Source organism: Nycticebus coucang, chromosome 10 (genome assembly GCF_027406575.1).
Source record: "Nycticebus coucang isolate mNycCou1 chromosome 10, mNycCou1.pri, whole genome shotgun sequence".
NCBI classification, from domain to species: Eukaryota; Metazoa; Chordata; class Mammalia; order Primates; family Lorisidae; genus Nycticebus; species Nycticebus coucang.
The window spans coordinates 83,575,598-84,152,313 of record NC_069789.1 but is presented as its reverse complement, the minus strand read 5'-3'; the positions used below and the strand labels follow the sequence as shown (position 1 = coordinate 84,152,313).

At 37.6% G+C, this 576,716-nt stretch overlaps 3 protein-coding genes, 2 non-coding genes and 1 pseudogene across 11 annotated transcripts; 2 read left to right on the top strand and 4 right to left on the bottom strand.

Annotated features, from left to right (window-relative positions):
• The first annotated feature begins 1,014 nt into the window (after positions 1 to 1,014).
• LOC128597894 (U6 spliceosomal RNA) lies at positions 1,015 to 1,121 on the top strand. The gene has a single exon (XR_008383447.1). It is a non-coding gene; the product is annotated as a U6 spliceosomal RNA (small nuclear RNA).
• Positions 1,122 to 20,760: 19,639 nt separating this feature from the next.
• LOC128595827 (quinone oxidoreductase-like protein 2) lies at positions 20,761 to 50,387 on the bottom strand. 2 transcript variants are annotated; one of them, XM_053604859.1, is made up of 11 exons: positions 50,255 to 50,387; positions 50,052 to 50,160; positions 47,995 to 48,091; positions 46,103 to 46,161; positions 45,483 to 45,548; positions 44,620 to 44,729; positions 43,495 to 43,576; positions 38,416 to 38,597; positions 34,618 to 34,846; positions 30,679 to 30,752; positions 20,761 to 20,979 (listed from the first exon to the last, which is right to left on the bottom strand). In XM_053604859.1, the coding sequence occupies exons 1-10, from the start codon at positions 50,302 to 50,304 to the stop codon at positions 30,681 to 30,683; spliced, it is 1,056 nt and encodes a 351-aa protein (XP_053460834.1). In that variant the 5' UTR covers positions 50,305 to 50,387; the 3' UTR covers positions 20,761 to 20,979; positions 30,679 to 30,680. The 2 variants fall into 2 exon arrangements, with proteins under 2 accessions (XP_053460834.1, XP_053460835.1); XM_053604860.1 differs by lacking the exon at positions 30,679 to 30,752.
• Positions 50,388 to 103,397: 53,010 nt separating this feature from the next.
• RASAL2 (RAS protein activator like 2) lies at positions 103,398 to 549,097 on the top strand. 6 transcript variants are annotated; one of them, XM_053606500.1, is made up of 19 exons: positions 103,398 to 104,240; positions 284,318 to 284,445; positions 310,505 to 310,631; positions 419,514 to 419,620; positions 452,673 to 452,782; positions 485,778 to 485,931; positions 488,336 to 488,434; positions 495,800 to 496,354; positions 499,366 to 499,510; positions 507,140 to 507,284; positions 508,577 to 508,813; positions 510,906 to 511,107; positions 513,170 to 513,369; positions 514,138 to 514,999; positions 525,616 to 525,750; positions 536,016 to 536,218; positions 537,674 to 537,761; positions 540,647 to 540,677; positions 543,542 to 549,097. In XM_053606500.1, the coding sequence occupies exons 1-19, from the start codon at positions 104,039 to 104,041 to the stop codon at positions 543,682 to 543,684; spliced, it is 3,873 nt and encodes a 1,290-aa protein (XP_053462475.1). In that variant the 5' UTR covers positions 103,398 to 104,038; the 3' UTR covers positions 543,685 to 549,097. The 6 variants fall into 6 exon arrangements, with proteins under 6 accessions (XP_053462475.1, XP_053462477.1, XP_053462476.1 ...); XM_053606502.1 differs by lacking the exon at positions 540,647 to 540,677 and having other exon boundaries at positions 513,191 to 513,369; XM_053606501.1 differs by lacking the exon at positions 540,647 to 540,677.
• Positions 125,833 to 126,200, bottom strand: LOC128596788 (alpha-ketoglutarate dehydrogenase component 4-like; annotated as a pseudogene).
• LOC128597780 (U6 spliceosomal RNA) lies at positions 166,650 to 166,756 on the bottom strand. The gene has a single exon (XR_008383340.1). It is a non-coding gene; the product is annotated as a U6 spliceosomal RNA (small nuclear RNA).
• On the bottom strand, positions 547,029 to 568,698 carry CLEC20A (C-type lectin domain containing 20A). The gene is made up of 8 exons (XM_053606506.1): positions 568,531 to 568,698; positions 565,770 to 566,129; positions 564,346 to 564,411; positions 561,433 to 561,801; positions 560,009 to 560,125; positions 554,270 to 554,377; positions 553,135 to 553,220; positions 547,029 to 549,851 (listed from the first exon to the last, which is right to left on the bottom strand). The coding sequence occupies exons 1-8, from the start codon at positions 568,568 to 568,570 to the stop codon at positions 549,771 to 549,773; spliced, it is 1,227 nt and encodes a 408-aa protein (XP_053462481.1). The 5' UTR covers positions 568,571 to 568,698; the 3' UTR covers positions 547,029 to 549,770.
• Between the last annotated feature and the right edge of the window lie 8,018 nt (positions 568,699 to 576,716).

The following is a 576,716-nucleotide window of genomic DNA, read 5'->3' as shown; positions in this document are numbered from 1 at the left end:
GGCTGTATAAATGTCCACGCAGATAATTTTGGGAGTCAGTGACTGGGGAGACGGTATTTACATTAATTATGCTTTCTAAAAATTGATTTTATTCATCATTCTACTAAGCATGTTATAAAACTACAATTTCCAATGTCAAAAATGACCGAGCTGGGCTGGGTGCAGTGGCTCACACCTGTAATCCTAGTGCTCTTGGAGGCTGAGGCAGGAGGACTGCCTGAGCTGAGGAGTTCAAGACCAGCCTGAGCAAGAGTGAGACCCCATCAGAAAATCTAGCCAGGTGTAGTGGTACATATCTATAGTCCCAGCTACTGGGGAGGGTTTGGCAAAAGGATTGCTCAAGCCCAAGAGTTTGAGGTTGCTGTGAGCTATGATGACCCAGCCCTCTACCCAGGGGGGCAGAATAAGATTGCATATCTAGGTTCAGCACCCGTAGCATAGTGGTTATGGTGCCAGCCACATACACCGAGGCTGGTGGGTTCGAACCCAGCCCGGGCCAGCTAAACAATAATGACCACTGCAACAAAAAAATAGCCGGGCATTATGGCAAGTGCCAGTAGACCAGCTACTTGGGAGGTTGAGGCAAAAGAATCACTTAACCCCCAGAGATTGAGGTTGCTATGAGCTGTGACACCACAGCACTCTACCAACGGTGACATAGTAGGACTGTGTCTCAAAAAAAAAAAAAAAATTGTGTATAAAAAAAATGACTGAGCTGATGGTAACAAGTGTCAGTCAGGAAGCTGAAGCTACAGCCACCAATGGTCAGTATTTTCTATGCTATTTGAAACCACAGTCTGGCTTATTTTTTGACTCAGTTAAATGTCTTTCTGCCTTAAGCTTGTGGATCACACCAATTTTAAGCAATTTCATTTTCCTTACTATCAGGCTTTAGTGCCTTTGCCCCTCAAAAGTCAGCAGCAGTTGTTCCAATTAGTAACAATTTGAAAACAGAAATCTAGACACTTAAGCTGAGTCTATGCAGAATTGCTACCTTGAAGACATATCCATCTTGTGCTCACTTTAGCAGCACAGGCACTAAAATCAAAATGATATAGAGAAGATTAGTATGGCCCCTGAGCAAGGAAGAAACACAAAGTCATGAACTATTCAATATTCTTTCTTTAAAAAAACATCTTTCTTGAAAGTAACCTTTCTTCCTACCAATATGACAAATGGGCCCATCTAGGAAGATCCTTCAAGTTTCTGTTACAGATATCACAATCTGACAAGGTCTGGTTGGTGACATGTGAGATCTATTTCATAAATAAAGCACCTGTCCCCAAGTTGGATGTGGAACAAATTCAATGTGAGAAGCTGTTCAGTACGAGGGAAACTCACACTAGGTGAGCAATCAATTACTGAAGTGGTTATCCACCCCAGTGCACTCGTTTTAGAGCACAAACGCTGAAGCCCAGAGTGCCATATGGTTCACTGGGATCAAAGCCAGGACCTGCATACAGGTCTCCCAACTCCCAGCCCAGAGTTCAATTCTTCTCTCATAACATCTTTTTCCTGTTGGGCTGCAGACTCCACAGGAGCAGGGCTTTCTTCCATCTTGTTCACTTAAGAATCCCCAACATACAGGTGGGAATCAAAAATATCTGCTTTCCAATAAGTTAACCACATTCAGGTTAAATCGCTATTGGTCATTTATGAAGTTTCATGCAGAGCTGAACATTAGAGTAAAAGGTCTCAACAGAAAGCAAAAAAAAAAATCACCAACCCATAAACACATGGGTCATGAACTCTGAAAATACTAGAAACTCTGGATATGACAACCAGGATAGAAGCTTTGGGAACAGCAGCCCCAAAGCTACCTCTCATAAAAGGATCCATGCCAGGGCTTCATTTGTCATGGCAGGCACCATGCCCCTAGTCATCTATACTGCTTGAGAACAAAAGTTTCCACATTGCCTGCAAGTCGGCTTTAACAAACTTGAGTCCTCCTTAAAATATTTAACAGGCTCTCTCCTCTCCCCCAAACACTGCAACTGCTAAGCCTCATTTCATCCTCCCATTATCAAACCTGCCCAGGATGTTTTTTGTAAATTGAAATCACTCCTTCTTTTGCACACAGCAATACATTCCATCCCCCAGGGGACAGCTCTGCCAGAGGTATGCAGGCATTCCACCGAGTCAGGGTTTGAAAGTGACATTTGCCACAGATGAAGTTAGTTTTTTTCAAACAAGACCCTGTGATGTTCTTCATTTTGCTGAAAACCATGTGCTGGCTTAATGCCTTTCTACCCTGAGAAAGACCAACTTCTTCCCAAACAAATCGGCTAAAAGAGTCTTTTGTGGAAATTGTATTCCTTCTTAGCGTTCTTCACTTTGGGTTTGGTTTGGGTTAATTGGCAAATGGTGAAAATAAGTACTTACATCTTTTGCCCCTAAATCAGGAGTTGCTGCTGCTGCTGCTGCTATTTCCCATGGTGACAGCCTGCTGTTACTCACAGCTGGCAGACACTGTAAACTGTGATGCCACGTCAGCCGCCCAGAACCTTTCTGTTTTAGTAACAGTTTCCCAACGGAATGACTTAGTATGTAGCTCCTGAGGCTGGAAACATGATCTGACCACCATATTGAGAAGGTCATTATCTGAAATTACAGAAAGAAACCGCACATACCCCTTCATTTACCTGAATGAGAATTCCAAGGAGAACCTCGCTGTCATATTGAATTTCTAAACAATCATGATAGCAAGTTAATAACTGACAAAAAAAATACCATCTGGATTAGAAATTGAAAAAGTAAAACTTAGGTACTCTTAGCATTACAAGTGTTTGTTCATCACAAACTCATCAGTTTGGAGTGGTAAAAACTGAAAAAGTGGATATTCACATAAAGGGAAATAGTTTAATACATAGAGATATTTATGCTGTGAAACATTTGGATATTAATAACAGATAATAAGTTAAAACTATACCATATGACTTGGAGAGGTCTCTATAGCATATTATTCAGTAAAAAGGAATAATATACCACATACCATTACGTATGCATACATAGAATTATATAAGATTATATATGGCTATTTATGTATCTATATAGATTAAAGTGTATAAAAGAGACGTACCTGGCACTTAATAATACTTGCTTTGGTATCAAGGGTAATGGGTAAAAGTAGAAGTAACTTTTTTTAAAAGGTTTTATAATTAAACAACATTTATTACATCCCATTCCTGTAAATCTGTCTGTATGAGCGGTGTGTGTGTGCTTAACAAGAAGTATGTGTAGGTTTATAAAAGTGGTAATTGGATATGTTAAAGTGGTGGGATTCCAGATGATTTTTATTTAACTATCTAACTCAATATATTTTTACGTATATTTCAATCTTTTTTCAATGCAAACATTTTATGTAATCAGAAGAAATACGAAAGCTGTTTTTATTATGTAAAAGTCATTGACAAGTGGTAACTTGCCTGAACTCTTACGCTTCTGAGCTCTCTGCTGAATCTTAAGTGGATTTGGGTTTTTTCCTCTCTCTGTTTCAGATACGCTCAATAATTCTAAGGATGTCTTGTGCTTATCTGGAAAAGGCAAGCCATGCCAAAAAGAAATGTAAAATCATTTTCTAGCCCAGACCTCACACAGCCCTTTTCTTCTTTGAGATGGTTGTCAGAGGCAGGTTGCATCTTTAAGCCCTTCTTTGCTGCATTCTACCGAGGGAGGGGCCCCAGAGCACATGCCCACACAGAGATGTTGCTGACAGTGCTGCTCGAGCCATACTGTCTCACGGGATGCCTCCACGGGTGACTAAGAAATTGTTTGAAAAAATGCCAATTGAGGAAAGGAAGAAGAGCCTTGGAATTGACTAACCAAGCCCTGCATTTTACCAACAAAGCCAGAAATGGAGAAATAAGCTCTTATTGATCAATAGCCCAATAACCAACACCTTTTACATAAGTAGAACACAAGAGGTCACTATGTTTTTCCTGGATACATTTTTTTTTTTTTTTTAATCAAAATGAAGTGAGATACATGAATGCAGTTGAATGTTAAATGATGTTAGTTATATACAATATTATAGCTAACAGGTATTTTTAACTGGGAATTACAGAATATTCAAGATGTCTAATCACCATATGGCTGAATAGCTGTGTATCAACTAGATACAAGTTTAAAACAGAGGAAATATATTGTGTTCTGTATTTATTACTCTGGAATGAAGGACGCTAACAATGTTAAATACTTAAAATAGGGAAAGGCCTGATTTCAGTAAAATTTCTGAATTACAAGAACTGTTTTTAAAATAATGCTTAAAGTAAAATAAAAAAGAAATATACATTAAAAAGACACGTTCTCTTTGTTTCAGGATATGAGGGAGTACACATGTTTTGTTTATATACTTGGTTTTTATACAGATTGAGTCAAAGTTATAAGTGTGCCTTTTACCCAGATAATGTGCACTGTACGCAAAAGGTGTGAATTTACCCATCCTCTCCCTCCCTTCCCCTAGCTGGATTTTCATCGCGATTTACTTCCATATGTGCACTTAAGTGTTGATTGATCAGTTCCAATTTGGTATTGAGTACATGTGCTTGTCTCCATTCATGTGATGTTTCACTTAAAACAATGGTTTCCAATTCCATCCAGGCTGTCACAAAAGATATTATGTCACCATTTTTTATGGTAGCCATACAGCACATTTTATTAATCCATTGTACTAGGGCAGGAAATGTTCTTTTGCTTCAACTAAAAAAATAATCCAAAGTAGACTCCTAAAATCTTCCCAAGTTTTTCATCCTCAAAGGATCTTCTCTTAGTTTATTTGAGTTGCTCTAACAAAATACATAGATTATATGGCTTATATACAGCAGATATTTATTACTGAAAGCACTGGAGATTGAGAAGTCCAATATCAAGGTGATATCAGATTTAGTGTTGTGTGAGGGTTCGTTCCTCATAGATGTCATGTGACGGAAGAAACAACTAAGCTCCCTCAGGCCTCTTTCAGAAGGGCATTAATCCTATTCATGAGGGCTCCAACCTGGTGACCTAATCACTTCCCAAAGGCCTCACCTCCTAATACCATGGCCTTCATGGTTAGAATCTCAACATATAAATTTTACAGAGAAACAAACTTTCAGTCTGCAATATTGATCTCTGATTCAACACATCGTTTTAGGGTTGAAAGAATTGTAGATTCAGAGTGGTTAAATAACTTGCCCAAGGTCACCTGGTAGAATTCAGGGACTTGGGGCCCTCAGAAATCATTCTACAACATCGTGCTACAAATACTAAGAACAGATCCTTCAGAAACTGGCTTTTCATAATTAGAGAAGAACATTCATAATGACCATATTCTTGCTTTGTATGCAAAACACACTTCCTTAGATTTAACAAAGAATAATTAAATATGGCCTATGTTTGCCATTTTGTCTTGCAATTAGTTTACCCTCCTTTATCTTGTTAACAATCACTCAACTAGCGGAAATGAGGAATACAAGTAGATACCCATAAAGAGCAGAATGTAAATAAGTGACGTCAGCAGCTAAGTTTTATGAGAAATCAGGAGTGGGAAATGAATCAAAATTAGTTTCAGGCTTGGCACCCGTAGCTCAGCAGTTAGGGTGCCAGCCACATACACCAGGACTGGTGGGCTTGAACTCAGCCCAGGGCTGCTAAACAACAATGACAAGTACAGCAAAAAAAAATCGCCAGGCGTTGTGGTGGTCACTTATAGTCCCAGCTACTTGGGAAGCTGAGGCAAGAGGATCTCTTAAGCCCAAGAGTTTGAGGTTGCTATGAGCTGTGACTCCATGGCACTCTACTGAGGGTGACATAGTAAGACTCTGTCTCAAAAAAACAAAAAAGTTAATTTCAAGGAGGGGTAGGTGGTGAAATCAGAGATCAGTAAAAGAGGAATAGGAAAAATATTAAAAGATGAGGTTTGACATCTGTGAACACTGCACATATTTAAGAACACTTCTACTGTTCAAGCTATTATTATTTATAGGATTGACCCTTTGTTTACGTGGGACTTATGATCAATCCTAAAGCAATATTGTAGCCTCATTCCCCCAAACATTCCTCTTACTTAAAAGAGACACGTTTGAGATATGTGCAAAAATCGCACATCCACATATCCATAAACCTGCGTTTTTCTTGGCTCAGACGTCTTGGGTAAATTGAGGAAGTTACTAGATTTGTCTGCAGGTAACTAAACAATAGAATAAAAAGTGAAAAATGCGATGACTGATATGCTCCCAAATACACACCTTTTGGGTCTCACAGTCACATCCTTTCCAGTATCATCAGTAGATTGAAGGTATTAGCTTAGGCTTCACAGAACCAAAATCCATGATAGGAAATAACAAGTATAAATATTTCTTCTCAAAAGAATTTTATGCTCCTTTACTTAAACTAAGTTACTTATTTGCAATAGACCAAAACATCATGTTAACCTGCCACAAGACTAAGTCAAGTGATGGCAAAACATCCTGAACTTTCCAGGAGTGACTATGAGAAATGGGTACAGACCATTATGGGCTCTGAAACCAACTGCCAGGCTGGGTCCTGGCTCTACCACTCTCTAGTTCCATGACATCAGGTACACTACTGAATCACTCTGGTCCTCCCGTTTCCTTAATTGTAAAATGGGGTTAATAGTAACCACCTCAAGGGTTGTGAAGAGTTACTGAATCATTAAAGGTAAAGCATTTAGGGCTTGGCGCCTGTTGCTCAGTGGCTAGGGCACATACACCTGGGCTGGCGGGTTCAAACCCAGCCCCTGCCTGCCAAACAATAATGAGATTTACAAAAAAAAAAAAAGCTGGGTGTTGTGGCGGGTGCCTGTCGTCCCAGCTACTTGGGAGGCTGAGGCAAGAGAATCTCTTAAGCCTAAGAGTTTGAGGTTGCTGTGAGCTGAAACACTACTGCACTCTACCAAGGGCAATAGCTTGAGACTTTGTCTCAAAAAAAAAAAGTAAGCACTTAGAAAAGGGCTACAGCCTATGGTTTATACCTCTAACCTACAAATAATTAGTATGCTATTATTTAACATTTGTTGAGTATTTACAGCATGCTACTACGTGCTCTTTATATGTATATAATTTTACATAATCCACACAGCAGCTCTTTGGTGTCGCTACTGTTACCTGTCCTCTTTACTACAGGTGGGAAAACTAAAGCTCAGAAAGGGTGAGTAATCTGCTCAAAGTCCCACAGCTAACAAGGACAGAACCAGACTTTGAGTCCAAGTCTAGTATGGTTAGGTATATTCCTAGGTATTTCATTTTCTTTGAGACTATGGTGAAGGGAGTTGTGTCCTTAATTAGCTTCTCATCTTGACTGTTATTGGTGTATACAAAGGCTACTGACTTGTGGACATTGCTTTTATATCCTGAGACATTACTGTATTTTTTGATGACTTCTAGGAGTCTTGTGGTTGAGTCTTTGGGGTTCTCTAAGTATAAGATCATGTCGTCAGCAAAGAGGGAGAGTTTGACCTCCTCTGCTCCCATTTGGATTCCCTTTATTTCCTTGTCTTGCCTAATTGTATTGGCTAGAACTTCCAGCACTATGTTGAATAGTAAAGGTGACAGAGGACAACCTTGTCTGGTTCCAGTTCTAAGAGGAAAAGCTTTCAGTTTTACTCCATTCAGTAAAATATTGGCTGTGGGTTTGTCATAGATAGCTTCAATCAGTTTTAGAAATGTGCCACCTATGCCTATACTCTTCAGTGTTCTAATTAGAAAAGGATGCTGGATTTTATCAAATGCTTTTTCTGCATCTATTGAGAGGATCATGTGATCTTTATTTTTGCCTCTGTTAATATGGTGGATAACGTTTATGGACTTCCGTATGTTAAACCAGCCTTGCATCCCTGGGGTGAAGCCTACTTGATCATGATGAATGACTGTTTTGATGATAAGTTGTAATCTATTGGCTAGGATTTTGTTGAGAATTTTTGCATCTATATTCATGAGTGAGATTGGTCTGAAATTCTCCTTTTTGTTTGGGTCTTTTCCTGGTTTTGGTATCAGGGTGACGTTTGCTTCATAGAATGTGTTGGGGAAGATTCCTTCTTCCTCAATTTTTTGGAATAATTTCTGCAGTACAGGAATAATCTCTTCCTTAAAGGTTTGATAGAATTCTGGTGTGAAGCCATCTGGACCAGGGCATTTTTTGGTTGGAAGATTTTTTATTGTTTCTTTGATCTCAGTGCTTGAAATTGGTCTGTTCAGGAGCTCTATTTCCTCCTGGCTGAGTCTAGGGAGAGGGTGTGATTCCAAATATTGATCCATTTCCTTCACATTGTCAAATTTCTGGGCATAGAGTTTCTGGTAGTATTCAGAGATGATCTCTTGTATCTCTGGGGGATCAGTTGTTATTTCCCCTTTATCATTTCTGATTGAGGTTACTAGAGATTTTACTTTTCTATTCCTCGTTAGTCTGGCCAATGGTTTATCTATTTTATTTATTTTTTCAAAAAACCAACTTCTTGTTTCATTAATTTTCTGAATGATTCTTTTGTTTTCAATTTCATTGATCTCTGATTTGATTTTGGATATTTCTTTTCTTCTACTGAGTTTAGGCTTAGATTGTTCTTCTTTTTCCAATTCCATAAGATCTCTTGTGAGATTGTTGATGTGCTCTCTTTCTGTTTTTCGAATGTAGGCATCTAAAGCAATGAATTTTCCTCTCAAAACTGCTTTTGCAGTATCCCACAGGTTTTGGTAGCTTGTGTCTTCATTGTTGTTATGCTCAAGGAAGTTAATGATTTCCTGTTTTATTTCTTCCTGCACCCATCTGTTATTCAACAGAAGATTGTTTAATTTCCATGCCTTTGAGTGGGGTCGAGCCTTTTTGTTAGAGTTGAGTTCCACCTTTAGTGCCTTATGGTCTGAGAAGATACAAGGTAAAATTTCAATTCTTTTGATTCTGTTGATATTTGTTTTGTGTCCCAGGATATGATCAATTTTGGAGAATGTTCCATGGGGTGATGAGAAGAATGTATATTCTTTATCTTTGGGGTGGAGTGTTCTATATGCGTCTATCAAGCACAGTTGTTCTAGGGTCTCATTTAAGGGAATGGTGTTCTTATCCAAAGAATACAGGCTCTTTGGGCCACTATCCAGTCCCTTGAGCACCTGAAGAGGCCTCCTTTACAGGTATCAGTGTCCAGCAGGGAAGGGGCAGCCTCATCAGGCACTCATGCAGCTCAGTGGGCCTTCCTCAAAACTGCATGAATGAGAAAGCTAAACAAGGGAAACCTGAAAAACAAACTTTCTGTTCATAGCAGGTCAGCAGTATTTTTGAATACGCATGTAGCATATATTTGATAAGAAGCCACAATTAGACAAGATAATGAAAGCCTAAAAGATTTCCTGCTATCTCACCATTAGCAACAAGCGGTGAAACTAGAGAGATAAAGACAAAAAAAAAAAAACTGTGTAGAGCTACAGAATCCAAATTTAGTTAAATGGGTAATGTACTCCATCCATCAATTATCAAGGATTAAGTGCCTATTATTGCAATGTTGACACAAGAAAATAGAATGAATGCATAGCACCCTCTACAAGGAACTTCTCCACGGCTGGGGATGCAAGGAAAACTAGAGCCACATATTAAAGACAAGGTACAGTTAATTGTTAAATTGCGTTGGTGTGGATAGGCTCAAGAATACAGAGATTCAAAAATAGGAGAGATCAGTGATTCCAGGATTACTCAAATTAGGCTTTCTGGAATTTGACAAGTATTTCACTGGGGCTATTCTGTAAATTTCAGTCATCAGGCTGGCTGGAACCTAAGTCCTCTACCTTCGCTCCATGAGATTCTTTGCATCTCTGTTTTATAGATAAGGAAACTGAGGTTCGCAGACATGGAGTGACTCGTCCAACGTCAGATAGTGTATGTTTCCAAGTCAGGAACTGAACACAAGTCTTTTATCCCCAAGTCCAAGGCTTTTCCTACAATACATGGAAGAATTAGTACAGTTTGGGTAGGTAAGAAAAAACAAGGAGAGTGCTTCGTGTATGAGAAATAGGATTAATATTTTATTATTACAGTTAGCTCCCGGCTCCTGAGAGCTGGCCTGTATCCCCAGATGAGAAGCCGCTGTCAGTCTCTTAAAATATCTGCTCTTAAAATATCTGGGTCACCGAGAAGAGGATCACAAGGTCTCCTTGTGGTTATTTTTTACCTTTAAAAAGATAACCTTTAAAGCAAAAGAAAGGATAAAATGAAATAGGTAAATAAATCAATCAGTCAGAAATTTTACAAGCTGAAGTCAAAAGGGAACTGTTCAATGGGAAGAGCGGGGTTACTTGGAAACTGCAGGAGGGGTCCCTAGTGGGTCACAGTGGCTCCTGGCTCCCCTGGCACTGTGAATGGTGGCCTAGAATCAGAAAGTGGGCTGGAACATGAGCAAACCCAGATGGGAGAAGGTGCCCAAGAGGCAGGGGGTGCTGGTGCCTCCCCTCAAAGGGGCTCCTCACACCCACCCTTCCCATCACCCCTCACACCCACTCCTCACATCTGCTCCTCACACCCGCCCCTCATACCCGCCCTTCACACGACCCCTCACACCTGCTCCTCACACCCGCCCTTCACACCCGCCTTCGGAAAGGCACAGTCCTCGATTCTCTCTCCAGAGAGGAAAAGGACAAAGCCGTTCATCGAACCTGCCCCGGCTTCTACCACTGGCTTTTGCAATTGTCAGAACAAAAGGAAAGGAAGGGAGATCTTTTAAGCAACCACCATATGTCACATGAAAGTGGTACCAATTGGCATGCGAACACTGTTTTTTATTGAGAAAGATATTCTGAGTGCCACTTTGTGTTTTTTGAGGCAAATCAGCAATAATACAGATGCCCCACACAGTCCCACCAGCTCCAAGATACCAGAAGTGAGGGAGAAATCCTGGCTGTAAGCCCCAGGAAATACGTGTCCCAGGCCCTTGATGGGAGAGATTTCCTGCAAAGCACCCCACTGTGTCACGTGTCAAAGGCAGCACTTGAGAGATAACCAGAGTTTTCCCTCAGGTCTCAGACAGCATAGGCACTGGATCCCACACAGGGGACAAAGGAGCAGACTAGGTCCTGAGTCTGAGGGATGCACTTCCTGTTTGTACCTCTAACCCAGGACCTGGATCATAGCAAGTTCCACTAAATGTTTGTTGCACATCATTTAAAGATAAGACTAACATATCCAGAGGGACCAAAAATACATATACATAGACACATTTTTTGTTTTTGTTTCTGTTTTTGTTTTTTTCAGACAGAGTCTCACTCTGTCACCCTGGGTAGAATGCTGTGGTGTCATAGCTCACAGCAACCTCAAACTTCTGGGCTCAAACAATCCTCCTGTCTCAGCCTCCCAAATAGCTGGAACTACAGGCACCCATCACAATTCCCCACTAGTTTTAGAGACAGGTTCTTGCTCTTGCTCAGGCTGGTCTCAAACTCCTGAGTTCAAGCAATCCATTGGACTCAGCCTTTCAGAGTGCTAGGATTACAGGAGTGAGCCACTGTGCCGGCTATATATGCTATACACACACACACACACACACACATTTTAAGAAAGTAAATCTGAGATACAATATACAAGATAACAAAAGTGGCTCAGCGCCCTAGCACAGTGGTTACAGTATCGGCCACATACACCAAGGCTGGGGAGTTCAAACCCAGCCCAGGCCTGCCAAACAACAATAATAACTACAAAAAAAAAATAGCCGGGCATTGGGGTGGGCTCCTGTAGTCCCAGCTACTTGGGAGGCTGAGGCAAGAGAATCACTTAAGCCCAAGAGTTTGAGGTTGCTGTGAGCTGTGATGCCATGGCACTCTCCCAAGGACTGCATGGTAAGACTTTGTCTCAAAAAAAAAAAAGGCAGTGCCTGTGGCTCAATGGAATAGGGCGCTGGCCCCATATGCCAGAGGCGGCAGGTTCAAACCCAGCCCTGGCCAAAAACTGCAAAAAAAAAACAAAAAAAAAAGATAACAAAAGTCAATTTACATTAAGTATTACAATTTTAGTACAGTTTTTTCCTTTCTTAAAATGTGTACATATTTTTCGGCACCCTGTACATGTGCAATAAGACAGCTGTGAACATCTGTGGGTCTATGGGAGATCTGAGGAGAGCAAGATTAATATGAGCTGTTTCCCTGAGAAAATGTATGTTCAGCTGGGTCCTGAATGGATACAATCTGCACAAAAAGCGAATGAGATTTGTACTGTCAGGCTCTGTGCATGTGCCACAGACACAATGGTGAACAAAGCACATCCTGGCCCCCACTGCACAGAGCTCATAGTCCAGCAAACATTCTCCTTAGAGTAGAGGGTACATGTGGGTCATGACAGAGCTGCCATTTATTTGGGGTCTGCAATGTGCCCAGCACTATGCTAAGTGCTTCACTGATGTAATCTCATTTCATTCTCACTGCCATTCACTGATAAGGGGGTTACTATTATCACCATTTTATGGATTGGAAACAGCTCACACAGCTAATTAGTGGGGAAGCCAAAATTCAAATCCAGGGCTGCCTGGCTCACGGGCCATTCTCATCACACTGTACCACATGGGAAATACAGCCACGTGAGTTGTAGAACGTAGCGCTTGAGAGCCAGGTGAAGCAGCTCGTATGTGCTATGGAGGAAATAGGAAGTCACTTGTTACCAGTTCACTTTCCTTAGTGTTGCCTACCCCTTCTGCCAAATCAAATTCCCAAGAGATACACGTGGAAGTCAGAGGATCCTAGGGGCAAGACACTGTCTCTCCCTAGATCTTCATCTGCTTTCTTGCCATTGTGAACTGCCATGGCATCTTGAAAGGAAATGTTATGGTCATATTTTTGTCTCTCCTTTAAGTCCTGAACCTATGAGAAGCCATAAGAAACCCGTCCCCATGCTTTTCTCAGCTGGCCCCTGTTCTGCCCTTTTTAAGGTCCACAAAAAATCTGGAAGTTCTCAAAGACCAAACCACTCACCCATTTTTTTTTTTTTTTCCTTTTAGAGCCTGGGTTTCACCCTGTCACTCAGGCTAGAGCGCAATGGCACTCTCACAATTTACTGTAACCTTAAACTTCTGTGTCCAGCCTCCTGAATAGCTAAGAGAATGGGCATACCACCAGGCCCAGCTAATATTTCTTTATTTTTTGTAGAGATGGAATCTTGCTATGTTGCCCAGGCTGCCCCCATTTTTTAGGTGGCATCTTATCATCCAAAGGAGAAGAAAGATGCTGGCAAACTTCTCCTTCCCATTAGTGCCCTGACCAGATCTTTCCAGGGAGGGAACTGAGATGAGAGAAGACATTTCTTCACTCTCTCCATCCCCCTGGAGGGATTATTCCCTGCCCTCATTCATCTCTTTCATTTCTGAGTCAGTAAGTACTGCTCCCGAATGAAGCCAGGGTGAGGAAGGTCAAGGTGAAGAACAACCCCCCCAGAGGTCATAGAACTGGAAATGCTATAATAACAAAGAAACCTTAACACTCATAAGGATGATATCTGTTTATCAATAACAAAACACAATAGTTAGAGAGATTTTAATATTGGTATTACCTCCCCCTCTCTTTTTAATTTTTTTTTAACAGGTGGATAAACTAGGCTACAGAGAAAAGAAGTGATGCTCTAAGCAGTGGTTCTCAACCTTTCTAATGCTGTGACCCTTTAATTTTATGGTTGGGAGTCACCACAACATGAGGAACTGTTTTCCAACAAAAATAATTTTATGGTTGGTCACCACAACATGAGGAACTGTATTAAAGGGTCGCAGCATTAGGAAGGTTGAGAACCACCACAGTCTAAGGTCAAGAGGTGATACTTGCATCAAGGTCCCTGACCCCAAATGCTATGCCATTTGCTTTCTGGCACATCCACTCAGGAATCTTGACTTGGACAAGGATGCCAGATAGAGGCACGAAAACATTGTGGTCACTCTCTATGGCATCATCCTACAAGATTAGAAGGATTTAATGAAATACTTTGTTTCATTTTATAATCTCCTATGAATTTATCCTTCAAAAATATAAATCTTCTCTTATAATATTTGATTTTTGTCCTAGCAAACTTTGGGAGTAGGAAGTTCTATACACTTACTGTTCTTGTGTAAAAAAAGGTACTATTTTTACTTTGTCCTAAAACTATTTCTTTAAAAAGATAAAGTTCTTATGCTCTGATCTTTAATAAGTTCATATTTTAATCCTATGATTTCCATTATTTTATAAATTTCAATCATATTCCCCTCTTACCCTGTGTCTTTCCAGAATGAAGAGCTCTAATTCTTTTATCATCCCTCACAAAGAACGCTTTCTACCCTCTGATCAATTTAGGTGTCCTTCTCTAGACCTTGTCTGGCTCTGTACATCTTTGAGATACATCAGATCATCCGGCCCTCATCACTTTGTCTATTCTTCTGTATAAAAGAGTACAATGACTTCAGCCAAAATGTAAAAATATTTGAAAGCCATTTTTTAAAAAAATCAAACAATTATTTTTCTCTGTGTTATCCCAGCATATGCTGAAAAAATATACATTTTTGCTTCAATGAAATAAAATTAATTGAATTCTGAAATGAATTTTAAAGCACTGGGATAAGGCAAAATTGTAATCTAATATGAAAATGGCAATTTGCAAAGCACATGTACATACATAATCTCATCTGACCCTTCTGTGAATCATGCAAGGTAGAAAAAAACGCATGTTCCTCATTTTTCACATGAAAAAAAGTAAAAAGATGCATCTATCCCAAGATCAAAGAGCTAGAATTAGAATTCCCATCCCTAGTCCTCCATCAAGAGGAGAGTGCTTTAGCCACTGTACAATACAGCCTTCCTAGTAAGCACTTGTCACCAAACTACCTCTCTCTAAGACTCTTTTGGTGGTCCACAGGACAGTCATGAAATAGTCCTTAGTTTTAGGAAAGATGTTCAAGGATGGTCTATATCCTCCTCCTTTCTTAGTCTACCGGCTCTCGACAGGTACTCTCAGCTACACCCCAGGCTTCAATATCACCTCTCTGCAAACGACTCCCAAACTTGTATCTTTAGGCCACTCTTCTCTTCTGCGCACCAGGCAGGTACTTGGCATCTCTTGGATATCACAATACTACAACAATCTGCCCCCATCATACCCCTCTTTGCTGCCAAAACCCAATTCTCTTTTGATTTCCTCTCCTCAATCATCCAGGAGCTAGGAGTAATCTTGACGCTTCCTTCACCTTCCCCCACCCCCGCACTTCCATATCCCATCTCGCATCCAGTCCTTCCCTTTTATCTCCTGCATCTCCTGCACAGCTCTCCCTCTTGTCCATTTCTCTCCTTCCCCATCCTTACTGCCTAGTCCAAGCTACAATGACATCTCACTTGGACTTTAATGGATTCTTAATTGGTCTGTTCCTTTCCCATCCCTTCTCCCCACTATAGCTGGAAGGATTCTTCCAAAATGCCATTCTGGTCATTGTGCTCCTGACCCATCCCTGCATAGGACATTTCGGTTGCATCTCACTACTTTTAGGGTAAAGTCGAAAGTCCTATAATTTGCCTTCGGATCCCTGCCTGACCTTGTCCCCAAACTCAGCCTGATCTCACAATGCTCACCTTCATTTCTCGAGCTTTAGCCCCACTAGCCTTCTTTCAGGTCTTTTATTCAGGTCCTAGAATATTTCTTCCGTTCACCCCTGCTTAAATCCCTAGAATTAAATTTCTAGAAGCATCTGGCCAGGTGCAGTGGTTCATGCCTGTAATCCTAGCACTCTGGAAGGCGAGGTGGAGGATCGCTTGAGGTTAGTAATTTAAGATCAGCCTGAGTAACACAGACCCCAGCTGGGCATAGTGGCTCATACCTATAATCCTAGCACTCTGAGAGGATGAGGCGGGTGGACTGCCAGGGTTCAGGAGTTTGAGACCAGCCTAAGCAAGAGTGAGACCCCATCTCAAAAAAATACACATATATAACCAGGCATTCTGGTTGGTACCTGTAGTCCCAGCTACTTGGGAAGTTGAGGCAAGATGATTGCTTGATCCCAAGAGTTTGAGATTTCTGTGAGCTATGATGCCACAGCACTCTACTGAGAGTAATAAAGTGAGACCTTGTCTCAAAAACAAACAAAAAAAAATTCTGTAAGCCTCCGTCTTCAGATACAGGTTCAAGGGTCTTTCCTCTGGGAAACTTTCTTGACCCCCCAAGTGGAATGGTAAATTCCACCATTACCCCTTACATGCATCGGTTTAGCATGGTTTTGTGTATTTGTAAACTATTTTCGTCATGATATTCCCTATGCTGTGCTGAGCTTGGCACAGAGAGGCATATAGATAATCATTTACGTGAATAATCCCACTATTAAGGAAATGATTATATATGACATACATCCTCACTATAGAATGCTAAGCAGCTGCTAAAAAGATAACTCTATATTTACTAATATGAATAATGCCCATGATATATTATTAAGAACAACACATTAGGGCCAGGCATGGTGGCTCCCACCTGTAATCCTAACACTTTGGGAGGCCAAGACAGGAAGATTGCTTAAGGTCAGGAGTTTGAGACCTGTACAACATAAGAAGACTCCATCTTTACAAAAAATAGAAAAATTAGCTACACATGGTGGCACGCACCTGTAATCCCAGACCAGGTCTCTAAAAACAACAACAACAAAACAAACAAAAAACTTGACACATTAGACAATAGGGAACAGTATGCACATAGCATTTTTTAAGCCTATATGTGTATATCTTTATTAAAAAAACAAATAAACCTGTGTGTGTGTGTACACACGCGTGTCCATGTGCATGCTTAAAAAGGTCTGTAAGACTAACACCACGCTGGTTACACCACTTACCCTGAAGAATAAGAAAGTGCAGAGAAAAAGAAGGTAACAATTTCTTCTCACAAACTTCTGAGTGGTTTGACTCTTTTCCAGTGACCATTTGATATTGTCATAATTACTTTAACAATGCCATTTAAAAAATAATGATGCAATACACCAAAGCTCGGGAAACTGACCATTTCTAAATATAATAAAAAAGAAAAAAAGCCACTTTTTATGTGACTCCTCAATGATAATAAAGTTCCAGAAACCAGCACATTTCCAAGTCAGATCTCGAAGCTAGCAATAAGCTCTGAGGAAGAAGCAAAGTGAGAGAGAGCAAATGAAAATAACAGAATTTGTTGTTTAATTAGGTCTTCCCCTCACACGATTTTTTCTTTTTCCTTTTTTTTTTTTTAGACAGTCTCACTATGTCACCCTGGGTAGAGTACCGTGGCATCACAGCTCACAGCAACCTCAAACTCTCAGGCTTAAGCAATTCTCTTGCCTCAGCCTCCCAAGTAGCTGGGACTACAGGCACCTGCCACAACGCCCACCTATTTTTTTGTTGTTGTTGTAGTTGTCATTGTTTAGCTGGCCCAGGCCGGGTTCGAACCTGCCAGTCCTGGTGTATGTGGCTGGCACCCTAACCACTGACCACGGGCACCGAACCCTCACATGATTTTTAACAACAAAAAAAGATATTTTCCCCCAAAATCACTGCTCTTTGATTGCCTTTACAAACTTGGAAGGGAAAATAAGAGAAAGAAATTATAGCATGAATTTTTCTTCATTTACTCAGGATTTCTTTTTATTGAAGACAAGCAAGTATGTGAAGGCACCACTATTTCCCTTCACTTGTCAAATAACAAAGCTTTTATTGTCTTTATCATAGATCAAATAGAAAAGATCATTTTCTAAATTCACACCGAATACAGAGGAAGAAGCACCACAAATACCCTGCTGGTGTGTAGATAGGGTCACACTACAGCTAACAGCACAAACCCCACTGTGTTGAGAGAAGAGTGTGCAGGTGGACAGATGCACAGTAACTGAAAAGGGAGAAGTGAATGTGTGGGTGTGATTTCTCCAGCAGCCAGCCTCCCGGAGGAGTGGGGGAAAGTTGGTAGATACAGAATAAATACTGTCACTTGGAGCTACATTTATTCTTTTTTCCAACTAATGGCTCAGATGGCAGAACAACCAAATGATGACTAAAATATGAGTCAAACACTTTCAAATCAAATCATTCCAACGAAGCAGGAACACAGGCAAGCAGAGAGCAGTTCATTAGAGGTTCCTACCCATCCTTGTTAAATCTGAAGAAACTTGCTCTCCTTAATGACTGCCTCTTTCAATCTAAGTCATTCGGACCTGAGTGAACGGGGGACAATAGACTTTTATTACTTCTGACACCTACTGATCAGCTCTGAGCAGCGGAATGGGCAGCTCCTGGGTGTGTGTGTGCAGTTTTACCAGCCCTGATTTGTCTGCCTTCTCTCCCAGGGTCTACCCAGCATGTCATCCGTGATGCCAAATAGTCCCAGGAAATTCTCAAATTAGACTCAAAGTTGAGTTTAATATTTCTGAAAACCAACTTTCATGTAAATGCAAACAATTTATATAAAGGTGTAATGGGTCAGGGGAAGGGAGGTGAAAGAGGCATATTATTATGCAACCACAGGTATCAAGCTCTAGAAGGCTCAGGCATACTAACTGAAGCACAGGAGACGGGCAGCAGGTACACTGGGCCTCGTGAAAGCACCACATGGGCTCATGATGGACATGTGGACCGTTCCCCTGCCATCCTTCTCCTCCCCCTTCCTTCTGCTAATTTTTCAGCTTCAAATTCTTTCTCCAAATGTTCATCCCTATTTTACAATTCTATTCTTCAAAAAATATGTATTTTTTGCTGAGAGTTCCTGAGAAGATGGGTGTTTTTAAATGGCCTGAGGTACTTAGAAAACCAAACCTCTTACCACATTCGTTGAAAGCCGACCTCATCGGGAATAAGTAGATGTCCCCACAAGTTCCTCCTGCGTCAGGTGCCTGTTTTCATCCCCACCCGCTCCTTTTTGAGAATTCTCATTCATACAGCAGGAAGAATAGACCACAATGTTTACCACCCAGCAAAGTATGATAAAAAGCCTCTCCAGACAAACTAGGACCCAGGCCGACTGGAGCTTTCTTCAACCGAAGCAAGGCACTCTACACACACTCCCTGTTCTCTTCCCAGAATGGATTCACTCAGGAGTCAGGACATGTTCTTTATTAAAAAAAAAATTTTACTGTGGTAAAACATACATAAAATTTATGATTTTTAAGTGCACAGCTCCACGGCATTAAATACATTCCCACTGTTGTGCCACCATCACCACAATCCATCTCTAGAACTTTTCCATCTTCCCCAACTAACTCTATACGGTCAAACAATAACTCCCCATTCCCTCCTCCCTCTGGCAATCACCCTTTTATAGGCTGAGCATCCTTTATGCAAAGTACTCAGGACCAGAAGCGTTTTGGATTTCAGATTTTAGAATATTTTTATTATACTCATTGAGCATCCTGAATCTGAAAATTCAAAATCTGAAAGGCTCCAGGGAGTATTGCCTTTGAACAGCAACCATGTCAGAACTCAAAAAGCTTCAGACTTTGGAGCGTTTCAAATTTCAGATTTTGGGGCTTTGGGATGCTCAACCAGTACTCTGTCTCTATGAATTTGACTACTTTAGGCACTTTGTATAAGTAGAATCAGACAGTATCTGTACTTTTGTATCTGGCCTATAATGTTTCAAGGTTGATCATGTTGTGGCACATGTCAGATTGTCATTCCTTTTAAATGCTGAATATTATACCACAGTGTGTATATACCATATTTTGTTTATCCATTCACCTGTCAAAGGACTTCGGGTTATTTCTAGGGCTACATATTCTTAATTCAATCCCACATGTAAGAGTTGCAGATAATTCAAATTCAATTCAATTTATTGAGTATTTACCAAGGGTAACTCACTTTGGTAGGTACTGTGGGAAGTAAAAGGGTGAATCAGACATGCACCTGCTCTCAAGGAATTGATGATACATTGGGAAAGGAGAAAGAAGTGAAAGTAACTAGCATTTGTTAATTGCTTACCATGCGCTTTACCCAAAAACTTTGTGAGAAAGATATCACAATGTCCCCTTTATGGTGAGAAAAATGAAGCTACAGAAATCTTAAGTAACAACCTACAAAGGGGCGAGTTTGAGACTCAAACCCACACCTTGGATTCAAAAACCTGTGTTCAATCCACTACATATGTCGTTCTCTATGGTTCAAGGCAAAAAGAGACAAATCTTGGAGGAGAAGCTATAGGAAGGTAGAAGAGAAGAAGAGACACCACTCTCCCAAGGGTAAAGGCACATGGCCAAGGTAGGTCTTAGGGGTCAGGAAGGCTTATGTTTGACAAAGATGAAGCACATAGGAAATGCATAGGCAGAGTGAAATAAGAGAGGAAGGAGAGCCCACGGTAAGACTGTCTACCGAGGCACCAGTGGAGTTGCAGAGCATAAAGCTGGGAAGTAGAGCAGGGCAAAATCATGGCTGTAATGAAATGCCAGCTCAAGGAGTCTGATTCCACCATGTAGGCCACGGAGAGCCACTGTAGATTTTCTGACATGAGACACGGTCAGAACTCTGCTTTGGGAAGATCACTGTGGCAATAATGCATAACAAGGATGGAGGGGGTGGGATAGTTTAAAGGAAGGAAAGACCGTTAAAAGGTCACTGGAGATAGCAGATGAGACGCAATTAGTCATATGGAAAAGAGATTTGGAGGTGAGACGTATCTTGAAAATGGGAATGAGAGAACTTGGTGACTGGTGCATGATGAGTAGGCTGGCCATATCTCCTGGTTTGCCTGGGACATCTTTTCCTGATGTAATTATTAGTAGTACCTTTTACTCTCAAAAAAAGTCCAAGTTTAGACAATAAACTGTATCATCAAACTAAATTGGAAGCAGAAAGAAAACAGAATCAAAGGTGACTCTTTAAGATTTTACACCTGGATTAGTACGAAACTTGGTAACATTTTGGAAACACAGAAGGGAAATCAAGGTTTTGGGGGGAAAGACAATGAGTTTGAATTTGGACGTGCTGAGTTTGCTGCTGAGGTGAGGGTTTATTTTAAAGAGAGAAGCACCTTGCCCATGGTTTTGCGCTCTGTCACATGACGGAAGGCATCATTGATCTAAAAAAAAAAATTCAAAAAAATGTGGTCAGACATGCACATATGTATAACTCAACAAACTTTGGTGCTGGTTCAGTTATTAAAATCACTAAAGGGTTAAAATGTGTCTCCGATGAACTGTATGTAACTATGTGAAGCTAAGTAATTGAACACCACAAATGCAAAGGAAAACAATAATATTTAAGAATAACCCAACCTCAGACTTTCTCTCTGTCTAACCCTGTAATTCTCAATATGGTCAGATAAAGGCCTGCAGTTAAAAAGTCCTTCAGCCTGTCCATCCTCTACTCTCATAGTTCTGTGTGTTCCCACTTTTGAAAGAATGGAGTCTCAGGCAGATGAATCAATATTTATTTTTTATAATTTTTATTTTGCTATTAAAATTGTCCTATTTCCTGCGTAACTAAAATTATAAATCTCAAATCTTTTTTCAGAAGGATAAGGTTACAAAACATCTATTTAAAAGCAGTTACAGTAATCAAACCAGTGTGATATTGGTGAAAGAATAGGCAAATAGATCAATGGAACAGAATAGAGAGCCCGAAAATAAACCCACACAAATAGAGTCAACTGATCTTTGACAAAGGAACAAAAGCAATTCAACGGAGAAGGGATAGTCTTTCAACAAATGGTGCTACTGGACATCCACATGTTAAAAAAAAAAAGAATCTAGATACAGACCTTACACTCTTCGCACAAATTACCTCAAAATGGATCATAGGTCTAAATGTTAAATGCAAAACTATAAAACTTCCAAAAGAAAACACACAGGAAAAAAATCTAGGTCACCTTGAGTTTGGCAGAGATTTTAGATACAGCACCAAAAGAAAATCCATGGAAAAAAAATTGGTAAACTGATTTTATTAAAATTAAAAACTTATACTCTGCAAAAGACACTGTTAAAATAATGAAAACACAAACCACAACTTGGAGAACCACAGCTTGCAAAATACATATCTGATAAAGAACTTGTATCTAAATATGCAGAGAATTCTTAAAACTTAACAAGAAAACAACCCAATTAAAAAGAAGGCAAAAGATCTCAACAGGCCACGTATGGTGGCTCATGCCTATAATCCCAACACTTTGGGAGGCTCAGGTGGGAAGATTGCTTGAGGCCGGGAGTTTGAGACCAGCCTAGGTAACACAGCAAGACTCCTGTAGAAAGAAAAGGAAGGGAAGAGAAGGGAAGGGTAGACACCTCATCAAAGAAGATATACAGATGGCAAAGAGCATATAAAAAGTGCCCAATATCTTATGTCATTAGAGAATTGCAAATACAACAATAAGACACCAATACACATTTATTAGAATGGCTAAAAGTCAAAACATTAGAACCAAATGCTGGGAGGCACCTGTGGCTCAAAGGAGTAGGGCCCCAAACATACCCTTACCATACAATTCAGCAATCACACTCCCAGGTATTTATCCAAATGAATTGAACATCCACACAAAAACCTGCATGTGAATGTTCACAGCAACTTTATTCACAATTGCTTAAACTAGGAAGCAACCAAGATGTCCTTCCATAAGTGAATGGTTAAATAAACTGTGGTACGTCCATACAATGCAATATCATTCAGTGATAAGAAATGAGGTATCCAGCCATGAAAAAGACATGGAGGAATCTTAAACGCATTTTGTTCAGTGAAAGAAGCTAGTGTGAAAAGGCTACATACAGGGCGGCGCCTTGGCTCTGTGAGTAGGGTGCCAGCCACATACACCGAGGGTGGTGGGTTCCAACCTGGTCCCGGCCAAACTGCAACAAAAAAATAGTTGTGGTGGGCGCCTGTAGTCCCAGCTACTTGGGAGGCTGAGGCAAGAGAATGTTCTAAGCCCAGGAGTTGGAGGTTGCTGTGAGCTGTGTGACACCACAGCACTCTACGGAGGGCGACAAAATGAGACTCTGTCTCTACAAAAAAAAAAAGGCTACATACAGTATGATTCCAACCATATGACATTCTGGAAAATACGGAACTGTACAGACAGTAAAAGCTTCATGGCTATCAGAGATTTGGGAGGTTGGGGATGACTACGTGGAGCCCAGGGATTTTTCAGAGCAATGAGGCTATAATGTATGATATTTAATGGATATGCAACATTAACCACTTGGCAAAACCCCCAGAATTCTATGATATAGAAATAAACCTCACTGTAAACTATAGATTTAGTTACCAATGTATCAATGTTGGTTCCTCAATTGTAAGTAAACATAACACACCAATGCAAGATGTTAATAATATAATGAAAATTGGGTAATGGAAGAGGGATTGCATGAGAACTCTATGCTTTTTGTTGAATTTTTCTGTACACCTAAGACTGATCAAAAGTGGTCTATTAATTTTTAGAGTCAAATAAATGACAAATTTAAAAACTGAAGTTAAAAAAGCAAAGAAAAATGGAATAGAAAAAATGTGTCATTATTTGCAAACAATGTAATAATCCACCTAGAAAAACTAATCAAAGCAACAGACAAATAAGAAAGAGCAGCAAGATTGTGAGACAGATCAGCTTATAAAAATTACTAACAGTTCTCTACATCAGAAATAACTAACTAGGCAATTTACAGGAACAAAATAGCATTCTCAAAGGCAACAAAAACAGTCAAGTACTTATAATTAGCCTTACTGCGAACAATCTACCTTAAGAAGAAAAACTTTAAAGTCTATTAAAAGACTTAAAAGAGGCCAGGCACAGTGGAGCATGCCTGTAATCTCATCACCTTAGGGTCTAAAGAGGGAGGATCCCTTGAGGTCAGGAATTCAGGACTTTACAAAAAAGATTTTTTAATTATCCAAGTGTGGTGGTGCACACCTATAGTTCCAGCTACTTGGGAGGCTGAGGCAGGAGGAGCCCTTGAACCATTCAAGGCTGCAGTGAGCTATGACTGGGCCACTGCACTATAACCTGAGTGACAAACAAATTAAGACCTGAAAGCACTGAATACAAGGCAATGTGTAACCTACCTGTTCACTTGTTCATGATACATTGTGAAATATCAATTCTCCCCCAAGTTAACAATAAAATCAATGCAACTCCATTCAAGATGACAGCTAAAGTTCTTGAGGATCTTCACAGATTTATTCTAAAATGTATGTAAAAGAATAAAGATTCACAAGTAGCTAAGTCAAATTTGGAAAAGAACAAAGGTGGAAGAGTTACCCTTCCATGTATTAAAACATGCTTTAGGCTTGGTGCCTATAGCTCAAGTGGCTAGGACTCCAGCCACATACACCAGAGATGGCAGGTTGGAGCCCACCCCGGGCCTGCCAAACAGCAACGACAACTACAATCATAAAAAAAAAAGCCCGGCATTGCAATGGAACCCTGTAGTCCCAGCTACTTGGGAGGCTGAGGCAGGAGAATCACTTAAGCCCAAAGAGTTTGAGGTTGCTGTGAGCTGTGACTTCACAGCACTCTACGGAGGGCAACATAGTGAGACTCTGTCTCAAAAAAAAAAAAATGCTTCAAAGCTATGTGTATAAACATAAGGTGAAAGTAACAATACATATTGATGGGAAGACAGTGAACTATTTGGTGTTGGGAGAATCAGCTTACTATAAAAAGAAAAAGTAATGGGCTCAGCGCCTGTAGCTCAATGGCCAGGGTGCCAGCCACATACACTGGAGCTGGCGGGTTCAAATCCAGCCCAGGCCTGCCAAACAGCAGTGACAACTACAACAAAAAAATAGCTGGGTGTTATGGCAGGCACCTGTAGTCCCAGCTACTTAGGAGGCTGAGGCAAGAGAATTGCTTAAGCCTAAGAGTTTGAGGTTGCTGTGAGCTGTGATGCCTCAGTACCCTACCCAGGGCAACACAGTGAGACTCTGTCTCCGAAAAAAATTACTCATAAATAAATTTTTTTTTTTTATTGTCGGGGATTCATTGAGGGTACAATAAGCCAGGTTACACTGATTGCAATTGTTAGGTAAAGTCCCTCTTGCAATCATGTCTTGCCCCCTAAAGTGTGACACACACCAAGGCCCCACCCCCCTCCCTCCGTCTTTAAAAAAGAAAAAGTAATGTAAGCATTCCACATTGTATATCAAATCATCATGTTGCACCCCAAAATGCATTAATGTACACAGTTACAATTTAATTAAAAAAAAGAAAAAGTAAAGGTAAATGGCTACCTGATTCACACCCAATACAAAGATAACTTTAGATATATTAAATCCTAAATGTGAAATAAAACTATAAACATAATAGAGAAAAACTGAGAATAAATCATTTTGACCCAGGGATAATGAGACTTCTAAAACAAGTAGCATAACCATAAGGTAAAATGTTGAGGTATTTGATAACATTAAGTATAGACAAAGGTGACAGTAGTACAACAAATTTGCAAGAAGACATTTGCAAAGTCTCCAACCAGCAGCTAGAACCTTGAGTAGCTAAAAGGGGGATTCAACAACCATAGGCTTCTGCATGAGTTCAGAGTTTATTAGAAATGCACAATTTTGAACTCCATGCTACCATTACTGAATCAAAATCTGAATCTCTACAAGATCCGTAGGAGATCTGCATACATATAAAAGTTTGATAAACATAAATTACACAAGGAATGTTTGCAAATTATTTTTTTAAAAAAACAGAAAGTTAAATAGAAAGCTACACAAGTAGCTTAAATTGCAATTCAAAGCACTGGACACCTGAATGGCCAGGAAATATAGAAAGAGATCCTCAAATGTATTAGAAATCAGAGAAATTCAAGTTAAAATAGTAATATGGCACTTTATGCCTTATCTGTTTGGCATAAATCAGAATGCTGAACATTGCTATATATCCACAGGGGGACAAATAAACAAGAATCTGGATACACTGCTGGGAGGGGCATCAACCGGTCAAGTCATTCTGGAGAGCAATTGGCAGTCAAATCAAGTATGCGTACATCCCACGACTCAGCAAGGCGACAGCTGGGAAAATACTCCCAAAGCAACATCTACACAGGTCCCCAAGGTTACACATATGAGGCTGTTTACTGCCACACTGACTATGGTGGCAGGGAATCAAGTCGCCCTGAAGTCCCTCACCAGGGAATGCATTTGTAAACTACGGCCGCTGCACACCTTGCACTAATACTATGCAGGAGGAGGAAGCAGTGAAGTGGGTCCAGGAACAGCAGCACAGATGGATCTTAAAAATACCGCAGTGAGACACTAAGAAACACAACGAAGTCTAGAGCACAATACCATTTGTGTAACTAGGAAATAAATTAACACAAATTAATTCTGTGTGTGTGATAAGGCAATATAAATCCAAAGATGTATCCAACAGGTTACAGAGACGGGCTGGGAAGGAAGGAAAATGAGTGAGAGAGACAGTGGGAAATGACAGTAGAGGAAGTAAATACACAAGTTCATAAATAAACAGACTTAAAAACAGAAGATGGGTCCTGCATGGTCCAGCAATGAAAGTTTGTTTTGAAATGAGGATTATGAGTAACCAATCATTTTTTTAAGATCCTCCAAAAAAGCATATCCCAAGAAATAAATTAATTAAAATAAGCAGAGAAACAAATCAATCATGGCAATCTCTCTGCAACATGAAATTCCTGCTTTCAAAAACATCTGTCTTTCAGGGCACCATGCTTTCCAGAGACCTTTCCTATCTAAGGAAATTCAGACTTACTCTGAGGAGGTGGAAGAGGTCAAAGACAGATGTTTGAAACACTCAGCCCCACTGTCAGTCATCTGCAGGTGACTCACAGCTGCCTCACTTTCCCTGTCAATTAGAAGTCACTTGTTCCCAGAGATTTGTCACAGCCCGATAATAGAAAATACTTGCGAAAATAAGTATTATTTGAGATAGTGATGCTTTTTCACCTGACATCCTAGGGAAAGGATCTCCTGCCAACGAATGTTAACATAAAAAGAAAGCTATCCCTTCAAATGCTCAAGCTTATTTTTAACCATTTTGTATATAAATCTTCATTAAAATGTACATACGATGTATTCATCTGATTTCTGTAAAAGATAAAACTGGGAAGCTACAACTTGAGCATCTCGACATGTTGAACATCTATTATTTTACTTTCTGTTTGTCAGATGTTTTGTCACCTCTCTGTGTCCAATTGCCACTTCCCTTGTGATTGTAGCTGCTTCTAAAAATAACTTAACTCTGTCCCTTTCTACCTGGTAGTTTCTGCCCCAGCTGGGAAAACAAATCAGTGGTGTTAAGGACTGGAAGTTTAATAAGAGTGATAAGGCTCTGAGCAAGAGACTAAAAAGTAAAATGCATTGATTTAGACCAGAGACGTGACAGCTACTTCAGATGCCTTAGGACACTTTCTTCCTTCTGGGTTCTATAGGCTGCATTGCAGAGAGGAAGGCTGCACAATGCTGATGCCTAGATAGATGCACAGGAGATTCCCAGACCCTGGTTCCCTGCTTTAAAGCCATAATTAAATTTGTCTCTAGAGATAACACAACCTGGAATTTGGGGCAGGATAAGGATATTGCTTTCATTTTAGGATGTAATGGTTCTGCTGTTAGAATTTTTAATTAGCTCATCAAGCAGGAATAATCAGAGTAACTTATAGTTCCCTAAATATATCATGCTGATTCATGCTTCTCAATACAAACTGGTCTTCTCTATCACAGCACTGTCCTGAGATCATCCCAAAGAAAAAATTAACGCCTTAAGGGCAGAACTAAGTTGCAGTTTGGCCGGGGCCAGGTTTGAACCCACCCGCCCTATTGACTGACATACAGTGAATATTAGATGAATAAAGTAAATTCATGAATGAATAAATACATCTTTGATGAGTGATACTGTTTTCAAAAGGTAAAAACTTTTAACTAGCAATACATTGCTCTAGCTGAAAATATTCATCCTATCATTGCTCTGATACAAGTTGATCTGAATCCCAGACACCAACCCCTACACACCTAATGGAATGGCTGAAATTAAATAAAACAATGACAAGACTGAGTTCTGACAGATGCAAGGCAACTGAAACTCTCATACACCGTTGGTGGGAATACAATGGTATAGCCACTTGGGAAAAAAGCTGGCAGTTTGTTAAAAGTTAAATATGAAGAAGCAAATCAGTATAAGCAAAACCCCAAAATATTAAAACAGCTCAACCCTGGGCACATTTGTATGCTGGAGCACCAATTGATACCAAAAGAAATAGAACATCTGTGTGCTATGGGCTTTGATAGGAACATAGTAATAGCAGCCTTGTCTTCAAAATCACAGGATGGAGGGACTAAAACAGAATTGCTTTTGAATAACTAAGGCATAGATAAAGAGCCACTGACATAATAAACCTGCCCCTTTCTGAGTAGCATCAACCTCTGATATTTTTAGTGTTCTACCTAGATTTCCTTTATTTTTATTTCTTTACTTTTTAAAAAAAATGTTCAGGATATTACAGGAGTACCAATGTTTTGGTTATGTGAATTGCTCTTGTACAGTTTGAGTCAAAGTTATAAGTTCGCACCTCATCGGATAGTGTGCACTGTGCCTGTTAGATGTGAATTTACCCTTCCCTTCCTGCCCCCTCTCACCTGCTTGCTTTCTACTGAGTCTTACTACCACATGTGAACATGGGTGTTGATCAATAAGTTTCAACTTAATAGTGAGTACATGTAGTGTTTGTTTTTCTATTCCTGTAAAAATTCGCTTAGAAGAATGGTTTCCAGTTCCATTCAGATTGTTACCAAAGGTATTTTTGTTCACCATCTTTTTTATGGCCAAGTAGTACTCCAAGGTATACATATACCACATTTTATGAATCCACTTATAAATCAACGGGCACTTGGATTGATTCCACATCTTTGCAATTGCAAATTGTACTACAATAAACATTCAAGTACACATCTCTTTTTTTGACTATTTTTCCTTAGTAGGACTACTGGGTAAAATAGTAGATCTATTTCCTTTATGTTATAAGGAAATAGAAGGAGCTGTGGAAAAATTTGAAATATGGAAAAATTTCCATATTTCCTTTATGTTCCTTTTACATTTATCATTCAGAAGCAGCTACAATCCCATTCTTGCCTTACATCATCCTTGCCTAAGAACATTATTTAGGCACTGCCTGGAGACTAGGGGGAAAGTAAACCCAATTAAACATCTAAATTTTTTAATAAAACATGTCCAACACAGAAATCTCAGTCCTAAAATAAATAAAACCATATGTCTACATAAAAACCTGTACATTAAATTTATAGAAGATTTATTATTAATCACCAAAAATTGAGAACAATCAAATGTCTATTAGATGGTGAATGAACAAACAAATTGTGGTACATCCACACAATGAAATACTATTCAGCAATAAAAAGGAATAGACTACAGACACATGCAACAACATGAATGAACTAGGAATTATCCTGCAAAATAAAAGAAAACGTCTCAAAAGGCTATGTACTGTATGATTTCATTTATAAGACATGCTGGAAGAGGCAAAATTATAGTGGGAGAAAAAAGATCAATTGTTGCCAGGGTCTGTGCAAGAAAAGAAGACTGACTACAAAGGGGCACAAAGGAACTTTCTAGGGTGATAAAAAGTTCTCTTATCTCAGTTGTGGTGGGGTGGTTGCATGACTATATAGGTTTATCACAATTCAGAGAACTGTATACCTAGTAAATTTTAATATCTATGAGTTATATCTCAATAAATTTGACTTTAAAAGGAAAGTCAGGCGGGAGGCACCTGTGGCTCAGTGGGTAGGGCGCCGAGGGTGGTGGGTTCAAACCCGGCCCCGGCCAAACTGCAACAAAAAATAGTCGGGCGTTGTGGCAGGCGCCTGTGGCCACAGCTAGTAGGGAGGCTGAGGCATGAGAATCGCCTAAGCCCAGGAGCTGGAGGTTGCTATGAGCTGTGATGGCACAGCACACTACCAAGGGCAATAATAAAGTAAGACTCTGTCTCTACAAAAAAAAAAAAAAGAAAGAAAGAAAGAAAGTCAGGCAAAAATAATAAATATAAAATTAAATAAATTTTCAAAGTGTCAGCCTGGATCCTTAAAAAAAGCCTAATTAAAACTTACACCCTAAATATTTCATTGAGGGTTGCAATCCCAGGGTGGCAAGGTTGAAGAAAAAAATGAAGTAGATCAAGGAAAGAAACAAACTACCAGGTAGTGTGTTACTGATCTTGAACTAGTCATAGGTTCAAGGGGAATGTGCGGCTGACCGTTGTTCACATAGGGCCTCTACACAGAGGTCATAGGAAATGACTGGGAGGAGAAAAGGCAAGCAACTTAGCTCCTGTCGTTCATTCCCAATGAAAAGCTTGCCCAGTGGGGAGAGCTCCCCACACTTCTGGACCACACATCCAGTTTCTGGGGAGGCCAGAGGCCTTGAAAGATGCACTTAGATCAGACCTCTGTGTCAAAGCTGCAGCAGCTCCCACCCGATGAACACAATGGAGAGGCTTGCCTCTAAGATCAGCCCTCAGTTCAGGAAAGTACAGACAATGAACAGTGTTAGGAGGCATATCATAGGGACAGTGGTCTGGGCTGTATCACTGCAGGCTTCAGCTGACAAGTGTGACAAGTGGCCCAGGCCTGGGGCAAGTGGAGCCAACAGATAAGAGGAGTTCCACAGACTAAGTCTAGAACAATGGGCTATAATTAATATACCATCTAAACTAAGAGTCATTTCATTTTTAAGAATATTCCACAGAGATGCTGAGTAGAACAATTTCTACTCATTAAAGTTATTCATGTGGTGATCTCATCTAACCTTTAAATAATGAACAAGTCCAGATCTGTGAGGTTCAAGCACAGCATCAGGTTGAGATGTATGTGTACAGCTCCCTGCAGAAAGAAAGCAGATGACACCATCCTCTGAACAGACCACAGGGCCAAGTCAGGATCCCCCCCATCATGGCACAGACACAAACCTTCAGGAAACAATAAATTCTAGTAAAATCCAAAATCTGAAGATTGTCTTTCTAAGCCTTCCCTCTAAGATGTCAGTGTAAAAGTGTTATAGTTCAGGGAAACTGAAAAAAACTCCACCCTGTATTTTAAAACGGTAATATATTAAGCTTTCAAAAGCCTACTATATTCACTATGCGATTTTACATGTATTATCTTATTTAATCCTCATAACCACCCTAGGAAGTAGGATATATGATTGCCCTCATTACAGATGAAGAAAGTACGGCACAAAAGGTTATATCATTTGACCACAGCCAGGATCTGAAGTCTGGTGGTCTGACCTCAGAGCCCCACACTCTCAGTAAGTCATTAAAAGGATGTGTGAGAGCCCACCAGAAGGTACACATGGCCCCCTGACTGTGCGGAGTTTGTGGTCTATGAGAAAGACAGAAATTGAACAAGCAATTACGGGTAAATGAAAGGGAAGCACAGCCATAGGAATGTTCACTTCCTGCACCTACTAAAAAGGTGATGGTGTGAAGTTTACAGTCACGTTAATATCAACTTCCAGGTCAAATCTATAAGTCTACCTATTCAGGAGAAAATAAAAGCTAGAAAGCACCAGTATTTCTGATATTATAGTATATGTGTGTGTGTGTTTTTTTAAGTACCGTGATGACTTTCCGAGCCCAAACAAGTTATGATAAATAATTTTATCCACTATGTTAACTAATTTACATTTTAAAAAATTACTCAGGCTTATTACTCAGTGAAATTAATTATATATTCATTTAACCATCTTTATTTTATTTTATTTTTGAGAAAGAGTCTCACTTTGCTGCCCTCAGTAGAGCGCTGTGACATCACAGCTCACAGCAATCTCAAACTCTTGGGCTCAAGCAATTAATTCTCTTGCCTCAGCCTCCCAATTAGTTGGGACTACAGGCACCCGCCACAATGCCCGGCTACTTTTGTTGTTGTTGCAATTGTCATTGTTGTTTTAGCTGGCCCAGACCGGGTTCGAACCTGCCAGCCTTGGTGTATGTGGCTGGCACGGTAACTGTTTTACAGGCCCTGAGCCTAACCATCTTTATTTTAAAAGAACAAAATACAAAAATGCCAGTGCTGCTCAGGAAAAGTGAGAGTCCTGGTCACTTTAACTATAAGATGCTTTTTTCACATAGATAATTCTATGTAGATGAATAAATAAGGTTTCTTTGTTTGTTTGTTTTGAAACAGAATCTCACTCTTTTGCCCCAAGCTAGAGTGCCATGGTGTGAACATAACTCATTCCAGCCTCAAATCCTGGGTTCAGGGAATCCTCCTGCCTCAGCCTCCTAAGCAGCTGTGGCCACAGGTGCCCACTATAATGTGCAGTTCATTTTTTCTATTTTTAATAGAGACAGGGTCTCGCTCTTGCTCAGGCACTGAACTCAAACGATCCTCCCACCTCAGCCTCTCAGAGAGCTAGGATTACAGGCACAAGTCACCACACCAAGCCTAGAATAAGGTTTCTAACAAGTGGCCTCTTGGCCTGTTTGAGAAGAGAGAATGGCAAAGCCATAATGAGCCCAGATTCTAGCATCAGACTGACAAGGACTGGATGTCTACTCTGCCACTTACTACGTATCAGTGGGCAAGGTTCTTAGCCTCTACAAGCCTTGACTTCTTCATCTGTAAAATGTGAAAAAATGATCTATACCTCCAAGGGCTGCTGGGAAATTTAAAGGAAATAATGCACATAAGGGACTTAGCATAGTTACTGATCCACAGTAAGCACCTAATGTATGTGAGCTGTCATTATCACATTATTCCTCAAAATGGTTTACATATTCAAAGGAAAAACAGAAGGAGAAGAAATGAGGAATGGATGGTATATGAATGAGATGCCTGAAATATGTTAGGCAACATGGCATGAAGAGCCGCCTGGTAACACCAAGCTCAGCGAAGTGGGAAGAACTGTAAAAATCCCATGCGCAGTGCAGAGTCCTCACTGGACAAGAGAAAGGCAAATGGAAACTGACAGATGGTGAGCAATTACGTAGTCAATGCATGCTTCAGAGGAGACAGAACTTCAACGTGGATAACTGAAACAATAATGCACCTCCGGCTTTCTTTCACGCCTAAGTGGCACCTAAAAGACATCAAGAGAGAAGTGATGTCCAAACTGACACTCGTTTTCACCTCTGCTCTTCCCTGTCCTTTATCAACACCTGTAGCCTCAGGTAAAGCAAACCACCCCTTTAGAAGTCACATGATAAAAGACACAAGATGGAAGGGGATCCAGACACAATTTAAACTGGTGGTTTTCAAGTGTTTAAGCCACACTTTCTTTTTTTTTTTTTTTTTTTGTAGAGACAGAGTCTCACTGTACCGCCCTCGGGTAGAGTGCTGTGGCGTCACACGGCTCACAGCAACCTCTAACTCTCGGGCTTACGCGATTCTCTTGCCTCAGCCTCCCGAGCAGCTGGGACTACAGGCGCCCGCCACAAGGCCCGGCTATTTTTTTGTTGCAGTTTGGCCGGGGCTGGGTTTGAACCCACCACCCTCGGCATATGGGGCCGGCGCCCTACTCACTGAGCCACAGGCGCTGCCCAAGCCACACTTTCTTTAAAAAAACACACAAATGAAAAAGTAAAAAAAATGTGCCGCTCCTCAGACCTTAGCAGAGATGGGTCCCAGAGCCCAGGCAGCTCCAGTCTACACCTGCCCACCTCCACATCACTAATGCAGCTCCAGAAGCAGAGTCTGAAAGCCACTGATAATGTCCTATCCCTTAATTTTAGAGATGTAAAAACAGAAGGTCAGAAAGGTAAGGGGACCTCCCCAAAATTGCAGGGCTACTGGGCAAAGTTGTGGCTAGAATCCCACCAATTTTCTAATGGCCAGTCAGGTTCTCATCACCACTGAATGTTAACTTCTTGACTCACAGACTAAAAAGATAAAGAAGAAAGAAAACCTGTTTGAAAAGAATGTGCCTCGTCACGGGAAAAAAAAAAACAAAACATAAAAATGGAAGGTTAGTAATGGATGAAGTCTGGCACCAACAGCTTGGACTCCACTGATCTGCATTTGGACAAAACATCACCTCCATCTACGTTTGGGTAGAGTTACCGAGACAATTTTTTGAACATTAAAACAAATTAAGCCAAAAAAATAAGAAGGACTTCACGTTGGAAGCCTAACAGATTCACATTTACAACTATATTGCATATGCATGCACACAATCACACTTTGGCGGAAGTTTAAGCCACGTTAATGAGACTGGGAGAAATGAAAAAAAAAAAAAAGGAGTGAATAGCCAATAAAATTAACTACAATTACGAACGGATGAATTATAGTCTTACAATGATGCCAGGCGTGAGTCAGTGTTCTGTTGACAGAATCCCAGCTTAGATCATCTGGTTGGACTTTAAAGCTGCTGTATTTTAAAATCAAAGGTTAAGTCAAGTACCTTCTTAGGCTTACATGTTGTGAAGTTCAAGGTTCATAGCAATACATGTAAATTATTTTCTAAAATGCCGTAACTTCCCTCTATGTGAGATACCAGTGATGTAGATAGAGCTTTCAAAATGCAACTTCACGTGGCCTACACAGACTCAGCTTCACACTGGGCCTGAGTCCACAGTCATATAACCTGTGACCCCGAACCCTGTGAGACTCCACTACTCTGTGCTATATTTTTATTTTCTCATCTCATAAAAGGAAAACTAAAGGCATATAGAGAAAAACTATCCAGCAGTCCAATGCAGATTATTTGCTGGTCTCATCTGCATCAAATACCTTAAGGGCATCTCACCTCCTCCAGCTTGAAAACTGTTCCTACATATGGCTGGATGCGCCCTTGCTGGCAGTACTGAAGAGCCGAGGATAGGGTCTTGGAGAAGACAGGAAAGTTCTTATCTTTGTATTGACCACAGGTTATCCCCATGGCAGAGACATTCTTCAGGAGTAGAAGGTTGGCTGGCACAGAAGCAATGTTTCCTCCTGCAAATCCGACCACCACAATCCTGCCCTCCCATGCCAGGCTGAGGGTAAAGAAGAGAAGGAAAAGAAAGTATAAAAAAGTAATATACATTCACACCCATTAGGATGACTACTATCAAAAAAAAAAAAAAAAAGCAGAAAATAACAAGTGTTGACAAGGTCATGAAGAAATTAAAGCCCTCACACACTGTTGGTGGAATTATATAATGGTGCAACTCCTATACAGAAAACAGTATAGGTTCCTTCACGAGTAATGATGCTTTTCTTCTTTTTCTTTCTCAGTAGAGGATTTAAGAGCTGCACAGACACACCCAAGGCATTGTTTGTAAAAGTTCAGGAGGAGACAGTAACTTGCGTTGGAAATGAATAGAATCAAAATTAGGGTAGTGCGGGGAAAGGAACATTATTCCCTAAAGAAACCCATTTCTTAGGTAACAGGACTTGTAGTCTTCATGAATAGGATGCTCAAGTTGTGTGGAGTCCCCAAGCATTCCCCATGATTGCTAAAAGCAGCTTAGGACCAGTTCATCAAAGTCAAAACACACACAGTGTGAAGGGAAATGCTTTCAGAGTCCACAAATAAAGGGACCATGTAACAAGCTTGGGAAAGTAGTCAAGGAGACGGCAAATTAGAGGAGTAGGAAGAGGGAAAGGAAACGAGTCTGTGGCAAGTGGAAGGAGCACAGCCGCAGTGAAGGGAATCAGTGCCAGGCACTACTCTGGAGAACACAGGCTGGAGCTCTGAACACTGACGTGGGTAGCAGCTGAGAGTTTAGTGACCTTCAAGTCCCACTGCCAGAGACTAAATTCCTGTTCACTTCCTATGAGCTATGTGGCATCAGGCAAGTCACTTGAACTCTCTAAGACTCAATTGCTCCATCTATAAAATGGAGACATTAATAGTGGTGACCGTCTCACTGTGCTCTTTTGTAAATTTGCCTGGCACCTAAATAACTCAGTAAATGTTAAGTTGTTCTTGTTATATAAATGTGCCCATGATATAGTGCTAAGTTTTTATTAAGTTCTGGAATGCCATTACATGATTACATTTATAAAACACATTTTCATTATGCATCTATATATAACTCATGAAAGAAAAAAAAGCCTTGAACTACAAAAACTATTAATCGTAGGAAACAGAATTCTTTTTCCTGCCTTATATATTCTGTGTTGTTTGGCATTTATCTTTACAATGAACGTGTATTATTTTTATAAGAAAATAAAGATAAAACCATAAAAGGAACAAAAAAAAAAAATAGCTCCAACAATTCCACTTCTGGTATATATCAAGAAGAACTGAAAGCAGGGTCTCAAAGAGATATTTGCATACCAATATTCACAGCAGCATTATTCAAAATAGCCAAGATGTGGAAGCAACCCAAGTGACTATCAAAGGATGAATGGATAAATAAAATGTGGTATATACATACAATGGAATACTATACAGCCTCTAAAAGGAAGGAAATCTTGTCAAATGCTATATCATGGATGAACCTGGAGGACATTATGCTAAGTGAAATTAGCTAGACACAAAAAGATAAATACTGTATGATTTCACTTTTATGTAGTATTTAAAGTAGTCAAATTCATAGAAACAGAAAGTAGAGTAGTGGTTTTCAAGGGCTAAAGAGAAGGGAAAGGGAGTTTTTTGATGGGTTTGGAGGTTCAGATTCACAAGATGATAAAATCCTGGAGATCTGTCATACGACAATGTAAACATACTTAACACTACTGAGTTGTACACTTAAAAATGGTTAAGATAGTATATTTTATGTTGTTTTTTACCATAATAAAAGTAGTTTTTAAAAACCTATATACATTCATCGATAGAGAAAGAAAGCATAACAGAGGTTACTAGGGGTTGGGGGAAGAGGAAAGAAGCAGTTAATGTTTAATAGATATGGAATTTTTGTCAGGGATGGTTACACAATGTTATCAGTGTATTCAAAGCCAATGGACTGCACACTTATAAATGGTGAAGATGATAAACATTAGGTTATGTATATTTTACCATCATAAAAATAAGCAACATGTATTAAAGTCACAACTGGGAACTCCTCTTGACCTTACAAACTAGCAGTTGCGAACCATCCTTACCACTTTGGGCTCCTCAATAGGAAAATATAATAATAAGCCATCAAGCAAGGTCCTAGGGAGCTAAAGGAATTAGCCAGTTTTACAAGGGTACTCACTTGAGAATCAAGGCTCCCTAACTGCCTCAACCACTTTGTGGGAGGCCGTTGGGTATAAACAAATGTCATCCCGTAGGCTGGACTTCAAGACAACTCCATATGCAGATTTTAAACTTAGAAAGCAGGAATAAAAAGATAAGCACTTTAACGAAGGATCATTTGCTTTACACAATGACTTCCTAATTAAGCCATATGCTTCTTTATACAATTTTGAATAATTGACAAAAAGTCACAAGTTTTCTGTAGCCCATTATGAAAAGTAAGCAATGAGTTGCAAAATAACTTTCACAAATATGTTTGATATAAAATATGTATCTCTGGGCAGTGCCTGTGGCTCAAGGAGTAGGGCGCCGGCCCCATATGCTGGAGGTAGCTGGTTCAAACCCAGCCCTGGCCAAAAACTGTAAAAAATAAATAAATAAATAAATACGTATCTCTATGTTTGGTTTTTGCTTTTTGTTTTTTTGTTTTGTTTTGAGTTTTTTGGGTTTTGGGGTTTTTTTAAAAAAAGGGAGACGCTATTCTCAAAACATGATTATACAAAGGCAAGAAGGAAGGTAAGGCACAGGTGAGTTTTACCAGCTCTCTGTCCTGACCCTACATCTACACTCAGTCTGCACACTCCTTCCTTTGCTTCTTCTCTAAGCACAGAGGCACGGTGCAATGATGATCACACAAGTGTACTGCCTGCCACTCAACTCAGGGCTAGAGAACCAACTGGATCCCTTATGTGGGCAGGCTGCTCTCTCTGCTTCCATTTCTTTTCCTTTAATCTGAGATAAACTATGAAATTATGGTGGCCAGGATGACGCGAGACATGAAACTAATACTGAGAATATTCTAGAATCCCTGGCTGAAAACAGAATGAGAACTGATGTGATAAAACAGTCCCACCGAATTTCTAGTGATTTTTTTTCTTTTAATAAAACAAGTCAAGGAAGTATCTACTGTGCTGGCTGCTTCAGGAACCAGTAAGATCAGAAGGGCCTGTACCTTAGTTCATAGAGAACTGGGGAAAGGGAAGCTCTGCTGCCTCAGTAATTTCAACATCTTAACAATGATCTCCTCAAGAATTCCCACATCCATGAATATAAAGTAGTTAGTGGGGGCTGGCATAGCTGAATTTAACACATGTATAATTTCTAAAGCATTTAACACTGCCAACTACAGAGCCTGCAGTCGTTTTTTGGATATTTTCCAGTTGGGTATTTTGTTTTTGCTATATTTAAGCATTTCCTGATTTTCTCTGCTGCTATTCCTTCTCATCCACCCACTCAGCTGTTCTCCTTGATGCTGATGCCTACAGGAGAAGTGAACAGCAAAGCAGAGAGGAGTGAGGCCAGAAGGAAGACAGAGGTCTGGAAGGGTTTCAGCAGCGCCCTGGATCCAGCCCTCTCTGAACAGACCGCTCCACGCACCTGCGGAGAGACTCCAGGAAGACATCTCCTCCCACCATGTCGATGGCCACATTTACCCCATTGCTCCCCACCAGCTTCCTCACTGCCTCCTTCAGGCTGCCCTGGTTGTAGTTCACGCCAAACTGGGCACCCCTCTGCATGGCCAGCTTGCACTTCTCATCGCTTCCAGCAACAGCTATTACCTGCATAAAGAACACAAGGTGTCTGACCGTCCAGATCACGTCACAAGAGGGGGATGCTCCCACCTCCCCTACCTCCAGCCAAAGGGTGCTACTCAAGGAAACCAATGTGGCCTTGCTGCCCTAGTGTCAGGTCTGACCCCACATATCAGGTCCAACACACAGACCTTACCACTGGCCCTTCCATGCCCCACTAGCCATGAGGTCCACATTTTGAGGAATCTTGGAACTCCAACAGGTCTATCCAAGAGATGGTTCAAAGACATGCAGAAAGTCTTCTCCAAATATAAATGAAAACCACCAACTATGAGTCAAGTAGGAAAGACACAAACTGGATACCAAACTGAGAGTCAAGGAAACAAGATACAGCGATGTGAAGGGGGAAATACAGAGGGCTCCCGAAGTGCAAACAAGAGGCACCCAGTCTAGATCCCACAGGGTGAAACATGCTTGAGTAGAAAGAAGTTAAAGTCAAACAGACCTTAGTTCAAATCCTGGCTCTGCCACTCACTTGCTGTGTTACCTTAGGCAAATTACTTAGTAAAAACTAACACAGGGGTTACTATTTGCCAGACACGATTCTAAATGTTTTTATATCTATTGATAACTCATTTAATCATAATAGACCAATGAAATATATGCTATTATTTTCCTCATTTTATAGACAAAGAAATTGAGGCAAAGAAGTTACGTAATTTGCTCAAGGAAGGTCACACAAGGAGGCAGAGCTGGGACCTACACCCAGGCAATCCATCTCCAGAGTTCCTGCATTAACCTTTTATACTGCCCACAGTTTCATTAAATTCTAGTTACTTCATCGGTAAAATAAGGCATTTTAAAAATTAAAAGGAACACTGTATATAAATCACTTAGAAAACAAAGTGTTAGATAAATTGAAGCTATGTTTACACATATGCAATCATTTATTCTATTTAAACCTTTTAAAAACATATGGGGGAGGAATAATTACTCCCATTCTATGGATGGAAACATAGACTCAGGGTTGTCCAGGCAGCAGGTGTTAGGACAACTATTCAAACTCACTGCTGCCTTACTCCAAAGTCTATGCTCTTCTACTCCATCGCTATAGGAGGAAACCATGCCTAGGGCCCAACACAGATGTCATAAATGGTGTGAGCCACTCAGTGGGGGACATCTGGGGTGTGGAAGCCTCTAGAAAAGCTATAACATTCAAGCATTGCCTCATCACTGGGCAGCACCCCCCAGTCCAAGCATTTCGACCCCAAAGTGATCCTCAAATCTTGTGCTTAAACACCTCAAGAGCATCACTGCCCTTAAGAGATTCTAAACTCACTCCTGACTGAACACTACTCTCAAACACTTGCTGGGGGAACTCTGAAATAGCTGCAATTCACTGAAGGCTATCAGCACACAGTGCCACGGTGGCACCTGATTTGAATTCCAAGATTCTCACTAGGTCTCCTTGAGACCTGCCATGAATCATTTTCTCTCTAGGTGCCTCACTGTCTTGATCTGTGAAATAGGGATAATAAACACTTATGTTACCCATCCATATTCAGGAGTTTTGTATGGATCGCAAGTGAGATAATTACTGTGGAGGCACTTTGGAAACTATATGAAATTCTGTAGGGGGAAGGTGTTATCATCATGACCTGTTCCAAGTAGGTGGCACACAGTAACATTTTTTTTTGTTTGCTTTTGTTTAAAACCCTTATCACTGCTAAAGAAAATATAGCTGAGAGTAATTTTTATACCTGAATTAAAGCAAACTTTTCTTTCTACTTAACCTCTTATAACTATTTAAAGCAAATGGTATAATTTTATCATCCTAGAAATGTTAAATAGTCAATAGCTCTAGAGACAATTAAATCAGTTATGGTTCCTCCCCCTAGAAGGAGCTAAAAATCCATCCTTTTAACATGAAATGTAAATTGAAAAACTAGCTGGGCGTTATGGGGCGGGGGCCCATATCCAGCTACTAGGCAACGTGAGACAAGAGAATGGCTTAAGCCCAAGAGTTTGAGGTTGCTGGGACCTATGACACTACAGCTCTACCCAGAGTGAGATTCTGTCTCAAAAAAAAAAAAAAAGGAACCATGAAATGTGTTAAAACACTTGAGGAACCACCTGGTCTCTAAGATTGCTTTCAGAACTCACACGTCTATCCCAAAAGGAACTTAATATGAGAAAGGAGAGATGTCACCTAAAGAAATTCCAGACCAACCCAATCGTTTCCAAACACGAATATCTGGCTGCTTTCCGGATATCCACCTGCACACTCCACAGGAACCTCACACTCAGCTCATCCCAAACCAAACTCACCATTTCCCCCTGTGTTCTCAACAAACAGAAATTCCCCAAGTTAACTTAGTTTGCTCCTTCCCACTCAATGTCTAATAATAACTGGGTTCTTTTTTAAGACATTCTTACTGACATGCCACACCCTCTAATAGGCACCGCACGTGTAATCTCAATTTTCCCACAACTCCATGAAGAAATCATTACTTTACAGATGAGGAAAGTAATGCAATTAAGCTGGAGGCAGAGCTAGAACCTTCATCAGGCTGACCATAGCAGGAAGCACTGCAGTAACCACAGGTCTCTATTATTTCCCACCTCAGCATCTCTCAATTCATCGCTTCCACAGGCTTAGTTCAGGTATCCTCAAGTCTGGCTTGGATTCCTTCAAGAGCCAGTTCTGCTTCCGGACTACCCCTGACCTTGACCTACCCCATGACTTTCAAAGCAAAATTTTCAAAATGCAAAGATGATCATGTCGCTTCCCTACTTCATAATCCTTAATAGCTTCCAATAATGTTCAAATTCTTCAGCCCCACATGAGGCCCCTCACAACCTTACCTCTACCCACTTCTCTAGAGTTATCCTCCACCTTCCCCACCCCCACAGGTCCTTGGCTCCAGAGAGGCCATGTGCAATTCCCTGAATACACTGTACTAGTTCCCATTTCTCTGTCTTCTGATATGTCCCCCACCACTAACATGGCCTTCACCCCCTTCTTCCTCTATCCAACTGCTACCAGTCCTTCAGGAGTCAGCTTAAATGCCCACCTTCGCCAACAAGTCCCCTTTCTCCGACACCCATAGCCTCAGTGAGATGCTTCCAGAGAGACATGGGTCTTCCTTTTATTCATTCTTGCATTCATTCATTTATTCAAGAAATAGTTCTTATCCAAGAATAAATATAATTTAATATTAATTTTTAATTTTGATAATGCTACCATTTTGGTGGGAAAGGCAGATAAGCTAGTGGTCTTCAAATTAGGGAAAATTTCTAGATCCTTGACTTTCTGTGTCCTCTTCCCAGAAATTAATCTAAAAATTAATTAATCTAAAAAATTAAAAATTAATCTAAAAATTACAGTTGTACTCAAGTTGCTCCCCTTTCTCAATCACTCTTCTCTCACTTTAAAAAAAGGTATAGCCAGGGCGGCGCCTGTGGCTCAACGGAGTAGGGCTCCGGCCCCATATGCTGGAGGTGGCGGGTTCAAACACAGCCCCGGCCAAAAACTGCAAAAAAAAAAAAAAAAAGTGCATTACTGTTAAAAAAAAAAAAAAAGTATAGCCATTACTGATCCTGAGTCTTGCTATTTGTGTGTCTGATGTGTGAAAAGCTCTTGTTAACAAGCCAAAGAACAAGAAAAATATTATTAGGAAAGTGAATGACTCTGGTATCAAGTCCTTTTCCTGTCAGATGGTTTCCAGTTCTTGCTTTCAACAAAATTGAAGCATTTGTCAGCTGGTAGATAATTAAAAACAACTTTTTCTTTTCTTTTCAGACAATGTCTCTGTCACTCTGGGTTGAATACCATAGCTCACAGCAACCTTGAACTCTTGGGCTTAAGCAATCCTTCTGCCTCAGTCTCCCAAGTGGCTGCGATTACAGGCACCAGCCACAATCCTGGGCTCTTCTACAGTTTTTCTGTTTTTTGCAGAGTCAAAGTCTCACTTTAGCTCAGGCTGGTCTCGAACTCCTGAGCTCAAGCAATCCACCAGCCTCGGCCTCTCGAAGTATTGGGATTACAGGTGTGAGCCATCGTGCCTGATGTAAAAACAACTTTTGATGCTAGCTACTTCACTTTGTGATTTTGGCATATAATTCTAAATGAGTAAAAAAAATGGACTGGCAGTCCTACAGCAAAATTTCCTTCCACTCTTTCTAGGTATTTATGTGAACAAGGTTTCTTGGCATTTGTAGTTATAAAAATGAAAAACCAATGCATTTCAAATAAAATTTTACTTTCTGTATTTAATAATACCAATTATGTAATTATGTTTTGGTCAATTACATAGTGATAATAAAGGTAATAAAACCCTCCCTCCCCAAAAAAGAAAAGAAATAGTTCTTAAGTGCCTACTATGTTCTAGGCACCATGCTAGGTGTTAGGACTACAGTGATAAACAGACCCTGTCACTGCCTTTTTGGGCTGTATATTCAAGTAGGAGGGAGACATTAATCCAGTAACAACACAAGTAAAAGTATAACCACACCCTGAGGTGTACATAATGAAAGATAAACAAAGGGTATTGTGAAATCACACAGTGGGAGGGAGGGACTAACCCAACCTGAGGGACAAAGAATGCTTCTCTGAAAAAGTGACATTTGAGTTTAAAGCTGAAACACAGGGGGAGATGGTTCAGAGCATCACAGGTAGATGAAACAGCATCTGCAAAAGCCATGAAGTGAGTCAGATCTTGCGAGGGTCTGGGAACTAAAAGGATGAGTGATGTACCTCTGTGCGCCATGATGAGTCTTTGAGCAAATAAACAGCAAGACACTGCTCTGGGTTATTTTGTATCCCTAGTACCTTACACATAATTTTTAATTAATAAATGAATTATTTCATGTTTGAGAACTGGAGTTAGGATTTTTTTTAATGGAGACTCTTACATTCAGATACCTTTGCCTGAAGAATGTTTGTTGCCACATCTATCACTGCAAGGCCCGTGGCTCCGGCTGCTGCTGTCACTAAAACAGTTTCTCTGCCAGAGAAAGATGAATGTTACTTCAGAAAACTTCAAAAATGATCAGTAATTCGATTACACAAACATTTAGAACCAAAACATATTTAGCAAGAGTGTTCGAGGTCATTTCATTCAAAACCTTCACGTACATCTGTTCTCCAGCCTTTAGGGGTGGGTTATGTACGTGACTTCTAGACGAGTGCTAATTTGGTGCAGTGTTGAAGACTTCCCAGGAAAAAGATTCCTACATCTCTCCCTCATGTCAATGGCAAACTTTCCTGCAAGCTAGCACTCCATTCATGCCACAGAAATTCTGTCCTAAAATCATTCTCATACTAAACACTGCCCAATTTTCTTTTTTTTTTTGTAGAGACAGAGTTTCACTTTATTGCCCTCGGTAGAGTGCCGTGGCGTCACACGGCTCACAGCAACCTCCAACTCCTGGGCTTACGCAATTCTCCTGCCTCAGCCTCCCAAGTAGCTGGGATCCACTGCCCAATTTTCTAGTGATCACGAAATGGCCCTGCTCAGCTAAACCCACCTCTCTGAGAAGCAATTCTGAAACTCGGCTCTCTGAAAAGGCCAAGAGACAGTATATCTGTTCCAGGCAAAGTGGAAACTTTCAGCAGCTTTGAGTGGGAAATACCCTCATTGGCACACCCAACAAGGCCTCACAGAAATAAATACTCAGAGTGAAGTAAATTTAAATAAACTGACTCCCTATACTTCCAGGTTTTCTAAGCAGTTATCTCCAGGGTGGTCAAGTTTGAGAGAGTTATTTTTCCAAATTCACAGTTTATCATTCTTTGAGGGACAAAGAATGCTTCTCTGAAAAAGTGACATTTGAGTTTAAAGCTGAAACACAGGGGGAGATGGTTTTCAGGACCTGCCACACACAATGTCAAGGCCCCAGTCTCAAGCAACTAACTCTTTTTGGCCTCTCCCCAGCCAAAATGAACATGAACTTAAGGGAAGGGGAGAAGCAGGACAAGGCCTCATTGGGTACTTCCGGTCTCAGACAAGGGTACCATCTAGTCTTCTGTTGTCTACACAGTACTTACCCGGGCTGCGTGCAGGCCCGATGCTCAAGTGCCAAAATAGCAGTGCTGTAAGATATAGGTAGGGAAGCAGCTTCTCGTAAGGAGACCTTTTCTGGAATCTGCCAGAGGCTCTATTAAAAGAAGTAACAGTGATTTATAGATTAAGCACAGTAAATACGATGCTCGGTAAATACGATGACTTGATTGAGTGACTGATTTGCAAAGGGCAACTCATGCCCATAACCAAGCCCAGTGTAAGTCAAGGCCAAGCAAGCCATGGCAGAGTTCAGGACTGAGGTGTATCAGACTTCGAAACCTCAAGGCTGGCATCTGGCTCTTGCAAGAGCCAACAGATGCAGACTAGAACACAGATTACTGTCTGTAAAGCATGAATTACATGATGTGAAAATGTTACCTCAATAAACATGTGAGAAAAAAACTGTGTACTGTACACCACCAGGGGACAAGCAACAGTCACAACCCGCGCAACCATTCCCAGGCTGCCCTGGCTGGCTCCATTCCCCAGGCTTTTTTTCATAAGTTTCGTGTGGGGGAGAAGCCCATTATATCCAGCTCAATGCCTCAAACCAGTTTTTCTACCAAAAACTGTTTTTCTACCTAACTATGATCCAATTGGGAACTCAGAAAACAAAATGCCCTTCTTCATTAAAACACTCAAGACAAACAAAGCTCTGTGCAAAGGTTGACATACTAATAAAGAGAAGGGGTTAGCACTTGAAAAAATGAAGTGTTTGGCTAAGAAATAAGATATAGACAAATACAAAAATAAGGGGGAAAGAAGAGAAGGATGAGAAATGAGTGATAAGTGGAAACTAAAGAGAATAAATCTCTAAGCATTAATTAATCTTGAAATGCGGAGATACCTTCTGGTCGGTGATGCATTCCTCAGCCATAGCATTAAGGCCACTCACACCAATCACTCGATCTCCCTGAAGGGAAAATAGCATTAAGAATATGTTCAAATGCATGGCCTTGCATTCACCTTTCCCTGAATTAATCCAAAAAAGGAAGAAAATACATATCATGGACTCCATAAGACAATTAAAGGTGGCCTTAATTATGCATTCAGAGTTAATGTTTAGTAAATAAAACAGGAATTCTCCCAATACCACCCCCAGGTTGCCAAGCCAATGTGAGCACATTTTAGATAATGATGGGATAGGGTAAGGAAAAGGTTGATACGAATTAGACTCCCAGTATTGATTTCTTTCACAAGAGGCTCAAACTTAGGAGTTCTCTAGCCTCTCAGTAATTAAAGACTGAGGTGCTGCCTTTTATTCATAATAAAGTCTCATGAAACCAGAGATTTCTACCAACTTCCTCCCCCCAATTCAGAATTTGTTTCTTCTTCTTCCATGTCAGTTTCCCTTTAGTGTCTACAGGCAAAGGCCAGTAGAAACAAGGCTCCCTGGCTACACATGAGGTTAACACATTTCTCATAGCTATACACATACATTGATTCCCTAGATTTCAACTAATTTACCTCTTTCACTGTGCTGACATCTGTGCCTGTCTCCAATACTGTCCCAGAAAACTCCATTCCTAAAACATATTGTTTAAAGGTCAGGTTATTGCTAAAGCCCAACACCATGGAGATGAGAAAAACCTGACCCACAGACCATCCCATCAGCTTTTTAGAGCTAAGCAGGGTTAGGTGGCCCTCCTCCTCCCCAGGGAGAGAGGTAAGAGTGTTAAGAGTCTTATACCCAAAGCACAGGAAAGTGAACGTAAGATTTCACAATCACAGGTTGAAAAGCAGTCCTGTTCATACTTTGACACAAATGAAAATTTAAAAATGTGCAAAAGCACAGAGAATCACAAGCACGGAGATACTTTTGTCCCAGATCACTGGGGCCTCAGATCACTTGAGCATCTACACCAGTCCCCACAAGAATCACCATATCGTTTTTTATCTGTTTCCACGTCCCCCCTGGTGGACTACGAAACTCTCAGGGACATGAACTGTGTTTACTCAGACAGTACAGGGCTCAACTGGATGAACTGGTATGGTCTTCCCTGTCCTCTTTTTCCTCTGAAATTTCTTAATTTAACGATCATACGTTTCCTTAAGCAGTCAGGAGAATAACTCAACTCAGGGTGATCTCCTCCCCTCAACCAGCATTTCAGCAAATATGAACAGAAGGAAATGGTTCCAACTGTTGAGAGACTACCAAACATTAAGACAAAACCACCCTAAAACCAAAACACACCCAACTATTTTGCAATCACTGTATCCTTCGTAACATATATCTGCATAAAATACACATGCTGAAGTTACACTTATATCTCTTTATATAAATTTTAACAACAAAAATCAATCATTTCTAGCCGGGCGTTTTGGGGGAATCCCTGAGAGCCCAGCTACTCCGGAGGCTGAGGCAAGAGAATCACTTTAGCCCAGGAGTCTTAGGTTGCTGTGCGCTGTGATGCCAGGGCACTCTACTAGAGGTGACAAAGTGGGACTCTGTCTCAAAAATAAATAAATAAATAAAAATAAATAAATAAACCAGTCATTTGTCTACATACTCAGTATCTAAAAGTAATCAGATTAGGTAGAATGAAAATCAGACAGTGGGCAGCTAAAAAAAATGTATAGACTCTTTTCTTCTCTCTGATCCTTTAGCATTAGGATTCTTTGGGAATGCATCTATGAGGCTGAAAGTTGTAGCTGCAAACAGATGTTTGTGATACTTTGGTATAGAAACAAAACTGAGACAATATCAAGGATAGAAGGGGAATGACTAGGGTCAATGATGATTCTGATGAACAGAATTTTGGTGAATGTAGTGATGTATAAAAATTCCTTCATTAACTTATTCATTTATAAAGTATTTATTTAGCATCTACTATGATTCAGGTGAAATGCTACATTAGGGGGGCAGAGTATTGAGCAAGACAGGCATAGAACCTGCCTTCATGGGGCTCACAATCTAGTGAGTCTAATCAATAGTGAGACTGACACATCTAACTGAAACATGGCTGATGGCAGACAAAAGCCACCAGCCTAACACTTGATACAAAGCTCATGGTTCTGGCTCAGCACCTGTAGCACAGTGGTTACGGTGCCAGCCACATGCACCTAGGGTGGTGTGTTCAAAGCCAGCCTGAGCCTGCTAAAACAACAATGACAACTGCAACAAAAAAATAGCTAGGTGTTGTGGCAGACGCCTATAGTCCCAGCTATTTGGGAGGCTGAGGCTAGAGAATGCTTAAGCCCAAGAGTTTGAGGTTGCTGTGAGCTGTGACACCATAGCACTCTACCAAGGGTGACATAGTGAGACTCTGTCTCAAAAAGGAAAAAAAAATAAATAAAGCACATGGTTCTGAAAACTTTGTATATTCTTCTTCTGAAGTAATCAGTCTCCCCCTACTCACCAGGTGTGAAAGGAAGATGGGGCCTTTCCTGATATTGACCACGGCAGACCAAAATATCAGCAAAGTTAACTCCACAGAAATGGACATCAACTCTGACCTGCAAAAGAAACAGAGATACAAGGCAGAGCAGTACACATCCATGGAGACAAAGTTTGTTCAATTATACCAAAATTGTTAATGAACAACTATGTGCCCAATAGTTCAGTAAGAACCAGTATACATTCACGAGGCCATAAGGACAAGGTTTCTGCCTTCACGGAGCTAAAAGTATAGCAAAAAAGATAGATATTAACCAAATAAAAATGAAGATGTACATGTTAAATTATAACTCCAATAAAAGTGTTAAAGACAGAAATAAGAAATACATAGTGCAATGAAAGCACACAATGCAGGGATTTCACCTCTTGGGAAAGTCGGGAAAACATCCTTAGCTAACCACAGCTAAATGTAAACTATTCAAAACAGGAGAGGCAAGGCTTGGCACAAGCAAAAGCAATAGCATGTGCAAAGCCCCCATGGTGAGGACAAAGAAAAAACCAGTGAGCCTAGAGCACAAAGAGAAAGAGATGGGGCTTGGGAGAACAGGGAACCCTCACAAGGGTGAGTAGGTCTCATTGACCGTCTCAGTCTTCACGTTAGGAACAATGGGAGACCATGAAAGGGTTTTAACAGAACCCTTACCAGATAACATGGTTAGTCTTTGGGGAATATGAAATCCTGGAGGCTAGATACCCAGCCTCTATGTTTCATGGTAGTGCCCAAACTGAGGCTGACCTATTAGCAGTGAACCCAGCAGTTTCTCCAGACCTTGTCTCAAGATATGGTCCCAGACCACCAGCATCAGTATCACCTGGGAACTTACTACAAATTCAAATTCTCAGTCCCCATCCTGGACCAGAACTCTGATGAGAAAGCCTAGCAACCTGTTTGAACAAACTCCAAGCAATAATGATGGATGGGAGAGAACCGTCATAGACCAACACATCCCAGCAGGGACTCAAAGGAGGGGATGAAAGCTGAGATCAAAAGCAATGATATTTATTTGTTTGTTTAAATTTAGTAGAGTTGCCCATATTGGTAAGAAGACATTTTTTATCTACAAAATTCATTCATTCAACAATTTTTTAAGCATCTGCCACATGCCAAGCACCTACAGGGATTAGACTACTGGGATTTAATGGTGAATAAAACTAAAATAGTCACAGTTCTCAAGAGCTAATTCCTTACAATGCAATGTCTGAACAAATTACACAACAAAGGAGCTCAGCCCTCAGCCTGTGCACATTCTGTGCATGACATATTGTTATTGACAAGTGTATAGCACACAGGCATTCTCAAGCCTCTCCTCCCACCTTTATTTGGGGAGGATGATTCAAGGATGACCACGTTTTCAGCATGTGAATTCCAGGAAGCAGACTGGCTGCCATTACAGGCTTGTCCATATTAATGACCCTTCAGAGCAGCAGCTGCATTTTTTCCTTTCACCTGTGTTCCCCAACACTGAAGTCGGCTGCCTGCTTCAGCCTGCCAGAGGTTCCCAGTCCTCACACCAGAAGACACTGTTAGCAGAGTGGTCAACAGGTAAGGCCTTTCAGTTTCTGTGGAAATGCTCACAATCCTAAACTAATCCCATCTCAAATCACTGCAGTACATCAGAGCCAGGTACAAGGCATGTGTTCACATGAAAACACGAGGCGGGGCGTCACTGGGCTGGTTTGGGGGAGGCAGGCGATGGAATAATTCCATGTTGACACTGAAGAGGAAGGAAGCAAAGGATGGGGACCATTTATCTCCATTAAATTAATAACTTGCATATGCCAAGTGGTATGCAAATCAGAACTCTGTTTCTAAGGCAACAGCTCTGGAGCCTGCAGAGAGAGGCCCACACGTGTGTTTGGGGAAACAATTTTCCTACAGCCCTTTTGACCTTGTAGCCCAGGACGAAGTTGCGCTCCTGTCTCCCGGTCGCCCTCTAGCTGTAGAACTGGGAACTTGATTCAAGAAGGAAGCCTGCGGGGAGAAGGGGCAAGTCAAAGCGGATGGGCCTGTCACCCTACCTCGTAAGGCCCAACTAGGCGGGGAGCCACTTCGTCAATGGCCAGGGGCGTCTTCAGCTCGGCGCAAAGCGCGGCGCGGTAGTACCGGCCGCATCTCTGCCTGGCTTTCCTGCAACACGGAAAAGAGGCCGGGTTACTCGGGCCCCGCACCGGGAGCGCCCAGGAGCTACCTTGTGGGTCTCAGGACAGAGTCAGGGTTGCACCTGCAGAGCCACGCCCGAGAGAGGCACCGGCCCCAAAGCACAGCCGCCATGGCCCCGCGGAGTGAGTGGCACGGGGGTGTGGCCAGAGCGCCACAGGAAGAGCCGGACAGTTCCCGCCACGCCCCGGGGACAGCCGAAGGGCGTCCCTTGAGGCGTCCCCAAAGGCCCGGCGTGGCTGTAGCGATCCAGCCCTGGTGGGGCAGCGGCGGCTGCGCTGAGAACGCGCCCTGTTTCTCCGGTGGGAGGCTGGACAAGCGTCAGAGCTCTTTCCCTGCTGGAGGGGGAAACATTAAAAAAAAAAAAAAAAGTGAAACATTACCCGAGGTTAACCTTCTTTGGCATTTTTTGTAGCAAATTTGGGAGACTTTTAATACCACAGTTGGAGACATTTAAACAGAAGTGCACTTAGAAATCCTAGGTGCACAGGTAAAAGCAAACGCTTTGTTAAAGTTCAATTTTTTTTTAATAACTTTCTCACATTTACAGGATCATTTACACTAAAACTATACGGTTACTAATGATCCGATGTTAAATGATCCTATACAAATCCAAAGAATACTTCCAGTTAAATTCAAGCCAAAACCTAATGGTTTTCGTGTTCCCAGTGCCCATGTTCCGCCTAGCACACAGTAGATGCTCAATAAATGTAGATTCGATAACCACATAATTCCTAAGTGAATAGGTACACTGTGGAAAAATTGAAGGCATACAGTGTAATCTGTGAACTATTATAAAACTGGGTAGGACTCTATTACAACAGTAACCAAGTATTTACAGACCAGCAAAATAAAAGAAGCACATGTTATTCTGGGAGAATGTTTCATTTGACAGGTAGCTTTTAAAAACAGCATAAGGCCTTTAAAAGACATCTGGTCAAGAGAGTGCAGCATCTCAGGTTGAACCCCACCTCGACCACTTACTTGTGTGGCTTTGGGGTGGACACTTGATGGCTCTGGGCCTCAATTAACTCCTCCATAAAGTGAATGTGTTGGATAGAATAATCCCAAGTTGTTAAATTCTGTTTCTATTTTTTAACAGAAACAGTATTCCAAGATAACAAATGACCTGCAAGGCATGGTCAGGAATGGAATAAAGGAAAAATGTGGAGTAAAAATGAAGTAGAAATGAATATCTAAGATTATGTCCAACAGGCTTTGGTGGGGAAGGAATTCAAGAACCAGGTCCCCAACTCGGCTATTGAGTAGAAATTACCATTATTTTAATAGCCCAAACGGGAATTTGAGAAGTCTTTTTAGCTCCCTTTTCCCCCCACCTCCCCGAAGACCAGAACAACAACTATAAGATGAGAAGATGAAAAAGTTTGTTCCAAATGAGACATGAAAGCAGTTTGTAAACTGCTAATCATTAGGCGCATAAAATCAAACCAGGAACAATAGAGAAATACTAACATTATCAACATTATCATCATCAAAGCTAACATTCTGGCTGCCAAGTAACAGTGAGTAACAAGAAATCTCAAGTTTATGAATATGAAAATGATTGTTCTGAAGGTGAAATGAGTTATTACATGTGGTGATTTGTGAACTATTAAGTATTTGTACAACATGTAAAGCAAGCAACCATTAGGTGAGCTCCTTGACAGCAGCAATCATTTCTTAATCTCCGCTGTGTTCACAGTACTTTGCACAAAGTCTGACACATTCAATATTTGATACATGTTTATCTAATGTGTTGTTGAATGAGCTCTCCACTATCTCAATTTTTCTAATAATTGAAATATTGTGAAGAATCGAGTTTTTCATTTTTGTTTATGTGGAAAATTTTCATTATGATTTTCTTAATATCCTTGTCATTCTCAGGGGATATGAAAATATTTGAATAAATCTATATGAAAATCAGGCCAAGCATGGTAGCTCACAACTGTAATCCTAGCACTTTTGGAGGCCAAGGCAGGAGGATTGCATGAGGCCAGGAGTTTGAGACTATTCTGAGCAACATAGGGAGACTCCACCTCTACAAATAATAGAAACATTAGTTAAGCATGGTAGTATGCACCTATAATCCCAACTATTCTGGAGGCTGAGGTAGGAGGATCACTTGAGCCCAGGAATTTGAAGTACAGTGAGCTATGATCATACCACTGCACTCTACCCTAGGTGACAGAGTAAGATCCTGTTTCAAAAAAAAATTTTTGTTTTAAAGTCCCATTACAAAGAATCTTGGAAAGACATGGAAGTATTTTGGGTAACTGAGGTGATTTTAAGCACATATGCAAAATAACTTTCACATTTCCAAAGAGCATCAAAGATAAGTGACAAGATCTTTAACAGTAGTTGCTATAGTAGCAAAAGAAATATTTGGTCTATCCATCAAAGCACTGCCACCACACCGTACTACCTAGTTTTGGTTACTGTTTATGATTATTTTGTCTTATTTGGGGGAAAGCTGGAAAAGAAACAAGAAGAAGAAAACTTGAGTCCTGGAAGAGAAAGATGAAGCAGCTAAATCTGAACTGATCTGTCCTCTGGAAAGAAAAAGAAAGGATCAATAGCTGTCCTGCAAACCAGCTTGAGGGCTCATTAAGAAAGTAGAAGAGTAACAGATGACTCTTCCTTATGGTACAACTCACATAAACAGATAATATTTAATATCTAGAAGCTGCTAGAGGGCTGAGGGTAGAGAAGCAAGCCAAAGCTGAATGCACAGCTATGTTTTCACAAAATAACAAGCAATGTATAAACAATGTAAGCCCCAAACAGGACTCTACTGAACAAAATAGCAGTTAAAGGCGGTGTCTGTGGCTCAAAGGAGTAGGGCGCCGGCCCCATATACCGCAGGTGGCGAGTTCAAACCCAGCCCCGGCCAAAAAAAAACATGCAAAAATAGCAGTTGAAGTGCTTTACCCAATAGCCTGTCAGCTCCTTGAGAATAGAGACTGTGTATCAATAGCCTCCAAGTTTGCCACTAGGTCTAGCACATAGCAGGTACTCAGTAAAGGACAGGAAATTAGGAAGCCAAGAGCCCTACAAGCTGGGTGAGTAGCTGCCAGCGCAGCTCAACTATCCAAAGCCACAAATCCTAACAACTTTAAGGGTTCTTGCACCCACTTCCTTACCTAAGTCTACAGATCCTGGACGTAATCAGATCTTTTTCCCACTAGTTTAGCATTATTTTAAATATAAATTGTCTTCTGCTACAATCATGTCCTCCCAAATTCCTGACACGTGTAGGAGTAGTATGCCTTTCCATTGCATTCCTAGATTGCTTTTTCTGATTGTTGGAGCTGGAGTTAACTTTTAACAATTTCAGAAATGTGCTTTGGCCATTGGTATATATAATGCATAGTGTCCTAAGACGGTATTCCAGGACCAATGTAAGATTTGCTGTGTAAGTTATTTGCTCCAACAGTCACGGAATCAGCATTTCAGAGCTGGGATGGAGCTTCAAGATAATCTGATCAAACTGCTTCATTTACTGGTAAGAAAACAGAGGCTCAGAGAAAGGCTGCCAAAGGCCACACTGCTGGTTACTGGCTGGGGTAGCATTCGAATCCAGCTTTCCTGACTTCCTGTTCACTGCTCTTTCTACCATGCTCTTTGGATCTCCTCAACAGTACACACAGAGTGATAATATTTCACATTTTCTTAGTGCTTCATAGGTTTCAAATCCTTGTTCCCCAAATTGCTTTATCCTGCTAATGAGGAATAATAATTATCATTACAACTAGCACTTATTAGTTACTTATTACAAACCAGTCATAAGTAACCGAATCAGTGCTTGTGCATGATTCCATTAATCCTCACAATACTCCTATGACCGGGATCCAATTATTGTCACTCTTTTATAGCTCAGGAATGTAGGCTTAAGGAGGTTAAGTAACTTTCCCAAGGCCACAAAACCAGGAGATGGAGGAGTTTAGAATCATTCTAATTGCCTGGTGCCCAGAGCCCCAGCGACAGCATCCGGCTGCCTACTGTGCTTTCCCTCACAAACATCCCTGGGAGCAGACAAAGAAGGTATTATACAATACATTTTAAAGCAATGCCTTGCTTTGCAGTTTTAAGCTTAATTTTATAGGAATTTTACAGTCGTTCAAGCTCTAGAAAATAGATTAATTCCCTGCAGTAAAGAATACAGAGAAAGCAGCCTCCAGGGATGCCTGCAGTTAAGGGACAAGAGCAGGAAGTACCTAACACATAATTAGGGGTTACTACTTTATTCCATATTGCCAGAAGCTCGAAATGCACTGATTCCATTTAAATTTAAAGTATATTGTGTAAGATTAAAATTGTGATTATGTAAAGTAGTTTTCACATGTGCACACACATATATGATTTTAATGAAACAGTGTGCTAAGCAGGTTGCCTGGTTACCAGTTGTCACTCAAGCAGGTACCAGAAGGCATTTGGGGTATATTCCTGGCACTCAGATAGAACAATTTGGAAGCAGTGGGGACCTAGGCAATGGCTGTTGTGGCCCCCGAAACTAACCACCAGTTTTGATGCAGGGAACTTTTTCCACCTTGGGCCATCATCGTGAAACCAATACACAAATCCCCAGGCATTCTGGAAACCTTATGAAGCCTTTCCAGCACCCACCTTCCCCAGAAAGAACAAATTCTTTCCTTCCATATGTCACCCCAAAGAACTTTGCCCAAAGTTGTATTAGCTCACTCATCTCATCGTTTAGGTGGCACTTATCTATTTATCTAACCCCCTGGCTAAGCTGTGAGCATCATGGTTGACTCTGATGATAGCACAGTGAAGTGAAAGGAATTGGGGCTTTGAAATCAGATGTGCCTATGTTCAATTCCTGGCTTAGCTACTTACTCTTTGTGACCTTGGGAGAGTTATTTAACTTCTCTGAGCTTCTGTTTCTTCATCTGTAAAACAGTCATGATAATAGCCACTTTAGGTGGCAGTTGTAAGAATGATACTAGATGAGCAAGTACATGGCAGCACTCAAGAAATAGCAGCTCTTATGAAAACTGCCCTGCTCTTGAGCCTCCCAGTGTCCAGTGGAGTAAGGCACACATATAGAGGCCTCTGAAATGCCTGTGGTAGGTTCTGTGATTTGGGGCCGCAAAGGGGCTCTGGCAGCAGAGAGGAAGGGAAGCCTATGCCAGCCAGAGCTTCGTTTCAAGAAAGCCTCCCAGGAGGCCAGTCTCAGGGGCTCACACCTGTAATATTAGCGCTCTGGGAGGACACAGTGGATTGATCTATTGAGCTCAAGAGTTCAAAACAAGTTTGAGCAAGAACAAAACCCTGTTTCTACTAAAAAATAGAAAAACTATGGCCGGGCGCAGTGGCATAAGCCTGTAATCCTAGCCCTCTGGGAGGCTTAGGCGGGTGGATTGCCTGAGCTCACAGGTTCGAGATGAGTCTAAGCCAAAGAGAGACCTTGTCTCTTAAAATAGCCAGGTGTTGTGGCGGGTGCCTGTAGTCCCAGTTACTTGGGAGGCTGAGGCAAGAGAATTGCTTGAGCCCGAGAGTTTGAGATTGCTGTGAGCTATGATGCCACAGCACTCTACCGAGGGCAACAAAGTGAGACTCTGTCAAAAAAAAAATAAAAAAACTAGCCACACATCATGGCGGGCACCTGTGATCCCAGCTATTTGGGAGGCTGAGGCAAGAGGATCATTTCAGTCCAAAAGTTTGAGATTGCTGTGAGCCATGGCACTCTACCCAGGGCAACACAGTGAGACTCCGTCTCAAAAAAAAAGAAAGGCTCACAAAAGGATGAAGAATAATTAGCAGTCATAGTCACAGCTAAATGTGTCCCAGGCAATGGAGTGCATGAGAGAGAACATGGCATGTTCAAGGAATTGCCGGTCAGTTCCTTTGAGTCAAAGTTATGGTTTGAGCTGGAAAATGGTAAAGAATGCAGCTTGTATAAAGAGCATAGGTTTTGGAGTCATTGAGGAATTCCAGCTTTTCCCAGCCATATATCCTCAACCAAGTAATTTCTTTCTTAGTCTCAGTATCCCCATTTGTAAAATGATCGTGATTATATGAACTAATACATATATATAAAGTGCCTGGCACAGAATATATGTTGTTTAAATAAGAGTGAGTATTCCTCAACTCTGTTTATCTAAGGTAAGCTTGGCAGTTGGTCCATAGCATGCACTCATTCTTTATTGAATCAATAGGAGAATGAATGGGTAAATTCATTCATTTAATATACACCATGTATTTATTAGACAATATCCATGTGCCAGACACTGTCCTAGGCACTGGGGATACAGCAGCAAACAGATAAAAATCTCTGTCCTAGTGGGACTTAGATTTCATGATTGAGATGGAAAAGGAGCCACAGGTGCCAATTGAGGGGACCTTGTAATTCATGGCCCCTGTGGCTGCAAGGTTCTCCATGATAAAAGCTAATAAACTGACAAAGCTTTGTTCCCAAGAGACGGGGATTGTAATAACAAGGAGCAGGCTCTTGTTCTCTCCTTTATTGCTTCTCACTTATCAACTCTCAGCTTCCTGTTATGATTCCAGGGAACCGGTGAGTTGTGTTGTTTGGCAGGAAGAAATGTCAAGGAGGGCTCAGCCTTTCTTGCTCTAATGTCCATAGAGTAGCAAGAGGAAATAGGAAAGCAGTGGAGCACACAAAAGGGCCACAGAGAGGAGATTTGCCTATGTTAGCGGCCAAGTGATAAGTGAGCTCAAATGCCTTGTGATGATGTGTGGAAGTTTTATTTCAATAGCTGGATAATCATACTTTACATGCACATATCTCTTTACAGAGATCTCATTTTAATCCTCTGAAGGGCTCTATGAAGGGTATCCCATTTTAATCCCCAGAAGGCCTCTATGAAGTAGGAATTAAACCCATTTAATCCCATCTCTCTCCCTTAAATGAACTCCTCCCTCTTCACTGCAGGATATGCTTATAAGGGCCACGTTTCGGCCCTAAACAATAATAATAAAAGGTTTCCTCCATTGCTTATCCCCCTCTAGCCAACCCCCTATTCATGTCTACCCCAAAGTCAAGGCCACCAAACATTGAGAATATGCTTGTTAGCTCTATTCCTCTCCTTCCATCGCTCTCTGCCCCCAGATGCACTGAAATTATTGTTGCTAAAGCCATCAGCGACTTCCTGTTTGCCCAGTGGAAGGGATGCTTGTCAGTGCCTCTCGTGCAGCTGGTTTCTTAGGCCTTTCAAGCCATTCTTCGTTCATTCTCATCCTACTTCTCAGACTGCTTCTCAATCTCTCCCTCAGATTCTTCTTCTCTGCAGCCCCTTAATGTGGTCAACCAGGGTGTTCTTTCCAGTTACCGTTGTGTGTGTGTGTGTCTTTGTGTGTCTGTGTGTATCTACGAGCACACACAGGTGTGTCTCCCACTCTACATGAACTCTTTTTTTCCTCTTCAAAATCCTGCCCTGGCTTCCAGTTTGTGAAACTTTTTATAACCATATCCTGCCCACCTTTCCCCTTCTCACTCTTCCCCCTCCCCTCTGCAACATGCACAGTCCCTTTCCTCTTACTTTCATAGTGACTCTTTCATGGCTTCAGTAAAGCTCATACCACACTCTCTTACGACTGTTTATGTGTCTGTCTCTCCCAGGAGATTATGGTAAAGTTCAGAGTAGAGACAGTGGTTTATTTTTGCATTCTCAGTGCCTGGCTCAGTATCTGGCATGTGGTAGGCACTCAGATTTAAAGGTGTTTGGCAAATTCACAAGAGTCAAACACAGCCAGGTGTGGTGGCACATTCCTATAGTCCTGGGTACTCTGGAGACTGAGGCGGGAGGATCACTTATGCCCAGGAGCTCATGTCTAGCTAGGCAACATAGCGAGACTCTGTCTCTGAAAAAATAAAAAGTCAGACAGCTAGCAAGCAATAAATTCTTCTCACTTTAAAGGATGTAGCTTCTCTACCTCAATACGGAAAAGAGTAATATTGCAAGTATTTAATTGTAAGGGCCTCAATCAACTCCAGTAAATTCTGTAATACAAATCAAGGGGCAAAATGGCAGGAAGGATTTCCTTTTCCCCACAAACATTGCTCCCACTACCAGGTGTGGAAGGATTGTTTGGTATTTGTAGCCTTCCTTTTGCACACCCCAGGATAAGAGAAGAAAAGGGACAAAAAGACCCACCTCCGGTCTCTTCCTCCCAGTGGACAGTCATCACCATCACTTCCTTTTAAGCCAGGAGGCAGGAAGCCTATTTCAGGGCATGAAACTCCCAATCTGCCTCAGGTTTTTCTCTCAGATCAAGAGGTGGGGAGTCACTTAATAAGATGCCCTGCATATGGGCCAGCCTTGAGTATGATCTCTGCCATCCTGAAGACACCTTCGTAAAGTGGTCGGAAGAAAGGAAAACTTCACCTTCACCAGGAATAAACAAACTTTCTAGGGAGAGTCTCTGAAATCAGACAATGTGTGCATTCGCCAATTACAAGCTCAAGTTCCACCCAAATACACACAATCAAAGGCTTTACCAAGGCCATCATTATGTCTACAGGGCCCTCCTGCTGTTTGGGCCACATTTTAGTGCTGCAGTGAAGCAAGATAAATGTCATCAAAGTGACGGGGTAAAGATAGACCCATTCGGCAGTGCCTTTTTTCCAACCTGATGACTCACTTCACCTTGTCATTTATAATGCTACAGTCTGGGAGGGGGAGAAGGAAATGAGGAGGGAAAGAGTGGGCTGTGTTGTGCTTGTAATTTGTTTCACTATTTCAGACGGCTTTTTAATGAGCTTTCTCATTAAGGGCCCTGTGGGTCTAAAGCTTAAAGTTTTCCAGACAAGCAAATAAGCAGGACTGAAATGAGATGGCATCAGCCCAGCATTTCATGGTTTCTTTTTAAAATATAATAAAAAGGAAGGGGTCCTTAAAAGAGAACATTATTTGTGAGAAGAGAGATTTGATAACTCTTCTGTCCAAGAAAATTTAAAAATTAATTGATGTCGTTTTAGCTAACCCCTATGAAAATACCAATGTGCATCGGTTATTAGAATATTAGAGTGTGGCTGTGCTGCATTTCTCTATTCAGCTGGTTCCCATGGAGAGAGGTAATTGTCCTGTGCTACCCTAGCCCTGGGTTCATATTTCTGGTAGGAAACTCATCACATTGCATCAGAGATAATGTCCCCTCTAGGCTCTGACCCCTGGAGGACAGGCACTCGGCCTTACCTAGTCCTCATATTTCCAGGGCCCATGCAGTGTCCAGACAGGTAGTAGCCACTCAACAAATGTGGTTTTACCACTGAACTGAATTCATTAGATCCAATTAATACACAAAAAATTACATACAAGAATTAGACTTGAGTAGTAGACCACACATCAGAGTAATTTATTACCTTGCAAGTTTCAACAAACATTTTCACGCGCTAATAGCTCCTAATTAAAGCATCAGCCTTTAGTTAAAAATATCAAGACAGAGGAAGAAAAGTACTGGTAGGGATCCAGAGATTCAATTTCTTTGTTACTGATGAACATCATCTATTGGGTTTCTGAGCATGAATTGGCCCTTTTTATGATAAAGGAAAAGATATAGTTGTTGCTTTATTTATCTTACTGGGGAGTTTGTTAATAGAGCATACGTACAGACACACTGAAGTGAATTCTAGCTGTTGCCCATACTCGGACCAGTTGTGGAGCAATCCCTCCCTCTGCTTGTATGGTACAAAGAATGCCTTACTTGCTAAGGGATTCCAGGGATTTCCAGAGAAGAGATACTTGTATGGTTGACATAGTGTTGACCATGGCATGTATGCTCAATAGAAACCAGGCACCATCTCAACCCCATTGCCAGGAAAGGAACTAAATAGAGCAAGGGGCTACTCTTCATTAATCCTCCATTGCAGTAGAGATACACATCAAAAGAGGGTGACACAATACTCCCTAAAATATTGCTCAATGTTCCAGCCCTTTTTGCTGCAGAATATTCTTGTGTGTCCTGCCCTCTTCTTCATAAGAGGTCTAGGATGTCTCTCTCTCTCTCACTCAAATTCACACTTCAGTAATCAGCGATGAGTCAGTGATCCTCCCTAGGAGCAGAAGAATGAGCTTGAGTGTTCTCAGATTATATATCTGGAAATTTTTTATCCTGATGAGCATCAACTAATCAATATTTCATAAAGTGTGACCTGAGGACTCCTCGAGTGCATCAGCTCCCTGAAGATGCTGAGTAAAAAGATTGATCTTCCAGCTGGTTTAGCATCCTGGGAGAGGAGCATTGGCATCTATAGTTTTATTAGGCTCTCCTCTGTTTACTGCTGAAGTTCAAGAGCCTCTGGCCCTGACTTCTGACCTAGTGGTGTCTTGCATCACTAGAGGGCACCCTGGAACAACATTTTTCCTGGCTGTGGGCTCCCTGCTCCTGCCAACCAACCAACCAGAGCTGTGGCGCCCACGTAGTTCTGGGCTATAGCTTTCAAGCCCATCCAGGAACCACAGTTTCCTTTAAGAAACTTAGTCCAGTTGCCACATCACCAAATATATCTAGTATGCATTTCCACAATGGCACGATAATGAATTCAATTCTAAAGAAAGATTATACTTTAAGTCATCCTATGTTTATTCATTAAACACTTTTGTACTACAAAAGAATCAGACATCAAAAGGATTGATACAAAACAATTCTTCCTACTCTCAAGAAAAATGTGGAAAACATAAGACAAAACTACAAAATAATTTTGAAGTCATTATAATTAATAGTCATTTTCAAACTAATAGCCAAAAATAAAATAGATTACTAAATCTCATAGAGGCAGTTGCCTGTAAACGCACTGGCTTTTAAGCTCACTGGGATAACTGCAGACCAGGACCCCTGAGAAGGTGTCGATCACATCGTGGAAAAGGCAGAATGAGAGAGGGCCTTGGGATAAAGAGAAGGGGAGAAGGGGAGGTCAGGGCAGCCCAACTACAACACATATCTTTCTAATTCAGGGCTCTTCCTGTGTCTCAGTAGGAACTTAACTAAAATAAATATGGCAAATGCAAATCTAGGAAATACCATTGGGCCTTCCCCTGTTATATTGGCAGTGTCCATTTATTCCCACATACTTGCAGAGCACTGCCATGTGCCAGGCACTGACTGAGCACTGGGAACACAGTGGTGGACCAGACAAACGGTACTGTCCTTAGTATTTACGATCCAGCAGGAGAGACAACCAGATACAGGACAGTTGGCCCTTGAATAACGTGGGTTTGAACTGTGTGAGTCCTCTTATTCATGGCCTTTCTTCAACCAAACATGAATCCAAACTACAGAATTTGTGTTTTTTTGTTTTGTTTTGTTTTTTGAGTCTCAGTCTGTCACCCTTGGTAGAGTGCTGTGGCATCATAGCTCACAGCAACCTCAAACTCTTGAGCTCAAGTGATTCTCTCGCCTTAGCCTCCCAAGTAGCTAGGACTACAGGAACCAACCACAATATCCAGCTATTTTTTTTTTTTTTTAGAGATGAGGGTCTCCCTCTGGTTCAGGCTGGTCTCAAACTCCTGACTTCAAGCCATCCACATGCCTCGGCCTTCCAGGGTGTTAGGATTACACTCTGTAATCTGTTAGACCTCAAACTACAGTATTTGTGAGATTCAAAACCCACATACACAGAGGGCTGACTTTTCATTTATACAGGTTCCAAAAGGCCAGATGCAGAAATTGAGAAAGGCCCAGATTTGGTTATACAGGGTGGTCCTGGAACCAATGTCCCTAGGTGTACGGAGAGACAACTGTAATTACAAAGCAGAGCATTAAGCGATAGAGTAAGGAGAAGGTTTGTGGGAAGTCACAGGAGAGAAACCCAACCCAGGGTGGTAAAGGAAGACCTCCCTGGAGAGATATGTCCAGTGTAAGTGTCCAACGGAAGCACATAACAGGCATGCTGGAAGGCTAAGGGAGAGAGAAAGCAGAGCATATTTAAAGAAATGAAGCAGGACTGACCCAGGAGGGGTTAGGGTATGTGAAACAGTGTGAGGGACACGAGGTAGGCAGGGGCCATGCTCATCAGGAGCCTTGAAAATAAGTCATAATGGGAACATCTAATCCTCTGAGCACTAAGGAGCCATTGAAGGGTTAAGAGCAGGGGCGATGCCAGTGCCATGATCAGATCTGCATTTTAGGAGGACCTGCCTATACCAGGGTCAGGGCTACCTTGGATTATTACTAAACAAAGCAAAGCCATGGGGATCAGCCGCTTCCTTTGATTGGACCTTTCCGGTTTCCTTCCTCCATCCCCGTTCACTGGTTTCCCTTGAAACTTTTTCAGAGTTCTCTTTTTAAGGTCATCATCACATGCTGGATGGTAGGGCAGGAATAGCCTAAAAACGGGACTGTCATAAGTGGGTCTTCCCTTCTTGGTATAGCTGATGGGCCTTGAAAAAAACCATTTGTGGTAAAGTGCAGAGAGAGGCAGAGCCACGCTGGATTGAGAGAAAGAGGGGTCCACACCCCATTTCCTAGGTTGGATGCCCTTAGCACTTTCTAGAGTTTTTAAGGCAATGCAGAGAGGAAACCACAAACACATTTATGAATGGGTGCACAATATTAATGCAGAGAGGCTTTATCTGACTGGGTAAACTGTTTCATTACTATTATTACTGATGTCTGACTTTCACTTGGGCCACACATCAAAACGTAAAACTCTTCATCAAGCCTCCAATCCTTATCTAGCATGGCTGAAAAGCAGTGAACTTTAATGACCAGAAGCAGCATAAAATGAATGCAGTGGGATACACCGTCTGATTTAATTAAAGCCTAGCTCCATGCTTGCTGTTTGCCTGGAGAATAGAAAAGCACTTTTTCATTAACTAACTCCACCCTCAGGCCTATGCCAAAGCAGCCTGCACTATATCCTCCTTTCCTAAAATGGAATCTTTCTGTACAGAGGACAGGCCTTCGAGTAACACAGGTTCCTTGCTTCTGGCCTCTGTGACAGGGAGGCCTCACACCCAATTTCCTTCCTTTGGAGTAAGGAAGAGTCTGCATGCTGGGGCTGGAGCCTCTGGGCACAAAAATAGAATATTGGAGCGTTTGGATTTTCCTTTCCTGACAGTGGACTTACTCAGGAAGAGGCACTTAAACAAGTTTTTAGTTTTGTTTCCCCCCCCCCACCCTCTGTGTTTTTCAAAAAAAGCACATTAATAGGGGGAACAAACCTATTGAGAGGAGGCTTCAGCCCTATCCTTTTTGGTCTCTAAACAGGCTCAGGTGAGGCAATCCTTTTTTTCCTTGCTTGCCTTTTTTGGCTTGCAGGCCCCCTCCTCCCCTCCCCCCCAGCAGGCTTCCAGATGCCTTTGCACAGGCTCCCACCAAGTCCTAAAAGCACCACCATCTCTTTGATTGTTGGGCTCATAACTGAGACTTCCCACACAGTGAAATGAAGAGACATATGATTCAAGCACCCTCATTCCAGAAATATTATTAGTCTCGGGAAAAAATAGGGGCCTGTTCTGTGTCTGTCACCTGAAATAAACTCCCTGTTCTTTCCCTACTGCTTCCCAGATACTCAATTCTAAAGATTATTCAATGCTTATTTTGCCATCCCTGAGGTTTCTAACCCTGGTTAGTGACTGAGGAAGGGGGAGGAGGAAAGGGGCCCCCTGAAGTTGGCCACCTCAGGGTATGTGAAGTACATGCTTGTCACGTGGAGGAAAAATGTTCCGGGCTAACCTCTGAGACTCCCTAGAGAATCCAGAGTTTGTGTCTCTTTGCAGAGCTCAGAACAGCCTGTATGTTCTCCTCTGCCTGTTGTGCGCCTGGCGCTTCCCCAGTGAGATATCTCCTGTAAAAGCTTTTCCTGTGAGGGGTGGGGAGCTTTTGTTCTCTGGGAAATACTGGTGTGGCTAATTAAGAGCATCGTCCTGTGGGGTGGGGGTTAGGGCGGGAGAGGGCGAAGGGCTTTCAGAGACTGTTTCCAGCAGGGGTACCAAGGAGTAAGTGTGGGCTGCTACGATCACTGTTGTGATATTCTTGATCTCTCTGTCCTACTAGGCTAATCATTTTAGGGAGAGATTGTAATCAAGCCCAATAAAATAAAAATAGATATGTGAAGTGAAATCTCTCTCTCTCTCTGTAACATTTGCTCTGCAATAAATTGGGTTTCTATTACTAACTCTTTTCAGAGAAGGACACTCCAACAGTTTGGCTTTTGACTCTTACTCACCTGGTAGAGGTTGGAGGTCACAGGACCAATGCCTTATTCTGTGTCACCCTGTTTCCTACCAGATAACATGAAGGCATGTTACTAACGTGAAATTTCTAGCAACCATTTTGATTTAGCTGTTGATTGTCAGCACAGAAGTAGTTCAACAACTCTTGATCCTTGATATGAAAAACAAGAGTAGCATATTTTATGGCTTTTGTAGCATATAGCACCACAAAGGTCTCAAAATATCATATAAGCTATATTATCCCCATAGTAGCAACCCAATTAGGAGCAAACTTCGTTGAAGCAGCATTCTGCAAGGTGTATCACTCGACCGGTTTGCTCTTTCTGGATTCAAGAATCTTCATTCATCAAATGCTACCAATATTTATTGGGCGCTCACTATATGCTAGGTAGCATTCTGGATGCTTGGGGCTACATTGGTGAATCAAATAAACATAGATTCTTGCCTTTATGGGGCTTATGCTCTAGATGGGGAAGATAAGTTACAAAGATAGATTATATAATGCATTATAACGTGGTAAATGCTTTGGGAGGAAAAAGAAAAAGTAGATCAAAGCAAGGGCAATGAGGAGAGTTGCAGGGAGGAGGCAGGCTGCAATTTAATCAAGGTGGTCAGAGGAACCAGAGGTGGTCATTGAGGTGACGAAAGTGATGGAGTTAGTCACATGGACGTCAATGGAAAAGAACTTTTCCAAAAGAGAGAAGAGCCCGTGAAAAGAGTCAGAGATGAGAATGTGCAAGAACAACAAGGAGACTGCCAAGGCTGTAGCTTGTGAAGTGTAGGGGCAGGAAGGTGACAGACATCACCTTGGCAGAGCCCTGTGTGCCTTTGCAGGGGCTTTGCCTTTGCCTCTAAGTAAAAGAGGAAGCCATTGGAAGTTTTTGAGCAGAGGAATGAAGTGATCTGATTTCAGTTTTAACAGAATCACTCTGGCTACTTTGTAGAAAATAGGTTGTGATAGGATATCAGCAGAAGTGATGAATCCTGGATATGTCAACATATATATTTTTTTTCTGGATGTATTTTGAAAGCAGAGCCAAAAGAATTAGGAGATAGATCAGATGTGGAATATGAGAATAAGAGTTAAATCAAGGACAACATCAAGGCTTTTGGCCTGAGCAACTGAAAGGAGAGAAAAGAGAAAGGGAAAGCTACACCAAGGTCACAGAGGGTCCATTTGATCCCAGTAACTTATCTGTGGCTCTTATCCAAGTGTGCTCATCAGAATTACATGGGACGGCCTTTTTGCCTACTTGCCCTGGCAACGGAGGCCTGTTCACTATCTATGGCGAATGTATCTTGCTCTCTCTGTAAACCTACCTTTCTCTTCCTCAATAAACTTTGATCCACGCTTGCCTTAAAAAAAAAAAAAAATCACATGGGTGGCACCTGTGGCTCAAAGGAGTAGGGTGTCCATCCCATATGCCGGAGGCAGAGGGTTCAAACCCAGCCCCGGCCAAAAAAAAAAACTGCAAAAAAAAAAATAAAAGAAAATCACATGGGACATATTGGTTAGTTGTACTTGCTCAAGAACCCCAGAGATCCTGCTTTACTTAGTCTGGAGTGGGGTCCAGAAATATATGTGCAATGCACATGCTGCGTGGAGAATTACACCATATTTCCAATTTACCAAATTGTAAAATGGCAATTGGTGGGGTTTTATGTCTAAAATTCTGGACTTTATAATGAAACAGGTGAAAGATTTCATAAATCTCAACTTTCTGGGATGAATTATATACTATAGGTCCTTCCTTCCAAATATATTCCAACTGAACTGTATGTAGCTTACTAAACAGTTAAAGCTGAAGCATTCAAAATGCTAAATGATAGAATGAAGCTGTAAGTTTATTTCTGATCACTTTCTTCATGAAATTGAAACCACTTGTAGCCAATCACAGGTCAGTTCTGCCCTGAGAATGTGGAGGTTCCTTTGATGCTAACCTGCACGGGCTATATAAATCTCCAGCCAATCACTATCCCTCCAGCAGCCAACAATGGAAAAGAGATGGAAAAGCAAACCTTCCATGCAGAATGAACAGTAAGACAAGAACATCTCCAGAGGGATTTGGGGAGATGGTTGAAAAAGTGGCATGACAATGTCTCCAGCCCAGGCACTACTGGTAACATTAATCTAATGGTGAAGATTATTGATCCCAGTTTCCAGATTTAAAAACTGAGACTCAAGGAACCCATCCATGTCCTCTTTCTTACATTCAGGAACTATTTACTGATAGTCCTAAGCTTTAAAGCAAGGAATCAAAGGCCAGCGTTTCTGGTTCCCAGAGCTGTCAGCACTTCCTTGTCACAATTGGTTCCACCAAGAGTTGGAATCCCTCGTGAAAAGCAAGTTTGCACAGTGAAGCAGGATTCAATAGGGACTCTCTATTCAGCCTGCCTGCCAGCCAGATCCTTCTTTTATCCTGGACCATTTTCTCAAACTACTTATTTCTGTGTGGTGGTGGTGGGAACATTGACGGCAAAATGGCACCTTCTTACTCAATTTTGCTGCTCCACGTGTGTCTGACTCACACCTGCTGACTGGAGTGAACCTCTCAGCTTCCTCCTCCCCTGGGGAGGTGGAGGTGGATTTTAACTTGCCCTTGTCTTCCCATCATCATCATGAGGACTGTCAGCTTCCTTCTGATTTTAAAACTAAACAAAAAATGAAAGAAAGAAAGCAACTCCACAAACCTTTATTACGCAGCAGGTCACTAAAGGCAGAAAAAGAGCAGCTCAATTTCCTAGTCTCACGTGGAGACACCAGTGCTGGCTGCTGAAAGGCCAGCTTTGACTTATAAAACAGCAGCTAAATTGGCCACAGAGGTTCTTATGCAAGGAGCAACAGGGGCTCCCCTTTCTTTCTGTGTTCAACCTGTAGGCTGAAAATATTCCTTGCATGAGTTGGTTCACCTATTTGAAGACATTTATTTGGGGGACATTTAGACTATGAGTCTTCTTTAAATCAAGTGTTCATTTCACCTAAGAAATAATGCTCACATCCAATGAGAGTCTAGGACAAATTAATATAATGTGCCATTCTTATTGCCATTAGGCTGTGATTGTGAATTGCTACTTTCTTTTCTCATAACGGACACAATAGGCTAATACTCTTTTCTTTTTCTTTTTTTTTCTTTTCACTTTCTCCCTGCCCCAACTCTCTGGAGCACAGCCCTTTATAAGACGGCTATGTTAGTGTCACTATGACAAAGAGTGAAGGTGTCAAGTTATATATGACTTTATCTTCCTTACCACCTTGCTGTATTACACCAAGACAGACACCATTTGGCATAGAGATGCTGCCTATGGAATCTACTTTTTGGATTTGGCCAATCTTGGGAAATATCTTTCTTTGAAGGCAGAACTTGAGTTATTTTCTGACTGTGTAGGAATATTTGACCTTCACCTGTACATTCACGACATGGCTAACAATTATACTATTTTTGGCCCTCTCTGAGGGTTCCTTTGGGATATTGGGAAAGGTTGAGGGTGAAGAGCAAATTATTCTGATTAATATTGTATTTATAGTTGTCTATCAAGGTCATTTCCCTAGATGTCAGTCTTTCTTTATGAAGATGGGAATTCTGTGCCAGGGTCTGTCCGAGCCTATGAAAGGCAGGAGGCCAATGAAGAAGACAAGCAGTCCTGAGGGTGTGATGCACATTTATTTATTTACATATATATATTTGGCGGGGTGGTGCTATAAATATGTCTGTTCCAGCTTTTCTTCCTACTCTGAAACTTCTCTTAAGTTATCTCAGTCCCCTCTTAGATTGTGTCCTTGGAAACAAATCCCCCTCCGTTAAGCAATTTTATTCTGTTTCTTTCTCTCCCCTGACCAAACAAACTAAGCATCTGAAGACACTATTTCTGTTATTAACATTAGACTTTTAAATCACACAAGTATACGAAGCTTGAACTAAGGCCTGACTTCTACACCATGGAAAGAGAAGGTACCCACAGCATCCAGCCCTCTCCTGGAGCAGGATGAGAGAGATCACAGGTGTCCGTGACACCAGAAAGTGGGGGACTCAGTAGTCTTCAGTTACAGGAAAACAAGTTCAAACAGTTACCTTAATGTTTACTTGCATCTTACAGTCACGTTTACATAAGGAAGACATTATCTCAGACTGAGTCATGGCATCTTCAGGAACATTGATGTGTCCTGTTTGATTCAAACCTCCTTCCTCAAGGGAATATAATTCCCTGAGTGCTTGGCTAGAAATAGAATGACCTCATTTTCAAGATGCTCCAAGTGACCAGCGACCAAGTTGGTGTAATTTTTATGCAAGGTTTAGTGTAATATACTTAATATTCACTTTTGGATTAATGTTCAGAATTATGATGACATGTTTAGACACACTCATTATTTATTCATTTTGTAAATACCAAGTAGTGCTATATGAAGATAAGTGATACAGGACCTGTCTTTAAAAGTAAAAGCAGCCAAGACTCATTGAGAACTTGCTATGTTTTAGGCAACATTCTAAACACTTTACTTAGTTTTTCCTCATTTATAGGCAGTCCCTGAGTTACAAACATCCACCTGATATATAACTTGCACTTACAAATGGAGGCTATTACAAGTTATAGGTAAAAGTATCTGTTCCAACTTGCAAATTCAATTCAAGAACAAACCTATAGAACCTAGCTCAATCATAACCCAGGGACTGCCTATAATCCTCACAACAAGCCATTGAGTTAGGTACTATTACAATTTCCATTTTGCAGATGAGAAAACTGAGGCACAAGTTAGCAAGTTGATTTAAGGACAGACAAATAGAATATTATAGATCCTGAATTTGAACCCAGGGAATCTTACTCCAGGACTTGAATTCTTTCCTCTTTTTTTTGTACACAGAGTCTCACTTTGTCACCCAGTTATGATGATGTCATAACTCACAGCAACTCAAACTCTTGGTCTCAAGTGATTCTCTTGTCTCAGTCTCCTAAATAGCTGGGACTAGAGGTGCCCACCAAAACGCCCGGCTATTTTTTTTTTTTTTTTTTTAGAGTTAGGGTCTTGCTCTGGCTCAGGCTGGTCTCCAATTCATGAGGTCAAGCAATCCACCCACCTCGACCTCCCAGAGTGCTAGGATTACAGGTGTGAGCTGTAATTGGAGACAAGATTACAGGATCTGACTTCCTAACCAATAATACAGTTAAACTTCTCACTTAACATCATTGCTAGCTTCTTCGAAATGAAAAGTTTAAGTGAAAAGGTGTATACCAAAACAGATTTTTTTTTATTATTAAATCATAGCTGTGTACACTAATATGATCATGGGGCACCATACACTGGTTTCATAGACCGTTTGACACATTTTCATTACACTGGTTAACATAGACTTCCTGGCATTTTCTGAGTTATTGTGTTAAGACATTTATATTCTACATTTACTAAGTTTCACATGTACTCTTTTAAGATGCACCGCAAGTGTAATCCCACCAATCACCATCCCTCCACCCATCTTCCCCACTTTCCCCTATTCTTAGGTTATAACTGGCTTATAGCTTTCATGTGAAAGCCATAAATTAGTGTCATAGTAGGGATGAGCACATTGGATACTTTTTCTTCCATTCTTGAGATACTTTACTAAGAAGAATATGTTCCAGCTCTATCCATGTAAACATGAAAGAGGTAAAGTCTCCATCTTTCTTTAAGGCTGCATAATATTCCATGGTGTACATATACCACAATTTATTAATCCATTCGTGGATCGATGGGCACTGGGGCATTTTCCATGATTTAGCAATTATGAATTGGGCTGCAATAAACATTCTGGTACAAATATCTTTGTTATGATTTGATTTTTGGTCTTCTGGATTTATGCCTAGTAGAGGAATTATAGGATTTAATGGCAGGTCTATTTTTAGATCTCTAAGTGTTCTCCAAACCTCTTTCCAAAAGGAATGCATTAATTTGCATTCCCACCAGCAGTGTAGAAGTGATCCCTTTTCTCCACATCCACACCAACATCTCTGGTCTTGGGATTTTGCTATATGGGCTCATCTTACTGGAGTTAGATGATATCTCAAAGTAGTTTTGATTTGCATTTCTCTGATGATTAAAGATGATGAGCATTTTGTCATATGTCTGTAGGCTGTGCGCCTGTCTTCTTCAGAGAAGTTTCTCTTCAAGTCCCTTGCCCAGCCTGCGATGGGATCACTTGTTCTTTTCTTGCTTATACGTTTGAGTTCTCTGTGGATTCTGGTTATTAAACCTTTGTCAGAGATATAAGCTGCAAATATCTTCTCCCATTCTGAGGGCTGTTTGCTTGCTTTACTTACTGTGTTCTTGGCTGTGCAGAAGCTTTTCAGTTTGATCAGGTCCCAGTAGTGTATTTTTGAAGCTGCTTCAATTGCCCGGGGGGGTCCTCCTCATAAAATACTCGCCCAGACCGATTTCTTCAAGGGTTTTCCCTGCACTCTCTTCTAGTATTTTTATAGTTTCATGTCTTAAGTTTAAATCTTTAATCCAGTGAGAGTCTATCTTAGTTAATGGTGAAAGGTGTGGGTCCACTTTCAGTCTTCTACAGGTTGCCAGCCAGTTCATCCAGCATCATTTGTTAAATAGGGAATCTTTTCCCCACTGAATGTTTTTCATTGCCTTGTCAAAGATCAAATAACAGTAAGTAGCTGGATTCATCTCTTGGTTCTCTGTTCTGTTCCAGACATCTACTTCTCTGTTTTTGTTCCAGTACCATGCTGTTTTTGATCACTATCAATTTAGTATAGTCTGAGGGTCTGGTAGTGTGATTCCTCCTGCTTTGTTTTTATTTCGAGTAATGTCTTGCCTATTCAAGGTTTTATCTGATTCCATATAAAATGAAGTATTATTTTTTTCAAGATCTTTAAAGTATGACCGTGGAGCTTCAATAGGGATTACATTAAAATTGTATATTGCTTTGGGTAGTATGGACATTTTAACAATGTTGATTCTTCCCAGCCACGAGCATGGTATGTTTTTCCATTTGTTAACATTTTGAGCTATTTCTTTTCTTAGAGTTTCATAGTTCTCTTCATAAAGATCTTTCACCTCCTTTGTTAGATAAACTCCCAAATATTTCATCTTCTTTGGCACTACTGTGAATGGAATAGAGTCATTAACTGTCTTTTCAGCTTGACTATTGTTGGTATATATAAAGGATACCGATTTATGAATGTTGATTTTGTAACCTGAGACACTGCTGTATTCCTTGATCACTTCTAAGAGTTTTGTAGTAGAATCCCTAGTGTTTTCCAGATATACAATCATATCATCTATGAAGAGCGAAAGTTTGATCTCTTCTGACCCTATATGGATACCCTTGATCGCCTTTTCTTCCCTAATTGCAGTGGCTAAAACTTCCATTACAATATTAAAGAGCAGTGGAGACAATGGGCAGCCTTGTCTGGTTCCTGATCTGAGTGGAATTGATTTCAATTTAGCTCCATTCAATACGATATTGGCTGTGGGTTTGCTGTAGATGGCCTCTATCGGTTTAATAAATGTCCCTTCTATACCAATTTTCTTAAGCATTCTGATCATGAAGGGATGCTGGATATTATCAAAAGCTTTTTCTGCATCAATTGAGAGAATCATATGGTCTTTGTTTTTTCATTTGTTTATGTGCTGAATTCTACTTATAGATTTACATATATTAAACCAGCCTTGAGACCCAGATAAAACTGACTTGGTCATGATGTATAATTTGTTTGATGTGTTGCTGGATTCTGTTTGTTAGGATCTTGTTGAATATTTTTGCATCTATATTCATTAGTGATATTGGTCTATAGTTTTCTTTTCTTGTTGTGTCTTTTCCTGGTTTGGGGATCAGGGTGATGTTTGCTTCATAGAACGTGTTGGGTAGTCTTCCTTCTTTTTCTATATTTTGGAACAGGTTGAGTAATATAGGTACTAGTTCCTCTTTAAATGATTGGTAGAATTCTGATGTGAAGCCATCTGGTCCTGGGCTTTTCTTTTTAGGGAGATTTTGTATGGTTGATGCTATTTCAGAACTTGATATAGGCCTGTTCAACATTTCCACTTGATTCTGGCTAAGTCTTGGAAGTGATGTGCTTCCAAGTATTGGCCAATTTCCTTCAGATCTTCATATTTCTGAGAATAAAGTTTCTTGTAATATTCATTAAGGATTTTTTGAATTTCTGAGGAGTCTGCTGTTATTTCATCTTTGTTGTTTCTGATTGATGAGATTAGAGATTTTTACTCTTTTTTTTCTGGTAAGGTTAGCCAAACATTTATCTATTTTATTGACCTTTTCAAAAAACCAACTTTTTGATTTATTGATCTGTTGTATAATCATTTTCAATTTCATTTAATTCTGCTCTAATTTTAGTTATTTCTTTTCTTCTACTGGGTTTGGGGTTGGAATGTTCTTCCTTTTCCAGTTGCTTGAGATGTCCCATTAAGTTGTTAACTTCCTCTCTTTCCGTTCTTGAGGACGGCTTGCAGTGCTATAAATTTCCCTCTTAGGACTGCCTTTGCAGTATCCCAGCAGTTCTGATAGTTCGTGTCTTCATTGTCATTTTGTTCCAAAAATTTGGCAATTTCCTCCTTAATCTCATCTCTGACCCAGCTATCATTCAGCATAAGGTTATTTAACTTCCATGTTTTTGTATGAGTATGCAGATTCCGGTTGTTACTGAGTTCAACTTTTATTCCATGGTGGTCCGAGAAGATGCAAGGAATAATTTCTATTCCTTTAAATTTACTTAGGTTAGACTTGTGACCTAAGATGTGATCAATTTTGGAGTACGTTCTGTGGGCTGATGAGAAGTATGTGTATTCAGTTTTGTTGGGATGAAATGTTCTGTAGATGTCTGCTAAATCCAAATGTTGGATGGTTAGGTTTAAATCTAAAATTTCTTTGCTCAGCTTCTTATTGTAGGATCTATTCAACACTGCCAAAGGAGTGTTGAAATCTCTGACTATTATGGAGCTGGAGGAAATCAAGTTGCTCATGTCTGTTAGAGTTTCTCTTATAAATTGAGGTGCATTCTGGTTGAGTGCAGAATATTATTGGTTGGGATTTCAATATTAATAATTGAAATCTCATCATATTGAATATAACCCTTAACAAATATGAAGTGATCATTCTTATCCTTCCTTACTTTTGTTGATTTAAAGCCTATTGTGTCTGCAAATAGAATTGCAACACCTGCTTTTTTCTGATTACCATTTGCCTGAAATATGGATGACCATCCTTTCACCCTGAGTCTATATTTATCTTTTAAGGTAAGATGTGACTCTTGTATGCAGCAAATATCTGGCCTGAGTTTTTGTATCCAGTCAGCTAACCTGTGCCTCTTTAGAGGACAATTTAAGCCATTCACATTAATGGAGAATATTGATAAGTCTGGTAAAATTTTGGCTATCGAGTTTTTTATAATTGCTAAGTCATGGAAAATGCCCAAGTGCCCATCGATCCACGAATGGATTAATAAATTGTGGTATATGTACACCATGGAATATTATGCAGCCTTAAAGAAAGATGGAGACTTTACCTCTTTCATGTTTACATGGATGGAGCTGGAACATATTCTTCTTAGTAAAGTATCTCAAGAATGGAAGAAAAAGTATCCAATGTACTCAGCCCTACTATGAAACTAATTTATGGCTTTCACATGAAATCTATAACCCAGTTATAACCTAAGAATAGGGAGAAGGGGGAGAGGGAGGAGAGGGAGGGGGGAGAATGGGCGGAGGGAGGGTGATTGGTGGGATTACACCTGTGGTGCATCTTAGAAGGGTACATGTGAAACTTAGTAAATGTAGAATATAAATGTCTTAACACAATAACTCAGAAAATGCCAGGAAGGCTCTGTTAACGAGTGTAATGAAAATGTGTCATATGGTCTATAAAACCAGTGTATGGTGCCCCATGATTGCATTAATGTACACAGCTATGATTTAATAATAAAAATAAAAATAAAAAAAATAGTGGATGGATTCCAGACATATGTAAGAAGCATAATTGTCAAACTTGATTAGAAATGAGAAGGAAACACTTGTGGATTTGAAGCAGTTGATTTTGATTTCATAGGTTATCTAAGTGGAAATATCAGGAGATAGGTTAATATATTAATATATTAATATTCAGGCATAAAACTCAGAAGAAAGCTCTAGACCAGAATTATAGATTTGGTAGTCGTAGGCAAATACCTAGTAAACTAAGGCAAGGGAGCAGATGAGCCCACCTGGCGAAAGTATGTAAAGTGAGAAATGAAGAGGCCCCAGTACAGAACACTGAGGGGAAAGGCGGCCAGTGGAAGACAAGCACAAGAAAGAGCACAGCCAGAGAGGCAGAAAGAGAGCTCAGCCAAGAACAGCTCCCAAGACAGTGAACAATTGTGTCAAACACAGGAGGTGAAGAAAGAAATGAAGTGAGCAGTGTCCCTAGGATTTTGCAATAAGGGGCTTACTGGTGACATCAGATTGAGGGAAGTACTGTGGCCTAACTGAGATATGGTGGGATGAGGAGCAAGTACAAGGTTAGGGAAGTGGTAATGCCAAGTGTAGACAATTCTGAAAACTGTGGCCAAGAAGGGGAAGAGAGACAAAGGGTAGTGGCCATGGGAAAGTTTTTGTAGGTTTGTTTTGCATTTATTTGTTAAGCAGAAACTTGAGCTTTATAACTATTGATGGAAGGATTTAGTAGAGGAAGGAAAGAAGGAGAAATAAATAGGACAGGATTCCTAAGAAAGTTGAAGGGTTTGGGATTCAAAGGACGGGCAAGGGCTTTAGCTGCAGAGAAGAGGAATATTTCTGTTGTCTGGGAGGAAGCCAAGCTTCAGGATGTGGTGGGAAGTTGACGTGGTTATCCCTGGGTGTCTTGTACTTTCCCTATCAGTGGGTATTGAGTCATTTGCTGAGGAAGAAGGGGATTGTGACACGTGTGGGTGGGAGGAATGGTTGAAGATTTGTGAAGAGTGGAGAAGGTTCCAGAAGCTGCTATGAAGAATGGAAGAGAACATGTTGCAGAGTTCCAGCGGGGTCTTGAGTAAAGCAGGAGAGTCTCTCCCACTGCAAAATATACTTCTGGCTAAATTGCTTGTGTTGTATGAGTCCCAGGAGCTTACCCAGCACAATGTTTTATCCTACTCTACAAATAAATTTGAAACAGGGAGGCGCCTGTGGCTCAGTGGGTAGGACGTAGGCCCCATATACTGAGGGTGGTGAGTTCAAACCCAGCCCCGGCCAAAATGCAATAGAAAAATGGCCAGGCGTTGTGGCAGGCACCTGTAGTCCCAACTACTCGGGAGGCTGAAGCAAGACAATCGCCTAAGCCCAAGGACTTGGAGGTTGCTGTGAGCTGTGACGCCGTAGTACTCTATCGAGGGTTAATAAGTGAAACTCTGTCTTCAAAAAATAAATAAATAAATTTGAAACTTATAGACATGTCAGCTACTTGAATGGACATAGAGTAAATAAATATATCTTGGAATTAATATTCATTAATGATTCATTGTAAATGTGCTTGCAGTAGATATGTAGCCTCCATATATCTCATATTTTCATAAGATTCTAATATCATGACATTGGTTTAACTGGTATAAGGAGGTGGAATTTCTTAGTAGTTAAAGCATACAACACTGGAGTAAACCAGACTTGGGGTTCGATCCTGAATTGGGCTACCTACCGACCATGTGATCTGTAGCAAGATATCCCCTTGTCTGTAACATAGGGAGGATAAGAACATTTACCCCATAAGGTTAGTAAAGGAGATAACAAATCTGGTAGAATAGTATTTTTTGTTTATTTAAGTTATTAAGTATGTCCCTTCCTGGAACTGTTCTTCATGGTCTATTCCTTGAAGTACATTGGTAGGGAGAATGGGGTAAATGAGGAAAGAAAGATGAAAAAGGAGTATTTCTTACTTGGGAACCCCTAAACCCAGTAATAAAATTATGCCAGGGAACCCATCTGTAGCCAACAATTGTAAGAGAACAATTGTCTCTGAGGAAATTGTACCTAAAGAGTAAAAAAGATTCCTTCCTTTCTGGAGAGAAGGGAAAGAAGCTGAGAGATTTTGTGTGTGTGTGTGTGTGTGTGTGTACACATGTGTATGTGTGTGTATCAGGCAGAGTCACTGGAAAGAAGTCCAGACTTGGAACCAAGCCCATAGAAATGATGGACAGCTCAGTAAAGGAGGCACTCTATTAGTTATCTATTGCTCTGTGAAACTTAGCAGTGGAAGACAACGAACATTTATTATTGCACGGGTTTGGGGGTCAGGAGTTGGAGAGTTACTTAACTGGCTAGTTTGGGCTCAAGGTCTCTCAAGAGATTGCAGTCAAGCCACTAGCTGGGCCACAGTCATCTGCAGACTTGATGGGAGTTGGAGAACCTGCTTCCAAAGCTCACTTACATGGCTGTTAGCCTGAGACCTCTGTTTCATAGGGATGTTCAAGACATGGTAGCTGGCTTCCCCCAGAGTGAGTGATCTGAGAGAGAGAGGAGAGGAGAGAGACCAAGTTGGAAGCGGGATGATGGCCACCATGCTCTGAGCCTTTGCCCATTCTTGCTTACACTCACTTCTTGCAGTGAGCCTAAAAGGAGACATATCCCATGGGTGCCTATATTAAGGAAACTCCTTTCCTATTGAGACAGCAGTTAAACACATTCCAACTACATATAGCTAACTTTAACCACGTATTAATTTACCAGACACAAGGAAGTAGATATTATTATCCTCATCTTTCAGATGAAGAAATGAAGGCCCAGAGAAGTTAAGCAACTTGAGGAGGCTGATAACTGATAGGTGATAAAACCAACATTTGAACCTTCTCAACCTTATTCTAAAGCCATAATCCCAACCCCTAAGCTACATGTATGTAGGGTAGAAGTATTTAGCACAGAGCCCCGCATTAGTTAACTGTTCAATAAATATTATTTCTTTTTCTCATTGGAGAAAAAGGTAACTTTCTAGATTGAAGAAGCTAACGGATGGGTACAGTCATTTTGAAAGGTAAACATTACATTTTCATTACTCATTTTGTGGTTACTTTTATTAACACCCTGGCAAACTTTATCAAAGGTCATGTTTACAACTAGCTGTTTTGATCCATATGCCCACCAGTTGCTCAGTGGTAGATCTAGACCGAGACTATGACTACTATTTGTTTTACCTTCTATTTTAATAACTCAAAGTAATTCTTTCAAACATTAGTGTCCTGTCTGAATCAGAAGCTGCCCATTGTTCTATTCCCCCACCTTTTCCCCAGACCACTGCATTCCTTGAGGTAACTGAAAAGAGTGTGTCTACCAGGTTTGAATTTGGCCTTCCCATCATATCTGAGCTGTGTGACCTTGGGCAAGTTACTTAATGTTGCTGAGCTGCTGTTTCCTCCTTTGTAAAATGCGGTTTTTGGGAGGATTGAATGAGATAAGACATACAAAGCACTGAGCACAATGCATATCACAGAGTAGGCTACCTAGAGTTAAATACTATTTTCTCTTGGGGCGGTGCCTTTGGCTCAGTGAGTAGGGTGCTGGCCCCATATACCAAGGGTAGTAGGTTCAAACCCAGCCCCGGCCAAACTGCAACAAAAAAATAGCCGGGCGTTGTGGCAGGCACCTATAGTCCTGGCTGCTTGGGAGGCTGAGGCAGGAGAATCACTTAAGCCCAAGAGCTGGAAGTTGCTGTGAGCTGTGATGCCACAGCACTCTACTGAGGGCAACAAAGTGAGACTCTATCTCTCTCTGTATTTATATATAATCATATATATATATAATCAAAATATATATATTATATATTTTTTATATAATCATTTTATATATTATATATTATTATATATAATAATATATTATTATATTATATTAACATTATATTAATATTATATATTTATATATAATCATTTCATATATCATATTATATATTATTATATATAATATATAATATATATTATATATTTTTATATATATATAAATTATATATATAATTTTCTCTTTTCTTCTTCCAGTAGGGTTTAATTGCTCTAGTCATTGTGGTCCCAAATAATTCTGACTATGCTGGTTTATGGCATCTGAAATTTATCAGATGATATTTAATGCATAAGAAAAATGCCCAGTGATATCTCTTTTGATTTTGTATTTTGTTAATAGACAAGTCTATCTCTCCCAGTTACTTAAGGACAAGGGATATTTCTTATTTACATTTCTATTTTTGTTCTCTTCAATGCCCAGCAAAGTGACTGGTATGTGGTAATATTTAAGACATACTTGCTGACCTAAGTTAAAATCAGAGTATATAGAAAGGGGTAAAACTAAAACAAAATAGAAAATCCTGTCTGGGTGTGGTGGCTAATGCCTATAATCCTAGCATTCTGGGAGGCTGAGGTGGGTGGTTGAGCTCACAGGTTCGAGACCAACTTGAGCCAGAGCGAGACCTCAGCTCTAAAAATAGCTGGGTGTTGTGGCAGGTGCCTGTAGTCCCAGGTACTTGGGAGGCTGAGGCAAGAGAATAACTAGAGTCCAAGAGTTTGAGGTTGCTGTGAGCTATAATGCCATCCTACTCTACTGAGGGCGACAAAGCAAGACTCTCTCTAAAAAATAAAAAATAATAAAAAGAAAATCCTTTCAGTAGAAGATGATGTAAATGGATTTTCGGAGAGGAGAAATTCATATTTCCAGGAAACAAATCATGTGCACTGTATAGATTTTCATATTACATATCACTCAATATCTACCATGAACATTTAAAGATTCAATTAAATAACATTTCAAATCTTTAAAGAGATAATGGTGACAGAAATAGAGAGTCATCTTTTAAAAAATATTTAATATTTTATTTCATAAGCTTAAATGATACGAATTCCTGGTACTGGAGAAATTATACCATTAATCATATTAATGATTTAATTGGCTTCCCAGAGTAAATGTTTCAGTTCTATTGTTATTTAAAGAGAGAATTATTAGAGAAGAAAAAGATTTATTACTTTATGGAGAGGCAATTTACATTCTCCATTTAACTACTAGGGGAAGTAAGATAGGAAGGACACTTAGATTCCTGATGCTATGAGTGGGTCAATGAGCCTAAGGCATTAGACTTTTCTTGCTCTGTTGTCTATTACATCTGAATGACAAGATGTGAACCCCAGATCAACCCAGAACCCAACATCTGATTCCTCCATGTCCACGTCAGCCTGAAGTTGCTGCTTCCTGTCAGGGTGCCTGGTGCTGTGGCTCATTTTAATCTAGCTGCTCAATGGTATTGACCTCATTCAATGGTACTTATCTTGTCAAAGAAATACCTGATCATGCACAGCTCTTGTGAGCTCTCAAGAAGGGGACAGGGGTTTGTCTTAAGCAGAGTTCCTTAAGACCTTTTCCGTGTTAGATGGATGTGTTAGATGACTTCTTTAAGGGGCTGAGTCAGGATGGGCTTAAGTACAGAGTCAGACTTTACTAGAATCATTTTTCTCTTTCTTCAGGTTGTGTTGCTGACTTAGATCCGCCATTCCAGTGGTGATTCTTTCCTTTCTTTTAAAATTATTTATTTATTAATTATAATTATAATTATATATTAATTATAATATATAATTATAATAATTATAATATAATTAATATATAATTATATTATAAATATAATTAATATATAATTATATTATAATTATTTAATTAATTATTTATTTATTTATAGACAGAGTCTTACTCTGTCATTCTGGCTAAAGTACCGTGGCATCGTAGCTCACAGAAACCTCAAACTCCTAGGTTCAGGAGATCCTCCTGCCTCAGCCTCCCGAGGAACTACAACTACATGTCCCCTCAACAACACCAGAATGTATGGTTATTTTTTATCCAAAAAAATTTTTTTTAAGTAGAGACAGGCGCTTGCTCTGGCTCAGGCTGGTCTTGAACTCCTGAGCTTAAGTAATCCTCCCATCTCAGCCTCCCAGAGTGCTGGGATTATAGGCATGAGCCATTGTACCCAGCTGAATTTTTTTCCTTTCAAAGGCTGCACTGTCTCCATCTACACTCTGGGCTTTTATTGTAGGGAGTAAGGCATAATATGGGGCTCAGGGAATGGGTAAAGGTATCTGTCATGCACATACTTGATGATTCTTTTTTCTAAGCAAAAGTTTATTGGTTTGTTTTCAGGCACAGTCAAAATGTTCTCAAATCAAAACAACCACATCAAGACAGCCACATCACGATGTTCCTGACATCAAAATGACTTAGTCAAAGCTATATTCAGCAAATTGACTATGACCAAATAGCTTGTATCAAAATGGCTCTCTCCGGCATTGGCACAGGACTTGCCATCAAGAGAATGTCACTACTGTTTATAGTAAGATAAAAATGAAAAGACGTGGGTTTTTTCATCAGCACTTCCACTTTCATTGGGAGCTAGACCTACCTACAAGAAACCTGCAAAGATAACAAAGAGGTACTATTCTTGATTCCTAATGATCAATGCCTTCTGCACAAAAGAATTAGATACAAATTAACAAAGACAATTCTGATTTTACCATGGAAATTGTGAACTTCCCATACTAATTTTATAATCATGCCTTTACACTTTGTTCTCATAACAAAGATCTTTTGGAATTATCTACTAAGAATCAGCCAACAAATTTATGCCAACACAGAGGCAGCTTGGAGCCACTTGTTCACTGCCTACCACTATACGCTCAATCACCAGCCTGGAAAAACTGTAACACATGCTAATGTCCTGATCAGCTGCCTCTTCAGACCCCCACAATTAGGATGCAAAACCTTTCCTGAATGTTGATGTCAGAAACCCTTCTTGATCTGTATCTTCAGGCTAAGAAAACTGATAGATTGGGAGGATTCTTGCATTAGATATGCAACATATAGTGGACTTGACCCTCTGTCCCTAACTTAACTCTTCCTTGACTTTAGAAATACGACCCTTCTCTGGGCTTTATCCTGACTCAATAGCCACTCCTTCTTAGTCCTTTGCTTTCTCCCATTTTTCTACCTGACTTGAAAATGTTGGAATGCCTCAGTGCTCAGTCTTGGGCCCTCCTTAAGTATAGCTTTCTTCCTAGATCAGCTCATTCAATTCTATGACTCCAAATAGCATCTTTGTGCTGATTATTCTCTCTCTCTATATATATATATACACACATTTATATACATATATTAATATATATATTATATATGTACATTTATATGCATAAATTATATATATATATTTTCAGCCCTAACCTTTCCCCAGAACTCTAGATTCATATATCCAATATCTCTGCTTGCATGTCCAAGAGGCATCTCAAACTTGTGGATCTAAAGTGGAACACCTACCCAAACATGATCTTCTTCTAGTCTTCTCCATCTTGGTGCCAAAATGAACTATACAGTTGCCCAAAACACAAACATAGGTCTTATCCCTGATTCTTTTTTTTCTTCCTATATATATATAACTCATAAGCAAATACCACTATAGGTTTACCACCAAAGTATATCTTGACTGTATCTCCTTCCTTCTTTCTAAAATTCCATAACCTAGTCCAAGCCACCGTCTCTTTCCAGAACTAATACAATGGCCCCTTAATTTGTCTCTTCTTTCTTGGTACAACTCAGGTCCCCGATCCCAGTTTTTTCCCTCCCTGTAGTGATTTATTCTTTTTACACTGTCTACCTCTGCAGGCTGGCTTCTGCAATGGAGGGTGAGGGATGAGATGGGCTCAGGGAGTGGGTGTTGAGGTCTAGTTCTTTTTCATCACTTGGGTCTCAGACAACAGATCAAGGAGGACTCTCTAAAATACCCTGTCAGTAATACCTCCCTCTACCACCAATTCTTCTCTATTAACTCACCATGTTGACTTGTTCCTAGAACTTACCACAATGTGTAATTATCTATTTCCTTTCTATTGACTATGTTTCCTACTAGAATGTAAGCTCCACAAGAGCAGAGTTTGACTCTTTTCTTCTCTACTCTGTCCTCAGGGTTTAACACAGTGCCTGACCCACAGTAGGCTCTTAAATGTTTGCTAGAAGAAATGAATTCAGGGGTTTGCAAAAGAGGAAATCTCTTTGGAATTTGCTATTTTACAGAAGCAACCCATTCGTATTGGGAATGTTCAGTTAAACGCAATCAGTTAAGAATATTTTCAGGTCTCATGCAGAAACAATTCTTATAAGACTATTTTAGCCAGGTGTGGTGGCTCACGCCAAGGTGGGTAGATTGCTTGAGCTCACGAGTTCAACACCAGCCTAGGCAAAAAGTGAGACCCCTGTCTCCACTAAAAATAGAAAAACGGAGGCAACAGGATCTCTTGAGCTCAAGTTGGAGGCTGCTGTGAGCTACGACACCATGGCATTCTATCTAGGGCGATAGAGAAAAAAAAAAAACTACTAATTTTGTCCCAACCCAGACACTGGCCTGATTATCCATGTTGGTTGGTACCACCTGGTTCGGGGACTAATCATTAACTATAATTAAAAGTGTTCTCTTACATAAAAAACAAAAGTTATGTTGAGAAGAAATAATCACATGTATTAAAATGATGAATATTGAATTCATTAAATAATTAGGTGAAACATAAATATACATACACTCTAAATAGAAATGTAGTAGAGGAATGAAAATTTATTTTGCATCCTAGTACATTAGTTCTTTTTTAGGTAAGGAATTGGCTTTGTTAGAATAACATCTTAAAAGATGCCTAAGAGGTGGTAGGTGAGGCTCTTTATGGTTAGGAAAAAATAACAACAAAAACCCACAAAACTATATTCTGCAGAGCCAAGAGCTGTAGAAAAATAATTTTAAAAAGGCCACAAATACCTCTGTATAAGAAATCATTGGCAGATGTGGGATGAAGAGAGAAGAGAAAAATGAGGAGGAAAAATAGGAGAGAAAGCTGAGCAAAATATCGAGAGGTTTACGTTTGGGTTGATGAAAATAGAACAAGAAAGTTTTCAGTTTTGAACTGGCTGCTAAAGAGTGCTGCATATTTGCCATATAGTCTTCCTATATGGCACACATTATCTTTGAATTGCTGGAAAGAGTCTACCATACACAGCTGCCTCTCATGAATTTGGGATGGGAAATCAAAGGGGAGGGGCTGTGCTCTCTCTTGGGTCAATGCCAAAAGAAGATAAAGGAACAGCTGCAAGATACAAAGTGAAGAATAGGAATTCAGTGGAAGCCAGAAATCAAGGATACCAAGAGAACGGGGAGCCCAAAAGAATCTCAGGAGACTTGGGAAGAGCAATGTCTTTCATATAGCACATTTCTCAGTGGGTTTATGTAAACTGCAAGGTGATTTTTTGACTTCACAAATAATCCAAGAGCCACTGACAGCAGGATTCTGCTGATACATATTAACCACTCCTCACTGTAATATTAGTAAAGACACTAGTTAGGATGACAGGCACAATACACTTAATGTTTGTATCCTCCCTCTGCTAAATTTATATGTTGACTTTCTATCCCCTAATGTGATGATGTTAAGAGAAGTTAATTAGGTTATGAGTGTGTTACCGTAATGAATGAAATTAGCACCCTTATAAAGGGAACCCTGGAGAGCTCTTGCCTGCCTTCTGTCAGGTGAGGATACAATGAGAAGATAATAGTCTGCAACCCCAGAAGAGGACCCTCACCAGGGTGCCGGCACTCTGATCTGGGACTTCCAGCATCCAGAACTGTTGAGAAATGAGTTTCTATTGTTTATAAGCCACTCAATCCCTGGACTTTGTTATTGCAGCCCCAAGCTGACTAAAACAATTGTTAGGGTAGATTTCAATTTTGATTTTCTCTTTTCATCATTCTATTCTGATTTACCTGTTTCTGATTTTCCCTGTGGTTCTTTCCATACTCCAACCTAGACCATGCTAGCTAGCCAGTGATAGGTCACTGTTTTCATTATTGTTAGAGTTGGTTGGCCAAAGCCACAAAAATTAACCTTATGAAATCTATGTAATAGGAGAAGGCTAGTGAAAACTAAAATATGAGTAATAATAGAAAAACCAAAAGTTTTTTGCAAAAAGTATATTCAACTAAATCATTTATCCATTGAGTTCAACAAAGATTATGTGCCAAACACTACTAGATTCTGCAATTCTAAATATGAATAAAACCCAATTGTTCCTCTTGATGAGCTCAACAGTTAAGTGGGGATAGATAAGCAAATAATTACAATGCAATGTAGGAAGTACAAAATAAGGAAATAATCATGGCTTTTGATGAGATCACTGGAGAAGCATTTACTGAAGCTTTCAGAAGGGGTCAAAGTTAGGGGTGGCTTTTTGAATGCACTGACAGCTGAGTTGGGTCTTCAAGGATGTAAAGAATTAGAGATTGGGAGGAAAACCAGACTGGCTTAAGGGCAGGAGAGGGAAATGGAAGCAGAAGTGTGACTTGTAGAAGGAACAGCATAGGTAAAGACACGGAAAGGGGGAAATGCATAGGCTACACAGGGAACTCTAAGCAGTTTTAAGATGCAAGATTAAATTACATGAGTTAAAGAGGCTAGAGAAAAAGGTAAAGCCTAGATGATAGTGGACTCTGAATGTTATGTTTAAAAGTACAGAACATCTTGTCTGCAATGTAGAAAGGCTAAAGGGTTTTAAGGCAGAAAAGTGGCATGGCAAGATTAGCATTTTAAATACATTATTTCCATGTCTGTAAAGAGATTTGTTATAAAGGGGTTGAATTAGTAATAGTTGCACCTGTAGTTGTACTTATATTTAAGATATACATAATTTTAAAAAATGATAGCAAATTGTTGTTTTAGTCCAGGTGAAAGATGCAGAGAAGACTATCTGAAGTGTGGATTGTGAAGAGGGTAAAAAGGGAATAGATCAAGCAATGTTTAGGAAGTTAAACTGTCAGAGCATGTCGATTGATTGGATTTGAGAAATGAAAGAGAGAGACTTCCAAAGGATTCTTTCTTGGGTGACAAGTATGAATGATGGGGTCATGAGCTAAGATTGTGTCGACAGGAGAAAAATCTTGTTTAATAAAGATGATGAATTCAATTCTAAACATGTTAATTTTCAGATGCCTCTGGGATAGCTAGAAGAGTCAGCAAATGCTATAACTGATGGGAGACATCTTGGCTGGAGGTACAGTATTAGAATTCATCTCTGTATAGTTGGTAGTTGGAACATTGAGGGTGCTTCAGATTACTTAGGGAACATCTGTAGAATGATGTACAAGGGATAGTCCATACAGGGAGACATGTAATCTATGCAATATTCTCCACAAACAAAGTGGAGAAGGTATGATAAGAGATGTGTAAGAAAATGAGATTGTAGAATCAATAAAATAAAGAATACTTTTTTTTTTTTGAGACAGAGTCTCAAGTTGTCACCCTGGGTAGAATGCTGTGGCATCACAGCTCACAGCAACCTCAAACTGTTGGGCTTAAGTGATTCTCTTGCCTCAAGATACAAAGTGAAGAATGGGAATTCAGTGGAAGCCAGAAATCAAAGCTAATCAAAGCTACTCCAAGTAGCTGGGACTACAGATGCCCACCCCAACACCTGACTTTTTTTGTTGTTGTTGTTGTTGTTGCAGGTGTCATTGTTGTTTTAGCTGGCCCAGACTGGGTTCGAACCCACCAGCCTCTGTGTATGTGGCCAGTGCCCTACCCTCTGAGCTACGGGCACCACCCAAAATAAAGAATACATTTTTCTGTTTTTGTTTTTGAGACAGTTTCACTATGTTGCCCTTGGTAGAGTGCCATGGCATCACAGCTCATAGCAACCTCCAACTTGGGTATCAGTGATTCTCTTGCCTTGCCTCCCAAGTAGCTGGGACTATAGGTGCCTGCCACAATGCCCAGGTATTTTTGTTGTTGTTACAGTCATCATTGTAGTATTTTTACCTGCCCCAGGTGTATGTGGCTGGCGCTGTAACTAATGTGCTTCCAGCACCTAGCCAATAAAGAATACATTTTAAGTGTCAAGTGTAACAGAGGTATTGCCAAATATGGTTTAGAGGAAAGTACTTCCAATTTATCCACTTAGATGTCATTTTAAGAGCTATTGTTACAGAATATTAGTATGTTAAAGAGTGAGTAGGGCTGGCAACTCCCTTGAATATCAAGGGAGGTTATTCAATGCAGATAAGCACAGTACCAAAAGGAAAAAATATTAGCTAGTCTCATGCATAGATGTAGACATACAAAAACTAAACAAAAGATTTGCAATTCCTTGAAAGTATAAAATAATTAAGGAGGGTTTAATCCCAGAAATGATTGATACTTATTTTTGAAATTTATTAGTATAATTCACTATCATATGCAGTCAAGGGAGAATTAAATAATTACCTCAATAGATCCAAAAGAATATCTTAAAGTTTAACAGTCATTTCTTCATTTTTAAATTTCCTGCCAGCCCGGATATCCATAAGAGCTGCACTGTGACCACGATCTCCCACCAGGACCTCGGTAAGAGCTGCGCCAGGACTGCGATCAGCGCCCACCTAGACCTCCGTAAGAGCTGGGCTGTGGCCGTAATCAGCTCCTGCCTGGACCTCTGTAAGAGCTGCACCGTGACCCCAGACCTGCAACCTGCCCCCGCTGGGCCTCCGCATGCCCTGACCAGTAACTGCGGGAGCCGTGCAATCCCGGTCCTTCCTCCTATACCCTCCCTGCTTCCACACTGGCCTGCTCATCTGGCCAGGGACTCTGGTAGCTGCGTGCCCTCAGGAGCCCCCTCCATACCTCTGCACAAAGCCCTTCTCCTAGCCAGAGACTGCTGGAGCCATGGGCCCTCTGTGCCAAAGTCACTAGGTGCCAGGCACTCCCAGAACCGTGTACACCATCCCCCACCCTATAGCTGGATCCGGGTGTGTCACACTCTGCATCTGCTTTCACAACCAGAACTCCCTGGCTGGGGCAGCCCCAGAGAAACTACACAGGGTCACTCCCTACAAAGATCCAGCAACAATAGAGTGATCCTGCTGGGGTCTAATCTTGGAGAGACACCTCCCCAACTCTGAGGTAGGCCAGAGGCAACGGTGAAAAACAATCATGAGGCAAAATCAACAGAAAAACTCTGGCAATATGAATAATCAGAGTAGATCAACTCCCCCAAGGATCAATGGGGCAGACACAGCACAAGATCCCATGCACAAACAAATAGCTAAGATGTCAGAAATCAAATTCAGAATCTGGATAGCAAATACGATCGAATTAGAATTCTAAGCAGTAACCCAAAAGATATCTCAAGAATTCAATGAATTCAAAGACCAAATGACCAAAGATTTTGACACATTGAGACAAGAAGTTGCATCCCTCAAAGATCTGAAAAACACAGTAGTATCCCTCAGTAACAGAATGGAGAAAGCAGAAGAAAGGATTTCTAACATTGAAGACAAAGCTTTTGAACGCTCCCAAACTCTCAAAGAGGAAAAACAATGGAGGGCAAACATAGATCACTCTCTCAGAGAGCTCTGGGATAATTTGAAGAAAACCAATATTCATCTTATAGGGATTCCCGAAAGCAACGGAGTGGCTTCACAAGGCACAGAGTCTCTTCTCCATGAGATTATGAAGGAGAACTTTCCAGACATGCCAAGAGATTCTGAAATTCAGATAGCAGACAGTTTCAGAGCTCCAGCATGACTGAACCAGAATAAGACATCCCCCAGACACATCATAATCAATTTCACTAAAGTTAATATGAAGGAGAAAATTCTGAAAGCAGCCAGACAAAAGAAAATCATCATGTACAAGGGCAAGAATATTAGAATAACTGCAGATCTCTCTGCTGAAACCTTTCAAGCTAGAAGAGGATGGTCATTGACTTTTAATCTCTTAAAACAAAAAAACTTTCAACCCAGGATCCTGTACCTAGCTAAACTGGGTTTCATTTATGACGGAGAAATTAAATACTTTAACGACATTCACATGTTGAAGAAATTTCCCATAACTAAACCAGATCTCCAGGATATTCTCAGACCTATCTTTGATAAAGACCAGTGTAACCCTCCACCACAAAAGTAAACCCACCCAGAAAATTTTGATCAAATTCCAACTTCCACAGTCACAAAAGGATTAAAAATGTCCACCTGACTCTCGAAAGGCTTATCAATATTCTCAATTAATGTGAATAGTTTAAATTGTACTCTAAAGAGGCACAGGTTGGCTGACTGGATACAAAAACTCAAGCCAGATATCTGGTGCATACAAGAATCTCATCTTACATTAAAAGACAAATATAGACTCAAGGTGAAGAGACGGTCATCTATACTCCAGATGGTCATTTTTACTCTAGCCAGAAAAAAGCAGGGGTTGCAATCCTATTTGCAGAAGCAACAGGCTTTCAACGAACCAAAATAAGGAAGGATAAGGATGGACACTTCATATTTGTTAAAGGTAATATTCAATATGATAAGATTTCAATTATTAATATTTATGTACCCAACCAGAATGCACCTCAATTTATAAGACAAACTAACAGACATGAGCAACTTGATTTTCTCCAGTTCCATAGTAGTTGGAGATTTTAATACCCCTTTAGCAGTGCTGGATAGATCCTCCGAAAAGAAGCTAAACAAAAAAATTTTAGATTTAAACTTAAGCATTCAACATCTGAACTTAACAGACATCTACAGAACATTTCATCCCAACAAAACTGAATACATATTCTTCTCATCAGCCCACGAACATACTTGAAAATCGACCACATCCTAGGCCACAAATCTAACCTCAGCCAATTTAAAAATATAGAAATTATTCCTTGCATCTTCTCAGACCATCATGGAACAAAAGTTGAACTCAATAACAATAGGAATCTGCATACCCATACAAAAACATGGAAGCTAAACAACTTTATGCTGAAGGACAGATGGGTTATAGACAAGAATAAGAAGAAATCACCAAATTTTTGAAACAAAACAACAATGAAGACACAAATTATCAGAACCTCTGGGATACTGCAAAGGCAGTCCTAAGAAGGAAATTTATAGCACTGCAAGCCTTCCTCAGGAAAATGGAAGGAAAGGAAGTTAATAACTTAATAGGACATCTCAAGCAACTGGAGAAGGAAGAATATTCCAATCCCAAACCCAGCAGAAGAAAAGAAATAACTAAAATCAGAGCAGAACTAAATCAAATTGAAAACAAAAGAATTATACAACAGATCAATAAATCCAAAAGTTGGTTTTTTGAAAAGATCAATAAAATAGATAAATCTTTGGCCAACCTAACCATGAAAAAAAGAGTAAATTCCCTAAATTCATCAATCAGAAATGATAATGATGAAATAACAACAGACCCCTCAGAAATTCAAAAAATCCTTAAAGAATACTACAAGAAACTCTACTCTTAGAAATATGCAAATCTGAAAGAAATCGACCAATACCTGGAAGTACGCCACCTACCAAGACTTAGCCAGAATGAAGTGGAAATGTTGAACAGGCCTATATCAAGTTCTAAAATGGCATCAACTATACAAAATCTCCCTAAAAAGAAAAGCCCAGGACCAGATGGCTTTACGTCAGAATTCTACCAAACCTTTAAAGAAGAACTACTACCTATATTACTAAACCTCTTCCAAAATATAGAAAAAGAAGGAATGTTACCCAATACATTCTATGAAGCAAACATCACCTGGATCCCCAAACCAGGGAAAGACCCAACAAGAAAAGAAAATTATAGACCAATATCACTAATGAATATTGATGCAAAAATACTCAATAAGATCCTAAAGAACAGAATCCAACAACACATCAAAAAAATTATACACCATGACCAAGTGGGATTTATCCCAGGGTCTCAAGGCTGGTTCAGTATATGTAAATCTATAAATGTAATTTAGCACATAAACAAACTAAAAAATAAAGACCATATGATTCTCTCAATTGATGCAGAAAAACCTTTTGATAATATTCAGCATCACTTCATGATAAGAACACTTAAGAAAATTGTTATAGGGCAGCACCTGTGGCTCAAAGGAGTAGGGCATTGGCCCCATATGCTGGAGGTGGTGGGTTCAAACCCAACCCCGGCCAAAAACTGCAAAAAAAAAAAAAGAAAATTGTTATAGAAGGGACATTTCTTAAACTAACAGAGGCCATCTACAGCAAACCTACAGCCAATATCATACTGAATGGAGTTAAATTGAAATCATTTCCACTTAGATCAGGAACCAGGCAAGGTTGCCCATTGTCTCCATTGCTCTTTAACATTGTAATGGAAGTTTTAGCTGTCACAATTAAGGAAGAAAAGGCGATCAAGGGTATCCACATAGGGTCAGAAGAGATCAAACTTTCACTCTTCACAGATGATATGATTGTATATCTGGAAAACACTAGGGATTCTACCAAAAAACTTTTAGAAGTGATCAAGGAATACAGCAATGTCTTTGGCTAAAAAATCAACACCCATAAATCTGTAGCCTTTATATATACCAACAATAACCAAGCCGAAAAACCAGTCAAGGACTCTATTCCTTTCACAGTAGGGCCAAAAAAGATGAAATATTTGGGAGTATACCTAACAAAGGACGTGAAAGATCTCTACAAAGAGAACTATGAAACTTTAAGAAAAGAAATAGTTGAAGATGTTAACAAATGGAAATACATACCATGCTCATGTCTGGGAAGAATCAACATTGTTAAAATGTCTACACTACCCAAAGCAATATATAATTTTGATGCAATTCCTATTAAAGCTTCATTGTCATTTTTTAAAGATCTTGAAAAAATAATACCTCGTTTTATATGGGATCAGAAAAAAACCTCGAAGCACCGAAACATTACTTAGCAATAAAAACACAGCAGGAGGAATCATGCTACCAAACCTGAGACTGTACTATAAATCGATAGTGATAAAAACAGCATGGTACAGGCACAAAAACAGAGAAGTAGATGTCTGGAACAGAATAGAGAACCAAGAGATGAATCCAGCTACTTACCGTTATTTGATCTTTGACAAGCCAATGAAAAACATTCAGTGGGGAAGATTCCCTATTTAACAAATGGTGCTGGGTGAACTGGCTGGCAATCTGTAGAAGACTGAAAGTGGACCCACACCTTTCACCATTAACTAAGATAGACTCTCACTGGATAAAAGATTTAAACTTAAAACATGAAACTATAAAAATACTTGAAGAAAGTGCAGGGAAAACTCTTGTAGGAATCAGCTTGGTGTATATTTTATGAGGAGGACTCCCCAGGCAATCGAAGCAGTATCAAAAATACATTACTGGGACCTGATCAAACTAAAACAGTTCTGCATAGCCAAGAACATACTAAGTAACGCAAGCAGACAGCTCTCAGAATGGGAGAAAATATTTCCAGGTTATACCTCCGATAAAGGTCTAATAACCAGAATCCACAGAGAACTCAAATGTATTAGCAAGAAAAGAACAAGTGATCCTATCTCAGGGTGGCAAGGGAGTTGAAGAGAAACATCTCTAAAGAAGACAGACGCACGATCTACAAACACATGAAAAAAAAGCTCATCATTCTTATTCATCAGAGAAATGCAAATCAAAACTACTTTGAGATATCACCTAACCCCAGTAAGAGTAGTTCACATAACAAAATCCCAAAACCAGAGATGTTGGCGTGGATGTGGAGAAAAGGGCACACTTCTACACTGCTGGTGGGAATGCACACTAATACGTTCCTTCTTGAAGGATGTTTGGAGAATACTCAGGGACCTAAAAATAGACCTGCCATTTGATCCTATAATTCTTTTACTAGGTTTATATCCAGAAGACCAAAAATCACAATATAACAAAGACATCTGTAACAGAATGTTTATTGCAGCCCAATTCACAATTGCTAAGTCATGGAAGAAGCCCAAGTGCCCATCGACCCACGAATGGACTTGCAAATTGTGGTACATATATACCATGGAATATTATGCAGCCTTAAAGAAAGATGGAGACTTTACCTCTTTCATGTTTACGTGGATGGAGCTGGAACATATTCTTCTTAGCAAAGTATCTAGGAATGGACGAAAAAGTATCCAATGTACTCAGCCCTACTATGAAGCTAATTTATAGCTTTCACATGAAGGCTATCACCCAACTATAGCAGAAGAATAGGGGGAAAGGGCCAAGGAAGGGGAATGGAGGGGGGAGGTTAAGGTGGAGGGAGGGTAATTGGTGGGGCCACACCTACGGTGTATCTTAGAATGGGTACAGGCGAAACTTACTAAATGCGGAATATAAATGTCTACATACAATAACTAAGCAAATGCCATGAAGGCTACATTGAACAGTTAAAATAAAATAAAAAATAAAATTTCCTTCTTTTAAAACCACAAATAAATCAGAGCATCACAAATATAAAAACATCTATAGCAAACATCATCATTAATTGTGTAAAAATGGAAATATTCCTTTCAAAGTCAAGAACAAGATACACATAGTAAATCCATTCCATGTTGTTCTGGGAGTCCTAACCATTGTTATAAGACAAGAAAAAAAAAAACATAGGAATTGGAAAGGAAAGAACAAAGTAATTATTCATATGCAAATATTATTCACAAAGGATATTCAAGACAATTTTTTGCAATTTATCAATATTCATAGAGAGCTCTTCAATATTCAAAAATCAATAGTGTAATCCTAACACTGTGGGAGGCCAAGGAGGGTGGATTCCTTGAGCTCACGAATTTGAGACCAGCCTGGGCAAAAGTGAGAACCCGTCTCTACTAAAAAAAAAAAAAAAAGAAGAAGAAGAATAAGAAAAATTGAGGCAAGAGGATGGTTTGAGCTGAACTTGGAGGTTGCTGTGAGCTATGATACTACAGCACTCTACCCAGGGCAACAGAATGAGATTCTGTCTCAGGGAAGAAAAAAAAAATAGAAAAGCCCATGGAACAGTTCAGTGCCAAGAATAGGGAAGATAATCTTGAAAGAAAAATAAGAATGGGGAGGAATTAAGACAGTAGAGTATCAGAGCATAAATAGAGAAATGTCCAATAGAACAGGAAAGAGAGAAACACATACAAAAACATGGTACATGATAGACCGTACAAAGCAGTGGGGAAAAGCTGGACTATTCACTAAGTGGGTCTAGGTCAGTGAGCATCCATATAGGGAAAAATTAGATTCTTATTTCCCATTGTACACATAAATAAACATCAGATGAATTAAAGACTTCAGGATGAAAGGCAGAATAATAAAGATTTCAGAATATAATAGAGGAGAATATACTTATGACTTTGGAGTAAGGAAGGAGTTTTGTTTCCTTTCATTCTATTCTTTCTTTCTTTCTTTTGTTTTTTTTTTGAGACAGAGTCTCACTTTTTTGTCTCCCAGTAGAGTGCTCTGTGGCATCATAGCTCATAGCAACCTCAAACTCTCGGGTTTAAGCAATTCTCTTGTCTCAGCCTCCCGAGTAGCTGGGACTACAATCACCCACCACGATGCCCTGCTATTTTAGAGATGGGTTCTCACTCTGGCTCAGGGAGGTCTCAAATCCCTGAGCTCAGGCAATTCACCTTCTTTGGCCTTCCAGAGTGTTGGGATTACAGGTATGAGCCGCTGAGCCTGGGGAGGAAGGTGTTTTTAAGTTATGAAAAACTTAAATGAAAAAAAAAAAGACGATAAATTAAAATTAAAGTTTCTATGTCAGGAAAGTGCCATAAACAATGTTAAAAGATATGATCAGGAGAAAATATTTTAAAAACTGTCAAGAGATTATATGTGTGTGTGTAAAAACTTTTACAAATCAGTAAAGATAAAAATGCAAAAAAGATCATGAAAGAATGTAAATGGTCAATTCAGAGAAGTGAAACCAAAATTGTCAATAGCATATCAAAAAATATTAATCTCTTTGTTAAAGAGGAAAATGCAAAATTAAAATTGGATAGTTTTACATATATAGGAGAATGGCAAAATTTATAAATCTGATAATGCTAAAAATAGCTAAGAATGTGAAGAAAGAAACTCTCATACTGTCCTGATTGGAAAGTAAATTGGCATAACCACTATAGAAGTGAATTTGCCAACATTTTGTTGAGTTGATTATGTGTATACCCTTCTGTATAGCAATTCAATTTCTGGATTTAGATCTAGAGAAACACACACACTTCTAAGGAGGTGTCGTAGGATGATCATTGCCTTATAGTTTCAATAATGAAAAGGGGAAACAGCTATCAATAGTGGAATGTGTAAATTAGTGGTGGCCTATTTATATAATATAGAACCATATAGTAGTTAAAATGAATGGACTAGAATCACAAGTATCAACATAGATAAATCTTGAAAACATAATACTGAATGCAAAAGGTAAATTCTAGGAGATAAGCACACATATAAAAATACAAGATAAAAATGCAATAGAAAAAAACATCAAAGTAGTTCGGGTGATCAAACACTAGTCTCAGGTACGGTGTGGAACTAAGAGTTTAGGAAAGGCTGATCAACTGGAATAAAATGATTTGAGTTCTTATGAAATAGAAAAGCATACCCTCTGTTGAGCCACAACCTGGAGAGAGCCTTTGTCCTCACTAGACTCTTTGCTTCCTTTCTGGACACAGAAAAGGAAGCTTGGTTAAGAACCAGGTCCTTATGATCTTTCCAAAACCTCAGTGGCAGCCTTTATCACATCTCTGCATTTTGAGATATTTTATTCAATTCTAAGACATACACACACATACACAAAGTGAGCCTAAGTATAATATTTGAAGCCCATCTCTGTCTCATAATCATACCCTGTCACTAAAGGAAGTGCAGCTACCCTGTTTCCCCCAAAATAAGACTTATTTTAAGGTGTGCTCCCAAAGATGTGCTAGGTCTTTTCAGGGGACGTCTTATCTTTCCTGTAAGTAGGTCTTATTTTCGGAGGATGTCTTATTTTCGGGGAAACAGGGTAATTACCTGTGTTCTCATTACCCTCACCCCCTTAGTATTTCAGTATTTTCTCATATCTGCCTATCCCTACAAACTCCTTAAGTCATCCTTTCCCATCTGCAACCATTATTCCATTATAATTAAGATATTCTATAGTTTTTTCTTTTTTGGAAGTGTTCTTTTTGCTTGCCTTGAGTTGAGGGACTTAAACCTTCAAGGCTAGGATTTGTCTTGAGGATTTCTCTGAGACTCCCAAACACTCTGTTCTGTTGTAATGTCTATACAGGGAGTTAGGGTGCAGGGGGTGCATTTGGTTGACTCTCCATTGCTACGTCAGACATCCCTCTTTAACTCTCACAGAAATGCTCATCCTTATCTTAAATGTTTGCTCTATCCTTCTTTCTGCCCCTAACCAACCTCCTGGTCAGTTCCCTTCATTCTTCAAAGATTTGGGAATTTAACTCATAGTTCTCCTTTTTATTTATTTATTTATTTATTTATTTATTATTATTATTACTTTTTTTTGAGACAGAGTCTCAAGCTGTCACCCTGGGTAGAGTGCCATGGGGTCACAGCTCATAGCAACCTTCAGCTCTTGGGCTTAAGCAATTCTCTTGCCTCAGCCTCCTAAGTAGCTGGGACTACAGGCACCAGCCACAACACCTGGATATTTTTTGGTTGTAGTTGTCATTGTTGTTTGACAGGCCCTGGCTAGATTCAAACCTGCCAGCTCTGTTGTATGTGGCTGGTGCCGCAGCCGCTGAGCTATAGGCACTGAGCCATACTTTTCCTTTTCATTCTACTTCCTAGCACTATCCTAGGAGTTGGTGTCAACAACTGATTCAATAACTTCCAAATTTTTGTACCTCTTTAACCCTTGTGACCATATCCTCTAACCTACTTTAGTTATCCTCTTCCGGAGACTACCAACCTACTTTAGTTACCCTCTTCCGGAGACTATATTTTATATCTTGTCATCAAATGGACATTACATCTCAGCAACCTTAAATTGCAACATGCCACTTTCTGACTACTTTCTTCTAATCTTCCAGCTCTTTCCTATTTTCCTATTTGTTCATTTTTTTTTTTTTTTGTGAGACAGAGTCTCACCTTGTCGCCCTCAGTAGAATGCCATGGCATCACAGCTCTTGGGCTTAGGTGATTCTCCTGCCTCAGCCTCCCGAGTAGCTGGGACTACAGGCACCTGCCACAATGCCCAGCTATTTTTTTGTTGCAGTTTGGCTGGGGCTGAGATTGAACCCACCACCCTTGGTATATGGGGCGGGCACCCTACCCACTGAATCACAGGTGCCACCCCTTTCTATTTGTTCTGTAAAGAACTTCCTGTTATAGATAGATGAAAAAATGACCAAAAATTAAACAAAAAACTTTCCAAGTTTCTTATTCTCAAAACGAATGATCAATGCTGATTAATAATGGGCAGACGTTTCAGGATCTGACATGACCATCTTCACCCATATTGGGATGACAGCTTACAAGAGATATATTTTGGATATTTGGGGGCCTTTATTCAGAAGAGTTTATTATAACCAATGTTTTGAGACCTTTTTTATACAAGCAACAAAATGCAAATGGGCCAATGTTGCCTCTATATATTGACCAATTATGCTATTTCTCTGAGAGTAATATAAGGACAGTGGAATTATTGTTAAAAATATCTCCTGTAGAATCATTTGGCTCTGTTTTTTTAAATGGCATCTTCTGAGGACTCATTAGAATCACAAAGCTAAGGAAGTGATTATTTTCTTTGATTAGGATGAAATAGCTTGGTGTTTTCTATAGTTACTAGAAAAACACAGACATTAATTCACTAAAGATCGCCCGTCATAGATTGTGTTTGTTAATAAACGGTTGGTACTGTGTATTCTAAGCAGAGCTGCATTGTTCAACAGATATGGTGTTTAGGGCACTGGCAAAGTAGAAACACATTAAAAACATACAATACTTTTTTTTTTGCAGTTTTCGGCTGGAGCCGGCTTTGAACCCGCCACCTCTGGTATATGGGGCCGGCGCCCTACTCCTTGAGCCACAGGCACTGCCCCCTATAATACTTTTAAGAGTTTTAAATTTGCCTTTTTTTTTTTTTTTTTTGAGACAGACTCTTACTCTGTCGAGTAGGCTAGAGTGCTATGGCATCAAAGTTCACAGCAACCTCAAACTCTCAGGCTCAAGCAATCTTCCTGCCTCAGCCTCCTGCTACAACACCTGGCTAATTTTTCTATTTTTAGTTGAGATGGGGTCTTGCTGTTGTTCAGGCTGGTCTCAAACTCTTGGGCTCAAGCAATCCTCCTGCCTCAGCTTCCCAGAGGGCTAAGATTGAAACTGGCCATTTCTGAAACAAATTCTGTAGTAATTATAAAAGGAAAACGAGAACTTAGTTGCTCTTCCTAACACTTTGCAAAAAAAAAATTTGTGTGTACATGTGGTGGGATGGGGCACCGTATTATTTTCAGTGCTCAGAAGCTAAAGGTTTTAATTAGACCCCGATGTCAGGGGCCATTGTGGTTCCATCTGAATGTTTTTGTTCTTTTGGCATTCCTGGAGTTAAATGCTGAGGTGAGGTCATTATTTTGGAGGAGTTTTTGGTGGAGGTCCCTTTGTCTCTGGCCTGTTCTCCTGCTTTCCCAAACAGTATTGTCATTGGTTAGTATAAACAGTGGCCTTCTCTTAGGGAATGCAGGCCAGATATGAAAGAGCACTCACACAACCCAAGATGATTCCTAAGCCTTTCTTTGGTATCAATGACGACCTAAGATCATGTAGTTTCTAATTTATAATCACTATCAAATATTGCTGTGAGAAGAGTCAGAGCTCCTTAAATTCTCTACACTAACCTCAGTTTCTCCATTTAGAATACTCATTTCTTTTCTACCTGACCTGCTTCCAAACTTGACTCATGCTACAGCTTTGGTTTTTATCCAACTTCTTTCTATCCAGAATGCTGTGGAATGAATGGCAGCCACCCAACCACTTGAGGGCTTATTGTCCTACAGGCTTGAACAAACAGAAAAACTAGAGAAATGGTTCTTTTTAAATACAGACCCCCTTCTAGGGAGCAGGGAATCTATTTTCTATTATTGCATTAGATTCTGCTTAAGGCTCAGGATACAGGATGCTATCTTGATGAGGGACAGACAAGGTTAAAAAGGGGAACATACTGAGCAATGAGGAACAGCTGAGAGCTACAAAGATAGGGCTGTGCTCATGTATAAATAGAAATGTTGCTGCTACCCTGATGAATCAGACCAGATGTTTCTCTGATGTCTCTGTTTGGTCCTTTGTTTTGTTTCTTTTTTTTTTAAGTATAATTTTGCTAAAATTGTATGTGGGGCCAGGAATATGGCACAAATGTTTTAAGCTTAAATAATACATTAAAAAAATAAAATTACTGAGAAAAATCTTTATCAACAATATCCATTTAGAAAAGAACAGAAAAGGGTAGAAAGGAATAAATCTTTCGATGGGGCTGATGAATTGACATTCAGGAGATCTGAATTCTAATCTTTCTTATGTCACTAGTTTTATGATCTTGGTCAAGTTACATCCTTTTCCTGGGACTAGGAATATTTATTTTTAAAATGGGGAGAGGCAGGAGGAAAAATAAGAGTTGCACGATTGGGTTCATTAACCTGATTTTTTTTTTTTTTTCTTTTTGAGACACAGTCTCACTTTGTTGCCCTTGGCAGAATGCTGTGGTGTCATAGCTCACAGCAACCTCCAACTCTTGGGCTCAAGCAATTGTCTGCCTTAAGCCTCCCAGGTAGCTGGAAATACAGCTACAAGTGCCACAACACTTGTCTATTTTTAGAGCTGGGGTCTTGCTCTTGCTCAGGCTGGTCTCTAACTCTGGAGCTCAGGCAATCTATCTGCATTGGTCTCCTAGTGTGCTAGGACTACAGGTGCGAGCCACTGCCTCAGCCTCATGAACCTGATTTTTAAATATCTTTTGCAGTCCCAAACATTCATGAACTTTTCCTCTTTAGTCTAATTTCTTGTTTGGCTTTTGGTTTCATTGAATGGTTAATATGCGAAAGATATTAAGAAGAATAAACTTGAATAACACAAGATCTCCACCCTCAAAATGTTTATAACCTAAGTATAAGTAAGATAGTAAGGGGTATACAAGTAAACCTAAGTATACCTAAGTATAATAGTAAGGTAGTAAGAGCTACACAAAAGACGATGCCATAATATATACTGTGATTGGTACCAGAAAACAGGAACAAATGCTAAGGGACCTCAGAGGAGGTTGAGATCACTGCCAGCTTGGATGATAGGAAATGACCTGATAGAAGAGGACATTGGTATGTGATGGGGGCCCTTGAAGGTTGGTCAGTATTTAGCAAGCAGGGATGGAGGAAAGTATAGCCCAAGTGGAAGAAATAATTAAGCCAAGGCAAGGGGCAAGGAAAGTACTAGAAGTATTTAGGGAACAGTGAGCCACTTAGGTTGGCTGGGGACATGCTATGAGTGAGGTAGGAATGGTGGTTTGGGACCACATTTGGAAGGTCCTTTTAAGCTTGGTAAAGTATGCATTTTACTTAGTAGGCAATGGAGGGTTTTTTTGTTTGTTTGTTTGTTTTGTTTTGAGCTTGCCTGTGACCTGGTCTCAACCATGCTTTGGGAAAATTTGCCTACAACAGAGGATAGGAAGAAGTGGAGGTGGAAAACCCTCAGGGGATGATGAATAGCTAAAAAGCGAATTCAATAATCTTGGTAAAGCTAACCAGGTCTGAGCTAAGATGGTGTCACTAGGAATAGAAAGTAGGGGTTGGATTTATGCAAGGCAGAGAGGAGAGGGTTCAAAGGTAGCTCCATGTTTAAGCAAGTCAGAAGTAAGAACTTACTAGTTCCACTAACATAAAAAAGAAATTCAAGAAGGCCAGTGTGTTTGGGTCACAGGCAAGAGGGACATGAAGTTATCAATTCCCATGCATTGAGTCTGAAGTCCAGGAAGTATATCTTGGTGGAGGTGGTCAATATTTATAAATTTGTGATCCACAGTACTATAGATGGGGCTGGAGATGGGTATCTGAAAGTCAACATTATCCAAGTGTAAGCAGAAATCACAGAATGGATTTAAACCAGGGAATTGGAGACTCAGGTGGGAGGAAGACAGGTGATAAATCTCAGGGAATGTTTAAATTCTTCCTTTATGATGGACTGGGAATAATCAGTATTATAGAATAAATCAGGAGAGTGCCGTATCACCATGTCCAAAAAGAGAGGGAATGTTGAAAGCAAGGGGCTGCTGAAGCACAGTTTAAAAGTGGCATTACTGTTTTGAGAATTAACTGCTTAGAAGTGGTATCTATATAACCTATATAACCTAGAAGAGACTGGCTATCAGAAAATAGTTCACAGCATATGTAAAGAGTGTGTTTTCTGACTAGTGAATGGAGAAGAAAATTGGAGACGACCTAGCTCTCAGGTTGTGACAGACAAGATTCCAAACCTTCATCTCTATTATTGGCAATGCATATCCGAACAGAAAGCCTCTTTCTTTTAGAAATCTCAGACTCTTGCCAACCTTTGTTTTTCAGACCTAGGAAACTAATTATTTTTCCTTCTCCATAGTTCCTCAATTTTTAGTACCTGCTTGTCCTGAGTCTTGAGTTTGATTCTTGGAGTTGAGTTCCCACAACAGTACATATGTAGATCATTGCTGGGAGCTTAGTGTGCATAGCTCTAGAAGGGAGGAGGAGGAGGGTAGAGAGGGAAATGAGACTGTTCACACACAAAGCACTGTTTGCAAACTACAATGTAAACTAAGACTTTATCAGCCAAGGATTTATTGTCACATTAAAATCTGGAGATGACCCCCCCGCCCCCACACACACATTAAATCCAAGTAGGATTAACTGCTTCCTAGTAATGCAAATTGGTTTATACCTTTTTTGTTTTGTTTTTCTTCAATATTTTTCCCGAATGATACTTTGTAAAACCCATAAAATATTTACTTTTGGTTCCACAACTCTATCTGCCAGAGAAAAATTAGGAGAGTAGGGTTTTAATTTCAGTTTATTAACTAGCTACTTTTAGATAGGTTGCTTAATAGAATTCTATGCTTTAGTTTTTTTAATTTGCTAAATGCTTGTTTTAAAGATACTGATTGTCCTTATCTTACAAAATTATTGTTCAGGTTGTCTAAGTATTTACTTTTTTTTTGAGACAGAGTCTCACTTCATCACCCTTGGTAGAGTGCTGTGGCGTCACAACTCACAGCAACCTCCAGCTCTTGGGCTTAGGTGATTCTCTTGCCTCAGCCTCCCGAGTAGCTGGGACTACAGGCACTTGCCACAATGCCCAGCTATTTTTTTGTTGCAGTTTGACTGGGGCCAGGTTTGAACCTGCCACCCTTAGTATATGGGGCCAGTGCCCTACTCATTGAGCCACAGGAGTCACCCTAAGTATTTTCCTTTTAAGTTATTAACATTAGATACATACCAGACATACTATTACTTAAGTGATTTGATCATGACCTATAGTCAGTCTGGGGTCCAGATGGAAAAGTGAAGTAGGGGCCAATATTTGGGGGAAAGGGTCTGGATGAAGAGAGTAGAATTACTAATAAAGTAGTATTACTGGGGGTTGGCAGAGGTTTTTTCTTCTTTCTTCTGTTCTTTTTCTCAAGAACACATGACACCACTGAGCGAATAAGTTTGAAAAAAAATCTCTGGGAATGTTTCAAACACCACTCCAAAGCTGATTTTGAGATAAGTACTTGGGTAAATAAATTCCATAAATACTGACTAATAAAAAGATACTCAAATGTGTACATTTGATGCCCATATTTACTTGCTGTCTGGCTTGTGTTGCTATGACTTCAACAGTAATTTAGTATAAATAAATTCATTACCTTTCCTCATCCACTATAGCACATACTGTTGTTCAGAACTCCAAGATGACGTGGTCAGATAGTGAGCAAGGAAGCAGGGTTCTAGATATTAGAAACCAGCCCTCCAATCAATCGCCAAGCCACATATCTTAATCTCAAAAGGTTCTTTAAGGAACAAAGTTGAAGTAGCTAATATCATTGACCACCACAGGGCTGTCTGTATGATTACCTGGTTGATTTGCCCGGTAACCTGGCTATCCCCCAGTCTCTTCACCTGTTAGACAAGAGGCAGAATGAGATTATCTCCAAAGACACTTCATGCTTTGAAATACTATAACCCTAAGCCACATTTCGGAGAAAATCACAAGATACATCCTCATAACTCTCAGTAAGCCCAAACAACACAGCAGGACACCACACAACCAGAAAACTAAAGAAGTTCCCTTGTAGACAGTCTCTGTGCAAAATAGAGAGAAATTGTGTGTGGGGGGGAGGCCGGGGGAATGGAGGGAGGCGGGGCACACTAAACAAAAGGTGTAAAAAAAGGCGACGTGTAATTACAGAAAGTCTTGCCCCCCACACAGGCAGCATGTTCAAGAAACACTGCTGATGACCTATACGTGTAAGGAGCGGTTTAGGTTGTTATTGTTCAATTAAAAAATTATTATTTTGTCAGCGATCCCTTTAACCTGAACGAACTGGTGAACCCCCCACTCCCTTGGGTAGAAATAAAAGTAGAGCCACGGTTAAGGAAAGAGAGACAGTCTAACAAACAGACCAAAAATAAAACGCAAATGACATTAGAGGAGAAAAAAAAATAAGGCAACATACTGCACAAAGATCAAAGGCAAAACAGAGAAACATGTTTGGTTAATACTGAGCTTTGGAGCATTTCATGTGCTTGAGAGACCCGTCCATCCACACCACACTTCTTAACCATGCTATTCTAAACCGATGACATGCCCAGCTTCCGCGCGGACAGGGCACAGAGAGAGAATCCTGAACATATCCCACAATCCCAGACTCGCTGCCAACTCTCTCTGGGAAGGAAGAGGCGTTTCCTCTGGGGTAACTGTAATATACAGAAGCCTCTTCAATCTTTTCGTCCAATAAGGAAGAAATGTTAGTTCAAAAATGAATACATAAATAGGAAAAGGGTGAGAAGAAAGGGGTGCTCCTTTCCTTTCTTTTTAAATTTCCCGCACCCCTTTCCTCCCCGCCTCCCATGCCAACTCTACTTTGAGCTGCATGACCCGCCCTGTTCACCACAGGGCGCTCCCAGGGAGAGTACTGAAAAGTAGGCGGGACAGGCCGGATGGATAATTCGGTGTCCGATTTCTTCTGCCTTCGGTGGCAGATCCTCCTCCTCTTAGTTACTAAATCGCACACGCGGCCGGCTTCTCGGTCCTCGATTGCTCCAGCCTATCACCCTGGGATTCCGCCTGCCGCCGCCGCCACCGCGGCTGCGGAGCTTGTGGGATCCGCCGCGGCGCCGGAGCCGTGGCCTGAGAGTTAGCGGGGCGGGCTGGCTCTTTCCAGAGGTGGGGACTGAGGACAAGTCGGCAAGAACCCGGGGCCACCGCCTCCTACCACTCCCCAGGCTGAGGGAGCGGGCACTCCGGAGCCTCTGAGGCAGCGGCGGCGGCAGCGGCAGCGGTAGCCGGTCAGAGGGGGTGGCCCCTGGCGGCGACGCCCCCAAGCCCAGTCCAGTCCTGCCCGGCCCCGCTCCATCCCTCTGACCGCGGGAGACGCTGGGTGGACGGAGGAAGGCGGCTCCAAGGGGGCGGGAGGACGATCCTCCCCTCCTGGGTGCTTCCTCGTCCCTTCCTGGGAGGGACCCACTCACACCTGAGCCCGGACCCACCCCTGGCCAGGGCCACGCTGGATCCGCCTCCCGGCCTGGGTCCCGCCCGCCAGCTGCAGGTGGGCTGCAGGGCCCCAGCGTCGGGCAGTGGGCGACCGGGAAGGAGGTGAGCGGCGTCCTCGCCGGTTGCAGCTCGGGTCCTTGCCCCCGCTGCTGCGCTCTCCTCCTCCCCTTCTCACAAGCCAGGCTCGGAGCCGCGCGCCCGCCCCGCTGCGGTCGCCTGGTCCCCCCCGGGCACGATGGAGCTCTCTCCGTCGTCTGGAGGAGTCGCTGAGGCGCTGTCCTGGCCGGAGATGTTCCCAGGGCTGGAGTACGACTCTCCGCTGCCCCCGGAGGAACTAGACGCCGTTGTCCCAGTCAGTGGGGCTGTGGCCGGTGGTATGTTGGATCGAATCCTTCTTGAGTCCGTGTGCCAGCAACAGAGCTGGGTCCGAGTCTACGGTAAGGCCCACAGTTTGTCTTAGAAGCTGATGTTTCTTATTTTTGCTTGGGTTGAAATTCATTACCTAGTCTTAGTCTCACTCGCAGTTTTCATTCATCCTCGGTCAGTTCCCCACGTCCTTTTTTTGTTCTGGGTGTACGTTTCTGATAAGTTTCTTCAGACTAGCACCTGGGTAGAGATGTAACTCAGTATGGTCTTTGGATCCCTTCAGACACTTGCAGTAAGTTTAATGTTAAGTTGGGCTATCCAGATAGAATTCTTAAGTGATTACATCAAGGGAACTGCCAACCAGTTTTCAAGAAGGAATGATGGAACACGAATGAAACCAAGGGAATGAGGTTTCATTTCTTTCTCTTGAGTGAGGCAAGACTGGAAATCTAGATATTATGGAAAAAGCTTAGCAGAGGGTAAGCTAATGAATGAAACAAACAAAAACTTGAAGTATTTATTTGGTGGGAACATATTAATCTGTAACTTCTTCCTGACCTTTCTCTTCAAAAGCAATCACTTATTCCAATGGGTGTGGATTATTTCAGATTGCACTATTGTTACTGGTTTGCATTGTAAAGTTGAGGGGGTTGCCACTCAGCAGGTTAAAAGTGATGAACACACTAAAACTTTCTCTTTCTGCATTCCTAGTAACCACCTCTTTAATTAAAACTGAATGACGAGATTCTGTTAGGGCGAACCTTGTGGCAGCATTAAAACTATGCCGCTTTTGAAAATTCATAGCCCAAGGATTTATAGTCTGGAATTCAGGACTCAGCTGTGGCTTTCCAAAATTTTGAAATGACAAGCTGTTTATCACCTAGCTTACATGACTACAAAAGATAATAGTAATGTGGCTGAGTGTAAGATGGCAAATTTGAAGCACCTGGGATCAAACACAAATTTTAAAATGTTATTCTGCAATCATGTGCATCTAAGCCTTTAGTGAAAAAGTACATTATGTTTTTTCTTTCACCATCTAAACGGGATATGGTTCCTATTCAGGAATGACCAAGACCTACGAGTTGTCTTTCTGGATAGTTGAGTTGGTTTCAAGACGTCGTGTCCATCACATCAATCTTTCTGTAACCAGAAAGATTACAGAACTAGGAGTCCAGAGATCTTGGTTTCTGCTTCATTTCTGCTGAGTGGATATGTAATTTGGAAGCAGATCAGGTCCCTTTTTTGGCCACATAGTCCTCATCTGTGAAGTGAGTGGATTGGATTAAATCATCTCTAATGGCCCTTTCAATTGTAACTATCCAGTCCTAACCAGTTTTTCTTAAGTATTTTTGTGTGCACCACTTTGTATTTTGCTGGGTGTTTACAAATGTCCTTGATTTTATTTTATTTAACTGGAATAATTAATGAAAAGGAATAGGAGATGATACAAGGTCACCCAGTTTGTTCTCAGTAAATTAGATTAAAAACTTTGGTGCCTGATTTTCCATCTGCCTGCTAATCCTACTTAGCTGATCACTTACAACGTTAGACTCTGAAAGTGCGTATCAATTAGAGTATGTTGTGGTTACAACATTTTCTGATATTTCTTTCTCCTTATATACTTCTTTGGCATTCTGTTTTTTATATGACATTAGAGAAAGGGCCGTGTTACTCTAAGAATACTATAGATAATAAGTATTTCAGTGTCTAAAACTTGTTTTGTTAGACCTGGTGTTAACTGTCATTTTTTGCATATGAAAACATAAATGTGTATGTAAACATACATGTATTATTTTTGCAGTCTGTTCAAATATACTCTACAAATATACTCTTATGTAGCTGTATGTGAATGTATATAGATGTATGTGTGTGTGTTTTAAAGAAATCCAGAAATTTGAAACCTACAGTAAACAAATGGGGGTTGAGAACCTGGAGTTTTTGTTCCTGGTTTGTCACAAATTGGTTGTTCAACTGTAGGCAAATAGTTTTTAACTCACTGACTCTAGGTTTATGCATAAAATGTATAATGTAGAATAATTAATATATGTATGTTTACACATACATACAGAAATACACATACTGTGCATATTTGTGACAAGTTGAAGAATTTCCACTCCAATGTAACTTAAATTAACTAGATGGTGTTTTTATTTAGTGTTTAGTACTCCTTTCTCTGAGGCAGTCCATCCTGGATACTCCTTTGTTGTCTTTAATTTGATGTAAATATTTCACAACTATCTGAGTGCCTCTTGGCTATGTCCTCAGCTAGTTTTAAAGTTGCCTATTGTATGACTCCTTAAAAAATTAGAAGTAAAAATATTGGACTGGCATTCTGGGAGGCTAAGGCTGGAGGGCATGAGCTCAGGAGTTCAAGACTAGCCTGAGCAATAGTGAGACCCCGTCTCTACAAAAAATTGAAAAACTAGCCAGGTGTAGTGCTGGAGTCCCAGCTACTTGGGAGGCTAAGGCAAGAGGATCGATTGAACCCAAGAGTTTGGGGTTGTTGTGAGCTATGATGCCACCGCACTCTACCCAGGCTGACAAAGACTGTTTCAAAATAAATAAATAAATAAATAAAAAATAAAAATAAATAGAATGTAGAAAACCACTTTGGAGAATACTAGTTTGTTTTTCTTATTTCTTGTTTTGGGTTCAAATCCCTGATTGTCTTGGGTCATTTAATGAGTGTAGTCTAATGTGTTTTAACGAAATCCGGAAATTGGGAACATAGCATAGAGTATACAACTGGAGGTTGAGAACTTGGGTTTTCATTCTGGGTTTGCCACAGATTGGTTGTCTAACTTTGGGCAAGTAGTTTTAACCCCTAGTCTCTAGGTTTCTGCATAAAAGTGGAACCTAGAATTACTGGTATCTGTGTCCCCTTTTAGCTTTAAAGATGTCTGACTCTGGCTTAAACTCCATTATTTTACCTACACCTTGGCCTTCAGATTTCATCCTGATTCTTGGGGCCAGGCTTTATGCAAACCCTTAACTTAATGCATTTAAATCCTGATTATCAGTGTATTCTGGGGAGTACTTCTATCAAAAGGTCACTGAGTTGAGTTTTGAAAGAAGTAATATTAAAAGCAGATGTGTATTTATTTGGAATATTTTCACAAAATAGGAAGGTAGGGATGGGGATTTTACTCAGGTCCAGATCATTCAGTTTTGAGACCTAACCTAAAATAGCCATGCGGGTTTTAAAGATAATGTATGATTAGAAGCTGTATTAAGTGCTACTGATAGCTGACTACAAGTTCACATCCTCTGCAGTATTCTTCTGTTTGGAATTATCATGCTAACAAATGACGACAAAAGTACCCTTCTTCCTCAAGAATTTCTTAATAGAATCTTTTAGAAACAGTATTTTATTAGTTTGCCTCACAAAATTTAAAGACTAGTCACTGTTTTGAGTTTGCTGATGATAGGTTTTGCTCTTTGGTCAATAGTATATATATGTACATATATATATATCTAGAGTTTTGTATATTGCCATGATTTGGAAAACTGTTTTGGAGTGTTCAGAGCTTTTTACGAGGTGGATCTATATTTAGAACACAATGCACATCTCTGAGAAATAGCTGAGAGAAAATATTTATGCTATTCCATCCTTTATTTTCTTTTAGTTGTAAAATAATTCATTTATTCTAGTATTAGTATAAGTTGTGTGCATGCCTTATCAAGACTATAAAATTTTTGACATTAGGGGGACTACCTTCTTTATCTTTTTATTTCCATCTTGCCACCCTCTCCATTGTCACCATTTCTAGCAGATTGGTACCCTGCTCAGATTAAGTTAGTATCTGTTGAATGTTGATTCATCTATCCTTTAACCATCTAAATCTTAACCTGACTGTATGGGTGGTAGAGTAGCTTAAACAAAGGCATGCCACAAACAGCTAAATATGGATGCAGAATCCAAGAGCATCAAATGCAGAACATTTTTCAGATATTTATAGCTTTAAAGCAAAGTCAATTGGCTAAAAAAGCTCAGCAGCATAGCCAAAGGAAACGGGAGTGGCAAAGCCAGCCTTACTGTCTGTGCTTTCTGGTAAACAATGAGAACATTAAAATTAACTACTTTACCAGGAATGGCTGGTGAATGTAGGACACTGTTTGGAAAAAATCTAAAATACTAACTTAAGATTACCTTCAGTGGACCTCTGCACCCCCTAGTCTAACAGGTCTGCAAGTGTGTGCACAGATCTCTTGGAGAGTTAGAGGGGAAATATAGTTGTCATAATAAAGGGATCAACTGGAGATGTTGTAGATCTTTTGCATTTTAGTAGTATCAGAAGGACTTAGGTAAAATATTCAGTTAGTACAATGAATAACATCAATATTATTGCCATTAAGCTCATTTTTTATTGATGACATAGGGACCTGCTGGAAAATTTTTAAAAGCTGTTATATTTCAGCAAACAGAAAAAAAAGAGTTACTTTATCATACTACATCAAGTAACATATAATTCCAGAAATATGACAATGGGAATTTGGTAAGAATTTCTCTTGCAATGGATATGAGCTGAGGAGCCAGAAGTCGTATCTGGTTGTATTATATAATATTACTTTTGCTTCATCAATTAAGACAAAGGATAATATTTATTTTATTGCATTTCTAGAGAGTGTGTCTCTGTATTTACTTAAAATGTTGCAACCAGTAACAAGTCCAGGACATTGTTTCATTTTGGTCCAGTATGAATTAGATATGACTAATTCACTGGTCTTACACAGAATGTTCTTATTATAATTAACTTTGAATATGCTTAGTGAATTACTCATTCTTACATATCTTAAATATGCACCCTATTTTGTAATAAAGTGTAGATTAATAAAATTGTTCAACCAAGACTGAAAGTTTTGTGTGGTCTAGCTAATTGATTGCTACAAGAAAATCAGTGAGTGTAGGAAATATAATCTCAAACATGTTCATGTTATCTGAGTGTTTTAATTTCCGTGGATAGGTTTAATTGAACTCCTTTACAAATAAATATGTAGTGATAATTTTAGAAATTTTTGGAATCTTTAGCTTGAGTTCAATAGGAAGTGCATAGGCTTTGGATATTGACATGTTAATTTCATAACCTTCAAATACATTCTTTCTACATTAAGAGTTGATAGTTTTTCATTGAAATGAGACAACTTCCAAGAATGCCAAGGAAGGCATTTATAATTTATTTTAAATTATTTTGATTTCACATAGCCTCCTGTTTTCTTTTGAGAGAAAATTTGTATGTCCCGTTTAAATTGTGTGTTAATGTTCATAGATGATGGACAGTTTCTTTCATAATATTTCAGTATTTTTCTATTCTCTATCATGTTGATTTATTGCTACTTGATTTTCAAACAATTCAAATATTTTTGAGAAATAGACCTGTACATCCATAATCTCTTCTCCAAAACTATTTGGACCAGAGAGTGTTTGAGAATTAAAAATACTTTGATTTTAGAAAGTGAATATGGTGTATGTATAGTAACATAAACCCCCTAGTGGAGTCTGGAGCAAGAGCTGGGAAACAGTCATGATAATACATCTACAGTTAAACAAATGTATATTCACACTCAGTGCTATAAAGATTATAACTAGCCTTATGTTAGTGCAGGTCAGATTTTACTGCTAGAGAAGTTATGAAAAAAAGAGTTGGTTTTTTGATTAGGAGTTACAGATGTGGAATTGAAGATTTGTGTAAATTCTCTAACATAAAACAAAGTTCTTGAATGACCCCATTTATTTGAGAATAGTTTTGTTATAAGGATTCTGTTTATCCTTTCAAATTATAAAATTCATTAATGCATACATTTAAAAAAGGATGTACAGTTGTGTCCTATTATGTTGAATGAAATAAATTTTTGTGATTTGCTAAGGAAAAGAAAAGGGATTCACATGATAAAGAAAGTAGGCTTTACTAACTTTACTAATGAAATGGTGGCAAGGCAGTGGTTTCTGATGCTTTGTTTCATTAGAAAGAAGGATGAGGTAAGTTGTAACAGAGGGTTTATGTAATTGTTCTCTGTAGTTGCACTCTTCAGTAGCACAAAGTGATCTGATCACCTTTTAAGTAGGTGAACCACAAGAAAGCATTCAAATAATGACTGAGTTAATCCAGAAAAAATTCAGCTGTTTGCTACCTTGTCCTTCCCCACTGAAAGAACTTTTAATTAGAGAGGCGTTTGGTCTTGTTAACAGGAGGAGGAGCTTGAAGTGTGCTAAGTAAGGCACTATGAAATTGCTTCTCTTGTCTTGGCAGAGTGCTCTGTGATATCTGTGAAAACACCTTTCTTCCCAAAGGCTATCAGGTACTTCTCAAGGCCCTTTTATAAATTTAATTTATAAAATTTATGGTGAGAAGACAGCCATTAAGATATACAAATAGAAGGGAAAGAGAAGTCCTGAGGCCCAGCACAGTGGTGTTAGCGAGTATACAGTAAACTCATTAAAGAAATAAAAATCGAATCTTTGAAGGCATAACAAGACTTTGTTAGTGTATGATACAGAATTTATCATCGTCTTTTATCTCTTACAGCTGGATTCAGATGTTAGGAGTCTGAGGATTACCATCCCTTACCAAGTATTAGTTAAATTAGTTAGCTGTCTTTGCTTTATCTGTAAGGGTCCAAATTAGAGCTTGATTGCATTTTTATTTCTCCATAAATTACCTTCAGCCTTGCTCACATTCTGTCGACATTGTGTTACTTTCAGTAGACTTTTTAAAAGTACCCCTCATCATGGCGGGTTCAAACCCAGCCCCGGCCAAAGTGCAACAAAAAAATAGCCGGGCATTGTGGCGGGCGCCTGTAGTCCCAGCTGCTCGGGAGGCTGAGGCAAGAGAATCGCATAAGCCCAAGAGTTAGAGGTTGCTGTGAGCCGTGTGATGCCACGGCTCTCTACCGGAGGGCGGTACAGTGAGACTCTGTCTCTACAAAAAAAAAAAAAGTACCCCTCATCTGATCCCTAAGTCTGTAAGGCTTGGTAACATTTATAGATACTAACTGGCATAGTGAAAATTTAGTGAGGAAAATATTTAACATAGGCAAGAAAACAAAATTCAGAATAGAGGCAATCCTTGAGTTACGAACATCTGACTTACATATAACTTGTACTTACACAAACAGAGGCTATTACAGTAATTCCCCAAGTTATAAACTTACGACTCACACTTAGGAATGGAGGCTATTACAGGTAATAGGTAAATCTACCTGTTCTAACTTACATACAAATTCAACTTAAGAACAAACTTACAGAACCTATCTCATTTGTAAGCTGGGGACTGCCTGGCATGTGAAAGGTTAAAAAGAAACTTGAATAGTCTTAAATATTTTTCAAAACATGCCTTTAGGTTTCTTCATTAAAGAAACTAGCTCAGGAAGTTTGGCTTATTCTTAAAATTGGAAACGAATTCCATAGTTTGTCAGAATTGGAACTCTTAACCTCAGATTCCTTAGCTTCCTGATTTAGCTTCTAGATCTCATTGCTTTCCCTTAGGGAGATGGCCCCTCAAAGCTAGAGGTCAGGAAAATTGGACAGTGAGAAATACCAGCTTGTTAGTTTCACAGTCTTTTAAGGGAAATGCTGGAAGTGCCATTACCTAGGTAACAGAAAACAAAAATGGACAAAACATCTACAAAGTGGGAGGGTGAGAATAATGTCATAGAGATTCTTAAGAGGTGGACCAGAGGGCAGATGAGGTATTTTTCAGTTCTGTTTTCCTGAGTTCTTTATCCATATTTTTTTTACGTGATTGAAAGTAATGTCTGAAAGAAATTTGAATGCTTCATGTATGTGCTTAGAACCCTGACTAATACCTAATAATGTTAAATCTTCCCTTTTAATTTCTAACTTCTCGGGTCATTTCATTAAAAATTAATACCCCTTTTCTGGTTATGAATATAATTTGTGCTTAATGTAAATAATTTGAATTTTAGGAAAATTCAGCTCTTAGAGATATCTGTTCTTTTAATATTTTATTGTGTTTTATACCAATATTTTCTTTGTCTAGATAATCTTTTGTGCATATTTGATATTATAGTACAGAGATATTATATGTCCTACATTTTTCTCTCAACAGTATACTTTATCATGCTATTGAACACATTTAAATATTTTTCAAGTACTTTTTAACTTTTAATTTATTTTTAAAAATAGGTAATAGATTCTCATTTCAAAATTCAAAAAGTACAAGAGTATATTCCATGAAATCTCTGCCACCCTTGCTCCCTACTTGTCCTCTTCACACAATAAATATTTGAAATTCAAAATGTATAAATGGTAATATATAAAAACCCTATGACGCAAGGGGTTCAAGAAATACGATTTTAAAAAATATAGGGTTGTGTTTTTGTGAGGTTAGTGAAATAATTGGCATAAGCCTGCAAAGGGAGTTGGCTAGAAGTTGGGGGTCTGGAGTCAGTTCATTGATTTATATTTGCATTGATACTATAGGTTTTTTATTATTTATATACTTTTTTCTCCATTTTTTACAAATATGACAACCCAATATAAGAATTGATTTAATATATGCCTTGAGCTATTCTTCTCTCCCTTTTTATCCCCCACTTATTAATATATCTTTGATATATTTTCCTTTCAGTTTGTAAACAGACTTCTCATTCTTTTTTTTTTTTTTTTTGAGACAGAGTCTCATTTTGTTGCTCTTGGTAGAGTACTGTGGTGTCATAGCTCACAGCAACCTTAAACTCTTGGGCTCAAGAGGTACTTGTCTCAACCTCCTAAGTAGCTGGGACTATAGGCCCAATACCCGGTTATTTTTAGAGACAAGGTCTTGCTCTGGCTCAGGCTGGTCTTGAACCTGTAAGCTCAGGCAGTCCACTCACCTTGATGGGATTACAGGTTTAAGCCACTGCTCCCAGCTTCTTCGTTCTTTTTATGGCAGCATGTTGCCTGAATAAATCATAATTTATTTAATCAGTCCCCAAGTTTTGCTATTGCAAGTGCTGCTGCAACGAATAATCTTGAATATAAGCTATTTTGCTTGTGCACAAGAGTATCTGTAAGAAAAATTCATAGAATTAATGACAATTAAGGTTATGGTGGGGAGAGGAAAAGCAGAAAGAGGGACGGAGGGAGGGGGGTGGAGCCTTGGTGTGTGTCACACGTTATGGGGGCAAGACATGATTGCAAGAGGGACTTTACCTAACAATTGCAATCAGTGTAACCTGGCTTATTGTACCCTCAATGAATCCCCAACAATAAAAAAGAAAAATTAATAGAACTGCTAGGCCAAAGGTACATTTGTATGTAATTTTGAAAGATATTGCCAAATTGCCCTCTTTAGGGATTATACTTATCTATATTTCACCAGCAATATCTGATGAGTGCCTGTCTTCTACACACGGTGAGTTATCAAGAAATTTTTGGGAGTTGAGTTCAATCTCTCTCCTTCACTACAAGATCCCCTTGCTGCAATCCCTATACGTATTGCCCTAACCCCCTTAAAAACGAAAAATAAATTGAATCTGATAATTGTCAAAAATGGTATCTTAGTTTAATTTTAATGTCTTTTATATTGTGATTGAACATCCTTTCATCTTTAAGAGCTGTGAAAATATATCCTTTTCTGGGAATTGTACTTATCTTTTGCCCATTTTTACTGGGTAGTTGGATTTTTTTTCTTAATGTAGTAAATCTTAGTATATTAAGCAATGAATCCTTGATTTGCAATGAGTTGCAGTAATTTCACTTGTCTTCTGACTTTTCTTTTTTATTGTTAAATTATAGCTGTGTACATTAGTGCAATCAAGGGGTACAATGTGCTGCTTTCATTTACAATCTGAAATATTCTCATCAAACTGTTCAACGTAGCCTTCATGGCATTTTCTTAGTTACTGTATGTAGACATTTGTATTCTGCCTTTAGTAAGTTTTGCCTGTACCCATTCTAAGATGCACTGTAGGTGTGGCCCCACCCTTTACCCTCCCTCCACCCTAACCTCCCCCCTTTTCTTGTGGTGTTTTCCCTACTTCCACGAGGAAATTATTTTTAGGCAGTTGAATGTATCAAGTTTTTCTTTTATAGCTTCTTGATTTTATGTCATAGTTAAAATGACTTTGCCTACTCTGAGATTATAAATTAATTTTTTCATGGTTTGCCTACTATTTCTTTGGTTTCACTTTTTACAATTAAATCTTTGATGCATTTGTAATTAATCCTGATATTAGGTAAGAGATATAGGTCCAATTTCAATTTTTAAAAGATGGCCTTTCAATTGTCCTAATACCATTTATTGAATAATACATCTTTCCCCCATTGATTTTAAAAGACTTCCCTATTCTATACTAGTTTGCTGTTTTTATTTTGGTTTATTTCAAAATTTTGTTTTGTTCAATTGGCCTGTTTACATGCCAGGATCATATTGCTTTATTACTGAAACTTTTTACTAAGATTATTATATGAAAATATAAATTGCTAATGACTAATTTAACATAATTTATTTAATCATTCCCTATTTTAGACATTAACATTTTTCAAAATTTAATGTTTATATTAACAGTTTATTGATTTGTTTTTGTACACAAGTCTTTGAAACAAACTTCTTAATATTTCATTTTGTTGTCTGTTGTGGTGGCTCACACCTGTGATCCCAGCACTCTGGGAGGCCAAGTTGGCTGGATTGCTTGAGATCAGGAATTCAGAGATCAGCCTAAGCCAAAGAGAGACCCCTGTCTCTAAAAATAGAAAAACTAGCTCGGGTGTGGTGGTACATCTCTGTAGTCTCAGCTACTTGGGAGGTTGAAACAACAGGATTGCTTGAGCCCAAGAGTTTGAGGTTGCTGTGAGCTATGACACTGTGGAACTGTAGCTTAGGGTGATAGAGTAAGACTCTGTCTCAAAAAAAAAAAAAAAAAAAAAAAAGACTGCCCTTCAAAAACTGAATTGTTTTTTCAGTGGTCCCTTTAATTAATGGCATATTGCCAGTGAATGCAGTGAATGAGGGAAGGACAGGATATAGACTCAAAGCAGTTGATCTGCCGCAGGTCAAATCCATGGCCATGATCTTATTTTATAAATATTATGTTAAATTCTCCAACTAATGTAGACACATACATAATGTTTAAGTACTCCAACAATCACATAGTTGGTAACTTTAACTCAGCTATTTGTCCCCTCCTTTACAAAGTATGAAGACGGAATTGACATTCATGAAAGATCCTTTGAACATGATTTGAATATAGGTTCATTAAGTTTTAGCTGGATGAGTGATTGAGGTATATATCTTATACATATAGTACACGTCTTATACATATAGTATACGTAATGTGTTGATGACTGAGTGTGAAATTAATTTAGGTATGTTCTGAGGGAAGTTTATTACAATGTTAAACAAAGCCAAATTCAAATAATGGCAACAAAAACTAGTACTAATGTTTAAAGTAATTTAAAATCTTTTCTGTAGGAAAAAGAGGCAAGAATAGGAATTAGATGCTGAGAAAAATCGTATTTTATATAGACCATTAACCTGTATGCTAAATTTTCTTTTATCTTTTAGCTGTTTTGTTTGGGATGTACTACTTAGGCATAAGCTTGTCTTGCTAGGTCAGAAAAGGAGCAAACTTAGAAAAGAACAAAGTAGTTTAGCTTTTAACAATGATTTGGAGCAGTTTGTGAGTGAAATGAAAAAATAATCTCATATCTAGTTAATACTCTGGAGGTTTGTAGAAAAGATTGAGTGAAATTTGGGCAGGATATAACATGCAAATATCTTGCTCTGTAAATGAATACTAAATGATTAAGACTTGAAGGATATGATATGGCAAAGTATGACAATATTTTTATCAGTTTTTGAAGTGTATGAGGTTACTAGACACATTTTCTTTTTGAACTCAGTAAAGTCAGCTGTAGTCCTTCAATATTTTATTTTAATTTTTTTTTATTGAATCACAGATGTGTACATTAATTCGATCATGGGGCACCATACACTGCTTTTATAGACCGTTTGACACATTTTCATCACATTCGTTAACATAGCCTTCCTGGCATTTTCTTAGTTATTGTGTTAAGACGTTTACCTTCTACATTTACTAAGTTTCACATATACCCTTGTAAGATGCACCACAGGTGTAGTCCCACCAATCACCCTCCCTCCGCCCATCCTCCCCCCTCCCTCCCCTCCCTCCCCTCCCTCCCTTCCCTCCCCTCCCTCCCCTCCCTTTCCCCCCTTCCCCCCCTTCCCCCTATTCTTAGGTTATAACTGGGTTATAGCTTTCATGTGAAAGCCATAAATTAGTTTCATAGTAGGGCTGAGTACATTGGATACTTTTTCTTCCGTTCTTGACATACTTTACTAAGAAGAATATGTTCCAACTCTATTCATGTAAACACGAAAGAGGCAAAGTCTCCATCTTTCTTTAAGGCTGGATAATATTCCATGTTGTACATACACCACAATTTATTAATCCGTTCGTGGATCGATGGGCACTTGGGCATTTTCCATGATTTAGCAATATGAATTGGGCGGCAATAAACATTCTGGTACAAATATCTTTGTTATGATGTGATTTTTGGTCTTCTGGGTATATGCCTAGTAGAGGAATTACAGGATTGAATGGCAGGTCTATTTTTAGGTCTCTAAGTGTTCTCCAAACCTCTTTCCAAAAGGAATGTATTAATTTGCATTCCCACCAGCAGTGTAGAAGTGATCCCTTTTCTCCACATCCACACCAACATCTTTGGTCTTGGGATTTTGTAATATGGGCTAATCTTACTGGAGTTAGATGGTATCTCAAGGTAGTTTTGATTTGCATTTCTCTGATGATTAAAGATGATGAGCATTTTTTCATATGTCTGTAGGCCGAGCACCTGTCTTCTTCAGAGAAGTTTCTCTTCAAGTCCCTTGCCCAGCCTGCGATGGGATCACTTGTTCTTTTCTTGCTTATATGTTTGAGTTCTCTGTGGATTCTGGTTATTAAACGTTTGTCGGAGACATAACCTGCAAATATCTTCTCCCATTCTGAGGGCTATCTGCTTGCTTTACTTACTGTGTTCTTGGCTGTGCAGAAGCTTTTTAGTTTGATCAGGTCCCAGTAGTGTATTTTTGAAGCTTTTTCAATTGCCGGGGGGGGGGGTCCTCCTCATAAAATACTGACCCAGACCAATTTCTTCAAGGGTTTTCCCTGCACTCTCTTCTAGTATTTTTCTACTTTCATGTCTTAAGTTTAAATCTTTAATCCAGTGAGAGTCTATCTTAGTTAATGGTGAAAGGTGTGGGTCCAGTTTCAGTCTTCTGCAGGTTGCCAGCCAGTTCACCCAGCACCATTTGTTAAATAGGGAATCTTTTCCCCACTGAATGTTTTTCATTGGCTTGTCAAAGATCAAATAACAGTAAGTAGCTGGGTTCATCTCTCGGTTCTCTATTCTGTTCCAGACATCTACTTCTCTGTTTTTGTGCGGGTACCATGCTGTTTTGATCACTATCGATTTATAGTATAGTCTGAGGTCTGGTAGCGTGATTCCTCCTGCTTTCTTTTTATTTCTGAGTAATGTCTTGGATATTTGAGATTTTTCCTGATTCCATATAAAACAAAGTATTATTTTTTCAAGATCTTTAAAGTATGACAGTGGAGCTTTAATAGGGTTTGCATTAAAATTGTGTATTGCTTTGGGTAGTATGGACATTTTAACAATGTTGATTCTTCCCAGCCATGAGCATGGTATGTTTTTTCATTTGTTAACATTTTGAGCTATTTCTTTTCTTAGAGTGTCATAGTTCTCTTTATAGAGATCTTTCACATCCTTTATTAGATAAACTCCCAAATATTTCATCTTCTTTGGCACTACTGTGAATGGAATAGAGTCCTTAACTGTTCTTTCAGCTTGACTGTTGTTGGTATATATAAAGGCTACCAATTTATGAATGTTGATTTTGTAACCCGAGACGCTGCTGTATTCCTTGGTCACTTCTAAGAGTTTTGTAGTAGAATCCCTGGTGTTTTCCAGGTAAACAATCATATCATCTGTGAAGAGCGAAAGTTTGATCCCTTCTGACCCTATATTGATACCCTTGATCACCTTTTCCTCCCTAATTGCGGTGGCTAAAACTTCCGTTACAATGTTAAAGAGCAGTGGAGATATGGAACAGCCTTGTCTGGTTCCTGATCTGAATGGAAATGATTTGAATTTAACTCCATTCAATACGATATTGGCTGTGGTTTTGCTGTAGATGGCCTCTGTCTACAGCAATCCCTGTAGATACATATATCCATATATATATATTTCTTCATATATATTTTTATAATATATTTCTTCATATATTTAAGAAATGTCCCTTCTGTACCAATTTTCTTAAGTGTTCTGATCATGAAGGGATGCTGGATATTATCAAAAGCTTTTTCTGCATCAATTGAGAGAATCATATGGTCTTTGTTTTTTAATTTGTTTATGTGCTGAATTATATTTATAGATTTACGTATATTGCACCAGCCTTGAGACCCTGGAATAAAACCAACTTGGTCATGATATATAATTTGTTCAATGTGTTGCTGGATTCTGTTTGTTAGGATCTTGTTGAATATTTTTACATTTATATTCATTAGTGATATTGGTCTATAATTTTCTTTTCTTGTTGGGTCTTTTCATGGTTTGGGGATCAGGTGATGTTTGCTTCATAGAACATGTTGGGTAGTCTTCCTTCTTTTTCTACATTTTGGAACAGGTTGAGTAGTATAGGTACTAATACCTCTTTAAAGTTTTGGTAGAATTCTGACGTGAAGCCGTCTGGTTCTGGGCTTTTCTTTGTAGGGAGATTTTTTATGGTTGATGCTATTTCAGAACTTGATATTGGCCTGTTCAACATTTCCACTTGATTCTGGCTAAGTCTTGGAAGGTGACATGCTTCCAAGTATTGGTCAATTTCCTTCAGATTTTCATATTTCTGAGAATAAAGTTTCTTGTAATATTCGTTAAGGATTTTTTGAATTTCTCAGGAGTCTGTTGTTATTTCATCTTTGTCGTTTCTGATTGATGAGATTAGAGATTTTACTCTTTTTTACTCGTTAGGTTAGCCAAAGGTTTATGTATTTTATTGGCCTTTTCAAAAAAGCAACTTTTTGATTTATTGATCTGTTGTATAATTCTTTTGTTTTCAATTTCCTTTAATCCTGCTCTAATTTTGGTTATTTCTTTTCTTCTACTGGGTTTGGGGTTGGAATGTTCTTCCTTTTCCAGTTGCTTGAGATGTCCCATTAAGTTGTTAACTTCCTCTCTTTCCGTTCTCTTGAGGAAGGCTTGCAGTGCTATAAATTTCCCTCTTAGGTCTGCCTTTGCAGTATCCCAGAGGTTCTGATAATTCGTGTCTTCATTGTCGTTTTGTTCCAAAAATTTGGCAATTTCCTTCTTAATCTCATCTCTGACCCAGCTATCCTTCAGCATAAGGTTATTTTACTTCCATGTTTTTGTATGAGTATGCAATTTCCTGTTGTTACTGAGTTCAACCTTTATTCCATGGTGGTCCAAGAAAACGCAAAGAGTAATTTCTATTCTTTTAAATTTACTGAGGTTAGACTTGATACCTAAGATGTGATCGATTTTGAAGTATGTTCTATGGGCTGATGAGAAGTATGTGTATTCTGTTTTGTTGGGTTGAAATGTTCTATAGATGTCTGCTCAATGCAAATGTTGGATGGTTAGGTTTACATCTAAAATTTCTTTGCTCAGCTTCTTATTGGAGGATCGATCCAACACTGCCAAAGGAGTGTTAAAATCTCCAACTATTATGGAGCTGTAGGAAATCAAGTTGCTCATGTCTGTTAGAGTTTCTCTTATAAATTGAGGTGCATTCTGGTTGGGTGCATAGATATTAATAATTGAAATCTCATCATATTGAGTATTACCCTTAACAAATATGAAGTGACCATTCTTATCCTTCCTTACTTTTGTTGGATTAAAGCCTATTGTATCTGCAAATAAAATTGCAACACCTGCTTTCTTCTGATTACCATTTGCCTGAAATATGGATGACCATCCTTTCAGCCTGAGTCTATATTTATCTTTTAAGGTAAGATGTGACTAGTATGCAGCAAATATCTGGCCTGAGTTTTTGTATCCAGTCAGCTAACCTGTGCCTCTTTAGAGGACAGTTTAAGCCGTTTGCATTAATGGGGAATATTGATAAGTCTGGTAAAATTTTGGGTATCGAGTTTTTCAAAAGTCCAGTGGACATTTTTAATCCTTTCGCCACTGTGGAATTTCGTGTTTGATCAAAAGTTTCTGAGTGAGTTTACTTTTGTGGTAGAGGATTGGGCTGGTCATTATAGGGGATAAGTCTGAGAATATCCTGAAGAGCTTGTTTGGTTATGGCAAATTTCTTCAACATATGAATGTCATTAAAGTATTTAATTTCTCCATCATAAATGAAACTCAGTTTAGCTGGATACAGGATCTGGGGTTGAACGTTATTTTGCTTTAGGAGATTAAAAGTCGATGACCATCCTCTTCTGGCTTGAGAAGTTTCAGCAGAGAGATCTGCAGTCATTCTAATAGTCTTCCTTTTGTAGGTAAAGGATTTCTTACGTCTGGCTGCTTTCAGAATTTTCTCCTTCAGATTAACTTTAGTGAAGTTAATTATGATATCCCTGGGGAATGTCTTATTTGGATTGAGTCGTGTTGGGGTTCTGAAACTGTCTGCTATCTGAATTTCATAATCTCTTGGCATGTCTAGAAAATCGTCTTTCATAGTTTCATGGAGAATGGCCTCTGTGCCTTGCGAGGCCACCTCATCATTTTCAGGGATTCCAATGAGGTGGATATTAGCCTTCTTCGAATTATCCCAGAGATCTCTGAGAGAAGGATCTGTTTTTGCTCTCCATTTCTCTTCCTCTTTAGAGTTTGGGAGTGTTCAAAGGCTTTGTCTTGAATGTCAGAAATCCTTTCTTCTGCTTGTTCCACTCTGTTAGTGAGGGATTCTACTGTATTTTTCAGATCTTTTAGGGCTGCAAATTCTTGCTTCAGTGTATCAAAAGCTTTGGTGGTTTTGTCTTTAAATTTGTTAAATTCTTGGGACAACTTTTGAATTGCTCCTCGAATTTCTAATTTTGACTTTTGAATTGCTCCTCGAATTTCTAATTCCAAATTTTCCTCCATTCTATTAATCTTGTTTGCAATCCAAATTCTGAATTCAATTTCTGACATCTTGGCCAGCTGTTTATGAATGGGATCTTCAGTTACATCTGCCATATCTTTCCTTGGGGGGTTGATCTATTCTGGTTATTCATGTTACCAGAGTTTTTCCACTGATTCCGCCGCATGATTGTTTACACCGTTTGATTTTTCCCTTGGAGCTTTGCCAAGGACCTGTACAGTGCTATGGCCTGAGAAACTGGGGAGCTGTTAGGTATGGTGGGGCTAAGTGGTTCTGTCTTGTTTTCAGCTGGTCTCTGTTCGAGCCTAGTGAAATAGTTACTCTGGGTTGAAGTCTCAGCTGTGGAGAAATACTAGCAATTATGTCACCCCGCCCCCACAGACAACAATTGGAAAAGGAAAATCAAACCTTTCTACAACCACACACCCAGGGCACCACCTGAATAGTCCTGGGGCTATTGGCTCAGTTCAAAAGATCCAAATCAATTGTCTCAGTCAGCACCTGTCTCAGGTGGGAGAGTTAAAAAGCTCTCTGGCAACTGGATCACAGGGGTCTGGTTACTACTCAGATATGGCTTGCGCCGGTGCTCTGTGGAGTCAGGAGGACCCACCCAGCAAATAGATCAGTCTGGGAATGTTGATGCCTCCTTCCCCACCTTGCACCTCTGTCACACCCAGTCACTGATAGTCCCGCAGGGCTTTGACCCAGTTCCCTGAAGTGAACAGATACTCCAGGGGTTTGCACCTGCCTGAATCACAAGGAAATCTATTTCTGCTCAGCCAGGCCTCTGCGCTCTGCGTATCTATCAGTGGGAGGTGAGGCCTGACAACCTTGGGCACTTGATGGAGGCTGGGGGGTGTTCACTCAGTTCCAGCCTCGCCCCTGATTGATGTTACTGACAGAACAGAACAGAACTACTTTGAGGGAATTTGTTTCTGTCCCTGCTAAATTCCCTGGCAGAAGAGAAGCTGTTTTGAGTTCTCAGAGCCTGTGCCTCAGGCCCTTTCTTTGCTCCTGCAGGTTTGTATTTGGTTACCTGTCAGTTCTAGCCTCCTGTCTTCCTTTGTCTATAGGCTGCAGATCCCCTGAGGGCAGGGTGCATCTTAGGCTCAGTAAAGCGGTCCTCTGGGTCAGCCCTGCCCTGGGAACTTCCCAGCTCTGTGCGTGCGTTTCTAGTCCCCATGCTCCACCCAGGCTGGTACCGCCTCAGGTAAACCCTTTACTCAGTGGGCCTGCGTTTCGGTCCCAGATCTTTTCTGTGGTGGTTGCCACCTGAGTGGCAACCTCTGGTTGCCCAGGGAGACAGGGGGTGTGGCTTGAGAATATCCAGGAGTGAGCCCTATTATTCCCAAAGGCAGCTGCTGTTCTGTGCCTTGGGGCACCGCCTTCTCTGGTGTGGTTCCCTCTCAGCCTACCGTCCTCTCCTCACTCCTGTGCCCCAGAGGCTGCACTGACCAGTTGCAGTTTAGGCCCTGTCCACACCCCTCAGGATATCACCCAAGAATCTGGACTCCTCGGGACAGGCCTCCAAACCTCAGAGTGAGAGTGGAGGGGAGTGCTGGGAGCTCAGAAGAGAATATATACAGTTTTATTCAGTTTTATGCCTGGCAGGAGAATGCCATGGCACCCTAGTAGGGGAGGTAGGTCCAGTTTTTATACAGTCCTCCCGTGGAGTGCAGTGGGAGGACCTTTGAACTCTGCTTCTTTGTTTGTGGGGCATTCCGAGCTGTTCTCATGGGGTAGGGGACTACCGTCTGCTTGGTGATGGATTTTGTACCCTTTGTTTGTATCCTTGGGGTCGCAGCTCACCTCAGCGGGGTTGATGTGCGTTCTTCAACCTTCTCTCTTTGTGCAGCTCTAATCCACCAGGTTGCTTGCTAAATTTCTGTCCTTTAACTCTCCTTCTGGATGGGAGCTTCTGTGGAAAGCTGGCTTCAGTCAGCCATCTTGTCTCCACCCCCTCAATATTTTATTAATTTGAAATGTGAAATCACTATAGATGACAGCATTATTATTAGGAGTAAATCTGTAACTCAGGTTTGGTCTGAAGGAAGGTGACTCTTAATTGCCTTCTTCTCAGTTCTTATAACAGAAGGTTTTTACTATCGTTTTATAAATAATTGTTCAGAAAAGGTAGATTTGCCCTATCTCTAGGGCAGTGACTGACAACATAAAACATCCCCTTGCCTGACTATAGTCTGTTTGCACATTGTAGTTTGTGCAATTCACAGTCATAGATTTACCCCCATGGTTTCCTTGGGCTTGACTATGTGTAATTTTATGTATATTTATAAATTTCAAGAATGCCCCTGTGTGCCCAGCACTCTGTAAGGAAATCTGAGGCCTTTCTAGTGCTTTTTCCTGTGGACCCAGGAGAATTGGTTCCAGGAACTCCCATGGATACCAAAATCTGCATATACTCAAGTCCCTTATATAAAAGATGGTATACTATTTGTGTATAACCTACACTTACCCTCCTGTATACTTTTAAATCATCTTTAGATTACTTCTAAGTATGTATTGTTGTGTAAATGCTAAGTAAATAGTTATACTATATTTTTTTTATTTATATTTTGTAGCGTTTTATTGTTTTCTTTTTCCAGAATAATTTTGATCTACTGTTGACAGATGTGGAATTCATGGAGAGCCAACTATAAATAGAATCATGTGATACATAATCTTTTCTAGGCTGACTTTCATTTGGCATTTTTTGAGATTCATCCATGTTACATGTATCAGTAATTCCTTTGTATTGCTGAGTATTAAAGTATAATTCAAAGGAATTATACTTTATAAATATGTGAATTATATCCTTTGAATTATACTTTATAAACATGAAGTATCCTTTGAATTACACTTTATAAATATGGGTAGTCTGTTGTATCAATTCCTCTGGGGTATAGCTTTTTTGATAATATTGTGAATGGTATGGTTTTCAAATTTTAAATTTCTGATTATTTGTTGCTAGTATATAGAAATACAATAGATTTTTTTATATTTTTATCTTATATCTGAAACCTTGCTAACCTCACTTATTTCTAGTAGTCTTTTTGTAGAATTCATTGCCTTTTCTACATAGAGGATTATGTTGTCTGCAAGTAAACATAGTTTTACTTTTTCTTTTCCCAATTAGGATGTCTTTCATTTCTTTTCTGGTTACATTGGCTAGAACCTCCAGTGTAATGTTTAATAATAGTGTTGAAATGGATATTCTTACCTACATCCTAATCTTAGGGTGGAAAAAGATTTAGTCTTTTGTTCTTTAAGTATGATGCTACCCTTAGTTTTTTGTTTTTTAAATAATAGATGCCCTTTATCAATTTGAAGATGTTCTTTTTTTAAGAGCTATTTTAAAAATTAGAAGTGGATGTTGGGTTTTCTCAAAAGCATTTTCTGCATCTGTTGAAGGTATCAGATTTTTTTTTTCTTTTATAGTGTGTTAATATTGTGAATTACATTGAATTTTGAGTTTTAAACCAACTTACAATCCTGACATAAACCTTACTTGGTCATGATATGTTGTTATCCTTTTTATGTGTTGTTCGATTTGATTTTACTAGAAGTATGTTAAGAATTTTGTATCTGTGTTCATGAAGAATATTGGTTTTTAAATTTCTTATGCTTCTGGTTTCAGAGTATTCTGATTTTATAGTATGCACGTAAAGTGTTACTTCTTTTCAGTTTTCTGGAAGAGTTTGTGTGGAATTGGCATTATTTCTTCCCTATACATTTGATCCAGTTAATCAAAGAAGCATCTGGACTTGGACTTTCCTTTGTGGGAAGGTGACTCACTTCAGATCTAATTTCTTTAATAGACACAGGGCTATTTAGGTTATTTATTCTTGAGTGAGTTTGTGTGTGTGTGTGTGTATGTTTTGGAAGAAATGTGTTCTTTTTGTTTAAATTGTCAAATGTATCAACATAAAATTGTTCATAGTATTTCCTTCTATTTTTAATGTCTTTAGAATTTCTTTTACTTTTCTTTCTTTCTTTTTTTTGAGACAGAGTATATGCCGTGGCATCACAAGTCACAGCAACCTCAACCTCTTGGACTTAAGTGATTCTCTTGCCTCAGCCTCCCAAGTAGCTGGGACTGCAGGTACCCACCACAATGCCTGGCTATTTTTTTTTTTTTGTTGTTGTTGTTGCAGTTGTCATTGCTGTTTAGCTGGCCTGGGCCGGGTTTGAACCCACCGGCATGGGTGTATGTGGTTGGTGCCCTACCCACTGAGCTACGAGCGCCACCCAGATCTTACTTTTCTTATTCCTGATGCTGTTATTTTGTATCTTCCGTATTTTGTCCTAGTCAGTCTGATTTATTCACTTTATTGATCTGCAAATCAGATTTTGGTTTCATTTTTTTCTATTTTATTAAAAAATTAAAATTTCATTGATTTCTGTTTTGATTTTTATCATTTCCTTAATTTTATTTCAGGTTTCATTTATTATTAATTTGCCAATAATCTTTTTTAATTTTCTTTTTTTTCATCTAAATTTTCTATGTCTTTTTTTTTTATACAAGATTTATTAAAGTTGTTCAATATACAATTTGTCCTTTTTCATTTTGGAAGTCATTTATTGTAAAGGTAATTTCTTTTGTCTGATGACAAACAGCAGCCATAGTGATTACTCTGGACCTACATGTTGGATATGTTCAATTTCTTCTTGAGACACAAGTTTCCTTCTGTTTTTCTGAGGTGATGTTTTTATTATTTCTGCAGTGTCTGGTGGACCCTAATACATCAGCAAATCTGGTGATTTACTTCCTTTAGAATGCTGGGAAATTGCAGAAGAGTGAGACGGTAGTCCTGCTGATCTCAAAGCTTTTCATACATTGGGTTTAGGATTGTTTCTTCTGTTAGGAAATCGTATTAATGGAGTGTGCGGCTTGACTACCTGCATGACCCTGCTGGCAGACACCATCTTGCTGCCCATCATCCTTTTTGTAATTTCTTAAGGCAGAAGCTAATTGATTTGAGATTTTTCTTCATTCCTAATACAATTTAGGCATTTTAGTGCTTGTAATGGTCTAAGTATTACTATAGTTGAATCCCACAAATTATGTTGTGTTTTCATTTTTATTCAGTTTACAAAATAATTTCTCATACTGCATTTGATTTCTTCTTGGACACATAGGCTGTATAGAAGTGTATTATAGTTTCCAAATATTTGAGGATTTTCCAGATATCATTTTGTTACTGATTTCCATTTTGTGGTCAGAGAATATATGTTCTCTGTTTTTACTGCCCAGAATATAGGGTGTACTTAAAACAATTGTTTATTTTCCTGTTGTGGGGTGGAGTGTTGTATGAATATTAATTGCTTTTAGTTGCTAGGATCATGCAAGTCTTTTATATTCTTCCTGATTTTCACGTTTTGCTTTGTGTGTGTGTGTGCATATATTTTTTTTTTTTGTTGTTGTTGGGGATTCATTGAGGGTACAATAAGCCAGGTTACACTGATTGCAATTGTTAGGTAATGTCCCTCTTGCAATCATGTCTTGCCCCCATAAAGTGTGACACACACCATATTTTTTTTTTTTTTTCTTTTCAGTTTAGGCCCGGGCCAGGCTCAAACCCGTTACCCCTGGCATATGGGGCTGGCGCCCTACTCCTTAAGCCACAGGTATCTCCCTGCTTTGTATATTTTGAAGCTTTATTATTGGACCATAAACATTTAGGAATATTATGTCCTGCTGGTTATTATGTCTTATTTATTATGAAGTGGTCCTCTTTATCTTTGTTAATAGTCTTTGTTCTGGAACCTGGAAGCCACTCTAACTTTCTTGTTATAAATGTTAGCGTAGAATGTTTTTCTCTATCCTTTTACTTTTAACCTGCTTGTTGGTTTATATTTCAAGTAAGTTTCTTATAAACAGTATATAATTGAATCTTTTATTCTGTCTTTTGATTGGAGTATTTAGGCTATTTATATTTAGTATGATTATGGTTAAGGTTAAATCTGTTCTCTTGCAATTTATTTTTTCTTTGTCCTATCTATTCTTATCCCTCTTTTTACTCTTTCTCTGCCTTTTTCATTAGTTGTGTGTTTAATTTACAATAGACTACCTTCATGTATAAGAGCCTAAACATCAGGGTGGTGCCTGTGGCTCAAGGAGTAGGGCACCGGTCCCATATGCCGGAGGTGGCAGGTTCAAACCCAGCTCCGGCCAAAAAGCACAAAAAAAAAAAAAAAAGCACCTAAACATCATACTTCCATTTCTCCTTCTGGCCTTTGTGCTATTACTGTCATCATTTTACTTCTACTTGTAAACATCACAGTAAAATATTGATATCACTTCAAATAGCCAGTTATATTTTAAAGGTATTTAAAAATGTCAGAAAATGCCTTTTTTAGTTGGAGACAGGAAGGTAAATCTTGTCCTTGTTACTACGGGTTGGCTGATAGAAGTCTCCTTCTTATCTGGTTGGGCCTAAATGATATGTTATAGAATAAATCAGTGGTGGTCTTCTTCCCTTTCTGCAGTTTTAAATCTGGTGTATTCATTTCTTCAGGAAAGTATGATCCTGAGGTATTGCAACTTTGACAAGGTGGGTTTCTTTAGTGCCATTTATTATTTAGTGCTACAAAGAGATCTCTATATCTCCTTCATGTCACCCATGTAGCCATATGACATAATACAATGGAAACCTTCATATCTTATTTCCAAATATACCACAGACTATCGATGTCTAACAGAATAAACCTGACTACAAAAATTTCATAGCAAATCTCTTCTTGTAAATGGTGTACCTGAAATTGGACATACTTGTTTGACCTAAACAAGTCACTAAAGTACTTTCTTCTCTTCTTTAAAAATGCTGTTTTTTTGGCAAGCAAAGTCAGTTTTTCTAGGCTTATTTTATTTTTGTTTAGTTTTTCTAGGTTTAGATTGAACTTCTTAGGCTCTATATTAGCAGCTACTAAATCATACTAACTCTCAGGTGAAAAAAAGTTATTTTGTTAAATATGCAATAGGAAATGTGTGGGAGAGCTGGTAAGGGTGTTGAATTGGACCCTATACTACATGTAGTATAGGCAGGTCAATTATGCCTATATTTGTTGGTTTGCCATAGATATTTTAAGAGAAAAGAAAACATATTGGCATAGGAACAAAAACATATGTTGGCAGATTTAATGTAAGGCAAAATTATTTATGGGCCTGTCCTAACGGTGTGTACAGTCTTGTCAGGGAAGAAATTGTTAATCAGAAAAAACATAAAGTAATATAAAATTGTAACTCTAAGAAATACTTTAGAAGAAAGTATATGATGTCTTAAAAGTGTATAACTAAATGATTTAGTTTAGTGTGGGAACATAGGGAAAACTTTCTTGGAGAAATGGTATTTCTACTAAGACTTAAAGAGTGTTAGTAGTAGGTGAATGTTCTAAATGAAGAAAATAGCATATGCAGCCTCTGGTGTTAGTGAGCATGGCAAATTTTAGGAACTTTGCATAAAGATCACACTAGCTGGAGCATAGACAAAGAGAGGGTACGTGGTATAAAATAAGGCTAGAGACATAGCTATGTCTTCGAGTTCCATTTGATAACTTTTTGGATTTGGGTCTGGAAAGTGATACCTGTGTCTTGGCTTTCAAAAAAATCACTCTGGTTGCACTGTAGAAGATGAATTCTTGTGGAACAGGGAGACCAGCCAGGAGGCTGTTATAGTTTGGGTAAGACTTGATGGTAATTTGGGTTAGGAAGATGATGAAGAAGAGAGAAGCAGACAGATTTGAGAGATATTTAAGAGGTTAAAGTCAATAAAATGTGTTGAGGGAATGGATATGGGGCCAGGGAAATAAGGAGAGAGAGAGAGGGAGATATGTCAATGGTAACTTCTGGTTTAATGATGAATGAATACTGGAGGAATGTTGGTGCTGTTTACTGAGATACAGTTTTCGGGTCTACCCCCCACCCCAAGGGATTTGGAAGCATTTTCCTTCCATGGAAAGGAGTAATTTTTTTTATTTTCTTTTTAAGGGAAATATATATTTTATTTAGGGATATTTTAAAATACTATTCATCCTTTAGGACCTAGTACAAATAGAACTTTCTTGAGGTCTTTCTTCACATCTCTTTGACTGCTTTTCCCCATGGATAGAAATAACCTTTCCAGCCTGCGCAGTGGCTCACACCTGTAATCCTAGCACTCTGGGAGGTCCAGGAGAGTGGATTGCTGGAGCTCATGAGTTCAAGATCATACTGAGCTAGAGTTGGACCTCATCTCTAAAAATAGCCAGGCATTGTGGCAGGAGCCTGTAGTCCCAGCTACTTGGGAGGCTGAGGCAAGAGAATTGCTTAAGCCCAAGAGTTTGAGGTTGCTATGAGCTGTGATGCCATAGCAGTCTACCAAGGGTGACAAAGTGAGACTCTGTCTCAAACAAAAAAAAGAAGAAAGAAATAACTTTTCCCTTCTGAACTTGTATTAAATTTGGCTTACATTTCTGTTATGGACATTTTTTATCATCTAACTTGATGTTTTCTACTTATCTTTATATATAATACATATATATATTTTATTTCCTCTATTGTAACTGCTGATTGAAAAGGAGTTTTATTTATTTTAATAGTTTATAACTTAAAGTAACTGTTTCTTTATTAAACACATACTGTAGCCTTATGGAGATAGGGGTTGCATGAAGAAGTGTACTCATTTCAGTAAATCAAAACACTTGTGTACATTGAGGCATCTACATAGAAGAAGAATTCACTAGTAGTACATGTATATTAGTAGGAAGGTCTTTTATGATTTCATTATTTAGATCATTAGTCATTATTAAACATTACTTTTTTTTTAAAAAAAGAACTGCTTAATGAAAGTGCTTTTGCTCAATTTTTAAAGAAAATATGTTGTCAGTTTTTATAATTTATGATTTAATTCATTAATCTGAAGTTGAAATGCTAAATATAGCCTTATATAATACCCAACATTTACATAGGGCTTCATAACTACCCAAAACATATTCATGCATAATATATCTCATTCTCTTTCCATAATTAGCCTTGTTAAATGAGATAGATATCATTGTTCTTATTTTACAAATCCATGCCATATATTGAGAACTTGGCATGAAATTATTTTTATTTTGGAATAGAGTTAACTGGAAGTATTTGAATAATAAAGTAACTGATGCTGTTGCAAATAGTAATTTCTTTCTTTCTTTCTTTTTTTTTTGCGTATTTGGCCTGAGTAGGTTTTTGGGCTATTACATAACTATTCTATTTAAGTGTCTCATGATGTTTTAATATTTTAGTTTAAAAAAATATTAAATTTGGGCGGCGCCTGTGGCTCAGTCGGTAAGGCGCTGGCCCATATACTGAGGGTGGCGGGTTCAAACCCGGCCCTGGCTGAACTGCAACCAAAAAATAGCCGGGCGTTGTGGCGGGCGCCTGTAGTCCCAGCTACACGGGAGGCTGAGGCAAGAGAATCGCTTAAGCCCAGGAGTTGGAGGTTGCTGTGAGCTGTGTGAGGCCACGGCACTCTACTGAGGGCCATAAAGTGAGACTCTGTCTCTACAAAAAAAAAAAAAAAAAAAAAAATTAAATTTATCTTCCAAATAGCTAGTAAAATTGCATTTTGAAATAGATTTATTTATATTTAAAAGTAAAATACTATGAATGAAGGAAATAGCATGATCTTATAAATAAAGCCCAATTAAGATTTGGAATATGCTATGTTTTGAATTTTAGTCCCCCGCCCCCAATTCATATGTTGAGACTTAGCCAATGTGATAGTATAAAGGGGTGTAAGGAGTGGGACCTTTAGGAGGTGATAAGTAATGAATGGGTTTAGTACCCCTATAAGAGAGTTTCAAAGGAGCTGTCTTTTGTGCCATGTGAGGACACAGCAAGAGGAACCATCTATGATTCAGAAAGCAAACCTTCACTAACTGAATATGGTGGTACTTGATCTTGGACTTCTCAACCTCCAGAAATGTGAGAGATAAATTTCTATCATTTATAAATTAATCTAAGGTATTTTATTAAAGCAGCCTGTATAGACCTTGATAATATGGTTCTTTCATGTTCTTTTAAATTATTATAGGTGTGTCCAACTTTTTTTTTCCCCCTTTGGACAGCAAATTGGAAGAATAAGAGTTGCCTTAGGCAACATGTTAAATACACAAACACTAATGATGCAGACAAAAGGTCCCTGCGTACTTTTCTTAGTCCTCAAAAAATCAGCATGTAGAAGTTCACCTTTGAATAAATATATGAATAAATTCTTTTTTACCTCTTGTTCTGTTTTCCTTTTTATGTTTCTGTTTTGTTCATAAAGTAATTAAAAATTTGTATTTATATAGTATTTGGATATGCCTGACACACATTTTCCTTGATGTTCCTCATAGCAACTTTGTGATATAGATAAGGTGATAGATTAAGAAACTGAGGTAAAGCAGGTTGTGACTTGCTCAGAATTAGAGACTCTAATCCAGTGTTTGATTTACCCTCTACTAATAGAGATCAAGTAGTTCAGCTTTCTCTTTGTCATTTGCTGTCATTGCAGTCTCCCCTGCCAAGCCCTGAATTTCTCTTTGCCTTGTTCATGTTGCTCTGTACATAGTTCAACACAAAAACAAAAACAAATAAACAAAAACTCACTTCTACTTTTTTTCTTTGCCCTTTTTCACTGGGTCATCTTATTTTTGGTTTTAGTTTTCCACATACTGTTTTTCTTTTCTGAATTTCTTTGGAAGCTTTTGGAGATAGATATTCTTCAGGAGCTAAGGCTGGCTCTAGGACTAAGTCAGTGTTTGATTGCCTCATTTTTATTCGTGGTATTCTGTACCTTAAGGACAAAAGCCACCCTGAGTCTCAAAGGAGCACGGAATCCATGGAACTAACTCCTGTTTTACTGCTGAAATAATCAATGACTGAATGTACCATCAGCCTGAGATTCATGAAATGTTCATTAGAATTCATTTGGAATGTTAGGTGAAGTGTGAAACATCGGTATGTTTTATCAGCAATCCGAATTTTGTCTGGTACAGGAAAAAAATATGACAAGCATAGGATTGTTCATCATGTATCGTCTTTGTTTTTTTGAGATAGCAACTTATTCTCTTGCCTGGGCTAAAGTGTAGTGGTGTCATCATAGCTTACTGGAACCTCAAACTCCTGGGTTCAAGTGATCTTCCTGCCTCAGCCTCCCAGGTAACTGGGATTATAGTCACGTGCTACCACAACTGGCTAATTTTTAATTTTTTTGTTGAGATGGGGATCTCACTATTGCCTATCTGGTCTCAAACTCCTGGCCTTACGTGATTCTTCTGATTCAGCCTCTCAAAGGGCTGGTATTATAGATGTGAGCCATTGCGCCCAGCCTCATGTGTTGAGAAAATTGGGTATTTTGGGAGACATATTAAGTGCAAAGGAAAAAGTGGTGCTATCTGCTTTGACTATCTGTGGGTCAAAAATGGAGAAGACAAAACTGATTTTGCTATTGGCTTAAATACAGTAGATCTTCCATAGTTGACCACCACTTTACATTGACCACCTCCTAACATCGACAGAGTTTTTATAGTCTGGACATGCACATACATGTACTTATCATACAGTAGGCCTAATTTCATATGTTAATCACCTCCATATGTTGACCAGTTTGTTAACAATCCCTTTGGGAGTCAACTTATGGAGTATTTTCAGGTCTTCACAATGGAGTAGGACTGTAGTACTAATGATTGAATATCAGAAATGATACAAGAACTTTTATTGCTTTGCATCTTAGAACATCAACTTAATGTGTATCCAGGAAGAAGATAAAAGACTAAAGAAATAAATTTTAAAAACTAACTATACTAGTTGTTAGAGGCAAGTATTTTTATGGTACATGAAAACCTTTATCAAAGAGCTAGAATTTTCATAACCAGTGAAGTTTTTGTTTTTAGTATGTCTTATATAAAATTATAGTTGGGATAAGTGTAGTTTTTACATGAGGGAAAGATTAATGATATGCATTTGTCAAATTTTATAGTCTGGCTATTCATCATAACATGAATCAGTAATATCTAGTTTTCTATTTCTTTGTTCACATACTACCCTGGACCATTTTAATTGTATAGTATTTAAAATTTATTTTTAGATCTTAGATGAGTTGACCAGAGGCTAGGGGTAATACCTTGTATGGTGTAGTCTATGGATAGAGAATGCTAGAATTTCATAATAATACTACATAATGTGTATGTTACATTCAGGATTTTGACCAGTGTTTGACAAAGTGATTCCTTCAGATCATCTACATAAATACCACCTGGAATGCATGTTAAAAATACAGATCCTTAGGCCTTCCTCCATCTCCTACCAATCAAAATGTGTGGGAACTTTGCCCAGGAATTATATTTAACAAGCACCCAGGTAATTTGAAAGCACAATAAAATTTGAGCTCTCCTGATACAGAAGATTCAGCATATGACAGATAATGCTCTCCTGTTTAAGATGGTTAACTTAAGACAGTGGTTCTCAGCCTTCCTAATGCCTTCCAATGCCGCGACCCTTTAATGCAATTTCCTCATGTTGTGGTGACTCCCAACCATAAAATTGTTTTTGTTGCCACTTCATAACTGTAATTTTGCTACTGTTATGAATTGTAATGTAAATATCTGACGTGCAGGATGTATTTTCATTGTTACAAAGGGGTCGCAACCCACAGGTTGAGACGCTGACTTAAGAGAGCTTTAAAGATAGGGGAGAGTGAGGATATTTACTTTTAGTTTAGGAATCAAATAGATTTTTAGAAATTTAAAACGGCTAATAAAAAATAAGACAGAGCTAATACATAATTATAGTATTTCATTTATTAATTTCTCTTGAATAGGAAACTTGGACTTGATTTTTTTAATGCAGGGCCTTGAACATCTAAGCACAGTAGGAAGTACTGCAATGTTTTAAAAACTATTTTTCAGGTTCTGTTTATTTGAAGAAATATAGATAAGCTACATATTCAGCTTGCCTTTTGGTCTCCACTTCACTGTCTGCTCTGCTCTGCTAGTGCTTTTCCAGATGTCAGGTTTTCCAAAACTGAGCTTGAATTTAAAAATAAAGAGAAGGAAGGGGGAAAAATTGCTATCTTTTATTCACTGCTTATGAAGTTTGTTGTTAGTGAAATGTCTATGTTAGGATTTCCAAACTCTTTACCCCAAAAGAAAATATCCAGAACCCCAGAAAATGAAAGTAGATCTGCTCTGGTTACCCCATAGATGCTTCTGAGGCATTTCCCTGGTGCTCTAGGGCCATGGGTACGCGATATAAAATTTGAAAACCACTGGAAAAAGAGGTTGCTAATATTTACTAAATTTCGAGTAGAAAGAATAGGGGAGAGTCTGAAGTTCTGTGAAAGTTGTTCAATCCTTAACAGTGGTAGTTCTCAGTTGGGGAATGTGCCCCTTTGGGGAACATTAGCAAGTTTTGCAGAAATGTTTGGTTGTCACATCTGGGGTTGGGGAGGGGAGCCACTGATACTTCTGGGTAGAGGCCCACATACTGCTAACATTCTCTACAGTATATAGTGTCTCTCACAGCAAAGACTTATCCTGCCCCAAATATCAAGAGTAACTAGGTTGAGAAAGCCTACGTTAGAGAATCAAGTGTTCTAAAAAATAACTTGGTTTGTAGTTCATGTTCTGTATAAATAAGAGTTTAATGGACAAAAGGCAAATGTTTTTGTAAATGAGTAGCATGGTAAATTGTGTTTACATTACTGTTCCAATTATTCTTTCATTAGAGTGTTATTTAGCAAAGATATTTGATTAAACAAATTTTCTTTCAAGAACTTTAATATGATCTTTAATAAAAAAATATTATTTGTGTTTTATTATGATACCCTATGAGACATATGAGGTCTGACAATTTTGCGAAGTTTCCATCACGCACTTACGTTTTATAACCTTGATATATCAGTGCCTCACAGCTGTGTTTGTATGGTGGTGTCTTGCTCAATGGTGTTCATTATTGTTGTCGTGTGTTATTATATGTTGTATGATGACAGCTCTGATGGTTGTTCCAGAAAAAAAAGAGTTCCTTCTAAGGTTGAACAATACATTGGCAAAAAAAAAAAAAAAAAAACAAATATATATATATATATATATATACACACATATATATATATATATATACACCATATTTTTTCTTTTTTTTTTTATTGTTGGGGATTCATTGAGGGTACAATAAGCCAGGTTACACTGATTGCAATTGTTAGGTAAAGTCCCTCTTGGAATCATGTCCTGCCCCCATAAAGTGTGACACACACCAAGGCCCCACCCCCTCCCTCCGTCCCTCTTTCTGCTTCCCCCCCCATAACCTTAATTGTCATTAATTGTCCTCATATCAAAATTGAGTACATAGGATTCATGCTTCTCCATTCTTGTGATGCTTTACTAAGAATAATGTCTTCCACGTCCATCCAGGTTAATACGAAGGATGTAAAGTCTCCATTTTTTTTAATGGCTGAATAGTATTCCATGGTATACATATACCACAGCTTGTTAATCCATTCCTGGGTTGGTGGGCATTTAGGCTGTTTCCACATTTTGGTGATTGTAAATTGAGCTGCAATAAACAGTCTAGTACAAGTGTCCTTATGATAAAAGGATTTTTTTCCTTCTGGGTAGATGCCCAGTAATGGGATTGCAGGATCAAATGGGAGCTCTAGCTTGAGTGCTTTGAGATTTCTCCAGACTTCCTTCCAAAAAGGTTGTACTAGTTTGCAGTCCCACCAGCAGTGTAAAAGTGTTCCCTTCTCTCCACATCCACGCCAGCATCTGCAGTTTTGAGATTTTGTGATGTGGGCCATTCTCACTGGGGTTAGATGATATCTCAGGGTTGTTTTGATTTGCATTTCTCTAATATATAGAGATGATGAACATTTTTTCATGTGTTTGTTAGCCATTCGTCTGTCATCTTTAGAGAAAGTTCTATTCATGTCTCTTGCCCATTGATATAAGGGATTGTTGGCTTTTTTCATGTGGATTAATTTGAGTTCTCTATAGATCCTAGTTATCAAGCTTTTGTCTGATTGAAAATATGCAAATATCCCTTCCCATTGTGTAGGTTGTCTCTTTGCTTTGGTTATTGTCTCCTTAGATGTACAGAAGCTTTTCAGTTTAATGAAGTCCCATTTGTTTATTTTTGTTGTTGTTGCAATTGCCATGGCAGTCTTCTTTATGAAGTCTTTCCCCAGGCCAATATCTTCCAGTGTTTTTCCTATGCTTTCTTGGAGGGTTTTTATTGTTTCATGCCTTAAATTTAAGTCCTTTATCCATCTTGAATCAATTTTTGTGAGTGGGGAAAGGTGTGGGTCCAGTTTCAGTCTTTTACATGCAGACATCCAGTTCTCCCAATACCATTTATTGAATAGGTAGTCTTTTCCCCAAGGTATGTTCTTGTTTGGTTTATTGAAGATTAGGTGGTTGTAAGATGTTAGTTTCATTTCTTGGTTTTCAATTCGATTCCAAGTGTCTATGTCTCTGTTTTTGTGCCAGTACCATGCTGTCTTGACCACTATCGCTTTGTAGTACAGACTAAAATCTGGTATGCTGATGCCCCCAGCTTTATTTTTATTACTAAGAACTGCCTTAGCTATACAGGGTTTTTTCCGGTTCCATACAAAACGCAGAATCATTTTTTCCAAATCTTGAAAGTACGATGTTGGTATTTTGATAGGAATGGCATTGAATAGGTAGATTGCTTTGGGAAGTATAGACATTTTAACAATGTTGATTCTTCCTGTCCCTGAGCATGGTATGTTCTTCCATTTGTTAATATCCTCTGCTGTTTCCTTTCTGAGGATTTCATAGTTTTCTTTATAGAGGTCCTTTACCTCCTTCGTTAGGTATATTCCTAGGTATTTCATTTTCTTTGAAACTATGGTGAAGGGAGTTGTGTCCTTAATTAGCTTCTCATCTGACTGTTATTGGTGTATACAAAGGCTACTGAATTGTGGACATTGATTTTATATCCTGAAACATTACTGTATTTTTTGATGACTTCTGGGAGTCTTGTGGTTGAGTCTTTGGGGTTCTCTAAGTATAAGATCATGTCGTCAGCAAAGAGGGAGAGTTTGACCTCCTCTGCTCCCATTTGGCTTCCCTTTATTTCCTTGTCTTGCCTAATTGTATTGGCTAGAACTTCCAGCACTATGTTGAATAGTAAAGGTGACAGAGGACAACCTTGTCTGGTTCCAGTTCTAAGAGGAAAAGCTTTCAGTTTTACTCCATTCAGTAAAATATTGGCTGTGGGTTTGTCATAGATAGCTTCAATCAGTTTTAGAAATGTGCCACCTATGCCTATACTCTACAGTGTTCTAATTAGAAAAGGATGCTGGATTTTATCAAATGCTTTTTCTGCATCTATTGAGAGGATCATGTGATCTTTATTTTTGCCTCTGTTAATATGGTGGATAACTTTTATGGACTTGGCATATGTTAAACCAGCCTTGCATCCCTGGGATGAAGCCTACTTGATCATGATGAATGACTTTTTTGATGATAAGCTGTAATGTATTGGCTAGGATTTTGTTGAGAATTTTTGTATCTATATTCAAGAGTGAGATTGGTCTGAAATTCTCCTTTTTGTTTGGGTCTTTTCCTGGTTTTGGTATCAGGTTGATGTTTGCTTCATAGAATGTGTTGGGGAAGATTCCTTCTTCCTCAATTTTTTGGAATAATTTCTGCAGTACAGGAATAAGCTCTTCCTTGAAGGTTTGATAGAATTCTGGAGTGAAGCCATCTGGACCAGGGCATTTTTTGGTTGGAAGATTTTTTTATCGTTTCTTTGATCTCAGTGCTTGAAATTGTTGTGTTCAGGAGCTCTATTTCTTCCTGGCTGAGTCTAGGGAGAGGGTGTGATTCCAAATATTGATCCATTTCCTTCACATTGTCAAATTTCTGGGCATAGAGTTTCTGGTAGTATTCAGAGATGATCTCTTGTATCTCTGGGGGATGAGTTGTTATTTCCCCTTTATCATTTCTGATTGAGGTTACTAGAGATTTTACTTTTCTATTCCTCGTTAGTCTGGCCAATGGTTTATCTATTTTATTTATTTTTTCAAAAAACCAACTCCTTGTTTCATTAATTTTCTGAATGATTCTTTTGTTTTCAATTTCATTGATCTCTGATTTGATTTTGGATATTTCTTTTCTTCTACTGAGTTTAGGCTTAGATTGTTCTTCTTTTTCCAATTCCATAAGATCTCTTGTGAGATTGTTGATGTGCTCTCTTTCTGTTTTTCGAATGTAGGCATCTAAAGCGATGAATTTTCCTCTCAAAACTGCTTTTGCAGTATCCCACAGGTTTTGGTAGCTTGTGTCTTCAGTGTTGTTATGCTCAAGGAAGTTAATGATTTCCTGTTTTATTTCTTCCTGCACCCATCTGTTATTCAACAGAAGGTTGTTTAATTTCCATGCCTTTGGGTGGGGTCGAGCATTTTTGTTAGAGTTGAGTTCCACCTTTAGTGCCTATGGTCTGAGAAGATACAAGGTAAAATTTCAATTCTTTTGATTCTGTTGATATTTGTTTTGTGTCCCAGGATATGATCAATTTTGGAGAATGTTCCATGGGGTGATGAGAAGAATGTATATTCTTTATCTTTGGGGTGGAGTGTTCTGTATGCATCTATCAAGCACAGTTGTTCTAGGGTCTCATTTAAATCTCTTGTATCTTTGTTTAATTTCTGTTTAGAGGATCTGTCTAGCTCTGTAAGAGGAGTGTTGAAGTCTCCTGTTATTATGGTATTATCAGATATCATATTGCTCAGACTGAGTAAGGTCTGTTTCAAGAATCTGGGAGCATTTAAATTGGGTGCATGAATATTTAGAATTGAAATGTCTTCTTGTTGTATTTTTCCCTTGACCAATATAAAGTGACCATCTTTGTCTTTTTTGACTTTAGTTGCTTTAAATCCACGTGTATCTGAAAATAAGATTGCAACTCTTCTTTTCTTCTGAATTCCATTTGCCTACCATATTATGTTTATCTGTTGATGGACACTTTGGTTGTGTTCACCTTTATTTTATTGTGAATAATGCTGCTGTGAACATTGGTGTACAAATATCTGTTCAAGTCTTTGCATTCAGTCTTTTGGGTATTCATAGGAGTAGTTCATGTATTAACTCTGTGTTTAAGTATTTGAGGAAACACCATACTGTTTTCTATAGTGGCTGTGTCATTTTATATTCTTACCAGCATTCCAGTCTCTCCACATCCTTGTTGACACTTGTTATTTTCTGTTTTTTTTTTTCTATATTAGTATCATATGAATGTGAAGTGGTCTCACTGTGGTTTTAATAGTAAAAGAGTTTTTTATGTTGTGAAAAATGTCTAAAAGTTTTAATTTTTTGCTGTCAAAATTAGGAACTAAATTATTTTTCAAAAGAGGAACTTTCCTCTATTCTGACAATCTATATGACATTCTAACCATTTTTCCCCCCTTCTCTTCAAGTTGCCTACCTAATTAGTTTAAAATTACATTCATGAGGTTTCCTGCTTTATTACACTCAGTAACTGGTACTATGGAACAGATGCAGAATAATCAAGTGAAAAATTTGTTCTGTGACTTAGTTATGTCCCACCACCTTTTCAACTGTATTGTAGGAATAGATGATGCTAAATTTTAGACTAATTGAGCAAAATATCTTGAAGAATTAAAGATATTTGAGAACAGTAGAGAGTTCATAATTCATAAATTATATGGTGAAGATGAGAGATATTGTATTGCTGATATAGCCACACTTTTTTTTTAAAGCCAGTTGCCAGATAATTGAACATCTACTAAAGGAGCAAGGCTTGGTGATAGGTATGGTATCATAGGGACACACGTAAGTATAACTAGGATTTTTATAATGCTTACTATGTGCCAGGTACGTTTTTAGGCCCTCAGAATTTTTACTTGCATTAATTTTATAACATCCATATGCCATTACCTCTGAAAATGTGAAAACTGAGGCATAAGTAGGGTAAGTTTCTTGGCTAAGATCACAAAGCTGATGGTCAAGCTTAGATTTGAAACAAGGTAGTATGGCTCTAGAGCCTGTGTTATTCTGCTGTACTCTACGTTAGAAAGCAGAAGACATGGTTCCTGCCCTCAGCCAGCTGTCTAATCACAATGAAGAATCTAAAATACATGTAAAGATATATAATGTATATATTTTAAAGGCCGTAGAGTGTAAATAAGTGCTATAAGTAGAAAGAAGGGTTCAATTTGACTAGATTGGCATAGCAAACCAGAATTAGGATTCTAGACTCTACCCATATTGTTACATAATGTTGAGCAGCTGGGATGGACTATGCACTGTTCTCATGTGTTCTATACTAGTAAGATTTAAAGAAAACCATTCTTTTAGTTCTTTAAAATAAAACTTTTTGCCATGTATGTGTAGTTGAATAGTTTATTAAAATTCACTTATTTTTGAAATCTATTAAAATAAAAATCTGAGAAAATTTTAAGAGTACATTTTATATACAACCTAGCTGCCTTTTGAAGGGATTTCTGTTTGTACTACCCTTTGAAAGTTGTTCATTGTAATTCATGGGAGATAATGGGGATAGGTAAGAGAAGAACGAAGCAGTAACATTCATTCACTTCCCCCAAATGACTTTTAATTAACATTGTTTTAATGTTTCAGGTCTGTGCTCAGAAATAGGGTGTGCTATTTATGACAGGGTGTGACATGTTGGCATACTGTCATATCCACTCTGCTGCCTCATGACTTCTCTGAGTAAAACTGACTCAGTGGTTTGAGATCTGGCCTTCAGCATAAGGGAAGGAAACCTCCACCTTGAACACCTAGAAGATTAAAACTGTCTTTCTGAGATTGTTCAGTTCATGGTCAATTCTTTGGTCCTTCATTTTATAGCTTCTTTTGCCTCAGTTATATGGTGATCTACACATTATAGGTTGATGCAGTCTATAATAATTAATTTTAACATTTCCAGACTGTAGAATGCAAAGTGTAGTGGTTTGAATATAGAGACTTATGAAAGATTATTCATGTTTTTAAAGAAGCGTTTCTTCTAACATTCACCATTATGCAGTACTTAATGGTAGTATATTTAAGTTTGGTATTTCCCCTTGGCTTTGAATTATTCTTGTGTTCTTTAGTGAGATACATAGTCTCTTAAAAATTAAGCAGCAGGAAAAAAGTATTTTCTATTATGAAATGGAAGCATTTAAAGGCACAAGGAAGTGGTAATCCCAATCCCATCCCCTCTTTTAATGTGAGAATAACAAAAACAGTATTAACTCTTTCCTTGTCATTTTAAAAAATAGTAAGTAATCATGATAAAGTATTTCTTTCTCATTGATAGTGCTTTTTATAAATTAAAAAAAAAAACCTTAGGGATAGATTACTTGGGAAGAGCACATCTTTGTAGCTTAATATATAAGTTCTAAGATATAAATGAAACTCAAGGTTTACATAAGGTTTACATAAGAAATGGAGTGGGGCGGCACCTGTGGCTCAGTTGGTAGGGCGCCGGCCCCATATACGGAGGGTGGCAGGTTCAAACCCGGCCCCGGCTGAACTGCAACCAAAAAATAGCTGGGCGTTGTGGCGGGTGCCTGCAGTCCCAGCTACTTGGGAGGCTGAGGCAAGAGAATTGTTTAAGCCCAGGAGTTGGAGGTCGCTGTGAGCTGTGTGATGCCATGGCACTCTACTGAGGGCCATAAAGTGAGACTCTGTTTCTACAAAAAAGAAAAAAAAAAAAGAAAAGAAATGGAGTGAATATTATTTTTCATAACTTTGTTACTTTTAGGCTGGAGGTATATTCCTCTAGTGCAGCAGTTCTCAACCTGTGGGTTGACCCCTTTGTAGCAATGAAAATACATGACCCCTTTGTAACAGTGAAAATACGTCATGGCCCAGCTGCTCGGGAGGCTGAGGCAAGAGAATTGCGTAAGCCCAAGAGTTAGAGGTTGCTGTGAGCCGTGTGACGCCACGGCACTCTACCGAGGGCGGTACAGTGAGACTCTGTCTCTACAAAAAAAAAAAAAAAGAAAAGAAAATACGTCATGGCATTAGGAAGGTTGAGAACCATTGCTCTAGTGGTTACCTTTAAAAGGTCTTTAATGTATTTGTTTGTTTTCTCCATACTTATTCTAAATCTAGACTTTTCCTACATATAGTCCCACAAACCATAGATATATTTTCCCTTCAATTTCTGATCAGGAATTGTATATAATTTCTGTTGAATTCTGCCATTGTTACTTTGTTTCTAAAGAATAGTGGTTTACTATGAATGATGCGAGTGGAAAAAGAGGGGGCCAGATAGAGAGCGTTGTTTCTACCCTACCCTCTAAAACATATAAAAAGTTAGGAGGGAGCAAATGATTACTGAGTGGCTAAATTGTACTATAGAAAACTAGTGGTGAAAAATGTCTCAGTTTTCTATGAAAGTCATTTCATTTTGTAAAGCAAAATTGAAAGGGCCTTTAGAAATACTCTAGTTCGCAAGACATGATTGCAAGAGGGACTTTAACCTAACAATTGCAATCAGTGTAACCTGGCTTATTGTACCCTCAATGAATCCCCAACAATAAAAAAAAAAAAAAAAAAGAAATACTCTAGTTCACGTCCCTCATTTTCACATTATGTTCATCAACCCAGATCTTTTGACTTCAATGAAGTATTCTTTTTACAACTCTAGCAACTTATTTCTGATCTCTTTGGTATCTAAAGAATTTCCCTTTGAAAACCTCAGAATTTAGGCTGGCTAAGGCCTGTAATCCTGGCACTCTGGGAGGCTAGGAAGGGAGGATTGCTTGAGCTCTGTGGTGGAGACCAGCAAGACCCCCATCTCTATTAAAATAGAAAAAAAAAAAAAAAAGAAAAACCTCAAACTAGCCAGTTATGGTGGTGCAGGCCTATAGTCCCAGCTACTTGGGAAGCTGAGGTAAGAGGATCTCTTAAACCCAAGAGATTGAGGTTTCTGTGAGCTAGGCGGATGCCATGGCACTCTAGTCTGGGTGACAGAGTGAGACTCTATCTCAAAAAAACAAACAAGCAAACAAACCTCAGTATTCAAAAAAATTATGTATATAGAAATGCTTACATACAAATGAAGTACCTATCAATTTTTACTTGAAGTCAAATAAATAAGGGTTCCAGCCCTGGTTCTGCTATTGATTAATTAAATAACAACTTACTTAATCTCTCTGTGTCTCATTTCCTTGGTTTGTGATATAGAAATAATACAAATCTATTTGTTTGCTTATTGTGAGGGTTAAACCAATTACTCAGAATCTCAAATTGGTAACATTACAGCAGAGAGAAGAGAATCACTATTTTTTGTGATTTGAAAAATAATACTCTATACATTTTTTTTTCTTCTGTCCTTGGTAGGCTGCTATGATGTCATAGCTCACAGCAACCTCAAACTCTTGGACTCAAGTGATTCTCTTGACTCAGCCTCTTGAGTAGCTGGGACTACAGATGGCAGCCACAATGTCCAGTTATTTTTAGAGATGGAGTCTTGCTCTTGCTCAGGCTGGTCTCAAACCTGTGAGCTCAGGCATTCCATCCGCCTCAGCCTCCTAGAGTGCTAGGATTACAGGTGTGAGCCACTATGCCTGGCCTCTATACATCTTTTTTGTTAAGTAGTTTTATTAAGGTATATTTTATTTATGTAAAATTTACTCATTGTAGACATCAGTGACTTTTAGTAAATTTATTAAGTTTTGTAACCATTACTTCAGTCCAGTTCTAGGACATTCCATCACCCCCATAAGTTCCTTTGTATCGGTTTATAGTTAATCCCTACTCCCACCCCTAGGCAACCACTGATCTGCTTTCTGAGTCCCTTAAATGTGCCATTTCTGGACATTTTTCATATAAATACAATCATACACTTTATGTTTTTTTGCAACTGGGTTCTTTTACTCACCATATTTTCAAGTTTCATTCATGTTGTAACATGAATTAGTACTTCATTGCCATTTATGGCTTTATAATATACCATACTTATTCATTAGTTGATGGACAGTTTGGTTGTTTCTACGCTTTGGCTATTATGAATTACGCTGCTATGAATATTCATATACAAGTTTTTGTGTTAACATAAAGTTTTATATGTTGTGAACATACATCTATTTTATATATTGAGGTATATATGTTTCTTTTTTCTTTGGTATGTACCTAGGAGTGAAATGGTTGGGTCATGTAGTAACTTTGTGTTTACTCTTTTGAGGAAATACCAAACTATTTATATAGCAGCTGTATCCTGCATTCTCATCAGTATTGTATATTATATAAGGGCTCCAGTTTCTCCATATCCTCTCCAACACCTTTTTTTCTCTCTATTCTGTAGCCATCTGAGTGAGTATAAAGAGGCATCTTATTGTAGTTTTAATATGCAGTTTTTTGATTACTGATAATGTTGTGAGTACCTTTTCATGTGCTTATTGGACATTTCTGTACCTTCTTTACTTAAATGCCAATTCATATATTTTACCCATTTAAAAAATTAGGCTATCTTCTTATTGAATATTCTGAATATGAGACCTTTAAAGATATGTGATTTTAATATATTTTCTCTCAGTCTGTGGCTTCTCTTTTTGTTTCTTGATGTGCTTTGAAATGCAGAAGTTTTTAATTTTGATGAATCCCAGTTTGTCAGTTATTTCTATAATTCATAGTTTTGGTATCATATCTAAGAACACTTTACTTAATTTAAGGTCATGAAGATGTTTTCCCATATTTCTTTTGGAAGTTTTCTAGTTTTAGCTCTTAAATTTAGGTCTGTGATGTATTTTAAATTAATTTTTATATATGATATGAGGTAAGATGAAATCTGTCACCCTTGCTAGAGTGCAATGGCATCATCATACCTCACTGCAACCTCAAACGCTTGGGTTCAAGCAATCCTCCTGTCTCAGCCTCCTGAGTAGCTGGGGCTATAGGCACACACCACTATACCTGGCTAATTTTTCTATTTTATGTAGAGACAGGGTCTCTTGTTTAGGCTGGTCTCAAATTCCTGGCCTAAAATGGTCCTCCTGCCTTGGCCTTCCATAGTGCTCAGATTTCTGCCACCACCTCCTGGCTTGTCCTGGCATCCTTGTTAAAAAGACTGTCATTTCCTCATTGAATGGTCTTGGCATTTTTTTTTTTTTGCAGTTTTGGCTGGGGCTGGGTTTGAACCCGCCACCTCTGGCATATGGGGCCAGCGCCCTACTCCTTTGAGCCACAGGTGCTGCCCCGGTCTTGGCATTTTTGTTGGAAAATAATTTACCATGAATGTAAGACTATTTGTGAATGTTTAATACATGTGTGCACATTGAAATGTATTTTTTTTCTTTTTGATCCCAGCACAGTAAATTAGAATAATTAAAACTCTGGGGCTTACTAGCAAGATTTATATTTTAGAATTAACATAAGTGTTAGTATTATAGTTTTTCCTTTTTTATAGTACACTGGCATTTGCATAATTGTAGCAAAAGTAAAATCCTCATTTCAAATATAGGAACCAGTCTTTTCTATGTTATATCCAAATTCTACAGGGCAATTTGTAAAACAAATAGTGTTATAAGCACACTTAAAACTATGGCTCATATTAAACTTGTTTTTTTCAAACGTCAATCCTCATATATTTATTTCTCTTTCATTCTGGGTCATTGAATTCTACCCAAATTTCAATAGAAGGAGGTGTAATTTATGATTGACATTTGGCAGGTTATATGACTTTGGGCTTTTGGAGGATAAAGGATAAAGGAAAAATGCTACATTAAGTTTCTTTACTGTTTTATGGTAAATTGCTCTGAAACACTCCCCTGGGTCACCCTATTTGTTTTGACAGTTGACATTTGAAGTGTGGGACACAACAACAAATTCAAATATTGTGACCTGGTTGTTTATTACCCCTCACATTGACCTGAAATTAAAAAAGAAAAAAGCACTTTTTTCACCTAGGAAATCTTAATGTGACCTCAGTTATATCACCTCTGGGGGAGAAAGAATTTATTCTTTCACTTCTTATATATTTTGTACAAGTCAGTTCTTGAATGCTATCTTGACTACAATTCTATATTAACTTGAATAGTTTCTTACATGGAAAATGTAAAGAAGCCATATATATCACATCCATATATTTGGTTTGGTACCAGTCTTTAGATATTAACTTTAGGGGGAAAAGGGAATAAACAAACCTCAAGATGAATAATTTTTTTCTTTACCTTGGGAAGATATAATAAAATATTAATCTTGATCTTCTGACTTTGTTTTTCCTATCATATATTCTTTCCTTCATTCTACTTGAAAAGTTAACATTTATAATTTGGTATTGTTAGGTTATGAGATGAAGTCATATAATTAAATTCCAAATAATTAGAAACTAACTCATTAAGTACTAAGACACCTTTAATTGTAAGCCTCTTAGATGGAAATGAACGTAAATTTAAGTTTGTTTTCTTCCCTCTTGGAAAGTATACACCAAACTTAATTTAATATTCTTTTAGTAACTCTTATGGGGTAGTGATGGTGATGTTTTTTCCAGAAACCTGACACTAAGCTAAACATTTTATATAAATTGTCTTATTTCCTTATCATTTGTAAGTTAGAGTTAGTATATTTAGGCTGAGAAGTAGGTGACTTGTTCCCAGGAAAGTTAAGTGATGTTTATTTTCTTGAGGTCGTATGAATTGTGAGTGGCAGAATGGTACTGTGAATTCTAGGCCATCCAACCATAGAGCCTGAAGTCTTAAACATACTGCATTACCTTGACATTGTTATAAAAATCAATAATTACGTGCTACTTGAATGTCTTAAGTGGTTTTTGATGTGGTGAGACTGTTTATCCCTCTACTAAAATTCTGATTTGGCTATTCTGTTTTGAGTCTTTACAGCTGCATTTTGTAATTTTTGTTTCTTTTCCTCATTGTCAGGCCCTTTTAAAAAAAAATTAGCGTCAGTGTCACATACCTATTTTTATCCATCTTATTTCTTCCCGATCTAATGTAGGCTTGAAGATTATGTAAACAAGCTTTTAGTTTAGTTTCTAATCTAAAAGTGATGAATCTCATGAATGACGATAACATGAATTACCAGGTAATTTACCTCTACACATGCAAGGTGTTAATATTCTAAGATATTACATAGGGTATGATATAAGATTTTTTTCTAGAAAAGGATTAAGTGCAACTTCCCTCTCCCACCAAATAACCCCCCAAAACAAAATATTAATTTTTTAAAAAAGTAGGGAGCTCTATGTTTTCTAGTAGACCTTAACATTAAGAAATGGAAATAACCTCCTTACACACGTACCACATTCAAGTCTGTCCTGCTATTTATAGAGTTGCCAGGTTTACTTGTGGCTGATACAGTGTCATCAAAGTGATCATGTAGGCACATAACATGCTTCTTATTCTATGCCATGATAATATGCAGACAAAAAAAAAAAAGGGAAGAAAAGAAACAGCAAAACATGTAAGAGTGAAGTTAATTCCTCAGGCAAGTTTACTAAGAGGTTGGATGGAAGTAAGGAGAGGGAGAAATAGATGTAGTAGAAGGATGACAGCAAAGCACTCAGCTATAACAGCCACCAGACTGTACTTAATCTTAATTCATGGATTTCTCTTCCCTGCTGCTATCAAACTCTTCTATAAGTACCATTTTTATTTCTGAATTGGAAAAGGTGAGTAGAAACAAACAAAAAAAGGACATACAAACAAAACGTTATACAACATATCCTCTAAACACACAGAGACACACACACAATCTTGCTGTTCAAATTCTATCTCCAAATTAAATCCCCAAGGGATTTCTCTTCCACTTTAAATAGGTAATTCATTAATTCATCACTTATCTCCCCAGGGCATTGCTTCTACTATAGTACTGAACTGTAATGGATCCTTGCACTTTAAAGATTAGTTTTCTCCAGCCGTTTATGGTTGCTCACACTTGTAATCCTAGCACTATGGGAGGAGGTGGGTGGATTGCCTGAGCTCACAGGTTCAAGACCAGACTGAGCAAGAGCAAGACCCCAACTCTAAAAATAGCCAGGCGTTTTGTCTGTTGCCTTTAGTCCCAGCTACTCAGGAGGCTGAGGCAAGAGAATTGCTTGAGCCTAAGAGTTTGAGTTGCCGTGAGCTATGACACCATGGTATTCTACTGAGGGTGACAAAGTGAGACTCTGTCTCCAAAAAAAAAAAAAAAAAAAAATTAGAGTTCCCATAAAAGTTCTAGATAGAACACTTGCTCTGTTTACAGTGAAAAGCTTTTCACAGGACAAATGTGAAAGATAGAGTAAGGGCAGTCCCTCTCATGTTTAAAAAGACTTTCTTACCATACTCAACATTTAAAGGATATTTACTTCTTTTTAGCTAATTAATGTTCTTTATCAGTGACTGTCAAATCAGGGAGGAGTGTGACAGGATCATTTGGGGGATTTTTTTCTAAATAAATAGCTGCCTTGCTCCTCAAGATTTTGATGAGTATTGTCCCACCCAGAACTCCCTGAGAACGTCGCCATGACTGTGATCAGCGCCCGTCCGGACCTTAGTAAGAGCTGTGCTGCGATCTGTGCCCACCGGGCCTCCGCACGCCCTGACCAGGAACTGCGGGAGCCGCGCAACCCTGCATCCTCCCTCCTGTATTCTCCCTGCCTCCACACCAGCCCACTCGTCTGGCCAGGGACTCTGGTAGCTGCGTGACCTCCCTGCCTCTGCGCAGAGCTCTTCTCCTGGCCAGAGACTGCTGGAGCCTTGGGCTTTCTGTGCCAAAGTCAATGGGCACCAGGCACTCCTAGAACCGTGTGCACCACCCCCTGCCATGTTGCTGGATTTGGGTGTGTCACACTCCGGAGATGATTCCACAACCAGAACTCCCTGGCTGGGGCAGCCCCAGAGGAACTACACAGGGTCACTCCCTACAAAGATCCAGAAACAATAGAGTGATCCCGCGGGGGTCTAATCTTGGAAAGACACCTCCCCAAGTCTGAGGACCGCCAGAGGCAACTGTGAAAAGCAATCATAAGGCGAAATCAACAGAAAAACTCTGGCAATATGAATAATCAGAGTAGATCAACTCCCCAAGGATCAATGGGGCAGACACAGCACAAGATCCTATGGACAAACAAATAGCTGAGATGTCAGAAATCGAATTCAGAATCTGGATAGCAAATAAGATAGAATTAGAATTCCAAGTAGTAACCCAAAAGATATCTCAAGAATTTAACGAATTTAAAGACCAAATGAACAAAGATTTTGATACACTGAGACAAGAAGTTGCAGCCCTCAAAGGTCTGAGAAACAAAATAGAATCCCTCAGTAACAGAATGGAGCAAGCAGAAGAAAGATTTCTGACATTGAAGACAAAGCTTTCTCACGCTCCCAAACTCTCAAAGAGGAAGAGATGGAGGGCAAAAACAGATCACTCTCTCAGAGAGCTCTGGGATAATTCGAAGAAAACCAATAGTCGTCTTATAGGGATCCCCAAAAGCGACAAAGTGGCTTCACAAGGCACAGAGTCTCTTCTCCATGAGATTATGACAGAGAACTTTCCAGACATGCCAAGAGATCCTGAAATTCAGATAGCAGACAGTTTCAAAACTCCAGCACGACTCAACCCAAATAAGACACCCCCCAGACACATCATAATCAATTTTACTGAAGTTAAATGAAGGAGAAAATTCTGAAAGCTGCCAGACGAAAGAAAACCATCACATACAAGGGCAAGAATATTAGAATAACTGCAGATCTCTCTGCTGAAACCTTTCAAGCTAGAAGAGGATGGTCATCGACTTTTAATCTCCTAAAACAAAATAACTCTCAACTCAGGATCCTGTACCCAGCTAAACTGAGTTTCATTTATGACGGTATGATGGAGAAATTAAATACTTCAATTACATTCACATGTTGAAGAAATTTGCCATAACTAAACCAGCTCTCCAGGATATTCTCAGACCTATCCTCCATAAGACCAGCGTCATCCTCCACTGCAAGAGTAAACCCACCCAGAAAATTTTGATCAAATTCCAACTTTCACAGTCACAAAAGGATTAAAAATGTCCACTGGATTCTCGAAAGGCTTATCAGTATTCTCAATTAATGTGAATGGTTTAAATTGTTCTCTAAAGAGGCACAGGTTGGCTGACTGGATACAAAAACTCAAGCCAGATATCTGCTGCATACAAGAATCACATCTTACATTAAAAGACAAATATAGACTCAAGGTGAAGGGATGATCATCTATACTCCAGGCAATGGGAAAGCAGAAAAAAGCAGGCGTTGCAATCCTATTCGCCGACGTAGTAGGCTTTAAACCAACCGAAATAAGGAAGGATAAGGATGGATACTTCATATTTGTTAAAGGTAATATTCAATACGATGAGATTTCAATTATTAATATTTATGCACCCAACCAGAACTCACCTAAATTTATAAGAGAAACTCTAACAGACATGAGCAACTTGATTTCCTCCAGTTTCATAGTAGTTGGAGATTTCAATACCCCTTTAGCAGTGCTGGATAGATCCTCCAAAAAGAAGCTAAGCAAAGAAATTTTAGATTTAAAGTTAACCATTCAACATCTGGACTTAACAGACATCTACAGAACATTTCATCCCAACAAAACTGAATACACATTCTTCTCATCAGCCCACGGAACATACTCCAAAATTGACCACATCCTAGGCCACAAATTTAACGTCAGCAAATTTAAAAAAATAGAAATTATTCCTTGCATCTTCTCAGACCATCATGGAACAAAAGTTGAACTCAATAACAACAGGAATCTGCATACCCATACAAAAACATGGAAGCTAAACAACCTTATGCTGAAGGATAGATGGGTTATAGATGAGATTAAGAAGGAAATCACCAAATTTTTGGAACAAAACAACAATGAAGACACAAATTATCAGAACCTCTGGATACTGCAAAGGCAGTCTTAAGAGGGAAATTTATAGCACTGCAAGCCTTCCTCAGGAAAACAGAAAGAGAGGAAGTTAATAATTTAATGGGACATCTCAAGCAAATGGAGAAGGAAGAACATTCCAACCCCAAACCCAGTAGAAGAAAAGAAATAACCAAAATCAGAGCAGAATTAAATGAAATTGAAAACAAAAGAATTATACAACAGATCAATAAATCCAAAAGTTGGTTTTTTGAAAAGATCAATAAAATAGATAAACCTTTGGCCAACCTAACCAGGAAAAAAAGAGTAAAATCTGTAATTTCATCAATCAGAAATGGTAAGGATGAAATAACAACAGACCCCTCAGAAATTGAAAACATCCTTAAGGAATACTACAAGAAACTCTACTCTCAGAAATATGAAAATCTGAAAGAAATCGACCAATACCTGGAAGTACGCCACCTACCAAGACTTAGCCAGAATCAAGTGGAAATGTTGAACAGGCCTATATCAAGTTCTGAAATGGCATCAACTATACAAAATCTCCCTAAAAAGAAAAGCCCAGGACCAGATGGCTTTATGCCAGAATTCTACCAAACCTTTAAAGAAGAACTAGTACCTATATTTCTAAACCTTTTCCAAAATATAGAAAAAGAAGGAATATTACCTAACACATTCTACAAAGCAAACATCACCTTGATCCCCAAACCAGGGAAAGGCCCAACGAGAAATTAATATTGTAGACCAATATCACTAATGAATATTGATGCAAAAATATTCAATAAGATTCTAGCGAACAGAATCCAACAACACATCAAAAAAATTATACACCACAACCATGTGGGATTTATCCCAGGGTCTCAAGGCTGGTTCAATATACGTAAATCTATAAATGTAATTTAGCACATAAACAAACTAAAAAATAAGGACCATATTCTTCTTTCAATTGATGCAGAAAAAGCTTTTGATAATATCCAGCATCCTTTCATGATCAGAACACTTAAGAAAATTGGTATAGAAGGGACATTTCTTAAACTAATAGAGCCTATTTACAGCAAACCCACAGCCAATATTGTACTGAATGGTGTTAAATTGAAATCATTTCCACTTAGATCAGGAACCAGGCAAGGTTGCCCATTGTCTCCATTGCTCTTTAACATTGTAGTGGAATTTTAGCCATTGCAATTAGGGAAGAAAAGGTGATCAAGGGTATCCACATAGAGTCAGAATAGATCAATTTCACTCTTCGCAGATGATATGATCGTACATCTGGAAAACAGTAGGGATTCTACTACAAAACTTTTAGAAGTGATCAAGGAATACAGCAGTGTCTCAGGCTACAAAATCAACACCCATAAATCTACAGCCTTTATATATACCAACAATAACCAATCTGAAAAAAAGTGTCAAGGACTCTATTCCTTTCACAGTAGTGCCAAAGAAGATAAAATATTTGGGAGTATACCTAACAAAGGACATGAAAGATCTCTACAAAGAGAACTATGAAACTTTAAGAAAAGAAATAGCTGAAAACATTAACAAATGGTAAAACATACCATGCTCATGACTGGGAAGAATCAACATTGTTAAAATGTCTGTACTACCCAAAGCAATATATAATTTTAATGCAATTCCTATTAAAGCTTCATTGTCATATTTTAAAGATCTTGAAAAAATACTTCGTTTTATATGGAATCAGAAAAAAAACTCAAATAGCCGAAACATTACTCAGCAATAAAAACACAGCAGGAGGAATCACGCTACCAGAACTGAGACTGTACTATAAATCGATCATGATCAAAACAGCTTGGTACTGGCACAAAAACAGAGAAGTAGATGTCTGGAACAGAACAGAGAACCAAGAGATGAATCCAGCTACTTACTGTTGTTTGATCTTTGACAAGCCAATGAAAAACATTCAGTGGGAAAAAGATTCCCTATTTAACAAATGGTGCTGGGTGAACTGGCTGGCCATCTGTAAAAGGCTGAAAGTGGACCCACACATTTCACCATTAACTAAGATAGACTCTCACTGGATTAAAGATTTAAACTTAAGACACGAAACTGTAAAAATAATTGAAGAAAGTGTAGGGAAAACTCTTGAAAGAATCAGCCTGGGTGAATATTTTATGAAGAGGACTCCCCAGGCAATTTAAGCAGTATCAAAAATACATTACTGGGACCTGATCAAACTAAAAATCTTCTGCACAGCCAAGAACATAGTAAGTAAAGCAAGCAGACAGCCCTCAGAATGGGAAAAAATATTTGCAGGTTATACCTCTGATAAAGGTTTAATAACCAGAATCCACAGAGAACTCAAAGGTATTAGCAAGAAAAAAACAAGTGATCCCATCTCAGGGTGTGCAAGGGACTTGAAGAGAAACTTCTCTAAAGAAGACATACGCACGATCTTACAAACACATGAAAAAAGCTCATCATCCTTAATCATTAGAGAAATGCAAATCAAAACTACTTTGAGATATCACCTAACCCCAGTAAGATTAGCTCATATCACAAAATCCCAAAACCAGAGATGTTGGCGTGGATGTGGAGAAAAGGGCACACTTATACACTGCTGGTGGGAATGCACACTAATATGTTCGTTCTTGAAGGAAGTTTGGAGAGTACTTAGGGACCTAAAAATAGACCTGCCATTCAATCCTATAATTCCTTTACTAGGTTTACACCCAGAAGACCAAAAATCACAATATAACAAAGACATCTGTATCAGAATGTTTATTGCAGCCCAATTCACAATTGCTAAGTCATGGAAGAAGCCCAAGTGCCCATTGACCCACAAATTGACTCGCAAATTATAGTACATGTATACCATGGAATATTATGCAGCCTTAAAGAAAGATGGAGACTTTACCTCTTTCATGTTTACATGGATGGAGCTGGAATATATTCTTCTTAGCAAAGTATCTCAGGAATGGAAGAAAAAGTATCCAATGTACTCAGCCCTACTATGAAGCTAATTTATAGCTTTCACATGAAGGTTATAACCCAACTATAGCAGAAGAATATGGGGAAAGGGCCAAGGGAGGGGACGGGCGGGGTAGGTTAGGGTGGAGGGTGGTTAATGCGTGGGGCTACACCTATGGTGCATCTTAGAATGGGTACAGGCTCAACTTTCTAAATGCAGAATACAAATGTCTGCATACAGTAAGTAAGCAAATTCCATGAAGGCTACATTGAACAGTTTGATGAGAATATTTCAGATTGTATATGAAACCAGGACATTGTATCCCTTGATTGCACTAATGTACACAGCTATGATTTAACAATAATAAAAAAAAAAAGATTGTGTGTGATGAGTATTGGGAAAGGAAAAAGATTGAAGTAGATGTTAGGAAACAGTGTGAGTAATTCAATAATTAAGGTGCTCTTTAATTCTTTATTTTATAAAAACTACCCTAAAACGTAGCAGTGTTAAACAATAATGAAAATCTATCATCTCACACAGTTTCGTGGATCAGAAATTTAAGAGCCAGTTAGCAGGATTGTTCTGGCTCAGGGATTCTGATAATGTTGTACTCTGTATGTTGGCTGTGGTGAAGTCATCTGAAGGCTTGTTTTGGGGGTAGGAAAATGACTCACTCATGTGACTATTGTCGTAAGACTTGATTTCTTTATGGCTGTTCTCAGGAAGGTTAAGTCCTAGTCACATGGACCTTTCTATAGAGCTGTTTGAGTAATCTCAGAATGTGGCTGAGGTTAAGAGAGAGCAAGGAGGAAGCTGCTAAGCCCTTTATGACCTCATCTTAGAAATCACATTGTCATTTCTTATTCTTTTCCTTAGAAAGGAGTTACTAAGCCTACTTACCTCAAGGTGAGGAAAACTAAGCTTCATATTTTAGTGAGAGGAATGCTAAAGAATTTGTGGGCATACTTTAAAACTAATACAGGTTATAAAAGAAAACTGATTTCTTTTTTTCTAATAATTGCCATTTAAAAATATATTCATATGAGTGCCTTCCATATATAAGATATTATGAATACATATAGGTTAAAGACTCCACCCTACAGAATTTTGTCTATTATTTGGGAAAGTTAAGAATGTATATAAACAGTAAGAACACAAGATAAAATCTAATATACTTCAAAAAAGCTCAAGGAAAATACATATTATAAAAAAACTACATGTATTTCAAAAATTTTTTTGCAACAAAATAAACTTATACTCATGTTTGAATAGGATTTAGTTGGGGCACTAAGGGGGATAAGATATCTATTTGAAAAGAGTCCCTACGAGAGCAACATGAATTCTGCTAAAATTGGAACAAGAACAAACATCCAATTTATGGTGAAGCTTGGGTGGAAGAATGGTGAAATCATTGGTGCTTTATGAAAAGTTTAGGAGGACAATGCCCCAAAGAACCTAGCAGTTTAAAATGAATAATTTATTTTAAGATGGGACAAGACAATGTTGAAGGTGAAGGTGGCAGTGGCAGACCATTCAGATCAATTTGTGAGGGAAAAATTCATCTTGTTTGTGCTCTAATTGAAGGGGATTGATGATTAACGTCAGAAACAATAGCCAACACTTTAGATATCCTTCTTGGTTCAGTTTACACACTTCTCACTGAAAAATTAAAGTTAAGTGAACTTCCACTCCATAAGTGGAAGTAACTCCATAAGTTACTTCTCTTATGTATAATTTACATAATAGCTCCTAAAGCTGGTTAATCTGTGGTTCCTCTCTTATGGTTTCAAGAAATTTTTCCATGTGAATTATAAAGTTAAAATTAAGGTTGAATATTTTTAGATACTTGAGTTAAGAATTCAGATTATTGGAGGAATAGGAAAATGGTGATTGATTTCTTCATTTGACTGCTCAGGGAGAAAATCTGTTTGAAATCCAATGATATTTTGACCACCTTTATTGAAAGAAAAAAGGAAGAATAAAAATTGATAATCATGAGCTAATTCTCAAGTTCCCTGAAATTGTCAGATAAATGATAACATATACTTGTGTATATTGCTGTCATAATGGTGATTCTTTTGTGCTTCATATGGATATGTCTCAAATGTAAGAGTTTATCCAGAATACTTTTTCAGAATAATTCCGAAACAGAATTGATTTTATCATGCACACACTCTGTAATGCATCATAGACATCATTGTGTTGGTCCATTTTCATAACAGAGAGTGATGGTAAGATTATATTTATCAGCCATATAACCTTGACTAAGTTGGATAGCTTATTTAGCTTTGGAGACAAAGCTAAATAAGCTATCTTATTAATATCTTCTTTAATCTCTAAGACGGGATGAAAATGCCCTATTTAATTTGATGCTGCGCTACAAACAATTTTTTCACATTCTAAGTGTTCTAAAATTAGGATGCATGTTTGTGATTTCTATGTCTTACTGTCAGCCAAATGACAGTAGACATGCAGTTATATGGAAGTTTTTAATTCATGCTTTTTGGTGAGATCACTGCATCTGGTAACCTAATAAAGTTGATGATAGTACCTACATTAAAGGGTTCTTATGAGGATCAAATTAGTTCCTGTATATAAAATACTTAGAACAGTACGTGACACCTAATAAATGCTATGTTAGTGTTAGCTATTTTTAATATCTATTAGAAGTATAATAGTAGTGGTTGGCTGATTTATTTATAACTTTATGATTATATATTACATATTCTTTTAGAACATAAAGTTTTTTCCATTGGACATTTTAAAAAAGAAAGCTAAATTTCTTAGTATTACAGATATATAATAAATATGAAGGAGAGATTACTGGGTAGAAGAGGTAAATGAGGATGATAAAAGCAGAAGACTATATGATCTGTATTTAATATAAGAAATTTAAGTTTCTGCTGTTATGTGTCTCTGATATTACTGTTAGAGAGTGGATTTTAAAAAAATATCTAGTGGATCCTGACTTTTTAGAAGATTGTTAATCTCTAGAGGCACAAACTTTTTTTAGATTTCTTTCTGTCTCTCTAATGGAAAGAAAGACTTTTTTTTCTGTGAGGATCATCTTTGTGAAAATTGGAGCATTTAGCTTTTGTTCTGATTTAGATATTTAGATGATCCAGAGTAAATCTGCTAGATTAATATTATAATTGGTTTTTATCTGATTATTGCTGTAAATGTTTTTATTGGTCTCTTTCCTGACATATACAGAAGGTGCCAAAAAATGTTTACACATTTTTGGAACGGAAAAAACTGTATTAAAATTATAATACTCAATATATACCAATAACAAAAGATGAATACAAGTTAACGTTGAGCACCTCTTGTAATTGCAAAAGTCAAACATGACTTGAGGATTACTAATTTAATACAAAGCCAGGCATGGTGGTGCACACCTTTGATCCTAGCATTTCTGGGAGGCTGAGGGGAGTGGATTGCTTGAGCGCAGGAGTTTGAGACCAGCCTGAGCAAGAGCAAGACCCAGGCGCTACTAAAAATAGAAAAATTTAGGCAAGAGGATCACTTGAGCCCAACAGTTTGAGGTTGCTGTGAGCTGTGATGCCACGGCACTGTACTGAGGGCAACAAAAAGACAAACAAACAAAAAAGCAAATTTAATATAGTTTTTTCCTTCCTTGAAATATGTATACATTTTTTGGCACCCTCTATACTGCTTCTGACTTAGAAATTCCAGAAATTTAAAAAGTCTTTATTATTATTCCATTCTTTATTCTGATTCCCAATGTGGTACAGAGTTATAGCAAAATATTCAGTTTTTACCACGTTACCTATGACAGAGGAAGAAACTGCAGGGAAGTTACTTCTTTTGCCATGATACTATACCATATGAATTGTGTGCCATAGAATAGTACAATAAAATTGTCAGTTGTCATAAGTTTTTTAAATTTTATTTTTAAAGGTAGCTCTTCCTGGGTAATCTCCTTTGTAGTAAATTAAAGGGGTGATTATATTGTCTAAATTCCCTGTTACTTTTTCTGGTAATGAAATATTTTTGCTGTTTCATGATAAAAGATCAGGGAACTTTTTACTGAGATCCTTTGTGTCAAAGCTAGAACACTTTACGTATTTACTCTGCTATACGTAACATTTGTCGTTTTAGGCACCCTGTGTAAAGTTGATATTGATGCCTTCACTTCACAATGCTACAAGTGGCTAAAGAACTTGTCACTTTATAAGTAGAATTAGGATTTGAACCCAGTTCTACATTATTGTAAAACTTATAAAATGATCAAAAATTTAAAATTTAAATAGCTCTCTTTTCAGACTACAGTAATGCTTCTCAACCATTTTTTTTTTTTTAAACTTATGACCCCTTCAAAGAGCCCGGTTAGTTTTAAAATAGGCTTTATTTCTTAGAGTAGTTTAGGTTTATAGTAAAAGTGCACAGAAAGTACAGAGTTCTCATATGCCTCTGTCCCACAAACACACACACACACAGCTTTTTCCATCATCAGTGTGGTACATTTGTTACAATTGGTAAACCAATATTGATATGTTATTATTAACTAAAGTTCCCAGTTTACATTAGATTTTATACTTTGGGTTGTACAGTTCAATGGGTTTTGAGAAATGCATGATGTTATGTATTTGCCATCATAGTATGGAAAACTTCACTGCCCTAAAAATAATGCGTGTTCCATCTCTTCGTCCCTTCTCGCCCCCCCACCCCCGAATCTTTGTCAAGCACTGATATGTTTACTATCTCTATAGCCCCTTCCAGAATGTCCTATGGTTGGAATCATACAGTATATAGCTTTTTCAGACTGGCTGCTTTGATATAGCTATATGCATGTAAAGCTCCTGCATGTCATTTTGTGGCTTGACAGACCATTTCTTTTTATAGCTGAATAATGTTCCATTGTATTTGATGTACCACAATTTTATACATTTACCTGTTGAAGGACATCTTGTTTGCTTCTGATTTTTGATAATTATAAATCTGTGAATTCTTAATGCAGTTGTCTCAAAAGCAAATTCCCAAGAAGCCTTTTAGACTCCCACAATGAAGTTTTAATATCATAGCTATAATGCATATTAATTAATTTGCTATGGCCCTTTGAAAGGGCATAAACCATTTTAATAGCTAAGATTTTTTTCATTCCCTGAAAACCAGTTTTTGCCTCTTAGGGGTGATATTGCCCATATAGAGAATGCATGGAAGACAGATTTTTTAGAATGATGTTTTTATTGAAGCCTTTGCTGAATTTTTTAAAAGCAGATTAAAAAAAGAACCTTTAACTTGCCATTCTATACATTCTATATGTAATTATGTGGAAATATTTCCAAGACATTTTAAGGAGCTAAAGCAAACTGAGTAATAATTCATAGAGTGTGTTAACATTTATGCAAACAAATTATACCTAAACAAATATATTCTACACATACAACAGTTTATACAATTGTATAGAAAAAGATGTGTACCAGATTGGCAAGTGTTAACACACCAATACAGGAGGATTTGGAATAAATAAATAGGGGTGGTTAAAGGATAATTTTGCTTTTTCTTTATTGTTTGATTTTTTTTTTTTTTGGACAAAGAGAATACATTTCTGTATTAGTAATTAAAAATAAATTTTCAAAAGAGAAAGGAAAACCTGAAATGGGGCAGTCAGCATCCAAAGCAAAAACAAAACACACATGTCACTGAACTCATGATGAAGGAAATGAAGTTTCCCTTCACAGGTGCTATTATGTCATAGGTTTTATACATGTATCATAGGATGGTATATTATTATTACCTACTACCGTGAATAATTTCTTTTTATTTTTTTTTGGCCAGGGCTCGGTTTGAACCCACCACCTCCGGCATATGGGACTGGCGCCCTACCCCTTTGAGGCTACCAGTGCTGCCCCCCATGAATTTCTTTTTTAATTTATTTTCACTCCTTATTCTTCTTGCTGTTTAATGTCTTATTTATTGACTTCTCTCTGGCTAATGCTCTAAAACAGTTACACTGAACTCTCCATGTTGCTGTACCCAATGGACACTTTTCTCTCCTCTTCCTTCTTAGCCTTTCAGCACAAATAGATCCTGTTGACCACTGCCTTTCCTCTCTTGGCATCTATGACAGCAATCTTATATTTTTCTCCTGCCCCTTTAGCTATTCTTTATTTTTAAAACATTTTGTGGGCCAATAAAACTTGTCTGTAGAATGAATTCAACCATATATTGCAATTTTGCTGATTTGCAATTTCCTCTTTAGAAAAATCATATTATTATGTTTTCATTCTCAACTTTTCTAATTCTGTATTGATTTTTAAAAATATCTTTTAATTGTTCCTCTTTCCCCTAAGTTAGAAGCTTTATGAAAGGAGAATTTTTGTTTATTGTCTACCAGTGTGTGTCACCACTGTGTTTGGCACATTTAGGGAATCTATAAATGTTTGAGAACTAGTGAATGAACTGTTTAATTGAATTTTAGATTGTTTAAAGTTTCGCCATTTGTTTTTGGGAATGGGATAACGGAATAGAAGAGGAAATATCCATGTATTAAATAGCCAATGAGCAAAGTATTGATTACAAATAGCAGTATTATGTGCCTGTTGGAACAGTGCAGTTCATGGTTATCAGTTTAAAGAATGAGATAATCACTATTAAACTTTGAGAATAAATGTGCTTTAAACTCTTTCTAAAATAGGCTGAATCATTCTAGGAGATGTGCTCATAGATTCATACACAGCAACTATACTCATATATTCTAGATGACCAGAAAAATTTAGTGCTCTTCAGAGCTGTCTGCTAAAGTAGTAACATCTTTACAAAACAGGAGTTGGGTTAGAACTATCATTATCTAGTATCTTATTATTATTACCTAATATAGTAAGTTGAATCATTAAAACTATGTTTTCAGCTTTGGGCCATTGAATTTTGAGGTGGGAAATAAATGCATGTTTACTATTGTTTTTCATGTGAAAATTACCAAAATCCTCTATTGAAAATTATTTTATAGCAAATAAAAAGGAAAGATATTTTCAATAATTAGTTTTCTACAAATGGAGAATACATTTTTTGGTGATACTTAAGTTTAGAAACATATATGAGAAGTTCATTGTTTATTTAAAAAACAAACTGGCATTTGAATCATTTTGGAGATTAAACCCTTCAAAAATGTACTAGAAAATGGAAAACTATAGAAATGAATTTTTTTTGTTTTTAGCCAAAACCATCACTTTTTGTAGTAAGTCTCTAATAAGGAAAGAGAACATTTCTGTTAAAGTTAATTTTGATAGATATTTATCTAGGTGTTCTCTTTTTTCAGCCATAATAGCTGACTGGTACACAGAGTTGTTTGAAAGCCTTTTTCCTTTGCCTCCTAATTCTGAGTAGGATTATGTTATGGTCCAAATTATGATTTTGACAAAAGAGAGTGAGTATATTAGTTTTTAGTTTGACAACATAAAGCAAGACTCAAAAATAAAAGTGGCTTAAACAGAAATTTCATAAAAGAGGGCTGGAGAGAGGTACAGGTGAGCGGTCATCATGGACCAGTCTGCTTCCTTCTACTGTCCTAGGGCCTGGCTTCCATCCTTAAGGTGACCTTATGGACAACTGTGTATTCTGTATTCTGGGTAGCAGCAAAGAGGAAGGTGGAGGACCAAAGACTTCAGTTAAGCCTACCTATAAACAACTTTCCCAGAAAGTCTCAGACATTTCTACTCATTAGCCAGAATTAAGACACATGGCCACACCTAGCTCCGAGGAAAACTGGGAAGATAGCCAGGTGCATTGCTGCCCCAAATAAAAAGAGAGAGTGTATATTGGAAAGGAAAGTAGCTTTCTCTACTACTGTGATGGAAATAATAGTTTTTGTTTCTAATACGATAGGTAATTCTGAAAAATTTGTTGATAATTACAAATTTGCAATAAATTTAATAATCTATTAGCAAGATCTTGTTTATAAATTCTTATTGGAAAGAACATAGACAATTGCCAAGGACTTGTATTCAGAGGTCTTTAAAAAGATACTTCAGGGAAATAATATAGATCATACTTTGATTTTTCACTACAAGGAGAAATGATTGCTCTTATTTTTACTCCTTATACAAGCTCTGGAGTCTTAATAGGGTGCTGACATTATCCCTTGCAAATTCAGGTGGGCGTAGCCTTGAAAGCTTTATTTGATAGCTGCATATGCAGTGCTTATCAATGCTAGTCAGATTGCATTCTTTGCTTTTTGATGTTCAAAAAGAAGAGAGAAAACTTAAGATACATATATTATTTCGTCAGATGCTCAAAAAATATTAGTTGGGGCCATTTTTGCATGTAATCATGTTTTTAAAGCTGTCAGAGGTTTTATTGCTGAGATACTGTGAGAACAAATTTCTGTCTCATTCTATTATTCTTAGATGATTGAGCTGGAAATGTTTATGCAGCTTTTATAATGGTGATTTATTGGCTGAGTATGTGTGCCTGCTGCTGTCTTTAGTATTTGAGTAATGAATTAGCATGTAGGTGGTCATGAGGAGGGAATGTTATGAATGGACTTTGCCTGTGCTTTTTTGGTAGCAAATTTTGTTTGCTACAAGGATGCTGTGCTGTACCTTTATTTCTTCAACTATTGTAAGGCTGTTAATTTTCACTGTGATGGAAGGCAGTAACCTTTCCCACTCCAACCTGGTCTCAGCATGGTATATGTCAGGCTAACCTGTGGGTGTAGATGTCTATATAAAGGATTGGCATGAATGCCAGAGTTACTGAATAGCATAATAGCTTCCTGTTAGCAGTAGCATTTGGCTGTTTCCAAGTGTTTTAAGATTGGTTCATTTATTCCATAGAAGTTGGATAATTTATGAGGTCACAAATTACAGCTATAATTAAGTCTTTCTTTAAATCAAAGTAGATTCTTGTAGTAAACAACAATCATATTATTTTGAACTTTCATATTCAGAGGATTGGATATTTTAATTGTCTTCACTTCTACCTTTTATTCTACCCTCTTACACTAGTTTATATAAGCAGTAAAATGGGTAGATGAACAAACTGTTAATATACTGTATATGAGCATGAAGGCTCCTTTTGGCAAATAATAATAAATGGAATTATACAAGACAAGATGTTCTTTCTCTGGTAGTCTGAGATGCCTGCAGTAATGGAACTAGGCTGTATAAATATGTACAAGAGGAGAAAGTTCACTTTACTGAACAACTTTATCCCTGAAGTTATGTTGATTTCAATTTCTAGCTTTACTAAAAAACAATTGAGTAGTTAAGTTTATCATAAGTACTTATACTGGAATAACTGGCATTTCTTAAGTGTTCATTTATTTTCTTTTCTTACTTTTTTTAAGTTGTATAAAAATGAGTAAGGGATTAAAGAAGTAACAGAAAAGGGTAAAACTTGGTAAACTGCTTTTAGTTTTGACTCCTCAGGCAAGTTTCACATATATGCCATAAATTGTGTGAAAGAAAGCTATTTTAGTTACCATCTCTTAGGTGGTGAATTTAAACATTGATTTTATTAAAAACATAATCAATAGACTTAATGTAGCTCATCTATTTTGCTCTTTACTGTTAACTGGCTTATAGTTTAGAAATTTGGAGAATTGTACTATTAAAGCTCCACTGTCATACTTTAAAGATCTTGAAAAAATAATACTTCGTTTTATATGGAATCAGAAAAAACCTCGAATAGCCAAGACATTACTCAGAAATAAAAACAAAGCAGGAGGAATCACGCTACCAGACCTCAGACTATACTATAAATCGATAGTGATCAAAACAGCATGGTACTGGCAAAAAAACAGAGAAGTAGATGTCTGGAACAGAACAGAGAACCAAGAGATGAATCCAGCTACTTACCGTTATTTGATCTTTGACAAGCCAATGAAAAACATTCAGTGGGGAAAAGATTCCCTATTTAACAAATGGTGCTGAGTGAACTGGCTGGCAACCTGTAGAAGACTGAAACTGGACCCACACCTTTCACCATTAACTAAGATAGACTATCACTGGATTAAAGATTTAAACTTAAGACATGAAACTAGAAAAATACTAGAAGAGAGTGCAGGGAAAACCCTTGAGTCTGGGCGAGTATTTTATGAGGAGGACCCCCCGGGCAATTGAAGCAGCTTCAAAAATACACTACTGGGACCTGATCAAACTAAAAAGCTTCTGCACAGCCAAGAACACAGTAAGTAAAGCAAGCAGACAGCCCTCAGAATGGGAGAAGATATTTGCAGGTTATGTCTCCGACAAAGGTTTAATAACCAGAATCCACAGAGAACTCAAACGTATAAGCAAGAAAAGAACAAGTGATCCCATTGCGGGCTGGGCAAGGGACTTGAAGAGAAACTTCTCTGAAGAAGACAGGCGTATGGCCTACAGACATATGACAAAATGAGCATCATCTTTAATCATCATCTTTAATCATCAGAGAAATGCAAATCAAAAGTACTTTGAGATATCATCTAACTCCAGTAAGATGAGCCCATATCACAAAATCCCAAGACCAGAGATGTTGACGTGGATGTGGAGAAAAGGGAACACTTCTACACTGCTGGTGGGAATGCAAATTAATACATTCCTTTTAGAAAGATGTTTGGAGAAAACTTAGAGATCTAAAAATAGATCTGCTATTCAATCCTATAATTCCTCTACTAGACATATACCCAGAAGACCAAAAATCACATTATAACAAAGATATTTGTAGCAGAATGTTTATTGCAGCCCAATTCATAATTGCTAAGTCATGGAAAAAGCCCAAGTGCCCATGGATCCACGAATGGATTAATAAATTGTGGTATATGTACACCATGGAATATTATGGAATATTATGCAGCCTTAAAGAAAGATGGAGACTTTACCTCTTTCATGTTTATATGGATGGAGCTGGAACATTCTTCTTAGTAAAGTATCTCAAGAATGGAAGAAAAAGTATCCAATGTACTCAGCCCTACTATGAAACTAATTTATGGCTTTCACATGAAAGCTATAACCCAGTTATAACCTAAGAACAGGGGGAAGGGAGAAAGGGAGGGGGGAGGTGGGGGGAAGGAGAGTGATTGGTGGGATTATACCTGCGGTGCATCTTACAAGGCTATATGTGAAACTTAGTAAATGTAGAATGTAAATGTTTTAACACAATAACTAAGAAAATGCCAGGAAGGCTCTGTTAACAAGTGTGATGAAAATGTGTCAAACGGTCTATAAAACCAGTATATGGTGTCCCATGATCGCATTAATGTACACAGCTATGATATAATAAAAATATAAATAAATGAAAAAGAAATTTGGAGAATTATCCATGGCCACTTGAAGCTGAATGTAAATATGTAAATAAGTGGGTTTATTTAGGTAATCTTGAGATTACCTTGAATTTTGCAAACTCTGTTTTACTTTAATTTCCCACCTTTCTTCTCGTTCTCTGATCTGGAAACAAAATAGCACTGTAACAGCTGAGTTCTTGCTTTCATTTTTTTTGTTTTTTTTCATTTTCTCCCCTTCTTCCCTCTGGTCCCTCTTTCTATAATTATAGGTCATTAAAAATATTTCATGATGGGGGATTATGCCAGATGAATGATCCAAAACAATGTAAAAATAGCCTTGTCGAGTTAGATTATTCTAGGACATAAGCTGTCTTTAAACCATTAGTTTGAGTGTTAGTGATAATGAAAATTAAGCTTCTAAGAGAGCCCTAATTTACAGATAATAAGATACGAAGAGTTTATATTCTTAGATTTTTGTGTTTGTATACGTGTTGTATACAAGGAAATACATGTAGACTGCTCATTTATAGGAATTTTAACCTCTTATCTGAAGGAGCATGCCAAAATCTGATTAAGTAGAACATAAGGTAGTTTTTTTATTTATTTCTTGTATTGTACACATTGTCAATATTAAAAAATTCTGACTTTGTTGTGGTTTTAATTTATTTTTTCTTAACATCAATATTTTTGCCAGTTGCCTTTTCAATCATGATATTCTTTCTTTCTGCTTGTCTTCTCATGTTTTCTATTATTTGCCTTGTAGTATTTGCTGTCATTGCCTTTTTCCATACTGTGCATTAATATGTAATTTACCTTTTGCCAAATTTTTTTTGAGTATTAGTGGGAGAGAGAGTCCAGGTCTTCTCTGTGAGCCAAATTGGAAGACAGTAGTCACTTGAAAAAGGATGCGCTTCATTCTTTGTATGAAATCAAAGCTGTCCTATATTGTACTTAAACAAGTCTTTCATCATCTTTCCTTCCACCACCTTTCTAAATGAAGGGCAGATTTGATCAAATAATTATCAATCAATACTGTTTTTCTCTTACACTTAAATTACATTTAATATGTGAATAGGATCTCTCTGATACTAAATTATCTGTTGTTTGACATTGATTATTCACCTTCATTTGCTAATGAGACAATGAGACTGGAAATGGCTGTTATTGGATCTGATTTAGAAACTGCCACAACCCCAGTTTGTAAATATCATCAGTTCTGTTAATGTTGGCTTCTGCTTTAAAGGATTCATCTTGTAATATTTTCATTTTAGAAACATTAGAATTGTAAATTACCTCCTTGTTAGGTCATTAGATAAGCTTGCTTTTCAAACTTTTCATGTTTAATAGATTTGTGGAGATGTTTGTTTTTTGTTTTGTTTTTTTTTGCCAAGTAAAAAATATGGAACGCTTCACGAATTTGCGTGTCATCCTTGCGCAGGGGCCATGCTAATCTTCTCTGTATCGTTCCAATTTTAGTATATGTGCTGCCGAAGCAAGCACTGCGGAGATGTTTTTAAAAATTAAAAGTCTTGTTTTGTTGACCAAATAAGAAAATGCAGCAGATCAGACTTAACTGTTAGGTTTTTTTTAAACGAAAGTAAGAACTACTGGTTGCTTTTTCCATAAAAGGGAAAATTATATTGCCATTATATTGATGTGGACATTACAGACTAAGTTTGATTATTGTGATATAAAAAATATTGACTATTTCTAAAGTGTGATGTTTCTGTGGAATTGTCTGTAACTCAAATTTCTACCACCACTATCATTACCATCCTCAACATAACATCATTATTTTTAAAAGCTGTACTTTGTGGTCTCTAAACCTTTAGGTATAGTGCATTTCCCTAAACTTTTTTTTTCTCTATACATATACATGTGTTTATTTGGTTTCCACTTTTTGTCTTCACAAAATTAAAAAGGCTTAAAATTTAATAACAGCAGTGTTTAAGATAAGGACTAGAAACAAAAACCTCGTACAGAACAAACGAAGATAAATACATTCGGAAAAGAAATCAGACGATTGCTGCAATGAAATATTGAGCAATAATAATAATGCTGCAAAAAATGTAACATTCACATTGTCAGATAAAAGTATGTCTATTATAGAATGCTTTGACTCTGACGTTCAGTATGGAGTCATCAGTTAACTTCTTTTTTATTTTTTTTCCAAAGTCCCAATCAGACAATTAATATTTATAAATAAAAATAGAAGATAATTTTAAAAAAAAGATCTTGCCAAATCTTATAGACAATAGAAAAAGAAGAAATACTTCAAAATCATTCTACTTTATCTGGATATACCTTGTATTTAAATTGGAAAAATATATTATTATAAAGTGGAATTACAAACATGTTTCACTTATATATGAGGATGCAATATCCTAAACAACATATTAACAAGTTGAATGAAAAATTATTGTTCAAATAATGTACTTTGGTCAAAATTAAATCCAACTTATGTGAGAATTAGTCACTATTTTCTTTTTTTTTGTCCTTGCCCTCACCCCCTCCCTCCTTCACTCTCTGCTCTCATCTTCCCCCACCCCCGACAGTGTCATTAATTGTCATTTCCCTAAACTTTTTGGGGGGGCAGGGGGAAGGGAAAAGAAGGTGAAGTAAGGTCTGTAAAAGTCTGAATTGGGGGAGAGATACCTTCTTTGCTGGAAACTTTTGTGATCTTTGGAGCAATGGATGTTTCAGGCACAGCTGGCTTAGAGATGCAGTTTCAACCTTTACACGGAGGTCTCTACAGGCTGAGGATTCTTGCTGTATCATTGTTTATGAAGAAGTAATCATAAAATGGTATATTTGGAAGGGTCCTTATTTCAGGTTACTTGTTACATTTCAAAGGTAGGGAAATTAAGGTCCAGACTTCTCTGAAGATAAGTAATATGACCAAAGCTGGTATAAGAAGAGCTGGTATAGTAATTCATATCTCATGAATACAATTCCAGTGTTCTCACTATGGATGGCCTTTACATTTTTAAATATCTTGTTATTTTTTAATTTCTTTTTGGAATAGGTCATTGTATCCATACTTCAAAATGTGTGAAGTTTGTGTGTAAACCTGTGCCTAGATTTGATGTTTTTGAGTTTATATAGTGTTTTTTGTTTATTTGCCTGCCTTTTAGAGTTTTGTGGTTGAATAAAATGTTATCAGTTTTCTGTACATTTTCTGTCTTATAGGTGAAGCATGATAATTTAAATATTACTTGTAACCCTAAAATGATTATTGGGAAAATTTATTAGCTTTTTCTTTTCTTTGAAAATATTTACATCAAACAAGGTGTTTACAAGGAATTAAAAATACAAAGTTAAATGAATATTAATAAAAAAATAGCCAGTTGCTTCTAAAATTTCAGGGGAATCATAGTATAATTTGCTGACATTTCTCATGTTTAAAAAGGCTTCATTTAATTGATTCTTCATCCCCTTAAGCATTTCAGGATATTAGATTTTGACCATTCTCCTTAGAGACTTAATATTTAGTAAACACAGATGATTTCTGAAACTCTCCAAATGAGCGTGTAACTTGAGGCAATTAAAAATGAAGATCTGAAAAAAAATTTTTTTTGCTTTTGGCCCAGGCTGGGTTTAAACCTGCCACCTCCACCAAATGGGGCTGGTGCCCTACTCCTTTGAGCCACAGGCGCCGCCCAATTCTAAAATTTTTTCCCATTGCTTTTCACATACGTTTGGTCCTCATTATTCATGGATTCTGTATTTGCAGATTTGCCTACTTGCTAATTTTATTTGTAAACTCCAAATCAATGGCTAATTACAGAGCAGCAAAAAATTTGAATCACCTCTTGTGCACATTCCCAACTGAAGTGAAAACAAAGCAATACTCTGATTTTTGTTTCAGCTTTCACAAGCATCCATTTTGCTGCCTATTTCGTGCCATTATTTTCACAGTTTTGTACTTTTTCTTGGTGATTTTGTTGAAATGGCACTCAAGTGAAGTGCCAAAGTATTCCAAGTGCAAGAAGGCTATGGTGTACTTTATGGAGAAAATATGTGTGTTAGGTACATTTTTTTAGGTGTGAGTTATAGTGCTGTTGGCCATCAGTCAGTGTTAAGGAATTAACAATATATATTAAAGTGCTTTAAATAAAAACACATGTAAACTGTGTATTGCATTGTTGATGAAAATGTGATCAGAGGCGAACAGTAGCCTAATCCTGTATTTCCCATAGGAGCAGTGGTCCGTACGCTGAGTGTTAAGACGGTCTTTTGTTACTCACAATGAGCACTTTTTATCACACTTGAATTTGTGCTATTGAGGTGACTTAGGTTGGGTCTGTTGAATGGCCTCAGGCTGGTTACCATACAGACTAAGCTATTAGAGGGTGGGAACATTCAGTCTCTCCAACCTCCTAGGAAGTAGGGGAGGGAGATAGAGCTCTGTAAGACCTCTGTGTTGGGTGACCTTTTGTTTTTGGATTGAGCACATGGAAGTAGAGGAAGGGTGGTACACATAAAGAGAATATTAAAACTCTGTACCATATTTTGGTACTAACATCCATATTTTGCCCCATGCTTCTCTTCCATTTGACTGTTTTTGAAATGTACCCTTATAATAAACCAGTAAATGTAAATAAAGTGTTTTCCTGAGTTCTTTGACCTGTTCTAGCCAATTTTTGAGCCTTAGGAGGAGGGATATGGGGCCTTCTGATTTATAGCTGGTCAGTTAGAAGTAAGGCTTCCTTCAGTCTCTGGGACTTGTGACTGGTGCCTAAAGGAAGGGCAGGCTTACCAGGGCTGAGTTCTGAACCTGTTGGATATGTACTGACTCTTTAGTCGTTACTTGTCAGAAGTGAATTGCTGGACACCTAGTTAAGTGTTGGAGAATTGGCGAACTGGTCTTGGAAAAGACAGCAGGTATTTGGTGTCAGAGGAAAAAGAACTCTGCTTGCAAACAGCCAGCACCAGCTTGCCAATCATGTGAGTGAGGCATCTTTGAAGTTAATCTTCCACACCTATTCAAGCTTCCAGTAGAATGTAGCCTAAGCTGACATCTGATTCTAACCACATGTGAGACCCCAAGTGAGAATTGACTAGTTGAGCTCTTCTCAAATTTCTGAGTCACCGAAGCCTTGAAACCAATAAATGATTATTGTTTTCTTAGGACTTTAAGTTTAGGGAAGATTTATTATACAGGAATAATAACGGATACAGATGTGTATATATGTATATATTTAAAAATTCCTTTTCTTGTTGGTAAAAAATTTCGTATGTACACAAAAGTGGAGAGAATAATATAATGAGTCCCATGTAATCGTTATCCAGCTTCAACAGTGCTCAATTTATGGCCAGTCTTACTTCTTTTGTACCTGTTCACTTTGCTGTTATACCTCTTAAGATTATTTTGAAGCAAATCCCAAACATCATTTCATCCATAAATACCTCACTGTGTATCTCTTCTAAAAGATGAGTACTCTCCACAGTATTATCATAATGCCTCCATATTAATAATCATTTCTTTAAAATCATCTAATATTCAATCAGCATTCATTTCCCTATTATCTTACAATTTCATTTATAAATTGTCATATTATTTCCTCTATCTCTCCTCCCCTTCATTGCATTTTTTTCTTTTGGAGACAAAGTGTCACTCTTCTGCCCAGGCTAGATTGCCGTAATGTCATCATAGCTTACAGCAACCTCAAATTCCTGGGCTTATGAGATTCTGCCTCAGCCTCCCGAGTACCTGAGATTACAGCCCTCCACCGCAACACCTGGCTGATTTTTCTATTTTTACTAGAGACAGGATCTCACTCTTGGGCAGGCTGGTCTTGAACTTCTGAGCTCAAACAATCCTCCTGTCTTGGCCTCCTGAATGCTAGGATTACAGAGCTGAACCACTGCACCTGGCCTATTGCAATGTTTTTTATTAAAGAAACAGTGAAAGCAGGGTTGATTATCTTGCAGAGTTTTCTGCAGTCTAGGTTTTGAAAATGCATACTTGAAGTATCATTAACATGTTCATCTTGCCCATATACTTCCTATATATTCCATAGTTAGATCCAAAAGCTGATCTGATTTAGAGTTTTTTCTTGTTATAAAAGTTAAGACTACTTTCAAAGAGAAGCTTTATTGAAGTGAAATGGGCATAATTAAAATATATTGATTTTAAGTGAACTATGTTTATGTATTTGTAGTTTTGCAACTTTGGAACAATCTAATTTTAGAACATTTTTATTATAAAAAGAAACTTTGTGTTCATTTACTGTCATTCCCCATTTCTTTACCAAGACCTGGGATGGGCATTAATCTACTTCTGTCTATTAATTGGCCTTTTTGGGACACTTAACATAAATGGAATCATAAAATGTGTTCTTTTGTATCTGGTTTCTTTCACTGAACTTTTTTTTGAGGTTCATCCAGGGTATAGCATGTGTCAGTGATGTGTTCTTTTTAGTGCTGAATGATAATTCTATTGTATGTATATATATCATATTTTGTTTGACCATTCACCAGTTAATGTACATTTTAATTAAGGATGATGCTACTATAAAATCGGTGTACAAGTTTTTTTTTACAGACACAGGTTTTTATTTCTCTTGTGTATATAGACATGTAGGAGTAAAAATTGTAAGATAATGTTATAATTTTATAATTAACTTATAAAGAATCTGCCAAACTATTTTCCAAAGTGGCTGCACTGTTTTACATTCCCAGCAGCAATATATGAAGGCTCCAATTTCTCCACTTCCTCAACAACACTTGTTAATGTCTGACTTTTTGATTTTAGCCATACTAGTGAGAAATGATATAATATTCTTGTTTTAATTTGCATTCCCTAGAGATTAATGATATTGAACATATTTACATGTGCTTATTGGCCATTTGTGTATCTTCTTTGGATAAATGTTGCAGGACTACTTCCTAAGTTATTGTGTCCTTCCCTTGGGAAGTGCAGTCACTTTTTTTGGGGAGACCAGTCCTTTGTAGATCCATAATTAGTTAATTAAAAGAGAGATTGGGGAGATAATCTAGATATAGCACCAGGAAAGAAGTGCTATATTCTTCTTTAAGACCCCCAGGGTCTTTAGAAAATATTCTAATATTCTAGGACATATATACCATTCTGACATAGACTATTTGATTTTGAGTGTCATTGCTTGGATGCTCCTTGTCTTTTAATAAAAGTCCTTAATTATATTTCATGTACATTTCCCCCATAAACTTGCCCTCTATTTTTAAAATATAAGACATTTTTAAGAAGTCCCCCAAAGAACATAGCTCACTCAGTACATTATAAACCAGAAAAAGAATTATTAGAAGTGTGGTGACATCTTATTGTTATAATTTACATAATTACCTTAAAAAAAAATCTATTAGTGTCTTCCAAGGGATCTTTTTTAGTTCTAAAACAGCCTCCTACTCTTTTGTGATGTGGGAGACAGAGCTTGCTGGATCACTGTCATCTTGCCAGTCTGATTTTTTTCTTTTTCTTTATAGAATACACTGAAGTATTGGACTTCCTCTCTAGCTCTAGTTACACCCCCCATGAATGATTTCATCACTGAAATCTTTCAAATGACTGTGGGTGACTACAGGACTTTGTTGAGAATATTATAAGTCTGTCTATGCAAGCAACAATTTAGATCATATTACATGTATCTCTAAGTTGTTATAGAGAGTCAAGATCTCTTCTCCTTCTCAGTAATTAGTAATCTGTCATTTGAGTACATAGTTTCTAGAAACCTGTTGTAAAATAGTGTTTTCTTGTCTCTCCCCCCCCCAATAAAACTTATGTTTCTTGTTTTGTTTAATGATTACTAGGTATTTAATTGTAAAGTGTATTTTAAGAAGTTCTGCTTAGGTAATAGTTACTGGACAGTTGGGAGCTCATAATTGCTGCCTTATAATAGAAACTTGCAGCCCAAGAATTTCTAACTAGAAGTTTAAAAATGATTCCATTTAAGGCAAATTAAAGATGAATTGAACAACCAAATTATTTGCTATTTGCTACTGAAAGCTTATATATAACTGCAAAGAAATCAAGCTTTCATTTGGGAACAACAGTGATTTAAGTTATTGTTTTAAGATTTTTTTCCTCATTTACCTGGAATTTTCATTTTGTACATTATAAAAATCATCTCTAAGCATTAATTATGGGAGTTCTAACCTTTTACCTTTCTCATTCTATCAGGTTCTAGAATAATGAAACCTGATACAATGATGCACAGGTGGATAATAGTAATTCAAATTGAAGAAAATTTGATATTAAAACGGGTTGAAAATGTGGTTATGTTTAAGATCCTTGGCAGTGTCATTTAATGAGTGTCTAGATCAATAATGTTAGTGTTTAGTTTATAAATTGATTGTTTTGTTTAGCCTAAACACTAATTTATGTGTATCATCTCATGATACCCAACATTGTGAGTTCTTCCTTATGTGTATAAAGTGATAGTATACATTTCGTGTACTTTCATAAAAATCATATTCTTGAATATTACATATTGACTCCTGAACTCTTTTACATATAGAATTGAATCCTCATACTTTGTTTTCTGAGTCTTGATAATTTATTGCTTTGCAGCACATCTTGCCAGAGACCATTGACACTATTTTTTAGCATAAGCACTGATGGTCTAAATATTTCTGGGTGCCTCCCAGGAATCCTGGATTGCCAGATGCTCCTATGGAGCACTGCACAGCTAGAGCCTGAAATTTATTTACAGTGATGTTCATCTACCCTGGGATCTCTCGTGTTCTGCCCTTCCTTTTCTGTCACTTCTGTGCCATTTTACCACCCAGTTTTGCCCTTCTGGGAAGTGAAGACTTGGTCAATGGAAAGTTTGTATGGCGGTAGGAAGGAGAAATATTTGGTTCTAATTCCGAAAGCTAATGGGAGTTGGGGGTCACCTATGAGGGTTATTTGCTGCTATACGGGTTGCTGGTTTGATATAAGGGTGATATCGAGGTAATAGGTAGTGCCCTTAAAGTCATAATTAGGGAATTGATTATATCCTTTAACTCTCTGAGAACATAACCCCCATTACAACATATTGTCTACTTTGAGACTTGTATACGTTCAACCTTAAAGTATATCTTTGGAAATGTTATGTATAAAAGCAGAGAGCTGTCAGTATTAAATGCTGTGTTGCTACAGAGTTTATTGTTGCTATGAGGCTTATATACATATAAACGGCAAAAGTAAATGAGCTATTAAAAAATGTCTATGTTTTATTTACTTGCTCCTTGATGACTAGTTTCAGTCCAATATATCTCATGTGAAAATGACTTAAAAAAAAAAAAACTTTTAAACTAAGATTGTTCATCTTCTGCTGATTTTCAGTTGGTGGTTTCTTTTAGACATGGGTCTAGCAGATTAGTAGCCGGTGCATATGTTTTGTTTGACTGGTTTGTTATGCTTGCACAGGTCGGTAGCTATATATGTTGTTGCAAACCCAACTTATTCTCTATTTATTTAACTTACCACATACATTTTAGTTCAATTGAAAGGCCCTTGTTGGCATTTAAATTTGCAACCCTGCTTTAAAAGAACAGGGTAGGCATCATAGTATAGTGAAGGAATAGGTTTTGGAATTAGAACAACTTAGGTTCAAAACCCTTTTCTGTCATATATATACTTTATGCATGTCCTTGGACAAAGTAGTTGACCAAAATCCTGTTTTCCTCATTCGTAAAATGGGAAAAACAATATTATTTTTGAGGGGCAATTGAAACAATTTGTATGTAGCATGCAGCACATAGGAGGTACCCTAGGTGGTAGTGATTCTTATTATAGACAAAGTTAATGGAAGAATTGCTATTGTCATGGCAGCTTTCTCAAAATATTGGAAGCACCTGTTACTTTGATCCTACAGGTTCTCTCTCCTTATAATTCAAATCTCTAAGTTGCTCTTTGTGGAAATATGTAAATGGACATCTCCCTTAATGTTTACTTAATATTTCTTTTCTTAGGAAAAAGAAGGGAAATATTTCTTTTGCCACTCTCTTTTGATAGGTATAAATCATTGCAATATTTCTGAGGTTATAGGGCATGGGTCAAAAATATTTTATGTGTGTATTAAAGTTTTAGGATAGAAATGTTTTTTAATAACTTCTAAATTCTAAAGCTTAAATTCAGATTACTGGGTAATATTAACTCTTGTGAGTTCTATGCTGGCAAAATTGGCAAAATGCAGTTGGATAAAGGTCTTAATCATATTGGAACCAGTAAGGTAAAAATATATGTTCAAAGTATAAATAACCAAAGACTTAATTTAGAGATTATTTTTGGAAAACCAAATAGAGTGAATGTTTAAGCTTGTGCTATTTGGTGTTTCAAACTAAATTGTACAAATTTATATTATACTAGTTAGCTTGGGTTTAATTTTTAAATTCCTTTTTCTTCATATTTTAGTCTTTTTGATTTAGCGTGCGTATCATTGACCCAAGAAACATTGCTCACAAGGTAATAACACCACAGTATCCATATTGATGACTTTTCTCTTAGCTGTCATGTATATACATCCTCTAACTAGGCCAGTCACACAATACGGAAGAGTAGACCTGGCATATCTTATTTCAGAGTAGTGCCAGGACTTTGTCTTGGCTGGTCAGACAGTCTGACTACAGCCTAACAGTTTCAGATGTCCTAGAAAATAAAATAAAATGATGCAAGGAAAGTATTTCAGAACAAACTGATTCACACATCTGCCTGTTCTTTTCTAAAATGCTTAAACTCATTCTTTTGCTCTTGTACATATATTCCATAAAATATTGCTTTGAATGAGCGTGGTCTAAAGCAAAAGTCAAAATGATCAGGACTTTTAAATTTCCAGTCAGTCTCTGGGAAAATGATGTTCTAGATTTAAAAACCTCAGTAAAGCTAGAGGAAAAAAGAAACATAATGACTTAATAAAACAATAAAAACTAAAATTACTACTTTACAAGATAGTCAAGAAAAAATTTTCTTTTAATAACTGAACTTATGAGATTAAGATCAGGTTGATAATAAAGGGGTCCTATTTAAATTAAATCTATTGAGTCAATCTTAATTCTGTTTAATGAAGAAAAGGTCAGTCAGATAGTGGAAAGCTTGACTTATGGTACATTGTGAAAGAAAGGTACTTTGCTTTCTCTTCTCTTCCTCCCCTTCTCTCCTCCTCATCCTTTCTCATGGTGGTCTCATTCTGTTATTTAGGCTACAGTGCAGTGGCATAATCCTAGCTCACTGCAGAGCCTGAACAATTCTATAAGCAGCTGTAACTACAGGCATACACTGCCACCTGGCTAATTAAAAAAAAAAATGTAGAAGTGGGGTCTCACTGTGTTGCTCATGCTGGTCTAGGACCCCTGGTTTCAAGCATTTCTGCCTCAGACTCACTGGAAGACAGGCATGAGCCACCGCTTAAGGACTTGTTGATTATTTTCAACAACATAGAATTGGCCCCCCCAATTCTATATGGGAAAGAGGATGGAGTAGTAACCAGGTTTCTTTTCTTTTTAATTAAATCATAGCTGTGTACATTGATATGATCATGGGGCATCATTCACTAGCTTCACAGACCGTTTGACATCTTTCATCACACTGGTTAACATAGCCTTCCTGGCATTCTCTCAGTTACTGTGCCAAGACACTTACATTCCACATTTACCAAGTTTCACATATACCCTTGTAAGATGCACCGCTGGTATAATGCCACCAATCCCCTTCCCTCTACCCACTTCCCCCCTCCCTCCCCTCCCTTTCCCCTTTCCCCCTATTCTTAGGTTGTAACTGGGATATAGCTTTCATGTGAAAGCCCTAAATTAGTTTCATAGTAGGGCTGAGTACATTGGGTAATTTTTCTTCCATTCTTGAGATACTTTACTAAGAAGAATATGTTCCAGCTCCATCCATGTAAACATGCAAGAGGTAAAGTTTCCATCTTTCTTTAAGGCTGCATAATATTCCATGGTGTACATATACCACAATTTATTAATCCATTCGTGGATCCATGGGCACTTGGGCTTTTTCCATGACTTAGCAATTATGCATAGGGCTACAATAAACATTCTGGTACAGATATCTTTGTTATGATGTAATTTTTGGTCTTCTGGGTATATGTCCAGTAGAGGGATTACAGGATTGAATGGCAGATCTATTTTTAGATCTCTAAGTGTTCTCCATATCTCTTTCCAAAAGGGATGTATTAATTTGCATTCCCACCAGCAGTGCAAAAGTGTTCCCTTTTCTCCACATCTGCACCAACATCTCTGGTCTTGGGATTTTGTGATATAGGCTAGTCTCACTGGAGTTAGATGATATGTCAAAGTAGTTTTGATTTGCATTTCTCCGATGATAAAGATGATGAGCATTTTTTTCATATGTCTAAAGGCCGTGCGCATGTCTTCTTCAGAGAAGTTTCTCTTCAAATCCCTTGCACAGCCTGCGATGGGATCCCTTGTTCTTTTCTTGCCAATGCGTTTGAGTTCTCTGTGGATTCTGGTTATTAAACCTTTGTTGGAGACATAACCTGCAAATATCTTCTGCCATTCTGAGGGCTGTCTGCTTGCTTTACTTACTGAGTTCTTGGCGGTGCAGAAGCATTTTAGTTTGATCAAGTCCCAGTAGTGTATTTTTGAAGCTGCTTCAATTGCCTGGGGGTCCTCCTCATAAAATACTCGCCCAGACCGATTTCTTCAAGGGTTTTCCCTGCACTCTCCTCTAGTATTTTTATAGTTTCATGTCTTAAGTTTAAATCTTTAATCCAGTGAGAGTCTATCTTAGTTAATGGTGAAAGGTGTGGGTCCAGTTTCAGTCTTCTACAGGTTGCCAGCCAGTTCACCCAGCACCATTTGTTAAATAGGGAATCTTTTCCCCACTGAATGTTTTTCATTGGGTTGTCAAAGATAAAATAACGGTAAGTGGCCGGGTTCATCTCTCGGTTCTCTATTCTGTTCCAGATATCTACTTCTCTGTTTTTGTGCAGGTACCATGCTGTTTTGATCACTATTGATTTATGGTATAGTCTGAGGTCTGGTAGCGTGATTCCTCCTGCTTTCTTTTTATTTCTGAGTAATGTCTTGGCTATTCGAGGTTTTTTCTGATTCCATATAAAACGAAGTATTTTTTCAAGATCTTTAAAGTATGACAGTGGAGCTTTAATAGGGATTGCATTGAAATTGTGTATTGCTTTGGGTAGTATGGACATTTTAACAGTGTTGATTCTTCCCAGCCATGAGCATGGTATGTTTTTCCATTTGTTAACATTTTCAGCTATTTCTTTTGTTAGAGCTTCATAGTTCTCTTTATAGAGATCTTTCACGTCCTTTATTAGATAAATTCCCAAATATTTCATCTTTTTTGGCACTACTGTGAATGGGATAGAGTCCTTAACTGTTTTTTTCAACTTGACTATTGTTGTTATATATAAAGGCTACCGATTTATGGATGTTGATTTTGTAACCTGAGACGCTGCTGTATTCCTTGATCACTTCTAAGAGTTTTGTAGTAGAGTCCCTAGTGTTTTCCAGATACACAGTCATATCATCTGCGAAGAGTGAAAGTTTGATCTCTTCTGACCCTATATGGATACCCTTGATCGCCTTTTCTTCCCTAATTGTGGTGGCTAAAACTTCCATTACAGTGTTAAAAAGCAATGGAGACAATGGGCAGCCTTGTCTGGTTCCTGATCTGAGTGGAAATGATTCCAATTTAACTCCATTCAATATGATATTGGCTGTGGGTTTGCTGCAGATGGTCTCTATCAGTTTAAGAAATGTCCCTTCTATACCAATTTTCTTAAGTGTTCTGATCATGAAGGGAGGCTGGATATTATCAAAAGCTTTTTCTGCATCGCTTAAGAGAATCATATGGTCTTTGTTTTTTAATTTGTTTATGTGCTGGATTCTACTTACAGATTTACGTATATTGAACCAGCCTTGAGACCCTGGGATAAAACTGACTTGGTCATGATGTATAATTTGTCTATGTGTTGCTGGATTCTGATTCTTAGGATCTTGTTGAATATTTTTGCATCTATATTCATTAGTGATATTGGTCTATAATTTTCTTTTCTTATTGGGTCTTTTCCTGGTTTGCGGATCAGCCTGATGTTTGCCTCATTGAACGTGTTGGGTAGTCTTCCTTCTTTTTCTATATTTTGGAACAGGTTGAGTAATATAGGTACTAGTTCCTCTTTCAAGGTTTGGTAGAATTCTGACGTGAAGCCATCTGGTCCCAGGCTTTTCTTTTTAGGGAGGTTTTGTATGGTTGATGCTATTTCAGCACTTGATATGGGCCTGTTCAACATTTCCACTTGATTCTGGCTAAGTCTTGGAAGGTGACGTGCTTCCAAGTATTGGTCAGTTTCCTTCAGATTTTCATATTTCTGAGAATAAAGTTTCTTGTAATATTCATTAAGGATTTTTTTGATTTCTGAGGAGTCTGTTGTTATTTCGTCTTTGTCGTTTCTGATTGATGAGATTAGAGATTTTACCCTTTTTTTCCTGATTAGGTTGGGCAAAGGTTTATCTATTTTATTGACCTTTTCAAAAAACCAGCTTTTTGATTTATTGATCTGTTGTATTATTCTTTTGTTTTCAATTTCATTTAATTCTGCTCTAATTTTGGTTATTTCTTTTCTTCTACTGGGTACCAGGTTTCTTTTGAAAGGGAGAAGACTCAAGCAGGGTGAGACTTGTAGTAAGCATATTCATCACTTAGAATCAATTTCCAAAAGAATTTGATGCAGTGTCCATGGTGTTCTATTTCATCCTCCTTTTCCTCTTTGTTCCACATAGGTGATGGCTCCTCCAGTGTCCTGCTGTTTTTTTTTCCTCTTTTTACCCACTTTTTTTCATCACTTTTTAAAATTGTGGCATAATTCACACACTGTAAAACTCATTCTTTTAAAGTGTATAATCAAGTGATATTTTAGTATTTTGCAGAATACCTGGTACAGCCATCACTACTGTCTAATTGTAGAACTTTAATCACCCCAAAGAGAATCCCTCTATAGATTAATAGCCACTGCACATTTCCCTTCTCCTAGACCCTGAAACCATTAATTTTTCTTCTCTGTTTATGTACATTTCATGTGAATGGAATCATATAACACAGCCTTTTGTGACTGGATTCTTTTAACTAGCATGTTTTCAGGATTCATTTATATTATAGCGTATGTTAATACAGTATTATTTTTTGGCTGAGTATTATTCCATTTTATGAATATATCTTGTGAGTTGGTGGACATTTGGGTTGTGTCCACTTTTTTGACCATAATAAATAATGCTCATATGAACATTTATGAACAAGTTTGTTGTGGACATATTTTCAGTTTTCGTGGGTATATTCCTAGGAGTGAAATGTCTGGATCATATGGTAACCGTGCTTAACATTTTTAGGAATTGCCAAAATGCACCATTTTATATTCCCACCAGCAATAAAGGAGGATTCCAATTTTTCCACATATTTGCAACATTTGTTATTGTCCATATCTTTTTCATTATAGCAATCCTAGTGGATGTGAAATGGCACCTCTTTGCAGTTTTGGTTTTGTAGTTCCTTAGTGACTAATGGTGTTGAGCATCCTTTCATGTGTTTATGAGATATTCTGTATCATCATTGTAGAAAAGTATGTTCAAATCTTTTTCCTTTTTATTTTTTATTTTATTTTTTTATTGTTGAAGATTCATTGAGGGTGCAAAGAACCAGGTTGCACTGATTGCATTTGTTAGGTAAATTCCCTCTTATAATTGTGTCCTGCCCCCAAGAGGTGTGTCACACACCGTGATACCCCATCTCCCTCCCCATACCCCCACCACCAGCATGTACTAGGTTATCAGTTGTCTTCATATTAGAATTGAGTACATTGGATTCTTGCTTCTCCATTTGTGTGGTACTTTACTAAGAAGAATGCATTCCACCTCCATCCAGGTTAATAGAAAAGATGTAAAGTCTTCATCTCTTTTTAATGGCTTAATCTCTTTTAATACATATACCACAGCCTTCTAATCTATTCTGGATTGGTGGGCATTTAGGTTGTTTCTATGTTTTGGCGATTATAAATTGAGCTGTGATAAACAGTCTAGCGCAAATATCCTTTTGATAAAATGATTCTCCCACCCCACCTCCCGGGGAGATGCCCAGTAAGGGATTGCAGGATCGAATGGGAGGTCTAATTTGTGTTCTTTGAGGATTCTCCATACTTCCTTCCAAAAAGGTTGTATTTATTTGCAGTCCCACCAACAAGGTAAAAGTGTTCCCTTCTCTCCACATTCAAGCCAGCATCTGTAGCTTTGCGATTTTGTGATGTGAGCAATTCTCACTGGGGTTAGGTGATATCTTAGGGTGGTTTTGATTTGCATTTCTCTCATAATTAGGGATGATGAGCATTTTTTCATATACTTGTTAGCCATTCATCTGTCTTCTTTAGAGAAGGTTCTATTCATCTCTCTTGCTCATTGATATGAGGGATTGTTGGCTCTTTTTTGTTGAGTTCTCTGTAGATCCTAGTTATCAAGCTTTTGTCTGATTCATAATATGCAAGTATATTTTCCCATTCTGATGATTGTCTGTTTGCTTTTGTTGTTGTCTCCTTAGGTATGCAGAAACTAGTCAGTTAAATTAAGTCTGATTTGTTTATTTTTGTTGTTGTTGCAATTGCCACTGAAGTCTTCTTCATAAAGTCTTTCCACAGGCCAATGAATTCAAGTGTTTTCCCCATGTTTTCTTTGAGGATTTTTATTGTTTCATGCCTTAAATTTAAATCTTTTATCCACCTTGAATCACTTTTTGTGAGTGGTGAAAGATACCGGTGCAGTGTTAATCTTTTACATGTGGATATCCAGTTCTCCCAGCACCATTTATAGAATAGGGATTTTTTTCCCCCAGTGCATGTTCTTGTTTGGTTTATCAAAGATTAGGTGGCTGTTTTTGATGGTAAGTTCATCTCATGGTTTTCTATACGGTTCCAGTTGTCTATGTCTCTATTTTTGTGCCAGTACCATGCTGTTTTGATCACTATGGCCTTGTAGTATAGCCTAAAGTCTGGTAGGCTGATGCTTCTGGCTTTGGTTTTATTACTAAGAATCGTCTTAGCTACATAGGGGTTTTTCTGGTTCCATGCAAAATGAAGAATTATTTTTTCCATATCTTGAAAGTATGATGTTGGTATTTTGATAGGGATTGCATTCAATCTGACATTTCAACAATGTTGATTCTTCCCAGCCATGAGAATGGTATGTTCTTCCATTTGTTAATATCTTTTGCTATTTCTTTTCTTAGGGTTTCATAATTTTCTTTATAGAGGTCCTTCACCTCTTTTATTAGGTATATTCCTAAGTATTTCATTTTCTTTGAAGCTACTAAGAAGGGAATTGGGTCCTTGATTAGCTTCTCATCTTGGCTGTTATTGGCATATACAAAGGCTAGTGATTTATGGACATTGATTTTATATCCTAAGACATTACTATATTTTTTGATGACTTGCAGGAGTCTTGTGGTTGAGTCTTTGGGGTTCTCTAAGTATAAGATCATATATCATCAGCAAAGAGGGAGAATTTGACCTCCTGTGCACCTATTTGGATGTCCTTTATTTCCTTTTCTTGCTTGATTGTATTGGCTATAACTTCCAGCACTATGTTGAATAGTAGTGATGATAGAGGACAACCTTGTCTGGTTCCAGTTCAGTCATATTCCATTTAGTGTATTAGCTGTGGGTTTGTCATAGATAGTTTTTGTCAGATTCAGTCAGATTCAGAAATGTGCCAACTATGCCTATATTCTTCAGTGTTCTAATTGGAAAAGGATACTGAATTTTATTGAATGCTCTTTCTGCATCTATTGAGAGGATCATACGGTTTTTGTTTTTGTTTCTTTTGATAGGGTGAATTACGTTTATGGACTTGTGTAGGTTAAACTAGCCTTGCATCCCTGGGATGAAACTTACTTGATGGTGATGTATGACTTTTTTAATAAACTGTAATCTCTTGGCTAGGATTTTATTAAGAATTTTTGCATCAATATTCATTAGTGGAATTGGTCGGAAGTTCTCCTTCTTAGTTGGGTTTTTTTCCTGGTTTTGGTACCAAGATAATGTTTGCTTCATAGAATGTGTTGGGGAAAAGTCCTTCTCTCTCAATTTTTTGAAATAATTTCTGCAGTATGGGCATAAGTTTTTCTCTGAAGGTTTGATAGAATTGTGGTATGAAGCCATCTGGACCAGGGCATTTTTTTGGTTGGGAGATTTTTTTATTGTTTCTTTGATCTCAGTGCTTGAAATTGGTCTATTCCACAGATCTATTTCTTCTTTGTTGGGTTTAGGGAGAGGGTGTGATTCCAAATATTGATCCATTTCCTCCAAATCAAATTTCTGGGCATAGACTTTCTTGTAGATAATCTCTCGTATATCTGTGGCATCTGTTGTTATTTCCCCTTTATCATTTCTGATTGAGGTTACTAGAGATTTTACTTTCTGTTTCTAGTTAGTCTGGCCAAAGGTTTATCTATTTTCTCAAAAAACCAACTTTCTGTTTTGTTAATTTCTGAATGATTCTTGTTTTTAATTTTATTAATCTATGATTAAATTTTGTTTCTTTTCTTCTGCTAGATTTAGTATTAAATTGTTCTTTTTCCATAGATGGTTTGAGAGTTTGTTGATGTGCTCTCTTTCTATTTTTCAAATGTAGGCATCCAATGTGACAAATTTTCCTCTTAGGACAGCTTTTGCTATATCCCACAGGTTTGGTAACTTATGTCTTCATTGTTGTTATGTTTGAGGAATTTCACGATTTCCTCTTTTATCTCTTCCTGAACCCTGCTATCATTCAGCATAATGTTGTTTAATTTCCATGCCTTTGTGTGGGGTTGAATGTTTTTGTTGGAGCTGAGTTCCACCTTTATTGCCTTGTGGTCTGAGAAGAGACAAGATATAATTTCTATTCCTCTAATTTTGCTGAGGTTTGATTTGTATCCTAGGATGTGATCTATTTTGGAGTATATGTTATGGACTGATGAGAAAAATCTATATTCTTTTGCTTTGGGATGGTGTGTTTTGTACATGTCTATTAATCCCATTTGTTCTAGGGTCACATTTAAGTCCTTTATATCTTTGCTTAGTTTCTGTTTAGAGGATCTGTCCAGTTCTGTCAGAGGGGTGTTAAAGTCCCTGGCTATTATGGTATTATGGGATATCATATTGCTCAGACCCCTCTAGGAGCACTTAAGTTAATGCATTAATATCAAAATTGAAATGCCTTCTTGCATTGTTCCTTTGACCAGTATGAAGTGTCTGTCTTTGTCTTTCTTAACATTAGTTGCTTTGAATTTGCTTGTATCTGAAAATAAGATTGTAACCCCTCCTTTCTTCTGATTTCCATTTGTTTGAAGTACTGTTTTCCATTCCTAAACCCTAAGTCTTGATTTGTCCTTCAAAGCTAGCTGTATCTCCTGAAGATAGCATATGGATGGTTGCTCCCTTTTTTTTTTTTGAGACAGAGTCTCACTATGTCACCCTTGGTAGAGTGCCATGGTGTCAGTTGTCCTTGTTGTTTCACAGGCCTGGGCTGGGTTCGAACCTGCCAGCCTCAGTGTATGTGGCTGGTGCCTTAGCCACTGAGCTACAGGCACCAATCTGGCTTGTGCTTTTTTATCTAGCCAGCCAGCCTATGCCTCATTAGGGGAATTCAATCCATTGACATTTATTGAGAGTATTGATAAGTGTAGTAGAATTTTATTTATCTTATTATGTGAAAGTCTGTTGTGTAGTTTTATCCCTTGCACCACTGTGGAAACTAAGTTTTGGCCTTTAGTTTCTTGGTGTTTACTTCGGTGGTGGTCCATTGTAGTGTTCACTGTTGAGAATAGGTCTAAGTATTTCTTGTAGAGCTTGTCTTGTGGTGGTGATCTCAGTGCTTGAAATTGGTCTATTCCACAGATGAATAGGTGAGGTGAATTTTCTCAGTGCTTGTATATCCATAAAAGATTTGATTTCTCCATCAATTTGAAGCTTAGTTTAGAAGGATACAGAAGTCTGGGCTATAAATTGTCTTGTTTAAGAATGTTGAAGGTAGATGACCATGCTCTTCTGGTTTGGGAAGTTTAAGTTGAAAATTCTGCAGTCATCCCAATGGCTCTGCCCCTGTCGGTCAGTTGATACTTACTCCTGGCTGCTTGCAGAATTTTCTCCTTAGTCTTGACTTTGGACAGGTTCATTACAGTTGTCTTGGAGAAGCTTTGTTAGAGTTGAGATGACCCAGGTTTCAATATCCATCTGAAAGGAGTGCATTGGGATCGTTAGTAAAACTTGGGAAGTGTTCATTTATGATAGTCTCCAGTAGGGCTTCCATACCTTTGGGACAATCTTCTTGCCTTTTAGGAATCCTTATTATTTGTATGTTTGAATGCTTCATGGAGTCTCATCATTCTCTAAGCGACTGTTCTGCTTTCTCGCTCTTCCCTTTTGCGTCTGTAACTACCTAGGTTAACTCAAGCACTTTATCCTCTAGCTCTGAGGTTCTTTCTTCTTCATGGTCTAATTTCTGATACTTTGTACTGCGTCTTTACATTCCCCAATTGTCTCATTCATTTCCTTTGCTCTGCCATATCCTTTCAATATTCTACATATCTCTCATCTGACTTTTGGTTATGTCTTTCCATTTTCTCATCCATTCCCTTTATTGTCTTTATCCATATTTTAAATTCCCTTTCTGTCAAATCCATTATTTTTTTATAGAAGGAGGCTTCTGTAAAAACTGCCTCATGGTCGGAGAAGTTACTCTATTTTGGTTATTCCCTGATGCTTCAACTTTTTTGTTGGTTCCTCCTCATGTGTGCTTTCTTCTTGTTCACCTCCTTGTGCTCCTTTTTCCTTCTCACTTCCTCAGTTTGAAGGAATTGCTTCAAATTCCTTTGTCTCAGAGTTTAGGTGAGGAAGAGGCCCCTATATATGAGGTCAAAAGGAGAAGTGTAGAGTGAGCAAGGAGAAACAAGAGGAAAAGAAGGAAAGAATAAAAGAAAAGAAAAATGAAAAAGGGAAGGGTGAATAATACAAAAAAACCATTGAAGAACAAGAGAGAAGGAAGACAGGAAGAGAGTATGAAAGTGATAAAAAGAAATGATATTGCTCAGCATGGTGCTAAGGCCATGCCTGTAACTCAAGGATTTTGAAGGTCTGGGCCAGGTGGGCTCCTCAAAATCAGGTGCTCCTTACCAGCCTGAGCAGAGCCAGACTCTTCCTCTGCCAAAAACAGGTAGAGAAGGTAAAGAGCAAAAACAAAAAACATGAAGGAAAAAAAAGTAACGATGAAAAAGAAATAGAAAAATTCTGCAGTGTTGTTTTACCAGTACTTTCTTCTAGGGCCCAGGGTAGAAAGGTCTCTTGGCCTCCTTGAGCCAGACTATTGCTGTGGCCTACTGGCCAGACCACAGCTGTGTTACCCTTTATGTACTCTCAGTACATAAAGAAAAAAAGAAAGGAAAAAGAAGCAATAATAAAATAAAAATAGATAAAGGAAATTAAAAATATCATTAAATCAAATAAAGGATAGGGAAGAGGACTAAAGAAAGAAACAAGAAAGACCCCCCAAAAAGGTGGGGAATATCTTAGCTGTTGCAGAAGTGATTCATGTGGGACAGGTGAGAAAAGTAGAAGAGTCTCTATCCAGAGAGAGAATGTAGAGGAATGAAATAGAGTAAATTAGGCTAAAATACTGTAACCAGGCTCAGTGCCCATAGCACAGTGTTATGTCGTCAGCCACATGTACCAAGGCTGGTGGGTTCGAACCCGGCCTAAGCCAGCTAAACATCAATGACAACTATAACAACAAAAAAATAGCCAGGCATTGTGGTGGGCTGAGCTACTTGGGAGGCTGAGGTAAGAGAATCGCTTAAGTCCAAGAGTTTGAGATAACTGTGATCTGTGATGCCACAGTACTCTAACCAAGGGCGACATAGTGAGAATCTGTCTCAAAATAACAACAACAACAACAATAATAATAATGAAATAATAAAATACTGTAACCAAAAAATATAGGAGCCTTTGGTCTTAATGAAAGTAAAAATGGAAGTTAAGAAAAGAACCAACCAAGCAAATTACTAAAAAATTAAACACATCAAAACAAAACGAAACAAAACAAATAAAGCTTAATAGCCAAAAATAAACAACTTCAGCAATAGAAGAAAGAAGAAAAAAGAAAATAAATACAACAAGAAAAACAAATTATATAATATATATATAGTAGAAGAGACCCACTTTAGTAGGAATATATTTATGTAGCAATATAATTCCAGGACACCAGGTGGCACTGTGGTTTTAGGGGCCAGATAATACAGCCAGTAACCTCTCTCTAGTTCCCAGGCATGACCTGTTTTCCAGCTTTGTTGTTGGGGTGATCACTTGATTGTTTCCTCGGCATTTAGACCCTGCAGGGTTGGGATCTTAAAGCTCTCTAGAATCCTTCAGAGGCAGGTCTCACACTGCCCCCTGACATTAGTTCCCATGGGGAACAGGAGTTCCTGAGTCTATCACGAGTGGAGGTCTGATCTCAGCAGGCAGAACTAAGAAGGCCATGCATTAAGCTCATAGTAAGAGGCTCTCTCTGACGACCTTCTTATGACCTTCCCAAACTGGCCACACCTTGGCTGCCAAGACCTTTTCAGTATGTCAGCCTCACCTGCTGCCAAACTGATGGCAAATCCACTCCAACTAGTACTCAAATCTAGCAACCTATATTGTTCAAGTCCGCCCACTCTTCTAATCTTTCCACTCAACACACAGCTTTTCCCAAGAACCGAAAACTATGATAAGTCCTTCTGTCCTGGACTCCGTAGAGGGGCCGCTGTTCCCACCTGCTTGCCTAGTGTGTCAGATCTCCACCACTCTGGTTCATGTATTGTATCCAGTATATCACCACCTTGCTGTGCACCCTGAGCGGCAACTCCAGGTAAGGTTCCTGCACCAGGTGTGGCTTGGTTTTCTCTGCTTCCCTACTTGTACTAGGAGAGCTCAGCCAAATGATCCTTCTGGTCTGCCATCTTGTTCCACCCCTCCCTTTGCCATTTTAAAATTGGCTTATTCGTGTTTTGATTTATAAAAATTCTTTATTTTGGTTAAAGTATTTTCTTCCATTTGCAGGTCATCATTACACTTTCTTGATGTTATCTTTTGAATTACATAAATTTTGATGAAGTCTAGTTTATCTATTTTTTCTTTATTTTTGTATGCTTTTTGTGTCATACCTAAGAAATCATTGCCTACTTCTGAGTTATACAGAACTATGTCTGTATTTTCTTGTAAAACTTTTATAGTTTTAGCATCTGTATTTAGGTTTTTGATCCATACTGGTTCAGTTTGTATATGATGTGAGGTATAAGGTCCCACTTCACACTTCTGCGCGTGGATATCCTGTTAACCCAGCACCATTTGTTGAAAAGACTGTATGTTAAACTGTCTTGGTACCCATGCCAAAATCAATTGCTCTTATATGTATGGGTTTATTTTTATTTCTATGATCCATAGGTCTATCTCATTTTTCTATCACATAATCTTAATTTGCAGTAAGTTTTGAAATTGAGAAATGTTAGTACTGCAACTTCTTTTTTCTAGATTGTTTCAGCTATTCAAAGGTCCCTGCAATTCCATATGAATTTTTGGACTAGCTTATCAAGTTATGCAAAAATAAAATCAGCTGAGATTTATGTAGATTTTTTTTAATCTGCTGGTCAATTTAAGGAGCAGTGTTATGGTAAATCTAACAATCCATGAGCATGAGATACTTTCCCTTTTTTTAGGTCTTTAATTTCTACCAGTGATGTTTTGATGTTTTGTCACTTTGAGTATACAAGTCTCTCATTTCTTTTTTTTTGAGACAGAGTCTCACTATGTAATGCTAGGTAGAGTGCTGTGGTGTCACAGCTCACAGCAACCTCCAACTCTTGGGCTTAAGCAGTTTTCTTGCCTCAGCCTTCCAATTGGGTAGCTGGGACTAGAAAGGCTACCACAGTGCCTGGCTATTTTTCTGCTGCAGTTGTCATTGTTGCTTAGCTGGCCCGGCCTGGGTTTGAACCCGCCAGCCTCAGTGTATGTGGCTGGTGCCATAACCATTGTGCCATGGGCACTGAGCCTCTCTTACTTCTTTTGTTAAGTTTATACTAAGTATTTCATTCTTTTTCATGCTTTTGTTTTAAAAAAGGGAAAATTATAAAGCATGTATGGTAAAATATGAACATTTGGGGGATTTCAGTGAAAAGTATACAGAAATTCTTTATATAATTCTTTTGTCTTTTTTATGTCTTAAGTGATTTTTAAAAAGTTTAAAAAACAAAACTATTATACTCGGTTTCTCTTCAGATTGCATAAATATTTTGCCTTTTACTAAAAACCAAAAGTATTTAAAAGCAGGATAAAGCAACTGGTAGACCTAGAAATTAGCTGTAGGAGTCCCAATACTAATTTTTTTTTTTTTTTTAAACAGAGTCTCGTTATGTTGCCCTCAGTAGAGTGCAGTGGCATCACAGCTCACAGCAACTTCAAACTCTTGGGCTTAAGCAGTTCTCTTGCCTCAGCCTTCCAGTAGCTGGGACTATACCAGTATTAATTATTGACTATTAAGTCCTACTGTTAAGGGGTGGAAAAAATGGGGTGCTTTTCTGAGTTCAGGACTCCAGTTATGTCTTGTTTCCATCTTGGCAATCATTATTATTGCAACAATCAGACAAATTGATGCCTTTTCAAGTTCCAATTTTTGAAAATACTGGTTCATCCCAAATGAAACAGACTCCAAATCAGTAGCAATATATTTAGTTTTTAAGCGTCCAGGCAAGAATATATTGATAATGAACAGCATGGTATGTGTGTGTGGGAGGGTGTTTTAAACCATATTTACCCTTTATTGTTCTAAATCTAAATGGTTTCCTGAAAATAAACTCTCAGTAAATTCGTTTTTATTTCCCTCTGTGAGTACAGGGGTTTTTTCCCCTGTTTTTTAAAAGAAGGAAAAGTATGATTTCTGGGTATTGAGCGTGGCATTAAAAGCTTATTCTTGGGTAGTTTTGTGCTTCATAAACTACTTAATTTGGTAGAGTGATTATTAATTTTCACTTATTAATTCCACTTCATGAGACCACAGTTTTAAGTTTTTTCAAAACATATGCTTGGTTCTTCAAACATTTTTGTATATGTATATATGAGAGGGAGAATGGGAGAGAGAGAGAGAGAGAGAGAGTGTGTGTGTGTGTGTGTGTGCGCGCGCGCGTGTGTGGGCCCTCTATATCTGCACATTCTACATCTATGGATTTAACCAAACACTGATCAAAAATATTAGGGATAAAGAAAACAATAAAAATAACAATGCAACAATAAAGATAATACAAGTAAAAAGTTCAATATAATAACTATTATGAAACATTTATATTACATTAGATGTTTTGAGTAATCTAGAGATGATTTGAAGTCTACAGAAGGAGGTACATAGGTTATATGCAAATACTATGCCATTTTATATTAGAGACTTGGGCATTCTCAGATTGTGGTTTAATTTCCGAAGGATGTCCTGAAACTAATCCCCCCACAGATAACTGAGGGACAACTGTACATAAAGTATCCACACATACATACCTACACATGTATACATACATATGCACACATACATATGAATTTTTTATTTAGGAACAGTAAACAGTGATTGAGTTTGCCTTAACCAAGACAAACATCAACCTAACACTTGGTGGTGGTGTACTTTAAAGGTTTTAGTCATAGATGAGTAGATTGTGGAAGTACATTAAGAATTTGCTTTTTTCCTCCATCTTTGTGCACATGTACACATATATAATCCTATATTGTTCACCAGACCCTATTTACCTACTCCCAATGCTGGTGTCAACAAATCCAATTTCCCCTATAAGTGTTCCCTGATCTCACCAAAGCCAAGTTGTTTTCAGTTAGTGAAACTAAAAGAAGACCTGTTCCTTGTGCTATAAACAAGAGTGGTAGAAGGAATCTTTTTTAACGGATTGTGTGTTTGTGATCAATCCCAGTGTTGAAAAGGGTGAAAATAATAGCTATGAAACACAGTATTAATGTGATTATTTAATGGATTTTTAAATTAATATACTTTTAAAAACTCAAGGCATGTTATCGAAATGGCAACAATTTTCAGGTGAAAGTTTTCTATGAAATGACAAATGTTCTCAAGAACTTAACTAGTAGGTCCCTAATATGACTATGATGTGGCTAAAATTTCTATATGGTTTTAAAAGACTGAAGATTAGCCAAGTGTGGTGGCACACGCCTATAATTCCAACTACTTGAGAGAATGAGGTGGGAGGATCACTTGAGTGTAAGAGTTTGAGACCAGCCTGGGCAATATAGTGAGACCCTGTTAAAAAAACAAAAGACATAGAATTTGATATCCCCTTTTGGTATGTTTATTCAAAAGAGAAACTGATGAATTAATTTTTAAAAATCAGTTAATAAGAGTCATTTTTAAGTTTAAATTTAACTTTTAGTCATTTTCTGGACTTTTTACAATTTATTTATGGTTGTTTCTATCCTCTATGCCACGGAAGGGATTTCCAGTTATTACTCAGATTAGCAAACAAAAACGTTCCTAACTAATACATCCCATGCGATTCCCCCACCAAGATCTGGCATGATATTTTCTATTTTCAGAGGTTCTTTTTAGTCTTTGATAATGCGTACAGGAAGTTAGAATGCTCAAAGGCCACTAGTTATTAGTGATTTATACTACTTAAACATATATGTTTATAATACAGCATTATATATTATATTTATAACATGTTTTATATATAATACATAATGACTGTAGACTTTATCTTTACCCAGAAAGACTTCAAGTTTACATTAGAGAGATAAAACAATAACAGAATAAGAGAATCAAGATTTCTATTTCCAATTGGTCACTGTGAAACATGGTCATGTAAATGATTTTACTGTGCTTTTCTCTTGTCTTAGTCTTTGATATCTGTACTATACAGGATAGATATAGTTTAAAATATAAAATACATGTTTATTTTTGAGATGATCAATTAAAATAATTTTAAGTTACTTAATAAAGCATACTATTTAAAAACCAAGGGTTGCATTTATGTGATTTTTCTTCTTAAAGTACAATTGATCTTTGAATAACACAGGGCTGGGGGGATGAAAATTTTCATGTAACTTTTGACTCCTCTCAAATTTAACTACTAATAGGGTACTATTGACCAGAAGTCTGACAGATAACATAAAGTCAGTTAGCACATAAGTAGAATAGTGTCTACATATATTTTATATGTTCATGACATACCTAACATTTTCTTAAATTGTTAAAAAATTTTCCAGACTATTTGGTTTGTCTGCAAGGTTTTTCAAATTGTTGCAAATCTCCAAAAAATTTTTCTAATACATTTATGGGAAAAAATCTGAGCATAAATGGACCTGCACAGTTCAAACCTGTGTTGTTCAAGGGTTAACTATAGTTGAAGGAGAAAAGGATAGACAAGTAGACCACTGCTTTTAAAGGAGAAAACAAGATTTTAAGTATGTCTAAAAGAATTTAATAGAATAAGAGTTTGTCTTGGCTTTAGAATATGTTTTCTTTTTCCTTTTTTTTTTTTTATTTCAAGTTAATGGGAAGGTACAACCAACTAGGTCACAAAATTTGAATTTGTTAGGTAGAGTCCCGTTTTGTATTTGTGTCTTGCACCCGAGAGGTGTGCCATATCCACTTACTGTGCCCATTAAGTGGGAGTACCCCGCCTTGTTCCCCCTCCCCTCAACTTGAATTGAAATGAGTTTTTCTTTTCTGTGGACGTGAATTAGATTGTCTACTGCAGTGGTTCTCAACCTTCCTAATGCCGCGGCCCTTTAATACAGTTCCTGTGGGTCGCGACAGCAGTTGAGAACTGCTGGTCTATTGGTCTCATATTAGTGTGGAGTACTTTGGATATTTGCTTTTCCATTCTTGTGATACTTTACTAAGAAGAATGTGTTTCAACTCTGTTCAGGTTAATATAAAAGATGTAATGTCTCTATCTTTTTTATATACCACAGCTTGTTAATCCATTCTGGATTGCTGGGCATTTAGGCTGTTTCCAAGTTATGGTGATTATAAATTGAGGTGCGATAAACAGTCTAGTGCAAATGTCTTTATGATAAAATGATTGTTTTTCTTCTGGGTAGATGCCTACTAGTGGGATTGCAGAGTCAAATGGGAGGTCTAATTTGAGTTCTTTGAGGATTCTCTATACTACTTTCCAAAGAGGCTGTATTAGTTTGCAGTCCCCCCAGCAGTGTAAAAGCGTTTCTTTCCTTCTCTCCACATCCATGCTAGCATCTGCAACTTTAGGACTTTGTGATGTGGGCCATTCTCACTGGGGTTAGGTGATACCTCAGGGTGCTTTGATTTGCATTTCTCTGATGATTAGGGATAATGAGCATTTTTTTTTCAAATGTTTGTTAGTCATTTGTCTGTTTTCTTAAGGGAAAGTTTTGTTGCTGTCTCTTACCCAGTGATAGTTGGGATTGTTTGCTCTTCTTTTGTTGCTTAATTTGAGTTCTCTATAGATCCTAGTTTTCAAGCCTTTGCCAGGTTTGTAACATTTAAATATCTTTTCTCATTCTGAAGGTTGTCTATTTGCTTTAATTGTTGTGTCCTTAGCTGTGCAGAAGCTTTTCAGTTTCACTAAGTCCCATTTGTTTATCTTTTTTGTTGTCACAATTGCCACTGAAATCTTCTTCATAAAAATCTTTCCCCAGGCCAACATTCTCAAGAGTTTTTCCCACACTTTCTTTTAGGATTTTTATCGTGTCCTCATGACTTAGATTTAAATCTTTTATCCATCTTGAATCACTTTTTGTAAGTGGTGAAATGTTCAGGTTCAGTTTCCGTCTTTTACATGTGGTTATCCAGTTCTCCCAGTACCATTTATTGCATAGGGATTCTTTTCTCCAGCATATGCTTGTGTTTGGTTTATCAAAGAGCAGATTGCTGTAAGAGATTGATTTCATCTCTTGGTTTTCTATTTGGTTCCAAATGTCTGTGTCTCTATTTTTGTGCTAGTACCATGATGTTTTGATCATTGTGGTCTTGTAAGATAGCCTAAAATCTGGTAGAGGGATGCCTCTGGGTTTGTTTTTATTACTAAAAGTTGCCTTAGGTATATGGTTGTTTTCTGATTCCATATGAAACAAAGAACTATTAGAGTGTGTTTTCAATGTTAACTAAACAACTTTGGAAACTGCTGAAGGTTAGCTTGATTTGTGCATGGCACAAGCACATGATATCCTGCTTCTGGCAAAATGGAAAGAAAATTCCTTAGGCATATGTTCTCATCTTTATTAAATCCTGTGTAATTTTAAACTTAAATATTAGCCCCAGTTTTAACAAACATATTTATTAAATTTGAAGTTGGCGATAACCCAAAATAGCTAAGATTTAATCTTATTTTAGAACCGGTGATAAGCCAAACCCACTACACAGCAGAAAATAATAATGTTTTATGACTACAAAATATTATTACATATACTGTACATTACATGTAGATATAGATACATAAATATATTCCCAAGGAGAAAATTTGTTGGAAATATTATTGCTAAGAATCATTTTTTTAAAACTATACACCTTTAGCTCAATTTCAAGAGATTTGGGCTTCTTGTGATGTACTTTATAACTATCTGAAATTTGTAATTAGGATTTTTCACTGGTCATCTATGAGACCTTGCTTCTGTTTTGAGTATGGTATTTTCTAGTCTCACTTTCATGTTTCATTTTGAAGTTTGAGATTGTGGTATGTTCCATCGTTAATGTAGCCTCGGGTCTCAGCAATAGCACTGCTAGCTCTTTAGGCTAGTTGAAATGCGCTGTTAGAATCTTGTTTTCCTTTTTGAAAGCTGTGCTCTGTCTATCTTCTCTTCTACAACTACAGTTGGCCCTTGAAATGCACCTTGGACTCTGTATTTTTGCTTACAAGCTTATGTACCACCTCACAACAGTCGGGGAGTGGGGTCCATATGCACCATCCCTTGCGAGGTGGATAGGGAGTCACACAGAATAAACTCCTCTATAGCTGCTCTTGATACTGTTCCTTATTGTGTGGGAATTTTAGAGTTTGTCACCAGTGTTTTCAGCTTGTATATGTAAACTAAAGTCTAATTTTAATGTTTTTGAACATGTACAATAATGTTCAAGTTAATCGTTCTAAGAGTTACTTATTCATTTAAATGAAAAACTGTTTTTCGTTCTTTTTTTTTAAATTAAATCATAGCTGTGTACATTAATGTGATCATGGGGAACCATACACTGGTTTTATAGACCATTTGACATATTTTCATCACACTGGTTAACACAGCCTTCCTGGCATTTTCTTAGTTATTGTGTTAAGACATTTCTATTCTACATTTACTAAGTTTCACATGTACCCTTGTAAGATGCACCACAGGTGTAATCCCACCAATTCCCCTCCCTCCACTCAGCCTTCCCCCTCCCTCTCCCCCTTTCCGATATTCTTAGGTTATAACTGGGTTATAGCTTTCAAGTGAAAGCCATAAATTAGTTTCCTACTAGGGCTGAGTACATTGGATACTTTTCTTCCATTCTTGAGATACTTTACTAAGAAGAATATGTTCCAGCTCTATCCATGTACACATGAAAGAGGTAAAGTCTCCATCTTTCTTTAAGGCTGCATAATATTCCATGGTGTACATATACCACAATTTATTAATCCATTCGTTGATTGATGGGCACTTGGGCTTTTTCCATGACTTGGAAATTGTGAATTGGGCTGCAATAAACATTCTGCTACAAATATCTTTGTTATAATGTGATTTTTGGTCTTCTGGGTAAATACCTACTAGAGGAATTATAGGATTGAATGGCAGATCTATTTTTATCTCAAAGTGTTCTCCAAACATCTTTCCAAAAGGAATGTATTAATTTGCATTCCCACCAGCAGTATAGAAGTGTTCCCTTTTCTCCACATCCACACCAACATCTCTGGTCTTGGGATTTTTTGATATGTGCTAAGCTTACTGGAGTTAGATGGTATCTCAAGGTAGTTTTGATTTGCCTTTCTCTGATGATTAAAGATGATGAGCATTTTTTTTATATGTCTGTAGGCTGTGCGCCTGTCTTCTTCAGAGAAGTTTCTCTTCAAGTCCCTTGCCCAGCCCGCGATGGGATCACTTGTTCTTTTTTTCGTTATACGTTTGAGTTCTCTGTGGATTCTGGTTATGAAACCTTTGTCGGAGACATAACCTGCAAATATCTTCTCCCATTCTGAAGGCTGTCTGCTTGCTTTACTTGTCCTGGCTGTGCAGAACAAGCATTTTAGTTTGATCAGGTCCCAGTAGTGTATTTTTGAAGCTGCTTCAATTGCCCAGGGCGGGGGTCCTCCTCATAAAATACTCGCACAGACCAATTTCTTCAAGGGTTTTCCCTGCACTCTCTTCTAGTATTTTTATAGTTTCATGTCTTAAGTTTAAATCTTTAATCCAGTGAGAGTCTATCTTAGTTAATGGTGAAAGGTGTGGGTCCAGTTTCAGTCTCTGCAGGTTGCCAGCCAGTTCACCCAGCACCATTTGTTAAATAGGGAATCTTTTCCCCACTGAATGTTTTTCATTGGGTTGTCAAAGATAAAATAACGGTAAGTGGCCGGGTTCATATCTCGGTTCTCTATTCTGTTCCAGACATCTACTTCTCTGTTTTTGTGCGGATACCATGCTGTTTTGATCACTATCGATTTATAGTATAGTCTGAGGTCTGGTAGCCTGATTCCTCCTGCTTTGTTTTTATTTCTGAGTAATGTCTTGGCTATTTGAGTTTTTTTCTGATTCCATATAAAACAAAGTATTATTTTTTCAAGATCTTTAAAGTATGACAGTGGAGCTTTAATAGGGATTGCATTACAATTGTATATTGCTTTGGGTACTGTGGACATTTTAACAATGTTGATTCTTGTCAGCCATGAGCATGGTTATGTTTTTCCATTTGTTAACATTTTGAGCTATTTCTTTTCTTAGAGTTTCATAGTTCTCTTTATAGAGATCTTTCACATCCTTTGTTAGATAAACTCCCAAATATTTCATCTTCTTTGGCACTACTGTGAATGGAATAGAGTCCTTCACTGTTTTTTTCAACTTGACTGTTGTTGGTATATATAAAGGATACCGATTTATGAATGTTGATTTTTGTAACCTGAGACACTGCTGTATTCCTTGATCACATCTAAGAGTTTTGTAGTAGAATCCCTGATGTTTTCCAAATATACAATCATATCATCTACGAAGAGCGAAAGTTTGATCTCATCTGACCCTATATGGATACCCTTGATCGCCTTTTCTTCCCTAATTGCAGTGGCTAAAACTTCCAATACAATGTTAAAGAGCAGTGGAGACAATGGGCAGCCTTGTCTGGTTCTTGATCTGAGTGGAAATGATTTCAGTTTAACTCCATTCAATACGATATTGGCTGTTGGTTTGCTGTAGATGGCCTCTATCAGTTTAAGAAATGTCCCTTCTATGCCAATTTTCTTAAGTGTTCTGATCATGAAGGGATGCTTGGATATTATCAAAAGCTTTTTCTGCATCAATTGAGAGAATCATATGGTCTTTGTTTTTTAATTTGTTTATGTGCTGAATTCTACTTATAGATTTACGTATATTGAACCAGTCTTGAGACCCTGGGATAAAACTGACTTGGTCATGATGTATAATTTGTCTGATGTGTTGCTGGATTCTGATTGTTAGGATCTTGTTGAATATTTTTGCATCTATATTTATTAGTGATATTAGTCTATAATTTTCTTTTCTTATTGGGTCTTTTCCTGGTTTGGGGATCAGGGTGATGTTTGCTTCATAGAACGTGTTGGGTAGTCTTCCTTCTTTTTCTATATTTTGGAACAGGTTGAGTAATATATGTACTAGTTCCTCTTTCAAGGTTTGGTAGAATTCTGACGTGAAGCTATCTGGTCCCGGACTTTTCTTTTTAGGGAGGTTTTGTATGGTTGATGCTATTTCAGCACTTGATATAGGCCTGTTCAACATTTCCACTTGATTCTGGCTAAGTCTTAGAAGGTGATGTGCTTCCAAGTATTGGTCAATTTCCTTCAGATTTTCATATTTCTGAGAATAAATTTTCTTGTAATATTCATTAAGGATTTTTTGAATTTCTCAGGAGTCTGTTGTTATTTCGTCTTTGTCATTTCTGATCGATGAAATTACAGATTTTACTCTTTTTTTCCTGCTTAGGTTAGCCAAAGGTTTATCTGTTTTATTGGCCTTTTCAAAAAACCAACTTTTTGATTTATTGATCTGTTGTATAATTCTTTTATTTTCAATTTCCTTTAATTCTGCTCTAATTTTGGTTATTTCTTTTCTTCTACTGGGTTTGGGGTTGGAATGTTCTTCCTTTTCCAGTTGCTTGAGATGTCCCATTAAGTTGTTAACTTCCTCTCTTTCCATTCTCTTGAGGAAGGCTTGCAGTGCTATAAATTTCCCTCTTAGGACTGCCTTTGCCCAGAGGTTCTGATAGTTCGTGTCTTCATGGTCGTTTTGTTCCAGAAATTTGGCAATTTCCTTAATCTCATCTCTGACCCAGCTATCATTCAGCATAAGGTTATTTAACTTCCATGTTTTTGTATGAGTATGCAGATTCCTGTTGTTACTGAGTTCAACTTTTATTGCATGGTGGTCCGAGAAGATGCAAGGAATAATTTCTATTCGTTTAAATTTACTGAGGTTAGACTTGTGACCTAAGATGTGATCGATTTTGGAGTATGTTCCATGGGTGAGGAGAAATATGTGTATTCAGTTTTGTTGGGATGAAATGTTTTGTAGATGTCTGTTAAATCCAAATGTTGGATGGTTACGTTTAAATCTTAAATTTCTTTGCTCAGCTTCTTATTGGAGGATCTATCTAACAACGCCAAAGAAGTGTTGAAATCTTTGACTATTATGGAGTTAGAGGAAATTAAGTTGCTCATGTCTGTCAAGTTTCTCCTATAAATTGAGGCGCATTGTGGTTGGGTGTATAAATATTAATAATTGAAATCTCTTCATATTGAGTATTACCGTTAACAAATATAAAGTGACCATTCTTATCCGTCCTTACTTTTGTTGGTTTAAAACCTATTGTGTCTGCAAATAGAATTGCAACACCTGCTTTTTTCTGATTACCACTTGCCTGAAATGTGGACGACCATCCTTTCACCCTGAGTCTATATTTATCTTTTAAGGTAAGATGTGATTCTTGTATGCAGCAAATATCTGGCCTGAGTTTTTGTATCCAGTCAGCCAACGTGTGTCTCTTTAGGGGACCGTCGAAGCCGTTCACATTAATGGAGTATATAGATAATTCTGGTAAAATTTAGGGTATCAAGTTTTTTGAAAGTCCAATGGACATTTTTAATCCTTTTGCCACTGTGGAAGTTGGAGTTTGATCAAAAATTTCTGAGTGAGTTTACTTTTGTGGTAGAGGATTGGTCTGATAATATTCTGAAGAGCTGGTTTGGTTATGGCAAATTTCTTCAACATGTGAATGTCATTAAAGTATTTAATTTCTCCATCCTAATTGAAACTCAGTTTAGTTGGATACAGGATCCAGGGTTGAAAGTTATTTTGTTTTAGGAGATTAAAAGTCAATGACAACCCTCTTTTGGCTTGAAAAGTTTCAGCAGAGAGATCTCCAGTCATTCTCATATTCTTCCCTTTGTAGGTTATGGTTTTCTTACGTCTGGCTGCTTTCAGAATTTCTTCTCCTTCATATTAACTTTAGTGAAGTTAATTATTATGTGCCTGGGGGATGTCTTATTCGGGTTGAGTTGTGCTTAGGTTCTGAAACTGTCTGCTATCTGAATTTCAGAATCTCTTGAAAAGTCTTGTTCATAATTTCATGGAGAAGAGCCTCTGTACCTTTCAAAGCCACCTCATCGTTTTCAGGGATTCCAATGAGGTGGATGTTAGCCTTCTTCGAATTATCTCAGAGCTGTCTGAGAGAATGATCCATTTTTGCTCTTCATTTCTCTTCATCTTTGAGAATTTGGGAGTGTTCAAAAGCTTCGTCTTCAATGTCAGAAATCCTTTGTTCTGCTTGCTCCAGTCTGTTACTGAGGGATTCTACTGTACTTTTCATATCTTTGAGGACTGCAAATTCTTGCTTCAATGTTTCAAAACCTTTGGTGATTTTGTCTTTAAATTCGTTGAATTCTTGAGACAACGTTTGAATTTCTCCTCGAATTTCTAATTCCAACTTTTGAATTGCTCCTTGAATTTCTAATTCCAAATTTTCCTCTATTCTATTAATCTTGGTTGCAATCCAAATTTTGAATTCGATTTCTGACATCTCGGCCATCTGATTATGAATGGGATCTTCAATTACATCTGCCATATCTTTCCTTGGGGGGGTTGATGTACTCTGGTTATTCATGTTACCAGAGTTTTTCCGCTGATTCCACCCTATTATTATTTGACACCGTTTGACTTTTACCCTGGATCTTTGCCAAGGACCCATATAGTGCTACAGCCTAAGAAACTTGGCACTTGTTTGGTGTGGTTGGGCTAAGTGGCTCTGTCTAGTTTTCAGCTGGTCTCTGGCCAACCCTAGTGAAATAGTTACTGTGGGTTGAAGTCTCAGCTGTGGGGAAATACCAGCAATTAAGTCACCCCAACCTGCACTGGCAACAATTGGAAAAGGAAAATCAAACCTTCTTACAACCACACACCCAGGGCACCACTTGGATTGTCCTCAGGCGATTGGCTCAGTTTAAAAAGTCCAAGTCAGTTTTCTGAGTCAGCACCTGTCTCAGGTGGAAGAGTTTAAAAGGTCTCTGGCAACTAGATTGCAGGGGTCTGCTGACCACTCAAATATGACTTGCTCCGGTGTTCCGTGTGGTCAGGAGAACCCACCCAGCAAATAGATTAATCTGGGAAGGTTGATGCCTCCTTCCCCACCTTTCACCTGTGTCACACCCAGTCACTTATAACCCCACAGGTCTGTGACCCAGTTGCCTCCAATGAGCAGATATTCCAGGGGTTTTTACCTGCCTGAATCACAAGGAAATCTGTGTTTCCTCAGCCAAGCTGCTGCTCTCTGCCACTATCCGACAGAGGGAAGTGGGGCTTGATGGAGGCTGGGGGTGTTCACTCAATTCCAGCCCTATCCCTTGTTGATGTTACTGACAGAACAGAACAACTTTGTGGAGTTTGTTTCTGTCCTGGCTAAATTTCCCTGAATAAGAGAAGCTGTTTTGACTTCACAGAACCTGCACCTCAGGTCTTGTCTTCACTCCTGCAGGTTTGTATTTGCTGCACAGTTAGGTGTCAGTTCTAGCTTCCTACGCTCCTTTGTCTAGGCTGATGATGATCCCCTGAGGGCCAGTTGCATTTTAGGCTCAGTAAAGCTGTCCTCTGGGTCAGCCCCACCCTGGGATTCTGCCAGCACTGCACATGTGTTTTCTAGTCCCCACGCTCCACCCAGGCCGGTACCGCTTCAGGCAAACCCTTTACTCATGGGGCCTGTGTTTCCGTCCCAGATCTTTTCCGCCCGTGGTTGCCAGCTATGAAGATGCCCGGCCTCCTCTGGTTGCCCAGAGAGACAGGGGTTTTGACTCCGGAATATCCAGGGGTGAGCTCTATTGTTGCCAAAAGCTGCTGCTGCTCTGAGCCTCAGGGCACTGCCACTCCTGTCTGGTTCCCTCTCAGCTGACTGTCCTCTCCTCACTCCCTTGCCGCATAATCAGCACTGACCTGTATCAGTCCAGGCCCTGTCCACACCTCTCGAGAAAACACCCAAGAATCTGGACTCCTGGGGGACAGGCCTCCAAACCTCAGAGTGAGAGAGGAGGGGAGTGCTGGGAGCTCAGAATTGCAGGTAGAGAAAATATACAGTTTTATGCCTGGCAGGAGAGCATCATGGCACCCTACTAGGGAAGTTAGGTCCAGTTTTTAGAGGGTCTTCTCCCATGGAGTATAATGGGAGGACTTTTGAACTCTGTTCATTTGTTTATGGGGTACTCCGGGCCATTCTCATGGGGGAGGGGACTCCAGTCCACTTGGTGATGGATTTTGTACCTTGTGTTTGTATCCTTGGGGTCGCAACTTGCCTCAGCAGGGTTGATGTGCGTTCTTCAATCTTCCCTGTTGGCGCAGCTCTAATCCGCCAGGTTATTTGCTAAATTTCTGTCCTTTAACTCTCCTTCTGGATGAGAGCCTCTGGAAAGCTGGCTTCAGTCAGCCATCTTGTCCTGCAAACTGTTTTTCATTTAACATTTAAGATCTCTAAGACGATGAAGAAAAATCAATGACACCATCTTTATCTCTTACTGAGGCAGTATTATTTTTAACATTGATGTACTGTCCCTTAAAAATGCACTACTTGTGAATTTTCTAACATTTATGAGTATGTACTTAGCCAGTATATACTTAAAGAAAAAAATACTCCAAATATATAGGCTTTATATTTGAATATTTCCAAGTCTTACTTAATTGTGATGGTCATTGTCTCTTTCTTCACTCTGTTGTTTACAAGTTGCATTCGCATGGCTTAGAAAAACCCAAAGGGATCTTTGGTGACAGTAATTATTAGAACATTTTGTTTTGATAAAGTGTTCGTTTATGTTCATGTGTCTTTTAGAGAAGGGCTTTTTTTTCAAGAGGGTTTGAATAAATTCATTTTTAAAAGGTATTCTTTTTAAAGATTACAGTTGACACTAATTGCTTCCCTTTGGGTGTATAATGAGGATTCTAACTATTGAATAGGTCCACGGGATCATGTTTATTTTTTACATTTTGTGGAGGTACCAGCCAAAGGAGATAGGCAGAAGTCTTATTGGTCCTACTTGTGTCACACTTACTGATTGAAGAGTCCTCTCCACAATTTTCAAGTTTGTACCTTTCCCAGTCATTCAATTATTATTGAATTAGCCTCATCAAGTATGCAAACATATGCTGAGTAAGGAAGAGAACAACTGCAGTTCTACTTGCAACCTTTAAAATCAAGGCTATGATATTTTATTTCATTATGTGACAGTATAGTTGTAAAATGGGTGTGGAGTTAGGGAGGTGGGCCTTACCAAAAAAGCAGCTTTTAAAAATTACTGGAGTGTTTGCATTTGCCAGAGAGCTGCCTTCTTAACTTTCCACTTTATGTTTTAAAGAAATACACATCTTTGTACTCTCAATGAATCCTCAACAATAAAAAAAAATAATAGTAAAAGAAATACACATGATGGAAGAATGGAAGGTTTAATACAGATTAGCAGTTTGGCTAAGTGATGATGAATACATTTATTTCCATTCTTAAGTTCTTTAGGGTGTAACTGTATCCTTCTCCATCCTCTCCATTCCCATTTATTTTAGATTTGTCTTATTTTATTTAAGTTGCTCTTCATTTCTTAATAGTATAAATTGAAAATAAGCAATACCGTCTGTTACTTGGTTGCTAAGAAAGATTCCAGACATTTTAAAGTGTATTCTTGACCTGTATTTTATAGGAAATAAATTGTTGACTAGAGAATTAAGCATTTATGAAATAGACTGAAGAGTTTCCTCTCTCTGTTTTAATATTTATAAAGATATATTAAATTATCTCAGGATCTAGCTAAATTGAGATAGAAAAATTCTGTGGTTTTTCCCTGGAAGAAATATGTGAAGACATAGTATGCGTATATTTTGGTAGAAACATAATAGAGGAAGCGCTATTTTGAGAAGAGCTAAATAATAGTTAATCATTCCATTATTATAAAATATATAGTCAGGCAAGGGAACATCTAATTAGGAATAAAATTTTAGGAGGATTAAAATCTTTATAGTATTTATTCACATGTGTAGCTATTTAGAATGTTCTCTCCTATTTACGCTTACTCTTCAAGGGGACTTCTCTGTTCTTTTAGTTGGTTCTTCTATATTCATTTCTTAAGCAGGTTTTATTTTTTCTTTTCCTCTGAAAGACATTCGATTTATTCATATTTCATGATCTTTTCGTATATCTTATATATTCTTAAATTCTTACCTATCTTTAGTCCTTTTTCAGTTCTATAGGTTTTATATGTTAAACATGGATGCGTAAACATTTCTTTTCAATTAAACACACAAACACATACATGCATGCATTTACACAAACATACACATGTATACCAGCCAGAATATTTTTTCTGTTTAAAATTGTCACTTCTTTTTTTGTAAGGTTTTTTGATATGAGTTGTTCATCATTCCATTTCTTCCTTTATCATTTTTCACTTATTTTTTATGAAGCTTTGTCTCAGCCAGTTTGAATGTAGACAGTGAATTCATTTTAGCTAAATTTCTTGGCATATGTTCTTATTTAGCATGTTTGCTTATTTTTATGTGTTGCGTGACCCGAGACGCGAACGAGCAGCAGCTTTGCTGTAGGTGTAAACTTGCTCCTGTAATTATTAAGTCAAGAAACAGACTATACACCGTGGGATGGCATATAGCAAAGTTCTTTATTCCAAGTTTAAGTTTTATACTCTTCCAGTCACGTACACACCTAATCCATTATCTATTAGCTGAATTTTAACTTGAAAGGAAATATTTATCATATCAATGTAACCACTTGTGTAGTAAATATCTTCCTCTAAACAGTGACTAGTTTTCCGAGCAGGGCACAAAGACGAAAACAGCTATAGGGGAACAGAGTTAATAGAAGAATATCTTCACTCATTCACTCAGTTTACTCAGTATGAAGTAATGACTGTGACCTTCCTTCAGGGCAGAGCACCTATAGACCTCTGACAATATGTTGTTAACATATGTCAACCCTCTGGCCCGTATCTCTGAGGAAGGGCGGCATGCCCTTGGATCTCAGGCTTCACGGGGTGTACTGCTTCAGAGAAAAGGCCTAAGGAATTTTTACAATTCCAAAAAAACCTAACTCTGTGAGTAACCCAGGGGGGTCCAAGCCTCTTAAGCCTCTGGAAGAAAAGCATGTCGTTTTAAACTCACACTGAATTTACTTTGTGTGCTTGATGTAGGATAAGTTTATTTCTAAATATTATCCTACATTATGTCCTAAAATAAACTAATAATTATTCTTAGTCAGCAATCAGTAAATTTATACACTGCTCCACATCAATTATTCTTGAAGGATGTAGTATTTTTATTTGCATATTATATGTGTGTACCATGAAAAGCAGTATCTGATCTTTATGACATAAGTTGAGGAGGAATAAAACGTCAGTCCTTTCAAAAAATTTAATTTCTCAGCACATTGTACCTGCTCATCCTTACTCTCATGGGGCATTGATTTTGTTTTCAGAAGCATCAAAATCATGGAATTCAGGCAATTTATTTTTTACAATGTATTTATTTATTTATTTATTTATTTTTGAGTTCAGGCAACTTAACCAGTAACTAGGTTCTGTTCACAGAGTAAAATTAACTGCAAACTCTCTTATTGTGAATAGCTTTATCCACAGAAGAATGAAAATAATGTTGGGTACTTGAGTAATCTGCCTAAAATCTTGGTGTGGGAAATTCACACAAGATTGAATTGAAGTTTAAGTAGTTAGCTGTTTTGAGGGAAAAAAGGACTGCCCATTTTGAAAATTGAGCCCATTCAGACAATATTTCACATGTGTAGTTGAGGTGAGCAGATTGGTATGGATTATGCCCTGCTAGAGACAATAGGTTATAAACAGTTTCTGTGGTAAAGTTCTTTACTCAGTACTTAATATAAGCTGTTTTAATTAGGTGGCCCATTTGGAGATGTTTTCTGAAGTTTTGACATAAAAGGGGTGAGGGGGGTGATTTGAGACTAAAGTGCTAAGAATAGTAACCTTGAGTTATAACCACATTTTGTTTCACAGTCTCTTGGGAGTATACCGTGTGTAACCATCTCCATAAATTTGCTATCTTACTTGGTTCTGTTATTCCAAAGCTTTCCAAAAGGATTTATCATGGTTAATGTTTTTTGAATCTTAAAGTTAAGTATATGGGTATATAAATTTCATATATTCCTGGAGAGCTATTGCATATATTGCCATTTATTTTTTCACTTTTTTGAAACTATTATTGACTGTTATCTTTTTGGAGAGGCTGTCAATGAAAAAATCAATAGAAGATGAGAGACATGTTTCTTTCATGAATTTGTAAGTCCTTCATGCTCTTGTACCATGCCATCTTCTTTTTCACATCCAGTTTTACAAAATATTGTATCTACTAATTTGCCCAGATAATAGCGTGTCAAGGGTTAACGTGAAGGGGAATGGCTACTTCTGTCTATGGCCCAAATAACATGGTCTCAGTAGAGAGAAGCTGGCTATGATTTCGCATAATGAGATTGATAAAAATACCAATTAATCCCTACAGCTACCATTTAATAATATTAAATTCTGTTTGTAAAAATGGTTGACAGGTTTATCATTTCAAGATAATATTGTTATTCCTAGGTTAATGGTTCTCAAACCTATCAGCCGTCTGTTCACTTGTTAGAGCAAATATTTTGTTATGCTTTTTTTAACTTATCCTGAAGTAAAATTGATATATATTGTATAAATTATCTTACACATAAGTCAAAAGTAATTGCACAGTAATACTTAAATAATATAAATAAAAAATACGGAAAATAATTTAGAATAAAATGTGTTTCGCTATAAATATTTAAGCTTACTACACTTGGAGGTGTAATGAGGCAGTTAAATGCTTGCAAATATGTAGAATCACTATAATTATGGTATTCTTTTTATTTTATTTCAAATTAATATGAGGGTACAAATTTTTAGGTTATATTGTTCTCACTTCCAAGGTAAAGTTGCAGTTGAGCCCCTCACTCGGAGCATGCTATACACCCTAACTTTGTGCATATAGGTGAGATCCTGCCTGTTGCCTTCCCTCCTTCTGCTAGTTACCCTCCCTTCTCTCTTCTATCCTCTCCCTTGCTAGACTGTATTTGTGTTATACCATTTGTGTGGGCATATAATTGTTTATATATTGGTTTCATATTAGTATTAAGTACAAAGGATATATATATTTTTTCCATTCTTGAGATACTTAGAAGAATGTGTTTCAACTCCAAGGAAACATTTAAAGCTGTTACATCTCCATCTTTTTTATGGTTGAATAGTACTCCATGGTATACATATGCCACAGTTTGTTAATCCATTCATGGGTTAATGGGCATTTAGGTTGCTTCCATGACTTGGCAATTATGAATTGAGGTGCAGTAAACATTCTGGTGCAAATGTCTTTGTGGTAAAATGATTTTTGTTCTTCCGAATAGACACCTAATAATGGAATTGCAGGGTCAAATGGAAGGTTAAGTTTTAGTTCTTTGAGAATTCTCCATACATCTTTCCATAAAGGTTATATTAGTCTACAGTCCACCAGCAATGTAGAAGTGTTCCCTTCTCTTCACATCTACGCCAGCATCTGTCACTTTGCGACTTTGTGATGTGGGCTAATCTTACTGGAGTTAGGTAATATCTCAAAGTGGTTTTGATTTGCATTTCTCTGATGATTAAAGACAATGAGCATTTCTTTATGTGTCTGTTGGCCATTCATCTGTCATCCACACAGAAGTTTCTGTTCAAATCTCTTGAATTGTGGCATTTTTCAAATAAAGCTATATTTCATTGATAGCTCAAATACCACAAGCAGTGTTGCTATTGTTGACATGAGTTTTCAAAAAGGTAAAGTTTAAACAAAACAAAATACAGTCTTCATCTATTTAATAGGTGATTGCATTCTTAGAAACTCAGTATATTAAACTGTGTAAAAAATGTCTTATGTTTATGTATAGAACAGATTTAAGTTTCAGGCTTAGGTAATTTTGAATGAGTTTTCACTCACAGGCATGTGTAGTAGGATATTCTTCACTTTGTTGGAATATTCGTGCATTCCAAGATGTCTGACACTCATGTCCCTTTCTCCACCCCACTGTCTCCAGGGTTAGAGGAGGAGACAACACTAAACTTTGGTAACAACCTCTAGTTACTGTAGTAGCCAAAAATATGTTAAGGATGTCCAAAGTGCCTCCTAGTGGTATATCGCCCTCTTTTGAACCACTGCCCTAGAGGAACAATGTATGGGAAATAGTTTTAATAGTCCACTGTGTCTCTTGTAAGGCAGTATGACCCATTCTTGGTATTCATGCTTCCTGAGATAATGACCTTTTTACCATAAAATATATAGAATAAATGAAACATGAAGGGCCATCATCATATTGTGGCATAATATAGCATTTGCCTTGGTAGAAAATGTATAAACCTGTTGTTCTCTTTCTAGGGCAAAGTTTTAATTTGATGTTTGGGGGATCCAGCTTGTATGAATGTTCTTAGGTGCATTTTTGTGGAGTGATGATTTTCAGTAGATTTTTAAAGGGGTCTCTGAGGTTACAATGGAGTCTTAACAGGTATGGAAGGGACCTATTCCCTTTCTCTAAACGTTGTAGCATAGTGGTATACTTTGAGATTGACTAAGATTAGAATAGCCTTACCTTTCCTACCACTTCTTACCTTTTGCCCAGAAGTAGGAATTAAAATCCTAAAATTGAAGAAATACATTTTTGAACAATATGGATCTTTTGAAAGTATGCCATTAAAGCTCAGAAGGAAAGCTAATATATTAACATTGGGTCTTTATCCTTGCACATTATAGGAGAGGAATTTTAATCATTGCGTAAAGCTTTCCAGGATATCAGTTATGAAAACAAACTTTTGTAAAAAATATTTTATATTGAAATCAAGTTTAATATTTTAAAAAACAAAATTTTAAAAAAATGAAAGATTTTCCTATTTAACTCCATTCTCTCACCTCTAGTTATTCCCATATTTATGACTATAATTCATTCTCTAAGAAATTACTTTTAAGAGATGCAGTGATATTAAGGCAGATTTTATTTAGTTGATGCAGCTTCTTACTTTTGCTTGTAACTTCAAAAAGTATTCAAGAAAAATCCTTGTTCCTTAATAATTTAGTCTGATAGGAGAAAATCATTAGCATATAATCTTTTTCTGTCCTTGGAAAATGTCAGCAGTATTATTGCCCCTCTCCCTAAATGCTTAATTTAGGCCAGATAGTGTCTTTTCCTAGTAATCTTTTTAGTATACTGTATCTGTATCCCTCATCTATCTGTGTCTTTCTATGTCCTAATTATTTGGGGGTTGGTTTCAGGATTCTTTCTTCTAGTATTCCTAATGTTTCCTTTTTTATTTGCCATTAATATTAATGTGTGCCTGATAATACATTTTCCACTATAATAAGTTGGAAAATTTTAAAAGCCTTCATCAAATTTTACTGAGACAAAGGTCTACACACATAATCTGAATGATGGGCTTGCTTATGCTTCCACGCAGGGATGTTGTGGCAGAAGAGATGTTAATGGGGACTTTTCTTATCAGAGTGGCACCTAAGATAAAGTTCCATGGGTTAGATGAAATTTAAGCTGTTTCTAAACCAGGTTCTCTAGATGATTAGGTTGTGTAGGAGATGAGTTATTATTGGGTCAGTCAAGAAGGCCAAAATAGATAATAAATGAGAAACTAATTAATTTTCTGCTTCTGCTTCTGGATTTAAGCAGTGTAAAGTTTATGCATGAACTCTTTGACTTTGGCATTTACTTTCCAAGGACAATTACAGGCAGTAGCTAGTTCCTCAATGAGCTAAATTCAGCTCCTTCCTGAGCTTACTTTAAAAACATAATCATCCTTGCCAGATTTCAGCTTCTGAGTTGCCTGTTTTCAAATCAGTAAAAATCATTGTCAAATTGTGATTGCTATATATTGCTTACCTAGAGTCACAAGAAACTTTTAGCCAAGTTTCACTGTTCTGTACTAAGATGAGGTAATGAGAATTATATATGTGGGACATTATTGGGAATTAGAAGGTCCTAGATTTTAGAACTAATGCTGCTGACTTGACTGTTAACTTTAGAAAAATAAAATTGTTTTAATTGTTGTTTTAGTTTTCTCATTAATAAAATGGAAAAGGATGATATTAGGTCATTTTCATTTCCATGATTTTGACATGTATTTTTGCCCCTTTTAGTTGATTTATGGGAATGATTAATGCTACAGTAATCTCCCTTTTATCCGGCACCCATGGGAATTGGTACATTACAGATAAATGTAGTTTCTGGTTGCTTGAGAGTGACTATTAAAAATAGTCCTAATTCTTTACTTCATACTACACCATACTATAAACTCTGTATTGACTTGATACCTAATATTGAAATACACTAATTAAAAGCAAATTAAGACAAACTTCTCTTACTATAACACAATTTTACTGTATTATAAAACGGCTTTGTAAATGCAGTGTACAATTTTAGTTAAATGGCAGTCAATACACTTTTCAGCCTCAATACCATATATTTTTAACTTGAAGTAACACACAATTAACACTTAAAACTGTTATAGAGAACACATGGAAACCGCGGGAGTGATGCACGAATTGTTGGCTTGTGGATGGCTCTGCACATCAAGTTTTTTTTTTTTTTTTTTGGCTGGGTTGCATGCTGGTTGCTTGAGTTCTGGGTAATGGGGAGTTTACTGTATTCATTTAATTTTTAAACTTCTTGTTAACTTTTTTTGAGGAAAAGGCATATATGATATGAGAAACATTGTAACACCTGCGGGGTTTTATGATGAAAGGGAAGTCTGCTTCCTACCCTAGACTCCTCAATTTCCTAGGCCTCTCTCCTAGAGCTAAGCATTGTTGCCACTCTATCAATCTAGAAATACATGAACACATGTTTGTGTAATAAATTTGCCCTTTTTTTACTGGTTAAACATTTATTTTAAACATCGGTATTCTTTTGAAATAAATTATAGATAAATAATAGCTATAATTAATAGTAAATTAATGCAGTTTAATTGCACTCTAATCTTTATGAGAAAGTAAATTATATGCAGTTAGTACTATTCTTCTGTTTTAAAAATGGGAGAAGATATGTGCTATCGTTTCCAATCTTTACCGTTTTCAAACTATACTAATAGTGCTGGTAATTTATATTTTTTTACATTTGGTTCAAATGTTTTAAAAACAGTCTCAAAACTATCATGGTATAGAAAATGAAGTGATTCTTTTCAGGGTAAAAAATAATGTCTAAAAAGTATCCAAGTCTTTAAAACTTTTGTCAGAGCTAGTTACCTAGTTGAGATCTCTTTTCCTCTAATACTTTGCATTATTCTAGATGATCAGTAATACCTCATGTAAGTAGTCACAGAAGACTATACTTTCAGGGATCATTTCTATAGTTCGTAAGTAGTCACAGATGTTCAATACGCCATTCTTTCTACTCTTGATATATATTGTCCTAATACCCATGCTATATTTCCATACTGGGATTCAGTTACACATTAGAATAAACAAATTGTACTATTGATCATAGAATTAAGAATTTTAATGCTATTTAATCAAGGTGGGCAAATATGTTACAAAGTTGCCACCACTTTCCTGTGTTCTGCACTCTTGGCTGAAATTTCATTAAAAATCTCTGACAGTTCTCTTTCACTAAGCTTAGACTCAGCCTAAGGATCTTCTGATCTGCTTCAAGATAGATGTAACCAATTCATTTGAGTTGGGAATCATATGATATTAAGTCATTTAATATTAGTTTCAATTTTAAAGTTATGTTTTGGAATTTCATCATTGTAGACCTTTGTACACAAAACCAGTCTAAATTTTGCTGTGTCCAGAATCTCCTTCAACTGAGTATTTTCTTCCATTTTTAAAAGGAATAGTGTATAACATGAGTATTTGGGAGAACAGTACCACAAATTCAGAGTGTGATACTGCCTGAGAATTAAAGTTTCCATATGTTATTTCAGAAAACACAAGGCCCAAGTTATGTCTTTAGAAGTTAATACCCTCAGGTGGTACCTAAAGGCTTCTATACAGTCATCTTAAGTTTTGATAATACTATCTCCAGATTAGTGTTATTTGAGATTCAGCAATTATACTGCTATCTTAGGTTGCATCTAATATTAATTTATATATCTTGCGCTTTAATTTGTAGTAATCTGTGTACAAATCTCATTAATTGATTTATTAACCTGCCATGTGTCAGAGATCCTGCTATATTCTGAGGTGGTAATGGTAAGCAGGAACAGACATGGTCTTTGCTCTCAAGGAGCCTAAAGTTTAGTCAGTTAAACAGACAATAAATATGTAAATACAAACTGATTAATACTATAAAAGAAAGGAACATGCTTCTAATAGAACAAATATATTAGACAGGAATAACATCTTCACTGGGAAGAACAAGAAGAGTTCTCTGAGAAATTGATATGTGGGTTGGGATTTGGGTTGATGGTAGAGGGTGGTCAGAGAACATTCTAGTCTGAGAGAACAGCGTAGGAAAGGCCCTGTGGAATGAGGAAAGATAGTGTGCTAGAAAAATATAAAAAAAGCAAATAATGCTGAGTGGAGGGTAAGAAAAGGAATGGTGCAAGATGATTCCAGAGAGGTAGGCAAGGAGTAGGCCTGTATCTACAGTATAAATAACTAATTTAAATGACCACAGAACAGGATAATTTTGAATATTTTATATGTACTTTTTGTAACTGACAGTGGATAACACCCTATATCACAATATATTTTAGACTAGAAAAACATTTCTGATCTTGATTAAATTTCAAAATGTTTAGGGCTAAAACTTGAATCTCATATTGAAGGATTTTATTTTTCTTTTGTGATTGCAGTTTTTAAATTTTGTGATGAGCATTGCTTATTGAATTTTGGAACATTAGTGATTATAAAAGACTTGTCAGTAATGAAAAAGAATTTGAGGGCTTCTTACCAGCCCAAACAGTTACACATTAGATGACCATAAAGATTTCACTTAAATAACAGTAATAATTCAACATTAGAGATATATGGACCTGCGTGGAAAATGTGTGTAATAACTACTTAAAGAATCTGAAAATTAAAAAAAAATTATTTTAACTTAGTAGTGTTTACAACACAGTGGTTGGAAATGAAGAACTGATACTCATTTATAGGGGCAAAAATAAAATCTTTCAAATTATCATTTAGTGAAAGAAGGAAGAACAGTATCTTTTTAGATAGTCCTGAACATTTTTTTCCTCTGAGACACTTTGGAGGCCTCCAAGTTATCTTTTTTATATGAAGTGTTGCAAATCAGTTTATTATGCATAAACTATAGGCAGGAGATTTTACTCAAATTTCTGAAGCCTTAAGTAAAAAGAATTGTGAAAGCCTCAAACATAAAGTCCAGAAGTAGAGATTATAGTTAAAGATTAGTGGTCATCCTACACTCTCCTCTTTCCTTTCTCATTTAGGAGATTATCACATTTATACTGCTTCACATTTATAATCTATTCTGTTTCATACGTTTCCAATGTAAGAAAAAAACTCTTATTGAACATAGAGTAATTCTTGAGATTGCTTTGGCACACCTAAGCTAAATTTCTCATTTTCCAGTTCAAGCCAAAATCTTAGTTTAGCTGTCAGAAGAAATGGTGAACAGATGGTTACCAAAGACTTCTTTATCTAGTTAATTATAGTTACTAAATTACCTTTATCTATGACTTCTCTTTTTCTCTACTTCCTCATAGGTCTTGTGGCTTTCCAAACCTCTTCAAGCTACTACTCAAAAACTTTGCATTTAATAGGGTATAGGTTAATGGCTTACAACTTGAACACAACACATCATAATTAAAAGGGAACGTAAAAAATAGGAGAAGATACCTAAATAATTGTTCTCATTAATGAAGGGGTACTATATGGGATACTACACTAATTATTTCCATTTATAGATGCTAAAGGACCCAGCAACTCTACTAGAAGGTCATCTGCTTTATTATGTGTTTATGTTATAATTTCATTACTTATTAGGTTTCTTTTTAATGCCTTTCTTCCATGTGTTCAAGTTTTATTTGTAATACCATACAATGAGAAAGGAAAGGTATTGTTAATACCATAACAATATTGTGTTCTACCACATAGTAAGTTCTTTTATGTATCTAGAATTTTGCTAGGTGTTTTGCTGATGTAGACTATGTTGGAGGTGAGAAAGGAAAAACAAGTCTTATTAAAGCGATAACTTAAGTTTAATCAAAATAGGCAGCAATCTACCATGTTTTTTTGTCTCTCAAAAAAGCACAGAGCACACAGGAATGGTAATAAGGACTACACAACTTCAGGGGAATTGTGTTCTGAAAGGCTTCCTGCAACTCATGGTATATTCTGATCACCCTCATTCACAGAACTTCAACTAATGACCATATTACTATACACAAAAACAGCCCAACAAAGTAACTAAGTTAGATAATAAATCATAGTCTCTTATTTGTATGATATAGAAAATAACCACAGTCTTCTAGGGATAGAAAAAAAAAGCCAAATATGCTATTGTACATTCAGCATTTACAAAATTGCTTGTTATAAATAACAAAGATAGTTTCAGAGGATGTCTAGAATTTTTCAGAATTTGATTGTGAAATACTTATTAATTTGGATGCTCTAATTTGCAGTAAAGTTCTATTGTTACATGTGGATTTGAGATACAGAAGATGCCAGATTAAAGTCTACATATTTTTTTAACCAATCACATAAAATCCATGTATTTTACTGAAATGTTTTGAGTTATCTTAATGGTATTTATCTTCTTTAATAAGCCATACAAAGTCAAAGTTGAGCTAAGTAGCAGAAACACACAAGAAAGACGATACCTTGTTAATTTTGGAAATTATTATTTTTCACTCTTACCTAATTGTCTTTTACCACAAAATGATATTGGAGAGAGGAAGAGGAAAAGAAGGCACCTTTGTTACTGATTTTTAATTAGCTTCTCAGCTAGAAGTATCTATAATACTTATACATGAAAAATACTAAAATAACTCCTGAAAAGAGACCTTATAGGAAAGAAACATAATTTATTCTTTGTACAAACAGCCAAAGGTATCAATCAAAGCTGGAGGAAAGAAACCACTGAAATTTACTTCTGCTGCATAGTTTTCATATCAGATAAGAAACAGATATGCATTTCTTCTAAGTTATTTGATGGCATAATGCTGTTCATAGCATCTGCTTATCCTTTTAGTGTTTAAAGAATCTGTAGTGATATCCTCCTTTACGTTATTGAGAATTTTTAGTTTCTCCTTTTTTTTCTTGATTGATTTGGTTTAAACTTTTTCAAATTTATCAATCTGTTTCAAAAACCAGCCTTTTGTTACTGATCTTTTTATGATGTTTAAAAATAAACTTCAATAATAGAATAGTTTTAGATTTATAGGAAAATTACTAGAATAGTATTGAAAGTTCCAAAACACCCCACACCCAATTTCTCTATTACCTGTAATTTAAATCTACATTAATGTGGTACATTCATCACAATTAATGAACCAATATTTTCAGTTTTATTAACTAAAGTTCATACTTTATTCAGATTACTTAGGTTTTACCTAATATTCTTTTTCCATTTAGGATAACGCATTAACTTTAGTGATCATTATCTTTTAGGTCTCTCTTGGCTGTGACAGTTTCTCAGACTTTGTTTTTTATGGCCTTGACAGTTTTGAGGAATACTGATGAGGTATTTTGTAGAAGTGCCTCAGTTAGGATTTGCTATTTTTTTTTCATGATTAGGCTGAGTTTAGACTATTATTCAGAGGAAGACACAGAGGTAAAGTGCCATTTTCATTATATCACGTCTAGGGTATATTCTACCAATGTGACTTGATACTGTTAACCTTGGTCACTTGGTTGAGGTAGTGTCTGTCTGGTTTCTCCACTGTAAATTTACTCCTCCCCCCTTCCATGCTGTACTCTTTGGGAGGAAGTCACTGTGCTTAGTACATGTAAGTAGTGAGAAAATATTCTTCACCTCCTTGAGAGTATCTACCTAAATTATTTGACATTGTTCTGCAAAGAAATTTGTCCCACTCCTATTTACCTATATCACTGTGGACTCATGAGTATTAATTTATACTTTGCTCTATTATCCAGTAGGACTTGATATATTCTGTTGTTTGAATTATTCTAGCTTTGGCCATTGGGGCCCTTAGCTTATATGTAGTATTAAAGCAACAAATCTTGTGGGTGCTTTTCTCCAATAACAGATGATATTGATCAGCATTTCATATATGTATTAGCTGTCTGTGTTATTTTCTTTGGTGAGGTGTCTGGATCCTTTGCCCATTTTTAAATTGAGTTATTGTCCTATTATTGAGCTTTATAGGTTCTTTGTATATTTTGGATACAAGATTACCTTTATTGCTTTTAGCTGTTGAACCAATCTTTTGTGTGTGCGTGCATGTGTGTGTGTATATGTAAAGAATATATATGTTATATATATAAAAAAATTATATTTAATTAAATTATGTTTGATTAATTTAATATATTTAAAATATAATATATTTATATATTTTTATATTATAAATATATAGAAAAATATATACACATAATTTCACTTGGTTGTGGTATATAATTCTTTTTATAAATTGTTGGATTTGATTTGCTAATATTTTGTTGAAGATATTTATGTTTGTGAGAGATACTGTTCTATAGTTTTTCTTTCTTATATTGTCTCCATCTAGTTTTGTGATTAGGGTTGTGCTGGCTTCACAGAATGAATTAGGAAATGTTCCCTCTGCTTCTGTTTCCTGGAAGAGATTGTGGATACCAGTTCCTGGTTTTACTGATGTTTTTCTGTTGTCTTTCTGTTTTCATTTCCACTGATTTCTTTTCTAATTTTTGTTATTTTTTTCCTTCTGCTGGCATAGGCTTAATAAGCAAGGTCTGTTGGCAATTAATTCACTCAGCTTTTTTTTTTTTTTTAAAGAAAGCATTTTACCTTTATTTTTGAAGGGTATATTAGGCTAAATATAGAATTTTGTTTCTTTTCTTCCTGTATAAGTGTCATTCCATCATCTTGAGACTTGAATCTTTCTGATTATCATCAGAAGGATCATCAGAGATTAATATAGGTAATCAGCATTCATTTTCTTATTTCCCTACATATAATGCTTACCCTCCTCTGGCTATTTTTATTATTATTTTTTTATAATTAGTTTAGGTAATTTAATTATTATGATCCTTGGTGTGGTTTCCTTGGTTTCATCCTGCTTGGGATTTTGTGGCTGGTTTTATTAATTTTTTAGTTCAGAGTTTTTTAAAAAGCTTTTTTTTTTCTTTTTGAAGCCCAGTGTGGGGAATGAATAATCCTTGTTTCTTTAACTGTATTCCTTTTCTCTTCCCTTCCTATCCTTTCCATCAGGGATTGATTGATAACCTCCCACAAACTGGTCGTTGTTTTCAGTTCCCCTTTTTCCCATTCTGTGTTTTTCAGTTGGCATATTTTAAATTACTATGTCTTCATATTAACTGATATTCTTTTGTAGTATGTAATCTGTTCTATTTAAGTAAACTTCACTTTAAAGACTATAATTTTCAATTCTAGAACTTCTGTTTGATTCTTTTAAAAATATCTTCCATTTCTCTCCTTATGTCTTCATTCAAATTCTTGAAAATGTTTATAATAACTGTTTTATAGTCTTTGGTAATTCAATCATTTCTGTCATTTCTGATATTGTACCTACTGACTGATTTTCTTCCTGGTTACATTTCATCTTTTCCTGCTTTATATGGTTAATAATTTTTACATTGTTGCTGGTTTGGTTTTTGTTGCTTTCTTTAATTACAACAGTTTAAATTCTATTCGAATTTGTTAGTTTGAGATTGATTTAAAGCTTTTTTAGGGCATGTTTAAAGTACCCTTTTTTCAAGGGCTCATTTACTCCTCTTATCAATGTGTAACCCATGAATATATACAACTATTATGTACCCATAATTAATTTTTTTAAAGGTAATACACCACTATCAAGTGGGATGTATACCAGGGATACAAGGATGGTTCAACATCCCAAGTTAATAAACATGATACATCATATCAACAGAATGAAGGATAAAAACCATATGATTGATCACTCCAATAGATACAGAAAAGCATTTGACAAAATTTAGGATCCCTTCATCATGAAAACCCTTGGTAACATAGGCATAATAGGAACAAATCTCAAAATAATAAACGGAGGCATCACATTACCTGACTTCAAATTATATTTCAGGGCTATGGTAACCAGAAAGTATGGTACTGGTATAAAAATTGACTTATAGATCAATGAAACAAAGTGCAGAATCAATACCCACAGCTGACATCATACTGATGGAGAAATATTGAACGCCTTTCCTGTTAGAAAAGGAACGGTATTTGCCCTCTTTCACCACTCCTATTCACTGTAGTAACAGAATTCCTAGCCAGAGCAATCAAGAAAGAGAAAGAAATAAAAGACATCCAAATTGAAAAAGAGGAAGCCAAATTATCCCCATTTGCTGATAATATGATCTTACATCTAGAAAAAGATAAAGAATCTACCAAAAAAACTCTTAGATTTGCTACATGAATTCAGTACAATTGCAGAATACAAAAACAGTGCACAAAAATCAGTAGTGTTTCTGTATACGAGCAATAATCCTGCTGAGAAAGAAATCAGGAGGACATTTCCATTAGCTACAAAAAACATACCTAAGAATAAATTTAACCAAGGAGGTGATAGATCTGTACAGAAAAACTACAGAACACTAATGAAAGCTATCACAGATGACACAGAGAATAGAGAAATAGCCTGTGCTCATGTATCAGAAGAATTAACGTCATTAAAATGGCTATACTGCCCAAAGTGATTTCCAGATTCAATTCAATCTCTATCAAAATACCAATGTCATTTTTCACGGAATGACAGAAACAATCCTAAAATTCATACAGAATCAAGAAAGAGCCTAAATAGCCAAAGCAATCCTGAGCAAAAAGAACAAAGCTGGAGGCATCACATTACCTGACTTCAAATTATATTTCAGGGCTATGGTAACCAGAAAGTATGGTACTGGTATAAAAATTGACACATAGATCAATGAAACAAAGTGCAGAATCAAACAGAAGAGAGAATCAAATCTGTTGAATAGAATCTATACCAGTTGTCTCAAAGGTGTGGTGTGTACATCCTTGGGGGTACAAAGATAATCCTTTGAGGTTCAGCATAAAAATATTAGTGCATTCTTATATACTTTTATATCATTTTGTTTTAATTTATATTTGTAGGTTTTACAGTGTATATTTGCAATAGTCTGTGTATGTAATTTATAAATACATCTAGATGGAGAAGCATTCTCAAAATATTTTTTTACTAGTGGTATGTGTTAGGAAAACAATTTTGGAACTACCATAATCTTAACCAATGGTTCTTAACTAGTGGCAGTTCTGGAGACATCGTCTTAACTAGGGGACAGTTTTGTGCTTCTGACTTCTAGTGGGTAGATGCCAGGGATTTATTGCTGAACACCTTGTAGTTGATAGGACACCCCCTTCGCCCCCCCAAGACACAAAGAATTATCTGAGTTAAAATGAGTTTCAGAAACACACTGTATACTGTATTTCCTCTTCCTTGAAGGATGGGTAGTAAAGATCGAGTTTAACCTATGTTTATTTTCTTTTTCATCTCATCGTAGACTCACTACCAAGTGGTTTTCGTGTGCATTTTCCAATCTCAAAAATAAGATCAAGAGGACTGAAGGTACTTAAAAATATCCAGAATTTTATAAAACCAAAAGGATATTTTGAGCAATTAGAGGCAAAGTGATAACAAAATGTCAGGTCCTACACACAGATAGTATCTTAAATTATTGGTGTGTGGTTTTCACACTTCTGAGATTGCCTGAGTAAGTTCACTGGATTCTACTTTGTATATTATAATTCCGATAATATATTTTGATATTTTATGAATTATAGTAGAATCCTAATTCTTTGAAATCTAAAAAGAAAGCTGCTACTGATAAGATTGATGGGAGGGATATATCATAAGCTAGAATGAACTGTGTGTGAAGTCAAGAACAAGGACTATGTGATCTCATGACTTTAGTAAAAGATTCCGACTTGAGGGTTTCATTTGTTAGCATGCCTTTGATGATCTTATGCATATTAAACTTTAGTTTCATAGTCTTGGGAAAAAACCCCTATTTATAGCAGGTATAAGCACTCCCTGTGAGTTTTCCATTTTTGAGAGTTTTTAGGTTCTGAAGACTTGTTTATATGAATTTTATATGAATCAAACTCTTATTTTTATATGCACTTTTGTTCTTTAAATAAAGATGATTCTAAAGAGGTACAAGGCCTACCTCACAGAAGGTTAGTAAGAATTCATGGCTTCAATTATTAGAAAAATTATATCTAGTTCCTTCTTCTTTTGTTAATATCTGCTAAAAGAATGTGAACCCAACCCTGCTCGTTTTACTGAGATGCTTAAGGTATTTGGTCAGTTAAGCTGAATTGTTAGCATGATCCTCAATTAAAATGGATCATCTAATAAATGATATAACAGGTTCTTCCTGAAGATAATGGAAAAGCCTCTCTGAGTACTCTTCAGATCTCAAAGAAGCTTACAAGTGGGAGCAACTTGAGAGTTACAGTGAGAATTAGATACACTGCTTAAACTATGCTTTTTTAAATTTTCAATCTGTTGTGAACCAGTAATTTTGTGAAATGCAATAAAAGTGAATAACTAGAGAAATGAAAATAAACACATACAAGCCATAATTTTAAAAATTAGATTCAATAGATGTAATATTACATTCTGTCAAACTCCAATAAAGGTTTCTAAGTACTTATTCTCTATTTTTGTATTCATCTTGACATAGCCTCATAATAGTTGGTGGACCACCAGAGAGAGGACTGTGAAACAGACTTTGTGTAGCACTGATTTCAGTAGAAATTATTTGAACTGAAAAATGTTTTTACTGTTTACATATCAGCCTTTCCTAAATATAAATTCTTTTTAAATACTGTCTTTTCTTCAAAGATTTCCTTGACTTTCCCTAGATGACCTGGGCAATCCATCCATTATGCTTCTGTTGAACTCCAAAGGAGTCTCCATTATATCAGCTATATCAATTTATTTATTTTAATGTAAAAATGTAAAAAATAGTTTTGTTTTGTTTTTTTTTTTGTAGAGACAGAGTCTCACTATACTGCCCTCGGGTAGAGTGCTGTGGCGTCACACAGCTCACAGCAACCTCTAACTCTTGGGTTTATGGGATTCTCTTGCCTCAGCCTCCCAAGCAGCTGGGACTACAGGCGCCCGCCACAACGCCTGGCTATTTTTTGTTGCAGTTTGGCCGGGGCTGGGTTTGAACCCGCCACCCTCGGCATATGGGGCCGGTGCCCTACTCACTGAGCCACAGGCGCCGCCCCTAAAAAATAGTTTTAAAGAGCTAGATAGTTAGGAAGGTTCATAACACATAGACAGTAAATATTGTTTTAATGAATTAGATACAAATGAATGAATGAATTACAGCAAAATCCTGAGGCTTTAATATCAGTACACACTTGATAAAGGCAAATTTCATTTTGCAGAAAGAAAAGACAGTTTTAAAAGTTAGAGTTATATGAATTTAATTCTTTTTTTTTTCACAGTTGAAAGAGTATGTATAAAAAGTTTTACTTTGTGTAATTTTCAATACAAGACATCTAAAGTCTTAAACAGTTAAGTTGATCCTATTAGGAACAAAATATGGCACAGATTCCAGAAATAAGAACTTTGCTTTTTTTTTGCATTTAGGCTTTTCAGTCACTATGCAATGATTATCGATAAATCTAATTCTTATTATCCTTAATAGACAAATGAACACTTGCACATTTCATAACTGTATAACACAGATTGTTGTGGGTGAGGAGTATATGGACATGGATTAGACAAAAAAATTTAAACCACTTAAGAGAACTTGTTAGCAGCATTGGTTTTAAATAATTTTTAGCAGTGAGGAAGTACAAGGTGGAGATGGGGAAGGGAATTGAAAACTAATACCCCAGGAATTTTAAGGTACCCTATACTGTATATATTTTTTCTTGTCTCTGCCCTCCAACTTTAAACATTTCTATATTCTATCATTATGCTAATTCAATTTATTTCACTATATAGTTCATGGCAGTGTAGTGTTTGGCACCTTGGAGAATAAAAAGGAGCTTGAACGTGAGGTTATGATCTACAGAAATATATAAAATTATCTAACAGATAAAGAAAAATGCATTAGGTAGAAAGTACAATAAAGGCATGAATGAAGAAGAAATTTTGTTTTTTTTTTTGAGACAGAGTCTCAAGCTGTCACCCTGGGTAGAGTGCTGTGGCGTCATAGCTCACAGCAACCTCCAACTCTTAGGCTCAAGAGATTCTCTTGCTTCCGTTTTTCTATTTTTAGTAAAGACGGGATCTCGCTTTTTGCTCAGGCTGGTCTTGAACCCCCATAGTCTCAAGTTGTCATGCTCGGTTGAGTGCTGTGGCATCACAGCTCACAGCAACCTCAAACTCTTGGGCTCAAGCGATTCTCTTGCTTCAGGTTTTCTATTTTTAGTAAAGACGGAATCTTGCTTTTTGCTCAGGCTGGTCTTGAACCCATGAACTCAAGCTATTCACCCACCTTGGCCTCCCAGAGTGCCAGAATTACAGGTGGGAGCCACTGCACCCTGCCAAAGAAGAAATTTTTAAATGTGGGTAAATTATTTTAAAATTGGAAGTGTTTAAATAATATTTTTCAAATTTTTGTGTTTCCTCTGAGACAGTCTGGATGTGTTTAGGGCAGTTGTTGTAGATGACACATCTGTGTCAATGTAAAGTGGTTTATTTTCTTTAAATAATAAAATACCAGTAGAGAGTGAGTGAACATATATTGACCTAGTTCAAGCAACTCATTAATAAATGGACAGATTTAGCTCCCAAAGCAATAAATGAAACTAAAATAAAGGAAAATGGTAAAGAATTTAGTGGCCTATAGTCTTCTGCCTTTTATTTGTATATAAGTAAGCAAAGGAATGTAAAATTTGCAGTACTTCCCCCTCTGAATCCACTTAACTATTTCCTTTGCGTTTCATCTGTAAGCAACTGGTTTAGAAGAGAGAAGAAGTAGAGAAGTCTAAAGTTCTAGGATGCTGGCACTACCTTTGGAGAATGTTCAGATCTTGCATCATTTCTTGGGTATGTGCCTGTATTTCCAGTTCCCACAGACAAGCTGATCCCTGGCAGAAGGCAGATAGACAGAGCCAGACTGAGTCACAACTGGAGAATCAGGAAAATTGTTTTTGAAAGGAATGAAAGTCCTTAGTAGGGTCAAATTTCTATAGCAAAACAGGAAGCAGTGAAAAATATATTTAAATCTGTATCACATTTGAGGGAACTCATCCCAACATTTTCACATAGTTCTGTTGTGATGAATAAATCAGTGTGGATTCATGTGGAAATTACATCTGTTTATTTTCCTTCACCAGCATAGACTGATAATCTTCTGGTATATTTTAACCTCATCTGCTAGCATTACGATACTCTTTAAATAAGGGTCATAGAATAAGTGCTGGTCATGATTTTAAATGAATGTTAAAGATCACAATAAATACCACAAACTTTCTTTTTTGCCCCTCCCCCTTTTTTCTGGTTAGAAGTGTTGTAAAACCTTTACAATAGAAAAATAAATTACTTTTTAAATTATGAATCCTTTATATTGAAAATAATAAAAATTAAATCAGAACTATTGAAAAACTGAGGACATGGTTCTAAGACTATGCTTTGTAAAACTTAATTATATTTGTTAATTTATATCTTAATTCTATTTATTAATCTTTATGTCTTTTAAATATTTATTTTATTTATTTATTTTGGCAGTTTTTGGCCAGGGCCAGGTTTGAACCCGCCACCTCTGGTATATGGGGCCGGTGCCCTACTCCTTGAGCCACAGGCATCACCCTATTTCTTTCCTTTTTCTTATCATCCCTCTCTTCTATCCTTTTATTTCTTAGCAGCTAGCATAGGTAGTTGGTGTATTACTTCCCTGTTTACAGTTAAGTGTTCTGTTTAGGGGAGACCTATCCTTTGTCTCTTTGTATCTAAGAATTTACATTGCCTCACATATACATAAGACTTAAGCAAATTTACCACAGTGCTTGACAGAAAGAATGATTGTAAGGGTTAAATATAAATGTTTTGGTTTGACACACCCACTAATATCTAAATATAGATATTTTTGGTTAAACATGCCCAACTATTTTTGCTACCATGTTCAAATGATGAAAGATAAAAATATGTTGTATAAGCTCCAATAAGATAGAGTACCTTTGCAACTGTAGCTTGAGTGATTTAAGAATTTTCAAGGGTAGTTTTGAATACATCCTATTTTTGTTTTACTCATTTACTTTAAACAAGCTCAATTCTTCCTTTTATATTTTACTCAGCACAGATATATATATTTATATAATTTATTTCCACTGTAGTTTCATTTTTATTTAAGTAAAGTAAGGCTAAGGAGTTATTAAGTGTCTTGATGAAAGGCTATCAACTAGACAGATGTAGGTGGGATCAAAAATCATCTTTTCCTGATTTTAAAGCTTACATTCTATCCTGCAATCCAGAGCACTCCTAATTTGCCAAGTCAATATAGTACTTTTATCATAGAAAATCATTAAATATTTCCTATTTAATTAACTACACTTGAATAGCTAATTGCAAGTGATCTTTTCAATAATGTGTGATGTGGATTAGTACAAAGTTAAGAACACTCTAAAGAGAAAAGTCAAGGTATAACATAAGAAGATATTTGCAACATATAAAATAAAAGATGAAAACTTTAGAGTAAAGAACTTAAAGACTTAAAGACAAAGCATCCCATAAAAAATGAGTGCAATCAGCCTTCTGTATCCAGGGGTTCCACATTCATGGAGTCTACCAACCGTGGATAGAAAATATTTGGAAAAAAATAGCACAAAGTTTCCATCCTTTATTATCAGAGAAATGCAAATCAAAACCACCCTGAGATACTCACCTAACCCTAGTGAGAATAGCCCACATCACAAAGTCTCAAAGCTGCAGATGCTGGTGTGGATGTGGAGAAAAGGGAACACTTTTACACTGTGAGTGGGACTGCAAACTAATCCAACCTTTTTGGAAGAACTATGGAGAATCCTCAAAGAACTCAAACTAGACTTCCCATTTGATCCTGCAATCCGATTACTAGGCATCTACTCAGAAGAAAAGCATTCATTTTATCATTCAGACATTTACAGTAGACTGCTCAAGTTACAGTCACCACAACGTGGAAACAACCTAAGTGCCCACCAATCCGGGAATGGATTAATAAGCTGTGGTATATGTATACCATAGAATACTATTCAGCTTAAAAGAGATGGAGACTTTACATCTTTTGTATTAACCTGGATGGAGGTAGAACACTTTCTTCTTAGTAAAACATCACAAGAATGGAGAAGCAAGAATTCAGTGTACTCAATTCTAAGATGAAGGCAGTAGATGAGCTAATACAAGGAGTAGGGGAGGGGAAGAAGGAGTGGGGAGAAGGAGGAGAGAGGGGGATTGGGAGGGGGTCACCGTGTATGGCACCCCTCTTACTGGCTGGACACAATTATAAGAGGGACTTTACCTAACAAACGCAATCAGTGTAACCTAATTGTTTGTACTCTCAAAGAATCCCAAACATTAAAAAAGAAAGAAAGAAATGTGAGTTGTAAGAAACTTTAAAATACCCCACAAAGTTCCAAAAGGCAAAACTTGCGTTTGCAGTATATTGAGTACTGCATTGAATCCACATGAACAAGGTGTCATTGTAAGGGGTAGTATAAGTAATCTAGAAAGGAGGATGTGATGTGAGTAGGTTATGTGCAAATACTGTGCCATTTTATATCAGGGACTTTGGGCATCCTCTGATTTGGGTAACCTTGGGGACATCCTGTAACCAATCCCCTAGGGATGCTAAAGAAATTCTATAAATGGCTTCAGATAGGACCTCACAAAAGAGGAAACAATGTACTACTGCATCAGAAGATGTTCAGCCTCATTTGTAATCAGGAAAATGCAACTTAAAGAAATACCATGGCACATCATCAGATCAGTGAACATTAAGAAAGGTTGACATTAGCATTGAAGGAATGTAGAGCAATAGGAATTCTTATTTATGTCTCATAGGACTGTAAATTGGTACAAGCCCTTTAAAAAATGCTTTGACATTACCTAATAAAGTTAAACATGCTCATAGCCTATGATTCAGCATTTCTGCTTCTACATATTTACCAAAGAGAAATTCTTAAATATATGTACCAAGAAACATGTACAAAAAATTCGTATGAATATTATTCATAATAATAAAAAAATTGCAAATGTTTGTTATTGGTAGATGGGTTAAATCATGGTTACAAGATAGTAAGTATTTGATTAATGGAATAAATTATGAAATGTAGTGAATTGAAACAAGCATAAATTACAAGTATAAAAACAGGATTTTTAGATTGCTGTTTGTGTGGTCATTGTATGTGAGCTTTATGACCTCCTAAGTGATCATGCCAACTAGCACTTATAGCAGCGGTTCTCAACCTGTGGGTTGTGACCCCTTTGTAACAATAAAAATACATCCTGCATATCAGATATTTACATTACGATTCATAACAGTAGCAAAATTACAGTTGTGAAGTAGCAATGAAAATAATTTTATGGTTGGGGTTCACCACAACGTGAGGAACTGTATTAAAGGGTTGCGGCATTAGAAAGGTTGAGAACCACTGACTGATAGGAACTGGCACTGGGAAATAGATAGCAGTATAATATAATCCCAACAAATAATATGAGAAACTGTATCAGTGACAGCTGCCAGTAGTTTGGGACAGTCTGACTAGGAGAAATGAAGAAATTTAAGATTATTATTTACAGGCATGGAGTTTATCAGTGTCCCACATGATAAACATGCCATTAACAGGAGGTGGCCCATCATAACTGTAGGTGGATATAGTTTGAGGGAAATAGCATTTCTAACATATCATAAGAGAATAAGAATAAAAACTTGGGAAAAGGTTGATTGTTAGATGACAAGAAGAATGTATACAGCATTATAATTGTAGTTCTAAATGATATTAGGAAATTGAGAGAAGGTATCTGTGTTAACAAATAATCTTAGAATACTGCTACCACTTGTGGACTGTAGCACTTAAGAGATAAAGGGTACTTTTTTGGATGTAATCCCTAGGAGAATTATATGAATGTACACCTGTATAAAAGAGAAGATTGCATGTCTTAGTTCAGGATGCTACAACAAACTATAATAAAAAACCAAACTGGCTGACTTAACAATAAACATTTATTTCTCTGGAGTTTGGGAAGTCCAAGATCAAAGTGCTGGCAGATCCAATGTCTGGTGAGAGCCTGCTTCCTGATTTGCAGATGACTATCTTCTCATTGTGTTCTGGCATAGTAGGGCTTTCTCTTGTTTGTTCTTCTGATACATGTAGATTTCATCCTCATGACCTAATTACTTTTTAGAGACACCACCTCCAAAAGATTAGGAAAAAGGTTGAGAGAGCCTTCTAGGATCCTGGAAATATTCTGTGTGGTGATTTGGGTGGTGAATATGCATACATGAGGACGCATTGAATTGTATATTTTAGGTATGTGGACCTTATACATTTTATACCTGGGGTGGGGGGACCCAAACCATGAAAAGAATATAGAGTAGAACCTCTGTAAATTGACCACCCAAGGGATTGTAACAAACTGGTCAACATATGGAGGTGGTCAACATAAGGAACTAACATTGAGTGCGTGTGGTACATGTCTGGTCTATGAAAATTAGGTCAACTTACAGAAGTAGTAAATGTAGGGAGGTGGTCAACTATGGAGATTCTACTGTATTTCCATCTAAATGTAGGAAGATAAGGAGATTAACTTGTATCTTTTTATAGTAATAGTTACTGTAGCTACCCAAACTATGGTATAATTTGACTTATTTGGAACTTAGCTATTTGGAAACCTCACTGAACCAGGTCATAGAAAATAAATTGCAAATTAAACCAAAAGATGAAAACAAATACCTTTGAGCAGCTGGGATAAGGTTGCACAGAAAAGATGCCATTGGTTAAAACTTAAACATTTTAATCAGTGACATCTCTTGGATCTATATATTTTTATTTTGCACTTATACCTACTAATGATACCTACTAAGGTAATCTGGCCCTCAAGCAGATAGTATATTAAATGAGACATATTAACTGCTCTGGTCATGCATTTATTCTAACCTTTTTTGTAAAGGCAACTTTGTTGTTGCTATAGTCCAGGTATTTTCAAACTTTAATTTAAGCTGTGGAACTTTTTCTTCAAATGTTATTTCATGCGTAAGTTGATTTTCTCATGTGTAAGTAATAGTTAAAAGTAAACTAACTTCTGGTAGCAAAAGTAAGGGTGTATTAGCTCTCCTCTCTCATTTGGCACTTTTGCTCCTATCTTATAGGTAAAGAAACTTATATTTGAATATTAAGTAATTTGCTTCAAATCACTCAACTATAGTAGTAGGCCAATGTATGTATTCACACGTGGCAGAAACAGTTCAGGTGCTCAATATACTTGTTTTTTGTTTGTTTCTTTGCTTTGGGAATGGAGCTAGGCTACATTTCTCAGGCTGTCTTCCATTAGCTGTGGCCATGTGTCTGAGTCTAACCAAGAGAATATGGGTGAAAGTGATGTATACCACTTTCAAGCTGGCTCCATAAAACCTTCTATGGGTTGTTCGTTCTCTCTCTTATTCTCTGTTGTATTTGTTGGATGGAAAAAAATGCAGTGGAGGCTGGGGGGGGAAGAAGCCTAAATCCTGAATATTCCATTGGACCATGTGCGATCCCGAATACTCCTTTGGACCAGTGTGGGAAATGAACTTCTATTTTGTTTAACCAACTCATTGGTAAGATTTGGATGTTTGTTGAGTAGCTAGTTTACTTATACTCCAGGTTTGTCTGTCTGTAAAACTTGAGCTTATTATCCCAGTATACTAAGGACTTTTATAATAGGAGGATTAGAAAGTCATAAAGATAGTTTCTTCTCCCCCAGCTCTTTTCCTCTCCTCAAAAACAGAAAAGTTTGCCTCAGCACCTGTAGCTCAGTGGTTAAGGTGCCTGGTACATATCCTGGGGCTGGCGGGTTCGAACTCAGCCTGGGCCTGCCGAACAACAATGACAACTGTAGCTAAAAAAAAAAAAAAAAAAAAAAAAAGCCAGGCATTGTTGTAGGTGCCTATAGTCCTAGCTGCTTGGGAGGCTGAGGCAAGAGAATCGCTTAGGCCCAAGAGTTTGAGATCGCAGCAGTGAGCTGTGATGCCATGGCACTCTACCGAGGGTGACATGGTGAGACTCTGTCTCCAAAAAAAATAACAATAAATAAAATAAAAAATAAACAACAATAACTAAAAGAACAACAACAACAAAACAGCCAGGCATTGTGGTGGGCACCTGTAGTCCCAGCTACTTGGGAGGCTGAGGCAAGAGAATCACTTAAGCCCAGGAGTTTGAGGTTGCTGTGACCTAGGACACCACAGCACTCTACTGAGGGCAACATAGTGAGACTCTGTCCCTCTCGCGCGCCCCCACTCCAAAAAAAAAAAAGCATAGAAAAGTATTATGTTTACTTTGACAAAATCAGCTTTGACAATTTAGGAGTTATTTCACCTGGCCTCTTTAACTTGCTAAAGATACAAAGGATTATCACTAAATTAGTAAGTAGGAATAATTAGACTGGAAGACTTCTAGCATCTTTCTAGTTGTACCTAAAGTTTTAAATATGAATTTATTACTTACATGAGAAAGATCCAAGAGAATAAAGATGTGTTCTTCTGCAAAATAATTTCAGCAAAATAACAATCTGTTTAGTACAACATATTTTCTGTTTTCCCAACCTATGATCCCAAGTAGTAACTTAGTAAAATGCTCTTGAAATTTTTTGCTCTAATACTCATTTTAGAGATTGACAATGAGAGGAAAGGGTTGGGTTAACTTAGAAGTCCTTAGGAAAGACCTGGTCTCAGATTTTATAGTTACAGTTTTATAGTCTTACATCATCAAATTCACTATATTGTCTACTCTAAGTCTTCCGTTTGTATTAGTTAAATATGAAGTAGAGTTATAAGTCAGATGTGGAAATTTACTTTTTTTTTTTGAGTTTAAATGGATTTGATCTTGTCATTGATATACAGTATTCTGTTTTGTTTTTGATACAGAGTCTCACTCTGTTGCCCAGGCACAGAGTGCCCAGTCTCACTCTGTTGCTCATAGCTCACAGCAACCTCAAACTCCTGGGATCAGTTTGATCCTTCTGCCTCAGCTTCCCAAATAGCTGACACTTGGAGTACATGCCATGATGTCCAGCTAGTTTTTCTATTTTTAATAGAAATGGGGTCTTGCTCTTCCTTAGCTGGTTTCAAACTCCTAACCTCAAGCACTCCTCCCACCTTGGCCTCCTGGCATGCTAAGATTGTAGGTGTGAGCCACCATGCCCAGCTACAATGTTACAATGTATGTCCCCCCTCCCTCCCCTGGGTAGAGTGCTGTATCATCATAGCTCACAACAACCTCAAACTCCTGGGCTCAAGCAGTCCTCCTTGCCACAGTCTCCCAAGTAGCTGGGACTATAGGTGCACACCACAACGCCTGGCTAGTTTTTCTATTTTTAATAGAGACAGGATCTTGTTCTTGCTCAGGCTGATCTCCAGTTCCTCAGCTGAAGCTGTCTACCTGCCTCAGCCTCCTAGGGTGCTAGGACTACAGACATGAGCCACCATGCCTGACCTACAATGTATTTTACATAAACCATGGAAGAAATTTGTGACATTTTGTGTTCTCTTCCTGAGGCCTGTTTTTACTGTATAAGTCTTAAATTAATGGTCCAAAAGGACATCTCTAGATGCATGTATAACTACAGCTGTAAAATTAACATAAAATTAGAGAGAAAAAAATAAAGAATGTGATCATTTGAGTTTATTATTACTTTTGGTGTAAAGAATATTTTATTGAGTCCAATCAATTATGGTAAAAATAATTGAAGGAGATAAAAGAGTTGAAACAAATGTAGAGACTGTAGCAGTTATAAAAGTGTTCTATGGAAACCATGAAGCAACAAGAAGTGGCATCCTTAATTTTTAAAAAATAGACTATTTTTTTAAGAACTATTAGGTTGACACAAAATTGAGGAGAAAGTACAAAGAATTTTTATTTACCTAGTATTCCCCCTCCATAGCTTCCTCCACTATCATCATCTCACACCAGAAAATTGTTAAAATGAATGATGTTAGATTGACAAACCTTTTACCATCCAAAGTCCATAGACGCATTAGGTTTCATTAGAGATGTTGTATATTTTATGAATTTTGACAAATGTACAGACATATGTCAGAGATACTATGGATTTGGTTTCAGACCACTACAATAAAGTAAATATCGCAATAAAGTGAGTATAATAATAAGGTAAGTCATGTGAAGTTTTTGGCTTCTCAGTATGTATAAAAGTTATGTTTACACTATACTGTAATCTGTTAAGTCTGCAGTAACATGTAAAAGACGTACAACCTTAATTAAAAATACTTTATTGTTGGAAAAATTGCTAACAATCATCTGAGCGTTTAGCAAGTCATAAACTAATAAATACTAGTAGAATATCTAAGACTTAATGTCACAGCTATGCTGTTTAAGCCCGAACTTCTTAAATGTGTTCTATGGGTCCTAGTTTGGAAAATGCTAATTTGAGCAGGTTATGGAGTCCTGAACTAGAAATTAGGATATACCTGTGTTCTTACCTTTTTGGTGTTAACTAAGTAGTTATGGAAAAACTCCTTCTTTCTGTCTTTTTTGGATTATTTATAATATGAAAGATTCAGTTTAGTTGATTGTGTGATTTAGCCAATTCTCTGTTCTGTAATTCTGATTCTGTAGTTTAGTACTAAGGTTTTAATTTTTACTGTGTATAGATTTTAAATACATATATATTAAATTTTTCTATTTTCAAAGGAATAAAAACATTTTATTATAAAATACCATATACTACAGAAATCAATAATATAAAAAGTGTTACCTATAATTCTAAAAGAAAATAAAAGATTTTCTCTTGATGCATATGGTTCTACTATCCACATATTAACATATCAGTGATCATCTTTAACAAAAGATCATGCTCTGCTTTTTTTTTTTTTTTTGTAGAGACAGAGTCTCACTTTATGGCCCTCGGTAGAGTGCCGTGGCCTCACACAGCTCACAGCAACCTCCAACTCCTGGGCTTAAGCGATTCTCTTGCTTCAGCCTCCCGAGTAGCTGGGACCACAGGCGCCAGCCACAACGCCTGGCTATTTTTTTGGTTGCAGTTTGGCCGGGGCCGGGTTTGAACCCGTCACCCTTGGTATATGGGGCCGGCGCCTTACCGACTGAGCCACAGGCACCGCCCTCATGCTCTGCTTTTTATAGTGTATTTTCCTTTTCTAGTCTGTGTCTTGAACCTTTTTCCATATACATTTATCCCTTAGTTTTAACCATAAATATTTTTTTGTTTGTTTATTTAACAAACACTTTGTCGCCCTCGGTAGAGTGTCATTGGTGTCACAGCTCACAGCAACCTCCAGCTCTTGGGCTTAGGCGATTCTCTTGCCTCAGCCTTATGAGTAGCCGGGACTACAGGCGCCCACAACGCTTGTTTATTTTTTGTTGCAGTTTGGCGGGGGCTGGGTTTGAACCTGCTACCCTCAGTATATTGGACTGGCGCCCTACTCACTGAGCCACAGGCGCTGCCCACCATAAACATTTTTAATGGTTAAAAATTAAAACTAAAGGTCCAAGGTGCTTTCTTTGCTGTACTTCCCACAGGTAATCACTCTTAAAAGTTTGTGGTGTTTTTTTGTAGGCTATGCATAATATGTGTGTTTTATTGTGTGTGTATGAATATGTGCATGATTTATTTAGTCACTTTCTTATCAATGGTTATGGACACTTGCCTCATTTCCTTTCATTATAAAGTACTACAGTGTGATGGCTCACACCTGTAATCACAGTGGTTTGGGAGGCTGAGGTGGGAAGATAGCTTGAGACCAGGAGTTGCTGACCAGCCTAGGCCATACAGCAAGAACTTGTCTCTGCCAGGCGCAGTGCCTCACACCTGTAATCGTAGCACTCTGGGAGACTGAGTGAGGCAGGTGCATCACCTGAGCTCAGGATTTCAAGACCAGCCTGAGCAAAGAGAGTCCTCACGTCAATGAAGAATAGAAAAACTAGCTGGGTGTTGTGGTGGGTACCTGTGGCCTCAACTACTAGGGAGGCTGAGACAAGAGCATCACTTGAGCCCAAGAGTTTGAGGTTGCTGTGAGCTATGATGATGCCACTGCACTCTAGCCTTGGCAACCTAGGGAGGCCCTTGTCCTTTGTTTAAAAATAATTTAAGACTTTCATTTTTAATTATTATGAGTATATAATAGTTGTGTGTGTATAAACCATGTATATAATAGTTGTGTATGTATAAACCATATATATACTGTGTCCATAAAGTTTGTGTGCAATTAAAAAAATTTTTTGTGTGTGTGTGTGTATAGAAAGAGAACATGATGTTTTGATATAGGCATACAGTGTAAATTATTGAATCAGGGAAATTGCACAGAAGTTCTGCAATTTATAGATACTGTATACGTGTGTATATATACACTTGTTTACACATTAGTAAGAATGTAAATGCAGAAGATTGTTGGATTTTTAATTGTGCTTTATTTATATGTTATAGATCATCTTTGCTGTCTTTAGGAAGAAGTTTGGCTAGCATTACTCTATCTTTATTTCTTAGCATACTACCATGAGCACTGCCTACACCTCTATGTGATACATACAGTTCTACAGAACATTTCAGGCACATATTCTCCTTTGTCTCAAAATCTATTTTTCCATTTTGTGACCCTAACTGACTCATACAGGAGTCTTGAGAACTTCTTTAGTCCTGTTAAAATCTATTTACAGCATGTTATTCACAATTTGTTCCATGGACCAGTGGCATAGGCATTACCTAGGCTAGTAGCTTAGAAACGTAGATTCTCAGGGCCTACTCTACTCCACTTGCCCTAAATTGAAATCTACATGATTCATCCATGTATCACAGTGTGAGAAGCACTGGTCTAGAAGCGGAGTTGTTGCTTTATTTGGGGGGGGCGGGGGCGGGCTATTCCCTTGTGCCCATATCATGAGTTTGGCTTTTTGTTTCTTGTTCTGATTTAGGGAAGAAGAAGAAAATAAAAACACAAAAAATGTTTGAATTAAGGAGCGAATTTACTAAGGATAAGAGCCACATCCCCCTTCTTTTATTGTGCCTTACAGTGGTAGGATCTCCTGTGAATTTTTACCTGATTTTTAACACACCAGGTAGCAAAAGAAGTTCACATGTGTTAAAACAGTGCTACAGTTTTATTAGATTTTTGTCTTGTTTTTCATGTGACATTGTTGAACTTTCTGAATGTTAGTCCCCTACCTCCATCTTCCCCATAAGCTCTGTAGTTTTACTGTACAATTTTTTAGTGTAGTGATTTTTTGGAATGCATGTTAATTATGGAAGAATTGAATACAGATCAAAAGATTCTCAAAAGAAATCAGTTCCATCTTTTACGCCTTAGATTTCATAAAAATCCCCTTGCTATTCACTTTCCTAACATTCTACATTTTCCATTTCCTAATGTAAGCCTTTCCTGATGACTGAAAATGTCCTGTTCTTTGTTCTTCTAGTCTTGGTACCGTGCCTGATAAGTGGTAGATGCTCAATAATAATTTGAAATATGACTGTTAATTTACATACTTGCATATTTATTCAGAGAATTTAAATGTTATTTTGACTTAGCAACCAGATGGTTCTTAAAACTGTACTTTAAATATTACAAATTATTATTAAGAAAATGTAAAAGTAATTAGTTGCTACTAGAAGTGGCAGAACTGTTCTTGTTCTGATACTTGAAACAGCAGCCAGTTTTATAGTAGGTTTCTCAATGAATATAGTAATGCAGTGGTACAAGTGTCATTGTTTCTAGTTTTAAGAAATTATATATCCTATGGTGTTTTTAAATTCATAAATTCAATTATGCATGTATATGTGAGAAAATTCAGAAAATGAAGAATGCTAGTTATTATTTGAAATTCATATTGAAGATAAAGCTTGAAGAAGTAACATAAATGACGATAGACTTTGGTGATGATAGGTGATAATTTAAAATCAAATTAAACTTTAGCCAGCTGTGAGAGAGCTGAATCATCTCCTTTACTTCTTTGTTCCTTTGTGTGAGTCTCACTTCCTCAATCTGTAGTGCTTTCTGCTTTCTGATTTCACTTGATTGTTTTTCTGTTATTTAATGCTTTCCAGTTCCATATTCCTCAATTAAATATGGAAGCTTATGGTTAAAAGAATTGTAGTTTTCCAAAAAAATTGAGTTGATGGTTTAGAAACTATCATAATTCTTCTTAACTGTTAACCTTACTTATTTGGTATATGAATATTTTCTCATTCAACATTAAGTCTCTGAATTTTACAATGTTGATTTCAGAACTCATTCTATTCCCACTATGCAACTTTTCTTAAAATTATAGCTTTAATTCTCCACTGAGAATGGGGAGTCATTGTAAAATTTTTAAAAATTTACTTATGTGATGTTTTGATATAATTTCAAATGTAGAGACAATTTGCACAAATGCAAGAAACTCTCATATACCATTTACATAGATTCAACAATTATGTACATTTTCTCCCATTTGCTTTATCATATTTTATTGACCCTTGTATGTAGTTTTTTCCTGAATCATTTTAGAATATGTTGAAAACATTGTGACCCTCTACCCTTAAATGTCTACCTACTGTCTACCTACCTTTTTTCTTCCCTCCTTCCCCTTTCTCTTTCTTTCTAAAGGGTTTTGGCCTTACTCTGTCACCCAGGCTGAAGTACAGCAGGCAATGATAGCTTACCGTAACCTCGAATTCCTGAGCTCAAGCCATCCTTCTGCCTCAGACTCCTGTAGCTAGGACTGTAGGCGTGCTCCACCATGCCTGGCTAATTATTTAATTTTTGTGGGGATGGTCTCGCTGTTACCTAGTCTGGTCTTGAACTTCTAGCTTCAAGTGATCCTACCAAAGTGCTGAGATTATAGGTGTGAGTCACTCTACCTGACCTAAATACTTGTGTCTATGTTATCTTAAGAATGTGAACATTCTCTTACATAACCACAGTAAAATTATTAAAATGAAGATTTTTAACATTGGTATATTCTGTTATCCACAATCCATGTTCAAATTTTGTCCTTTTTCCCAATAATGTCTTTTATAGCTGTTATTCCCACTAGTTCAGAATCCAATTCAAAAGCATGCTTTGCTTTTAATTGTCTTTCTTTAGTCTCCTTTAAACTGAAAAAATTCTGTAGTCTCCTTGTTTTTCTGACCTTGACATTTTTGAGGTGAGAAAGATAGTTATTTTGTAGAATGTTTTTTAATTTGGGGTTGTCTGATATTGCTCACGACTAGATGTAGGTTCTGTATTTTTGGCAGGAATAATGCAGAAGTGATAACTGTATTCTTCACAGTTCATCATATCAGGAAGCATATAATGTCAGTTTGTTCCAGTATTGATATTCAGTCATTTGTTCATTCATTCATTATTCATTCTTTTTAATATATTTACTCCTTTCCTCAAGCTTAGAATATACAGAAAGTGGTTTTGGGCTTGCTGAGCTGTAAACCTATTAACTATTGGAGTCAATGTTGCTTACAATTTTTTAAGGTAAAATTTAATTATGGTGGCATGCATAAATCTTAAGGAAACAATTGGATGAGTTTTGACAAATACATAAACCCTCCTAATTCATATCCTTATCAAGACTTGAAAGTTTCCATCATCCTGAAAAGTTTCCTGGTTCCCCTTTTTAACTAATAGTGCTATTATCTACTTTAGAACTCCATATAAATGGAATCATACCTTATATATTCTTTTGTAGTCATCTTCTTTTGTTAGCTGCAAAATTTATCCACATTGTTTTGTGAATTAATTGTTCATTCGTTTTATGGCTGGATAGTATTCTGCTATATGAGAATACCGCAATTTATTCTGTTGTGATGTATACTTGAGTTTTCATCTAATGGCTATTATAAATAAAACTGCTATGAATATTCAGGTAGAAGTATATATATTGTGTGTGTGTGTGTGTATATATATATATATATTCTAACTTCTTGAGTAATAAGTTTAATTGCCAGGTTACAGGGTATGTTTAACTTACTCCATAGTAATTATACCATTTTATGCCTCCATTAGCAAGCATGAGACTTCTGGTTGCTCCCCATCCTCATTAACATCTGGTTTTATAATTCCTTTCAATGTTAGCCATTCTAGTGGATATCAGTGAAATTTCATTGTGGTTATAATTTACATTTCTCTAATTACTAATCAAGTTAAGTACTTTTTCATATGCTTATTGGCCATTAATATAGTTTTCTGTGTGAAGTGTTCAATTCTTTTGCCTGCTTTTAAAAAGTTGGTTTTTAGTTTTACTAATAAGTTGTAGGAGTCTTTTGTATATTCTGGTATAAATGGTTTGAGATGTTTGTATTGTGAGTATTTTCTCCCATTTTGTACTGTTGATTTTTTAAATGATCTCTCCTACTGAATAGAAGTTGTTAAATTTATGAAGGATGTTTATTGTTTTCCTATCATGGTTTTTGCTTTCTGTGTCTTAAGAAAACTTTCCCTACTTACAGGTCACAAAAATATTCTCTCGTGATTTCTTTTACAATATTTATAGTTTACATATATTTAGATATGTTTTTCCTCATAGGTTACATTCTGTCGATGATGTGATATATGGTTAAATAGAGGCTAAAACTTAATGTTTCTTTATGCATATTCACATTTATAGGTTTTTTTAAAATAAGGGGAAAAACTAAGATTGTAAGATCCTCTAATATGTTTTTGAGAATGCCAAATACTTAATCTCTTTAATATACAAATATGTAAATTTAGAGACTGTATAAACAAATGAAAATGAGGTTATTGCTTTATGATAATAGAAATAAATAGAACATTTAATATGTTTAAGGAATAGAAATTCTAAATTTCTTTAGTATTTTTACCATAAGAAGAGAAAAATAAAATGAGAACTCTTTTTCATTGCACAGATTCTGTGATTAGAATAAGTGGATAGTTTTTTAGTTTGTCAGATGAAATCATTTTTTAAACAACTTGCAAAGTAACTTTGATTGCCCTGTTATACCTCTTTTATTGGTGGTCTGAAGTCTGTCATGGTTTCCATTTGAAACCCCTATTTTCAGGGGTTTATGAGCAGACAGTTGAAAAAAAACTTAACTAGCCAAAAACCTTGGCACTCCATGATCTTGGTTCAATATAAGGTACTTGCTTCAACACAATTTTAAATAGTCAGCTCTTTTTTTTCAAGTTGTAAGGAGCGCAAAGAGGAATAAAGGAATTTTTTTGGTTAAACAGATAGAGAATATTTTTCCAGTCAGCTTATCCCAATTAGATTTACATAACAAACTTTCCTTTTCTAGAAATAAAGTATGTATGTTCCTGTGTTCCAGCTGCCACAAGATCTTGCCTCAAGAGTTTCCTTTTCCTTTGCTATAGTTCATAGCAAATGCCCTCTGCCCCTGCTCTTTTTTTCTACCCATTTATACTTTTTCAATTCTCCAGAGTACAGTTACATTAAAAAATCATTTTAAGTTTTGGCTTTCTTTTGGCTTTTTTTCATTCCTCTTCTAGTGCCACCTTGAATAAAATAATACGTAACTTTACCTATTTATTGAAAAACAATATTAAGTTTGAAAAATGTTATAGTATAAGTAGTATTTATTGGCTTGGAATTAAATTTCTGAAATGAAACTTAATTCTTCTGAAGGGTTGTCAGTCCAATAGGAAACTTTTAGGCAAGTTTCTTTCTTTCCTTTTTTAATATTTTTACTTTTATTTTTTTGTTGCATTTTGGCCAGTGTGGGGTTTGAACCCACCACCCTCGATATATGGGACCAGCACCCTACTCACTGAGCCAGAGGCACCACCCGCAAGTTTCTTTTTTAGTCTTCCTGAATGTGTGGATGTCAGTTTGAGTACTTTCACAATCTGTTTTTAACTCACTATCATTTGCATGATGAACATTAGTCCATAAAGGTGTCTGTGGGGTTTGTTGCTTTTTTCACTTCTTATTTTTTAAAAAAATCATTTCCTGAAAACCTAGTACAGAAAAGTAACCTACATAGGAAGTGAGATGGTCTTTTGGAAATCTTTACTTTCTCTCTACTCTGAAGATAAAATTTGTTTCAGGCAGGAGGTTTTTAGGTGCTGCTGAAATTTTGAAGATCTGGGAAAATGGAGTAATAACATGACACCAGCTCTTAAGCAGCAACATCTGCTCTGTGGTTCAAAGCCACACAAAGAAAGCTGCTTAAGCAGTCGAATGTTTTGGACTGCACAGACAAGTGTGGTTCAGCTGCAAAGACTACTGAGTAGAGACAAAGTTTAGAGAAGCTGTTAAAAAATGGAGTTGTGGAAGATCAGCATCTTTAAAAAACAAACATCATCTTGTCCTCCAAGCTATCGAAGATCTTTGTCAGAACCTGCTTATGCAAATTCAGATATAGGACCCAGTTTAAAGAATTACCCATGCTGTAGTCCAGTGAAAAGCAAGAAGAAAAATGAACATGCTGTTTCTAATCTAGGAAAGACACTGGGTGCTTACCGGTGGCAGACACATCCCAGCTTTAGGTGGAAAGGGTGTAAAAGAGAGATATTGCAAAGTAATAAACGAGACCTGCTTGAACAACAACAAAAGGTCCTGCCAAAGATGGTTGGAAATAATGCTTCTTCCTCTGCTCACGAGGTCCTTGGAACATCAACAGAGACGCCAAACCTGGTCAACAACCAGTTCCTTCGGGCTCCATTCACCAGATCTATTTCAGAACCTGAACCCCGCTGCAGTATCAGATTTGTTAGACCATGGCCAACTTCAATGGGGTCAGTTGAGTCAGAGCAGCAGGGATATTTTATCCGTGGCATTTTCTCAACTCTTTCCAATGGCTTCTCCAGGATGCTGAATCTAAAAGGAGAATCACCCAATGAGCTACTGAGAGAAGGTATATTGTGATGGATAAAGGGGAAAGTGGGATGCCTCAGATTTAATTACTATTAATTTTAATTATTTGTTTTTTATAATCAGCAAAAGCATTTTATTTGCTCATTATAAAATAAGCTTAATTTGTACAATTTTAAAAAAGTGATAACCATTGCTTCAGAAACTCTTTCAATGATGATGAATAATAAAAAATGAATGAATTTGGTTAATTTAAGAAATTTTTTCATGATGTTAATTTTTGAATTCTATTTTGGGCTTATGTAAAAAAGGTTTTTTTAACCCTCATTTATCCCCATTAATCTACTTTTTCAGATTAAGTGCAGTTTAGAGGAAGAAGTAATCAAATAATTTTTCAAGACAATTGAAAAAAACATAGTATCTACTATTATCTTGTCATAAAAATTGTTTTAAAATTAACAGATGTTATTAGAAGTATATAGAGCAAAATTGTATTGATAGCTTTTAAAAAGGTGGGATTTTGATGTATATATAAAAACATACAATTTGAATATGGAAGCCAAGGATGCAAACCTTGAATATTTGTTTAGATCACAAAATAGAAATTTGTGTTTGATTCATTTTAATTAACAGGATCATCGATTTTTTTTGAAAACCTCAAGATTTGCTTAAATTTAAAGATACATTTTGTATTGATTATAGCTTTGTTAAAGTCAAAAAACCCACAATTCTTAATTTTTTTATCTGATTACCTTAGAAATGGTTGACCATATCTGATGAACTATTTTAGTCATGACTTAGGGCCTGTTTTTTTTTGTTTGTTTGTTTTTAACAACTTAACTTTCATCCATTTGAGATCATTTTTTGACAAACTCTTATACCATTAAGAAAATTTTAGCTTATCATCATTGGGAGATTGAACGCATCATCAGAAGTTTAAACTCTTTCTAAAATTGTGGAAATTGTTGAAGAATTTCATTATTGGGCTATAATTTAATTCCTTATAAAGTTGAACAGTGCCAAATAGTGACATTGCAGTGAAAACTGAAATAATTTTCCAAATGAACATGTGTTCAAAAATTCAGTATTTCTTCTAAAACCTGTCCTAACTAGGTTTTCCTTTGCTTAGTGAATTTTAATGATAACTATTAAGTGTATATATTTCTTCATGCACTTGGTAAATAGATAACCAAGAGAAGAATCTTTTTTGATTTGCCTCTCAATTATTAACATGTGCATTTAGAAAAAAAAATGTGTATTTGAGAAAAGAATCTATGCTTTAAAAAATATGTATATTTGTAGCCATTTTTTGGATTTATGTGGTTCACTTTTAGTTTTTAGCAAATGTGCCAAGCTGCTACTGATTGCCCCTTATGTGTGAGGTGTTGTGATAGTGTATCCCTGCTGTTTACACATTTATGATCTACTTAATGGGAATATAAAATATTCTTAAGGAGATATAAAATATTCCTCATGTTGTGATGACCCCCAACCACAAAATTATTTTCGTTGCTACTTCCTAACTGTAATTTTCTACTTTTATGAATCATAATGTAAATATCTGATATGCAGGATGGATTTTCAATGTTACAAAGGGGTTGCAACCCACAGGTTGAGAACCGCTGACTAAGACTAAAAGCACGAGAAAATTTTACTTTCAGGAACAGTTTTCATAGAGCCTTTGATGCAAATTGAATGAGGAAAGTAAACAAAAATATTCAAGTTATTTTTAAAAATTGATTGTACCTAATATTAGCTTAAAACTATTACTAATGCTATATTAATTAGATTTGCTTAAATATGAGGTAAAATTAAATAAACCTTTTTAATATTGGATAAAGTTATTGTTCTAACTATACATTAAACTGAAAATCCAGGTGAAAATAATTAAAAAAGAAAATAAAGGACCAAAATAATGAAATAAGAAATAGAAAAACAGAGATAAATCATAGTAAATGCAAAATTTATTTTATTTTATTTTATTTTTTTTTTTTTGGCGGTTTTTGGCTGGGGCTGGGTTTGAACCCACCACCTCCAGCATATGGGGCCGGCGCCCTACTCCTTGAGCCACAGGTGCCGCCCATAAATGCAAAATTTTAAAGTATCTAAAAAAAAAACAACACTAAACAATAAAGGCAATTGTTCAAATTGTATTTGAAAACAATATTTGAGATAAATGTAATTTTAAAAGCTACAATTTAAAATAATGGAAACAAGTTAATAAAATATTGCTATGTAAACTACAAAGAAACTATTAATCCATCTAATGGCAAAATGTACCACATCAGTAGTAGGGAAAATAAAAATGTAATATTAATTACTTACCATATTAAAAATAGTAATAGTCTATGCCTATTAAAGTAATAATCATACAAGCTTTTATTAGCTAAGTAACTATGAGCTAAGCAATTTATTTTATTTACTATTTATAAAAATTCTACAAGATAATTATTACTATCACCTCATATTTTATTGACAAGGAAAAGGGGATTCAGAAAGGTTATAAGAAACTTTCTTAGCTACGTAACTAGAAAATAGCATGGGTAAAAACCATTTATACGACCCAAAGATTTTTCCCTTTTCCTCATGCCATGCATTGAGGAAAACACACACACACACACACACATACACACACAAACAAAACAAAACAGAATATGCACATCCAAATTTGGCAAAGTCACGGGGCAAAAACTACACTCACAAATTGTTATAGGCATTACAAATATGTTATCCTTTTCTAGCAGAAGCTTTAAAATATACAATGAGATACAAGATGCTTCAGATTCCAAGGAAATAATTCATGGTACAGTCCAGATAAGGCAACAACAACAAAAAGATTTCCCTAAGTGGAAACTGTTATACAAAAAAAAAAAAAAGAAGAAGAACTGAAATGTCCAAGACACTATTTCAGCATTTCAATGTAAAAAATTATCAGACAATCCAATGTTTTTTCCGTTTTTACCATTGGTCAATAGATGAGAATGTATGTGAAACAGTCTTAAATAAAAAAAAAGACAACTTAGCACATATTTTATACTAATCACAACTATATTAAAAATATACACTTATACTGAGAAAAACGAGATACAAATTTAAAGTGAAAGTCTATTTTTCTCTGTTACTTTTTTTTTTTTTTGGCCGGGGCTAGGTTTGAACCTACCACCTCTGGCATATGGGACCGGCGCCCTACTCCTTGAGCCACAGGCGCCGCCCTTCTCTGTTACTTTCTAACAATTTTTTTGAAAGTCTGAACACTAAGGTGACTATATCACTTAATATTTTTTTCATTCTGTGGGTTAAGTCTCCTTTCTTATTTATACTAATATTTTGCATTAACAACCTTACAGTTATTGAGACTCTTATTCTCCAGTGTTAATGGATTAAACTGTGTCTCCCCAAAGTTTACATATTAAAGCCCTAACCCTTTTATGTGACTGTATTTACAGACAGGACCCTTATGCAGGTAAAGGTAAGTAAGGTCATATAGGTGAATCCCTAATCCAAAAGGACTGGTGTATTATTAAGAGGAAGAGACATACCTATACATAGAGAAAAGGCCAAGTGAACACACTAGAGATCTGCCATCTTCTTACTGAGGAGAGAGGCCAAAGAAGGAACCAACTCTGCTGGCACCTTCATCTTAAGACTTCCAGCTTCCAGAAATGTAAGAAAATAAATTTCTGGTTAAGCTGCCCATTTGTGATATTTTGTTATGGCACTCCCAGCAAACTAGACAAAATATATTTATTTAAAATGAAGAATTATGCTAGTCTGTTGAAACTTTAAATATAGAATGACAGTTGATCCTTGAACACAGATTTGAACTGCATCAGTCCACTTATATACAGACTTATTTTTCAAAGTTACACCAAGTGTGACCGCCTCTCCTGCACCCCTCCCTTTTCCACCTCTTCTGCCTCTGCCAATCCTGAGACAGCAAGACCAACCCCTCCTCTTCCTCAGCCTACTCAATGTGAAGATGAGGATGAAGACCTTTATGATAATCCACTTCCATCTGATGAATAGTAAATATATTTTATCTTCCTTATGATTTTCTTAATAGAGTACTTCATTTTTTTCCTGATTTGATTACTAGATTTCCTAGGATAAGCGAGGAAGTTGTTACCCAATAAAATAATATGTTGTGTTCCCAGCACCTACAACCATATCTCAAAAACTCAATATATAGTTGTTTGGTTTATGTATAAGGTTTTCCCTAATAGATTTTCTATGAAAGATTCATTTAAAATTGAATGAGGATATTAAAAGAAATTTTTCTAGAAAAAAATAAAATTTTCTAATTCCCAATTTAGGGGATGTTTAAAAACAGAACACTGCAGAGAGAAGGTTTGCTTATTATTGTGACATACAGAAAAAGTGTGAATGGTAATCAGAAAGGAGAACTACATAGAATATATTTAATTGCCTTTCCTATATATTTTTAAGCTTTCATTTCTACTTACTAACAGGAGCAAATATAATTTAGGAATGAGAATGCTTACCAATAACTACCTACTTTCTAAATGCTATATATATTAGATACATAGCACTTACGGCCCATTGATTTTTACAGTTTCATAGTTTCTTCTAACATAGCTGGTAAGTCAAACCTGTGTAGACTATTCAGTATTTTGTTGATTTAATATGTGATAATCTGTTTACTTGTTAGTATGTTATTCTGTATTTCAATTGTTTTCCCTATTGTAAGTATGTTGCTCCATATTTGGACATGTACCAAACACAGTTGGGATTACTTTTAGTTATAAGAAGTAGAAGTGTTTTTTATATCACTTGGCCCATATTTGTATCAGATAAGAATACATATATTGTACAAAGAGAAGGTTGAACACATAAAAATATGAAGACATTGAGTGTCTCCCTCTTAAATTAGTTAGGACTCTGAGTATATTTCATTGCTCTCTAATTTCATGAGTAATTGTGTTCAGCAATAATATAAAGGAATTATTACTTCCTTATGCTAAGAACATGTGCATGCTCAAACCAAGTGCATATTCACACAATTTCAGACTAAAGTATTATAATTTATTTACCTTCAGTAATTATAACAAATTCAACAGCCACATATCCTCTTTTTCACATTCCTGGATTTTTTAAAAATAATATTCATGTAAATCTATTTTATTAATAGAAATAATAGTTAATATATATATACTGAACAACTACTGTGTCCCAAAGACGATTTTAAGTATTTTAAATACATACTGCATTATTTAAGGTAAATCATACCTTACAGTTCATATTGAGAAAGAAAAGTAGCAAATACCAGTGGGTTTCAATTCAGAAATATATTGATTTTCTTAACAGAGTCTTAAAGACATCTATCTATGTTTTAATAATCCCATACCTTGCCACATGCTGTAAAAGCAACTTTGATAAGAATACCTTCTTTTAACAAAAATAAATGATCATTTACATAGCATTTTCAAGGTTCATTCATCACCCTACAAGGAAGAAATTACTATTACATATAAATGTAAAAGGAAATAATTTCACAAATGGTAACTGGCAGAAATAGAAGCAGAATTCCAATCTTCTAGGCTAATGGCAGTCTCTTCCTTATGGGGAATGAAGAATGATGAAGGGATAGGAAACCACTAATGCAGACCCTAGGTTAGAAAGGAGGTACTGCCAAAAAAGAAAAGGAGGCCTCTGCACAGGCATTTACTCCAGTATTTGTATTACATAGTACAGTTCAGTCTAAAGAACTTGACACTTCCGCCCCACACACACATGCATACAAACACACACTGGTTCAAACACACATTTAAAAGATGAGTGTAACTGGCCAGGTGTGGTGGTTCATGCCTATAATCTTAACACTCTGGGAGGCTGAGGCAGGAGGATTATGTGAACTCAGAAGTTTGAGACCAGCCTGAGTAAGAGGGAGACCCCTGTCTTTGCTAAAAATAGAAAACTTAGCTGGGCATTGCGGCAGTGCCTATACTCCCAGATACTGAGGCAGGAAGCTGAGGCAGGAAGATCACTTGAACCCAAGAGTTTGAGGTAGCTATGAGCTAGGCTGATGCCAAGGCACTCTAGTCTGGAGCTATAGAGTGAGGCTCTGTCTCCTCCTCCCCCTCCCCCTCCCCCTCCTCTCACTTGGTCGCCCTGGGTAGAGTGCTGTGGCATCACAGCTCACAGCAACCTCCAGCCCCTGGACTTAGGCAATTCTCTTGCCTCAGCCTCCCCAGCAGCTAGGACTACAACCCCTGGCTATTTTTTGTTGCAGTTTGGCCGGGGCTGGGTTCAAACCTACCACTCTCGGTATATGGAGCTGGCGCCCTACTCACTGTGCCACAGGCGCCGCCCCCAATCTTTTCTTCCTTATTGGATTCCTGTCTCTTTTCCTTCCACACCTAGATATAGAGGTTGATACAGAAATGAATATATAACCCAAATCCACACTCCAGGAACATTGTATGTTCCTTTACAACATAGTAAGGAAGCAGATATGTAAACAGATGATTCGCAGTCCCTGGTGAGATGTCATTTGAAGTAGATTTAGATTAGTAAGAATCTGAGAGGTTAAGGAAAGGAGTAGGGGTAATCTAGACATAGCAGGGTGAAGGCACACAGTCCATCTAGAAGATGATGAGAAGTTCACAAAGTAAAAAATGTAGAGGGTGGTGTGTGTGTGGGAGGGTAGTTATAACTCGAAAAGAAAGTGAAGCTCAATATTTGAAGTCTTTTATGTGGAGCACCACGTGAAGGTTTTGGGTGTCAAAGGTTAACATTTTAAAGTAGGAGTTATGCTTTATTAAGAAGATAATCTTAGGTTAATAAGAATAGTGGACTGGGGGAGGCGCCTGTGGCTCAGTGAGCAGGGCGCCGGCCCCATATACCGAGGGTGGCGGGTTCAAACCCGGCCCCGGCCAAACCGCAACAAAAAAATAGCCGGGCGTTGTGGCAGGCGCCTGTAGTCCCAGCTACTCGGGAGGCTGAGGCAGGAGAATCGCCTAAGCCCAGGAGTTGGAAGTTGCTGTGAGCTGTGTGATGCCATGGCACTCTACCGAGGGCGATAAAGTAAAACTCTGTTTCTACAAAAAAAAAAAAAAGAATAGTGGACTGATGATGGTAAGATGAAATTAAATTATTTATTTATTTTTTAAAATTGAGACAGAGTCTCACTTTGTCACCCTCTGTAGAGTGTGGTGGCATCACAGCTCACAGCAACTTCAAACTCTTAGGCTCAAGTGACTCTCTTGCCTCAGCCTCCTTAGTCGCTGGGTCTATAGGTGCCCACCACAACACCCAGCTATTTTGTTGTTGTTGTTTAACAGGGCCGGGTTTGAACCCACCACCCAGGGTGCATGTGGCTGGAGCCCTAACCATTGAGCTATGGGCACCCAGCCAAGATGAAATTATATTATATGAAAATTTGAGACATGATCAAAGCCGTTAGTAAAGCAGTTTCAGTAATAAATGAGGGTAGAGACTCAAATAAAAAGATGTTTCTGAGGTAGATTTATAAAAATTAAAGAATAACGCGGAAAAAATAAGAATCAGTGATAACATGAAGGTTTACGAATTAGAAAAGTGGTGACATCTTTAAGTTTGAGAATAAAGAGGAATTTCAAAGTGGAAGGTCGTGAACATGTGTTTAGAAATTTCTATATTAGTGGTGTTTTAGCATCTAGGTACTTTATATGCATTTATCTTGTTTAATTACGTGAATAACTGTGTTCGCGAGGTTGTTGTTCTCATTTAAAAGTAAGCAACTAATAGATGAACTACTACCCACTCACAAAAGAAGAACAACCCACAGTTGAATTCAAGTAAAGGAGAAGGGGGAGGAAGAAGAAAGAGGGGAGGTGGGAAGGGGTTTCTTAAACTCTAATCTAAGGGGTGCAAGGTAGGGTTATTATAGCACACCTCCTGGGTGAAGGGCTCAGCTACAACTTGAACTTTACCTAACAAATGCAAACATTGTAACCTAATCATTTGTACCCATATATTAATCTGAAATTTAAAAACAAAAAAAGTAAGCAAGTCGAGTCTCAATGTTTTATTCACTTCTCCAAGACCACATGGCTAGTAGGTGGTGTCTCCCAGTACTCTCTAAACGCCTCCATTTTGTGGCTCCCTTTAAGCATGATCTCAGCAATCTGGGAACATCTGTCCAGTGGGCATTGGGGAATAAAGGGACAGAAGTTCGGAAACATAGGTCAGTTCCCATACGAGCATATATATTTGGGAGTCATCAACATATGGACATTGAAGCCACATGAGTGGATGAAATCCCTAAGGCTATAGATATATTGGTATTGGGAGAGTAATGAGAATGTTAAGACTAGCATCCTGGCCTGGGCACATCTGGCCATTTTGTTCCAGGGGATACAGACTGTTAGCAGAGCTATTTCACCTTTACAATTTTAGACTTGGAGTCTACCCACTGTGGTGGCAAGCATACATACACACATACTTTTACGCATACATACACACATACCTTATATTTTTAACAGCTTTATTGAGATATAGTTGACCTACCATCAGTTCACCTATTTAAATGATGCAGTTCAATTTTTTTTATTATGATAATGTATACATACCAAAAATTTTATCATTTTAACCATTTTTAAGCATACAGTTCAGCGACTGTGAGTACATTCGCATTGCTGTGCAACTGTAATCACAATTACCATCATTCATCTCCAGGCTTTTTTATCTTTCCAGACTAAAACTCTGTTACTCTGTGGGTACAGAGTTTTAGTTAGTGTAAACACTAACTCCCCATTCTGCCTTCAGGGTTGAGAGCCCCTGCTAAACTTCTACTTTCTATCTGTATGAATTTGACACTTAGATATCTCATATAAGTGGAATCATAATATTTACCCTTTTGTACAGGATAAATAGTTGTTCTTAGTATATTCACAAAGTTGAGTAATCACACTGCAATTTTAGAACCTTTTCATTACATTAAAAAGAAACTGTACTATTGGCACTTACTCCCCATTTTTTTCCCCTGAGACCCGTACACCAGACATAGGCAACTACTAATGTACTCTCTCTGCAGATTAGCCTGTAGATGTCATATGAATGGAATTATACAATATATGATTTGGTGTTTTAAGAACTTAAATCACATTTAATTTTCCATTTGTTATCTAAACATTAATAATCTTGCTATTTTATTCTTGCTTTAGATCTACATATTCAGTAAATATTTGTATATAGTTATATGTAAGATTTTAGTCTTAATCAAATACTTTCAGTAATTAGTAATTTCCTACATGTGTGCTAAAAATATAACTATCCCTCACTGCGTTCTACAGTTTCCTCCTAGTTGCTTCTGCTTGAGGCACTTTTTACTCAATTTCTCACACTCAACGCCAGTTTGTTTTTGTGAGGAAGCAGAGAGAAGAATTAAGATGAGTAATGACTCTAAATCTATGATTATGAAACTTTATCCGTATGAGTACACAGGTTCTTACTGACTGAGCTTGAGTCAGTAAACCACAGGTATTTTTCCTGTCATTCTCATGTGGAATTCTTTTTGAGAATTTCTTAAAGTGTCTTTTTCTCCTAATTTATAGATTTGATGATGATTACTTTATTCAGCTTTACAAAGTAGAAATCCTGTATTTTATCCATGGTTTTAGATAGTGCCACCAAAATTTCAAAGTAACTTGACGCTTAAGGGATGCCCATTTGATTTTAAGTTAGCACAGTATATAACCATAATCTTGGTCCAAATAAAGGGTATTTTGAATGCTATGTGTGTGGTTTGTTGTTCTGGAGTAAAGTGGTATCTGGTGGTTAGGACATAAGAGTTGATGTCAGCATTTGTGGGTTTTATTCCCAGATCTAAACTTTTTAAAAAAGAGAGGCCAAGTCCATGGTTGGTATGTGTTTAAGTACATTGCTTTATATACTATAGATGTACTGTAAATACTAGTGCAGATTTTATACTACTGACAGAAAAATACACAACAAATCACTCAGATTTATGTACAATAATGACAGCTGTTGTTGGTTCATAGTGATTCCATTCCCTAAGCTTTCTTTGGGAAAGGCATGATTAATGTTCCCAAGTAGTAGTGGTGGCATATTAAGCAAGTTATAGTGAACATTTTTTAATTCGAAGTGTGTAGATATTACTCTCTATTCAAGGTAATGTTGAAAATTCTACCTGATGGAACTCATTCATTTCCCAGTGGTACATGCAAGAATCTCAGAATAAAAATATGCTTCGTGATGATTCTAATATATGAACACAAGGCACTGAAATTCTAGTGTTTGTTTTATTTACCTCTGTCTTTTTGATGGCATCTTAAACCAGGGGTCTTAAAAAAAAATCCTCTTGTAATAGAACTGGTCCTTGAGTTGAATGGAGGTGTTCTTACCCGAAAATAATGTAATAAATAATAGTAATGAGTGTAATAAATGTCTTTTCTTATTTTATTAAAATTAGATAAATGACCTTTTTTAATTAAAAATTTTTATTTTATAAATATTTAATAGTTTCATGCCTTGCTATCTTTTAGTCTATAATAAAACAAAATATTTGATGTAGCGAAAATTTTTATATTTGATTATTTTATATTTAATGTAAATTTTTGTGATTGCTTTTTGTCCTGTGACTTAGGACTTTAGGGCCTTGCTTTTCAAACAGTGTTTTATGAATACCTGTTGTCCACAGCAAACAAAGTCATTTGCTAGTGGATATTACAGAGTAGCTAGTTTATTAATCTTCTTTAGCATATTACTCTAATTTGTTAGGCTGATAGTTATGCCTAAAATGTTGCTATTAGTCCTTTGATTGAGATTGTATTCGTTTGAACAATGCTTTTCTGTTCTCGCAGAATTCTAGATGTATCATTTTGTTCAGGCAAAAAGAACTTAATATTTTTTTGTGAATCCTAGCTCTTTAGAAGTTTATGTTCATTGTTTTCGTAACCGATAAAGAATGTTCATATAAGCATCATTAATAGGTTCATTTTCTTATTTTTAGACAGTTTTCTTAGCATTATATTCATTTCAAATATGAGAACACAAAGGAACCTTTTATCTAAGACTAAATGATATTGGGAAAAGACCACTTAAAATAAATTATTTAAAGCAAGTATCAGAATTTCAAAGTAAATAATTAATGTATGCATGTGTTGTTGGAGACGATTTTGGAATTTACCTTGAAAAAAATGAAAGTTTATGAATAGAAACTCTTAATCTTTTAAAGAAAATTTAAGTTATAAATATATGTACTTGTTATTAAAATAAGTTATTAAAATAAACAAGTTTTATTTGGAGTACTTTTTGCAAACAAAATTGTGTGATTGGAAATTGACATCCTTTACCTTATATTTTACTTTCTTTTAAGAAATATTGTATTATTGGGCAGTGCCTGTGGCTCATAGGAGTAGAGTGCTGGCCCCATATATCAGAGGTGGCGGTTCAAACCCGGCTCCGGCCAAAAACTGCAAAAAAAAAAAAGAAAAGAAATATTATATTATAATGCTTTCTGGAAAAATTATTAGAAAACTATTAGTTCTTATAAACTTCCCTCATTTTTATTTATTGCACCCCTAGTTTATTTATATTTACTTATACATATTTACATTTTCATTAATTTTTGTATTTATTGGAAGAATAAGCTCTTCTGGTGTATCCTTTTGTTAGATTGTTCTAATCTGCCAGTACAGTTTTTAAATAAGAGTTCAGAACATAGGGGGTGGGGCCTTAGTGTGTGTCATACTTTCTGGGGGCAAGACATGATTGCAAGAGAGACTTTACCTAACAATTGAAATCAGTGTAACCTGGCTTATTGTACCCTTAATGAATCCTCAACAATAAAGAAAAAAAAAAAAGAGTTCAGAACATAAAGTATGAGTTGGAATTTTAGGAAAAAATGATTTATCAAATAAAATGAAAGCAAAGGATTGATTTATGAATGCACCTGAATATTTATGTTTCAATAATCATGCCACCTTCTGGAGCGCTATATAATTAGAACTTACATACTATAAATGAATGTTATTAATGTAATTTGTGGCTGTACTTGGGATAAAATATACAGAGTGCTGAGTCACTACTAAAGAATGAAGTGATCTTGGATACAGATATTGAAAGATCTCCAAGCTATGTTATGAAATAACAAAAATGCTATATATTTTTTTTTGTAATTTTCAAACCTTTTCACATGTGCTGATAAGTATGTTATGGGAAAAATAATTTCACTTTATATATGAGGTGAAATACTTCATCTGTAGGGATAATTATATTCCCAGAAGGCAGCTCTTTTTATCTTTTAAGGCAGCTGTGGATTTAAAAATGGAGAGTCTTGAGGGTCAGATTTGAGTCTTCCACTAATCTTATATCTCTGTTCTTCTATCTTTAAATTAACTAGAATGTTAATCTCTTGTGCTTAAAAAACAAACAAAAAAAATAAATTAACTAGAATAAGTTGAGCCTTGATCATAGGTGAGATTCAGTAACATTTACTTAATACCCCTGCTTCCTCTCTTAGAGATGAGTGACTATGGATTATACTTGGGAAAGTGAGCATAGGGTGGCAAGTGATATGCCAACTTAGCAATACGATATTTTGGACAAAGTTACTTCTTCCTTTGGCTAGCTGTTAAATGCAGACTTTAATAGTACAAATGAATTTCTATCCCCTTCACAAACACATACATATATACATACCTGTGTACATACATACATACGTACGTACATACATGCAAAGAAGTACATGCCGAGGTTACAGCTGGGTTCCTTAGTCTGGAAAGTTTTTTTCATTCTGAAGATTCTATATTCTCTTGCTGTGGTGGTGTATACTTCTAGCTCTCTCTTCACTTCAGCTGATTACTCCCATAGAGAACACTAGTCAGAGCACCAGGGTGAAGAGCTGCTTCATTGCACCCACAGGTTTGTTTCTTGATTTGTTTATAGTGTTTTGAGTGTTTTTTAATAATTCTCTAAGTAGTTGTTCTAGATATTATAATATTCATAGTTCATACAATATACATCTTTCAAGAGGATTACAACATCACAGTTTATTGCTATCAGCATTTTATCGCTGTGAGTGAAGTGTGTAAACCTTCCATTTAGTTTCCTCTGCCTTCCCTACTTTTAAATATCATTGTTTTGACTATTGGATGGTCTAATTTTTGCTTCAGTCAGTAAGTGGGATTTATAAAACCCATGAGGAGGATAATTATTATATGTTCCCATATTTATGCTCTTTTTATTTTTGCTTTCTTCTTGATACTCTAAAATTCCATCTTTATCATATCTTTTCTCTCTGAAGAACTCCTTTTAGGGATTCCTTAAGAGTAGGTCTACTAATAACAAATTTTGAAAGTTTTACTTCGTCTGAAACTATTTATTTCCCCTTCATTTCTTAAGGATAATTTATTTAGCCAGAAATTTTGCAATTCTCACTTACCTTCTTTCAGGACTTGAAAAATGTTGCCCTCCTTCCTTCTGACCTCCATGGTTTCAAATGAGAAATCTGCTGTTATTTGAATTGATATTTCTCTCATTTCTCTTTGACTAACTTCAAGATTTTTATCTTTTGTTTTCAGAAGTTTAATTATAATGTGTTTTGGTATAGATAACTTTAGGTTTATTCTATTTGGGATTCACTTGGCTTCTGGAATTTGGAGATTTATGTCTTTTGCCAAATTGGGGAGATTTTCAAAATTATTATCTTTGAATACTCTTTTCTTTACTCTTCCTCTTCTCCTCTGGAACTTCAGTGATAGGAATTGGGTCTTTTGATATTGCCCAACAGGTTTCTGGAGATTTTTTCCAATTAATTTTTTCCATCTCTTTTTTTCTCTTATTATGTTCTGTAAATTCTGTTGATCTGTCCTCAAAATTATTGATTCTTTCCTCTGTAATCTCCACTCTACTATTAATCCATTCACATGAATTTTTTTCTGTTTAGTTTTTTCAGTTTTTTAATTTCCATATGGTTCTTTTTTATAGCTTTTATTTTTTGATTTGTTTCAAGAGGATTTCTAAATGATTGTGAAGCATTTTACGATGTCTGCTTAAAATTTTTCAGATAATTTCAACATTTGACTATGCATAGTTGATTGTTTTTTTTCAGTGAAGTTGTAATTTTTTTCCTGATTCTTGATATGTTTGATGATCTTTTTTAGTTGAATCCTGAAATTTTGACTGTTATATTAGGGAACTCTGGGTTTTATTTAAATTTTTTATTCTAGTTGAGGTTTTTTCTATTTAGGCTTAGCATGCATCTCCAAGCCTACTGTTGTGAACTGTGGTTCCAATGACAATTTAACATTCAGAACCTTTGCAGTACTATTTTGGTCTGCTTGATTTTTCTAGGGTTTCTGTTGGTTCCCACTGTTGCTGCCAAAACAGGGAGTGAGCTTCCCCAGGACAGGCCATCTGGTGCCTCTGGGAGAAAGAAGGGAATTTCCGGCCCATGGGGAAAAAGAGGCTTCTTTAGCTAGGCCACTTTGGCAGTATCACCCTAAAATGGGGAATGATTCTCAGGCTGAGCCTGTGGCATGCTGTATCCGCCTTTCAGGTTTGCCCTACCTAATGTCTCTCAGTGGGAGAGGAGAGCCTTCGGTCTAGAGGGAAAGAAGAATTGCTTAGTGGTGCTGGACTTGCCTCCTGTCAAAAAAAATGACCCTACCTGGGCTACTTTCTGTTGCTAGGTTTGGGGTCAGGTTGCCTTTTAGTGAACTGAGGGTTGTCAGATGTTCTGTCACTATGCTGTTTTTTCCGTTAGAGGACCCCTTTCAAGTCAGCCATTTTTTCACTATGGAATTATATAACTGCCTTTTGCATTATTTCAATATTTTACAGTTGCATTTAGTGGGTAGCAATAGGAATAAATGAGTATGCACCATCTTGTCTGGCCCAAGGCTCACTCTTACTCTTTCATTATTCATATTACAGTATTTTCATTTACAGAGTCCCTAGTTTGTGATCATAAATGTCTATTTTCTGCAGTTGTTAAATGGTATGACTCTTCTGTTTCTCACTTATTAACACTTTCTCACTTACTTCTCACTTATCCCACTTACATGGGATCTGAGAACTTTTTCAATATCTCTCTTACCAGTTTAGTGAAATACTGTTTGCAAGATTTGACTCAGCAGTCAGTTTGCACTTATACAGTATTGAACAATGATCAGAAAGGTTCAGGGGGGCCAGGTGCAGTGGCTCATGCCTATAATCCTACCACTCTGGAAGGCTGAGGCAGGTGGATTTGCCTGAGCTCAAAGGTTCGAGACCAGCCTGAGCCAGAGGGAGGCCTCATCTTTAAAAATAGCCGGGCATTGTAGCGGGCACCTGTAGTCCCCACTACTTGGGAAGCTGAGGCAAGAGAATCGCTAAAGCCCCAGAGTTTGAGGTTACTGTGAGCTGTGATGGCACAGCGCTCTATCCAGGGAGACAAAGTGAGACTCTGTCTCAAAAAAAAAAAAAACCAAAAAACTCAAAAAGGTTCAGGGATGGATAGTGTTCAAGAGGGGATTGAGTTTTATAAGATCTCCATTCCAGAGTAAACATTTTTGTATTTGGTAAACTTTATTTCTCTATGAAAATTCATAATGATGGGGATAATGGAATACTTAATAATGTATATAAGCAAAGACCTTCCTACATACCTCTGTCCGTATACTATATTTACTTAATCATGTTATTTGAAAGGTAAAAGACCTTAAAATCTCCTAATCAAATGTCCTTATTTCACAAGTCAGTAGATTAAAATCACAGGAAAAGACATATCCAATATTAAGATGACTTTGTAATTCGTAATCTAAAGAAAGACATTCTTGAAGATTGAAAGGAGATGCTATTAATAATTACAACATGTATAATCTGGAACATGAGGTCTTTATTCACAAAACTAGGATGAAACTCCAAATCTTCTGACTTCTGTGGATAGTTCAGATGCAGCATAGCATAATGATTTTGATTATGGGTTAATAGAGTCAGACAAGTTGGGGTTCAAATCCTAGCTTTATTATTTATGAACAATGTACTTAAACTTTCTGTGCCCCTGTTTCTTTATGTGTAATATGAGAGTAATGACAGTACCCACCTCAGAGGATGTAAAACTCTTAGTACAGTCAATGCATTTAGTGTCATATTTGGTGCTTCTGCTATTACTTATTGTTATTATTTTGTAAAATTCTAAGGTCAGAAAAGGCAAGCACTAAAGTCTGTAGCTTTTGTGTGAAACTAAGAATCAGGAGTCTAGCGTTCTGTTTCTGTTTTGTTCCTGACTCATTAGGACACTTTCAGAAACTGCTTAACCTTTTTGTGTCTAAATCTAGCCTTCTAAACTAAAACTAGGAGAATCTTGCCATCTACCTACTTCATGGAAGATGGTAATGAAAATCTGGGAAAACGCTTTGAGATCCGTAGGAGAAAGGTACTGTGTAAGCTTATAACTTTATCTCTGAATTGACATTAATTTGCTCATTAAACATGTATACAATTTTTTAATCTGCTAAACTAGTAATCCAAAATTACTATATATGTATGATGTGGGGGTGTTGATACTTCTGTTAGAACATTGCCTTTTGTGTTTTCTTCATCATTTAAAAAAACGTAGAGCCTTGTTGCCACAGTATACTAAAATTATGTGTAAAAGTCAGCATGTATAAATTATAGTTAATGACTAAACATAATTCCTCATTTTTCTACTTAGTTTTAATTAAAATGAATTTGATTCTTTTTAAAGAAAAGGAAAGGGATGAAAATAGGGACAAGGAATTGTTGATTAATTATAATGACAGTAAGATGTAGGCTACAAAGTACCTTGAAAGATAGCCTTTCCTTCTGCCTCAGTAGAATTGTATTTTAGTTCATTTAATTCACTTATTATTGATCAGGTTGCTACTATGTATGTGGCACATAAAAAAAGTAAAACAGTCACTTTCCTCAGATGCTTACCATCCTTTAGTGAAAGTAAAAACGTAACTATTTACTTTATTCTTTCATCATTATTAATAAATGAATTAACCTTTTCAAAGTTGGTTGCAAGTACAGCCAATACTTAAAATAGAATCTTATATAAGATTTTGACTACTTTAAATTACCTAGGTAGGGATAGCTGAATGTTTTTATATCAGGTTCTAAGGGTCACATGGTCAGATCAGAAAAGACATATACAGAAAGACTTAAAATTTTTCAAATTCTTTTCTTATGAAGAGTCCAAAATCATTTTTAGTTCATAATTTTTAACAAAGGAATGCAGTTATATTAAGAGAGTAAAGTAATTGAAAGATGTGTAAACTGAACATTTATTGGGGGGGGCGCTTTTTGTTCTAATTTCCCCATAATTCAGTTTGAGATTATGATTAAGCATGAATGACTTTTATTTTAAAAATAATTCTGGGACTGGTGTGAGGGCTTATGCCTGTAATTCTAGCATTTGGGGAGGTTGGGACAGGAAGATCACTTGATGCCAGGAGTTTAAGACCAGTTTAGACAACATAGTAAGACCCTGTCTACATTAAAAACATTAGCCAGGTATAGTAGTAGCACGTGCTTGTGGTGCTAGCTACTCTGGAGGCTGAGGCAGGAGTATCACGTGAGCCCAGGAGTTTGAGGTTACACTAAGCTATGCTTGTGCCACTCTACTCAGGTTACACTGAGCTATGCTTGTGCCACTCTACAGTCTTGTTCTGTCAGCCAAGGTGACAGAACAAGACTCTCTCTAAAAATGTAAGTAACTATAAGTAAATATATCTAACTTCACTAAAAATATTGAGAGTACAGAAGATGAAATTCTCAATTCAACCTGCAATAAGAAGTTGAATTGAAGGTGCCATTATTGGTCAAGTGTACCTATTCATGCTAGGTACATCCATTTTACCTGCAATTTGTACATTTTGGGGGAATGATCAATTTTACTTTGAATAAGAGCCCTTAAAATGTGTACACATTTTTTGGCACCCTAGTATTTTATAAAAGATTTGCTGAATTAACAAATACAGCTGATTCCTCCAAATTACTTCATTCCTTCTATGAGACCTACTGTTACTTTTTGTGTGCTGAACATCTGGGGCTGGAGGACTACTCGCCAACATGCTCATTCACTTCATCACCTAAGTTGTAAGCTTATCAAAAATATGTGATGCTTGTTTCTTTCTTTCTTTTTTTTTATTATTAAATCATACCTACATTAATGCAATCATGGGGCACCATACACTGGTTTTATATAGCATTTGACATATTTTCTTTCTTTTTTTTTTTTTAGAGACAGGGTCTCACTTTATCACCCTCAGTAGAGTGCAATGACATCACAGCTCACAGCAACCTCCAGCTCTTGGGCTTAGGTGATTCTCTTGCCTCAGCCTTCTGAGTAGCTGGGACTACAGTCACCCACCACAGTGCCTGGCTATTTTTTTGTGGCAGTTTGGCTGGGGTGGGCATGAACCTGCCACCCTCCGTATATGGGGCCGGCACCCTACTCACTGAGCCACAGGCCCCGCCCCATTTGACATATTTTCTTAACATAGCCTTCCTGGTATTTTCTTAGTTATTGGGTTAAGACATTTATGTTCTACATTTAGTAAGTTTCACATGTACCCTTGTAAGATGCAAAATAGGTGTGATCCCACCAATCAACCTCCCTCCACCCATCCTCCTCTCTCCCCTCCCCTTCCTCTCCCCCTTCCTCATATTCTTAGGTTATAATTGGGTTATAGCTTTCATAGTAGGGCTGTGAGTACATTGGATACTTTTTCTTCCATTCTTGAGATACTTTGGTAAGAAGAATATGTTCCAGCTCCATCCATGTAAACATGAAAGAGGTAAAGTCTCCATCTTTCTTTAAGGCTGCATAATATTCCATGGTGTATATATACCACAATTTATTAATCCATTCGTGGATCAGTGGGCACTTGGGCTTTTTCCATGACTTAGCAATTATGAATTGGGCTGCAATAAGCATTCTGGTACAAATATCTTTGTTATAATGTGATTTTTGGTCTTCTGGGTGTATACCTAGAAGAGGAATTATAGGATTGAATGGCAGGTCTATTTTTAGATCTCGAAGTGTTCTCCAAACATCCTTCCAAAAGGAATGTATTAATTTGCATTTCCACCAGCAGTGTAGAAGTGTTCCCTTTTCTTCACATCCACGCTGACATCTCTGGTCTTGGGATTTTGTGATATGGGCAAATCTTAACTTGAGTTAGATAGTATCTCAAGGTAGTTTTGATTTGCATTTCTTTGATGATTAAAGATGATGAGCATTTTTTCATATGTCTCTAGCCTGAGTGCCTGTCTTCTTCAGAGAAGTTTCTCTTCAAGTCCCTTGCCCAGCCTGCGATGGGACCACTTGTTCTTTTCTTGCTAATACGTTTGAGTTCTCTGTGGATTCTGGTTATTAAACCTTTGTCAAGAGACATACCCTGCAAATATCTTCTCCCATTTTAAGGGCTGTTTGCTTGCTTTTTACTTACTGTGTTCTTGGCTGTGCAGAAGCTTTTTACTTTGATCAGGTCCCAGTAGTGTATTTTTGAAGCTGCTTTAATTGCCCCAGAGTCTTACTCATAAAATATTAGCCCAGACCAATTTCTTCAAGAGTTTTCCCTGCACTCTCTTCCAGTATTTTTATAGTTTCATGTCTTAAGTTTAAATCTTTAATCCAGTGAGAGTCTGTCTTAGTTAATGGTGAAAGGTGTGGGTCCAGTTTCAGTCTTCTACAGGTTGCCAGCCAGTTCACCCAGCACCATTTGTTAGATAAGGAGTCTTTTCCCCACTGAATGTTTTTCATTGGCTTGTCAGAGATCAAATAACGGTAAGTAGCTGGGTTCATCTCTTGGTTCTCTATTCTGTTCCAGACATCTACTTCTCTGTTTTTGTGCCAGTACCATGCTGTTTTGACCACTATCAATTTATAGTATAGTCTGAGGTCTGGTAGCGTGATTCCTCCTGCTTTGTTTTTATTTCTGAGTAATGTCTTGGCTATTCGAGGTTTTTTTCTGATTCTATATAAAATGAAGTATTATTTTTTCAAGATCTTTAAAGTATGACAGTGGAGCTTTAATAGGGATTGCATTAAAATTGTATATTGCTTTGGGTGGTATGGACATTTTAACAATGTTGATTCTTCCCAGCCATGAGCATGGTATGTTTTTCCATTTGTTAACATCTTCAGCTAAGTTTCATACTTCTCTTTGTAGAGATCTTTCACGTCCTTTGTTAGGTATACTCCCAAATATTTCATCTTCTTTGGCACTACTGTGAACGGAATAGAGTCCTTGACTTTTTTCAGCTTGACTGTTGTTGGTATATATAAAGGCTACCTATTTATGAAGGTTGATTTTGTAACCTCTGAGACGCTGCTGTATTCCTTGATCACTTCTAAGAGTTTTGTAGTAGAATCCCTGGTGTTTTCCAGATATACAATCATATCATCTGCGAAGAGCAAAAGTTTGATCTCTTCTGACCCTATATGGATACCCTTGATCGCCTTTTCTTCCCTAATTGCAATGGCTAAAACTTCCATTACAATGTTAAGGAGCAGTGGAGACAGTGGGCAACCTTGTATGGTTCTTGATCTGAGTGGAAATGATTTCAGTTTAACTCCATTCAGTACAATATTGGCTGTGGGTTTGCTGCAGATTGTCTATCAGTTTAAGAAATGTCCCTTCTATACCAATTTTCTTAAGTGTTCTGATCATGAAAGGACGCTGGATATTATCAAAAGCTCTTTCTGCATCAATTGAGAGAATCATATGGTCTTTGTTTTTTAATTTGTTTATTTGCTGAATTCTACTTATAGATTTACGTATATTGAACCAGTCTTGAGACCCTGGGATAAAACCAATTATGATGTATAATTTGTTTGATGTGTTGCTGGATTTTGTTTATTAGGATCTTGTTGAATATTTTTGCATCTATATTCATTAGTGATATCGGTCTATAATTTTCTTTTCTTGTTTGGTCTTTTCCTGGTTGGGGATCAGGGTGATGTTTGCTTCATAGAATGTTGGGTATTCTTCCTTCTTTTTGTATATTTTGGAACAGGTTGAGTAATATAGGTACTAGTTCCTCTTTAAAGGTTTGGTAGAATTCTGATGTGAAGCCATCTGGTCCTGGGCTTTTCTTTTTAGAGAGATTTTGTATGGTTGATGCTATTTCAGAACTTGATCTAGGCCTGTTCTACATTTCCACTTGATTCTGTCTAAGTCTTGGAAGGTGACGTGCTTCCAGTATTGGTCAGTTTCCTTCAGATTTTCATATTTCTGAGAATAAAGTTTCTTGTAATATTCATTAAGGATTTTTTGAATTTCTGAGGAGTCTGCTGTTATTTCATCTTTGTCATTTCTGATTGATGAAATTAAAGATTTACTCTTTTTTTCCTGGTTAGGTTAGCCAAAGGTTTATCTATTTTATTGACCTTTTCAGAAAACCAACTTTTTGATTTATTGATCTGTTGTATAATCATTTTCAATTTCATTTAATATTGTTCTAATTTTGGTTATTTCTTTTCTTCTACTGGGTTTGGGTTTTTTTTTTTTTTTTGATGGGCTTTAACATGGACCATTTTATTTAAAACAGGGATCCATCAGAGGTGGTAAATTATTGGGGTAAATGTTCTAGAGCATGTCACAGATGAAGGGTAATACTCACCAGCACCGCACAGAGGAGTAAGAGACAATGTCACCACACACCACGGAAGGGAAAAAAATCAAATGTACAAAGCACCTGGCTAGAGGCGTTCATGGCCTCTCTGACAGGTTTGTTTTTGTGCAGTGTGGGTAAATGGACAAATGGCATTTGGAAGGAGACAAGAAATGTTCCGATTTGAAGCGAGGTTCCTATGTGGGTAGTTCCCTTTACTTAGGCTGGTGCACCCCCGCAGTGTGATGACACGCTCCAAAAGGGACTGAGGTTATTAATCAGGATCACAAGAGCTCTCCCCCCTTTTTTCTCTAGAAGGGAAGGGACTCCTCCCCCAATTTCAATTTCAGCACTGGCTTGAGAAGGCTTTTAAGTATCCCAACTTAAAAACAAGTAACAAAAACAACAGAAAAATAAGAGTGGGGTGCCAGCCCCATATACCAAGGGTGGCAGCTTCAGTCACAGCCCCAGCCAAACTGCAACAAAAATTGGTTAACCTGCAACAACAACAAAAAAGTGGCCTGAATTCAAACAGATCAATCAGATGGGAAGGAAGATTCATAAAAATAAAAACTGGTGACCAGTCTATTAACCATTGGTTAATGCCTTGTCCACATGACGATGTTTACTTTGCATCCACAATACACGCAAGCACAGAGCTGCCCTCGGCAGTGGTGAGTGCCTTTTCCTTCCAACACGCTGTACTGCTACTGGTGACTGCATGCCAAGTGCTGAAGTTAGAAGACACCCCAATTGGCAAAAGGACCCCAGGCCAGGAGCTGCCTGTGTGACCAGATCTGTGGGAAACAAGACTCTCACTCTCAAATAATGACCCCAAATGTTTCCTTACCCAGTTGCTTGAGATGTCCCATTAGGTTGTTAACTTCCTCTCTTTCCATTCTCTTGAGGAAGGCTTGCAGTGCTATAAATTTCCCTCTTAGGACTGCCTTTGCAGTATCCCAGAGGTTCTGATAATTCATGTCTTCATTGTCGTTTTGTTCCAAAAATGTGGTAATTTCCTTCTTAATCTCATCTATGATCCAGCTATCATTCAGCATAAGGTTATTTAACTTCCATGTTTTTGTATGAGTATGCAGATTCCTGTTGTTACTGAGCTCAACTTTTATTCCATGGTGGTCCAAGAGGATGCAGGGAATAATTTCTATTCCTTTAAATATACTGAGGTTAGACTTGTGACCTAAGATGTGATCGATCTTGGAATATGTTCCATGGGCAGATGAGAAGTATGTGTATTCAGTTTTGTTGGGATGAAATGTTCTGTAGATGTCTGTTAAATCCAAATGTTGGATGGTTAGGTTTAAATCTAAAATTCTTTGCTCATCTTATTGGAGGATCTATCCAACACTGGCAAAGGAGTGTAAAAATCTCCAACTATTATGGAGCTGGAGGAAATCAAGTGGCTCATGTCTGTTAGAGTTTATCTTATAAATTTAGGTGTATTTTGGTTGGGTGCATATATATTAATAATTGAAATCATCATATTGAGTACTACCCTTAACAAGTATGAAGTGACCATTCTTATCCTTCCTTACTTTTGTTGGTTTAAAGCCTATTGTATCTGCAAATAGAATTGTAACAGCTGCTTTTTTCTGATTACCATTCTCCTGAAATATGGATGACCATCCTTTCACCCTGAGTCTATATTTATCTTTTAAGTTAAGATGAAATTTTTGTATGCAGCAGATATCTGGCCTGACTTTTTGTATCCAGTCAGCTAACCTGTGCCTCTTTAGAGGACAGTTTAAGCCGTTCACATTAATGGAGAATATTGATAAGTCTGGTAAAATTTTGGGTATCGAGTTTTTCAAAAGTCCAATGGACACTTTTAATCCTTTCATCACTGTGGAAGTTGGAGTTTGATCAAAAGTTTCTGAGTGAGTTTACTTTTGTGGTAGAGGATTGGGCTGGTCATTATGGAGGATAGGTCTGAGAATATCCTGAAGAGCTTGTTTGGTTATGGCAAATTTCTTCAACGTATGAATGACATTAACGTCTTTAATTTCTCCATCATAAATGAAACTCAGTTTAGCTGGATACAGGATCCTGGGTTGAAAGTTATTTTGTTTTAGGAGATTAAAAATCAAAGACTACCCTGTTCTCGCTTGAAAATTTCAGCAGAGATCTGCAGTCGTTCTAATGTTTTTCCCTTTGTAGGTAATGGATTTCTTATGTCTGGCTGCTTTCAGAATTTTCTCCTTCATATTAACTTTAGTGAAGTTAATTATGATGTGCCTTGGGGATGTCTTATTTGGGTTGAGTCGTACTGGGGCTCTGAAACTGTCTGCTATCTGAATTTCAGAATCTCTTTAACAGATCTGGAAAATTCTCTTTCATAATTTCAGGAAGAAGAGCCTCTGTGCCTTGCGAAGCCACTTCATTGTTTTCAGGAATTCCAGTGAGGCAGATATTAGCCTTCTTTGAATTATCCCAGAGCTCTCTGAGAGAATGATCTGATTGTGTTCTCCATTTCTCTTCCTCTTTGAGAGTTTAGGAGCGTTCAAAAGCTTTGTCTTCAATGTTAGAAATCCTTTCTTCTGCTTGCTCCACTCTTACTGAGAGATTCTACTGTATTTTTTAGAACTTTGAGGGCTGCAAATTCTTGCTTCAATATGTCAAAATCTTTGCTGATCTTGTCTTTAAATTCATTGAATTCTTGGGACAACTTTTGAATTTCTTCTCAAATTTCCAATTCCCACTTTTCCTCCATTCTATTATTCTTGTTTGCAATCCAAACTCTGAACTTAATTTCTGACATCTCGGCCATCTGTTTATGAGTGGGATCTTCAGTTACGTCTGCCATATCTTTCCTTGCCCGGGGGGTGTTGATCTACTCTGGTTATTCATGTTAAAAGAGTTGTTCCGCTGATTTCGCCTCACTATTATTTTACACCATTTGACTAGATGAGTGGATAAAGAAAAGTTGGGTTTGAGGCTTCAGGAGTAGTGATTAACCAGCCCTTTGCCCAAAAGCTGGGAGTAGTTTCTGTACCTTTTCCCCTGGAGCTTTGCCAAGGACCCATACAGTTCTACAGCCTGAGAAACTGGGGACCTGCTTGGTGTGGTGGGGCTAAGTTGTTCTGTCTTGTTTTCAGCTGGTCTCTTTCTGACCCTAGTGAATCAGTTACTCTGGGTTGAAGTCTCAGCTGTGGATTTCACCCCGCCCCCCACAGGCAACAATTGGAAAAGGATAATCAAACCTTCCTACAACCACACACCCCGGGTACCACTTGGATTGTCCTGGGGCGATTCGCCCAGTTCAAGAGGTCCAAATCAATTGTCTCAGTCAGCACCTGTCTCAGGTGGGAGAGTTTAAAAGGTCTCTGATAACTCGATCGCAGGGGTCTGCTGACAGCTCAACTCAAATATGACTTGCTCCGGTGCTCCGTGAGGTCAGGAGGACCCACCCAGGAAATAGATTAGTCTGGGAAGGTTGATGCCTCCTTACCTACCTTACACCTCTGTCACACCCAGTCACTGATAACCCCACAGGTCTGTGACCCAGTTGCCTCCAATGAGCAGATACTCCAGGGGTTTGCACCTGCCTAAATCACAGAGAAATGTATGTCTGGTCAGCCAGGTCGCTGCGCTTTGCCTCTATCAAGCAGGGGGAGGTCAGGCCTGACAACCTTGGGCGCTTGATGTAGGCTAGGGGGTGTTCACTCAGTTCCAGCTCCACCCCTGATTGATGTTACTGACAGAACAGAACAAAGTTTGAATTTGTTTCTGTGCCTGCTAAATTCCCCTGCAGAAGAGAAGCTGTTTTGAGTTCTCAGAACCTGCGCCTCAGGCCCTGTCTTTGCTCCTGCAGGTTTGTATTCACAGCACGGTTAGCTGTCAGTTCTAGCCTCTTGCCTTCCTTTGTCTATATGCTGACGATCCCCAGAGGGCCAGGTGCGTCTTAGGCTCAGTAATGCGGTCCTCTGGGTCAGTCCTGCCCTGGGAATCTGCCAGCTCTGTGTTTGCTTTTTCTAGTCCCTGTGCTCCACCCAGGCCGGTATCGCCTCAGGCAAACCCTTTACTCACGGGGCCTGTATTTCCCTGTCCTAGAGCTTTTCTGCCAGTGCCTGCCACTGGAGACAATGCCCGGCCTCCTCTGGTTGCCCAGAGAGACAGGGGGTGTGACTCTGGAACATCCAGGGTTGAGCCCTATAGTTGCCAAAAATGGCTCCTGCTCTGTGCCTTGGGACACCGCTGCTACTGTATGGCTCCCTCTCAACTAACCGTCCCCTCCTTACTCCCATGCCGCAGAATCAGCACTGACCAGCAGCAGTCCATGCCCTGTCCATACCTTTCGAGAAAATACCCAAGAATCTAGACTCCTGGGGGCAGGCTTCCAGACCTGAGTGAGAGTGGAGGGGAGTGCTGGGAGTTCAGAATTGCAGGTAGAGTTTATATAATTTTATATAGTTTTATGCCTGGCACGAGAGCGCCATGGCACCCTAGTAGGGGAAGTAGGTCCAGTTTTTAGAGGGTCTCTCCCATGGGATATAATGGGAGGACTTTTGAATTCTGCTCATTTGTTTATGGGGTACACGGATCTGTTCTCATGTGGGAGGAGACTCCCGTCACTTGGTGATGGATTTTGTACCTTTTGTTTGTATCCTTGGGGTCGCAGTTCGCCTCAGCAGGGTTGATGTGCGTTCTTCAACCTTCTGTCTTTGTGCAGCTCTAATCCGCCAGGTTACTTGCTAAATTTCTGTCCTTTAACTCTCCTTCTGGACGGGAGCCTCTGTGGAAAGCTGGCTTCAGTCAGCCATCTTGTCTTCGCCCCCTGATGCTTGTTTCTAAACCTAGCAATTTGTTCTTGTTGTTGTAATTACATTGATATTTAATGTTTTATAAATTGATGAAATAAGAGTGCTGAATAGAAACTCTTTCTTTCATTGTCCTGTAACCTTGGCATTTTAACTGTCCTGACTAAGAAGGCAGAAGGCTCAGAGCCCCGTGCTGCTGCCATCGTTATCAAACAGCTCTTTGGAACTCTGTGCAGTCTCTATGAATTCTCCCTTTTCCTTGTCAGATTCCAATTTTCATTTTGAGAAATACTTAAAATATTTATCTCCTAAATAGAAAAATATGAACTGTGAAACTGTCCAGAACCTCAGTGGCACATGAAACTAATGGAAAACACATGCCACAAATAAATTTGATGTGAACATAAAATAAATATTTAGGCCTTCCTCTGGGTAGATATCAGAAAAGAGCTTAGCTAAAAACCTTTTATACCAGTTTAGCCCTATGTACCATCCTCTTTCAGACACTTTTATAAAGGCCTATAAACTTGTTTGAACTTTAACAATTATATAGTTAATCATAATCACCTCACACTCAGCCATGGTTTTCGTGTAGTAGTAGATAATCCAGCTAGCATTAAAAAGTTTACATACTGAATTCATAGATGTTCAAGGCAGATAGTAAGTAAAGAACATTTCCAGGAAAGGCACACAAGGAAAAATATATTTCTCTGTGTTAGTAAAAGAGTACTCCATAACACAGAAGAACATAAATGTGAGGATTAATGAGATGAGTTTATGTTCATTGAATTTAAAAAAAAAAAAAAACCATATCATGAAATTTCATAAAGGACTCCAGCCTGGCCTTTTGGGTTTCTCCTCTGTGAAAGCTCTGTTCGGGCTATGTAAATTCTTAATCTTCTTTTTTCACTGTCTTTATGTTAAGAATACAAAATGAATAATTGAATGATTGAGGAATGTTCTCTAGTGCATTATTTGAAGGAATTATTGGGAGCAAAATCAGTGTTCTTTCTCTGCTGGAAACAGTGACTAAAGAAAGAAAATGGGCAGGCTTCTGGTATTGTTAGGAAGGCTGGGCTTTGGATAATGCAGGGTATTTAAAGTTCCCAGTATCCTTGGAAACATAAACTGTTTGTGATACCAATTGGTCCTTGTGTTTCAATGATGTCATAAAATTTACAGATACACACAATGAATCTCTTGTTTGTGGACCTAGTTTTGGAAAAGCACCTGAATACCCATAGGAATTGAAACTTAATTTTATGTGTGTGTGTGTTTGTTTTCTCTCAGGCTTTAATTTTAAGAAGGAATTACAACCTTTGTATTCATCCTTTTGAGTTTGGATTGAACAGTTTTTAAAAAGCAAAAAATAACACCCATCAGATTTCTCATTGTTTTATATTCTTGTGATTGTATTTGAGAAATATATATATATATAAAATGTATCTGTACATATATATGTATTATAATTGGCACTTTTAGGGAAATAGATGAAGAGGATTAATTTTTGCAACTTTAGTTATCAGTTGTACAGTGGTTAAGAGGCTTATAGAGCTGGGAGTATTTGAATTATAGATATGTGGAAGTACTGTAATCTTTGTTTTCTTTTTTGTCCATGAGGTTGATATTGATCAACCTAATTTAGAATTTACCTTTAATTATTTTCTTAATTTGAAAGGACTTAGCATTAAAGTGATAATGTTATTTTTAAATTTAATTTTACAAGTTAAAGCAAAGTAGATGTACATAGTTACAAGCCAGTAGTACAAGGATTGAAGTATTAAAAGGAATCTTGCACCCATTGTGCAAACTCAGCTAGTTTCTTCTCTACAAAGGTATCTACTTTAAACTCTTTCAGAGGTTTCTTCTACTATATACCTTTATATTTTAAATAGCTTATGTTATTTCACATACATGTATCTGAAACTATACACATTCTTCTTATACAGTTTCAAGCATTCTTTGTCTGCTACTTTTAATATACTTTAAAAACAATCTAAACTCACAGGTACAAAACTGTAATGTTATTCATTTTTATAATTGAAATAATGGAGTCTCGGAAAGGCTAAATCCTTTGTTAAAGAAAAACTCTTTTCTTACAATACTACTGACACCAAATACATGAGTTTTTCCCATACCTATAATTCTCTAGCTCTCTAGATATCAACTGGGTGTCTTGCAATTCCATCCAATTCTGACCCTATCTGAGGAGTTTGCACAGACCACAGAGGGTAAGAGGTCCGTCCCACAAGACTCCCCCTATTTCAGACACTAGTGGCCAAGTTCTGGGCCTTTGATACTTAAGTTCTCACAACTCCCTCATCAGATTTGATAATTTGTTATAATAGCTCACAGAACTCAGAGGAACACTTTACAGTAATAAGTAATTACTTAATAATACTATTATTATAAGGATATCATAAAGGGCACAAATGAAGCCAGATGAAGAGGTATATAGGGCAAGGTCTTGTAAGGTTCCAAGGCCAGGAGCTTCTGTCTTGCTGAGTTTTATGTTGCCTCATTCTCTGGCATGTGGATGCATTCTTCAACCAGGTAGTTCATTGTTTAAGTCTTTATGGGCCTCCATTATGAGCCATGATTGATTAAATCACCTGCCATTGACAATTGGCTCAATCTCCAGCTCCATTCCCTCCCTGGGAGTGGGAGTTGAATCTGAAAATTCCAACAGGGTTATCAGTCACACAATTAGTTCCTCTGGAACCAGCCCTCATCCTGAAGGTATTTAGGGTCCCATCTAGAGTTACCTCATTAGCATAAACTCAGGTATGGTTGAAAGGGGCTTATAATGAATAACAAAAGATTAGCTTTTCAACTCATCTTACTCTTAAGTTCTAAGGGAATCAGGGATGAAAACTTACACATGCCCGGAATCAGGGATGAAAACCAAATATATGTTTCTTACATTACAATATTCTACTTACCAGAATCATTGAAATAGCAAATGGCAGATTTTAATTGTTATCTGACTACATAGCTAAATTAATGTTTTTATATAAATCAGATTTGAGCTTGTTCAAATGGAACTGTATAGTCACATTTCTCTCTTTTTCAATGTTCAAATAGTTAATAGAAGATACTTTTATTGTGTGCCCAGTACGTGTGAAACACTTTGTAAGCACTTGATGTGCATTATCTCATTTGAATTTCACAAAAATTCCTAAAAGAGTAGGTACTTTTATTATTCCTATTTTACATGATGAAAATGAGCTTCAGTTATGTTGTGTAACTTGTGCAATCTGTTTCAAGAAAACTTTTTATGAAGTATGAGGTACACAGAGAAAAGTACACATATCCTGTGGCTTGATGAATTTGCATAAAGGAGATGTATCTGGGTAACTTGTACCTGGTCAAGAAACTGAACATTGCTAGCATTTCAGAATACCCTGTGCCCCACACTGCACCTCCAAAGAGTAACCACTATGCTAAAATTTAATATAGTAGGTTAATTTTACCTGATTTTGAACTTTATATAAACAAAATCATACATCTTTTGTGTGTTCTTTTGCTCAACATTGTGCTTATGAGATTTATATATGTTGTTATGTGTAGTTGTGTTTCTTTCATTCTCTTTGATATGTAATATTCCATTTTAAGAATTACTAAAATGTATTTATCCACTTTACTATCAGTTTTCATTCTGGATTGTCTCTAGTTTTTGGTTATTATAAATAATGCTGCTATGTATATTCTTTTACATGTCTTTTGGTGACCATGTCTCCACATTTCTGTTGGGTATATATTAAGGGGTGGAATTGCTAGATATGTATATATTCACAGTCTTAATAAATGCTGTCAAACAGTTTTCCAAAGTGATTGTACCAATTTACACTTCCACCCTCAGATGCTCCACATCTTCACCAACACTTATTTTCTTTTTCATTTTAACCATGTTAGTAGGTATGTAGTGATATCTCACTGTGATTTTAATTTGCATTTCCCCCATGACTAATGAGGTTTGAGGCCCTTTTTACATGTTGCATGGACATTGGGGTATTCTTTTTTGTGAAGTAAGTGTTCAAGTCTTACGCCCATTATTCAGTTGGTTTATCTGCCCTTTTTTCTTTTTTTTTTATTCTTTTTTCTCATACCATTTACACTCACTCAGTTTTACTGGACAGTCTTATTTTTTCATTCTGCCCTTTTCTTAACAGATTACCTTGGCTATCTCCATCCCTGTCCTTCTGAGACAAGAACTTTTGAATCCTCTAGCATTTTATTCTGACATTTACACATTTCTCTTAATTCTAAATAATGTACAGATGCTGTTACTTTTTCATTCATCAATTTTAAACCATTTTATCGATTTTCTATTATGGTAGATGAGGATTTAGCTGACACACAAAACCATCCCAACTTCCTTACCGTAGTGTTTGTTTATTTGTTCAGTCAGTGTTCATTGTTTACATTATTATGCTTATGCTGGTCAAGGTTGAATATTGTTATTTTCCTCCTTTTTTGTTTTTTTTCTCCAAAGTTCATAATTGCTCCCCCCCTTTCATTTGTGTAGTTTTTCTTGTATCTATTACTTATTCTTCTCATACCTTCCTGTAGTATTGCAGTACACTTTTATTGAAGATCAGTAATATTAGGTAACCTTTCCAATCTAATATTGTTTTCTTTTCTTTTTTTTTGGAGGCATTCCTTATGGAGACTCTATTCTTTTTACATGTAGGCCTATTTCCTGAATAGCTCTCACCTCAAGCATTTCTTTTACTGTCATTTTGGAACAAGATTCCTTGTTTTCTGGATCTTCTTCTCTTTTTTTTTAATTTACTTCCTCCTTGTTCTTTTCAAGTATATCCACCAGTAGTTTTTTTTAAATTCTTATTATTAAGAAACAAGGTCTTGCTATGTTGCTCAGGCTGGACCCAAACTTCCAGGTTCAAGTGATCCTCCTGCCTCTGCTTCTTTTTTCTAAGTCTCTTTTCTTTATCTAAAGACTACAAGCAATGACTAAAGATGATGAACATTTTTTTCATGCGTTTGTCAGCCGTGCACCTGTCTTTTCAGAGAAACTTCTGGTCAAGTCTCTTGCCCACAAAGAAATGACGTTGTTTATTCTTTTCTTATTGATTAGTTTGAATTCTTTGTGGATTCTAGTTATTAGACCTTTGTTGGAAACATAACCTGCAAAAATCTTTTCCCATTCTGAAGGCTGTCTGTTTGCTTTACTTACTGGCTGTACAGAAGCTTTTTAGTTTGATCAGATCCCAGTAACATATTTGGTGTTGCTTCAATTGCAAACCACTCTTAGATATCATCTAACTCCGGTAAGATTAGCCCACATCACAAAATCCCCCAAACTACAGGTGTTGGTGTGTAGTTGACCCAGATGATAAAAATCATTTTACAACAAAGACATTTGCAACAGAATGTTTATTACAGCCCAGTTCGTAATTGCCAGATCATGGAAGCGGCCCCAGTGCCCATCAACTTATGAATGGATTAACAAATTGTGATATATGTATACCATGGAATACTATGCAGCCATAAAAAAAGATGGAGACTTTACATCTTTTATGTTTACCTGGATGGAGCAAACATATTCTTCTTAGTAAAGTATCTCACGAATGGGAAGAAAAAGTATCCAATGTACTCAATACTATTATGAAACCAATATATTATCACCTACACATTCGTATGAATGATAAAACATAACTGTAGTCCAGAAAGGAGGCAAGAGATGGGAGGGGAAGGGGAAGGCTGGGAGGAGGGAGGGTATTTGGTGGGACCTCACCTAATGTGCACAATGCAATGGTACATTTCAAAATTATTAAGAGTAGAATATAAGTGTCATACCACAAGAAATAAGTAAACGAGGTGATGGTTATGTTAATCAATTTGATGTAAACATTCCACATTGTATATCAAATCAGCACATTGTACCCCATAAATGCATTAATGTACATAGTTATGATTTAATAAAGAAGAAAAAAAGACTAGAAGAGCAGGCAACTACATTGGCTTTCTCCAGTAATTTTAAAAGATGGCACAGGGGTAAAACCTATGGTATGACAGCTTTCAGCATGCCAACCTCTCAGTCACACTGCTCCAATATGTTCTACTTATGTGTGGTGGATAGTTATCAACCTCCTATTTTTCTTCATCATCATTTTGAGATGTTCTTTGCTTGCCTCTTGTGTTGGAGCACACATTTTTAAAATACTATGCTTTTTTGTTTTCTTGGTTTGTTTTCTGTTATGAACTAGAGTTTTCTTTTTCATTTGCTCAATTGTATTTGTGTCTGTTCTTATTCTTCTCATCTTCTATAGTATTGCAGTATGCTTTTAGTCAAGGTCAAGAGTATTAGGTGACCTATCTAATTCAGAATTTTGTTTTGCTTGCTTAGAGACATTCTTATGTCTCCCCAAAGTTATTTTATGTTGAAGCCTTATCCTTCTGTGACTGTATTTGGAGACAGGGGTTCTAAGGAGGTAATAAAGATTAAATGAGGTCTTTTAATCTAGTCTAATAGGGCTGGTGTCCTCATAAAGAAAACAAGAGTCAACAGAGCACTCGCTCTTGGTAGCCATCTGCAAGCCAGGAAGAGAGCCCTCATCAGGAACCAAATGGCAGAACTATGTGAAATTCTTTATCCTCACACTTGTTAGTGTGGCCAAATGAATAATCTAGGTTGGATATACTCTTCTTTCAGAATTTTAAGCTCGTTGCTCCATTATCTTCCAAATTCCTTTGTTGCTCTTGACAAGTTGAGATCCACTCCTTTTCCTGATATTTCATATGTAACCTATTTTTTTCCCTCAGTAATATGTTTTGGTAGACATCTGATTTCATCAGTTTTCCTGGGTACTCAGTAGGTTGTTCAATCTGGAAATTCAAGTCATTTAGTACCAAGAAATTTCACAAGTGATTTCCTCATTTCTACTTCTTCTTTCCCATTATTTTTATCTTGACCCCCCCCAAAATTGATTTTCAGTTTTCTGTCTCTTATCTTTTTGTTCTGTTTTCTGAATTTTATCTTTTAATTGTACTATTAGAATATTTTATTTTTCATTTCTGCTATCGTGTTTTTGCAGAAACTCTTGTTCCATGATTGTTACTTTTTATAAAAACAGTGTCCTTCCTAGGGGGAAGGGGGAAAGGGAGGAGAGGGAGGGGGAAGGTGAGTAGAGGGAAGGGGATTGGTGGGATTACACCAGCGGTGCATTTTACAAGGGTATATGTGAAACTTGGTAAACGGTCTGTGAAGCTAGTGAATGATGCCCCATGATCATATCAATGTACACAGCTATGATTTAATAAAAAAAAGAAAAAAAAAAGATCTTTTTAAATCCAAAAAAAAAAAAAAAACAGTGTCCTGATTTTGTTTCATGAATGTCATTTCTTCTTGTATCTCTCTAAGGATAATGCTAGTAGTTTGATTCCTCCCTATCTTGCTTTTGTTTCTTTCAAGTTGCCTTTTTCTAATTCTTTTTTTCCCCCCTCTATTTTCTCTTGCTAGAAGCTTTCCTTTGTTCTCTGATAATTCTGTTGGTCTGCTCCATATGAGGGTGAGAGAGCAGAAAGCTGACTGGAAGATCTAAGTGTAAAGCTGGAGTTTGTCCAGTAAAAGCTTTACCGTAAGGTGATCTGAATTTTCTGTTTTTTTCCTCTTGGGCTTATCTGATACCAAAGAGTATTCTTCTAATTTACTGTCTAGATTGTAAAAGTCTAGTTTCGCGAGTCAAATGTCTATTGAAGAGAACCTTGGGAGAAACGCATATTTTAAAAAATATTTTCAGTATATTCTTTTATACATCCTTTTGCTCACCCTTGATTTTACCCTTCCAAGAGAGCAAACCTTTCTTTAACCTGACTTGGGGAGGTATAGTAATAGATTAGAGACTGTATCTTAAACCAGTTTTACCTGATTCTTATTTTAGACTACCCTCTCATGCATATACATCAAGAGCTACCCAGTGCACACCTATGCCTGAACCTTTTGAGGCTTATGTGGTACAAATTGTGTTGGTTCTTAACTTTTCTCATTCTTAGCCTAGGATTCAGTTTTCTTAGGCCTGCTCGAGACACTTGAACATATTCTTTCTAGCTTCTGAACTTCTTCTCTATTTTTGTTCTCACTTTTTATTGGTCTATGTCTATTTCTTTCTCATTATATAAATTTATGTTTATTATAGTGTTAGTATGGTTTTGAGAGGGGGTGAAATTATATATATCTATTCTGCCATTTTAACCTAGTAGCTTTGTATATTTCTTAATTTTTTTATTTTATTTTGTTAGACAGGGTCTTGCTATATTTTCTGGATTAAAGTGCAGTGATATCATCATAGCTCACTACAATCTCAGTCTCCTGGGCTCAAGTAATCCTCCTGAATCAGCTTCTGTGTGGCAGGGACTACAAACACATGACACCATGCCCTGCTAATTTTTCTGTTATTATTAGGGATGGGGTCTCACTCTTGCTCAGTCTGGTCTCTAACTCCTGACCCTCAAGTGATTGTTCCATTTGACCTCCTCTAGTGCTAGGATTATAGGCATGAGCCACCATGCCTGGCCCATATATTTCTAAAAATGAAATTTGAGTAAGGTATCTGTGGAACTCTTAAAGCAATTCCAGGTTTTTCTGTAGGGTTAGAGACCTTGGACTGAGACAGACTGATCTCACTTTTGGCTTGATATTATCTGAGTGAATGGGAGCCAACTAAATTTATCAGCTTCACCCTGTGGTTTGTAGGGCTCTGCATGTTCTTGCCCCAGATTGTGTCACTGAATGCCTATTGCACTTACTTCCTTACTCCTTGTGCTTCAGCCATAGGGGCCTCCCTTCCAGATTGTTGAAGCAGAGCTACTTTCTTCCTTAAGGGCTTTGGGTCTGTGGTTTCATTTGCTTCAAATCCTAATCCGCTGACTACCATTCTCCTAGTGTAGTAATGGCCAAGCCCAAGTCCATTGTTTATGAAATGCTCTCACAACACCCTCTACTCTTTCTTTATAGTGTTTATCAGAATTGTTTTAAATTAGTGATATACTAATTGTACAGTATTTATCCTAACCAAATTTAAGTTCCATGAGTTCAGTGACCAGGTTTGTGGTGTTTATTGATATATTCCCAGGCTTGAGTACTTTACTTAGAGTAAGTAAATGGGCTTTACTTACAGTAAGTAAATGCTTACTAAATTCAACAACAAAAAAGAACAAAAAACAAGGAGAAGGTTTGTATGCTAGGAAAAAACCCTAAATTGCACGTTATAATAACCAAATTCTAAGATAACTGTACTGCATGTAGAGTTGAAAGATGCCTCTGAAATCAATAAGTCACACTTCGTCAATTTGTAGATTAGTAAAACAAGGCTCTTGGCTTGGCACCCATAGCACAGTGGTGACTAATGACGCCAACCACATACACCAAGGGTGGTGGGTTCAAACCCAGCCCCGGCCAGCTAAACAATTGCAATAAAAAAATAGCTGGGCAATGTGGCAGGTGCCTGTAGTTCCAGCTACTTGGGAGGCTGAGGCAAGAGAATCGCTTAAGCCCAAGAGTTTGAGGTTGCTGTGAGCTGTGACACCACTGCACTGTACCAAGGGATTATCCCAATTGGGATTACTTGACTATCCCAATTTAAGTATTACTAAAAGAAACCCACATATGTACTCTAGACAAAAACATAAGTTGCACATGAGTGTAGGTAAGAGAATATGGAGAAGACTTATCCTATATCAGCTTTTTTCCTAATAATATTGTGTTCTGTGATTACATTATTTAAAGGACTGGAGTTTTTTTGTGCAATCCTAATATCTTCTAAGATAATGGAAAAGACTATGAAAAGTAAGTGAGCCTAGGCGGATAAGATCATTTTTTACTTTGAAGAAAAAATAGAAATAGTAAAGGTTAATGAGAGACAAAAAGGATGAAAGAAATAAACTTGTCCATGCACATGTCCTTCTGTACTTTGCATATGTTTTTTTTTATTTATTGGTGAGAAAAAATAAAATTATGGTAATGGTGTTAGTTTTAGAAACTCTTATAGTTAATTTTAGTTTAAGTATTTTTGCATTTATTATGTATTTTTAATAAATTATTGTTTACCTTACAGTTCACATTTGTAGTATAGAAGGGAATGCAACATGTGTCTGAGACTGTATACTGCACATACACATATTCTCTAGTAAGTTCATTAAATATTAAATGATTTTGTATTGGTATTTTCATTTTATTTATTTATTATTTATTATTATTACTTGTTTTTAGCTAGTCTCACTGTGTCACCCTTGGTAGACTGCCATGGCGTCACAGCTCACAGCAACCTCAAACCCTTGGGCTTAAGCAGTTCTCTTGCCTCGGCCTCCCAAGTAGCTGGGACTACAGGTGCCCACCACAACACCCAGCTATTTTTTTGCTGCGGTTGTTATTATTTAGCTGATCTGGGCCGAATTCGAACCCACTCAGTGCATGTGGCTGGTGCCATAACCACTGTGCTGTAAGACGCCGAGCCTGTATTGGTATTTTTAATTTAGAACTTTCAGGTGAATTATATAGAGAGGTTTAAGAATACTTAATTGCTCGGCACAGTGGCTTATACTTGTATTCCTAACTACTCTGAAGGATGAGGTGGGAGCATCATCCAAAGTCAGGATTTCAATACTAGCCCGGGCAATATAACAAGACCCTGTCTCTAAAAAACTAAGATTAGTTGGGTGTGGTCATGGTACCCTGTATTCCCAGGCTTAAATGGAAGGATCACATGAACCCAGGAGTTCAACGCTACAGTGAGCAATGATTGGACTATGCTGTGTACTCCAGCCTGGACAACAAAGCGAGACCCCCATCTCTTTAAAAAGAAAAAAAAAAAAAGAAAGAAAGAAAGAATACACAATAATAATTGAGGAAATCAGGAGTTTTTGATGGGCTTGAACTAATTTTTCTTTTCTATTTAAAATCCTAGATTATAGTCTCACTAAATGAAAATTTACAATTCAGTGCATTTTTAGGAATGGATAAGAGGGCTGTTCTATTTGTGTTGATTGTGTTGAAGAGAAAACATTAAATGCTTCCTTTACTGCTTTTATAAACTTCATATTGTAGGTGTTTAGTCCCTCCCATTCATTTGGTAGCAGGGGTTTTGGGTAAAGAGAAAGGTTTTTCATTTCTTATATAAATAAGTCAGCTAAGTTGTGTCAGGGCAGAGCTCATTGAATTGGGTTGTGTACTTACATGAGTGACCGATAGGATTCTTTAAAAGAAACCTATATTATCTCCTTCTTAAGCTTAGTGATTTGTGATTCAAACCAATCATAATTCAGAAAAGATGAATATTTAGTTGTGGATTCTATTCCAGTTGACACAATGGAGAAAGGTAGACCTATTAAAGATTTTTGATGCTGCCAGACTCTTGGCAATTTTTACTTTTAATGTCGTCTGTCTTCTTCTGCTTTTGTAGGTAGAGAGATAATGTCACAGTATTAGCTGTGTAACCAACTGCTAAAAGCTCAGAAACTGATTTCTCAATAGTGCTAAATAATTTGTTTTTCCTCCCTTTCCACTAAGAATCACATTTCTTTAAAAGCTGTAAATCTTTCCCCACGGCAGCTGTCCCTAAAGGAAAGTGACTAAAGTCCCTAAAGCTTCAATTTAAAAAGAGGCAAGAGTAAGGGTTAATATAGGAAGAAGTACTAAATATATCAAAAGTAATACACACTAAATGGTGTTTGAGATTCATTTTGAGTACAGTTCATTTTTCTACCAGTAACAGAAACATAAGATGTGAAAAAGAACTTGCATTTTGATCATTTAATAATATAGCACTGTGTAGTTTTTTAAGAATCAGACCAGGGGTGGTGCCTGTGGCTCATATACCGAGGGTGGCAGGTTCAAACCCCACCCCGACTGAACTGCAACCAAAAAATAGCCGGGCGTTGTGGCGGGCGCCTGTAGTCCCAGCTGCTCGGGAGGCTGAGGCAGGAGAATCGTGGAAGCCCAAGAGCTGGAGATTGCTGTGAGTCCTGTGACATCATGGCACTCTACCGAGGGTGGTACAGTGAGACTCTGTCTCTACAAAAAAAAAAAGAATCCAGTATTTTCTTATACTTTTCTTAAATTGAAATACCTGATTATTGAAGAAAAACTTGCTTATGGACTTTTTTTTCCTTCTAAGGATTAGTATACAAGTGAATTATTTTGAGGATTTTAATTTTTCTGTTTAGGTAAGAGATTTAATATTAACTGTAGGTATAACTAGTCTATTGGGATTAAAGAACAGGCTGATGGACTGCTATCTATTATCTTATCATTGGCATTATTTGCAACATTTTATTCAGGTACCTAGGCCATGTAGTTGGTTAAGCAGTACTTGGTCCAGTGTGGGGATTATGGTAACTATGGCTGCTGATGCTTTATTTTATTTATTTATTCTTTATTATTTTATTTTTTGAGACAATTTTACTGTTGCCTTCTGTAGAGTACTGTGGCATCATAGCTCACAGCAACCTCAAAGTCTTGGGCTCAAGCAATCCTCTTGCCTCAGCATCCTAAGTTGCTGATACTACAAGTGCCTGCCACAATACCCAGCTAGTTTTTTCTATTTTTAGTAGAGACATGTCTCACTCTTGCTCAGGCTTGTCTGGAACTCCTGAGCTGAAGCAATCCACCCATCTTGGCCTCCTAGAGCTTCCCCCCCCCACCTTCTTAAAGAGACAGGGTCTTGCTATGTTGCCCAGGCTAGAATGTAGTATAGTGGCTCTTCACAGAGTACACTAGAAAGTCAGGGCTCAAGAAAGAGATCCTTCAGCTTCAGCCTCACAAGTAGCTGGTACTACAGGCACACACCACCAACTCTGGTAGAATTTATTTTTCTAATACATGTCTAACAAGTAGAAGAAAACCATATGATCTGCTCTGCCTGCATTTCATGATACATGTAATTAGGAGCAGTGCAAGTAATAGCATCAAACTAAAATGAGCTGTTCTATAAAAGAACAGCTTACCTTTATTAAACACTACATTATCTACTATATTTAAGTCTTATTTTCAAGGAACTACTTTGTTAATCAAATAACTCACTTTGCCCTGTGATAGAGCAAAGTCAGAGCCTCCATGCTGAGTACTGCTGAGACTAAGAAGGAGCAGAGGGACTCTTTGCTGTTTTGAAGGTGGTTCTTAGTTTTTTTCTAATAAACAATACAATCCTTGCCACTGCCATACTGCTTTAAGAATATGGCATACTCTTGGCTATCTTCTACAGGCAATTTCTGCTGCAGTAGAAATAATAATATTAGTCTGATGATTAAGGGAAATTACTCACCAGAAAGAACCATCACATGTTGTTTCCTTCCTGTTCTCTCCTTCTGTTAACAAGAATGATGGTGAGTGTAGTAGATTTACTCACTAGATCACTCACAGTGATCATATAGCTGAGAAATTAAGCTTCTCTAGTTGAGAACGATAAAATGGCTAGTTAAGGTTAAAGATGAAACATAAATTCATTTCAATAGATAGTTATGATCTCAGAGTAAATTTATGATAATGTAAGGATTAAGACTTATATTTCCATAAAGGCAAATATTTCTGACTTAATGACTTTATATCTTAAACATAGTGAATCATTTATTACTCAGTGTCTTTATTATTCACACATGGTCATATTTATAACTACTAGGGCCATTGATTCATATGAACTGTAATATAATTTCCTAGCCTAAATGTTAATTGTATGTCAAAGTTTATAGGAAATACATGTTGAGAAAACTTTTGTCTATTGGTCTGGAAAACAGAGTATTTTCCAACATTTTGACAGTATGGAGGGTGGGAAGGTAATAAGGGGATAAAATAAATAAAATTAAATTTTATTTTAATGATTGAGTTTGCCTTTCCTTTCTGGACTGAAGAATAAAAGAAAGTGACTTAGTTGATGGCAGCTATACTAGCTCTTAAGCAGATAGCATTAATACATTTATATGATAATTTGGTCATATTTTCAGTATATTAGCATTGAGAGCTAATGATAAAATTGAAAACTACAAGCAAAAATTAGGATTTGGGAAAGCTGAGATCTGCCACCTTGGGACTGACGACTTCCCAGGAATATTTAAAGTCTTTCCTAATAAGATCAACTGAAGGTTGATTAATATAACAAAAAGTGTCAACATTTGGAAGATCTGCAAACATGCATAACTTAGTATTTTCTAAGTGATCAATGCATGATATTTATAAGCTCATGCATATGGAGTAAAAGATTCACTCAAAGGATGAGGTAGACCATGATTTTTAATGTAACAGAATATGAAACGTTCATTGTGATTTCAGATTACTAACTTAAAAAGTAACTGTCAGGTTTATAGTGTTAAAGAATATGCATATTTGAAACTACTATTGAAGTATTCTTCTCTTTTCCAGTTATATACCTGTGAGTCCAGATTTTCTTCATATACATATACATCAATCAGAAAAACATAAATAGATTGAACATAGAAACAGATCTAAGAACCCAGTTGTCTTCTGTTTAGCCAGACTTTAAAGAGATTTGCAAAAGTATGAAGTAGTGTTATTCTTCCAATTATTTTTTATTTGGAAAATAGTTACATTTCTTTAAAATTATGTTATTTATGTTAACCTGCAGTAGGTTTGTTATATTGTTAAATAAATACATGTTTTTGTTAAAAATTCTCAGTTTTAATTTCTAATACGGAAAATATTGATATAAAACACATACACAAAAACTTAATTTTAAGTCCTTAGTAATTTAAGAATTCTAAAAGGATCCTGAGATTAAAAAATTTGGAAACTGGTGGTCTACAGAATAATATTCAGTTTTAGACACATGCTTTTCAAAGCGATCTGTTGACTTATCTCTGATTCTTTTTAATGTTTCTAAAATTATTTCATTTTTATAATGAGGCCAGCTTTCAATGTCCTTAGTATCCTCATAGGAATGGGACAGAACAAATCTAAAATTGTTTTCAATTTTGCTATTAAGATTCCTCTTTGTGATTCTTAGTTAGTTATCCTTTTCTCTAGGGAATTTGCGATACTGAAAATAATTGGAATTCAGAAATTAGAAGTAAGTCACTATAGCAAAAACTGAAGATTAATAGAATTGGTAAGGTGAACTAGGGCAAAAATCTGAGCTTGTCACAGTGTATGAGCCTTGCTTCATGGAAATGAGGACATGATAGAATGAATAAATTACATCTACAGGTTATTTTAAAATCTTAATTTATTGCTTAAAATGCCTTTCAAACCTTAATCTAGAAGCATCAAACAGGAACTCTTATTTCTTTTTCTTGTTTTCCTTGGTTTATATTCTTATAAAATGATCAAAAGTAGGCATTATTAAAAATACATGAAGCTATAAAATCTGTGGAATGGCTAATCAATATCTCAATATCTCAATCAATATCTCAATTTAGACAGATTTTTTAAAGTATTGTGCCCTAATTTATTGCTGTATTTCATCCTATCTTTAGCACTAGAAAAGCGTGGCTCGGTGTCCCAAAATGCTTTTTAAGGCATTGTCTTGTTTTTTTAATACCATGAAGATACCAGAACATAGTTCAGGTTGGACAAAGGGAACATTAAACAATAAGGCTTTAAGAAAATTACTCAGGATCACACAGAGAAGAGAATTATATCTTTAATTATTTGAAAATGCTAGTAAAATACTCTTCCCTTTCCAGATTTTCTTCATATACATATATAGCAATCAGAAAACATAAATAGATTGCATATAGAAACAAATACAAGAGCCTAGTTGTCTTTTATCTTTAAAGAGATTTACAAAAGTGTAGTGTTATTCTTCTCAATTTTTTTCTTTTGGAAAATAGTTTAATTCAATATTGGTATAGATTTATTTTTATCAGGAAACCTGGGTTATGCTATAAATTCAATATCTTATATTTTAATTTTTATATGCAGCATCTATCAATGTCTTCTTGCTTTAGTGTAGATCATAAAATGACTTTACAGTGGGCTGTTTAGGTCACCCATGGCTAATTTATGTAATAAATTTAGTCATTTGAATGAAAACCTGTCTAGGCTACAGAACCACCATATTTCCACCTAAAGTAGGTGGATCCCTTTCTGTTGATGTTGTCTTGGTATTTAACTCTAAAAATAGGCCTACATTGTGGTAAGAATCTAACCTGTATTTTTGTTCACATTGTGTGAAGAAAATTAGTTTTAATATAGCTTTAAGTATAGGCAAGAATATCCTATAAATGTTCAAAAATGATAAGGTTCAGTTTCTTTAAAGCTTTTTTGTGATAATTTTGAAGTCAAAAGAAAACTTTAGGATAATTTAAGAAGTAAGGCAAGAGTAGAGGGTAGGAGAGAGGTAATTGGTGTGGAATGGAGACGCTATAGTTATACCATCTAGTACTGTGCATAGTACAGAGGAGACAGAAGCAAAAATAGAAGAAGAAATAAAAAACAGTAAAATTAATAACATGTCTAGCCAAGTAACATCTTTGATTCCTGGACCTTGAATTATTTTTGGGGGGAGTTGATAAGCTCCTCAAAATATGCGGAATGTAAGTTTAGTTAGAAGACAGGAAGTTAAGCCAGAAGAAATAATGAAGGTAATATTGGACATATAAGGGAGTATACGAAGAGAGATCTATGTAGTCCCATAAGTAGAGAGAGAAAAGCAACTGACTTGTTGCTTACTTTCTACAGAACTCTAGCAATAAGTATGCAAATCTGGGTAATTAAAAGTATAAGACATATTGTTTGGATTTACTTGAAGTCAATACGAGTAATACTTATCATCCTATGATAGAAAATAAAAGTCTGCAGAAAGCAGTGATTTTATGTAAGGCACTAATCTAATAGATATTATGTGCTTGTTTGATTTACAACTCTCCTGCTTTCAAGGGTGTTTGCTTTCTAATCTCTTCATGTTGAATTAGTCTTCTAGCATAATAACTAAATAGTAATAAATAATGCATTAATCCCTACAGTATATTCCTGAGAGGAATTAGTTCTCCATGGCTAAAGAACTTTTTAATATATATTGACTTGTCATAAAAGTCTTATTTAATAGATTTAATATATGCTTATGGTATGGTTAAGATATGTTCCAAGTTTCACAATAGCCCAAGTAAGCAAACAGTTTATATATCTACCGAGGGCGGTACAGTGACACTCCGTCTCTACAAAAAAAAAAAAATTAAATAAAAAAAAGAATTTAAAATAACAAAGATATTAGTAACTACTTGATACTTTATGAGAAAATGAGACATTTGGGAATTGCTGTGACATTTTGCTTTAATATTGGGTACCTCCACCCCTGGGGACATGAGGGTGATACACATGTATCTTTCCTTAAGAAAATTGTTTTCTATGTTTTTAAGATCTTACTGGCCTCTAGTGGTAATACAATGCTATTGTTTAAACTAATTTCCAATTCTTGGGAATGTAAAGCCATTTAAAAGACATAGTCTACCAGTAACTTCACTCTCATTCTCAAAGTGTACATGTAATATCATCTTCCTTCTAAAAATCAGATGCTGTATCTTTTTTTCTTGTGTCTGAGTCACCCTTACTTTTTTATTTTGAGTGATACTGTTTTACCTCTCTAGCAGCCTCTCATTATTTTAGTGTGTATATGTGCTGGTGATTACTGTGTCAAGTATGTACTAATAGTTCTTCCCAGAGAACTATTTCCATCCTCTTCTCTATAGATTGTGGGCCATTTTTCTCCTTATTCCGTCTATAACTGTTCTTATTTTCTTAAGAGAAGAGGAAGTTACCAGGAAGATTCATGTTTAGAATTACCTCTTTATTAATTTGATTTTGAAAAGTTTCACATTTGAAATTGATAATGATGTGTCACTTTTGTTTTTCTCTTTCATTACACAGATGTGAAAGGGCCACCTACCCACCGTCTATCTTGTGGCCAGTCACCCTACACCGAGACAACAACATGGGAGCGGAAGTACTGCATCCTCACAGACAGCCAGTTGGTTTTGCTCAACAAGGAAAAAGAGGTGAGATAGATATTGATGATGAAAGTTACTTTACTTTTCTGAGTATATTCATAAAATTACCTAGTTTTTATTTGCACTGTGTTAAGTTAGATTATAAAAATATGAGCTTGATGAATGATAAACTGTAGATAAGTCTGAAGGACTATTGATATCATAAACACATTAAGCTATTGCTATGGAGGAGTGAGTTTCATAAGATGGGGTGAATTTTCACTGAGGAAAAATAAAAGATAATGGAGTCAAGTTGAGGAATTTGGAAAGAAAAGATGTTAGGTTGTGTAGACCTGGGTATGAAAATAGTCTAAAGGGGCTATTAGTAATGATATCAGTCTAGTTCCTAGCAAAAAATAAATGGTATTAACTGGATTATTGAAGGGATCATTTACAGATGCATGGGTGGCATAAAGGATCCATCAAGGAGTAGGCATAAAGGATTCATCACCCATGAACTAGCAACAGCAGAAAGCAGTTACCACCCTAGATATTCACGACAAGTGAAAGAAGCATTATTTCTGGGACCCAGAGAAAAGGGAGTTAAGGATCGACATATGAGAATTAAGAAATGCATTCTCTGTTCATGACTTCTTCTGGACTCACTTTTCAAAAAGGATGACTTACTAAATGGATACTCTATCTACATCTTTCTAGTTATTTATATATTTTTGCGAGAGAGGGGTGTATGTTAGTTGCTGTGGTTATACAAAAAGAAACAACCTCTACCCCAAAAATGGCCAGCAGAGAAGAAGAGAAAATAAACAGCCCAGTTCTCTTCTCTTGCTTTCTGATTTCTTGCCAGGGTCACCTATTGGTCAAACTTAACTTGAAAGCAGGAAAAGATTGCTTTTGATGTGTTCTGTAGAGGTCAGCTTCCTGAAAACATATTAACAAGGGAGAGAAAGAAGGGCAGAGAGTAGAGAACAGGAGAGGTAGATAGACTATAACCAGCACAGACATCTAGTTTTAGATGTTCTGTCTATTCCTCTAAATTTAAAACTCTTGAACTTAACACATACTATTACTACTTTATTCCATAGACTGTTACAGTGTATAAATCCCTCCATATCCAAATCATTCATTATTTTTACTGAGTTTAATCCAATAGTTGATCTAATTCTAGTTTGGTAGGGTCATAAAACTATCCTATTCCCAACCTCTACCACATAAAAACATTAGAGAACATAACCTTGACAAATAAGAAGGTTAATGAGCGGGAAGGAATAAAAAAGATGTGATTCGGGCAGCACCTGTGGCTCAGTCGGTAAGGCGCCAGCCCCATATACCAAGGGTGGTGGGTTCAAACCCAGCCCCGGCCAAACTGCAACCAAAAAAAAAAAATAGCCGGGCGTTGTGGCGGGCGCCTGTAGTCCCAGCTACTCGGCAGGCTGAGGCAAGAAAATCGCTTAAGCCCAGGAGTTGGAGGTTGCTGTGAGCTGTGTGAGGCCATGGCACTCTACCAAGGGCCATAAAGTGAGACTCTGTCTCTACAAAAAAAAAAAAGATGTGATTCAATGAAGGAGAAAGATTAATTCCAAATGTATGAAAACCTAAAAAGATGTAGGTAGAATATCCATTCAGTAAGTCATCTGAAAGGTAAGTTCCTAAACAGGAAACACATTTCTTTTTTTCTTTCATTGCCCTTGGTAGAGTGCTGTGTCATAGTTCACAGCAACCTCAAATTCTTAGGCTCAAGTGATCCTCTTGCCTCAGCCTCCCAAGTAGCTGGGACTACAGATGCCTGCCACAATGCCTGGCTATTTTTAGAGATGGGGACTCACTCTTGCTTAGGTTGGTCTTGAACTCATGAGCTCAAGTGGTCCACCTGCCTAGGCCTCCCAGAATGCTAGGATTATAGGCATGAGCCACTGCTCCTGGCAGGAAACACATTTCTTGATTCTTACCAGTGGATCCTCATCTCCCTTTTCTCTTCTCTTGCTTCTCCTTTCCTGTCCTTTTTCTTCTCTGTCCATTCTCTTACTCAGCAGTTTTTAATATTGTAAAGGTGAGGTAATAACAATAAAGCAATCTCAGTTTCTTCTATTTTAGTAGGCAGTGCCTACTTTGATGAGTCCAGCTAACATGCTTTCATGAAGAACTTGCTTATTCCTTTTCTCCAGCCATTGAAAACTACCCCTTACTTTTGTTTTTTTCTCCCTACCTATGACCCTTGTCCAGTATTTTAATATTATTAAATTTAATTTTATTGAAATAGTTTAATAAAGGTCAGGCTTTTCTAGGACATCTTGTATATGTTGCTGTATTTATTTAATAAAAATTGGTGGGGAGGCACCTGTGGCTCAAAGGAGTAGGATACTGGCCCCATATACTGGAGGTGGCAGGTTCAAACCCAGTCCCAGCCAAAAATAAAAACTAAAAAAAAATAAAAATTGGTGGACTGAGTATTAGTATACAATATTTATCATTCTCCAAAATATTATCTAAACTATTCAGAACACTGATTTTAACCAAATTACCCTGTCAGCAGTCTTTTCTGAGAGCTATTAATAAGGAGTAATATAGGGCAGTGCCTGTGGCTCAGTGGGTAGGGCACCGGCCCCATATACTAGGGGTAGTGGGTTCAAACCTGGCCCCGGCCAAAACTGCAACAAAAACAACAACAAAATAGCCGGGCATTGTGGCAGGCACCTGTAGTCCCAGCTACTCAGGAGGCTGAGGCAGGAGAATCGCCCAAGCCCAGGAGTTGGAGATTGCTGTAAGCTGTGATACCACGGCACTCTACCAAGGGCGATAAAGTGAGACTGTCTCAAAAAAAAAAGGAATAATATAAACAGATCATTGACCATCTTTTTTCCCTTTCCTCCATTTTATTCCATTTAGTACTATAAGAAATGGAATGGCTCAAGTATAGGTAGAAGATCAACAAGCATGCTTATCGAGAACCAACATATAATTCATTAATTAATCAATTGAGTAACCCAGGCCTGGGCCACTTTTTGTCTCATAAAATAACTGTCCATGATAAATAATTTTCTAAAATAGTATCTTAAGTACTTTTTCTCTTTTTATGCCAGTCATCAAGAGTAGCCCTGGATGCCTGAGGTACACTCATTCCCTTTCTGACCCTGTTTTCCACCCATCCATTCCCACCTTCAGAAACCCTTACTTTGTGCCCACTGCAATTCAAAGTCTGTCATCAACAAAGTCAGCTATTTCTTCCACCTCTTCTTTAAAGAAATCCTTCAACTTCTTGGTCTTACAAGAACCTGGGTCTTCCTGAGGACCCATCTTCCATGAGTTTTTGCTAAGGTCTGCCTATTTTTCTCCTATATCCCTCATACCATGATGCCTGTAATAGGTGTGTTCTCCATTCATGACTGCTTCCTATCTGTTCTCATTTTCCCTATAATGTCCAAACTCTGAATCTCATGTAATGGTCATCTTCCAACCCTCCTCATATGTTTTGGTGATTTTATCCCGTGAGTCATAATCGTTATCTCCAAGGCTATGCCAGTCTTAATTTTTTATGTTCTTGATATCCAGAGATAACTCTATCAACACACTTGCTCTCACTCCTTGAACTCCTCTCCTCTACAGATCTTCTCTAACCCTCCTCATTGCTACAACTCCTTCATATTTCCAGTTGCATGTATCTTACTCTCTGACCAGCACCTATCTTTATAGCTCATTTGTTATTCCACACTCAACCCTTCTGAGACCTATGGCCCAAAGATCCTATCACCTCTTCTGCTTCTTACACCTCTGGTGTCCTCTCTTCCTTCTTCATCTAGCCTGAGTCCCACAGTCAATCATTCTAATCACTCTCTGACATGCTATTTCCTTGTCCTTTTCTTGCTTCATAAAGTGATAGCTCAGTTAAATCCTCCTTATCTAATCTGCCTTGTATCTATGCAGCTTTATATGTCCAGAGAAAATTACCCTACCACTCTGACTGGTCTTTAAACTAATGGCTGCAAACCTTCGTGTGAACCCTTAATGTTGCTTGGTGGTCACAGAACATACTTCTAGTTCAACTACCATCTCACTCTCCTGAACTAGCTCTTCTTAATTTATGTGTGGTACTGTACCAGTCCCCCTTCCCAACATGCACACTTCATTGAGATCCAAAAAATACTTTTTTTTTTTTAATTAAATCATAGCTGTGTACATTAATGCAATCATGGGGCACCATGTGCTGGTTTTATATACAATTTGAAATATTTTCATCAAACTGGTTAACATAGCCTTCCTGGCAATAAAGTTAATTGTTAAGATAAATGAGATTTTAAAATACCTAAAGATACAAATCCAAATTTTTATTATATTTAACAGACATTGAAATTACAATTCGATAGATATTTTCAGCATAATCATAACATATGAAAAAATGAATAGAATTATAAAAATTGTATATATTCATGGAAAGTAGGCTGTACAGTGATGCAGATCGACTAATAACACCAAGCATGCTGCTTCTCAATTTCTTTACTGTTTTGTTTATCATGGACTTGTAACAAATAATTTACTAAACAGAGCAGGTTCTTTAACCACATTTTGAGTAGCACAATCTAAAATGATTTCCGAGATGATTTTTTCATACTTTTTCCTCTTTCCTCAATCCTCCCCTCTCTTCTTTATTATCCTTCCTTGAGCTGATCACTTTGCTTATTGCTTCACTGAGAAAACTGAGGCACTCAGAAGAGAACTTCTGCACTTCTGCACACTGTATCTACTAACACCAGCTGTTTCCTTATACCCTGACTTCTCTCCTTTACCTATGGTTGAGCTGTTCACTATCCTATAACTAAACTAGCCCAACTGCTTGTGACCATTCCATAATTTTTTGCCTATTCAAGGATTTGTCACAATCAGTTCTACTCTACCTTTTTAGTTTTTTGCTCTCTACCAGATCATTCCCATCAGCATGTTCATCTGGAACAAAAAAAAAAAAAAGGAGGCTGAATTAACCTCACTTATACCACCAGTTATCACCCTTTTTTCTTTTCCCCTCCTTAGCAAAAATTCTTAAAACTTCTAAACTCATTGTCTCTAGTTCCTATCCTCTCATTCTCTCCAAAATCTACTCAGAGGCTTACCCACACCACTCTGCCAAAATTATTCTTGTTAAGTTCACTGGTGACCTCCACATAGCTAAATTCAGTGACTCTACACTTTTTTGTCTTTCTCCTGTCTTTCTGACAGTTCCCTCTAAATCTATTTACAAATTTGTCTTTTCTCCAAGTCTTATTAACATAGGAGTGCCACAGAGTTCAGTTCTGGGACCTCACTTCCTTACAGAACTCATCTAGTCTTATCACTTAAATATTTTCTAATGCTAATTATTCCTGATTTTATATCTTAAACCTATACATCTCTCTTTTGTAGACTCATATATCCATCTGCTCATTACACACCTAAACTTGGATATATAAGAGTCATCGCCAGTGTGGTCCTCACTGAAGCCCTAATGTTTGCTTCTAAACTTACCAGAGTTCAATCCCGTCTCCATTAATGGCAACTCCATTCTTCCAAGTTTCAAAAGCCAAAACTTCCCCAACTCAATATATTCCAGACATACTCTGTCACTGTTTTGTGAAAGGTTCACCCACACTTAAAAATTATAAGGAGTATAACTCTTACCCTCGGAATTTTGAATTCAATAATTTAGAATTCTTTGAAATGAGTTTAGGGAATCTCCTACTGAAATTATCTAAAAAGATTTTTTGTTTGTTTGTTTTCTTTGCGACAGGGTTTCACTCTGTTGCCCTAGCTAGAGTACAATAGCATCTTCATAGTTCACTGCAATCTCAAGTGATCCCAGTCCCTCTATCTCTCCAGTAGCTGGGACTATGGATTTAAACTGAATCCTTAGCCAGGACTGCTGGAATGTAGGAGGATTGTATTAGTCTAGTATCACATGTATTAAAGTCAGTGTGTAGGATTTTTTTTTATTTTTTATTTTTACATATACATGTGTTTATAAGGTTTCCATTTTTTTGCCTGCACAAAATTAAAAAGGCTTAAATTTTAATAACAATAATGATGTTTAAAATAAAGACTAGAAACAAAAACCTCATAAAGAATGAATGAACAATTCCCAAATATTTCATCTTCTTTGGCACTACTGTGAATGGGATAGAGTCCTTAACTGTTTTTTCAACTTGACTATTGTTGGTATATATAAAGGCTACCGATTTATGCATGTTGATTTTGTAACCTGAGACGCTGCTGTATTCCTTGATCACTTCTAAGAGTTTTTTAGTAGAGTCCCTAGTGTTTTCCAGATACACAATCATATCATCTGCGAAGAGCGAAAGTTTGATCTCTTCTGACCCTATATGGATACCCTTGATCGCCTTTTCTTCCCTAATTGCGGTGGCTAAAACTTCCATTACAATGTTAAAAAGCAATGGAGACAATGGGCAGCCTTGTGTGGTTCCTGATCTGAGTGGAAATGATTCCAATTTAACTCCATTCAATATGATATTGGCTGTGGGTTTGCTGTAGATGGTCTCTATCAGTTTAAGAAGTGTCCCTTCTATACCGATTTTCTTAAGTGTTCTGATCATGAAGGGATGCTGGATATTATCAAAAGCTTTTTCTGCATCTATTGAGAGAATCATATGGTCTTTGTTTTTTAATTTGTTTATGTGCTGGATTACATTTATACCAGCCTTGAGACCCTGGGATAAAACCGACTTGGTCATGATGTATAATTTGTTTGATGTGTTGCTGGATTCTGATTGTTAGGATCTTGTTGAATATTTTTGCATCTATATTCATTAGTGATATTGGTCTATAATTTTCTTTTCTTGTTGAGTCTTTTACTGGTTTGAGGATCAGAGTGATGTTTGCTTCATAGAACATGTTAGGTAGTCTTCCTTCTTTTTCTACCTTTTAGAACAGGTTGAGTAATATAGGTACTAATTCCTCTATTAACAAATGGAAAAACATACCATGCTCATGGCTGGGAAGAATCAACATTGTTAAAATGTCCATACTACCCAAAGCAATATATAATTTCAATGCAATCCCTATTAAAGCTCCACTGTTATACTTTAAAGATCTTGAAAAAACAATGCTTCGTTTTATATGGAATCAGAAAAAAAACTCAAATAGCCAAGACATTACTCAGAAATAAAAACAAAGCAGGAGGAATTAAGCTACCAGACCTCAGACTATACTGCAAATCGATAGTGATCAAAACAGCATGGTACCTGCACAAAAACAGAGAAGTAGATGTCTGGAACAGAATAGAGAACCAAGAGATGAACCCAGCTACTTACCGTTATTTAATCTTTGACAAGCCAATGAAAAACATTCATTGGGGAAAAGAGTCCCTATTTAACAAATGGTGCTGGGTGAACTGGCTGGCAACCTGTAGAAGACTGAAACTGGACCCACACCTTTCACCATTAACTAAGATAGACTCTCACTGGATCAAAGATTTAAACTTAAGACATGAAACTATAAAGATACTAGAGGAGAGTGCAGGGAAAACCCTTGAAGAAATCGGTCTGGACGAGTATTTTATGAGGAGGACCCCCCCGGGCAATTGAAGCAGCTTCAAAAATACACTACTGAGACTTGATCAAACTAAAAAGCTTCTGCACAGCCAAGAACACAGTAAGTAAAGCAAGCAAACAGCCCTCAGAATGGGAGAAGATATTTGCAGGTTATGTCTCCGACAAAGGTTTAATAACCAGAATCCTCAGAGAACTCAAGCGCATTAGCAAGAATAGAACAAGGGATCCCATTGCAGGCTGGGCAAGGGATTTGAAGAGAAACTTCTCTGAAGAAGACAGGTGCACAGCCTTCAGACATATGAAAAAATGCTCATCATCTTTAATCATCAGAGAAATGCAAATCAAAACTACTTTGAAATACCATCTAACTCCAGTGAGACTAGCCTATATCACAAAATCCCAAGACCAGAGATGTTGGCACGGATGTGGAGAAAAGGGAACACTTTTGCACTGCTGGTGGGAATGCAAATTAATACATTCCTTTTGGAAAGAGATATGGAGAACACTTAGAGATCTAAAAATAGATCTGCCATTCAATCCTGTAATCCCTCTACTGGGCATATACCCAGAAGACCAAAAAGCACATCATAACAAAGATATTTGTACTGGAGTATTTATTGCAGCCCAATTCATAATTGCTAAGTCATGGAAGAAGCCCAAGTGCCCATCGATCCACGAATGGATTAATAAATTGTGGTATATGTACACCATGGAATATTATGCAGCCTTAAAGAAAGATGGAGACTTTACCTCTTTCACATTTACATGGATGGAGCTGGAACATATTCTTCTTAGTAAAGTATCTCAAGAATGGAAGAAAAAGTACCCAATGTACTCAGCCCTAGTATGAAACTAATTTAGGGTTTTCACATGAAAGCTATAACCCAGTTACAACCTAAGAATAGGGGAGAGGGGTAAAGGGAGTGGGCGGAGGGGGGAGGGAGGTAGAGGGAAGGGGATTGGTGGGATTACACCAGCGGTGCATCTTACAAGGGTGTATGTAAAACTGGGTAAACGGTCTGTGAAGCTAGTGAATGATGCCCCATGAATATATCAATGTACACAGCTATGATTTAATGAAAAAATATATATATGAAATAAATAAAGAAATTTGCAAAAAAAAGAAGAACGAATGAACATAAATACATTCAGAAAAGGAATCAGACAATTGCTACATCAAAATATTAAGCAATAATAATAATGCAAAGAAAATAACATTCACGTTGTCAAATAAGAGTATGTCTATTATAGAATGCTTTGACTCTGAGATTCAGTATGGAGTCATCAGTTAAGTTTTTATTGTTTAAGGCTCAAAAAATAGACAACTAATATTTATAAATAAAAGTAACAGATAATTTCAAAAAACAGATCATGCCAAATCTTATAGACAATAGAAAAAGAAATGCTTCAAAATCATTCTACTTGATCTGGGTACACCTGATATTAAAATTGAAGAAAATATATTATTATAAAGGGGAAATTACAAACATATGTCACTTATAAATGAGGATGCAATATCCTAAACAACATATTGACAAGTTGAATTAAAAATTAGTGTTTAAATAATGTACTTTGCTCAAAATTAAATCCAATTTATGTGAGAATTAGTCACTATTTGATTCACAGGGATTAATCCCTCAGTCATTTCTGATTGAGGTTACTGGAGATTTTACTTTTTTATTTCTAGTTTAGCTAAAGGTTTATCTATTTTATTTATTTTTTAAAAAAACCAGCTCCTTGTTTCATTAATTTTCTGAATGATTCTTTTGTTTTCAATTTCATTAATCTCTGATTTAATTTTGGGTATTTCTTTTCTTCTGCTGGGTTTAGGCTTAGATTGTTCTTCTTTTTTCCAATTCCATTGGATGGCTTGTGAGTTTGGTGATGTTCTCTCTTTCTGTTTTTCGAATGTAAGCTTCTAAAGAGAAGCCTCTCAGGACTGCTTTTGCTGTATCCCATAGGTTTTGGTAACTTGTGTCTTCATTGTTGTTATATTCAAGGAAGTTAATGATTTCGTTTTTCATTTCTACCTGCACCCAACTGTCATTCAGCATAAGGTTGTTTAACTTGCATGCCTTTGTGTGAGGTTGAACATTTTTGTTGGAGTTGAGTTCCACTTTTAGTGCCTTGTGATCTGAGAAGATGCAAGGTAGAATTTCAATTCTTTTGATTCTTTTGAGGTTTGTTTTGTGTCCTGGGATATGATCAATTTTGGAGAAAGTTCCGTGGGACGATGAGAAGAATGTATATTCTTTACCTTTGGGATGGAATGTTCTATATACGTCTACCGAGCACAGTTGTTCTAGGGTCTCATTTAGATCTCTGACATCTTTGTTTAATTTCTTTAGAGGATCTGTCCAGCTCTGAGACAGGGGAGTTGAAGTCCCCTGATATTATGGTGTTGTAGGATATCATATTGCTCAAACTAAGCAAGGTCTGTTTCAAGAATCTGGGCACATTTAAATTAGGTGCATAAATACTTAGAATTGAAATGTCTTCTTGTTATATTTTTCCCTTGACCAGTATGAAGTGACCATCTTTGTCTTTAGTTGCTTTAAATCCACATGTATCTGAAAACAAGATTGCAACCCCTCTTTTCTTCTGAAGTCTGTTTGCCTGAAAAATTGATCTGGCTGGCAAAGAGCTGTTGACCTCCAGGAAATCAGCCAACCCAGCACCCCCAGAGGTTGGAGGTCTTCAAGGTTGGGTCATAGTACCCTACTATACACCTATATTATTCCTGTTTCTTTCTTTAATTGCCTTTCTTCTTTTTGTCAGTATTTCCTTTTACTCACCCCCTCTTCTTTCTCTTTTTTCTTTCTTTTTTAAATCTTTTTTTCCCTTCTTGCTTTTCAATTTTTTCATCCTTCTGGTTCTGTACCAAAAGAAATCATTAAAACTTTAAAGAGCAAGAAGTGGTGAAAGAATAATTAGGTTAAGAAAACAGATACAAGAAAGCACTCATGAAGAAGAATCAGCAGAAAAATCCTGGTAACATGAAATACCAGTCCAGAGTAACCCCTTCTAGGGATCACAGGGTAGCTACAGCAGAGGACTCCTCCTATAAAGAAATGCTAGAAATGACAGAAGGGGAATTTAAAATACAAATGATGAAAACAATGAAGGAAATTGCTTAGAAAGTGGAAAATAACCAAAAGGAAATCCAAAAACAGAATCAAATAAGAGATGAATGATACGAAGAATATAGAAAGGATATAACAGAGCTGAAGGAACTGAAGCAGTCAATTAGGGAACTTAAGGATCCATTAGAAAGTATCAACAACAGATTATATCGTGCAGAAGAAAGAATCTCAAAGGTAGAAGATAAAGCTCTTGAGATAACTCAGATAGTTAAAGAGGCAGAAAAGGAGAGAAAGCAGAACGTTCACTGACAGAATTATGGGACTCTGTGAAGCGTTCAAACATACGAGTTATAGGTATCCCAGAAGGGGAAGAAGAATGCCCCAGAGGAATGGAAGCCGTTCTACAGACTATTATAAATGAAAATTTCCCAAATATCAACAAAGATCTGACATACTCCTTTCAGAGGGATATTGGTCCCCTGGTCACCTGAATTCAAATAGAGCTTCTCCAAGGCACATTGTGATGAATCTATCTAAAATCAAGACAAAAGTAAAGATTTTGCAAGCTGCCAGGAGTAAGCGCCAACTGACCTACAGGGGCAAACCCATCAGGGTGACTGCGAACTTCTCTAATGAAACTTTTCAAGCCGGAAGACAATGGTCATCTGTCTTTAATCTACTTAAACAGATCAACTACCAGCCCAGAGTTCTATGTCCCACTAAGCTAAGCTTCAGAATTGATGGAGAAATCAAATCTTTCATTGATATGCAAACATTAAGGAAATTTTCCACAACAAGACCAGTTTTACAGGAAATGTTTCAACCCGTTCTACATACTGACCGTCACAATGGACCTTCAGCAAAGTAAACACCCAGAAATTAAAGGACAGAACCTAGTTTCCACAATGATGGAAAAGAACAAAACTAAGCAATAGACTTTCACAAAATAAGTTGAATAGAACGCTACCAAACTTATCAGTTATCTCAATAAATGTCAATGGCTTGACTTTCCCACTGAAGAGGCATAGATTGGCTGACTGGATTAAAAAAACACAAGCCACCTATTTGCGGTCTGCAGGAAACACACCTCACGTCAAAAGACAAATTAAAACTCAGAGTTAAAGGTTAGAAGTGTATGGGACATTTTCATGCTCTCTCTTCACTCTGCATGTTTCTTGTCAGAATTAGAAAAAATCATTTGGGGGCTATACACAGCAGTGTTAAATACACCAATTACCAATTTGGGAATGTAGCAGAAGAGTAGATCTGGGCAGAATGCTGAAATAGAAGTTTGCCAGGGATGATAGATGATGAGAGATGACTCATTGGCTCAGTAAATTGCTTCATGCACATTGTGCCAAAAAGACATTGTTTATGTGTAATGAAATGTATTTCCCTACCTGGGTGCCAGGAAAGGTCATACTCGCTTGATACCAACCCAGTTCAAAGAGGGCATAGGAAGCCCTTTGATTTTGATTTTGCTCAAGAGAGATAAGACGAAGTAAACTGAGATTAAGTTATTGAGAGAAATGGTAGAAAAGACAAACATGAACCCTTCTAAGCCAATATAAAAATATAAAAGAAAGCTGAATTTTTTAGTTTCTTTCTTTTGGCAATAATAAACCACCAAGACGGGGTAAGTTTGATTTCATTTTTCTTGGTACAAACTCTATTTGTACCAAACTCCAAATTCTGTATTTGGAATTTTAAAGGCTGGATGCTAGTGTTTGGGCAGCAAGACATTTTAAAATGATGTGATTTTAATATGTTTTAAGACATTCTTCTTGCTTTTGGAAGGAAGTAGTTATACTCAGATATATTATTGAAAATATGAAACTAGCAGTTAGTCTTTGTGCAAATTGCTAAAAATTAATTATTGTTTATTCTGGATAAAATACCTATGGCATTTTTCATTCATAACTATTCTCAAGTTATTCAACAGATACATAATGTGCCCTTGTATGTGCATTCACTATATCAGGAGTTACCAAGAATAAGACACAGTGCTTAGATGAATAAAGTGACACTTGATAAGTAGCACAAGTAAACTGGATAGAGTAAGAGAAAGTAATCTATTTATTTGGAAGAACCTTGGCCTAAATAAGTACATAGTATGTCATTAAGATGATACTGGCAATGGGGAATTACCAAAGGAAGCTTAATATAAGAAGCTATTTGATAAAGTTAAATGTTATGAATATTAATTAATATGTAGGACATATTGGAAGAGGGAGAGATAGGAAGGAGGCTATCATTCCTCAGATCTAAAAATTTGAGTGGCTCTTCAGTGCTCCCAAAATTATGTGTGGCCTGGTATTCAGACCCTCCCAACATGCTTACGCTGTATTTTGATGTTCTTTCTTTTCCTTCATAAAAGACTCTAGCTAAATTGTTCTAAAACAAAACAAAAAAGTTATATGCTTACCAACTTCATGGCTGATGTAATGAATAATTATAATTCAACATGATAAGGATAATGACAAAGAGAGGTTATGTTTTTGGAGGAATCAAAGAAAGGTCTACTTGAACCTTCATTTAAGGGATTGGTAGAGAGAGAAGATTCCTAGAGGAGGTAATACCTATCCTAAGTATTCAGATGAATAGATGTTTACCTGGCAGGTATAGGGTAGAAAAGAAAGTGAGGGAAAATGTTGTAGGCTGAAAGAGCCAATTAAACAACAGCAGTGAACCACAAAATAAGGAATATGTTAGAGAAATGCAAACAATTTTGTCTTCCTAGAGTTGAACACAAAGACAAAGACAGTAGCCAGATTGTAGAAAACCTGGCATACTATGTTGGGAGCTTGCAATTTGTAGGATAGTAGTTTTAAACCCTTTTTTAGAAGAAGGACACTTTCTTTATGGAAAAGCTTATTCAGAAGCTCTATACAACAGATAAAATCAGAATTATCTTTTAGTTGAGGGAGACTGATAACTCTCCCCACCCCCATACCCCATATACTTTGACAAGAAAACATACCCTGTTTCCCCGAAAATAAGACAGTGTCTTATTTTATGGTGTGCTCCCAAAGATGTGCTAGTTCTTATTTTCAGGGGACGTCTTATCTTTCCTGTAAGTAGGTCTTATTTTTGAAGGATGTCTTATTTTCAGGGAAACAGGGTACCACTGCTCCTTTGAAAACCACTGCTGGGCTGGGAAAGGTGGCTCATGCCCATAATTCTAGCAATCTGGAAGACCAAGGCTGATAGATTGCTTGAGCACAGGAGTTCAAGACCAGTCTGAGCAAGAGCAAGACCCTATCTCTACTAAAAACAGAAAAATTAGCCAGGCATTGTGGTGGGTGCCTGTAGTCCCAGCTACTTGGGAGACTGAAGCAAGAGGATCTCTTGAGCCCAGGAGTTTGGGGTTGCTGTGAGCTATGACACCAGCGCACTGTACAGGGTGACAGAGTGAGACTCAGTCTTAAGAAAAAAATACAAAAAAACAGTGCTGGAGGAAAAGAGAACCACTGAAGGGCTTTAAGCATTCAATTACATTATCATATTTGCATTTTGGAACTACTCATAACTCTGTAAAGAGTATGTTTAAGTGGTAGAAAGTCAGAGGCAGATATCAGTGAAGAACCTATTGCAGGTATTTGGATAAGAATTTGTGTAAGAGGCTTTTAGGCACCAGCTATGATATCTAAACAACAGAAACAGGGCCCACCATATGCATGTGAGTGTATGTATACAGAGGGTGCCCAAAAGAAGTGTAAGCATTTTAAGAAAGGAAAAACTATATTTTAAATTTTAAGTATCATTTGACTTCTGGAATTACAAGAGATATAATTTACAGGATAACAAACGTTATTGGTATGTATTGAGTATTACAATTTAAATACAGTTTTTTTCCTTTCTTAAAATGCATATATATTTTTTGGCACCTTGTGTGTGTGTGCATGTGCGTGTAGAGAGAACGGAGATGTGCCAACACACAGCTATTTTCAGACATTCAACAATAGGTAGCCTAACATTGTGATGGTCCTCATCGTCCTAGGTGTCTACTGCTTACCATTTCCCAACTGTAATAAAGTAATCTGGAGTCCAAGCCTGGCAGAGTACCATGGTCTCTGAGCCAAGGAGGCAGAACAAAGAATTCTGCATCTGAAGGGGCTAACATCTGCTGGACAGGATACCAGAGAGTCTTTAGCCAAAGACTGGACTGCACATGTGCAGGGAAAAACTGAACAGACTTTCCAGAGAGTAAATGAAGTATTGAGAACAGAGTAGCAATTACTAGTGATCATGCTGAACAATGACAGAGGCCAACCCAGTCAGCGACAGAACTCTATAAAACACTGCTGCAGGAATCCACCTGACACACCAAAAGATCATACCTCAAAAATGCAAAACTTAAGGATTAATGAAGCTAAGTGATTTATCACGCTTCCACATTTAGTATTGGTGGCCAAGAATTAATGTGCATAATCAGAGCTAGAGATTCTGAGTATAGATCAGTTCTCAACTTTGTGTATCTAGAATGTCTAGAAGGGGCCTAAGCACTTCTGTTTTTTTAAAAACCAGTGGTATTTTATAATCAATCAGGAGATGATTATAATTTGCAGCCAAGGGGTGGAGCAAGATGGCAGCCCAATAACAGCTTCCCTGCAACTGGGCACGGTGAGTCTGGGGAGATAAGAATCCAGGCATCTCTGGCTGGTGGGATCTGCCTATAATCATCCCTTTGAGGATACAGGGAGTCAGCAAGGGACTTCTGGACCCCAAGAGGAGAACAGAAACAGTGGAAAACTGGCAAGTGGTTGCGTGTGTTTGATCGAACTAATCCCACTGGCAACCGTAAGTACAAGTTGCAGTGAGACTGCAAACCAGAAAGGCCTTACCTGTGAACTGCTTTGGTGTTTTTGGACTTGACACTCCATTAAACTACCCTGGGGAGAGCTTGAGCAGGAGTGCGGAGAACTTTGGGCATTGTCTAGGGCCCCAGACTGAGTCGCTGAGCCGGACGGAGCAAATAGAATTTGGCTGTGGGCCACAGGGAGCCATTGTGAGAGAACTGCCCCGGCAAGCTCTGCCCTCAGGGTCGCAGAGCAAGGATTAGGCGGGAGCTAGTAACCTAGTGACTGAGCAGCCGAAAGGCGGGGACTGAGCTTCCTGACACACTCAGGGGCAGAGTGAGACCAGTTTTGGCACACTGGAGCCTCGGGCTGTTGCCCTGGGTAGAGTGCCATGGCATCACAGCTCATAGCAACATCAAACTCCTGGGCTTAGCACTGTCCGGACCACCTTAAGAGCTGCACCTGCCAGGCCTCTGCATACCCTGACCAGGAACTGCGGGAACTGCACAACCCTGCGTCCTCCCTCCCTCCTGTACCCTCTCTGCCTCCACACCAGCCCACTCATCTGGCCAGGGACACTGGTAGCCGGGTGCCCTCCGGAGCCCTCCCTGCCTCTGCACAGAACCCTTCTCCTGGCCAGAGACTGCTGGAGCCTTGGGCTCCCTATGCCAAACTCACTGGGCACCACGCACTCCCAGAACCGTGTGCACCACCTCCCACCCTGTTGCTGGATCTGAGTGTGTAACACTCCAGAGCTGCTTCTACAACCAGAACTCCCAAGCTGGGGCAGCCGCAGAGGAACTACACAGGATCACTCCCTACAAAGATCCAGCAACAATAGAGTGATCCCACTTGGGTCTAATCTTGGAGAGACACTTCCCCAACTCTGAGGACGGCCAGAGGCAACAGCGAAAAACAATCATGAGGCAAAATCAACAGAAAAACTCTGGAAACATAAATAATCAGAGTAGATCAACTCCCCCAAGGATCAATGGGGCAGACACAGCACAAGATCCCATGCACAAACAAATAGCTGAGATGTCCGAAATCGAATTCAGAATCTGGATAGCAAATAAAATCGAATTAGAATTCCAAGCAGTAACCCAAAAGATATCTCAAGAATTCAACGAATTCAAAGACCAAATGACCAAAGATATTAACACATTGAGACAAGAAGTTGCAGCCCTCAAAGATCTGAGAAACACAGTAGAATCCCTCAGCAACAGAATGGAGCAAGCAGAAGAAAGGATTTCTGACATTGAAGACAAAGCTTTCGAATGCTCCCAAACTCTCAAAGAGGAAGCGAAATGGAGAGCAAAAACAGATCATTCTCTCAGAGAGCTCTGGGACAATTCGAAGAAAATCAATATTCATCTTATAGGGATCCCCAAAAGCGACAAAGTGACTTCACAAGGCACAGAGTCTCTTCTCCATGAGATTATGAAGGAGAACTTTCCAGACATGCCAAGAGATTCTGAAATTCAGATAGCAGACAATTTCAGAACTCCAGCATGACTCAACCCAAATAAGACATCCCCCAGACACATCACAATCAATTTCACTAAAGTTAATATGAAGGAGAAAATTCTGAAAGCAGCCAGACGAAAGAAAACCATCACCTACAAGGGAAAGAATATTAGAATAACTGCAGATCTCTCTGCTGAAACCTTTCAAGCTAGAAGAGGATGGTCATCGACTTTTAATCTCCTAAAACAAAATAACTTTCAACCCAGGATCCTGTACCCAGCTAAATTGACTTTCATTTATGGTGGAGAAATTAAATACTTCAGTGACATTCACATGTTGAAGAAATTTGCCATAACTAAACCAGCTCTACAGGATATTCTCAGACCTATCCTCCATAAAGACCAGCGTAATCCTCCACCACAAAAGTAAACCCACCCAGAAAATTTTGATCAAATTCCAACTCCACAGTCACAAAAGGATTAAAAATGTCCACCGGACTCTCGAAAGGCTTATCAATATTCTCAATTAATGTGAGTGGTTTAAATTGTTCTCTAAAGAGGCACAGGTTGGCTGACTGGATACAAAAACTCAAGCCAGATATCTGCTGCATACAAGAATCTCACCTTACATTAAAAGACAAATATAGACTCAAGGTGAAGGGATGGTCATCTATACTCCAGGCAAATGGAAAGCTGAAAAAAGCAGGCGTTGCTATCCTATTCGCAGACGCAATAGGCTTTAAACCAACTGAAATAAGGAAAGATAAGGATGGACACTTCATATTTGTTAAAGGTAATACTCAATATGATGAGATTTCAATTATTAATATTTATGCACCCAACCAGAACGCACCTAATTTATAAGAGAAACTCTTAACAGACATGAGCAACTTGATCTCCTCCAGTTACATAGTAGTTGGAGATTTTATCACCCATTTAGCAGTGCTGGATAGATCCTCCAAAAAGAAGCTAAGCAAAGAAATTTTAGATTTAAACTTAACCATTCAACATCTGGATTTAACAGACATCTACAGAACATTTCATCCCAACAAAACTGAATACACATTCTTCTCATCAACCCATGGAACATACTACAAAATCGACCACATCCTAGGCCACAAATCTAACCTCAGCAAATTTAAAAATATAGAAATTATGCTTTGCATCGTTTCAGACCACCATGGAATAAAAGTTGAACTCAATAGCAACAGGAACCTGCTTACCCATACAAAAACATGGAAGCTAAACAACCTTATGCTGAAGGATAGATGGGTTATAGACGAAATTAAGAAGGAAGTCACCAAATTTTTGGAACAAAACAACAATCAAGACACGAATTATCAGAACCTCTGGGATACTGCAAAGGCAGTCCTAAGAGGGAAATTTATAGCACTGCAAGACTTCCTCACGGAAACGGAAAGAGAGGAAGTTAATAACCTAATGGGACATCTCAAGCAACTGGAAAAGGAAGAACATTCCAATCTCAAACCCAGCAGAAGAAAAGAAATAACCAAAATTAGAGCAGAAGTCAATGAAATTGACAATAGAAGGATTATACAACAGATCAATAAATCAAAAAGTTGATTTTTTGAAAAGGTCGATAAAATAGATAAACCTTTGGCTAACCTAACCAGGAAAAAAAGAGTAAAATCTCTAATTTCATCAATCAGAATTGGTAACAATGATATAACAACAGACCCCTCAGAAATTCAAAAAATCCTTAACGAATACTACAAGAAACTCTACTCTCACAAATATGAAAATCTGAAAGAAATCGACCAATACCTGGAAGTACGCCACCTATGAAGACTTAGCCAGAACGAAGTGGAAATGTTGAACAGGCCTATATCAAGTTCTGAAATAGCATCAACTGTACAAAATCTCCCTAAAAAGAAAAGCCCAGGACCAGGTGGCTTTACATCAGAATTCTACCAAACCTTTAAAGAAGAACTACTACCTATATTACTAAACCTCTTCCAAAATATCGAAAAAGAAGAAAGATTACCCAACACATTCTATGAAGCAAACATCACCTTGATCCCCAAACCAGGGAAAGACCCAACGAGAAAATAAAATTATAGACCAATATCACTAATGAATATTGATGCAAAAATACTCAATAAGAATCTAAGAAACAGACTCCAACAACACATCAAAAAAATTATACACCATGACCAAGTGGGATTTATCCCAGGCTCTCAAGGCTGGTTCAATATACGTAAATCTAGAAATGTAATTCAGCACATAAACAAACTAAAAAATAAGGACCATATGATTCTTTCAATTGATGCAGAAAAAGCTTTTGATAATATCCAGATCTCTTCATGATCAGAACACTTAAGAAAATTGGTATAGAAGGGACATTTTTTAAACTGATAGAGGCCATCTACAGCAAACCCATAGCCAATATTGTATTGAATGGAGTTAAATTGAAATCATTTCCACTTAGATCAGGAACCAGGCAAGGTTGCCCATTGTCTCCATTGCTCTTTAACATTGTGATGGAAGTTTTAGCCATTGCAATTAGGGAAGAAAAGGTGATCAATGGTATCCACATAGGGTCAGAAGAGATCAAACTTTCACTCTTCGCAGATGATATGATCATGTATCTGGAAAACACTAGGGATTCTACTACAAAACTTTTAGAAGTGATCAAAGAATACAGCAATGTCTCAGGCTACAAAATCAATACCCATAAATCTGTAGCTTTTATATATACCAAGAATAACCAAGCCAAAAAAACAGTCAAGGACTTATTCCTTTCACAGTAGTGCCAAAGAAGATGAAATATTTGGGAGTATACCTAACAAAGGACGTGAAAGATCTCTACAAAGAGAACTATGAAACTTTAAGAAAAGAAATAGCTGAAGATGTTAACAAATGGAAAAACATACCATGTTCATGGCTGGGAAGAATCAACATTGTTAAAATGTCCATACTACCCAAAGCAATATATAATTTTAATGCAATTCCTATTAAAGCTCCATTGTCATACTTTAAAGATGTTGAAAAAATAATACTTCGTTTTATATGGAATCAGAAAAAAAACTCAAATAACCAAAACATTACTCAGCAATAAAAACAAAGCAGGAGGAATCACGCCAACAGACCTGAGACTGTACTAAAAATCAATAGTGATCAAAACAGCATGGTACTAGCACAAAAACAGAGAAGTAGATGTCTGGAACAGAATAGAGAACCAAGAGATGAATTCAGCTACTTACCATTATTTGATCTTTGACAAGCCAATTAAAAACATTCAGTGGGGAAAAGACTCCTTATTTAACAAACGGTGCTGGGTAAACTGGCTGGCAACCTGTAGAAGATTGAAACTGGACCCACACCTTTCACCATTAACTAAGATAGACTCTCACTGGATAAAAGATTTAAACTTAAGATATGAAACTATAGAAATACTTGAAGAAAGTGCAGGGAAAACTCTTGATGGAATCGGCCTGGGTGAATATTTTATGAGGAGGATTCCCCAGGCAATTGAAGCAGTATCAAAAATACACTACTGGGACCTGATCAAACTAAAAAGCTTCTGCACAGCCAAGAATACAGTAAGTAAAGCAAGCAGACAGCCCTCAGAATGGGAGAAAATATTTGCAGGTTATACCTCCAGTAAAAGTCTAATAACGAGAATCCGGGTGGCGCCTGTAGCTCAATTGGTAGGGCGCTGGCCCCATATACTGAGGGTGGCAGGTTCAAACCCAGCCCTGGCCAAACTGCAACCAAAAAATAGCCGGACGTTGTGGCGGGCGCCTGTAGTCCAAGCTGCTCGGGAGGCTGAGGCAAGAGAATCGCTTAAGCCCAGGAGTTGGAGGTTGCTGTGAGCTGTGTGAGGCCACGGCACTCTACAGAGGGCCATAAAGTGAGACTCTGTCTCTACAAAAAAAAAAGTAGTCTAATAACCAGAATCCAAGGGAACTCCAATGTGTTACCAAGAAAGAACAAGCGATCCCATCTCAGGGTGGGAAAGGGACTTGAAGAGAAACTTCTCTAAAGAAGACAGATGCACCATCTACAAACACATGAAAAAAAGCTCATCATCCTTAATCATCAGAGAAATGCAAATCAAAACTACTTTGAGATATCACTTAACCCCAGTAAGAGTAGCCCACCTAACAAAATCCCAAAACCAGAGATGTTGGCGTGGATGTGGAGAAAAGGACACACTTCTACACTGCTGGTGGGAATGTACACTAATATGTTCCTTCCGGAAGGATGTTTGGAGAATACTTAGAGACCTAAAAATAGACCTGCCATTCGATCCTATAATTCCTTTACCAGGTTTACACCCAGAAGACCAAAAATCACAATATAACAAAGACATCTGTATCAGAATGTTTATTGCATCCCAATTCACAATTGCTAAGTCATGGAAGAAGCCCAAGTGCCCATTGACCCACGAATTGACTCGCAAATTATAGTACATGTATACCTTGGAATATTATGCAGCCTTAAAGAAAGATGGAGACTTTACCTCTTTCATGTTTACATGGATGGAGCTGGAACATATTCTTCTTAGCAAAGTATCTCAGGAATGGAAGAAAAAGTATCCAATGTACTCAGCCCTACTATGAAGCTAATTTATAGCTTTCACATGAAGGCTGTAACCCAACTATAGCACAAGAGTATGGGGAAAGGGCCAAGGGAGGGGGGAAGTTAGGGTGGACGGAGGGTAATGGGTGGGGCCACACCTATGGTGGTGCATCTTAGAATGGGTACAGGCGAAACTTACTAAATGCCGAATACAAATGTCTACATACAATAATTAAGAAAATGCCATGAAGGCTACGGTGAACAGTTTGATGAGAATATTTCAGATTGTATATGAAACCAGTACATTGTACCGCTTGATTGCACTAATGTACACAGCTATGATTTAACAATAAAAAAAGAAAAATTAAAAAAAAAAATTTACAGCCAAGGTTGAGATACTGTTATAAATGACACTTTGGGATGCTTAGCCATGACGGGAACGAGGGAAAACAACACCATAAAGCAGTAGTTCTCAACACTCTGTTGGAGGTTTATTAAAACATAGATTGCTGAACTTCACCCCCAGAGGTTCTGTTTTAGAAGGTCTCAGATGGGGCCTGAGAATGTGCTTTTTTATCAGGTTTCCAGGTGATGTTGATGCTGCTAGTACCTGGACCACACTTGTCTTGCAAACCACTGCCTTAATGAGATAAAAAAAGTGGAGGAATTTTTTTTTCTTTAAGATTTAAAACTCATGTAAAGGATATCATAGACCTGAGCATCCTTTAACATTCTTCTGTAAAAATGATTTTTAAGAGTTTTGTTTTTTTCTTTAATGGGGTCTTGCCGTGTCACCTAGGCTGGCCACTAACTCCTGGTCTCAAGCCATCATCTCCCCTCAGACTTCTACAGGCATAGTCCTTCTTAGCATTTCTTAGGAAGAGTAATAGCTGAGAAGAGCTTTCTGAGGCTAGTTAGCAAACCTTGATTTTCTGTACTTGACTATTTCATTTGTATGGGCTCACATTGAAATTGAAATTAATTTCCATATGATTCTAAACCATCTGAAAAGCAATTTTGCGGAAAAATGTATGTATACATATGTATACGTATGTATACGTATGTACTGTGTGTGCCAGGTTGCTCTTCCATTGTCCTGGATGGTTTGGAATTAAAACAACTAGGAACCAGAGATTCAGTTTAAATTTGTTAACACCTCTTAGATGTCTGAGAAGTCATTTTCTCCTTTACATCTTTCTCCTATAAAATAGAATGAAATTAAAGTGCTTTGGGGTGGCGCCTGTGGCTCAGTGAGTAGGGTGCCAGCCCCATATACCAAAGGTGGTGGGTTCAAACCTGGCCCCAGCCAAACTGCAACAACAACAAAAAAATAGTCAGGCGTTGTGGTGGGCGCCTGTGGTCCCAGCTACTGGGGAGGCTGAAGCAAGAGAATCGCTTAAACCCAAGAGTTTGAGGTTGCTGTGAGCTGTGATGCCACAGCACTCTACCGAGGGTGACAAAGTGAGACTCTGTCTCAAAAAAAAAAAAAACTTTAAAAATAAAGTGCTTTGGTTTTTTCCTCATTGAAGCAAAAGAAGACTCAACCCCTGTATAAGGCCAAAGAAGCTTTAAAACAAAAATTCTTCTCATGGGCGACGCCTATGGCTTAAGGAGTAGAGCGCCGGCCCCATATACCAGAGATGGCAGGTTCAAACCCAGCCCTGGACAAAAACTGCAAAAAAAAAGAAAAAAACTTTCTCATGTTCTAAAACTTGGAGGATATACAATTTTTATGAGCAATTCAGTACGAACAATTATGGACTAAATTACGATAATCAGAATGGAGCAAAATGCTTTTCTGAAACTGATTCTCTTAGCTGTACACTAGATTTGTGCACTTCAGCTTGGTCATATTTCATATTTGAAATATGACCTGTATTATTTTAAAGGAGTATATCAAGGGCAGCGCCTGTGGTTCCGTTGGTAAGGCGCCGGCCCCATATACTGAGGGTGGTGGGTTCAAACCCGGCCCCGGCCAAACTGCAACCAAAAAAATAGCCGGGCGTTGTGGCGGGCGCCTGTAGTCCCAGCTACTCAGGAGGCTGAGGCAAGAGAATCGCCTAAGCCCAGGAGTTGGAGGTTGCTGTGAGCTGTGTGAGGCCACAGCACTCTACCGAGGGCCATAAAGTGAGACTCTGTCTCTACAAAAAAAAAAAAAAAAAGGAATATATCAATATCTTTTTTTTCTCCATTCCCTTACACCGTCAAGATCCGTATCTTTTAAGACAATATTGTAACTAGGAAATAATCTGTTGTGTTGTCAAAATAAAATATTCTTAAGAAATGCAGTTTCGAAAAAGTCAACATTATGTTCTATATTAGCTGGACATTGTGGCAGGCACCTGTAGTCTCAACTACTTAGAAGGCTGAGACAAGAGGATTGCTTGAGCCCAAGAGTTTGAGGTTGCTGTGAGCTACAACGCCCCAGCACTGTATCACTATATCAAATGTACCAAGGGCAGCATTGTGAAACTCTGTCTCAAAAAAAAAAAAAAAAACAAGAAAAAACATTGTTCTGTTATATTCTGAATCAGGAGTGATTCATTGAATAAAACTTTTAAGAGTGATTCTTTGAATAAAACCTTTGATCGTATTTTAAGTTTCAGTAGTGAGAAATGAAAAGTCCACGTTAAAATTTGGAAAAAATAATTATAAGTGAATTTTAGGTCCAAATTAGAAGTTTGATGTATTGTATTTATCCTCTCCTCAAATATTGTAGAGATAAAGTTTGTGGTAATAGGAGCCATTTTACTTTTTCCTGCATATAGCCTTTATAAATTTCCATGGAAAAAAGAAACTACTGTCTTTTCTCTTTACGGTATATACCTGTATTATTTCAGATAATAGACATTTTTAGAAGTATCAAAATAGTTATTGTTATTTAGATTCAACAATTTACTCAAAGGCCAAAATTGTTTTATAAATTTATTCTCATTCTTACTATTTTGAAGGGAGGAGAGGATATATTTTTGCTTTTTTGAATAGCAAATAGTCATTTAAACCTCTCAGGGATACCCTTAATAATTTAAGTAGAGATGATAAAATTTCCATTTTGAAAGGGATAGATGACTTAGATTATGTTACAGAGTACTTTTGGAGAGTTCATGTTTTTATTGCTATTTCTTGGTCTCAGCTTATTTTTAAAATTTTAGTTCTGCTATTGAATGTCTCATGTAGAAAGTAGCCACAGTCATGATAATGAGGAAACATGGGAATTTTTGATCTTACAAGAGGTGTGAAAATTGTAAGTGCATATAGGACGCGTTAGGAATTTGCTCCTCAGATTCTCAGTAACAGTGAGAAAGCTTCCCTTACTATCATATCCTTGACCCAGTCATTGGAGTTGGATTACTGAGGCAAAGCAGAAGGCATATACACTTAAGCCTGTATCTGTCCCAGTTTTGCTGGATCAGTTGATGTAGTACATGTCCACTGTAATCATGTGGAGAAATAAATCCTTCCCTATTTATAAAAAGGGGGATAATAACAGTGCCTGTCTCGTAATGTTACACACATAAAGTCCTTAGACTTGCACATAGTAAGAAGCCAATGTTAGTTATATTACTAAAATTTGTTGAAAACACTATTAGATCCAGAAGACATTAGGAACTACTATTAGTTACTGACATACTTGGCCAAACTGTGTTTGTTTGTTTGTTTTGAGACAGAGTCTCACTATGTTGCCCTCGGTAGAGTGCCGTGGCATCCTAGCAACCTTAAACTTTAGGGACTACGGGCACCCGCCACAACACCCGGCTAAGTTTTTTTCATTGCAGTTGTCATTGTTGTTTAGCTGGCCCAGGCTGGGTTTCAACTTGCCAGCCTGGGTGTATGTGGCCGACGCCCTACCCACTGAGCTACGTGTGTGGCCTTGGCCACACTGTTTAACATGTTATTAGTGCAATTTTTAATAATGATAAAGGCACCTAGTATACTCTCATTTCTAAGGAGTCTTTGCCCATTACCTGCCAAAGTTGGCCTTACTTGCTCCCGCCCTTCCCTCTACCTCCCCACCCCCCACAAAACCTAGAGCCATCCATTACTCTATAATGATAACTGGCTAAGTAAGTTTTAAATTAGTTGTTAGAGTTAGAGATCTTCTTTCATTCATAGTTCTCATTCCTCAAATTCAAACAACCACTTGATATGTTTTTAGGATTATAAAAACAATCTCACTTTTTGAAGAAAATATGCCATTTTATGTGTGTCAAGTTACCACTGAAAATACGTTTTATTAACTATGTCTAAGGAGTCGATTTTACTTCCTTTACCTAAACAAAACATCATTCTAAAAGAATTTTGACACTAAATCTGGCCAACATTTATTTCTATTTACTTTATTGAACACTGGTCAAAATTGGACTTTGTATAGCAGTTTCTGATATAGAAGAAAATTTTATTCATGTGGGTGTTTTGTTTTGTTTTCTGAACTCCCAGAGCAGGTATATACCTGGATATGATTTGTACATACTTCATGTAAGCTAATTTACATACTTACCTTTCCTGATCTTTCGGTTTTCTTTTTAAAGGACAGCTTCCAGAAAAGGGGTTGGTAATACTTGTATATATTTTATTTCTATATTTCTTCTGCTTTAATTCTGCTTATTACATACTCCTGTCTTCATTAACTAAAAAAATCATGAGTTCACTATTAAGTTTCATCTCGTTTCCTTTTGGTTAACTAGTTACCTGTGGAAGGGGCACAGGAACAGCAGACAGATTCCACCAAGGGGAGATGCCTGAGGAGAACTGTCAGTGTCCCTTCCGAGGGTCAGTTTCCTGAATACCCACCAGAGGGCGCCACGAAACTGGGTAAGCTAATGCAAAAAGGAAAGAAATTACCAGCTTTTATCTGATTGTGTGTGGAGTCGTTACTGTTACAGTAAAACAAAACATTCTGTATTTATTGTTATATAAGTGTGTTGAAATCAATACCATGTAAATCGAGAGTTAGAGGTCATTAGAGAGTTCTGTTCTTTATAAACAAATGACAGCAAAGTTATTTTTTAGAGAGAGAATTTATCCGAATGTTCATAAGGTTGCTTACTATTTAGGCCTAGCCAGATTACATGATGATGTATTGTTTCTGGGTTTCTTGCTCAGCCCTAGGTTTTGAAAGAGCATTAGGTGTTTTTTTCCCCCCACTCTGGCACATTAGATGATCCTGTTGAAACACTGAGGTGCATAAGGGATCCCATATATGTGGAAACTTAGTATTACTGAGTGGTTTGTACAATGTAATATCAGATTAAGCTAACTTAGCTGAACTAATTTTATGCATAAGTCATATGCAGGACTATGGTTGGAGTAGGTGACAAAAGGGAGAAATTAAAGACATTCCACTTCTCTTAGTACGTTGTAAAGGAATTAATGTCACTATCAAAGCAGCTAGCTTTTTCCTCATTTCCTACCAAAGGTATTCTGTGAGATGCTTTTCATTTTTATCCCTGGATATTTAAATAATCAGATTGGTCAGATAACTTTAAGGACATAAAATTAAGATTAAATTAAATAATGAATAAATTTGAAAAGTAGAGATTGCTTTGGTGCTCTGCATTGTTGTATTATTATTTGCTTAGTAAACTTGTAGTGATAGACATTTGGTAGGTAGAGAAAATAGAATCATTCATTACCTCTATAGTGATCAAATGGATAATTCTCTGATTTTGGTGTGTCTTCTAAAATCGGGGTTTAGTTTGGGGTTTCAGGGTGGAGCTGCCTTTTCCCTCATTTTCTAAGTGTAACCCAGAACTCTTGGTTAGAATTTGAATAATTTACTTTTCTTTTTTTTTTTTTTTTTGTAGAGACAGAGTTTCACTTTATGGCCCTCGGTAGAGTGCCGTGGCCTCACACAACTCACAGCAACCTCCAACTCCTGGGCTCAAGCGATTCTCTTGACTCAGCCTCCCAAGTAGCTGGGACTACAGGCGCCCGCCACAACGCCCGGCTATTTTTTGGTTGCAGTTTGGCCGGGGCCGGGTTTGAACCCGCCACCCTCGGTATATGGGGCCGGCGCCTTACCAACTGAGCCACAGGCGCTGCCCCAATTTACTTTTCTTTTTATCCTGTGTAACAGTTGTTGCTTTTCTTTTTCTTTTTTTTTAAATTATTATTTATTTATTTTGCAGTTTTTGGCTGGGGTTGGGTTTGAACCCGCCACCTCAGGCATATTGGGCCGGCGCCCTACCCCTTTGAGCCACAGGCGCCGCCCCAGTTGTTGCTTTTCTAAGAATAAGTCAGGTTGGCAAATATATTTTTCTAAGGAGTTATACTTGGAGAAAAAAAATTTTCTCTCATCTTATTTCTATTGTACTTCTTCATCATGTGTTGAAATCAGTTTAGGTGTGGGCCTAAATTCTATTGAAAACCTGTCTGGGTGTAACCATTTTATAACCTCTTCATATTTCACATACAACTTCTATGTGAACTGAATTGGCTTAGAGTAACCTTTCAGCAGCTTTGCTTTCATTACTTGTAATGTTATGTTGATGACTATCTTTACTAATTCTCTAGGAAACTTTGTTCAAGTTTTGACCTGCTAAACTCAATGAATTTTTGAGGAAGTGCAATTATAATTGGAATAATTATTATTAGACTTTTATTTCTAGGAGAACTGTATAGTAAATTACTAAATACCTGTATGTTCCGTGTACTGGTCCCAAAGACAGACGTCACTAAGATGAAGTGACAAAGGTGTGTGGTCTAGAGCGAATGCTCTATCTTTTTTCCTTTCCAAGTCTAGTAGCCATCCTGACTCATGTCAGTCCATAATCATTTTCAGAGTGGATATTCTAAGTCCATACTAGAAGCTATCCTTATAGTAAATATTAAAGAGGGAAAGACTACTTCTATAGCCATTCTTCTTTACATGCCAATCTAATCTTGAATTGGGTGTTTACTCTGTGATTCTGTGTTTATCGCTTAGTAATTTGTCTTTAGGCAAAATTTCCTGCTGTCAAATATTTCATTGAGTAATTGCTATATATGTAACGTTCTGTGCCAGTCCCTAGAATGAAAAGAGGTATAAGATTTCTGCTTTTAGAAGATTTTCTATGGAGTTAGCAGGACAGAATGAATACACATAGAAACAAAAATATAAGTTGGTATATAAAAATCAATTGTATACTGCATACTAGCAACAAACTGCAAATGTAAAATTTTAAATATACCATTTATCATAGCATCACAATAACAAATTTCTAGGGAGAAAAATTTACTGAAAGATGTGCAATACTTCCATGTAGATAACTGTAAAACATAATCAAAAGAAAATGTGCAGGGCGGCGCCTGTGGCTCAGTTGGTGGGGCGCCGGCCCCATATACCAAGGGTGGCGGGTTCAAACCCGGCCCCGGCTGAACTGCAACAAAAAAATAGCCCGGCGTTGTGGCGGGCGCCTGTAGTCCCAGCTACTCAGGAGGCTGAGGCAAGAGAATCGCTTAAGCTCAAAAGTTGGAGGTTGCTGTGAGCTATGTGATGCCATGGCACTCTACCGAGGGCCATAAAGTGAAACTCTGTCTCTACAAAAAAAAACAAACAAAAAACAAACAAAGAAAATGTGCAGTAAAAAAGATTGAAAAAAAATAAATGGAGGGCTGTACTATTATCATGATTTAGAATACTTAATATTATCTGTCAGTTCTCTTTACGATCAAAATTCAACATGGTATTCCACCCATCACCACTACCACCACCACTACACACATTGGCAAATTGATTCTAAAAATCACATAGAAATGCTATAGACAAAGAATAGCCAAGATTGAAGAAAACAAGGTGATAAGACTTAACATACTAGTATCAAGACCTATTTAAGTCTGGATGTGGTGGCTCACTCCTGTAATCCTAGTACTCTGGGGGGCCGAGGCTGATGGATTACTTGAGCTCAGGAGTTCAAGACCCACCTGACCAAAAGCTAGACCCTGTCTCTAAAATTAGAAAGAAAAAAAAAAAAAATAGCCAGGTGTTGTGGCAGGAGCCTGCAGTCCCAGCTATTCAGATGGCTGAGGCAAGAGAATCACTTGAACCCAAGCATTTAAGGTTGCTGTGAACTATGAAGCCGTGGAACTCTACCCAGGACAATAAGGTGAGACACTATCTAAAAATAAAAAAGAAAGAAAGAAAGATCTATTTAAAAAGTACAGAAAGGTGTTGATGGAAGAATAGACAGACTAGTGAAACAGAAGGGAGAGACCTAGGTGATCTCACTTATATATGTACATTTGATGTGACCAAGGGAGCCCTGCAGAGAGCAGGGAGGGAAAGATGATCTTTCCAATCACTGGAGCTGGGTCAATTTGATATCTTTGTGGGGAGTGAGGTGTAATTGACCCCTGCCTTACACATAACAAAATTTATTCCAAATTGCATTATAGATCTGAATGATAGGTAACATGTTAAAACTTCTAGAAATAATGTAGAGGATATTTACATAATTTGGGATAGGGAAAGATTTCTTAAACAGAATACCAAAAAAAAAAATGCCTGTCATAATGGAAATAATTGATAAATTGGACTATATTAAGATTAAGAAGTCTTTTTATTAAGACACCATTAAGAGAATGAAAGGAAACTGTAGAGTAAGGGAATATATTTGTAACACATAAGAAAGGACTTTTAACTTCGTAAACGGTCTGTGAAGCTAGTGAATGATGCCCCATGATCATATCAATGTACACAGCTATGATTTAATAAAAAAAAAAAAAGGACTTTTATTCTATAAAAAGCCTTTTTGGTAGAAAAATAAGCAAGAGGATTGAACATGTATTTCACTGAAGAGTTTACTAAAGAACAGACACATTATAGTACATACTATGTGATTTTGTTTATATGAAGCTCAAAACAGACAAAACTAATCTGTGGTGTTAGATGTTAGGATGATGATTATTGGGGGGAGGAGGCATGAATAATGCTTAGAAGGAATATGGAAGCAGTTTCTGTTGTGCTATTCATGTTCTGTTTATTGCCCTGGGTAGGGATTACACAGGTATGTTCGCTTTGTAATAATTCATTGAGTATATGTGTATTGTGCTTAAGAGAAAAAATGGAGAAGAAAAATAAGCTAGATTATGCCGTCAAATAAGTGCTCTAAACTAAATACGAAGGATATGGTACAAATGGTTAAGAACTATAATCAGTTCTGTTCTATGTTACTGAGTGGGCAACTAAGGACTAAAAAAACTCACTGGATTTAGCGACATTAGATTCTTAGTGAGTTTAGGAATAGCAGTGTCAGTGGGATGTGGTAGCACAAGGCATACTGAAATGGTTTGAAAAGGTTAAATAAGGAAATTAAAACAGCAGATGAGGACAATTCCTTTTAAAAGTTTGCCTGTGAAAAGCTGACAGGATGATAGACACTCTAAAAAAATTTGAGTGTCTGAATGATCGAGTAGGGACAAGTGAATGAAAAGAAGGAAGGTAAAGAACTAAGTTAATCAGTCATATGGTGACAGTGGTGGTATAGCGACAGTGATTACTACCTTACTACAACTCTCTTAAAACTTAAAGTAATCTACTAATTGGTCCCCTCTATTTCTTCTGGCTCTGAATTTGATAGATAATGAATGAAACTAGCAGACCCACCAAGAATTAACCATATTAGGATATAGTTGGTTCCTATTTTCTTTTCTGGAATGTAATTTACATTTTATAGCTAACCAAAATTTCATCCATCCCTGGGTTGGATGAGGGGAAGGAAGGCTTTTAAGAGGCTGTAAGTTTCAAACAGGTGGTTTCTCCAATAGACCTGAAAAGCAATTTTTTAATTCTCTCTGTCCTCATAAAAGCATTCTTTTTGTTTCTCCTTTTTAAAAATCAATTACTAAGTGACACTAACAGTGTAAACAAGGCAGGGAGAAAGTGCTTTTACACTTGAAATTTATGTTCTCTGGAGTATTTTTTTTGTTTGTTTTGTTTTTTCATTTTCTTTTTCTTTTTTTAGATTGTTGGAGAAGGAGTATTGTTTTTAGATTATTTCAATGAAAATACTAGATTCATTTGAACAAAATTTGTTGATACACCTACTCACCCGCAGCAGACATATGCATGTTATATTTATAAAAAAATTTGTTGATGGCTGTCCATAGTCCATGTTATTATTGTGGCATATTACATTGTATGGCTTATATTGATATTTTTTGTTCAAAAAGCCATTCATTTATGCAGTCAGTAGTTACCGAGTGCCAACTATGTGCCAGATTTTGCTGTAGGAGCTCAGGATTAACAGTGAAAATAGACAAAAATCTCCCTCCCTTCATAGAACTTACATTCTATTGAGAAGTGATAGACAATAAGTAGGAGTAAAAAGTAAAATAAGCACATACTGTGCTACATGGTAACAAATACAAAGGAAAAAATAAAATAGGGAACAGGGATAGAAAAAGTCAAGGAATTTTAATTTTAGCTCAGGTGACCAAAGAAGGCTTCATTGACATTTGAACAAAGATCTGATGAAAAATGGGGATATGGATACCTGGGGGTGAGGAGATCCACCCAGGGAAATGGTATAAAGTGGGAATATGTTTGGAGTGTTCTAACAGCATAGGTGCCAGGAGTGGAATGAACAACTTTGCGGAGGGCACAGGAGTAGGAGATGGTATCATTGATCTCATAGGCAACCAGACCATGATGTCATAAGGGCTTTGACTTTTACTCTGTGAGATAGGAAACCCCTGGCTTCTCATATTGAGAGTAGGAGTATAAGAACAGGAGTCCAAAGACCAATTAGAATGCTATTGAAAGAATCTAGACAGGCACAATGTGGGGCAGAATGGTAATAGTGGAAGAGCTAAAAAATAATCAGATTCTGGATATATTTGTAAATTTCATCAGAATTTGCTTACTAGATTGGATGTGAGAAACGAGAAACAGAAGAATCAATAATATTGGCTAGAATAGCTAGAGAAATAAAGTTATTGGTTTTTTTTGTTTTTTTTTTTTTTTTTTTTAAGTGGGAAGACTGTTGGAGAAACAAATTTGAAGGTGTGATTGACCAGAAGCTCAATTTGGGAACTATTAAGTTTGAAGGTCTTACTATACAACCAAGTAGAATATGGGTCTTGAAATAAGGAAGAAGTAAAGAATATAAATTGCAAACCTTTAGCACATAGATAATGTTTGAAGCCCTGAGATTTTTTAAATTACTATTTCAGTACATATAAGGGGTGGGGTACAAGTGGTTTTGTGTTACATGGGTGAATTGTATAGTGGAGAAGTCAGGGCTTTTAGTGTACCATCACCTGAATAGTGTACATTGTACCAAATAGGTAATTTTTGATCCCTCATTCTTCTTCCACCCTTTCCCCTGTGAATCTCCAAAGTCTATTATACTACTGTATATGACCACATGTGTATACCTATCATTTAGATTTCACTTTTAATTGAGTACATGTGGTATTTGTTTTTCTGTTCCTGAAATACTTCATTTAAGATAAAGGCTTTCATCCAAGTTGCTGTAAAAGACATTATTTCATTCTTTTTTGTGGCTGAGCAGTAATCCATGGGGGAGGGGTACATGTATGTGTATATGCCCCACATTTTCTTTATCTACTCATCAGTTGATGGGCACTCAGCTTGATTCCATACTTTTGCAATTGTGAATAGTGCTGCAATAAAACCTACAAGTGCATGTGTCTTTTTGTTATAATGACTTATTTTACTTTTCAAGGGTACTCAAACTTTTTAAACAGGGGGCCAGTTCACTGTCCCTCAGACTGTTGGAGGGCCAGACTATAGTTAAAAAAAAAAAAACTATGAACAAATTCCTATGCACACTGCACATATCTTATTTTGAAGTAAAAAAACAAAACAGGAACAAATACAATCATACAGCTTGTGGTCGGCGGGCTGTAGTTTGAGGACCCCTGCTAGGTAAATACCCTGTAGTGGCATTGCATGATTGAATAGTAGGTCTACTTTCAGTTCTTTGAGGAATCTCCATACTGTTTTCCATAGAGGTTGTGCTAATTTACATTCTTACCAACAGTGTATAAGTGTTCCCTTTTTACTACATATATGCCAACATCTATTGTTTTTTGACTTTTTAATAATAGCTATTCTGACAGAGATGTGGTATCTCATTGTGGTTTTCATTTCCCTGATGATTAGTGATGTTGAACATTTTTTCATATGTTTGTTGGCCATTTGTATAAGTTTTATTGAAAAATTTCTCTTGATGTCATTTGTTCACATTTTAATTGGGGTTATTTTTTATTTGAGTTCCTTGTGGATTCTAGAGTCCTTTATCAGATGTATGATTTGCCAATGTTTTCTCCCATTCTGTAGGTTATCTATATGCTCTGTTTACTCTGTTGATTATTTCTTTTATTGTGCAGAAACTTTTTAGTTTAATTAAGTCCCATTTATTTGTTTTTGCTTTTGTTATATTTGCTTTTGGAGTCTTAGTCACAGATTCTTTGCCTAGGCTAAGGTCCAGTGGATTTTTCCTAAGTTTTCTTGTAGAATTTTTATGGTATAAGTTATTACATTTTAAGTCTTTAATCCATCTTGAGTTAATTTCTGTATATGATGAAAGGCAGGGATGCAATTGCATTCTTCTGCATGAGACTCTCCAATTTCCCTAACACTATTGAATAGAGCATCCCTTCTCCAGTGTACATTTTTGTCTACTTTGTTGAAAATCATTTGGTTTATGGTTTTATTTCTGGGTTCTCTACTTTGTTCCTTTGATCTGTGTATCTACTTTCATACCTTGCTGCTTTGGTTACTATCACCTCGTAGTATAATTGAAGTCAGAAGCCCCGAGATTGAATGATATTCCCAGGGGGATGTGTGTCTGTGGAAGACAGAAATCCAAAGACTTAACTAAGCCCTGCGACAACATTTAGAGATTTCGCAGATGAGCAAGCATGAGCAAAGGAAAAATGAAAATAAGAAAAAGATGAAAATACAGAATTCTGTTTCCAATTAAGTCGAGTTAAATGAATGTGGGGAGAAAGAGTGCTTGAGCAAAGAAGTTACTTCTCATTGACAAGAGTTCTCAGGGTCTTGCTTTCAGCAGTTTACAGATTACCAAACACACTAAAATTGACACAGATTTTGGTTCACCAAAATTTTTCCATTGAAAATGAAATGTTTTTTTAAGGCTCATAAGCATCTTGTCTAAAACACCCACTTCCAGGTTTAGAAAATCTAGAAAAACCTTTTTTCCCCTAGTAACAATATATAGATTTTGTTTTATTCATCAAAAGATTGTCTAAATTAAAGCCATGCAAATCATGGCTTGCTCACTTTTTAAAAGGAAATTATTTCTTCAGATGGTAGAGTTTTTTGTATGTACAGGCAATACTGGGGGGGTATATTAATGGACCATGTGAACTAGAATCAATAAATGTTCATTTTTGTTGTAAATCTAGCCTAGGAATTCAACTTTTTTAAAAAAACAAAACTATCAAATACCTTTTAAGAACTCTGAGAATGGGGGAAAGTGAAAGCTTAACAATAGACAACATTTTTGTGAACTTTATGGAAGAAAATTTTTTTCTATTAACTGCATACTACATAATGGCATAAATATGAACTGGGAATTCACCAATCTGCCTGTTGCATTTATTTCTTTTGCCATTCCAATAAAATGCATACTTTCATGCCCAAATGGGCAAACCAAATTATAAGTCTGAAATGTATAAGAATGTTTGTTTGTTTGCAGGTAAACCATAAACATGATCATAAAGCTGGTTTAATTAGAAAATGCCAAACATTCATTAGCCCGAGGCTTTTTTGGTTCTTACAAAGAAAGTTCAGATCTAAGTAGTAAACTCCAAATCAAATATCTAGTAACTCAAGGCTGCAGAGATTTCCTCCATTTTATCATGATCATAAAATCTTAGATTTACCCCATAGTCTTACTTATAGAATCTCTGGATATTTTTTAAAACTGTGCCTGTGACAGTAAATTTATTTCTTATCCTGGAGTCCTCAAAAACCCAGAAACATTTGGTAAGTGTATTTAAAATTATAATTTAACACAATATTCCTCTAATACACTCTAGCAAGCCTTAGGAAAGAATATATCAAAAGTCTCTAGACGTCAAAGCCAGCTATCCAAAATTATCATATTTATGTAAATAAAGAAGAAATCAAACAAGAAAGACACCAAAAAAGAAAATTAAATTGGGGGCAGCGCCTGTGGCTTAAAGGAGTAGGGTGCCAGCCCCATATGCCGGAGGTGGCGGGTTCAAACCCAGCCCCAACCAAAAAAAAAAAAAAAAAACAGCAAAAAAAGGGAAAAAGAAAGAAAATTAAATTTGGAAAACCTTTTTTTCTTTTTGAAAACATTTGAAAAAGCCAACTATTTCCCATTTTTCCCTAAGTTTATCGATCTAAGTGATAAAAATTTGAGAAAACTTGGAAGGAAGTGAATACTAAAACTATTCTCTAGAACTAAAACTGTTCTCTGCGGCTTTTATAAAATCATTATGAAGCATAAGCTTTTAATCAAAATATTAGACGATATTGATTATCCAGTCCTTAGTTTTAACTGTGACCCTATCTGTGATATTTTTTTCTATTGGGAAATCAGTTTCAGATCTTAGTCACAGTACCAAACCATAATTCTTCCTTCTAACCTGGAAGTGGAAGTTTGGATTCCTAATTTGCTCTTTTATTTTCCTTATCCTGGCACAACTGAAATTTGTTCATTTCTGTGAAGGTGGCTGCAAGTCAATGCTACCATTTATGGTTGTGCAAATTGTGCTGCCCAACTTACAGAGGCATGAGATCTTTGCAGCCTTAAGTTACTATATGTTTCAGTAACTACCAGTTCAATCTGAATTTGTGTTCCTGTCATTTGTCATTGTGATTTTAGTTACTTCATAAGATTTCCAGCAGATGGCAGTAAAGTATCTTAGATAAAAGATTCCCTTTCTAATTTATGGCAATTATTTGCATAGGTTGTTATCAGGGTTGCTGCTCTCAGTTTGTACATTCAAGTTCTGTGAGGACTGATGCGCCAAAGGACCAGAGTAGAGTCCTCTAATATGTGATACACAGGTTAGGGGCTCCTCTTAATCAGTCCTAAGGCAGTATTAATCTTCTTAAACCATTGAGGAGTTGGATAATCAGGTAGGAAGGGAGAATGAATGGTGTAGATAATCAGAAATGGTTTTTAGATTCAGACTAAACTTCTGGGGGAAAAACTGGCAGATTGAGCACAAACATCTTATTGTACTACTTCCAGAAACCTCACTAAATCTAGCAAAGGGATTTTTATTTATTTATTTATTTATTTTATTTTATTTTTTTGAGGCAGAGTCTCACTTTATCACCCTTGGTAGAGTGCTATGGCAGCTTACAGCAACCTCGAACTCTTGGGCTTATGTGATTCTCTTGCCTCAACCTCCCACGTAGCTGGGACTATAGGCGCCCGCCACAACACCTATTTTTTGTTGCAGTTGTCGTTGTTCAGCTGGCCCAGGCCTGATTCGAACCCACTAGCCTTGGTGTATGTGGCTGGCGCCATAACCACTGTGCTATGGGCGCCAACCCAGGGATTTTATTTTAAAGACAAAAATCCTTCAAAAATATGAAGAATAAGAAAGAAGAAAAGAGCTATACATACACACAAAAATTGAATGCAGAAAAGCAAGTAGAGTGTGGTAAGTGACATAGCTCACTTAAGAAAGACAGTCAGAACCTGGCAAGGAAGAAAGTGAAGAACCAGTCTGATTTTTACCATAGAATCTTCAGATACCTCAGGAATTGAGCCAGAAATCTGATAGTAAATCCCTAGGTTCCCCATTCCACTGAACAACTCCTGTTCCCACCTCTGCTGTAACATACAACTCCCAGGTGTGTTCTCTGAAGGAAAAAACCCGATGATATCTGGTTTGGGAGATACCAGGCAAAACTGAAAGCAGGACACTTTCCCATTGGTGGAGGAATTAAGTAAACATGTACATACTGAATGATGAGAATTCTCTGCCTTTCTTCTCTGACTTTCCTTTACTATCCAGGTAAGAGTTTTGAGGAGTACCATTTGGGGTATTTAGCCCAGGAGGAAAGATTTAAAGATATTGACTTTCCCAAGACTAGAAGACATCTGAAGTAAAGCTTCTAGCATGAAAGAGATTAAACCATACCAAAAGTAAAACAAACTAAAAAAAAAAAAAGATACAAAAACACTTGGAGGGTACAAAAACTAGGCAGGGAACATAAAACTTTTTAAAATTATAAATATTCTTAGAAAGATATTACATATATGAAACAAAAACTGTTATACAAAGCTAAAGAGCTTTTGTCTATTGAAAAGTTGTGACAAAATTCAGTAGAAGTGTTGGAAAATGAAATTGAGAACATATCTCAAAGTAAAGGAAAAGTGAAATAATTAGAGGATCAGTATGGGAAGTCTAGCATCAAAACAGTGTTTCTGGAAAAAGAAAAGAGGAGGAAAACACTAGAAGAATAATTTAAGAAAATTTCCATCATTGAAGGAGTATGAGTTCCCTGATAAGGCATACTTTGTGAAATTTGAAATTGTCTCTGGTGACAAAGAGACAGTCTTAACAGTCTTAACAACTTCCAAAGACTGGGAAATCAGATTACGTGCTAAGCATCAGAAAGGCTTCAGACTTCTTGTAAGCAGTATTAGAAAGTAAAGAACAATGGGGAATGCCCTCAAAATTCTGATGAAAAGTACTTTTCCAACTTAGAAGTCTGTACTATAGAATTCTATAGTTAACCATTAGTCTATATGAGGATAGCATACATTTTAGACATGCAAGATTTTAAAAAGATAACCTCTTATATACCATTCCTCCTGAAGCTAATGGAAGATATGTTTCACTAAGAATGAGGACAGGAGCTGAAACACAGAGGAAAGACAAAGGGAACCCTCAGGGGAATGCTGTAGAGAGAACCAAGTTAAACAACTCTGTAACATGTGTAGTTTGAAGACAACCATTTCAGCCTGGAGCAGCTCAGAAATCTGTAGTGAAGCACTTCTCCAGGAAGACAAAATCAATATGACAGCTAAATGAGTTTAAACATAGTAAGCAGATTCGGAGTTGAATTAATAATAAGCACATAAGAAATCTAAGCAAATGAATAACTAGACAATAGCTACAAGAGAAAAAAGTAGTTCAGGACATAGAGAATGCCTATATACATGTAATACTTTTCTACGTCTCAGGCATTTTCCATATATGAACTTCTTAACCCCTGTACACTCACAAAGTAGATACCGTTACTATGACTTTCAAAAGTAAAGAAACTGAGATGGAAAGGTTAAGTAAGTTGCCTAAAGGTAACATTTGAACCCAGGAAGTCTGCCTTCAGGATCTATGCTCTTGACCACTATGCTATATTCTACGTAGGATTTACTATGTGGCTGACTTCTTAATAGCATAAGTAGTCATAATATTGTTTGTCCTTACCGAAGTTACTATGTAACTATATAGGGAAGGTGAGAGAATAAGACATACATAGGTACCTAGTGGGATGTGGTAATGGAGGAGGAAAGGGTCAAATTCCCATCTTCCATACTGGAAGTTTAATAAATAGTGTCTAATATAGAAAAAAAAAATTTTTTTTTGAGACAGTATCACTATGCCACCCTCAGTAGAGTGCTATGGCATCACAGCTCACAACAACCTCAAACTCCTTGGCTTAAGTGATTCTCTTGCCTCAGCTTCCCAAGTAGCTGGGAATACAGGCGCCCCCGACAACACCTGGCTATTTTTTGGTTGTAGTTGTCATTGTTATTTGGCAGGCCCAGGCTGGGTTTGAACCCGCCAGCTCCGGTGTATGTGGCTAGTGCCCTAGCTGCTGAGCTAGAAAAAAATTTTTTTTTTTTTTGTAGAGACAGAGTCTCACTTTATGGCCCTCGGTAGAGTGCCGTGGCCTCACATAGCTCACAGCAACCTCTAACTCCTGGGCTTAAGCGATTCTCTTGCCTCAGCCTCCCGAGTAGCTGGGACTACAGGCACCCACCACAACGCCCGGCTATTTTTTGGTTGCAGTTTGGCCGGGGCCGGGTTTGAACCCACCACCCTCGGTATATGGGGCTGGCGCCTTACTGACTGAGCCATAGGTGCCGCCCTAGAAAAATTTTTAAATGTTGGTAAAGCTCTATTATTTAATATTTGATAGTTACTACCAAAAGAGTTGGCTGGAGAGATAAAAAGTAGTTGCTTCTGAGAAAGGAAAAGTTGTATAAGAGGAGAGCTAGGGATTGCTGTTTGTTTTAACAAGCCCTGTAGAACTACTAGACTCTAAACCGGGGGTCCTCAAACTGCGGTTTGCGGGCCACATGTGGCAGTGTGATTGTATTTGTTCCTGTTTTGTTTTTTTTTACTTCAAAATAAGATATGTGCAGTGTGCATAGGAATTTGTTCATAGTTTTTTTTTTTTTAAACTATAGTCCAGCCCTCCAACAGTCTGAGGGACAGTGAATTGGCCCCCTGCTTAAAAAGTTTGAGGATGCCTGCTCTAAACTATAGGCATATATTATTTTACTGACAAAGGAAAACTTAGATTTTGAAAATAGGGAAAAGGTATATACAGTTCATAGGAAAAAAAGCAAAATGCCATTTAAATAAGAAAAAGATTCTATACCTCATTTATAATAAAAGGAAGTTAAAATTAGAAGGAGCTGCTGGTTTTTACCTGTGAGATTAGCAGAAATTAAAATGTTCATTGCAAACATGTATTCTAGTATATTCATGCCAAATTGCTTTTATGGGTGGCAACTTCTGCAAGATACAATTTTGCAAAAACATCCATCCCCTCTGCCCTAGAGCAGCAGTCCACTTGTAAGAATTTATCCTGTAGATCTATTTGTACAGTCATTGCATCAGTTTTTATAATAACACAATAATAAGCACAATCTAAATATCCACCCATAGGAAATGATTTAAATAAATAAAACTAAATCTACATAGTGGGTTACTAGGCACCTATTAAAAAAATAGAGTAGTTCCATGCATATTAATATGAAATAATTTCCAGATACATTGTTAATAGAGGGAGAAAGTAGCTGCAGAAATGTGTATGTATATTATACTATGATTTGTGTAAGAAATACCACGTGTATAAATGTGTGTGTGTGTGCGTACTCTGGAACTGTTAGAAGATTTTAATAGTGGTTGTTTCTGAGGAGAGAACTGGAGACCTTGTGGATCAGAGCAAGAATGAGATAAACTTTTCATTTTATAACTCTTTTTAAGATGTTAATTTTTAATCAAATGAATGAGTTAATATTCCTAAATAATAATAGTAATGGCAATAATGCTGATAACTATAATGTACACAGCTATGATTTAGTACCAAAAATACTGATAACTATAATAATAAGAAAAGAGAAAGAGTGAGGAGAATGAACCTGTTTGTACTGATAGTACATTTCAGTACTTTATGATATATTTTTAAAAGGGAAAAAATGAATTAAAATCCTAAGGAATTAATTAGAAGGGTATATTATCTTGATGACAACCAGTTTTCTCACTCTCCAGTCATTAATTTGTAATAGGATTTTAAGTTCACCATTAAAACAACTTAGTTTTTATTTATCTATATTAAAAAAGAGAAATTGAATCTGACAAAATTAGACTAAACACTTCTTGACATTTTTAGGTTAGATATTATGATCTAGTACGTTATTAAAATAACCTGTTTTGGATGCCTTAGGAATATTAAAGCATGTATTTTTTTCACCTTGCCTCTGTGAAATAAAATGTAGCTGAAATAATGCTGGGGAACAGGTTTTCTGTGGATCATAAATGCCTATGATTTAATGTATAATTTTGATTATTCATATTGCCAAAGAATTCAAAGTCCAGAGACCACAATAGTAAAATATGAAAGAATTTGTTACAGATAGGTCTCCTATCAACTCATAGCAACCTTTCCTCACATAAGATCTGAGAATGCAGTTTTTCTTCCTTGGTTAGAAATATTTTATTGGGCTCGGTGCCTGTGGCTCAAGCAACTAAGGCGCCAGCCACATACACCTGAGCTGGTGGGTTCGAATCCAGCCCGGGCCTGCCAAACAACAATGGCGGCTACAACCATAAAATAGCTGGGCATTGTGGCAGGTGCCTATAGTCCCAACTACTTGGGAGGCAGAGACAGGAGAATCGCTAGAGCCCAGGAGTTGGAGGTTGCTTTGAGCTGTGATGCCACGGCACTCTACCCAGGGTGACGTCAAGCTTGAGGCTCTGTCTCAAAAAAAAAAAAAAGAAAGAAAGAATTTCTTTTTATTATGTTTCTTGTAGTGTTGGATAATTAGTCTCAAAAATAAAAAGAAAGAAATAATTTCTTCTTAATATGTTTCTTGTATTGTTGGATAATTAGAATTCAGAAGAATATCGGCAAGAAAACTTTTTTATAAGTCATTCTCCCAGTAATTTTAGTGATGAGCCTCACAAATATTAGATTAACCAAAAAATATTAGATAAACCAAATAATCTTCTTTTAGTGTTTTTTTGTTTGTTTGTTTGTTTGTTTGTTTGTAGAGACAGAGTCTCACTTCATGGCCCTGCGTGGAGTGCTGTGGCCTCACACAGCTCACAGCAACCTCCAACTCCTGGGCTTAAGCGATTCTCCTGCCTCAGCCTCCCGAGTAGCTGGGACCACAGGCACCCACCACAACGCCCGGCTATTTTTTGGTTGCAGTTTGGCCGGGGCCGGGTTTGAACCCGCCACCCTCGGTATATGGGGCTGGCGCCCTACCAACTGAGCCACAGGCGCCGCCCTCTTTTAGTGTTTAAAGTGGCTGCAGCTTCCCACTTTAGATTACAGATTTACAAATTTGTACGGAAAGAGAATAAATAAAATATGAACTGCAGGGTTACTGGACAAATTTTTTTTTTTCAGACTACCATTTTATGAATTCAGACTGCTTTCTAACATTCTATTATTTAGCATCATGTTAAGATTTTATTTATTTCTTTTTCCTCAAAATGTTGGGGAAATTTGTCTTTAGTATGTTCGTGTTTTGTTGTTTTTTTTTTATTGAGGCTCAGCATTTTTCACTTTTCCCTGTGAAGTAAAGCAAGTTTCCATGCTTGTTCAGTGCTAGTTATAACATCCTATTAGATTTAAGGTAATAGACATCAAACAGTTTTATAACTAAAAACAACTTCTCACTTTATTATTATAACTATTCATAAAATTTACTCAGTTTAGAAGCTAGAAAAGTTAAAAACCAAAGGAATTATTTCCAATTACATTCTTACTCCCTGAGCCAGTTAAATATCCTTCTTGAGTAACATGTTCTCAGTTTTCAATATATCAGCTAGTTCTGGCACTGATTGGCTACCTCAATTTTTCACCAACCTTTTCTTTATGCTCACTACCTAATAATTTTTTTTCTGTACATTGAAATCTGGTTTTATCTGCCATTGAAATTATCCCCAGTATCAGAAATGTGGTAAGTTTCATAATGTTAGTCCCCTCTTCTCTAGTTCTCCTGGATTTTTTTTTTTTTTTGCAGTTTTTGGCCAGGTCTGGGTTTGAACCCACCACCTCTGGCATATGGGGCTGTTGCCTACTCCTTTGAGCCACAGGCACTGCCCATTCTCCTGGATTTTTAATGATTGATTTTCCTTTAAATGCTTCCCTTTTTTACTTCTGTGACATTTTTTCCTCTATATCCTGGCCCACTGTACTTGTAGTATTTCCCACTTTTTAAATGCAGGTTTCTAAAAGTTTTATCCTCACCTTCTTCACTTGCTTTGTCCTTTCTCTGGAGTTGATTTCGCCTGTATTCGTGTTTCCAAGTACCATCTCTGTGCCAGTAACTTTTAAATCTCTAATTTTGGCTTCCACTTCTTCTCTTTTCTGTTCCAGACCTGAATTTCCAATTGGTCATCCAAACTTTTCTACCAAAACGTTCAAAACTGAAGTTGCTCTAACCTAGATTCAAATTTCATGTTTTCTCATCATCAACTCTGAGTTTCGGCTTCCTTGTCTAATGATATTTTTATTATGACTTGAAAGAAGAATGTAGGAGCAATAACAACTTTGATTGTGGTAAAATTTAATTCTCTGACTCTTATAAAATCAAGGAACCAATGAAATAATAGAGTAGATGTTTCTCATTTGCTTGGACAAATCAACCCAATAAAGAAATTTGAAGTGTGACATCTCAGAAAGAATTCTATCTCTGTATCTTGTGACTTGATTTGTTTTTTACATTTTCACTTGTAGTTTGGCAAATTCCTTTCTTCTAAAGTGCATTCATAATTCACCAGTCTGTTATATAATGAAGGTAGAAAGATGTGGATGAAGTTGTTTATAATGTTATGAATTTTATTTTGGAGACTTGACCTAGGTCCTTGACTGCCCAGGACCTTTCAGAAAGAAAGGAAAAATAAACTATTTGGATAAGTTGAGCAAAATTTAGTTAAATATTGTTTACTTTAATTGTATGCGTGTGCTATCATTTCTTTTTTGGTTGTCCAGGATTGGCTAAGCTGTTTATCAAAGCCTTTTAAGTTTATATTTCAAGCAGAATGATTTATAAATCATAGTGGTGGAAAATCTAGTTTAATTTGTGTGCAAACTTAGTTTGTTACCTATAGGGATGAAGTGTTTCTTTTGTTATGACCCCCTTGGTACCTACCTGCCAAGCTATCTCTATAGTAATAATACTTAACAAAGAAAGCTCCCCAGTTTTTTATAAAACTGTTGTGTTCACTGGATTTCTCTAATTGTTTTTTTTTTTTCTTTAAAATTTACAGACTATTTTCTTTCCTATTGCTTTCAGGTTTTGCATGTTAACTTTTTTCCTATTTTAACTGATATGGCATAACAGAAAATTTCCATTTATTTTATTTTTTCATTCTGCTTACAGAATTCTTATTTTATCTGTGTTTGAAATTTCTTCCTAACTGTGAAAAGTAGAAAATAACAGGAAAAATTCAGGGTAGATGCATGAATAGAACATGAATTCACAGGATGAGAAGGAAGTAAAAGAGACTCAATTAAAAAGAGAATTGATAATGAAAGATCATTGTCTTAGTTTAGATTTTTCCACATACAGTCCTTTAGATATTTTCCCTCTCACTTTAATCAGAGTTGTGCCATCCAAGAGTCAAAAAGATACTGTAAACAAATGTTTTGTAATTAATTTTTAAAAATAGACATTATAGAGAAGTATTCTATCAGATGTGTGTATTAGAAACCTGATGAACTAGGGATAGAACTAAAGAGATACAGGCAGACCCCAGGTTACGGAAGAGATAGGTTCTGTAGGTTTGTTCTTAATTTATATGTAAGTTGGCACAGGTCCATTTACGTATTGTAATAGCCTCCATTTCTAAGTGCAAGTCATACATCAATTGGACGTTTATAACCTGGGGACTTGCTGTAACAGCCTCCATTGGTAAGTGCGAATTGTACATAGTCAATGTTTGTAACTCGGAAACTACCTGTAACGTTCTGGGTGTGACAGAAATAAGAAGAGAGAGGAAAATACATCTAAAAGCAGAATATCATTAGTAGTGTATCCAATAATTGGATAGAATTAGCCTTGGAGTAGCCACTAAGTTAGAAAATTTCACAATGGTAGATTAGATTCCTTGGAAAGAAACTGCATGCAAAATAGAGGAGAAAACTTGGTCTCTTCTAATAGTATAGTATCAGTGATATACTGTAGGGTTATGGTAGAAGATGACCTTTTAAACTAACTGCATTACTCTTGTTATATTTTTTTACGCTTTCCCAAGGCTTAGCAATGAATTTAACTGCCTGAAGTAATCCTTGTGAATTTTCACAAGAAAACTCAGTAAGTTTCTCTTTTAGTGTGTATTTATCTTTCAAAATTTTTTGTACCCTATTTTCAATATTTTGATAAAAATGTTATGTTATTTCAGAATTGGTGGTTTATTCTGAATAAACCAAAAGTTTATTTCTTAGAACAGAACCTCTAATTAAATTCTATTTTCTTCACCATAGCTCCACTTTTTTCCTATTTTGTTTTCTCTCCTATGGACTTCTAATCATACATTTTAAGTAATGAGTCTTTCTCTCTCTGGAGACAATCGAAAACAGCAATATTGCCTATGGTTTAAACCAAGGTACCATATAAATATTGGAAGACCCTTACTAAAGGACAGGATTATTGTAGTAAATTGTCCAAGTAAATGGAACATTCTCTTCCTAGCTAAGAAGTTCATTCTTTTGAATGAACTTAAAAATTACCAAACTCTTAAAAATTCTAATATGTATGTATATCCAAGTTTAGTTGCTGCCATTGATGGCCTCTTAAATAGCTTTTCAAAGCCATAGTATTTCCTACTATTTATTTAAATTAGAAGGAGCATCTTGAGGCTAGAAAGGCCTTTTAATTAGAATTTTAGATATGCAAATGCTATTATCATACAATGTAATGTAATTAATAATAATAGTTTATTGTTGAATCTATAGAACATAATTGGGCGGAAGAAGACCTTGCTGAATCTTGTAACTAGAAATGTAGTAGAGAAGTGTCCAATCTTTAGAGTGACCTTATTTATAAAAGGTTCTTTGTGGATTTAAGTATAATAAATTAAGACTCTCAAGACGAGAGCAACTGGATATCTAGGTGGGCCCTAATCCAATGGCAGATGTCCTTATAAGAGCAGAAGTGAAGCAAAGATTGGAGTTATGACACAGGAGCCAAAAAAATGCCTGGAGCCACTGGAAACTGGAAGAGGCATTCTCCCCTACAGCCTTCTGAGGGAGTGTGACTCTGCCTGTTCCTCAATTTTGGATTTCTGGCCTCCAGAAAATTGCAAAAGAATGAATTTTTGTTGTTTTTAAATCACTTAGTTTGTGGGTATTTCTTATGGCAGCCCTAGGAAACAGATATAACTGATCATTTTTTCTGATAAATTCAGTAATTTTTTGATTATGCTGTGCAAATCTCATCCCTTGTTGTATTTTTTTAGGATACTGCACCATGAATTGGCTACTTTTAATTGTGAGTCTCTGATTCTTCTATTTCTTAGTATCACTTATTGGCTTCTCAAATTTATCTCTGTGTTTTTAGAATAAAAATAAAGAATAGGTCTGAATGTGAAGGAGCAGTAAGTGTTAGGACCAGATAAACATTATGATGACAAAACAGTGGCAATATTAAGTCTGGATGTGCATTATCTCATGTATTCTAGGAAGCAGTCCTTGAAACAAGTGCTGTTAGTAGCCTCATTTTATACATAATAATAATGATGCAAAGTAAGTGGTAAAACCGGAGTTGAAATCCAGATTTCTATGACTTCAAATCTACCTTATTACAGTGCTTCCCCACCACTTTATACAAATCACAATTACTGGGAGGCTATTTCTGATTAAGAATGACTTATAAATACTAGCAGGCAGCTGTGAGACCTCTTCTTTTCCTCTACCCTGCTAGATTTTATTCCCTGATTCAAAGCCCTATGGAGTGATTCACTTAGCAAATTGTCTTGCCCTAGGGAGTTCATGTTTTCATTCATCAAATATATATATTTTTAAATTCCTATTATGTGCCACACACTGTTCTGACCTGTGTGAACAAAGCATTCAAAGGCAGGCCGTAGTACAGACAAAATCTCTGTCTTCTTGGAGCTTACATTTTAGTGGGGATACACTGTAAATAAATAAACACTTTTATCATATGCCCTATGGCGACAAATGCAGTGGAGAAAAATGAGTTAGGGTAAATGATTTAGGGAGTGCCATGGGTAGAGAAGGAGACAAAGGAATATTATTTTATGTGATGTGATCAGAGAAAGCCTAACTACATAAGGGATTTAGTGAAGACCTGAAAAAAAAAGTCCCAGAAGTGAAGGTTATGACTTTTCAGTTTAGTAGGGCCTATGAAGTAAGTAGTTAACTTAGTGAATAAATAGAGACCCACTTTGCAGAACATCTTCAGGAAATCTCAGAATATCTGCCGTGAAGCAGACCCTTCTAAAAATTTTCAGGGGTTCAAAACTAAAATAGAAGTACTCTATGAAGAATTTGAATAAAAGATTTGAAGAATATGACTTCTTGATGGTAATATTAGAAGCTGAGACTGTGAAACAATGCCCTTAAAATGCAGAGCAAACATGATTTCTAAATTGAACTTATATTCCAGGCTAATATATCTGTCAAGTATAAGAAGGACTAATTTGAGAAGGAAAAGATAAAGACAAAAAGAAACCACAGAGTGTTGAGGAAGGGAAGTCCCAGATGGCAGCTGTGTAGCTGGCTGGCTAAGCATCCAGTTCAACTAGGGTGAAAGGATGGAAGGCTCTTGAGCCTTCCCAGTAAATCTCAATATTTCTAAATAATGTACTTACATTACTGCGTATAAATACCTAAAGCAAAAATTATTACCTTGAGGGAAATACCAAAAGACAAAGTTGAACATAGTAGGTACTTATTAAGTACCAGTTTCTTTCTTTCTACCAGTTTTGCTATTTCTATGAATAAAGACATCCTTTTTTTTTCATTGTTTAAATTGTCTTTATATAATTTCTTTTTTTTTTTTATTGTGGGGGATTCATTGAGGGTACAATAAGCCAGGTTACACTGATTACAATTGTTAGGTAAAGTCCCTCTTGCAATCATGTCTTGCCCCCATAAAGTGTCACACCAAGGCCACACCCACCTCCCTCCGTCCCTCTTTCTGCTTTTCCTCCCCCCCATAACCTTAATTGTCATTAATTGTCCTCATATCAAAATTGAGTACATTAGATTCATGCTTCTCCATTCTTGAGATGCTTTACTAAGAATAATGTCTTCCACTTCCATCCAGGTTAATACGAAGGATGTAAAGTCTCCATTTTTTTTAATGGCTGATTAGTATTCCATGGTATACATATACCACAGCTTGTTAATCCATTCCTGGGTTGGTGGGCATTTAGGCTGTTTCCACATTTTGGCGATTGTAAATTGAGCTGCAATAAGCAGTCTAGTACAAGTGTCCTTATGATAAAAGGATTTTTTTCATTCTGGGTAGATGCCCAGTAATGGGATTGCGGGATCAAATGGGAGGTCTAGCTTGAGTGCTTCGAGGTTTCTCATACTTCCTTGAAAGGTTGTACTAGTTTGCAGTCCCACCAGCAGTGTAAAAGTGTTCCCTTCTCTCCACATCCACACCAGCATCTGCAGTTTTGAGATTCTGTGATGTGGGCCATTCTCACTGGCGTTAGATGATATCTCAGGGTTGTTTTGATTTGCATTTCTCTAATATACAGAGATGGTGAACATTTTTTCATGTGTTTGTTAGCCATTCGTCTGTCATTTTTAGAGAAGGTTCTATTCATGTCTCTTACCCATTGATACATGGGATTGTTGGCTTTTTTCATGTGGATTAATTTGAGTTCTCTATAGATCCTAGTTATCAAGCTTTTGTCTGATTGAAAATATGCAAATATCCTTTCCCATTGTGTAGGTTGTCTCTTTGCTTTGGTTATTGTCTCCTTAGCTGTACAGAAGCTTTTCAGTTTAATGAAGTCCCATTTGTTTATTTTTGTTGTTGTTGCAATTGCCATGGCAGTCTTCTTCATGAAGTCTTTCCCCAGGCCAATATCTTCCAGTGTTTTTCCTATGCTTTCTTGGAGGGTTTTTATTGTTTCATGCCTTAAATTTAAGTCCTTTATCCATCTTGAATCAATTTTTGTGAGTGGGGAAAGGTGTGGGTCCAGTTTCAGTCTTTTACATGAGACATCCAGTTCTCCCAACACCATTTATTGAATAGGGAATTTTTCCCCCAAGGTATGTTCTTGTTTGGTTTATCGAAGATTAGGTGGTTGTAAGATGTTAGTTTCATTTCTTGGTTTTCAATTCGATTCCAAGTGTCTATGTCTCTGTTTTTGTGCCAGTACCATGCTGTCTTGACTACTATGGCTTTGTAGTACAGACTAAAATCTGGTATGCTGATGCCCTCAGCTTTATTTTTATTACTAAGAACTGCCTTAGCTATACGGGGTTTTTTCCAGTTCCATACAAAATGCAGAATCATTTTCTCCAAATCTTGAAAGTACGATGTTGGCATTTTGATAGGAATGGCATTGAATAGGTAGATTGCTTTGGGAAGTATAGACATTTTAACAATGTTGATTCTTCCCATCCATGAGCGTGGTATGTTCTTCCATTTGTTAATATCCTCTGCAATTCCTTTCTGAGGATTTCATAATTTTCTTTATAGAGGTCCTTCACCTCCTTCATTAGGTATATTCCTAGGTATTTCATTTTCTTTGAGACTATGGTGAAGGGAGTTGTGTCCTTAATTAGCTTCTCATCTTGACTGTTATTGGTGTATACAAAGGCTACTGACTTGTGGACATTGATTTTATATCCTGAGACATTACTGCATTTTTTGATGACTTCTACGAGTCTTGTGGTTGAGTCTTTGGGGTTCTCTAAGTATAAGATATGTCGTCAGCAAAGAGGGAGAGTTTGACCTCCTCTGCTCCCATTTGGATTCCCTTTATTTCCTTGTCTTGCCTAATTGTATTGGCTAGAACTTCCAGCACTATGTTGAATAGTAAAGGTGACAGAGGACAACCTTGTCTGGTTCCAGTTCTAAGAGGAAAAGCTTTCAGTTTTACTCCATTCAGTAAAATATTAGCTGTGGGTTTGTCATAGATAGCTTCAATCAGTTTTAGAAATGTGCCACCTATGCCTATACTCTTCAGTGTTCTAATTAGAAAAGGATGCTGGATTTTATCAAATGCTTTTTCTGCGTCTATTGAGAGGATCATGTGATCTTTATTTTGCCTCTGTTAATATGGTGGATATCGTTTATGGACTTGCGCATGTTAAACCAGCCTTGCATCCCTGGGATGAAGCCTACTTGATCATGATGAATGACTTTTTTGATGATAAGCTGTAATCTATTGGCTAGGATTTTGTTGAGAATTGTTGCATCTATATTCATGAGTGAGATTGATCTGAAATTCTCCTTTTTGTTTGGGTCTTTTCCTGGTTTTGGTGTCAGGGTGATGTTTGCTTCATAGAATGTGTTGGGGAGGATTCCTTCTTCCTCAATTTTTTGGAATAATTTCTGCAGTACAGGAATAAGCTCTTCCTTGATGGTTTGATAGAATTCTGGTGTAAAGCCATCTGGACCAGGGCATTTTTTGTTTGGAAGATTTTTTTATTGTTTCTTTGATCTCAGTGCTTGAAATTGGTCTGTTCAGGGGCTCTCTTTCTTCCTGGGTAAGTCTAGGGAGAGGGTGTGATTCCAAATATTGATCCATTTCCTTCGTATTGTCAAATTTCTGAGCATAGAGTTTCTGGTACTATTCAGAGATGATCTCTTGTATCTTTGTGGCATTAGTTGTTATTTCCCCTTTATCATTTCTGATTGAGGTTACTAGAAATTTTACTCTTCTATTTCTCGTTAGTCTGGCCAATGGTTTATCTATTTTATTTATTTTTTCAAAAATCCAACTCCTTGTTTCATTAATTTTCTGAATGATTCTTTTGTTTTCAATTTCATTGATCTCTGATTTGATTTTGGAGATTTCTTTTCTTCTACTGACATTAGGCTTAGATTGTTCTTCTTTTTCCAACTCCATAAGATGGCTTGTGAGATTGTTGATGCGCTCTCTTTCTGTTTTTCGAATGTAGGCATCTAAAGCGATAAATTTTCCTCTCAAAACTGCTTTTGCAGTATCCCACAGGTTTTGGTAGCTTGTGTCTTCATTGTTGTTATGCTCAAGGAAGTTAATGATTTCCTGTTTTATTTCTTCCTGCACCCATCTGTTATTCAACAGAAGATTGTTTAATTTCCATGCCTTTGTGTGGGGTCGAGCATTTTTGTTAGAGTTGAGTTCCACCTTTAGTGCCTTATGGTCTGAGAAGATACAAGGTAAAATTTCAATTCTGTTGATATTTGTTTTGTGTCCCAGGATATGATCAATTTTGGAGAATGTTCCATGGGGTGATGAGAAGAATGTATATTCTTTATCTTTGGATGGAGTGTTCTATATGCGTCTATCAAGCACAGTTGTTCTAGGGTTTCATTTAAATCTCTTATATCTTTGTTTAATTTCTGTTTAGAGGATCTGTCCAGCTCTGTAAGAGGAGTGTTAAAGTCCCCTATTATTATGGTATTATCAGATATCATATTGCTCAGACTGAGTAAGGTCTGTTTCAAGAATCTGGGAGCATTTAAATTGGGTGCATAAATATTTAGAATTGAAACATCTTCTTGTTGTATTTTTCCCATGACCAATATAAAGTGACCATCTTTGTCTTTTTTGACTTTAGTTGCTTTAAATTCACATGAATCTGAAAATAAGATTGCAACTCCTCTTTTCTTCTGAATGCCATTTGCCTGAAAAATTGTCTTCCAACCCTTGACTCGGAGCTTTAATTTGTCTTTTGAAGCCAGGTGTATTTCTTGCAGACAGCAAATGAATGGCTTGTGTTTTTTAATCCAGTCAGCCAATCTATGTCTCTTCAGTGGGGAATTCAAGCCATTAACATTTATTGAGATAATTGATAAGTGTGGTAGTATTCTATTCATCTTATTTTGTGAGAGTCCATTGCTTAGTTTTATCTTTTGCATCAGTGTGGAGGTTAGGTTCTGTCCTTTAATTTCTGAGTTCTTACTTTGCTGCTGATCCATTGTGGTGGTCAGTGTGTAGAACAGGTTGAAGTATTTCCTGTGGAGCTGGTCTTGTTGTGGCGAATTTCCTCAATGTTTGTATATCCGTAAATGATTGGATTTCTCTGTCAATTTTGAAGCTTAGCTTAGCAGGGTACAGAATTCTGGGCTGGAAATTGTTCTGTTTAAGTAGATTAAAGGTAGATGACCATTGTCTTCTTGCTTGTAAAGTTTCATTAGAGAAGTCTGCGGTCACTCTGATGGATTTGCCCCTGTAGGTCAACTGGCGCTTACTCCTGGCAGCTTGCAGAATCTTTTCTTTTGTCTTGACTTTGGACAGGTTCATCACAATGTGTCTTGGAGAAGTTCGGTTAGAGTTGAGGTGTCCTGGGGTCCGATATCCCTCTGAAAGCAGTGTATCAGAATCTTTGGTGATATTTGGGAAATTTTCTTTTATAATATTCTCTAGTATGGCTTCCATTCCTCTGGGGCATTCTTCTTCCCCTTCTGGGATTCCTATAACTTTTATGTTGGAACGTTTCATAAGGTCCCATAATTCTGACAGTGACCGTTCTGCTTTCTCTCTCTTCTTTTCTGCCTCTTTTACTATCTGAGTTATCTCAAGAACTTTGTCTTCTACCTCTGAAATTCTTTCTTCTGCATGGTCTAACCTGTTGCTGATACTTCCCATTGCATCTTTAAGTTCCCTAATTGACTGTTTCAGTTCCTTCAGGTCTGCTATATCCTTTTTATATTCTTCATATCGTTCATCTCTCATTTGATTCTGTTTTTGAATTTCCTTTTGGTTATTTTCCACTTTATTAGCAGTTTCCTTCATTGTTTCCATCATTTCTTTCATTGTTTTCATCATGTGTGTTCTAAATTGCCTTTCTGTCATTCCTAACATTTCTGTATAGGTGGAATCCTCTGCAGTAGCTACCTCATGGTCCCTTGGCGGGGTTGTTCTGGACTGGTTCTTCATGTTGCCTGGAGTTTTCTGCTGATTCTTCCTCATGAGTGATTTCTTTTATCTGTTTCCTTGCCCTAATTTTCCTTTCACTTCCTCTTGCTCTGTAAGTTCTTGTGCCTGTGGAAGTTGCGGGCAGGTTTAGACCGATTGAACACATGCGACCACTTGCCGGTTTTCCACTGTTTTAGTCCTCCTCTTGTGGTCCAGAAGTCTGTCGCCGACTCTCTGTATCCTCACAGGGGTGATGATAGGCAGATCCCACCAGCCAGAGATGCCTGGAGTCCTATCTCCCCGGACTCATGGTACCCAGATGCAAGGAAGCTGTTACTCTACCGCTATCCTGCTCTCCTCCCGCGAGAGTGACTTTTCTTTGAAGGAACCTGTGAACTGTTTCAGTGTTCTTGGACTTGGCACTCAGTTGAACTGCCTTGGGGAGAGCTTGAGCAGGAGTGTGGAGAACTTTGGGCATTGTCTGGGGCCCCAGACTGAGCCACTGACATCTTTTTTTTTTTTTTTTTGATACAGAGTCTCAAGCTGTCGCCCTGGGTAGAGTGCCATGGCGTCATAGCTCACAGCAACCTCAACTCTTGGGCTTAAGCGATTCTCTTGCCTCAGACTCCCAAGTAGGTGGGACTACAGGCACCCACCACAATGCCCGGCTATTTTTTGGTCGTTGTTGTAGTTGTCATTGTTTGGCAGGCCTGGGCTGGATTCGAACCCACTATCTCTGGTGTATGTGGCTGGTGCCCTAGCCGCTGAGCTACAGGCACCAAGCTGATATCTTAAGTTCTTATTCAATTTTTAAGTGCAGCACTGCTACTTCAGACTTTAAGTACATAGATTATGACCAACATTCAAGATGCCACTTTTTTGATGAAAACAACTCTTTCTATTAAAAAAAGTTATAGTAAAATGTAATCAGAAATGAAATACACACCAAAAATTCATTTGGTTGATGAAATTTAACACTCTTCCTCAAACACTTTGTTTTATTTTTTTCCTCAAATGCTTTGGATGTGCTTCTCACTATCAAAAAAAAAAAAAGGGAAAAATCTATATTTAGATTCATCAATACTTAGGTCAGCATTTATTATCCACTAAATAAATCTTGATTGATTATATTATTGACCAAATTGCCTTAAGGAATTATAGCCATTAGTAGTTATAAGAGGAAGAGTAAATAGTATTGAGTGCTAAAGTGAAGGCACCAGTTTATTATAGTTTTACTTTATTACAACATTGTTATCAGATGACTAGTAAGCCCTGCACAAATCTTTTCTCCAAATTGATTGATTGAATAAGTTCAAAAGAATGGGCTAATAGCATATCATAAGGAATATGAATGGTATATTATTTTGTCTTAATATTGTTACTTGGAATATATACCCAAGATTCTGCAAGCTACAGAATTTTATATCTAACAGAGAAATTATTTCACAACAGCATTTCATTTGTATCTCTCCTGAGGTGATATATGATTTCAACATTTTCTTATCAAGGTATCTATGATTAAACTGTAGGGTATGTAGTGTCTTGTTTCTAATACATACTCTTTGTAGATGGAACAAAATACTGAACAGTACTCTATGTAAAGAGGAATATTTTTTGACAAAACTATAGACTTTTTCACATAATTGTCGTTGCCGTCAGATGTACTCAAGACCATGCAGTGAACACATGAAAAGCATGTGTTTTTCATGCTTTTCTGGTAAAAGAATTAAATATTTCTATAAGTGGATGGAAAAGAAAAAGACTTTGGAGAATTTGAAGCAATAATAGCTTGTGGGTCCTGGTAAAGGAAGAAATCTGTAAAGATATTTATAGCAAAGAGGTAAGGTTTTTGAGGGAAAGAATACTATGTCAAATCAGGGATAAATTATAAAAATTGTTCTCATTTTTCTGTTTTTTTTTCTACCTTTCATTTCATTTAGAGAACTTCTATACAAAGAACATGTTTGACCCTTAATAATCGCTCCTCTTCCCCCAGAATACTGTTTTCATTTTACTCAACAAAATGCTGACATAGTGGTTCGTGCCATGTATAAGCACTTTGTAGTATTTCCAAGCACTTTGTAAATATTTATTCGTGTAACCCTATAAGGGTAATATATGTGTTTGTGTGTTTTGCAGTTTTGGGCCGGGGCTGGGTTTGAACCGCCACCTCCACCATATGGGGCCAGCGCCCTACTCCTTTGAGCCCCAGGCGCCATCCAGTAATATATATATATTTTGTTTGTTTGTTTGTTTGCTTGTTGATACTCAGTGAAACTGAGGTAGTGCTTGTTTAAGACCCCATACATAGTATATGGCATAGCTGGTGTTTGAACCAGGGAATTTTTTCTTAACCACTGTGCCCTTTTACTTGTTAATAGTATCTTAAAAGTAGTGAGCAAAAGAGATAAAGTTCTATACTCACCTGTCCTATGACATAGTCAATGGTTGAATCCATGGACCCTTGCAAAATAAATTCAAGGGCCAGGTTGTCTCTTTTACTGGTATTTAATGGAGGTTAAAAATATGCAGTTATCTATTTAAAAATATAAAGAGAAGCCTAGTTCAGTGGCTCACGCCTGTAATCCCATCACTCTGGGAGGCTGAAGCTGGTGAATTGCTTGAGCTCAGGAGTTTGAGACCAGCCTAAGCAAGAGCAAGACCCCATCTCTACTAAAAATAGAAAAACTAGCCACGCGTTGTGGTAGGTGCCTATAGTCCCAGCCACTCAGGAGGCTGAGGCAAGAAGATTGCTTAAGCCCAAGAGTTTGAGGTTGCTGCGAGCTATGTTGATGCCATGACACTCTACCCAGGGCTACAAAATGAGACTGTGTCTCTAAATTTATTTATTTATTTATTTACTTACTTACTTACTAACTAACTAAAGAGAAACCAGCAGAATTTTTGTTGCTGTTGGTGATCATAGGAAAAACTGTGGTGAATGAATTTGTTTGCTAGAGATGCACCTTCATGCATCATTTAGATAACTTCTAAACAAAGAACATGTTGGCACTTAACAGCATTCAGTAAATATTGAGTTCAATTAAATGCTGAATAACAGTGTACAATGTATTTTCAGTGTTTTCTAATTCATTGTATTCTTTTAAATTTCATGTTCACATACATTTAGAAAATTTGGAATGTTTTGTGAGAGATTATTTTAATTATGCAATAACTGATGTTATAGATAAACCCCATTTTTACTAATCTGAGACTAGATTTTTCTCTATAGAAAAAATTATATTCTCAAAATCAGTGTTGGGACCTGACTCTTTGGGCAGTGAGATGATAACCACTGTGTGTGTTTACTGATAGGAGGGAAAAAAAGATGCCTCCAGTTCCTGTACAAAGACATCCCTGTTCTGTTTTTCTGGATGGTCTTGGGAAATGTAATAGTGGCTGTGTGATTTTGCCCTTAATCACTTATAAATGTTTCCTCAGCAAATTAATTTATTAATTAATTTATTTTTTGAGACAGAGTCTCACTTTGTCACCCTTGGTAGAGTGCCATGGCATCATAGCTCACTGCAACCTCAAACTCCTGGGCTTAAGCAATTCTCTTGCCTCAGCCTCCCAAGTAGCTGGGACTACAGACGTCCACCACACCGCCCAGGTATTTTTAGAGATGAGGTCTCACTCTGGCTCAGGCTGGTCACAAACCTATGAGCTCAGGCAATCCGCCCACCTTGGCCTCCCAAGTGCTGGGATTATAGGCGTGAGCCACCGTGCCCAGCCCCTAAGCAAATTTATTAATTTATCTTTTATTCTTTCAGTTTTTGTCATCTACAAAATAACACTCAAATATTAAACTTTACTGAGATGAAGGTATTTTTCACTGATTTTTATCTCTTTTTACTTACTTTTGTTTTTGTCACTATGGCACTTTAAGACCAACATATTAAATGCTTTAGTTTTAAATGAATTTAAAAACACGAGCCATATGCTGTTTATTTTATCTAGGGTATACATTTATCCATTGATAGTAACTACTTTTGAAAATAGATTACAGAGTACAGTAGGTACACAATCATAATTCTTGAGTATATTCAAAACTGAATTCTTTATTTTTTTTCTTAAAATTACATTTCTACTCTCATTAAAACAAAAGTCATAGAAGATTTTAAGTTTTTCATTGTTAGTGATATTTTGCATTAGTGGTGATATTTTTTCTTTAGCATCAGCAGTAATAAATTTAGGTATCATATTTTACTGCCAAGGGAACATGTTAACTCTTGTGGTAGAAAGAAAAACTTAACTTGTTTTAAAAGCAACTGTAGATCAGTCTTTGAATGTAGTATTGGTGTAGTTGAATTACATGGTGTTTTCTTTGCGCTGTCATTCTTTTGTAATGGATCATGAATTAATAATATGTCTTGTATAATTCTATGCTTTTGTAACAATGCTTTTTACCTTTTCTGGGTATGATCTAGTTCATGTCTTATGATTCAGAACTTTTTTTGGTGTAACAGTAATAATTTTTTTACTACATGTGCAAAAAATTTAGAGGAATGTTTTAACCTCTTAAAAGTTATTTTTCTAATTTAATGATATTTTCAAAAACTAAAAGTGATTTTTTTTAAGTGACTTGTTCCTCAAGTCTACAATGGCTTAGGCACAGTAGGAGGTCATTTATTGTAACTTAAAAAGAGGGGGGAAAAATCTCATGTCATTACTTAGGATCTCTCAGAAATAATTCTTCTCAAAAAATAAAAGCAGTATGTTTTGCAATCAAATATTTGAAATGAAAGTATAATATGACTAATATCATAAAAATAGAACAGGATTGTCCTCCTAGAGCCTGGAAAGTAATTGAATGAAAGGATCTTATTTGTATTACTGTCATTAACCTCATAGTTCAGAAGTAACGGGTAGAAAGAAGTGCCACAGATTAGTTAATCCTTTGCTTAAGAACTTAAATTTTCCTGTGGGTAATGGATTTTCTATTAAAAAATAATCAGGACCATAATTTTTAAAGATTTAACTATGGGATAAAATTCTTATAGGAAAAAAAGTATAGAACATCTATAAAACAATGACTATCTATACATTTATAATACTTTTCTTTCTTTATATAAAAGAGAGTTCATTGGCCTATTTAATATTAAATATTTTTTAAGATGGAGGAGAAAAAAATATAGCCATTGAACTGAGGAAAAAGATCCCTTATTTTCTCTTGAATTGTATTTCTTCTGAAGCACACACAGTTTGGGGCTGAGCTATTGAGAGTATGTCCCTTTCTCTCTCCTTGCTTTACCTCGCTTTAATTAAAACAAAAAGATGATCTCCCTCATCCTAGGCTCTCCACATCCTAGGACACAGATGTTCAGAACTTGCTGACTTATTATCACCCCAAACGGTCATTTGCAAGTCAAGAGCTCTCTCTCAGATTCTGAGTGACAGCTTTCTCCAGTTGCTGAAACAAATGAAAAAGCACATAAGTGGATGTTGTTTTGAAAAGAACAGTATATTATATAAGGCAGTATCTTAATTATTTTATGACATCTGGATTACACACTGAAGAAAAGAATGACAGCTGCTGATAAATCTGGAGCAATATGCAAGCTCTTTTATAAAATTAATAATATTTTAGAAAATTTAGAAAATATAGAAGGCTATAAAAAAGGAAAATAGCCCTAAAATGCCACTTAATGATAAATCTGGAGAAGTACTATAGTGGTTAAGAGAAAGCACTCCAGAATTAACTGAAGTATGAATTCTGGCTTTACCACTTTGTGACCTTGGACAAGTACTAAGTCAACTTGTCTATGTCTCCATTTCCTCATCTGTAAAATGCTTTCTAGGCTGTTTATTTTAGAACTGTCTTCCCTAGGAAATTGCTGTTAGAATTTTCTTTTTTCCTTTTTCTAAATGCTTGATGACATCTCTTGCAGTTCTACTGGATTTAATTCTGCTTCAGTTATTTGTTAGAGAATAATGGAAATTAAGTGAAGTGGATTACCTGCAGTAGTATTTTCAATTATAATGTACGCATACATGTTTTTGGGTCAGAGATATGTCAAAGACTGGTATACCATAAAATGTATACTTTTTCTAAATAGATTTTATAGAAATAGTAGAAGTTGCAAATATTCCTTAAAACTAAGGCAAAAACAAATGCCTAGTGACTTATTTTTATTAAAACTGTAAAAGTTCTACTCGGGAGGCTGAGGCAAGAGAATCGCTTAAGCCCAGGAGTTGGAGGTTGCTGTGAGCTGTGTGAGGCCACGGCACTCTACCGAGGGCCATAAAGTGAGACTCTGTCTCTATAAAAAAAAAAACAAAAAACTGTAAAAGTAACTATTTTTACTGAGAAAAGTAGACTAATGCTTCAGTTGTAACACCAGATGAGCTTAATAGTAAAGAAACAAGCCTAACAGATAATTATATATTTATTTGTATATTATTATTTATACATATTATATTATTACATATTTATTGTTATATATGATTTTTAAAGCCACTGAAGAAAATGAGTTTATGAAGGCCTTATTGAAATGTAATTGAAACTTTTTTTAATTTTATTTTTGTTTATTTATTTTGTTTTTTTAAGGGAGAGTCTCACTTTGTTGACTTTGGTAGAGTACCGTTTTGTCATAGCTCACAGCAACCTCAAACGCCTACTCTCAAGCAGCCTCTTGCCTCAGCCTCCTGAGGAGCTGGGACTACAATTATATGATAGCTACAAAATGCCACTTGGCTCGGCTATTTTTTAAGACACGGGATCTCGCTCTTGCTCAGGCTGGTCTCAAACACTTGAGCCCAAGAGATCCACCCACCTCAGCCTTCCAAAGTGTGAGGATTATAGGCGTGAGCCACCATGCCTGGCTTAAGGTCCTTTTTTAAATGAAAGCCATTGTTACAGGTATGTCTTTGGCTCTGTGATCACATTCAGAGGTAGTATTTATTAATATCCAACCCTATCCCCCACATGCTTTTAGTTGCTTATTATTTTTTACTAATTAATTTTTTTCATAAAATAGAAGTACAACTTTTGTTCTTGTTTAGATTCTTACTCATATGATGAAATAAAACTAGAAAAAGATTTCCTTGCATTTTTCCACTTGTGTTTTGCTTGTTTTCTTTTTAAATATGATCTTAATCACATGATAGCCTGAGTTAGGAAAAGTAACTGATATTTTTTTTGCCTATTTACTATAATACTTCCTTGCTTAAGAACTTAAATTTTTAATCCCAGTGCCATTCCAGGTAAGGAAATGCACTCTACTAAATCATCTTAACTGGAAGAACACAGAAAAGGTCAAATGCTTAGCCAGTTTTAAAAACATTTTGTAGCTATCATAATTGTCACCAGTTTGGCATGTGCCCTTTCTAAACACTTGTAAATACTTTGCTAACCATATGACTTAACAGGTCTTAAGGTTTTTATAATAGCATAAGTGTATGTGTCTGTGTGTTGTGCTGTGGTGCCATCGTATACAAATTAAATTAGATAAAAATTAAAATTTTAATGGCATTTCTGAATAAGTGGGTGACTCTGATGTTTGTCTTTCCAATTATGAACAATGGCTTCCTTTTCTAATATGAACTCTATAAGGAATGCTGTGGGAAGACCCTAGTATCAGAATGCCTGTTTTGTTTATGGGAAGACATGAAAAGAAACTGTGTTTATGAGCAGCTGAGTTTATGATCATCTGCTGATCAAAAGAGGGGCACACATAAGTGCAAGAGCTAGCAGCACACTCATAGCTTGGTATACACTTCAGTTTGATTGCTGTTGAAATGTGTTTCTGCTTGGAAAAGTAGAAGATAGGTAATAAGAGACTTGTTTGTTGGCTTGTTAATTTGTTTGAAAAGGAATTAAATTGAGGTATAAGTAATTTTTAACTATATAGAGCAAGCTTGTCAATTTTTGTGCCCTTTGATTTTCAGAAAATTATACATCTGCGCTTTCAGGATTTCCTAATGGCTGGCTCACTGAATTCTATACTGTACCAATCAGAATTCCATAACAGTAATTTTATAAGTGATGGAGGAGATATGCTATCTGCATTCTTCAAAATTCATAAACTATTTGATTGATTAAAAATTAGAAAAGAGGGCGGCGCCTGTGGCTCAGTGAGTAGGGCACCGGCCCCATATGCCGAGGGTGGCGGGTTCAAACCCAGCCCCGGTCAAACTGCAACAAAAAAATAGCCGAGCGCCTGTGGTCCCAGCTGCTTGGGAGGCTGAGGCAGGAGAATCGCGTAAGCCCAAGAGTTAGAGGTTGCTGTGAGCCGTGTGACGCCACAGCACTCTACCCGAGGGCAGTACAGTGAGACTCTGTCTCTACAAAAAAAAAAAAAAAAGAATTAGAAAAGAGGGTGGCGCCTGTGGCTCAGTCAGTAAGGCGCCAGCCCCATAAACCAAGAGTGGCGGGTTCAAACCCAGCCCCGGCCAAACTGCAACCAAAAAAATAGCCGGGCGTTGTAGCAGGTGCCTGTAGTCCCAGCCACTTGGGAGGCTGAGGCAAGAGAATCACCTAAGCCCAGGAGTTGGAGGTTGCTGTGAGCCATGTGAGGCCATGGCACTCTACCGAGGGCCATAAAGTGAGACTCTGTCTCTACAAAAAAAAAAAAAAGAATTAGAAAAGAATCTCTTAGCCTTTTAAAAACAAAACCAATATTTTTTGATACTGAGCTTTGAATCTCACATAGATATAGCCTCTAGGAGTTCACTTATCCCTGCTTTCAAACCATTTATTTATTCAACAGATATTTATTAAGCATGTACTGTGTGGCAATAATTATACTTAGATACAGGAGTGGACAAGGTAGATATAATCTCTGCCAGCATGGATCTTATCTCTGTCAGGGTGAGGAACAAGTAGACGTGTAATATATGAATAAATAAATTATAATTATGGTAATTCCAAGAAGAGCAAGAACAGGGTGTTATGCTAGTGTATAATCTGAGGACCATAGTTCTATAAGTTGATAACCAAGTATTGAAATCGATTAGTAATGTTATTTATGTTTGAATTATAAGGTCATGGAATCCCAGAACTAGACGAGCCCTTTAAAATTATCTATTCTAACCATTTCTTGAGTGTTTGGATCTTTCTTATTATTCATTTGATCATTTCTAATATTCAACTATTGTTTGAGTTATAAAATGTCATTTTTATGTAGTTTAACCTAATATAAACATTTATTAAGTACAGGCTGGGTCATGACTACGTAAGATGGATCAGTCAAGACAACATTACCCAACTCTTTGTGCAAGGAGAAATGTAAAACCAAGTAATTGTAACATAGTGATTATTTGTAGAAATCAAATGGCTTTAGTGGCCCCACCTATGCAAAATGAGTATGCTTGGTACTGAGTTCAGTGTTTTAATTGTGTGATCTGATACATCAGTTCAAAGCTCCATCTATCTCTATAAGGCTGTTCCTAACCAATGAGGGATTTTCTACATGGACATAGATTTCAGCTACTTTCTAACTTGAGCCAGTAGCTAAAGGTGAAGCATTTCCTCATTCTTCTGCTTTTTGGAGAATTCCCTAGGGCTTCAAGAGAAGATCAAAATTTTATTGACTTCTTCAGTCTCTACCTCAAAGCTGAACTTCCTTGGCATAGCACCACTGCACATAGCTGTGGGTTCATAGACGATGAAGATTAAGTGACCATATCTCTGCAAAGCAACTTCTACTGATCAGGATTCTACCTATTACGAGTAGGTCCTAACTGGATAAATGATGAAATGACTATCTTCCCTGAGTATTTAATTCTATTGGTTTCAATGAGTTATTTGAAACCACACAAGCCATAGATGAATTCCTTAATGTTCTTGTTTCACCATGTGACATACGCAGTGCTAGGCTCTGGCATCAGAAAATGAATATGCTATGGTCTTTATCCTCAAGTTATGTTAAAGTACTACTAGGTATAAATACTCTAAAAAGATCAAATAAACTAAATATATTCTATCACCTATCCATCCATCCATCCTTCTGTCATTTAGTAAGTACCTACTAATATCAGAAATTTTTCTGAGCTCTAGGGATAAATGAGAAATAAGGTAAAGTCCTTGCTGCCACCTCACTCCACCATATACCTTGCATTCTGATGAGAAAAAGAGATAGAAATATTAATAAAGAATATAATATTAGGTAAAGCAAGATGATGAGAGCTATGAAAAGAAAACAGTTGAGTAAGACAAAAGATGAAGAGGAGAATATGCTCAACTCTGGGCAGGAAATGAGGTAAACCGCAATAAGAAAATAATTTTAAATCTGTGTTTTAAAGAATAAGAGAAGGCAGACCAGGCAGGAAAGGGACTTCCAGGCTAAAGCAGCAACATCAAGGCTGGATAGCATAAAACAGAGCCTAAAAAATAATAACACACAGTTGTAAAAAAAGATTTAGTGTAGAAATTAATGAAGTATGAAATATTATCTCCTTTGAAGAATGTTAAATAATGGAATGACATCATATTTGAATTTAAGAAAAATTGTTTCCTCAACAGTGGTTCTCTTTTTTGTTTAGGTATTAGAATTCCAGATAATAAAAGTGCTCTTTGCAGGACACAATAAAGTGTTGTTACAATTAACCTATCATTTTGATCTGAATTTGGCATCATTTTATGCTTGTGTAAGGTTAATTGAGAAGTAGCATAGTCCGACATTTTAAAAGAGTATTTAAGAAAAACCTGTACTTGAGAAGATTATGTATCTAATGTACTTCTGTCATTTGGGCAAAGATAGCTGTTGATCTGTTTTATCATAAGAACACTGTGTTGCTCAGCAGCATAGTTTGAGGACTGCTGCATTATAGCATATTCATCAGATGGGCAGCCACCCTGTGCGGGAGGAGTTAGGGGGCCTTGCAGTCTCTGCAGCAGACAGCCCCTTTTGAAAGCTACTTCGGTAATTCAACATCTTTAACTTTTATTGAGCTGCAGTCTCTCTTCTTGTAACTTAAATTCACTGCACTTAGTTCTAACTTTTAGATAGAATTATGGATCACAATGTATTTCTTATTCAGATAACAAAAATAATTTCAGTGCTTTGCACTATTTTAAGGCTAATTATAAATTCCAGTTAACAATAATAATAATAAGCTTTGTATTGCCTACGGTAAGAGGTTATAAGTGGGGTGTCCAACCCTCAGCAGGAGGGCCACATGCTGACTTTGTGAGGACTTTTTTATTTATCTGTGGTGTTATTGGATATCACAAAAAGTACGCATGAACTTTTATTTCCCCCCATCAGCTTTCGTTAGTGTTTGTGTATTTAATGTGTGGCCCAAAGCAACTCTTCTTCTTCCACTGTGCAGTAGAGTTTGCACAGGATAGAGTGGAATCTGTAGACCTTAAGTCTTCTTAGACTCTCAGTTTATATGTTTCTGTGTAAGTTTTGTTTATCCCTTTGTTTCCCTGTGATTCTTATTTTGAGTACAGGTAGTCCCCAGGTTACAAACAAGATCGGTTCTGTAGGTTTGTTCTTAAGTTGAATTTGTATCTAAGTTGGAACAAGTACATTTACCTATTACCTGTAATAGCCTCCAATCATAAGTGCGGGTTGTAAGTAAGTTGGGTGTTTATAACTTGGAACTGCTTATATCAGTAGGGATTGAAAGACTTAATTCATCTGAAGTACAAATAGGAAACCAAAAGTAAAGGCAGAGGAGAATACAGTATAAGACTGGTATGGTTCCCAAAGGATTATGAAACTAGATAACTATAAACAAATTATGAGAGAATCAAGGCCAGGCATGGTGATTCACATCTGTAAGAGAGTTGCTTGAAGTCAGGAGTTTGAGACCAGCATGTAAAGAGTGAGACCCTGTCTCTACAAAAATTAGAAAAAATTAGCCAGGAGTTGTGGAATACAACTGCAGTCCCAGGTACTTGGGAGGCTTAGACAGAAGGATCGCTTAAGCCCAAGAATTTGAGGTTGTAGTAAGCTATGATGATGCCACCGCACTCCAGCCAAGGAGATAGAGACTGTGTCTCAAAAAAAAAAAAAATTATGATAGAATCAAAGGGAAACTTTATTTAAATCATTGAGACTTAGGGAGAAAAGGGGGAAAGAAAAAAGTGCCAAAGAATATACATACATTCATACATAAATACACATATGTGTACATGTGTATTTCTCTATGTATACATGTATATCTAATGCGTGAAATGTGAATCACATGTAGTGTATGTATACACATAAACGGAGACAGGTGGTAGGGTTGTGTTTCCATCAAATGTTTATTAAAAGGTAGATAACAGATTAATACTATATTCTTCTCATGTTTGTTCTGTTCCACTGCCCTAAAGTGGCAGGTGAAGTCCACTGTGGTTCAAACTGAATTTTTTAATTGATCAATTCCAACTTGTTAACTTTAGCAGCTAAGCAGCTACAAAATGTGTTAAGTCATCATACTAATCATGAATATTACATAGTTGAGCTGCCTTTCTTTTTTGGAACATAGGGAAAACCCTAGAAATATATCTGATTTTAAAATAAACTAAAATGATGGCTAAGAACAATGACATTATCTGTAATTTTATTGCATCTACTAGAAAATTAGTTTAGTAGAGGCACTCAGTTTATAAAATTAAGTGTTGATTAATCCCTAAAAATAAAAATCTATCTTGAGACCTGGCTGTAGGGTTTTAGGGAAATAAAACCTTTTTTTCTTTTCTAAATTTTAGTTATTTCCATTGTGATAAGTTAAATCAATCTACTTAATAAGGTAGTTTAAGATAGTAATGTATGTTAAACAGAATTCTATATCTTCATTAGCTATAATATTTACCTGGTTTTTTGTACATTGAAAAGTTTATATTTGAACTTAACATGACAGTCAAAATAAAAACCTCTATAATTTATTATTCTATCCCTAAAATGGAACAGATTTTGAAAAAGTACCAAAATCACTTCTTAAAATTCACAGATGTGCAGTTATCTACCCTTCCACCCCATGGGATGGAAAAAATGAATTACCTTGTAAATCACGTTGCTTCTCCTGAAATAGATTGCCTGAATAAGGAAGGATGGCTATTGTTTAGTCCTCCCTAGCAAAAGAAGTGGGGGGAGAAAGGATTGCCTTTGACTGGCATTGGCTCCCGGCTTTTCTGCATTCCAAACTGTCTGAGGCACAGAGTGAGAGTAAAAAAGGGGGGGGGGGAGAGTGCGTCAGACCGAGCACAGGCCAGTACAGTATACAAAGTGTTTTGAGTTTCCGACTGGCATGCCGGAAAGATCATGTTAGCAACGCCCAGAAACTTCACAGAATGCAGACCCCAGGTAAGAGTTTCTAGAGTATGAGGCTGAAATTAAAAGTTTGTATGTATTTAAAGGGGTTGTAGCTTTTTTTAATTACTCAAATTCAATGCTATTTACCTTTGTGATTATTGGCTTTAAGAAATAGGTTGGTTTTCATTACTATAAATACATAGTAATACTTTGTGGAGATTGTCAGCATTTCAGTACAAAATTCAGAACAAGAATAGTCAAATGAGAAAGTCAGATAAATTAAAAGAATGATGATCACAGAAAATAATAGCACTGTAACATTTGAAGTAGATTTCAATAATATGAAGTAGATTTTTACTCTGGATCTTTCCCATAATTCTTTATGAACTATAAAGATCTCTGGTAATGAATATAGCTCATTTCTCCCTGAGAAAGACATGATATATTGACCATCAACAAGATTGTTGCAGTCTTGCTTGAATTTCAGTAGCACATAATAAATGTGTCATTGAAAAAGTTCAACAGGTTAGATCCATAGGCATCAGTAAGAGCAATCAAATGAGAACTTTGCTTTTTCTTTATGCCCCGGTAAGAGAAGTGGTGTATCATTGTAGTTCACTGCAAGCTCAAACTCCTAGGCTCAAGCAGTCTTCCTGCCTCAGCCACCTAAGTAGCTGGGACTTCAAGCACATACCACCACTCCCAGCTAATTTTACTATTTTTAGTAGAGATGGGGGTCTGATCTTAAACTCCAGAGCTTAAGCAGTCCTGTCACTTGGGCCTCGTAGAGTGCTAGGATTATAGGCGTGAGCTACCACCCCTGGCCCTTAGCTTGTTCTTTGTTTTTATTTGTTTTTTTGTTTGTTTGTTTTTCCCCCAATGTAGGCTTTTAATATCCTTTGCCAAGTGATGACAAGTAAGATACTTTACCTCAGTGTCCTACAACCTTTTTGGCCCTAGAGACCAGTGCCATGGAAGATAATTTTTCCAAGGGGTTCGGGAATGGGATAGCTTTAGGGTGATTCAAGTACATTACATTTATTGTGTACTTTATTTCCATTATTATTACATTATAATATATAATGAAATAATTATACAATTCACTATAATGCAGAATCCCAAGCTGGGATTCTCTCCCAAGTGGGAGTCCCCAGCTGGTTTTCCTTCAACTAGATGGTCCCATCTGGGGGTGATGGGAGACAGTGACAAATAAAGCTTCTGGCTCACCTGCCTCCCAACCCCCTTTCCTAACAAGACAGGGACCAGTATGGAACCACAACTTTAATTGATTGACTCACTGAAATTTAAATCTGAAAGACACTATAAAGATTATCCATAATCCAGTCTCTACATTTTCAATGAGAATTTTCAAGTCTAAGAGGTTTAGTACTTTTTAAAGATCAGAGTGTAGGAAAGAATTGAAATGAAAACCCAGATCTCTTGGTTCTCAATTTAATGTTCTTTTTCATAATGCCAATTACATTTAATATATACTATCTATATCTGTTAGCCTCAGGTACAATGAATTATTGCCTAAATGGCCAAATGCATCAAATAACTAGATTGAAATCTTATGGGGAGGAGATATTGAGGAGTGGATGTCATTAAATCAATATTGATATATACTCTTAGCGAAAGCCAAAATTATAGAACAAAATATTGAGAGGAAAAAATGGCTGTCAGTTAAAGAAAACTATAGTTTATATCCGGATTTTATATACAGAATTACATGGCTGTGGCATTTCTGAATATCTCTATGTGAAATTAAAACTTTCAAATTGATTTAATTTCTTTTAAAATACTTTAAGACTTAGCACTTTTCTGTATAAATAAATTATTAAAACTCTTCCTATATGCGTATATCTAGTTTTATAACTTGTACTGTTTTCCTGGAAGTGAAAAGTCTTCCCATTCGCTGCCTTTCCTATGTTTACTGAAAGAAAAATGTGACATAACATTTTTACTGCCTTTTTTTTTTTTAAGAGACAGAGTCTCACTTTGTCACCCTCAGTAGAGTGCTGTAGTATCACAGCTCACAGCAACCTCCAGCTCTTGGGCTTAGGCTATTCTCTTGCCTCAAGCCTCCCGAGTAGCTGGTACTACAGGCACCCACCACAATGCCCAGCTATTTTGTTGTTGTTGCAGTTTGGCTGCGGCTGCGTTCTATCCCACCACCCTCTGTATATGGGGCCAGTGCCCTACTCACTGAGCCACAGGCACCGCCCAATATAACATTTTTAAATTATCCAACTATTTGGACCAATTTCTTCCTTATCCAAGTTCTGTTTCTTTCCACTGATAGGGGGTCCTTTGTTACTTCACTTTGTAAATTATGTGTTAGAGGATAACTTAAATAGAGAATGTTCAGAGTCACAACAGACAGGGAACATCTGTCTTCATATATTTTCATTTAGTCCCTAAAAAAGGTTGCTGGCCTTTCCATTTTTCAGGAGACCATTGTGAGGATGAAAGAGACCACACTATTCTGGGGAGCTAAATAGTAAAGATAGCCACTGACAAAAGGATCTGTCATGGCTCTTTACAACTCCTGGGAACAAGTTGGTTTGATTTTGCTATAAGGACAGTGAGGAGATGTTGTCCTTTTGTATTAAATCCTGACCTGCTTATTGAGTTTTCATCTGGGTCTAAGTGCAGTACTAATTTACAAGTCTATGTGGGATGGCCAGTAAATTGTAAGGAATAGTTCATTACTGCTCTAGGCTATCGGAAGCCAAATTACAAAGTGAATTCTCCACCCAGTGGGAAACAAGAGTCTGTTTGTCTTACTGGAGAATCCATTATTTAAGCGTGATGTTTATAAGAGAACTGATGACTGAGAATGAGGACATAGTGCTCTATCCAATTGAACATATTCATGTTGTGTTAAACAGGGTTTAGCCTGCAGGATGTGAAAGGACTGCCATGATATCTCTATGTATATTATGTTACGTATTTATATTTCATGATAGAATGAGAAAGAGATTAAGATTATTAATTAATATTGTCCTTAATGTATTTCTTGATTCCAAGAACAAAAGGAGTCATTAATCTATTGCTAAAAGAAACTATTTTATTAACCAATCTAATCATAATAAAACTCACCACCATACATTAGAAAGAGAAAAATGTTCAAAGAAAACAGAAGAGAAAATGAATGTCAGATTATGAATGTTCATACTCTCTGCATTAGAAAAAAGCAATAAAAAGTGCCCACTTTGTGACTAAAGACAAATTTTATTTTATTTATAAAAATAACTTGTATTTATGCATAAAAGATAAGGTTTTAGAGTACAAATGATAAATGTATTACACTTATATAACTTGTAAAGATCAAATCAGTTTACTTGAGATATCTATCCCCTTAAAATAAGACAGATTTTTTTTTTTTTTTTTGTAGAGACAGAGTTTCACTTTATGGCCCTCGGTAGAGTGCCGTGGCCTCACACAGCTCACAGCAACCTCCAACTCCTGGGCTTAAGCGATTCTCTTGCCTCAGCCTCCCGAGTAGCTGGGACTACAGGCGCCTGCCACAACACCCGGCTATTTTTTGGTTGCAGTTTGGCCGGGGCCGGGTTTGAACCCGCCACCCTCGGTATATGGGGCCGGTGCCTTACCGACTAAGCCACAGGCGCCGCCCCAAAATAAGACAGATTTTAAATGGGAATGGAGTACAGTGAAATGAGTGGTATGAGAAAAGAAACTCTCATATGTGTGTGAAATAATGTTCTTTTGACCAGTGTTTTCTTGAAGGCAGACTCATTTTTCACAACTCATGATTTCTCCTTGTACTATTTTTTAAAAATTTATTTGTGAATTATATATCTTCATATAAATACAGTTTATCAAACTTTCAAAGAAGGTAAAGAGCTCTACAATATAGCTATAACATTTTTCTGAAAAAGGCTTGGCTATAGTTAGTTGACCAAAATTTTTGACTAATTCAAAGGAATTGTTTTTTGTCCTTTTATGCTGCAGCTTCTTTCTACCTCTTGGGTATAATTCTGTGTTTTGTATCCCAGTTAAATCCCTGAGAATGAAATTTCAAACAAAAATGAAGGCGAAGTGTAGGAACCAAAGGCAGGGACTTGAGCCTGGATATGTAAATCATTCTGAGTTGTTAGATTTATTCTTTACTCGTGAAAGTTACCCCAAAACCCTGGGAATCCTTTTATATAGACAACAGGATTGTGTTTCAGTCTTTCCCCTTCTGCTTCACTCTTGACCTTCAGCAGTCTCTAAAAGAAGAAAAGTGTTATATACACTTTTGTTGTGCTCTGTTCTTTCATGCTCCCTAGTGGTTGTTCATGGTTGTTCTTGTTTTTAGTTCCTGAAATATCAGTTTTAGTGAAAGGCAGATGACTACTGTATTGTGAAATAGATTTACTTGATTCACACATTTGTGTTGTATAAACTTTTTTTTCTATTTTTTTTTTTTTTTTTTTGAGACAGAGTCTCATTCTGTCGCCCAGGCTGTCTTGAAATATCTGATTCTTAAGTGCAAAATCAAAGGGAAAAATGTGGTTTTGTCCTGTTGTTCCTAGTGAAAAATGTGGCAAAAATGAGTAATGATTCAGCAATATGAATTCTCTTTCAGCTGAGTTTTTTAAGTGCTGATGGGAATTCGTTTCATCAAAATTCCACATTTAATTGTGAGTATGATCTCAGCTTGTATGAAAGTCTTAAACAATGCCACTCAGAATACCTTCTTTGTACATACTTGACAAGTAAAAGAGACTTACTGAGTCAGTGATTAAAATTCAAATCAGGGTCTTTGTCTTCTCTGGTACCTTCCTTGCCCTTACTCAGACCCTACTCTAAGCTGAATTGGAAATACAATGAACTCAAACATATGAAGAGGGAACCAGTGACTGTTCCTATTAATAATTTGACTCTATAGAATTTCACATTCCAGTCATTCTCAGGCTTACAGTATTTTTTGAGTAAATTTGTTGCCTAAATGCCACCTAGAGAAATTAATTTAGGTTTGTATAGTCCTATTCTTTGAAGGAGAAAAATTACTTATTTCTGCTTGCTCTTAGAGAGTAAGCAACTTGAGTTGTTGCTGGGGTCAAGCAGGTGTCACTCAGGATCAGGTGTTCCCTACAATAGTCAACCTGTTGGACAAGTTGCTAACTTGGATGTCTTAACTCCAGTTCCGAAGATTATGGGGTACTTTTTTTAAAATGCTATGTAGTATAACAGCACTGTTGAATAGTTAACTATTAATTAGTACTACCTTTAAGTTTCTATGAAGACTAGAAAAACTGGGTGTTCTTTCACTTTTTAATATTCTAGTTTGTAACATTTTTTTTACTAAAATACTTCAAATGAGTTGTGTGAAATTGATTTGATTTCTGGTCTCTTGAGTCAGATTGGAGAAGGTAGTATATTTAGGTCCTTACTTCAAGAGCTCCCTTTGCCAGAAACGCCTGGAATACTAAGTGCCAGAGAAATAAATGAAATGGAATAATAAAAAAAAAAGAAGTGATGTGTCAAAGTGAGCAGAAAAAGAGCCACAAAATATCTAGCCTGATTGAGGACATAGGAAAAATTAGATTTGTTCAGTCAAAGGACAGGGAAAAATATGGTGAGTCTATTAACAGCAAAGAGTAATCATGTCCTGTGTACCAAGAGCTTATTTCTAAGAGTTTGCTTAACACAGCTATAGAGTATTTCTTATCAGCATTTCCTCAAAGTATGGAAAACCAATTGCTCAAAGAAAGGAAAAGTAGATTATTTAACTACTTTCATCATGGGGTTCAGAAATTGTAACACATAGTGTTTGGTCTGCTTTTTTGAGGGTCTCTATTATAAAGCTGAAATTTAAGGAAATTTTCTTGAATTAAAATCTTTATTTGCTCTTTCATATAACTTGCTACCTACATCCTGATATTTTCCTTGAGGCATTTTGCCTCCCCTTGAAGTTCAGTAAGACATCACTGTATTTTTCTGTTACAGTAAATACTATAATCATTTATGAGTAGCATCATTTTATTTGTAAATATTTACGTGACTATAATTGCTAAAATTTTAAAATACACTGTTAGTATTGTTAGTTTTATTCATTCCCTTCCTCTATAAAAGCAGTCAATAAATGATTGATAATCAACTTTTAAAGGTAAATTTTCAAAACCAAAAGAAGCTTTTTAAAATCAATTTGAGACCATACCATTCTCTGATAAACCTTCAGAGATGGTGATAGACCATTTTTATTAAGTAAAACCTGGTATAAAGAAGAAATCCTAAGTGTTACTACTATCATGACAAGGAATGAAAACTAGTCTCCCCCTGGGAAACATCATTTACCTTATACAAGACCAAAATATGCTATATAGAGGGACTTTTTTCATGGAAGAAGCCCAAGTGCCCATCAACCCATGAATGGACTAGGAAATTGTGGTACATGTATACCATGGAATACTATGCAGCCTTAAAGAAAGATGGAGACTTTACCTCTTTCGTGTTTACATGAATGGAGCGGGAACATATTCTTCTAAGCAAAGTATCTCAGGAATGGAAGAAAAAGTATCCAATGTATTCAGCCCTACTATGAAGCTAAATTATAGCTTTCACATGAAGACTATAACCCAACTATAGCACAAGACTATGGGGAAAGGGCCAAGGAAGGGGAAGGGAGGGGGGAGGTTTTGGTGGAGGGAGGGTAATGGGTGGGGCCACATCTATGGTGCATCTTAGAATGGGTACAGGCGATTGCACTAATGTACACAGCTATGATTTAACAATAAAAAAGGGACTTTTTTCTAAAAGGTCTTATGGAAATTTAACTGTTTGTCCCCTGTGCCTCTGTAGAACTTCTTAGGTCAAACTTTAGAATACTGTTTTAGTTTTGTCTTTTAAATGGAAGGGTATATAAAGCCAGGAGTCAAGCTTTTATCTGGTCTTGATTAAAAAGAATATTTAATCAATTATTTACCAGTTTTTCTCAGAAACACATCTTACTTTGAACAAACTGCAAAATTTTGAATTTATTTGACAATGAAATTTTAATTAACAAGAAATAGTGAGCTGGAAGGGTGTGACTATATTATTGCTGTAAAGTACTGTAATTTATGGCAGCTTCCCAATAGGTTTGTCCCAGTGTCAAATTATAAACCCATTTTTGTTTAACTTAGTTCTTGAATTAAATTTTTAAAGACAGACTTCTTTCTTTTTTCCTTGTCACACCTGTTTTGCAGAACAGAAATTGTTTATCTCTTCATTAAGATGTTACTTATGTTATGTTTTCTCTGACAATCTGAAAAAATAAATTGTTAAATTTTAACATCTGATCATAATATATAATGAACTCCTACACATCTTTGAGAAAAATGTGCAAGATTGAAACAGTCATTTCACAAAAAAGGCAATTCAAATGCCTATTTAGTATTTATAAAGGTGCTCGGTCATTGTTAGTCATCAAGGAAATGCAAATTTAACCCAAAATAAATTAAAACCTATCAAAATGTCTAAGATGAGAAAAACAGAAAATATCAAAATGTTGACAAGGATCTGGGACAAAAATAATTTTTATGTACTACTGATGGGACTATAGATTTGTACAATTGCTCTGTAGAACTATTTGATAACATATACTAAAGCCAAATAATGTTCAATGACTCAGCAATTTCACTCTATTTACGTACCCAACAGAAATGCATATCTATATCTATCTTCACCAAAAGACCTGTAGAAACATGTTCATAATAGTACTATTTATAACTAAATAGTACTATTTAGTTAGCTAAAAATAGCTAAAAATTGGAAACTGCCCAAATTCTTAACAGTAGAAAAGACAAGTTGTGGGCTGATACAATGGAATTCTATACAGCAATGAAAAGGGATAAACTATTGCTTAATACAACAGGATGAATAATCTTACAAATATATGTTGAGCATGAAAAGAATAGTCTCACTGTGTGCTCCCACTTATATATACAGTTCAATTCCTCTAAGGTGATGTAAGTCAGGTTAGTGATTATCTTTATGGTGTAATGACTACAAAAGATGTGTAAGGGAGGCCTCTACATACTGGTAATATTTTGTTTTGTTTTGTTTTAAATCCAGGTGTTGGTTACTAGGATGAGTTCCATTTATAAAAACTTACTGACCTATATATATATTCTTGTTAATTGTATACTTTTCTGAATATATGTTATACTTCATTAAAAAGTTCGAGAAAAATAATCCTATTATAAACTATCTATTCTGCTAAAAACAAACAAAACAAAAACAAACTCTAGGCAAGCTTCCAGGATGACAGTATAATATTCTTTGATATTCTTTGTTTATATAGGGGATTAGCAAGACACCAGGTTTGTTCTCATAATGAAAGTTGTTCAGCCTATGTGTGCCATCAAGGACTTTACATACAGGATCATTTAAGAGAGATATCTGACTTCTACCTGTATTACTGTATTAAACAGTAATCTTCATATCATATATTAATTTTAAAATATTTTATAGAACTACATAAAGATATACATATCCTTATATTGAACATGTTAATTTTCACAATAGTTACTAACAAGTTGATATAAATTTAATAATAGTTTGTCAAATTCTTGGCTTTAATGTCATTTTGCTTAAAAAACACATTTCTAACATTTTAAAGGATGTGGTATTCCTTATTATTTTGGAGGAAAAGTAAAACATTGTCAAACAGCTTTTTCATCATTGTGAAGTGTAAAAGTATCTAACACAAATTGAAGGTGCCTAATAAAAATGTTAATTTTTATTTTCTTTGTTAAAATAACAACCATGACATACTCTCTTTTTTTTTTTTTTTTTTGCAGTTTTTGGCCAGGGCTGGGCTTGAACCCGCCACCTCCGGCATATGGAGCCAGCGCCCTACTCCTTTGAGCCACAGGTGCCGCCTGACATATTCTTTTTTTTTTTTTTTTTTTGAGACAGAGTCTCACTTTGTCACTCTTGATAGAGTGATATGGCATCATAGCTCAAAGCAACCTCAAACTCTTGGGCTCAAGTGATCTTCTCTGAGCCTCTTGAGCAACTGGGACTACAGGCTCTAGCCACAACACCCAGCTATTTTTTAGAGATGGGGTCTCGTTCTTACTCAAACTGATCCCAGACTCCTTAGCTCAGACAATCTACCCACCTTGGCCTCCCAGTGTGCTAAGATTACAGGTGTGAGGGACAGCACCTGTGGCTCAGTGGAGTAGGGCGCGGGCCCCATATGCCAGAGGTGGCGGGTTCAAACCCAGCCCCAGCCAAAAACTGCAAAAAAAAAAAAAAAGATTACAGATTACAGAGCCACTACGCCCAGCCATGACATACTCTTGAATACACTCTTCTTTTTTGCTCCTCAGGCTGTCTTTCCTGTTCTGAACCATTAAAACACATATATTTAGTTCTATTTCTAGATTCATCTATAGCAATCTTCTCCACTTGTTCTTTCATATTTCACCTGTTTTACTTAAACTTGATGTTTCTATTTGGCATACTCATTTTTTATTTCTATATCATAAATTACCACAAACTAAGTGGTTAAAATAACACCATTTATTATTTCAGAAGTACAGGCAGAGTATATCTGGTTTTCCACTTAGGGTATTAGAAAGCTGAAACCAGGGAATCCGCCAGACTGCATTCTTATATGAAGTTCTGAGTCCTCTTTCAACCTCACTCAGGTTATCAGCAGAATGCAGTTCCTTGCAATTATAGGACTCCCATCTCCAAGCGGCCATTGTTAGGTCCCATTCCCATGGCTCTCTCATCATATGAAAAGCTTACTTTTTCTTTTTTATAGTTTTTGGACATACATATATATTTGTTTTTGGGGTTTTTTTGTTTGTTTGTTTGTTTTTGTAGAGACAGAGTCTCACTTTATCACGCTTGGTAGAGTGCTGTGGCATCACAGCTCACAGCAACCTCCAACTCTTAGGCATAGGTGATATTCTTGCCCCAGCCTCCCAAGTAGCTGGGACTACAGGTGTTTGCCAGAACATCTGGCTATTTTTTTATTTTTATTTTTGCAGTTTGGCTGGAGCTGGGTTCGAACCTGCCACCCTCAGTATATGGGGCCGACCCCGTACCCACTGAGCCACAGGCACCACCCAATTAATTAATTTATTTTTTGTAGAGACAAGAGTTTCACTTTATCGCCCTCGGTAGAGTGCCATAGCTTCACAGCTCACAGCAGCCTCCAGCTCCTGGGCTTAGGCGATTCTCTTGCCTCAGCCTACCAAGTAGCTGGGACTACAGGCGCCCACCAACACCCGGCTATTTTTTTGTTGCAATTCGGCTGAGGCTGGGTTCAAACCCACCACCTCTGGTATATGGGGCTGGCGCCCTAGTCCTCTGAGCCATAGGCGCTGCCCCAGGACTTCTATTTTTTATTACTGATTCAGGCTTAGGGGATCATGTGTTTACAAAAATTTATCCATATTCTCTAGATTTCTAGTTTGTGTTCATAGAGGTATTCATAGTAGTCTTAGATAATATCTGTGTTTCTGTGGTATCAGTTGTAATATGCTTATTTCTCATTGAGCTTATTTGAATCCTCTCCTTTTCTTGATTAGTCTAGTCAATCGTCTGTTGATTTTATCTTTTCCAAGAACTAACTTTGCATTTCATCAAGCCTTTGAGCTGTTGTTTGTTGTTGTTGTTTCAATTTCTTTTAATTCTGCTCTGATTTGTGTTATTTCTTGCCTTCTGCTAGATTTGGATTTGGTTTGTTCTTCTTTTTTTAGTTCTATAAGGTATGATATCAGGTTGTTAATTTATAGTCTTTCTGTCTTTCTTTTTTCTTTCTTTCTTTCTTTTTTTTTTATTGTTAAATCAAAGCTTTGTACATTAGTGCAATCAAGTGGTACAATGTGCTGGTTTCACATACAATCTGAAATATTCTCATCAAACTGTTCAACGTGGCCTTCATGGCATTTTCTTAGTTATTGTATGTAGACATTTCTATTCTGCCTTTAGTAAGTTTCACTTGTACCCATTCTAAGATGCCCCACCCATTACCCTCCCTCCACCTGAACCTCCTCCCTCCCTTCCCCTTCCTTGGCCCTTTCCCCATAGTCTTGTGCTATACTTGGGTTATAGCCTTCATGTGAAAGCTATAATTTAGCTTCATAGTAGGGCTGAGTACATTGGATACTTTTTCTTCCATTCCTGAGATTAAGAAGAATATGTTCCAGCTCCATCCATGTAAACATGAAAGAAGTAAAGTCTCCATCTTTCTTTAAGGCTACATAATATTCCATGGTGTACATGTACCACAATTTGCTAGTCCATGCGTGGGTCGATGGGCACTTGGGCTTCTTCCATGACTTAGCAATTATGAACTGGGCTGCAATAAACATTCTGGTACAGATGTCTTTGTTGTGATTTTTGGTTTTCTGGGTATAAACCTAGTAAAGAAATTATAGGATCGAATGGCAGGTCGATTTTTAGATCCCTAAGTGTTCTCCAAACATCCTTCCAGAAGGAACGTATTAGTGTGCCTTCCCACCAGCAGAGTAGAAGTGTGCCCTTTTCTCCACATCCACGCCAACATCTCTGGTTTGGGGATTTTGTTATGTGGGCTACTCTTACTGGGGTTAGGTGATATCTCAAAGTAGTTTTGATTTGCATTTCTCTGATGATTAAGTATGATGAGCTTTTTTTCATGTGTGCATCTGTCTTCTTTAGAGAAGTTTCTCTTCAAGTCCCATGCCCACCCTGAGATGGGATCACGTGTTCTTTTCTTGCTAATATGTTTGAGTTCTCTGTGGATTCTGGTTATTAGACTTTTATCGGAGGTATAACCTGCAAATATTTTCTCCCATTCTGAGGGCTGTCTGCTTGCTTTGCTTACTATGTTCTTGGCTATGCAGAAGCTTTTTAGTTTGATCAGGTCCCAGTAGTGTATTTTTGATACTGCTTCAATTGCCTGGGGAGTCCTCCTCATAAAATATTCACCCAGGTCGATTCCTTCAAGAGTTTTCCCTGCACTTTCTTCAAGTATTTTTATAGTTTCATGTTTAAATCTTTTATCCAGTGAGAGTCTATCTTAGTTAATGGTGAAAGGTGTGGGTCCAGTTTCAATCTTCTACAGGTTGCCAGCCAATTCACCCAGCACCATTTGTTAAATAGGGAATCTTTGGAGAAGGTTCTATTCATGTCTTTTGCCTATTGATATATGGGATTGTTGGCTTTCTTCATGTGGATTAATTTGAGTTCTCTATAGATCCTAGTTATCAAGCTTTTGTCTGATTGAAAATATGCAAATATCCTTTCCCATTGTGTAGATTATCTCTTTGCTTTGGTTGTTGTCTCCTTGGCTGTACAGAAGCTTTTCAGTTTAATGAAGTCCCATTTGTTTATTTTTGTTGTTGTTGCAATTGCCATGGCAGTCTTCTTCATGAAGTCTTTCCCCAGACCAATATCTTCCAGTGTTTTTCCTATGCTTTCTTGGAGGGTTTTTATTGTTTCATGCCTTAAATTTAAGTCCTTTATCTATCTTGAATCAATTTTTGTGAGTGGGCAAAGGTGTGGATCCAGTTTCAGTCTTTTACATGTAGACATCCAGTTCTCCCAACACCATTTATTGAATAGGGAGTCTTTCCCCCAAGGTATGTTCTTGTTTGGTTGATCGAAGATTAGGTGGTTGTAAGATGTTAGTTTCATTTCTTGGTTTTCAATTCTATTCCAAGTGCCTATGTCTCTGTTTTTGTACCAGTACCATGCTGTCTTGAGCACTATGGCTTTGTAGTACAGACTAAAATCTGGTATGCTGATGCCCCCAGCTTTATTTTTATTACTAAGAACTGCCTTAGCTATACAGGGTTTTTTCTGGTTCCATACAAAACACAGAATCATTTTTTCCAAATTTTGAAAGTAAGATGTTGGTATTTTGATAGGAATGGCATTGAATAGGTAGATTGCTTTGGTAAGTATAGACATTTTAACAATGTTGATTCTTCCCATCCATGAGCATGGTGTATTCTTGCATTTGTTAAAATCCTCTGCTATTTCCGTTCTGAGGATTTCATAATTTTCTTTATAGAGGTCCTTCACCTCCTTCGTTAGGTATATTCCTAGGTATTTCATTTTCTTTGAAACTATGTTGAAGGGACTTGTGTCCTTAATTAGCTTCTCATCTTGACTGTTATTGGCATATACAAAGGCTACTGACTTGTGGACATCGATTTTATATCCTGAAACATTACTGTATTTTTTGACGACTTCTACGAGTCTTGTGGTTGAGTCTTTGGGATTCTCTAAGTATAAGATCGTGTCATCAGCAAACGGAGAGTTTGACCTCCTCTGCTCCCATTTGGCTTCCCTTTATTTCCTTGTCTTGCCTAATTGTATTGGCTAGAACTTCCAGCACTATGTTGAATAGTAAAGGTGACAGAGGACAACCTTGTCTGGTTCCAGTTCTAAGAGGAAAAGCTTTCAGTTTTACTCCATTCAGTAAAATATTAGCTGTGGGTTTGTCATAGATAGCTTCAATCAGTTTTAGAAATGTGCCACCTGTACTCCAGTGTTCTAATTAGCAAAGGATGCTGGATTTTATCAAATGCTTTTTCTGCATCTATTGAGAGGATCATATGATCTTTATTTTTGCCTCTGTTAATATGGTGGATAATGTTTATGGACTTGCGTATGTTAAACCAGCCTTGCATCCCTGGAATGAAACCTACTTGATCATGATGTATGACTTTTTTGATGATAAGCTGTATTCTACTGGTTAGGATTTTGTTGAGGATTTTTGCATCTATATTCATGAGTGAGATTGGTGTGAAATTTTCCTTTTTGGTTGGGTCTTTTCCTGATTTTGGTATCAGGTGTTCTGGAAGGAAGTATGGAGAAACCTCAAAGCACTCAAGCTAGACCTCCCATTTGATCCTGCAATTCCATTACTGGGCATCTACCCAGAAGGAAAAAAATTCCTTTTATCACAAAGACACGTGTACTAGACTGTTTATTGCAGCTCAATTTACAATTGCCAAAATGTGGAAACCGCCTAAATGCCCACCAACCCAGGAATGGATTAACAAGATGTGGTATATGTATACCATACAATACTATTCAGCTATTAAGAAAAATGGAGACTTTACATCCTTCGTATTAACCTGGATGGAAGTGGAAGACATTATTCTTAGTAAAGCATCACAAGAATGGAGAAGCATGAATCCTATGTACTCAATTTTGATATGAGGACAATTAATGACAATTAAGGTCATGGAGGGGGAAGGAAAAGCAGAGAGAGGGAAAGAGAGAGAGGAGTGGGGCCTTGGTGTGTGCCACACCTTCTGGGGCAAGACATAATTGCAAGAGGGACTTTACCTAATGAATGCAATCAGTGTAACCTGGCTTATTGTACCTTCAATGAATCCCCAACAATAAAAAAAAAAAAAAAAAAATAGGGCGGCGCCTGTGGCTCAGTGAGTAGGGCGCCGGCCCCGTATGCCGAGGGTGGCGGGTTCAAACCCAGCCCAGGCCAAACTGCAACAACAACAATAAAAATATAGCCGGGCATTGTGGCAGGTGCCTGTAGTCCCAGCTGCTCGGGAGGCTGAGGCAAGAGAATAGTGTAAGCCCAAGAGTTAGAGGTTGCTGTGGGCCGTGTAATGGCCATGGCACTCTACCCGAGGGCAGTACATTGAGACTCTGTCTCTACAAAAAAAAAAAAATAGGGAATCTTTTCCCCACTGAATGTTTTTAATTGTCAAAGGTCAAATAACGGTAAGTAGCTGGATTCATGTCTTGGTTCTCTGTTCTGCTCCAGACATCTGTTTCTCTGTTTTTGTGCCAATACCATGCTGTTTTGATCACTATCTATATATAGGAACTCTCAGGTCTGGTAGCGTGATTCCTCCTGCTGTGTTTTTATTGCTGAGTAATGTTTTGGCTATACGAGGTTTTTTCTGATTCCGTGTAAAAGAAAGTATTATTTTTTCAAGATCTTTAAAGTATGACAATGGAACTTTAATAGGAATTGCATTAAAATTATATATTGCTTTGGGTCATATAGATATTTTAATAATGTTGATTCTTCCCAGCCATGAGCATGGTATGTTTTTCCGTCTGTTAACATCTTCAGCTATTTCTTTTCTTAAAGTTTCATAGTTCTCTTTATAGAGATCTTTCACGTCCTTTGTTAGGTATACTCCCAAATATTTCATCTTCTTTGGCCCTACTGTGAAAGGAATAGAGTCCTTGACTGTTTTTTCGGCTTGGTTATTGTTGGTATATATAAAGGCTACAGATTTATGGGTGTTGATTTTGTAGCCTGAGATGTTGCTGTATTCCTTGATCACTTCTAAAAGTTTTGTAGTAGAATCCCTATGTTTTCCAGATATACGATCATATCATCTGCAAAGAGTGAAAGTTTGATCTCTTCTGACCCTATGTGGATACCCTTGATCGCCTTTTCTTCCCTAATTGCAATGGCTAAAACTTCCATTACAATATTAAAGAGCAATGGAGACAATGGGCAACCTTGCCTGGTTCCTGATCTAAGTGGAAATGATTTCAATTTAACTCCATTCAATACAATATTGGCTGTGGGTTTGCTGTAGATGGCCTCTATCAGTTTAAAAAATGTCCCTTCTATACCAATTTTCTTAAGTGTTCTGATCATGAAGGGATGCTGGATATTATCAAAAGCTTTTTCTGCATCAATTGAAAGAATCATATGGTCCTTATTTTTTAGTTTGTTTTTGTGCTGAATTACATTTATACATTTACATATATTGAACCAGCCTTGAGACCCTTGGATAAATCCCACTTGGTCATGGTGTATAATTTTTTTGATGTGTTGTTGGATTCTGTTTGTTAGGATCTTGTTGAGTATTTTAGCATCAATATTCATTAGTGATATTGGTCTATAATTTTATTTTCTCATTGAGTCTTTCCCTGGTTTGGGGATCAAGGTGATGTTTGCTTCGTAGAATGTGTTGGGTAATCTTTCTTCTTTTTCGATATTTTGGAAGAGGTTTAGTAATAATATAGGTAGTAGTTCTTCTTTAAAGGTTTGGTAGAATTCTGACGTCAAGCCATATGGTCCTGGGCTTTTCTTTTTAGGGAGATTTTGTATAGTTGATGCTATTTCAGAACTTGATATAGGCCTGTTCAACATTTCCACTTCATTCTGGCTAAGTCTTGGTAGGTGGCATACTTCCAGATATTGGTCAATTTCTTTCAGATTTTCATATTTCTGAGAGTAGAGTTTCTTGTAGTATTTCTTAAGCATTTTTTGAATTTCTGAGTGATCTGTTGTTATTTCATCGTTACCATTTCTGATTGATGAAATTAGAGATTTTATTTTTTTATCCTGGTTAGGCTGGCCAAAGGTTTATCTTTTATTGATCTTTTCAAAAAACCAACTTTTGGATTTATTGATATGTTGTATAGTTCTTTTGTTTTCAATTTCATTTAATTCTGCTCTGATTTTGGTTATTTTTTTCTTCTGCTGGGTTTGGGGTTGGAGTGTTCTTCCTTCTCCAGTTGCTTGAGATGTCCCATTAAGTTATTAAGTTCCAGGTGGTGCCGGTGGCTCAGTGGGTAGGGCACCGGCCCCATATGCCGAGTGTCGTGAGTTCAAGCCCAGGCTCAGCCAAACTGCAACAAAAAATAGCCAGGTGTTGTGGTGGATGCCTATAGTCCCAGCTACTCAGGAGGCTGAGGCAAGAGAATCGCCTAAGCCCAGGAGTTGGAGGTTGCTGTGAGCTGTGTGATGCCATCCACTCTTCCGAGGGCAATAAAGTGAGACTCTGCCTCTACAAAAAAAAAAAACAAAAAAAGGTTATTAACTTCTTCTCTTTCCGTTTTCTTGAGGAAGGCTTGCAGTGCTATAAATTTCCCTCTTAGGACTGCCTTTGCAGTATCCCAGAGGTTCTGATAATTCATGTCTCGATTGTTGTTTTGTTCCAAAAATTTGGTAATTTCCTTCTTAATCTCATCTGTAACCCATGTATCCTTCAGCATAAGGTTGTTTAGCTTTTATGTTTTTATATGGGTATGTAGGTTCCTGTTGTTATTGAGTTCAACTTTTATTCCATGATGTTCTGAGAAGATGCAAGGAATAATTTCTGTTTTTTTAAATTTGCTGAGGTTAGATTTGTGGCCTAGGATGTGGTCAATTTTGGAGTATGTTCCGTGGGCTGATAAGAATGTGTATTCAGTTTTGTTGGGATGCAATGTTCTGTTAAGTCTAGATGTTGAATGGTTAAGTTTAAATCTAAGATTTCTTTGCTTAGCTTCTTTTTGGAGGATCTATCCAGCACTGCTAAAGGGATATTAAAATCTCCAACTACTGTGGAACTGGAGGACATCAAGTTGCTCATGTCTGTTAGAGTTACTCTTATAAATTGAGGTGCATTCTAGTTGGATGCATAAATATTAATAATTGAAATCTCATCATATTGAGTATTACCTTTAACAAATATGAAGTGTCCATCCTTAACCTTCCTTATTTCCATTGGTTTAAAGCCTGTTGTGTCTGTGAATAGGATTGCAACACCTGCTTTTATCTGCTTTTCATTTGTCTGGAGTATAGATGACCATCTCTTCACCTTGAGTCTATATTTGTCTTTTAATGTAAGATGCGATTCTTGTATGCATCAGATATCTGTCTTGAGTTTTTGTATCCAGTCAGCCAACCTGTGCCCCTTTAAAGGACAGTTTATACCATTCACATTAATTAAGAATATTGATAAGCCTTTCAAGAGTCTGGTGGACATTTTTAATCCTTTTTGCGACTGTGGAAGTTGGAATTAGATCAAAATTTTCTGGGTGGGTTAACTTTTTTGGTGTAGGATTACGCAGGTCTTTATGGAGGATAGGTCTGAGAATATCCTGGAGAGCTGTTTTAGTTATGGTAAATTTCTTCAACATGTGAATGTCATTGAAGTATTTAATTTCTCCGTCATAAATGAAACTCAGTTTATCGGTACAGTATCCTGTGTTGAAAGTTATTTTTTTTTAGGAGATTAAAAGTCAATGACCATACTCTTCTAGCTTGAAAAGTTTAAGTGGAGAGATCTGCAGTTATTCTAATATTCTTGCCCTTGTAGGAGATGGTTTTCTTTCGTCTGGCTGCTTTCAGAATTTTCTCCTTCATATTAACTCTAGTGAAATTGATTATGATGTATCTAGGGGATGTCTTATTTGGGTTGAGTCATGCTGGAGTTCTGAAACTGTCTGCTATCTGAATTTTAGAATCTCTTGGCATGTCTGGAAAGTTCTCCTTCATAATCTCATGGAGAAGAGACTCTGTGCTTTGCGAAGCCATTTCGTCACTTTCGGGGATCCCTATTATACGAATATTGCTTTTCTTCGAATTACCCAGAGCGCTCTGAGAGAGTGATCTGTTTTTGCCCTCCATTTCTCTTCCTCTTTGAGAGTTTGGGAGCATTCGAAAGCTTTGTCTTCAATGTCAGAATTCCTTTATTCTGCTTGCTCATTCTGTTACTGAGGGATTCTACTGTGTTTCTCAGATCTTTGAGGGATGCAACTTCTTGTCTCAATATCTTTGGTCATTTGGTCTTTGAATTCATTGAATTCTTGAGCTATCTTTTGGATTACTGCTTGGAATTTTAATTCGATCTTATTTGCTATCCAGATTCTGAATTCGATTTCTGACATCTCAGCTACTTGTTTGTGCAATGGGATCTTGTGCTGTGTCTGCCCTATTGATGCGTGTGGGAGCTGATCTACTCTGATTATTCATATTGCCAGAGTTTTTCTGTTAATTTTGCCTCATGATTGTTTTTCACTGTTGCCTCTGGCCATCCTCAGAGTTGGGGATGTCTCTCTCCAAGATTAGACCCCAGCGGGATCATTCCGTTTTTGCTGGATCTTTGTAGGGAGTGACCCTGTGTAGTTCCTCTGGGGCTGCCCTAGCCAGGGAGTACTGGTTGTGGAAGCAGCTCCGGAGTGTGACATACCCAGATCCAGCAACAGGGCAGGAGGTGGTGCACATGGTTCTGGGAGTGCCTGGCACCCAGTGACTTTTGCACAGAGATCCCAAGGCTCCAGCAGTCTCTGGCCAGGAGAAGGCCTCTGTGTAGAGGCAGGGAGGGCTCCAGGGGCCACGCAACTACCAGAGTCCCTGGCCAGACGAGCGGGCCGGTGTGGAGCCAGTGGAGGCAGGGAGTGTAATGGAGGGAGGACGCAGGGTTACGCGGCTCTCGCAGTTCCTGGTCAGGGCATACGGAGGCCCAGCGGGTGTGGATCTCTGGTCAGGGGTCTCAGCTCAGCTCTTGTGGAGATCCGGGTGGCACCAAGCCCAGGAGTTTGCGGTTGGTATGAGTTGTGATGCCACGGCACTCTACCCAGGGCAACAGCCCGAGGCTCCAGTGTGCCAAAACCCGTCTCACTCTGCACCTGATGGTTAAGGCTGTCAGGCAGCTCAGTCCCCGCTTTTTAGGCTGCTCAGTCACTAGGTTACTAGCTCTTGCCCGATCCTTGCTCTGCAACCCTGAGGGTGGAGTTTAGTGGGGCAGTTCTCTCACAGTGGCTCCCTGCAGCCCCCACCAAACACTATTACCTCCATCGAGCTCAGTGGCTCAGTCTTGGGCCCTAGACAGTGCCCAAAGTTCTCCACACTCCTGCTCAAGCTCTCCACAAGGCAGTTCAACTGAGTGCCAAGTCCAAAAACACCGAAACAGTTCATAGGTAAGGCCTTTCTGGTTTGCAGTCTCACTGCTTAACTGCTTAACTGCTGCTGGCGGGATTAGGTTGATCGAACACACACAACCACCTGCGAGTTTTCCACTGTTTTTGTCCTCGTGAGCCACTGCACCTGGCCCTGAAAGTGAATTTTTAAAGATACTATTTATACTGTTTGATACAAAATGTCTATAACCTAGAAATAAAATTTTTTAAAATATCTATAACATGTAGGAAGTCAACTATAAAAGTATATGAAATTAAAGAATAATTGAAAGTGGAAATATACCATGTTTCTGGAATTGGAAAATTTGTCTATATGGTGTTAATTTTCCCAAAATTTTCAATTGATTCAATACATTCCAAATTTAAAACATGAGAATTTTTAAAGGAATTTTTCAAATGTATTATAAAATTTGTATGGTTATACAGAGGCCCAAGGGCAGCCAAAGACCCTTGAAAAAGCATAAATTATAGTACTTGCCTTATCAGCTATTAAAACTTTCTGAATAACCTTCTAAACTACATTAATTGAGACAAACTAATATTGGTGTTAGAAATAGACCAATATGGGGAGGTGGAGCAAGATGGCAGCCGAGTAACAGCTTCCTTGCATCTGGGCACCGTGAGTCTGGGGAGATAGGACTCCAGGCATCTCTGGCTGGTGGGATCTGCCTATCATCACCACTGAGAGGATACAGAGAGTCAGCGAGAGACTTCTGGACCCCAAGACGAGGACTAAAACAGTGGAAAACCGGCAAGTAGTCGCGTGTGTTCAATCCGTCTAAACCCACCCGCAACTGTAAGTTCAGTAGCAGCAAGACTGCAAACCAGAAAGGCCTTACCTGTGAACTGTTTTGGTGTCTTTGGACTTGGCACTCAGCTGAACTGTCTTGGGGAGAGCCTCAGCAGGAGTGCGGAGAACTTTGGCCGTTGTCTAGGGCCCCAGTCTGAGCCGCTGAGCCAGACGGAGCTAATAGTGTTTGGCTCTGGGTCACAGACAGCCATTGTGAGCGATCTGCCCCGGCAAGCTCCGCCCTCAGGGTCGCAGAGCTTGAATTGGGTGGGAGCTGGTAACCCAGTGACCAAGTAGCCTAAGGGCGGGGTCTGAGCCTCCTTGCAGCCCTAACCCTCGGGGGCAGAGGGAGACCAGTTTTGGCACACAGGATAAGTGGATAGCCACTTCAGCAGTGATTCCAGCGACAAGCACTTTACTGGGAAAGCTTCTGCTCAGCAAGTGAACAAGTTCAAAGTGCCTTTTAAGTGGCCTGAAGAGAGATTTAGGGTGTCTACCTGCTGGGGTTTGAGAAACTAGCAGCCTCCAGTCGTATCAGAACTGTAATTAACATCTCATACCCCAGAAGACAACGTGTTGCCCACACAATATTCAATAACATATACATACTGCTTTGTTTTTGGTTGTGTTTTTTTTTTTTTCTTTTTTGGTTTCGTTGTTTTTTTTTATTTTGATGTTGTTGATTGTTGTTTTGTTTTTTAAGTTCAACCTTTTCCATACAGATCCTTTTTCTTTCTCAATTTTTCTAGTTTAATTATAATTTCCCATTGCTGCCTATTTCAATAATTAGAACTTTATTTTTGTTAGTGTTTCTACCGCTATTATTTGGTTTTTCCAGCAAATTTTATCCCGTAAAGTTTTCTGTTTGCTTGTTTTGGTTTGATTTATAGCATTTTTGTCTTTCCTCTCTACTTGGTGGAGGTGGGGTACTGTGTCTGATCAGGTTAGCAAAGAGCTGCTGACCTCAAGGGACCCACCCAACTGGGCACCCCCAGAAGGTGGTGTTTTTTTTTTTAGGTTGTATCAAAGTACCCTACTGTACACCTATATTGCTCTGTCACCCTCTTTCTGTGCCTCTCTTCTTTTTGTCAATATTCCTTTTACCCACCCCCTCTCCTTTCTCTATTTTTCTTTTTTTTTTCTTCTCACTCGGTCCTCCTTTCTTTCATCCCTTTTTTGCTCTTCAACCTTCTCACCCTTCTGGTCCTGTAACCCTCAGTCCACAGGCACGAGAACTTAAAGAGCAAGAGGAAGTGAAAGGAAAATCAGGGCAAGGAAACAGATAAAAGAAATCACTCATGAGGAAGAATCAGCAGGAAACTCCAGGCAACATGAAGAACCAGTCCAGAACAACCCCGCCAAGGGACCATGAGGTAGCTACTGCAGAGGATTCCACCTATACAGAAATGTTAGGAATGACAGAAAGGGAATTTAGAATACACATGTTGAAAACAATGAAAGAAATGATGGAAACAATGAAGGAAACTGGTAATAAAGTGGAAATTAACCAAAAGGAAATTCAAAAACAGAATCAAATAAGAGATGAACGATATGAAGAATATAAAAAGGATATAGCAGAGCTGAAGGAACTGAAACAGTCAATCAGGGAACTTAAAGATGCAATGGAAAGTATCAGCAACAGGTTAGACCATGCAGAAGAAAGAATTTCAGAGGTAGAAGACAAAGTTTTGGAAATAATTCAGATAGTAAAAGAGGCAGAAAACGAAGAGAGAGAAAGCAGAACGTTCACTGTCAGAATTATGGGACTTTATGAAGCGTTCCAACATACGAGTTATAGGAATTGCAGAAGAGGAAGAAGAATGCCCCAGAGGAATGGAAGCCATACTAGAGAATATTATAAAAGAAAATTTCCCAAATATCACCAAAGATTCTGACACACTGCTTTCAGAGGGATATTGGACCCCAGGTCGCCTCAACTCTAACCGAGCTTCTCCAAGACACATTGTGATGAACCTGTCCAAGTCAAGACAAAAGAAAAGATTCTGCAAGCTGCCAGGAGTAAGCGCCAGTTGACCTACAGAGGCAAATCCATCAGAGTGAACGCAGACTTCTCTAATGAAACTTTCCCAGCAAGAAGACAACGGTCATCTACCTTTAATCTACTTAAACAGAACAATTTTCAGCCCAGAATTCTGTACCCTGCTAAGCTAAGCTTCAAAATTGACGGAGAAATCAAATCATTTATGGATATACAAACATTGAGGAAATTCGCCACAACAAGACCAGCTCTACAGGAAATACTTCAACCTGTTCTGCACACTGACCACCACAATGGATCAGCAGCAAAGTAAGAACTCAGAAATTAAAGGACAGAACCTAACCTCCACACTGATGCAAAAGATAAAACTAAGCAATGGACTCTCACAAAATAAGACGAATAGGATACTACCACATTCATCAATTATCTCAATAAATGTTAATGGCTTGAATTCCCCACTGAAGAGACATAGATTGGTTGACTGGATTAAAAAACACAAGCCATCCATTTGCTGTCTGCAAGAAACACACCTGGCTTCAAAAGACAAATTAAAGCTCCGAGTCAAGGGTTGGAGACAATTTTTCAGGCAAATGGCATTCAGAAGAAAAGAGGAGTTGCAATCTTATTTTCAGATACATGTGGATTTAAAGCAACTAAAGTCAAAAAAGACAAAGATGGTCACTTTATATTGGTCAAGGGAAAAATACAACAAGAAGACATTTCAATTCTAAATATCTATGCACCCAATTTAAATGCTCCCAGATTCTTAAAACAGACCTTACTCAGTCTGAGCAATATGATATCTGATAATACCATAATAACAGGGGACCTTAACACTCCTCTTACAGAGCTGGACAGATCCTCTAAACAGAAATTAAACAAGGATATAAGAAATTTAAATGAGACCCTAGAACGACTGTGCTTGATAGACGCATATAGAACACTCCATCCCAAAGATAAAGAATATACATTCTTCTCATCACCCCATGGAACATTCTCCAAAATTGATCATATCCTGGGACACAAAAGAAATATCAACAGAATCAAAAGAATTGAAATTTTACCTTGTATCTTTTCAGACCATAAGGCACTAAAGGTGGAACTCAACTCTAACAAAAATGCTCAACCCCACCCAAAGGCATGGAAATTAAACAATCTTCTGTTGAATAACAGATGGGTGCAGGAAGAAATAAAACAGGAAATCATTAACTTCCTTGAGCATAACAACAATGAAGACACAAGCTACCAAAACCTGTGGGATACTGCAAAAGCAGTTTTGAGAGGAAAATTCATCGCTTTAGATGCCTACATTCGAAAAACAGAAAGAGAGCACATCAACAATCTCACAAGAGATCTTATGGAATTGGAAAAAGAAGAACAATCTAAGCCTAAACTCAGTAGAAGAAAAGAAATCTCCAAAATCAAATCAGAGATCAATGAAATTGAAAACAAAATAATCATTCAGAAGATTAATGAAACAAGGAGTTGGTTTTTCGAAAAAATAAATAAAATAGATAAACCATTGGCCAGACTAACGAGGAATAGAAAAGTAAAATCTCTAGTAACCTCAATCAGAAATGATAAAGGGGAAATAACAACTGATCCCACAGAGACACAAGAGATCATCTCTGAATACTACCAGAAACTCTATGCCCAGAAATTTGACAATGTGAAAGAAATGGATCAATATTTGGAATCACACCCTCTCCCTAGACTCAGCCAGGAAGAAATAGAGCTCCTGAACAGACCAATTTCAAGCACTGAGATCAAAGAAACAATAAAAAATCTTCCAACCAAAAAATGCCCTGGTCCAGATGGCTTCACACCAGAATTCTATCAAACCTTCAAGGAAGAGCTTATTCCTATACTGCAGAAATTATTCCAAAAAATTGAGGAAGAAGGAATCTTCCCCAACACATTCTATGAAGCAAACATCACCCTGATACCAAAACCAGGAAAAGACCCAAACAAAAAGAATTTCAGACCAATCTCACTCATGAATATAGATGCAAAAATTCTCAACAAAATCCTAGCCAATAGATTACAGCTTATCATCAAAAAAGTCATTCATCATGATCAAGTAGGCTTCATCCCAGGGATGTAAGGCTGGTTTAACATAGCAAGTCTATCAACGTTATCCACCATATTAACAGAGGCAAAAATAAAGATCATATGATCCTCTCAATAGATACACAAAAAGCATTTGATAAAATCCAGCATCCTTTTCTAATGAGAACACTGAAGAGTAGGCATAGGTGGCACATTTCTAAAACTGATTGAAGCTATCTATGACAAACCCACAACTAATATTTTACTGAATGGAGTAAAACCGAAAGCTTTTCCTCTTAGAACTGGAACCAGACAAGGTTGTCCTCTGTCACCTTTACTATTCAACGTAGTGCTGGAAGTTCTAGCCAATACAATTAGGCAAGACAAGGAAATAAAGGGAATCCAAATGGGAGCAGAGGAGGTCAAACTCTCCCTCTTTGCTGACGACATGATCTTATACTTAGAGAACCAGAAAGACTCAATCACAAGACTCGTAGAAGTCATCAAAAAATGCAGTAATGTCTCAGGATATAAAATCAATGTCCACAAGTCAGTAGCCTTTGTGTACACCAATAACAGTCAAGATGAGAAGCTAATTAAGGACATAACTCCCTTCACCATAGTTTCAAAGAAAATGAAATACCTAGGAGTATACCTAACGAAGGAGGTGAAGGACCTCTATAAAGAAAACTATGAAATCCTCAGAAAGGAAATAGCAGAGGATATTAACAAATCGAAGAACATACCATGCTCATGGATGGGAAGAATCAACATTGTTAAAATGTCTATACTTCCCAAAGCAATCTACCTATTCAATGCCATTCCTATCAAAATACCAACATTGTACTTTCAAGATTTGGAAAAAATGATTGTGCATTTTGTATGGAACCGGAAAAAACCCCGTATAGCTAAGTCAGTTCTTAGTAACAAAAATAAAGCTGGGGGGCATCAGCATACCAGATTTTATTCTGTACTACAAAGCCATAGTGCTCAAGACAGCATGGTACTGGCACAAAAACAGAGACATGGACACTTGGAATCGAATTGAAAACCAAGAAATGAAACTAACATCTTACAACCACCTAATCTTCGATAAACCAAACAAGAACATACCTTGGGGGAAAGACTCCCTATTCAATAAATGGTGTTGGGAGAACTGGATGTCTACATGTAAAAGACTGAAACTGGACCCACACCTTTCCCCACTCACAAAAATTGATTCAAGATGGATAAAGGACTTAAACTTAAGGCATGAAACAATAAAAATACTCCCAAGAAAGCATAGGAAAAACACTGGAAGATATTGGCCTGGGGAAAGACTTCATGAAGAAGACTGCCATGGCAATTGCAACAACAACAAAAATAAACAAATGGGACTTCATTAAACTGAAAAGCTTCTGTACATCTAAGGAGACAATAACCAAAGCGAAGAGACAACCTTCACAATGGGAAAGGATATTTGCATATTTTCAATCAGACAAAAGCTTGATAATTAGGATCTATAGAGAACTCAAATTAATTTACATGAAAAAAGCCAACAATCCCATATATCAATGGGCAAGAGACATGAATAGAACTTTCTCTAAAGACGACAGACGAATGGCTAACAAACACATGAAAAAATGTTCATCATCTGTATATATTAGAGAAATGCAAATCAAAACAACCCTGAGATATCATCTAACCCCAGTGAGAATGGCCCACATCACAAAATCTCAAAACTGCAGATGCTGGCATGGATGTGGAGAGAAGGGAACACTTTTACACTGCTGGTGGGACTGCAAACTAGTACAACCTTTCCGGAAGGAAGTATGGAGAAACCTCAAAGCACTCAAGCTAGACCTCCCATTTGATCCTGCAATCCCATTACTGGGCATCTACCCAGAAGTAAAGAAATCCTTTTATCATAAGGACACTTGTACTAGACTGTTTATTGCAGCTCAATTTATAATCACCAAAATGTGGAAACAGCCTAAATGCCCACCAACCCAGGAATGGATTCACAAGCTGTGGTATATGTATACCATGGAATACTATTCAGCCATTAAAAAAAACGGAGACTTTACATCCTTCGTATTAACCTGGATGGATGTGGAAGACATTATTCTTAGTAAAGCATCACAAGAATGCTTTGTACATGAATCCTATGTACTCAATTTTGATATGAGGACAATTAATGACAATTATGGTTATGGGGGGGACAGAAAGAGGTAATGAGGGAGGGGGGTGGGGTGTGTGTCACACTTTATGGGGGCAAGACATGATTGCAAGAGGGACTTTACCTAACAATTGCAATCAGTGTAACCTGGCTTATTGTACCCTCAATGAATCCCCAACAATTAAAAAGAAAATAAAGAAAGAAATAGACCAATATAACAGAATAGAGAGTACAGAAACAAACTGTACATAATGTACATTTTACTTACAATAAAATTGACATTGCAGAATTGTGGGGAAATTGTGCTTTTTCAATAAATAGTCCTGGCTTGCCTAAATATCCATATGGTAAAATAAAGTGGAAGCAGATACCCTTCTTCACATTTTACATAAAAATCAATTCAATGTAAATTGTAGATTAAATGTAAATGATGAAATAATAACTCTCTAAGATTGTATCATCTTAATGACTTTAGGATAGAGAAAGAATTTGCAAATAGAAAAGGCCCTAATTAGAACGAAGAGAAAGGAAGTCCAGGCTTCCTGTTACATGTCTCACAATAGAAAATGTTTTCTCTCCTTCCACCTTTCTTATTTCTTCTCCTGCAAGCCATGGAGTCCTTTGTTGTGCATTATAAAATGTATTTTCATTTTGCATTATAAAATATATCTTCTGATTTAGGGTTTTCACAGTGTCAGAAGATAGTGGTCTTCTCCTCTTTCTTGAATTTCTGTTCCTCACATTGCTTACAAGCTGAGTTAATGATATTTCTTCTGTAAGAAAGGTGTATGTGGGGCGGCACCTGTGGCTCAAAAGAGTAGGGCGCCAGCCCCATATATTGGAGGTGGTGGGTTCAAACCCGGCCCCGGCCAAAAACTGCAAAAAAAAAAAAAAAAATGGTGTATGTGCACTTTTTCTCTACTGTCCTTCTTATCTAAAGGATGTAGCTATTCACAGTTGTAACGTCTATCAGCCAGAAGAATATTTTCCACCATTTATAGGACCTCCTTATAAATCCATAATGTCCACAGTACTGATCAGCTCTGTCCATTCTTCTTCCATCTAAGTACTAACCAACTAAGCTAACCCTGCTTAGCTTCCGAGATCAGACGAGATTGGGCGCATTCAGGGTGGTATGGCCGTAGACTGTCCACTCTTCTCATAAACTTTGTGTATCCTGAAATAACTGTCAGTTTTTCAAATCGAACAGATTGTTTCTTCCTATAACCGGTGATCAGCTGTGTTTGAGGGCCATAAGAATGTACCTCTTGTCATGGAATAAGAAGCACATCATTCTCCTATCACATTGATGGGGACATATATCATTTTCCTGAAGTTTTTTCTTTTGCAGATCACTTGAAAAATCCTTCCTAGAAGCTATAACTGTTCTTTATATATGTTATCATTTTATGCAATTCCTGAGCAAGTTGAGGGCTTGTGTAGAACCTGTAACTGTAGATGTGATGGGCTGAACCCATCGTGTGTGCTTGCAAGACTTGTGCCAAATGAATCACTATTTGAAACGTAAAGGGCAAATCAGCACAAGTAAGACTTTCTGTTGTCTTGGCATAATAGGGAATGTGAGAAAACACATAACCATTTTCTGATCTACACAGGTAAAAAAAATTCGTAGGCCCCACTATGTGAGCCAACAATATAAAAAAAAAGTTGGATATCTTCCAACATCATGTCAGAGGTCTGGCATAGGATTGAACAGGGTTAATAACTTTTGTTCATCAGAAGATACTACCAGAAGAGTCAAAAGGCATGCTACGTAAGCCAGCAATGAAATAGTAGTGGAATATGAGGGCTGTCTGCCACATAATACCAAAAATAGAGACATACATGGCCGGATACTTTCCAGACGGCCCTTGTATATTAAGCATTCTGACAAATTAATAAGAAAAACAAAGCCTAATAGAAAAATGGTCAAAGACTTAATTAACGCTTCATACAGGAAGGTGACCAAATGGGCACAGATGATACTTTAGAAGAGGTGCTTAGCTTGATCAAGGAATTCCACGTTAAAACTATAACAAGATGGGTGGCACCTGTGGCTCAGTGTGTAGGGCGCCGGCCCCATATGCCGAGGGTGGCAGGTTCAAACTCAGCCCCGGCCAAACTGCAACAAAAAAATAGCCGGGTGTTGTGGTGGGCGCCTGTAGTCCCAGCTGCTTGGGAGGCTGAGGCAAGAGAATCGCGTAAGCCCAAGAGTTAGAGGTTGCTGTGAGCCGTGTGACACCACGGCACTCTACCCGAGGGCGGTACAGTGAGACTCTGTCTCTACAAAAAAAACTATAACAAGATACCACCACACAACCTCCAGATTGGCTGACATTTAAAAATCTGATGATACCAAATTTATCAAGCCTATAGAATAATGGTAACTGTTACATTGCTAGCAGGAGTGAAAAATTATACTGGTACTTTGAAAAACACTTCGGTGTTATCTAGTAAAATTGCAAACAATGTTAACCAAAGAGAAATACATGCTAATATACATGAGAATACACATATAAGAATAAACAAGCATCTATTACAACATGGGAAAAAAATCAGTAAAATGGGATACAACCTGGGAAAAAATCAGTAAAATGGGCTTTTAAAAGATGAAATTAAAAAAAAAAAGATGGAATAGTCATGTTAATAGCGTACAGCAGTGAAAAAGAATACACTCTAGCAACATGTACCAGCATTAATAAACCTTAAAAACATAATCTTGAATGAAAGAAGCCAAATTCAAAAATATGTTGTATTATACCATTCCTATAAAATTCATGAAAAAGAAAACCGTATGTTGAGTGATGTACATTTTGGTGTGCTAAAATTAAAATAAAAAGCAAGGAGTATTTACCACAGAAAATCAGGACACAGGTGTTCTATCTCCAGAGTAGGAAGAATATGGATCATGACGGTCTATTTGGGGACCTATTATTACAGACAGTGTTCGAATTCTTGCTGTGGTGATATTGTAATTCATTAAACTTTCCATTTATGTTGTATGCTATTTTCATAATAAAAATAAAAGAATGTACCAAAGACATCTTTTTCATTACAGCTACACCTGTAGATCCTTAAAGTCTGCATTGTAGATTTATGTGTTCCCTTCCTTTTGGACACTTGGAGTGTTTTTGGTTTTTGCAATTAGCAACTTCGTATTAAACATCTTTGTACATAGATCTATGTTCATTTGCTTGTGCTGGTACTTCTGTAGGGTTGATTCCTAGAAATAGAATCAAAAGATAAATTTGCATTTTGTATTTGGATAAATGCTGTTAAATAACCTTGCAAATTTGTTCAGTGTGTCTTTTTGCTATTTGAAGCTTGTAATTTTTATATTGTTTAATCTGTCCTTCTTTTCCATTGTAGTGTCTGACTCTTGTGTCATGCTTAAAAAGGCCTTTCTCAACTTTAGTGCAGGCCTTTGGGTTTATTTTTGGTTATGTGAAATGAGTTTTTTTAGCTGTGTAAGTCTGTTGTCCCAATACTTTTTATTGAATGATCTGTTCTTTCCACACTGATTTGAAAGGTACCCTTTATCATCAAATGTCTGTATGTCTTTTTCTCTTCCATGGATCTATTGTTCTATGCAGTATCAGTATCACAGTGATTTAATGACTATAGATCTTAATGTAGCAAATTCTCTCTAATTAGTTCTTCCTTTCAAAATATATTTGGCCTTTTACTCAGTCACTTTTCCAAATGAACCATAGTATCAAGTTCTCCCTCCCTGCAGCTATAGAAAGAAAAATGTATATTGGCATTTCCACTAGAATTACAATGAATATACAGATTATTTAGAAGAGAATTAATTTTCATACATATTTATTCTTTTTTAACTTTGTACAAAGGGCATATTTCATATATTCCTTTGGGACATTTTTCCATTTAAATGTTACATTACCCATGTCTTACCATAATCTTACTGTAGTTAAAATGTTTGACTACCATATGATTTTTACATTGAATATACCAAACATGACAAGTTAGGGTTGGGGTTGGTATTGATATTCCATCTCATACTGAGTTTTGCTATTGGTATCAGTGCTGCTGTGAACATCCTTATACATCCTTTATCCTTTGCAGGAATTCCTCTTTGATAATATCTAGGCATGGAATCTTTGGGGTTGGGGTATATAAACGTTCAGCTTTAGCAAATAATGCCAAACCGTTTCCCATCAAAATATATATGAAACTGAACATCACAGAGCATACTTACACAAACCTAGGTGGTATAGCATACTGCACACCTAAGCTGCCATAAAGCCTGTTGCTCCTAGGCTGTAGACACATACAACATGTTATTGAACACGGTAGGCAGTTGTAACACAATAGTAAGTATATGTATATCTAGACTTAACCTAAACACAGAAAAGGTACAGTAAAAATGCAGTATTATAATCCAACAGGACCACCATCCTATTGCAGTTCTTCGTCATACCGCACGTGAAGAAATTCTAAGATTTCTTTTTAAATTTTTTATTCCATTTTTTAATTGACATATATTAGTTGTACATATTATGGGGTATATAGTGATGTTTTGACACATACAATGTACAGTGATCAGTGTAATTAGCATAGCCATCTCAAACATTTATCATTTCTTTGTGCTGGGAACAGTATTCTTCTAGCTATTTGAAACCATATATTATCATTAATGATAGTAATTTACAGTGATGTAATAGACTAAAACTTATTCCTCCTATCTGCTTCTAATTTTGTATCCTTTAACAAATCTCCCCCTGTGTTCTAAGATTTTTTATCAGAAGGGGTACTTAGTGTTATCAGTCTCCTTTTTCAGCATATATTGATATGATCAAATGGCGTTTTCCTTTTAATCTATTAATACAGGGTCATAATAATATTGTATTAAGCGGTTTATTCGCTTCTCCCAAGTCACAAATACAGTTTTCAGAAAACTGAAATACAACAAGTCATTGAAAATATAAATATTTGCAATATTCTCTTAAAGCCTTAGAATTTTTTTTTTTTCTTTGTAGAGACAGAGTCTCACTTTACCGCCCTCGGTAGAGTGCCGTGGCATCACACAGCTCACAGCAACCTCCAGTTCTCTGGCTTACATGATTCTCTTGCCTCAGCCTCCCGAGTAGCTGGGACTACAGGCGCCCGCCACAACGCCCGGCTAAGCCTTAGAATTTTTAATTGTTTTGTTATCCAGCATACTGACCTTGTACTTATACTTTCACTCTACTTATCTGCTTTAATTTTATAAAACAGCATTAAGGAATTTCCCAAGAGATTTAAAATTTTTATTTATTATCTGCAGAAAAGTCTAGGGTCTCCCTTTATGCTGACCAAATGTATAATTGCTGAAACATGAGGACACGTTTAAGGAAAGCAAGGTAGTGGCTTACTACCATAGATTCTGTGCCATAGCCAAATGATGTCATTAAGTGAACTATGAATGATTTTATTATAAATGGCTATAAGATCTTTAGAAGGCTTTGATGTTACTGTTGTTGAATTCATTCTTTCTGTCTTATGGCAGCCTCTGTTGCGTCAAACCTTAAACTCTTTTCAGCATGAGAGACCTTAATAAAAAGAGGGATTTGTGTTTGCAATATTGTGGGTGTTTTTTTAAAGATGGGCTTATGAATTATATTAGCGTTAGGTCCCACAACACCTGAGTCTACCTCTGGGTATAAGGGGTGAAGGGTAGGGGGAAAGGTTTTATTTTCCCCAGTTTTGCTGTCAATTCTGCTATCCTTGCTAGGAACCTGATCTCTAGCAATATGATAGGGAGCCAGTAGTTTTTACTTTACTTTCAGTAATTAAACAGTTTATTTAGTCTACTTCAATTTAAAATTCTGTCTCATAACCTGTTTAAATCCACCCCTACCCTCCAACTTGCAGTAGAAGATAGCCAGCTAATTTTTTTCACTTTTTCCACCCCCGCCCTTCCCTTTTCTGGTTCTAACTGCTCTGGCATTAAAGCAGGGAGCCAGGATTAGCAAAAAGACACACTGCTCTGATGCCACAGAAGTGTTTACTTAGCTGGACATTCAATTAAAAGCCTCTGTTGTATATTATTAGTTCTCTCACTAACATTGACTGGCCACAGACCTGAGTGCATACTGTATGTGTTCCAGTGCTGGTTTTCTTATAGGTGGAAGGATGGGAACTCCTCCGAATGGCTCTTCGGGAGCTTCTCCACTGCAGTTTTTGGTGTTAGAGATCCAGCATCTATGATTCAGACCTGGCCATCTTCTTTGGTACCTGCTTAACTCATAAGGATCTATTACATCTTTTCTTTGCAGTCTTCCTCTTATAGTCAGTGAGGCTACAGGCTATTCCAGTGCCTTACCTTGTGTCAACTGAAGAATGATGAGGTTCATAAATTTGGAAAGGAGAGCTTTAATTCTCATAAAGGATTGCAGCCTGCTGATGGCCATCTTGCAAGTTAGCAAGCCTAGCCTCAAGCAGAAGCTGAGAGCAAGCATGTCTAGAGAGGGCCAAGAAGAAGAGAAATTTATGCTGCATAAGGTGGTTGAATATGCATATTTAACAAGCTATAGGAGAAGTCGTGAATATTTATGAAAGGAGAAACACACATGCACGATTGAGTTCCATGCTACTCCATGGAACCTATCTCCAAAAAATGGTGGCATTGGCATGATCCCAGGGTAGAGTTTTCAGCCCCATGAGGTCAAAAGGTGAAGCTGAGAACATAAAAACCCTCACTGCATAGCCTCCATATTACAGGTCAAAACCACTTTATGGTCATTAGTCTCTTATTGGGAAGGGATGCTGGTCAGTTGTGCCAAAACCACAAAAGGGAAGAATAGCATTAAGCATTTGGTTAAAATTAGCAGTGAACAAGTCTCCAAAGACTTGTTTAGCCATTAAGAAAGAAAGCCTAATGGTGGTTAGCAAGGAAGGGGTATTACAAGGCGTGTCCAACTTCTCTTCCTGGCATGGCTAAGAATTCAACTTAAGGTTTTTCTGGGGTCCTGTTGGCAGAGGGCTTAGGATTTTTTGTTTTTATGAGGCATAGTCTCACTTTGTTGCCCTTGGTAGAGTACCGTGGTGTTACAGCTCATAGCAACCTCAAACTCTTGGGCTCCAGAAATTTTCTTGCCTCAGCCTCTCAAGTAGCTTGGACTACAGGTGCCTGCCACAATGCCTGGCTATTTTTAAAGATAGGGTCTCACACTGGCTCAGGCTAGTCCCCAACTTATGAGCTCAGGCAATCCACCCACCTCAGCCTCCCAAGTGCTGGGATTACAGGCGTGAGCCACTGCAGGATTTTATTTTTAGTTTATATTTGTCAGGGTATTTTTTATTTTTAGTTTATATTTGTCAGGGCATTATTTTGCCAGAGCTGCCTTAGCAAAGAACTACAAACTAGATAGCGTAGACAACAGAAATGTATTGTTTCTCAGTCCTGTAAGTTAGCAGGTATGGATAGAATTGTTTCCTTCTGAGCGCTTTCAGAATGAATTTCTCTCATGCTGCTCTCCTAGCTTCTGGTGGTTTCCTGGCAATCTTTCCTGTTCCTTGGCATGTAGGTGTGGCTGGGAAGAAAATAATAGAGCTTTTATCCTTTTAATTTTGGTCTAAAATTTTAAAAAAGTATACTTCATTAATATTTACTATGTAAATATGGAGACCATGTATATATTAATAATTTATAAATAAATGTACAATATGTGTGAAGTTAATTTTTTTTTTAAGAGATAGAGTGTTGCTTTATTGCCCTTGATAGAATGTTGTGGTGTCACAGCTCACAGCAACCTCCAGCTCCTGGGCTTAGGCGATTCTTTTGCCTCAGCCTCCCAAGTAGCTGGGACTACAGGCACCCACACAATGCCCAACTATTTTTTGTTGCAGTTTGGCCGGGGCCAGGTTCAAACCTGCCACCCTCAGTATGTGGGGCCAGCACCCTGCCCACTGAGCCACAGTCCAGAAGTTAAATTTTTATCAATACAGGCATACTTACCAAAGAAGTAACCATGAGCTTCTTGAGAACAAATCGTTTTATGATTCATCTTTATATTCCATAAATAATATACATTTCATTGTCATGTTAACGAATTTCCCAGGTAGATAATAATGTACTTCTATGAAATAATTCTGCCATTTAAACTCATTTAAAATAAAACAGAATATTTTACACATCTGTTGGTGCAAGCATTTGGTTCCAACTCTTTCTTTTGCTAAATCCCAATTTGCAACAAATTCAAGTACTAACCAAGAAGAAATTTAAAAGTTGACTGTAGTCATTTGTTTCTCAATTAGGGATGTTTTCTGGACACATTTGTATACAGGACTGTAATAATCCAGGTGGATAAAAAATATACTGAAAGTTTTGTATACTTGTGTTTTTTAAACACTAATTTCTTTTGAGTTGCCAAAACATTTCTATAATACTGTATATATTCTTCATATCTATAAGTGCTCATTATCTTTTTTTTTTTGTCATACAGTTAACTCTCCAGGTCTGTGGTTTCCACATTTGTGGATTTAACCAACCACTGATCAAAAATATTTGAAAAAATGCATGTATACTGAACATGTACAAACGTTTTCTTGTCATTATTCCCCAAACATTACAGTATAACTATTTACATAGCATTTACATTGTATTAGGTATTATAAGTAATTCAGAGATAATTTAAAGTACATAGGAGGATGTGCATAGGTTATATGCATATATCATGCCATTTCATATCAAGGACTTCAGCATCTGAGAATTTTGGTATCTGTGGGAGGTCCTAGAACCAATCCGCTATGGATACTGAGGGACACTATGTTATAATATACATATACATAATTACTACAGTCCAATAAATTAACGTAACTATCATCTCATATAGTTTCCTCCCCCCCTTCTTTACTTTCTTCCTTCTATTTAAAATCAACTCCCTTTGGAAATTGCCAGTAAACAATACAGTATTATTAATGACAGTCCTCATGTTGTCCATTGGATCTCTAGACTTATCCTATATAACCACAACTTTGTACCCTCTAGCCTACATTTCTCTATTTCCCCTGCCCCTCATAAACCACTGTCCTACTCTGTTTCTGTGTTTTATTGTTTTGCTTTTTTTCTTTAGTTTTATGTTCGTTTGTTTTTTAAGATTCTGCATATAAATGAGGTCATGCAGTATTTTTCTCTGTGTGTCTGGCTTATTTCTCACCGTAGTATGTGTTTCTTTTAGGGTCATCTGTGTTGTTACAAATGGCAAAATGCACAAAGCTTACCTTTTCCCTACACTCTTACCGACACTTGTTATAGCTCATCTTTCTGATAAAATCCATCCTAATAGGTGTGAGGTGATAATCTTTATTGTGGTTTTGATTTGCATTACCCTGATGTTTAGTGGTGCCGAACATATTTTCATATACCTGTTGACCATTTTTATGTCTTTGGAGAAATGTTTATTTAGCTCCTTTGCCCATTTTTAAACCAGGTTATTAAATTTTTGCCATTGAGTTATGTGAGTTCTTTATATACTTTGGATATTAGCCCCTTATCAGATATATGGTTCTTAAGTATTTTCTCCCGATCAAAAGTAGTTGGTCTACTTTTCATTTTGTTGATTGTTTCCTTTGCTGTAAAAAGGCCACTAACTTTTATCACCTACCACATATTTAAAGGTGTATTTTCTCTTAGAACCACCAAATATTGTTTTCTCCTCTAAACATGTTTCATTCACTTACTTTGAACACATCACTTATGGCCGGGTGTGGTGATCATGCCTGTAATCCTACCATTCTGGGAGGCCCAGGTAGGTGGATTGCTTGACCTCAGGAGTTCAAGATCAGCCTGAACAAGATTGAAACCCCATCCCTACTAAAAATAGAAAAACCTGGCCGGGTGTTGAGGTAGGTGCCTGTAGTCCTAGCTACTTGGGAGGCTAAGGTAAGAGGATTGCTTGAGCACAGAAATTTGAGATTGGTGTGAGCTATGATGCCATGGCACTCTAGCCTAGGCAACAGAGTGAGACACTGTCTCAAAAAAAAAAAAAAAAATCACTTAAAAGGATGGATAAAAATTGACATAGTCTCCGTAATAAAATTAGCAATGGTGAATTTGTCAAAGTATAAAAGAACTTCATTAAATGCTTGTAGGGTCAAATAACCATGTCAAATATACTGATCAGGCATGGAATAATATATTCATTTATTTAATGAGTATCGAATATTTACTGTGTGCCAAGCATTACACTAGTGTTCACTGAAATCCTTTTGTTAAGAGATACTTGTAAAAAATAATCAGACTACCGGGCGGCGCCTGTGGCTCAGTCGGTAAGGCGCCGGCCCCATATACCGAGGGTGGCGGGTTCAAACCCAGCCCCGGCCAAACTGCAACCAAAAATCAGCCGGGCATTGTGGCGGGTGCCTGTAGTCCCAGCTATTTGGGAGGCTGAGGCAAGAGAATCGCTTAAGCCCAGAAGTTGGAGGTTGCTGTGAGCTGTGTGAGGCCACGGCACTCTACCGAGGGCCAGAAAGTGAGACTCTGCCTCTCCAAAAAAAAAAATAATAATAATAATCAGACTACCAAACCAGTTATTGTTGGAAAGGAACAAAATAAATGCCTATACACTATAAATAAATTCAAGTTGATCTTACATCGCTTGATGTTAGAAAGTGTAGGACAGTGTTTTTTTTTTAATTAATTTTTTTTTATTGTTAAATCATAGCTGTGTACATTAGTGCAGGACAGTGGTTCTTAGCCTTCCTAATGCCACAGCCCTTTAATACAGTTCCTGTGGGTTGCGACACACAGGTTTGAGAACTCCTGGTATATAGGGTCTAGCTTCCTGACTTCCCACTGACTCTTTGGATTTCTACACAATTCACTTTGTTATAGTATCTCTGATCATTGATGAAGGAAAACAGTTTTACTCCTCACTTACTGACATTCACTTTCACCCTTCATACCTCATCCAAAATATCTAAAAATGTTATACAGAGAAACTCTGATATGGAAAATAGTTTATAGTGTCAGCTCGGGAATAAAAATCTCTAAGTTCTGTGCTAACTCCACTCATGCTACTACCTCATAGAGTTTTTATGAGATGTATACGAGGTTAAACATATAGAGCACTTCACATACTACCTAGTACATTGTAAATGCATGGTGCTTGTGATCTTATTATTGATACAAGTATCAAATTATTGCTGGGTCTAGAGACAGAGGAATGTTACCCTAATGATTTTCAGTTTCCTTACAGAGCAGTGACAGATGTTAGGCCTATCCATCCTACTCAGTAAATATTAGATACCTGCTACGTACTCGATACTGTTGTGTTAAGTGCTAAATAATAGACTTCAAGAATTGCCTGTACTTGGAGTAAAATTAATTGTAAAATTTAACTTTATTCTAAGGAGAAAAAAGTCTTTCACAAATAATGAGAGGTTAGCCATTTTCTGTGTCTTTTCAGAAGGAGTTATTTCTTAACTACAGCTGTCACTTTATTTACATTTTGTTCTGAAAAGAATAACTTTAGTGTTTAAGCAATCTAATTATTTTTAATCTAGTCATCTGCTTCCTTAAACAGTCTGTCTTTAGTCTTTAAATGGCACATTTCTTTTGAGTACCTGTTTTATAATATTGTTACTACTTTATTTTTTTTTAATACTTTACATTTTGATACCTTTTTCCACTGAAGGATATCAGGGCACCTTCTATGTGTCCATTACATAATCATGTGACAGGAATACTTCTATAATACTAACATCCTTGTTGTTCTGTGACTTTGCATGTCCAAAGTGTTGCCTCCTAAATCCAAATAAGTGAAATTTCAGTTCAACTTCATCAGTTTCATTAGCTCTAATCACATAAGGTAACATGTTTGGCAAGAGAAAACAACATGGGAAAACACTCATTCATACATAATAAGTATGCAAGGGGTTTGAGTTTCATATATATTTGGGCTTCTATTTAAAGTTGTGAACTATATATTCTACTCTTATTAGAGTAATTTAGGTTTAATTCTACTCCTATTAGAGTAAAATAGCTCCTCAAAAATATAAGGAAAGTTTTCTTTTGGTGGTTTTGTTTGTTTGTTTGTTTTTGAAACAGTCTGACTATGTTGACCTCAGTAGAGTGCTCTGGCATCACAGCTCACAGCAACCTCAAACTCTTGGACTTAAGCGATTCTTTTGCCTCAGCCTCCCAAGTAGCTGGGGCTACAGGCGCCCGCCACACACTCAGCTATTTTTTTGTTGCAGTTATCATTGTTATTTTAGCTGGCCTGGGCTAGGTTCAAACCCGCCAGCCTTGGTGTATGTGGCTGGCACCGTAACCATTGTGCTTCAGGTGCTGAGCCATGAGGAAAGCTTTTAATTTGATATTTATTTTAAGGTTCTTTGAGAAAAAGTGTTATATAATATGTATCCAAAGGAATATCCAGATGGAAATGTAATCATCCTGTCCCTTGGCGGCCTTTTGAAAACCAGTTATTCTTAGTTCCTGTCCTTTATTCCAACAGAGTTTTGAATATCAGTAAGTTCAGTAAAAATCCTTAAAAAATTTGAAAGACATTATTTTAATATGATACAGATTATTACTTTGAATAATTTGCAGTCAGTACTTAGGATTATGATTTCCCAATCACTATTGCTTAAAGACACTTTGTTTTGCAAATAAAGGTCTTTTCATGATATTGAAATAGAATTTGTATAGTAGATTACACACATACTGGCGTATTTAACTTTATCCTTGAAATACCAACCAATATCAGTGTTAAATTTCTTGATTTTGATCATTGCTTTTAGTTTGTAAGAGAATGCCTTTGTTTTAGAAAATACACATAATCAGTGGTAAAGGGCAAATGGTTCAAAAAAATGCACATATATATTTATACATAAAGAGAATGATTATCAAATGTGGCAAAAATAAACAGCTGATAAATCTGGGAAAAAAAGGCATACTGGAACTTCTTGCATTATTCATGTACCTTTTTGAAGTTTGAAACCTTATCAAAATATAAAGTTATCCCCCCAAAAAACAATCTCCACCAACTTTCCCAGCTTTAGTTACCAATTTAGGAAAAGATTATATATTACCTGCCTTTATTTATTCCTATATATTATTAATCTTTTCCTATGTTCAAGAATAGTAGAGCAGAAGGAAAGAGACTGAGTCAGTGGTTTTGATTTCTTCAAGGATGATGAAAATCTTGGAGGAGTTAGGAAGAAATTGTGCTTATGAAACTGGAAGATAACTCTCTTCTGCTCTAGGATTTTATATCTTCTTTGGTACACACAAAAACCCCCAGATTATATAAAACTTCATGTTTGGATATCTTTTTACAATTTAAGGCTTCCACACAAAAACTTGTACACAAATGTTCATAGCAACGTTATTCATAATATTAATAAGTAGGAACAACCCAAATGTCCCTCAGTGAAATATTTTTTGACCAAAGAAAGGAATGAAGTCTTGATACTTGCTATGAACCTAATTGAAAATAACAAGACAGAAAAGACCACATATTGTATGATTTCATTTATATGAAATGTCCAAGATAGACAAATCCATAAGAAAAAACTTTAATTAGTAGTTGCTAGGGACTTAGTTGGGGGAATAGAGAGTGACTGCTAATGGTTAAAGGTTTCTTGGGGGCCGTGAAAATGTTCTGGAATTAAATAGTAGTGATATTTGCACAATATGAATATATTAAAAACCACTTCAAAAGAATGAATTTTATGGTATGTGAATTTATATTTTATTACAGTAATACTCATGGGGGAAAAAAAAACAGTAAAGCCTTCCCCATCACTCTTACCTCAGTCTTCCCATTTAATTAAGGATAAAAGCCAAAGACCTTTTAACTTAGGAGATCTGACTCTCTATTCACAAACTAGACCTCCTTTCATCTTTCCCTTCTTCATTCCAGTCTAGCTGTGCTGCCTCCTGACTATTCCTGCTTCTGTGCCTTTTTATTGGTTGCTCCTTCTTCCTAAAAGCTACCACTTTTAACCCTTTAGTGAAATATCAACGTCCCAGCAAGGCCTTCCCTGGCTACCTTCTTTGATATTTTGCATCTCCCCAATATTACCTAGCCTGCTTCCTTGCTGCTTTGTGGCATTTTTCATCATCTAATACAATATATATTTTGCTTTTTAAAATCTTGTTCATTATTTACTTTTCTCTATAGAATATAAGCTTAATAAGGACAGAGATTTTGCTTCTTGTGCTCACAACTATATCCTGGGGCTTAATATAGTACTTAGCACACATTAGCACAAATGTGAAGTGAAGGCACCTCTGAAATACAGGCCACTATGATCAAATTTAAGAGTATTAAGTAACTGGCTTGGCGCCCGTAGATCAGTGAGTAGGGTGCCAGCCACGTACTCCGAGGCTGGTGGGTTCTAACCTGGCCCGGACCTGCTAAACAACAATGACAAGTGCAACAAAAAATAGCTGGGTGTTGTGGCAGGTGCCTATGGTCCCAACTACTTGGGAGGCTGAGGCAAGAAAATCACTTAAGCCCAAGAATTTGAGGCAGCTGTGAGCTGTGACGCCACAGCACTCTACCCAAGGCAATGCAGTGAGACTCTGTCTCAAAAAAAAAAAGAATATTAAATACTGAAGAGGAAGTCTCATTTTTATACCCTTTATTCAGGTAAAGATTAAATATCTCATGGGACTATCAGAGTAAGGGAGTGGGAAGAAAACTATTTTTTGAATCTTGAAAGTAAAATAATAAAAGAATTATTCAGTTATTAAAATAAAAATAAAACTTTGACCCAGGCAAGCAATAATTATTTTATTTTTCACTCATAAAGATCTACTAGATATCTAGGTGTATATTAAGTACTCAAAAAATAATGACTGAATTGACAGTGCTGGCCTAAATCAGGGAACATTAAAGTCCTGTAGCCCTTATTTTGTAAATAATGTTATCTACATTATTGTCTATGGCTGATTTCATGCTACAAAAGTGGAGTTAAAATAGTTGCAACAGAGGTAATATAATCCATAAAGTCTAAAATGTTTGTTATCTGGATATCTACAGAAATAGTATATTTGCTATTCCCTGCTTAATAACTTTTTATGGGATATGGAATAGTATAGTAGGGAATCTTGGCCAAACATTCAAAAGTTCAAATTTCATTTCCAAGACTAGCTATGTTATCTTGAACAAGTTAAATTCTGTAATCTTCAGTTTCTCATTTATAAAACAAATAAAATACTTCATATGGTGGTTGTTTAAGAATTTTAAATTAGACTCGGCACCCCGTACACCGTGGTTATGGCACCAGCCACATACACCAAGGCTGGCAGGTTTGAATACTGCCCGGGCCAGCTAAACAACAATGACAACTGCAATAAAAAATAGCCAGCATTGTGGTGGGTGCCTGTAGTCCCAGCTACTTGGGAGGCTGAGGCAAGAGAATTGCTTAAGCCCAAGAGTTTGAGGTTTCTATGAGTTACTTAGAGTGACATAGTAAGACTCTGTCTTAAAAAAATAATTTTAAATTAGATAATATATGTAAAGCACTTAATGAAAGAAGTAAACAGCAAATAGCACCCCAGAAAGTACTACGTACACACTTACATATACACGTTTACACACACATAGACAAGAACATACACACAGGAAATAGAAACTTCAGTAACCAACTAGTCTCTAGATACTTTCCAACTTTTTAGGAAAATAACAAAATAAACTAATATTCAATAAGTACTTAATTGCACAAAAGGAACGTGATAAATTGCCAAAATGTATAGGATATGGGTTTTTTGTGCAGAAAATTATAGTAAATCATTATTTCTAGCAGTCCTATTGAAAGTTTTGTTGTGCTGTTGACTCACATGTTAGTAAAATATACACCCTGCTATAGAATGATTACATTGACAGATAAGTTTAATATTTTATTTTTAAGGAAATTTTTACATAAGGGGGAATTAATTCACTCCATGTTCTGATTATAAACAAACAAAAACAGTGTGATGTCTTATACCCGGGCCAGCTAAAGACAATGACAATGTACTTTATAACAAAATTTAAATCTACAACTTTTTTCTTGGGTGTCTCATTTTCTTTTAATTTACATAGAGTAAATTTGTAGGGCTGGCTTATTTTGATGACCATTTTGACTGTATAGTCTCTGCTTTCGTAAAATAAATAAAAGGTTTAATTTTCTTTAATTAAGTTATTTTTGTTGTTAATGTGTAAACTAATGATAAGGATCCTTAAATCATGAATATGTGAGTATTCTAGTATTAAGATATCTTTGATACATGGGATTATAATCTTACTTTCAATAATAATCATAATCATTGGCTCAGTGCCCGTAGCTCAGTGAATAGAACCTGTCCTGGGCCTGCAAAACAACAATGACAACTGCAACCAAAAAAAAAAAAAAAAATCATAATCATTCAATAAACACTTTTTAATCATTTTATATGATAGGCATTAAAATTTGTTTAAAAAACCTCAGTAGAGGCTTGGCACCTATGGCTCAAGCAGCTCAAGCGCCAGCCACATACACCTGAGCTGGTGGGTTCGAATCCAGGCCGGGCCTGCTAAACAACAATGATGGCTGCAACCAAAAAATAGCCGGACGTTGTGGCGGGCGCCTGTAGTCTCAGCTACTTGGGAGGCAGAGGCAGGAGAATCTCTTGAGCCCAGGAGTTGGAGGTTGCTGTGAGCTGTGATGCTACAGTACTCTACAGCTTGAGGCTCTGTCTCAAAAAAAATTAAAAAATAAATAAATAAATAAAAAACAGGAAACCACTATGTAAATAAGTAATTTTAACAAAGTAACAGGAGTAATAGCAATGAAAGTATTGGATGCAAGAGCTATTAACTCTGCCTTAAGATGTTAGGGATGGGCTCAGCACCTACTGTATGTGGTTACAGTGCCAGCCACATACACCAAGGCTGGCAGGTTCGAATCCAGCCCGGGTCAGCTAAACAACAATGACAACTGCAACAAAAAATAGCCAGGCATTGTGGCAGGTGCGTGTAGTCCCAGGTACTTGGGAGGCTGAGGCAAAAGAATCACTTAAGCCCAAGAGTTTGAGGTTGCTGTGACGCCACGGTACTCTACTGAGGTTGATGTAGTGAGGCTCTGTCTCAAAAAAAAAAAAACGATGTCAGGGAAGACCTGAAGATGTGATATTTGAGCTGAATCTCAATGGATCAGTTCAATATTCTCAGGTATATATGATAGAGCAATTATATCACAGAAGGTATCATTGTGCACTTATGTGCCGGATAATGTTCTAGCAAAACTGGAAAATCGTTTAATTCCAGGAAAATGAACAAAGCAACTGAATTTTTTTTGCCACTTTTAGTGGAACATATAAAGGCATAAAAATGAGGTAAATAGTATATGAGCAGAGAGGAATCTGGGGTCCTCACCAAGAAGAAAGCAGAAGCCATGTTATCACACTGAAGTTTGAATATGATCCTCTAGTCAGGGGTGTCCAACCTCTGTGGCCCAGAGGCCACATGTTGATTTTGTGAGGACATTTTTTCCTTATCTGTGGTGTCAGATATCAGGAAAAGTATGCACAAATCTTTTCTTTTCTTTTTTTTTAGTAAGTCGCTTTCCTTAGTGTTTTTTTTTGTGTGTGTGTATATATGTATGTATGTATTTTGTTGTAGCAGAGAAAGTTTAATAATTGGATGGATGGCTGCCAAGCAAGAACCTGAGAAGGACCTGGGGTTCTTTCTCTTTGTTGTTGTTTGAGACAGAGTCACTATGTCGCCCTTGGTAGAGTGCCATGGCGTCACAGCTCACAACAACCTCAAACTCTTGAGCTTAAGTGATTCTCTTGCCTCAGCCTTCCAAATAGCTGGGACTACAGGCGCCCACCACAGTGCCTGGCTGTTTTTTTGCTGTAGTTGTCATTGTTGTTTTTAGCAGGCCCAGGCTGGGTTCGAACCCTCTAGCCCTGGTGTCTGTGGCCGGTTCCCTACCCACTAAGCTACAGATGCCAAGCTGGAAATGGGGTTCTTTAAGGAAATTTTAGTGGGGAGGGGACTGAGGGTCTGAGGTCACTGATTGGTTGGGGCAGGAGGCATGAAATCACAAGGCTGTGAAAACTGCATTCTTACAGAGTCAGTTCCTTAGAGGTGTCTTCAGAATAGCTGATGTCAGCAGACCTATGGGAATTGAGGCTATGCTTTAAATGGTTGCTCTTCCTCTTTTCTTGCACATCAATTTGAAGTTTTCTCAGAAAAATTGTGCTTGCCTTTGACTAAACAAGGGCAAGCACAATTTAAAGCAAAAGTTAAATCTTTGGGCATCTCTAGGTGGCAGATGTGCCGCACATAGCAGGCCTCACTAGTGCCTAAATCCTACTGGGAAGCCTCCATGGCAGCAGGTGCTGGCACCACTGCTACTGTGTCCCTGACTACTGCCTGGTTGACCTCAGACTCGAAGTCAGCTGGGCCAGATGCATTCGCCAGCCCACCTTGGTAAGCATTGGGGCACACCCAACAGCTGAGCATGTTCTCCATGGGACACCTCTGCTGTTCTCTGCTGCTGCCTGATGCTTGAGGCTTTGCTCACCCCTACTTTCCCACACTCACCACCCAGTCCTTTTCGTGCTGATCACCCACTGACCCTGAAGCCCTGTCCTGGGCAGGGTGCCAGCCCTGGCTGTAGCCCCAGTGCTACACAGCAGCACCTTCCCAGAGCTTTGTGCGAGGGTGGTAGTGACCATGCTTATTCAGGAGGGCTGGAGACCCAGCAAACTCTGGGAGGCAGTCACCACCAGGAGACAGCAGTCAGACCTCTGCTCCTTCTGCCACCACCTCTTTCCTCAGGGTCTGTGTATTTAATGTGTGGCACAAGAACACTTTTTTTTTTTGAGACAGAGCCTCAAGCTATCGCCCTGGGTAGAGTGCTGTGACATCACAGCCCACAGCAACCTCCAACTCCTGGGCTTAAGCAATTCTCTTGCCTCAGCCTCCTGAGTAGCTGGGACTACAGGTGCCTGCCACCACGCCTGGCTATTTTTTGGTTGTAGTTGTTGTTTGGCAGGCCCGGGCCAGATTCGAACCTGCCAGCTCTGGTGTTATGTGGCTTGCGCTTTAGCCACTTGAGCTACAGGCACCAAGCCACAAGAACACTCTTGTTCTTCCCATGTGTGCCAGAGTAAAGAAAGGTTGGACATCCCTGCTAGGACAGTGGTTTCCAATATGGGAGTTCTGGAGATACTAGTGTGTTATGAAGAATACTACAAAGGGATTATAAATCCATGCTTAGAAGCTGAGCAAGCATAGCCTATAGGTTTTGATAAAATGTCTTTTATATCTATTTACTACTACTTTTTATAGTTAATTTTGAATAATAAAATATAAACTCATTTAAACATATTATCAGTTCATAATGCCTTTTTTGATATCTTCTATCTTCTCAATCATGTGGTACCATAGCCACAACTACTAAGTAACAGTCAAAACGGCTGATTTTTAAAATAGATCCTAAAATATTCTGTCTGGCATCTCCTGCCAATGTTGGAACTGTTAAAACTTTTAGAGTAGCCAACTAAAACTTCAGTAAATATTCAGTTAGCTGCTTCTACATGCCAGGCACTGCTCTACCTACTAGCATTACAAAGATTAATATAAAACTAAGTCTTTGTCTTCAGAGAACTTACAGTCAAAGTGAACTAGAGCCCAGATGAAAAATAATGAAGCCTGAAGTAAACATGGAGAGAAGGGTATGGATTCAGAATATATTAAACAATGAGAATCTCTCACTTAAAGCACATTACTAGAATAGAAGGAAAGACTAGATTATTTGGAAAAGAGTTTATACTTTGCTAAATCGGGGGAAAAATTATATCTTTATAAAAAAAGATATTTCCCCACTTGATTGCACTAATGTACACAGCTATGATTTAGCAACAATAAAAAAAAAAGATATTTCCTAGCAACAAGCCTAATTAATCTCCAGAGAATAGGGATATTAGTGATTTGTGGGTCTCTGAACATACCTATCTTGATTTCTCCCTGCCTGTTAAAAGATGTAAACTTGTGAAATAATCTTAAGTCAAACTGTAAATATGTAATGTAAATCATATAACAAATTCATCTGGATTTGACTCCTCCACAATAATAGTGTACATGTGATAAGAGTTGAAGAATAGTCATTCTCTATGTTGATGGATCTCTTAACCTTCAGCCCAACAACCTTACTTCTCTTACTCCTTTCAAATTTCAGCCTTCTTTTCTTTACACACACACATACACACACACACATGCACGCACGCACGCACACACACTTACTTCCTTTTTTTTCTCACAAAGAAGACAGAGCTATTGACTCGAAGCCCAGAATTGCCCCCGAGTTCCGACCACCAGCTCGAATTCTTATGAAGTGGACTTGTAATATCCTTCATGTTGCTGTTGGCAGTCAGTTACAGATTCCATTATTGTCGATCAATGCAGTCGCCATGCGAGGTGGGGGGAGGAATGGAGGAGAAGAAAGGAGGGATGAGAGCTTCCTATTCACAGATTTATCAACCTGCTTTTTCTCGAAGGAAATCTTTGTAAAGGGGGTTGGGATGCTGTTGAAATAGCTAAAACAGGAAGGGGTTAGGGGGCTGCAGTTCTTGCATGACTGAAAGGAATTTGAAAACCTTTCTCCTCAGAGAAACAAAACAAAAATGCTGAATTTGTTCTTTTGTCTTTGTTTTTGTTTGATGATATGCTTTACTTAACTGATTAGCTATTGTGCTGTCTGGTTATCTAAGCTGCTTTCAGTATAGGAACCTGTTTCTTTGAGTGTCTTTATTCTTTATTTTCCTATGCTTTTTCCTGGCATTAAAAACAAATTATTATTCAGTTTTATCCTGGCTTTCTCTTTCAGGCTAAAGCTTAACACCAAAAGACAGAAGGACAAATCTCTCTCCTCCATTCTCTTCTATCACCCTCTTTTAACCCTCTATTTCTTCCCCCCAACCCCCACCTTGTATCAGATTGATGTCACAGAGACAGAATTCAGAGTGGAGGGAGGATCACATTTTCTCTTTCATCATTACAGCTTAGCCAGCAATTTAAGTGTTGGACCCCCCAAGAATTTAGTCTCTGTATCCTTTTCTCACTTCATCATTCAGTAATTGTGCTCTGTATGGAAAAGTTTTCTGGCTGGAGAATGAGTCTCCTTTCCCCCGGTGATGTGGCCGAGTGGTTGGATAGTAGCACCGAAGAGGAGAAGAGCCTTCTGTCATTTCTGGGTACGGTAGGGCTCCTTGTTCTTTTAACCCTTTGTTACCTAAACTTTTCTTACTTTGGAGAATTAAAGCCCCAAATTTAAATTCACTGTTATGTTTTTAAAAGAGGGAAGAGGAATTAAGAGAAAATGTTTAAGTTGTCTGCTTTTCAAGTTTTGTTTATGTCTATAGAAATAGTGCCATGAGCCTTTGCTACAAGAAATAAGAGGTAATTTGCTTTGCTTTAACAAAGAGTGCTAGCTAGCTCCATACAACACTTACCATATCATCTGTCCAGCTGTTCATGGTATTTAGACAACTTCTAACCAAAATATATTGTTTTACTCTACTCTCAATACAGCGATGAAGTGTGCTTTATGAGAGTGGGAGTAGGCTTTGTGTGCATGAAAAGCCAACATACAAATTGAGAAGTAGCTTTTATGCGAGGTGTGAAGTATCGGTAATACTTAACATGTGATTTCTACTCAGAATATAAAATAGAACATACGAACCAACCATTAACTTTGAATTTGTGAATGGTTTTTAATAAATGTCTAAGTAAAGCAATTGTTGATCATGGAGTTGATGATAATAAACAAATTCCAAGGAAAGTTAGGCTATAAATCCAATCATGTCTTAAATGTGATAGGAAAGCTTGATATATACAAAAAATCCTATTCATGAATACTTTTGTTAGATTAATAATTGCCTTCAAATATATCTTTTATAAATTTTATTTACCTTATGTTTGCCTAAACATAAGTATACCTTTATTATAAATGGACAAAATTCAGTTGTTCTTTTAATCTATTTCTCATGAATATTCTCTATGACCTATGAATAGTCTTCTGCCAATCTAAAAGGTATTTTTTGAAAATCTTTCTTATAGTTAGCATAAGTTTTTGTTTGCTTTATTTTTCAATTCTGTGAATTTTAAAAATATATAAATGAGTTCCTTTTTATGCAGTCTAGATATAAAGGATCATCCTAATCAGGTTTTTTCTAATTCCACTTAGGTGGATATATTTGAATATTAATCCCAGTCTTAATTTGTTTATCATAGCTTTATTTATCTTGGGTATTTGTATGACTCTAAGAAATATGTGTACCTCTTAAATCTACATTTCTCTGAAGGCTATTTCATTCTAATTTTTTTTCCCTTCTCCTCCCCTGACACATACACAGATACTTATAGGGAAACATCAGTAAAGAAAAAGAAATACGAATATCCCTGAGTAAAACTAACCACTTAGACCCTACTACATAATGAGAAGGAAAGGAAGAGTCATTATTTAAATGTCTTTTTCCTTTCTCCTGCATATATTTATGAATTCTAATTATTTAGCCTCAAGATTAACTTATTTCTCCCTCTTTTTTGGGTGGGGGCATTATCCCACTATACCTAAAAAGAGTTTGATCACATAAATAGAGATGAGCAAATAAAAAGTACTGCAGTGATAGTGCTGCCCACCCCATTCCTGTTCTCTGATTAAGGGAGTTAATAAATTCCTGTTTATCCACAAATGAAGGTAATAAAGACAAAGGATGCTGGAACTTGTTTTGAAGAAAAAAATGCAAATTTTTATAAATTATTGTGTTGACTTCTAGGTAGTCAGTTCTCAATTATCCACATAATGGAAGGAAACCTTAGTATATAAAATAGATAAAACATAGCAGATATATCAGAGTTGTGATTCTGCTCAAGTGGCTATAACAAGTTCAGTTTTGAGTTAAATAGACAACTATTATTCCATACTCTGCTGTGGCAGGAATAATCCCTGAACGTCAGCACATCATATTTTTAGAATCAAAGCTCTCTCCTGACCATAGGTAGCAAACATCTCCATCTGCAGATAAATAGGAATTTACTATGTGTAAGCTCTTCCAGAGAAACTAGAAACAATACTGTCTCAGGTATAGCTTGTGATAGCTTGAGCATTAAACAGAGCCCTTGTATTGAATCATTTTCTTACTTAGTTACCATTAACAACATGCCTTTTCCAGTGAAGATGGCAAGGGAAAAATAAGAAAACTGAATCAACTTATAGTGAATGTAGAATGAGTGGAACCAAGAGACATTGGGTCAAGGAACATATTATACTGTTTGCCTAAGGAATTTTAAGGCAGATTTCCTTCTAGAGGAGGAGATCCAAGAAAAGTACTTTGCACTGCTTAGGCTCTACTACTTCATGTTTGGACAATAACCACCTAACTTCCTGTTAATGTAGCACGCTGCTAGTTTAATGGAAACTTAAACCTTTCATAGTTTATCACCTATCAGATAAAGTTAAAAACCTTACTGTGTACCTTATTCTGGTCCTCCCACCTGATATTCTACTATTCATTTGGGGAAAAAAAAACTCCAAAATTTTCAGTCCAACCAAATTAGTTTCCTTTGGATCTTTTGAACAAACATTGTCCTTTCCTGCTTTTGCACTTTCTTCTGTTAGCTGTGTCCAAACTCAGTTTTTCAAAAAGCCCCACCCTTATTTCTGATCTCGCTGTGATACAAAGACGTATAAGATAAAGCTGATTGTGAGAAACACAGAGTTTAGGTGGGGAGAAAACATGAACTATGTACAGTTAAATAAGAAAGATTAAATGATAATTCCTGACAACAATTGAGAAAATAAAATAAGACAGTTCCTAATTGTGAAATGATTTATTCAGGCTAAAATTGTTTTGGGAGTTTGAAGAAGGGAAACATCACTTTTGATTAAGATCATTGAAGATTGCCTTGCAGAGATAGGATTTAATCTGAATCTTAGAATAGAGTTTTATGGAAATTGTGGGGTTTTCTGTATGAAAGCAATTTCGTGAGGAATATTAAATTATTTTTGAATCCCATGGGCAAACTGACTTGAAAGGAATGGAGAGTTCATGTAACAAAGTAATGAGAGAGAACATTAGAAAGGTGTTTGGGGACTCACTGTGTAGGACCTTTCTTGACAGGCTAATGAGTGACAATTTTATCCTGACAACCATAGAGAAGAATGAAAGGTTATTCTTGAGTAAGAAAATGATATGATCAAAACAGTTTTTTAGAAAGATATCTGAAAGTGGCACTAAAGGGAAAGAGACAGGTAAAGTAGTATGAAAGCTATTGCAGTAGTCCAGGTATGAAGTGCTTCTATTTTAATACTTATCCCTCTGTATTATAATTATTGGTTTATTAATATTATTAAAATTAGATTATAAATTCCTCCACAAGGAGGACTTAATCCTCTCTTCTCAGCACCTAGACTACTCCAGGTACAGATGAATGTTCACACAACTCAGTTGAACAATAGAGATAAAAAGGTAGAGAGATTACAAAGGATGTATAGGTGGAATTGGTGACAGATTGGGGGAATGGGGAACAAAATGAGTCAAAGACAACTTTTGAACTTGGAAGGATGGTGGTGCTTTTAACAGAAATAGAGAATTTGAGAAAGGGAGCCTTTTTTTTTTTTTGAGGGAAGATGGTAAGTTCTATTTAAATATATTGAGTTTGAGATGACTAGTAATAGTATACATCCAGACAGAAAAACAGATCTGGTGATTGGAAATGAAATCACAGGTAGAGATTAGGATTTGGGAGCCATTCATGTAGAAAAGAAAGTTGATGTTCTAAGCATCTGTAGGTGATCTATACTGAGAAAATGTCAAGAAAAATCAGGGGGCAAGAACTGCAACATTTGGGGGTGGGTGGAGGAGAAGAAGAGATACAAAGTGAATGACTGTAAGTGTAGAGGAAAGCCCGGATAGCATGATAGCGCAGATGCTAAGACAGAAAAGGTCAGCAAGGTGGTCAACAGTGTCAGCAGTTACAAAAGCCAAAGAGAAGTCAGAAAAGACCACTGGATTTGACAATTTAGGAGACTATCGATAACCTGTGAAAGTACTGATATTATTTCAATAAAGTTGAGGAGGGAGAAGTCGGATTTTATAATATTGAAAATGACAGTAGGTGGTAAAACAGTAAAAGTCACAGGTTAAAGCTTCTTGCCTGAAGAAGTCTGTGACTGATAGGAAAATGTGCCCTTTGAAAAATGAAATTAAGGAGACGTGTGCATATTTTTAGGTAGAGGAGAGAGCAAGATATTAAGCCTATAAGAGAGGAGCATAACTTAAGAGAACAAAATCTTTTGTGAGTGTAGAGGTGAAGGTGGAATTAAAAGCACAGGATTAACCTTTAAAAAAATTTTTTTTATTTCAAATTATTACAGGGTACACATGTTTTTAATTATATTATTGATTTAATTATGTTGAGTTATAAGTTTTCCCATCACCCAGATAGTGTTCATTGTACCTGTTAGGTAGGTTTTTACCTACCTCCTCCGCCACCATCACCCCCCTGCTTGATTTCCTAGAGTTTTAACTTCCCTCTCTGCACATGTATGCTCATCAGTTCCAATTTAACAGCGAGCACATGTGGTATTTGTTTTTCCATTTCTTAAATACTTCACTTAGGGTAATGGTCTCCAGTTCCATCCAAATTGTTGCAAAATGCCTTAATTCCTCCTTCTTGGTGGAGTAGTGTTCCATAGTATACATCCACCACATTTTATTAATCTAGCACTTGGGATTCCACATTCTTGCACTTGTGAATTGTGCTGTAATAAACATTTGTGTGCAGGTGTCTTTTTGATAAAATGACTTCCTTTCCTTTTGGTAAAAGGAGATTTCTGGGCCAAATAATAGGTCTAATTTTAGTTCTTTGAGGAATCTCCATACTGTTTTCCCTAGAGGTTGTAGTAACATGCAGTCCCATCAACAGTGTGCAGAGCTTCTTTCTCTCTCCATCCACCAAGATGGGAGAAGGGAGAAATTCAGACAGGAATCAAAAATGCATGCAGAGACTTAGCAATGGAAAGTAGAGAAGATGGGCAGATAACAGCTACTGTATTAATCTCATGCTGTTTATTACACCCAACCTTGCATGGTAGTTGGTTATTTGTGTACCTATTCCTGTTATTTGTGTACTCATCTATATTTCCATGCCTGGCAGATGAGGAACTTCTCTAAATATTTTGGTATCTTCCCAAATAGTAATGAATAGGTGTTTAATAAATACTTTTTAAAATTAATGAATGCCACCTAGATATCCAAAAGAGATTTATCCCTTTTCAGAAATTATTCTGTTTGATCCATCTTTTTCCCCTTTATTTTTCTACTAATATTCTATAGTCCCATACCTACAGGTACCATTTCAAATATATTAGTACCATTTGCAATTATTATTCAGTAGATGATGATGATTGGGTTTTCCAAATTCTAGAATAAGATGGAAAATACTCAATGTATAGTTTATACCACATTGCATTTTCGAGAGTGAATTTAAGTGATTGTTATTTAACATCATTAAATGAAATATTTTAAGTGATAGAATAATTCAATATAAGTGGAATGTAATTTTGATAAAGCTTAACCATGTTTAAGTTCCTAAATGACTCTATGTACTATAGTTAATTATTTGGCATTGGCGATTATTATCTGATTCTTAAAATTATACCTATCTTCGGGGAAGAAATGTATTAAAAATTGAACTCTCATTTATGATAATATGCAAGACTAGAAAAATTATACAGAAACAGCTAGAGATGTCATATTGAAATAAAAAACCACTTTTAACTAAGTGACAGAACTCTTGGGAAGGAAAAGAAATTGCCAGGAAGGGGAAAAAGAAAACAAGAACTAAAAATTAAATAGTAACTCTCCTAGGGGCATTTATCGAATTCAGTATTTTAGAGGGTTAAGTTTTAATGGCTACAAGAAAAAAGATGAGCAAAGGAATTAGAACTGAAAGCTTTATCCCATTCTTCCCCATAGGACTGGGTCTCTGAATAAGCTATACACTCAGTGAAAGTGAAAATTAGAAAGAAAAAAAAAAAGATCTCACTGACAGAAATAGACAAATCTTATTTATCTTAATCTGGACTAGTGGATAAGGTGGGAGGGAGAAAAATCCCCTGAGAATTCATAACCGCAGCTCTGATAAGGTAAAATTAAAATAGTGGACAACAATAATATGTCAGAGATAGTAAGGGGAATTGGAATTGAAGTATTTTAAGATTTGTTGAATTATTCGATAGGAGGGTAGGAATCATGATTAGCTTTAGGCTTTAAGTACATGTGTTACAATGTTGATGACTACTACTAAAAGAATAGAAATAGAATGCATATTTTCTAAAACTATAAAGGAGAAAATGGTATTTTTGAAAACCCAATCACTCTGGTAAAAAGACAAAAATCAGGGAAAAATAAGTAAACAAAAAACATAATAAAATGATAAAAATAAATCTAACTGTATCAGAAAATCTTTATGAAAATGTTAAAAGGTAAAGTCAGACTGGAATTTTTTTTTATTCTTTTTTTCCTTTTTTGAGACAGAGTCTTACCATGTCACCCTTCATAGAGTGCTGTGGCATCATAGCTCACAGTAACCTCAAACTTCTGGACTCAAGTAATCCTTGTGCCTCAGCCTCCCAAGTAGCTAGGACTGCAGGCACCTACACAACACCCGGCTATTTTTAGGGACAGAGTCTCACTCTTGCTCAGGCTGGTCTTGAACTCCCAAGCTCAAGCAATCCACCAGCCTTGGCCTCCCAGAGTGCTAGGATTACAGGCATGAGCTACCTCACCTGGCCTGGAATTTTTTTTAAGATGCTATTGATATGGAGAAAGGTGGAAAAGAATACGTTTCGTTTTGTTCTTTTTACACCTATTAAGTTCAATGTGTTCAATAAAATGGTTACACTATGAAAAGAAATCCCCCCTCACCAAATTCCCACGGTGATCATCCTATCCAAGGAAAGAAAAAAGAGAGTGCTGTATCGGTTTGCTAGGGCTTCCATAACAAAGTGTCACAGACTGGATGGCTTCGAAAACACAATTTTATTTCCTTACAGTTCTGAAGTCCAAGATTTGCTTCCTCTGAGCCCCAACTCTTGGCTTGTAGATGGGCATCTTCTCCCTGTGTCTTCACATGGTCTTCCTTCTGGGTCCCTGTGTCTTCACATGGCCTTCCTTCTGGGTCCGTCAATTTCCTCTTCTTAGAAGAACACTGGTCATACTGAACTAGGGCCCACACTGATGACCTCAACTTAATTAGCCCTATGCTCTCTGTGCCTGAAAATTTGTGTGTTGAAACTTAATCACCAATGTGGGGTTCTTTAGAAGGTGATTAAATCATGAGGGAAGAGTCCTCCTGGATGTGATTAGGGCCCTTAAAAAAGGATGGGTGGAGGGAGGGTAATTGGTGGGACCACACCTATGGTGCATCTTACAAGGGTACATGTGAAATTTACTAAATGTAGAATATAAAATGTCTTAACACAATAACTAAGAAAAATGCCATGAAGGCTATGTTAACCAGTTTGATGAAAATATTTCAAATTGTATAGCACATTGTACCCCACGATTGCATTAACCACACAGCTATGATTTAATAAAATTTAAAAAAAAGATGCTATTGATGAGAGAAATATTTAAAATACAAGGACCCAGAAGGTTGAAAAGGACCCAGGAAGGTTTGGAAAAATATTAGACAAATACCAACTAAAAGAAAGCTGGTGTAGTCATTTAAATGAGATAAAATAACACTATGAAAAAGCATTACCGGGCAGCGCCTGTGGCTCAAAGGGGTAGGGTGCCAGCCCCATATGCTGGAGGTGGTGTGTTCAAACCCAGCCCCAGCCAAAAAATGCAAGAAAAAAGAAAAAGCATTACCAGGAATGAAGAAGGTCTTTAAATAATGACAAAATATAAAAATCACTAGGAATATATAACATTCTTATATACACCCAAAACAAAACCTCAAATTATACATGACAAAAATTTACAAATGTATAAGAAGAAATCGATAATTCTACAATCCCATCTGCAAAAAATAGTAAAGATTAGAAGGTATTTTTAAAAATCACACACACGATAATCTTGAGTTAATGGACATATATAGAATCCCAGCTCCAACAATTAGTTAATCTTCTCAAGCAGGCAATGGAATCTTGATAAAAACTGACAGTAGACCAGATCATAAACAAATTTCAAAGTTATCCTGGGGGAGGGGGGATTGCAATTAGATTTCATTCTCTAATAATAGTTGAAGTAAGTTAGAAATTAGTAATAAAAAAATTCTTTAAAACCTTTTACTTTTGGAAGCTTTTTAAGTTACTTACAAATAACTTGGTAGTCAAAACATAATTGAAATTATAAAATACTTAGAACTGAGCTATACCAAAAATAGTGCATATCAAAACTTATGAGAAATTGGTAGAATAGTTCTTAAGTGAAACAGTGTATTTTATATTGAAAAGGGGAAATGTTGAAAATTAATGAGCTAATTATTTAACTCAAAAGGTAGAAAATGAAAAAAAAAGAAGAAACCCCATCAAATTTAGGGAAAGAAATAATGAAGATAAGAGTAGATAGTAATAGAATGGAACACAGAAAAAAAATAATAGAATCAACAAAGCTAAGAATTGTTTCTTTTAAAAGTGTGACAAAAGTTGATAAAACTAGGGGCCGGGAGAGGTGGCTCACTCCTGTAATCCTAGCACTCTGGGAGGCTGAGGCAGGTAGATTGCTTGAGTTCAGAAGTTCGAGACCAGCCTGAGCAACAGCAAGAGCTGGCAGATTCCAATTCAGCCCAGGCCTGCCAAACAACAATGACAACTACAACCAAAAAATAGCCGGGCATTGCAGCAGGCGCCTGTAGGCCCAGCTACTTGGGAGGCTGAGGCAAGAGAATCACTTAAGCCCCAGAGTTGGAGGTTTCTGTGAGCTGTGATATTATAGCACTCTAATCAGGGCAACATAGTGAGACTCTGTCTCAAAAAAAAAAAAAAAAGAAAAGAAAAGAAAATTTAGAGATTTTTTTTTTTTTTTTGAGACAGAATCTCATTTTGTCGCCCTCAGTAGAGTGCCTTGGTGTCATAGCTCACAGCAACCTCAGACTCCTGGGCTCAAGCGATTCTCTAGCCTCAGCTTCTCAAGTAGCTGGGACTGTAGGCACTCATCAAAACACCTGGCTCTTTTTAGAGACGGGGTGTCACTCTTGCTCAGGCTGGTCTTGAACCCATGAGGTCAGGCAGTCCACCCACCTCGGCCTCCCAGAGTGCTAGGATTACAGGTATGAGCCACCACGCCCAGCAAAATTTAGACATTTTTAAACAAAAATATAATTTATTAAAGTTAACTGTAGAAATAATAAAAAATGTAGTTAGGCCTACAACTTACAGCCATTAAAAAGTAGAATCATTGCATTTATTTTAAAATCTACCACTGATTATTGTTTTAATTTTTCATGTAGATTGACTACAGAAAGAGAATGAATGCCAGATCACACTTGCATTAGTATCTCCAATCAGTGATAATTCTGTTCTTCATAGCAAATGAAAAAATTGGTAGTCTAAATTTATTCTAAATTTAAAACAAAAAATACCTAGAACCCAACCATGGCAATTGAATCCCAAGTCTCATAGGTGATCTTAGTTCCCTTAGAGCTTTTAAGTCTTTAGTCCTTTGTTGCAGGGGTCCTCAAACATGAGGCAGTGTGATTGTATTTGTTCCTGTTTTGTTTTTTTACTTCAAAATAAGATATTTGCAGTGTGCATAGGAATTTGTTCATAGTATTTTTTAAAACTATAGTCTGGCCCTCCAGTGGTCTAAGGGACAGTGAACTAGCCCCCTATTTAAAAAGTTTGAGGACTCCTGGGAGGATTTTCTTAGAACAAAAGAAAAAACAGAAAATGTTCTTTCAGAAAATTTTCCTTATAATGTTGTACAATTTAAAAGCCAAAGGAAATTAAGTTGAACAGCTATCTAAAGAAAATGAATAAAAAGCTTTCAAGACTTAAAGTCAGGCCAGGTGCAGTGACTCACACCTATAGTACCAGCACTTGAGGAGGCCAAGATAGGAGGATCAATTGAGATGAGGAGTTTGAGACCATCCTGGGCAATACAGCAAGACTCCATCTCTAACAAACATAAAATAAGCTTAAAAAAAAAAAAAAAACCCAGACTTAAACCTGATTAACTTATGTTTAACAAAGTTTTGGTTAATTAATGTCCTCTTAATTAATTTGGAAATTTGTGAATTTTTAAATAGAATGATACATAGAAGGAACAACCCCAAAACTTTTAAACTGAATTTCCCATGGATCTTACTTATCTCAATTATAGCTGAATTTCCCATGGATCTTACTTATCTCAATTATAGCTGAAGATTCAAGTTAATGTATAAAAGAGAATAATTCTTAAACTTAACCAGATGAAAACATTAAATTCCATTTCTGATTTAAAAATAACTAGCAAATTTATTAATTTGTTATGTATTATGTTGAACCATAGGAAATTGCTGATATATTACCATTTAACCTGTAAATCGTGGCAATTCTATGTGGCTTAGCCTAACGCAGTCAAATTGTAAGCACATATGTCATGTCTATTTAAGGTCGGAGGGAAAGGTGTCCAGACTAAGTATGCGTCACTATCTCCTAGTTAAGTTAAAATTTATTTACTACTATTTGCTTTTATTCTGTTTTTAATACTCCCTGAAGACAAGCAAAAATGTGTACAAATGGTTTATGGAAACATAGTGGGAGAAATATTTAAAATTGAGAAAATTCTATCTATCAAATGTTGTTTTGAGTATTTAGACAAGATCACCATTATTCCAATCATGCAGCAGCATAGGACCTCAGCTGCAGAATGCTAATATTGGTCAAGAATATAGTTTGGTGCCCAAAACTAAAGAACATATAATCAAATAACTTATAAATGTATTAATTTGAAATCAGAGAAATGTGAATAATTAGGCCTGGTGTTATAGAAGTAGATGAATTAAAGTGGCATTGAAAGTCACCCAAGATTTGGCAAATAAATGAAAATGGTTAGTAAAGACAGACACAAGATAATGAAAGAAGCCATTTTGAGATCAGAAATCATGCGATGAAGGCAAATTGTTAGAAACTGTTAGCAGAAAAAAGTGACTATGTAAGGCAGAGCCAGGTAATTTTTTTTTTTTAAAACAGAGTCTCATAATGTCACCCTCAGTAGAGTGCTGTAGCATCACAGCTCACAGCAACCTCCAACTCTTGAGCGTAAGCGATTCTCTTGCCTCAGTCTCCCAAGTAGCTGGGACTACACGCACCTGCCACAATGCCCAGCTTTTTTTTTTTTTTACTGTAATTGTCATTGTTTAGCAGGCCTGGGCGTTGTTTAGCAGGCTGGTGAACCCACCAGCCCCAGTGTATGTGGCTGATGCCGTGACCACTGAGGTATGGGCACCTAGCCATGCCCAGGTAAATTTTTTTTAGATGCCTATCTATCTAAAGATCTCTAGGAAGGTAATTTTGTAGAGAAAGTAACATTTTCGAGAGATTAATCTGGTAATGGTGAGCAGGATAACCTGAAGCAGAGAGAAGCAGGACTCAGTAAGGTTACGATTAGGAGATTCATGCCATAATCTGTATAAAAAGATAAAAAACTCTAGATCGGGATAATAGATAGTAATGGGAAATAAAACTGGCCAATTGAAGCCTACAGATATTTTGGTTTTGTTGTTGTTGTTTTATTAAATCATAGCTATGTACATTAATGCGATCATGGGGCACCATACACTGGTTTTATAGACAGTTTGACACATTTTCTTTTTTTTTTTTTGGCCGTGGCTGGATTTGAACCTGCCACCTCTGGCATATGGGATCGGCACCCTACTCCTTGAGCCACAGGCGCCACCCAGTTTGACACATTTTCATCACACTGGTTAACATAGCCTTCCTGGCATTTTCTTAGTTATTGTGTTAAGACATTTACATTCTACATTTACTAAGTTTCACATATAGCCTTGTAAGATGCACCGCAGGTGTAATCCCACCAATCCACCCTCCCTCCGCCCATCTCCCCTCTCCCTCCCCTCTCTTTCCCCCTTCCCCCTATTCTTGGGTTATAACTGGGTATAGCTTTCATATGAAAGCCATAAATTAGTTTCATAGTAGGGCTGAGTACATTGAATACTTTTTCTTCCATTCTTGAGATACTTTACTAAGAAGAATATGTTCCAGCTCTGTCCATGTAAACATGAAAGAGGTAAAGTCTCCATCTTTCTTTAAGGCTGCATAATATTCCATGGTGTACATATACCATAATTTATTAATCCATTCGTGGATCGATGGGTACTTGGGCTTACAGATATTTTGAAGAAAGACTTGGCACAGTTTGGTGGCTTAAGGGGGATAAGTAAACATCATAGGCTCCTTCCTGTTTTATTACCTTCACTAATAAGTGACATTGAGTGTAAACAATTTTGTTTTTGTACAGTATAATGTGCACATTTAATTCTCAGTAAATAAGTTTTCATCTTTATATATATTAGAGGTCTATTGTAAAGGCAGTATCTTCTCTTAATATTTGTTTCAGAATAAAACACAAACTAGTCTTAAAAGGACTAGTAATCAAGGACTAAATCTTTTCTTTTAATGTTCACTGAAAACTGAAATTATACTATGAATAAGTCTAAGATTATATCCTCAATTATATATGAAGCATATAACAATAAGTATATTATTAAATCAGTTATAGAAAAAGTTTAGAATAGGTAAAGGTCATAGAGTATATGTGTGTTATCTGTAGATTAAAAGAAATACTATCTTCCAGAGTTGATGGCAAAACAGCAAAATATAGCTCACCAAACTGAAGCTGTGAGATTAAGAAAACCTTACAAGGCAGAGCTCAGTGACTTACTCCTATAATCCTAGCACTCTGGGAGGCTGAGGCGAGTGGATTGCTTGCACTCAGGAGTTCGAGACCAACATTAGCAAGAACAAGACCACGTCTCTACTAAAAATGGAAAAACTAGTCCGGTGTTGTGGTGGGTGCCTGTAGTCCCAGCTAGTTAGGAGACTGAGGCAAGAAGATCACTTGAGCCCAAGAGTTTAAAGTTGGTGTGAGCTATGATGCCAGTGGCAATCTACCAAGGGCAACAGAGCTTACTCTCGAGACACTTGTCTCAAAATTAAAAAAAAAAAAAGAAAGAAAATCTTATAAATAACTAGATTAAAATGTTTGAAATAGTTATTCTATGCTGAGCAATGTTTTTACTTATCTAGAGATTGTTATTTGCAAAACCTAAGATCTTAATGCTTTTTATCAGTATTTGTTTCATTAAATGTGTCTAAGTAGTTACCTCCTATAATATCACTTAGGCATACCGTAGATAACTGTTAGGAGTATTATTGAAAAGCATGTTGGCTGAACACCCGTAGCTCAGTGGTTAGGGTGCTGGCCACATACACTGGGGCTGGCAGGTTTGAACCCAGCCTGGGCCTGCTAAACAATGACAACTGCGACCAAAGAAAAGCCGGGTGTTGTGGCAGGCATCTGTAATCCTAACTACTTGGGAGGCTGAGCCAAGAGAATCACTTAAGCCCAAGAGTTTGAGGTTGCTGTCAGCTGTGATGCCACAGTACTCTACCAAGGGCGACATAGTGAAACTCTGTCTCAAAAGAAAAAAAAAAGGCATGTAATTTGGTGGGGGGTGGGGGTACTTTGTGACTTTTATTCAGGGAATCAGTAGTAGATATTCTTTATATAATAGCTGTTTCCTATTTTGTTTAAAATTTTTTATCATTAAACTTTTGTCATTAAGTAATCTTTCTCCCTCTTTATCCCATTGCCTTACCCCTGTATTTCTTGGCTAGAATATTCTTACCAGCACTAATGTTCCAGGATTGATGCATTTTGTTCACAGTAGACCCCTCAAGAGTCTAAAGACTTAATTCTCTTTAAAATATGAAGAATTGTGTGCATATTTTTAAAGATGAGTTATTTTTAGGAAGAAGTAAGAAAATTGGAGTCTCTAAGAATTCTCATTTTTTTCTCTATTAGAATCCTTTATACAAAAAATGTAGAGAACAGAATATTACACATGGTGATTAAAAGCACAGTCTCCAAATCCAGACTACATAAGTTCTAATCCTGACTCTGCCCTTCTTACTAGCTGTGCAAACATGAGCAGAGTAATGGGACATCTCCTGTTTCCTTATCTGTAAAATGGGGTTGATAATCCCAAAGTATTGTTGGGAGGATTAAAAAGATAACTCAACACTTCGCATGTAATAAGGCATAATATTTGATGATTTGATATAATATTTATCATTGTTATGTTTTTCTTTTTCTTTTTTTTTTTTTTTGCAGTTTTTGGCTGGGGTTGGGTTTGAACCCGCCACCTCTGGCATATGGGGCTGGCGCCCTACTCCTTTGAGCCACAGGCACTGCCCTCATTTTATGTTTTTATCGTCATTATTAAGATAGCTGGTTATCATTAAGAACGAGAAATGTATTTTGTATCTGAAACTTAAAATACCACACAAACGTCCCTGAGCTATTTTCTTAGCCTTTTCAATTGATAGAAATACTAAAACTATTTTCTACCATATTTCTCATCCAAGATTACCATGTGAAGCCCTAAGCTGAAGAAATAGAATACTTGTGAGTGGTGTTCAGACTCTTGAATCAGGGAGAAATTTATTTTCTGTTATGTTAACAAAGAAATGTTTTTAAAATAATAATTAATAAGTTTATTGAAACCAGGAAAAGGTGGGAAGACTGGATGGCTTTACTGAGAACGCAACCACATTTCTGTACTTAGCACCAATTCCCAAGTAATAGAGAGAGCATGCAAACTTGAAAAGACTGCTTGAGTAAAGTGCTGGAGTCTGAGTAATACAAATTGGATGAATTGAAGTGACTCTGGAGTTCTGTATTTCAGAACAGCTGAAAGCTGGTTGCTGTCAATGCATTGGCTTTAAAGCAGTAAAAGTGGGATACAGCAGAAAATATCCCTCTGAAAAGGGTGGATGAAGTCTATAAAACACGCAGATGCTATGGTGTTCCTAAAAAACACCCAGATACTATGGTGCAACTATATAAATGCAGTATGCAATTTTCTTCTCTTTGCTTTGGTCACTTCATTATGATATTGTTCTCTAACTCCATCTTTAGGCTTTCATTACCTTTAGGAGTCTTCCAACAAAAAGCCTGAAACTTAATTTTCATGAAAACCATTTTTCTTTCACATTTTGCCATTTGTTTTTAAAGCCCCTCTTAACTGAAGAGGTACAAATCTATTTCTTCTTACTATTCAGTTTCTTAAAATGTCTTCCCTGCCTTCTATAGAATATCCTTCTAATTCAGAATTCACAGCATGGAGAGAGAAGTTATTTGCTTATTTCATTCATTAATAACTTGGGCCACTGACATATCACATCCTATTTAATGTTGTCGTTATTTACACAATATAAGAGAAAATAGATTATAGTGAAGTGAACTCATTCACAGCAACACTATATAAGCCAAAATTTCAGTAACCTGAATTGGTACACAAACACAGTTGGATACGTATTCAATTTTGTATCCTGCTTTCTTGAAATGTTATTGGTTTTTGAAAAGCCTTTTGAAGTGAAGAATTCTCCTTTTGAGAATAATGTTAGAAACTTGTCTCCTAAATACAATTGGGTTGCCATTCATGTGAAGCATTTAGACATATTGTATATATCAAAGTGACTGCCTCTGTGAACATGTAGTATTTTTTTTGGTCTGTCACAACTTTAAAATTTTGCTAAGATATTTTCGTTCCTTACACAATTGTCCACAAATTAAAACTTTATAAATATCTTTCCACATTTATTCACCTTTACTGCTAAATTTTCTGAGCTTCCTTTCACATTGGTGAAGTTATTCCCTTTTGAGTTTTGCCTCCTCCTGCATCAGAGAGAGTAATGGACATAACTGTAATTACTAAGGGGCTGCAGCAAGGATTAAGTAAGATAGATACTAGACCCAGTGCTTAGTACAATAACTCTCGATATTAGCTAAAATTACAATGAAAATATTTGCCTTAGGAAAATTATTCAAAAAAGAGGTGCTTAAATAGCTTTTATAGGGCCCCTCTTTTTAAAGTATTTTAAAATAATTTTTTCTACCTGTTTTTTAAACTATGATAACTAATTATAAAAATGGCAGACACTGTTAGAATTTTATGTTAAGTATATGGGTATATGAAAAAATAAATAGATAAAAATAAAAAAGTATATGGGTATATGGTATGATATATGAATTTTCATTAAATGAGATCGAACAAAAAGTACATTTAATCAATGCCTGTAGATATTTGGCCATACAGTAGTGACATTATATAGCAGATAACTTTCTCATTTAAGACATTTTCAGAGACTTTAGAGCCTAACCCTTATTAATATGATAAATAATTCTCTTTTCCCTTTTCAAACATAATAATATTCCAGATTTATTCTAAATCACATTCATTGTTCAAAATCCTAAAAAGAAAATTTTAAATACCAGTAAGTGTCTATCTGTAGGGTTTCTATGTGATTTGTACCTTTTAGTGAAGTATATTTGACCATATGGTTTTTCATATCTGAGTAAAAAGTTAAAGTTTGTACGTATGCTCAGATGTATTAGGCCTACATCATCTGAGCATACCTGCCCCAATTCCTCACAGGCTTTATTTCCTACTCCTTGTTCCCACTCACTAGCACCAATCCCTCTGCATTTTACCCTAGAAGATCTGCCCCCAGTCTTCTTCCCTAATAAATCTGCAAGGCTGACTTACTAATCTCCTTAAGTACTAGCTCACACCTCACCTTTGCACTACAACTATTATTTAAAATTACTATACCTCTTCATTTCCAAGTCGACTTTGCATTTCTCCTGAAATACTTTTCACCTTCTAATATACAGTATTGTCTGTTGTTTGTCTCCCTTAACTTCATGTAAGTTTAAAAAGACAGAGACATTCTTCCATTTTGTTTACTTAGTTCTCTTTGATCTGAGCATATAGTAAACAGTAAATACTGGTTGAGTCAATAAGTAGTCATTTTAGCTTGCTAAAAATGTAATTTCACAAGCAGTCAGTGGACTTTAACAGAATTTCAGAAGCGTTCGCTTAATTCTTATAGCTAAGTGTCTAGTCGGGAGACCTAGGATAGTGGCAGGGGAGAAGTGATAAGAGGGAAGGTGTATTGGTGGTAGTGGGTAAAAAAGAATTACCATACTGCCCTGCCCTCAAATAGCTAGTTTAAGACTAGCTGAGAGTCTTTAATGGAATTGTGGTGCATAATGTGTTAAATTTTAAAGAAAAATGCCAGAGATTGTATGTCCAAGTACTAAAGGAACCGTATATCTTCGTGTAAGTCAAAATGATCCATGACATTGGTGAGCTAGAGTATTTGGATAGCCTAACAGAAGAAAATAATTATTTAGAACTCATAGTCTCCCTGCTTCTTAGAGTGCTCCCAAATACATGATTATTTCCTTTTTCTTTTTTTTTTTTTCGAGACAGTCTCATGCTGTTGCCCTGAGTAGAGAGCTGTGGTATCACAGCTCACACCAACCTCAAACTCCTGGGTTTAAGGAATTCTCTTGCCTCAGCCTCCCAAGTAGCTGGGATTACAGGCGCCCGCCTCAATGCCCAGCTATTTTTTGGTTATAGTTGTCATTGTTGTTTGGCAGGCCAAGTCTGGATTCGAACCCACCAGCTCTGGTGTATGTGGCTGGCGCCCTAGCCGCTGAGCTACAGGCACCAAGCTGATTATTTCCTTTTTCTTATAAGAGATCCAGGAATTTTTTCACATTTGCTCCCTGGTAAGTAAAATAAAAACCATGAATACACTATGAGGTTCTAAGGCAGATATTGATTTGTTTGTTGAACAGGCACATCCTGCACCAAAAGTACCTTTGCCCCATAATTATCCAATTGACAATTTCTCTGCTACACTTTTCAAGGAAAGCACTCTGACATAGAGGAAATTGTGTATGTTAAGGAAATGACATTATAATGCTAACACACTTTAGATTTGAAGAGTCCCTTTCTTCTAAAAAGCTAATTTTGCATCAAAGAATATAAACTCATTGATCTTGTCTTTATCTCTGTTTGGTCTGGATAACCCAGTTTATTGAATGATAAAGACCAAGACAGGAAGGTGAAATGGCTTGCACAGAATCATACAGATAGCTGGTAGAGCTGCCAAGAAAAACATCCAAATGTTTTCTTTGTTCAATACATCATCCTATATGGAACTGTATTGAGGTTATCCCTCATCATTGTAAGTCATCACCTCATTTCAGGTTGTTTCCAATGCCAAAGGAAGTGAAGAGATAAATTCACAACGTAATGAGGCTTTTCATAACATTTTTGCTTTTCAATCTGAAGATGAAAAATACTATTTTTTAGAGGATAAAGTGAAGGAAGCAGTTTCAGACCTTTATCTACCAAAATAATATTGTATGTCTCTTGTCTCAGTCTTAGAGAGTGAACATATTTTAAATGACTATAACTAAATATTGTGACTGTGAAAAGAACATTAATTTTACTGCAGGTGAAAATAGTGCAATAGTATGTAGCATGAGTGGGGGCAGAGGATATGGCTTCTAGAACTAGTATAGATTTTCCTTCAAACTCAGCATAAAGTGTAACTCTAAGAGCAAGTATCATCTTTCCTTGCTGCTCAGAGATTTAAACCAATTTAATATGCAATTTGACCAATTTAATATGCAGGTCTGCCTGAGACTCATTTGGCAGATTGTTTGTTCTTCTCTTGCTAATGCTGCTACCTTGTTTCTAAGCAGACCTGGGTTCTAGGGCTGTATATTTTCCTCTGTGCTTCAAAATAATTACAAATGTTCTGAAAACTAAAGAACCTGGACATTTCAAAGGTCTATTCTACATCATCAGATAAACTATATTGTGGGGGTTGAGAAAGCAACATAGTATAGACTTCTTTTTTCTGTAATTGATTACCTTATTTCATTTTCTTCCTCTCCTGTCTTTAGTGGAAGTTGTTACAAACTTCAAGAATAATTTAATTTCTTCTTTCTGGACCTAGTAATATCCTACAATCTACATCAGAGTTGTGATTTTTTTTCTCCATGATACAGAAGAAAAATCAAAAAGATAAAGAAAGTGCAATAAATACTGTGTTTACTAGAGTTTGAAATGTGGTTGCTCATTTTAGCCAATGTAATTTCAAATACTTAAAAGCATTGAAATGAATTTATACAATGAGTTCATATGCCTAAAAACCAAAATTGGATATTTGGAAGAAAGTGAGGAAATGAGTTTCAATTTTTTTCCTTAGCTAGAACATTACAAATTAAGGAAAGTGTGTACTAGATCATTTTATCCCAGCTAATAAAACTTATTTTTCTCCAAATTTTGTTTTTTCATCAAATATTCAGAGACTAAAATATACTATAGCATAATATACAATCTCCTGTATCTTCTAATTTGAAATAAGAGGTTACCTTTTATAGGTACTTAACAGAGTAAGAGAGAGATTTTCTTTTGCCTTCACCAGCCCCTTCACCTTCTGCCTTACCCCTCCCCCATACAGAATCCCCCAATTTGGATAATCACTTGGTAAAGTCATTCCTGCAGTCTGAAGGTTTTGCGGTTCAGTGTGCTCAAACAAGCTGATTTGCTTAAATTCAGTGCTTTGTGCCATTCCCATGAATCTGAGCTAATTATACTGCCATTTTTCAGGGATGTGCGTTAGAAGTCATGTGTGTCTAATTCTGAAAATGGCTTTTATATTAAGGCTCATTTAACCACTGATGGTTAGAAGTTGAGAGAGTTCGTTATTCATGATACTTTTCCAATACAGTAAATAGCATAGAACTCTCTGGCACTGCAGGCATATAAAACGTTATATTGTCAACCTCTCCCTCATTGGGAATGTTGCAATCTGGCTTACATTTTACTGGTGAAAAAGTCAGTGAGACAAAATTAGTTGTGAAAAAGAAAATCAGTGTCCAGCATGCAAAGATAGTAATAGGATAAGCACTTACAATTGGATTTTCCTAGGAGAGATTGATTTGTGTGCATTACTGGGTCTGTGTAAAATGGTGTCCTTTTGGCACTAGCTGAATATAAATTTCAGTAAATGTTTTTTTCTTGCCGTAGATTCATGTAATACAGTGAAATTTTGCTGTAACTGAGGGGAGGCAGTGGTTGGATGTCTGTTAACAGCCTGAAAGTAACTAATGAGGATGTGCAGTTGGAACGATTGATTGAATAGCTGCAGTCCTGTGTGTTTCTTTCTCGCTTGCTCTCTGCAAGCTGTAGAGAGGGAGGGGGAAGAGCAAGACACAGGGAGGGAGCGAGAGAGAAAAAAAATGCTTTCTCTTAAGTGGAAGTAGCACGGATCCCAGGGGCCAGGAGGCCAGAAATGGAAGTTTAAACTGCATCTATCTTTTAAAGAGAGAACAGCAGGAATCAAAATGTCAGTCTCCGGAGTCACGATTTACTCCTTATTTTCTAAGATCCAGAAGATAACACAGAATACTTTTTTTAGGATGTGTTTGGTTTTTTTTTTTCCTTGTCCATGTTGAGATTATCTAATGTTATCTGAGAAGCTGGATTCCTATATGTCTGTCAGTTGAAGTGGCGATGGGAAGCAGTTGTGATAAAGGTATAATATGTATATATCATCTGTGTGTATGTGCATATGTGTGTATGTGTGTGTGTATCATTCTATGAAAGTATCTTTAATGTAGCCTTAATACAGTATATAGTAACTAAACAGGAGAATTTCACATCATCTGCAAAATCATAAATTTGTTAAATCAGAACAGATTTAGGATTCCAAAGTAAGATCTTAGTAAGGTCATATTGCCGAAGGAAAAGCTGATCTATTTTTATATCTGCATAGGCATATATGTTATTTTATCCTGGCAGCAGCTTTCAATCTTCACATGGCCCTTTTGTTGCAGTCTAGTGAATAATCTTATCTGCACAGGACCGAACTTTGACCTTTGTGCAAACACTATCAACTCATTTGCAACACTAGACTTTATTTTGTTCACAAGAATATTAGAAATTTCATTTCATCCTGTTAACTCCTACATTGCTGACAAATAGAAAAGTGGGTTGATAATACTGTGAGATGTAAATATTAAGTGAACTTAAAAGTATTAATCATAGCTCAGAGGAAATTATTTTTTATATATGCATGGATACAGATATAAGTTGTCACACCGAAGCAGATTCTTTGTGGCCAAGTCTCTATAGTATCTTGATAGTTCAAACCCCAAGAAGACAAAGTATATAGAGATAGAATATAATATACCTTTAAATCACACTGACTTTTTATTTAAAAAAAAACAAGAATTTTACAGTTTAGTGAAAGATTCTAAATGTTAGGTTCTTAGTGTTTCAACTTTCCTTTTTTCCAGAGGTGCCAGCAGAAAGGTCCCCTCGCAGACGGAGTATCTCAGGGACCAGTACATCAGAGAAACCTAATTCCATGGACACTGCAAATACCTCACCCTTCAAAGTACCAGTAAGTGTTCTTTTACTTTTCTCCTTTCTTTTTAGAGTTAGAGATAATTGTTAAGGAATGCAAACATTTTCTCTTAAAAGATTTCTTTATGATACTGAGGTCAAGGGCAGAGTTATCAACATGTAGATTAACTATGGTTAATATCTACTACTTTCAATATAAAATTAATTAGGTTTTACAAAATATTATTTTCACATATGGGATATTTAAAGCATATAACTAAATACATTAAGTTCACATTCCTCTGAACTATAGAGTACAAATCCTTGCAGATGTCCTTTTACCAAATTGCTAAATCTGTTAAAATTCTGTGAAGATGCTGGTGGGAGTTTAGGGTTTTTTGCCGGGGGGTGGGGGTGGGGGTGGGGGATAGAAATTTTTCTTTTTCAGAGTGTGAGCATAAGCAGAAAGTGATGAGACTCAAAGAGTGGGAGAGCACATTCACAGAGAATTAGACAATTGTGAATTCTAATCCCAAAGCTTGGTCTGTGCTTTGTTTAAGCCTTGACTATCTAAGTGCTTAAGAAATACCCTGAAAAAAGTAACCCCTTAAACTGAGCATGTACTGAGAATCAGTATTAAATACAAAAGAATGCTGAGATGGAAGTGCCATAAGTGATCAGGTCGGCGGACTACCAGTTATAGTCCTGGTGTGGACCTTTTTGATATATCTCTGATTAGCCCAGATTTTAAATCATCTCTTTTCTTTGTTTATTGGGTAAGACATGCTTACTTATTAATCGTATCAGTTTATTAAAATTTATTATTTTTATAATTAAAAAGAATTGCATGAGGTTGGTTGTCATTGTCATTCTAGGCACAATAAAAAACAATATAAGGTAGAAATAGACTTTTCTATTTTTAAAAAGAGGGGGGTTTTCTCTTAATTGCGCCAAGTTAATATGATATGTCTTTCTTTGTTCTAATAGTTTTTTTCTTTTAGTTGGGATACACTTTTAAGTAGAACTGATTTTTTGTAATATATAAACTGACATTCATGTGTAAGATAATCAAAATGGGTGTTTAATTCTATCCCCGAGGAGCAAGATTTCTCCTTGTTGTATCTCAGGGACTTGAGGAGTTTGTGTATATTTGCTACTATAACACCTTTTAAAGTTTTACAAATTTTCTCATTTTTAAAGATCACAAGCATATGTTGGATAAATATCCTAACCAAATACGACAGGAGTTTTAAAATATCATATTTAATGCCTTTTGCTGAATTTCTTTGTTCCACAGACATAGCTACCTATTTTTTTTTCTTTCCCCTCCTTTGCTTTTTTTTCCCTGCTGATGCAGGAATCAGAATAAAACTGACTTTCCATGTATAAAGTTTTGTGAGAGGATTGAGTTAGAATTTGAAGTTTTTACATAATCATCCTAGAACTGAATGGTGAATTCTTAATTTTTTTGAGGAAAAAAGTTAATAACTGAAGAAGAATATCCCTCTACAATAGGGTAACATTGAAGTACATCCTATATTGAGTCTGAAGTTCATGCCCAGGCTTTTAAAATTTGAATTAGTTAAGAACCATAATTTTCATTTGTATTTAAATAATACATTGACAAATTAAAGTTTAATAATAAGACTAATTATTCTTGAGTAAAAGTTATAAAGCAATGATGGGTTTACATGAAAGCTAGCACTGCTTACAAAACACACACTCAGTTAGTTAGTCTTCCAACAATCTCCTCCACCTTCGATTTTGAAGTAATGAGGGAAGGGCAGTCACAGAGTTCATACACTTAGCTCTGTAAGAAAATATAACCATTCATAGGCCCTTTTATAAAGTATAACCATTCATAGACAGTTTTGAAAATAACCAGAAGAGCACACTAATACAACAACAACCACCAAAAAAAAAGTCAGCAAGTAGAGGGAGGAGGCAGGGGATCATAAAAACAATCTGAATTAACTTGGTAAATAGCCTTACATTTATTAATAGCGCTTTAGGGCACCATTGTATTCCAGGATGGTGCATAGCACACAAAATTGACATTGATAATGATCATTGAGAAAAAGTGAGGTTATATTTGTTGTGCTATTCTTTTTAAAGGGGAACTGTGTAATGTTATGTGATACATATCCATTGAGAACATTTAAAATCTTGAAGATATATGGTGTTTATAAAACTTATTACTCAGAGAGTCTGGTTTGGAAGTACCTGATTCTTTGATCTTGCTAGATAATAATTCATGTATTTTTAAGAGAAACCAAAAACTGGATAAATGAGGCACTGCAGTACTTGGATGTCTCTGTAGAAGTACATTGTATTTTTTATGCTAATATGAATTAGATCAACTATAAATATATTTATATTACTGATTAGAAGAATGCTTAATTTTCAGGTCACCTCAAAATACTTTATAATTTATATCATAATGGACTTTTTGAATATAGAGCATACCAAACTGAGCCAAACTTTAAAATGTTGAAGTAATTTATACAATATCCAAAGAAGATTGTTTCCATGTTAACTTTATGAAGAAACAGAAACAATATTTTAGCACAGGTACAAGGGGTTCTGGGATTCAGATGTCATTACTGTGGTGAGCATTGGGCTCACAACTCATCAATTAGACAACAACAAAAAAACTAGTAGTGGACTCTAAAAAGGGCCTTTGTCTTTCTAGCTCCATTTTTGGACTTTATACAAGCAGATGAGATAGATTTTAGTAAGTCCTGACTGATAATTATTTGTAACAGCACATTTATTGAATGCTTACTAAGGGCAGAGTATTGGTCATTCACCAATTAATTTGTACCTTCTTGGAGTTGTATGGGGGAAATGAACCACAAAAGAATTTTTTACTCCCATAAAGCCTATAATTGAGACAGAAAAATAACCAGATTCATGAAGAGGTAGGTAAACCTCGTGACACAAATTATTAACAATCCAGTAGATAAGCTAAGGCTTTGACCAGGAGCAATATTTGAGCTGAGTTTCAAAGCCTGAAAGAATATAATTGACGGAGGAAGGAGAGTATTCCACACTGAGGAAATGGCATTTGGGAGAGACAGACTTTATGGGATGACTTATGTTTCCAGGGCATATAGAAAGGATTCAGTGAGATAGGAATCAGAAAGTATGTGAGTAAAAATGGCAAGCGAGAAGGCCGGGAAGGTGGGTTGAAGCAAGACTCTTGAGTGGGTTGCTTTCTCAAGCTTAACTAAATTATGCAGGTTGCTGAAGCCTTAGAGATGTGTTTTTTGGAATATGTATCTTTGGTTCAAGAGCTAACAAAGTTGTATAAGTACTATGAAATATTGGTAAATTACTTGATTCTTCCCCTCAGTGACTCCTTTTCCTCTTGCCGTCCCTGTCCCACCCTAGGGTAATAGGTAAGGGGCTATCATTCAATAGATGGCCAGCCTAGCACCCACTCTAAGCCCTTAAGCTGACACTACTGATTTTTCAAGAGTAGTAGTTAGCCTTAGGGAGATCCAGGAGAAGCCAGTGCAAACCTCCCACTCCTGGACTCAAACAGTCCTGCCTCAGCCTCCTAACTAGCTGGGACATGTGCAACTGCACCTTGCTGATTTTTTCCATTTTTTTTTTTTTATAGAGACAGGATCTCCCTCTTGCTCAGGCTGGTCTCAAACTCCTAACACCAAGCAGTCCTCCTGCCTTGGTTTCCCAGAGTGCTAGGATTCTAGGCATGAGCCACCATACTGGACCAGATAATTTAAGGATTTGTTTCTATGGCTATTTCTTTTTTTTTCACCCCCATGGCTATTTCTTTGAACCCATTAGGTATAATACATATGTGTACTTCACAATGCTTTTGCAGATCTGAGTTCTGACTGTTAGAAGCTTCAAAAACAATTTTATTCATTTGAAGTTTTTGCCTGTTATAAAGGTCATGTTTCTCATTTTTCCTTTAATATCCTCCTAGATTTTTTGCCTTTGTATATTTCTAGTTTTTATAAATAAAATATCCATTGTAAATTTTACACATTGCTAAAACCACATTTAAATGATATTACAGGGGTGATAAGGAACAATTTGGTAAACTAATGAAAAATTATCCAGGTACATACTTAAATTTAATTCAGAAAAGGAAAACGATCACATTTTGTAATTGTATATATTTGTTTATCAATGCCCGAATTTTGGGAACAGACTTTTCATATACTCTATTTATAAAGTGACTTGATATTTATGATTTTTTTATCACCTATACTTTATGATAACTTCAATTTGGCTTTGTCTAAGAGAGACCTGCTTGTGTTCTGGCCAGGTGCTCAGCTTAGTGTTCTCTCCCTGTAACACAATGATCTGAGTTGGCCTTTCATGTGAATATAACACAAAGTATTGCAGCTGCTTCATTTGTGTTAGCTTTGAGCTTGGCTCTGAAAGAATTCAGGCCCTAAAAACATATGCCAAAGAGACCAGAAAGCAGAGGTAGTAGCTGAATGTTCCTATCTAATCCTCCTTGTGCTCTCATCACAGTGATACCTAAGCATTACCAAATAATATACTAGATACAAAAGACAGTCAAAAGACCAAACCTTTTCACAGTTTTTAGAAGAAAGTAAAGTTTCAAAAAATAAAATGTAGACTAAGTTAAAATCCTACAGAAAAAGAAATATGTTTTAAGTATCAAAATATCAGACTTAGCTGGTATTGGTCTGTTTTGAATAGAATCTTCTATAACATCCTGTGTAAGTGTATTGCCAAGTTAAACAAAGAGACAGAAAGTGTCTTTTCTGACTTAAAGACCAGAAAGTGTTCATTGCCCAAATATGTGCTTTTCAACTATATAGCTATACATAAAAATCACCTAAGGAGCTTTAAAAAATAGACCAATCTTATACCAGTCCCCTTCAAACCAATTAAAACAGAATCTCTAGACTAGAATCTTTTTTTTTTTTTTTTCTATTGAGACAGAGTCTCACTCAATTGCAGTGGATAGAATGCTATGGTGTCATAGCTCACAGCAACCTCAAACTCTTGGGCTCAAGCTATCCTCTTGCCTCAGCCTACCTAGTAGCTGGGACTACAGGTGCCTGCCCCAACACCCGGCTAAAAAAATCTGTTTTTTAAAAGGTGCCTAAAAGGAGTCTAATATGCATCCAGGGTTGAGAACCATTTGTCCGAAGGATTGTTAATATATTAGAAACTCATTTTAGTCAATGTCTTACTTATGAACTTTGGCACTTCCTTTTGTACCTTCAAGTCTAGCATAAATTAATAAGCACTATTTTCTTAGTGATCTATTGTTATATACAAATTGCTGCATTTTATATTACTTCTATATATTTGCCATGGTCAGTTCAGGAGACCATTCTTTATTTACAAAAGATTTGTTTTACTGAAGCACAGTGACCTCTCACCAGCCTAAGAATCTCAGATTTAGGGATGAAATGATGAAATTGAGCTCATAGCTTCCAAGCTACAATACTATTCCAATTTTTGTATTTTCATTGCTATCATATTCTGGATTACTTAATTTCCCCTGATGCTTAAAGACTCTGTATCCGTCTTTTTCCCTTCTCTGCACTGACATCTGCATAAAATTAAAATAGGATCACCCCGCAGCAATACCTCTTTTAATAAAGACTGTATTTATATTCATATGTGTATGAATATATAATATATGAATGTATATTCATTTTATATGTCTATCAAAGTCCTTGACTAAAGGTAAAAATAGTATAATAAACATAGAAATGTCAGAAAAGAAAATTATGGTCTGAAGGTATTAATGTTAACTGTTACCTTTAAATCATTTTGTATTCAGAATGAGTATAATTTTAAGATCCTTTAACGTAAGGATCGTAACGTAACGTGGGAAAATGTAAAATTTAGAACTAAGACTCTTAGAGCAGAGAAAAGAGGAATATGGTTAGATATACATCTCCTTAAGGGGCCAGGGTGGGAATTGGCAAATACCTGGACGAAAAGAGGGTGCAGGCTTGGCAGGAAATACTGCCAAGACTCTAAACTTGAAAGAATCAAAAAATGAGGGAAACCTTTCTCAGTCTTTGGTAAATTCCAAAGGTAATTCTTTCTAGGAAGAAATAGGTTTACAGCAGCACTAAGTAATGGACATTCCGACTTGTCCTGCCCAGGGGAAGAGAGCTGTTTGAGAGAAAGGATGGGATATACTCACTTATAGCTCATTCTCATAGATATAAGTCCCCTCTCCTTTCAAAGTAAGGATATTTCTCCTCATCCTTAATGGGAGAGGGAAGGCATAACATCCTTCATTTCACAATTAGAGATAAATGTTTTGAAGAACTAATGCCTGCTTAACAGGGAATACATAATTAACCAATAAGTATACCTGATTTGTGTAACTGATAACAGATGCTTTCCCCCTTCAATTCAGAATCTAAAGATCTAGAAAAGAAAATTACCAATTTCTTGATTTTGCTAAGATTAGTTATGCAAAAGATACTTTACTCTTGTTAGCTGTACTCATACACAACAAAGTATGATCATTGCTAATAAACAGTAATATCCCTGTGGTACCTTCTACCATATGGTCTTTTAATTCTCTAACCAATGCCAGTAGGTTTTTGTTTTATATTAAATGCTTTGTTTTATATTAAGCATCTATTCGATTTCATTTTAAAGAAACTTCATACCAAGGGTATTCGGTGCCTTTGGCTCAGTGGGTAGGACACCAGCCCCATTTACCGAGGGTGGCAGGTTCAAACCTGGCCCCAGCCAAACTGCAACAAAAAAATAGCCAGGCATTGTGGCGGGTGCCTGTAGTCCCAGCTACTCGGGAGGCTGGGGCAGGAGAATCGCCTGAGCCCAGGAGTTGGAGTTTGCTGTGAGCTATGAAGCCACGGCACTCTAGTGAGGGTGATAAAGTGAGACTTTGTCTCAAAAAAAAAAAACACTATAAAATTTTTTTGTCAGACTTTTGAATAGCTGATAAAAGAAAAGCCTCCAAAAGGATTTAAATAGAAATTTTTCTAAAACAGATATACAAATGGTCAATATGTACATTGAAAAGATACACAACATCATTAGTCATTAAGGAAATGCAAATTAAAACCAAAGTGAAATTCCACATGATACCCAAATAGGATAGCTATAAGCACAAAGGGACAATAATAAATGTTGGTGAAAATATAGAGTAATTTAAACCCCCATACATTCCTGGTGGGAATATAAAATGGTATAGCCATGTTGAAAAACAATTTGACAGTTCCTCAAAAGGTTAAACATGGAGTTTCTATATGACTTAGCAATTTCACTTGTAGGTATATACATAAGAAAACTGAAAATACATATACACAAAAGATGCACATGAATGTTCATAGCACCATTATTTATAATAGCCAAAAATACACACAACCCAAATGTCCATCAGCTGAAGAATAGATACACAAAATGTGGTCTGTTCATTCAGTAGAGTATTATTTGGCCATAAAAAGAAATGAAGAAATAAATGCCACATCATGGAGGAACCTTGAGAATATTGTGCTCACTGAAAGAAGCCAGACATAAAAGGCCACACATTGTATGGTTTCTTTTATATGAAATGTCCAGAACAGGCAAATCTATAAAGACAGGTTATCATAAGCTAGAGGAGGGGGAAATGGAAGGTGACTGTTAACAAGTGTGGGGTTTCTAGTTTGGGGAATGAAATGTTCTGGAATTGGACTGTAGCAATGGTTGTACAACGTTTTGACTGTACAAAAACCGCTAAATTGTACATTTTAAAAGGATGAATTTTATGGTACAAGAATTATATCACAGGGCGGTGGCTGTGCTCAGCGGGTAGGGCACTGGCCACATACACCCAGGCTGGTGGGTTCAAATCCACCCAGGCCAGCTAAACAAACTGCAATAAAAAAATTGCCAGGCGTCGTGGCGGGCACCTATAATCCCAGCTACTTGGGAAGCTAAGGCAAGAGAATCACTTAAGCACAACAGTTTGAGGTCGCTGTGAGCTGTGATGCCACGACACTCTACCGAGGGCAACATAGTAAGACTGTGTCTCAAAGAAAAAAAAAATTATATCACAGTAAATAAGACATCTTATTAATAATTTTTGTTGAAAAAAAATAATAACTTTTGTTGATTATAAATTGAAATATTAATGTTTTAGCTATATTTGATTAAATAGAGTGTATTTGGGGAAGGGACACCAAAATGCATTGCATAATATTATATTTGGCTGCTTATTATCTACAAATCTTTTTAGGTAATCATTACTAATATTTTTACATATTTGCATTTTTATACACTACCATAATTTTGCTTACTATAAGGTAGGTAGTACTATATACTTTTATTCAAAAATGTAGAAATAGGAAAATAACATTTAGGTTTTTTTTTTTAAAAAAAAAAAAGCAAAGTATGGAACTGAAGCAACAGAAATGCTCTGTGCTGGCCTTTAGAAGGCGATGCTCTTGTGACTTGCCTGTGGAGAAGGACATCTTCTATAGCTGAGGACCTCAACTCTACAACCCTTAGGAACTGAATTCTGCCAACAACCTGTATGAGTTTGGAAGACCCCAGGCTTCAGATGAGAATGCAGCCTGGTTGACACCTTGATTTCAGCCTTGTGACACCCTAAGAACTGTGCCACACCCAGACCTACAGAAACTATGAAATAATAAATGAGTATTGTCCTAAGCCAAAAAAAAAAATACATAAAAAAGCAAAGTATGGGTATGTCATATGTGGATTTTTTAATATTTGCAAATTATCAACAAATTTTTACTTATATACTAAATATGTATAGTATACTTTATAATTTCTTCCATAAGTTTGTATCTTTTAAATACAAACTTTTGACTTTTGACTTTTTAATTTTATATAGTCTACCTCTGCCTTTGCATTCTTATGAGATGGTTTATATGTGTGCTTGTTTTATGGAATGATACTGACATCTCATATTAAGAGTTGTTTTATTAGTAATGTATCACAGGAATGGAAAAGCAAGGATCCAAAGTACTCAATACTAATATGAAACCAGTAGAGAAACAACTATGCACACACAGAGAGAGAAAAACACAATTAAATTCAAGTGGGGGCTGTGGGGCAGAGGGAAAGGGAGAACAGAGGAGGTTTGGTAAGCTCTCACCTAATGTGCACAATATAAGGGTATACAGCACACCCTTACTATAATGAATGGCTAAACTACAACTTGAACTTTACCTAACAAACACAAACAATGTAACCTAATCATTTGCACACTCGTATTAATCTGAAATTAAAAAAAAATAGAAAACTTGAAGGTAAAAAAAGTTTTTTGTGACTTCTGTATAGCAATGAAATTAATGATGAACAAAGTAGGAAACAGAAGGGATGCTGTCTTGGCAAACATCCTTTTAACAGTCCTCTGTATTCTGCTGAGGCTTGGATCTGATGTCACAGAGTAATATAAACTAAGGTTGCCCTTAATCGCATTCACTTCATGTTTTCCTAAAACTTTTTCTCTTGAACTTCTAACTTTATAGTGCTGCATATTTCTTCAGTTCCCAGAACCAAATGTCTGACTAAGATTCATTATATACTCTTCATAATATACTCTTCCCTTTCTCTCAGATTCAGTCGCCAGATTTTCTTGTCTGCCACTCTTCCAAGTCAGCTACTTGGGAGATTGAGGCAAGATCGCTTGAGCCCTAGAGTTTAAGGTTATTGTGAACTATGACGCGCCGGCACTCTACCGAGGGCAACAAAGTGAGACTCTGTCTCAAAAAAAAAAAAAGTTTGGGTTTTTATTTCATTCTTTAAAAATTTTTATGTTATTGAATGTTTCATAGTCATACATCAGAACATTCTTATAAGTAAACTTATTGGAAATGCATGCTCAACAATATTTTATTCATTTTATAAGAAGATGAGAACTAATAAGTCTATAACTCTAGCACTGACCTTTCTTTTTTTCCTAATCTGTTTATGAAAACGATTTTAATCTCTGAGTAGCATTCATGATTATCCAAGGTATGCATATTGCAAAGACACTAAACACTTATGCCATAGTATCTTCCTCATTAGTTGGTGATTTAAAATTAATCAACACTGTACTGTTTTTTTTTAAGGGTCTACGGTAAATCTGTTAAGTAAAATAGAATTAAGGGTGGAATGTAGTGAATATAAAGAAAGAATTTTCTTTCTATGGAAACCCTGTGAGACTGAGGGAGTAATTCACAGGGACTGTATTTCTTAGTTTGTTTCTCATTCAAAGTTTAATTTTGGATGTGTACAAATGTGGTCTACCTCTCAACTCTAAAAGTTTAGTGGGACCAGTTGCAGTGGCACATTCCTGTGGTGTGTGGAGCTTTTCAGGAGGCTGATGTAGGAGGATCACTTGAAACCAGGAGTTTGAGGTTACAGCAAGCTATGATCATGAACTGCATTCAGCCTTTATTTATTAATTAATTAAAGTTCAATGGGAAAAAGAGTACAGTCAGCAGAAATGAAGTTCAAAACCTGATGATCTGGCCTAGCTACCTAGGCTCATATGTTATGTACTCAGTGAGACCACTGTTACTCAGGAGCATTTTTCCATTAAAATCAGGTGGCTACGATGAAAAAAAGCTCTGATCTCTCTTCGGACCATGTAATTTAGGGCCTGTGTTACTCTGCCTTTTTAATTCTGTCAGAGTGCTAGAACTAGGATTTCATAGTAGTAGCATTTTTTTTTTTTTTTTTGTAGAGACAGAGTTTCACTTTATCGCCCTTGGTAGAGTGCCGTGGCGTCACACAGCTCACAGTAACCTCCAACTCCTGGGCTTAGGCGATTCTCCTGCCTCAGCCTCCCGAGTAGCTGGGACTACAGGCACCTGCCACAATGCCCGGCTATTTTTTTGTTGCAGTTTGGCCGGGGCTGGGTTTGAACCCGCCACCCTCGGTATATGGGGCTGGCGCCCTGCTCACTGAGCCACAGGCACCGCCCATTTTTTTTTCTTTTTTTTTTTTTTTTTTTGGAGACAGAGTCTCACTATGTCACCCTTGGTGGCATCACAGCTCACAGCAACCTCAAACTCTTGGACGATTTTCTTTCCTCAGCCTCCCAAGTAGCTGGGACTACAGGCACTTGCCACAATGCCCGGCTTTTTTTTTTTTTTTTGCAGTTGTCATTGTTGTTTAGCTGGCCGGGGCTGCTTTCAAACCCACCAGCCCCAGTGTATGGCGGCCAGTGCACTAACCACTGAGCAACAGGCACCGAGCTAGTACTAGCATTTTTGACTTGTACCTAGAATAGGCAAAGGAATGGTAAAAACAATATTTTTTTACTGTATGTTCAGCTAGCATCTCACTTGTATGACTAAGAACAAATTGATTTCCTCTAAGGTCTATAATTTCTTTTTTATAATGAAATATTATATATCTTTTAAAATCTTTGGAGGTGGGCGGCGCCTGTGGCTCAAAGGCGTAGGGCGCCGGCCCCATATGCCAGAGGTGGCGGGTTCAAACCCAGCCCTGGCCAAAACCGGCAAAAAAAAAAAAAAAATCTTTGGAGGTTTGCAGATAAAAAGGTACTATGTACTAAGGACTAATTTGTGAATATTTTACTGCCTAAATTCATAATGGAAAAATTTTTTGCAATATTAGGAACAATACAATTAGTAAATAGCCTCCAGATATAATATAAATATGCCCAATAAAATCTTTCCCATACTGTATTTCTCTTTCCCCACTCCTCTATTTTATACTTTTTTTAAAAAAAGTTTCTACTGATAGACATTAGTAGAAAGTAATTATATTGTTTCATATTATACCTTTTTCTCACCACCATCCATAGTATGGATTTTAGATGCCCTTTGTTTGCGTCAGACACAGTAAGAATTTTATTTTTAAAAAAATAACTAATAGGGTCCAAAGCTGCTATTCATCTTTGATGCTGTTATTCTGAGAATCCTAGAAATGAGAAGTGGAAAACTTCAATTAAATTCATCTATTCTTTTTCCCCTGACAATGGAAAAAGTGTCTTTTACATTATATTATCTAATGCTTTTTCAGGCTTCCATGATAACCTGTGGGAGACTGTCCAATAGACATTCCTCACTTTGGGGAGAATGTTATCTTTCTAGTTTTTGACCCATCATTTCTCATTATATTCCTTAAAGAATCTTCTTCAATATTTGTACTCTGTGAACTTGAGTATGAATAGCCCAGGGTCCTAAGAAAATCAATGTATACCTCATTGTCAGGAACTGAGGTGGTCTACAGAAGTGAATATTCCAAACTTTTCCTCTTAAACACCAGATTTGGTTTCAATAATCTTGAGGGCTTTTTCCTCAAATGTATTAGATATTTCTCTACTTTCTTGAGTAAGTTCAGTTTTTCCTAATAAATCAGGTTATTATTAGCATATCACAAATATATAGTTGGTAGCCATTTGTGTGCTAAGCATTAAGGTATGCAAAAATGAGCTCAATTTATTTGTTTCCTATTTGCCTTCAGGAGTTAAGATTCAGTAGGTAATACAAAATGGGAATAGAAATAATTACAGGTCAAGAAAGAAGAAAACAGTAGTATAAACAAAAGGTCTTAGATAATCAGAAGTGAGAGAGACTGAGTCCAATTAGAGAAATCAAAAATGGCTCTTGAGGAATTGGTATATGAAATAAGTGGTATAGGGATAACTGAATAATCTTTTAGAAAAAGATAAAATTAAATGTGTATTTTCACCTTACTCAAGAGTAAACAATAAATCAATTGGGGATCTACATGTGGGGGGACAAAGAAGACATGCAACTACTAAAAGAAAACATGGATGAATTCCTTAACCTTGATGTTAAGGGAAAGCTTTCAATAATGATTATTGAAAAGCCAGAGGCAATTAAAAAAATTGCTAAATCTGACTATACAAAAAAAGTTTTTAAAAAGTGCATGGCAAAAAACATAACAAAGTTAAAAGACAACCAGTCAACTGGGAATATTCATAACATGTAAAAAAAACTATTAAAAATTAAGGGACAAATAGTCAAGACCCGATAGGGTGATTGAGATAAAAAAGACATGAAGAGATATTTCTCAAATATTGTTCTGAACATAGGAAAACAATGTTTGCATTCACTTTAAATCAGAGAAATGCAAATTTTAAACAACATAGAAATACTAATTCACCTTTCAGGCTCACAAAAACCAAAGGGTGGCCACAAATTTAGTTGTCCAAGTTGTGGGAAATAGACACTTTTCATACATTGCTGATGGAAAGGCAGACTGGTACAATCTTTCTAGAGAATTTGGCAAGACTACATATATACACTTAGCTTTCAACCCAGCAATGCTATTTCTTAGAATCCAGCCTTAAGGTACACCTTCAACACTATACAAATACGCATGCACAAAATTATTCTTTGCAGCATTGTTTGTAACTACAAAATATTGGGAACAACCTGTATACACATTCATAAAAGAGTAATTAGATAAACTATATAATGATCCTCCCTCAAAAATCCCCACATCTTTCACAGATAGGATTAAGGTAAGGACTTTCGATGGAAAGTCCTTCTTTAAGATGGAAAGATTATCCTAAATTAATCCAGATGGTTTCAGTCTAATCACATGAGACCTTAAAAGCTGAGACTGTCATAGAGATGCAGCGTTTTAGCTTCAAGGATGGAGGAAAGGGTAAAGTGCCGAGGATTGTAGGTAGCCTTTAGAAGCTGAAAAGAACGAGAAACAGATCCTCCTATGAAGCATTCAAAAAGGAATGCAGACCAGCTGACACCTTGATTTTAGCCAAGTAAGACCTATGCTGGACTTCTGGCATTCAGAATTGAGATAATAAATCTGTGCTGATCAAACCACCATGTTTGGGGTACTCCGTTATAATGACAATAGAAAACTTATACCATGAAAAATTGGTAAAGTTAGAATTAGGTCTATAAATTAGGTCAGTATGGTACCTATGTTAATTTCCTAGTTTTCCATGATTATACTGTAGTTATAGAAGATGTTAATATTAGAGGGGGAACTGGGCAAAGGAAAACTCTCTGTGCTATTTTTCCAGATTTTCTGTATCTAAAATTATTTCATATCTTAAGGGAAAAAAATCAGGGTTTCTACCCCCTCTTGATATCCTTTCCCTATGCTACCTCATTAACGTCTTATTCCCCAGATGGATTGCAAGGGCTCACTCTGTAATCCTAGCTCTCTGGGAGTCTGAGGCTAGCAGATTACTTAAAGTTCGAGAGTTCAAGACCAGCCTGAACAAGACCGACCCTGTCTCTATTAAAAATAGAAAAATTAGCCAGGCATTGTGGTGGGCACCTGTACTCCCAGCTACTGAGGCAGGAGGATCGCTGAGCCCACTCTGAGCCATGACTTCACAGCTCTCTAGCCTGGGGCAACAGAGTAAGACTGTCTCAAAAAAAAAAAAAAAATCCTATTTCCTTAAAGAGTTGACATTTATTCCTTTTATATGTTTGTGTATTTCCAACCAAGCTTTCAACTCAGTGGTTCCCAAACCATATGTCCATAGAAGAATTGGTTCATAAATGTTTATAGCAGCTTTATTCGTAATATCCCCAAACTGGAAACAATCTGAATGTCCATTACTTGGCAAATGGATACCAAATTTTGGTATACCTATGCAGTAGAGTAAGAAGGAACAAACAACTGATAGATGCAATAGCATGGATAAATTTCAGCAACATCTTGCTAAGTAAAAGAAGACTATATACTTCATAATTCCATTTATATGACATTCTGGAAAAAAGTAAAACTATAGGGACAAATCAGATTAGTGGTTTCTAAGGGCTAACACTAAGAAGACGGGGCACAACGAAATTGGGGGGGATAGACATGTTCAGTATCTCAGTGGTGGTGCGATATATATTTGTCAAGCTATACTAACAAAAATTAGTGACTTTTGCTTTCTATAAGTTATACCTAAATAAATCTGGACTTTTGGAGGGGGTTTGTTTTGTTCATTTGCTTGTTTGTTTTGAGACAGAGTCTCACTTTGTTGCCAGCCCTTAGTAGAGTACTGTGACATCATAGCTCACAGCAACCTCAAACTCTTAGGCTCAAGCTATCCTCTTGCCTCAGCCTCCCAAGTAGCTGGGACTATAGGGACCCACTACAATGCCCGGCTACTTTTTTTAGAGGCAGAGTCTCACTTTTGCTCAGGCTGGTCTCCAACTTCTGAGCTCAGGTGATCCATCTGCTTCAGCCTCCCAAAGTGCTAAGATTACAGGCGTGAACCACTACGCCCGGGCTCAATAAAGGTGTTTTAAAAGAAAAGATGTTTTGGCAGGGCATAGTGGCTCACACCAGTAATCCTAGGAGTCTGGGAGGCCGAGGTGGGTGGATTGCCTGAGTTCACAGGGTCGAGATCAGCCTGAGCAAAAGCAAGACCTCATCTCTACTAAAAATAGAAAAACTGAGGCAGGAGGATCGCTTGAACCAAAGAGTTGGAGGTTGCTATGAGCTATGACAGCTTGACATTCTGTCTCACCAAAAAAAAAAAAGGAAAGACAGAGAAAAAGAAAAGATGTCGTAAAACATAACACATAGAAGTTGGAAGTAAAAGGTTTGAAATTAACAGGAAGATAATCAAAAGAAATCTGATACAATAGATGCATGAAAATGAGTCCCTAAAATAAAGAACATTATCAGTAATAGAGAAAATGTGCTAGATATCTTCTGTTTTCCCCTCTGGCAAATTTTAACAAAACATATACAAAATTTTAAAATTTTAAATTGCACATGAACTTTATGGCCATACTACATTTTAAGATGTCATAACATACTATAACAATTATCTAATACAGATTTTATATTTATTTTGATATTTTAATGTAATTATGTAGTATAGCAAGAACATCAATAATTGGCATGCCTCTTATTAATAGGTATATGCTTACTAATTTATGTGCTTTAAACTAATTTATGTTTAGAAGTTTCATAATGAAAATTTTATTTTGTGTAATAAGAGAATCACATTGAATGCTTGTTAAAAATGCGGATCACTGCACCCCAGACCCAGAGATTCTGATTCATTAGTGCTGGGCTATAAAAACAATTATAATTTATGATAGAAGTCTTTTGCTTTCGCTTTAATGCTTCAATTTTAAAAAGGAAAAAAAAAAACTACTGAGGGAAAATTACCCATATTGAAATTGCTTATTAACTATAAAGCACAACTCTTTGTTATTCTTGTCATCTAGAGTTTCCCCTTTTTTTTGAACTTCCAATAACTGAAAGATAAACTAAGTAAAATATTACTGAAAGGTAAACTTTAACATTTTCAGTCATTCTTTTTTTTTCCCTGATTTTCTACAATAACATTTAGTTAACATTTAGTGAATATCTGTATGTTCCCAAGTTATAGTAAGAGAGCAAGAAAAGGAATGATTTATATATGCCATAGAGATTTTTTCCTCAGGTAATTATAACCCATGATAAAATGAACTGCAAAAATATGTAAAATACATAGAGATTAATTTACTAATTAAACTAAAATTTGAAACACAAGAATGAAAGTTGTTCTCACCTGAGTCCTTTCAAGGACTAGTATTTATTTTCTTAGTGTGAGCCATATAACATTTTAAAGAACTTCTATTAAAATTACCTAATTTCTTAGCATTTTTCTGATACTATTCTTAATCCCTTGTGTGGTCGCTGATGGTGAACAAGTCTCAAGCAGAATTAAAGCAGGGTTCTGTCACATAGCCTTGTAGTTTTGCGTGAAAGGTGTCACTGTCTCTGCTTCTTCCTGTCTTGAGGGAACAGCAGCAGTGCTAGGACGCCGACAAGTCAGTGTCTCTTATTACCACCACTGAGGTTTCAGAGAGCAGTTGGCATAGCAGCAGTTTTATTTCAGTTACCAATCATGCCCAGATAGCCAAGTCGAGTCTTCAGGGGTTACTCTAATTTGCAGGTGGCAAACAATTTTTGTAATCATTATCTTAGCATTTACCATGCTCCAGAGAAAGGCAAAATTTCACTTTTTCTTTCACTGACAGATGCTAATTTTAAGCCTTATTTTGAAAAAAAATAGTAAGTACCAACTTATCAAAGTAAGTCATTTTAATTGCATCAATTGCTGTGACAGTGTAGTTTAAAAAAAAAAAAAGACGAGTTATTTACTATTTTTAAGAATAGTGGATGGTAGTAACAGCATTTCAAAAGAGAATTGGAGGGAGGCGCCTATGGCTCAGTGAGTAGGGCGCTGGCCCCATATACAAAGGATAGTAGGTTCAAACCCAGCCCCGGCCAAACTGCAACAAATAAAATAGCCGGGCGTTGTGGCGGGCGCCTGTAGTCCCAGCTACTCGGAAGGCTGAGGCAAGAGAATCACCTAAGCCCAAGAGCTAGAGGTTACTGTGAGCTGTGACGCCATGGCACTCTACCGAGGGTGACAAAATGAGACTCTGTCTCTTAAAAAAATAAATAAAATAAAATAAAACAAAAGAGAATTAGGGAAGGTATGATTTGTTTTGAACATTTTCAGATTAGGTTTGAATCAGAAGGATGAAATTAGTTTATTTATAGTCTTTCATTCCTTTGTTTCTATTTATGTTGTTGGATTCTTAGAATACATTTAGAGGAGCATCATTTACACTCTTCACATTTCTATAAGACATGGATATCATAATTTTATATGAAAGAGAGAGAAGCATTTTTGTCTTAGTATTCATCTATTTTTACATTTTATACTTGGGGCTTTTTTCTTTTATATTCAGTGACCACAGAATCAGTTACATATAAAAGTAAACTCAATAGGATTTGATTTTAGTTTAAGTATACATATAACTAGAAACCCTAGGTGTAAAATCTTATAAATAAGATGTCACACTGGTAATATTTTTAATTATTTTCTTCATTCTTTCATATTATTAATTGCCATCCTACATGATTCTTTGTGAGATACAATCCTATAATAAGATATGTGTAGAAATTAGATATAATATGTTGAAAATAAGTTATAGTGCTTAGAGTATTTAAAGAGAAATTAGAATGTGGAGAATTATTATAGCACAGTAGATAGCAAGGGAATCAGACTTCCTAGGCTCGAAGTTATTTGCCATTTAGCAGCTGTGTGACCTTGGGAAAGTCATGTATCTTCCCTATAATCTTTGCTATTGAGATGTGTTCTACTCTTGGTGAAGAAAATGAACTGTTCATTAATTGCACATTCTTGTTCAGAACTTTGCGTTATATCAGTACACATTTGTTTTCATAGTTAAAAGTACTTCTCTCAGGAAAGCTAAAGTTTATTTATTAATGACTGTTTTAAATTGTCTTATCTCTCATTGTTGACTTACTTAGAACGGCTTCCTCTCTCAAGTTCAAGTAAAAGGAGAGATCTTGGGCGGCACCTATGGCTCAGTGAGTGGGACGGCGGGTTCAAACCCAGCCCTGGCCAAACTGCAACAAAAAAATAGCCGGGCATTGTGGTGGGTGCCTGTAGTCCCAGCTACACCTGGAGGCTGAGACAAAAAGGAGAGATCTTTTACAGTGGCCTACAAGATTTGTGTGCTACCACCATTCACTCTCACTGCCAGGACTGCCACCATCCTGCTACTTCTCTGACCTCTTTTCCCACCACTCTCTCATCACTTTCTTCACATCAGCTGCACTAATTTCTTTGCTCTTTCTTGAAAATAGTAGGCATGCTGCTGCCTTAAAGCCTTTTCCCAACCTATTCTTGTTGCCTGGAATATTTTTCCATCTGATATCAGCAGGCTAATGCACCTTCTTGAAGTCTTTACTCAAATGTAATCAATCCTTCACTATAAAGCCTACCCTAACCACTTAATATCATGACTCTATTTTTCTATGGCATTTGCCTTTCACTTATTTCTTTGTTGTCTGTCTCCCTCCACTAGTATGTAAGCTGAATGAAAGCAAGAATTTTTGTTTTATTGTTCACTGATGTATTTCAGCTTTCTCAGGTATATGACAAATAATAGGTGTTCAATAAATATATGAATGAACAAAACTTTTAAAATACATGTTAGCAGTATACTGGGTTTAAACCTTAACTGTATATCTGTAAACTGTATGATCTACAGCAAACTACAGAATACCTACTTTATGGAGTTGCTGCATGGATTAAACGGTATTACATGTTAGTAAGCACCTAGCCATTACTAATACTCAGGACTATACAGTAAATTCATTCAGTCAACAAATGGTTACTGTCCTCTTATTATATAGAAGTATCACTGAAACAGCCACAAATCCCTGCTTTTGTGAACTTATTTCTGGGTTTTTTTCTTTCCTTCAATGCTATCGTTTCTAGGAGGAAAAATTGTGCATTCAACTAAGCTTTTCAGTAGTCTCTTACCCTAGATTCATATTCATTTAATACTCACTATTATTTTCTATAACACTTTTGTATTCAAATTATCTTATTCCTTTAAATTGCCCCAGAAAGATGATGTTTTAATCTTTCTTTTACAGATAAGACATCTGAAATTTGGAAGTTGTGACCAGTCCAAGGTCATTCCCCTAGGACAGCAGTTCTCAACCTGTGGGTCACAACCCACAGGAACTGTATTAAAGGGCCGTGGCATTAGGAAGGTTGAGAACCACTTCCCTAGGAGGAACTGGGGCCAGGTTTAAAGCTACTCTTTCTCCTTCAGAAGCCCTTGCTTTCCCATGGTGGTGCTTACACAGCACAAATACCAAATGACATTTATTCATTTAACCACATATTTTATCTTATTGATAAAACATTTATTGAGCTCCTACTAAATGCCAGATATCAGACCTGCTCTGGGAATACAGAGATTCTTTAGTCCTTGTCCTAAGGAGTTCAGAATTTAGTAGGGAAGCATGCAGTGTGCTAGAGGTAAGGCTAGCTCTATTTATCGATAACTTGGATGCACCTGCTCTCGAACAGGGTCAGGGTGCCAGTAAAAGCACCCTGGAAGAGATCATGCCTGAGCAGAATCTGAAAGGAAGATCTGGCCAGGGAGAAGGGAGGAAACATGAGCAGTAGCAAGTGTGTGGAGAAGATAGAGAGTTGTAGGAATATAAAGTGCAAAGCAGGGAATGGCCATCTGATTAAGTCATAGAAAATAGGCTAGAATGGCAAGTAGTCACCAGATGACACCACATCTTACAGGTGGAACTTAACTAGGACCACTCTTAGCTGCTTTAGGCAAGTTATGCACCCTGGTCCGGTGAGATGTGACCAGAGTAGAAGGACTGCATGGCACAAAGCATAGTGACCTGTATATAAGGAATTACTCAGAGGGGCAGTGGGCAAGTGGACATGGCATACACTCTGAAATTTCACAGAGAGGAATTATGTTGCTGGAAGGCTCAGTGCATGATTGGTCCAGGACAGAGAGACAGTAGAAGCCAAGCTGAGCTTGGGGTTAGAATTTTTGGTGCTTTTAGCTTATTCAACTATATGGTCTTCCTGAATAGGTTGGTAATGGGATGAGAAAGATAGATTTAAACATTGATTTAATTTTGATTTCAGGTAGCTGATCATTAAGAGTGTTAGTAATTGAATAGCTTCAGATTGCAGGCTAGGGCCTAAAATTCTTAATGAATAAAAGAAAGTATAAGAGATTAAAACATGCGAGCAGCAAAGATACAAATGATGCTAAATCAAGCCCATCTGAGCCTCAAAGTGCATGCTTTTACTGTGACCAGGATTGCATAAATCATGGTTGATAAACAGTTATGGTAACCTAGAAAAGCCCAGGTTCCTTTTCTTGGAATGTGTGCTATTGAATATTGGATAAGGAAAAATGAAAAACTTTTCAATGGAATAGAGACCTAAAGGAAACAGTTTCTCAGGTGAAAGCCATACTTCTGTAACATCAAGGAGATTAAGAAAGAATTTGGAAGTAGATTCCACTACCTCCATGAAATATTACTGACTATTCTGCAATCTTAAACTTTTCCTTGTCTGTATTTCTAAAACAGCTATAATTTCATGTATATATTTATTAGATATTTATTGATCACTGACTAACATTTAAACACGGTGGTACATGTTAGATACAGCATTATACCATCCCTCAAAAGTTTAAAGGCGAAAGACTTCCTGTTTCTGACCAGGAAAGCCTAAACTATAATTGATGAATTGCTGGAGGCTGAGTGTAGAGAAGTCTGAGGGGAACCAATAATCTGAAGGTTGCAGTGAGCTATGATGACACCACTGCACTATGATTTGGAAGACAGAGCAAGATCCTGTCAAAAAAAAAAAAAAAATATATATATATATATAAAGATATGTTTATATATGTGTAATCTTTATATAATACACATATATAAATATATATGATTTTTGGTCCAGTCCTTCAGCTGGGTCTTAACTGGGGCCAGTGGTTTTTTAACTTAATCATTTTAGAATTCTATAAACTTAAATCTGGTTTGCTAGCTAAAATGTATTAGCAAATGTGGTGACTCATCTGATTAAGTCATAGAAAGTAGTAAATAAAGGCTTTGCCTTGGAATACTAATGATAAGGCTCTACTTAATGACACTAAGCTCGCACAGGTGACCCTTGAATAGCATGAGGGTTAAGGGCATCAATCACACACACAACCAAAAAGTCTTATTTAATTTTTTACTTCCCAGAACTTAACTACTGAGAGCCTACTGTTGACTGGAAGCCTTGCTGGTAACATAAACTGTCAATTACAATAAATTGTATTAAGTATATATTACATACTGTATTCTTGCAGTAAAGTAAGCTAGACAAAAGAAAATGTTACTTGGAAAATCATAAGGAAGAGAAAAAAATGCAATTAAGAGGAAGTGAATCATTATACAGGTCTTCACCCTTGTCTTCCCACTGAGTGGGCTGTGGAGGAGGAAGAAGAGGAGTTGGTGTTGCTCTCAGCGGCAGCAGAGGTGGGTGGAGGACATACCAGGGGAGGCAGGCACGTTTGTGTAACTTAGGAAAATGTGTAGTAATCACTGTCAGGGTTTTTTACTTTTTAATTTCTCTAAAACTGTTTCTATGCAGTACCAACCTTTCCTCTATCATTTGCTTTAGTTTCAGTGCCCATATCATAAAAAGGTTCATTAAAAGAAGGCAGAAGCTGGCTCGGCACCTGTAGCTCAGCGGCTAGGGCACCGGCCACATACATGGAGGCTGGCGGGCGGGTTCAGGCCTGCTAAACAACAATGACAACTACAAAATAATAGCTGGGCATTGTCACGGGTGCCTGTAGTCCCAGCTTACTTGGGAGGCTGAGGCAAGAGAATTGCTTAAGCCCAAGAGTTGGAGGTTGCTGTGAGCTGTGATGCCACGACACTCTACCAAGGGTAACAAAGTGAGACTCTGTCTCAAAAAAAAAAAAAAAAAAGTTAAATGCAGTCTTCAATAATCTGACCCCTTCTGCCAAATTATCTAATATCAGTTTGTTTTCTGGCACTGCTTCTTCTACATCTTCTTTCTCATTGTCTGTCACTGGTTTGAAGATATTCATCTCCATCAAGTTGTCTTCTGTTAATCCCATTAGTGTCTATTAGCTCTTAAATTTCTCTAAGATTCATATCTTAAAACCCTTCATATCTCACCTTTTTTGCCATATCCACAATGTTTTCATAATTTTCTTGATTGGCTTTATTGTAAATCCTGTGAAGTCATGTCAACATCTGGACATAGTTTTCTTCAGCAGAAATTTATTGTTTCAGACTCAGTGGCTTTTGCAGCTTTTTCTATAATAGAAACTTCTAGACTTTAATGATGTTTTCTCTATCAGGGTTCTGTTCCATTGCATCAACAGTCCTGTCCATAGAGTACCATGTGTGAAGAGCCTTAAGGGTCCTTTTGACACCCTGATCTAGAGGCTGAGTTAGAGACATTGTGTTTGGATGTTGAATTCATGGGTTTCTGGGTGGCCAGGTGTTTTGTTCAATAATAAAAGAACTTTAAAAGGCAGTCCATTACTGGTAAGGTATTCCCTGACTTCAGAGACAAAGCACCAGTGGAACCAATTCAGAAAAAGGGTTGTCGTTCAACCATTCTTGTTGAACAACCAAAGATTGGCAGCTGTTATCTATCTTTTGCCTTCAAGGCTTGGGGATTAGCAGCTTTATAGATAAGAACAGTCCTGATCATAAACCTGGCTGCATTTGTACAAAACAATAGACTTAGCCTATCCCTTCCTGCCTTAAATCCTGTACTCACTCTTTCTTGTTGTAGCATTTCCTTACAGAATAGGGGAGTCCATTTTCATCTTCATTAAAAACCTATTCAGGCAGATATTCTTTCTCAGGGTTTTTCTTAATGGCATCTGGGAACTTGTCTGATGCCTCTTGGTTGGCAGAAACTGCTTCTCCTGTTATCTTGACATTTTTAAAACCCAACCTCCTGCTAAAATTATCAAACCATTCTTTGCTGGCATTAAATTCTCCAGCATTAGCTCCTTCACCTTCCTGCTGCTTTCAGTTGCTGTATAATGTCTTCACCTTTTTTTTTTTTTTTAATCATATTAGAGTCTGTAGGTATGCCTTCCCTATAGTAATCTGGCACACACATAAAAGCTGCATTTTTCAATTCAAGATTAAAAAGCATAGTATTTTGGGCCGAGTAACAGCTTCCCTGCAACAGGGCATGGTGAGTCTGGGGAGATAAGACTACAGGCATCTCTGGCTGGTGGGATCCGCCTATAATCATCCCTTTGAGGATACAGAGAGTCAGCAACGGACTTCTGGACCCCAAGACGAGGACAAAAACAGTGGAAAACTGGCACGTGGTTGCGTGTGTTCGATTGTTCTGATCCCGCCGGCAACTGTAAGTACAAGCAGCAGTGAGACTACAAACCGGAAAGGCCTTACCTGTGAACTGAAGGCATTTCAGTGTTTTTGGACTTGGCACTCAGTTGAACTGCCTTGGGGAGAGCTTGAGCAGGAGTACGGAGAACTCTGGGCATTGTCTAAGGACCCAGACTGAGCCACTGAGCTAGGCCGCAGGGAGCCATTGTAGAGAACTGCCCTGGCAAGTTTTGCCCTTAGAGTCCCAGAGCAAGGATTGGGCGGGACCTAGTAACCTAGTGACTGAGCAGGCTAAAAGCAGGGACTGAGCTGCCAGATAGCCTTAACCCTTAGGGGCAGAGTGAGACAGTTTGGGCACACTGGAGACTCGGGCTGTTGACCTGGGTAGAGTGCCGTGGCGTCACAGCTCATAGCAACCTCAAACTCCTGGGCCTGGCGCCGCCTGGACCGCCATAAGAGCTGCACCATGAACTCCAACCCGCGACCCGCACGCACTGGGCCTCTGCATGCCCTGACCAGGAACTGCGGGAGCTGCGTAACCCTGCATCCTCCCTCCTGTGTCCTCCAGGTCTCCACATTGGCCCGCTCGTCTGGGCAGGGATACTGGTAGCCACGTGCCTTCTGGAGTCCCCCCTGCCTCTGTGCAGAGCCCTACTCCTGGCTAGAGACTGCTGAAGCCTTGGGCTCTGTGTGCCAAAGTCACTGGGCACCAGGCACTCCCAGAACCGTGCGCACCACCTCCCACCCTGTTGCTGGATCCAGGTGTGTCACATGCCGGAGCAGCTTCCACAACCAGTACTTCCTGGCTAGGGCAGCCCCAGAGGAACTACACAGGGTCACTCCCTACAAAGATCCAGCAACAATAGAGTGATCCCGCTGGGGTCTGATCTTGGAGAGACACCTCCCCAACTCTGAGGACAGACAGAGGCAATGGTGAAAAACAATCATGAGGCGAAATCAACAGAAAAACTCTGGCAATGTGAATAATCAGAGTAGATCAACTCCCCAAAGGATCAATGGGGCAGACACAGCACAAGATCCCATGCACAAACAAATAGCTGAGATGTCAGAAATTGAATTCAGAATCTGGATAGCAAATAAGATCGAATTAGAATTCCAAGCAGTAACCCAAAAGATATCTCAAGAATTCAACGAATTCAAAGACCAAATGACCAAAGATTTTGACACCTTGAGACAAGAAGTTGCATCCCTCAAAGATCTGAGAAACACAGTAGAATCCCTCAGTAACAGAATGGAGCAAGCAGAAGAAAGGATTTCTGACGTTGAAGACAAAGCTTTCAAACACTCCCAAACTCTCAAAGAGGAAGAGAAATGGAGGGCAAAAACAGATCACTCTCTCAGAGAGCTCTGGGATAATTCAAAGAAAACCAATATTCGTATAATAGGGATCCCCAAAAGCGACGAAGTGGCTTCACAAGGCACAGAGTCTCTTCTCCATGAGATTATGAAGAACTTTCCAGACATGCCAAGAGATTCTGAAATTCAGATAGCAGACAGTTTCAGAACTCCAGCACAACTCAACCCGAATAACACATCCCCCAGACACATCATAATCAATTTCACTAAAGTTAATATGAAGGAGAAAATTCTCAAAGCTGCCAGACAAAAGAAAAGCATCACCTACAAGACGAAGAATATTAGAATAACTGCAGATCTCTCTGCTGAAACCTTTCAAGCTAGAAGAGGATGGTCATCGACTTTTAATCTCCTAAAACAAAATAACTTTCAATCCAGGATTCTATACCCAACTAAACTGAGTTTCATTTATGACGGAGAAATTAAATACTTTAATGACATTCACATGTTGAAGAAATTTGCCATAACTAAATCAGCTCTCCAGGATATTCTCAGACCTATCCTTCATAAAGACCAGCATAATCCACCACAACAAAAGTAAACCCATCCAGAAAATTTTGATCAAATTCCAACTTCCACAGTCGCAAAAGGATTAAAAATGTCCACCAGACTCTGGAAAGGCTTATCAATACTCTCAATTAAAAAAAAAAATACTCTCAATGTGAATGTTTTAAACAGTCCTCTGAAGAGGCACAGGTTGGCTGACTGGATACAAAAACTCAAAGCCAGATATCTGCTGCATACAAGACTCTCATCTTACATTAAAAGAAAAATATAGACTCAAGGTGAAGGGATGGTCATCTATATTCCAGGCAAATGGAAAGCAGAAAAAAGCAGGTGTTGCAATCCTGTTCGCAGACACGATAGGCTTTAAACTAACCAAAATAATTAAGGATAAGGATGAACACTTCATATCTGTGAAAGGTAATATTCAATATGATGAGATGTCAATTATTAATATTTATGCACCCAACTAGAATACACCTCAATTTATAAGAGAAACTCTTAACAGACATGAGCAACTCTATTTCCTCCACTTCCATAGTAGTTGGAGATTTTAACACCCCTTTAGCAGTGCTACATAGATCCTCCAAAAAGAAGCTAAGGAAAGAAATTTTAGATTTAAACTCAACCATCCAACATCTGGACTTAGACATCTACAGAACATTTCATCCCAACAAAACTGAATACACATTCTTCTCATCAGCCCATGGAATATACTCCAAAATCGACCCCATCCTAGGCCACAAATCTAACCTTAGCAAATTTAAAAAAAAACAGAAATTATTCCTTGCATCTTCTCAGACCATCATAGAATAAAAGTTGAACTCAATAACAACAGGAATCTGTACACCCATACAAAAACATGGAAGCTAAACAACCTTATGCTGAAGGATAGATGGGTTATAGACGAGATTTAAGAAGGAAATCACCAAGTTTTTGGAACAAAACAACAATCAAGACACGAATTACCAGAACCTCTGGGATACTGCAAAGGCAGTCCTAAGATGGAAATTTATAGTACTGCAAGCCTTCCTCAAGAAAACGGAAAGAGAGGAAGTTAATAACATAATGGGACATCTCAAGCAACTGGAGAAGCAAGAACACTCCAACCCCAAACCCAGCAGAAGAAAAGAAATAACCAAAATCAGAGCAGAACTAAATGAAATTGAAAACAAAAGAATTATACAACAGATTAATAAATCCAAAAGTTGGTTTTTTGAAAAAAATCAATAAAATAGATAAACCTTTGGCCAGCCTAACCAGGAAAAAAAGAGCAAAATCTCTAATTTCATCAATCAGAAATGGTAATGATGAAATAACAACAGACCCCTCAGAAATTCAAAAAATCCTTAAGGAATTCTACAAGAAACTCTACTCTCAGAAATATGAAAATCTGAAAGAAATCGACCAATACCTGGAAGTACACCACCTACCAAGTCTTAGCAAGAACGAAGTAGAAATGTTGAACAGGCCTATATCAAGTTCTGAAATAGCATCAACTATACAAAATCTCCCTAAAAAGAAAAGCCCAGGACCAGATGGCTTTACGTCAGAATTCTACCAAACCTTTAAAGAAGAACTAGTACCTATATTACTAAACCTCTTCCAAAATATCGAAAAAGAAGAAAGATTACTCAACACATTCTACAAAGCAAACATCACCTTGATCCCCAAACCAGGAAAAGACCCAACAAGAAAAGAAAATTATAGACCAATATCACTAATGAATATAGATGCTAAAATACTCAATAAGATCCTAACAAACAGAGTCCATCAACACATCAAAAAAATTATACACCATGACCAAGTGGGATTTATCCCAGGGTCTCAAGGCTGGTTTAATATACGTAAATCTATAAATATAATTCAGCACATAAACAAACTAAAAAATAAGGACCATATGATTCTTTCAATCGATGCAGAAAAAGCTTTCGATAATATCCAGCATCCCTTCATGATCAGAACACTTAAGAAAATTGGTATAGAAGGGACATTTCTTAAACTAATAGAGGCCATCTACAACAAACCCATGGCCAATATCTTATTGAATGGAGTTAAATTGAAATCATTTCCACTTAGATCAGGAACCAGGCAAGGTTGCCCATTGTCTCCATTGCTCTTTAACATTGTGATGGAAGTTTTAGCCATTGGAATTAGGGAAGAAAAGGCGATCAAGGGTATCCACATAGGGTCAGAAGAGATCAAACTTTCACTTTTCGCAGATGATATGATCGTATATCTGGAAAACACTAGGGATTCTACTACAAAACTTTTAGAAGTGATCAAGGAATACAGCAATATCTCAGGCTACAAAATCAACACCCATAAATCTGTAGCCTTTATATATACCAACAATAAACAAGCTGAAAAAACAGTCAAGGACTCTATTCCTTTCACAGTAGTGCCAAAGAAGATGAAATATTTGGGAGTCTACCTAACAAAGGATGTGAAAGATCTCTACAAAGAGAACTATGAAACTTTAAGAAAAGAAATAGCTGAAGATGTTAACAGATGGAAAAACATACCATGCTCATGGCTGGGAAGAATCAACATTGCTAAAATGTCCATACTACCCAAAGCAATGTATAATTTTAATACAATCCCTATTAAAGCTCCATTGTCATATTTTAAAGATATTGAAAAAATCATACTTCGTTTTATATGGAATCAGAAAAAACCTCGAATAGCCAAAACATTACTCAGCCATAAAAACAAAGCAGGAGGAATCACGCTACCAGACCTGAGACTGTACTATAATTCGATAGTGCCATGGTACTGGCACAAAAACAGAGAAGTAGATGTCTGGAACAGAATAGAGAACCAAGAGATGAATCCAGCTGCTTACCGTTATTTGATCTTTGACAAGCCAATTAAAAACATTCAGTGGGGAAAAGATTCCCTATTTAACAAATGGTGCTGGGTGAACTGGCTGGCAACCTGTAGAAGATTGAAACTGGACCCGCACCTTTCACCATTAACTAAGGTAGACTCTCACTGGATAAAAGATTTAAACTTAAGACATGAAACTATAAAAATACTTAAAGAAAGTGCAGGGAAAACTCTTGAAGGAATCAGCCTGGATGAATATTTTATGAGGAGGACTCCCCAGGCAATTGAAGCAATACCAAAAATACACTACTGGGACCTGATCAAACTAAAAAGCTTCTGCACAGCCAAGGACATAGTAAGTAAAGCAAGCAGACAACCCTCAGAATGGGAGAAAATATTTGCAGGTTATACCTCCGATAAAGGTCTAATAACCAGAATCCACAGAGAACTCAAATGTATTAGCAAGAAAAGAACACTTGATCCCATCTCAGGGTGGGCCAGGGACTTGAAGAGAAACTTCTCCAAAGAAGACAGGCGCACAATCTACGAACACATGAAAAAAAGCTCATCATCCTTAATCATCAGAGAAATGCAAATCAAAACTACTTTGAGATATCACCTAACCCCAGTAAGAGTAGCGCACATAACAAAATCCCAAAACCAGAGATGTTGGCGTGGATGTGGAGAAAAGGGCACACTTCTACACTCCTGGTGGGAATGCACACTAATACGTTCCTTCTGGAAGGATGTTTGGAGAATACTTAGAGACCTAAAATTAGACCTGCCATTCGATCCTATAATTCCTTTACTAGGTTTATACCCAGAAGACCAAAAGTCACAATATAACAAAGACATCTGTACCAGAATGTTTATTGCAGACCAATTCATAATTGCTAAGTCATGGAAGAAGCCCAAGTGCCCATCGACCCATGAATGGACTAGCAAATTGTGGTACATGTATACCATGGAATACTATGCAGCCTTAAATAAAGATGGAGACTTTACCTCTTTCATGTTTACATGGATAGGGCTGGAACATATTCTGCTTAGTAAAGTATCCCAGGAATGGAAGAAAAAGTATCCAATGTACTCAGGTCTACTATGAAGCTAAATTATAGCTTTCACATGAAGGCTATAACCCAAGTATAGCACAAGACTATGGGGAAAGGGCCAAGGAAGAGGAAGGGAGGGGGGAGGTCATGGTGGAGGGAGGTGCATCTTAGAATGGGTACATACCTACGGTGCATCTTAGAATGGGTACAGGCGAAACTTATTAAATGCAGAATACAAATGTCTACATACAGTAACTAAGAAAATGCCATGAAGGCTACGTTGAACAGTTTGATGAGAATATTTCAGATTGTATATGAAACCAGCACATTGTACCCCTTGATTGCACTAATGTACACAGCTATGATTTAACAATAAAAATAAAAAAAAATTTTTTAAAAAGGCATGTATTTTGTAAAAAATGCAAGGTTGCCTGTTGGAGTAGCTGCAGTAACGGTTTCCTGAATTTTCTCTTCTTTCTTACACTATTCCTTATGCTAGATTCATTTATCTTGAAATGGCTGGTAATCATAGCTGCAATGGTATGACCTCAATCTATGGTACATATCAAGCAATTCAACTTTTTTTTGTAATGTCATGAGTTTTCTCTGCTTTTGGGGGGTGTTTTCAGCATCATTAATAAGTACTCTGTTTGGGTCCCATGGTCTTGTTCAAGTATTGTAGTAAGCATGATGAAAAACATGCAAGAACCACAAGAGATCACTTTTTACTATGATGCACAATTTTCTGGTGAGACAAACTGCTCATGTGGAGATGATTAGCATCACACAGTGTTTTAAGCAGATATAACACTTTAGCTCATTCCAACAGCACAAAGGGATGGCTACAAAATTATCATAATAGTACAAAATGTGCTACAGTTACTTTTAAATGCAGCTATGACTTAATGCTGCATTGTTTACATTCATTTACATTTTTAGATTGTGAGTGTCACATTTTAATTTTTTATAAATAATTGGTGTCTATTTTATGGTAGTAAATGATAAAATAGATTAGTATCAACATATATTTTGTACATTCATGACATATCTTTTTAATTTTTTTTATTATTTCCTGGCTGGGCTACACAGTTTATCTGTGAGTTTTTTTCAAATTGTTGCCAACTATCAAAAAATTTTTCCAATGTATTTATTGAAAAAAAAAAAGCTGCATACAAATTGGCCCCCACATTTCAAAAACATGTTGCTCAAAGGTCAGCTGTGCAGGAGAAAAGGCAAATGCTGATCTCTGTGAAATATAGTACTTTTAAAAATAGTCTTTTTCTCTTCCCTCCAGTCAATCTCTGTACATCTATTTTCTTGGAGTTTTTACACATATCCTTTGAACAGTAAAAACAACAAGATATAAATGTATTTCTTTAGTTATCTGAATAGTTCTACTTTAGTGATTCAGATAGGTTTGCTTCCATTTTTTATTTATGGACAGAGCAATGCCTATGTGTTTAAAAAACACTTCACTTGGTAAAGCACTGTGACAATCCATGCTACTAGTTCACCAGGTATTTTCAGTTGTCTTTCTGGATATATGTTAGAATTACATAGCCCTTTCCCATTGAAGTTAGGTGTAGTCATATGACTTATTTGTCCACTTAAATGGGACTAAAAGTAACATGAAGCTTTAAGAACTGGTACATGTGCATAATTTGCTATATTACCCTTATCCTCCTGCTACACCTGCAGAAGCACAGAGAAGAGTCCTTCCTTAGCCCAGGTCCCTGGGGAAGGACAATATAGACAGGACCCCAGCCCATCAGTTGACCTGCTCATGGACATGTACCAGTTTTATACCACTGGGATTGTAGGGGTTATTAGATAAACATAACTTGCTTATCCTGATTAATGTAGTCTTCACCCCAAAACAGTGGGCTTTGGTGGTAACTAAAGGAATATAAAATATTCAGTGTGCTAATATTGGCCCAATATGTTTTTTCCCTTCTTATGGAAATGTTTATTGTACACAGCTTACATGAGATGAATATCATACAAAAAGAATAATCATTTTGTATGTGTCAAAATATTTTCTTTGAATTACAGTCATTTTATTTGTTTTTTATTTCAGTTAATGTGAAGGTACAAACAATTAGGTTACAAATATTCGCATTTGTTACATAAAGACCATCTTGTACTTGTGTCCTGCACACAAAAGGTGTGCCATATACCCTTACTTTGTGCCCATTAAGTGGGAGCACGTAAATCCTTCCCTCTCTCCTCTCCCCCCTCCTTCATTCCCTCTTCCCCCAACTTGAATTGAATCGAGTTTTTCTCTTATGTGGGCATGCATTAGATTGTCTGTTGGCTTCATATTAGTATTGAGTACGTTGGATATTTGCTTTTCTGTTCTTGTGATACTTTACTAAGAAGAATGGGCTTCTTCTCCATCCAGGTTAATACAAAAGATGTAAAGTCTCCATCTTTTTTATGGCCGAATAGTATTACATGGTATACATATACCACAGTTTATTCATTCATTCCTGGGTTGATGAGCATTTAGGTTTCTCCACATCTTGGCAATTGTAAATTGAGCTGTGATAAATAATCTATTGCAACTGTCTTTATGATGAAATGGTTTGTTTTTCTTCTGGGTAGATGTCTAGTAATGGGATTGTGGGATCGTGAATTATAGTGTTTTTAATATGCTTGTATAAGACGTCCTTTCTTTCATCTGCCAATAATAGAATTGTAAGTTTCTTATTCTTGTATTTATTCTGTTATTCAGCAGACTTTTATTGAGCGTTCATTATTTGCCAGGTACAGAGTTTGGGGAGATGTTCAGGGAACTCTAGATAGTTTGATGAAGATGGCAGGACGCAACCAAGAGCTAACAACTATAAAGCACTTTGTTCTTTAAAGTCTAATATGCTTTAATGATTTCATAAATGATCCATACTTCATTTTAAAATAGTTTAACTACATCTAAAACTTAACTTCATGATACCTTATTTAATATGACATAGACCAAATTTTAACTTTTGAGACCACCAATGCCTTACCTTATATGACAAATTAACTCTTTTTTTTTTTTTTTTTTTTACTCACCATGAGTATCTTTCAGTTCCTTCAACGTGCCAAGTATGTTCCCTTAGTCCAGGGACCTGGGTTAAGGGAGGACTCTTCTCTGTGCTTCTGCAGGTGTAGCAGGAGGATAAGGGTAATATAGAAAATTATGCACATGTACTAGTTCTTAAAGCTTCATGTTACTTTTAGTCTCATTTAAGTGGACAAAGAACAAGGCCTTTGCACATGACATTATATTTTCCTATTTTCCCTTAATTTAGGAAACCATCGGATGCTGTTTATATTGAAATTGCTGACATCATCTTCATAGAAAGAAATATAGTTGTGTATATTTTTGTGCTTTCAAAAGTTTGTTAGTATAGTTAGAAGCTTCTCTGCTATTTAAGAAGTAAGAAATTAAGTGTAAACAAGTTTAATTTTCTCAATTATCATAAAAGGAAAGAATTTTCTCCTTATATTACCAAGTAGTTTCCAGCAACTATTATTACACAATAAAAAAAGTTACAAGCTAGATTCTATTTGTAGTCCTTATTACAAAAAATCTAAACACCTTTTGCAAGGATAGTCAAGGATTATCAAAAGGTTCCCTTTTGGTTCTTTCTTTCAGCACTCTCTGCCTTTTCATTCTAGGGATTCTTCAGCAAGCGCCTGAAAGGCTCCATCAAGAGGACCAAAAGCCAGTCAAAACTTGACAGAAACACGAGTTTTCGGCTTCCATCCCTTCGCAGTACAGATGACAGGTAGGAAGTTAACTTGCTTAAAACAGATAAAGCAGGGCCGGGCACAGTGGCTCAAGCCTGTAATCCTAGCACTCTGGGAGGCTGAGGCATTGAATTGCTGGAACTCACGAGTTCAACACCAGCCTGAGCAAGAGCAAGACCCCATCTCTATAAAGTAGCCAGGCGTGTGGCAGGTGACTGTAGTCCCAGCTACTTGGGTGGTTGAGGCAAGAGGATCACTTGAGCCCAAGAGTTTGAGGTTGCTGTGAACTATGACAGCACAGCACTCTACTGAGGGCAACAAAAGGAGACTCTGTCTCAAAAACAAACAGATAAAGCAATTTTAGAGTGGATTTTGAGAAGGAATTTTGGTCTTCTCTAAGTTTACATCAATGACAATGGGAAAGACTTGATACAAAATTGTCTTGTTCACATTAAGGCAATATACCCAATATTGGCTCAAATACCCAACCAGTTTAAGAATCTTATAGTTGTCAGTTTGTCAAAACTAATTTAAGAATCAGTTGTGCTGTTGCTATAGAATCAAATTCTAGTGGTCAGACGTATGTCCTTTTTGTTTGTTTGTTTGTTTGGTAGAGTGACTATGAGGAATGATAATGATAGCTAAAAGTTCTTGAGAATTGTATGGGATGCTTCATATACACTTTCTTATTTATTCTTCAAAATAACCCTAAATATTTTTATTATCCCCATTTTATAGATGAAGAATCTGAGACACAAAGAGGTTAAGTAATCTTGCCCAAGATCATACAGCTAGTAAATAGCAAAAATGGTATTTGAACTCAGGTAGTTTGCCTCCAGAGTCCATGATCTTCACTGTTATGTTGTTCTGTATGTATGTACAGCATATAGAATTGGTCTTATTGGTTTGCAGTTAAATCTAGAAGATATATAATGAAAAGGAAGCCTGGATTTCAAAAATTAGGACTAGTAGCTTGAGCAAACCTCAAATGTATAGCTCACTAAGGATAACATCCTTCTAAAATTGTTGAGTGTTCACTGATACACTTTTGATACTTTTTGTCTTCAAAATATTCAAAATTTTGGAAATAGTGGTTATTATATCAGCATGTCATTGCCATCACCAATATTTTTTGACTGCTTACATTGTGCCAGGCATTTTTAATGTAATCTCTCATGTTATGTGACAACCCTAGATGCTATTATTATTGTCATTTTGCAGATGAGGGACTGAAGCATAAAGAGATTGAGAAACTTATGCAGGGTCACATAGCTAGTAAGCAGTGGAGCATGTATTTGAACTGAAGTCTGCTTCTTATATTTGAAACTTTTATTTATACTTGTTTAATTTTAAATTGACATGATTTTCATTTATCTGCCTAATAGAAATAAAAATCATAGATTTTCCAGGCAGAAAATTACTGTCCTTATTTTAAAGATGAAAGACCTGTCCCCCATATTGACTTGATGAGGCACTAATACTTTATCAGCTCTTCCTGAATCATATTAAAGGTGTTCTATGGTCCAGGTATGATAGTTTACACTTGTAATCCTAGCATTCTGGGAGGGTGAGACAGGAGGATCCCTTGAGCTCAGGAGACCAACCTGAGCAAGAGCAATACTCCTGTCTCTACTAAAAAAGAAGAAGAAGAAAGAATTAAAAATTAGTTAGGTGCTGTGGTGGGTGCCTGTAGTCCATCTACTTGAGAGGTTGAGACAGGAGGATCGCTTGAGCCCAGGAGTTTGAGGTTGCTGTGAGCTATCACACCATGGCATTGTACCAAGGGCAACAAAATGAAACTCTGTCTCAAAAAAAAAAAAGGGGGGGGATGCTCTCTGAAATTTGCAATTCTGTTCAATTTGCAGTGATCTTTTATACCTCTTTGGTTTAAAAGAAGCATAAAAACTGATGATTTTTTTTTCTAATATTTTTCCTTGGTTTCCTATTATTCTATAATTTCCATCATCCCAGCAATTCAAAGTATTTCATAAATAAGCTTCAATAAAATAGAATATTATTTTTCAAATGCATTTGAATTACGGAGCCTTCCTATACAGAAATTTTTCAAAAACTTTATTTTTCTTGTAGAAGAATTTATTCAGTAAAGTTTGAATAATTTAAAAAAAATTTTTTAAACCTATCTTGCCTTTAAGTTATCTGAACACTCAAATGAATACAGCTAAGGTGCAAGATATTAATCAACTGAGTTGTTTTAATTAGTAATCTTTTAGGTGTGACACAGTATTTTCTGAAGACCTCTGGTTTTCTTGGATCATATGTATCAATTGCTGAAGTCAGATTGGTACTTCCAGAATGGTGTGTCCTTTCTAAATTTAAATAACAAAACATTTATAACCTTATATCCAATCTAAAGAAACTCTAGTTCTATCCTCCCTTCCTTCCCCTTTTCTTTTTTATTCGTAGTTTTTAAATTGTTAAGTAAAATGCACATCTTTCTTCATTTGGGGGGGAGCTTTCAATATATGTAGTATAAGTAGAAAGTAAAATACTAAAAATTCTAAAACTCTTCATCTTCCCCATCTCCCCATGTAAATATCCTCATTAATAGTAGACCTCTTTAAAAATTCGTACATAAATTCATTCACATATATGTTTTGCATGTTTTTATATAAATGGGATCATACTATACATGTTATTCTATGACTTTTTTTTTTTTTGAGACAGAGTTTCACCCGATCGCCCTCGATAGAGTACGGTGGCATCACAGCTCACAGCAACCTCAAACTCTTGGGCTTAGGAAATTCTCTTGCCTCAGCCTCCAAAGTAGCTGGGACTACAGGCACTCACCACAATGCCTGGCTATTTTTTTGTTACAGTTTAGCCGGGGCTGGGTTTGAACCCCCCATCCCCGAGCCACAGGCACTGCTCCTATTCTGTGACTTATTATTGTAAATATTTCATGCTCTACACATCAGTAGATGTCAATCTGCATTATTCTTTTTTTTTTTTTTTTTGAGGCAGAGTCTCTCTATGTCACCCTCTGAAGAGTGCTGTGATGTCACTGCTTACAGCAACCTCTAACTCTTGGGCTTAAGTGATTCTCTTGCCTCAGACTCCCTAGTAGCTGGGACTACTGGCACCCGCCACAGTGCCCAGCTATTTTTTTCTCGCAGTTGTCATTGTTTCAGCTGGCCCAGGCTGGGTTAGAACCCGCCAGCCTCAAGGCATGTGTCTGGCCCCCTACCCACTGAGCTACGGGTGCCACCCTACATCATTCTTTTTAACAGAATTCTTATTATGCTTATAATGTGTTCTATTTTTTTAAGATATGGAATATTGATTATGATATAAAATTATATTAAAATAATTAAGAAATAATTAGCATAACATATTGATTTGGAAAACAAGAGGTTATGGATATTTTCTAGAAAAATATTCTTCATCAGTATAGACATCTGTTTAAATACAAAGCCTAAACAATACAATTGTTTGTTTACAAAAGAGGCTTCCTCTAATTAAAAAAGTTTACATTGGGCGGTGCCTGTGGCTCAGTGTGGTTCAAACCCAGCCCCAGCCAAACTGCAACAAAAAATAAATAAATAAAAATAAAAAAAATTAAAAATAAAAAAGTTTACAAAAGAGGTTTTCACAAATGAAGATTCAGGATCAAATAGTTTAACAGAGGGATTTCATAGTCATTTTAAATTGTATCACATAAATCAATGCGTCTAATTCATTTCCATCACACTCTAATGGAAGTACTACTTCCAAATAAATTATGGAAATCAAATGAAACATTGGCACCCAAAACTCTCAAAGGTTTTACAAAACAGGCTATTATAGAAAAATCTCATCTCTGCCTACACATAGAAACATATAAAATACTAGCAAACAAATTTTAATTGATTATTAAAAAGAATATATAATGACAAAATACATTTATTATATGTTATATAATATTGAGTTCTAGAATAATTTTAGAGGTGTCTAGAGTTCTTTAGAAATTTGATATCAGGTAGTCCACTGATAAGTTCATTATTTCCCACAGAGAAATAACAGTCACAGTATTATGTTTATAGAGACAAAAAATTTCTAACATTTACAAATTATTAAAATTAGGAAATAGACCTTTTTAAACTTCGTGAAACAGTCTTTTTCATCTTCATGAAAAGCATGAAGAAGATTCCTACTATTTTTAGAAGCACCTAACAGGTACAGTGTAAGGGGTATAAGGCACACCTCCTGGGTGAAAGGCTTAGAGGGTTTTTAATATAATGTGCTTCACTTCTCTGTTGATGGATATTTAAATTGTTTCCCTTTTTGATACAAAAGAGGGATATAATGAATGTTTTTGAACATGTACCCTTCTGTACCTATATGATTAGGTCAGATTTCAGAAGTAGAATTGCTTAGTATAGAGTATACACATTACCAAATCCTTCAGAAAAGTTACACTCATTCCCTTTCCCACCAACATATTACAGTTTCCTTTATCTGCCAAACACCTTTTTTCATTTTATCAACATGTTGGATGAATAGTAATAATAAACACTTATTTGGTATTTACTCCATGCTGGACACTATTCTAAGTATTTTATGTAAACTGACTTAGTTTAATCATTGTAACAGCTCTATGAGAAAGTTACTTTCATTACCCCCATTTTGAAGAAAAGAAAACTGAGACAGAGAAATTTATAAATTGCTTGAGATTACACATCTTAGAAAATGTTAGAAATGAGGTTCAAAATGAGGAAGATTGGCTTTAGAATCCATATTCTTAAATGTACTGTAGATTACCTCTCAAAAGAAAAGGAGGTTGAACATTTCTGTTTTTTTTCTTTTTGTTTTTTTTTAGACTGAGCCTCAAGCCGTCACCCTGGGTAGAATACTGTGGCATCACAGCTCACAGCAACCTCCAACTGCTGGGCTCAAGCGATTCTCCTGCCTCTGCCTCCCAAGTAGCTGGGACTACAGGCACCCGCCACAATGCCTGGCAATTTTTTTTTTTTTTTTTTTTTTTGGCTGCAGCCATCATTGTTGTTTGGCGGGCCTGGGCTGGATTTGAACCCACCAGCTCAGCTGTATGTGGCTGGCGCTTTAGCCGCTTGAGCCACAGGCACTGAGCCGTACATTTCTTTTTTTTAATGTTTTTCAAATGCTTAGTATATTGAACATCTTTTCACATGTTTTCTTTTTCTGTAACTTACCTATTTCTTGTACCCATTTTTCTATTGAGTTTTGTATCCATTTTCTTATGATTTGGAGTAGCACTTAGGGTAGTAAGACACTATTATGCATATTGCTAAAATTTCTTTTGATCTGTTTCTTGGGTTTTAAAATCATGTCTTCAAGTTATATGGAAGTTTTAGGTTTTCCTGTAGGGCAATATGTTAGTCCTTTTGCCTTACATGGTCAAATTTGACCAGAACACTGAACTCAAGAGGTTATGGACCTATTTGTAATTAAATTATTCTTTATGATGCTGTACAAATCACTTTATCTCTCCCTTCAAGAGGGGGAAATATTCTATTCAGAAGTATCCAGAGGATAATGAAGGATCATGATATTTTGAATTCTTCTAGGCTTTTGATAACTACAAACCTTATCTGCACTCATAACTTTTTTTAAAGGTAAAATTATTCTCATGAGGTCTGATTTACTACTTTAAGATGGCAGAAAAACATTTTTAAATGAGTTAATTTCATCTGAAGAAGATTTACTACATATTGTAAGCTGTGCAAAATACCATAGAGTGTTTTAAAATACAGACTTCATTGATCAAATAAATCTTAACGGCTCCGTGTCTGGCTCACCAATGATCTACAGGTCATAAACTCTATTATGAGGACACAATGGAATTTGTTACCAGTACTGCTGTGTGGATCAATTTCTAATGATCCTTAAATTCCGAATTTCCTTTATGGGGTATAGGCATAAGAAGTTATGGGCGACTCCTGTGGCTTAATGAGTAGGGTGCTGGCCCCATATACCGAGGGCTGGGGGTTCAAACCCGGCCCTGGCCAAATTGCAACAAAAAAATAGCCAGGCGTTGTGGCCAGCGCCGTGGTCCCAGCTACTTGGGAGGCTGAGGCATGAGAAAATCGCCTAAGCCCAAGAGCTGGAGGTTGCTGTGAGCTCTGATGCCACAGCACTCTACCAAGGGCGACAAGATAAGACTCTGTCTCTTAAAAAAAAAAAAAAAAAAAGAAGTTAAAATTTGCCAAATAGGTAATATTCTAAAATCCAAATTTCTTGTTAAATAGTAATTCATTCAGTGTGTAATGGTATGTACAAGCTAGGATGCCTTGTACTACAGGGAATGTAAGAGAAGCAAAGATAAAGGCCTCAACCTCAAGAAGTTCGTTGAAGGTAAATGTCCAGGAAAATATGGTATAGGAAAGGTGAGATTACTTCTTGTTGAATGGATCAGGACAGGCATAGAGGGCAGTGGTAGCCTGTGCTTTGAACCTTAAAGAACATATATAATTTGAACATATAGATAGACATATACATAGAGCTTTCCTTGGAAAGGACATAATGTGCAAAAGCAGAGAATAGGAAATTATGGCGCTTGAAGAGAAATACTGAATGTTCACGGTATGTAAGAGGCAAAGTAGAAAATAAGCTTGAAGATGTAAAATTGCAGTTTTTAAGTTGATAGGTAAAATTTATCTGCTTTTTCTTTTTTGTCTTAAAAATTACTCAGTATGAGAAATAGAAATATAAACTCCATCTTTAATGAAACTAGGAGTAATTTGAATGATAGGTTATTTAATCTGTCATTCTCAATTAGAGAACAATCAGGTGTATAATAGTTGCCTGCAAAAGGAAATTCTAAAAAGAAGTCTGTTTCTTCAGATTCAGAACAGCTACTAATTAAGAAGTACTGAAAGGGCTCAGCGTCTATAGCTCAGTGGCTAGGGCACCAGCCACGTACGCTGGAGATGGCAGGTCTGAATCCAGCCCAGGCCTGCCAAACAACAATGACAACTCCAACCAAAAAATAACCAGGCATTGTGGTGGGCACCTGTAGTCCCAGCTACTTGGGAGGCTGACGCAAAAGAATCACTTAAGTCCAAGAGTTTAAGGTTGCTGTGAGCTGTGATGTAACAGCACTCTACCCAGAGCAACATAGTGAGACTCTGTCTCAAAAAAAAAAGAAAGAAAAGAAAAGAAATACTCAAAGTATTAATGACTTAAATAAGTTAATATTATTTTTTCTTCACATTAGAAAATTCTGAAGGTGAGCAGGTCATCTAAGTCTGCTATTCTTAGGATCTTCAAGGATCACTTCATGAACACAAGTTAGCTACCACTTGAGCTCCAGCCATGATATCCACATTTCAGATACCAGAAAAGACAGGCCCAAAAAAGGAAAACCTGCCTTTCAGCTATCTCCCTTTAAAGCAATTTCCCTGAAACCACATCCAATTAACTTCCAATTATGTTTCCCTGTCACCTTTTCTGCAAGGGAGCTGGGAAGTTTTATGCCTGGTTCATTTTTGCCCCACCTAATACAGGAATCTGTTCGTAGGAAGGAGGGGGAGATGGCTGTTGGTAAAACAGCTAGCAGATTCTGCATAGAAGGAGGTTGATTGACTTACCTACCCCCAAAACTCTGGAAGGGGTTAGCTCCCACCCAATTCTAGAAGACAACAGCCAGGCCTTCGATTTATCACATAACAGATTGGAGAGACTGAACCAGCCCAGAAAAAAAGATTAAAAGATAGCAACATTTGTGTTTCCCTATTAAAATTTCAGCTATTCATTTACCAAGTAAATCCAAGAGATTTTCTCTTGGTAAATCCAAGAGAAATGAAAACACAGGTCTATACAAAAACTCATACATGAATATTCATAGCAATATTATTCGTAATAGCCAAAAAGTGATAAAAACCCAAGTGTCATTAACTGATGAATGAATATATAAAACATATTTCTAGGGCGGTGCCTGTGGCTCAGTGGGTAGGGTGCCGGCCCCATACACCAAGGGTGGCGGGTTCAAACCTGGCCCCTGGCCAAACTGCAACAAAAAAATAGCCAGGCATTTGGCAGGAGCCTGTCATCCCAGCTACTGGGGAGGCTGAGAAAAGAGAATCGCCTAAGCCCAGGAGTTGGAGGTTGCTTTGAGCTGTGACGCCATGGTACTCTAGTAAGGGCAATAAAGTGATAGCCCCGTCCAAAAACAAAAAAAAAAAAAAAATATATATATACACACACACACACACAATAGGGTATTAGCCATTGAAGGAAATAGAGTGCTGCTACAATATTCCACCTTGAAAACATTATGCTAAATGAAAGAAGCTAGTCACAAAAGATCACATATTATTTGATTCTATTTATATGAAATGGAAACGTCCAGAATAGGCAAATCAATTTACATCATTATAAAATACCAGAACACTGAGGCTTAAAAAAATCTTTAAGTCTTCTAGATAGAAAAAATAGGTTACAAAAGAGTGTTGACAGAAGGATGACATTGGAATTCTCAGTAGAAATACTGAAAACCAGAAATTAATGGGAAAATGTTTTCAAAATTCTGAGTGGAAATAATTTTCAACCCAATACCTGATACCTGGGACAGTTCTTGAATGTCAGAGTGGAGAGTTTGGATTCTAACCTATAAGCAATGGAGAGCCTTGAAACATTTTTGAACAAGGACATAACTACATCAGAATTGTGCCAGGGATGGATTGATCTAGCACTAGAATTTCAGGTTCATTTTGTAGTGAATAAGTTTGAAAGACCAGTTAGCAAAAAGCTATCATAAGATCTAAAAAGGATAGTAGCTGTGGAAATAGAGAGACAGAGACACGATAGAAAGAACATTTTAGAGGCAAAATCAATAGGATATTACAAAATCGTCTTTGTTCCAAAGCCATCTAATCAGATAAGAGCCAGGAAAGTGATTTTTTTAGAATCAGCATTGGCAGCATTTCACATTAAAGTCATGTCATGTGAGAGGGTTCTGGGACATAAGAAAATATTGGTATTTTTGTCCTCCATTCAAATGCACTTAAAAATAAGAAATGCTGAAAAATAGTGGTCATACTACATTGTTAGAAATTCTAAGATTCCTGGGCGGCGCCTATGGCTCAAAGGAGTAGGGCGCCGGCCCCATATGACAGAGGTGGCCGGTTCAAACCCAGCCCTGGCCAAAAACTGCAAGCAGAAATTCTAAGATTCCAAATACCTGGCAGGTTGCCAACCTTGCTTTGGAAGTGCTACTTAAATTTACTTTACTTGAGGTAAGGATTAGCATATGGAAAGCTGGGTGTAGTGGCTCACACCTATAATACTAGCACTCTGGGAGGCCAAGGTGGGTGGATTGCTTGTGCGCAGAAATTTGAGACAAGCCTGAGTAAGAGCCAGATCCCATCTCTACCAAAATAGGAAGAAAAACAAACAAAAAAAAAAGCTAGCTGGGTGTGGTGGCACTCGCCTGTTGTCCCAGCTGCTCGCCTGTAATCTGCAATGCTTGGGAGGCTGATGCAAGAGGATCTCTTGAACCCAAACGATTGAAGTTGTGAGTTATGATGACGCCATGGAACTCTACCCAGGGCAACAACAAAGTTAAGACTCTGTCTCAGAAAAAAAATAAATAAAAAGATTAGCATATGGAGTAGAGTTTTCTCATTCCCTCCAAACATCTCTCAAATCAAAACCTTCATGGTAATTTTCTCAATTCTAAGGCTTACTAACAAAACATGGTTTAAAAGAAGTCTGCTTGGGTTTTGTCAAGAGATACCTGAAAGTAAATGCAGTGTTCATTAGTAGGAGGAAGTGTAGAACAGGATACGTAGCTCCTAAGTTTCTCCTTATTAGAACTCATTTTTTAACTTTCTATTTTGAATTTATACTCGCAGAAAGTTACAAAAATAGTACATAGAGTCCTGTAGACCCTTCCCCCAGCTTTCCCCAAAAGTGATATCTTATAACTGCGGAATAATACCAAAACCAGGTCATTGACATTGGTGGGGTTTTATTAACTAGACTGAAGACTTTATTATTTATAAAAATTTCACCAATTTTTACCTGCACTGATGTGTGTGTGCATGAGTGGGGGGGGGGCCTCTGTGCAATTTAATCCCATGTATAGATTTGGGTAACCATTACCATGATCAAGATGAACTATTATATTACCAGAAAAGAACTCCCTCTGCAACTCCTTTTTATAGTCATACCTGCCTCCCCTCACCCATCCCTGTCCCCTAGGAATGACTAATTTCTTTTCCATCTCTATGGTTTTACTATTTCATGAATACTGTATAAGTGGAATCATATAGTGTGTAATTGTTTGGCATTGGCTTTCTTTTTCATAAAACATATGCCTTTGAGATCTATCCAAATTATATGTGCATCAATAGTTTGTTATTTTTTTAATTGTTGCATAGTATTTCATTGAATGCTTGTACTTGTACTAGAGTTTATTTAGCCATTCACCCCTTGAAGGACATTTGGGTTGTTTCTAGTTTTTGCTACTGTGAACAGTTATATACAGGTATTTGTGTAAACATAAGTTTTCAGTTATTCAGACTAAATACCCAAGAGTACAGCTGTGGGGCTGTATAGTATATATACATGTTTATGTTTATAAGAAACTACCAAAATATTTTCCAGAGTGGCTATACTGTTACATTCCTACAAACAATGTTTGCAGTGTTTTTGTGTGTGAATCCCAAGAGATTTTTACCTATGTTTTCTTCTAGAAATTTTATGATTTAAGCTTTTATATTTAGTCTATGATTAATCACTTAGGGTTAATCTGTGGTTGCTTTAAATAAAAGGTGTAGATTCAGAACTTTTTGTTATTCAGTTCAAGGAATTAATCAAAACCACAAATACACCCTAGCCAAGATACCAGCAGTCTGCCTGCCTTTGGAAAAAGAGGTATGGTAGACTACTTACTCCTCCTCATCTGCCCTTCTCTTCCAGTGTACCAGCTATGGTTTTAGGTACCCTCCAGTTTGGGGGGAAAGGGAAACAGAGAGAAAAAGGGATAAGAAAGTTACAGCACTACTATCTTAGTCTTCCATAAAGTTCTCTGAGCCTAACAGATAGTTAAAGCTGATTTTTCTTTTACAGGCTCCTTTCTCATCCCTGAGGAACTCTCACCTATGGTTTTAATGACTTTGACAGATGCCCACTTGCAACTTGTTTCTGGAAAGGAGCTCTTTATGCTCTGGTCTCTTCACCCCTGCAGTCTTTTAGTCACCTTAGGAAATACCCACACATCCTTTACCTGACAACTTCTACGAGTACAGACTGATTCAAAAGCATCAATGCTCTTTTTACTCTGCCACCAACAGTTGGTCATTTCTCATTATCTAGGTCTCCCAGATGGAATCAAACCCTACCCTGTAGGTATCTTCAACCCATCTCTCTTGTGGGAAGCAGGAGGATGAGCCTCACAGCTTCCTCCAAAAACATTCTTTCACAAAATTTTTTCTTTCTCCAATCCCTGAATACTTTTTTTTTAATTTATTTATTTTTATCGTCAAATCATAGCTGTGTACATTAGTGCAATCAAGGGGTACAATGTGCGGGTTTCATATACAATCTGAAATATTCTCATCAAACTGTTCAACATAGCCTTCATGGCATTTTCTTAGTTACTGTATGTAGACATTTGTATTCTGCATTTAGTAAGTTTTGCCTGTACCCATTCTAAGATGCACCATAGATGTCGCCCCACTTTTTTTTTGGAGGCAGAGTTTTACTCTGTGGCCTGGACTAGAGTGAGCTAGAGATAGATAATAATCTATTAATATGTGCACTTGGATGTAATGACAACTTCTTAGAAATTATTGGACTCTAGGCCATTAATTAATCAATACAGTCTAGCTATAGATTATATTATAGTTTCTGTTATCAGGTTTAATCCTTGGGCCAATTAAGGATCTCTTAATTTTATGAGCCAAAATCCAAATAAAGGTTCTAATTGCATCATGATAGCTTTTTAAGTTCTTTAGAGTGCTTTATCTTAATAGAAAATTATATTTCCCCATGTTTATTCCTTCAGTCCCTGTAGTTTTCCATCAAAGAATGTATTTAAGAATAGCTTTCTTAATCTCAGCCACATGAATAATTTACATTAAATGAACTAATTCATGTCATAGCTCTGTGAGAAGGCTCCATGTCTATAATCATAGCCCCTCACATTTGTATAGTACTGCAGATTATAAAATAGATGTGAAAATATAGCTTATTGCCCTTGATTTTCACAATGACTATGTGAGGTATGAGAAAAGAAATTATTATCCACATTTTAAAAATGAGATAACTAAGCTTCAAAAAGAATAAATTATCTGCTCATGTCACATAGCTAGTAAATGGTTTCAGCTGACATGTACATATAGGGATTTTGGCTTTAAGTTGAGTGCTTTTTCCATTATACCCATTGTTGTATGTGTTGATAGGAATCCTTATTTGCTGCCAAAATAAGAAAGAAGGGGAAAACAAAGGTAAAAATCACACACACTCACCAACTTTTTTTTTTTCTTTTTAAACAGAGTCTCACTCTGTTGCCCAGTGCACTGGTGTCATGATGACTCACTGCAACCTCAAACTCCGGGGCTGAATGAATCCCCTGTCTCCCAAGTAGCTGGGACTACAGGTGCACATCATCATGCCCAGTGGATCTTTCTATTGTTTGTAGAGACAAAGTTTTACTCTTGGTTAGGGTGGTCTCAAACTCCCAGCCTTAATTAATGTTCCTGCCTCAGTCCCACAAAGTGCTCCTAATAAGAGTAGCGGGTAGAAGGGCAATATGGCCAACTGGACACAGGTATTATGTGTCTCTTTCACAGAGAGAGATCACAATGCTAAATATATTGTCACATTTCAAACATTATCTAGGAAAGAATGCTAATTCAGATTCACCTGGGAAGTAAGGGAAAGCACCAAAAGTGGGTAAGGAGGGGTTCAGGGCAACTTGCCTGGCTAAGAGCTGGTAGAAACTCCTAGATTTTAGAAAAACAGTAAGAGAGAAGTCCCCAGAACTCTACTCTTTAAGAGGAGCTATTATAGTCAACACTATAAGAACCACCACCACCACCCCCCCCAACCCAGGCAGGTCTAGGGCCTGTCATAGGGAGCTGCTTGAAGATTACACAAAGACATTCCTCCAGAAAAGGAACCATGTGGAATCCCACAGGCATCTGAGCCTATAGGAACTTGACTCTGGTGCTATTCTGAGAGCCTAAATACCAGATAACCATAGGCATATATGCAGCCAATGCCTAACTCCAAGGAGTAATAGAGGACCCCAGATACCACTCTGCTGCAGGCTGCTGTTGAAACTGAGATGTGAGTGGACAGTATTTTCCACTGCTTCACTTGATGGGGCCCTAACATTTCTAGTCATAGGTCCAAGGCATTATTTTTAGAATTTGGGTCTGGGCTGTACCCTACCCCCAAGCTAAGTTTGGGCTTGTTGTGGGAGCTGCAGCCCCTGCCCAGCAGGGGAGAAACAAAGAAACCAGGCTGTCCAACACTCATCTGGGACAATGTTCATCCTTCTGCAACCAGCTGCTGTGGACTGAGTAAACTGCTCTTCCCATAGTCTCTTGCCAGCACAGCCTGCCTGACAAGGTCCCTACACTCTGTGGTCATAGGTGACAGTTTGGGAGTTTAAAGCTGGGCAGTACCTCACCCTCAGGCAGAGTTCATACTGACACAGCTGCAGCCCCACATAGTTAAGGAGGTGCAGAGAGCCTGATCTCTCTGCACACAACTAGGCCACTTCCCACTGACTCACTATGGATTCCTGCAAAACTGAGGAATCAGACTGTACTCCCTACAGTTTAATGCCTTGCCGCTTGCCTGAAAGAGACCTTAACCTCCTTATTTCAAGCCCATATTCATCACTGTTATGAGGGGTTAGTACTGGGCCATGCCTTGCCCTGAGGTCAAGTTCAAGGTAATGCAGCCACAACTACAGCCTGGCTAGGAAGGTACCAGAGAGAAAAGTTCTAAGCACATTTTCGGCAATACCCACTGCTCTGTTACAGACAGCTGTGGAACTGGGGACTAGCTTGCCCAATCCACGGCAGCTAATAGTAATACCAGCATAGTCCACTTGAGTTTTAGTGTTTGTCTTCACCACCAATACTGCCATCTCCCACATCTCACTAGCTGCTCAAGAGTGTAGGAGCTCAACCACACACCTAGCCTTCTGCTCCAGCTACTAGGTTCTGGCAAGCCACCTGAAGGCCTAGCCTAGGAATTGGCACAGAGGATACTTTCACACTGCTATCAGCATTTATAAAACAAGGGGAAAAAACTTATATAAGCCAACAATTTTACATTCTGTAAAAAGAAGCTTCATAAGTAAAAAAGAAATAGTCGTTCCCAGACCAGCAGACGCTGAAAGAATTCATTACCACAAGATGAACCCTGCTTAAACACAGAAAAAAAAGGTCAATATTCACCATCACAAAAACACAAAATATATAAAACTCACAGGTCTTATAAATAATCACACAAAAGTAGAAAAGAAAATTAAATGGCAATGTGACAAACATTTAACAAAAGCACAAAGACAAAAGGGCAGAGAATTTATAAAACAACAGGAAATCAGCTAACAATATAACAAGAACATAGCTCACAAGTCAATATTAACCTTGAATAAATGGATTAAATGCTTCACTTAAAAGATTAGCAGAATGGATTAAAAAAAAAAAACATGAACCAACTATATGCTGTTTTTAAGAAATAGACCTAACCCATAAAAACAGATATAGACTGAAAATAAAGGGGTAAGAAAAGATATGTCATACAAATGGAAATCAAAAGTGAGCAGGAATAGCTATAGGTATGTCAGATAAAATGAACTTTAAATCAACAAACAGTTTTAAAACAGACAAAATTGGGAGTGGAGGCAAGATGGCCAACTGGAGCCAGCTTTCCACAGAGGCTCCTGTCCAGCAGGAGAGTTGAAGGACAGAAGTTTAGCAAGTAAGCTGATGGTTTGGAGCTGAGCCAAGAGAGAAGGTTGAAGAACACATGTGAGGTGAGCTGCGACCCCAAGGAAAGAAACAATAGGTACAAAATCCATTGCCAAGCAGACGGGAGTCCCCTCCCCCATGAGAACAGCTCACAGTGTACTTTCTTTCTTCCTTTTTTTTTTTTTTTTTTTAGAGACAGTGTCTCACTTTATCACCCTTGTGGCATCACAGCTCACAGCAACCTCCAACTCCTGGGCTTAGGTGATTCTCTTGACTACAGGCACCCGCCACAACACCCAGCTATTTTTTATTGCAGTTTGGCCAGGGCTGGGCTTAAACCCTCCACCCTCAGTATATGGGGCCGGTGCCCTACCCCCTGAGTCACAGGTGCTGCCCCCGCAGTATACTTTGTACAAACAAGTGAGCAGAGTTCAGATCTCCTATTTTATCCCATGGGAGAGACCCTCTAAAAACTGGAACTCCTTCCCCAGTATGCCATGGAATTCTCCCACCAGGCATAAAACTGTATATATTTCCTACCTTCAGTTCTGAACTTCCAGCACTCCCTGCCACTTTCACCCTGAAGTTTGGAAGCCTGTCCCCCATGGAGTCCAGATTATTGGGCATTTTCTTGAAAAGTGTGGATAAGGCGTGGACAGGTCTATGCTGATTCTGCAACATGGGTGAAAGAAGACAACAGTGGACTGGGGGAACCATATAGGAGAGGGAGAGGCGGTGCCCCATGGCACAGAACAGCAGCAGTGGGAACAATAGGGCTCACACCTCTGGGGATATTTTGGAGAGACACTCCTTGCTTCTCTGGGCAACCAGAGAAAGCCAGGCATCTTTTCTAGTGGCAGCCACTGGTGGAATGGATCTGGGACAGAAACACAGGCCCAGTGAGTAAAGGGTATGCCTGAAGCGGTACCTGCCTGGGCAGGGCACGCAGGGACAGAGACTAGAATACGCGTGCACAGAGACAGCATATTCCCATGGTGGGGCTGAGTCAGAAGGACTGCTTTAGTGAGCCTAAGAACCACCCAGCCCCCAGGGGATCATAGCTGAGACAAAAGCAGGCAGAGAGTGAGGCAGGAACTGAGAGCTGAGTGTGAGCTCTAACTGCTCTCCCCCCAACACAGTACAACAGAGACAGACATGCCAGCTCTAGGCAGCGGCATAGACCAGGGCTGAGTTGAAGTTTCTGTGAACTCAAAGAGCGCCTGGTCCGCAGGGGAATATGGCCACGACAGAAACACAAATTCTACAAAAATAGAAGAGTCAGCAACGTCAATCAGGGGCGGGGCTGGAACTGAGTGAACCGCCCAGCTTCCATTAAGCACCCGAGGTTGTCAGACCTCAGCTCCCCCTGCCGGTTGGTGGCGGCCTGGCCAAAGAGACATGCATCTTCCTGTAACTCAGGCAGGTGCAAAACCCTGGCACATCTACTCATTGGAGGGAACTGGGTCACAGCCTTGCGGAGTTACCAGTGACTGAGTGTGACAAAGGTGCAAGGTAGGGAAGGAGACATCAACCTTCCCAGACAAATTCATTTGCTGGGTTGGTCCTTCTGACTCCACGGAACAAGTCATACTCAAGCTACCAGCAGACCCCTTGCTATCCAGTTGCTGGAGACCTTTTGAACTCTTCCACTTGAGACTGGGTGCTGACTGGGACAATTGATTTGGATCTCTTGAACTGGGCCAATCACCTGAGGACTATCCAAAGTGGTATCCTGGGTGTGTGGTTGTGGGACGGTTTAATTTTCCTTTTCCAGTTGTTGCCCATGAGGGGCAAGGTGACTTAGTTGCTGTTATTTCTCCACAGCTGAGACTTCAACCCACAGTTACTCATTCTCTAGGATTGGACAGAGACCAGCTGAAAACAAGACAGAGCCACTTAGCCCCACCACACCAATCAGCTCCCCAGTGTCTCAGGCCTTAGCACTGTATGAGTCCTTTGCAGATCTCTAGGGGAAAAGATACAGACACCAGTCCCAGCTCTTGGGCAAAGGGCTAGTTAATCACTACTCCAAGAACCCCCAACCCAACTTCAACTTATCTGCTCATCTAGCCAAACAGGATAAAATAATCATGGGGTGGAATCAGCAGAAAAACTCTGGTAACATGAATAACCAGAGTAGATCAACTCCCCCAAGGAACAACGTGGCGGACACAACAGAAGATCCCATTCATAAACAAATGGCTGAGATGTCAGAAATCAAATTCAGGATTTGACTTGCAAATAAGATTAATAGAATGGAGGTAAATTTGGAATTAGAAATTCAAGGAGCATTTCAAAAGTTGTCTCAAAAATTCAATGAATTCAAAGACAAAATCACCATAGATTTTGGCAAGAACTTGCAACCCTCAAAAATCTGAGAAATACAGTAGAATCACTCAGTAACAGAGTGGTTCAGGCAGAAGAAAGGATTTCTGACATTGAAGACAAAGCTTTTGAACTTTGAGAGAGCAAAAATGGATCATTTTTTTCAGAGAGCTCTGGGATAATTTGAAGAAAACTAATATTCGCCTTATAGGAATTCCTGAAGGCGATGAGTTTGTTTCAAAAGACACAGATGCTGTACTTCATGAGGTAATGAGGGAGAACTTCCCAGACATGCCAAGAGATTCTGAAATTCAGATACAGACAGGTTCAGAACACCAGCATGACTGAACCCAAACAAGACATCTCCTAGGCACATTATAATTAACTTCACCAAAGTTAATATGGAGGAGAAAATTCTGCAAGCAGTCAGACATAAGCAAACCATAACCTACAAGGTGAGAATATTAGAATAACTGCGGATCTCTCTGCTGAAACTTTTCAAGCTAGAAGAGGGTGGTCATCAACTTTAAATTTCCCTAAGCAAAATAACTTTCAACCCAAGATCCTGTATCCAGTTAAACTGAGTTTCATTTATGATGGAGAAATTAAATACTTTAATGACATTCACATATTGAAGAAATTTCCCATAACTAAACCAGCTCTCCAGGATATTCTCAGACCTATCCTCCATACTGACCAGCACAATCCCCCACCACCAAAGTAAACTCACTCAGAAACTTTTGATCAAATTCCAACTTCCACAGTGGCAAAAGGATTAAAAATGTCCACTGGACTTTCGAAAAACTCGATTCCCAAAATTCTACCAGGCTTATCAATATTTACAACTAATGTGAATGGTTTAAATTATCCTCTAAAGAGGCGCAGGTTGGCTGACTGGATACAAAAACTCAGGCCAAGTATGTGCTGCATACAAGAATCTCATCTTACCTTAAAAGATAAATATAGACTCAGGGTGAAGGGATGGTCATCTATAATTCAGGCAAATGGAAATCAGGAAAAAGCAGGTGTTGCAATTTTATTCGCAGATACAGTAGGCTTTAAACCAACAAAAGTAAGGAAAGATAAGGATGGTCACTTCATATTCATTAACAGTAACACTCAGGGAGGGTAATTTGGTGGGACCACACCTATGGTGCATCTTACAAGGGTACATGTGAAATTTACTAAGGGTAGAATATAAATGTCTTAACACAATAACTAAGAAAGTGCAGCAAAGCCTATGTTCACCAGTGTGATGAAAGTATTTCAAATTGTATATAAAACCAGTACATCGTACCCCATGTTTGCATTAATGTACACAGCTATGATTTAATAAGAAAAAGACAAAATCATTATTTTACATAATGATAAAGTCATCGATTCAGCAAGAGGATATAACAATCCTAAATACATATGCACCCAACAATTAAGCACCCAGATTCACAAAATAAATATGTCATTACGAAATTTTTCAGATAAACTATGTTATGCACCATTATTTTACTTCCAGGAAATACAGTCAACGGTATCCTTTCTGATTTACTATGCAAGTTTTAACTTGTTCAGTTTATCCCTATTGCTGGAAGCATTTCATTTGTTTCTATCAGCACAGATTTTACATTTCTTAATTTGGGGGTTTCTGAAAACTTTCATAATGACCCACCTGTTACTAGACCTAAAGAAATAAATAACAGTACAATTATAGTGATAGATTAACAGATTGTTGAGACACAAAGTCAATAAAGAAGGATTGGACTTAAATTGAAGTTTAAACAAAATGGACTTAACAGACATTTAGAGAACTTTCCACCCAATAACTATGGTATATATACTCTTTGAATCAGCACATGGAACATTATTCAAGATAGAGCACCCTGTAGGCCACAAAACATGAATCTTTGAAGAGTCGAAATCTTAGCAGGTATCATCTGAGACCACAGTATAATAAAGCTAGAAATCAATATAAAAAGGAACTTCAGAAATTATGCAATCACATGGAAACTAAACAGCATGCTCCCGAATGATCACTGGGTCGATAAGAAAACAAAGATAGAAAATTAAAAATTCTTTGAAACAAATGAAAATGAACACAAAACATACCACAACCTGTGGGAGATAGCAAAAGCATTGCTAAGAGAAAAGTTTATAGCATTAAATGCCTACATCAAAAAGTAAAAAGATCACAAACTGATACCCTAACATCACACCTCAAGGAACTGGAAAAACAAGAACAAACTAAACCCAAAGGTGTCAGAAGAAAAGAAATAATAAAGATCAGAGCAGAACTAAATGAACTAGAGAAAAAAATACAACGAATCAACAAAACAAAAAATTTGTTCTTCAAAAAGAGAAAATTAACAAACCACTAGGTAGACTAACCAAGAAAAGAGGAAAGTCCAAATAAACACAAGCAGAAATGAAAAAAGAGACATTACAACTGATACTGTAGAAATATAAAAGATCAACTGACAGCTCTGAAAAGCCCATCTTTGCATTGTTCCTGGGTCCAGCTTCTTTCTCATCACACCCACCTTCTTACCACTCCTCCTCCACCTCTGCAGACGCCCGCAGCTTTATTGTCAGAGTTCCTGAACTCTCACTGTCTTTTCCATCCCCCTCATTGGATCACCAACGTGCCCCACCATGTCAGACGCAGCAGTGGACACCAGCTCTAAGATCACCATCAAGGACTTAAAGCTTTGAGAAGAAGGAAGTTGTGGCCAAGGCAGAGAATGGAAGAGACACCCCTACTAATGGAAATGCTAATAAGGAAAATGGGGAGCAGGAAGCTGATGATGAGGTAGATGAAGAAGAGGAAGAAGGTGAGGAGGAAGAGGAGAAGAGAAAGAAAGTGATGGTGAAGAAGAGGATAGAGATGGAGATGAGGAAGCTGAGACCACCATGGGCAAACAGGCAGCTGAAGTTAATGAGGATGAGGATGATACCAAGAAGCTGAAGACCGATGAGGATGACTAGACAGCAAAAAAGGAAAAGTTAAACTTAAAAAAAAAAGAGGTCGCCGTGACCTATTCCCCCTCCACTTCTACCCTGTTTACCCGAAAATAAGACATCCTCCGAAAATAAGACCTACTTACAGGAAAGATAAGGCGTCCCCTGAAAATAAGACCTAGCGCATCTTTGGGAGCACACCTTAAAATAAGACACTGTCTTATTTTTGGGGAAACAGGGTAGAATTCTACGTTTTAGAATCTAAACATGGTCACCTTCGAGTAGAGAGACCTGCCCTCCTACCTACTACAGCCAATGCCACCTACAGGTGACATGCACCCTTCACTACCCAACGAAAACCACAAGAAAGAAAAAGGAGAAAGAAAAAAGAACCAAAACTTCCAAGGCCCTGCTTTTTTTCTTGAGAGTACTTTAAAAAAGAAATATGTTTGTATTTTTTATTTACATTTTATATTTTTGTACATATTGTTAGAGGTTAGCCATTTTTAATGATCTCACATGACCAAACAAGCCTTCAGAGCATTCTCTATCCTACTTCCAGCTCTCACTTTACTTGTGATGTGACCATGTTCATTATAGTCTCAAAGAAGAAAAAAAAACCTGGGGGAAATAAAAAGCAATCTTATTCCAAGCATTCCAGTAACTTTTCTTTTTTTTTTTTTTTTTCTTTTTGGCTGGGGCTGGGTTTGAACCAGCCACCTCTGACATATGGGGCCGGCGCCCTACTCCTTTGAGCCACAGGCACTGCACTCCAGTAACTTTTTTTGTATATGTACTTAGCTGTACTATAAGTAGTTGGTCTGTACAAGATGGTTAAAAAGGCCAAAGATAAAAGGTCTCTCTTTTTTTTTTTTTGCCTTTTTTCTGTCTATAAAGTTTTGTGTTTTTTGGGGGGTGGGGTTGTTTTTTTCGTTTTGGTTTTGTTTTGTTTTGTTTTTGTTTTTTTTCTTTTGGCCTGTTTTGATGTATGTGTAAAACAATGTTGTCCGACAATAAACTGAAATTTTATTTTGCTGAGTTCTAAAAAAAAAAGAAAGGAAGAAAGAAGAAATATAAAAGATCATCAGAGAGTATTTTGAACAACTATATGCTCACGAACTAGAAAAGCTCAAGAAAATAGATGAATTCCCAAAAGCCGACCACCTTTCTAGATTGAACCAGGAAGAAATAGAATTCTTGAGTAGACCAATGAAGAGTAGCAGTATTGAATCAATAATAAAAAATATGCCAACCCAAAATAGCTCAAGACCTGATGGATTCAGGGCCAAATTCTACTAGACATACATACAAAGAACTGGTTCCAGTCCTACTAAAAGTGTTCCAAGAGATCAAGAAGGGGTGAAATCCTCCCTAACTCATTCTGTGAAACCAGTATCACCATGATACTAAGGCCAGGAAAGGGTACAATAGAAAAAAGAAAACTACAGATTAATACCTTTGATGAACACAGTTGCAAAAATCCTCAACAAAACACTAGCAGACTAAATCCATTAACATATCAAAAAATAACCTACCGGATGACCTACTTAACAAATGATCAAGTAGGTTTCATCTCATGGACAGAAGGATGGTTCAACATACACAAGTCAATAAATGTGATTTACCACATAAACAGAAGAACAGAAATCATATGATCATCTCAGTAGATGCAGAAAAAGCATTCAATAAAATTCAGCATTTCTTCATGATAAAAACTCTCAAAAAACTTGGCATAGAAGGAGCATACCTCAAAACAATAAGAGCCATACATGACACATCCACCAGTAATATCATACCAAATGGGGTAAAGTTGAAATCATTCTCCCTAAGAATTGGAACAAGACAAGGATGCCCACTGTCACTGCTTGTATTCAACACAGTACTGGAAGTCCTAGCCAGAGCAGTCAGGCAAGAGAAAGAAAGAAATGGCATCCAAACTGGAAAAGAAGTCAAATGATCTCTGTTTGTTATAAGATCTTATACATAAAAATCTCTGTGGACTCTTCCAAAACACCTTTGATAAATTCAGCAAAGTCTCAGGTTATACTGAATAAAATTCAATGGCATTTTTTATACACCTAACAGTGAACAAGCTAAAAACCAAATCAAGAACTCAATCTTATTTATAATAGCTGCCAAAAAAATAATACCTAGGAATAAATTTAATCAAGTAGGTAAAAGATCTCTACAAGGAGAACTATAAATCACTGGATGGAAAAACATCTCATGCTCATGAATGGGAAGAAATCAGTATTGTGAAGATGACCATATTTCTCCAAGCAATCTGTACATTTAAGGCAATTCCTATCAAAATACCAACATCATTTTTCACAGAATTAAGAAAAACAATTCTAAAATTCATATGGAACCAAAACTAAGCCCAAATGGCCAAAGCAATCCTAAGTAAAACGAACAAATCTGAGTATTACATTACCCAATTTCAAATTATATCACAAGCCTATAGTAACCAAAACAGCATGGCACTGGTATAAAAGTAGACACATAGATCAATGGAACAAAATAGCAAACCTAGAAATAAAACTATATACCTACAACCAACAATATTTGACAAAGCAGACAAAAACACACACTAGGGAGAGGACATTCTGTCCAAAAAATGGTGCTCTGCAAATTGGAAAGTCACATGCAGAATAATAAAACTGGATTCCTGTCTCTTCACCACATACAAAAGTTAACTCAAAATGAATTAAAGACTAAGTAAGTCTTGAAACAAAAATTCTGGAAGAAAACCTAGGAAAAGCTATTCTGGACATTGGGCTGACAAAGAATTTATGACTAAGACCTCAATAGCAAACACAATAAAAACAAAAATAGACAAACTGGACTTAATTACACTAAAAAGCCCTGCAAGAGAAATAAAGAGTTAATAGACAACCTACAGAATGGGAGAAAATATTCGTAAACTGTATCTGGCACAGAACTCACACGCAAAATCTACAAAGAATTTCACTCAGCGAGAAAGAAAAAACCTCATTAAAAATTGGGCAGATGACATGAATAGACATTTTTCAAATGCTTGACACCACTAACCATCAAGGAAATGCAGATTAAAACCACAATGAAAGGCAAGATGTGGTGGCTCAGGTTTGTAATTCTACACATCCTAAGGAGGAGCGAGACCCCATCTCTAAAAATAGCCAGCTGTTGTAGCCAACACCTGTAGTTCCAGCTACTTGGGAGGCTGAGGCAAGAAAATCGCTTAAGTGCAAGGGTTTGAAGTTACTATGAGCTAAGACGCCACAGCACTCTACCAAGAACACCAAAGTGAGACTCTGTCTCAAAAAAAGTAAAATAAAACCACAATGAAATACCATCTTACCACTGTCAGAATAGCCTTTATTAAAAAGTCAAAAACCATTAGATATTGGCCTTGATGCACTTAAAAGGGAATGCTTATACACTGTTGGTAGGAATGTATTTTGCTTTGGGGAGGGGAGGAGGCTGGGGGAAACTCACTCTGTCATCCTGAGTAGAGTACAATGTTATCATCATAGCTCATTGCAGCCTCCAACTCCTGAGCTCAAGTAATCCTCCTGCCTCAGCCTCCTGAGTAGCTGAGACTACAGGCACACACCACAGTGCCCAGATAATTTTTCTCTAGTAGAGATGAGGGTCTCACTTTTGCTCAGGCTAGTCTTGAACTCTTGAGCTCAAGTAATCCTCCTGCCTCAGCCTCCTGAGTAGCTGAGACTACAAGCACACACCACAGTGCCCAGATAATTTTTCTCTAGTAGAGATGAGGGTCTCACTTTTGCTCAGGCTGGTCTTGAACTCTTCATCTCAAGCAATTCTCCTGCCTCAGCCTCCCAGAATGCTAGGATTACAGACAGAAACCACTGTGCCCTGCCCAGTGGGAATGTATTAAAAAATTAGTTTAACTTCTATGGAAAACAGTATGGAGATTTCTGAAAGAACTGAAGGTACATCTGCCATTCAATCCCGCAATCCCACTATTGAGTATCTGCCTGGAGGGAAAAAAAATCATATCAAAAAGATATCTTCACTTATGTTTATCACAGCACAATTCACAATCAGAAAGATACAGGATCCATCTAAGTGTTCATCAACTGATGAATGGATAAAGAAAACATAATGTATACCAGAGGTGTCCAGTTTGTCAGCTTCTCTATGCCACATTGAAAGAAGAAAATACACAAACATTAATGAAAGCTGATGAGCCAATATAAAGGTCCATGCATAATTTTCTGCCACCACAAATAAGCAAAAAGTCCTTAGACAATAATTCTAATTACTTAGTGGCCCATTTAGAGTCTTTTAAAAATTTTTGAGCAGGTCCCAAGTTTGCAGTCATTATTATAGAAAATGTATGTATGGCAGCACCTGTGGCTCAAGGAGTAGGGCGCCAGTCCCATATGCCAGAGGTGGCAGGTTCAAACCTAGCCCCGGCCAAAATAAAAAAAAAAAAAATGTATGTAAGTAATAAAACATCTTAGGGGTTTTTTTCATTATTTTTTTATTATAAAAGTAAAGTGGGCAACATGAAACTAGTGGGATATTTGACATTGTATTTAGGAAATTAATGCATCAGTGTCTGGTTCAGTGGAAGTAGTTGCATTCTCAAGCGAGTTCTCAAGGTACTTATCAGATATTTTGGTTCTACTTTTATTCTTAGCGTGCTTCATTCTTGTAAAGAGTTGCTCACAAATGTAGGTACTGTCAAAAAGCACTGACATAAATAAGGAGTGATTTTGAAGTGACGGATATTTTTCTATGGGAAGATAGGACCTATAAAAGTCCAGTAAAGAGGCATGATCAAATTTTTCTTTAAGTTGAATGTCAGATTGCTGCTCTACGCATTCCATTTGAAAATTGGGAGGTAACATATTTACGTTGATTGAAAATGAAGTCTTGGGTGGCGCCTGTGGCTCAGTGAGTAGGGCGCCGGCCCCATATACCGAGGGTAGCTGGTTCAAACCTGGCCTTGGCCAAACTGCAACCAAAAAATAGCCAGGCGTTGTGGCGGGCACCTGTAGTCCCAGCTGCTCGGGAGGCTGAGGCAAGAGAATCGCGTAAGCCCAAAAGCTGGAGGTTGCTGTGAGCCATGTGACGTCATGGCACTCTATGGGCGGCAAAGTGAGACTCTGTCTCTACAAAAAAAAAAAAGTTTAAAAAAAAAAAGAAAAGAAAATGAAGTCTTAAGCACATTTAAATATTTATTTTCTGGAAATCTTGAAATCTGTTTTTAAATTTTTACATCAAATTGTAAAGCAAGGCTGCATATTCTTCACTGTTCACAGGACTGTGTTGATCCAACATGTCAAAATGCATAAAATCATTTGCTTTAATTTGAGTTTGTCATAATTTTAGTTTCATCTGGAATCCTGTTATGGTTTGAAACATTGTATTGATAAGTTAGTTGGTTTTCACCTTGCAGACACTTGTTTAACTCATTTAAATATATGCTTAAATCCACTAAAAATGCTAAATCTGTAAGCCAGTTTTCACATCAAGTTCTGGCACAAATTTGGTTTTTGATACCATAAATGACTTTGATAACAGCTTGCAAATCTTTTCAATATTTGGCATTGACTTAGCCATCTTACTTCTGAGTAAATAATGTCACCATCATCAGCATCAGTGCTTTTTAAAGAATTCTTGGAATTGGTGATGGTTTAGTCCCTTGGCCCTTTATGAAATTCATAGCCTTGGTGACAATTTGGATGATGTTATCTATCTTTAAAGCTTTTGTGCATAAATTTCTTTGATGTACTATGCTTCATCAAACATGAGTTTTGGTCAGCAGTTACATCATTTTCTATTAATTTTACAATCTCTGTATTTTACTTAACATGCTGGGAAACCATCAGTAACTATACCAGATATGTTCACAGAGGACAAAGTAAATTACTTTAACTTATTTTTTATTACTTTGTATAAATCTCTTGATTTACTTATGTCTTTTAATGGCACTAAAGAAGCCATTTCTAAAATGACATTGTGTTCGTCAATAGCTCTAATAAAAACAGCAAGTTGAACTATATTTGTAACGTCAGTGCTATCATCCATCACCAAAACATAAAATTTAAAATTAGCAGTTTTACTCTCCAAACTTCTTTTGCTAGGTTTTCTAATTTCTTCCATTTGTCTGGCTATAGTTTGGTAAGACATCTGATTTTAGAAATATCTCCCTTTCTTTCAGGACAAATTGTATCTGTCATACTTCCCATACATTGCTTAGTAAACTCACCATCAGTAAATGATTTTGATTTTTTTACTATTAAATATGCTACCACATAACTAGCTTTTACAGTAGAATCTAAATTGTAACTTTTTAAGAAAAATTTTTGTTGAGAAGGCAAACTTTTTTCAGTTCTGCTATTTTGTTCTTACAACACAATCCTTCATACACATCTGATTTGGCAGTATGTTTTTGCATATAATGCCTTTTCAAATTATACTCTTTGAAAAATTGCACAAATTCCCTGCTATTTAAGCAGAGTGCTTTACTATTTGCCTTGACAAAAAGTAGTCATCTGTCTACTTTTCATTGAACAATCTTCCTTCATCCATAATTTGTCTTTTTGGAGGTTCTATTTGTTTTTTCTTTTCTTTTTTTTTTTTTTTTTTTTTTTTGCGATATTGTAGAAGCCATGCTGGAATTTAAAAAAAAAAAAAAAAAGGTAAGAAACTATATTTACATTTACTATGAAAATTAATTGACAGGAAAAGAGAAATCAAGGTTTGGACCCTTTCACATCTCAGCTGCCAATGCAGGGCCAAGTGGAGGATTGATTGTAAAGCACAGGAGGGCGATGTGTAAGGGCACTGCCCAAGGTCTGGAAGTACCATTAATAATCAATAAGGATGCTTATTACTTGACTTCTAAATAACATTAAACACCTAACATTGCAATGGTAGGTTGAAATATTATTGGTAATTGCTGCCTCGCCAAGTCATCGTGAACACAGGTAACATCTGATGGTGTCGACTGTCTGCACTTGGAAGATAAAACACTGGAAGGGCACTCTGCCATAAAACTGAAACTACACGTACATATGAGTAGTGAGAGTATATCTATGTTTATTTTACATGACATCACAACATGATATTGTCTGCAAAGTTCACATTCGAGAACTGCACAATTTCCACAAAAAAAAATCCCCCAAAAATCTCATAATGTTTTGAGTTAAGTATATGATTTTGTTTTGGAGTGCATTCATAGCCATCAAGTTGGGCCTCGAGTTGGACACCCTTGACACCATCGAGTGAGTACAACTCAGTGATAAGAGAGATCAAAATAATGTCTTTTGTAGCAAGATAAATCTTAAGTAACCCAAGAACAGAAAAAAAAACTCTGTGTTCTCACTTATACATGGAAGAAAAACTATGGCTACACAAGGGCACACAGTGTGGTATAAGGGTTGTTGGAGACTCATAGGTAGGAAGGTGGGAGGTGGTAAGGAATGAAAAAATACCTATAGCGTACGTTGTACACTCTTCAGGTGATGGCTACACCAGAAACCCACATTCCAGTATACAGTATATCCATGTAATGGAATTTAACTTGTATCCCTCAAGGTCTCACTGTTCTTGTGATCAGATGAAATACCCATACGTGACTACAAGGCTTTAATCTCTCTCAAATCTTATTATTTGCCATCCTCTCTTCTCCCAACCTCCCCTTTCCCAATATCCATATTGTACCAAAACCATACTGCTAAATTTTTTTTTGGTACCTCAACACCCCAGCTTTGCATACTCTCAACCACAGGCATTTTCACATGCTCATTCCCTCTAGATCTCTCAGCACTTCCACACCTGCATATAGTAAGATCCACCCCGTTCTTAATGTCATAACTTCAAATTTTACTTTTTTTTCCAACAAACCTCTCTGAACCCCCAACTGTGAACTCACCTTCCAAATGCTCACAGACCTTCTTTTGCATCATTTTTCATAAGTCTAATCAGAGTGTGTTAGACGTGTAATGGATTGTTAATGCACTAGATTACAAATAATGTGCATGTACTAGAAACATGACTTTCTTGTTTGCCTTTGTGTTCCTTTTATCTACCTCTAGTGTAGTATCTGACATATAATACATACCAAGTAATTATTGGATGGCTAGATGGATTCATACATATATTCAAATTTTGTACCAAATTAGGCATGGATATTATTTTTGTTGATGTTGATAAATCTCCTTTCCATAAGTTTGTTCATTTTAAGTGAAAACTCAGGTTGACAAGTATCCTTCTTTGTCATCAGCAGCGAGGCTCATTAGACCATCCTATCTAGAGACTGCAAGCAGGGAAAAGGAAGATTTCCAGTACACGTTATGTTTCATAAATGGCTCTTAGTATGAGTGGTTGTGTGAGTGATATACATTTTTGATATGTATATTAAAATATATTTTTAAAGTTAACATAAAAATCCGTGAGTAACATAAAGCAGTAGGGACTGGCTCTAACTGCGGCCAATAAATCAGCACAGCCAGTGCTGTCAGGATCCTCAGGGAGGACACGTGTTTAGTACATAAGCAGAATGGGGAATGAGTTCTCTTTTTTTTTTTTTTAAATCCAGGGAGGAAAACCTTTCAAATTATAATACAGAGAAGTATCTGTCCTTTCAAACCAAAAACATCAATTCGATGTTTTCATAAAATACCTGATTGGAAAGCAATAAAATCCAGGGAGCAGGTAAAGCTCCATTTTTCCCAAAGTGAGACCTCAAATGCAATTTTTAAAAAACTGATTAGATGCTATATAAATTTGTTGGTAGTGTATTAGGATACCCAGTTTTGTTAATTATTACCTGGAATATTTTCAAACAAGGTGAGGAAAGCACACTAGTGAATACAAGGGTATGTTGCTGCACCCAGCTTACTGGGTGAGCTGTCTCTTGAGGAAATCAGTGAAGCACAGAAGCTCACCTGTACTGGAGTCCAGGATTTTGTGTGGCAATAAGCATTTTTAATTTAAACTTTCCTGATTTCTAAATCTGGAACGGAATCTGTGAGCATGTGGCAAGTTGAGCTAGCATATTCAAACATCACTGAAGGTATGGGGTATATGTGGCTTTTTAAAACACTGGATGATTAAGCTGAGAAAATCCAGCTGTGTTTGACTTAAAATTGCATTGATCAGAGTTCTTTTACTCTCTTTATTTTTTTCATCAGTGTATTTGCTATTGTATGTGTTGGCTCCCCATCCCCCAGCCCTTCACTTCTATCTCTTAAGACTGATTTCAGATAGGGCTAAGGATTAAAGCAATGTAATACTCATTCACTTTAGTGAGTAATAGAAAGCCTCTATTTAATAGAATGCCTTGTAGTTTATTTCTTAAATAGGTCAGAAGCAGCAAGTAATCTTCATCAGCAAAGCAATTAGATTTTTAACCCTTACCTGTCACACTGCTAAAGGTCTGGAGTTTACACAGAAATCAAGGTTGTCCATTAAACTTAAAACAAAAATGTAAAGAATATTGTTTTTCTTACTTAGAAGTAAAATTACCCCCTGGGAAGCAATTTCCCAAGTAAATCGAGAAATTGGAGCCCTGAATTATTCTTACATGGTGTTTGGGATAATGGAGCTGACAGGGGAGCAATCAAGGAGAGAAACTAGCCAGTAATCAAGGAATTCACAAAGTTCACTTTTCAAAGCTGGATTAGGTTTCTTGATGAAGGTCATTGTCTGATTGAACAGGGAATGGTTGTTTTAAACTCATTCTCCCAATAAATCCACTTCTACTTTCCCTTAGAGGAGTAAACTGTGGTGCCACACGGCTGCTAAAACTCTGTAGTTAGTAAATCTAAGAAAAATCAATTTATGAAAGTAGAAGAGGAGGTAAACATGATATAGTGGAAACTTGGGGTTACTAATGCTATTATGTTAAAATATTGGTGCAGATATTGCCTCCCCCACACCAAGCCATTCCCAGGCTGTTTGATCTTCCTGTTTACTGTAACTGTGCTTCTCTGGGAATTATTTCTGGCTTCTCACAGACACTGTCTTCCCAATACAGAAGGTGCTTGCTATTTATTCAGTAGTAATGTTGAACATATTAGTGACTGATTTTCAATTCTGTGTGTGTGTGTGTATAATTAATATATATATTATATATACACATAAAAATGCCGAACAATTTAAGATTCTAAACTAGGTATTAATAATTAAAATTTCAATAATTTTTGATATATAATTCCAGATGGCTTCATAATATCTGCTTATGGCTACATTTGAAGTTATACCTGAGTATTACAGTGAAATTTGTGGAAAAGAACTTTCTCAAAAAGAAAAAACAAAGTGTAACCTAGATAAATTCAGGTAAAATAATACCTAGAAACAGACAACACAAAGAAAACAGAACAAATGTGAAAGAAACATTGTACTTTCAAGGTGGGATGTAAAATATACTTCTTTGAAGGTGGGTAGGAATCATATACTAAGCAAGCTAAAGCTTCTCAAATTTGTCCCTAGTAGAGTTTTTAATTAGAGATTCTCCTCCACTTTCAAAATTGATTCCATTTCTTTTCTATAGCCTTTCACTGAGAACTTACTACTAAATAGATAGGACCCTCGCCATTCCTTCCTTTCTGTCTTAAAGTGGTCACCTTTGCCACATTTGTAGAGCATGCTCCCTGAGTCCTTCAAGCTGTGGCTTCTCCCTGCTGCCTTCCAGCTCTAATCTCCTTATAGGTGTAGCACCATGGCAACAGACCCAGCCTGGAGCCCAGGAACCTTGTTTATGTTACCTGAGGGGCTAGATGCAGCCTGAAGGAAGAGAAAAAGGAAGATTACCCATCTGCAGACTGTTTGGATGAATGTGACTTTTTTATCTGGGTTTCTGTTCTGCTTCTATTGAAGACTTGAAATAACACCTGGAAAACATTTATCCAAAGATGTTATTAGTAACCCAAGGCAGCAGTGAAACCATCTTCTATTGGTTCCTGTCTTCTAAACAGAGAATTGTTTTCTGAAATGTAGTTCAGAAAGTGACTTGCTATACCAGGACATGTGGCACCGCTATGATTTGGGGTTGCACTGCCAGGTGGCTGTACAATTGCTTCATGTAGGTAGATGTTTATTTTGTTTAAAATTAATTAATTTATGCTTTAGAAGATTTTCCTAGAGGATTTAAAAAGTAAAAGTAAGACTTTGTTATACTCCTTCTATTTTAAATATGTTTTTATCTTTCCTGTTAAGAGGCTTACCCCCAGAGCGTGAGAGGCTTTTCCTTTCTAACAACTCCTCCTGGGGGAAATGGGCTAGAATTATTTTTATATCTGTTTAAGAAAGGTCCTAGTGTCCTGTTTCCTCAACCAGGTTTCCTATGTAGCATATTGGGACAGGATGTTTGGTAATTAAAGTATAGTTTTTTAGCATTTAGTTATTTATATTTAATGTGCTATATTTGAGGTACGTAACACGTCATTGTCTTATCAAATAGAACAAAGGGAAATGAATGTGAGGCTGTTACATTGTTAAATTTTAATATACACAATATTAGGTGACATTTGTCCCTTTTGTGCATCTTTGTCTTATCAATGGAAAATATAAATGTTAACTTTTTTACTTTAAAAATTGATGAATATCAGGACACATGTTTTTTCAGACTAAACTTTAAATGGTGTTTTATTATTTTTATGGAAAGAAGTACTAAAATCCTTACTGCTTAAAATGTTTTTATGGGGTTTGATTAAGCAGTTTTGGAACAGAGACAGCAGAGAGAGAGCAGCCTTAGTGCTAATTTCCTGTAACTCCTTTACTTTATAATTAACTAAAAGCTACTCTGGCGGTAAGTATTTCAGTTCCTTTTAGCGTTGATGTAGTTATATCAAGGAAATAAATGAAGCCATTTATTTAATGTGTTTTATAAAAACAAGTGTCTTTATACAATATTTTTTTATTCTTACTACTAAGTACTTATGCTTGAAATATATGTGGGTAACTATGGATGTTTTAGTCAAAAGATAGTATAATTGTGAATAAAACTGTATATTCATCCAGTTTTGGATTCGAGAATATTGTACTTTATGTTATTTGACTCCATCAATTCTTTCAAGAAAGCAGTGAAGTAATAGCTCTGATACCACCAAGTCATGATTTTCAGAATTCTTTTTTAAAATAACTAGTAAACAAAATCAGACAGCATACCCAAATGATGTTGGCAAAGATTTGTCTTCTAGATGAAAGTTTGGCCTTTGTTTTTCCCCATGCTGAGAGGTTTCTTCAAGGAGCTCAATTCTTTATTTATATTTATACACTAAAGCATGGATAAAGCTTATCAGAGAAGAATTACATATTAAGATGGAAATAAGGCCTTTTGAAAGACAAGTCTTATGCTAAAAATTTTGGCTTTGACTGTGTGTGTATGTGTTTTTATTCTGCCAAAGTGGAAAGAAACAAAATGAGAATTCAGCCACTATTATTTTGTCAATGGGGAAAAAGCCATAGCATAGGGGAAAAAAAGAAATAATTTGTCTTTTGGAATACCTTTGCTTAAAAAAGAATATATAAGATAACTTTAAATAGTATATACAGGGTATTTCTCCATCTTCTAAAATGGGAATGAGAATTCAAAACAGTGAGTGTCTCTAGTGAAGCTTTGAGCTCCCTTGAGACTAATAAAATTGTAGTATATCTTTATGCTTTATTGGGGAAAACCATGTGCACTCACATATATATGTAGTTTATGTTTGCTGCACAAGTATGATTACTATTGTTATTATAGATTAACGAGTAATTCGTTCCTCATTATCTTCTTCCCTTAGGCATTTGTACAGTTGTTGTTTGCCTCTACTGCATTAAACCTTCATACCCTAGTTGGCCAGGGTTATGCTATCATAAATATCTTTTTCTACTTCAGGTCTCGTGGGCTCCCTAAGCTAAAAGAATCACGTTCCCATGAATCCTTGTTGAGCCCATGCAGCGCAGTGGAATGTCTGGATCTTGGCAGAGGAGAGCCTGTCTCAGTGAAACCACTCCATAGCAGCATTCTTGGACAGGACTTCTGCTTTGAGGTAAACAAAGAAAAACTAAAGGAGAGACAGAAAGAAGAGTAGTCAAACAAGTAGATTTTCTATCCAGCAATTTTATGATTTTATTACTGTGATATTGATGACATGAATATTAAACTGGTTTTCAGTTGCTAAAAATCACCTACTTATTTATAGTAAAAAGTTGGAAATTTGTCATTAAAGTTTAAAAATTTATTAATGATTGCTTCTCATTTATTTTAGCCTTGTCTGCTGTCAAAAAAATTAGCTTCCTAGGCTGGGCCCTGTGGCTCACACCTGTAATCCTAGCACTCTGGGAGGCCAAGACGAGAGGATCACTTGAGATCAGGAGTTCAAGAGTAGCCTGAACAAGAGCAAGACCCCATCTCTGCTAATAATAGAAATATTAGCCAGGGGTGGTGGGTACTTATAGTCCCAGCTACTCAGGTGGCTGAGGCAAGAGGATTGCTTGAGCCCATAGTTTGAAGGTTGCTGTGAGCTAAGGTCATGGCACTCTAGCATGGGTGACAGAGCAAAACTCTGTCTCAAACAAAAAAAAAAAAGTGACAAGACAATAACTTATTAAATTAGCATATTAATTTTTAGTATTGATAAGAATGTCACTCACTATGCTATTATTTTTTTCCTGAAGGCCTTCATCCCCAGTTTTAATGTTTTTTTTAAGGAGATTGACCCAAACCATAATTTTTCTAACTATAATGTGAATAGGTCAAGATGTTGGGCCATGTCATACTTACTTTTGTAATCCCTGACACCTAGGCCAGTCTCTGGCACATTGCAGGTATCTAATTTCTTAAATATATTGCCCTTCACTAAAAAATTATACCTATCATTTTTTATAAGGTAATTTCTCCCTTCCAAATTAAATGTACACTATTGATTATTTACAAGTTAAATTTGAAAACTATATGTACATAAATATATACACACATTTATATACAGGGTGGACATATAGTTTATGTGCAGTTTACTATGTTAAGCTATTTTAATTTGCAAACAAACTTTATATCCATCTTATATATAAAAAATTATTAGAGTTAGGATTTGATTACTTAATTAGAATTTACTAAGTGACTAGTGATGAGTCCTATAGTAGATGTTGTAGAAGTTGAAAGATATTTGGTTTCTTTTCTTTGCTTTGCTTTTTTTTTTTTTTTAAATCAGAGTCTCACTTTGTCACCCTCGTTAGAGTGCTGTGGCGTCACACCTCATAGCAACCTCTAGCTCTTGGGCTTACGCGATTCTCTTGCCTCAGCCTCCCAAGTAGCTGGGACTACAGGTGCCCACAATAAATCACAACTATTTTTTGTTGCAGTTTGGCCAGGGTCGGGCTCAAACCCGCTACCCTCAGTATTTGGGGCCAGTGCCCTACTCACTGAGCCACAGGTGCTGCCCTGGTTTCTTTTCTTATGGACCAGCAGTATCCAAAAGAAATGAAAATGAAAACACAAGCCACATTTGTAATTTTAGATTTTATTTAATCCAAATATTATCATTTCAGTATGTACTGTAAAAGTTATCAATAAGGATGTTTACGTTTTGTGCTAAATTTTTCAAGTTTAATATATATTTACGCTTATAGCACATTTCATTTTAGACTAGCCACATTTTAGACACTCATGAGCCACATGAGGCACATGGTTGCCATATTGGACAGAACGTATAATCTGATCTGATTCACTAGACTATGAGTTGAGATTGAGTTAACACGTGAGAAAACTTCAGCAATTTGGGCAAGTCATTTATTGCTCATCTTTTTTATAAAAATCATTTGAACTTTCTTGTATAGAACGCAGTTAAATAAGTTGTGTACCAAGCCCAGTGTTTGGTGCTAAGCATGTAACTACATGTTTCATTTTAAAGTACTGTGATAATAGCAGTAAGGCTAATAAGTAATTACTGCAATACTAGTAATAACTCTTCTCCATTTCATTTGGTACCTTTCTATTATATTATTGTGAAGGTGGTCTCAAGAAATCTAATGAACTGTTTCAGAGACTCTTTCCTTTTTAGTTACTTTTTATTAACTCATTCAAAATTGAGCATATTCATTTCCAGGTAATTTAAATGTATAAGGATTTTAATTTTGATTTTTCTGAACCATAGGCCTGTTTGAGGTTCTTCGGCTGAATTCAAAATGGCCTTTATTCTCATACCTGAGAGAATAGTTGGAATGGAAATGAGTATGCAACTACCATCACTGGAAATGAGTATGCAACTACCTAAGCCAAAAGTGAATGTAGATGTAGATATAAATAAGTACCACAAAACAAGCAAAGATCATTTTAGTTTCATGTAAATTATTTGGGCCCATAGCATATCTCTAACTCTTCAGTGAAAGAACTAGGAAGATAAAGCTACCAAATCCTATATTTTCTTTTCCTTATATCTAATCTTTATGTTGAAGGTCACCTACTTAAGTGGAAGTAAATGTTTCAGCTGTAACTCTGCTTCTGAGAGAGATAAGTGGATGGAAAACCTTCGCAGGACAGTTCAACCTAATAAGGTAATAGTAGTTTTGAATGTCTAAAGAGTGTATTACTTTGTAAGCACTAAGTTGGTAGACAGTAAAGGTAGTAATAATGCATGTAGTAATAATTTTTATAGAGTTTTAAAGTACATTTATGTGTTATGCTATTTGTAGCTAAAAATAATCTTAATACAGATATTATTATCATGATTTTACCAATATGGATAAGAAGAAAAAAGTTAATCAACTTGCCCAAGTCAGAAGCTAGTACAGGATGGAAACACCCTTCCAGTCCCTTCTTACCTATTTTATTTGCAAAATTTCGCCCAGTTGACACTAGTCTGGGTATGTGAAAACTTTGCATTACAAGATGATATGTTCTTAATATAAGTAAGTAGAAGTAAAATACAATGTAAGTGGTTCTTTAAGATTCTGATTCTGGAACAGTGGGTGTAACAGAAAAACTTCCCTGGTGGGTAAAATGAACACCATTTTGGTGATGGGCTCACCAAAAGCCATGACTTAAGCATTATACAAGGTATCCATGTAATAAAAACACTGCACCCCCCCACTTTTTTTTTTTTTTATTGTTGGGGATTCATTGAGGGTGCAATAAGCCAGTTACACTGATTGTAATTGTTAGGTAAAGTCCCTCTTGCAATCATGTCTTGCCCCCATGAAGTGTGACACACACTAAGGCCCCACCCCCCTCTCTCCATCCCTCTTTCTGCTTCCCCCCCCATAACCTTAATTGTCATTAATTGTCCTCATATCAAGATTGAGTACATAGGATTCATGCTTCTCCATTCTTGTGATGCTTTACTAAGAATAATGTCTTCCACATCCATCCAGGTTAATACGAAGGATGTAAAGTCTCCATTTTTTTTAATGGCTGAATAGTATTCCATGCTATACATATACCACAGCTTGTTAATCCATTCCTGGGTTGGTGGGCATTTAGGCTGTTTCCACATTTTGGCGATTGTAAATTGAGCTGCAATAAACAGTCTAGTACAAGTGTCCTTATGATAAAAGGATTTTTTTCCTTCTGGGTAGATGACCAGTAATGGAATTGCAGGATCAAATGGGAGGTCTAGCTTGAGTGCTTTGAGGTTTCTCCATATTTCCTTCCAGAAAGGTTGTACTAGTTTGCAGTCCCACCAGCAGTGTAAAAGTGTTCCCTTCTCTCCACATCCACGCCAGCATCTGCAGTTTTGAGATTTTGTGATGTGGGCCATTCTCACTGGGGTTAGATGATATCTCAGGGTTGTTTTGATTTGCATTTCTCTAATATATAAAGATGATGAACATTTTTTCATGTGTTTGTTAGCCATTCGTCTGTCGTCTTTAGAGAAAGTTCTATTCATGTCTCTTGCCCATTGATATATGGGATTGTTGGCCTTTTTCATGTGGATTAATTTGAGTTCTCTATAGATCCTAGTTATCAAGCTTTTGTCTGATTGAAAATATGCAAATATCCTTTCCCATTGTGTAGGTTGTCTCTTTGCTTTGGTTATTCTCTCCTTAGCTGTACAGAAGCTTTTCAGTTAATGAAGTCCCATTTGTTTATTTTTCTTGTTGTTGCAATTGCCATGGCAGTCTTCTTCATGAAGTCTTCCCCCAGGCCAATATCTTCCAGTGTTTTTCCTATGCTTTCTTTGAGGGTTTTTATTGTTTCATGCCTTAAATTTAAGTCCTTTATCCATCTTGAATCAATTTTTGTGAGTGGGGAAAGGTGTGGGTCCAGTTTCAGTCTTTTACATGTAGACATCCAGTTCTCCCAACACCATTTATTGAATAGGGAGTCTTTCCCCCAAGGTAAGTTCTTGTTTGGTTTATCAAAGATTAGGTGATTGTAAGATGTTAGTTTCATTTCTTGGTTTTCAATTCGATGACAAGTGTCTATGTCTCTGTTTTTGTGCCAGTACCATGCTGTCTTGAGCACTATGGCTTTGTAGTACAGACTAAAATCTGGTATGCTGATGCCCCCAGCTTTATTTTTATTACTAAGAACTGCCTTAGCTATATGGGGTTTTTTCCGGTTCCATACAAAACGCAGAATCATTTTTTCCAAATCTTGAAAGTACGATGTACGCACTTTGATAGGAATGGCATTGAATAGGTAGATTGCTTTGGGAAGTATAGACATTTTAACAATGTTGATTTTCCCATCCATGAGCATGGTATGTTCTCCCATTTGTTAATATCCTCTGCTATTTCCTTTCTGAGGATTTCATAGTTTTCTTTATAGAGGTCCTTCACCTCCTTCGTTAGGTATATTCCTAGGTATTTCATTTTCTTTGAGACTATGGTGAAGGGAGTTGTGTCCTTAATTAGCTTCTCATCTTGACTGTTATTGGTGTATACAAAGGCTACTGACTTGTGCACATTGATTTTATATCCTGAGACATTACTGTATTTTTTGATGACTTCTAGGAGTCTTGTGGTTGAGTCTTTGGGGTTCTCTAAGTATAAGATCATGTCGTCAGCAAAGAGGGAGAGTTTGACCTCCTCTGCTCCCATTTGGATTCCCTTTATTTCCTTGTCTTGCCTACTTGTATTGGCTAGAACTTCCAGCACTACGTTGAATAGTAAAGGTGACAGAGGACAACCTTGTCTGGTTCCAGTTCTAAGAGGAAAAGCTTTGAGTTTTACTCCATTCAGTAAAATATTGGCTGTGGGTTTGTCATAGATAGCTTCAATCAGTTTTAGAAATGTGCCACCTATGCCTATACTCTTCAGTGTTCTAATTAGAAAAGGATGCTGGATTTTATCAAATGCTTTTTCTGCATCTATTGAGAGGATCATATGATCTTTATTTTTGCCTCTGTTAATATGGTGGATAACGTTTATGGACTTGTGTATGTTAAACCAACCTTGCATCCCTGGGATGAAGCCTACTTGATCATGATGAATGACTTCTTTGATGATAAGCTGTAATCTATTGGCTAGGATTTTGTTGAGAATTTTTCCATCTATATTCATGAGTGAGATTGGTCTGAAATTCTCCTTTTTCTTTGGGTCTTTTCCTGGTTTTGGTATCAGGGTGATGTTTGCTTGATAGAATGTGTTGGGGAAGATTCCTTCTTCCTCAATTTTTTACAATAATTTCTGCAGTACAGGAATAAGCTCTTCCTTGAAGGTTTGATAGAATTCTGGAGTGAAGCCATCTGCACCAGGGCATTTTTTAGTTGGAAGCTTTTTTATTGTTTCTTTGATCTCAGTGCTTGAAATTGCTCTGTTCAGGAGCTCTATTTCTTCCTGGCTAAGTCTAGGGAGAGGGTGTGATTCCAAATATTGATCCATTTCCTTCACATTGTCAAATTTCTGGGCATAGAGTTTCTGGTAGTATTCAGAAATGATCTCTTGTATCTCTGTGGGATGAGTTGTTATTTCCCCTTATCGTTTCTGATTGAGGTTACTAGAGATTTTACTTTTCTAATTCTAGTTAGTCTGGCCAATGGTTTATCTATTTTATTTATTTTTTCAAAAAACCAACTCCTTGTTTCATTAATTTTCTGAATGATTCTTTTGTTTTCAATTTCATTGATCTCTGATTTGATTTTGGATATTTCTTTTCTTCTACTGAGTTTAGGCTTAGATTGTTCTTCTTTTTCCAATTCCGTAAGATCTCTTGTGAGATTGTTGATGTGCTCTCTTTCTGTTTTTCGAATGTAGGCATCTAAAGCGATGAATTTTCCTCTCAAAACTGCTTTTGCAGTATCCCACAGGTTTTGGTAGCTTGTGTCTTCATTGTTGTTATGCTCAAGGAAGTTAATGATTTCCTGTTTTATTTCTTCCTGCACCCATCTGTTATTCAACAGAAGATTGTTTAATTTCCATGCCTTTGGGTGGGGTCGAGCATTTTTGTTAGAGTTGAGTTCCACCTTTAGTGCCTTATGGTCTGAAAAGATACAAGGTAAAATTTCAATTCTTTTGATTCTGTTGATATTTGTTTTGTGTCCAGGATATGATCAATTTTAGAGAATGTTCCATGGGGTGATGAGAAGAATGTATATTCTTTGTCTTTGGGGTGGAATGTTCTATATGCGTCTATCAAGCATAGTTGGTCTAAGGTCTCATTTAAATCTCTTATATCTTTGTTTAATTTCTGTTTAGAGGATCTGTCCAGCTCTGTAAGAGGTGTGTTAAAGTCCCCTGTTATGATGGTATTATCAGATATCATATTGCTCAGACTGAGTAAGGTCTGCTTCAAGAATCTGGGAGCATTTAAATTGGGTGCATAAATATTTAGAATTGAAATGTCTTCTTGTTGTAGTTTTCCCTTGACCAATATAAAGTGACCATCTTTGTCTTTTTTGACTTTAGTTGCTTTAAATCCATATGTATCTGAAAATAAGATTGCAACTCCTCTTTTCTTCTGAATTCCATTTGCCTGAAAAATTGTCTTCCAGCCCTTGCCTCGGAGCTTTAATTTGTCTTTTGAAGCCAGGTGTGTTTCTTGCAGACAGCAAATGGATGGCTTGTGTTTTTTAATCCAGTCAGCCAATCTATGTCTCTTCAGTGGGGAATTCAAGCCATTAACATTTATGGAGATAATTGATAAGTGTGGTAGTATTCTATTCGTCTTATTTGGTGAGAGTCCATTGCTTAGTTTTATCTTTTGCATCAGTGTGGAGGTTAGGTTCTGTCCTTTGATTTCTGAGTTCTTACTTTGCTGCTGATCCATTGTGGTGGTCAGTGTGCAGAACAGGTTGAAGTATTTCCTGTAGAGCTGGTCTTGTTGTGGCGAATTTCCTCAATGTTTGTATATCCGTAAATGATTTGATGTCTCCGTCAATTTTGAAGCTTAGCTTAGCAGGGTACAGAATTCTGGGCTGAAAATTGTTCTGTTTAAGTAGATTAAAGATAGATGACCATTGTCTTCTTGCTTGGAAAGTTTCATTAGAGAAGTCTGCGGTCACTCTGATGGATTTGCCCCTGTAGGTCAACTGGCGCTTACTCCTGGCAGCTTGCAGAATCTTTTCTTTTGTCTTGACTTTGGACAGGTTCATCACAATGTGTCTTGGAGAAGCTCGGTTAGAGTTGAGGCAACCTGGGGTCCGATATCCCTCTGAAAGCAGTGTGTCAGAATCTTTGGTGATGTTTGGGAAATTTTCTTTTATAATATTCTCTAGTATGGCTTCCATTCCTCTGGGGCATTCTTCTTCCCCTTCTGGAATTCCTATAACTCGTATGTTGGAACGCTTCATAAAGCCCCATAATTCTGACAGTGAACGTTCTGCTTTCTCTCTCTTCTTTTCTGCCTCTTTTACTATCTGAGTTATCTCAAGAATTTTGTCTTCTACCTCTGAAATTCTTTCTTCTGCATGGTCTAACCTGTTGCTGATACTTTCCATTGCATCTTTAAGTTCCCTAATTGACTGTTTCAGTTCCTTCAGGTCTGCTATATCCTTTTTATATTCTTCATATCGTTCATCTCTGATTTGATTCTGTTTTTGGATTTCCTTTTGGTTATTTTCCACTTTATTAGCAGTTTCCTTCATTGTTTCCATCATTTCTTTCATTGTTTTCAACATGTGTATTCTAAATTCCCTTTCTGTCATTCCTAACATTTCTTTACAGGTGGAATCCTCTGTATTAGCTACCTCATGGTCCCTTGGTGGGGTTGTTCTAGACTGGTTCTTGATGTTGCCTGGAGTTTTCTGCTGATTCTTCCTCATGAGTGATTTCTTTTGTCTGTTTCCTTGCCCTAATTTTCCTTTCACTTCCTCTTGCTATTTAAGTTCTTGTGCCTGTGGACTAAGGGTTACAGGACCAGAAGGGTGAGAAGGTTGAAGAGCAAAAAAGAGATGAAAGAAAGGAGGACCGAGTGATAAGAAAAAGAAGAAAGATAGAGAAAGGAGAGGGGGTGGGTATAAGGAATATTGACAAAAAAAGAGAGGCACAGAAAGAGGGAGACAGGGCAATATAGGTGTACAGTAGGGTACTTTGACACAACCTTAAAAAAAAACCCACCTTCTGGGGGTGCCCAGTTGGGTGGTTCCCTTGAGGTCAGCAGCTCTTTGCTAACCTGATCAGACACAGTACCCCACCTCCACCAAGTAGAGAGGAAAGACAAAAATGCTATAAATCAAACCAAAATAAGCAAACAGAAAACTTTGCGGGGATAAAATTGGGCGAAAAGCCAAATGATAGCGGTAGAAACACTAGCAAAAATGAAGTTCTAGTTATTAAAAAAGGCAGCAATGGGAAATTATAATGAAACTAGAAAAATTGAGAAAGATAAAGGGATCTGTATGGAAAAGATTGAAATTAAAAAACAAAAAAACATCAACAACGTCAAAATATAGAAAAAAAAACAACCAAACAAATAAAAAGAAAAAAATACACAACCAAAAACAAAGCAGTTTGTATATGTTATTGAATATTGTCTGGGCAACACGTGGTCTTCTGGGGTATGAGATGTTAATCACAGTTCTGATACGACTGGAGGCTGCTGATTTCTCAAGGCCCAGCAGGTAGACACCCTAAATCTCTCTTCAGCCCACTTAAAGGCACTTTGAACTTGTAAACTTGCTGAGCAGAAGCTTTCCCAGCTTTCTTACTGGAATCACTGCTGAAGTGGCTATCCACTTACCCAGTGTGCCAAAACCGGTCTCACTCTGCCCCGGAGGGTTAGGGCTGCAAGGCGGCTCAGACCCCACCCTTAGGCTACTTGGTTGCTGGGTTACCAGCTCCCACCCATTTCTAGCTCTGCGACCCTGAGGGCGGAGCTTGCCAGGGCAGATCACTGACAGTGGTTCCGTGTGACCCACTGCCAAACACTATTAGCTCCGTCTGGCTCAGTGGCTCAGACTGGGGCCCTAGACAACGGCCAAAGTTCTCCGCACTCCTGCTCAGGCCCTCCCCAAGGCAGTTCAACTCAGTGCCAAGTCCAAGGACACCAAAACAGTTCACAGGTAAGGCCTTTCTGGTTTGCAGTCTCGCTGCTACTGAACTTACAGTTGTGGGCGGGTTTAGACGGATTGAACACACGCGACCACTTGCCGGTTTTCCACTGTTTTAGTCCTCCTCTTGGGGTCCAGAAGTCTCTCACTGACTCCCTCTATCCTCCTAGGAGTGATGATAGGCAGATCCCACCAGCCAGAGATGCCTGGAGTCCTATCTCCCCAGACTCACGGTGCCCAGATGCAAGGAAGCTGTTACTCGGCCGCCATCTTGCTCCGCCTCCTGCACCCCCTTTAAAAAACAGATCTGATACATTCTTGTTTAGAGCTTGCAATTATCCTAATCAATGAGATAGCAATCCTTTTCATTATTTGTTTTATTATATGTACCCTTAATAAAAGTACATAATCAGTACCATATACTTTAAAAGGAAAATGTTTTCTTTCTGAAATATTATATCTCAAATTCAACTTTATTGCCTCTTTATAGGACAATTGCAGACGAGCCGAAAATGTTCTCCGTTTATGGATCATTGAAGCCAAGGACCTTGCCCCTAAAAAGAAATATTTCTGTGAACTGTGCCTTGATGATACCCTCTTTGCTCGTACAACCAGCAAGACCAAAGCAGATAATATTTTCTGGGGTGAACATTTTGAATTCTTTAGCCTTCCACCTCTTCATAGTATCACAGTTCACATTTATAAGGATGTGGAAAAAAAGAGAAAAAAGGACAAGAATAATTATGTAGGGCTAGTTAACATCCCCACTACCAGTGTGACTGGTCGCCAGTTTGTAGAAAAATGGTATCCAGTGAGCACACCTACACCCAACAAAGGAAAGACAGGAGGACCTTCTATTCGTATTAAATCACGTTTCCAAACTATCACCATTCTGCCTATGGAGCAATACAAAGAATTTGCAGAATTTGTCACCAGCAACTACACCATGCTGTGTTCTGTCCTTGAGCCAGTAATTAGTGTGAGAAATAAAGAAGAATTGGCTTGTGCCTTAGTGCACATTCTTCAAAGTACTGGCAGAGCCAAGGTAAGTGGAAAGGTGGGGGTTGTATTACCTGAAATCTCTTCCTTACCATTTTTGAGACGAAGATATGGATAACTATAGAGATCCAATTTTAGAGAAATGTGCTTTGTTATTTCTCAAAACAAGAAGGAAAAGAAAAATTAAGTAGAAAACTTATTAGCAGTTCTTGGATTCAGAAAAGATGAGGATTATAAAACTGATAAGTAAAATGGAGAGACCAACAAATATTTATTTAAACTCCATTTGCATGAAAGATAGCATAGCCAACCCTTTACTGTCTGGCAAAATGAATGGTGGGATCAGCATGATAACCCCCCGGTGTGTTCAAAACTCTGTCTTTAGTTCTAGAGTATTGTAGGGTGATTTTCCTCCTAACTATATTTTGCTTTAGATTAACTGATGACTTTATCCCTAGACACAGAGGAGGTATTCCAGAAACATGCTGGGTATTAGTAAGAGTCCTCATATGATCAAAGTCTACAGTTGGAATAAAAATACCAAGGGATATTATACAGTTGGTAGTTGTTTCATGATAGATTTATTTCATCCTGGATATAAGTAAAAATGCAAGAAGATAAAAGTACTGCTGGTTGTAGGGAGAACAGCCACCAATTGATAGGGTCTTTAACCTTTCATAGGTCATATCATATACAAACTAGTCATGGTAAAATTTTATTTCAGATCCAGAGAAGTTTACATCTAGAATAATTTATTTAGAACCAAACAGTAAAATAAAGTGCTATTAAGATTTCTTAATATAAGCCAGGCACTGTTGACTCACACCTATAATCCCAGCACTTGGGAGGCTGAGTTGGGTGGATCGCCTGAGCTCACAGGTTCAAGACCAGCCTGAGCCAGAGCGAGACCTCATCTCTAAAAATAGCCAGGCATTGTGGCAGGCACCTGTAATCCCAGCTACTTGGGAGGCTGAAGCAAGAGAATTGCCTGGGCCCAGTTTAGATTGCTGTGAGTTATAACACCATGGCACAGTACCAAGCATAACAAGTGAGAGACTCTGTCTCAAAAAAAAAAAAATGGTTTCTTGATGTAAATCACTTTATATACAACATAAGTACATTGAAACTACGTGCATTGAAAGTCCAGTGAGTTTTGACAGATTCTGTACACATTGAAACCACCACCATAATCAAGATCTAGAATGTTATCATCATTCTCAAAAGTTTCCTTCTGTCACTTAGCATAAATTTTAATAGTGATTTCTAAGTCCCCAACTCTTTTATACTATTGAGCTGACCCAGACTAAATCCTATTAACATTTAAAATGCTGGCTCGGCACCTGTAGCCTAGCCGCTAGGATGCTGGCCACATACACTGGGGTTGGCACGTTCAAACCTGGCCCAGGCCTGCCAAACAACAATGACAACAACAAAAAAAGAAAGAAAATAGCCAGGTGTTATGGCAGGCACCTGTAGTCCGAGCTACTTGGGAGGCTGAGGCAAGAGAATCGCTTGAGCCCAAGAGTTGGAGTTACTGTGAGCTGTGATGTCATGGCACTCTACCAAGGGCAACATAGTGAGACTCCGTCTCAAAAAAAAAATTAAAATGCTTAATTTTAAAGTAAAAGTAAAACAGCGTATTTCCTTTGTTGGGGGGTTTAGAGCCTTTGAAATATCCAGTAAATATATGGCATTCAAAATATATTATACTTCAAACTGAATAATGAACATTAATTTTACATAGGGTTCTTCAAAACTGGTAAGGAATGAAGCAGCTGTTTTGTCAAGATTTTATTTTTCTTTATGCCATCCTTCTGAATGGATGGATGGATAGACGGACAGGCCGACTGCCAGATAGCCTAGAAAATGAGTTCAAGTAATGAGTTTAAGAAATTCCATGTTGACACTTGGGACCAATTTGTATCTTTTATACATTGAACACCTAATATGTGCCAGAAACTATTAGGTGCTGGACAGGTTCTGGTAAACAAAAATAGACACTGACTTTACCCTTATGGGGTTAACATTTTTCTGGGGAAAACAGATATTAAGTAATCACAGGAATAAATGAGTGGTTATAGTGCAGAACTGCAGAGGGTAAAAAGAGACATGGTGTTATGAAAGCATCAAGAGGACCTGAGTAGTGGTTAGTGTTAGGGAAAGTTCACTGAGGAAATACATACCTATCTGTGAACTGAGATCCAAAGGATCCCAGGAATTAACTCCATGACAATGGAAGAGGAGTAAGGATGGCAGTGGAGCAACGCCAAGAAAAGCATTTGCAAAAAAAGACTTTGTGGTGAATAGAGAGAGAATAATGTGTATTAGAAAGGGCTTTGTGTATTAAAGGACCTCAGAAGAATGCCCTTGAGGCTGGAGGAGGATGTGGGGAAAGGTGCAAGACAAGGCTGGGAAGGCAGAGAAAGAGACTTGTAGGCTGCATTCAGGATTATGGTCTTAATCAAGAATCCAGTGGAAAATTTCTGAAGGAGTTTTATTTATTTTTTTTCTTTTTGAGACCGTGTCTCACTATGTCACTCTCAGTAGAGTGCCGGTACAGCTCAAACTCTTGGGCTTATGCGATTCTCTTGCCTTAGCCTCCCAAGTAGCCTGGACTTAGGCACCCACCACAATGCCTGACAGAGTCTCACTTTGTCACCCTCAGTAGAATGCATCACAGCTCACAGCAACCTCCAGCTCTTGAGCTTAGGCGATTCTCTTGCCTCAGCCTCCCGAGTAGCTGGGACTACAGGCGCCCACCACAGCGCCCTGCTACTTTTTGTTGCAGTTTGTCCAGGGCCGGGTTTGAACCCACCACCCTCGGCATATCCGGCCGGCGCCCTAACTCACTGAGCCATAGCCACCACCCTCTAAAAGAGTTTTAAACTTAAGGGTATTAACACCTAAGACTTTATGCTGATTTTTTTTCTTTCAAACAAATCTGGTAGGTATAGTTTTTTAAAGCAGTATTCGCAGATGTCTGATATTTCATCATTGTCTTCTAATGTATATTATTTATTCAGTTGCTTTCTGCCTGATTGCAAATTATTCTACCAGGATTTTCTGACTGACTTGGTGATGTCTGAGGTGGATCGTTGTGGGGAACATGATGTCTTGATCTTCAGAGAGAACACTATTGCCACCAAATCCATTGAGGAATACCTCAAGTTGGTGGGACAACAGTATCTTCATGATGCACTGGGTATGAAAGAAAAAATCCTCTATTGTCTTTTCTTTCCCTTTAGATTTTAAATTATTTCATCCTTATAAAACAAACACAGTGAACTTAAATTCTGCATGTTATTTAGTTCTAGCTGACTAGAGTGTCATGGTTTGAGTTTCAGATATAAAAAGTCTGTTCACCACTTCCCAGGAAAGTAACAATAGATTGGTTTCTCATAATATCTACAGAAATAGAAATCCATCAGCATAAATAGTTTAACCCTACATTCCCAAGTTCATGATTCTGGGATACACAATAATAATACCAGTGGGTGTCACTACTAGACCTGAGGCTTCCTGTTTTCCCCAAAGAGTTTGGTATTTATATCATGATATAAATATATTACCTAAGTCTTGAGAGTGTTAACCTAACATTTATTATCATGCATACAAAATTTTAATCAAAAGTGAAAAAATTTCTTGCCAATTCCCAAAATTTCCCTACAAATTTCTACCTTCAGTGTCTCTAGAATTTTTTTTTTCTTGAGACAGAGTCTCACTTGGCACTCCTGGTAGAGTACCATGGCATCATAGCTCACAGCAACCTCAGATTCTTGGGCTCAAGTGATCCTCTTGCCTCAGCCTCCCAATTAGATGGGACTACCCGTGCCCACCACAAAGCCCAGCTATTTTTAGATACAGGGTCTGATTCTAGCTCAGGCTGGTCTTGAACCTGTGAGTTCAGGCAATCTACCCACCTCTGCCTCCCAAGTGTTGGGATTACAGGCATGAGCCACAGCACCCAGCAAGAATTTTTTAACATAACTAATTTTTGTCCCATCAGTTGTTCTTACTGACAAGGTCCCTCCTGGTAGTTCCAATTGAGTCGTGAAATTCAAGCATTAACCTCTAGAATAAGACACTGTACAAGGCACTTTGGTATACAGAGCAGATGTGGGTTCCTTGAAAAAATACCTTTTTTTTTTAACCTCCATATCCCTAATATTTGTGCAGAACATAGAAAAGCACTGTCCTATTGAAACATAATATGAGCCATAGGTGAGTAATTTTTATTTATTTATTTTTATGTGATTTTAAATTTTCTAGTGGTCACAAACTAAAAAGGATAAAGAGAAACAGGTGAAATTAATATTTTATTAACCTAATATATCTAAATATTTAATTGCTAATCAATATAAAAATTAGTAATCAGGTAGTTTACTTTTCATCCTGTTTGAAATTCAGTGAGTAGTTTACATTTATCACACATTTAAATTTGCACTAGCCACATTTCTAGTAGTCAGCAGTCAAATGTGACTATCAAGAGTAGACAGGGATGAAAACTTTGCTGATTAGTATGATGTAAGCACTCCAATGTGTACAAATAATCAACATACTGAAATGGGCATAAATGTATTTATGATCTATGTACAAAAGACTTAATTTAAAAAATTTAAAAAAAGAGTAGACATTTACCAGTTAGTAAAGGTGTATTGTATGACTAAAGAGATTTTTGCCCTCAAGGAAGCTTACAGTAAAGGTAAGATTAGGGATATCTCTATATCATAAAAAGAGAGAAATTCTGGGCTTTTTCCAAAGATTTTTTTAAAAAATGACTCCAGCTGATAGAATTGTAAAATTTCCTATGTGAAATACATTTGTTTTGTGTGTGTAGTTTGAAGGGTAGAAAGACAGACATTGGGTAAGGGCAGTAATAAGAGTTAGTAAGAGGGGGCAGCGCCTGTGGCTCAAAGGGGTAGGGCGCTGGCCCCATATGCCGGAGGTGACGGATTTAAACCCAGCTCCGGCCAAAAACTGTAAAAAAATAAAGAAAGAAAGAATTAATAATAGATCTGCCATTCGATCCTATAATTCCTTTACTAGGTTTATACCCCAAAGACCAAAAATCACAATATAACAAATACATCTGTACCAGAATGTTTATTGCAGCCCAATTCATAATCGCTAAGTCATGGAAGAAGCCCAAGTGTCCATTGATCCACGAATGGACTAGCAAATTGTGGTACATGTATACCATGGAACATTATGCAGCCTTAAAGAAAGATGGAGACTTTACCTCTTTCATGTTTACATGGATGGAGCTGGAACATATTCCTCTAAGCAAAGTATCTCAGGAATGGAAGAAAAAGTATCCTATGTACTCAGCTCTGCTATGAAGCTAAATTATAGCTTTCACATGAAGGCTATAACCCAACTATAGCACAAGACTATGGGGAAAGGGCCAAGGAAGGGGAAGGGAGGAGGGAGGTTTTGGTGGAGGGAGGGCAATGGGTGGGGCCACATCTACGGTGCATCTTAGAATGGATACAGGTGAAACTTACTAAATGCAGAATACAAATGCCTACATACAGTAACTAAGAAAGTGCCATGAAGGCTACGTTGAACAGTTTGATGAGAATATTTCAGATTGTATATGAAACCCGTACATTGTACCCCTTGATTGCACTAATGTGCACAGCTATGATTTAACAATGAAAAAAAATTTTTTTCTAAAAATAAAAAATAAATAAAAAAGGAATTAATAAGAGGAAAAGAACCATATAAACAAAAAGGCATGATTGTAGGGAAGAACCAGGCATGTGTGAATAAAACCTTTTCGCTGAAAAAAAGACATGAAAGAGACATGAACAACAACAAAAAGTTTAGGAAATAATTGAAACAAATTTGTTGAAAGCCTTGAATACCTGGGTGAGGGCTTAGATTTTATATTAATCCTACTGTAAAAGTTTGTAATGCTGCTGAAAGTTTTGAGCAGGGTGTCTCTCCCCCCCATGGAATTAATTTAACAGGCTGATAAAGACAGGTTAGTGAAGAACACCACTGAAAGCAGAGAAATCAGTTAAGTCTTTATAATACAAAGGCAAGAAATAATTCTGAAGCTCTGAATGAGGGTTATCACCCTGGGTAAGAACAGAGGAAATATTGAAGAAATATTGAGAAATATGAGAAATATTGAAGTTGAACTAATAGGAATCGGCAACTTTTTAAGTTTGTGGGATGGGAAAGGGAGCAAATATTACAAAGAATTGGGGGCTTTAGTGAGTGACTAGGAGAATGATGAGATTCTTAACAGAAATAGTAGGCTTGACAGAGGAGTAATGATATTTCTACCTCATCTATATTCAATTTGAAGTTCCAATAGGAAATCTGAGGAAAGCTAGATAGAACATCTGTTAGAAATGTCTGTTAGAAATTTGGAGCTAATCTATGTGGAAATTACCAGAGCAGAAAAAGGATAGAGCCAAAGGCAGACCTTCAGTGTACCTGGGTTAAGGTATAGAAAGAAGAAGAGGAATCAGAAGTGAACAGAGAGAAATAGCATGTGCATGCATGCAAAAAAGGAATGAAAAACAGAAAAATACTTAGTCCTAGACACCAAGAGAGAAGAGAATATCAGTAGAGTCAGAAATTATGGAAGATAAAGAAAAAAATGGATATTGCATTTGGCAACTTAAATATCACTCATGACAGCTCAAGTTAGGATCCTAAGGAAAGGAGCCAGGTTGTAAGAGGTAAAAAGTGAGATCAAGAGATAGGACCATTGTGTTTACATGAAGCTGACTTACTGTGGTAGCAACTAGTTTCTACTCTGTAGAAATAAATTTTTTCTCTTCCTGCTTATCTTCACATTCTTTTCTCTAAGTCAAATACTTTAGTCTGGCGTTAGAAAAGGTACAGAGGTTCATAATCTCATTCACATAAAGAGCTTATTATTAAGTCATAGATTATATCTCATGTTTTGCTTTAATAGTTTGGTATTGTCTTATGAAAGATAACAATGAAGCATCTCAAAAAGTATTCTCTGTTCTGTGGATATAGGGGTTGAATGTTTGTTGACCAACAACTTCTTCAAATTTAATTATTCATATTCTAAAATTCAGTGTGCTAAACAGGACTTCTGAATGAAATAATTTCCAAAATGAAAAGTAGATACAAGTACTGTGATAGGACATAAATAATTAAATAGCTGATTGACTCTGTGAGGTATGAAAATTAAGTCAGTGAGTATGAGAAGAAATTCAGTTAGCCTTTCAAAGATCTCTGAAATAATATTTGTAATCCACAAGCAAGGGCCAGGGTAGTGAAAACAGCTGCTTCTTCCAAGAGCATAAACAATCTCTCTCTAAATTTGGAGAGATTAGCTCCAAATTTCTTCACAATTGTTGTGAAGCTCCTTCACAACAGGGATTATATTGTCTCCTTATGAAAGTTTTGCTATATTTCATACACTTGGGCATAAAAGAGATGTTATTTCCAGACTGCCTGAAGAATTATCAGAGAGAATTAATTTTAAAATATGCAAGTAATTTTGTACATTACCTACCTGTTTCTTAGCCAATCTTTATCTTGATCTTGATGAAAGCATTATTCTTTCTACACAGACTCCACCTCATTTGAAATTAAATGCTCCATCTGTTCCCCCCTTCTACCTTTTTGATAGAAATCAAATTGCAGGTTGGTGTCCTGCAGCACATAGGAAACACCATCTGTAGCATAGAAAACAAGTCCCTGAAAAGCCCTGATTTCTATCCTTGGTGGTAGAGGCAAATTTCTTTCAGTACTATTATGTCCGTACCTGTTGACCAATTCTACATGTGATGGGAGGAATTTTGATGCTAAATATTAATGAGTTAATGATTTGCATAGAACATACATCACAGAGCTCAAAACTCCCATGCTGATCTATAATGGAATCATATCTGTGAATAGTCATTGTACCAGTCTGGACAACATAGTGAGACCCCCTATGTCCTTAAAAAAAATTTTTTTTAAGTCATTGAATATTCTGGGCAAAAACTTAAAACATAGCACTCCCTTTGGCTCTTTTTTTTCTTTTTTTTTTTTTTATCAAGTAAGTACCTTCTAAGTGCAAATCAAGAAAAGCTTCTTTTGGTGGCACCTGTGGCTCAGTGAGTAGGGTGCCAGCCCCATATACCGAGGGTGGCGGGTTCATACCCGGCCCTGGCCAAACTGCAACAAAAAAATAGCTGATCATTGTGGCAGGCGCCTGTAGTCCCAGCTGCTCGGGAGGCAAGAGAATCACCTAAGCCCAAGAGCTGGAGGTTGCTGTGAGCTGTGATGCCACAGCACTCTACCGAGGGTGACAAAATGAGACTCTTGTCTCAAAAAAAGGAAAAGAAAAAGAAAAGCTTCTTTCAGGGTAGTATATTCCACATTATTAGACATAGGTTATAGTTTCAGAAATGAAAATAGTTTTCTCTATTTTGGAGATTTAAATATATCAAGTAAAAGAAATTTTTTTTAGGCTGGTACCATAGACAGTTAATCTACTCCTGGGCCCTGGAGTTAATTACATAGCTCTTTTATTTCTTTTCTTTTTTTAATTTCAGGTAAATGTGTGGGTAAAAACAACTGGTTACAATGTTTGCATTTGTTAGGTAGACTCCCTCTTGTAGTTGTGTCCTGCACCCAAGAGGTGTGTCATACATCCTTACATTGTGCCCATTAGGTTGGAGCACACCAATCTCCCTCCCTTATTTCCCCTCCTCCCAAGTTGAATTGAATTGAGTTTTTCTCTTATATTGGTGTGTAATAGATGTGGCTGTTTTCTTAAAGAATACAAGAAAATACTAATATCCATGTTTTTTTTGTTAATGTAGTGTTGTTTCCATAGACTAAACTAAAAGAACCTAAAAGATATTTAGGATACAAGTTTAGAGTTTGGCTAATTTTTACATGGGATATTTGACATTGATTAGTTAGTTTTAAATTTATGGTCTCTTTAAGTGAGAAAAATTGTGGAGGCACATGGCATAGGAGATATGAAGAACACATTGAACATATATCTTACGAGAACGGGTAACATTTTAAAAAGTCTTTTACTAGTTTTGGTCATTTCACTTCATGAAAAGTTTTTTAAAAGTTACACGTACAGAAGTTATTTAAAAGTTATTATGTACAAAAGTTGTTTATACATAACAATACTTTTTGTATGGATTCCCTACTAAGTGCCAGGCACATATTAGACTTTTCATGCATATTTCTGATCCTCACAACTCTACAAGGTAGTATTATTAACATTATTTTATACATAAGAGAGCTGAAGCTCAGACTACTTAAGTGACTTTTCCAGGTCCCCCTATCAGGTAAGTGATGGATCCAGAATTTGAGCCTAGATCTATCTCTCTGACTCCAAAGCCTTGAATATTTTTGTGCATCGCTTTCTTTTCTGTGTACTGCTTTTCTTCCTATTCTCTAAACATTTTTTTTCCAAAATTATCACTTCTCATCCATTGTCATAGCTATTTTTAAAAGCTTTCATTTATCTGAATACTAGCCATTTTAATAGAAAATGCTCTTCATATTGCTGCTGCTATTAATTTTGTAGGAATTTTTGTTTACTTACATGAACTCTGTTATAACCACCCTGAAGCTTGGGTAATAAAAGAATATTTGGAAGGATCTTTGAAAGATCCACTCCTCTTTCATAAAGATGAAAAGTTTTTTAAAAGTTACATGTATAAAAGTGTAAGACTTACAGAAAACCAAGAAGACACACTGCCATCTCTTAATAAAAATTTATTGAACAGCTGCAGTGTTTGGAGACTCAGAATTTGAACATTAATAAAGCCTACTTCCTAAGGGCATTTATCTTAGAAATGAGACAGATAGGCTCAGTGCCTATAACTCAGTGGATAGGGCGCCAGCCACATACACGGGAGCTGATGGGTTTGAACCCAGCCCAGGCCAGGCAAACAACAATGACAACTACAACCAACAAATAGCCAGGTGTTGTGGCAGGCACTTATAGTCCCAGCTACTTGAGAGGCTGAGGCAAGAGAATCGCTTAAGCCCAAGAGTTGGAGGTTGCTGTGAGCTGTGATGCCACAGCACTCTACTGAGGGTGACATAGTGAGACTCTGTCTCAAAAAAAAAAAAAAAGAAATGAGACAGACAGATAAACACAAACAGTGTGAAGCACAGAGCAGTAAAAAATATACAAGGTATAATGTATAGTGGAGGATTAACAGATAAGGTAGCTATTTGTTCTTTCTGGGGATAGTGGGAATATCTTCATAGGTTAGGCTCATATGAATACGACTTCAAGGCTAAATTTATATGGAAAAAAATATACAGATTAAACAAGGAGGTCTTCTACTACAATTTTGTGCTACCCTAAATGACTATTCCCACTATAAGGTAAGCCTAGAGACCCTTACTTACATTTGGTTTTGTTACCAACATTGGCCCTTAAAACATTTAGTGGTCTATTCAAACTTAAGTTATTTGTTCTTCTAGCATAACAAGAACAGTCACTCCATTAAAGAAAGCCTTATAACAAATGACAAATTTATGCTAATAAAATCCATTTTGGGCTTCAGTTAAAACATACTACATTGTCTAAGGTAGTATCATTACTGTATTTATAAATACTGCAATAATGATGTCAGTGATTACTGTTATTCCACTTCCAGGATAAGGAAAATAAATATGATATACAGGATGTGATGACTCCTGGGTTCCAAAGCAATGGCCCTTCATGGGCAGTCTTTTGTGCCCTCCATCTCAGGTTTAAGAAAAGAACTTCCCATTATACATTTTGGGACAGAAATCCTAAATCTTTTTATTCTATTCAGAAAGATACTGTTTATGGTTATACTATCTGTCTTCCCGTATCTTCAAACAGGGGAGTTCATCAAAGCTTTGTATGAGTCAGATGAGAACTGTGAAGTGGATCCCAGCAAATGTTCATCTAGTGAACTGATAGACCATCAAAGCAACCTGAAAATGTGCTGTGAGCTGGCTTTCTGCAAGATCATCAACTCTTACTGGTGAGCTGACCTCATCCTTTGTTTATGGGACTTAAATTTTTTCATATAAAAGTCATCACAATGTTAACTGCTATTTCATAACCAAGGGAGGAGCTTAGAGGAAAAATTGAAAATTTTTTTTTTTTTTTTTTTTTTTTTGTAGAGACAGAGTTTCACTTTATGGCCCTCGGTAGAGTGCTGTGGCATCACACAGCTCACAGCAACCTCCAACTCCTGGGCTTAAGCGATTCTCTTGCCTCAGCCTCCCGAGTAGCTGGGACTACAGGCGCCCGCCACAACGCCCAGCTATTTTTTGGTTTGCAGTTCAGCCGGGGCCGGGTTTGAACCCGCCACCCTCAGTATATGGGGCCGGCGCCTTACCGACTGAGCCACAGGCGCCGCCCGAAAAATTGAAAATTTTTTTAATACAGTCCTACCTAAAATAGAAATCTCCACAGTAAGCCACATGTAAATACAATCATTCCCTAGGGTATTAGTACTATAGCCTCTAATACCAAACTAATACTAAACGTATTTTTCTTGCTTTCTAAAATATTTACTACAGTTGAACAGATGTGTTCATGAATTTTGATCAATTCTCTAACCCCAGCAGTTGGTAAAATTTGGGAAGATTTTTGATGAACAGTCTTTATGTTCACCAGATTATGGTAAACTATGTTAAACCAGATGGTTTATTCAGGAGCCTCATGCCATTTTCTCACTTTGTAAAACTAAATTTAAACAAATCCAGAGTTTTGTAACTTTTTTTTTTTTTTAATTGTTGGGGATTCATTGAGGGTACAGTAAGCCAGATGAGTTTTGTAACTTTGAGTTACAGCCTTGCCTTCTATGAATTTTCTACCACCTCTCAGCCATGAATCAGATAGAGCCCTTCCCCAAATCTCAATTAGGCCTTCCTCATAGCCTGGCTTTGGAGCAAAGATACATTAGATCAGATGGGGTCATTTGTTCTTTGGGTTACAGTGCCTTTTGTTTGTCTGTTTGTTTTTTGAGACAGAGTCTCAAGCTGTCACCCTGGGCAGAGTGCCATGGCATCATAGCTCACAGCAATCTCCAACTCTTGGGCTTAAGCAATTCTCTTGCCTCAGTCTCCCAAGTAGCTAGGACTACAGGCGCCTGCCACAATGCCCTGCTGTTTTATTGTTGTAGTGTTGTCCATGTTTGGCAGGCCCGGGCTGGATTCAAATTCCTAGCTCCAATGTATGTGGCTAGTGCTCTAGCCACTGAGGTACAGGCACCGAGCCCAGGTTATGTACTTTTACATTTAGAAGTTTTGGTTTTTCCTTCCTTAGTGTTTTTCCTCGTGAGTTGAAAGAAGTGTTTGCATCATGGAAGCAACAATGCCTGAATCGTGGCAAGCAAGACATCAGTGAGAGGCTCATTAGTGCCTCATTGTTTCTCCGTTTTCTGTGCCCAGCCATTATGTCTCCCAGTCTTTTCAACCTTATGCAGGAGTATCCTGATGACCGCACATCTCGGACTCTAACTCTCATTGCCAAGGTCATCCAGAACCTGGCCAACTTTGCCAAGTAGGTGATGCTATCCTGTCATAATCACTTTAAAAACCCATTGTTTAACAAAATACTTGAGGTGTACAATTTGGTTGGGGATGGAATGCCTCATCAGTCATGTTACCAGATTTTCAAAATGGTGTGTTAATAAAAATAGCAAAAAATTAGAAATAACTTAAATACATGTTTTTGCTTTACAGAGGAATGGTTAAGTAACATATGGTACATGCATTCAGTTGAATATTTACAAACATTACAATGTTTACAGAGTATATCCAATTGTATAGAACACAATGAAGATAAAATGGAAAGTAGTAATAAAAATACCTTAGTCAGGAAAAAAGGATGGGCTACAAATTGGTGTATGTGCTATTATCCTAGCAATATAAAAGCACAGAAATCTTTAAAAATGTGTGGGCTGAATATTAAAAAAAAAAAAAAATAGTATAAAAATGTGGTGAAGATCAGTCCGACACATTCTGTGGTTACATTGTATAAGACAACTGTCCTGTCCACTTCGAAAAAGATAATGTTATGAAAAATACAAAAGATGGGTGGGGACTATCCCAGATTAAACGAGACTAAATGCAGTACTTGAAACTTATTGGATCTTAAATTGGCAAAAAAAACTCTGTAAAAGTAATTTGGGGGACAATGGGTGCAACTTAAATATGGAATGTATATAAGATGATTCATGAAAAATATTTTTTTTTTGGCCGGGGCTAGGTTTGAACCCGCCACCTCTGGCATATGGGACCGGCGCCCTCATGAAAAATATTTTTAAATGTTTTAGTAGGATAATAGCATTGGTTATGTAAGGAATATTCCTTGTTCTGAAGAAATGGGTGCTAAGATATTTAGAGGTTCAAATGGTTCTAAAGAAAAGTATATGTATGGAAAGAGAGAAATGTAAAAGCAAAGTTGGCAAATGTTAGCAATAGTGATCATGTAGATAAAAGGCATTTATTTAGGTGTTCATTATATAGGGTGGCCATAAAGTTCATGTGCAATTTAAACTATTGTGCTTTATAGCCACCTTGTATAGTCTGTCAACTTTTCTGTGGGTTTAAAATTTATCAAAAGGAAGTTAGCAGAAAGCAGTGGGGAGGAAATGCAGTCACATGTAAACAGCAGATATGTTTTGGTAGTTTTTATTTTTCTTTCTTTGTAGAGACAAGAGTCTCACTTTATCACCCTCAGTAGAGTGCCATGGCGTCACACTGCCCACAGCAACCTCCAACTCCTGGGCTTAGGCGATTCTCTTGCCTCAGCCTCCTGAGTAGCTGGGACTACAGGCACCACCACAACACCTGGCTATTTTTGTTGTTGTTGCAGTTTGGCTGGAGCCGGGTTTGAACCCGCCACCCTCGGTATATGGGGCCGGCGCCCTACCCACTGAGCCACAGGCACTGCCCATGTTTTGGTAGTTGAGTATGACATCTACATTTTTTTCTTTCTACTTCTCCTTGTTTTCAAAGTTTTCTGAAGTTTGTATTATTTTTATAACTTATAGAAAGTAATTTTAAGAAATGATTGGGAAGGAATTCACATTTGCAAAATTGATTGCAAATTGCAAATTTAAGCCTCAATATTGAGACTTTAAATACAAGTTTCTATTAACAGTGTATTAAAGAAAAAATTAGAACTTTAATGAAACAGGTTCTTTCTAGTATAAAGAGTGACTTTTTAGAAGTTTACAATTTTAATTTCGTATACCTTATATATAAGCCAATGCAGAAATAGATATATTTACCCTATTTGATCTAATTCTGGTGAAAATTATTTCTAGTTTATTTTGGAACAGGTTATATAGACTTAACTAGGCCCTGAAGATAGCTAGAATCTAAATAGGAAAAGAAGAACAGGTCTTTTCTAGTGGATAAATAGCATGAGCAAAGGCTTAGAGAAGAAAAAGAATATTATATATTTGGGAGACTTTGAAGAACCTAGCAATGTTGAGGTTTTGCACTGACAAGCATTTGGTAGGTAAGTAAAAGCTATATTATAGAGAGATTTAAATAAAAATTAAAGCTCTGTGTAAAGTCAACTGAAAATGATCATCTCTCTCTTCTTGATTATGTTTTCTCATTTTTGTCACCCTCTACTTCAGGTTTGGTAACAAAGAGGAATACATGGCATTCATGAATGATTTTTTAGAACATGAATGGGGTGGAATGAAGCGCTTTCTTTTGGAGATCTCTAATCCAGACACCATCTCAAACACCCCAGGCTTTGATGGTTACATTGATCTGGGCCGAGAGCTTTCAGTTTTGCATTCCTTACTGTGGGAAGTAGTTTCCCAACTTGATAAGGTAAAGTAGGCTGGTGCAAGATAGAGAACTTTAATGTACCTGGATTCTGGAGCGGATGTACAGAATAGCATTCACTCCTTCTCCTAATGAAAGTAACCCTTTGCCCTAGAAGTCTGGTAGTAATTGGTTGTCATTTCTGAGTATGTGATCTATAACAATGAAATTCTAGAAAGCAATGACTTTGTTAATATGTACTTTAAAGTAGTTATCTGAATTAATGGGATATATTTCTATAAGTTTATATATATATACATGTAATACATATCTGAAAACTCATCTAGAAACTAATATAATATATTGGTTTTTGCAGCCCCATTCATGTGTGATAGGACAAGATGAAACCTCATTTAGTAATTTGTAACAAAAGTGCAGATTTAGGAAAATACTGAGCTTATAATGTTTAAGTGACTTTACACTTGAAAAAAATTTCTTTACTGTGTAAGTCAGAGAGTTTCATATAATTATTAGTGCTAAGAGTCATGTGGGATTTGAAAATCCAGTCTTCTTTCTCTACAGATGTGAATTAAGAATACAGAAAACAATTATCATTTTTAATCATTTGTTTTCTGGCTATAAAATAAGAATTTTATCATATACCAGATTAACATGTAAATGTATACCATGCCAATCATTTTCATCCTTCTGGAATTTTATGAAAAGGAATAGATTTTATAGTGGAAAATAATATAATGGACTCTGGCTAGGTTTATCACAATAATTATTTATTGATGTTTTTGTTTGCTGTGGGTACATTATAAATATGTGTGGTCATATGTTAGAATAACTTTAAAAGATGAACTTTCTATGATAAGGATTTATTTGTTTTCCTCCATTTTCTTATTCCTGAAAATGCTATACCTTAAAATTTAGAGGGGGATAAAACCTATTAACAAAGACCACTTTCCCAAGGAATCATGAATTGTAGTGTATTCACTTAAATATACTTAAAATACTTATAAACCGTACCTTACTCTAAAGGACCCCTTCTTCACTTTTCCAAGTCCTAGCTGTATTTCAGTTTGCAGCTATGCTGAGGATAAATTTCTGTAATATGAATCATGACTCAATATTTTTGAGCAAGTAACAGCATTCTTCAGCTGGCATTTGTACCCATCTGAGTAGAGTACAAGAGTCTATCGATTTTTGAGAAGACAAAGAAGACCCAAAGGTAGCCATGTAAAACTATGTAACAGTTGAGGGACAGATAAGACTCCTGAGACTAAGAATTTCCCAAAGGAAAAAATGATTGAGATGGATAATGCAGGTACTGAAGAGTTGTTCTTTGTTGAGTAAGTGCATCAGTGAGATGCAGAGACAGTGATCTTGTAAAATAGGCCTGGTTTATTCAGCATCAAAGTCTTTTTAATAGGCTTTGCTGTATAAACACACTTTCTCCTTTTTAATCTGTATTTGGTCCTGGGAACCAGGAGTACATTCAGACTTATAAATGGAGTTTGCCTAAGTTTGTTGTTTAAAAAAATGTCTTATTGATGGAAACTCAGTTGGCAATGGGACAGGGTTCCCAAGATTGACTGGGATAGTGGATGGCAGTATCAACTGTGTACCCTGCCGTGCTCTGAATCCCTGAATGCAGCACCTTCTTGTATGTTGGCATGCGTTTCTTTTCTCACATGATCCCTTTTCTTTAGAAGTTTGTCACACTAGCTGATCCTGTGGTCTTGAAGTTCTTTTTGGTTAAAAGGTGTTTGGTTCTTCCCCTACCCTCCCCCACCTTGATCTACTAGCCTCCCAAAGATTTAGTTTGCTTTGCATGCCTATTTTAGTTGGAATGGCAATAATTTGGTTGTTTTGAGCATGTCTTTTAATTTTTATTTGCATAATCCTAATTTCTATTTCCTTTCTTTCCTCGATGTCTGCTGCACCTTGTTTCGCCTCCTCCATTCATCTCGACGCCATGGTTCCGCTGCTCCATAACAATGCATTATGAACCTGCCACTCCCATATGCAAACACCTACCCTTCCCTCCAACATACACCCCTCCATGGGCATCGTTGTCCAAAAAAATCTGTGGTGGATGTCACAATGCATATTATCCAATTAGGGTGAAAATTCCTTTCTACAGGCAACCGTGGCAAAATTGGGGCCTCTCCCTCGTGTTCTTGCTGACATTACCAAGTCTCTGACTAATCCTACGCCCATACAGCAGCAACTGAGACGCTTCATTGAGCATAACTCCAGTCCAAATGTCAGTGGAAGCCTCTCTTCTGGGCTGCAGAAAATATTTGAAGACCCCACTGACAGGTACGAAAAAGAGGGTTTAAACTACTATCTCAGAGAGAGATAATAATTTAGATTTGGCAGACATATATTTAACTTATTTGAATTTACAACTTTAAAGTCATGAGCAGTTGAAAAGACTCATCTGGTCTGAGAGCACTCCAATTTGTCATAATAATGCTCAAGATCTGAGATAACTTATTTTCTAGAATGATAGTATACAGTTAGAATATATTCAACAAATGTATTTTAAAAGCCATATCTTGTTTAATAGAAAACGAAGGGCTTTATGAAATTGTTTTCATACATGATAGCTCTGAAAACTCTGGAGAACTTCAGTTAAGACTATTTTATAGCAGGCTATGTCACCTGGGCAGGTAGCTACAATGCTGATGTAAACTTTGTGTTTTGGATTGGCAATATTTGTGTCTTTACCAGGGACCCTTTAGTTGTACACTTAGAGATTCTCTTTTTAAAGATTTAGAAAGACCCAGTTAAATATGAATTGGAATACTCTGGGAAGATTTGAAACCTAAGTAGGAAATTGTTAGAATTCTAGGAAAAACTGATGAAAATAATAGGGTGTTAATTGTCCATCTTTAGGGAAAACTAAACATTCTGGATTTTATTGTGAGAATTGTAATAATGTAATCTGAGTTTCTGAAGAAGTTTAAGCATCCACACTGGGCCTGTAAACCTTCAGAAGATTTCATATGCCTGAATTGAGGAATCTTAACTGTATTTAAAATAATTTGTTTTAAGAGAAATTGAGAGTCCTTTCCTTTTCCACAGTGATTTGCATAAACTAAAATCTCCAAGCCAGGACAACACAGACAGCTATTTCAGAGGGAAAACATTACTGCTGGTTCAGCAAGCCTCCTCCCAGAGCATGACTTATTCTGAAAAGGATGAAAAGGAAAGTAGCCTTCCTAATGGTCGGAGCATCTCCCTCATGGACCTTCAGGACACTCACGCTGCTCAAGTGGAGCACGCATCTGTCATGCTCGATGTGCCTATGCGCCTAACTGGAAGCCAGCTTTCCATAAGCCAGGTGGCCAGCATCAAGCAACTACGAGAAACTCAGAGCACTCCCCAGAGCGCGCCCCAAGTGAGAAGGCCCCTGCACCCAGCCTTGAACCAGCCAGGCAGCCTTCAGCCCTTATCATTCCAGAACCCTGTCTATCACCTCAATAATCCAATTCCAGCAATGCCAAAGGCCTCTGTAGATTCCAGTTTGGAGAACTTAAGCACTGCCAGTTCCAGAAGCCAAAGTAACAGTGAAGACTTTAAGCTCAGTGGACCCAGTAATAGCAGCATGGAAGATTTCACCAAACGTAGCACTCAGAGTGAGGACTTCTCCAGGCGGCACACTGTGCCAGACAGACATATAGCTCTTGCTCTGCCACGACAAAATAGCACTGGGCAGGCCCAAATCCGAAAAATGGACCAGGCTGGGTTAGGTGCCCGAGCCAAAGCCCCACCATCTCTGCCACACAGTGCTTCCTTACGTAGCACAGGGAGCATGTCGGTGGCATCCGCAGCCCTCATGGCTGAACCCCTGCAGAATGGAAGCCGGTCCCGGCAGCAGTCTTCTTCCTCCAGAGAGAGCCCTGTTCCCAAAGTGAGAGCAATCCAGCGACAACAGACACAGCAGGTAAGGGTGAGTGCTGAAGGGGTCTGGCTTCTATTTGGTCCATTTCCTTGGTTCTCTTTACATAAACCATTGGAAAATCCAATTGCTAACAACATTTCCACTTAAAATTATTTTGTATAACCATTAAACGGGAAAAAAGTAATAAATCTTCTGCCTAAGTGAGATAGCAAGAACTTAGTTTTTGACCCATTACCCTTAGGAGACTCTAACAAAAACAGGCAAGAGGCCTTCTCTTTAGAGTAGCAGAACTACCTGCCTCAGTTTATACTTAGAACAAATCTGTGACATTGAATGACTTAATAGACACTTAAACTACAAAATCTATAGGCTAGGATAGCGCCTGTGGTTCAGTGAGTAGAGCGCCGGCCCCATATACCGAGGGTGGCGGGTTCGAACCTGGTCCCAGCCAAACTGTAACAAAAAAATAGCCAGGCATTGTGGCGGGCCCCGGTAGTCCCAGCTATTCGGGAGGCTGAGGCAAGAGAATCGCCTAAGCCCAAGAGCTGTGACGCCACGGCACTCTACCGAGGGTGACAAAATAAGGTTCTGTCTCTATAAAAAAAAAAAAAATCTATAGGCCAAATCGGCTAGATTTGGGGAATCTGGAAATTAATCTTTCTTACTTTTTTTCTTAATCTTCCAGAATAAAGTTTTGTATTCTGAGCCAAGAGCTTAATGTAACTGCTTTCTACTCCATCCCCCAACTCTCTCTGGAAATATTAATACTAAGTCCCATGTGCCTTTACCTGGAAATGGCTAGAAAAATAAACCATTGAACACTTGTAGAGGCAAGGTAAAGGAGAAGGTAAAAAGAAACACAGGTGGTTGACAAATATTTTAAACATTTTCAACTCCCTTAAATTTCTGTTTATAAAGACAGGTCCAACTAGTGTTCATATAAGATTTCCAAATTTTTTGTTGACAAATGAAAAGGTTAACCAAGAATTTAATCATTTCTTCCTTACCTATTACGTTTTGAGACATTGATATATATTTTGCCCTTTGAAGCAACCTTGGGGGTGGGTGTGTATACGCACCCATGTGCTTTGTCCTAGAAAGTTTTGACATGTAACTATACTTTATAAGTACTAAGGAGATTGGGATTAAAAGAAAATCCTTTCATGCAGCAAAATAACTGGGCTGAGAGACTGGAGTAAAATTCTAATGTATCGCTTTAGTAATAGCATAGTTTGAATTTTACTGATTTCTACTTCTGCCTCCAGTCTGCTATGATCAGAGCCCCTTTTCCCCCATATTGATTTTTATTTTTTAAGTTGGAACATTTATAGAAATCTTGGATATAGAAGTAGATAGAGAAAGAAATGAAAAGCATAGCTAACTTAAGCTGACTCTGGCAGCAGACATCCTGGGCTGAACCTCCTAGTTGGTCATTCTTTCCTCAGAAATAAAATTTGTCTTCATTCTCAAATTTTTTATTTTTATTTTGTTACATTTCCCAAAATTGCACCAATTCATTTGATTTAATAAGCGTTTTATTCAAAGAAAAGGAAAAAATAATTTTGTGTATATATTAGATGTCTTTTATATATAAATACTTTTGTGTGTATGTATAAACATACACAAAATATATGTATTTATGTTTATATGTAAATATATATAAATTTGTATGTAAATATTTATGTGTATATAAAAATGTATATAATTTATATGTGTTCGGAAGCCATCAACCATTCACATATCCTGGTAAGTTTCCCCACATTGCTTTACTTTCAGAGAACTAAAATGTTTCATGGGAAGAGAAAGGTAAGTAATTTTAGAGATAGAATACTGTGTGAAAGCAAGGATCTACTTGGGCTTTAAGAGGAAGCATGAAGGCAGTGACAATGAAATGGGAAGTAGAGAAGAGCATCAGATTGGCAGAGTGGACAGTATTGGGATAGAACCTTCCATCTACTTGTCAAAAGTTTACTTTGGTCAAGCTCTGTACAGAAGAGGAAAATAAAAATTCTCTTCCTTTTTCTTTTGCTCCTGCATCAGATAGTCCTCAATTCCCAAGACCCATGACTTAAGCTTATCGTTTATGAATATAATTAAGAGCCTTTTGTGTGCTCATCTGGAACAGGTTGTCATTTATAACATTTTTCTATAGGAAAATATAATACTTATCACATAAGTACATAGTATGTGTTTTATGAGTTATGAAAAGAACACTGCCTGGATGGATGAGAGGTAGGGAGTGCATAGTGTCCAAACAACTAATTTAAAAATTAATTTTTAGGACTGGGCACATAGGCTTACACCTACAATACTAGCACTCTAGGAGGCCAAGCTGGGTAGCTTGCTTGAGCTCAGGAGTTCAAGACCAGCCTGAGCAATAGCAAGACCCTTTCTCTACAAAAAATAGAAAAACTGAGGTAAGAGGATTACCTTGAGCCCAAGAACTTGAAGTTGCTGTGAGCTACAATGTCACATCACTCTAGTCAGGGCTCCAGACTAAAACTGTCTCAAAAAATAAATAAATAATAACATTTTTGTGGGCTGGTACAGTAGCTAATGCCTGTATTATTAGCATTCTGGGAGGCTGAGGTGGGCAGATTGCTTGAGCTCAGGAGTTTGAGACCAGTCTGAGCAAGAGTGAGACCCCATCTCTAAAAAATAACCAGGCCTTGTAGTGGGTACCTATAGTCCCAGCTACTCAAGAGACTGAGGCAAGAGAATAGCTTGAGCCCAAGAGTTTGAGGTTGCTCTGAACTATGACAGCACGGCACTTTACCAAGGGTGACAAAGTGAGACTCTGTCTCAAAAAAATTAATTTCTATGCCACAACCATTAATGAGTTGGGAAGTATCTATATTATATTCATATGAAGTGAGGCACAGCCATAGTGAGATGTCCTATCATACCTTTGAATATCTATGTTTATGCCTTTGTTGGTACTGTTACCACTGTATCAGTTGAAGCAAAAATCACTGTATTTTGATTGCTCAAGTTTGTGGTTTTTCTACACTGGCTTTTTCTACCCGATGGTTCATTCTTTTGAACTTATGTTGTTAGTTTTTTGTTTTTTTATTCTTCCCAGTTCTTTCTTGCTTTTCTCATCTCACCCATGAAACCTCTGAAGTTCAGCACATTTTTTAGGCAAATTCCTTTACAGATTTTAATTGCAAATTGTGTTGGGGAATTCTTCTCTCTCCAAAACTAGAAGATTTCTTTGTGGGAATTGTTCTGTAGGCAGCTATAATTATCAGTGGCTTTGTCCCATATAAATTCCATTTGTATCTTAGCACAAAGGAGCAGCCATTGTTGAACATGTAACTAACTGGATGCAATCTTCTCCATCTAATGAGTAGGAAGGAAATAAAATCCTAGTGAAATAATTTATAGAAGAAGAATTCCTTTTTAGGAAACTATCTTTTAATATTTTGACCCTTTTCAGCTTCTACTTGAATTTCTTTTTTCTCATTTTTCTCCCTATTTTGTTTTTCATGTATTATGTACTTTTTATTATACAAATAGTAGACTTTATTTATTTATGAGTTGTTCAGATTCAGCATATTCCCCAACCTTAGAAATTTGAATTGAAGAGACCTTTAAAATAAGCATTTGACAATCCTATTGGTATGACCCTGTAGTTTTCACATTTGGATTTGTTGAATCTTCTCCTAACCAACCTCTTCATGGACTCTAAAAGTTTAGTTATTGATTTAATCAGGCTTTTCTTATTGTTGACAGTAGAATTGTTATTTATTTATGGGAACCTGACTATTTCAAACTATAATGAAGCTGAACCCAATGAGTCTTGTTTATATCTAGTAGATAATAATCGGGAACAGGGAGCTGGCCTGTTTTCAGCAAAGCCAGCCTATGACTAATTATAGTATCAGTGAAACTGCTGTGTCAGACTCTTTTGCCTCAAAGCATTATTATTTTTTCCAGGGAAACCTATATAGCTTTATCTCAAAAGGAAGATAATTTTACCAGGCACATCTCAGCTACCCAGGAGGCTGAGGCCAGAGGATCATTTGAGTCCAGGAGTTTAAGACCAGCTTGGGCAAAATACTAAGCGCACCTCCACACACACACTCAAATGTTGATAACTCAAAAGGATGATATTTTTAATGAGAATTCCTGCTCTTTTTTCTTCTGTCTTTTTCATTTCCCTTGATGATCCTTTTGAAAGTCAGTGGATATAAATTCTCTTCCTAAGGTTGTTTCTAAGTAAGATGGAATCTGAACAACTTAACCAACCTTTTTCCTCAATTTCCTTGCTTATAACCTAAAGTTAATAATTTTGCTATCCCTTCAGCTCATAAAGAAAATGGACCAATCATTGAAGAAAAGCCTTTGATGAACTTCCAAAGGTTTAGAGGAAAACATAGAGTATCCTTTTAGTAGTAGTAGGTTATATTTTAGTAGTGAATTTTAAAGAGACTCCAAAATAATATATGAATAAAATTTTATTGAGCATCTGTTGTGCACTGAACTACTCACTATCATTCAGAAGAACTCACTACATTCATATGATATGATGCCTCCACATTGACAATCTAATTGGAAAATAAAATCAAAACACGTAAGATTAAAAGGAAAAATATAAAAAGTAGTATATAGTTTTTTCATACAAAGAATATACTTCAACAAAAATAATTTTGAAACAAAAATCACCTCTATTTCCTCCTAATCTAGTGCACTATCTATATTTTATTTATTCAACATTTTCTAGTCTCTTTATAATTCTGTAAAGGCTTTAATTAGGAATAGAAGAGATAGTTAGGATTGATTAGATTCACCTTGTCGATTTTATTTATTTTGTTATTTTTGACCGTCTACTGTATGCCGGGCAAAGGACTAGGATATATTAGGAAGTGGCTGAAAATAAGATATAACCAATAAAATATGAATAGACCTGGCATGTTCTGTTTTCTTTCTGCAATTTCTTGTAATTCATTGGCTGTTATGTTCTGTAGCTACACCACTGCCAGTGGAATGAACCATCCCTTGTTTTTATAGCTTCTTACCTAAGTTTAATTCCAGATTTTGTCTTTAATATGCTTATAAGAGCAGACTTCTCAATTCACGTTTTCTTAGGATACCATAAGTTTGCAGTGCATTTATAGGTACTAGGTAGATAGTTAACCCATGGCAAATCACAGGGAAAGAAAGTATATTCAAGCAACATCTTGTAACTATATCAACCAGAAAGATATTGAATTAGCTGCCTTGAAGTAATAAATTCCAAATAGTAAAGTAGTTGTTAGTTTTAGTAGCCTCTTTATCTCAAACTGCTATTGAATAGAAAAACCTGGTTTCTCAATACAGCTTTCCTATACCCCTCTTTGCTAAAGGGATAAGATTATAAAACTAAAAAAGCATTTATGTCCTTTAAATATTGATTTTCAGTTATTTTTTAAAACTCAATGCTACACTCTTTTGCCTTTTAGGTGCACATATACCAAACAAAAACCCAAACCCCTTGTCATTGTTTTGTTTTTGCCAATACCAAAACAATTTATTGTGCTCTACTCTCAAAAGCTACTAAGGGGAGAACTGTTATGTGTGTATGTCTGTGTATATAAAGTACCTTCCAATTTACAAAGTGCTTTTACATGCTATCTCGCGTGTTTCTCATAACTTTTGATGTTGGCTAGTAATTATCTTCCTTTTATAAATGATACTATATGCTATAGGCCAGTGTTGCCAAAGTGTAATATTTAAAATCATTTATGTATATACAAGGTTTATAATTTATTTAATTTAAACTTGTAATTTAATTTTCTTTATTTAATCATATAGTGATTTTAATAATTAGAAAATATTAATAGAAAAATATTTCTATTAATAGAAAATTAGAAATAATAATAGAAAATATTAATTAAAACTCTTAGAAGTGATCAAGGAATACAGCAGCATCTCAGGTTACAAAATCAACACTCATAAATTGGTAGCCTTTATATATACCAACAACAGTCAAGCTGAAAAAACAGTCAAGGACTCTATTCCGTTCACAGTAGTGCCAAAGAAGATGAAATATTTGGGAGCTTATCTAACAAAGGACGTGAAAGATCTCTATAAAGAGAAATATGAAACTCTAAGAAAAGAAATAGCTCAAAATGTTAACAAATGGAAAAACATACCATGCTCGTGGCTGGGAAGAATCAACATTGTTAAAATGTCCATACTACCCAAAGCAATATACAATTTTAATTGCAATCCCTATTAAAGCTCCACTGTCATACTTTAAAGATCTTGAAAAAATAATACTTTGTTTTCTATGGAATCAGAAAAAACCTCGAATAGCCAAGACATTACTCAGAAATAAAAACAAAGCAGGAGGAATCATGCTACCAGACCTCAGACTATACTATAAATCGATGGTGATCAAGACAGCATGGTACTGGCACAAAAACAGAGAGGTAGATGTCTGGAACAGAATAGAGAACCAAGACATGAATCCAGCTACTTACCGTTATTTGATCTTTGACAAGCCAATTAAAAACATTCAGTGGGGAAAAGATTCCCTATTTAACAAATGGTGCTGGGTGAACTGGCTGGCGACCTGTAGAAAACTGAAACTGGACCCACACCTTTCACCATTAACCAAGATTAAAGATTTAAACTTAAGACATGAAACTATAAAAATACTAGAAGAAAATGCAGGGAAAACTCTTGAAGAAATCGGTCTGGGCAAATATTTTATGAGGAGGACCCCTGGACAATTAAAGCAGTATCAAAAATATATTACTGGCACCTGATCAAACTAAAAAGCTTCTGCACAGCCAAGAACACAGTAAGTAAAGCAAGCAGACAGCCCTCAGAATGGGAGAAGATATTTGCAGGTTACGTCTCTGACAAAGGTTTAATAACCAGAATCCACAGAGAACTCAAACGCATAAGCAAGAAAAGAACAAGTGATCCCATCGCAGGCTGGGCAAGGGACTTGAAGAGAAATTTCTCTGAAGAAGACATGCGCACGGCCTACAGACATGAAAAAATGCTCATCATCCTTAATCATCAGAGAAATGCAAATCAAAACTACTTTGAGATATCAATAACTCCAGTAAGATTAGCCCATATCACAAAATCCCAAGACCAGAGATGTTGGTGTGGATGTGGAGATAAGGGAACACTTCTACACTGCTGCTGGGATGCAAATTAATACATTCCTTTTGGAAAGATGTTTGGAGAACACTTAGAGATCTAAAAATAGATCTGTCATTCAATCCTATAATTCCTCCACTAGGTATATACCCAGAAGACCAAAAATCACATTATAACAAAGATATTTGTACCAGAATGTTTATTGAAGCCCAATTCATAATTGCTAAGTCATGGAAAAAGCCCAAGTGCCCGTCGATCCACAAATGGATTAATAAATTGTGGTATAGATACACCATGGAATATTATGCAATCTTAAAGAAAGATGGAGACTTTACCTCTTTCATGTTTACATGGATAGAGCTGGAACATATTCTTCTTAGTAAAGTATCTCAAGAATGGAAGAAGTATCCAATGTACTCAGCCCCACTATGAAACTAATTTATGGCTTTCATATGAAGGCTATAACCCAGTTATAACCTAAGAATATGGGGAAGAGGGAGAGGGATGAGGGAGGGGGGAGGATGGGCGGAGGGAGGGTGATTGGTGGGATTACACCTACGGTGCATCTTACAAGGGTACATGTGAAACTTAGTAAATGTGGAATATAAATGTCTTAACACAATAACTAAGAAAATGCCAAGAAAGGTACGTTAACCAGTGTGATGAAAATATGTCAGATGGTCTGTAAAACCAGTGTATGGTGCCCCATGATCGCATTAATGTACACAGCTATGATTTAATAATAAAAAAAAGGTATGAAATTATAAAAATTCTAGAAGAAAGTGCAGGGAAAACTCTTGAAGAAATCGTCCTGGGCAAATATTTTATGAGGAGGACCCCCTAGGCAATTGAACCAGCATCAAAAATACACTACTGGGACCTGATCAAACTAAAAAGCTTCTGCACAGCCAAGAACACAGTAAGTAAAGCAAGCAGACAGCCCTCAGAATGGGAGAAGATATTTGCAAGTTATGTCTCCAACAAAGATTTAATAACCAGAATCCACAGAGAACTCAAAGGTATTAACAAGAAAAGAACAAGTGATCCCATCTCAGTCTGGGTAAGGGACTTGAAGAGAAACTTCTCTGAAGAAGACATGCGCACAGCCTACAGACATATGAAAAAATGCTCATCGTCCTTAATTATCAGAGAAGTGCAAATCAAAACTACTTTGAAATATCAATAACTCCAGTAAGATTAGCCCATATCACAAAATCCCCAAACCAGAGATGTTGACGTGGATGTGGAAAAAAGGGAACACTTCTACACTACTGCTGGGAATGCAAACTAATACGTTCCTTTTGGAAAGATGTTTGGAGAACACTGAGGGATCTAAAAATAGACCTGCCATTCGATCCTACAATTCCTCTACGAGGTGTATATCCAATAGACCAAAAATCACACTATAACAAAGATATTTGTACCAGAATGTTTATTGCAGCCCAATTTGTAATTGCTAAGTCATGGAAGAAGCCCACGTGCCCATTGACCCATGAATGGATCAATAAATTGTGGTATATGTACACCATGGAATATTATGCAGCCTTAAAGAAAGATGGAGACTTTACCTCTTTCATGTTTACATGGATGGAGCTGGAATATATTCTTCTTAGCAAAGTATCTCAAGAATGGAAGCAAAAGTATCCAATGTACTCGACCCTACTATGAAACCAATTTGTAGCTTGGTTATAGCCCATTATATAGCCCAAGAATATGGGGAAAGGGGAGAGGGAGGGGAGGGGTGGGGGGAGGACGGGTGAAGGGAGGGCACATGGTGGGACCACACCTATGGTGCATCTTACAAAGGTACATGTGAAACTTACTAAATGTAGAATGTAAATGTCTTAACAGAATAAGAAAATGCCATGAAGGCTATGTTAACCAGTTTGATAAAAATATTTCAAATTGTATATAAAACCAGCACATTGTACCCCATGACTGCATTAATGTACACAGCTATGATTTAATAAAAAGAAAACATTAATATATAAATATATATCACAACAAACTTATGATTTTACTGATATTGCTTAGCACAAGAGCTTAGCTAACTAATGAAAGTTGTTTTAAAAGAGATAAGTATATGTATTAGTGATAAGGTAGATATGACAAAAATAATAAAAGTGATACACAATATGGCACATCTTCTGGGTGGGGGTCACAGCTACAATAGGTACTCTACCTAACAAATGCAAACATAATCATAACCTAATTGTTTGTACCTTCACATTAATCTGAAACTTAAAAAAATAAAAGTGATACACAAAGTGTATGAAACACACCTACATACCATAGTGGAAATAGAGATACTTTTAACTACTAAGGATTACTGAAGTTTAAGACACGTTTACATGTGGCTTGATCCAGTGGAGAACGTGGCTTTATAGAAGGAATTTTTAGAAGTTCATTCCCAATTACTTGTACGTGTGTCTGTTTATATAAACTACACACATTTGTCCTTGGGCATGAAGCCATTTTTGTTGATACATACCTATTGAACCATAGTTTTTTTGGTTGGTTGGTTGGTTAGAATTTTTTGAGACAGTTTCACTTTGTCACCCTCAGTAAAGTGCTGTAGCATCATAGCTCACAGCAACCTCCAACTCTTAAGCTCGAGCTATTCTCTTGTCTCAGCCTCCCAAGTAGCTGGGACTACAGGCACCCATTACAACACCCAGCTAATTTTAGAGATGGAGTCTCATTCTTGCTCAGGCTGATCTTGAACCTATGAGCTCAGGCAGTCCACCCACCTCGGCCTCCCAGGAGTGCTGGGATTATAGGTATGAGCCACCATGCCTGACCAGAAGGCCAGAATTCTAAAACACTTTGTATATCTATATTGGAAAAGGACAATTTATCTACCTATCCTAACTTAGGTAGGCTATCTAGTATCCATTGTTAGGGTTCTGTATTCATCAAGAAACTTTATGGTATAAAATATGCACTCCTGAGTTGTTCTTAACCCATCAAGAAGTCAGTGTTCTTTATATTGGTTATAAAGATAACCAATATTACTTATTCTTTTCTTCCTCTAAATATTTAATGTGAAAACTAAATATCTGGCATTCTGATAATATAAATGGACACTTTGTGAGTTTATTTAGCATTAATCAGTATTGTGATTTTTGTTCATCTCTAAGTTAAACTAGACATTTCCTCACCTGAACAGTCAACCATCAAGTTATGTTTTCTTTTCTCTCCTTCTATCCTCATCTTAATTTCAGTAGATAATTTGGTACCTACCAGCATTTGAACATTTGGACCAACAGGCAAATTGACAATTTTACAGCCTTTACTTTCTTTAGAGGGAGAAAAGAATGGTTCTTGGATATGATATATACAAATTTATATTCAGAATAGTTTTTGCAGAATAGTTTATACAAATATGTATTCTCTTTCCCTACACCTAGCCTTGTCATTGATAAATATTGCTTAAAGCAGATAGTATTTATTTAAAAACTGAGGGATCACAGTTGTCTTTCTAGAATAGCTCTCTTTGTAAAACCTATCAAGTGGCGAGCTGTTTTGAGAAATACTAATATCTATTTCTGATGCAGGTTCAGTCACCTGTGGACTCTGCCACAATGTCCCCAGTAGAGAGGACAGCAGCCTGGGTTCTGAACAATGGGCAATATGAAGAAGATGTAGAAGAAACCGACCAAAATCAAGATGAAGCCAAGCATGCTGAGAAGGTAGAACCTAGTCTGTCTGTATTGCCCCCACAAGGATAGGCCACTGAAAGTGTTATCTAGCCAAGAATGTGATCTTCTTCTGCCCTCCATCTTCACCTCTTCCTTTTATATAACCATCATACATATCAATGTAAAATAGGTCAATACTGTATGTGTATAAACATATATGGAAAATGTCCATCTAGCTTGGGAGGGTGGTTAGCTATGATTATTTTATGTAGATGCCTTAATCTGGAGGATACTTGGCTATTCATTTCTAATCATTGTAGACAATACACAGTGTTTTCATAAACTGGTTTTTAGTCTTCAGCTAAGGACAAAATTATCATAGGGTGACTTCCTTTCTCAACTTTGGTAACAATTTCACTTTGTTTTGTTTGGGGTTTTTGCCTTTTCTGGAAAAATAAATGTCTAGCTCTATAATTATTTTCCCTTTTTTAATTAAATCATAGCTGTGTAATTAATGCAATCATGGGGTACAATGTGCTGTTTTTATATACAATCTGAAATATTTTCATCAAACTGGTTAACATAACCTTCATGGCATTTTCTTAGTTATTATGTTACAAAATTTACATTCTACGTTTAGTAAATTTCACATGTACCCTTGTAAGATGCACCATAGGTATAGTCCCACCATTTATCCTGCCTCCACCCATCCTCTCCCCTCCCCTCCCTTCTCTCTCCCCTTTCCCCATATTCTTTTTTTTTTTTTTTATTGTTGGGGATTCATTGAGGGTACAATAAGCCAGGTTACACTGATTGCAATTGTTAGGTAAAGTCCCTCTTGCAATCATGTCTTGCCCCCATAAAGTGTGACACACACCAAGGCCCCACCCACCTCTCTCCTTCCCTCTTTCTGTTCCCCCCCCCCGTAACCATAATTGTCATTAATTGTCCTCATATCAAAATTGAGTACATAGGGTTCATGCTTCTCCATTCTTGTGATGCTTTACTAAGAATAATGTCTTCCACGTCCATCCAGGTTAATACGAAGGATGTAAAGTCTCCATTTTTTTAATGGCTGAATAGTATTCCATGGTATACATATACCACAGCTTGTTAATCCATTCCTGGGTTGGTGGGCATTTAGGCTCTTTCCACATTTTGGCGATTGTAAATTGAGCTGCAATAAACAGTCTAGTACAAGTATCCTTATGATAAAAGGATTTCTTTCCTTCTGGGTAGATGCCCAGTAATGGGATTGCAGGATCAAATGGGAGGTCTAGCTTGAGTGCTTTGAGGTTTCTCCATACTTCCTTCCAGAAAGGTTGTACTAGTTTGCAGTCCCACCAGCAGTGTAAAAGTGTTCCCTTCTCTCCACATCCACACCAGCATCTGCAGTTTTGAGATTTTGTGATGTGGGCCATTCTCACTGGGGTTAGATGATATCTCAGGATTGTTTTGATTTGCATTTCTCTAATATACAGAGATGATGAACATTTTTTTATGTGTTTGTTAGCCATTCGTCTGTTGTCTTTAGAGAAGGTTCTATTCATGTCTCTTGCCCATTGATATATGGGATTGTTGGCTTTTTACATGTGGATTAATTTGAGTTCTCTATAGATCCTAGTTATCAAGCTTTTGTCTGATTGAAAATATGCAAATATCCTTTCCCATTGTGTAGGTTGTCTCTTTGCTTTGATTATTGTCTCCTTAGCTGTACAGAAGCTTTTCAGTTTAATGAAGTCCCATTTGTTTATTTTTGTTGTTGTTGCAATTGCCATGGCAGTCTTCTTCATGAAGTCTTTCCCCAGGCCAATATCTTCCAGTGTTTTTCCTATGCTTTCTTGGAGGATTTTTATTGTTTCATGCCTTAAATTTAAGTCCTTTATCCATCTTGAATCAATTTTTGTGAGTGGGGAAAGGTGTGGGTCCAGTTTCAGTCTTTTACATGTAGACATCCAGTTCTCCCAACACCATTTATTGAATAGGGAGTCTTTCCCCCAAGGTATATTCTTGTTTGTTTTATCAAAGATTAGGTGGTTGTAAAATGTTAGTTTCATTTCTTGGTTTTCAATTCGATTCCGAGTGTCTATGTCTCTGTTTTTGTGCCAACCATGCTGTCTTGAGCACTATGGCTTTGTAGTACAGACTAAAATCTGGTATGCTGATGCCCCCAGCTTTATTTTTGTTACTAAGAACTGCCTTAGCTATACGGGGTTTTTTCCAGTTCCATACAAAACGCAGAATCATTTTTTCCAAATCTTGAAAGTACGATGTTGGTATTTTGATAGGAATCGCATTGAATAGGTAGATTGCTTTGGGAAATATAGACATTTTAACAATGTTGATTCTTCCCATCCATGAGCATGGTATATTCTCCCATTTGTTAATATCCTCTGCTATTTCCTTTCTGAGGATTTCATAGTTTTCTTTATAGAGGTCCTTCACCTCCTTCGTTAGGTATATTCCTAGGTATTTCATTTTCTTTGAAACTATGGTGAAGGGAGTTGTGTCCTTAATTAGCTTCTCATCTTGACTGTTATTGGTGTACACAAAGGCTACTGACTTGTGGACATTGATTTTCTAGCCTGAGACATTACTGTATTTTTTGATGACTTCTAGGAGTCTTGTGGTTGAGTCTTTGGGGTTCTCTAAGTATAAGATCATGTCGTCAGCAAAGAGGGAGAGTTTGACCTCCTCTGCTCCCATTTGGATTCCCTTTATTTCCTTGTCTTGCCTACTTGTATTGGCTAGAACTTCCAGCACTACGTTGAATAGTAAAGGTGACAGAGGACAACCTTGTCTGGTTCCAGTTCTAAGAGGAAAAGCTTTCAGTTTTACTCCATTCAGTAAAATATTGGCTGTGGGTTTGTCATAGATAGCTTCAATCAGTTTTAGAAATGTGCCACCTATGCCTATACTCTTCAGTGTTCTAATTAGAAAAGGATGCTGGATTTTATCAAATGCTTTTTCTGCATCTATTGAGAGGATCATGTGATCTTTATTTTTGCCTCTGTTAATATGGTGGATAACGTTTATGGACTTGCGTATGTTAAACCAACCTTGCATCCCTGGGATGAAGCCTACTTGATCATGATGAATGACTTTTTTGATGATAAGCTGTAATCTATTGGCTAGGATTTTGTTGAGAATTTTTGCATCTATATTCATGAGTGAGATTGGTCTGAAATTCTCCTTTTTGTTTGGGTCTTTTCCTGGTTTTGGTATCAGGGTGATGTTTGTTTGATAGAATGTGTTGGGGAAGATTCCTTCTTCCTCAGTTTTTTGGAATAATTTCTGCAGTACAGGAATAATCTCTTCCTTGAAGGTTTGATAGAATTCTGGAGTGAAGCCATCTGGACCAGGGCATTTTTTGGTTGGAAGATTTTTTATTGTTTCTTTGATCTCAGTGCTTGAAATTGCTCTGTTCAGGAGCTCTATTTCTTCCTGGCTGAGTCAAAGGAGAAGGTGTGATTCCAAATATTGATCCATTTCTTTCACATTGTCAAATTTCTGGGCATAGAGTTTCTGGTAGTATTCAGAGATGATCTCTTGTATCTCTGTGGGATGAGTTGTTATTTCCCCTTTATCATTTCTGATTGAGGTTACTAGAGATTTTACTTTTCTATTCCTCGTTAGTCTGGCCAATGGTTTATCTATTTTATTTATTTTTTCAAAAAACCAACTCCTTGTTTCATTAACTTTCTGAATGATTCTTTTGTTTTCTATTTCATTGATCTCTGATTTGATTTTGGATATTTCTTTTCTTCTACTGAGTTTAGGCTTAGATTGTTCTTCTTTTTCCAATTCCATAAGATCTCTTGTGAGATTGTTGAAGTGCTCTCTTTCTGTTTTTCGAATGTAGGCATCTAAAGCGATGAATTTTCCTCTCAAAACTGCTTTTGCAGTATCCCACAGGTTTTGGTAGCTTGTGTCTTCATTGTTGTTATGCTCAAGGAAGTTAATGATTTCCTGTTTTATTTCTTCCTGCACCCATCTGTTATTCAACAGAAGATTGTTTAATTTCCATGCCTTTGGGTGGGGTCGAGCATTTTTGTTAGAGTTGAGTTCCACCTTTAGTGCCTTATGGTCTGAGAAGATACAAGGTAAAATTTCAATTCTTTTGATTCTGTTGATATTTGTTTTGTGTCCCAGGATATGATCAATTTTGGAGAATGTTCCATGGGATGATGAGAAGAATGTATATTCTTTATCTTTGGGATGGAGTGTTCTATATGCATCTATCAAGCACAGTCGTTGTAGGGTCTCATTTAAATCTCTTATATCCTTGTTTCATTTCTGTTTAGAGGATCTGTCCAGCTCTGTAAGAGGAGTGTTACGGTCCCCTGTTATTATGGTATTATCAGATATCATATTGCTCAGACTGAGTAAGGTCTGTTTCAAGAATCTGGGAGCATTTAAATTGGGTGCATAAATATTTAGAATTGAAATGTCTTCTTGTATTTTTCCCTTGACCAATATAAAGTGACCATCTTTGTCTTTTTTGACTTTAGTTGCTTTAAATCCACATGTATCTGAAAATAAGATTGCAACTCTTCTTTTCTTCTGAATTCCATTCGCCTGAAAAATTGTCTTCCAACCCTTGACTCAGAGCTTTAATTTGTTTTTTGAAGCCAGGTGTGTTTCTTACAGACAGCAAATGGATGGCTTGTTTTTTTTAATCCAGTCAACCAATCTATGTCTCTTCAGTGGGGAATTCAAGCCATTAACATTTATTGAGATAATTGATAAGTGTGGTAGTATTGTATTCATCTTATTTTGTGAGAGTCCATTGCTTAGTTTTATCTTTTGCATCAGTGTGGAGTTTAGGTTCTGTCCTTTAATTTCTGAGTTCTTACTTTGCTGCTGATCCATTGTGGTGGTCAGTGTGCAGAACAGGTTGAAGTATTTCCTGTAGAGCTGGTCTTGTTGTGGCGAATTTCCTCAATGTTTGTATATCCGTAAATGATTTGATTTCTCCGTCAATTTTGAAGCTTAGCTTAGCTGGGTACAGAATTCTGGGCTGGAAATTGTTCTGTTTAAGTAAATTAAAGGTAGATGACCATTGTCTTCTTGCTTAGAAAGTTTCATTAGAGAAGTCTGCGGTCACTCTGATGGATTTGCCCCTGTAGGTCAACTGACGCTTACTCCTGGCAGCTTGCAGAATCTTTTCTTTTGTCTTGACTTTGGACAGGTTCATCACAATGTGTCTTGGAGAAGCTCGGTTAGAGTTGAGGCGACCTGGGGTCCGATATCCCTCTGAAAGCAGTGTGTCAGAATCTTTGGTGATATTTGGGAAATTTTCTTTTATAATATTCTCTAGTATGGCTTCCATTCCTCTGGGGCATTCTTCTTCCCCTTCTGGAATTCCTATAACTCGTATGTTGGAACGCTTCATAAAGTCCCATAATTCTGACAGTGAACGTTCTGCTTTCTCTCTCTTCTTTTCTGCCTCTTTTACTATCTGAGTTATCTCAAAAACTTTGTCTTCTACCTCTGAAATTCTTTCTTCTGCATGGTCTAACCTGTTGCTGATACTTTCCATTGCATCTTTAAGTTCCCTAATTGACTGTTCCAGTTCCTTCAGGTCTGCTATATCCTTTTTATATTCTTCATATCGTTCATCTCTTATTTGATTCTGTTTTTGAATTTCCTTTTGGTTATTTTCCACTTTATTAGCAGTTTCCTTCATTGTTTCCATCATTTCTTTCATTGTTTTCAACATGTGTATTCTAAATTCCCTTTCTGTCATTCCTAACATTTCTTTACAGGTGGAATCCTCTGCAGTAGCTACCTCATGGTCCCTTGGCGGGGTTGTTCTGGACTGGTTCTTCATGTTGCCTGGAGTTTTCTGCTGATTCTTTCTCATGAGTGATTTCTTTTATCTGTTTCCTTGCCCTAATTTTCCTTTCACTTCCTGTTGCTCTTTAAGTTCTCGTGCCTGTGGAAGTTGCGGGCGGGTTTAGACCGATTGAACACACGCAACCACTTGCCAGTTTTCCACTGTTTTAGTCCTCTTCTTGGGGTCCAGAAGTCTGTCGCTGACTCCCTGTATCCTCTCAGGGGTGATGATAGGCAGATCCCACCAGCCAGAGATGCCTGGAGTCCTATCTCCCCAGACTCACGGTGCCCAGACGCAAGGAAGCTGTTACTCGGCTGCCATCTTGCTCTGCCTCCCCCATAAATGAAAACCTGGCCCTCTCTGTTTATTCACTCGTCGAAGATATGCTGAATGTTTACAGTGGACCAAAATCAGTGCTGGGTTTGGAGAGGGACACAGGTGAATACGATTCTGTAAATGCTCTGAGGATATTTTGCACGCTGCTTTATTCCTTGGTGAGGAAATATTTGATGTAATCTCTGTTGCTTTTAGTAGAACATCCCATTTCCCTTTAGACTCCTGGGCAAGGGCCCTTTCCCCATATTCATGGGCTATAATTGGGTTATAGCTTTCATATGAAAGCTATAAATTGGTTTCATAGTAGGGTCAAGTACATTGGATACTTTTGCTTCCATTCTTGAGATACTTTGCTAAGAAGAATATATTCCAGCTCCATCCATGTAAACATGAAAGAGGTAAAGTTTCCATCTTTCTTTAAGGCTGTATAATATTCCATGGTGTACTTATACCACAATTTATTGATCCATTCATGGGTCAGTGGGCACTTGGGCTTCTTCCATGACTTAGCAATTATGAATGGGGCTGCAATAAACATTCTGGTACAAATATCTTTCTTATAATGTGATTTTTGGTGTACTGGATATACACCTCGTAGAGGAATTGTAGGATCAAATGTTAGGTCTATTTTTAGATCCCTAAGTGATCTTCAAACATCTTTCCAAAAGGAACGTGTTAGTTTGCATTCCCAGCAGTAGTGTAGAAGTGTTCCCTTTTCTCCACATCCACGCCAACATCTCTGGTTTTTGGATTTTGTGATGTGGGCTAACCATGTGTCTGTAGGCTGTGCCTTCAGAGAATTTTCTCTTCAGGTCCCTTGCCCAGCCTGCGATGGGATCACTTGTTCTTTTCTTGCTTATACGTTTGAGTTCTCTGTGAATTCTGGTTATGAAACCTTTGTCGAGACATAACCTGCAAATATCTTCTCCCATTCTGAGGGCTGTCTGCTTGCTTTACTTACTGTGTTCTTGGTTGTGCAGAAGCTTTTTAGTTTGATCACGTCCCAGTAGTGTATTTTTGATGCTGGTTCAATTGCCCAGGGGTTCCTCCTCATAAAATATTTGCCCAGGCCGATTTCTTCAAGAGTTTTCCCTGCACTTTCTTCTAGAATTTTTATAGTTTCATGTCTTAAATTTAAATTTTTAATCCAGTGAGAGCCTATCTTAGTTAATGGTGTAAAGTATGGGTCCAGTTTCAGTCTTCTGCAGGTCGCCAGCCAGTTCATCCAGCACCATTTGTTAAATAGGGTATCTTTTCCCCCATTGAATTTTTTTTTTCTTTTTTTGCAGTTTTTGGCCAAGGCTGGGTTTGAACCTGCCACCTCCAGCATATGGGGCCAGCGCCCCACCACCTTTGAGCCACAGGCGCCACCCCCCCATTGAATGTTTTTAATTGGCTTGTCAAAGATAATTATCTATGGTTTGGGTTGGTTTTTTTTTTTTCTTATAAAACATTCACATAAGGAAAAAGAAGGATTATCAAACAAGAACCTTGACATCAAGTATAGTGTTATCACATTTGACTGACAATCAATTAGTTTCTTTTTACTTATCAGCATGACCCTACACTATGTAAATTAATGCAGTCTACTTCTTCAAACCTGTCATAAAAAGGTTTACTACACCTGTGATCTACGTTCTAGGACCATGATTCAGGGACCATAGCTAGTAGTCTGATTGTTAACTGAATGAGATCATAGTATGTGAAAATAAATTGCATTTTACAAAGTGCCATATGAACTTATTGGTAATTATTCATGACTATAAGTAAGTAGACCATCTATAAGAAAGCTTAGGCTTCTCATGTCACCTAGAGAATTTGACATTCGTGTCCTCATAGCAGTTGCAGTTCAAGGAAGGACCATTAGCTAATTGGATTACTGAATTTATATAAAGCTTCTTGGGGAGAACATAGCCATGTATGTTTCATCAAGCAGTCCCTCATTGGGCAGATGAGCCCCAACATGAAAATTGGCTCAGAAGCAATTATTAATCAGTCCTAGAGACATGTAGAACTCTTTTTAGTGCTTAAGACTTGAATATTTTACTTTGATAGTGAGGGAGACAATAGCAATAACCTCCCCATAAATTCTATTTATTGATGTACTGCCTTAGCGTTATAGAAATGTTGCATGTTCTCCATCGTACTTTCAAGATTTGGACAAAATGATTCTGCGTTTTGTTTGGAACCGGAAAAAACCCCGTATAGCTAAGGCAGTTCTCTGTAACAAAAATAAAGCTGGGGGCATCAGCATACCAGATTTTAGTCTGTACTACAAAGCCATAGTGCTCAAGACAGCATGGTACTGGCACAAAAACAGAGACATAGACACTTGGAATCGAATTGAAAACCAAGAAATGAAACTAACATTTTACAACCACCTAATCTTTGATAAACCAAACAAGAACATACCTTGGGGGAAAGACTCCCTATTCAATAAATGGTGTTGGGAGAACTGGATGTCTACATGTAAAAGACTGAAACTGGACCCACACCTTTCCCCACTCACAAAAATTGATTCAAGATGGATAAAGGACTTAAACTTAAGGCATGAAACAATAAAAATCCTCCAAGAAAGCATAGGAAAAACACTGGAAGATATTGGCCTGGGGAAAGACTTCATGAAGAAGACTGCCATGGCAATTGCAACAACAACAAAAATAAACAAATGGGACTTCATTAAACTGAAAAGCTTCTGTACAGCTAAGGAGACAATAACCAAAGCAAAGAGACAACCCACACAATGGGAAAGGATATTTGCATATTTTCAATCAGACAAAAGCTTGATAACCAGGATCTATAGAGAACTCAAATTAATCCACATGAAAAAAGCCGACAATCCCTTATATCAATGGGCAAGAGACATGAATAGAACTTTCTCTAAAGATGACAGACGAATGGCTAACAAACACATGAAAAAATGTTCATCATCTCTATATATTAGAGAAATGCCAATCAAAACAACCCTGAGGTATCATCTAACCCCAGTGAGAATGGCCCACATCACAGAATCTCAAAACTGCAGATGCTGGCGTGGGTGTGGAGAGAAGGGAACACTTTTACACTGCTGGTGGGTCTGCGAACTAGTACAACCTTTCTGGAAGGAAGTATGGAGAAACCTCAAAGCACTCAAGCTAGACCTCCCATTTGATCCTGCAATTCCATTACTGGGCATCTACCCAGAAGGAAAGAAATCCTTTTATCATAAGGACACTTGTACTAGACTGTTTATTGCAGCTCAATTTACAATCGCCAAAATGTGGAAAGAGCCTAAATGCCCACCAACCCAGGAATGGATTAACAAGCTGTGGTATATGTATACCATGGAATACTATTCAGCCATTAAAAAAATGGAGACTTTACATCCTTCGTATTAACCTGGATGGACGTGGAAGACATTATTCTTAGTAAAGCATCACAAGAATGGAGAAGCATGAATCCTATGTACTCAATTTTGATATGAGGACAATTAATGACAATTATGGTTATGGGGGGGGAAACAGAAAGAGGGAAGGAGGGAGGTGGGTGGGGCCTTGGTGTGTGTCACACTTTATGGGGACAAGACATGATTGCAAGAGGGACTTTACCTAACAATTGCAATCAGTGTAACCTGGCTTATTGTACCCTCAATGAATCCCCAACAATAAAAAAAAAAAACAAAAAAAGAAATGTTGCATGTTCTCGAAGGGCTGATTATGGTAAAGCAAAACAATGGGCATCTGATGAGCCAAGATATGTCAGAAATCCTACAGTACAGGTGATGATGCAGAATCTTTTTCCTCTTATAGACAACTGATTTTTTGTCTTATTTTAAGTGATATGTCAAGCTTTTAAGTGCTTCATCTGTTTTTTGTTTCTTCTCCCATTAGATATCATCACAGATTGGGTGTAGCTTGCCGCAGTGGTAGCTTAATGCAGAGAATGATATATAGAATAAATACATAGAATCTGAAATGCCAAGTTACGGTTTCAAATGTGATTTTAGGAAGAAAGCAAAGCTCTATTAACATTTATGCCAAATAATTTTGCAACTCAGACAGCATCTAGCTACACTGCTCAGAGTTTCTTTTGTAGAAAAGTATATCACTATTTCTAAAACCAAGGTGACTCTGTTTCCCCTCCTTGTCTCCTCTGCTCTAAGTATGAACAAGAAATTACTAAACTGAAGGAGCGCCTGAGAGTATCCAGCCGGCGGCTGGAAGAATATGAACGCCGGTTGCTAGTGCAGGAGCAGCAGATGCAGAAGCTGCTGCTGGAATACAAGGCCAGGCTGGAGGACAGCGAGGAGAGGCTGCGCAGGCAACAGGAGGAGAAGGACAGCCAGATGAAAAGCATAATCAGCAGGTGAGAGGGCCACATCAGCCTTGTATGTACTCTGTGGCACTCAGTACAAAGGTGATGACTGGTATCTCTTAAAATATCCTAAATATTGGCTCGGCACCTGTAGCTCAAGTGGCTAGGGTGCCAGGCACATACACTGGAACTGGCAGTTCGAATCCAGCCCAGACCTGCCAAACAACAATGACAATTACAACCAAAAAATATCCAGGCATTGTGGTGGGCGCCTGCAGTCCCAGCTACTTGGGAGGCGGAGGCAAGAGAATCGCTTAAGCCCAAGAGTTTGAGATTGCTGTGAGCTATGAAGCTATGGCACTCTACCCACGGCAACAGCTTGAGACTCTGTCTTAAAAAAATCCTAAATATCATAAAAAACACCCAGGGCATGTCCTATGAAAATAATGGTAGTCTTTTTTTCTTTAACCATAAAAATTAGAAAAAACAATTAGAAAAAATAAAACTTCAGTGATTCACTTGAGAATCTTAGAGAAGGGCAATTTCACAATGTGAATATCCAATGCCCAAGACTGACTCTTTCAAAACAAGTCTGAAAACACAAAAGGAGTTTTCCTGGATAACTGTTAGACCAGAGTACCAAGAAAGAGTGCCCTAGATGCTGAGGGATATTAAAAGAGTGGTTGATTTTAACAAATATGTACCCACTCTACTCACTATGGGCCAGGCACTTTTCTAAGCACTTTAAAAGTAATAATTTGTTTGCTCTTTATCATGACCTCTACATAGGCATTATTATTATTATTTTACAAAGAAAGAAACAGGCAACAAATTCATTAAATCACTTGCCAAGGTTGATGGTTTACTAAGATTTGAACCCAGGAATTTGAACTTCAGATGCCATGTTCATTAACTGCTATGCCTCAGTGTTATCTGACCCTGTGGACAGGTAAAGTAAATGAAGAACAGAAAGGTTTATTGCTTTAGTAGTAAGGAGGTAATTGGCAATCTTACTGAGAGGCATTTGAGTTGCAGAGTTAAATGGGAGTAGGTTAAGATATGAATGGTGGATAAGAAATTCACTAGACCTTTTAAGTGTATAGTACTCTTTGAGGCAAATTAGCTGTGTAAGGGAAGAGAAAGATAGGACAGTGTGTTCCGGGGTAACTTGAGTTTAAGAGAGGGTTGTTTGGTTTTTATTTGGTTGGTTTGATATTTTAAGATTAAAATAAGGTGTGCTGAAGAGGAGGTTCTCATAGAAGAGAAAGGGGAAATGATTATTTTAATACTATTCCAAAGGAGATAAAATGCCCAGGATCCAGGCACAGGTAGAAAAATCAGCCCTGTACTTGCAAGATGGGAGAGAAGACAGAATAGGTGATTGCATGTCTGTTATTAGGAACGAGTGGAGATAATTGAACTATGATAAGTTTTGAGTTTCTTGTTTTCTACATTAGCTAGCCCTCCCTTTAAAGATGTTGATATCTCCTTCCTGCCACATTCTAGGCTAATGGCTGTGGAAGAGGAGTTGAAAAAGGATCATGCTGAGATGCAAGCAGTTATTGATGCAAAGCAGAAAATAATTGATGCACAGGTAAGCAGGCTCTGAATCTACTAGAAAGCAACTGTTTATGACAACTATTATTTGCTGACTTGCTATCCTTCCAAACACCAGGTCAGACATGGAAAAATGAGTCATTGAAAAGTTCTTGGCATTAGCTTTGAAGATTAAATGAGTTTCTATTTGTCCTCCATTACTCTCCTTCACTGGTGACTAAGTATTAGCGTGCTTAGTGCAGTTACTTAATAAATCTCCACCTAGTGCATGATGGGGTTTGCTCCTTTCCTTATGGAAAGGAGGCCATTCTCTAAAAGGTAATTGTGAAAAGTGCACTGCATGTGTCTGGCTTGTGACCTCCACTGACCATTGCTTGGCTGGGCTGTTCACGATCTTGTCAGTCACGTCCACTACCATCAACCTCTAGCCCCAGACAGTAATGGAATTGCAGGGGAAAGACGAGATTATGAGAAAGTATTTTTCCTTATTACTCTGAGTTCAGGGTTTGGCATTGCTGCTTGGAATGTGCTTGGCTGCTCTTTGTTGGTGCTGTGCTTTAGAGAGCCTCTTTTGATACAACTTTTTAAAAAAGAAGAGGTTGAAAAAATCAGAACCTAGGCCTTTGCTCGCTATACCTTAACTTGTAACACCAATGAGATGTTGGCTGCCAAGAGTACCTCACAGGGACACATCAATGATCAGAACAACATCCAGGGTCAGGAAATGTGTCTAACTTCTTTTCATTTTATCAATGCAAACTATAGCTGTATTTCTTAAAATGAAACAAATAAGAAAAAGCAAATACAGTTTTGATAGTAGCTGACCTAACCACCACATGTATCACCTCCCTAGTGACAATGTAGCTGGATTTGCATTTTTCAACTTTAAATAACCTATCATATCCTTATGCTGTGAAATAAAAATAAGAACCAGGACTTTATACATAGATGTTCTACTCCCTGCTCTACATACCAGCCAAAAGTCAGCATATGTTCAAGGCTTCAGTATTCTCAAACATCTACCTAACAGTCTAGTTTCCTTATAGAGTCAATGTGGAATGCAGTTTATTTTCCAAAGGAATTAAGAGTGAGGCTAAAAGCATTGTCATGGAAAGAATGCTTTGAGCCTCTACTCCTTCAAACACATAGACTTGGAAGGCAGGTGTAAGTCATGATACTCTCTCATCAGCATAGCTTCCCAGTATGTTTTGAGTCCTTAACCTGTATAGTTTTTTTGATATTTGGACATGCTAAGAATCAGAAGAAAGGTCTATTGGCTCTTACTTGGTTCTCTTTTAAAAAAATCTTTCTAGGGGTCCCCAAGTGGGTAGGGGAAGGGTAAAGGAGACAAGGCCATTACTATAAAAATTCATCCCAGAGGCTTAAGAGAAACACCCTGGATAAAGAAGGCAATTGAATCAGGAAAACTAATGTAGATAAGTTGTCACTTTTAGAATTTCAGTATAGCAATATAAAACAGGGAGAATTCTATTAATAATCACACCAGGAGATATACTAGTACTAATGAAATAAAACCTTTTTAATAATTTCCGTTGGTCTGAAACTGTCAGTCTGAAGCAGAGGGAGCTTGAGTGTATTACAATCATGGCTCTGTACATACTGGCTGATGGGAAAGCCTCATCAGTAGCTCCTGGAGGTTTCTACCATAGACCCTATTTTGACATTAGAGCAAGGTCATATATGGATATAAATCTGAAGTCATAGGCAGGGATGGAATCTTGATTCATCAGAGCTCTAAAGCTCTGTAAAGTAAGGACATTCTCTCATTTAACCAGGATGATGTCATGTGCAAGGATGAGAGAAATGTTATCCTCAAAGTATCAGAGTCAGACCTGTGGTCTAGCTACACTGGTTAATACTTTGAGTCTGTACTCCAAGGCAGTGGTTTTCAAATGGTTTGGTTCCCAGGACTATTTTGATGGACCAAGGTACCTTCCACAGATTGATAGCAAGCTCCTTCCACTGATCACTAATGAAGAGCCACTCCAACTAATGGATCAAATCATACTGGGGTTGGTTAATATAATAAATTATCCTACTTGAGACCCACTATGGATCCCTAAAGAATACCTAGACTACATTTTGAAAACCACTGCACCATAATATAAATTTATGATTTATAAATCATAAATACTAGAGATAACTTTTAAACAATTACAATGTTCTTAAAAGGAAGGTTTCTCAATTCCGGCTGTGGCTGGCTTACTGATAAATTAAGATCTTATAACAAAAGACTTGAACATTCCTTGGCATCCTTGATGATCCATGAGTTTTTACATCAGATCCTTTCTTTTGTAAGGATAAATCTTACATCTTAAGTGATTGATGGAACAGAGCCTCATTTAATAGAATGAAGAGATGTTTGGGAGTAAAAGCTTCCCATAGAGGTAACCCATACTTTTATGTCTGTGACATGTGCCTTGGTGCCACTGGTAAGAAAAATATTTTTTAATGAATACAGTTGTTTTCCTTATACTAGAGTTCCCAAAATACTAACACACAACCCAGTGAACTGGTTTTCATCTCTCCCAGCAGCCCTGTGCTGCCACAGAAAAAGCTTATCCCTAAATTAAACTTTTCTCTCTCCTTGAGTCATGTCATGCTACAAGGCAGAGGCCTATGTCAGCTACTTTCTTACTCCATTGGTGAGTGGCAGAATTACCTATCCTGGACCTTGTAGCTTAGACCTTGGGATCCTAATCATGGTACTAAGGAACCGTTTCTTAAGTATCAGACCTGGGAATTTTATACCTTTCACTCTCAAGCATGAGGAGACACTGTGGCCCCCAGGATCTCTACATGTGACTCAAATGGAGAACAGAGAAGGGCTTCCTCCTATGAGAAGCAAAGCAGCTGCCTAGTTTCTGTTGCAAGTGATATCTCCACTGTGTTAAATTACAGGTCATAAATGGAGATGAGATTATTCAAACAGGCAAGTAAACCCCATCCATTCTCTAGCTGAGCAGTTCCCAGCCCTGGTCCAGTGCACTGGCCTCCTACACATTCCAGCTCCTACAACTCCCCACGTGAAATCCTTCTTGTCAGGCATGAAGTACATCATTTTGCCTTCCAATCCAGGCAGATTCAAAATGTCGGAGCATCTGACACCTTGACTCTCAAAGTCCCTATTTGATTTTTTTCTTTTACTTGTGTTTTAGTTTGAGACGTTGGAATGGGGGGAGATTACAGAGGGCGTTTTTGCATGTGGAAACTTTCAGTGTTTGGTAAAGGGATTGCTTGGCTTCAGTTGTTACCTTTGTAGGCAATAAGCAATTACAATCATTCATTGCCTTCTTTTTGACCCTTTGAGAATCAACTAGTTTTTTGCGAATGACTGTATTTTTTTAGATAAGCCCTGGAGAATCTGCTTTTATAAGTACTAGGGCCTTATAATTTATCTAATTTGGAAATATCTTTTCTTCTTTAGTTGTTCAAGAAATTATCAGTTAGGGGTGGTGCCTGTGGCTCAAAGGGGTGGAGCGCTGGCCCCATATGCCAGAAGTGGTGGGTTCAAACCCAGCCCCGGCCAAAAAAAAAAAAAAAAAGAAAAGACATTATCAGTTATTCTATTTAGAGATCATTCTGAGGACAATATCATGTTTGGCTCCTACCTCTTGTTTTCTGGTAACCACTGGCCAGTCCTATTGGATTTTAAAAGATCTATACCTATTATCCCAGTAAACTCCATGGCTATAATTTTTCAAAATATTATGGATCATTATTATTAATAAAAAGCCTTACAGATATTTCTTTGAGTTTTGCCTATCTTTAAAATGAATTACTTTCCTAAGATAAAAAGCGTCTTATACTATATTAGTGGTTAGTTAATGCTGATTTTATATATCTTACCAAATGAGTTCATCAGGGAAAGGAGGACTGTTTTTTAAGTGACAATAACAAGCATGAGCTAGAGTTTTATTCATACTTTTCAAACCATGACCACCAGCACTGCTGCCATACAGATCTTGCCCCCTACCCCAAAAGTAAGCAATTAAAGGAAAGCATTATTTGATGCCATGGTTGTAGAGAAGGTGCTAAAAAATGTATACACATTTTAAGAAGGGAAAAAACTATATTAAAATTGTAATATTCAAGTCATGAATATTATAAGAGGTGCTCAAATATGACTTGTATTCATCTTTTGTTATTGGTATATTGAGTATTACAGTTTTAATACAGTTTTTCCTTTTTTAAATGTGTATAACATATTTTCGGCACCCTCTGTATAGGGTTTAACTTAGATTTTAATCCCGGGCAGTGGTCTTTACTCTGCATGCTCCTGGCAGCACGTGTCTCTACAGAGCAGGCAGTCCTGCTCAGCTTCTGCTTTAATGGCAAGGAGCAGCACCAACCCTCAGCCCTCCTGCTTCCCCTCTGAACCCTACCATGACTGAACCTTACCATGCTTTTCCCTGGATAAAATTCAAAACTCCTAGGGTAGGAAAGCTTTTGGCTTTGGGGTTTTCTTTTTAATTTCATGGGTATAGGCAAAGACTATCCATCTCTGCATTAACTTATTTTCTGAAAAATATGAAATTCATGTTGGAAAGATTCTGGAATGATTTACCTAGATGCCGAAGCTAAGGTTAGGATGTCTCCTAATTTTTGTGAGACTGATAATGTTTTGATGGAGCTTTTTTCTTTTTTTTTTTGAGACAGAGTCTCACTATGTTGCCCTCAGTAGAGTGTCATGGCATCACAGCTCACAGCAACCTCAAACTCTTGGACTAAAGCAATTATCTTGCTTCAGCCTCCAAAATAACTGGGACTACAGGTGCCTGCCACAATGCCCGGCTATTTTGTTGTTGGTGTTGTAGTTGTCATTGTTGTTTAGCAGACCTGGGCTGGGTTCGAACCCGCCAGCTCCAGTGCAATGTAACCACTGAGCTATGGGTGCTGAGCCTGATGGAGTGATTTTAAAAATACATTAGATAGTCCTTTCCTTTAAATTTTTCCTCCCGATGGTTTTGTGTGTGTGTGTGTGTGTGTGTGTGTGTGTGTGTTCAACAATCCTTGGTTCCCAAATACTAGTTCTAAAGCATTATATTTTTCAAAGACTCAAAAGTAAAATGAAAGTAATCTCCTTCTGGGCAGCTTTCCTGGAGTAACTCTGAGCTGGAATGAGTCTAGGAGCCTGTGTTCTCTGTTTGTTCTCATGTGTTACGTTTATGGCAACCCCCTTCTGGCCACATCTCCCTTCCCTTATTCAAATAACTCCTTGGTCTGAGCTTTTTGGCTGCTTTTTCCCCCCTCTTGCTGTTGCATCCTCACCTTGTTGGTGACTCTAAACTGCCACCATGTATTGTTTTAATTTTGAGCACAATGTGAATTCTTTACCAGTATGACTGATAAGCCCTCTTTTGGGGCTATGAACCCATAGATCATGTGCACTTCTCCTCTGTGAAATGAAACCTCTGGTGCTTCTTTCTTTGCCACCTAATTTTCATGTTTCAATTTTGACCAAAAGCACTTAGTAAGGCAGCTTGACACCTCTGTTGCATAGTTTGAAGTCAAGACGTGGCATCATTTTTACATGCCAGCCTAATGTCCCAAGAGATTATTAATAACAAGTCCTATTATGCTAAAAAGAACAAATAAAGAAAATAAATGGAGACTACTGAGCTCAGGGAAAGCTGAACCTGACCACTATGCGGAAAGAGGCAGAGACGTTCCATTTGTCTGGGAAGCACCATGCATTCTGCTGTTTGAGAGAAAGCATTGAACTAGTCATCCAGTAAATAGAGAGTATTATTCCCTACACATAGACTGAATAAAGCCATAATTGGTATGTTGTAGGAAAAGCGGATCGTGTCCCTGGATTCAGCCAACACCAGACTGATGAGCGCACTGACCCAAGTGAAGGAGCGGTACAGCATGCAGGTCCGCAATGGCATCTCCCCCACCAATCCCACCAAGCTTTCCATCACGGAGAATGGTGAATTTAAAAACAGCAGCTGCTGATGGGCTTTGTGAACAGACAGACTATGGAAGGAGACAGAAGGAAACTGACCTGCTCTCCTATCCCCAGCCCTTTACCCAGCCCCTCCTGGTTTACAGAATGTTGCTACTTCACAATGGCAATGTGGTAAGAAACACTTGAATGAAGAAAAGGAACCTTGTCTTTCAGGGCATAAGGCAACGACTTCCAAGGTCAATGCTTTCCCTCCTCATCTCTATGTACATAGGGAACTTAGTTCTGGGCCATGTACAGAAAATACCACTGTAATATACCAAAAGGAAGTTAATAATGTAGATTACCTTTTTGATTATTGCTATTTTTATTATTGTTTGTCTCTTGTTGAAAGCACTGCAGTTGTTAGAGGAGGAAAAGTAGGAAGTACGTGTGAGTGAGAAATGAGCCTATGGGTTCAGTAGGTAGCGTGTCTATATGATAGAAGCACATGGAATGCAATAGGATATTGTCAGAATGAATTTTTCAGGGATTCATATACCAGTTTAAAGACTTTATTCTGGCCCCCCTTTGTATGTTAGGAAAACATACAAATACCAAGATCCATACAAAACAATAAATCATTCTACTGGTCAGCCAAGACTGGTTCTGGTTAGACAGCTAATCTGATTTGGGGATTCACAATTTCAAAGAATACAGATAAAAGCTGTTGTATCAAAACTGGACTTTTAGGAGTGATTTCTATTGAACTCCTATCAATATGTTTATTTCCTCTATCTATAGCAGATAGGAATTTTCTGTTTTAGATAGGGGGCTTTTTAAAAACTTCCAGTTGTAATAAAGGATGTTCTCTTTCCTCTTTTAGAGTTTACAAAACTATAAATATTTGTGTCTCTACATACCATTTTCGTCTTCACACATTCACTGCTTTTTTCTCCCCATGGTGGAAGCAGTCATCACTAACAGGGTTTACTCTCTCCTGGAGAGGTTATTCAAATATGCTGTCCATAAGCCATCAAAAATAAACACCCTTTCTTTCGTACAGAAAAGGGCTAACCATACCATTGCAGGAATCTCTGAATATTTTCTATTAAAAAATTTTTCTATTAAGTTATAATTTTTGTTTGGAATAAGGCTGTATCCAGTATACTAGCAAATCTACAGGCAGGGCAATTTTATCTCCGACTTTAACTTTTAAACTACTTCTTCCCCTTATCTCCTCAGTAAAATTTGAAAAGGAAATCCTAATCTGATACCATTCTCTTAAAAGTGATCATTATGTAAACAAAGTGTCGAGATGGTACATTCCGATTGTTATTCCCATCCTCCTGGTAGATCTGGCAATAATGACCTACTTTCAACATCTGTCATCCATAGCTTTATTATAGGACAGGAAAAGTCATGGAATCTTTATTTTCTTTTTTCCAAAGGTGTGAAATGTCATCTTGAATGCAACCTTAATTACCAGAAATATGGAATATTACATGTTAAACAGATACTATATATACAAATATATATACATTTATACACACATATGTACATATAAGTGCACAAATAGGAAAATCTCATGCCTTCTATGCTGTCAGATAAAATGTTAGAAGGGTCTTGAATCTCTTTAAGCAAGATCTAAGCCATTGTTTGTTTTATATTGAGAAAATAATGTTTCTCAAATAAGTTGATGTTTATTTTAAATTATAAACATTAAGGATTTTTTTTTTCTTTAAAGGAAAGGGATAGGGGGAAAAAAGAACTGACAGAGCCATGTGCATGGAATGAGTGTTTCTACATAACAGAATATTTACAAGAGAATATGGATAGTGCCTGCTTTTGAGTGAAGCCCAGACACACACCAGACCTTCTTTTCACCAAGGCGGGGGCTTGCATTGCAACCTCTTGAACTCTGCCCTCTCTCAGGTGGATCTTTGCATTGACCTTATATTTCAGAAACCACATCATGGCCCCATAACCCACAACCTTTTAAAACAGTTTCCTTCGGGTGGCCCCTGTGGCTCAGTGAGCAGGGTGCCGGCCCCATATACCGAGGGTGGCGGGTTCAAACCCGGCCCCGGCCAAACTGCAACAAAAAAAAAAGCCGGGCGTTGTGGCAGGCGCCTGTAGTCCCAGCTACTCGGGAGGCTGAGGCAGGAGAATCGCCTAGGTCAGGAGTTGGAGGTTGCTGTGAGCTGTGTGAGGCCACGGCACTCTACCGAGGGCGATAAAGTGAAACTCTGTCTCTACAAAAAAAAAAAAAAAAAACAGTTTCTTTCTTAAGAGTCCCTGTTTCTGCCAGACAAAGATCTGACATAGGAGCTTCTGATTGTGTTTATTTGATCTGCAGGCTTTATGCCAAGCTGTTTTGTCACTTGTGTCTTTTCTTGACTGTTGGTAGTTGTTTTACAAATTCTGACATCTTCCCTCCAAGCTGAGCAACACTGAAGTCAAAATCACTTATTTTAATAGGAAAAAGAAGTTCTAGATTCTTAAGTAGTTGCCCTTTGATCTAGCCTCAGGTCTAGACGTGTTTAATTCATTCTTTGTAAAACCTTTCATTGTGCCACAGAAAATCTGGTAAAAGAACTGTCATTTTCAGTGGCCATAAGCATGTAACATAGGTGATGTCTTGCATTTAAGTTTAGAAGCTCTCAAGTGTTGTTTGTGGATTAGAGAGGGCTGATAAAATTTCCTATTTTGAGAACTGAGACACAAAAATCAAATGTGTTTTGGATAGATACAAAATATCCTATAAGCATTGTGGGAGCTCTTTAGAGGGCTGTCTACATTGGAAGACTAAATGCCCAAAACATTTGGACAAATTATGCAGCCCTCTACTATTAGATTATCTTGAATGAAGAAAAAAATATTAAAACAAGAATAATAATAATAATAAAAGAGTTAGAAGTAAGCTCAGAGTTCAGAGTTGTTGCCAGATGTTACATTGTCCTATGAATCTATTCCTATCCAAATATTTTTGTATTTCTTAAGAGAATGCTGCAATCTATAGAACTTAACTGCAAATGATTTTTTTAAAGTATGGAAGATGGCAGCATCAGCATACTCCCTGAGTCTCTGCAATAAAAGCCATGTCAGAGGGGAGATTATAACTGGGTAACTATCACAAGCACTTGAGTACTTACTATATTCTAAGTATTACCACCAAGGTACTATTTGGGTCTAGGGCAGTGTAAGGGAATTGTGGTGAAATGAGGTAATTGTGTTGCTATAGCTTTTTGTTTTTTTCACTTAGTGTTAAGTTGGTCAGAATTAGGGTTCTCTGATTCGTCTGCTTCCACCTTTCTCTGTGATGGTATTAGACAGTGAAAGAAAAGGTAAGATTTTTTTGGCTAAGGCTCCTATAAGTATTAACTATATGGCCTTGAGAATGAATGTGCTTGCCTTTAGAAGTAGATCTTAGTCTATCCATGGCCCTTGTTTATGAATCTGTGTGTGGTGCATATACCACTGGCTTTTATTGTGTCCTCAAATTATACCAGATTGGGAGCAGAGTTCTTTTTCAGAAGTCCCAGAGCAAGATAATTGTCAAGTGAGTTTGCATTAGAATTTGTTCTGTCTTCCTTCTAGGTTTAGTTCTTCTAGTTAACTCTGGTTTGGAGTTCCTGCGAAGGCTGGTTATGGGACTGAGCCTGCAGAAGGAACCTTCTTCAGGATGTCCTCAGTCCCATCATTCTACTCCATCTGACCCTGAGTCCCACCCATGCTTGACACCAGACTAGACTGATAGCTGGGCCAAGAGCCCAGGCCACAAGCCCTGCTGCACTTTCAGCTACACCTTTAGAAGCCACCTCCAGACTGTGGAAAGCCAAAAAGACTTTTTTCTTTATTCCCTTCCCTTTTTCAACTAAAGTAGTGAAATCTCCTTCTTGCCCCAGCAATAAATAGTTGCCTTCCCGCCCCTTACCTGGGGGTCAAGAATTTGGGAAACTTTGTTTTTTTATCAATATGTCAGTTTATTTTATTGGTTTATTAAAAGCAGGGAATGTTGAATTTTTAAATAGAATCTTTTTATATTTAAGTGATTATTAATTCTAGAAGTGTTCTTGTTGTCGTGACCCAGTTATGAATTCTCTTAAACTTAGGAAGGACAAGTGATGAAATTTGCATGAGATAGAATAAATATAAGGAGTAAAAAAACCTAAGAAAGATACATGATTCAGAAAGGTACTAATGCATAGCAATCTTCTCAGTAGCCCAAAAGTTCACGGAAACAATATGTATATCCCTTTCCCACTCTTAAAATACAAAGATACATAGAAAGGCAGTTTCTATACACAACACACACACCCCCACACCAAACACACAGTTCCTAGAGGTTCCTTTTTCTAATGTTAATCCATTTTATTAAGCAGGATTCCCAAACGTTTGAGCTGTTTAGATCTTATGCTCTCATTTGTTAGATTTTGTAACAGTCATTCTATCCACTTTAAAATGTACTATATGTCTTCTATGTATATGTAAGTTAAAGTGACTTGAAATTGACTTGGTGTGACATTGTCTGTTGATACCATGGGGAGTCACAGAAGGAAAGTTGACTATCACTGATCTAAGAGTAGGATTGGTTCCTGATCAGTTAACCCTCAGGTGTTTGAGTAGCCAACTAAGAGAGACTTGCCAAATGCAGTGAATCACCCAAAAAAAGGAAAGTGGTAGGTTTTGCTCATTTCAGCATGCATTTTAGTTTCGTACTCATTTGTTATTTTTCATTCTAACGCTCTCATTGTTCCCTAGCAATTATTCTAGTTTGGGACTTAAAACCAGATTTACCTATTGTTATAGAGAGATTGCCACAGAAAATCATCTCCATCGTCTGTGTGGGGGGTACAGATATTTATGTATAAGTATGCGTATGTCATTTCCAAACTTCCATGGGAAAAATTTCAATTCTCATTTCACAAAAAGGTTAAATATTAATTGAGTCAATGACCACTATCCTGCAGAAAAGTTAAATAGTAAATTAGGTTAAATTTTAACTGGTGCTTAGACATTTCCTAGTTATATTAAAATTAACTTAAGCAGACAGCAACACATTAACCTGAATCACGCCTGTGAGGAATTTACCTTCTAAATTTAATTTTGTTTTTCATCTCCAGGGCCTTAATAAGAGTGTGCTAACACACATGACTATTTTACAATGATAGCTCTAAATAATTTATTTTTTATTTCAAGAAAGAGAAATACACCTTAGAAAAACAATACCCAAGATTTTATTTTATTTTTAAAGCCATATTTTTGTGCTAGTAGCACTTATATTGTTCCATATGTGAGATCCATATCCACATTTCATTACCTGGGTTTGTTCTAAAGAAGATTTATTTTTGTTCTGTGAATAATTTTTGATGGTTCTTGTACATGTACAGATATAGATACATTTGAGGTCTTTTATTGATATTCCTACAAAGAGTACAAATAAACTTTAACTTTAAACATTTCAGACTAAAGTTGCTACTGTATTTGACATATTACTGTCTTCCAGCATGTATCCGGGTGCTTAGGACATTTGGAGAAAAACAAGAAAAAATGTATACAAGATCGTTATTCTGAAGATACTGTATATTTTAACACTGAGAACAATGTGTCTTAGAAATTCCCAACTTCCAGGTAAATAAGCCTTAAATGTAGGACAGAAACTAGCTTAAATATATATTATATTGTGATAACACTCTTAACAGTGCTCCTCATTTTGGAAAATTAAAATCTCTTTAATAGTTTGTGACTGGTAAAGAAACTTTCCTCTGGGTTATTTGGAAGTGTAGCCTCACTTAGCTTCCTAGACCACTATGATCCTCTTTTAATCCCCCAGTTAGATTAATGGGGTTTATTTTCAGAATTTTTGTTGTTTGGTTCAGGTTTTCTATTTTAAATTCCAAACTTGTTTGTCATTCTCAAGGTTATTGTTACCAAGTATGCCCATCTTCTCCTGCTTAGCCGTTTCATTCTATATAATCCAAAGTTTTCTTTTGTGTTAGTTGCAGGTCTGTGGCTCAGGGCATATCTCAAATTCTTTCTAATCCTGCTCTACTGGGAACTAAAAAAACTAAAATTCACTCAAAATCCCAAGAAGATTACATGAAAAGGAAACCACAGATCAATAGGTGTGTGCTACTTGTTGTTCACTTCAAAGCTGATCCACGTCAGTGTGAATTGCTCATGACCTAAAGTAAGCTTTAAGACGTCATAGATCTGAAACATCAAAAAGAGAGGAATTGTCGATGCTATCTTGTTACCTTTATAGTTCTCTCAGTCCTGAACTACCTGCCTATATACGTTTTATGTATATCCATAGCCTTTCAATTATTTTTAGCCCCCCTCCAACTGTCTGACTTTTGTCACTAGTATCTTCACCAATGGGAAAATACTTAATCGATTTTGTTAGCAGAAAAAAAGTTTAATGACAAAGAAGACTAAAGCAGATAACTGAATCAATGGTTCTTAATCCTGACTATTCTTCAGAATCACTGGGGAATTTTTTTTCCCCCAAAGTAGTTGTGCTTCCTGAGCTCCACTACCAAAGAATTAAATAGAATCTCTCCAAAGATTAGGGCAAGATTGTTGTTGGGGGTGGGGAGGATTTTTTGCTTGTTTGTTTTTGTGTGTTTTTTGTTTTTTAAACCTTGACAGAGGATTCAGAAGAGCCAGGGTTAAGAATCACTAGTCCACATTAAACTGTGAGCACTGTGAGTGGGTGTCTGTTAAAATCTTTTCTGTCCCCATTCCTAAAACTGGGATAAGTTGCCTATAGGTGTTTCCTTACCTTCTATTTGGAATTTAAAATGGTGCTAAAACCAACATTATACACTTGGCCGTACCACACACAGACTTGTCCCATCCTTAAAATCTATGAGGTCGAAATTCTCTCCATTAACGTGGTCATCCCATTTATGGAATAAATACATTCCAACAAAGCTGACCAGAAGATGAAATTCCCCATTTTAACCCCTGTTTCCTTCCCTATTGAGTTCAATTTAAAACAGAAGATAGAGGGCCGGGTGCAGTGACTCACGCCTGTAATCCTAGCACTCTGGGATGCTGAAGCAGGTGGATTGCCTGAGCTCACAAGTTCGAGACCAGCTTGAGCAGTAGCAAGACCTTGTCTCTAAAAATAGCTGGCAGGCACCTGTAGTCCTAGCTACTTCGGAGGCGGAAGCAAGAGAATCGCTTGAGCCCAAGAGTTGGAGCTTGCTGTGAGCTATGATACCACAGCAGTCTACCAAGAGTGACAAAGTGAGACTCTGTCTCAAATAAATAAATCAACAGACAAACAGAAGGTAGGTAGATGGCTTACAGTTTGGTCTGAGAAGCTGAAATGAGTACACTCCTCAAAGAATGCCAGACGGTCCAAGCTAGAACCAAGTATACTACTACCTTTGACTTTTAAGGAATAAACAGAGAACAGAACTCAGAATTCCTTAGTTTTCCTCCACCCAGAAGAAAAGGTCCTTAACTTTTGTAGATATATACTCAATACTGCAGTTTTATTACTTGAAATTTATCAGTTACAGAATTGTATCAATTGCACTTGTTCCTTCAACTCCAACAAACTCTCCAATCCCCTCCACTCCTGCTCACAATGACTTTTCCAAAATTATGAGCATTTTGTAAGGTTCAATTTGCTCTATGAAATTACAGCTTATTCCTTTTTTTTTTTTAGGACAGTTTACTTTGTCACCCTCAGTAGAATGCTGTGGCATCAGACTCCACAACAACCTCAAACTCTGGGGCTCAAGCAATCCCCTTGCCTCGGCCTCCCAAGTAGCTGGGAATACAGGTGCCCACCACAGTGCCCAGCTATTTTTTTTCTGCCAAAACCAAATTTTCTTTTCTTTTCTTTTCTTTTTTTTTTTTTGAGACAGTGCCCAGCTATTTTTTTTTCTGCCAAAGCCAAATTTTCTTTTCTTTTCTTTTTGAGACAGAGTCTCACTATGTCATCCTCAATAGAGTTCTATGGCATCTCAGCCCACAGCAACCTCAAATTCTTGGGCTTAAGTGATTTTCTTGCCTCAGCCTCCCAAGTAGCTGGGACTACAGGCACCTGCCACAATGCCTAGCTGTTTTTTGTTATAGTTGTCATTGTTGTTTAGCTGGCCCAGGCACAGGTTTGAACCCACCAGCTTCGGTGTATGTGGCTGGTGCCGTAACCACTGTACTATAGGCGCCAAGCTCCAAAACCAAATTTTATTTGTTTATTCATTAAATATGTCTTTAGTGCTGGGTGCCTGGAATAGTGCTTAGTGTCAGATAATTCAAAAATGAACTAGACCTGGCCACTGTTCCCAAGGTGTCTAGGAGGGGAGATAAACATATAAACTACTAAATATTAATACAAAAAAGTTGTTATGAAAGAAGTCATGAGATGTACTGAAGGGGGAAAAATGCAGGCATGGCTAGTTAATTCTACTCTAGCACCAGGCCCAGCTATTTTAGAGACGGGGGTCTCACTCTTGCTCAGGCTGGTCTCGAACTCCTAAGCTCAAGCAATCCACCCACCTGGACCTCCCAAAGAGCTAGAATTACAGGTGTGAGCCACTGCCCCCAGCCAAATTACAGCATATTCTATATTTTCACATAATTTTTAAATTAGATACTATCTTTCTTTATATTAGCAAAAAAATACATATATATTATATATATATAAAATATATACACATACTCCTGGTCTCTTTCTATAAACTTGATTTTGTGAATTTTCAAGAATGAATTGCTTGGGCAATATTTGTTTGGTCTTTGAATAAATTGCAATGAGGGAAATGCCAATCTGTTTCCTTATCTGTAAAATTATGATTTTGGCTAGATGGTCTGTAGGATACTCTCTACCTTTGACATCCTATGATTATTATCTGATGTAATTGACAAATGTCTCAGTAAGCCATGTTCAAAAATCACCTTGAGGTGTTTCTCTCAATATTTAGGAAAAATTTTCCTCTTTAAAATCTTCCATGGCACAAAACTTTAAAAGGACCAATAAAAAACAACTCTGGAACAAATGTATATTCAGAACACTACAATAATAATGTCCATTATAAGAACAGCTAATGTTTATTGACTACCATGTCAGACAATTTGCTAAGCACTTTACATGGAATTTATCATTCAGTCATGACACCAACCCCCATATGAGTTAGGTACTATTATTATGCTTTCTATTTCATGAGGAAACTGAGACTCAGAAGGAGTAAGTTACTTGCCCAGTCTACACAATGAATAAGTGCAAAGCCAAGATCCAAACTCAGATCCTTCTGACTATGCTGTCTTGATTTTTAAAAATTTTTAAAACACAGGGCAAAATGTTGAAGAAGTAAGAAAAAGGTCCTAGCATCCTAACTAACCTTTCACCCGTAAGACAAAGGGGTGGCAATGAAAACAAAACGAAGTAATTTCCCAAGATTGTTCTCTCATTATGTTGGTTTTGATAATTGCCTTGTCAAGTCATCTGACTGAAAAAATTCAAAAGGGGCAGAAGGCTTACCTCTCTCAAAAATTGGTCTTTCATCTCTTCTGGGTCCATCTGAGTTGGAATGATAAAATCTGCTTTCAGGATTCCAAAAGGGTATCCTGAAAAAGAAAGTGCTACCTGGTTCGGGGGGAAATTATCCTCTTGCCATTTGAGAACTTTCAAGTTCTTTGCAGTTGAGAGTACCCGCTGCACACCATAAATGCAACATGGAGACTTGGGATTTCAAAAGAAACTGCTGAACAGGACCAGCCAATTAGTGGCTGAAAAAGAAAAGTCCTATGTTCTGAGATAATGCTGGTTCTCCCACAGCCACTCATCAGGCAGTTATTTTCTATTTCCTCAGCATTTTTCTCCTTCTTTTTAATCTAGTAAGTAGATGCTGGAAATAGTCACCTCTCTGGGCTCTTTTCTTTTTTCTTTTGTCTTTGAGACAGTCTCACTATGTCGCCCTCAGTGCAAGTGCTGTGGTATCACAGCTCACAGCAACCTCAAACCCTTGGGCTTAACTGATTCTCTTGCCTCAGCCTTACAAGTAGCTGGGACTACAGGTGCCCACCACAAGGCCTGGCTATTATTTTTTTTCAAATTTTGGAATTTTATTTTATTTATTTTTTGTCGTTGTTGCAGTTTGTCTGGGGCTGGGTTTGAACCCGCCACCCTCGGCATATGGGACTTGCGCCCTTCTCGCTGAGCCACAGGCGCCACCCTCTTTGGGCTCTTTTCTCCCAGAAAACTCTAAACAGGTTCTCTGGACATATAAATAAGCTCCTTCTCCAGCCATGAGCCACTCATCACAGTAACTACAACCTCATTACAGGACTACTTTAGCTTTGCATCGCATTTTATAGTTTATAAAGTATCTTTGTACTTTGATCTCACTGGGTACTCATGACAACCCTGTGATGGGGGAGTACTTTTTACTATACCCCTTTTGCATATGACAAATAAAGATTCAGCAACTTGCCCCCAAGCTTTTATAATAGTCACGAAGCTTAGGCTAGAATCCTCATCTTCATTCCTAACCCTGCCCCAACATTTTATGCTGTCTTTCACAGAAAGGTCTCAAATGCCCTGTACTAAGGAGTGACTGTGCAGATTTAACTGCTCCTGTGGTAAAAGTGGGAATTTGGTAAATAGAAGCAGTTACCTGATTTTGGTGCTGATGTTTTTTCTGTAGACTCTGAGCTCAAATGTTGGGCCTCAGCAGTAGTAGCTGTATTTTTTATATCAGTGCCATTCCTTAGGCTGGTTATAGCTACAGGAAAGGAAAATAAGAGTTAGTAGTAAGATAGCCTGGAATTGGTGACTGCCTCTGAGCAGGCAAGGGCAGCCACTGCTATATGTATGGTTTTTGCAGAAGCCATCTATGAGGGAAACTCAGGTACTGCCAATCCTCAACTCACCTCCACAGGCTTTTGTACTCAGCCCTTGAATTGCTATGCCAATATCTTTCAAAAACTGCCTCTGGCATCAGGGTTCATGGGGATTGGGCAACATTATGAAATTTGTCCTCAGTACCAAATTTTTCTTTCAGTAGTCTACACTGAGGCCCGATTCTCTAGGTTGTCTGCCAGCTACACAGAGACCCTTGTTGTGGCACCCAAAGACCCTCAACATCTCCCTCAAGGGATAACACCTCAAACCAAGGTTATCCCCACTCCCACCCCTCACATCCTCCCATCCCCTGTACCAGTGGCCATGCCCTGAGACCCTCTAGCCAGAGACCCCCGCCATCCTTTAGTCCCTTTCACCTACTCTCATGTTCAGTCCTGTCAGTGCCTTACAGATGTCTTTTTATTTTTCAAATATGGAAATAATCCTACTATATCTTGGTATATTATTATAAAATAAAGAAAATCATGCTTTCCCCAACTCAGGGACAACCTTTCTTAAAAGTTTGCTATAAGGCCGGATGTGGTTGCTCATGCCTATAATCCCAGAACTCTGGGAGGCAGAGGCAGGTGGATCGCTTGAGTGCAGGGGTTCAAGATAAGTCTGAGCAAGAGTGAGACCCCCATCTCTACTAAAAATGAGAAAAAAAGTAACTGGGCCTTGTGGCAGGCATGTGTAGTCCAACTATTCAGGAGGCTGAGGCAAAAGGATCACTTGAGCCCAAGAGTTAAAGTTGCTATGAGCTAGTCTGATGCCCTGGCACTCTACCCAGGACAAGTGAGACTCTGTCTCAAAAAAATAAAGTTTGCTATAAAATATCCTTCACACATTGGAGTTTATTAACTTGAATATGTAAAAATCCACCTATTCTCTTTAAAGGCTGCCTAGTATTTCACTGAATGTACCATAATTTATTTAACAAATCTGCTTTCAACTGACATCACAAAACAACCCTGCATGTGAAGGGTGCACATATCTGTGAGTACTTTGTACTATTATTTCTTTAGTCAATTTCCAAGAGTAGAATTTCTGTATGAAAGGGTATATGTACATGTCAAAACTGACACACATTCTGACACAAGAATGGTGGCCCCACTGTACATGCTTGTTTCTCCCACATTCTCATCAACAATATCTCACTTTCCAATCTTTGCCACACTGGTTAAGTACAAAAGTAAATTTTTAAATGTACATGTTTGTAATTTAGTGAACGAAATTGAGCTTTAAAAAAAAAAAGGCATTGGTAATTTTTTCAATTCCTGTCACTTGTGAACAATAGAAAATCAATTCCTCCAGAAAAGGCCTCAGTTCCGCTCACATAGGCTATGAAATAGTCTTTCCCCACGTACGTACTTCCTGTCCATCCTGTCCTGGTTGGCATCCCTCCTAAGGCCAGTTTCCCCACCCAAAGCATTGTCAATTTCTGTAACGTAATTAATAAATGTGTGAAATTCAGAAACAGGAGAGGAAACATCCATATTCTCATTACTCGAATATAACCACTGTTAACATTGCCACACATCCTCCATCTTTAGTTCCTTTAGTTCCTATTTGATGTTTCAACATTGTTGTAACCACATCATATATGTTGATCATGCCTTTTTTCATTTAGCCTCCTAATACAAGCATTGTCCTACGTCATTATAAAATATACCATCTTGCTCCTGGAAACCACAGATCTGAGCATTTTGTTTGCTTGCTGAAAACCCCTGACAGCTCCAGTGATTGCAGGGTCAGGTCCTTCAGATTCTGGCCCCATTGTATACCTCTTTCTCTGTATCCCCTGCCATTCCCAAACAAACCATGTCCCCCCCCCCCCTTTTTTTTTAAGAGACAGAGTCTCACTTTGTCGCCCTCACTAGAGTGCTGTGGCATCACAGCTCACAGCAATCTCCAGCTCTTGGGCTTAGGCAATTCCCTTGCCTCAGCCTCCGGAGTAGCTAGGACTACAGGCGCACGCCACAACGCCTGCCTATTTTTTTGTTGCAGGTTGGCCGGGGCCAGGTTCAAACCCGCCACCCTCGCAAACCATGCACTTTTAACATTTGTCTTGGCTTATGCTGTTTCTAGTCTTTGCTGCCAGATGAAGTCCTCCATTATCCCTTTTGTCCAATTACCATCTTCCAGGCAGAGTGAATGAATCACCCTCCTGCCACAGCTCTTGATCAGACTTCTCGCGCAGCACTTGTCAAACTGTCCCTATTGTCTTTATTAGGTCCTATCACACTATGCTCTTTTAAAAACAAGAAACAGGTCTTGCTCATCTTGGTATCTATAGTTCAATGCCTTGTCCAAAACAGATACTTGGGAAGTGACTGTTGAATGAAATCATCTACAAACGTGCAAAACACCATTCTCCACGGCCTGGGAGAGATATCAAGAAGTATAAAACAGTCCCTTCTCTATGAGATGCTGCAATCTAAATTAATCATTTATAATCATTCATAAAATGAGAATGAAGCCAGCTCCATCTATTAAGCTAAGGAGGAAGGAGTCACTGAACAGGTCACTAGTGAACTAAGATTTAAAGGGTAATAACTACTATTTATTGAGTGCCTGCCAGATGCCAGGCACTGAGAGATGAGAAAAAGGAGGTTCAGAGAGGTTAGGAACCTTGCCTGAGCTCAGCCACACAGTTAAGTCCTAGAGCCAGTATTCTAACCCTTGGCCATCAGGCACTTGCTCTTACAGCCAAAATAGATTGTTTCTCCCCCAGATGTCCCCCACTCCACCCCGTCTTCATTCTAAATTATTCAGGGAAGATGGTTCGGCCAGAGAGGATCCTGTGTAGAGGGCTGGCATATGGCCATGGATGGGGAGACTCTAACTCTACGCAAACACCCTTGCCTCCCACTCTTCCCCCACCTCCCACCCTCAGCTCCCCGCTCCTAGTATGTGCATTGAAGTCCTAGTCTCCTTGACGTCCCCAGCCCCCAGCAACATGAAAGGGCACCTGTCTCCAGATGGGCACCCTGGCTCAGGGGCACAGACTCAGGGGGCACAGATGTCTGGGGTACAGGGAGGCTCCCTGCGTTGGCTGAGTCCAAGATGCTTGCTTTGGTCCCAAGCTTGCGGCAGGTCTTGGAGCCACAAGACTGGCTGGAAGTGGTGGGCCCAAGGGCCGCTGCTGTCCTGGAGGTAGCTGAGGCTTCATGGGTAGAGCCGAGCCAGGGGCTCTTTGCTGCGTCCTGCGGAGTCAAGGGCCTGCCAGGGGTTACTCAGTCGCCCAAGGGCATGAATACTGTAGCAGGGCTGGAAGCTGAGGCCAGAAGAATCTCAGCCACTTCCTGGGTGACAGAGGTTTCTCCAAGGGGCCAAACCTGTGGGGGTCTTGGGTGGAGGTGCTGAGGGCAAAGGGTCAGAAGATGCACTCTATGCAGTGACCAGTAGGGTCTAAGCCCTTCCCCCCAGGAACCGGGGTGCCTCCTAGGGATGTAGGGTTAGAGGATGCGCTCTGGGCAGGGACCGGCAGGGTTCTGGGCCGTTCCTCAGGAACTGCGGTGCCTCCCAGGGATGTAGAGTTAAAGGACACACTCTGGGCAGTGCGGGTCATAGGCCCTTCCCTGAGAACCGAGGTGCCTCCCAGGGTTGTAGAGTAAGAGAATGCGCTCTGGGCAGTGACCAACAGGGTCCTGGGCCGTACCTCGGAAATCAAAGTGTACCCCGAGGGCCTGGGGTTGGTTAGAGGACTCAGTGTCACTGTCCCTTGGGGCTGAGAGGCCACAGGACCTGCAGACATGGAAGTGTGAGTGCCTAAGCTGAGCTCCACCAGCTCTGTGGGGACAGCGCTGGTCCTTACAATAGAACAGAAGACTTCCATGGGGACCACTGCCTCTGAGACCCTCCCTAGGCCCCTGGCCTGCAGTGGTGCCACGCAGGACTTCCTGGGGCCTGGGATAGCAAGGCAGGTGCCAGGTTAGACCTTAGATGGGAAGGAGAAGACAGGCTGTCACCTAGCTTCTGAACTAAATCAGACTACCCAGTTACCAACCCTGGTGCTATTGCCTTGGGGTGAGGGGCCTCTAGCTCTGCTGAGCTGACTTCCTCACCCCACCTGCAACTCCTACCAGTCCTCCACCCTCTGCTTTGCTAAATCTTCCTTTTCCTTCAAAATAGTTACAAAATTACTTCCTCCAGGAAATCCACTTGATAGTTATGGGGTGAGGATACTCCTCTGTCAGTCTGCCCCACAATACCCTCATACCACACAAGCACCACTCTTCTCCTAGCTGGCTATGAGCTCCTTCAGAATAAACCCTGCCTTTTCTTCATGTCTCCAGAATCCTGACCAAGGGCTATGCCTCAGATAGCATGAGATTTCATCAACTTTTTTGGGTGGGGGGGAAGGGGGTGGAGGGAGACAGTCTCTCTGTCTACCTGGGTAGAGTGCCATGGCATCATAATAGTTCACAGCAACCTCAAACTCTTGAATTCAAGCAATCCTCTTGGCTCAGTTTTTCCTATTTTTGGTAGAGACGGGGGTCTCACCTATGCTCTTGCTCAGGCTGGTCTTGCACTCTAGAGCTAACCAATCTGCCCACCTTGACCACCTAGAGTGCTGGGATTACAGGCATGAGCCACTGGGTCCTCGCCTCCATTAACATTTTTTAATGAGTGAATTAGTAAAGTTCTGTTTGACCTTGATCAAATCTGCTAACTTCTCTGTGTCCTCAAAAAGGGCAATAACACCTGGGCGGTGCCTGTGGCTCAAAGGGGTGGGGCGCCGGCCCTGTATGCCAGAGGTGGCAGGTTCAAACCCAGCCCCAGCTGGAAAAACTGCAAAAAAAAAAAAAGGCAATAATACCTTAGTGTGATATAAAAATCTGTAAGGGGGCCAGGAAAACTGATTTTTGCCCTCAATTATCCTAGTTTGCATCAGAACTCTTGGGAAACACAATGAGGTAATAACTGTGAAGGTGTTTCAGGAATTTAAGAATGCTATTTAAACACTATCTCACTCCTCGCCACACCCCTACACATAGTGCCCACAACTCATCCTTCTTCTTCTCTCAGCACAAGAGGACCTGCAATCAGAGGGACTTCTGACAGGTACCTCTCTGGTGCTTCCCTCTCTGCACGCTGAACCTCGGCGGCCTCTCTGGTGGCTCTGCCCTGGGAGCAGGGCTCCACGATCTCCTGCTGCCTGCCCAGCCAGGCCTTCATCATCTCACCTGAAAAACTGCACAGCTTCTCCTGCGTCTCCTAGCCTTGCAGCTGCAAGTTCAATGGCCCAGTTCAAGCTCAGGGAGGCTGACAATAACTGAGTCCTCTTTCCCCTTACCCCAGCTGGCCCTGCAAGATGGGGAGCAGAGGGAAATGGTCCTCTACATAAGTGGCCTTCAATTGCCACCCAACTGGCTCTCTCCTTTTCTGGCCACTCTTGGCCCATCTAGGAGGGTCCCAGTGGACCTACTCTGGGCTGCGTGCAAGCCACCCTCTCTACTTCCTCCACCCCTGAAGACCCCAGACCCAGACAAGAACAGGCTCGAAGCACCTATACTCATCCTGGGAGTTGTTTCCACAGTAGCTTCTGAGGAGGGAATAACTTCTGAGGCAGAAGGGGGAAACAGTGGCGGCAGCGCCGCTGACTCCCTATGTCCAGTGGAGGGGTCTGTAAGGAAACACAGCAAGCATGAGGCTGGTCAGCATATTAGGGCCTGTAAAAACCTAACAGGCTGTCAGGCCTGAGGGAAGTCACACCAGGAGCTGATGGCCCAGCCACCATCACGTAACCAAACCCAAGAGGGCACCATTATTGCACATCTGCCATGTGCCAGCCACTAGGATGGCCACTTTCACCATCTACTCCTCACAATAGCTCTTCATGGACAAAAGAGCTATTTTACAGATAGTAATAATGATGCTCAAGAAGTCCAAAACACAAAAGGAAACAGCCAGGAACAAGCAAATCCACAGAGGCAGAAAGCAGTGGTTGCCAGGCAGAGAGTAGGAAGTGACTGCAAACAGGTAAGGGATTTCTTTTTGGGGTGATGAAAATGCCCTGAAATGAGATAGTGGTAATGGCTGAACAACCTTATGAACATACTGGAAAATATAATATACCATACATGTTAAAATGGTAAATATAATATAATATACCATACACGTTAAAACAGTAAATATAATATAGTATGATACACCATACACGTTAAAACGGTAAATATAATATAATATACCATACACGTTAAAAGGGTAAATACAATATACCATACATGTTAAAAGGGTAAATATACCATACACGTTAAAAGGGTAAATATAATATAATATCCCATACACGTTAAAAGGGTAAACTGGCATGGAGGAAGAGAGAAGGAGAGAAAGAGAAAAGGAAAGGGCAGGGCAGAATGAGGCCTATTACCAGAAAACACGATGTGGGGTAACTAGGTGTGCCTCTGGCACCTGTGCATTCGTAGTGACAAGAACCAGGACACAAGCCACTACCTGCTGGGTGTTCACCATGCCAGGGTCTTACTAGGTCCTTCACATTCACTTTCTCACTCAGTCTTCAAAGCCATCCTCTGGGATTGGTATCATCAACCTCATTTTGTTAAATAAATTTCCAGATAAGGAAAAGGAAGCTCAGAGATGCTGCCCACCTTATTTCTAGCAAGTGATAAAGTCTGTTTCCAGAGCCTCGGCTCTTAACTTCATTTGTCCAGTAACTGTTGTCACTAAATGCTAGGGCCCTAAGGCAGGTTATAGTCCATTCCATTCTTTAAAGATCCCCAGAATTAAAATAATACAAAGTTCTAACAGGTTTATGGGGGTTTCCAGAGGCTGTTTCAGAATGCATTTACCCTCAGAGTCTAAAAGTGCTTCCTTAGGCCTATCTTCAATGTCTGGCCACCAAGGAAACCCATTTCCCACCTCATTCTGTCCTTAGAGGATAAGGGCCAGCAAGACCATACTTTCACATACCGTAGAAACAGATGAAGGGCTGCAGAGAGGAGCAGTCCACAGAAGAGACTCGGGGGGAGTAGCCCACGTAGGTGTGGAGCCCTGCACACAGTCCTCTCCTGAACTTGGGTAGCATCTGTAGCCAGGAGGGGATCCTGGTGCCCAAGTCACTGGACCAGCTCAGAGACCCAGAGTTTGCATTGAAGTAGAGGCCAATCCAGGCATCTGTCTCACTCGTGATGGACTCCAGGGCCTCCTTGCCTGCCTCATCAGTCACCGTCTGCAGGTCGGCCAGGTCTGTTTGGTGGCTGCGGCAGTACAGCAGGGCCAAGGACCACGTCATTACTTGGTCAAATCTCATGAAGGTCCGTCTGCCAATCTGAACCACAGCTGGCATCAAAGAACATGGAGAACAGAGGCCTGAGGTCCTGGATCTCTGACAGCCCAGCCCTCATCATCCCTGGGGACAAAGTTCTGGTCTCACTCAGATCTTGGTCCCCAGTCCTTGGGTGTTTGGTTTGATCAAAAACACACTGTTAGAGGCAGACTAAATACCAGGATGGGAGAATGGATGAGATATCACAGCGGCAGCTGGGGGAAACATGAGGGAAAGCCCAAGTTAAGAGCTCTTCTTATTGCTATGTGGCCTTACAAGTTAACTTTTAACTTCTTCATCTGTACAATGGAGGTAATAATAGAACCTAAAGTTAAGATTACATGAAACTACAAACATAAATGGTATAGCACAGTGCATGCAAACAGAAAGCACTTAAAATGGTGGTTATAATTTGGAAGGGGTTCGGAGAGGGATAAAGCAATCCTGGTTTGGAGTCACCCTTAATCATGATTTCCAGGGGCTGTGCCCACCACTCTGGCTCTCGTGGGGCTCTAGCACTGAGCAGAATAAAGGAAGTGTGTGACACCCCTAGGCTCACCACATCAGGAGAGCCAAGTAAAAGAGGTGAGCCCAGTAAGGGACAGACCCAGTGGACAGGAGGCAGAACAGGTCCAGCGGCCCTGTCTTCCTGTGGAGCTCTGACAGACGAAGATGCTGGTCTCCCACAGCCCCTACCTCTAGCCCCTGCCTGAGGCTGGACTGGGCTGGGCCCCACCTACTCTGCCTCTTGCCAGGCCCGTCTCATCTGCAACACATAAGCCCATGCACCTGTGAGTCTAAGCAGTTGAAGTTTGGAAAGGATGTGGGTGCCTGGGGCTCAATTTGAAGTATTGATTCCGGAGGCCTGGATAAAGGAAACATTCCTGTTTGCAGAATTGGGAGTCACATCCTCAGATTCAAATACAGCCTCCCAAACTGTGACTCACACCTGTTCTTCTAAGTCCATCAAGATTTGCCTCTTACTTCTCTTATATTTTCCCTATCTAAACTTACGTTTTAAGTTACTTCTTATTAAACATCCAGTATGTTCTAGCCCTGAGGTAGGCATGTGGCCTGTGTCATCTTTTAAAATCCTCACTGTAGTCCTGAGAAGTAGTTTTTTGTTTTTGTTTGTTGTTGTTGTTTGCAGTTTTGGCTGGGGCCAGGCTTGAACCCGCTACCCCTGGTATATGGGGCTGGTGTCCTACTCCTTGAGCCACAGGCGCCACCCGAGAAGTAGATATTATTAACAGATGTGGACAGGGGTCCTCAGGAGATGACTTGCCTAAACTCACGCCATTTTAACACACTGCTGACCAGTCAGGAGTTACCTGGTAACATGGATAGTTTCTGGATAAAATTGTGGGTCAACAAGGTGTTAACTAACATAGCAGCAGTTCCCTGATTCATTTCTCCCAGTTTCAATTCCCAATTGCCCCAAATTCTGCCTGTTTTATTTTTTCTCCCCTCCTCTCTCAGCTGCTTATAATATACAATTACGTGGTGCCTCTAACATCTTAACACATTGTTGACCATCAATTTTACAGAAAAACTGAGAAAAGATACTAAGAAAAGGGCTTCAAGAGAGGTGGGAGGAAAACCTGACCTGCTAAACCAGGAAGTCCGGAGGACCCTATATGATGTCGGTATGAAGTAACCTAGGTAACCAATGACCAACAGGAAAGGCCAATATTGCCTGGAGGCACAGAGGCCAATGAAAGACTTGCACCCAAGTTTAAACCGTGAGGGTATTTGTACTGCTGCACTGGCATTGGCCTCTCTCTCTTGCCTTCTCTCCTTTGTGAGAGGGACCCAATTCCAATTCTTTTTGCAAGTGCTATAAACTTTCTCTTTGTTCTTCCTAAATAAAATCTGTTACCCTGAAACTTATGGGGGTTACTTTTACTTTCTATCCACACGGCCTGTGCCACTCAATTTTACTTTCAGTTCCCCCTCGCTCTTGCTTTCAGTTACCACTGTGCATTGATTGAACTTTCTAGCTCAGCCAAGTAATCAAACCGCGTCAACTGGACCCCTGACTTCCAGAGTCTGTACTGCTCTCACTCTACAACTTCCTACTCCATACCATGCAGGAAACCAAGTCTACAAAGCCAACTAATTGATTATATTTTCTTTGTCACAGAATGTCTCAAACCAGATGAATTTTTTTTTTTTTTTAATATCAGGACAGTAATATCCAGAGGGAAGTATTTCAGAGAAAAACATTTCCCTCTCCAGATGGTCAGGTACCTGGAGCGTGAAGAGGTACTGCACTTCCCCTGAAAGGGAGAGCCCCCAGCGTCCACTTTTGGTTCCATCCTCTGGTTGGAGACCAGTCACCCACCTACTTGTTAGAGCCACCTCTTGTCACCCACCTCTTTAGGCCCATCAGAATGAACAAAGGCATCTTCTCCATGGGGTCCTTGAGACAGCCAGGCAGGAGATAGAGGGGAAAAGAGGGACTCAGGGATGGTGATCTTGCTGGCTGGACCTGGTAGATGAGTCCTGGGCAAAACAAGGCACATTCCTAGAAAAGGGAAGGCGGAGCAGGTATGTACCTGGCTTTGGAGAGGTGGTCGGGCTAAGAGAGGGCTCTGTGGAGATGAGGTGCCCAATGGCAGGGTCTGTAAAACAAACAGACCACACATTATGGGCAGGGGGTAGGCACTGCCCAGGATCCTCTGCAGGCACCAGGAGCTGCCCAGTTGAAGTTGGGAGAAGCCTTGCTCAGCAGTAGACAGCCTTGTTTATCCCTTTATACGTTTATTCATTAAGTATGTTAAGTACCTTTTGTGTGGCAGATGCTATGCTATGCCCCCGGAAGATAGGAGAAATAAGATGAGCAGAATCTTTGTTCTTGAAGAGAACATAGGAAGGAGCCATCCTTGCAAAAAGGCAAAGAGCTGCCCCAACAGAGCCAGGGCAAAGGGCCTAAGGTGGGAGGAGGGGAAAGCAGTGAGGGTGGCTAGTGGGGAGGTATAGAAGATAAGTTCAGGGAGACTAGGCAGGGACTAGTTGGCCACAAGAAGGAGGGTATCCTGGCCCAGCGTCCATAGCACAGTGATTACTGCGCCAGCCACATACACCGAGGGTGGAGGTTCGAACCCGGGCCAGCTAAACAACTGCAACCAAAAAATAGCTGGGCGTTGTGGCAGGCACCTGTAGTTCCAGCTACTTGGGAGGCTGAGGCAAGAGAATCCCTTAAGCCCAAGAGTTTGAGGTTGCTGTGAGCTGTGACGCCACTGCACTCTCCGAGGACAACATAGTGAGACTCTATCTCAATAAGAAAAAAAAAAAGGAGGGGATCCTAAGAGTACATGAGGTCTACTGAGCCCTTTGTTCAAGTGATCTGAGCCATGCCTGTAATCCTAACACTCCAGAAGGCCAAGGAGAGAGGATCATTGGCTGAGCAAGATCTAGACCAGCCTGAACAAGATTGAGACCCCACCCCCTACTAAAAATTAGCTGGGAGTCATGGTGGGTGCCTGTAGTCTCAGCTACTCAGGAGGCTGAGGCAGGAAGATTGTTTGAGCCCAGGAGTTTGAGATTGCTGTGAGCTAGGCTAAGGCCATGGCACTCTAGCCCACAGAAGTGACAGAGAAGCCAAACAAGCCTCTGTCTCAAAAAATTTTTTTTTATTTTAAAAATAAAGAAAAGGTAAGTGATTTGACATTTTTAACAGCTCACTATGCAGAATTGGCAGGAAGAGGAGACATAGTGGAAATTTCTAGATTTTACTTTTTCCTCTATCCTGACTTACAGCCATTTCTCTAATGGGGTCTTGAGAAGAAGGGGCAGAGGAAAGAGATACCACAAGCACAGAGCAGTGATGTGGCAAAATGGATAAGGTAATGACCAGCCATCCCCTGAAAGACTGAGCATGTGCTAGCACGCCTTCTTTCTGCCCCTCCCCCTCCCCTTCTTTCACTTGTCCTTGAAAAGCAACCCTGGGGGAAAGACCAGAACATGAATGTGAACACACCATAGTAGCAGAAGAAAGGCTTCTCAGCTGTGCATGAGGAGGCCCCCATCAAGGGGACATACTTCAATGAAGTGTAGACGGTGGCACAGAAGCCCACCCCAAAGTTGGGCAGACTATGGCTCCATGTTAGGGAGTTGAAGGTGGAGCCGTTGGTCCATCTCAGGCCAGAAATGCTTGCATCAAAGAAGAGGCCGATCCACCTGTGTGTGCTGTCCATGAGGGAGTAGAGCATCATCAGGCCGCTGGCCTGCAGGTCAGCAAGGTCTGTGTAGTGCAGCTGGCAGTAGCGCCGGGCATCATCCCAGCTCAGCTCCATTTCCACCCTATGGAAGCTCTTCTCACTGCTCCCCAGCTGCAGGGCTGGAACAGGAGAGGCTGTCACAGGATGCCCCCAAGTCCCCAAACAGAATTCAGCCACATTCCACTGGGCCCCTCATCACTGGTCCACCATTTGCATCCAGCTCTGCCTCCTGGCCTTGGCACAAGCTGCTCTGTTGGCCTGGATGGGCTAACCACCTCCTCCCACTCCCTGACCACTCCCTCCCTGTCCCTAGCTAACTCCCCACCCTCTACCCCATGCTGGGTTAGGTGCCTTCCCGGATGCTGCCTTGTACCTCTGCTAGGGCTTGGTGAGGAGAGATCGAGCTTACTGACCCAGTATTATGTATCATTCACTGGCTGGATCCTTCCCCACAACTCCCTAAGATATCACCTTGCCTGTTTTACAAATGAGGAAACCAAGTCACAGAGTTAAGTGACATAGCCAAAGCCACCTAGAGTGGGGGGGTAGAACCAGGATTCAAGATCCCTGCATGGACTCCCAGCTTGAAACCCTTAGTCATGGCGTAGGACTGCCCCTACATCAGGGGCAGTAACTGAGGCTGGGCATGAATTATCCAGGGATTTTTTCAAATATACCCATGCCCAGGCCCACTCTGAATTTCTGTCGCAGGAACCAGCCTCAGAATGTCTGAAAAGTTCCCAGGGAAAAGAACTTTTTGCTTTTCTCTACCCTTGATCTAGGCAACTTGGGAGTGAAGAACAAGACTTACTCGTCATTATATTCCTAGTGCCAGCATAATGTTGGGCACAGCAAAAGGGCTCAATACATTGAAAAGGAAGGAAAGGCTCGGCACCTGTGGCTCAAGCGGCTAAGGCTCCAGCCACATACACCTGAGCTGGCAGGTTCGAATCCAGCCCTGGCCCGCCAAACAACAAGGACGACTGTAACCAAAAAAACAAAAAAAATAGCCGGGCGTTGTGGCAGGTGCCTGTAGTCCCAGCTGCTTGGGAGGCAGAGGCAGGAGAATCACTCGAGCCAAAGACTTGGAGTTTGCTGTGAGCTGTGATACAACGGCACTCTACCCAGGGTGACAGCTTGCGGCTCTTTCTCAAAAAAAGAAAAGAAAATGAAGGAAAGAAGGAAGGGAGGGAAGAAAGAGGAGGGAGGGAGGAAACCAAAAGGGGGAAAGGGAGAAGGAGGAAAGGAAGAAGGGAGGGAGAGAGAAAGGAAGGAAGAAACTAATGAGCAGGTCAAACTTCTTCCAGGGACCCACCCAGGCCCTTACTTCCTTGAGGCCGTCCCCTTGTCCCCACAAGGGACCCAGCAAACAGATGGCTGGTCCAGGGCTATTCTATTCTGCCCAGGTCCTGCCTGTGGAGGGGCAGAGAGGAATGAAGGGCTGGTGATGAGATCTTGAGGGTCCCAGGCCATAGGAACAAGCTAAAAGGCAGATGCCCTAGGAGCGGAAGATGCGATCGGAGACCTGGCCATACTGAGTGGCAGGATGTGCGCCCGGGGCATTGGAAGGGGACAAGAGAAAGACCGAAATGCATGTGTCCACTAGGGAAGGCCTCACATTCATCAGAATGCTTCCTTTGCTAGAAAAGTATTGCTTATTTTTTTTTAAATTTGTTCATAATGACTGGCTGTGGCCCATTAAATTGACTTTAAGATGCAACGGTCCTAGAGCAGTATGGAGAAGCCAGCCACCCTGGTTGAGCCGGCTTTGCACACTATGTGAGGACTCCCTGAGTGCTGCCTACACTGCCAGCCCTGCGGTGTCGTGTCACCCGCCCAGCTCTGTGGGGGTGGGAAGGAGTTCCCCCAAGGAAATCCCCTCATGCCCTTCATCCTCTCTTCTCCCCTCCTGCATCCTGTCACACAGCAAACTGTTGGTTCTACAGCCCTGAGCCTCCACGAACTTCGCTTTCTTCCCCTGCCTGCCGCCCTGGCCCAAGTGACTGTCCTCTCCAGGCAGCCAGGTGCCTGTGCCCCTGCCGGTGGCCGTCCCCTTCGCTCCCCACCTTGCTGCCCAAGGGCCTTGTTAAAGACCTACCCCATGACACTTTACCAACCTTCATGGCATCTGTCACAAAAAATTCTGAAATTATCCTTCTCTTCTTGATAAATGTGTTTCTCATCTCTAACCCCCACTAGAATGTAAGCTCGGGGAAGTCAAGGACTATTTCTGGCCGGTGCCTACTAGGCAAGACTCCATGCTTGCGGACTGGGAGCCCCAGGACCCCAACTCCCGACCCACCACGTCCCAGGCCAGCCAAGGGGGGAGGAGAGGAGGCGGCATGTCGGGCAGGGGGCTGAGGCTTCTCTCCGGGTCCCTGTTCGGATGGTTGGAAAACTTCCTTTCTTCCCTCGGTTTGTCTCCTTCCAACCTGAAAATCTGGGGGCCTCAGGGAGAGGCTCCTTCCCCTCTCCCAGCCCTGGGGACGTGGGAGCCTTGTCCTCCCTGGAAGGCCTCACCTGCAGCGCCCAGGGCCAGCAGCAGCGCCAGGGACAGCATGGCCCGCGCAGGACAGCCCCAGTCGCGGTGCCTCTGGCACAGGTTGCTCCTGACCTGGTTCTCCAGTTTCCTTTTCTTTGCCACCCAAATTGATGGATTTTACTAAACAAATACTCAGTGCCTGCTGCCTGCCAGCCTTCAGGAGAGGTGCTGAGGGTGCAGCCTGGACAAAGCGGAAAAGATCTCTGTCCTCCTGCAACTTGGGGAAAGACCACCCAGATGGGGTCATTACTAGGCAGAGGGGCAGATGGAGCCGGTCCTTGGAGCTGGAAGCAGGGGAAAGGGAGTGCAGCAGAGAGCAAGGCCAAGCTAGACCCCCTGGGACAGCCAGAGGAGCTGGGGACAGGGAGGAGAGGGAAGGGGGCTGCGGAGGGAGGAGCCAGCCAGTGTGGCCCCTTCATGCGGGCCAAACCCCTGCCCATCCTCACAGCAGCCCGGCCAGGGAGAGGCTGTTCCCCATCTCTGGGGGAAAAGCTGTGGCTCAAATGTGGAACTGCTCAAGACCATGTGTAAGTGGCAGGGCAGCAATTCAAGCCCTGAATTCAGGACAGAAAAGCATGAGGGTGTGGAGACGATGGTCCCTAACAAGTCCTGTGTAGCAAGGTCAGAGGCCACCTCCCCTGGTGGAGGCGCTGGCTCCTCAGTTAAGCACATGGATGGAGACTAAGGCACTTTCTCTGGGGAGCTCAATAGCTCCTCAGTGTTCTCTCTCTCTCCCCCTCCTCTCCTCTCCTCTCCTCTGGCAACAACAAAATCCCTTTTATGCCCAAAGCTTTCTCTATTCCCCTAAGGCCCAAACTTTCGGAAACAGCTCAGAGAGTCTTTTTCTCTGCCCTTCACCTTTCCACACCCTTCCCTGAGAGAAGGGCAAAGAGCCTCTCTGACTGAGTGGGTGAAAGAGAAATGGGGGGAAATGTTAATGCTTTGGTGTCCTGCCACAGTATTGTGCAGTGATGGGCTCGGATGACTTCTTCTCAGGGGCAGTATCTGTCTGTGCCAGGGCCTCTCGGTACCACTCTCTGGGAAGAGAAGAGAACCCCACAGTCCTGGCCTAGAAAACGTCACCCCTGCTAATGACCTTTTCATTTAGCCCCTCTCCCTCTTTTCTCTCTCATTCCCCTTCACCACCTCTCTCTCTTTCTCTTTCTCTCTCTCTCTCTCTCTCTCTCACCACACACACACACACAGACACTCCCTTCTCCTTCAAGTCTCTTAAGAGCCCTGGCAAGCCCTGGCTTCCCCCCAAGAGCCTCTGAGGAGCAGGCAGCCCTGCCCCAGCCTGGCACAGCATCTCCTTGGGGCAGCTCTTGTTATTGCAGGTTCAAATTCATTCATTTCCTTCCTCTGGTCTGTGAGCTCCTTGAAAGCAGGGACTATGCCAACTTTACAAAGCACTCACTCCAAGTGTACACACACAAGTACAGCAAAACCATTCAATAAATGGCTGGTGTTATGTGTTTGCTATTATGATTCTCTTTGGATCCTAGCTCCTAGCCAGTGGTCCACCTGGTACATAGGGACCTTGACTACATGAAAGAATTAGATGCCTTGGGCATGACACACAGGGCTGATGATGAGGATGAGGGAAGCCAATGCTGCTGCCCCAGAACTGGAGTTTCACTGGTAGCTGTGCCAAGAAATCTAAGCAAGGTCAAAGAAACAGAGTGAGGGAGCGGCAGGCTTCCCAAGCAACCCAGGAGCAAACATGGGGTTTGCATGAGCTACAGGAAGCCAAATGATTCAAGGAAACTCCCTTAGCATCTTTTTCCATTCCCCAAAAGTGGAGATGCCATCTCCACCCAGCTACAATCAACCCTCACTTACAGGTGCACAACTTTCAGTTTCCCACTGTTGACACCTTTTCTCCCAGACTAACCAGATCCGCGTCGCCCAAGTGGAAGCTGCATTTCCCCACTTGCTTTATTACTTGCACCTGACCTGAGCATCCCTGATAACTGACAGGGGTTCTTCTATGAGGTGAGCTGCTAACAAGTGTCTGGGGCCTTTGCTAGAGGCATGCACTGTGGCTACAACACCCCAGCCAACCCTCTGAAGATGGAGCCCTGTGGCCAGCTTGAGCAATTTTCTCTGAGCCTTGCCCCCTGATTTGCAAGACGAGGCTAATAACACCTACCTTACCATGACATTATGAGGAGTCAGTGAACTAATCAAATAATCTTTGGCCTGAATATGATGCACTTCACAAATTCCAGGGTGCAAAAAGAGTACACATTTATATCGTCTCTAAATGAACTCAAATGTTTTAAGGTTTACATATAAAACGACTTATTTTCAATGTATAGTTCAATCAGTTTTGCAAAATATACACACCAGTGTGACCACCACCACCCAGGAAGTTCCCTCATGCAGCCAATGTCCCCCTGACCCCAACTTCAGGCAACCAGTGATCTGCTTTCTGCCACTATAGATTCATTTTCCAGAATTTCATTTGAATGGAATTGCACTCAATATAATGTCTGTGAGATTCGCCCATGTTGCTGCACATATCAGGAATTCACTCCTTTTAATTGCTGAGTAGTATTCCATTGTGTGAATACATTATCATTTGTTCATTCTCCTGCTGGTGGATTTGTCATTGTGTCCAGTTTGGGGCCATTATGAATAAAGTTGCTATGAACATTCACCACTATGCCCTTTTTTTTTTTTTTTTTTTTTTTATTGTTGGGGATTCATTGAGGGTACAATAAGCCAGTTACACTGATTGCAATTGTTAGGTAAAGTCCCTCTTGCAATCATGTCTTGCCCCCATAAAGTGTGACACACACTAAGGCCGCACCCCCCTCCCTCCATCCCTCTTAATGCTTCCCCCCCATAACCTTAATTGTCATTAATTGTCCTCATATCAAGATTGAGTACATAGGATTCATGCTTCTCCATTCTTGTGATGCTTTACTAAGAATAATGTCTTCCACTTCCATCCAGGTTAATACGAAGGATGTAAAGTCTCCATTTTTTTTTTAATGGCTGAATAGTATTCCATGGTATACTTATACCACAGCTTGTTAATCCATTCCTGGGTTGGTGGGCATTTAGGCTGTTTCCACATTTTGGTGATTGTAAATTGAGCTGCAATAAACAGTCTAGTACAAGTGTCCTTATGATAAAAGGATTTTTTTCCTTCTGGGTAGATGCCCAGTAATGGGATTGCAGGATCGAATGGGAGGTCTAGGTTGAGTGCTTTGAGGTTTCTCCATACTTCCTTCCAGAAAGGTTGTACTAGTTTGCAGTCCCACCAGCAGTGTAAAAGTGTTCCCTTCTCTCCACATCCACGCCAGCATCTGCAGTTTTGAGATTTTGTGATGTGGGCCATTCTCACTGGGGTTAGATGATATCTCAGGGATGTTTTGATTTGCATTTCTCTAATATACAGAGATGATGAACATTTTTTCATGTGTTTGTTAACCATTCGTCTGTTGTCTTTAGAGAAAGTTCTATTCATGTCTCTTGCCCATTGATATACGGGATTGTTGGCTTTTTTCATGTGGATTAATTTGAGTTCTCTATAGATCCTGTTATCAAGCTTTTGTCTGATTGAAAATATGCAAATATCCTTTCCCATTGTGTGGGTTGTCTCTTTGCTTTGGTTATTGTCTCCTTAGCTGTACAGAAGCTTTTCAGTTTAATGAAGTCCCATTTGTTTACTTTTGTTGTTGTTGCAATTGCCATGGCAGTCTTCTTCATGAAGTCTTCCCCCAGGCCAATATCTTCCAGTGTTTCTCCTATGCTTTCTTTGAGGATTTTTATTGTTTCATGCCTTAAATTTAAGTCCTTTATCCATCTTGAGTCAATTTTTGTGAGTGGGGAAAGGTGTGGGTCCAGTTTCAGTCCTTTACATGTAAACATCCAGTTCTCCCAACACCATTTATTGAATAGGGAGTCTTTCCCCCAAGGTAAGTTCTTGTTTGGTTTATCAAAGATTAGGTGGTTGTAAGATGTTAGTTTCATTTCTTGGTGTTCAATTCGATTCCAAGTGTCTATGTCTCTGTTTTTGTGCCAGTACCATGCTGTCTTGACCACTATGGCTTTGTAGTACAGACTAAAATCTGGTATGCTGATGCCCCCAGCTTTATTTTTGTTACTAAGAACTGCCTTAGCTATACGGGGTTTTTTCCGGTTCCATACAAAACGCAGAATCATTTTTTTCCAAATCTTGAAAGTACGATGTTGGTATTTTGATAGGAATGGCATTGAATAGGTAGATTGCTTTGGGAAGTATAGACATTTTAACAATGTTGATTCTTCCAATCCATGAGCATGGTATGTTCTTCCATTTGTTAATATCCTCTGCTATTTCCTTTCTGAGGAGTTCATAGTTTTCTTTATAGAGGTCCTTCACCTCCTTCGTTAGGTATATTCCTAGGTATTTCATTTTCTTTGAAACTATGTTGAAGGGAGTTGTGTCCTTAATTAGCTTCTCATCTTGACTGTTATTGGTGTATACAAAGGCTACTGACTTGTGGACATTGATTTTATATCCTGAAACATTACTGTATTTTTTGATGACTTCTAGGAGTCTTGTGGTTGAGTCTTTGGGGTTCTCTAAGTATAAGATCATGTCATCAGCAAAGAGGGAGAGTTTGACCTCCTCTGCTCCCATTTGGATTCCCTTTATTTCCTTGTCTTGCCTAATTGTATTGGCTAGAACTTCCAGCACTATGTTGAATAGTAAAGGTGACAGAGGACAACCTTGTCTGGTTCCAGTTCTAAGAGGAAAAGCTTTGAGTTTTACTCCATTCAGTAAAATATTGGCTGTGGGTTTGTCATAGATAGCTTCAATCAGTTTTAGAAATGTGCCACCTATGCCTATACTCTTCAGTGTTCTAATTAGAAAAGGATGCTGGATTTTATCAAATGCTTTTTCTGCATCTATTGAGAGGATCATGTGATCTTTATTTTTGCGTCTGTTAATATGGTGGATAATGTTTATGGACTTGCGTATGTTAAACCAGCCTTGCATCCCTGGGATGAAGCCTACTTGATCATGATGAATGACTTTTTTGATGATAAGCTGTAATCTATCGGCTAGGATTTTGTTGAGAATTTTTCCGTCTATATTCATGAGTGAGATTGGTCTGAAATTCTCTTTTTTGTTTGGGTCTTTTCCTGGTTTTGGTATCAGGGTGATGTTTGCTTCATAGAATGTGTTGGGGAAGATTCCTTCTTCCTCAGTTTTTTGGAATAATTTCTGCAGTACAGGAATAAGCTCTTCCTTGAAGGTTTGATAGAATTCTGGAGTGAAGCCATCTGGACCAGGGCATTTTTTAGTTGGAAGCTTTTTTATTGTTTCTTTGATCTCAGTGCTTGAAATTGGTCTGTTCAGGAGCTCTATTTCTTCCTGGCTAAGTCTAGGGAGAGGGTGTGATTCCAAATATTGATCCATTTCCTTCACATTGTCAAATTTCTGGGCATAGAGTTTCTGGTAGTATTCAGAGATGATCTCTTGTATCTCTGTGGGATGAGTTGTTATTTCCCCTTTATCATTTCTGATTGAGGTTACTAGAGATTTTACTTTTCTATTTCTAGTTAGTCTGGCCAATGGTTTATCTATTTTATTTATTTTTTCAAAAAACCAACTCCTTGTTTCATTAATTTTCTGAATGATTCTTTTGTTTTCAATTTCATTGATCTCTGATTTGATTTTGGATATTTCTTTTCTTCTACTGAGTTTAGGCTTAGATTGTTCTTCTTTTTCCAATTCCATAAGATCTCTTGTGAGATTGTTGATGTGCTCTCTTTCTGTTTTTCGAATGTAGGCATCTAAAGCGATGAATTTTCCTCTCAAAACTGCTTTTGCAGTATCCCACAGGTTTTGGTAGCTTGTGTCTTCATTGTTGTTATGCTCAAGGAAGTTAATGATTTCCTGTTTTATTTCTTCCTGCACCCATCTGTTATTCAACAGAAGATTGTTTAATTTCCATGCCTTTGGGTGGAGTCGAGCATTTTTGTTAGAGTTGAGTTCCACCTTTAGAGCCTTATGGTCTGAGAAGATACAAGGTAAAATTTCAATTCTTTTGATTCTGTTGATATTTGTTTTGTGTCCCAGGATATGATCAATTTTGGAGAATGTTCCATGGGGTGATGAGAAGAATGTATATTCTTTGTCTGTGGGGTGGAGTGTTCTATATGCGTCTATCAAGCATAGTTGGTCTAAGGTCTCATTTAAATCTCTTATATCTTTGTTTAATTTCTGTTTAGAGGATCTTTCCAGCTCTGTAAGAGGTGTGTTAAAGTCCCCTGTTATGATGGTATTATCAGATATCATATTGCTCAGACTGAGTAAGGTCTGCTTCAAGAATCTGGGAGCATTTAAATTGGGTGCATAAATATTTAGAATTGAAATGTCTTCTTGTTGTAGTTTTCCCTTGACCAATATAAAGTGATCATCTTTGTCTTTTTTGACTTTAGTTGCTTTAAATCCACATGTATCTGAAAATAAGATTGCAACTCCTCTTTTCTTCTGAATTCCATTTGCCTGAAAAATTGTCTTCCAACCCTTGACTCGGAGCTTTAATTTGTCTTTTGAAGCCAGGTGTGTTTCTTGCAGACAGCAAATGGATGGCTTGTGTTTTTTAATCCAGTCAGCCAATCTATGTCTCTTCAGTGGGGAATTCAAGCCATTAACATTTATGGAGATAATTGATAAGTGTGGTAGTATTCTATTCGTCTTATTTGGTGAGAGTCCATTGCTTAGTTTTATCTTTTGCATCAGTGTGGAGGTTAGGTTCTGTCCTTTGATTTCTGAGTTCTTACTTTGCTGCTGATCCATTGTGGTGGTCAGTGTGCAGAACAGGTTGAAGTATTTCCTGTAGAGCTGGTCTTGTTGTGGCGAATTTCCTCAATGTTTCTATATCCGTGAATGATTTGGTGTCTCCGTCAATTTTGAAGCTTAGCTTAGCAGGGTACAGAATTCTGGGCTGAAAATTGTTCTGTTTAAGTAGATTAAAGGTAGATGACCATTGTCTTCTTGCTTGGAAAGTTTCATTAGAGAAGTCTGCGGTCACTCTGATGGATTTGCCCCTGTAGGTCAACTGGCGCTTACTCCTGGCAGCTTGCAGAATCTTTTCTTTTGTCTTGACTTTGGACAGGTTCATCACAATGTGTCTTGGAGAAGCTCGGTTAGAGTTGAGGCGACCTGGGGTCCGATATCCCTCTGAAAGCAGTGTGTCAGAATCTTTGGTGATGTTTGGGAAATTTTCTTTTATAATATTCTCTAGTATGGCTTCCATTCCTCTGGGGCATTCTTCTTCCCCTTCTGGAATTCCTATAACTTGTATGTTGGAACGCTTCATAAAGTCCCATAATTCTGACAGTGAACGTTCTGCTTTCTCTCTCTTCTTTTCTGCCTCTTTTACTATCTGAGTTATCTCAAAAACTTTGTCTTCTACCTCTGAAATTCTTTCTTCTGCATGGTCTAACCTGTTGCTGATACTTTCCATTGCATCTTTAAGTTCCCTGATGGACTGTTTCATTTCCTTTAGCTCTGCTATATCCTTTTTATATTCTTCATATCGTTCATCTCTGATTTGATTCTGTTTTTGGATTTCCTTTTGGTTATTTTCCACTTTATTAGCAGTTTCCTTCATTGTTTCCATCATTTCTTTCATTGTTTTCAACATGTGTATTCTAAATTCCCTTTCTGTCATTCCTAACATTTCTGTATAGGTGGAATCCTCTGCAGTATCTACCTCATGGTCCCTTGGTGGGGTTGTTCTGGACTGGTTCTTCATGTTGCCTGGAGTTTTCTGCTGATTCTTCCTCATGAGTGATTTCTTTTATCTGTTTCCTTGCCCTAATTTTCCTTTCACTTCCTCTTGCTCTTTAAGTTCTTGTGCCTGTGGACTAAGGGTTACAGGACCAGAAGGGTGAGAAGGTTGAGGAGCAAAAAAGGGATGAAAGAAAGGAGGACCGAGTGATAAGAAAAAAAAGAAAGAGAAAGGAGAGGGGGTGGGGATAAGGAATATTGACAAAAAGAAGAGAGGTACAGAAAGAGGGAGACAGGGCAATATAGGTGTACAGTAGGGTACTTTGACACAACCTTAAAAAACTCCACCTCTGGGAGTGCCCAGTTGGGTGGTTCCCTTGAGGTCAGCAGCTCTTTGCTAACCTGATCAGACACAGTACCCCA

Bases quoted from the DNA above. Each gene is read 5' to 3' on its own strand.
- LOC128595827 (XM_053604859.1), bottom strand. From the start codon at position 50,304: ATGGCGGCTGTGCTTTGGGGCCGGTGCCTCTCTCGGGCGTGGCTCTGC. The intron at 48,092-50,051 runs GTAGGGTGACAG...TTTCTTTTGCAG, and splicing joins GCCTAGTTGGGCCTTACGAG to GTCAGAGTTGATGTCCATTT. The intron at 30,753-34,617 runs GTGAGATGCCCT...TTCTTTCTGCAG, and splicing joins CAGTTTTCAAGCTGGAGGAG to GGAGCTGTACACATACATCT.
- CLEC20A (XM_053606506.1), bottom strand. From the start codon at position 568,570: ATGCTGTCCCTGGCGCTGCTGCTGGCCCTGGGCGCTGCAG. The intron at 564,412-565,769 runs GTGTGTTCACAT...TTTGTTTTACAG, and splicing joins GCCTTTCTTCTGCTACTATG to ACCCTGCCATTGGGCACCTC. The intron at 554,378-560,008 runs GTGCTTCGAGCC...CCTTTCCTGTAG, and splicing joins AACTCCCAGGATGAGTATAG to CTATAACCAGCCTAAGGAAT.
- RASAL2 (XM_053606499.1), top strand. From the start codon at position 239,567: ATGGAGTTGTGGAAGATCAGCATCTTTAAAAAACAAACATCATCTTGT. The intron at 419,621-452,672 runs GTAAGTGTTCTT...TTTTCATTCTAG, and splicing joins CCTCACCCTTCAAAGTACCA to GGATTCTTCAGCAAGCGCCT. The intron at 508,814-510,905 runs GTAGGTGATGCT...CCTCTACTTCAG, and splicing joins AACCTGGCCAACTTTGCCAA to GTTTGGTAACAAAGAGGAAT.